Source organism: Mesoplodon mirus (assembly GCF_964341445.2).
Source record: "Mesoplodon mirus genome assembly, chromosome: 19".
NCBI classification, from domain to species: Eukaryota; Metazoa; Chordata; class Mammalia; order Artiodactyla; family Ziphiidae; genus Mesoplodon; species Mesoplodon mirus.
This window is the reverse complement of record NC_138995.1, coordinates 27,991,659-28,545,229: the sequence shown is the minus strand read 5'-3', so window position 1 is coordinate 28,545,229 and position 553,571 is coordinate 27,991,659. Positions and strand designations below refer to the sequence as shown.

The 553,571-nt window shown below is 46.9% G+C and overlaps 12 protein-coding genes across 26 annotated transcripts; 10 read left to right on the top strand and 2 right to left on the bottom strand.

The window, feature by feature from the left end:
- Positions 1-2,724: 2,724 nt before the first annotated feature.
- Positions 2,725-18,385, top strand: LOC309794752 (carboxylesterase 1D-like; the record flags this gene model as incomplete). Its single annotated transcript, XM_082606643.1, is given in 11 exon segments — positions 2,725-2,751; positions 2,938-3,335; positions 3,494-3,570; positions 3,738-3,945; positions 7,345-7,489; positions 9,925-10,058; positions 11,969-12,346; positions 16,488-16,648; positions 17,600-17,672; positions 17,950-17,998; positions 18,002-18,385. Coding segments are annotated over 11 exon segments (1,782 nt in total). The 3' UTR covers positions 18,134-18,385.
- Positions 18,386-44,812: 26,427 nt separating this feature from the next.
- NUP93 (nucleoporin 93) lies at positions 44,813-149,362 on the top strand. Of its 2 annotated transcripts, XM_082607149.1 has the most exons (22): positions 44,813-44,901; positions 61,106-61,298; positions 73,480-73,597; positions 110,640-110,702; positions 116,580-116,708; positions 127,075-127,149; positions 129,818-129,907; positions 131,408-131,547; positions 135,288-135,420; positions 136,848-137,005; positions 138,094-138,259; positions 138,529-138,622; positions 139,446-139,637; positions 140,352-140,478; positions 140,591-140,663; positions 140,958-141,002; positions 142,578-142,694; positions 143,448-143,566; positions 144,326-144,443; positions 144,892-144,975; positions 146,429-146,557; positions 149,086-149,362. In XM_082607149.1, the coding sequence occupies exons 2-22, from the start codon at positions 61,120-61,122 to the stop codon at positions 149,194-149,196; spliced, it is 2,460 nt and encodes an 819-aa protein (XP_082463275.1). In that variant the 5' UTR covers positions 44,813-44,901; positions 61,106-61,119; the 3' UTR covers positions 149,197-149,362. The 2 variants fall into 2 exon arrangements, with proteins under 2 accessions (XP_082463275.1, XP_082463274.1); XM_082607148.1 differs by lacking the exon at positions 149,086-149,362 and having other exon boundaries at positions 146,429-149,079.
- Positions 149,363-165,556: 16,194 nt separating this feature from the next.
- Positions 165,557-203,505, top strand: SLC12A3 (solute carrier family 12 member 3; the record flags this gene model as incomplete). Of its 6 annotated transcripts, none has more annotated exons than XM_082605765.1 (26): positions 165,557-165,838; positions 166,278-166,421; positions 167,931-168,006; positions 168,728-168,823; positions 169,140-169,279; positions 169,668-169,778; positions 170,814-170,925; positions 171,745-171,875; positions 176,435-176,519; positions 177,453-177,607; positions 177,890-177,997; positions 178,465-178,588; positions 180,227-180,328; positions 181,232-181,387; positions 182,058-182,157; positions 183,367-183,478; positions 183,819-183,959; positions 185,004-185,110; positions 186,567-186,649; positions 187,782-187,829; positions 188,548-188,649; positions 189,563-189,674; positions 192,033-192,119; positions 195,691-195,826; positions 197,311-197,378; positions 202,568-203,505. In XM_082605765.1, 26 exons carry the CDS (start codon positions 165,557-165,559, stop codon positions 202,707-202,709), a joined length of 3,060 nt encoding a protein of 1,019 aa, XP_082461891.1. In that variant the 3' UTR covers positions 202,710-203,505. The 6 variants fall into 6 exon arrangements, with proteins under 6 accessions (XP_082461891.1, XP_082461889.1, XP_082461890.1 ...); XM_082605763.1 differs by having other exon boundaries at positions 187,782-187,859; XM_082605764.1 differs by having other exon boundaries at positions 166,275-166,421.
- On the top strand, positions 192,826-193,580 carry LOC309794989 (histone H3.3A-like). The gene has a single exon (XM_082606943.1). It carries the CDS (start codon positions 192,979-192,981, stop codon positions 193,387-193,389), a length of 411 nt encoding a protein of 136 aa, XP_082463069.1. The 5' UTR covers positions 192,826-192,978; the 3' UTR covers positions 193,390-193,580.
- A 15,900-nt stretch (positions 203,506-219,405) lies between the features above and the next one.
- Positions 219,406-231,407, top strand: HERPUD1 (homocysteine inducible ER protein with ubiquitin like domain 1). The gene is made up of 8 exons (XM_082607424.1): positions 219,406-220,340; positions 223,316-223,393; positions 223,481-223,555; positions 224,911-225,041; positions 227,149-227,271; positions 227,819-228,169; positions 229,512-229,617; positions 230,644-231,407. The coding sequence occupies exons 1-8, from the start codon at positions 220,206-220,208 to the stop codon at positions 230,806-230,808; spliced, it is 1,164 nt and encodes a 387-aa protein (XP_082463550.1). The 5' UTR covers positions 219,406-220,205; the 3' UTR covers positions 230,809-231,407.
- Positions 231,408-244,824: 13,417 nt separating this feature from the next.
- CETP (cholesteryl ester transfer protein) lies at positions 244,825-251,298 on the top strand (the record flags this gene model as incomplete). The annotated part of the gene is given in 12 exon segments (XM_082606642.1): positions 244,825-244,874; positions 245,062-245,123; positions 245,166-245,198; positions 245,340-245,498; positions 246,186-246,292; positions 248,470-248,819; positions 248,821-248,881; positions 249,047-249,178; positions 249,181-249,215; positions 250,122-250,191; positions 250,395-250,486; positions 251,224-251,298. Coding segments are annotated over 12 exon segments (1,191 nt in total). The 3' UTR covers positions 251,264-251,298.
- Positions 251,299-251,316: 18 nt separating this feature from the next.
- Positions 251,317-364,373, top strand: NLRC5 (NLR family CARD domain containing 5). 2 transcript variants are annotated; one of them, XM_082607421.1, is made up of 52 exons: positions 251,317-251,363; positions 298,508-298,619; positions 301,744-302,051; positions 302,874-302,933; positions 306,929-306,997; positions 308,180-309,854; positions 310,998-311,081; positions 311,227-311,310; positions 312,343-312,426; positions 312,549-312,638; positions 313,261-313,320; positions 314,776-314,841; positions 315,336-315,419; positions 317,550-317,633; positions 318,569-318,658; positions 321,093-321,161; positions 321,953-322,021; positions 322,747-322,830; positions 323,357-323,440; positions 324,974-325,063; positions 326,966-327,010; positions 327,954-328,043; positions 328,935-329,018; positions 331,545-331,628; positions 334,500-334,589; positions 334,778-334,840; positions 336,954-337,040; positions 338,616-338,699; positions 339,497-339,586; positions 339,988-340,053; positions 341,734-341,817; positions 341,905-341,988; positions 344,552-344,638; positions 345,154-345,231; positions 346,021-346,104; positions 346,428-346,511; positions 348,067-348,150; positions 348,794-348,877; positions 351,351-351,434; positions 353,127-353,210; positions 353,497-353,580; positions 353,715-353,792; positions 354,506-354,589; positions 354,680-354,751; positions 355,048-355,131; positions 356,313-356,396; positions 356,771-356,854; positions 357,818-359,592; positions 359,708-361,275; positions 361,791-361,909; positions 362,936-363,133; positions 363,216-364,373. In XM_082607421.1, exons 2-48 carry the CDS (start codon positions 298,600-298,602, stop codon positions 357,927-357,929), a joined length of 5,556 nt encoding a protein of 1,851 aa, XP_082463547.1. In that variant the 5' UTR covers positions 251,317-251,363; positions 298,508-298,599; the 3' UTR covers positions 357,930-359,592; positions 359,708-361,275; positions 361,791-361,909; positions 362,936-363,133; positions 363,216-364,373. The 2 variants fall into 2 exon arrangements, with proteins under 2 accessions (XP_082463547.1, XP_082463548.1); XM_082607422.1 differs by lacking the exon at positions 251,317-251,363 and adding an exon at positions 268,723-268,737 and having other exon boundaries at positions 362,936-364,373.
- A 1,603-nt stretch (positions 364,374-365,976) lies between these two features.
- On the top strand, positions 365,977-419,652 carry CPNE2 (copine 2). Of its 2 annotated transcripts, XM_082607708.1 has the most exons (16): positions 365,977-366,195; positions 388,697-388,911; positions 391,251-391,430; positions 393,227-393,301; positions 395,187-395,258; positions 396,357-396,440; positions 396,730-396,819; positions 397,799-397,897; positions 398,426-398,512; positions 399,880-399,939; positions 401,787-401,920; positions 404,043-404,097; positions 408,917-408,968; positions 410,403-410,536; positions 417,626-417,862; positions 419,218-419,652. In XM_082607708.1, the coding sequence occupies exons 2-16, from the start codon at positions 388,732-388,734 to the stop codon at positions 419,323-419,325; spliced, it is 1,647 nt and encodes a 548-aa protein (XP_082463834.1). In that variant the 5' UTR covers positions 365,977-366,195; positions 388,697-388,731; the 3' UTR covers positions 419,326-419,652. The 2 variants fall into 2 exon arrangements, with proteins under 2 accessions (XP_082463834.1, XP_082463835.1); XM_082607709.1 differs by lacking the exons at positions 401,787-401,920; positions 404,043-404,097.
- A 6,250-nt stretch (positions 419,653-425,902) lies between these two features.
- PSME3IP1 (proteasome activator subunit 3 interacting protein 1) lies at positions 425,903-471,510 on the bottom strand. Of its 5 annotated transcripts, none has more exons than XM_082607714.1 (7): positions 471,293-471,510; positions 460,428-460,569; positions 459,832-459,930; positions 459,297-459,418; positions 453,707-453,840; positions 444,967-445,035; positions 425,903-426,273 (listed from the first exon to the last, which is right to left on the bottom strand). In XM_082607714.1, exons 2-7 carry the CDS (start codon positions 460,552-460,554, stop codon positions 426,153-426,155), a joined length of 672 nt encoding a protein of 223 aa, XP_082463840.1. In that variant the 5' UTR covers positions 460,555-460,569; positions 471,293-471,510; the 3' UTR covers positions 425,903-426,152. The 5 variants fall into 5 exon arrangements, with proteins under 5 accessions (XP_082463840.1, XP_082463836.1, XP_082463838.1 ...); XM_082607710.1 differs by having other exon boundaries at positions 444,971-445,035; positions 471,293-471,508; XM_082607712.1 differs by having other exon boundaries at positions 444,971-445,035; positions 471,465-471,485.
- A 248-nt stretch (positions 471,511-471,758) lies between these two features.
- RSPRY1 (ring finger and SPRY domain containing 1) lies at positions 471,759-518,378 on the top strand. 2 transcript variants are annotated; one of them, XM_082606782.1, is made up of 15 exons: positions 471,759-471,893; positions 486,020-486,524; positions 490,949-491,001; positions 491,691-491,803; positions 492,828-492,954; positions 493,745-493,803; positions 495,706-495,772; positions 496,744-496,875; positions 497,776-497,891; positions 498,836-498,979; positions 503,944-504,055; positions 508,546-508,648; positions 509,000-509,152; positions 512,674-512,778; positions 516,841-518,378. In XM_082606782.1, the coding sequence occupies exons 2-15, from the start codon at positions 486,175-486,177 to the stop codon at positions 516,935-516,937; spliced, it is 1,731 nt and encodes a 576-aa protein (XP_082462908.1). In that variant the 5' UTR covers positions 471,759-471,893; positions 486,020-486,174; the 3' UTR covers positions 516,938-518,378. The 2 variants fall into 2 exon arrangements, with proteins under 2 accessions (XP_082462908.1, XP_082462909.1); XM_082606783.1 differs by lacking the exon at positions 471,759-471,893 and adding an exon at positions 471,971-472,230.
- A 3,558-nt stretch (positions 518,379-521,936) lies between these two features.
- Positions 521,937-529,222, top strand: ARL2BP (ARF like GTPase 2 binding protein). Its single transcript, XM_082608108.1, has 6 exons — positions 521,937-522,311; positions 523,049-523,110; positions 525,069-525,175; positions 526,385-526,470; positions 526,689-526,785; positions 527,646-529,222. Exons 1-6 carry the CDS (start codon positions 522,274-522,276, stop codon positions 527,745-527,747), a joined length of 492 nt encoding a protein of 163 aa, XP_082464234.1. The 5' UTR covers positions 521,937-522,273; the 3' UTR covers positions 527,748-529,222.
- Positions 525,204-552,907, bottom strand: PLLP (plasmolipin). 2 transcript variants are annotated; one of them, XM_082608106.1, is made up of 4 exons: positions 552,652-552,907; positions 535,243-535,416; positions 533,111-533,233; positions 525,204-525,726 (listed from the first exon to the last, which is right to left on the bottom strand). In XM_082608106.1, the coding sequence occupies exons 1-4, from the start codon at positions 552,784-552,786 to the stop codon at positions 525,520-525,522; spliced, it is 639 nt and encodes a 212-aa protein (XP_082464232.1). In that variant the 5' UTR covers positions 552,787-552,907; the 3' UTR covers positions 525,204-525,519. The 2 variants fall into 2 exon arrangements, with proteins under 2 accessions (XP_082464232.1, XP_082464233.1); XM_082608107.1 differs by lacking the exon at positions 525,204-525,726 and adding an exon at positions 530,834-531,987.
- Positions 552,908-553,571: the final 664 nt, after the last annotated feature.

The following is a 553,571-nucleotide window of genomic DNA, read 5'->3' as shown; positions in this document are numbered from 1 at the left end:
TAAATGTTTGAAGAATGAATAAATAAAGGGAATAATGAATAAATGGAAGGATGGATGGTTAGAGCCAGGGATTATGAAGAGATGGAGTTCCTTTACTATAAGAACATTCTGTCCAAAGATCCCTGCGTGGAGAGGTAATGAATTCCCTGACCCTGGAGGTGTGCAACAGGAGGCTGAGTTAATTGGCAGGAATATTGAAAAGTTAATCCAGGCATCTAAAGGGAAGTGGGATGAAATTTAAGATGCTTCCAAAGTGGAAAGCATGGAACTCTATGAAATAGAAGCTCAGGGAAGCTAAGAGATTTGCCCTAAGTTCTCCAGCTGGGCAGCTGTGGAGCTAGGAGTCACTCTGAAAGTTTTCAAGTTGTTCTGAGGACCCCAGGCCAAAGCCTCCCCTTGTCCAAAGGCCTCTGTGTGCTGGTGTCTGCCTTGGGTAGCCCACAGCACACTAAGGTTAGAGTCCAGGAAGGGAAGAACACTTATGAAACAAGTTGTTGAATGAGTAGGTGGCTATCTGTAATCAGAGAGTTTAATTCAGACTCTTTTGATAAAAGAGGGTAAACTCTGGGTGGGCGGAGCTTGGAGGCACCAACAGCCGCCCGTTGCATCTTTGGGAAGGGGGAGAGCTTTTCTGTTGTCTCTTCATCAGGCTATTGGGTGGCGGAGGCAGAGCTGGGGGTGGGAGCTGGAGGGGGGCGGGAACTGGGGGGTGGACTCATAAGGCCCTCTGTTGGCACAGAGACCTGCAGGCCCAGAAGTTGCTGTCCTTCCACGATGTGGCTTCTCCTTCTGGTCCTGACCTCCCTCGCCACTTCCATGGCTTGGGGTGAGTCCTTCTGAAATGCAAATAGCGGGGGCATCTTTGGAAATCTTCCTGGGGGACAAGGTAGAGGAGATGTGTACAGGGCAAAGGAGTGACAGGCCGGGTTCTGCAGTAGCACGTGCTATCAGGACTCTGAGTCTCTGCCCAGCCAGCCCCAGCGACAGGAGACAGAGAGGAAGATAACTGGGCTGTGCCACGTGCAGGAGGGCAACCAGCTAACCTTGCCCCTGGCAGTTGAGGACTTTGGCAAGCTCCATATATCAAGGCAACCCCTTGATTATTAGTCCAGATATGGCCAAAAGTGGGTTAGCAGAATATTGATATCCACTCTGGAGTCAGAGTGTGTGGGTTCGCGTCCAGTTCAGCACTTAGTAGCTGTGTGTTCTTCGACAAGGGATGTCCCTTTTCTGTGCCTCAGTTTTGCATTTCTAAAATGGGGGTGACAACTGTATCTACCTCACTGGGCTGTTGTAAGGTTGAAATGGGTTGTTGTTTCTAAAGAGTGCCTGGAATGGAGAAAGAAAAACAAATGAATTCATAAATAAAAGGGTTGCTTTAAGATATAGTGTATTAATAGACAATCTGAGGTGTGGTAAGGCCACAGATCAGGAGCCAACTGCCACTGAAAAGATAGTTTGTTACCCACAGCTCCCCAGAGGAGGGGGCGTGACACCACCATGGTGGGCCACAAGGTGAGGCACCTGGTGCATCAGGAGGCAGAGGAAGGAAGGAGGAATTGTGTGCAAGAACCTTCATCTTGGTTGCTGGGGGGAAGGTAGAGGTGAGGCAGGATAAGCAGGTTTGGGATTGGCAGCCGATTGCAATGGGCTCTGGGGCTTAGGGAGTTCCCACAGTTGTCAGGTACTTGGCCTGGAGTGATTAGGGCAGGATGACAGTGGCCAGATGTGGAGGGCCTGGTAAAGAAGGTAGTTGGGGTATAGGCTCCGGCACACTTGAAGGGGAAGTTCATTCCTATCATTAGAGATGGGCGAACTCTGAGAGGGGCAATCCCTTCAGAATCAGCAAGGCCCCAGATGTCAAGGCATCAGAATACAGAACATAAAAGACCTGGTTAATACAAGGGTGCAGCAAGAGACCTCAGAATGCATCTGTGCCATTTTATAGATGGAGAAACTGAGACTCAGAGAGGGAAATGTACATGCCCAAGGTCAACCGGAAAATCATGCTCTGAATTCTCTATCTCCTGAATCCAGAGCCAGTTCTCTGGCTGTCAGTGCACTGACAGCCCAGGCTCCACTGGATTTTATCTTCCTCCTGGTGCTATGATACTGTGAGAGGCCTGGAACTGAGGGTAAGAGCAGAGTAAGAACCAAATTAGGGGCAGATTATTCCCTTAGTGCTGTTTACCCCCTGGCAGGGCCATGCCAGTTCTACCTTTAGAAAGTCCATACTGGCTGCCTCCATTTCCTCAGTTACCTCATCTGTAAAATGGACATATTAATGTCTACCTAGCAAGGCTTTTGTGAAGATTAGTTTAAAGGAACTGGAATGCCCATGCAGCACATAGTAAGTGCTCAATATACAAACATTACATATAACACAAGTGGTAACTGCTGCCGTTACCAGGATTGCCTATACCTCTCAGCCAATCGCCCACTTTTTCACCCTTGCCATTTGGACATCTGTCCACTTCATCTCTCTTGAAGGTTATCATCGGATTTGTCTGTAAGACCAAATCTGGGTTATTCTCTTCTGTTCTGGCCACATACTTTGAGAGAGAGTTTGACCTTCTGTGTATATCTAAAGGGGAACAATTGGGAGGATGAGAGGCTGGAAATCATTTCCTGTTAGGATGTTTAAACAAACTGAAGCTGTTGAGGACAGACAAGAGAAGACTTGAGGGATGGGTATGAACATGGGTCACTAAGGCTGCCTGTCACATGAAGGTTCAGGATATCCCAGAGCAGGTAGGACCAGGACTGATGTGGCAGCTGCAGGGAGTTGCATTTCAGCTCAGTGAGAAAGAACTGTCTGCTCCACGAGAAGGGGACAGATGGAATCTGAGCCCCAGTGTCGCTCCCTCTGGATGACCCTGCTCAGAGCCAGCAGAAGGGGCCTCTTCAAGCTGATTGTGTCACTCTCTTTTACTCCAGGACGGTTCACTGCTGCTCATTTACCCACTAAATAAAGCCCGAATCACTGGCCTGGCGTTTGAGACCCTCCCAGACATGAACCTGTCTCATCCAGGATTATGTTCCTCCCCCATTACTCTTCCTGACCCAAATGGGCCAATCGCTCTTCCTCAAGCAGTTCTTGCACTTTGCTATCGCAGAGCTTCACCTCTGCACAATCTCATCTCTGTTTATACCTTTAAGCACCCTCTTCCACCTCCCCTTGTCACTCCTTCCACTACTGCAAGTCCCAGCTCCAAGGTCACTGCCTCCATGAAGCCACCAGTCAGAAGGCCTCGCTCCCTCTTCTGTCTCCTATGGCACCTTACTTGGTACCTCTCTCAGGACATGGACCACTTTCTTCCCAGCAGTAGGGTCAGGTATGTATGTGGCTCATCCTCCACATAAGGCCAGATTTCTGAGAAGAGCAGCCTGCTCTTGTTCATCCTCTCATCCAGCGTACAGCTCGGCACCAGCGTCCAGTGATTGTTTCTACATGCTGCTAAGTGTGGAAACTGAATGCCTTCTTCATTCCCAGTGGCTCTTCTTTTTGCATTTATGTCTTATTGGATGCTGTTATACCTCCAATTCCAATTCGCTCCTTCAGAGAGCACTGTGAGTTAAGAAGGACAGTTAGCTTCACTCTCTCTTACATAAGAAGAAACTGAGGCTTAGAGAGTTGAGGGGACATTCAAGATCACGTGGCAAAAGTAACAAAATTCACCCAGAGTCCAGTTCACACCTTCACCACTGACATGTCCTCATTTCCTCTCAATGTCCAGCAGGGCAACCACCCTCACCGCCTGTTGTGGACACCACGCAGGGCAGAGTCCTGGGGAAATATGTCAGCTTAGAAGGTTTTGCACAGCCTGTGGCCGTTTTCCTGGGAGTCCCTTTTGCCAAGCCCCCTGTTGGAGCCTTGAGGTTTGCTCCGCCGCAGCCTGCAGAACCATGGATCTTCGTGAAGAATACCACCTCTTACCCTCCCATGTAAGTCAAGGTGTGACTCTGGCATCTTCCAGTGGGGATGTTAGCCTCAAAAGGATGCAGGAAGGAGCCAAGGCAATCCTCTGAGTGGCTCATACTTTGTTTTGGAATCCTCAAGATATTGTAGATCCTTACATTTCAGAACTCTCACAGCATTCTAGAGCCATTTATTCAACAAATATTTACGGAGCACCTCCTGTGTGCCAGGCGTGTTCTAGTTTCCTGGGATCCATTAGTGAACAGAACAAAGATCCCACCCTCATGCAGCTTGAATTCTAGCAGGGAGAGACACACTGAAAAATATGCAAAGCAATAGGTAATGTAATATGTTAGAGTAGGATAAGTGCTTTGGAATAAAATAAAGAGTTGAGCAGGTGAGGGGGATCAGAAGTAATGATTCTATTTATTCTCCTGTCTTGAACTTTGCTGTAGTTGAGGAGTGAGGTGGGCCAGATGTGTAGGTGGGGAGTTTTTGGGGTGTTGACCAGTCACGTTCCTAACTCCCAGGTGTGACTGTTACCTAGTAAGGAGTGGAGTACTGGTTGGTGTACCCTGGTCACTCTGGCCATGTTGGGCCAAGATGTTGAAGTCATCCCCCAGGACACCTGGGATATCTACGTGCATGGATTCAGACCTTTTTCATCTCAGCAAGGCATTTCTGGGAATTTCCAGGGTCCCGCCTCTTCCTGCTCTTTTCTTTTCTTTTCTTTTCTTTTCTTGTCCTTTCCTTTCCTCTTCTCTCCTCTCCTCTCCTTTTCTTTCTTTTCTCTCCTCTACTCTTGCCATCCTCCCTCCCTCCCTCCCTCTCTCCCTTCTTTCCTTTCTTTATAATATTCACTGTTTTTACTTCCTGATTGCAAGTGTAATACATCCTTATTACAAAAAAGTGAGGAAGTAAAGGTAAGAAAATGAAAATTATATATACTTCTACTACCTAGAGAGAACTGCTGTTCATATTTTAGATTCTGTTTTTGTAGTCTCTTACCTATTGCATATTTTATCCCTTAAAATGTAACCACGTAAGGTTCTGCACACAATTCCAATGCTTATTTTCTTTTTTCCACACCAGCACACAATTCTCTGACACCATCTGGGTGTCCTACAATTCAACTCAATTCTGACACTAACCATCTGGAGACAGCATCATATTATATGGGTTAAAGGCTCAGTCCCACAACACTGCCCTCTGTTTCAGATGATATCTCAAGTCCAAGTTGTTGCCTCTGCTTCTGATCAAATGGCTATAAGTCACAGGTTCCCATGACCCCCTCCTCGGGTTCCATTAATTTGCTAAAGCAACTCATAAAACTCAGGATGCTAGTTTACTCACTAGATTACTGGTTTATTATGAAGAATATTAAAGGGTATGAATCACCAGACAGATGAAGAGATACATAATGTGAGGCACAAAGGAGCTCCTGTCCTGCGGAGTTCTGGTCCCAGCACGTTGGCACTTGGAAGAGTTCTGGTTCACCAACCTAGAGGCTCTCTTAACTCTAGCCTTTTGGGCTTCAGTACATGGGCAGGATTGATGAAATCATTAACCACTGGTGATTGATTCAACCTCCAGCCCCTTTCCCTTCCCCAGAAGTCAGGGGGGTGGATCTGAATATTCCAAACCTGGAATCACATGTGGTTCTTTTGATAATCAGCTCCCATCCTTAGGTAAGGTCCCGAATCACCTCATTAACACAACAAAAGACACATTTATCACTCTCATCACTTAGGAAATTCCAAGGGTTTTAAGAGCTCTGCCAGAAATGGGAAGAAGACCAAAAATATATTTCTTATTATATCACAGGATACAGATACTTTGAATGCCTGCTTTGCTCATTTATAAATGTATCATGAACATCGTTATATGTCATTAAATATCACAGCCTGACATTATATTACACTGGGTACTGAATAATAATTTATTTACCCAATCTCTTATTTGGGATCATTAAGTTGTTCTTGATGTTTCTGATAATATAATTAGCACCGTGATGAACATCATGTAGCCAAACCTTTATGCACATTCACAGTATTTTGGGATAAGTTCCAAGAAATGACATTTCTGAGGAAAAGAGTATCACCTTTTGTTAAATTTCCTTCCAGAAATGTTCTAACTACACTCCTTCCATTAATATATGAAAACTTTCATTCACCAGACCCTTGCCAATGCTTGGGATTATTAAGAAATTGTTTTGACTATTGGATAGGGAAAATAATAATAATTATCATCATAATTATTTATATAATTTTAAAATTTATTCTGCAATTATCTGAATACTAGTGATGTTGAACTCTCTTTCCCTTTTTTAATTTTTGAATTTCTTCTTATATGAATAATATGCCCTTTGCCTTGGTGATCTGGGGAAAGTTCCCCCACGATGGAAATCAAGAGGCTGTCTTTGCAGCTCTGACTCTGCCACTTGACAGCTGTTTCATCCAAACACCTCAGTGCCTCAGTTACCTCACTGACATACTGGGGGCAGTCATGCCTGCTTTCTGGGAATCTGGAAGTGTTGCTTATAATGTCCTCAGAAACATAAGCACTTCATAGAATGGCTCTTCCTGGCTGTGTGACCTTGGGCAGGTTCTGTAACCTCTCTGTACCTCAGTTTTCTCAAATGTAAAATGGGGATATTAGTAGAACCTATATCATGGAGCTGATCTGAAGATTAAATATTACCAATTATCTCTGTTGGATATTTAAGATCCATTATATGGGCAACAAATAGCACTTGACCAGATGGGTTGATGATAGAATCTTAGCATGTCAGTGCTGCAAGACCCTTACAGAAATCACTCCCCTCACTTAGACATGGCAGACTGGGGCCCAGAGCCAAGAAGGAATTCACCCAAGATCACCCAGCACATAAGTGGCTGAGGCAGGACTAGAATAAAGTTATCCTAATGTTGCACCACAAATATTTTGTCCTTGACCTGTTGCATGCCTTAAATGTCTACCAATAGAGTGACTGCTCATGGATTTTGGAAGTATCCATGGACTGGAACACCTGGTTTACCTGGTAGAGGAACGTGGTCACCCCGCACTCACTATGCAGAGCCCAGCAGAGAGTCAGCCATGACCAGGACATGCAGGAAACGATCCATTCCCAGGCATATAAGCAGCATCCTCTTCTTGACACAAGGCATCCTGAAGGCTCCTGGAAGGGGAAGGTGCCGGGCCTTCTCACTATTCACTCTCCCGGGAGACCTTGGTGAGCCCCAGGTCCCTCCATCGTGATCCCCCAGGTACCCTCCTATGCATTCCAGTGTCTGGAATCTGGTAAGAACAACTCTCTTTACAGGCTTAATTCTCCCGGGCCAAGACCTGGCCTGACCACAGGAGACATCTCCTTGGTCAGCTCTGATTGAACTTCAAGAATTCTTTTCTCTCCTTGCCCCTCCCAGGTGCTCCCAAGACCCAGTGGCGGGGCTGAGGATCTCAGAGCTCTTTACCAACAGAAAGGAGAACATTAACCTCACGTTTTCCGAAGACTGTCTTTACCTAAATATTTACACTCCTGCTGACTTGAGGAAGAGAAGCAGGCTACCGGTAAGCAGTGGGAACAAATGGTCAAGGCTGGTGTAGACTGGAAGGGGATGAAGACAGTGTTGGGTTGGGGCGTCTTGGGCCAAGGCTGTTCCAGCGTCCCCAGGCTGTTCCCCAGGGGCCCCAGGGCTTTCTTTACCACCACAGCCAAACTTGACATCGGGGAACACAGGTTTTCCACACCTCAGTTTCCCATAGTGACAGACATAGGGCCTCTGGGGGAGTTTGCTGTACGTCTGTAATGAACATTTTAATTTGTCTAAGGTCTCTCATGCTAATAGATGGACAAGAGGATTACTCTTAATTGTTATATTAGGAATCTGATACCCAGGGTGGCTAAGACATAATTTCCAATTAAGTCAGAGCTGGAAGGAATCTTGGAGATAAGCCAACAACCCAACCCTTGTGTTACAGATAGAGAAACTGAAGCCCAGTGAGGGGAAGGAGAGGTCACAGAGTACGGTTGGCAGGACTAGAGCACCAGTCTCCTGATCTTCAAGTCACGCTCTTTGACACACACACACTAGCAAGTGGAGCCTGTGTGTGGCCTTTCCTCAGCACACAAAGACCTTCTCTGACAAACTTTCAGTGTCTCAGTGTCACAGGTGGAGGGTGCTGAGCCTGGAGCAACAGAGAAGCACTTTCCTTTGCCTTTGCCAACTATCAAGATGTTATTGTAGATAATTTCACTTCCTAATTTACTTTGACACAAGCTGATGACCCAGTGAGTCAGCATTTCCAGAATAAATGGAAGCCCAGAGATGGGGCAGCCTTCCAGACTCAGGCTGGAGGGTGGGGCTGGTCTGCTGGGAAAGGAGGGGTCAGTGGGGTAGAGACAGGAGGGGTGTGAGCACCCAGCCATCTCCCAGGAACACCCCTGGCATGGTGCTCAGATGAGGAGGGCATCTGCGAACTTGTGACTAGAAGGTGGCCCTGCACATACTGGGCTCAAAGAGGTGGGGACAATTGTTCATTCATTCATTCATGCATTCATTCATTCCCCTAGTACATACTCAGTGCCCCCATATGCATAGCTAGAATTGGGGGTTAAGAGAAAGAAAGAACATAAAACCATGACCACACAGCCCCTGCCTTCGAGGATCTTAACATCTGGGTTGCACAGAGCTGGACTAGTTTCTTCAGCAAATCACTGCTGGCCAGCCATTGGCTCAGCCTGGACTCAGAGGTGACTGCACACTCAGTCCCTCTGCCCGGAGGTAGGCAGGGATCAGAGATGTAGGAGGAGCAGGGGCTCCAGGAACCTGAAGCTGGAGAACCTCTACTGTGGACACAGGCTCTGGAACCGCAGGGTCTGGGTGTAAGTCCTGGTTCCGCCTTTTACTAGCTGAGAGACCTGGCTCTGTTTCCTCAAATCAGGGATAATCACACACAAGTGTTCAATGATGAATATCAAGATTTATGTCAGTATGTGACACAGCACACAAGGCAAGTCTTGCTGTTGCATTAGTTAGAGTTGAAGGGAAGAAATTCCTCCTGCCCCAACAGCCAGCCTACTGCACTGTGGCCATTGGCTGCCATGTGCTGGGCAGCTCAACATGTGGACTCTAGAGCCAGACTGGCTGGGTTCAAGTCCTGCCTCCACCGCCTGTTAGCTGAGTGACCTCAGGGTGGTTAAGTGCCTCAGTTTTCCTGTCTGTGAAATGGGACAATAGTAGTCCTTATCTCGTGGATGGTTTATTTTTAAATGCTTAGAGCAGTACTTGACACATAGTTCATGTATGAGTTCTTTGATTTTTTTATTAACAAAATCATTATACTATTATTTTAGCCATTCTCACTTTCTTGCTATGTGAACTCTTTAAATTCAGGACCATGCATTATGAATTGTCATGTCCACTCTCATCCTTAATTCTTACCACAGTCCCTGGCACCTAGTAGGTTTTCAGATCATATTCATCAGATGATTGAAGACTTCTTAGAGGAGGTGGCTTTTAGGCTGGGCTTTGGAGGATGGGTGAGATTTGGGGAACAGAGGAGGCAGCAGAAAGGCCTGTTAAGAAGAGGTACCACCCGGGGCGTGTGCTTCTTGACATGGTCACCATTCACGTGAGAAGTTTATTTCACCCCACAAAAGGTAACTAAGGTGAGGCTGAAATAAGCTTCTAACCAAGGGCTGTTGCATGCGGAGTGTGCTGAGCTGCGTGAGGGGTCCAGGAGTGAGGACGGTGGGAGTGTTGGAGAGAAGATGATGCTCTTAGCCTTGGCTGTTCCCATGATGATGTTCTCAGCATGAAGAGCACTGGCAGGAGGTGGCACTGAGGCAGGGGAGACCGGCAGGGGCAGCCAGGGTGCACTGAGTGGGGTGGTGGCCTGGGCCACAGCTGGGAGAACGGGTAGATGACCAAACCAGACAGCCTCTTGAGGTCTTTCCCAGCTCTGTTTCCTATGCCCTGTACGGTTGCTTCCTCCCCGTCCAGGTGATGGTGTGGATCCACGGAGGAGGTCTGATGTTGGGCGGGGCATCAACCTATGATGGGCTGGCCCTCTCTGCCCATGAAAACGTGGTGGTGGTGACCATTCAGTACCGCCTGGGCATCTGGGGATTCTTCAGGTAAGACACTGGACTCTCCTCATGGCCCATTGACCCTCAGTGTGGGAGTGCTAGGACCCCACTCTGGTCCTGCAAGCCCTCAAAGGGATCTTTGCTAGGTTCCCTACTAGGACATGCAAGTCCCCTCGTAATTGGGCTCTACCTACCTTCTCCTTCCCCAACCACCCTGGTCCACTTACTTGCATGTAAAATGCCTAATGTGCCTGACAAACTCCTATTATTCCTGCGAAGCCCAACCCAAATGTTACCTCGTCTGAAATGCTCATCTCTTTTTCACCTGTGCTGCCCAGCATGTTGCATACCTGTAAGATGACAGTTAACATGCAGCGCAGCAGTTAGAGGCTTATACGTCTTACCTCACGGGGAAGTAAAGAAGGAGCGGACTCACGTGGGAGCTCCGTAAAGTCTTGTAGGTGGAGGAATGGGCGGCTGGAACTTGGAGGCTGTAACGAGCACCTGACTCCAGTGGACACGTCTACGGGGAGGAGTGTAGGGCCCACTCACCCCATTTCCTTCGTGGAGTTTGGCACATGCGTGAGCGAAGGCTTGAGTCTCCTCCATGGAGTCTCCGTGGGGACAGGAACCGGACTTCCTGCAGGCACAGTCACTGAGCCTTTTCTGAATGCACCAGCCCCAGGACCTCTTACCCTCAGATGGCTGGTGGGTGGGCTGGGGGAGGGGTGGTCATCTCACTGGAAAGACCTATGGGCTGGAGGAGGCTTGTCCCAGGCGAGTCATGTCCCAGGATGTGTCACCTTTACTGAGACTCCTCATCTCCTTCCCCCACAGCCCACGGCTGCTCCCAGTTACAGTATAACTGCGTACACTCCCCCTTCCTCTCCCCCAGGCTCTCCTCTACCATGTCAGGGTTTCACCCCAACCAGACACCACACTGCTCTGGTCCAGGTCACCAGTGGCCCAGCCTTGGCAGTAACCACACGTCATCCCTCAAATCTTTTTGAAAAATGTCCTTCTCTTGGCTCCTGGCCACCTCCTCCCTCATGGCTGCTCCTTCTCGGCCCCTCCCGGCCCCTCCCCCTCCCCGTCTCAGCCTCTGTGTGCATCTTCTTCTCTGTCCCACTGGTTCTCTCCTTTAAAACCAGCATGTACATCATTAACTACCTCCTGCCATCCCCATGGGACACCTGAGGGCACCTCTTCCTTCCACGGACAAACTTAACCCTTGACTCCCCCAAACCCTCCTCCTTTCTCCACAGGGCCTCCTGCTCAGCTGCAGGCAGCTCCGCCCTTCCAGTTACTCAGGATAAAACCCTGTGGGCACTTGGATTCTTTTCTTTTCCTTACACCCCACATCCAGTCACCAGCAAGTCCTCTTGGCTCCACTTTTACAATATATTCAGAATCCAGCCACTTCTCACCTCCTCCCTTGTAGTCACCCTGTTCAGAGCACTCTGTGTCTCCCCTGGATTGTTGTAATAACACCTACTTTTATAACCCTGCTATTTTACACCATGTCTGATCCACACAGTAGCCAAAGTAATCATTTAAGACATAAATGGAATCATGTCATCCCTGCAGTGCCTTCCTAACTTACTCAAGATGACATTGACATCTTTACTAAGGCCCTCAGGGCCCTCTGTAGCTGTATGTCCTAGACTCACACTTTTGTTCACTGGACCCTGGGGCCTTTGCACGTGCTGTGTCTTCTTCCTGGAATTCCCTTTGGAACTGTAGAATAGTAGATGCTCAATGAATAGATGTGGGATGGATGTATAGAGCACTACAGCGGAACAATGCTGCAGGATGGGAGGCAGGTGAAGACCCCAGTGTCAGGGCTGTGGAAGCCCAGTCTCTTCCAGAAGGCTCACCCAGACCCCCCAGCCCCATCTGTGGTCCTGAGGGCCCTGCTGTGACATCTCTGCTTTCAACCCCACCCTGTCCTCTTACAGCACAGGGGATGAACACAGCCGGGGGAACTGGGGTCACTTGGACCAGTTGGCAGCACTGCACTGGGTCCAGGAGAACACTGCCAACTTTGGAGGGGATCCAGGCTCTGTGACCATCTGTGGAGGGTCAGCAGGAGGGGAAAGTGTCTCTATTCTTGTAAGTGTTCCTGGCCCTGATGTGGCTACCGATGGGACCCCTTGCAGACCAGCCAGTCTAGTCATGGGACCTGGATTCAAGACTGACCCTACTCTGTGCAGCATCAGATGGTGGAAAGTTATGGCCAAACTCTCCTTGGCCCACAGGAAGCTCAGAGCTCAGCTTAGCATCCTGGGGCCATATCTCCAGCCACGGCTGCAACGGAGACATTCCTCCTGTCCTGTGTTGGTTGAGCTCTTACTCTCCTTCCTAATCATTTTACCATTAGTACCCACCTCGCTCCTCTTGGGAAGTAGGGGTGGTGTAAATTCTGAATAAAAAGAGGCAACCATGAAGTTGGGTGCAATGTCATTATTTGGCTTGAAGCCAGATCTACAATTCAAGGGGACACGAGCACTAAGAACAGGTCAGAGCCCTCCTCTGAGGAGGTCTGATGGCTTGTTCATGCTCAGGAAGGAGGGCAGCAGCCTCTGGGACTGAGGATGGAGCTGGGCTGGGGGAGGAGGGGTAGAGAGAGGAAGGAGGATGGAAGGGGGGATGGGACCCGGGAAATGGAACACAGACACGACCTGGGAGCCTGATGTGGGAATGGGAGTTGGGGGACACCGAGGGAAGCAAAGGTGGAAAACCAGATTAGAAGGCGCTGGGAGCTGTTAGAAACCCTCCAGCTGCCTCACAGTTGAGCAGAGGGTCAGTGCTATTACTGCATTTTAAAAGCATATCTTGGTTTCATAGTGGAACACTCAGAGGAAAATGATTTTATATTTCGTAAAGTGGAGAAAAGGAAAAGTACAGATAATCTCAAAGAAACAGAAAGTCTTTCACAGTCCCATTATCCTTGGATACTCACCATGAACATTTTTTTTTTTTTTTTTTTTTTTTTTTTTTTTTGCAGTACGCGGACCTCTCACTGTTGTGGCCTCTCCTGTTGCGGAGCACAGGCTCCAGACGCGCAGGCTCAGTGGCCATGGCTCACGGGCCTAGCCGCTCCGCAGCATGTAGGATCTTCCCGTACCGGGGCACAAACCTGCATCCCCTGCATCGGCAGGCGGACTCTCAACCACTGCGCCACCAGGGAAGCCCATGAATATTATTTCTATGTTTATTTTTTATTTCTTTTTTTTTCTTATTAGTTATCCATTTTATACACATCAGTGTATACATGTCAATCCCAATCGCCCAATTCATCACACCACCCCCCCACCCCCCGCCACTTCCCCCCTTGGTGTCCATACCTTTGTTCTCTACTTCTGTGTCTCAATTTCTGCTCTGCAAACTGGTTCATCTGTACCATTTTTCTAGGCTCCACATACATGCATTAATATACGATATTTGTTTTTCTCTTTCTGACTTACTTCACTCTGTATGACAGTCTCTAGAGGCATCCACGTCTCTACAAATGACCCACATCTCTACAAATGACCCAAGTTCTTTCCTTTTTATGGCTGAGTGATATTCCATTGTATATATGTACCACATCTTCTTTATCCATTCGTCTGTCGATGGGCATTTAGGTTGCTTCCATGACCTGGCTATTGTAAATAGTGCTGCGGTGAACATTGGGGTGCGTGTGTCTTTTTTTTTTTTTTTTTTTTGGTGGTACGCGCGCTGGCCTCTCACTGTTGTGGCCTCTCCCGTTGCAGAGCACAGGCTCTGGACGCGCAGGCTCAGCGGCCATGGCTCATGGGCCCAGCCGCTCCACGGCATGTGGGATCTTCCCGGACCGGGGCACGAACCCATGTCCCCTGCATTGGCAGGCAGACTCTCAACCACTGCGCCACCAGGGAAGCCCACGTGTGTCTTTTTGAATTATGGTGTTCTCTGGGTATATGCCCAGTAGTGGGATTCCTGGGTCATATGGTAGTTCTGTTTTTAGTTTTTTAAGGAACCTTCATACTGTTCTCCATAGTGGCTGTATCAGTTTACATTCCCACCACAGCGCAGGGGGTTTCCCTTTTCTAAGAGTGTGGATTTCTTAATTCTCTCAGTTGAGACACTCAGATTAAAAAATAAAAATAGGGACTTCTCCAGTGGCACAGTGGTTAAGAATCTGCCTGGTAATGCAGGGGACACAGGTTCGAGCCCTGGTCCTGGAGGATCCCACCTGCTGCGGAGTAACTAAGCCTGTGCCCCACAACTACTGAGCCTGTGCTCTAGAACCTGTGAGCCACAACTCCTGAGCCCATGCACCACAACTACTGAGGTCCTTGCACCTAGAGCCCACACTCCACAACAGGAGAAGCCACTGCAATGAGAAGCCTGTGCACCACAACAAAGAGTAGCCCCCACTCGCCACAACTAAAGAAAGCCCACACACAGCAACAAAGACACAATGCAGCCAAAAATAAATTAGTTAATTAATTTAAAAAATTAAAAGATAAAAATAATGCTGCTAATTTCATAAGCCCCTCCTAACCAAAAAGAAAATTACACTTTTAATTTGCGTATTTTTGATTGCTAGCTTTCCTTCCCTCTGCTTTTCTTATTGTTCTTAAATGTTATTATTCAATTCTGTGCCTACTTTCTTTTTTTTTTTTTTTGCGGTATGTGGGCCTCTTACTGTTGTGGCCTCTCCCGTTGCGGAGCACGGGCTCCGGACGCGCAGGCTCAGCGGCCATGGCTCACGGGCCCAGCTGCTCCGCGGCATGTGGGATCTTCCCGGACCGGGGCACGAACCCGTGTCCCCTGCACTGGCAGGCGGACTCTCAACCACTGCGCCACCAGGGAAGCCCCTCTGTGCCTACTTTCTTTTGAAGACTTGTGTTGTGGTTGTAGGAATTTAATAAATCTCAGAGGTTTAAGGCAGAAAGTTAAGAAAAAAAAAAGGAAACAAAGAAGGAGAATATATTTTGGGCAGCATGCTGCCATAATTAAGTTCTCTCATTCACAAAAGGTCTTTCCTCTCTGGCTAGGTTGTGGGTTCCATTCTAAAAATTCTGAGTGGCAGAGCCAAGGATAAAACCCCTCCTTACAGCAATTTCTGCTTGACCTTGAAGCAACTGTTTAATAAGTGGATTATGGGACCACAGAAGGATTGTTTCTTCCAAAAAACACCTCTTGCTAAACCAAAGTGCAATGATGGGGGGTGAGAGAGGCAATTAAATAGATTATTCTACATCCTCCTGTGGGGATGGCATATATTGTTAAGCTACTTTGTGGGCAAATATTTAATGATATGAAGCAATTATTATAGTCATATGAATAACATACAATAGTATCCTAATTTTATATACATAAGTGAGATAAGTGCTAAAATATCAACAGAGGTTTCTCTGAGCGGTGGGATTAGATGTGATCTTTTTGTTCTTATTCCTTTTTTCTGCATTTTCCAAATGTGATTCTGTCCCCAGGAAGGGAAAAAGTGTGATATTTCCCCGCCAGTCTGACTTGGGGCCTGACCCTTCCCGGGTAGAGTCACTCGCTCTGGGCATAATGATCAGTGCAAAGCACAGAGCTCCGCAGGCGGGTGACCCATGAGTTAGCCCTGAAGGAGCAAGATGGGCAACGCTGCTGAAGCATCAGCAGGAAAACTGACATCTTCCTGGGGCTTAGAGAGGGGTGGTGAGCGTAGGGGCAGGGGAGAGGAGGAGGGAGGAGCTGTACCCTTCCTCGGCCTCTTCTTCCTTCTGCCACTACCTTAACACTCCCTGGGCCAAGCAGGAAGCAAGACCTGTGAGATGACAGAGGAAAAGGAAATGCTGAATTGTGGTTTCCTGAGACACAAAGAATAGACTGTCCCCTTTCTGCATAGGCTTGTATTTAAATATCTGCACTTTCAGACTAGCAACTTGGATTTACTTCACTCTTCTTGGAATACATGTGAAAAACACCAGAAACACTCAAAAATGTGCATAATAGAAGACACCTGTCAGGCTGCAGGTATTCTCCAAGGGAATGAAGACTAACCTGTTAGCAATGAAATATAATAGTGTAAAGTGTGTGCATATAGACGTCCTTGTGTATGAATGCATCAGAAGGGGCTTATGTGAGTTGAACTAGTGCCACTATAGTTATTTTGAATGGATCTACCCAAGGTTTCAACTTTCATTCATTCATTCATTCTATCTTCACTTATTCATTCAATGAATACCTGGCTCAAATCCTATTCCACCTCCCCCAACTATGCACCCTTAATCAAGTCACGAAATTTTTCCAAAAATCTTTTTCTCTATTATGCTGATAACCAGGGGCTTCCTGCAGGAACACACAGGATCTGGCATACAGTTGCTTCTCACAACGGGCAACTTCTGTTAATATTGTTGTTCACTCAGGACCAGGCATGCCCCCAATTTCCTGATTGCTCACAGCGCCCCTCCCACCCACCTCTGGAGCCCTTGATACCATCCAGGTGTGCGTCTGCTGAAGTGAACTGTGCATGAATCCATGTCTTCCAGATGCCGGAGCCCCCACTTACATGTATGAGTTTCAGTATCGCCCAAACTTCTCATCAGCCATGAAACCCAAGACGGTGATAGGGGACCATGGGGATGAGCTCTTCTCGGTCTTCGGGACTCCATTTTTGAAAGGTGATGGCCCTTTGGTGACTACAGACTTGGAGTTAGGGGATCTGGGTTCAAGTCTTGGTTTGGTGGCCTTGGGAAATTTCCTCCTTCTCTCCAGGTCTTAGTTTCCTGAATTCACCATAACACAGTTGAAGGACAAAGAGTCCCAACCTTTCTCTTGCTCTAATGTGCATGATGGAGGATGTGTATCCTTGCGCCCTCATCCATGGTCACTCTAAGAATCCAGACCTGGGCATCAGTAAGACAGGAGGTGGGTCACCTGCAGGGCCCTGCTCAGGGCTAGAATGCCACCATTCACTTCGCACTCACAAGAGCATATCAGAAGGTACGTGAGAGTAAGGTTAGAATTGCTCTTAACCTTGAATCAGGACTAATATGTGTCTGTCTATCCAACCGTCTATCTATCTATCTATCTAAAACTCATATATTTTAATATTTTAATACACTTAAGAGTATAATATTTTAAAGAAAGACTTTTCACAGATGTCTTCAATGTCTTAACCCTCAGCAGTTACTGACAACTCGTGTGTGACACAACCCAGGACTGTACATGGCAGTGCCTCTGGGCATTTTCTGGTTGGGTGACTCTTTGGGGGCCTTGCAGCTTGGTTATTTTTCAGATTCTATGAAAATGTGTGTAGGTGTAGGAGACTGAAAAAAGACCCAAAGGAGAGTATCCTGGGAGGTGGGGTTACTGTAGCAGAAACCCTGGGGTGTGGCCCTGTGACCCAGCGAGTTTATGGATTGACTACAGCCCTTCACTGAGCCCGACCTAGGTCGGTAACTGTCAAGCTTAAAGTGCACTTGAATTACCCAAGATCTTCTTAAAATGCGGTTTTGACTCAGTAGGTCTGGAGTAAGGGCTCCGTTTCTGAATTTCTAACAAGTTCTCAAGGGCTGCTACTGCCCCTGAACCACACTTTGAGTAGCAATGGCTTTGTCTCCTCCCCACAGATGGTGCCTCAGAAGAGGAGACCAATCTCAGCAAGATGGTGATGAAATTTTGGGCCAACTTTGCTCGGAACGGGTGAGCTGGTGGCACAGACGGAGCAGGCTTGGGAAGAGGCAGGGCGTGTCTGCTGGGTGGGAGGAGCTTCAACGTGTGCTGGGCAAACTCCCCGCCCTGTGACCCCTGATGTGAGAGCTCCCTCAGTGGACAGGCTGCCCAGGAGATGGTCAGCCTCCTGTCTCTGGAGGCGTATGAGCCTTTGGCAGAGATGAAGCCAGAGGGTCCCTGACAATCTCTGAGGGTTGTTGGGGCCACACAGTAGCTTTGGGGAATTTCTATGTGATTCTGTTCCCAGGAATCCCAATGGGGAGGGGCATCCCCCTTGGCCACTGTATGACCAGAAATAAGGGTACCTTCAGATTGGTGTCACCACCCAGGCAGCTGAGAAGCTGAAAGACAAGGAAGTGGCTTTCTGGAACGAGCTCCTGTCCAAGGAGGCGGCAAAGAAGCCACCCCAGTTAAAACATGCTGAGCTGTGAACGAGAGGCTCAGCTGGCCTTGGACGTTTGTGGGACCCCAGGCAGGGGTATTCTATAGAAGGTGTTTTTGGGCCAAAGAGGCATCTTATTGTGGAGGCTGGGGAATTATCTGATGGGAGTAGCAGAGGTCAGGGAGGGGGAATTTCTGTTTCTGTGGCCTCAATTTTGGAAATAAATGTTCTTTTGGAGACCAAGTCAGTGTCTTTGTCTTGGGCTGGAATTAAGTCATCCTCATTAGCGAGAGAAGGATGAGAGAGGGCACCACTGGCAGGAAGGTGACTCGGGCAGCTGTGGCTTGGCCTCTGGACAGGAAGAGTCCAGTAGGCTGGGCCCTGGGAGGGGCTGAGGGGGACACTGCATCTGCTCCATGTCTCTGGGCCATCAACAACTCCAGTAAGTGGATGTGAGGGAACCAGAGTGCAGTGTCCCTCTCCTCCATGTGGAGCCGCCTGTAGACATGGAGGGGGCACAGACCGAGGATGTACCTGGAGTGGGAAAGAGGGGGACTTGCCATGGTGACACTGTGGCACTGTTGTGTGGCCCTTACTGACCCTCCCACAGGTCTACAATTCTTTCTTCAACTTACACAGTATCCTCCCAGGCCCCTCCCTGAGGCCGTCTCTTCCAGCAATTCCTCTGAACCCTTTCTGCAGCCTGGACCCCATCAGGTCCAAGCAGGGACCACCTTGAAGTGAGTCCCTGAAGTGTCACCTGAAAACTGACTCTTTCAGAATCCCTGGGGTGACTTCTGCCTCCGGGGATATAGAAAGCTCTAAGGAATGCCACTCCCACCTTAACAGAAAGAAACAAATGGATTCTCCTCAAAATCCTGACTTTCTCTGACTCGTTCACAGAGGTTGCAGGACCGACAATGACCCTGAAATCTCAGGGAAGACGGAGGAGGAGAGATGGGAAGTGAACACTGGCTTACCGTCTGGCGACAGATGGAAGATGGAGTCACCACATGTGTGAGTACAATGACTCTAAAAATTCGAATCAAGGGCTAGAGGCCAAATGTGGGTGAGTATGAGAGTATAAAATCGTCAGGAGCCACGGACCCACAGGAGAGTACAGGGCCTCATTATAGGCCCTTCTCCATGGACCTCTATCAGGGACCTGTGAGAAATATTGGGAACAGGTAGTAAGACCAGAGGGTGCAGCCTTGAAGCCCTGCCCAGACACTTCTCCCCCTAAGAAACAAAATCCCTTAACCACTGGGAAAAGGCAGCAAACCCATTCCCTTTTGGGCCCTGGGGAAGACCTACTGAAGCTGAGGGAAAGGAAAATTAAAAAACCCTCTACTACTGGGAAAGGGACAGGACACTATCCTGGGCCCCAATCATTAAAGGTCTTTTACTGCAGGGGAGGGGAGAATCACTGAGAAAACTCTGTGTCCATGACCAAGGGACAGGGGGCCTGCCTAAGCTTGCGGCTGGACCAGGACACAAGAACCCGCCCCTGGATTCCACCACCAAGTTATCAAGCAGTAAGTACTGAGCAGCAGAAATCCACCACTGGGGGAGGAAGAACGTGTGGAGAGAGACACCCGGAGGGGCAGGTGCACAGGGCAGGCCCAAAACTGAGGGCAAAACAGGAACACTGAGTGAAACCTTTCAGCAAGCCCTCCCCCTCAGCACAAGGTAGTACAAAAAGAATTTGAAGCAGGTGGTGCACTTAAGAGAACCATAGCAACACCAAAACCCAAGCTCTGCTCAACTCCTGACTAAATTCCTCAAGTCCCCCAACACACAGTCACATGCACACACAAACACACACACACACAAGCCCCAGTCTAGTAGAAGAGGCATGTCCATCCCCAGTCATAAACACTATTTACTTCAGTTTCTTACCCCCTACACAGAGTGTCAAGCATTTCATCTAAAATTATAAACACACACAAAAAAAGGAGAGAGGAAAAAACACACTAAAAGGGCAAAGCAGTCAGTAGTACCAGATTCAGAGATAACCCAGGTGTTAGAACTACAAAAGTAGGAATCTAAATAACTCTATGAAAAACTTACTAGAGCAGATGGGTAATTTCTGGAGAGAGACAGAAGCTCTAAGAAAGAAGCAAATGGAAATATTAGAAATTAAAAAGAATAGTAAGATATGAAGAATACCTCCAACGGAAACAGATTTGTGGTTGCCAAGGGGGAGGGCCAGTGGGGGAGGGATGGATTGGGAGTTTGGGATTAACAGATGCAAATTATTATATATAGGATGGATAAACAACAAGGTCCTACTGTATAGCACAGGGAACTATATTCAGTATACTGTGACAAACCATAATGGAAAGGAATATGAAAAAGAATATATATATGTATAACTGAGTCATTTTGCTGTACAGCAGAAATTAACACAACATTGTAAATCAACTATACTTTAATAAAATTTTTTAAATAAATAAAAGTAAAAATAGGACTGTCCAAAAAAAAAAAAGAATAACTCCAATGGGTTCCTCAGTAGATCTGAGGCAGTTGAGGAGAGAATGAGTGAACTTTAAGAGAGGGCCATATAAATTACCCAAGTTAAATAAGAAGAAAAAGTAGTGGAGAAAAACGAACAACAGTACAGAGGATCCAAGAGATGTGTGACAATATCTCATGTCCAATATATGTGTACCTGGAATCCCAGAAGGAGAAGAGAGAAAAAAAAATGGATAGAAAAGATATTTGAAAAGAAGATAGCTGAGAATTTTCCAAAATAATGAAAGACAAAGATCCAAGAAGATCAGACAGTCAGGCAGCGATGGGATCTATTTTCCGGTGTCCTCCCACAACTCAGTGCTGCAGCATCACTGAGTGATTCCTCCCTGGACAGGGGGCCAGGCTGCAGAAAAGTAGAGACCCAGGGAGCCCAGCCTCACTTCATCAGAAGCAGGACTTTGTTATGTAATCCAGGGTGTCTCAAGCTCAGTACTGACATTTCGGGTCAGTTAATTCTTCGTTGTGGGAGCCGTCCTGGGCATTGCAGGGTGTTTAGCAGCATCCCTGGCCTCCACCTACCCTATGCCAGTAGCGCTCCCCTAGTGTGACAGCCAAAAATATTTTCAGATATTGCCAAACATCCCCTGGGGCACAAAATAATCCCCTTTTGAGAACTGGTTCATTAGTAAGTCCCCGGGGGAAGGGGTTGGGGGGCAGGGGATCGTAGGTACGTTGAAAGCTGGATACGTTTTTTAAAAATCAGCAACATAATTTAGCTATGGTTACCCAGAATTCTAAGTACTCCCCCTCCCAATGCCATAGATCTCAGCTCTGTGGTTCATAGCTGCAAGTCTGAGGACTACAGTTTAAAAAGGGATTGACTTTTACTGGATGTCTGCTGCCATCTAGTGGTAATTTAGTTCATTGCACTCTGCGGGAAATCCCAATTTAGTCTTACTGGTCAACCAACCAGCGCATCAAAAAGTTAAGACAATCAGACTTGCTTTGCTCAGATCCTAGAAAGTAGTTTTAAGTTCACAGATGACAGACAGGCCCTTGGGAAAACAATTCGGGGTTAGCATGAACTGCTATAAGCAGTGATTCCCCCCTTTTTTCTAAAGCCTTAGTTTGAATTTTTAGGACATTGACTTTGTCCCCAATTTCCCTACTACCAAAAGTCCTATTTGGAATGCATTTATAAGTTATAGTAAGGCACAGTTGAATTCATTTTGTGAGGATGTTTTTGAGAATTTCATAGTACAATTGGAGATAATTAGACATATGTAGGATGCCATAAAATGGGAACATCTTGTACTAAAGCAGTATTTTCCAAATTTGTCTGACAGAAGAAACAAAGCGATACACTAAGCCCAAGGCAGGGCCCTCCAGCGACTGTTAGCAGCAAGGAGGGCTGTGGACCTCAGTGTCAGGAAGCGTCGGAGCTGTTGCTATGGTGACTTTGAATGCTGGCTGACCTTGAGGATGGTGAATAATCCCAAAACTCGGTTTCCAGGTTTGTGCCACCTCCCTGTCCCTCTGGGCCCAGATAAAATGCTTATTCAGAGCTCAGTCTTGGACAGAAGCCAAGTTCCACAACTGTTATTAATATGAATAATACTTAATAGCAATAACAACAACGTTTCAAGAGGCTTCAAGAGAATTCAAGTGAGTGCAGCTAGAACCTTGGTCTGTTCCTAACACAGCGGTCGGACTAATCCTGGTAGAACATGTCATCTGTTCCAAACCCTCCAATGGCTCACCACTTCTCTTGGAGTAGAAACCAAAGTACTTATGTTGGCTTACAAGGCCCTACATGACTCCCTCCCCCCAGTTCCATTTGCCTAGTCCTGTACCTCAGGACTGTCAAAAATGTTCTGCCTCAGGGCCTTTGCACTTCTGGTCCCCTGGCCTGGCTGGGATGCTTTGTCAGTGGCTCCCTCCCTCATCTCCTTCAAGTCTCATCCTCTCCCCCTCAGAAACCTACCCCATCCCCCTTCCCAGCTTAATTTTTTTCCTGAGCACCTGTCATTTTCTAACTTCCCCTAACAGAATGCACATTCCATGGGGCCAGGGACTTTACTAACGGAAAAATCCTTGCTTTCTGCAGATGTTAATTGGCAGGGTGTGTACATTAGAAAGTCAGACAAGCAAACTTGTGAATTAAAGTTCTATCTCTTTGGAAACAGGGACATTATTTGAAGGAAACCATTCATAAGCCATTATATATTTATCATGAAAGATGTCTTATAGTTTAAAATACATAATTTTTTTACTTAGCCCATGAAGTAATATAATAATCCCCATCTTGGCTTTATAGGTTCAGATGAGATCTGACCTATTTTCCCTCATTTCTTCTGCTTGTTACCTTAAGTGTTTATTCGGTCAAGGAAGAACCAAGAACAGTGAAGGGTGGCTGTGAAGTAAATTGCTGTAGACTTTGGAGAAATTAACTGTGAGTGCTGTGGGGACTCTAACAAAACCATGAATTTAATCACTGATGGGTCTGGGGTCTGAGGATCTGGGGTCAGTATCAGATATGGCATCTGAAGGCTGGGGTCAATCCTTGTCTTTGCTATTTACTGGGCATGTCCCTGTGGGCCAATCCCAGTGCCCAGAACAGTGTCTGGCACATAGTAGGTGCTCAGTGGACTTGGCAATGCACCCTTGGAGGCACATGGGGGTGGGAGGGGTAGTCAGAAGACCCTTGGAACTCACAGGGGCTCCCAGGTGGGGAGGGAAAGGTGGACATGAAGGATCCTCTCCTCTTCTATTTTGAAGGACTCTGAACGATGTAAATTCCATCAACACTGATTGATGCCCATGGACCAGGGCTTGGAGTGAAGCCTGCAGGGAGGTCAGAGGCCAGCACGGAGGGCCCACCCTGGAGAAGTTCATGGCCAAGCCCACATATCCATCCAAAACGGGGCAATGTAGTCTGCACCACTGTGGGGCACAGAGAGCAGTGAGTGGGGAGTAAGCTGTTCTGGGGGAAGGGGCTGGGGACCAGGACATCCTGGTGGATCTGGGAGAAGGAACTGGAGATGACCAGGAGGAGAAGTTGGGGGCATGATCTTGGGGCAATAATGATACATTTGTTTCTTTTTGCTCCCTTCCTTCCTCCGCTGCCTTGATTTCTGAAGTCATATATTTTCTCTTGGTAGAAAATTTATAAATTATAGAAAAGAACTAAGAAAATCTTACCACCCAGAGATGGTTCTTGGTACCATTTTAGTATATATCCATGTAGACTCTTTGGGGCATTCTTAATTTTTAATTATGCATAATACAGGAATATACTCTTCTTGTAAAAAGAATTAGAACATTACAGATAGGTCTCAAGTCCCCTTAGACAGCCAGCCCCACTCCTGGAGCTGGCTGCAGCCCTTGCCTCCCAGATGACGACTCATCAGGGTAATAAATATCATTCGAGACAGTTCTCTATGTATGTGGAGATGCAGAGACCTGGTTTTCTTTAAGTTAGTATATATTTTATATCACTAATTCAGTTTTGTGGTTGCATTTTTCTACTTCACATTTGAGTACTTATTCTAATATATGCTTACACGTGGACTTCTAGAAAACATTGTTTTGTGGGTTTTTGTTTGTTTGTTTTTTGTTTGTTTGTTTTTTGCAGTACACAGTCCTCTCACTGCTGTGACCTCTCCCGTTGCGGAGCACAGGCTCCGGATACGCAGGCTCCGGACGCGCGGGCTCTGCGGCCATGGCTCACGGGCCCAGCCGCTCCGCGGCACGTGGGATCCTCCTGGACCGGGACACGAACCCACGTCCCCTGCATCCGCAGGCAGACTCTCAACCACTGCGCCACCAGGGAAGCCCTTGTGGGTTTTTTAATTTGTTTGAACTGTATTTCTCATACTGTTGTGATTTATTGACTTAGGGCAGAGGGGTTGAGAGCGGGCTCTGGAACCTGATTACATAGGTTTGAATCTTGTCTCTACTGCTTCTTAGCTGTGTGACCGTGGGCAGGTTACTTAACCTCTCAGTGCTTTGATTGTCTCCTTTGTAAAAGGGAGATTTTAGAAGTTAGTATCTCCCTCCCTAAAAAAGTTGTCATGAGGACAAAATGAGATAATACATGTCACCTATTAAAAACAGTGCCTGCCATGTGAAGGGCTGCAACTAAATGTTAGGTCTGATAAATTTGTTGATGTTTATAGGACCATCTCACCATCAAGTGGTGAAACAGCATAATGACTTAGAGCATGGGCTCTGCAGCCAGGATGACTGCTCCCTGGGTTCAAACCCCAGGATCACCGTTGGTCCAATGAACTTTGGGCAAGTTTCTTAATTTTTCTATTCTTTATCTATAAAATGGCTTGACAATAATACCTTCTTTATAGGGTGAGGATTACGTGTGCCTAAGTATTTAGAAGGGTACCTGCACTTAAGTGTTCTGATAATTTTCTTTTTGTCTGCTGCCAAATATTTCAAAGAATGATTATCGTACCTTTTTTTATTAATTAATTTTTATTGGAATATAGTTCCTTTACAATGTTATGTTAGCTTCTACTGCACAGCAAAATGAATCAGCCATATATATACATATATTCCCTCCATTTAGGACACTACAGTGCATTAAGTAGAGTTCCCTGTGTTATACGGTATGTTCCCATCAGTTGTCTACTTTATATGTAGTATCAATAGTGTATATATGTCAGTCATAATCTCCCAATTCCTCCCACCCCACCCCTTTCCCCCTTGGTGTCCATACATTTGTTCTCTACATCTTTGTCTCTATTTCTGCTTGGCAGTTAAGGTCATCTATACCATTTTTCTAGATCCCACATATATGTGATAATATACAATATTTGTTTTTCGCTTTCTGACTTACTTCACTCTGTATGACAGTCTCTAGGTCCATCCACGTCTCTACAAATAACCTAATTTCATTCCTTTTTATGGTTGAGTAATATTCCATTGTATATATGTACAACATCTTCTTTATCCATTCCTCTGTTGATGGATATGTAGGTTGCTTCCACGAGCTGGCTATTGTAAATAGTGCTGCTGTGAACATTGGGGTGCATGTGTCTTTTTGAATTATGGTTTTTCTCTGGGTATATGCCCAGTAGTGAGATTGCTGTGTCATATGGTAGTTCTATTTTTAGGTGTTTTTTTTTTTAACATCTTTATTGGAGTATAATTGCTTTACAATGGTGTGTTAGTTTCTGCTTTACAACAAAGTGAATCAGTTATACATATACATATGTTCCCATATCTCTTCCCTCTTGCGTCTCCCCCCCCCACCCTCCCCATCCCACCCCTCTAGGTGGTCACAAACCACTGAGGTTATCTCCCTGTGCTATGCTGCTGCTTCCCACTAGCTATATATTTTACGTTTGGTAGTGTATATATGTCCATGCCACTCTCTCACTTTGTCACAGCTTACCCTTCCCCCTCCCCATATCCTTAAGTCCATTCTCTAGTAGGTCTGTGTCTTTATTCCTGTCTTACCCCTAGGCTCTTCATAACCTTTTTTTTTTCTTAGATTCCATATATATGTGTTAGCATATGGTATTTGTTTTTCTCTTTCTGACTTACTTCACTCTGTATGACAGACTCTAGGTCCATCCACCTCACTACAAATAACTCAATTTCATTTCTTTTTATGGCTGAGTAATATTCCATTGTATATATGTGCCACATCTTCTTTATCCATTCATCTGTTGATGGACACTTAGGTTGCTTCCATGTCCTGACTATTGTAAATAGAGCTGCAATGAACGTTTTGGTACATGACTCTTTTTGAATTATGGTTTTTCTCTGGGTGTATGCCCAGTAGTGGGATTGCTGTGTCATATGGTAGTCCTATTTTTAGTTTTTTAAGGAATCTCCATACTGTTTTCCATAGTGGCTGTACCAATTCACATTCTCACTAACAGTGTAGGAGGGTTCCCTTTTCTCTGCACCCTCTCCAGCATTTGTTGTTTGCAGATTTTCTGATGATGCCCATTCTAACTGGTGTGAGGTGATACTTCACTGTAGTTTTGATTTATATTTCTCTAATAATTAGTGATGTTGAGCAGCTTTTCATGTGCTTCTTGGCCATCTGTATGTCTTCTTTGGAGAAATGTCTATTTAGGTATTCTGTCCATTTTTTGATTGGGTTGTTTGCTTTTATGGTGTTGAACTGCATGAGCTGCTTGTATATTTTGGACATTAATCCTTTGTCAGTTGCTTCATTTGCAAATATAGTACCATTTTAAAAATGATTTTTCTATTAATAGACACTTAGGCTGTTTACCCATTTCCTTTCTCATGTGTGTTTCTCTACCCAGAAGTGGAATTGCTGGGTCATTGGGTATGTACATTTCAATTTCTTTTTTAAATATAATTCTCTTAATTATCAATTTCTTAATATTTAAAAATGTATGTATAGATTTATTGTTTTAAATAGTTGGATTAGCAGTTGTAGCCAGTTTTTTTTTTTTCACTTAACTACACAGTGAATAATTTCCAAGTACAACAGCATTTTCTTTATCCACCTTTTTATAAGCCTTTTATTATGGAAAATTTCAAACATATATAAAAGTAGAGAGTATAGTAAAATGAAATGTACCCATCCCCCAGCTTCAACAAATGTCAACATTTTGCCAGACTCTGTATGACACTGCTAACGATGGCATGATATGCATTGTAAGTGTGTGCTGTAATTTATCAAGCCTAGTCTCTACTGTTGGACAATTAAGACTATTTTTTCACCATGATAATGGGGTTTTAGTGTCTTGAATTTAGTGACGGGAGTAGAGGGCTTTCTTGCCATCCTGTTTTAGGCATTGCCCTGCTCCTTGCTCAGTCCAGCACTGACCCTCTTCTGCCCACAGGCTTCTCTGATTAAGAGCTGGAGACAAGAATTCTGTGCACGTGACTTTTTGAAGGCGAGAGGGAAACAGAACAGGGAAGAAGGGGGCCCAGCACTGATGTGTTGTCAGGGACTCTCTATCCTTGACCTCTCTCCCCCTGGGGTGCTCTGGGGCAAAGCTCATACCACTGAATTGTCCTGCTATGAGCAAGGAGATGGGCTTTTTTCCCTCACATCTGCCCAGGGGTGGAGTGCAATGTGCCAGGCATCTTAGGGGGAGGCAGAGGCCCCACGGTCAGGTGGAGGATGGTGACAGCCTGTAGGGTGGTCTGGAACACCCACACGCCCACATCCTGCATCGTGAGACCCTGGCTCACACCTACTGATGAGCGAGGTTTCATAAGAAGCATGTGTGAGGTTAAAGCAAATCTAACCCCCAATACCTCAGAAGGTGATTGTATTTGGAGATAGTCTTCAAAGAGATAATTCAGTTAACATGAAGTCATGAAGGTGGGCCCTCATCCAATATGACCGGTGTCCTTATAAGACAAGATTAGGACACAGACACGCGCACAGGAGAAGATAGCCATCTACAAACGAAGGAGAAAGGAGTCAGAAAAAAATCAACCCTGCCAACACCTTGATTTTGGACTTGTGGCCTCCAGAACCGTGAGAAAATAAATGTCTGTTGTTTACGCCAGAAAGAAAAATATCTCCAGAGCTCTTGGATTAAACTGGAAGACTCAGGGTTGGAGAGGCAGGGGGCAGGAAATGTATGTGGAGATGCAGAGACCTGGTTTTCCTTAAGTTAGTATATAACATAAACTCCTGCTAAACTCTCCTCTTTTCATATCTGGCTGCAAAGCCCACAGACGCCCAAGCTCAGGCTGCAGCTAGATATGGAACGAGATGAAAGACTGGGCCACGCGGTGGTGCAAATGGAATTTAAGAAAGGAACAAAAAAAAGTATCAGCCAATAAATGGAGCAGGAGGCAGCGGGGGACATGGGGGGACAAAGTGGGAGGCAGATAATCCTAAGATTTGGCAGACATGCGGGCCTTTGGAAAAGCTGGCAGGGGGCAAAGGAGTACTGAGGAGAGGGTGGTTAGATTCTGGGATGGAGCTACTTACTGTCAGGAAGGAAGGGTGCGCGCAGACAGGAGGGCAGTGTGGGACTCTCCTGGCTGCCTCAGAAAGTTCAGCTTCAGTATGCAGGCGAGGGTGGGCTTTTAAGGAGTTAAATATCCTCATCCTTAGAAGACCGAGGCCTGACCTTCTGAAGGTCACTGGCCTGCCATCCATCCTGCTCCAGGAGACCCAGGAGGCAGGGGAGAGCAGACGTTGCAGTCCTCACCCCGGGGCTGCATCACACCCACACACATTTCACTTGACTGGAATGTGAATGATCAAAATCTTTAAAACTCTGAGTCTCCAGGGACCAGTGTTCCTGCATGGCCCCGATGGGACCATCTCAGTAATGGCTGCCCCCTTTAAAGTGGTCGTGCCACCATCCCCACCACTCAACCTTTCACTCATTTGCAAGACCTGCCTGGCCCTGCAGCGGCTTGTGGCTTCCCATTCACCAAGGCTTTGAGGAGTCCAACCTCAGTTATCTTTTTCTTTTCCTCAATCATTTCTTGAGGCTCCATATTTCTACCTCTGACTACAGCAATTTATCTGATGCCCAGGAAAGCAATGATACAGAGGTGGGGTGGTGGTGGTGGGGGTCAGTGGAAGGGGGAGACCAGCACGGAGGGTCAGGATGTAAGCCCTGGAACCAGGCTATCTGGGTTCAAATCCTGACTCCCCTGATATCTCAGTTTTCTCATCTATAATATGGGGAAAACAAAATGAATAGATGCATATAAAGCTCTTAGCACTTGTAAAGCACTCAGTATATCTTAACTATTACTGTGATTCCTAGTGAAACGGAGTCTCCCTAAAACTGAGTTCCTCTGCCGAGTTTATGATTAACCTCTCTATTATTTATTTATTTAAAACTTTATTCCCCTTCTTGTTCCACACCTGTTCCTCCTCAGGATTGAGGAGTAATTTTTCCTCCTCAGTTGAGGAAACTGTAACCAAGCAGGACTCTATGGGGCCTTCCTGGGACAGAACCCCCATGTCCTCTACCTGCCTCCTGTTTGTAGAAAAACTTTAGCCTCCTTGGCTTCCCCCGAGCTCCAAAGAATAAATTTAATCAGAGAAGTGAGAAAATGCAGAAACAAAGTAAGCAAGACAAAATAATAGTTTAGCCATTAAAGTCAAGGACCTTCAATTCCTCTTCAAGGGCTATAGATAATCTTCTGAGCCAAATCCTTTGAACTGTTTTGCAGATACTGAAACCCCCACCAGGTGGGAGAAGTTAACTGCATGCTGCCCACAAGCACGTAGACCCCAGACCAGCTGGAACCAGAAGATTGATGATGTTGACTCCTGATTACCTAACCACCAACCAATCAGAAGAATGTCCATGAGCTGATCACACACCCTGCAACCCTCTCCCTCACCCTGTCTTTAAACACCTTTCCCTGAAAGCCATGGGGAGTTTGGGCCTTTTGAGCATTAGCTGCCTGGACTCCTTGATTGGTCCTACAATAAACGCTGCACTTTCCTTCACCACAGCCTGGTGTCAATAGATGGGCTTTACTGCGTGCAGGTGAGCAGACCCAAGTTTGGTTTGGTAACACTAGCCCTGGGTTGTGCTTCCACTGGCCATCAGCTACAAAGATATTCTCCCAGCTACCCTCACCCCTGGCCACAGGCCTCTGTGATGGGGCCCTGCCTGCTCCCCCAGAGCCCCTGCAGTAGGCACCAACGTCCTGAGCATTCTTGCACCTCCCCACCCGAGCGCCCCCCTGCAGGGCACTGTGTGCAGTGGACCCAGGCCCCTCTTCCCACCTCCACTCCACACCTTATGGTCCTCTGGAACTCAGGGAGCCAATCCCTTCCAAGCCACACGGCCGTCATGCCTCCCTCTCCAGTTCCAGAACTCACATCTATCCTGTCCACCGGCATCAGGACACCCTGAGGAAGGGGGGTGATAAAAATGCCAATTCCTAAGCTGAAAAGTATCAATTTCCTAGATCCCATGAATCAAAATCTCTGAGACTAGGGCTGGCAATTCATAAACACACTCAGTTTTTGAGATTAAATTACATTTATATTCAGTAAAATGAGCAAAACCTCAACTGCAGAGTTTGATGAGTTTTGACAGATGTACAACCCCATGTAACCCACAACCCAGTCAAGATACAGAACATGTACATCACCCTAGCAGTTCCCAGGCCCCCCCCAAGTCAATACCTCTCACCCATCCACAACCACTGTTTGATTTCTATCCCATGTTGGTTTCATCTATTCATGAACTTCGTTTAAATGGAGTCCTATAGTAAATATCAATACTTTGTTCTGGCTTCTTTTACTCAGCCCACTGTTTTTGAAATTCGTTCGTACTGTTGTGTATATCAATAGTTTATTCCTTCACATCTCTGACTAGTATTCCATTGTATGCATGCCCCACAGTTGGGTTATCCATTCTTCTTTGATGGACATTCAGGTTGTTCCCAGTTTGGGGCTGCTATGAAGAAAGCTGCTATGGGCATTCTTACATAAGTCTTTTTGTGGACAATATGCTTTCATTTCTCTTGGGTAAATACCTAGCAGTGGAATTGCTGGGTCTTTATTAGAATCTGACAAACTTTTCTAAAATGGTTGTAGCCTTTAAGATTCCATCCAGCAGAATATGAGAGTTCCAGCTGCTTCACATTTCTGTCAACACTTGGTATTATCAGGCTTTTAAACTGTAGTCATTCTAGTGGGTATGAAGAAGTGGATCATTGTGGTTTGAATTTAGATTTCCCTGATGACTAAGGATATTGACTGTTTTTTCATGTTTATTGGTATTTTTATATGCTCTTTCATGAAGTGCCTATTGAAGTCTTTTGACCATTTAGAAACATTGGATTATCTTTTTAATTATTATTCATAATTATTAATTTTCAGAAGTTCTTTTATATATTCTTGTAGTGTAAGCCCTGACAATTTTTTCTTTTTTGTAACACAGTGCCTGACAAACTTTGATCGCTCAGGAATCCATTTCAAAGAGGCATCCTCGGCTTCCCTGGTGGTGCAGTGGTTAAGAAGCCGCCTGCCAATGCAGGGGACATGGGTTTAAGCCCTGATCCATGAAGATCCCACATGCCGCAGAGCAACTAAGCCCGTGCACCACAACTACTGAGCCTGCGCTCTAGAGCCTGCAAGCCACAACTACTGACCCATGTGCCACAGCTACTGAAGCCCACACGCCTAGAGCCTGCGCTCCACAAACAAGAGAAGCCAACTCAATGAGAAGCCCGCGCACCGCAATGAAGAGTAGCCCCCGCTCACTGCAACCAGAGAAAAGCCCGTGCACAGCAACGAAGACACAACACAGCCAAAAAAATAAAATAAAATTAATTAATTAATTAATTAATTTTTTAAAGAAAGAGGCATACTCTTCGAAGGCAACTATTTAGAGTAAACACACTGCCACCCGCATGGCAAGATAAACGGCCAGGCTGCCTCCCCCACCAAGGTGCCTTTATATTTAGAGATCTTGGTTGATTTCAACAACTGACCTTTGGGTTACTTGTTTTTTTCCTCTTCTTGTGCTTTAAAATTCCTGCCTGCATATTTAAAATTCACCAATAAAGAGTGAGTTCAGGGGCTTCCCTGATGGCTCAGTGGTTGAGAATCTGCCTGCTAATGCAGGAGACACGGGTTCGAGCCCTGGTCTGGGAAGATCCCACATGCCGCGGAACAACTGGGCCCGTGAGCCACAGCTACTGAGCCTGCGCATCTGGAGCCTGTGCTCCGCAACAACAGAGGCCGCGACAGTGAGAGGCCCGCGCACCGTGATGAAGAGTGGCCCCCCCCCCGCTTGCCACAACTAGAGAAAGCCCTCGCACAGAAACGAAGACCCAACACAGCAAAAATAAATCAATAAATAAAGAGTGAGTTCAAGAAAACCTAGACCTCCCAACCCCCAAGCCCAATAAAAGCAGAACCCCAGGCCCATGCATGCTCTCTCTCTCTCTAACCTTGATCTTAGATGTGCTATGTAATTTCTGTGTGGCCCCAGATGTGCTGTGTAATTTCTAGATCTTGTAAGTAAAAGAACCCTCTTTTTTTCAAAGTTTCCTGATGCTTATAGCTGAAGGGTGTCTTCAGTCATAATAAGAACCATAAGGGCTGGTCCATCCACAACACTGGTTATTGATAGTCTGAGACCAGTGCACAATTCTGGACATATGTCCTTTGTCCTAGATAACTATTAGGAAAATTTCCTTTCAGTCTCTGGCTTGCCTTTTCATTTTCTTATGGTATCTTTTGATGATCAGAAATTTTAATTTTTGATGAAAACCAGTTTGTTTTGTCCTTTTTGATCAGTGCTAGTTTTCTACCCGAGAATCTTTGCCTACTGACTATAGTTTTAGCAAGTTTCTCAGGTGATTCTGTTTTGCACTAAAATTTGAGGTCCACTGGTCTCAGATAATGGTACACTGTTGGGTGTTTTCCCCTGCTGGCACCCTTCCTCCTAATACATGCATGCATGTACACACACACACACACACACACACACCTGACACCTGGACAAGGAATCTGGAACTTAAGAACCCAAGATATGATGGGTCAGAGGCAATGGGTTTGCCCCCAGTATCCACCCTCTTCCTCTTAGTAATAAGAACCCAGCAATTATCTGGGACATGGACATCCAGCTAAGACATTTCCCAGCCTACTTTGCAGCCAGTGATGGCCAGGTAACCAAATTTTGTCCAATGACTGTAAGTGGAAGTGGATATAAAACTGTAGGAATATATCTTTAAAGGGAATGAGGAGCTGCTTCAGGTCCCTGACTTCCTTTCTGCTAGCTGGAACCTGGGCATAACAGCTGGATCTTAAGCAACCACCTTGAACAGTGAGGCAGGATGCTAAGGATGGTGAAGCAACAGCGTAGAAGGAGCCTGGGTCCTTGATGACTCAGGAGCCACTACCTTGTCTGGATGGGCTCCCTTCAGACTTCTCTTACGTGACAGAGAAATAATGTCTTAGCTTGTTCAGGCCACTAGGTGTTGGTGTTGTTATCATTATTGGCTTTTGTTTGTTTTATGCAGCTGAATTGAATACAAACTTCTACACTTCGCTGTTTTCCTTTGAGGGAGAAGGAACAAATCATCTTTTCATCCTTTGTTAGTGGATGCTGGCAAATTAAAAAAAAAAGCAAAGCAAAACAACAACAAAAAAAACAGACATGAATTAATTTCTCAGGAACTCACCCTATCACATCTTGTTTGGAAAGAAGTTGAGGAATCTGGAACATTCCTATGGCCTCTAATGTCTTCGAAGCACTTCCATGCACATCTTTCCATGGAGTCTCATCGCATCCTGCCAGGTGGGTTGGACTCAGACAAGCATTATTGACTTCCCTGACACATGATGGGGCTCAGATTCAGAAGGCAAGTGATTTGCCCACCCCCCTCCATGACCCAAACAGGCCAAAGGCAGCATTGGGATCCCCTGACTTTTTGCCCAGGGCACTGTGGGAATGTCTGAGAACAATGATGGTACAGGGAGGCCAGGACATGAAGCATCTCAGAGGGCAGGGTGAAATCCTGTTCCCCCAATGACAGTGGGGTATGCCAGGGCTAGGGCTCGGGTGAGGCAAGGGGGTGCCCACTTCAGGTGCCACAGGCATGATGCTCCATCCCTCTCTTGCCTCTGAGTCCCTGCTGTGGGATGTGCAGCTCAATTCTTTCTCTCTAAACAGCAGCCCCTTGCTCCTCTACAAAGAGAATGGTACAGTGGCAAGACCCTGGGCTGTGGCATTAGACCAACCTGGGTTCAAATCCTTTTCTGATTCCTTAGCTACATGACCTTAGACAATTTCCTCTGCTCAGCTTCCTGTCTGCTCTAAAACACAAGGATACTTTGAAAGAGTTGTTGGAAGGATTAAATTAAACAGCATAACTCAAGTGTCTGTCATATGAGTTCCTTTCCCCTAACCTTCCCTTTATGATAATAGGGTTCCCTGGCTTCATAGTCCCAGATAATCGAGAAACTGTTAATTCATTATAATGATAATTGATATCATTATCAATTACACACCTTCTGGGTATAAAGTATGATGCTAAGATTATTCATCAGGTAGAGATAAAGCAACCCTGATCCAGCTATCAAGTAAGGAATTTTCTGGTTGTCACACGCCCATTCCTGGCTTGCTGAATGGAAGACAGAAAACAAAGAGCCCTCTTTGCCAACAGATCCTGATAGATCTTTGTGGGTAAAATGAAACAATGTGCTGAGTCCTGCCCAGTCAAATCCACAACACAGAAGTTATCCCACTTCTTCTCAGGTCATTGTATTTCTTTCATTCACTTGACACATTTATTACGTACTTATTCTATACAAGGCCTTGCATTGAAATGAACATATTTTAATTTTACTTGCAGGAATTAATTTCAGAAAAAAACAAACAGAAACGTTGATTCTTGCCAGGATACATTTTTACAAAAACATCATAGAAATTGATGGATGATTTGAAAAACTGAGACTATATTGGATAAAAACTCTCCCTTCAAACCTTCCAGTTTAAACTGAACCATGAAACTGAAGAGCAGCCTTCTCATCATTTAAAATCAAATGTATTACAAAAAGTAAATGCTGTGAAGACACTTACAGATTAAAAAGGTAAACAAACATATTTTCCATTAAAATTACATTATCAGCCAGATGGATAAAGAAAGTTTTGTTCTTCCCTAAATGCCCTCTTCCCTGACTTTTTGAGGACTAATTTTTATTTTCTGCTCTAAAAAAGAATGAGACATCTAAGACAGACTTCAGTCAGGGTCAGTAGCCTGGTGAGTGTGTGTGAAATGGTTTTCATAAGGGTAAACTCTAGCATTGCTTCACTGAAGTCTAAGTGTTCAGCACTCTTCCATCTCAAGGCAAGATAAGGTCTGGCCACATCGCTGCTTCAGGAAATGCTTCCAGTGCCCAGGAATGTTACAGAACCACAGACCACCAAGATAGGGCCACAGGTAGGAGCTGGTTCTGCCTCACTATGCCACAGATGCCACTGTTAGCCCTAGTTTGGACCAAATGCTGAGGGTGCCAGTTCTATTTGAGAAATTCAGACCCTGTGAGTTCCAGCAAAGTTGATCAGTTGTGGGTGCTGGAGCCTCTATTCTCAGAGTCCGGGCTCTGGTGGGGTCAGGCTGGTCCTTTTTCAACTAACACTCACTGAGCGCCCCCTGGTGGACATAAAGTGGAACATGCCTTGCTGCTGCCCTCGGTGAAAGTTATGGACAGTTGCTATGTCCTGTGATGCGTAGCATGGGGTGAGGGCAGAGGGTAGCTTTGTTCTGGTGAGTCGGAGAAACCTCTACTCAATTCTAGAGCATTGTGGCAACAGGCCCTGCCAGAAATAAAAGCAGGTAACCTTTACTGAGCACTTACTCTATATATGACTCTGCTCTAAGCCCTTAACATGTATTAACGAATTTAATCCTTAGAACAACCCTTCACGGTAGATGGTTATTATCCCTATGAGAATAGTCACAATGTGAAAAAGGTAATTCCCCCCCAAAGTTAACCTGCACGTTCTTGGGTATAGTTACCAAAGAAGGGAGAAGGTGTGGTGGAAAGACCCAATGCCACCCAATATCCACTATTGTCCACCATGCTCCTTTGCTGATGTTAATTTACTCCTGGGTTTTCAAAGAAGGATTAAGTCTTCTGATGTCTAGGAGTGGTAATAGCTAGAAGTCTGCTTCTGTTTTCTAGTTCATTCTTGGGGACAATTTTCTTTTGTCATTTAAGGCTTTTTTTCTCCTGAACCTCCATCTGCAAATGCATTTAATAATCAACCACAACAGAGCCCCTGACAGATGGGCCTCAAAGCAGATGGCTCCATTGAAAGGCAGAAATTGAAAATGGAGGGTAATTTGAACCAATCAAGAAGATGGGGTCTCTAGGAGGCAAAGTTTCTACAGAAACTGTAACCATATCCCCCAAGTTCCTTTGGTGCATTTTTCACCCGCAGATGAGCTTTCCTGGGGGTGGATCCAACTTTTTTTTTTGACATCTGGAACGTTGAAAAGGAAGAGAGAGAAGCCCTGGGGACTTGTCAATCAAATTCACTTTTCTTTTGGCAAATTCAGCATCAGTGACAAATTGCGCAGTTTGACATAAACAAAGTTGATAGATGTCGGCAAAGCTGTTTTGAAACAGCAGCAACGAAGAGATGTGTAGGATTTTTTTTTCACTCAACAGTTTGTTTAATAACAAATAAAACAACCAGGTGTTTAAAACATGCTACCACCTTCACAATGTCATCGGAGTGTTAGCTGCTGATTAATGAGATTGTGGGATTTATTCCCTTCCCAATTCAGAAACTTGGCAGGAAAGTCCATTTAATAGTCCAGTGGATAGCTCCTATAGTTCATGAAGTCTTCTAAGTTCACCTCTGAGTCTTTTGTGGACTAGAAAACACTGGCCTTGATATCAGAAGACTTGAGTGTAGGCTCTGGTCTGCCACTACCTCCCTCTGTAACCTTGGATAAATCATTTAATTCTCCCGGAGTTTAGGTTCCCACAAGACACACGATGATAATCAGCCCTGCCCTGCCCTGGATTTTTGCAAGGTTCAAGGCCGATATTAGATGTGAATCACATTTTCTGTAATTTGAAAATTATTAATCTTTTCATTGAGAGATCATTTCATCTGGTAAAGTGCACAAATCTTAAATGTACAGCTCAATAAATTTTTACATATGTGTACACCTGTATTGCCACTCAGATCAAGATAGGATATTTCTGGCACCCCGAAAAGTTCTCTGTGCCTTTGCCAGTCAATACATCCAAGGAACAATTACTGTCACCTCTATCACCATAGATTAACTTTACCTGTTCTTGAACTTAATACAAGTAGAATGGCATAGTATGTATTCTTTTATATCTGGCTATTAGCTGGCAATGGTTTCTAAGATCCATTTATATCAATTCAGGAATCGTAGTTTCTTCCCTTTTTTTGCTGAATAGTATCCCATTCTACAGCCATACCCCAGGTGTGTCATTCACTGATGGACACATGGCTGGTTTCCAGTTTGGGGTTATTATGAATAAAGCCACTATGAGCATTTTTTAAAAGTGCTTTTGTGCAAATGTTTCCATTTTTCTTGCATAGATACCTAGGAGTAGCATGGCTGGGTCATAGGGTAGGTGTGTGTTTAACTTTTTTTAGAAATTGTTAGTTTTACAAAGTGGTTGTATAGTTTATATTCCCTCTAACAATGTAGGAGAATTCTGGTTGCTTTACATCTTCCCCATGCTTGTCACCTTTAAACTATGGTGCCTTTTACAGGGACAGGGGTGTTATTACTATGAGAGAAGAGATAAGTGTAGGAATTAATATGGAATATAGAGTCTGGAGTCATGTTTGAATCATTGTTCTGTGCTGAGCTCACCATATGGCCTTGAGTAAGCCACTTAACTCTAGCCTCATTTTCTGCATCTTAAATGAGGCTGTTAGTAGCATCTCTCTCAAAGGGTTGCTGTGAGGATTAACTGAGAAAAGTCTCACAGAGACCCTTAGCACAGTTATTGCATACAGCTCAGTTAATGATTGCTGTGGTCTTAATTTCCTTTGTTTACTCTTTAACAGATCCCAGTTGTAGAGAATATCTTTCAATGTTCCGTGTCTCTCAGGAGCTCTGACAGAGCCCAAGGATTATGAGCCATCTTATAGGGTAAGAACTGTCTATCCTGTTTGATCAGCAACATCTTTACTGCTTCCAAGATGGAGTTCACACCGAGGATGACACAGCAGAGAGATGGAAAGTCCCTGGAGACTGTGGGCTGCTGAATCAACCAGTCAATCTACTGCCAAACTTCCAATTAGATTAATAACACATTTCTTTATTGTTCAGGCCAAATTCAATTGGTTATTTGGAGCTCAAACATCTTGACTGATACACCAAATGATCTCAACGTTCCTCCACTGAGCCTGGACCTGCTCTCAGCATCCTTAGCACAGGATTTCTGGATAGACCCAACTGATTGTGAACACACAGGAGCTAGTGTTCTAGTCAAAGCCTGTTTGCCATGTCTGATACTGTCAAGTCACCTTTTGTGCAGCTGAAATTAAATTCATCTGAAGAGCAAAGTAAGAAGCTTCCATTTTAAGCTTTTAATGACTTTTAAAGAATACTGATAATCACTCAGCCACAGATCACAAAGCATTATGCAATTTGCTGCCACCCACTAAGAACCCATCTCTGGCAGTAGCAGCTCAAGATAGGGCGCAATTGTGGAGCTGAATTCTGTCATTTAAGAAATATTTCTAGCTTTCTTTCCATGGACCGCATGCTAGGGATTGTGGGGGAATACCAAAGAAATAAAATAAGGTTCTAAACTGCAAATAGTTGAGGGAAGGGAAGTGATATGAATTCTGTGTAGCAAAAATATCGAATATTCTACAGTGAAGAGAATATTTTACTTTTTTTTTACTTTTATTATGTATAATGAATAATATATGTGCGGTAAAGTACACAAATCTTAAATGTTCAGCTCAATGAATTTTTAAAAGTGAATATATCCATCCACTCAGCATCCAGATTGAGAAACAGAATATTAACAGACCTCAGAAGATTGTCTCATTTCCCTTCCTAGTCAACAATCCTTCCTCCCTTCAAAATAACTACTGATCTGACAATGTGTCACCATAGATTAGTTTTGTCTCATTTGAACTTTATATAAATGGAGTCATACATTTGAGTCTGGCTTCTTTTGCTTACCATTATGGCTGTGAAATTCATTCATGTTGCTTTATGTGGATGTAGTTCATTCTTTTATTTACTGCAATATTTTCTTCTGTGACCACACCATAATTTATTTATCCATTATTCTTTTAATGGACATTTGGGTAGTTTCCACTTCTGGGCTAGTACAAATAATGGTGCTATGAACATTGGTGTGCATGGCTTTGGTGAAATATGTATACATTTATGCAAGAGATAGATAAAACATACATACATACATATATACATACATAGAACTGTTGAATCACAGAGTATGTGTATATTTAGCTTTAAAGTATTTTGCCAGTTTTCCAAGGTGTGTGTTCCTATTTACAATTCCTCTGCAGTATATGATGGTCTCAGTTGCTCCACAACCTTAAAAACTTTTTTTTTTAATTTTGGTAATATAGACATAACGTAAAATTAACCATCTTAATTTTCAAGTGTGTAGTTCAGTGGTGCTAAATACTTTCATAATGTGCAATCATTACCATCCATCTCCATAACACTTTCACCTTGTGAAACTGAAATTCTGTACCCATTAAAAATAACTCCATTCCCACCCCCACTCCCCAGCTCCTGGCAACTACCATTCTACTTTATGTCTCTATGATTTTGGCTACTCTAAGTGAAATCATACAGTATATGTCTTTTTGTTACTGGCTTATTTCATTTAGTAAATGTCTTCAAGGTTCATCCATGTTGTAGTATATGTCATAATTTCCTTCCTTTTTAAAATGTTTTTAAATTTTTAATTAATTTATTTATTTTTCTTATTAGTCATCCACTTTATACACATCAGTGTATACATGTCAATCCCAATCTCCCAGTTCATCCCACCACCACCACCAACCCCTGCCATTTTCCCCCCTTGGTGTCCATACGTTTTTTCTCTACTTCTGTGTCTCAATTTCTGCTCAGCAAACCAGTTCATCTCTACCATTTTCTAGGTTCCACATATATGTGTTAGTATCCGATATTTGTTTTTCTCTTTCTGACTTACTTCACTCTGTATGACAGTCTCTAGATGCATCCATGTCTCTATAAATGACCCAATTTCATTCCTTTTTATGGCTGAGTAATATTCCATCGTATTTGTACCACATCTTCTTTATCCATTCGTCTGTCGATGGGCATTTAGGTTGCTTCCATGACCTGGCTATTGTAAATAGTGCTCCAATGAACATTGGGGTGCATGTGTCTTTTTGAATTATGGTTTTCTCTGGGTATATGCCCAGTAGTGGGATTGCTGGGTCATAGGGTAATTCTATTTTTAGTTTTTGAAGGAACCTCCATACTGTTCTCCATAGTGGCTGTATCAATTTACATTCCCACCAACAGTGCAAGAGGGTTTCCTTTTCTCCACACCCTCTCCAGCATTTGTTGTTTGTAGATTTCCTGATGATGCCCATTCTGACCAGTATAAGGTGATACCTCATTTTAGTTTTGATGTGCATTTCTCTAATAATTAGTGATGTTGAGCAGCTTTTCATGTGCCTCTTGCCCACCTGCATGTCTTCTTTGGAGAAATGTCTATTTAGGTATTCTGCCCATTTTTTGATTGGGTTGTTTGTTTTTATAATATTGAGCTGCCTGAGCTGTTTATATATTTTGGAGATTAATCCTTTTTTTTGTGTGTGTGGTACACGGGCCTCTCACTGCTGTGGTCTCTCCCGTTGCGTAGCACAGGCTCCAGACGCGCAGGCTCAGCGGCCATGGCTCATGGGCCCAGCTGCTCCATGGCATATGGGATCTTCCTGGACCGGGGCACGAACCCGTGTCCCCTGCATTGGCAGGCGGACTCTCAACCACTGTGCCACCAGGGAAGCCCGAGATTAATCCTTTGTCTGATGATTCATTTGCAAATATTTTCTCCCATTCTGAGGGTTGTCTTTTCGTCTTGTTTATGGTTTCCTTTCCTGTGAAAACGCTTTTAAGTTTCATTAGGTCCCATTTGTTTATTTTTGTTTTTATTTCCATTACTCTAGGAGGTGGATCAAAAAAGATCTTGCTGTGATTTATGTCAAAGAGTGTTCTTCCTCTGTTTTCCTCTAAGAGTTTGATAGTGTCCGGTCTTACATTTAGGTCTCGAATCCATTTTGAGTTTATTTTTGTGTATGGTGTTAGGGAGTGTTCTAATTTCATTCTTGTACATGTAGCTGTCCAGTTTTCCCAGCACCACTTATTGAAGAGACTGTCTTTTCTCCATTGTATACACTTGCCTCCTTTGTCATAGATTAGTTGACCATAGGTGCATGGATCTATCTCTGGGCTTTCTATCCTGTTCCATTGATCTATATTTCTGTTTTTGTGCCAGTACCATATTGTCTTGATTACTGTAGCTTTGTAGTATAGTCTGAAGTCAGGGAGTCTGATTCGTCCAGCTCCGATTTTTTCCCTCAAGACTGCTTTGGCTATCTGGGGTCTTTTGTGTCTCCATACAAATTTTAAGAGTTTTTGTTGGGCCTTCCCTGGTGGCGCAGTGGTTGAGAGTCTGCCTGCCAATGCAGGGGACACAGGTTCATGCCCCGGTCCGGGAAGATCCCACATGCCACGGAGCAGCTGGGCCCATGAGCCATGGCCGCTGAGCCTGCGCGTCCGGAGCCTGTGCTCCGCAACGGGAGAGGCCACAACAGTTAGAGGCCTGTGCACCACAAAAAAAAAAAAAAAAAAAAAAAAGACTTCTTCAGTTTCTTTCTTTGAAAATGGAACTGTTTAATGTTTTTTTTGTTTAATGTTATTTTTTAAATGTATAGAACAAAATGTAACATGATGGTGAAAACATTCTTCTTAACATTGTTGAAAGCACCTCCTTATATAGCATGTGAGGGACAACCACATTCAGTTGGGAAAAGCTTACTGAATTCTGGCCTGCTGACCTTGTAACAAGCATGTTAGATGAGCTGCTGCAAGGGTTCAAGTAATCTTGCATCCTTCAGGATTATTTTGATTATAAGTGACAGAAAACCTAACTGAAAGTGAGCAAAAAGTGGATTTTTTTTTCTTATGCAACAGAACATTCCAGGGATAGGGTCAGCTTTAGTTTGATCTAGAAGCTCACATAATGTCATTGGATTCTACCTCTCTCTCCATCACTACATTGTTCTCTTTTGTAATGGCTTCATTCCCAGGTAGGTTCTTCCTCATGGCTAATAACTAAAGTTCTAAAAGCTTAATTTCAGGGAGTTAGGACTCCTATGAAAACTCCTTCACAGTTCCAAATCCAGTGGTAAAGAGAGCAACTGTGTGAGCAAAACATCTTGAGAATGAATTTTCTTGACTCTGTTGAGTCATAAGCCCATCCCTGAACCAGCCACTGTAGCCAGGGTAGAGCTCATACTATACTAATAGTCTTCTGCTACTTGTTTTTCACACTTAACATTATGTTTCCAAGATCCACCCATGTTGTGTTTGTAGCTATAGCACACTCATTTTCACTGCTGAATAATATTCCATTGTTATAATACCCACAATTTATTTATTTATTTAGTTAGTTAATGGACATTTGTCTTTTTTTTTTCCTGTTATGAACTGTGCTGCTGTGAAGATTGTTGCAAATATCTCATGGTGCACATGTGTAAGAGTTTTTCTTGGGCATGTATCGAGGAGTGGAATTGCTGGGTTTTACAATATGGAAGTATTCAGCTCCAAAAGGTAAATGTCCTGATTTTCCGTTTGGCAGTGTTTCATGAGTATTTGTCTATGGTATTAAAAATTTTTCTTTACATAATAGAAAAAAGCAAGGCAAAAGGATAAAACATTATTAAGGTGCAAGATGCTGTTATATTTGTGGATATTGTCTGACCACAGCAGGATCTGGTTATATTTAATAGCTTTAAGACAAAGGCCACACCCATGTATACTGTCAATCAGCATCAGTCATTTATACAGAACCCACAATATGCTGGTGTGAACTGTTAAAGACAAACAAAGCTGGACACTAGTTAAAGTGGTAAGGACATATTTTAATCAGCAATATACTATTGCAGTAAGGAACAGAGTCCAGCATGAATGGAACTCAACTTTGATTTGTACAGAGGTGACTGGGCATTTCAAAGGGAGAATCAGAGAATAGGGAGGGGGTTGAGGTCTGCTGAGTTAGGGGAAAATTACCAAAAGTGGGAAGGAGGTGTCAGTCCATGTGAAACTCATCTGGATTTGCTAACTGGTGCTCACTGAAGTTAGGCTCCTGACCTCCCACAGATGCTGGGAGACAGGGACCCTATCTTCAGGTGTTGGCAAGAAAAAATGTTAAATTCTTTTGGCAGCCTTAAGTTTTCTCTGGCGGGCTAGGGTCCCCTAAGGATGTGGCCCTGAGCTGTTAGAAACTATGTTGGTTGTTTTGCTCAAGTTGTTACAGGCTGAGGTTGAGGCCCTAGAAGAGAACAGGGCTCAGAGGAGCCTGGCTAGAGTTCTGTCAAGGAGAGAATCTGTCAGAAGTGAGAGGAAAGGTGTGGTGAGGGTGGGAATAGCACTATTTCTCTCCTCGCTACCTTTGCTTACACCATTCCCTAGGCCAGGAAAAACCTCCTCTCTCTCTGCCATTCTAAGCCCTATTCATCCTTATGGCTCAGTTAAGGTGTCACTTCCCCTGGGAAGGCCTCCTTGACTTTCAACCCACCAGACCGGGTTAAACACCCTTAGCATCCTTATATAGCTCTGTCATGCACTTAGCACATTACATTGAAATACACTCTGCTTCCTCACCAGATCGTAAGGATTGGGTCTCATTGAGTGGGCACTGTGACAATCCAAGGTCCACTCTCCTTATGTCTTGGACACAGAAATAGCCTCCCAGCTCCTCTCTGCTTCCCTCTTCTCTACACAGAGGGCTAGAGAGATCGTCTATAAAGGTAAGTCAGCTCATGTCACAGTTCGGCTTCAGATCCTCCGGTGGCTTCCATTTGCATGAGGAATAACTTCAACTTTCCTGCTGTGGCCTGAAGGACCTGCAAAGTCTGGCCCCAGCCAACTGTGAGTCTTATCCCACCTGAGCTGGATCATCCTCTAGCAGTCATACTCCCCTTCTTTCTATTCTTCAAACACCAGGCTTGTTTCCCGGTGGAGCCTTCAGATTTGTTCCCTCTACTTAGAATGTTCTGCAGCCAAGACTCTGCACGGCTGACCCTTTCTCATCATTCATGTTTCAGCTCAGCCAGCACCTCCTCAGAGAGGCCCTCCCTGACCACATTCTCTCTCCCATCACACTGCTTTTTTCGTCATTGCCCTCCTTACAAACTGGAGGTGATTTATTATATTTTGTTTACCCCACCAGCTTGAGAACTCCATTAGGGCAGGGATCTTGCTGCCGTGCCTGCCACTGTGCCCCCAGTACCTAGAATAGTGCCTGGCACTCGAATGGTATTCAATGAAGGGTAAGAAATCCGCGCAGGCAATTGTCGGATCTCCTCCGGCAGGAGCCGACTCTAGCCGCGTGGGAGGGGTGAGGGCGGTGGCTGGGTGCGTGTGGGGAGTGACTGCTCAGTCGAAGGCCCCGCCCAAACCCCGCCCATGTCCGTGTCCTCCTCCTCGGGTCTCCATAAAGTTCATTTGGCGGCGCGCCGCGCGGGGGCTTCTGGGAAGGCCGGTCTCGGCCAATCAGGAAGGCGGGCGAGCGGCGCGAGACGCGGCCGCCGCGTTCTCTAACCCGGACCTGAGCGGCTGACGCGGCTGCAACGCCAGGTAAGGGTGTTTGTGGCCCTGTCCTTCCGACACGGGGCAGGTCCTTGAACCTAAGGCCCAGAGGCTGGGCGGAGCCCGGTCCACGTGCTCGGAGCCGTGCTGCTCACACTTCCCGTTCGCCTCAGGGCAGCCGGCACGCCTGACGCCAGCGACACAGCGCCCTGTCGAACCGCCCCCCATTATAGCGTAGGGCTCCGGGAGTGCTTTCTGTCTGCCCTCTTTCTGAATGCGGAGCTTCGGCCCCCTGGCGACCCTCCTGCCCCACTACAGCGCTCTGCCGGCGCGCCACGCCCCCACGCCCCCACGCCCATCCCTGCCCTGCGAGCCCACCCGTGGCTGTATCGGTGCCCCTCCCCGCCACCACTTCGCCTGATATCTTCCTGACCGCGCCCTGTCAGCTCCCTCGCTCGCTCCTCGGGGATACTCTATCGGGAGGCGTTTCCCTCGCGGGAAGGGGGCTACCCTGTGAGCCTTGGCCTATCTCCTCTGTCTGCATCCAGCGGAATGCTCCTTCCCGTGCAGGGAGATGCTAGTGATTAGAACCTGGAGGTGGCCCGCACTTTCTCTGGGCCCACAGCACCCCATCCTCTGCAAAGGCAATGCTTGCATTTACTGGGTCTCTTTTTTAAAAATTACGGGGCCGATCGCAGGGGTCTTTGTTCCAAGTTTGGACGACCCATTAACAGAGCTGCTGGTCCAGGTTTGCCCCTCTGTCGGGTGTGAGAAGAGGTTCTGATTTGTTTAGACCAAAATGTCTTTCAGCAAGGGTCACCTTTCTGTTCTGTTTGGGGGCTGTGAGAGTGTGCCCTTGGGCGTCGTATCTTTTCTTCTTTCTTTCAGTTATTCTTCTTTGTGCATTTGTGTTTGGGACATTTTCATTTTTTATTCGTGGTGATCTCACTCGAGGCTCATCGTTCTTAATACCTGTTTATTAGGCTAACAGATCCCACATGAATATCTCCAGCCTGGACCTCTCCCTTGACCTATATCCAACTGCCTACTTTAATATCTCCACTGTGATGATTTGTAGGGAACTCAACCTGAACATTTCAAGATAGGGCTAGCAAGGTTCCCTCCACCTCTCTTCCCAGACTGCTTTTCTTGCTGTTTTTTTTTTTCCCAGTAATGTAAAAGGCTCTGACCAATAACCTTTGAGTCATCCTTAACTGCTCTCTTTCTTTCTTACTTCACGTCCAATGCTTGGCATCCTGGGCCAGGTCACCATCACCTCTCTCCTGGATTATTGAAATAGTCTCCCATCTGGTCTCCTGGCTTCTGCCCTGGCCCCTGTTTTCAGCACAGCAGATAGAAGGACCCTCCAGTGGGTCCCCATCTCATTTAAAGATGAACTCCTTACAGTGAGTTATATGGCTTTACATAATCTGACCCACTGTTACTTTCCCACTTTCATTTTCTGCTACCCTCTCCTTCCACATGGCAGACATGCTTCGACCTCAGGACCTTTGTGCTTGCGATTCAATATTCATATGGTTCGCTCCCTCACTTCTTTCAGGTTTTTATTCAAGGGTCATCTAGTGAGACATTCCCCACTTCCTATCTTCCTTTATTGCTTTAGTTGTTCTTATAGTTTACTCATTTATCTGTGTATTGTTTGTTTTCCCCCTCTAGAACATTATCTGTTTTGTTCCCTGATGTATCCCCAGCACCTAGACCTGGCACACAGTAGGTGCTCAACAAATAGAAAATAAATCCATGTTCCTGACACTGTTAGAGGCTTAGGGATCCAGTGGTGACTGACATAGACCTGTGCTCACTGAGCTGCTGTTTCTGTGGAGCACATCACCAGCAGTAAGCCTGCAGGGGTAGCATGTAGTGGCAGGGCCTTTTTAAAAAGAGGACAAGGATGTCTGAACAGAGACCTGTTTGAAATCAGAGAGGGGAGTATCTCGGGCAAGAGCATTCCTGGAAGGGGAACAGCAAGTGCAAATACCCTGAGGTGGGAACATTGGAGATGTGGTGAACTTGAGTGTCTAAACCTGTTTCCTGATGGGCTGAAGTAGAAAATAAGGTAGAGAGAAAGGTAGATGTGCCAGAGAGAGGGAGGGGTCAGAGCAAAGACCTGGAGGTGAGGATCTGAGGTATGTTCAGGGAACAGGTCACTTTAATTCAGCAGACATTTTATTCGGTAACTTTTTTAAGTTTGTACCAAACTTAGCAGCTGAGGATTCAAAGCTGAGCAGTCGGTGGACCTCACCCTACAGGAATTCTCCATGTAGAGAGAGAGAAACAGACTTGGGAATAAAATTATCACAACTCTTCACCTGGCCGGGGAAGAACAGTAATAGATGGTTGAGAATAGTGTGGGAGGGGTTTGAGGTAGGTAGGACTGTCCCAGCTGACTTTGCAAGGTACACAGGAGTTCCCATGTGCCAGGGTATGTTTGTGTTCTAGCAGAGTGTACACCTGTATGTGCCACTGTGTGAAGGGAGGAAACAGCACGAGGCATCCCAAGGAGTAGAGAATTGCTGGGGTATCTTTGTGGGGAGGCAGTAAGAGATGAGGATGGTAAGGATGGCAGTGCCCATTCTTTGGAGGGTGCCCCTATTGGCCATGTCAACGCATGAGCACTTCCTTCTGTAGGAGATGGAAGGTGTTGCTGAGGGTATAAAGCCAGGGGAACGTTTCAGAAAGACCTCTCTAGCCAAGGGGAATGTAGGTTAGAGGAACAAGAAGGCTTAGACTGTTGAGGTAATCAGGAGAAAAGCGTGAGGTTAGAGTGGGGGCAAAAGAGATGAGGGTTCGACTTTCCGAAAGGTTTGGGAGATAGACCTGGAGATTGGATGTTTGGAGAGGAAAGGGAGCCTGAGGTGGTTTCTGGCTGAATTGACTGGTGCTAATCGTTTTGTCAGGAGAGACTGGAAATGCAGGAGGAGGGAGTGGTGCTGGTGGCGGTGGCGGTGGCAGCTAAGAGGGGAGAGAAGTGAAGCATTTGGGATAATGTATAGTTTGAGGCATCCACTGGTCAGCCAGCTGTAGATGTCAGGTGGACAGTTGGAAATATTGGCCCTGGGAGAGAGCTGGGCTGGACATAGAGATACGGAAGTCACCTTTGTTTTGATAGGTCAGTGTCCTTGCCTGGGCCCAGATAGACCTCCGAGGTCCATGGAAGGGCAGCATTGAGCCTCCTGGCACTGCCTGCTCAAGAGTGTGTGTGTGGTTCTCTTGGATGCACATGTGTATGTGAACGGATTCAGAGAGGTCTGTAGCCATCTGGGAGATGAATGGCATGGTAGGAATTGTAGTTGAAGTTCAAGTGGATGTTATCCAGAGAAATATATAGTGTGAGAAGAGGAGGTCCAAGGATAGAAGCTCGGCATTTGAGGGGTGGGTAGGTGAAGGAGGCACAGCAGAGGAGGCTGAGAGAGGGAGGAGGAGGAGGAGAACCAGGAGAAGGTGGAGTCTCCACGTCTTGGGAAGAGAGAGTTTCAGGAAGGAAGGAGTGGTCAGGGTGTCAAAGGCTGTGAGAAAGGAAGGATTGAAGAGTCCATTGAATTTGGCAGTTGGGTCAGTGGTGACTGCCAGGAAGTTCAGGAAATGGGAGGCAGGCAAGCAAAAGTTAGATGGCAGTGGTGATGAATGAATGACGCGGGACAGGGGATGGCCGTCTCTTTATGAAGGGAGTGGGAGCCAGAGGAGGACATGGGGTTGCGGAATTTTTTTTAAATAAACTTCTTATTTTAGATTTGTTTTAGATTTATAGAACACATGCAGGATAGTACGGAGTTCTCTGTGCCCCTCACCCAGTTTCCCCTACTGATGAGGAATTATTTTAGGGAAGGAGAGACCTAAATCCTAGGAGAAGGAACCAATGACAGTGGAATAAAAGGACAACCATCACTTCCTGAGCTCTGGCTGTGCGCAGGTCTCTGCCATGGGCTTTACTTCTATAATCTAATGCCATCCTCACGTCAGCCCTGTGATGTCAGGCTTACTGCCTTCCCTGTCTCCCTTGTTTCAGTAAATGGCACCTTCATGGTCTGAGTTACTCAGGCTTAAAGCCTTGGCATTGTCCTTGACTTCTTTTCTCCTCTCACACTCTACATCAGCAATTCATGTCTACACTAAATCTACTCTTAAAATATAGTATCCATGAATCAGACCCACTTTTTGTCTCTTCCGCCACTATCACCCTGGTCCACGCGGGTCTCAGGTATCGCATCTGGGTGATAGAGTAGCCTCCTGACTGGTCTCCCTGTTCTTACTTTGTCCCCTCACACCCGCTGTCTGTTCTCCACACAGCAGTGGGAATGAGCCTTAGAGAAGGCTCAGCCCTTCACTGGCTCCCATCATAAGTAGGCTGAAATCCAAAGTCATTGGTGCTGGGAAGCCAACATGATCTGACCCTGTCCCAACCCCTTCTCCCACCACCCTTCCCCATGATTATGTGCTTCAGCCACGTGGCCTCCTGCTCTTCAACTATGCAAACTACACTTCTGCCTTGTTTTCTTGCTTGGCAAGAACATTCATCCCCCAAATATCTACATAGCTCACCCCCTTACTTCAGTCAGGTCTCTGCTCAAAGGTTTCCTTTTAAAAGAAGCTTCTCAGAACACCCCAGCTAAAGCAGTCCCACCATCCACTGTGCCGCATTTCCCTGTTTTACCTCCCTCATAGCACTTATCAATACTTGGCATCATGTGTCTATATGTTTATGCATTTTTATTGTCTGTCTCCTAATAGACATAAGCTCCCTGAGGCTGGGGAAGTTTGTCTGGTTTTCCCATAGCTCCATCCCCATTGCTTTGAACAAACAGTACTTAGCATGTGGTAGATGCTCAATAAGTATTTGTTAAATGAATGAAGGAAAGCTGCCATATAAATCACCATGGCCTGAGTGGCTTAAACAACAGAAGTTTGTTTTTCTGCAGTTCTGGAGGCTGGAAGTCCAAGACCGGTGTGCCACATGGTTGGGTTCTGGTGAGGACCCTCTCTCTTTCTGGCTTGTTGGTAGCCACCGTCTCGAGTGTGCTCACACGTACATGGGGTTCTAACTTTGGTGAACTTTACAAGGCAAACACAGGAATTTAGAAAATGAGTCATTAGGCATTTTGGGAAAGGTTTGCTGAAGGTTATTCTGGCAGTTAGTGACTGTATTGTGGATCTAGCTACTGTTTAAGGGCACTGTTGGAGTTATATATTTAAAAAAAAAAGGTAAAGCTACAAAATACTTTAAATTTTAAGCTGTTTGGGGGAGAAGAAAACTAGGTATTAATAGATGATAACATAAGGTAAATGAGAATGTCAGCAGAGTGGTGGACTAACAGGTCCTAACACTTTGTCCCCCCATAAAAACAACAAAAACAGCAAATAAACAACTATATATTGATGAAAATAGCTCTGTGAGAGCTCCAGAGTGAAGTAAGGAGGCTGCAGAAACCCTGTGGAGGGACTTCCCCGGTGGCGCAGTGGTTAAGAATCCGCCAGCCAATGCTGGGGACACGGGTTCGAGCCCTGGTCCGGGAAGATCCCACATGCCGCAAAGCGACTAAACCCATGCACCACAACTACTGAGCCTGCGCTCTAGAGCCCACGAGCCACAACTACTGTAGCCTGCGCACCTAGATCCCATGCTCCTCAGCAAGAGAAGCCACTGCAATGAGAAGCCCGCGCACCGCAACGAAGAGTAGCCCTCGCTCGCCACAACTAGAGAAAGCCCATGCGCAGCAACGAAGAGCCAACACAGCCAAAAATAAATAAATAAATAAAAATTAAAAAAAGAAAAAAGAAACCCTGTGGAGCACAAAAACAGATGGCTGGCCACATAGGAACGTGTAAGGCAAATAAATAAATGGAGTAGAGAGGAATCTAGATGAGGGGAGATTCCTGTGGGATGGGTATTGAGGAAAAGCATCTTGGTAAGTAGGACTTGAATTCGTGGTAAAACGATAGCTGATGTTTGAGTGGTTACTGTGTGGCAGTCGAGGAAGGTACGTCTATTTTTGCACTTCACAGGTGAGGCCCAGAGGGAGTAATTAACTTGCCCAAGGTCACCCAGCTAGAGGGTACAGTTCCTGGCTGGATCTCAGGGGTGTGGTAGAAGGTGAGTAGATGTTCCTGGTTGTGAAAAATGGCATGAGCACAGAGCAGGGTATGCACGAGGACGGTCAGGGACAGAGTGAATCACATTACTGGTACACAGGGTTTCTCCAAAAACAGTGCCTCCTCTGGATCCCGTGAGTGGAAGGTATTGAGGGCTTTTGTTCAGGAGCAACATAGGGAAAGTGATGGTGGAAAGAGGAACGTGGTCACAGTGAGCAGAGTGATGTGCAGTGGGAGGGGCTGGAACTTGCATCTAGCAAGAACTTGGGCTTAAAGGGAGGGAAGTCTGGCCTTAAGTGATGGTGATGAAGATGGAAGCAACAGTTAGACTAACCTTATTGTGGTAATCATTTCACAGTATTTATGTCTATCAAACCACGTTGTGTGCCTTAAAATTACACAATATTGTGTGTCAGTTATATCTCAATAAAGCTGGAAAAGGAAAAAAAGCAACTGAAGATGCTGCAAAAATAAAGTATCTCTTGCTCTCTAAATCTGTTTAGGTAATGAGAGATGTGGAGAGTGAGGGATGTCATGTTATCTGAGTCTGTAGTATTTGTTTCCTGAGATTTTGTCAGGGAGAGCAATAGTGTGGATAATGAGGAATACCTGCGTGCTTTCTCTCAAAAATGTGTCTGCATCTGTTTTGGTTTCTGAGTCTGGAGAGTGGAGAATAGCTATAAATAAACAGTCCGAGGTCATGCACAGATGCAAGGAGAAGAGTGCATCCCAGAAGGGTGCTGAGAGAGTGCAGCCCAGGTACAGGTGAAGGGGTTTGGGAGGACGTCTGGTGGCGGCGGTGGTGGTGGGTGGGTAACTGCATTTTGAGGTGCACTGGGTGTGGCATTTGTGGGTTTGAGCGGAAATGCACAGGCAGTGCCTGGAAGCTCCTGGTTTGGAGCGTGAGTTCAAGAAGCAGGATGGGAGTGTGGATTTGACATTCGTTGCCATCAAGGAGTCAGGGGCAGTGGTGAGACAAACATGCTGAGGCAGGGAGTTTAGAGCAGTTTTAAAATGAACAAGTAATTAAAAATCAGAAAAGGTCACATACATTTACGGAAAGGATTCAGATTGACAGAGGGTTATACAACGAAAAGTAGAAATCTCCCAAATCTTAGCTTTGCTCTCTCTCTGGAGATAATGCTAAGTTTCTTGCTATGCTAATGTTATGTTTCTTGCTATTTCTTCTAAATTCTATCTGTGAACAAACCTTAATATATGTATTATATATATTAACATGTACACTTAATATATGTTGAGTGTATAGCTTGATGAATTTTTATATATTTATTCAATCATGTGACCATGACCCATATTGAGATATAGAATATTTCCAATACCCTGGTGTCTTACCTTCGGCTGCCATATAAACCACCATGGCCTGAGTGGCTTAAACAACAGAAGTTTATTTTTCCACAGTTCTGCAGGAAGTCTGAGACCAGGGTGCCACATGGTTGGGTTCTGGTGAAGACCCTCTCTCTTTTTGGCTCGTAGGTGGCCATCATCTCAAGTGTGCTCACATGTACTTTCCTGGGTGAATGTGTGTGTGGAGTAGGGGTGGGAGATAGAGGAAGCAGTTTTCTGGTGTCTCTTCTTAAGGGGGTACTGATCCCATCATGAGGGCCCCCTCTTCATGACCTCATCTAAACCTAATTACCTCCCAAAGGTCCCTTCTCCAAATGCCTTCACATTGGGGGTTAGGACTTCAACATACCAATTTTAGAGGAACACATTTCACTCTGTAGTACCAGAAAAGTTCTGTTGTGCTTCCTCCCAGTCATTCCCCATCCCCACCAACCCCCTGGATAACCAGTGTTCTGATTTCTAGCACCACAGATTAGTTTTTTCTCTTCTTAAAATCCATATAAATGGAATCATGCAGTGTCTTTTTTTGGTGTCTGGCTGCTTTAGTTCATTTTTATGTCTGTGAAATTTATCCCTATTGTTCCATGTAGCTTTAGTTTGATCTTTTCCATTGCTGTGTGGTATACCCGGGAATGACTACCACCATTAAAAACTCAAATGGTATAATTCTGTATATACAGTGTTTTAAGATTATTTGGGATCGGTGGGGGGGGGCAGGGGACTCAGACTTTAGAATCTGATAACAACTATAGGGCTTCTCTTATATTTTTTTAAAAATGTATGCATATATTTCCCGGGGTTCCTGGTGCCTCTGATGCTGGTGTCACGGCTCTCAGGACAAGAAGCCTTCCTTAGTTTACAGCAGGGTTTCTCAACCTTGACACAATTGATGTTTTAGGCTGAATAATTCTTTGTTGTGGAGGTTGTGCTGTGCATCATAGGATGTTTAGCAGCATCCCTGGCCTCTGCCATCTAGATGTCAGTAGCACGTCACCTCTCTCTCTCAGTTGTGACAACCAAAAATGCCTCTATATATTGCCAGTGCTCCCTGGGGAGCAAAGCTGCCCCCAACTGAGAACCGTTGGTTTCGAGAGACGAACCAGAGCCAAAGCCTTTTGGAGGTAGACTTGGTGATCTGCCCCTGTTTATGCAGCTGTAATATGGGGCCTGTATCATTCCTCAGGTTCTTTATACAGATACTTTTCATCACCGCTAAAATAGGGCTGCTCCTTCCAAGGACACATTCATTAAGTGAGTTTAAAGACTGAATTAAAATATCCCACGTCTGTAGATTCTTCACGGCGGGCAGGACCTTAGAAATCACCTGAGCCAACCCCTTCCTCTCACCGGTGGTGAAACTGGGATCCAGAGATGAGGAAGGGCCGGTCCCAGGGTCAGAGAGATGATGCGGGGCAAAGCCAGGATGGGGTGCACAGTTCTACTCCAAGAATTTGTCAGAAGGTAGGCTGTGTGGTTACTTTATGTTTCTGTGTGATGCCAGATTGCTTCTCTTTGCTCATTGAAGGTGAAATAATACAAGTGTTATTTTATGTATCAAGAAAGCTGATACTAAACACTCCTTACTGCAAACACTGAGTCATCCAGGCCCATACTTGTACTGAATCACCCAGGTCTTTAATTTCTCTTCTGTCTAGGGTAATTTATTTTAGTTCTTTGTTTTTTTATGTGTTTTTTAAGATTTATTTAATTTATTTTTTTCAACCAATGGCATTTATTTACAACATGTTTACAAATCTATATTACTTAAAATAGAGAACAGCTATTAAGAAAATTTTTTTCACACACACACACACACACACACACTGTATTTTATTTTTACAAGAGATAAATAAACGGACACCAAGCATTTTAAAGGGATGACCACAACAAAAGCAACAATGATTGCAATTACCAAGCACGAAACACACTCATACTGTGTCATAACATTGACGGTCAGTCCAGGAATCCTCCACTGTAACAGCTCCTTTACTTTGCAGTGAAAATTGATTTGTATATTTTTTGCCTCTGAGTCCTTGTGGGATTTTTTTTTTATTCAAACAGAAAGTCACAAAAATTATAATCATCCTCATTAGTTCACTCAGTCCCATGTAATTAATTTTTTTCATCTTGATCTTTTGTTAGCACTTTTATGAATTCATCAGTTTTCCGTTAGAGTTCTGAAAATGCTTATTCATTCAGTTCAGCAGTATAGTCAGTTACCAGGAACCTGTACTTGTCAGAGTCTTTTCCATGAATTCCTTGAAGATGAAACCCTTTTATAGGAACATATTTGCAAAAGTAGTTCTTTGTTTTCTCCAGAAGTCTACCTTCTGAATAATGATTAGGTCTAACTCTTTTACTTAGTTTCACAGGACTATAAAGAGTTATCCAACAGCACCTTTTTTGTTGTTGTTAATCATCGTTTTCCTCTTCTAGAGGCATCTGAAACAATAGTATCTGTTAGGATGTAATTTTCTTTTTGTTGTTGTAATTGACAGCTGACAGATACAGTACAAGGTAGAATGATGCTGTCATTTAACCATGGTCTGTGTATTCAGAAGAAGAGAGGAGAGCAGAACCCGTCTTCAGCTTTTGACACCTCCTGTGAGGCTTTCCTCATTAATCTTGGTGTTGGACATTGAACACTGTTCTTGTGTTTTAATCCTGTTACAGTCTAATTAATAATAAGTTTGAGGGCAAGATTTCCACTTGAAATTCAATGCTAAATTTCTTTAGAATCACACCTTCATTGTAGAAATTTGGATTTATAATTAAAACCGTATTTGATAGTGGGGAATGTAAAAATTGTACATTTAAAAATTGCAGGTGTCTCCCAGAAGTTCTTACTGAATGATATGAAGCTGTGATTAAATAAGTCATAATTTAGTATCATATATTGGCTAGAAGATTTTTTTGAAGCAGAGACTTTTATAATTGACAAAATGTTGCCAAATTGGCAACTTTGGGAAAAAGCTAAAATAGCATTTTACAGTGACATAAATCAGGAGAGTTAATAAAATACTTTCTGTGTATCATCAACCCCTTGAAGGAGGTAAGCATTATCATCTCCTCTTTAGAGATGAGGAAATTATGAGGGGAGATTTGGGTTTTATCCCAGGGGTAAATCAACTGATTTATTATGAAGGATGAATGGCCAGGTAAAGAGGTACATAGGGCGGGGTCCAGAAGAGCCCTTAGCTCAGGAGCTTCTGTCTTTGTGGAACCGGGGTGCACCATTCTCCCAGTGTGTGGATGCATTCACCAACTGAGAAACTCAACAAATCTCATTGTTCAAGAGTTTTTATAGAGCTTAATCTGCAGCCCTTGCTTCCCCTTCCCAGAGATTGGTGGGTGAGGCTGAAAGTTCCAACTCTCTAATCACTTGGTCTTTCTGGTGACCAGCCCCATCCTGAGGCCACCTAGCTTAGCCTTTCCAGGTTACCTCATTTGCATAAATTCAGGTGTGCTTAAAAGGGGTTCCTTGTGAATTACAAAAGACTCAGAACTTCAGGACATTCCAAGGGTTTTAGAAGCTGTGTGCCAGGAACTTAGGGACAAAGACCAAATATATTTCTTATTATAATACACTACTCTTTTTTGGCTTGATTAAATATTTAACATGGTTATATTGGGAATGTGGAAATGGTCATATTTTTCATAATTAAGACACATGTTAATAGCAAGTGAACCAAAATTATTTGATGCATTTTTGCTCTGCCCTTTTTTTAAGTTCATTTCATCCTATATGCCATTTGGAGATTTTTTTTTTTCTCTTTGTTAAGAATGTTTATGTGCCTGGAAGGGACATTTTTTTGGACACTGAATGACAGGTGAATGCTGACTAATTTGAGGAAATGGAAGTCTGCCCAGTCCTTGGTTTTAGCTCTAGGTGAGAGCTGTCTCTCTAAAGCCGTGGGCCTTAATTTTTTCCCCTAGTTAATTTCTCAGCATCCTCTAGGTGTGGTGAAGAGGTCTGGGATCTTGGGAACTTCCCACTAAGAGCATTCACCATTTCTATTTATTTATTATTATTATTATTATTATTATTATTTTTAATATATATATATATTTAAAATTTATTTATTTTTCGCTGTTAGGTCTTCGTTTCTGTGTGAGGGCTTTCTCCAGTTGTGGCGAGCAGGGGCCACTCTTCATCGCGGTGCGCGGGCCTCTCACTATCGCAGCCTCTAGTTGCGGAGCACAGGCTCCAGACGCGCAGGCTCAGTAGTTGTGGCTCACGGGCCCAGTTGCTCTGTGGTATGTGGGATCCTCCCAGACCAGGGCTCGAACCCGTGTCCCCTGCATCGGCAGGCAGACTCTCAACCACTGCGCCACCAGGGAAGCCCTATTATTTATTTTTAATTAAAAAAAAATTTTTGGCTGTACCGCAGAGCATGTGGGATCTTAGTTCCCAGACCAGGGATTGAACCTGCACCCCCTGCATTGGAAGCACAGAGTCTTAACCACTGGACCGTCAGGGAAGTCCCACCATTTCTAATATAGCAGGGTGTTTGCAACCTCTGAAAAACAGTGGGTCATTGTCCTTCATTTTGATGGGGAACTTTTTATTGAAGTGCAATACACAATCAGAAAAGTACATAAATCACGAGTCTAGCTCAGTGAATGTTCTCAAAATGAACACACTATTAAGCAGCACCCAGAATAAAAAAACAAAGTTACCAGCCCCCCAGAAGCCTCCTTTCTGCCTCCTCCTGTCCCCCACCCCCACCCCCCCCGCCACCAAAGGATAACCAGTCTTGCCTTCTAACAGCAGTGATAAGTTTGCCCTTCATTTTAAGGCTTACCCGGGTGTTTGAGGAGGTCTGTGGAGGCTTAGTAGGACTTCTTCCAAGAGGCACGGAGAGCAGTTTGTTGCTCAGGGCCCTGGTACCCTGCCATGCTCTCTGAAGCACCTTTCGGTGTTTCCAGAGGCCTCTCAACAATCAGGCTCAGAGTCATGCTGACAGAGAGGAACCTTAGTGCTGTCTGTCCTTGCTGGCCTTTTCCTGTCCAGCCCCAGTTTTGCTGCATTGACTGTTGCACATCCCACTTCTGTGGGTTCTCCATGTGGCTTCTTCCTGGCTCCTCCATAGCTCCCCAGGGGTGCAGCTGGCATCCAGTCTCTGCGTGTGTCTTGGCCAGATTTTTTTCCCAACACGGAGCTTGGACTTCACCCTCTCACCTCCACTCCCGCTAATCATTCTGGTTCTCACTATTGGACAAAGCTAGTGAGGTTATTTTCATGATCAGTTTTCAGTATCTTGGGTCAAAATTGATATTCGGTTGGTTTAACCCCTATGTTTTGTGGCTAAATTGATATTTATTTTGCAGAAGGGTTAAAAATCATCTTTAAATTTGTAAAATTAACCATACGTTTAAAAATTTTAATAAGATGATGACTACATCAAAGTATACATTTGGAAACTTTAATAACTTTTTTGTAAATGAGTTTCCACTGGTTGAGTTATAATGCAGGACAGATCCAGTTTTTCCCAAATATGGTATCATATACATTTCTCTCTTCTCTCAGACAGACATGGAACAAGCTTATTTTCTACTCTAAACTTATATAGCACAGTTCTTCCTGTATGTATATTTGTTCTTTTAGTTTGGAATTTGTTCACCTGAAAACTGGGCTGTTTCTTCTAAAATATCACTGGGTTTTTGTCTGGGTATTTAGAGGGAAAGCACTAGTCTGGACCAAGTGTGATCTGAATTCCTGCCATTTATACTGTCTCTGCCTTATGCTGTGCAGCCTCAGAAATGTTAAGTATCAGTTGGTAGTCGGAAGGGAATGTTTTTGCTTTGGTCTCTGCTTGCCAGTGGGTGCTGATTTGGCAAGAGTGTGTAGGAAGCCTTCAAGAAGAACAGTCTCCACAAACGGAAGAATAAAACTCCCATTCATACAACAGATGAGAACCTACTATGTGCCAGGCACTGTTCTAAGAACCTGGGGTACCTCAGTGAACAAAACAGGCAAAAAACCCTATCCTTGTGCAGTTTACATTCTAGCTGGGGGTGGGGGGGAGTGCTGAGGGTGGTTGGTTGCAGGTTGCACTCTTAAATATTTTGCTCTAGGTTGGCATCAGAGGCAAGCTGACAGTTTAGCTGAGAGAGATAGGGAATCAGCCATGATCATATCTGGGAGAGGTGCGTTCCAGGTAGAGGAAGTAAGGAGTACAAAGAAAGCCTCTAGGGCAGGAATGTGCTTGACCCTCTGGGGGACCAGCAAGGAGGCCCCAGGGTGGCTGGAGCCCAGGAAAGGAAGGGGGACAGGACTGGAGATGAGTCTAGTAGGTAAGAAGAGATGGCTTGCTTCTGTAGGGCTTCACTGTACAAGAAGTTTAAACAGGATGGATGTGATCAGACTTTCAAAGGATCACTGGTCGCTGGATTGAAAAGACACTGTAGGAGACAAGGGCTGAAGCCGGGAAGCCAGGAAGAGGTGAGAGTGACTTGGATGGGGGAATGTGGTGGGAAGAGGTAGATTCTGGGTGCATTTTGACGGTAGATTTGAAAGGCTTTGTTGGCCTATTTGAATGTGGGATGTGAGTCAGGGAGGCCCTTAAGGATTTTGGCCCAAGCAACTGACTGGAGCAGGCCAAGGAGCAGATTTTGTAGATGAAAGGTTAAAGCTCAGTTTGGGGCATATTAAGTTTAGGATGTTGTTTAGAGATTCAGCCTTTATTTTACTATGGTCAAAATAATTCTATTAACTTTTAAAAATCATGTTTATTGGACCATATTAAAGTAAATCATGACTTTTATTTTGCATTTATTACTTACCCTCAAATCCATCACTTTAAATCTTTGTATGGGCAAGTCATTTGAGAAGTTGAGCATTTCCTTTGTCTGAATTTGTCTGACATGGAAATGTTACGTGAAATGATAAATATATTTTTTCCCTTTATTTTTCTTCTTTTTTTGAACATAAAAAAGTTTTGTTTTATTCAGGGAGTTCCAGAATTTTCCTTATGAAGGAAAAAATGTATTTCCTTCTCCTTGGCTCTGTTAGACAAATTATTTTTATCTTAGAGTAAATAAAAGTATGGGGGTAAGAGGCAGCATATTTCTTTTTTTTCCTCTTTCTGGTGAGTGACCATGTTTCTGGTAGTTCATAGAACATCATTGGCCCTATAGGTTTCTGAGGAAAAACATTTCTCCATCAAGCAGGAGCCATCGTTTAATTATACTCTCTGCTTCTTTCTTCTTGTCCCTGAGAATACCCTTCTCATTCTGTGATCCACATTTTCTCACAGGTGGAGGTGGCCAGTTACAGCTTGATTCTATTAGGTAAAATAAAAAAATGACAATGATTATCTAGAAACTTTAGAGTTTCTAAAGAGTTATAGTGTATATGGCTTTTTGTCTAAAGATTAAAGTCAGCTTGGCACTTTATAAAGAATACCAAAATGTCTTCATGTTTACTCCAGCTGAGCTATTTTTGTTTTAACCTTGTGCCCTTGCCTTTAAAGTTAATGTCCTTTAATGTTCATTTTTAAAAGTCCTTATTCTGCTGCTGTGGATTTATGGTGGAAACCATGCCCTTTTAACATTAACCTGAGCTTCATAGCTGAGATATAATTATATATTACATTAACATTGTAACTACAATTCTAGACCACAGGGATTTCTAAAGTACAATAGAAGCCATGGGTTTAAAACAAAGGGGAGAAGTATAATCAAGAGCTGCTATTTAAAGAATATTGTTCTTTTTTTTAATAAATAATTTTGTTAACCTTTTAGCAATGTAATTTTTAAAAATGATGTTGATACTATTTATCTTCTGTTGACTTAAATAGTGGTAGGAGGTAAAAACTCCTTCTCTTAGTTATGAACCTTATACAAGGATGGTACAGTATATAGAAGATTCATAAATGTGTAATATGCATTAAATATCAACATTGTTCACAGAGCTTTTCTCAGTTGTTGGAGAAACAGGTGATCTTGCTAATAATATTCATGATCTAGAAGCCAGCTGCTACTTAAATTAGTATAATTATTAGTTGCAACAGTATCTCTAAAAGTAGTAGGTATATTAACAAGTCATATTCTGCATGTCATATATAATAAGCAGAGATCTCTGCTCTCAGAGATAAAGCTGAAGAATGACTGAATGGAGACTTGGACATGAATTTTCAAAGACTGTCTTTTATGTTAGCGAAGGAGACTAATGGGATTAGTCAGAAGACCTGTGTTCTTCTGCTTTCAGTTCAGCCTCATTGCAGCAGAGAGTATTCTAGGCACAGAACTGAGCTCTGTGGACTGGAGTTGCTTCTCTGTCTTCTCAGGATCCTCATGGAGTTGTTTGGGAATCATATGAGATGAGATGGCCATATAAATTGCCAGCCGTCTGCGGGTGGAGGTGTTTTTCTGTCTAAGACAGGTGGAGGGAGAGGAAGTTTGAGTGAGGGTTCTTTACGTCTCCCAGAGGTTGCCACCATGGCTTCTGTTGCCTTGTCGGCTTAGAGCCTGAAGTGAGGCAGGAATTCTGATCTGTGCCTTAATATCTTTGCATTTGTTCTGGTGGCAGAAATCAATCTTGGGGCTGTCAGTATGGACAAAAATGATCTGTTTCTTCCCAGTCTGACTCATTTTCTCTGTCAGGACTGTTGTTCTTGGGCTATGTTCAGGAACAAATCCTGCTTGTTGATGAGCTGTCTCCTTGTCTGTTTACAAAAAGTCCTAGTGTTTCGTTAAGCTTGTGACAGGTTCAGGCAGTGTTTGAAGCCTGTCTTTCCTCTTGATTTGGGTCTCTTCCTTTTTCTCCCCCACCTAGGAGCTGCATCTCCAATGGATACTGAGGGGTTTGGTGAGCTCCTTCAGCAAGCTGAACAGCTTGCCGCTGAGACCGAGGGCATCTCGGAGCTTCCCCATGTGGAACGGAACCTACAGGAGATCCAGCAGGCGGGCGAGCGCCTGCGTTCCCGTACCCTCACACGCACATCCCAGGAGACAGCAGATGTCAAGGCGTGAGTACTGGTGGGGAGGCAGCACTGGTGCTTGGTGGCTCGGGGGCAGGATCTGCTTCTTTCCTGCCTTGAATTTGGATGTAGTCTGTAAAAGACAGATACAAGCCAGAGTCTCAGGAATTCAAGAGAGGTTTTATAAACAGGTCAGCAGCCTTGCTTTGTCTCCCTGCCTCCTGGGTTTTCCAGCCTGTCTGCCTGACCAAGCTGTGAGCCCTTATCACAGGCAGAGATGATCAGGGTGAGAAAGGGTGAAGAGCTTTGTCATAGAGAAACCGTCCCAGTCGTTCCTGCTTGGGTTCACTGACTGTTGGTCATAAATGGCTCACGTAGTATATTGGTAAATGTGGGTCACACAGATAAGTGTTACCCTCCAAGCCAGAGAGGGCCCAGTGATGAGCACAGTTTTTAAGAGTCCTTGGAAGAAACTGATGAGCAGTTAGTGATGAGAAGCCATCCAAGTGAGGAGTGATCCTATCTGCTTACTGTCAGCGACCCCAGAGGCTGCTTCTAAAAGGCCTTGGAAATGCAGTGGCTGCCAGTTGATTGTAGAAGAGGAGAGTGGGTGAGCCTCAAGAGAGGGCAGCGGGAGAAAAGTGCAGGTTGACTGGCCAGTGGCCGCTGCTGCCTCACAACATGCTTTGGGTTGTCGATTCCACAGACATGTGTTTGGGAGCCCCACTGTGCCAGGCCTGGGCTGTCTCTGGGACTACAACTATGAATTAGACATGGTCCTTGCCCTCAAGAAGCTTATTATTTGGTGAGGCAGGAAAACATCTCGCCTCTTTCATAAGAAATGTGATTTACTGATTACTTACTATGCATCAGTAAGATTTTGCTTAATCCTCACAACAAATAGTAGGAATGTGGTCCCTGTATTACAGATGAGCAGCTAAGGCTCAGAAAGGACAAGTAACTCTCTCAGATCACACAGCTGGTGAATAGTGAGTCAGGATTCAAACCCAGTGAGGTTGACTCCAGAGTGTATGCTCCTTTAGCCCTGATGGAAGGGTCATGGGAGGATGCAGAGGTGCTGTTACTGGTGACCTTGCTGGGTCTGGAAAGTGGCTAAGATTCTCTGTGGGAAATACTGTATGGGGAATCGTCAGTCATCTGCTCAGTCTTCATTCCTTAAACTTGATAAGACCTAAGTGCTGGTGTTAACGTGGGGACATTGTTTTGGATACATAGTAAATGTCACAGGGGGTGAGTATAAGGGCTACATTTTTTTTTTCCCAACTAATCTTGAGAGCTGAATGTTTTGGCTGCTCTGCTGAGTCAGTAAGGATGTTGTAGAAATTCTTATGTAGGCCTCCCCAGAATTTTATTTATTAAAATACTAGTTAGTTTTTGTTCTGTTGGTATTGGTAAAGGCAAATCAGGGGAACCCTGGCAGGGATTCTTCACTATCCAGCCTTGTAGCTAAATGCAGCCAACTGCTCCACTACACTTTGCGTCCAGCACCCCATCCAGCCTTTAGACATTTCTGCTAACTTTCCCTCCCTGCAGGCTCCTACTGCTGCTGCTGCTGGTTGCCTGCAGTTACCCCGGGTCTTTAGCCTGCAGGCTTTTGCTTGTGTGAAAGAATGCTGCTGGAGCGAAAGGACTGTGATGCCAGCTGAGTTGCTATAGTTATAATTTAATTACATTAGCTTTACAGCCTATTAAGAGCAAAAAAGGAAAATGTTTTATTGGGAACAATTATCAGTCATGCTCTCTTTCTTGTAAATTTCCATTCTTCCTCATCTCTTTCTACCTTAAATTCATCATTTTAGGGAGGAGGAAGTTGGAACATTGAAAGAATGGATATAGGGTGGGGCAGGTGCTCAAAAAGAAACCAAAGGGCTGATGACTGTATTTTTCCATCTCCTTGATAGGCAGAGACATAAAGTGTGATGTGAGTATTTCAGTACAGGATGAGGGCAGAGGAGAGAAGTGAATAGGGAAAATTTTCTTACACGAAATAAATTTTGAAAAAAATTTCTGTCTTCAAGATTTTAGTTAAGATTAGCTTGTAGACCTAAGAGTGAATTGTTCTGTGTTGAAATTCATTTGTTTAAATAGACTTCGTTGGATTTTTCATTTTAGGGAACAGATTTGCTGGCTTTTTTGCATGTGTGATATTCTTAAATTGTAAAATACCTTCACACATAAAGAAGAATATGCATAACATATATAAAGGTATAAATCAGGGGTTGGCCGACTAAGACCCAGGAGCCAAATCCAACCTGCTGCCTGTTAAAGTTTTACTGGAACACAGGCACACTTACTTGTTTAAGTATTGTCTATGCTGCTTTTGTGCTGTAGTAGCAGAGTTGAGTAGTGATGACAGAGACTGTATGGCCGGCAAAGCCTGAAGTACTTACTGCCTGCCTTTTACAGAATAAGTTTGTTGACTCCTGGTGTAAATAATAAGAAAATGAATGAATACTCCTGTGCACATGGCACAGTTAAGACATGGAATATTATCACTAGCTGTGAAGCCCTCCCTGGGTACACATCGTCAATTGCATCCCCCCTTTTCCTCATTGGAGATGCCTCACTGGATTTTTCCATTCAGCTCAGAAACCAAACAACCTAGAGGTGTACAAGGAAAAATGAAGCAATCATTCTCTCTCCCTAACTTTACCCTCCAAGGTAATCAGTGTTTTTAATTTACTTATTCTTTCACACTTTTCTTCATGTTCAAGCAAAGCATGTATAAACATTTATTTGCCCAGAGTTAAACAGCAGATTATAACTTTACTATGCTTGTACTAACCTACCTTTTAAAGCACTTACTGTTTGTCAGACATTGTGCCAAGTACTTTACATGCATTATATACTTTCCTCTTAAAATAACCCTGTGAAATAAGTGTTACTGTCTCTGTTTTATAATTGAGGAGAGTCAGATAAGCAAGTGGTCGGTCACACCAGAACTCAAATCCAGCTTGGGCAGTGAGAATCCCTCACGTTTGTAAGGCACTTTCAGTTCCCATAGGCATATAATAGGTGCTCTCTTGACTGGTCTTCACAAGCCCGAGAGGTGAGAGAGGCAGGGTTTTCCTTCACATGTTAGCAGGAGAAAAAGGAAGCTTGGAAAAGTGATGCACCCAGGATTTTCAGTCAGTAAGTGACTGGTGGGACTAACTCAAGCCTCTTGACTTTTTTTCTGCTCCCCATGTATACTGACTGAGAACAGCTTTTGTCCTCCTGTTCTCCTGGGACTGCACTGTTTGACTCCAGCCTCTCTGGCTCTGTGCTCAAGAGAAGCTGCCTGGCTTACAAAAATTGGGGCAGGTTGGGGGCAGGGAACCTTTGGATTTTTCCACCCTTAGAAGCTGAAAGTTTCTGGTACAGCCTTTATTTGTAAAACCATCCCTACCCTAGATTCCCTGCCTCCTTCATCGTTCCTCCCTCCCCCTCCCCCATCAGGAGTTCTGCATATGCACTGCACAGGCCCACAGTTCCTCCAGGCACCAGCCACTTGCATATCCTTTCTCTTCTCATAATTCTAAAAGCTAATTTTTAAATGCCAAGGTTCCCAACCCTGGTATGCCTTAAAATCACTGGGCACTGGATATGTTCTCATGTATCTCTGGTGGAGATAGAGTGCCTGTGGCACAGAATTTGGCAATAGCTAGTGCATTTACTCTTGACCCAGCAGTCCCGCTTCCAGGGAATCTCTCCCAAAGATACACTGGCAAAAGTATGAAAAGATGTGTGCACAAGGTTATTCTTTGCAGCATTATTTGTAATAGCAAAAGTTGGAAACAACTCTGACATCCATCAATATGGGACTGGTTGAATATTGGTACATGTGCATAGCTTTTCAGTAGCACAAAGGAATGAGAATATACACTGCCATGGATGGAGCAACTCCAGGCCATATCGTTAAGTAAAATAAACATGCAAGGTGGAGGAAAGGGTATAGTACTTTATCATTTATTTAAGAAAGCAGGTGAAAGAAAGTCCATATTCATGGATTGGAAGACTTTATATTATTAAGATGGTAACACTTCCCAAATTGATCTATAGATTACATGCAATTCGTATCAAAATCCCAGCTGGCTTTTTTGCAGCAATTTGTAAATTGATCCTAAAATTCATATGGAAATTCAAGGAACCTAGAATGACCGAAACAATTCTTTTTTTTTTTTTTTTTAATTGAGTATAATTGACCTTCAACACTATGTTAGTTCCAGGTGCACAGCATACTGACTCGATATTTCTGTACATTAGAAAATGGTCACCACAATAAGTCTAGTTACCATCTGTCACCGTACCACGTTATTACAATATTATTGACTATATTCCCCATGCTGTGCATTTCATTCCAGTGATGCATTTATTTCGTAATTAGAAGTTTGTACCTCTTAATCTCCCTCACCTATTTCACTCATTCCCCCCACCTTCCTCCCCTCTGGCAACCACCTGTTTGTTCTTTGAATCTATGAGTCTGTTTTGTTATGTTTGTTCATTTGATTTGGTTTTTAGATTCTGCATATAAGTGAAATCATATGGTATTTGTCTTTAAAGCTTTAAAACTCTTAAAAGAAACTATAGGTGTAAATCTTCCTGACCTTCTTGGATGTGAAACCAAAAGCATAAGTGACAGAATCAAAAATAGATAAACTGAACTTCATCAAAATTAAAAAACTTTTGTGCTTTAAAGGACACTATCAGGAGAGAAAACAACCCACAGAATGGGGAGAAAATATTTGCATATTACAATGTATGTCGAATAAGGGGCTTATATCCAGAACATATTAAAAACTCTTACAACTCAATAATAAAGACAACCCAATTTATTTTGGAGTATAGTTGATTTACAATATTATATTAGTTTCAGGTGTACAGCATTGTGATTCAGTGTTTTTACAGATTATAGTCCGTTAAAAGTTGTCACAAGATAATGGATATAATAATTCCCTGTGCTATACAGTATATCCTCGTTGCTTATCTATTTTATTTTATTTTATTTTTATTTTATTTTTTTTTTGCTGTACGCGGGCCTCTCACTGCAGTGGCCTCTCCCGTTGCGGAGCACAGGCTCCGGACACACAGGCTCCGCGGCCATGGCTCGCGGGCCCAGCCGCTCCGCGGCATGTGGGATCTTCCGGGATCGGGGCACGAACCCGTGTCCCCTGCATCGGCAGGCGGACTCTCAACCACTGCGCCACCAGGGAAGCCCTGCTTATCTATTTTATATATAGTAGTTTGTATCTCTTAATCCCATACCCCTAATTTGCCCCTCCCCCTTTCCCTCTCCCTTTTGGTAACCATTAGTTTTCTATATCTATGAGTCTGTTTCTGTTTTGTGTGTACGTTGGTTTGCATTATTTTTTAGATTCCACATGTAAGTGATATCATACAGTATTTGTTTTTCTCTGTCTGACTTATTTCATTAAGCGTAATGTTCTCTCAGCCCATGCACATTGCTGCAAATGGCAGATTTTCATTCTTTTTTGTTTGTTTTTTGTTTTGGGCTGCATTGGGTCTTCGTTGCTGCACGGGCTTTCTCTACCTGTTGTGAGCAGGTGCTACTCTTCGTTGCGGTGTGCAGGCTTCTAATTTCGGTGGCTTCTCTTATTGTGGAGCACGGGCTCTAGGCACACGGGCTTCAGCAGTTGCGGTGTGTGGGCTCTAGGGCATGCAGGCTTCAGTAGTTGTGGCGTGTGAGCTCAGTAGCTGTGGCTCACGGGCTCTAGAGTGCAGGCTCAGTAGTTGTGGCACATGGGCTTAGTTGCTCCGTGGCATGTGGAATCTTCCGGGACCAGGGATCAAACCTGTGTCCCCTGCATTGGCAGGTGGATTCTTAACCACTGCACCACCAGGGAAGCCCCTCATTCTTTTTTATGGCTGAGTAACAGTCCACTTTGTGTATCACATCTTCTTTATCAGCTATGGATGGGCACTTGGGTTGTTTTCATATCTTGGCTATTGTAAATAGTGCTGCTGTGGATGCATGTATCTTTTTGGTTTAGTGTTTTCATTTTTGCCAAGTACATACCCCGGAGTGGAATTGCTGGATTATATGGTAGTTCTATTTTTAGTTTTTTGAGAAACCTCCATATTGTTTTACTTAGTGGCTGGACCAAAAGACAACCCAATTTTAAAATGAGCAAAAGATCTAAATAGGCATTTCTCCAAAGGAGGTATATTAATGTCCAATAAGCAAATGAAAAGATGCTCAACATCACTAACCATCAGGGAAATGCAAATCAAAACCGCAATAAGATACCACTTCACCCCCACTAGGATGGCTGTAATCAAAAAGACGGATAACAAATGTTGGTGAGAATGTGGAAAATATTGAAACCCTCGTAAACTGTCGGTAGGAATGTAAAGTGGTGCAGCCACTTTGGAAAACCGTCCAGCAGTTTCTCAAAAGGTTAAATATAGAGTTACCATATGACTGAGCAGTTCCACTCCCAGGTTTATACCCAGGAGGAATGAAAACAGTTGTCCACACAAAAACCTGTACATGAGCGTTCATAGCAGCATTACTCATAATCACCAAAAAGTATAAACAGTCGAAATGTCTAACAGCTGATGAATTGATAAATAAAAGTGGCATATCCATATAATGGAATACTATTTGGCAATAAAGAAGAATGAATTACTAATACATGCTCCAACATGGATGAACCTTGAAAACATTATGCTAAGTGAAAGAAGCCAGTCACAAGACTACATGTTGTATAGTTCCATTTATAGAAAATGTCCAGAATAGGCAAATCTGTAGAAACAGAAAGTAGATTAGAGGTTGCCAAGGGAGTGGGTAGATTAGGGGACATAGGGAGTGACTGCTGGTGGGTAGGGTGATTTCTTTTCTGGGTGATGAAAATATTCTAAAATCGATTGTAGTGGTGGTTGCACAAATCTGTGACTATACTAAAACCCACTGAATTATACTTTTTTTTTTTTTAGATTCTTTTTTTCCCCTCTTATTACACTTACTTTTAACACTTTTATTATGGAAATATTAAAACATACACAATAGTAGAGAAAACAGTATAATAAACTCCCAGGTACCCATCACCTATCATATCAACATTCTGCCATTTTTTAAAATTCTTTTTAATTTTTATTTTATATTGGAGTATAGTTGATTAACAATGTTGTGTTAGTTTCAGGTGTACAACAAAGTGATTCATTTATAAATGTATCTGAATTGTACGTTTTAAGTGGGTGATTGTATAGTATGTGAATTATAGCTCAATAAAGCTGTTTTTAAAAAGTAGGTAACACAAACTTATATACCTAACTGCTAATAAAAAAAGAAGGAAGGTGTTTAAAAGTAGCTGAGATTTACTATAATCAGGTTTGGTAAGACATGCAAACATGGATATGACATGACTGTCATGAAGGAAGAAGTTTCTACTCACATTTCTTTTTTTTCTTTTTTTTGGCTGCATTGGGTCTTCATGGCTGTGTACGGGCTTCCTCTAGCTGATGCAAGCGGGGGCTACTCTTCGTTGTGGTGCACCTGCTTCTCATTGCAGTGGCTACTCTTGTTGTGGAGCTCGGGCTCTAGAGCGCAGGCTCAGTAGTTGTGGTGCATGGGCTTAGTTGTTCTGCAGCATGTGGAATCTTCCCTGACCAGGGCTCGAACCCGTGTCTCCTGCATTGGCAGGCGGATTCTTAACCACTGCGCCACCAGGGAAGCCCTCTACTCACATTTCTCTGGAAACAGGAGGCAGGGCATGCCATGCAGGGCCCCTGAGGGAGCACTGAGGTCAGTCAGGGGGCAGAGGAAGCAAGGGGAAAACCTGGGCAAGAGCCTTTACTGAGGTTTCTCTGGGAAGGCAGGGTGAGCAGGCTTAGGATTGGCTAGTTTGAATAGCCTCAGTGGGCTCTAGGGTAAAGGCGCTGTCTCTAGTTGTCTGGTACCTCACCCTGAGATGATTAGGGCAGGGGATAGTGACCCAATGAAGGAGGTGGTTGAGGTATGGGCTCTGGATTGATTAGTGTGCATATGTTCTTATATGCGCTTACAGGCCTCTAGGAATTAGCTAACTGTGGGAGAGGCAGTCACTCCAGTGCCTGCAAGGCCCTAGATGTCAAAGCAACAAATACAGGAAATAAAAAGGTGTGATTAATATAAATGGTGTGGGCTTCCCTGGTGGCGCAGTGGTTGAGAGTCCGCCTGCCGATGCAGGGGACATGGGTTCGTGCCCCGGTCCAGGAAGATCCCACATGCCACGGAGCGGCTGGGCCCGTGAGCCATGGCCGCTGGGCCGGCGCGTCTGGAGCCTGTGCTCCGCAACGGGAAAGGCCACAACAGTGAGAGGCCCGCGTACCACAAAAAATATATATATATAAATGGTGTAAACAAACAAACAAAGGGTTACCTATAGGAAAAGGGAAAAAATAAGGTGAAGATGGACTTTTTTTTATAGATTTGACTTTGGAATTGTATAAATATTTTGTGTAATTATAAAACAAAATTAAATGTCAAAAAAAGAATTCCTAAAGAAGGAAAATAAATGCTCATTCAGTTGGTGACATAATCATTCAGAGAGGAACATTTCCAAGTAATATCTTAATCGGTCTTCAATAATGATATTATTGGTAGAGGGATTGATACTGCTGTTTTGAGACTATTGTGTGTATAGTGTAGGATAAAGCAAATAAGTAGTTAAGGTGGTGATGCTGAGAACTAGGACTTTGGGTATGAGAGAAAGGAGATACAGATAGGAAATCTATGAGGTTAAACCCAAACTTTATGTTTTTAATTTTGAATTGGAAATGTCAGTATGAACTCGTGATGTAATTTATCTTAAGGAAACTGAAACAAAAGTAAAAACTCTATTTGTAGCTCTGCTTACTGAAAGGCTTAGAAACAGCATAGCAATGAGCAAGCAATCTTAGTGCCCAGATAGTGGTCTCTAAAAATCCATTTCGTAATAAAAAGTAACGGGCTCTTTGGAGAGTTGACCGATTCCAGGTCTGGGGCAAGATGAACTTGTCTTGTCATACCAGATGGCAAGGAAGTTATGTAGGTCAACTTGAGTCATGTCAAAAGAACTCAGAAACCAACTTGAAAAGGCTTCTACTGGCCAAAGATGAGATGATTTTGGCCATGATAAGGATAATAACTGCAGTGGATTGAAATACATCAGATATGTTTAAATTCATGAGTTCATAATGATACTCAAGCAAAACTCATCAGTCACCTTTGGAGAATGCTAGAGAATCAACTCATTATTCAGAGTAACCACATAGTTGATGAAGAGTGTCTCTGAGGGGAAATATTCCAGCTAATAGAGACAGAATACCACCATTTTGCAACCTCTAAGGAATTAATGCATCTAAGCAATGATCATCAGTGTCTGGTAACATTCCAAAAAGAGGTAATCAGATATTACATACCTCTTGATAAAAGTCTGAAGTAATTGAACCAAAAAAAATAATAATAATGCCACCTGAATCTGATCAAACCATTAGCACTTACTTTCAATTTACAGGAAATTGGATAGGAGAGGCCGGAGGAACATGTTAAATTACATCATGGGGATGCAATCAGTAAAACCTGTTATGTGGGAAACTACATCCTTGCTGCTTTGAGTCTGGTCCATAGATCAACAGCATAAGCATCAGCTGTGAGCTTTTTAGAAATGGAGACCCTCAGGCCCTATCCCAGACCTACTGAAACAATATGCGTATTAACAAGCTTCCCAGGTGATTCACATGCACATTTCAAGTTTGAGTAGCACTGCTCTATGGAACAAATAATCTAGAGTCTCCAACAAAGAAATTGTAAGAAAAAAAAATGAGATGGAGGGGCAACTCAAATATTAAAAGACATTTGGAGGCATATCAATTATTTGCAGGTAGAGAACTTACTTGTATTCCATTCAAACAAACACATTTTAAAGTTATGAAATAATTAAGAGAATATTTTGGATTTACTTCGAAATAATCTGGGTGGTAGAGAGAGGAAAGTAGGTAGTGATGTAGATGAAAATAGAGTTTGCTACGACACGCTAGTTTTTGAAGCTGGGTGATAGGTACAGGGTTTATTATTTTAATTTCATATTAAGATTTTTTTCTATAATAGTTTAAAAAGGAGTTGGCTAAAATGGCTATAATCAAAAAGGTAGTAACAGGTATTGGCAAGAGTGTGGAAAAAATTAGAACCCTTGTACCTTGCTCATGGGAATATAAAATAGTGTAGCTGCTTTGGAAAATAGTCTGGCAGTTCTTCAGAAGGTTAAACAGGGAGTCAATATATAATCTAGCAGTTCCACTCCTAGGTGTATACCCAAGAGAAATGAAAACATACGTTCACGCAAAAACTTGCACATGAATGTTCATGGCAGCATTTTTTTATAATAACCAAAAAGTGGAAACAACCCAAATGTCCTTCAAATGATGATATGTTCATTAATATAAAATATAGCATATCCATATGATGGAGTACTATTCAATAATAAAAAGAAATGAAGTACTGATACATGCTACAACATGGATGAACCTTGAAAACGTTATGCTCAGTGAAAGAAACCAGTCATGAAAGACCACATATTGTATGATTCCATTTATAGAAAATGTCCAGAGTAGGCAAATTTATAGAGACAGAAAATAAATTAGTGGTTAGAGGGAGATTTATGGAGACATGAGCATTTTATTGATATATTCCCATGACTGCTTATGGAGTGGGGGAAATTTTGGCAGGGAGGGGTGATGAAAATATTCTAAAATAGCTTGTGGCGATGGTTGTACAACTCTGTGAGTATACTAAAACCCATGGAATTCTACACTTTAAATGGGTGAATTGTATGATATGTGAATAATATCTCAGTAAAGCTGTTATAAAAAAGGGAAGGGGAGAGCCTAATACTGATACGCGTGCTCCAGGCTTACCCAACACTAATCAGAATCATTGGGAGGAAAGTTGTCTAGACAATTGTAATGTGCAACCAGGACTGGGAACCACTGTACTAGAAAGTTAGCCATCAAGGATTGTTAGAAGAGAGAGGCAAGATTATCTATTTGAAATGATAGCCTGGAGGGGAAGCCTCAGGGATAGCATCATAGCTGACCAGTCTGCACGGAAGAGACAAAAATCTACAGTGTGGAGCCCTCTGGGTGCACATTATCTATTCCTGTGGTACTAAGTAGAATGGAAATAAGCATGAGAAGTCTTTTCTTTTTTCCAGTAAGTGTGTTAGTTCAGAATTGGTCATCTTCAGTGTAACACCCATAGGTGTTAGGGTTATTTGTGCCGCCAGGTGGTCTAGCTTCTAAGTTACTAAGAATGAGTACAGGCTTTATCGATGGGATTTGGTGGTACTAAATCATAATCCAAAAGCAACAGTCTAAACAATTAATTTCCCTAAGTTTCTTTCTTCCAGAGAATGTTCTAGATATTAGTGAGAATCTATAATTTTTTTTTTGCTCTCCCATTGTTACATTGCTCCAGATGAGTAGACATAAAGCCAGCTGTAGTGTTCCCATCTCTCTTCAAAAGCATTTATTAGTCAGGTGACAGCTTCCTCTACTGTTGGATTGGGCAGCAGAGAGGGAATTTGAAGATGTACTGCACATGGTATTTGGCTTTTGAAGAGAAGCTTTGGAGAACTGGCCTTGGATTCTGGTTTCCCTGCCCTTTGCAAGTTATTGATTGCCCTGGACTTTCAGTTTCCTTAATTAATGAATGAAGTTTAGACTAGGTTCTCCTGAAGCTTCTAAAATTTTGTGGTTTACTACATCTGTCTTTATAGAGGCTGTAAATATAGGATGGTGGTTAAGAGTTTGTGCTGTGGAGCTTGGTGACCTGGCTCTGCTGTTTCCTGGCTCTGTGACTTTTGATAAGTTGGTTAACCTCTTTGCACATTGGTTCCCTCATCTGTAAAACGGGGATTGAGAATAATATCTACCTCACGATTTTCTTTACTATAAAGTGTTTGGAGCAGTCTAGCCTGTAATTTTATCGATATGCTATCAATTTATCCTAGACAGGTCCCTCACTCTAATTTAGGCATGATCAGAACTCTCTCTTACTACCAAATGCAACGTTGTGTCTGTTATCCCAGGTGGTAGATCTTTTTGGAAAGGTATAAAACAACCATACAAAAGTGTTTGGGCAGTATATAAGAAGTTTTAGTTTCATACTAAAAATACTCTCTAGTATTTTAGGAAGCATATTAGATGTTCTAATTCTACTTTTTTCTCCCTGCCCTATATCCTCATATAGGTCAGTTCTCCTCGGGTCTCGGGGACTTGACATATCCCACATCTCCCAGCGATTGGAGAGTCTGAGTGCAGCCACCACCTTTGAGCCTCTTGAGCCTGTGAAGGACACAGACATTCAGGTAAGGGCTGCCAGGTACCAGGACTGGTGCAGGTGCAACCCTGAGCATGCAACCCAGGCTGAAGGCCCTGGCCTTTTGTTCACCAGCTGGTTTAGGAATATCACATTTCTTTGTTAATTCTCTTCTTCCTCAGATATTAAGAGAATGGGAGGCTCAGCTTTGGAGGAACATTGGATTATTTTCAGGGTGCTCTGTAAGGCTGAATTTAGGAAAGCATTTCCGACCTGCACTTTTTAAATTATTGTAATTATGAGCACAGATTTCTCTTCCTTCTTTGGGCTTAATCCAAGGCACGGAGACATTAGTTGTAAGTTTCTCTTGCTTTCTTTGCTAGATCTCAAATAATTTTACTATTCGTCTTCCACATTTCTTTTCTACATCTTGCTTGTATGGCTTGGCAAAGAGCTGGGGAAGCAGAGTACTATTACTGAAACCTACTCATCGATTTCTAGGAAGTATTTGGCTCCATTAGTGGCACCAGGAAATGGTCTGATAGAGCACTCCTGTCTCATTTAACCTAGCATGCCACTGGCACAATTGATTGCTATTTTAATCTAATCAGAAACTGGTATTTTTGTGTGTGTGAGTGTGTGTGTGTGTGTGTGTGTGTGTTCAAAATTGTTAAGGAAAAATCTTGTGATCCATTTAGTTGTTGGGTTTTTTTTTATATTTATTTATTCATTCATTCATTCCTTCAGGCTGCACCAGGTCTTAGTTATGGCATGCAGATTCTTTAGTTGTGGCACATGGACTCTTAGTTGTGGCATGCATGTGGGATCTAGTACCCCAACCAGGGATTGAAACCAGGCCCCCTGCATTGGGAGCACAGAGTCTTACCCACTGGACCACCAGGGAAGTCCTGTGATCCATTTAGTTCTGAGGAATTGGAACACTGACTTGTGTTAGAGTGAAAGGATAGTGGGATACCATTTTTATCATTGATTTACCTTTGAGATGAAAGGATGCAGGTCCTACAAAGGCAAATCCTAGTACAGATGGATCTGTTATTTATTATTTGAGCTCAATTTGAATTAATACTCTTTACTCCACTACCCTTCTGAGAACTGTTTTAATCCATCTATAGTAATGGCCATAATTCTACTGCGTTTATTCCACTTGAGAAACCTAAAACCCTCAACTTTGAGTTGAGAGTTCAGTAACTATAGATATTCATTATTTTCCCTGTTATTGATATGTTCCCAGAGTATGAAAATCCAGTTTTTTTCCAGTTTTATATACTAAATTATATTTGCCTGTCACCTTATAGATGCCTTCTTATTTCCGTGTAATCTTTTTTTTTAATTAATTAATTTATTTTTAGCTGCATTGGGTCTTCATTGCTGTGCGTGGGCTTTCTCTAGTTGCTGCGAGCGGGAGCTACTCGTCGTTTCTGTGCGTGGGCTTCTCATTGTGGTGGGTTCTCTTGTTGCGGAGCATGGACTCTAGGCATGCTGGCTTCAGTAGTTGCAGGACGCAGGCTCAGTAGTTGTGGTGCACGGGCTTAGTTGCTCCGCGGCACGTGGGATCTTCCCAGACCAGGGCTGGAACCCGTGTCCCCTGCACCGGCAAGCGAATGATTCTTAATCGCTGTGCCACCAGGGAAGCCCTTTCCATGTAATCTCAAAATGGCATGTATACTTGCCTCTTTTTTTTTTTTTTTTAAGTTTTAGCTGTTGCTCTCCCCACCTTCTATTTCAACTGCTTGATGCCCTAGAAACAAATACTTACTCCCATAACAGGTGAGTGAATGAGATACAGCTCAAATAATTTGAATAATCACCATATATGTGGGGAAGTATTCCTAATAGTGTGGAAAGAAATGGCACTTGCTGAAAGGTTATTTGTTTGTTAGAGTTGTTTTTAATGTTTAAAATGCCAAATAAGTTGTTTATTTTAAAAACTGCTTTTTAGATTTTCTTTGGCATATTTGTAATACATATTTGGAATACCCAGCAACATTTAGTGATGCACTTCATGAATTCCAACTGATGTGGTACAACATTTTTTGCTTTGAGATATTAATGACAGGTTTATAAATGTATTGAGTCATAATGATCATTTATTCTAACCTTCTACTTTATGCATGAACACTGTCCTTCAATAGCCCCATTAGGTGGCTTCCTAGCAATGCATGCTTGGTCACATCAAAGAGAGTTTCTTAATTTGGAATGAGCATGGCTAAGAGTTTTGGTCCTGCACCACTGGGGAGTCTTTGAACTTTGAGAAGAAGGATGCCTCCATTTCAAAATTTTACCTCTCAGTTGAGCTTTTCTGGAATAGCTTTAAAAATGTGAAGTGGTCACTCTAAGGTAAGTTTTGATTAATTGGGAATTGATCATCTAGACCTGAAGTAAAGATTTAAGACTAACTAATTTCAAAATAAAATCCTCTATTGACTTCATCTTCTTGCCAGCAAAGGCTTAAAGGAGAAAATTTAACTTCTAAAGGGCTGAGTCTTTGGCCTAATCTGAGATAGCTCTAGTGATTGATAGAGATTGGAGTTTTAAGTTGTATTGTGTGGCTCAGCTGATCTATGCCTAAACTTCCTGTACCCATAGTAGTATCATGTCCTTCCCTGACTTCCTGTGTAGTAGTCAAATATAGGAGCCAAGCCAGCTTTCGCCCTTAGCATGGAGTGGTCCTCCTTTTAATTCTTCTCTTAATGTGTTGGTTGTCCAGGAAGAGTTAATTTGGACATTTTCAATTTTTTGTTTTTAAAAAGGCCAGATATACTTTTTTTTTTTTTTTTTTTTTTTTTTTTTTTTTTTTTTTCAGTACGCGGGCCTCTCACTGTTGTGGCCTCTCCCGCTGCGGAGCACAGGCTCCGGACACGCAGGCTCAGCGGCCATGGCTCATAGGCCTAGCCGCTCCACGGCATGTGCTATCTTCCCGGACCGGGGCACGAACCCATGTCCCTTGCATCAGCAGGTGGACTCTCAACCACTGCGCCACCAGGGAAGCCCCAGATATACTTTTTGATGGACGTTTTTTTTATCATTTATTTTTACCAGCTTTACTGAAATATAATTCACATACCATAAATCTGATCGATTTTTGTGTATGAGCTTTTGTTTTCCAACCAGTGCAGTTCTTGAGATGAGAACGTACCCTAATCCCACGTACTGAGTATCAGTCAGAGTGAATTTATTATGTCAGCTTATAAATCCATAAAAGGAAATGCTGAAGGATCCTTTGACAGGTGCTGTCCAAGACTTTGTACCATCCATTGTTTGCATTACTTATAAGCTTGGAAAGGCATTTTCCCATGAATAGGTTGTCCTTTTCTGTTTCGTAAACATTGATTGTATTTCCTTCTTTTTCTAATGGAGCTTGAAATTAATACAGGTTTTTTGTTGTTTGTCATAAACAGTGATGTTGGCATGCATTGATAATGCATTTTTAAAAGACTGCTGTGGCCAGCAAAAGTAACATATTTAAATAAACCCACTTAAATATATGTATGGCTGATGCTAGGGGAATTTTTTTTAATGTTTATTGATTTAATTTTTGGAAATGGTCATAAAGAAGGCCTACACATTTTTGTAATGGAGCTGAAGAGCCATAACTGTTAAGAGGACATGGTACTAAAACAACTGTACTGCTCTGTTCTGAGTGACTTTGTGGTGCTTGCAAGCATGGTTCCTCTCAGAGATCCACTTGCTCCCTTCCGTCTTTGGAAAACAATATAGAGGGCAGACTGCACGTTTGTACTGTGGTCTGAACAGACCTGATGTACCATGGGTGATGTGTATTATAGAGTAATAAAGTGCACAGTTACACAGTTCAGTTATATTCTGGGCTTTTTCCCTAGATTACATGTATTTTTCAAGAAGGCTCTGCAGAAACAGCCTGGGTTGGCCATAAAAAATGGGAGCTGCAGTTTCTCGGCGTTAGGCTGTAATATTTCCAAATGGCATTAAACCAAAATATAATAATATTATTGCTGAACTTACTGTATTAGATTCCTATGGCTGCCACAGCAAATTGCCACAAACTTAGTGGCCTAAAACATTAGAAATGCATTCTCTCACAGTCTGGAGCTCAGAACTTTGAAATTGGGGTGTTGGCAGCGCCCTCCGAAGGCACAAGAGGAGACTGTCCTCTTTTAGCTTCTGGTGGCTCCTGACATTCCTTCATCTGTGGCAGCATAAGTCCAGTCTGCCTCCATCTTCATAGGTTTTTTGTCAGGTGTGTCAAATCCATTTTTCCCTTCTCTTATAAGGACACCAGCCATTGGATTTAGGGCCCACCCTAACTCCAAGGTGGTCTCATCTTGAGATGCTTACTTTAATTACATTTGCAGAGACCCCATTTCCAAATAAGATCACGTTCACTGGTGCCAGGAGTTAGGACTTAGACATATATTTTTGGCAGTACCCACTTCAACCCACTATACTTACAGTGCCAGAAAATTTAAAACTGTCAATTAACTGTAATAAATGAAACATCTTCAAATCTAACTCTGTTTCATGGAGGAGTTTCAGGATAAGACGTCTATTTCTAGTTGTTTCAGGGACTGCAAACCTCAACCAAGTATCTGATCTCATCCTCAGCACTCTCTTTCAGGCCTTTGGAAAGTGAGGCTGACTACCCTTGTCTGATTCCAGAGTTTAGTCATAGTCATTCTCTCCAAACAGGTTAATGTTCTATAATGTATTTAAGAGATTTCTCAAGAGACATTTTCCAACTAGAGACAGTCTGATTTTTTTTAAGTATTTTTAAGTACTCTAGTTTACAGGGTAAGTATAGGTAGGATTAAATTGGGGGGTGTGTGAGAGAGAGATTTCTACTTCAGCTAACCAGGTTACCAAACTCTTTCATTTTCCTTTTATACTTTAGGCCTTTGCTCACCCCCTTCCTTTAGCGTGGAGTAGCACCTCTGAAAATGTCTGAGCCATAATTTCAGTCTGACCCTCTTAAGGCTTTCCTAGATGCCACCTCTTTCATAGTCTCAGATCTCTCTTCCCATGGCCTCCAAATATAGCATGTTGGCTTTACTGCTTAGGAAAAAACAAAACTTTCTGAATGTTCCCCCACAAAGTAAACAACTTTATGTTGTTGGAATTGACTTAGCAACCAATTTAAATCATGATAAATGAAAATGTAGTCCCTTCTACACACAAAAAAACCCTATATGGAACTAAATGTCTTCATAATATGCTCAATTTCCAGATGGAAATCTGTCCTGTATGAATAAAGAGAAAAAGAAGTCTTAAAAAGAGGATAAAATAACTATAAGAAAATGGTGCAATAATAATTGACTTGTTAAAAACTCGTTCTACTTACCACACTATATCTATAATAAAATTTTCATTATTTCCTTCCTTTTTCTGTCCTTGGTAACGTAGAGTATACTCAAACCACTCTTAGCTTATCTTTTAAATAATCAGAAGAAGCTAAATGGCTTTGGTAAGCATAAAAATGAATCACTGGTGGTATAATCCCATATCACCTAAATTGTTATTTTCGTAGTTTATCTTTTAATTTTATACCTTCAGAATTAAGGTACTGCTGATTAAATGCAGCTGTGTATTACAGCTAAGAGGAAAAGTAGTTGTCTTGAGTGCTAATTGTGTGTTTGTAGTACTGGCAAGTTGTTGGTAGGGAATTGGTTCCAGAAATCCTGTGGCAGTTTGTTGAAAAGAAGTTTAGACTTTCTTAGAGTGATTAGTATGCTAATAGCAGTTCTTCAGGATTAGTACTGGCAAAGTATTAATATTGAGGGAAAGGTGCAGTAAGCTTTCCCTAGCTCGAATTAGTTGAGGGAGGGTGCATTCTGAATGGGTGAACAATATCTTAATTCTGGAATTATTTTTAAAGAAATGTAGTTGTCATTTTCATCTATTCCTAGAAACTGCAACTGCTAAGTGTGTGTACCAAGGAGAGGTCTTACCAAAGCTGTTTTAGTAAATTAAGGAAGAGATGAGGTTCATTCATAAGAGTTGCATCTATTTGCATACTGATAATTTGTATAGCAATTCTGAGAAATGGTTTAAGTAGGCAAAACATACTTATCTTCCTTATTGTTTCTGCTCTTAATATGCTTGAGCAGTCTTTTCTGCAAATAATAGTGATCTAGCCCAAATTGGATGATTAGAAATTTTGAATTGATGGACTCTGAAGGAATAAAACTTTGCTCTTCAAATGTTTTCACATAATATAAAAATGTAAGAGACTGTTGCATGGAATCTAACAGTGTGAAGATTTTTAGTTAAGCATTTGATTTATTGACCTCCTTTGTTATATTCCTCTTGCTCCTAAGAGAGTCAGTGGGAAGTTCATGGTAACCTTTCTTATGAATTTTTAGAGGACTTTAATGGATATTTGAATCTTGCCCTTTCCCAGCTTATAACAGCTGCCTATCCTGGACTTGAAACTATAGGTAATGCTCTTGGGTTCACTAGCAAATGAATCCAATTCCCACTGGATCCAAAGCCCGTTAGTTAGAGAGAAACCCTTTTCTAGAACAAATACCAGGTACGTTTTAGGCCAGAATTCAGTTGTAGTGGCTGAGGTGCGTGTGGAAAAGACACACATCACACTGTGTCCTGTGTTCTTGTTCAGGGCAGTAGCTGTGCTAGGCTTCGTCTCTTGGGTAAACACTGCGGTGCCCACATCACCCCCACTTATTTGCTGTTCCTTGTCATTAAACCCTGACCCAGAGTAAATCTCAGAGCTGGTAAAAACCAGTAAACATGTAAAAAGGAAAAAATAGTGTCTTCACAGAGGCAGGTTAATGTGCCATCCTATTTTGTGTTTATAATTAGGTAGTCTAATGCTGATTGCTGTGGTAAGTACTGAAATGATTTAATTTTTCTGCCTGTTTGTGATAAGGGGAAAGGTAGACATTATGGTATGGTGGCAAAGTATGCAGTTGTATTAAAGTGTCCTCTGAATGGAATTAAAAATGGTAACTTTGGAATAAAAATGGTTGTTAAAGGCATCGTCTGTGGAAAATGTGAAAAACTGCTTTTATGTGAGCCAAGGATATAAGATTTCAGCTTTTTTACTTAACCATTCACACTTACTCCTGAATGCAGGGCTTTCAGAACAAGCAAGTAAATGGATGCTGAATGCATTCTGTGCAGGCAGGAAATGACAGGCTTTTTTGTCTTCTCAGAGGTTTCTTATATCCTGTAGTGAGCAGGGGAATATCAATTTCCAACTTAAGAAAGAAGTTGGAATGGTTCTGTAAGAGTATTTTGGAAGAAGCCCACGGCTAAAATATTTATCTAACAATTTAATAGAGCTTCAAGTATTGGCCAGGCCCTGGTGCCTTTGAACTGGAGTTGAGTCATCCCCTCCCTCTTTACCAGCTTCTCTTAACCTGTCGATATCTATTGATGCTCCAGTACTCCGGAGATGGGGAACATATATTGTTATCTTCACTCTGGTATCTTTAAATTGCTTGGTTTCAGGAATCAGAAATGGGCTAAACTGGTTGATTTAAATGGGGGTTAAAACCTTGTCAAATATTGAATGCACTACGGTAGACCAGTCTGTCATTCTCAGATGGCAGCCCTTGACCCTGTGCACCACTTTGATCTGCTTGCCACAGCGCCCTGTGATCTCTTATTTCTGTTTCGCAGTGTTCAGTCCATGGCTTCCCAGGCCAGCAGCCTGATGCGGCTCCTTCCATTGGTGGTGGTTACAAAGTGTGGCTCCCTAGTTATAAAACTTTGGGGCCCAGGTTCTCCTTGTCTCCACTAAAAATCCGCATTCTGTGAAGGAACTGAGAGAGGGGCTCAGACAGGAGATACTCCTGGTTTTGCTTTTTTCTGTTTGTTGGTTGGCAGGGACCAGGAAAAGAAGCTGGGAGGTAGGATGAACAACGTCCTCTACTGACAAGACCAGTACTATAATTTCTTTTGCTGCAGAGCTCCCAGAACCAGGGTGTATTGCTTCCTTTTTGAGCATTTTCCTGTCTTGCAAATGGTTGGCTTCCATCTTGCACTTCAGATATGGAGAGGTTGAGTGAGTCCCATGCTCAGGGTGAAGGCAGCTCCTGGTCTCCATCGCTAACGATGAGCAGCGGTGCACGCGCTGCTTCAGTTATCCTGGAGGGCAGAAGGGCTAGTCCCCGCTTCTCACCATGGAGTGGCTGTGAGGCCGAGATACTGTGAGGCCGAGATACCATCAGCAAAATCCCGCCTGTGCTTTTCAGAAAACCACAGCACTTGAAGCACTGCAGCAGAATCTGCTGAGCAGGGCTGGGCGTGACACAGCTTCCAAGAAACTGTACAAAAAGAACCTTTGTCTTATAAAACACATTTACAACTAGAGCCAGGCTATTCATTTAGTTTGTAACACAAATGGGAGGATTAGGTCAGCAGAACGTAAGTGGGAGTGTGGATTCACTGGCTGATTTTTATTACTACCTGATTTGATTTATTTCTTTGAATGACATGAGCACAAGGATGTGGGGCAGAGTTTTCTCCATTCCTCCTTTATCTATTTAAAAAAAATTGTCTAATTAGAAAAAGCTGTCTTACTATCTTAGGGACAGCCATGGAAGGTTATAATATGCTTGATTTGCTCAAGGTACCAAAATATACTTGTATGATATTATCTGGGAGTGCTTTCTCATTTCTTACTCGGTTCTCTGTTATCCACAGTGCATATGAGTCTGTCTCAGCAGAAGCAGTCTCTAAATGAGCAGGGCCTGGTGAATCCTTGAAGGTTTAAGGCATTCACAGTAGCACTTGGCTCTGTGATGAGGCCCCACACTGCCCCACATGTCTTCCTGTTGAAGGAATATGGTGATGGGTGTTGTATTCAGAAGGTGCTTACATAATCCGTGCTTCTCAAGTTTCTTTTTTCCCAGTTTATCTCAGACTGAGAGATACTTTTATAAAATACAGCAAAAATGAATTACTAGAAAAAAATGAAATAAAAGACATGCAGAATATAAGCCTTAGGTTTTGTTTTTTGTTTGTTTGTTTGTTTTTGGCCATGCCATGAGGCTTGTGGGATCTTAGTTCCCCAACCAGGGTTGATCTTGGGCCCCAGCAGTGAAAGCATGGATCCTAACGACTGCCAGGGCCAGGGAATTCCTGTAAGCCTTAGTTTTTTAAATTCAGTGGACATAGAATTACTCTGTCAGGTTGCTATAAAAGTTTCTAAATGCTGATTCTCAGATTTTGTACTTACCTGCTGCAGATTGGGAACAGACTACTTGTGGACGGGTGCTTCTTCAGCTGTACTTTGGGTAGTACTAGTTTCAGTAGCTATGTTTTCTTCCTTTCTCCCCCCCCCACCCCCGCCGCCACTTTCCCTCCTCATCTCTCTCCCCTTCCTTTCCTGTCTCCCTTCCTTTCTTTTGTTTAGTTTACTTGTTGGTACAGTGAAACATGGCTCCAAAGACAATTTTGAATTCCGGTTTTCTGTTTTACCCCAGCTAAAATAGGGAAGGCAAAGCTAAGGTTTACTGAACATTTATTGTGTCCAGACACTGTACTGAGCACTCTCTGGGTTTCCTCATTCAGTCCTTCCAGTAACCCTCTGAGGCAGTTACTATTGTTAATTCCATTTCACCAAGGAGGAGCCTAAGGCCTAAAAGGCTATTATGCCAGACTTGAAGTCCCTTCTGTGGGTTTGAGTTCAGTACTATTCCCTTATTCCTCTAGGTTTTAAGCTTCATTGTAGACTAATTTCCACGTTATATTTGAAGGAGAAAGGTGGTAGAAATAGGAAATAGAGGTATAATTGATCACTCATTTAGAGCAAAATAAAGAGTACAAAGCCCACAGAGAATGGATGTGGTGGGCATCGCTCTTATTTATATAAGCTTAGTAGTAAAATAATGTTGATTGAGGGAGAAGCTGGAATGTGCTTTCTAAACTTTAATACAAACACTGCTGGTTTGGGGGGAAGATGAGTTTTGCAGGAAGGCCAAACGTGCTTCCTCCGTTTATCTCCAGGTGCTGGGTTTTTTGCCATAGTTTTCTGCTTGCTGAGCTGTCAGTTTAATTTACTGTCTAAAGCCCAGCCTATTATTTCTCAGTTTTGCTGCCCTACAGGTACACTGTAAAGGATTTCTGTGAAGTCCTGGAGCAGCTTTTAGTTTTGAAATGCCAAGGCTTTGTGCTTGTAAAAATAGGTGGGGTTCAGCTTCTTGCTTGATCATCTTTGTTTTGTTTTGCTTCTGAAGCTGAGCTGGAGTTAGAAGGATGATGCTAGAAGCAATTTAAAGGGCACATCAAATTTTTACTGTAATCCTGAACTATTGATTGTTGACTTATTTGTAGGTTTAATGCAGACCCATTTCCTTACTTAGCGTCTGACTGGCCATTAAGCTCTGGCAGTGTGCCGGAATGTTGAAATCTTGCATCTTATAATGTGATTTGGCTGCCTATGGGTATTATGTGTGTTTGGCTTTTAAAGACACAGGCAGAGCCCTCAACTTGGTGTGTGCTCCAGAATACAGGAAGGAATTTCTGCACAGCAAAATTACTCACTTCTAGGAGATAGCACAAAAGTGAGGAGTTGACATTCAGCAGAACATTAATACCTAAGTCATGCAAATTGGTACTCTTTGGACTAACTGGCTCTTAGAAATAAATGCAAACTAACATAACAGAATCTTGAAGAGAAGACCAGCAGGGAACTAACTGGGCAGGGGTGGTGGTGTGCAAAGAGTAGGGCCCAGCTAAGCAAGCACTCCCACATAAGTGGTCCTCAGCGTGTGCCTGGTGCCACTCTCCCAGTGTGAAGTTGAAATTAGAATCTAGCTGAGGGGCAGGTACAGTGTCCTGCTTATGGAGGGAGCTGGGCTCAGAGTGATTGGAAGGGAAACAATCATTGCCTATGAAAGACTTACCCTCCTTTTCACAACCTGGACACCTCTTGACTGGAATTGAGGGTGAGTGAGGGCTGAGGGAGTTAGGTGACAAGAAAACATTAAATTTGGGATTTTAAGGGTGTGAATGAGAACTGAATGGCGTTAGAAGGGAAAATTCACTTTTCCCTCTAATTACAAAAACAAGATGTCCTTAGTTCACAGAACTTGGAAAATGGCTCCATAGTGTACTTTCTTGACTGCCACCATTTTGGGAGTGTTGAATTGTTTGGACCAGGTACTTGTAGCTGTAGAACATCTTTGAAACGACAAGGAAAATTGATTTATTTTAACAGGGCAGTGAGGAATTAGTCCATGAAGCATGTGTTAGAGGTAGTCTATAAGAATGGCCCTCATATAGTTCAGAATTGGTCAATTCCTATAAAGTAATATACGGTCTTTTCCTTTATTCTGTAATGGAAAAAACTTCCTAATGTGTGAAAAGGGATCTGAGATGTGCAGATTTTATGAGCAACCATTATGTCATTTCACTCTCCCCCTCAAACCGTTGGGAAGGGACTTCCCTGGTGGCACACTGGTTAAGAATCTGCCTGCCAGTGCGGGGAACATGGGTTTGATCCCTGGTCCAGGAAGATCCCACATGCTGCAGAGCAACTAAGCCCGTGTGCCACAACTACTGAGCCTGCGCTCTAGACCCCGCGAGCCACAACTACTGAGCCCGCGCACCTCAGCTACTGAAGCCGACGCGCCTAGAGTCCGTGCTCTGCAACAAGAAAAGCTACCGCGAAGAGAAGCCCTCGCACCGCAATGAAAAGTAATCCCCGCTCACCACAACTGGAGAAAGCATGTGCGCAGCAACAAAGACCCAGCGCAGTCAAAAAAAAATAAATGAAATAAATGAAATAAAAATTTTAAAAATTATTTAAAAAACTGTTGGGAAAAATAGTTATTGAGAAGCTCTATGACTTTGTCCTAATTTAGAAGTTTTAGGGGGGAAATAACAGGTTAGTAATTTTATGTGAACTTTGAGGGACACACCATAATAATCTTTCCATTCATATAATACTTTGCAGTGGGCTTTGTCCATCACCGTCTCGTCCCTTACTGCAGTGTTTGAGGTGAGGTGAATGGGTGTTAGCATCATCTTTATTTAGAAGCGGAAGAAACCGAGATCAAGATAGATTAGTTATTATCAAAGGTGGAACTTGAACCCAATGCTTCTTAATACCTTGCCCTGTATCCTTATCATCATGCCTTGCTGAGGAAGGCATCAAGGGGTGGGTGGACTGGTTGGATAAATTCCTCCTCCTTTTCATCATCACCATCATCACCACCACCACAAAGATGCTAAGCTAGTTCTTTTGCCACTGGTCAAATTTCTTGATGTTTTGGTTCTGTCTTTCCCCTTAGACCTTTTCTTACTTGTTTTCTTTGAAGTGACATTTCCATTTATTCCTTTCCATGTGAAAGATTTGCTGGTTAACTAAATCAGTCGTAGGTATGAAAACGCTACTTAGAAGGGTAATACTATAGACTGAATGGGGACAAACCTCACTTTTTCCATCTGGGATATACTTTGGAACAAAAAGTGATACTGAACAAAAGTGTTACTGCTGGTGATAATATTTTACAGATGCCCTTTATGTGAAGGGGCCCAGGGTTTCTTGAGATTTGTCACACTAGAGCCTATCAGCCTTGTTTGTGCTGAGTAGGTCACTGGTGCCAAGCACATGCAAAGTGGCAAACCAGAACAAATATCATATTTGAAACTTTAGGTGGACTAGGCTGTCAGGGTTCAGAGCAGGTTAGGGGGGAGATTTTTTGTTTTTGTTTTTGCCAGTTTTTTGCTTTCTGTTTCACCCTCCCTGATTCCTTCCTTCCTTTGGACTATCCTCCCTTCTTTCATTCTTTTGTCTATTCTTTTTGTCGTTTCTCCTTTTTTCCTTTCATTCTTGCTTTCCTTCTGTCTTTTGTATCCCTCTTTCTTTCCCCCCACCACCCGTCCCCGCCCCCCAGCCTTTTAGACTGGCTGGCATCCAGAGCAGCCATTGCTAATGGGAGTGTACCTCCTTTTTTGCAATCAAGTGGCAGCTGTGAAATCATGGCTGGCTTCAAGAATTGGCTTCAGAAGCCAGTCAAGAATGGCTTCTGCAGCCTGGCAGCGTGCAGCCACCAGCGCTGTCTTGCTCTGTAGAGTGAGTCTAGGTGTGGGGTTGGGCTGGGCCTGGTGGAAAGGCTGGATCTACTGGCTGCCAGAGGTGGGCCTCTTCCTCACATGCTCTTGTTACTTGTGTTTTCTGCTTTTGCAAACCCCAAAGAGGTGGAATTTAGTTTATCCATCTGGCTAACCTGCTCATGCTTTGCTCTTTTAATGGGTACCCTGAAGTGCATTTCCTTATTTTTGGCCCTTGCCTAAAGCCTCTGCTAATATTCTACTTTTTTGGTGCCTGACTCAGCTTGATATTGAGGGTGTATAAGACTTTTCTGTTATAGTACATAGCTGTTTTGGGTGAGGCTGTTTCAACTTATTTGTTTTTTGAGGATTGATCATACATTAAAGCCAAATCCTAAGTAGAGAAGATGATGGGGAAGAAAATGACCAAGGAAAAGGGCACATTTGATTTTGCTTTTCATGTTTTAGGAATGAAGTTATAAATTAATCTAGCTCTCAACTTCATATATGTTCTTCACCGTTTGTTAACTATTCATCCTACTAGCTCATATTTTGGGGAAAGGGGGAGTGTTATGGAATAGGGTTTGTTTTGGAGCAGCAAACATTGCAGAGCCCTTCAGGCCTCCAGGATTTTCTTTGGGGGTTAGGAGGGGAAAGGAGCTACAAATCTCACCTTTGTCTTTGTATTAACTTTCTACTTCAGGTTGGTTTTAATTTCCTTCTCCATTCCTCTCATGCCCTGAATGCATTTGACAACAGGAAAGGAGATCTTTATCAGTGATTCTAAAGTGTGGTGCACAGATCAGCAGCATCAGTATCACCTGGGAGCTTGTTAGAAATGCAGATTCTCAGGCCTCACCCCAAAGCTCCGGAATCCAAATCTTTGGAGGTGGGGCCCAAAATGTGTGTTTGAACAAGCCCTCCAGCATGAGGTCCACTGGGTTAAGTTATTACAGAAGTCTAGTTAGTATAAGTAAACCCTTTTCTAGCCCTCTCTGCCAACTTTTATACTTAGTCCACCTGTGGACCAACCCTGAGCTTTCAGCCTGCAAAGCAGTGTGTTTATCTTCTAAGTGTTTGAGTCCATAAAGAATTTGTAACCACTCATGAAGGACACAGTGGTCAATAAGATATGTTAAAAACTTACATATATTAAAAACCTATGACTTATAATTGGTCATTGATTATTTTTTTACCGTGGAGGTCTTGACTCTGATACCGAGGCTGTAGCTTAAAATACACTGCCTAAAAAGCAGTCAGAGCCCAGTGGGGAATGAGAAGAGAGGGGGATAGAGGAAAGGGAAGTGGAGGGATTAATAATCCCATTTTAGTTAATCATCACTTTCCTCTCTGATCACTGTGAGCGGATGTGCTATTGCTTCTGCAAATGTTAATAATTCATGGATGGACTGTGCCAAAAGAAGGCCTTAAATCTGGTCTCTCAGCAGATTAAATACACCGTCTGCCATCATTAGGAGCCAGGAGAGATGAAAGATGGACTTGTTGTTTTTATTCATTAACCTGATTTTCTCTACCTTTCTCCTCAGCTCCTCTCATCCTCATTTTGTTTACCTTTTCATTTGCTTCTCTCTGTAACCCCCTCCTGCATTGAGTGAGCGCTAAAGATCTCGGGTCTACTGTTAATGACATTAGATTTTACTTTTCCTTACCTGCTAGTAACAACAGATGCCATGAGAGAAAGCACAGAGGCAGAATAAGTATTTCCTTGGAAATGTCTAAATCAGTCTGAATATTTAAAAAATGTATTAAAATGTGCAGCCTGTGTGTCTTAGAAATCATTTGAAATGGCTTCTCTTTGCTTTGAAGATTAATCCTGTTGTATAGGCAGTTGAAGATATACATAGTGTTCTTCATATAGGTGTGGTAGTATTTTCCCATTTTATAGATGAGGAAACTGAGGCATGGTGTGAATAACTGTGTAGGGTTACCTAGAACCCAGTTCTTTTGACTCCCAACTTCAGCATGCTTTCCACTAGGTTTAATAACCTCTTGCCTTTAGAAATCATATGTAGGTAGCTTTACATGGTTTTTCACCCGTAAGGCTTAAATAGAACTTAATTAGATTAAGTGTGACTAATATATAGGTAGCTTTGCAGGAACACTTCAGGTTAAATTCTAAATGTGAGTTTGCCCAGAAGCACCACAGTTGGAGAAGGCTGACAACAAGCTGCAGTTCTGTAAACATTTCTCAAGCATCTGAATAATAACCTTCAACAACTCATAGGTTAATCAATAAATATATTTGAGCACTTAACCCTGTGCATGATGCTTTGTTAAGCACCGTAAGTGGATATAATATAGTCCCCATCTTTATTAGATCTTCAGTGTTTTAGGTCTACCGAAGGGGATTCAGCTACTTGAAATGTCCCAGTATCGACTTAAGGATGTGAGATGGCAAAATAGTAGAACTGGAAATGTTTTAATCACCTCAGTAGTTTGCTGGAGGATTTAGTATGTAAGAAGCATGTTAGTAAAACTGGACCATTGTTTTTTAAATGATTTTCACCTGTGTCACTGCTGGAAGGATGGTGGAGAGAATGGTGTGGGAAGAGCAGATTTTAAAATCAGCCTAGTTTTCAAAAAACTGTTTTAGAATTGCAGATCCTCTTGTTCCTGTTGTAGAGATGTGGAGGGTGCAGTACTGAGATGGAAACGTGAGCTGAGGTTCTTACAGGGAAGCATAAGCTCCTGGGGCCTAGACCAGGCCACCTGTCCAACTTGCCTTGGTTGTCTGTCCTGACCTAAAAGTGGTGGGTGATGAAAGGCAGGGCCTCCTCTCACCTCTCCCACCCCATCATGTAGGACCAACATCCCATGGGACATCAGTCACCATGTTTTCTGTTGCAAATTCATTTTGTTGTTATATTGCATATAATTTTTAGCTCTCTTTTTTTTCATAGAAAATTTTTCATAGAAAAATTTCAGGAACTTATATTTTATATGTCAGTGAATTTGAAATTCTGACCAGATAATGAAATATATACAGGTTTTCCCTTGTTTAAATTACGTTGAGGATTGAGTAATTTTAGTAATCCTTTTCTATTGAGGAGTCTTTTTTTTTTAAATCAATTTCTGGCCTCATCAGTGTTTTCTAGTTAATAACAAATGGTAAATAATATGCAGCAAAAAAATTGCATGAAAATTGAGGTTTTAGTGTCTTTTCTCTAAAATAATAGTAATAATATGATAGACCTTGCTTTAGGAAGCAAATCCAAACTCTGAATATCTGCATTTATTAAAGAAATTGTGGGGTGATATTTAGCTTTAGTATTTCTTCAAATAACAGCTTCCCTACTGAATTTAAAATAGAAGTTGTTTAAAAGAGTTCTATTTACAATCAACCTGGTAAGAAATACATCTGTTGTGTAAAGTACATTGGTAACAAAACTAGCAAGCCAGAAGCTGTTCTTTTCTATCCACCATCATCCTCCATGTAAGAACTTCAGATTCCATGAAATAGAGTCCACCAAGCACACACCCGGCCAGGTTTTGTTGGTACAGTGTCCCATAGTGCTGTGCAGAGAACTCAGGCCCTGAACCCAGGACCTGGACCTGTGAGAATCTGAGTTTCTCTGTGCCTTATTTTCTTAATCTATGCCACAAGGGAAATGAGTCACCCCTGAAATTTTATGGCTACAACGAAAATGAGTCTGTATTTACTGTATTATTTCACTTATTATTGAGGTAGAAGTTCTTCATATAGTCTACAAGTTCTTGCCAAAATCTCGTTTCCTTTATCTAAATACTAAGGCTTGATTAGATGCTGTGAGTGTGTGTGTGTGTGTGTGTGTGTGTGTGTGTGAGAGAGAGAGAGAGAGAGAGAGAGAGAAAAGAGAGAGAGAGAGACCCAGACCCAGACCCAGACTGACAGAGAGCTTTCATTCTGAATTTCTGAAACTTGGGACTGCAGTGAATTGCCCTGGAGGAATATTTGAGGAGAGATGCTTCCTCCTCCCATTTTAGCCCATTCCCATTAGTAACTGCACTTACTGAGGAACTACTTCCCAAAAACATGTTTAAAGTGGAAATCTTACTTCTGAAATTACCTTCACCTACCTGCCTTAAAGTTTCTGGCCCACTTCTAAACCGTGTTCCCACCCCTTTTGGCTTATAGGCTTACCAAAGCAGAACCCTACTCTGGGCAGCAGGAACTCATCAACTTCTTAGGCAGAGAATTTTCTTTTCCCTGTTGTTTCTTGACCCCTGAGCAGACAAGTTTGCATATGAGCAACAGAGAGTGGACCTTAATTTGTTTTACTGCTAAAAAAAGATGTGCAGACATCCTCTGACTCTTTAGTGGCTGCGTAAATCTAGTGGTCCTCACTTAATACTCAAGGCGAAATGTCATTGATAAAATTAGCAGGTTTGCTTTTTCATTCTCAGCTGATTTGTCAGGACAGATCAGCTGTGAATGCCACACCACTGACTTTGGCTAGGACCATCTCATTTTCCCGGAACCTCCTTGGCTCTAGATGCAACTGAGAAGGAAGCCGACTTTGGGAATTGAATACTGTTGGTAATATTGCTTAGTCACAAAGAAGAATTTGGTGCCTCTGCACATTGGCCAAGAACCACCTCAGCATCTGTCTTAGTACCTAAGGCTGCAATTATCTCAAGGAGCTGAAGAGATTTGAAAGAACAAACAATAAGCGAAAGTAATATTTAGCTCCCCTTTAAGTAGATGCTTCCATCTCCCTGGGTGGGGCCTAGTGAACACTAATGAAAACCAATGAAGTGGTTTTGTTGCATGCCCATTAAGGACAGCACTATGGTAGGCACTGATGACAATTAGAATAAACATAAATTCTGGATACTGCCCCCTAGAAGCTCATTGTTTTCTACCTGGAGAGCCCAGACTAACATTCCTATAATAGGGTCAAACTGTCTAAGACAGTGTAAAGTGACTGGCAAAACTGAATGGGAATGACATGAGATTCTACATGCCATACGGAGTTCAGAGGAGAGGAAGGGGGTAATGACAAATGACTTCAAGGGTGATTGGGGAAGATCCCCTGGAATAGTCAGGATCCCAATAGGCCTTGAAAGATTAAATGGGCTTAGCTTGCAGGAAGTGAAAGAAGATATGAGAGTAATAACCTGAACAAGGTCAGGGAGGTGAGAATAGAAGTTATGTGCTAAGAAAGTCTGTCAGTGAGGCGGGGATCAAATGTGAAAGGAGTGACTGCCAAGCAGTGGAGTGTAGGCAGTACATGCTGTTAAAAGTTTTGGAGTAGGTAAATGTCAACACGGAAAGAGGGAGGGTGTGGAAACACTTATGGAAGTTAGCATGGCCAGTGGAAGGATACCTGCTGCGGTGTTGTTCAGAGGCAATTGCAGTAATCCAGGCACAGTGATGATGGCCAGGACCAGGTTGGTGGCTGAGAAAACGGAGAGGAAAAGATGTGTGAGAGACATTTGGAATAAAACATCTGCCGCACTTGGTGCCTGATGGGCTTAAGAAGGATGTTCAGAAATAACTCAAGGTTTGTGGCAAGAGAAGGATTGGTGCTGTTGGTCGAAGCTGAGGAATTAGGAAGGTTAACTAGACTGAGAGTTGAGATTTTGTTTCAGTTTTTGATGTTCTGGCAAGACATCACCATGGAAATGCTCCTCAAACACTTAAAGGTAGGATAAGAAACACTGCTCAGAAAATAGCTCCAGACAGAATTTTCCAGAGCCACTGGTCTAGAGGTAAGAGTTGTGGCAGGGCAAATGACTGTACAGGACAGGAAGCATATAGCATGGGGCAAGGGACCAAGGTCTCAGCAAGGAGAGAGGAGCCGGGAGGAGGTTGGCGATGGAGGCTGGGAAGTTGGAACTGGGAGCCAGCTGTGCCTCAGAAGACTAGCAAGTAGGGGACAGTGACTGCCCGACCTCACGTGGCCTCTCATTTTTAACACTTAAAAGCACTTACCTACCAGTGATATTACTTGATCTTCCCAGCAGCCCAGTGAGCCTGGCAGAAGGCAGAACACAGCTAACCAGCGTTCTGTAAAAGTTTGATTTCTGGGTAGAGCCCTGCATATTGTTAATGTACTTTAGAGCTTTACAGTTGTGCACTTGAACTTCACCTAGTGATATTTATTTTATTTTATTTTATTTTATTTTATTTTATTTTATTTTATTTTAGTTAGTTAGTTAGTTTCGGCTGCACCGCGCAGCATGCGGGATCTTAAGTTTCCCGACCAGGGATTGAGCCCATGCTCCCTGCAGTGGAAGCATGGATTCTTAACCATTGGACCGTCAGGGAAGTCCCCACCTAGTGATTATTATAATTCTACTTGAACCATAGAATTTCAGTGGCTTCCTTTTTCTATTCTATAATCTTATTTGTTAATGGTAACAGGTTTGTTTGTTTTTTTTAAAGGAGTACTAATGCCACCCTTTAAAAAATGTCTCCTCATCCTTGGTGTGTTTCAAGCATGGGCTTAAGGAAATTGGAACTGTTTTCCCCCCTCCTTTTTTTTTTTTTTTTACCTTCTCAGATCTTTCAAACCAGTTAACTACATGAGGGAGAAAGTCTGAGAGTCTTTGGAACCTGGATATCTTAAGTTGGAGGAAGTGTTCCTACTATTTTCGGAAAATTTTCTCTTTCTTTCTTGGTCCTATACCTGTACTTTGCTAAGAAGTTCTTTAATGGACTAATTGGGAGAATCTGTAGAGAGATGGAAATAAAAACAACAAACTTGAAACTTCTATTAATGATTCTCATTACAGTGAATTAATTCTAAGGAACTATCTAAAGGCATACTTCGTTGGAATTTTATATGGAATACTGTTTAAAAATTCAAGCCCTCACCTGAAATTTGGAGATCTTTCAACTACACAAAGACCTAATACACTTTGGTCATTGTGGTAGTAAGATCCATCTGTCTTTACACTTGGGTGTCTACACATTTTACATAGAGTGTGTGTGTATCTGATGTACAAATTAGCTGCCGCTGTGGTTCAGAATGGTGCAGTGTACAGAGGATTTTGAAAAGATCGTATCGATCCCCTGTGGTAGAAAGACTCAGACATCATCTTTGCATTTGTATAAGCAGGCGCATTTATGTCCCTTATATTAATAAGTGCTGAGTCCACTACTTGTCTGTCCTTTTCTCTTTGTTTTAGTTTTTGGTGCTTAGGACTATATAAAGCCAAAACACAGAATTAAACAATGTACTACCAAATAGGCATTTAGGAATGGATTAATTCATGTAGTGATAAATCAATTGGAAAAGTACCTCCTTTGTAAGGTGGCTTCTGTCCAGCGTTTTAATGACCTCCACATACTTATTCGGGCTTGGAGTCTGAGGCAGGTTAGTTAACACTTCTCAGTAGTCTCAGCTCCGAGGTCCTTTGCAGTCAGAATATTCTGCAGCTCGTCTGGTCTCCTTGGGATATTCATAGATTGGGGAAGACTGAGGCTGAGCTGGTTTATGGTTTATTCTAGCATAAAGATCTATCCGCTGAATGTATTTCTTCGGCCATAGTGGCATGGAAAAATGTGGCTCCATGACATGGGTTTTTTAAGTAATTGAAGGGGGTTTTCTCAGTCCCATGTAGTGAACTTCAGATGTCTCCCTCAGGAATAGGTTTTAACAGTCAGTGAAGTGGTTTGACTGTAACCAGACTGGGGTCTTTGAGTTCTTTTTTTTCTTGCCCCTTCCATCCCCAGGCAGAGACTCCTATTGCTGCATATCCGCTGTGTTCCAATGCTGTATTTATTTGATCAGAAACAAAAGAGTTTGCTTCTTGCACTGGTTCAGAGGGAGGTCCCCCAGGATTGTCTTTTGTTCAGTAATTGGAGCATAAGCTGAGCCTGGTTAATTTCAAAGCCACCCCCAGCACAATCCCTCTCCCTCCTTGTGCGGTTTTGAGCTGCTAGTGCTACCTTGTATTGGGCCTGGAACAAAAAAGCTTGAGTTGTTGAGTGTTAGCTACGACTACTGTGACATCTGCTGTGGCACCAAACAGCACTGCCGGTGCAGTGAATTTTAAGTTAGGAGGAGAAACAAACCTGGAACGCTCTTCAGCTCTACAGCTCTTGTTACCACACGCACCTCCAAACTATGCATTTGGTGCTATCACAGTGAATAAAACAAAGGAAATCATGGGTTGATTTTTATGTTACTAACATAAGTTCTTTCCTTGTTATTCACTGCTCAGACACCAGTGTGTTCTTACGTTCATTCTTTTTCCCTTTAGTTTTATTTTTTTCAGGGCAGAAACGTCTGAAATATCTCAACTATGAACATTTAATTGGCAAATGTTCTGATGTAAGAAATACAAGTTGATTATATTAGTTATTTATCTTTTAAAGCAGCAAAGTCTGTAACCTGGTTCTGCTTCTTTAAATACCAGAATGATTATTATAGATGAATAAGAACCTTAAGTAGCCAAATTCTAGATACTAAGTAGCCAAGTTAATATTTGTATAAAAATGTGTTGTGAAATTGGCAAATCATGTGTCCTTCAGGTTCTGCAGTATAGGTATGGGTTTTGCAGCCAACACATTGCATCATAGGGTTTGTGGGTTTTGTTTTTGAAGATGGAAGGGTCTTTTTCTCGATTTTTCTTTTGCAATCTGTACCATAATGACTGTCCACTACCTTACTGGCCTGACTTTAATCATCTGGTGCCTGGTTCTCAGTGTGGTTTCATCTCTGCTTTTGCACAAGCTTTCCTGTAATTGCACAGTTGTTTGCTGCATTGAATTTCTTTTAGTGACAGTAAAAAACACATGTTAGTATTTTGATGTAGTCTTTAATTTTCAGGTTATACATTAAAACACTGAGGAAAACAAATCCCTTTCTGAGGAACATTTTAAAAAACCATTACGGTAGTATGGGAATATTCATTATTTACACATCATATATTTTTCCCTAAATGTTATACAGAGAAGTGACAGTTGAGCTGAGCATATGTTAATAAAAGGTCTGCATTTTCCTGTGTCACTGACAGTTTCATTGGCTGTATATTCCTGAAATGCAAATAACCTCGGTTCTGTTCAAAGCTGTAATTAATCTGAATAGTTATTTAAACAGTATCGAAATATTTTAACTACTGAGAGGCCAAACATATAAGATGGTGAATTTACTGTTCTGTTTGAAGGACAGTGCACTTGATGAGGGTACAGTGATCTGAGATGCTTGTGGATGTTGGATCTACAAATTCTGTAGGCTAAAATGGCAGAATCTGCCTGCTGCTGTATAAAATCTTTTAACCACCATTTATTTTAGCATCATGGCATGTGCAAATTCCTGCTGCTCAGTTAAGGGACCAGCTTCACAACTGGTGTTAAAATCTGTGGCCACAGCACTGCATCACAATGCAGCAAATGCATTTTCCACATTAACCAAACATGACAGCTGAAGCGATTATTAACCATGCAAGATGTCGGAAGTCATCAAAAATTCACATCAGAGTAATTGCAGTGGCTTGGGTCAAAAAAAAAAAGTATCATAGCATTCCTTGCCTACATGTTGTCTCTCCCCCTCTTAAATCTTAACTTGGTACAGTCCGTTAACAATAAAATACCCTTCTGTAACCTATAAACTGTTACTCGCATCAGTTTGTGCTTTCAAACTGATGGCTGACTTCTCTGAATTTGTGTGGAGCAGCACAAATAATGATGCTGCGCCCAGGGGCTGCGTGCACCCTTTTTAAGGGGACCCTGCAATCTCATTGTCTAATTAGACTCTTTAGTTCTTCAGTCATATCAGCATTTGCAGGGTGTTCTCTTTTCCTTTTTCTTCTTTCTCTCTCTTCTCTCTCTCTTTCCTCTCTCTCCTCTCCCCTCCTCCCCCCCCCTCAATTCTGGCTGTTCGAAGTGGGAAAAACTTGAGCACTGGTTCCAACAGAGCTCATCCCACACAGAAGGTATGGAAGAGCTGCGTGACCAACAGCATCGACTGGTCTGTAACTCCTTAAATTTGAGAGCTGCAGGTAGGATTGCCTATGTTTCGTAAAGAAATTAAGATTATTGTGCCCTAGTAAATACATTGATAGCATGTAGTTGCAGTACCTCTGAAAGGCAAAGTCTCGGTTTGCTTAAAATTTTGAGATGATTTCAGAAGCATTTAACTCATTCAATAGAAAAAGTACTTGATTCTTCTGAGAATTATTCAGATTTGTGCCCTGTTATTCTACATTTTTCTTAAAAAAAAAATCTGTTGGGTGGGGCAGAGAAGCATTTGCTTAAAGATTTAAATAGTTGGTTATTCAGGATTTTTGCAGGCTTCATCTTTAAGTAGTAAGTAGTGTGGTCTTTCTTTAGGATTTTTTTGAAAAGATGCATACGAAGTGCAGAATTCTTACAAGAGGTAAAATATTAAAATAGAATTTTTCTTTGCTAAAATCAGATCCTTCTTTGGGATTGTAGGTGAGTGTGTGTGTGTGCGTAGAATGCTTTACTAAGGATTCAGTCATTTATATTTTGTTATAGGGAAAAAGTGCTATTTGATATATCTGGAATTATCTCACAAGAAATGCTTTAGCATAAAATGTGGATTCTTAAGTATTATCAAATGTAGGTGATTTAAATTAAGATAGTTACTTTTCCTATCCTAAATTCATCCTCAAAAGAGTGTGATATGAATGCTTTAAGTATACTTCCAGTTTTTGGTGCAGAGAATGTGATTTGTGTAAGTGAAATGAAAAACTTCCCAAGTCACGTAAGCATTATCTGGAGGGTGATAAAATTATAAATGTTGCCTATACCACTTTTAATACCTTGATTAATATCAGAGATAAAATACTTTTAATTCAGCATTAAAAAGCAGCTTGATAGTTGTCTTCCCTTAAAAACAAGTCCCCCCCCCCAAAAAAAAGACAATGATGTATAGCTTTTTACCCCAAGGAATGTATTTGTATCATGGGACCTGTAGGGTCTGGACTTCTTTCCGAAGCACGGACTTGGAAACTGCTCACCTAGTTGAGAGATTTAGCTCCCTTCAGAGGTGTGGGACTTTCTGTACTCTTAACAATAGGAAGACTTGAGGAGCTGTCAAGTGGGGAATAGAAGAGAGCTGCTCAGGGAAGGGAGAGGAACTGTGAGAATTTCACTTGTCTCGGCGTTGGAGGTCTGGATTTACCCATGACTAAGATTCCTTTAAAACTCTGACCCAGTGCAGCATTACAGAGAATTGATTTCTGGGATGAGACAATGAGCTGTGGTTTGCATTTTGTAAAGATGGAGGAAACCTCTAACACTGACCCTGTATGGGAGATGACTCAGTTATCCGTGCCTTGGTACAGTCGCAAATTATTTTCCTTTGTCTGAAGTGGGAGGATGCCAGTGCCTTCATCAGAGCTCCTTAATTTAATGTATGGAAAATGTCTCAGCCACCATTTTTAACAATTAGCTGTATCATGGTTGAGGTGAGCTGGGTTCTGAAGGCAGCTGCAGGGCCATTTCATTTACATTAGGTTCTGTGGCACGAGAGCTTTGTTACTGTAAAACTCAGAAAATGAAATTGCACACTGCATAAAAGAGTTCTGTAGGAGGGTGGAGAGCATTCCCAGAAAGAAAATGGAATCCTTTTGTCTACAGTAAGTATTTCTCATACTCATAAAGTGGTGGGAGGTTGAAAATTTGTCTTTGGTTGAATGGGCAAAATAGACTTTAAAATGAACGCTGCACATATTAAAGGTATAATACAGAGATTGTTAGATGTATTTTTTAATGTATGTGTTAGAAACCAGGTGTGATATATATTGGTGTGTGTGTATATATATATGTATATATACTTGAAATATAGGTTTTGTGAGTGGTTTTAATACATGCTTTTAATTAAATATTCATTGGTAATTTAAGTTAATGAGAGGTATGAATTTATCAGTAGTCAAAGATGAAAATGACACTTGAGAGAAAAAAGAAATCTAAATATGGTATATTTAAGAGAGTCCAGGCTTCTTTTCACTGTCTTTTATAGTTTATTTTCCATTTATGAAGAAAATTGCTGGATTTTATTGGGGTTTTTTTTAAGAAAATGCTTCCATGTTAATGATCTATAATGGCTGATTAAAATATATAAGAAAAATGTTTTAACAAAAGAAGATTTTATCTTAAAAGATCAGTAGATTTTGAGGGCTTTCATTCTCATTAATGGGGATAATTTTTAGTGCCTTCTGTTTAATTAATAGTTGTGACTTCAAAGCTACTTGTGGAAAACTCTTGTTTGTGATTGTAAGCTTAGAAATCTTGATTCTTAAAATTAATTGGATTTGACTCAGCTTATTCCTTTGTTCCTTTATGCTGTTACTAAGAGGAAACAAGTGGATTTTAACTTTGATTTGTGTGTTTATCTTTTTAAAGGCACTTAACCCTGAGGAATTTATAGTAAGTACAGTAAACTGTACCATGAAGAATTTGCCCAAAATGCTTTAGTAGCTGTTTCAGGAGTTGAATCTTCACAGAACTAGATACCTTTTAACTTGATATCAAATTGATAAAGCCAGCTGTTCTTCCAAGTCTTGTTGCACTAGCTGTTGTTCATCCTGCTCACTGAATGCTGTTTTCTCTAATTAGGAGATGTCTTTGAAACTAGGGGAGAGGAGGATTTTCACATCAGTCTTTTCATTGAAATAAGAAGGCTCAGTTTTCCTAAGCCCTGTTTAGAATCCCACAAAGACTCCGTAAATCTTGCATTAATCTTATGCTTGTAGCATAAGAGCCTAGATCTCCATATAATTTTGTTAATCCTGAGAAGGACATTTAATATATTAATTGTTTACTATATAATGGAATGTAAAGGGATTCTTTTCCTTTGGTTTTTACAAGGCTTGCACTTTGAAATAAGACTTCTAGGGCAGCAAATTAGAACTCCATTTTAACTGCATCTTTGCTTGCATACATGTTTGGTTGGATGACATAAAGGGTATCACAGAGCCTTCCTTTGAAATTTTTAAAGTAAAACTTGGTTGAAGATTTTGGTCTTATTTTCTTTCTCTGGCTTTCTGTAAGCTGTGTACCAGGTACTCTGAGGACATAGCAGAGACCCAGTTGCTTCCCATTTTCTTTGACCCCATCATGGTCTACTCAAGTTTGGCTACTCGGAAGAGGCTCTCCTTTCTGGTACTTGTAGGGGATTCCTAAACCTCTTCAATCTGAAATTTTAGCCTGGCTGGTAGTAAAGAGTCAGGGGTTGGTTCTTTTTGCTGCAAAAAATACATTCATACCAAACCCTTGAATGCTCTGGCAGTGCCAAAATGTAGATAAGCAAGCCTGTTGGCCAGCCCGCTAGGAGACGTTCGTGGCACTAAGATGGCAGTGAGGAAGGAGTAAAATGGCGTCACCAGGAACACTGTGATAAGAGGTGGACCGCACGGGTCATTTTCCTTCAATCAAATTTGAAGATACCTCTAGCAGCACTGCCCTGCCAATTTACAATTACTTTTTATTCTGTTAGAAGATAGAAATTTTGAGGTTTTCCTGAACAAAAGACTTAATTAGCACTTATATCTAGATAGCTTCTGATTGTTGCTTTCAAGAAATAGGTGAAAAATATGGATAAAATAAAATTTTAAATAGCTGTTTTCTATTAATACTTCTGAATATCGTTGCTTTTTGCTGTCTTCTTTTTTTAATTGTGAAAATGTACTCCTTTCAATATAGGATGAATTTTCAGAAAACAGGACAGTATGCTTCTCCTTTATGGCAAGATGAAACTAGCATTCCTGTGAAAATACTTTGTCTTTGATTCTGATTTTTGTTCTAGCTCTCTGTGGGCTTTGGTTACTTTAAATATTAAATATATGTTGGCTGCCTTCAAACACAAAGTTTATTGTATTTCTTGTGTGGTTTTAAGGTATGGATCATTTCAGAAGTGAACTGTAGTCATGACAGTGCTAATTTCTTACCTGTTCCCACTTGTCGTGGAGTTGGGATTTCTGGAGCTGGCCTTAGAGTTTATGTAGCGCAGTCGGCTCATCTTCCAGTCCAGTAAAGCAAGGCTTACTGTCATTAAACAGCCTTCTCAAGGTCATACATCTGGAAAGCAGTCCATTTTGCCTAAATCTAGGCCATCAGACTCGTAATCTGTGCTGTGCCTCTGCTTGCATTTGACTCTTTCTCTTTGTGGGCTTACTGGTTGGTGATGGATCTAATGGATTGAGCTTACAGCAAAGTCTGTCTTTGCTTTAGCAACCTACTCACAGAGATGTTCCTTCGCAGTCTTACCGGAAATGGCTTACTGAGCTGTGCTTGGAGTCCTCCTGGTCCTTTGTTGTAGATGATATGCATTTATAACCAAACAATTAAAACAAGATATATCCTGCAAGTCAAGCTTTTTAGGTTCACTGTGTTGCTCCACACGAAGGGCGAAATGCTTGTCTTCCGGGATGGGCACAGGCATTCTGACATGTCCTCCCAGCAGATCACTCCTTTATCTCTAGGTCCCACAGTGCAGGGTTGCCCCTTCTCCTCCGAGTGTGCATGAGCTGGGTGAAAGGTTTTAGCTCCCTGTAAGTTTGGGGCAATTTGTGTTTGAAAAGTGATCTTGCCCTCTCCTTTCCTGTTGCTTGTATTTGCCATTTTAGCTAAGCAGTGTTTTATGTTTTCTGTGCCCATGGTGACAGTGGTAGTGCATCCTGCAGTATTCCCTCGGCTCTGACAAGGCAAAGTCAAAACGCTTCCAAACTTAATTAGGAGAGTGTGAAATCCCAAGTACTGTTAGCAAAGGCGTACCATGACAAATTCCATTTAAGGCAACGGGAAGTTATAAAAGAGAAAGTCTGTTGTTTTAGTGGTCTCCAGACAAATGAATTTTTGAAAAAGAATTTCTGAATAAGAAGAAACTGCAGCAAAGCCAAAGCTCCGTTTTCTGTGACAGCCATGATGATCAGTGCTCCAATCCCATCAGCATAAACAGTGCTGCATAGCGGGAGGAGCTGTGATTTTCGACTGCAGTGTAAATGACGGACACCGTGTACCAGCAGGGAATTAATATGACACGTGGTTCCCAAACATTGTCTTGACTAACGGTGTTCCTTACGCTCGCTAAGTAGAACTCAGGCTTAATCCTGAGTGCTGTGGAAACCAGCCTGGCAAAAACCACTCAGCTCCCACCTGACTGCCTCAGAGACACACACTCTGCTGTCTGTCTTTCTCATGGCCCCCCAATCTTGCTTTTGTCTCCTGTTTCCAAAGGGAAAAGACAATAGATCTGACAAAGCAGGCAACCTGTATATTTTTTAAATAATACGGCGTTCTTTTAATAAGTTCTTTTAGAGTGGTTTTGGGGGGCAGTGGGAGGGGACTTTGGCCATGATAAAGGCTGTGATTGATGCATTCCCATTTTATATTACAGTGTGGTTTTAGTACTCAAAGTTCTTTGAACATGGACTAATCCATCTCCAAGATGGAAATCAGTTCCCCAAAGACATATTAAAACATTTTTAGCATCCCTTAGTGTATCCTCCTTATCTTATCTTTCCATCACCTAAGAGTGGCTATGGGATTAATATTTTTTAGATCTGTTCATACCTTTGGGTAAGGAGAGGGTTCTTCAGCTGATTTTTGAAGCCACACATACTTTGGCACACTGTTTATTCCATTTGCAAAGCTAGATTGAAAAGTTTTCTCTTTAGAATCCTCCCTATTCTTGTGTCCGCAAAGGGTGGCTCTAATAAGTATGCTGGTTTGGGGCAGGGTGGGGCAGGGGTACGGGTTTGGGGGACAGGGAGAGGAGATAAAATGCTCAGAGTTGCTGTCCTTGCTTTCTCCTCTGGGGCCACCTCGGCGTTCTGAGAGCAGTTGGCTGGCTGCTCTCCCTCCCTCCCTCGGTTTCTGGTTTTCTTGCTCCTGTGCCCCCTTCCCAGGAGTGGAGAGAGAGGATGGCCAGCAGAGGTCCAGCGACTGCAGCATGGCACATCCTGCGGCATCACTAGGGTGCAGGCTCTGGCTAGTTTTCTGGAAGTGGTGAGGTATCAGTGGTGAGCAAATCACATCCTCCCCAGACCTCTTGTGACCAGCAGGGGAAAGTTGCTTACACAACCCCGAAAGGTTATTGCAGGGCTCTGCTGGATTTGGGAGGAGGGGGCATTTCTGCTGAAAAGCATTTTCTCTCCCTAGTTGACTAAATGGCCATCATTTTTTATTTTACTCATTTATATTATGCCCTTACTACTTGCTCCCCCTCTCCATGGAGTCTCCCAATAACTGAGCTGGACAGATGCTTTCCTTTCCTTGATGGCCAGAGATAGATAGCAGGGATGCCCTGGGCCCTCTAAAAGGGACAGAACTGGCTTTGCAGTACAAGAGACTTAAATGGCCCTCACAGGATTGCAGACCTTAACCTTGGCCTTATTCTCCAAGTGCAGCAACCAGATGTGCTAAGCAGCCCCAGCTTGACGCCTTGGTGTAGAAGTAGGAAGAGGCATCTAGTAGTTATATGCCTACATTGTGTTGGCGGGGGAGGTGTGCTGCACATCCTTGCACCCCTCACCAGTGCCCTACAGAAATGACATGTCCCCATTCTCAAAGCTGACCTTCTCCTTCTGGATCATAGTTAGTCCTACTTCTTATATCCTTTCTTTACCCAGTGATGAAAATCTTGGAAGTTTGGGTGTTTGTTATATGATAGTTATTTCCTCCTCCCCCTCCCTCCCCCTCCTCCTCCTTCCCTTCCCCTTTCTTTCCTCCCTCACCTCCCCTTCTCTTCCTCCCCTTCCTCCTCTTCCTCCTCCTCCCCCATCTCCCCCTCTCCCTCTCCTAAGATGGGAAGGCTAATTCTTGAAGCTGTAGGCCTGAGGTCCTTGCTCCTTTTCCTCTCCCAACTCCCCTTCCTCTTCTCTCTCCCTCTCCACTTCCCCCACCCTTCTTTTTGTTCTTTTGTGGGATGGAGAGGATAATAGGGAGGGATCCACAAAGGCTATTAGGTGGACTTACATGAGTGGCTCTCTCGAAGGCTTGTGGCTTTTCCAGAAGGCACAGGGAGATGGAATTGTGTCACAGTTATGTTGGCATGGCTGCAAGAGATCAGGCAAGCCAGTACACTTGAGTCAGAATGCTGCCGGTAAAGCCCTAGGTGGGCCCAGGAGGAAGCACTGCTCAGAGCTCTGTATTCTTGGGTTTAGAATCTCTTTGCACACATTGAGTTCTCTTCAGCCTGTGAGAATTTGTAGACCATCTTGTAAACCAATTTGGATTATATGGGAGCAAGTGATTTGCTTTGCCTTAATGGGCCCAAATCCATCATGTAATTGTGTGACCCTTTGTTTAGGCCAGTAGCAGAAACCATGTATGAAATGGGACCCTGCAGCCTAACAGTGACAGATGGCCTGGTGTTCACACAGCACCAAGGTCTGCCACCTGTGACTCCAGAGCTGCCTGTAGGCCGATGGGTCTGCTGAACTGGCAAGTGGTGGGACAAACTCCACAGCCACTCTTGCAGGGTCTGCTGCCACCTGCTGAATGAGGGTGGCTAGGCTTTTGCATAAATGCACCGTGAGAAATCATACAACAGCATTAAAAATGTATTACAATGGACAATGTCAAATCTGCCAGCTTAGCACTGCTTTCTGCAGGGGTATTTTTTGAAGATATATATATATGTATATATAAAATTAAATTTTAAAGAGATAAATATCTTTTAAATTTAATGCAGTCTGAAAAAATATTTTATTTAATGCAATCTGTGAACAAACAATTTATTAAAATATTAAAATTTTGGTAGAAAACAAGCAGTGGAACTTATTCTGAATATCTGAGTTGGAGAATAAAGCTTGGATTTGCTATTTAGTCTGTATTTCTTACAAAGGGAGATTCAGTCTCTCTTGGGCCTTTTAAGCTGACGTTTTATATACTCTTATTTTAATGCATTAGATATTGATCTAATAAAATAACCAAGCATGCTATAAAACCATATGAATGTTCCCCAAATTTTGAAAATGCCCTAAATTTTGAATTTCTCTGTTCATCTTTTGGGCTTTCAGTAAAGAATATCTCCTTGCACCTGAAAAATTCCTTGAGGGTTCTCTGTAGGCACCACAAAGGGAGCTAATGAAAAGCATGTCCACACCATCTGATAAGCCCAGCAGCTCGAGTGCTGGCAGGATTTCTGTTGTGCTCATCTGAAAACAGTATCTTGCTTTGTCCTTCCTCACTTTCTCCTTTAGTAGTAGTTTTACCTTTGTAAAAATTTTATCCAAGAGAAGACTTCAGAAGAGGTCATTCGTTCAGAAATTGGGAAGAAGGTTTGGGAGAGGTTAAGGGAGTGGTATTTTATTCAGAATGAGCTCAAGCAAAATAATGGGTACAACTCATAGTCCTGTCTTGACAGAAAGTGCACACTTCTCCATTTCACTATCTAAAGTTCTAAGGAATACTTGTAGTGCTTATTGGAATTCTTGTTTCATCTTGGAACAGACCCTCTTGATTATTCTGTTTTTTAAGTTTATTTTTTGCCCTGCTTATTTTCCTTTTCTTTTTCATTGCCCTCCTAGCTCCTGCTTGTGTCTTGGCAATGTTTTTTCCAACCACAGTGACCATTAACTATGGTCACTGCTTACTTGTGTTAATATTATTTGGATTTGGAATGTTGGTTATTGACTTCCTATAAATTTGTATATATTTTATGTATTAAATGAGAGAAGAGACAGGATTTTTTATAGCACTCACCATGTGTTTTTGTCTCATGTCAGATACCTTCTGATAGAAAGTCAGGCCTGCTATGGCTGCCTCACTTTAAATTTTGACAGGGTGGATCACCAGTTGGTCTGTTGAAGGGGAAGAGACCGAGAACGGTCTTTTGTGTTTTGAGGGCCATGTAAAAAATATGGCTTTTGTTTTGTGGGGCCAACTTAGACTAATTATTTTATCTTTTTTGTTTTATTTTTTAATGATTAGGAAGTCTGTGTGTGCTTCAATTCAAACCGTTTACATAACTGTTCAATAAATCACTTATTTGTTGTTGGTGGAAAGCAAAGAACTGTGAAAGAATCAGTGCAGGCTCTTTTTGCCATCGTACTTTCCTAGCTAAAGTGGATACTAAAATATTTCTCATAGAGACCCTTCTTTCTTACAGCTTTCACTTTTGGAAGGCAAATAAGTTAAGAGAATTTGGCCATTTGACAAAAACAAACATCCTTTGCCCACTCACTTTTTCTACAGTCATTTATATTCTGAAACCCAGAGTCTTCGTGGTAATTAAAATAAGGCAGTTTTTCATACTTGTCTTTCTCAACCCGAGCCATTTAAAAGCCAGTTTGGCTGCCAGGTCCCTGAGATGTGACTTCAGTTTTGATAGGAGAGTTGGCTTACCTTGCAGTTACATTCTGGGTTATTCTCAGACAGCATACATTGCAAGGCAGCCCACTTCCTCTGTTAAAGATGGAACATGTGGCTGGAGATATTGCTTGTGCAGGTGTACAGTGTTTATTGTTCCACAGCAATAAATAATAATAATATTTTGGAACACTATAGAGTTGGCAGGCTAGAACAGTGATTTCTCCAGCTTTTTTGTCTGTGATCCATAGTAAGAAATACATTTAACACCATGACCCACTTCATACGTACAAATAAGTATATATAATTGAAAGAATGTTTCACAAAACAGTATTTACCCATACCACATATCTCTATTACATTTTATTTCATTTAAAAAATGCTGGTTGATTTCATAACCCAATTATGGGTTCTGACACACATTTTGAAAAACACCATTCTAAAGGAATGCCCCAAACTTGTTTCATTCCTCACCTAACTATGTGAAGTAGGGGAGGAAAGGAATAAATATGCAAGTGTAAAATAGCTGTCTAGCTCATCTTGACTTGCACGGTAGAGTGGAAAAAGGTAGAAAAGGGGTCAGAAAATTTTTATTCTAAGTCTGAACTTGGCTACTTACGAACCAGGTGATCTTAATATGAAACCACAGTGTTTTAGAGTTTGATAGAAGCTCTGGAAACCATCTCACACAGCCCTTTAAGAACATACTTTAAAGGATCATCCAGTTAAGTACTATTGAGAGGCAGTTTAGCATTGGGTTAAAAGTAAACCAATGAACCAAATGTGTGTAACACACTTAGCACAAAGTAATCACCATATCCATATAAGTGTTAGCTCTTACTAGTACTGATATAAGAATTAGTATTCTCTGAGCCTTCAACTTCATCATCTATAAAGGGGAACTAATAACTGATGAAGAAAACAAATTTAAGGATATTTTGCTCCCCTCCTGGACTCCCATCCTTTTAGAGATAAAAGGAAATTTATCTTTATTTTCTAAATTTAGAAGTTTAGGGCCTCCCTGGTGGCGCAGTGGTTGAGAGTCCGCCTGCCGATACAGGGGATACGGGTTCGTGCCCCGGTCTGGGAGGATCCCATATGCCGCGGAGCGGCTGGGCCCGTGAGCCACGGCCGCTGGGCCTGCGCATCCGGAGCCTGTGCTCCGCAACGGGAGAGGCCACAACAGTGAGAGGCCCGCATACCGCAAAAGGAAAAAAAAAATAATAATAAAATAAAATAAATTTAGAAGTTTACTATTCCCTAAGTATTTCAGAAACAGTTGGTCTTTTGAGAGTTAGAGCTGTGTTTGAATTCTGCCTCTGCCTCTTCCTGGTCGGAAACCCTTGTCATGTTAGTTGAATGCTGAAATCTGTTTCTTACCTGTAAAATGGGATTGGCGGGGGAGGGAGGAGAATGGAGTGATCATGTCTACTCTTTCATATTGTTAAAAGATTAGCAATAATGTCTTTGAATTGCTTGGAGCAATGTCTGGCCCTTAATTGCTTCTTGAATGGGAGCTATTATATGTTACAGAAAGCTTGAAACCAAAACCCATTCAAGGAGTCAGTTAGAAGAGGGTCTGTTTCCAGGACTCTGGCAGAGAGGAGCAGTATACAGATGGTAAGTCAAGGGTAGTTATCTTACTTAGCAGGCCTGCAGATGTTTACGGAATGTTCTTTATTGAGTGGGCCAGCAGTAGAAGGGCTGGGTGGGAGCACTTGTTGGCAAAAAGAGGAGATATTAATGATGAGGGTCTCTGAGGGTCAGTTAGATGGCTGGCATCTCCAAGTAGGAAGTGAGCTGTTGGGCCTTCGCTTTGACCAGGAGTCTTCAGTGTGGCAGGGAGCCCCACCCAATGAGTGAGGGCACCTCCTAGTACACTGTTCTCACCCCAGCTCACCTCTATAGAAAACCCATTTTCTGATAAACTATAAAAATATGTCTCTGAGATGAGGGGCCTGAGAGGTGCCTCACAGGAGGAGCTGGAAGGAAAGGAAACACACACATGGAAAAGGGAAGTAGAAGAGATCCGTGGGAAACTTGGGCTGAGGCAGGTATTTTCTTGCCCAACTTATTAGTTCTTTAATTTGTTATTCTTCCTTAAGGTGTATATTCTTTACAAGAAACTAACTGCCACTAGATGGCACACGGATCCCAGCACTATTCTGACTGTATATTATTTAAGATTCTTTTCAAAAGATAGGTCACTAATACGTTGTTTTTAAAAATAAAATATGATAGGAGGGGACTATTTTACATAGGTTACATAGGTTACATAAGGAATAAATGATGAAAGAAGGAATAAAGGATGAAAAATTAAAATTCAAAATCTTTATAGTTTGTGGGCTTGGTTTGTGCTATAGAGAAAGCCCAGTTGTAGAGGTGCATAGTGGCTCATGATCTTTGTTCATATGTAGGTGATATCTGTAATTTGATTCTCATGCACAAATACTTCATTTAATTTATTAAGTGAGATTTTTGGAAGGTAGGTTTATAAAGAAGAGAGTAATCTGCCCCCAAAGCAATGCCTTTTTTTCTTCTTTTTCTTTCTTAACCACTACTTGAAATTTCATTTCTTAGAAATTTTGAAATTGTGTTTCTTACAGAATATTATGTTGCTTTTAAACAAATGTGTCTGATTATTGCTTTGCATTTGTGTTTGAATTGTGTGTATGTGTATATAGGTTATACGCAGACACAGATGCAGTTAAAAGAATGGGATGGGCTGGTCACTGGGACGAGCAGAGAAGCCCAGAGAGGGGGTGGGGCACTTGGCACACTCCTTGCCAACCCAGCCAAAAAGAAAAAAATGAGACCAGGCCTTGTCAGTCAGTGGTTATCACCACCACCCTGACAATCAGCAGCAGCCATGAAAAGGTGCAACAAAGCACAATTTTATGCCCTTTGTTCAGGAACAGCAGTCGAAGATAATAGTTCTATAGCTTTGTTTATAAACTGTGACACTAAAGCCTTTAGCTTTAGCCACTGAAGACCCACTCAGGAAAAGGGAAATCATAATAAAGATTTGTTGACTTGATGTAATCATTTGCTGCGAAGGGTATGAACAAGGTCCATTAAAATCCTTCCCATGATTTCGTGTCTGGCTCCCTTGCAATGGCCAGAAACAGACACGTGGTGAGAAGCTGCCCCCTTCTGATTGGATTACGTGGGGTCCTAGCTTTATGTGCTCTGGTTTATTGAGGCCATTATTTTAGAAGCAAGTGGCAGATGCTTCCCTCCACCCCCTCGCCCCCACCACCGAATATCAGTAGAGGTGTTTGGAGCAGCCTCTGTGTCATGTCCTCAGAGCTGCCTGAGAGCTGCCTCAGGGACTGCCCTGGAGGAGCCAATGAGGGAACTGTTCCCCGAGCTGCTGGCCATTGTCTCTGTCCATTCCAGTGCACTGCCCAGGTTGGGCTGTAACAACAGATGTGGAGAATCCTGTGAAGATTAGTAATATTTTATTTAAATATATGTCCCCACTCTTATCCAGCCCCCTACCCCTGTTTTGTTTTGTTTTGTTTTGTTTTAAGAATCACAGCCTTATCTGCGACTGTTTGAACAAAATATACTAAAATGTTATAATTGTTGAAATATAAATAAGTGATCAATAAATTAATCAATTAACCATGACAGTAAGCTTTCAAGAAAACTGTCAGATATTTTAAAATTTAGCATGTCACTTTAAAAACTTTAGCTTAATTCTACTTTGTATTATATTCCCCCAAAGAGTTCCTAAAACAAAAAGAGCAAAAACATGATTCTGAAAAAACAGATGATTTGGGGACATGTATAAATACACCCATAGTGTGCTTGACACGCAGGTACCTTGCATTCCATAGTGTAGGTGGACCTAATATATAGGGTCACTCAGAATCTTTCATATTACAACCAAGAGTTCGATCACTACTTATTAGTTAATGGATCATCTTCCTTGTCCCTACTTGGCCCCCACATCCCAGGCTGTGGGGAGAAAGCTTCACCCCTGTGTGAATGGCAAGGCATCAGCATGGAAGCCCACTCTGTCTGCATCTGTCCCTTGTCCTCCTCCCCAGGATCTCCGGTTGAGCAATGAGGACAATGAATAGCAACTAGGAAGTCACCCTGGGCATCTTTCTTTAATGTCGCCAACAGATCTAATCAATCCTAATGCTAGAGCTACATGTATTGAGCCTTGGGCCAAGCACTTGATTACATTGTCTCATTTAATATTCATTTTACATATGAATAAACTAAGGTTTAGAGAATCTGGATGACTTGTCTAAAATCGTCACCCGTGCAAGTAGTAAATGGGGGAACCATGATGTAAAACTAGGTCTGTTGTGTTATCATGAAGTTGCGTTTTGCAGACATTTAACCCTGTGTGTATTAAACCAGCCTTGTGGGCCAGTTCCTCTTCACCCCACCTGTATTAAATAAGCAGCAGGTGTCATCAGGCCTGAAATAGGGAGTGCACGTAGCACAACCCTAGAAGAAAAGCATAAATAAATGATTTTTCAGGTATCCCAGCCATTGACAAACAAGTGAAAAACACCCAAACAAAGGGATGGCTGATGCCTTCCTCAATGTTAGGAAGAAATTGAAGAATTAACTGAAAACAACAGAGAAATATAGTCCGAGGGACAGTTAACAGGCACTGTGACTGGCTGCATAGCCAAAGCTGTATCTATAATATGGACCATATTCAAGTTGAGAGAGTTTTGTGAGGGTGAAGGTAGGCAGGGTAGCAGATATCCTTACGGGTGTTTTTCTTCTTTTTCCTACAGTGTGCTTTTGATTATTTGAAGGTTAATTTTGTTAATTTTAACCTAAATTGTGTCATTTCTCTCCTCCTTCCTAGGGCTTCCTAAAGAATGAAAAGGACAATGCCCTGCTGTCTGCCATCGAAGAGTCCCGCAAGAGGGTAAGAAATGAACCCAAATGTATATGTATACTGTTGTGAGGGCAGCAGTGTATACTGGGGCGTGGAGGTTCTAGAAGCTGGTTTCTGTGTTCCAGGCCCAGCTCTCTTGATAGTTCACCAGAGGGAGTTCTACAGGAACCATTTTTTTTTTGCGGTACGCGGGCCTCTCACTGTTGTGGCCTCTCCCGTTGTGGATCACAGGCTCCGGACGCGCAGGCTCAGCGGCCATGGCTCACGGGCCCAGCAGCTCCGGCATGTGGGATCTTCCCGGACTGGGGCACGAACCCGTGTCCCCTGCATCAGCAGGCGGATTCTCAACCACTGCACCACCAGGGAAGCCCTACAGGAACCATTTTTGAGGAAAATACCATGCTCATAACTCTACGTGTATTTAGTGACTGCATCTGAAACACTGGGCTGGTCGGTTAATTATTAAGTTAATCATAGAATGGAAGGGCCAGACAATTCTTTGGTTTCATTGTTACAGTATAAATGGTATTTTGGTTTATACTGAATCAGCAGTTCAGAAAAGCAATTATGATATTGATAATTTTCCTCAGTTTCTTTTCCTTTTATCACACAATTTGACCTTCTACACCACCTTTTAAATTAACAATTTCTCCAAGCTCTTTGAAACAAACAAACAAAAAACATCTTGATATTCGAGAGGATAGTAAATAAGTCAGCCAGAACAGCCATTATATGTGCAGCAATATTTCGCAACAAACATTCCCTCGAGACAGTCAAAGATGATTTACTTTACTAACGTGAGTTATCTTCATTTGTTTGACAAGGATTAAAAGATCAAAATCTTTCCAATACATTCCATTATGGAGTAAGATTTTCAGGCCCCCAGAGTCTTTTGGGGAGGGAGGAGGAAGGTTAATGATCATGTGGAGTTGGTTCTAAAAATGCAGCTTTTCCCAGGAAGGAGGCTGGAGGGTTCACATTAGTCTGGAAGCAGTAGCTGTCTCTGCAAGGGAGTAGGGGTGAAGGGAATCTCTGTTTTGCTGTTTACTTATGTAAGCCTTAGATCAAGTGAAATGTATTTGTGTATTATTTATGTGGTTCAAAAAATAAGAAAGTAAAAAAAAAATGCTGCTTCTCAGTGTGCTTTATTAGAATATTCCATACAGGTGGAAATGTCTAAGTAGGGCTGATATGAGTGAGATAGGGCAGCAGGGGGGCTTGCCAGCTCTAATTTATAAGAATATGTTTCAGAGACATTATTTAAATGACTGATATGTTTAATTATCAGAGTAAAATTCCCTAAAATTTAATTAATTATATTTTTGGCAATAGTACTTATTCCTAGAAATAGAGAAATTCACTTGATCCAGATTTGAAAATATTTTTTTTAAGGTTTTTTTTGGTTCACACTTGGAGTGAGTTACTCACCAACATTGATTCTCCTGCTGTAAAGGACCGATGAAATTAAATTAGGATTGTCGAATGCCACCGAGCCTTATTAATCCATTTACCCTGCGGAATGTGTTTCTGAAATTGGCAGTCTCTGAACGTTGTGCCATATTGAGACTAAATGTGCAGCCAGCCAAAACATTTAAGTGACATACCACAGTGCAAAATGTGTGCATATGTGTTTGTGAGGGAGATGTTCCGGTGTTGGGAGCTGGCCCTGGGGCAGGGAACCTTTCACCTATCTGGACACCAGAGGCTGCTGCTGAACAAGAATCATTTTCAAACAAAAAGGTGAGCAGCTTTTTGGCATTATTGGTGGTAATTTCACGTTTGAATAACTTGCCAATATCCTGCTGAAATGCCAAGAAAACAAGCTACAAAACCACAAATGTGTACTATCTTTTCCCATTTGGTGCATCCCAGCAAAAACAGAACAACATTATCAGAACATATGTAGAGTTTCTAAAAGCCAGCAACAGCTCAATAATAAGTGGGTGTGAAGTCAAAGCAGGTTGCCCTCTTCCCTTTATGAAAATGGGGTTCGAGTGCTCCCCACCTGTTCTTAATTCAGTTGCCCAGTTCTTTCCCTGCCTTCCTTTCTTAACTATGTTCAAAGAGATATATTTCCCCACATAACTTGAAAGATTCGGACTTAATTTTTTTTTTTAATATATCTGAGGTCTGCCTGTCTTGAGAATGACAATCTTTTTTTTTGGGGGGGGGGTGTTGCACTGGGTCTTAGTTGTGGTATGCGCACTCTTAGTTGCAGTATGCCTATGCGATCTAGTTCCCCAACCAGGGATCGAACTGGGGGCCCCCTGAATTGGGAGCACAGAGTCTTAACCACTGCGCCACCAGGGAAGTCCCCGGATTTAATTTATAATAGTTTCTCCACTGCTTTGTCGTTTTCTGTGGTTTGTCTTTCCTTATCCCTGCTATTCCTGTCTCTCACCTTGTCTCAGACCCTCACTGTCCTCCTTTTCTCTTAGTTCTTAGCTCTTTTGAGTAGCTCTGTTGATTCTCTCTCATTAGCTCCTCTAGTTGACATTCTTCTTTGCGCCTAATCTGGTGGTTCAGATGTGGGTCTAAAGGGAATAGACTGGAAGAGGGCAGATGGGTGGCTGATCATCCCTGATTAGCCCACAAATTGGATGTTCCATGATCTCTAATGTAATTAAGATAAGCTGGGGGTGGCATGGTGAAGGGAAGAGAATTTTAATGTCGGACCATGTATTTTTCTTTGAAGCTCCTTATCACACTAATGATGAACGGAACGACAGTGCTGTTTGTTCAGGTTGTGGAGCGGTTTCTAAACGAGTAGCCTGGCATACTTCTCAGATACATCTGAGGATTTGAGCTCAGAAAGCTGCCAGTTTTCAGAGTATTTCCTGTGTTCTTGAAGCAGGAGTTCTTGGCACACAGGTGGGCAGCTTGATTAACAGGGGATGGTTAATTCCCACTGTTGTCGCCCTGACCCTTACGTGATGCTGGAAGCCTGCCCCTGGCATCCTCATCAACAGTGTCTCTGAGACAGATTGTGTTTTCTTCAATTGCCTTTAGTGCTCTGCCATTCTTTATCAGCCAGAGGACTTACCCTTAAGAAAAATTCTTGTGACACTGTGGTGTCCTGGGTCAGTGGCAGCGCTTAGTCAGTGCCTCACTTCCTATTGCAAGTTTGGAAAGCTGTATGGTATGCCAGCCCTCCACCTCCTTATTTCAACCCGCCCTGGTCCTCCTGCCCCATGGCCCTCTTATTTTCCCTTTCTTGGACAGGTTCAAGGTTTAAGGAGGTGGATGCCCACTAAATGGAAGAGTTTTAGAAGAAATGTGGTTCAACATGTGCACTATTTCTGGATAGCTTCTAGGGAAACTACCTCTTCCCCTCCCCTCTACCCCACCTCTCTGTTCCAGCATACTTTTCTCTGTTCAAAATGCATAGCTTTCGTGTTTAAGGTCACTAATGTAGCAAGAGAAAATGATTTTTCTCCGGGTATTTTTTTCGATCCAGGCTACTTGGAGTGGTCCATTCTGCCTGACCTTCAGTGGGAAGAAAACCAGATGAAAGACTGTTTTTAAAGTTTTTGATAGTCATTTCTTTTTTTGTCTTCACAATACATATTAGAAAAGAGATCCATTGATAGATGGACCAGATCAAATTTGCAAGATGTGCCAACCCTCTTCCTAATCATTTTTGTGGGTGTCTGCTCTCTTTTTCACATTTTAATAAATATTGGTCCACATTCAAACATCCCATTTGTAGAAGGAGTATATGATTTTTCTGGAAGTTTCCCAGAGCTTATATATATGAATATTATCAGTATAAATTATCTGCATTGCCAAAATAAAGCAGGCATTACTAAATACTCATTCCCTTGGTGCTGCCTAATTAGATGCCAATCTGATTGTAAATGAAATGGCTTTTTGAGAAGTGGGCTTAAGCTGATGGGAAACCTGGTCTGCCAATTGAAGAATAATAGGCTAAGAATGGTTATGATTCAGTATGTCTCTATAAGTTGCTTTAATCTCCTCCTCAGAGGGGTTTTGGTTTTGCTTTTGTTTTTTGGGGTTTTTTTTCTTGTTTTTTTGTTTTGTGTGTGTGTGTGTGTGTGTGTGTGTGTGTGTTCTCCCTTCCTCCCTCCTCCCTTCCTCTTTTCTTTTTTTTTTTGACCACTCCTAGATTTTTTTTTTAGTTTTATTTTATTTATTTTTGGCTGCATTGGGTCTTCGTTGCTGCGTGCAGTGAAGGGCTTTCTCTAGTTGTGGTGAGTGGGGCTACTCTTCGTTGCGGTACACGGGCTTCTCACTGCGGTGGCTTCTCTTGTTGTGGAGCACGGGCTCTAGGCACATGGGCTTCAGTAGTTGTGGCACGCAGGCTCAGTAGTTGTGGCTCGCGGGCTCTAGAGTACAGGCTCAGTAGTTGTGGTGCACAGGCTTAGTTGCTCCTAGGCATGGGAGATCTTCCCGCACCAGCGCTTGAACCCATATCCCCTACATTGGCAGGCAGATTCCTAACCACTGTGCCACCAAGGAAGCCCCCCTTCCTCTTTGCTTTGTTTTCCTTCTTTCTCTTCTTTCTTTTCCTTCTGAGTGCCTTTGTTTTGGCAACCTGCTGTGTCACCAGCAGATAGAAGTGAGGTTTGCCAGACATTTCAGTAGTGACTTTGAGAAGACTGATAGGAAACCTAATTGCAAAAGGCTCTGTTGTTTTTTCTTTTACTGATTTGCTTCCTCATATGAAAATATTACTGTTTCTTAAAAAAATAGACACTGGGAGAATCTTACTTTTTGTCTTATCTTAGAGGCCCGTTAAATCTTAAGATACCATTGTCTTTATAATCCGTCATTATTTTATGTACTACAAAGAAAAAGTACTTCAATTTAAGCTTTTGACATGCTATCAATTGTAATATGTAGCCTAATTTCAGAGGTTTTAAGAAGATATTTATCTTAATAAGCACATGAAAAGATGTTCAACATCACTACTCATTAGAGAAATGCAAATCAAACCATGAATTATCACCTCACACCCATTAGCATGGCTACAATCAAAAAAACCCAGAAAATAGTGAGTATTGGAGAGGATGTAGAGAAATTGGAACCTTTGTGCACTGTTGATGAGAATGAAAAATGGTACAGCCTCTTTGGAAACATTATGCAATCACTCAAAAAATTAAACATAGGATGACCATCTGATCCAGCAATTCCATTTCTGGGTATGTATCCCAAAGAACTGAAAGCAGGAATTTGAAGAGATATTTGTACACCCATGTTCACAGTAGCACGATTCACAATTACCAAAAATTGGAAGCAACTCAAGTGTCCATGGATAGATGAATGGATAAACAAAATGTGGTGTGTACATACAGTGGAGTATTATTCAGCCTTAAAAAGGAACAAGACTGCATATGCTATAACATGGATGAATCTTGAGGACATTTTGCTAAGTGAAATAAGCCAGACATAAGAAGACAAATACTGTATGATTGCACTTCCATGAGGTACCTAGAAGTGGTCAAAATCATAGAGACAGAAGTAGAATGGTGGTTGCCTGTGACTGGGGGAGGGTGGGAATGAAGTTATTGTTTAATGGGTACAGAATTTCATTTTTGCACGATGAAAAGAGTTCTGGAGATGTATGGTGGTGATGTTTGCACAGCCGTGTGAATGAACTTAATACCACTGAACTGTACACTTAAAAAGGGTTAACATGGTAAGTTTTATTGTTAAGTGCATTTTGCCACAATTAAAAAAATATTTAATGTGTTAGACTTGATGAAATAGGTCATGTTGCAAACAGTTGTCAGTAAATTCTTTAAGGATAATTTAAAATAGATTGCTTTTGCTCCACTTATGGAAAGATGGCAGATCTGGAGGGCTTTGAATTTCCGTTGCGCTTCCAGGGAAACCGTGTTCTTTGTCTTCTCATTTGGGTCATCTCTCTCTGCTCCTCTCCAACAGACCTTTGGCATGGCTGAGGAGTACCATCGAGAGTCAATGCTGGTTGAGTGGGAGCAAGTGAAACAGCGGATTCTCCACACCCTGCTGGCATCGGGAGAAGATGCCCTTGACTTTACTCAAGAAAGCGAGGTAGGTTGAGTCCAGAAGGTAAACCGCGATGAAAACTGTGAGGTCAGAGAATGCTTGTCTGCTTGACTACTGATAGTCCTGGCACGGTTGATCACTGTCTCCCCCTTGAAGCCCTCTCTTCATTGCCTTCCAGATGCCCATGTTTGCCTGGATTTCCTCCAACATGTCTGGCTGCTTCTGCTCAGCCTCTTTTGCTGAATTTTCCTCAAACTCCTTGACCCCTAGGTGTTTTTGTGTCCCAGGGCTCAGTCCTTGGCCTGTTCTTGTTTCTTCCTCAGTTACTGCCCCATTGATCTCATCTGGGCTTGTGGTATTAAATACCATCTATGTACTTGAAGACTTAAATTTACATCACAGCCCCAAACACCCCCAGACTCATTTTTCTAGTGGCCTTCTTGGCTGTACTCAGATGTCTCAGAGCCATCAAGCTAAACATGTTTAGAATTGAGTCATGGTAGCAGCTGCCCTCAACTCCCTCCTGGCATCAACCTTCTTTTCTCACAGAGTTTATCATCTTTATAAAGGGCAGTTGCAGTTTTTCACTTGCTCAGATCAAACACCTCAGATTCATTTTTGTCCTCCCTTTCTCTCACCTAGACTCTCTTACATGTTGGCAAATCCACTTAACCCTACTCTCAAAATATACCCAGAATCCAACCACTTCTTACCACCTCTGCTGTTAGCACTCTGGTCCAAGTCACCATCATCTCTTGTTCACATTATTGGACTAACCTCCTAACTGGTTATTTCCATTATCTATTGCTATGTAACCAATCACTCCAAACCGTAGTGGCTGAAAACAATCATTTAGCTCAGCTGCATTTACCAGAAATAGTTCAGGGTCTCTTGAGGCTGCGGTCAAGATGTTGGCTGAGGCAACACTCATTGCAGGGCTAAACTCGGAAAGGATCCACTCCCAGGCTACCTCACGTGCCTCTTGGCAAGCCTCAGGTCCTCCCTGGCTCTTGGCTAGGGACGTCAGTTCCTCGTCATGTGGGTCTCTCTTGTGTTGCTCACAGCATGATAGTTTGCTTCCCCTGGAGCAAGAGTGAGGGATCCAAGGAAGAGCTAAAGGCCCCCCAAGACAGAAATCACGGTCTTTCCGTGACTTAATATTGAAAGTAATATCCTGTCGCTTTACTTTGATCAAGGTAAGTCACTAAATTCAGCCTATGCTCAAGGAGAGAGGATTAAACGAGGGCTCAGATCCCAGGAAGTGGGGATTATTGGGAGTCATCTCAGAGGTTGTCAACCACGCTGGTCTCCCTGCTTTTGCCCTTGTACAGTCTTTTCAGCACAGTAGCCAGAGTGACGCTATTAAGACACAGGCTAGATCATGTCACTCCTCTGTTTGGGATCCTCCAGTGACACCCATCTCATTTGGAGTGAAAGCCAGAGTCTTTACCATGACCTCTAAGTCTCTACCTGACCTGGTCTTGTTGCCTCTCGCAGCTCAAGTTATTCTGCTCTCCCTGTTGCTCTTGCTGCTCCAGCCAAACAAGCTTGTCACAGGTTCCTTGAATGAACCGGGTAGGCTTGCTCCTGCCTCAGGTCCTCTGGGCTTCCTGTTGCTTGTGCCCAGAAGGCTCTTCCCCCAAATAACTGCATGGCTGTCTCCCTCACTTTCTTCAGATATTACCCGGTGCCATCTCAGTGAGGCCTTCCAGGGCCTTGATACCTGAAACCAACCTTTCCCCATTCAGCATTTTCTATATCCCCTTTTCTTGCTATATTTTTCTTTTTAGCACTTCTTCACTTTAAACCATTGTATATATTTTATGTCTTTATATTGCTTACTGTCTGTTTCTCACAGTAGAATGTAAATTCCATGAAGGTAAGGATTTTTGTTTGTTGTGTTTACTCATATCTCCAGTGCCTAGAAGAGTCCCTGGAACATATTAGATGCTCTAGAAATATTTGTTGAATAAATCATTTGGCCTTAGCTAACTTTGTGCTAACCAGAGTATTAGGGATATGTTGAAACAGTGTGATTTTAGAGTGGGTATGTTTAATAGGGTTTATTTTAATTGCCAGTGTTCATTGATTGGTGGTGGTGCTAAGTTGAGGGGTTTCTCCTCTTTAAAATCTAATTTTTTTTAAAGGCAGTGTATTCATATGACTCGAGAACTAAAGCACCCTGTCCCCAGAAGCTCATTCCCTCCCCGCTTTGCCTCTCCCTGGAAGTAATCACTGTTATTACTTTCTTGTGTAATATTTCCAGAGGCTCTTTATATGAATACAAGGCAATATATTATCTTCTCTCCTTCTTACACAAAAGTTATTTTACTATATGCTCTGTTCTATATCATGCTTTTTTCACTTATTTATCCTGGAGATCTTTCCTGAGAGGGATTTGAGGCTGCATCTTGGGATCAGCAGAAAAGAGTGTCTAGCTTGATTAGTGATGTCTGCCCTTGTGCCAGTGGGAGCTGTGACTTAACCACACATTTACCACGCTGGTGCTGGGGAGAGAACAGCCCTGGGGTTCAGATTCTAGCTTCACCACTGACTAGTTCTGAGACCTCATCCAAGTTATTTAACCCTGCAGACATTTAATGTCTTCATTGGTGAAATGGGATTATTGGGAAGATTAGTGATAACATAAAGCACCTGACCCATAATGGGCGCCCCTTACTATTGTTTTAAAGTAAGTAGTTTCAGATAATTTGGAGGTGCAGGTTAAAAATTATAATGTCACAAAAATTATAGCATTAGACATTTCAAGTAATATTGCCAGTGTTTCCTGATAAATCTTTTCCCCAGAGGTTGTTTCTTAACTAGCTAGCATTCTTTTCTCATGGGAGATAGGACAACTAAGGCTCAGAGAGATGTGTAATATGCTGGTGAGATCCAGGACTGTTGGCTTCTAGACCATCGTTCTGTTGAAGTCTGGGTCAAAGGTGGGTAGCTTGGCAGTGTGTCATGCCTGCAGGGTAACTTCACACATCCTGTATCCACAAATTTGCTCCTGATTTAAAACCCAGTTTTTCTATTAAATTAGCCCGCAAAATAAATACATGCTAAAGTCATTTATCTTAGGAAATTACTCATTAATGACCCTGTTCCACATTTCTTAGACTCAAAGATTTCAAAGAAGAGGAGAGTCTTTGGGAAAAAAGAGCTAATGTATAAAATCCTTGGCCAGCCTAATGTTTCTTTCTCAATTTCTTGTGAGTCTGGGCAGATAAGTAGAACAGCTCATGGTTTTATAAACTTTATTTTTAAAATTGTGTTAATAGGTTGTAGTCTGTATTGGGATTTGGAAGTAATTATAAGCTGCTAATGAGATATTCTTTCTTGATTGCTCTTGTCTTAAAAATAGACTAGTCTATTTAGTAGACTCTGCTTCCTTGACCTCGAGTCCTCCCTCTTGGAAGGGAGTTATTGATACTTTTGCTGTTCTCTGTTGTGACACCTAGCAGAGTGGATAGCTTTGCTGAAAAAACTGACAAATGATGCAGATGGTTCTTCAGATAATCCAGGGAATTGCCATTTCTGGAACCTTGTAGGTTTTGTTGTTTGTTTCTGTTTTGAACTTTTTTCCTGAAGTATAACATATATATAGAAAAGTATGCACTTTTTAAGTATACAGCTCAATGAATATACCAAAAAGGAACACACCCAGATGAAGAAACAACATTGTCGGCACCCCAGCATCCCCCGTTCTGTGCCTTTTCATTCACCACCCCTCACCACCACCACCAAGAGAAACACTGTCCTAACTTCTGATGTCATAGATTAATTTTGCCTGTTTTTAAACTCTGTGTAAATGGAGTCATATGGTATGTACTCTTGTTTCTGGCTTTTGCTTAACATTCTGTATATTGTTACATGTAGTTGAAGGCTATTCATTCTCATGGCCCAATAGTATGACTGCAATCTGTTTATCCATTCTGATGTTGATGGACATTTGGATAGTTACCAGTTCTTAGCTTTTATAAAGAGTGCTATTGAGAGCATTCTTGTACCTGTCTTTTGGTGAACATACGTTTGCACATCCATTGGGCACATCTAAGCGGGCAATTGCTGGGGCAGAGGGTGCACATATGTTCAACACTGTTCCAAAATGGTGTCTTAGTGTATCCTCCCACCAGCACTATGAGAATTCTCTTTGTTCCATACCTTTGCCACACTTGGTATTTTTTGTCTTTTTCAATTCAACCATTCTGGTGGATATGTGGAAGAACCATGTGTTTTTACAGGTTTTTTCCATGTAATTTTCTTCAAAATGATGGAAAGGTGGTATTATCTCCACTTGGGCAGGCACCTTCTCTACCCTCTTTGTAAGAAACCGCAGAGTGTGAAGGCCTAAGACAGGCTTTGGAATTCGGCAGGCCTAAGTTCCCGGGCCTCTCCCGGGAACCTCCCTGTTCTCATCCTCATTGTAAAAGGCCTCTCTTGAAGAACCGTTGGAAGGAACGTAGAACGTGTGTAAGGTGCCTGGCCCAGAGCTGGTATAGAGTGCACGCTTAGCACATTGCAGCACTGTTTATGGTGGTTGGCTGGTATTTGGTAAGCTACACACTATTAAGTTTATTTTTATCATTTTAATATGGATTTATCCCTTTTTAAGTGTCCCTTGACCTATAAAGTCACTAGGAATGAAAAAAAATCTCAGGACATAAGTAGAAGAAATAATTAAAGTATGACTTGCCATCTAAACCATTCTTTCCTGGGCACTTTATTGTCAAGAATAAGGTTGTTGGAATCCAGACAGTCATTAGCTAGGAAAGAGGCTTCCAGTCATTTTGAGCTGACCTTATATTTGAAGGAAAATGTCCAAATTTGGTTAATTTAATATAAAGAGAGGCTTGAGGCTTTTATTTTTAAGCAAAAATGAACTAGGAGATGGTGGTTCCTGAAACATTTTTCCCCCAAGCCTTCCAATAACAGAAGAGCAACAACACATTAGTAATATCTATTCCTGGCAAGTTTTAATAAGGGAAATGATACTTCAGTAGCATAAATTCAATTTGGGAAGTTAATTTCCTTAGGATATCATTGAAGAAAAAGGTATAATTTTTAAAGAAAGGTAGGAATCGAAAGATTGTTAATAACTTTCCAGGTTGTAGTCTGAATAAAAATGATGTGCTTTGAAGCAAGAAAGAGACTCCTGTCTAAGAACTCCCATACCCTAGTCCTTGCGTCTGGCCTGTGGGGAAGAACACCCCCAGTCTGCGCTCCTTGCACGACACTACGGGCTTTGAGCATCGTTGAGAATCCTTGATATATCTTAGGCAACATTTAAAAGTAAATTTTTATCTAGCCTCAGTGTGTCGTGGCTGTGTTGATATTAGACATAGTCAGTGGATGTTGCTTTAATGTATTGTCTGGAAAATGGCTCAGCCTAGCAAGCAATAGGCTCAGTAGAAAAGCTAAGTTGTAGCTTAATCATTACAGATAATGTTGTGATGTGTGAACAGCGTGTGTTGAATGTAGTCTCTAATTTTGATCACTGACTTAATACCATATTTCACCAATTCCCAGTTACACATCTTTTCTATATTTTAACATCTCTGAAATCAAGATGTGCCTTAAATTCAGTAGTGTGTCATAGTTTGTCCGCATTTTTCTTTCCTAATGGTACATAAATAACACGATGCCTTACAGTTGATGGTGTATTAGATTTGATGGAATACAGTAAAAATATAGACTGACAGTATGAGTTTGAAAACCCCAGACTAGATGATTCCAAGCTGTATTTTATGGCTCCCTGGTAGTTTCCTAATTTGTTTCACATATTGGAATTTGAGTAGGATTTCAAGTATAGAAAGTGCTCAGCTGCTCTTTCAAAAAGAAGTTTAAAGAACCCAACTCAACAGGCCCTTCATTTTGACATCAGGATATATCACATGAACACCTTCTTCTTGCACAGCATTCTACTGGTTGAGAGCACAGCATTCTACTGGTAGAGATAGAGATAGAGATTGTGAAAATTCAGCTGCTCTCCTCTAACCCCAACCCAAACATAACCTCTGACATTCTATCCTTCCAATTCCCTCTCAGGTATTTATGTCACATTTATACATATATGTCCATCTGATCAATTTACTCCATAAATGGCACCATTTTATATAATAAATGCTACTACTTAGCATTATGTTTTGATTTTTTTTAACTTATTTTGGAGCTTTTTCTAGGTTAGTACATGTAGGTGTCTGTCATTTTTTAGTGGCCGTAATAGATTTCATTGTATAAATGACCCAAGTATTCTTCCCGTTTTATCCATGGAGAATCATGCTCCAGAAAAGTTAGATGTCATTACCCAAGGTCACACAGTTGGGTTGCGTTTAGAACCTGGGTCTTCTGGTACCCAGTCGGTGTTTTTTCTGGTAGTACTGGGCTTCTATGTACAGATACTGTAGCCAACTATTGTACATTAATTACTTTGGTTCTGTTTTGCTTACATGAAGCCAAAACATTCCACTTGGAAATTAAAAACTCTCTTCCTTCTGTAGTATCATCACATTTTCTTTTTACTCTGTACTTGTTTTGCTAGAAGTGAGCGCTACATTCCTTTTTCCCTACCTAGAATGTGCTCTCCTTGGGAAAAGAGATTTATTCATCCCTGGATATGTTATGTACAAAAGTAGTTGCTTAATAAAAGCTTGCAGTTCCCTCCTGCCACTCTCCAACCACATCCTGCCTGTTCAGGAATGTTCACTTAGAAAATGGCTGTTTGGGGAACACCAGGTACACTGAGAAGACCCTTCTCATGTCTGTGCTCCCAGAGACTGCTGTTTCTCCACATTATCTCCAGACTCCTGGGTGAGCCCCTTGTTGTTCTCTCTGGCCCTGCCTACCCATCTTCCCTGCCTTTCTGGTCTCTGATTCTGTGCTCCTGTTATCCCCACTGTGCTCCGATCAGGCCCCAATACAGAGAAAACCTGAAGAGTTTGGAATGTTATTCCCACACAGCATACCGGCGTCTCCTTTCCCAGCCCTCTAGCAGCTCCTGGCTTTGAAATTCCATTGAATGTTTGCTGGTTCCTCTGCTCAGGAATGTGCATGTACACATCCTGTTGATGGATAACTGACTTTGTGTGTGGTGAAATAGAGGCTCGGCCAAGGGCAAATGAAGGAAAGGTATGTTTGAAAACAAGGGCATTAAGCAAAATTAATTTAAATGGAAATTTGAAGGCCAAAAAACCAACTGCTTTTTAAAATTAGGTTTTTAGTAGTACTGGAAAATATTTCTCAAGGCTGTTTATGTATATTTAGCTGAAACAGCTGTGTCCTTGCAGAAGTGTTGAGTGCCATTCCCCCTCTCCTCCTCGTTTATTCCCCCCAGTTAGGTTACTGGAACTAACAGGCTTAGTGCTCTGTTCTTTCAGAAGACTCGGGGATCATCAACTTTCAGAGAATTCTGTTCCAGAAAGATGGCCACATTATAGAACAGTCCTCAAATGCAGTGTTACTGGGAACACTCAGAATTAGTCCAGAAATAGCAAATGAGCTGGTGGGGGATTCTTTTCCTACAAGGAATATGTTTTCATTGTAGAGGAGTGAGATGAGAATTTCCAGCCAGCACAAAGAAAATATCTTAGATTATGTTTCTGTAGTGTCCATATCTATCCACTGTTCAACATCTGATGATTTAGTCCCGTGTTCATTATGGTTTATTTTTGATTTAAAAAGTGGTAACAGCTAGCGTTTACCGGTCAAATGTTGGACAGTGAGCTCTTTCTACTTATTCCTACTTACTCCTTGTGAAGTAAGTACTGTTTTCTTCCCATTTAATTTAAGATTATTTCACAAATCTGTGAGGTAGATACCATTGCTGCCCCTGTGTTACAGCTAAAGAAACCCAGGCTCAAAAGAAGCAATATACTCAATCAAGATCACGTAGCTAGTAAGTAGTGGAGCCAGGATTTCTAACTGCTACTCTCTCTTGTTCTTCGATGGCCATCCTTGGACAGTTACCCTGGGCTGCCCTGGCTGGCAGTGTGGCCCCAGGCTGTGGGCACAAACCACGGCTCCACTACTTCCTATTGGAGTGACCTCTAGCAAGGTGCTTTCTGTGCGCTTTGGTGTCTTCTTCTGTAAAATTGTTGTAATAAAAGTATGTATCTCATAGGGTTGTGGAGTGAATACACAGAAATTAAGACAGTGCTTGGCATATAGTAGTTGCTCAGTAAGTGTGGCTGTTGTTACTATAACGTGATGGTTTTCAATCATTTCAGATATGAATGCTTTCAGCTGTGAGTAACAGAAAACTTGAGTTTCTATAGGTTGAATAGCGATTTATTTTTCTCACCTAACAAGTCTGCAGGTGTGGAGAGTATGGGCCTTAATTCAGTAGCTCTGCAGTGCCATCAGAGGCACCTCCTTGTCTCTGTATGCCACCATTTTTAGCACGGCCACTTACTTCGGTCTCACAAGCTGATAGCTGCAGCTCTAGACAGCCTGTTTGCATTCAGGGGAGAAAGCCGAAAGGCCATGCCAGGCTCTTTTTTCTCCCTTTATCAGGAAAAGCAGAAGCTGCACTAAGCCAGAATGTACTACCAGGCTTGTGCTTTCATCCGGTTGGCTAGAACCAGGGTTCATGGCCACTCCTAGCTGCAGTAGAGGCTGGGAAAGGGTAGTGTGTAGGGGTCAGCTCACGAGGACCTATTGTTAGAGTTTCAGGAAATTTGCCGTCTAGTTGATACTACTTGGAATAGCTTGATTTCTGCCATGCTGGGAATATTTACACCAGAAACCAGCAAACGCTACAAATCAAGTCCCCTTTCCCAAGCCAGTTGTTAAACATTTACCAGCACACCACTGGATATATTTAACTCCATATGCCAGAGTGGGAAGTGGCAGCAAGTAGAAGTAAGAGGTGGGGGTGTGAAATGGTCATTGGGTCAGCCAAGCAGCAGCATCTTCCAAGCTTACCATTTGATGGAGAGAGTAAGATGCCAACATATGGAAAAGTTTTTATTAGTCCGTTTTTTAGAAAGACTAAAGTTAACCTTTAGCTAAGATTATTCCCTACTATAAACAAGTATGGATCAAAATTAGGTGTATGCTACTAGGTATATTAGCTATATTCTTAAATTTCCAATACATTGGTTTTTACTGTACTGTAGTGAGATCAAATTCGATATTTTGAACAGTAAACTGTTTAAAGCTCTTTTAATACCAATGATTGCAGAAAATGAGAGCTGGGGAGGACCTCTCGAGATTGTCTAGGACAGCCCCTTCATCAACCAAAGGGAACCTGAGGCTCCAAGGATATGTGCGTTGCCCAGACGCCAAAGCAAGGGAGTGGAGCAGTCCTCCTGTCAGGTGTTCTGACAGTCCAGTGTTCATTCCAGAACCTGAGGGTTTACAACCCACCTTTCTGCTTCCTGCTTCTTCCTATTCTCTGTCCTGCCCCAGTGCATGCTCATGCTGGTATCCCTTTTACCAGCTTTGGTGGTGCTAGGAAGTTTTGCTGCTATCTGCCATGTGTCTCCCAGGAAACCTACTTTAAACTGCTTTGTTTTAGATTTTAGAGAATAGAGCACTGGTTTTTTTTTGTTTTTTTTTTAATGAGAGAAGCTTGAAGAATTTGATCTTTGCTACAGTACAAACTAATATTGGAAATTTAAGAATATGCCTAATATACCTAATTGGAACATACCTGATTTTGATCCATATTTTTTTACAGTAGGGAATAAACTTAGCTAAAAATTAACTTTAGTCTTTCTTAAAAGAGACTAAGAATTTTTTCCATATGTTGGTGTCTAACTCTCCCCATCAGATGGTAAGCTCTTTGGGAACAGCCTCTGTGGGCTGTCTTGTCATCCCTGTGGGGATGGATGTGTACACACTGTGCATGTGGCAGGCAGGCACTTGACAGATGTTCGCTGAATGAATCAATGCCCAACTTAGACTGGCTTCATATCTTCAGATGCATAAAGTTCATCAGTAGCTGTTGTCTTAGTGTGGACTCTAGATAGGAAATGTCTGAATCCTGGTATTGTGACCCTATAAACTCCATTTCCTCAGCTGTCTGATATGAGTGATGGAAACAGGAGACCCACATACACCACAGCCTCACTGGTGTAAAGACATGGAGGGGGAAGATGAGGTGGACTGGGGGATTGAAACCGAATGTTACAAAGAGGTACCTTTCCAGAAACAGTTACTGAGATATCCTTACAGCTTCTCCAGCCTCCTGTTATTTTTGAGTTGAGTCCCATGCCTGCTCCCTTCTCATGTGATCATGGTAAGGGAGTTGCCTTCTATTGAAGCCCCTAAAATCATCATTTTGAGGAAGTCTGACTAGGAAACAGAAACAGCTTTGTTAAAGACAAACATATGTTTATAGTTTTTTTTTTTCTTTACATGACTGAATGCTGTTCTGAACCAATTCTGAATGTGTATTTCTCTGCAGCCAAGTTACATCAGTGATGCGGGACCCCCTGGTCGAAGCTCTCTGGACAGCATCGAGATGGCCTATGCCCGGCAGGTGAGTGTGTTCTCAAAGAAGATCGAATCCAGGAAAATCCTCTATGAGCCCGCTGGGAAGTAAAAGAGAACACAGACTTCATGTGAAAGTCCAACCCTGAAAGCAAGTTGGGTTTTTGTTCAGAGGACGCGTTAATATTTTACCATCTAGGTCCCTGGAGAAGTCTATCAAATTGGGTAATAGAATGACTCAGGTTTGACTTAGGGAAATTGAAATCTGCCTCACACACTGACCAAGGCATCTCATTTGCATTTGGCAACAGCCCATGTACAGTAAAGCTTTGAGTAACTGCACTGCTGAGTAAATGGAGTTCTGTATTAACTGATCACCTGGTCGGCGAATGGTATTATCAGAAATGCTTCTTCACCCCGTTGTAGAGAGAAATTTTCTAAATGCTTTTCTGCCTTGGTAAGCATAGTGTACTCACCATTACCTGATATTACTGTCCTGGAGAAGCTTATGATATTTGGAAAGTTGTGGTTCTTGTGATATATCATGACCATGCAATAGTTTGAGTATGGATTGAGACACTTTGTGGTAAAGCTCAGGGACTCTTGACTGAAACTGCCCTTAGGACAGTACATACCTGGAATTGACTTTTTGAATAAAGCAGTGCTGGCCACCTGTGTATTTTATTCTAATTTGCCACTTTGCTGCACAAAGTATCAAGAAGGGAAAACAGTCTCGTTTCTTGAATTGAGGGTGGTGGGCTTCCATCCCCTTTAAATTGTCCTGCACCAGCAGTGACCAAGGAACATCTGTTCTGTCATGACCAACTCCTGTGATTCTTTTTTTTAAAAATAAGTTTATTTATTCATTTGTTTTTTGTTTTTTTATTTTGGCTGTGTTGGATCTTCATTGCTGTGCATGGCTTTCTCTAGTTGAGGCAAGCAGGGGCTACTCTTCTTGCGGTGCGCGGGCTTCTCATCGCGGTGGCTTCTCTCGTTGCGGAGCACAGGCTCTAGAGCGCAGGCTCAGTAGTTGTGACGCACGGGCTGAGTTGCTGCATGGCATGTGGGATCTTCCCGGGCCAGGGATCAAACCCATGTCCCCTGCATTGGCAGGCGGATTCTTAACCACTGCGCCACCAGGGAAGCCCTCCCGTGATTGGTGCCACTGTGGCCCTCAGCATCACCCAATTCCTTTCTTCCGTCCAACCTGGGCTGGGGTGGGGTGGGGTGGGGTAGGTGGAGACAAAAACACATGGTGGCTATAGAGGTGAATAGGGGGAGGGGAGAAACTGCTAGACCCTGTGCCTTTGACTGGGGGGTGCCTTAACTGAATTATTTGGTGAGCTGATGGTATTATCGGAGATCCTTTGTGTACCCCTTGTTGAGAAAAATGTTCTAAATGTTCTTTTTAAGCCTCTCTCCTTCAGCGTACCACTGCCAGTTCTAACTCTAGGCATCTGAAACCAGCCACATCAGCTTCCCTCACATAAGTCCCCCTCCTTCCAACTCCTTCATGTTTTACTACTGGCCTTCATTTATTTTTTCTCCAGTTTTTAGATCTCTCTCTTTCTCCCACACTACATCTACATTTTTTTAAATTTCACTTTCATTATGTGACTGACTTCCATTGCCACAGGCACCGTCAGAATTCAGGCCTAATGAAATTACAAGCTTTTGAGGAGAGAAACCATGTATCTTCTGTGTCTGTGAAGACTAAAACTTCATAAAACTAAGGTTTACTAGCACTCAGGACACTGGAATGTCATGTATCTGTTTACATGGCTATCCCCTCCAGTGGAGAGCGAATCTTTATATCCCATGTTGAACACAGTACCCCAGGGAAGGCTCCTCATAAATGCTCATTGAGTGAATAAACACCACGTTCTGGTTTAAAAACCGTTTCATTTCATCTTTATAACACTCCTGAAGGCTGCATGATACTCTCCCCCATTTAGAGTAGAGGGAGGTAAGGTTCGACAGGGTCCTGACTTGTCTAACATCACTACCTTGTTCAGTCCTCGGTAGAGCAAGGACTTCAGATGCAAAGAGTAGAACTGACTAGTTTTTACCATCATTATGTTGGTTTTTTAAAAATAAAATCCAAAGTAATATTGGCTTTTCCATTTGTTGAACGTCACATAGTTCCTTTTTCTTGAGAAAATTTTACTAAGGAGCTGGGATTCTTTCGAAACGGGTACTGCAGATGGGCAGCAACTGCTCTTCTAAAACACGTGGAGGGCTGTGACCTGACAGTCCTTACTAAGTCCACAAGCCCTGGGCCTGGGGCCATTCAGTCCTTTTGCCAGAAAGATTACCAAATGTTTCCCTGGGTTCCTAGGAAGCAGCAGCAGGAGACCTTCCACTTTGGTCCTTGCTCTCTGGGACTGATGGTCTGCTGGGCAGAGCAATACAGAACTGCCCGTGGGACTCCCCCCACCCCACCCCTGGGACCACCCTGCTCCCACTCCTCAGATGTTAGGAAGGCTGGGCTAGCGGCTAGCTTTGGTGGGTGTTGATGCTGCTGTCTGAAGCTCAGGCACAGAACTGGGAAGCTGGCCGGAGGCCTTGCCCTCCAGGCAGTGTGGATAGCTCAGCCACTCTGAGGAAGGAAAACTTCTGACCATTGGGCAGAAGCTGGTTTCAGAACTGCTTCAAGGGGTTCTAAAAAGAAAAGGTGAAAATAGAATTTGTGCGATTTACTTTGCTTTTCCTTTCAGATTTATATCTATAACGAGAAGATTGTCAACGGACACCTGCAGCCTAACCTTGTGGACCTCTGTGCTTCCGTCACAGAGCTGGATGATAAGGTAGCGCCCAGAGCTGACCCGAGGAGACATGTGGGGTCTGGTGTTCCAATGGGATTAGCAGCTTGCTGACTTGGCAGAAATGTGCTGAAGAGAAACTCTATGCCCTGGAAAAAGATGTTAACTGTTCTTCAGAGTTTTATTTTAAATAATTTTGGGGTGGTTTTTTGATGATGATCCTATATATATAAATATATGTATCTTTATGCATCTGCAAAAGGCCCAGCAAAGCTGTGTTTGCTTTGAAGTCCTGTCAGGCTCCAGCTCCTCCCTGCCAGTTTCCCTCCTTAGACAGACTAACAGGCTCTTTCATGAGATGTGAATTGTAAAGGTGATGCGGTTTTCACACCAGTGGGCCCCTTGAACTTGACTCAGGTGGGGTCTTTAAAAGCCACTGGTTCTGTTCCTCTCTTGAGTCCCCATCTTTACTCCTGTCCCTCAGTTCTTATCCTTGGCCAGTTTTCTCCCGCTGGGGGAAAAAAATTAAAAAGGGGATGGATAGATTGGTAGGTGGCCAGGAGGAGGAGAGAAAGGAGAAAAGGCTATAACGGAAGCAAGCACTCGTACACACTTTTTTTTCCTTCAAAACTGCTTTATTTTTTTTTAATAGTAAATATAAGGCAATACAAACCAATCTAAAGAAAATAAGAATTTATCTACCATCTCACCACCTAAAAAGGGTCACATTTAGGGTGGATTTTCTACAGTTTTTAATTTTTGAGAGAAACAGTGAAAACGGGATTTTCTCTTTTTCTTTGGAAAAGGTGTAAACCTGCTTTTTCTTTAGTCGCTACTGTCTTCCAAGGATTCTTAACTTTATATTTTGCAAAGGGTTCAGGGAACACATTTTTAGGAGAGGTTTACAGCTAGGAGGATTCTGGGAAGAGGAAGTCCAGCTGTGTGGTGGTAACACACAGGAGAGATCACCAGTGCCTTTCCTGGGAGGCCACAGGAAGGCGTCTTTTGAAGGGAGTGAATAGGCAGGAGAAAAGGAGGCTGTGCCACTCACACGGTGGGAAGAGCAGTGGCCCCTGGAGAGCCTCTGGGAGGACAGAACCTGTATTATTTAGGTTAAACTCTTATTTTAAGCCTTAACTCCAGTGACCTTGTAAGGACTGAAATGCAGCTACTTGAGTTTAAACTCCTAGAGCTTTGGATGATTATAAATGTATTCACTCTCTCTTAAGGGATAACCCACTGAGATTCAGTGTTCTTGTTAGTTTTATGTTGTCTTAGTTATGTAGGTGGTTATGTCAGACCTGGAATAGTAATTGATCTGAAAACCAGCTCGGGATGGGGGCTGCTCGCAGGGAAGACGGGAGCCTGGCAGCTGGCCGGGAAGAGGTGCGTCTTCTGTACTGGGCTTGAGCCTGAGGGCCTCAGACAGGACGTTAACCTCTTCCCCCTCCATGTCCTGCCTGCCTTTGAGTCGGATTGCCGTGAAGAACCAGGCAATTTCTCCGGCCCCACAGCATTGTCACATGCAGTCTCATTTATGTGCAGAACATCTCTGACATGTGGACCATGGTAAAACAAATGACAGACGTGTTGTTGACACCGGCGACTGATGCCCTGAAGAGCCGCAACAGCGTGGAAGTGCGCATGGAGTTCGTCAGGCAGGCCTTGGGATACCTCGAGCAGAGGTAAGGCAACGGCAGCACAGAGGCTGGCTTTAAAATCCCCCGAAGGCAGCCGTTCTTGGGTTTCAAGTAGTCCTCAAGCTAAGTGCTCTGTAGCTGGTATAATTTAAACAAGGTTGAGCAAGTCTGAGAGGTGTTAGGCTGTTTTCAGAAACACTTCTCTACCAGAACTATTTATGCACCGATATAAAATCATTTTGAGTGGGAGCATTGAGCACTGTTAGGCTTTTCTTTTTCTCTTTGTCCACTCTCTGTCCCTCAGTACAGAGTCACGATTATTAGAGCACGATGCCTTGGGTCAGGATCCTTGTCCCTCCTGTGGTTCAGCCATTACCGCTTAGGCTCTTTGTTTTCTCTAGGCATTTTAATTTTCCCACCCAGCATTACCACCTTCAAACCTTAGGAAGGCCCCTTGATCCTTTGTTTTCCTTCTGGCTCTACTTGGTTAATCCTTGTGAGTCCAGATCCCTCCCGGCTGCTAATGCCTCTGATTTGTGCCTGGGGTTTTTTTTTGCCATCTCCTCACTAATTGGAGTTGGTCACCAAGGGGTTTGTGGCTGTGCCCTTGTGCCCTAACTATTGTCCCCCTCGTTGGTAGGGCCCGTGCCTTTCATCCACTCCCTGTGGACACTCCTTGTTCTGAATTGGCCAGCAGGGGTTGTCATGAGCGTGCAACAGACCCTCTTTATTTCAGAGACAGGGTGCTGGGCCTCTCTCTGTTAGCGTGAGAAGAGAAAGCCAAGCTGAATACACTTGCTCAATTGCAGTTCTTTGCTGCTGAGCCCATGCAGCTGCCAATGGCCTTGTAGTGTGGTCACCCTCTGTCAACAAAATAATACTTCATTAGGAAGTCAAGGTAATTCAGACCTGGTACAGGAGAGAGAGAACAGGTTTTTTATACCAAATACTAAATTAATTATATTATAGCTACATGAGATGAATACCATCAGACATATTAAACTCACTAGCCTCCATTCTGTTGTTCAGAAAAATCTGGAGCTCCAAATGGTTTTCTATTGCTTCTGGCACAGGGCACAAAGAGTTCATAAAGTATTATATCAAGCTTTCACTAAATTTTTGTAATGTAAATTTCTAAGTCTTCAGCCACAAAGAACCTAATGTATATAGTGGTATTTATTTGCTACAAGTCAGCAAAATATGAGTCAGAAGTTCTTACAGTATATAAAAAACATTAGGATTTTATTTTTTAATGTGCGTACGTATATGACTGCTCATGACTGCTTTTTCTTCAATAAACCTCATCCTTAACGTTGTTGCTTGACTTCACCAGTGGTACTAGGCTGCGGTTTTATATATGTAAGCTATCCCATTTCTTTTATTATTCTTTCCATTTAGTTTTTTTGGAATTATGTTGTTCCATTAATTCCTTTAGCAGCACTTGGAGCTATTGGGGAGTTTCCTGTGCACAACTATTGTATGCTTATTTTCTTTTTCACTCTAGTAGCATCACTCTCTGATGGCATCCTTTTTAAGATTTGTTGTCCCTTTTGATAAAGGGAATATTTCAGATAATTGTACTCACTAAAAAAATTTTTTTTTCTGATGCTAATCCACTGACAGTGTAACGTACGTACAGTATTTCAAGTGTTGTAATACACCAGGTGGCAAAGTAGACCTGGTCCCAAATTATTTTCAGGGTATAAGGCTGAAAATGTTGAGAAAACATAGCATTGGTCTGTTTCCTGCCACATTCCAAATTTGAAGCAAGGTACACATTTCTTAGCTCTCAAGGAATTTAGGCTCTGAGGCCCTTTCCAGCATGTGAGTTGTCTTCATTCAAGTTTGAAGAGACCATAGTGGGCATCTGTTTGTCCTGGTTGCTACAGGACTCTTCTGTAATCTCTTTTCCAACCTCTGCTTTTAAATACTTCCAGTGATGGCGAACTCATTACATTTGCTAAATTGAATTGTGTTCATTTTTCATTATGAAAATACTACATGACTGTTATAGAAATTTTGGAAGATGCCAAAAAGAGGACCTGAAAAAGGGAGCAGTCCCCTCTCCCCCGCCCAGAGGCCCCTGGCACCTTGTTGTATTTCCTTACCCCCACACCACCTCTGCCACCTTTTTGGACATATGAATATTTTGTTTGATATGTATCTTTTACACAGCTTATGATCCAAATGTGTACAATATATGGTTTTATGTAGTTTGCTTTTAAAATTTTTTGTCAGTATCATTTTTTATGACTACATCAATTTCCATTGAGTCTGTTTTCTGTAATTGACAGTTAGGTGTTTTTCTCTGTGTGTGTCTGTCTCTCTCTTTCTCTCTCTCACTCTCACCCTGTCTCTCTCAGTTGGTTAGTATACTTAATGTGGTATAATATTAATATTATTATGTGGTTGAACATATGAAGCACCTGACTTTTTGAGGCAGTCTGTTTTGTTTTGGACAAGAAACATATTTAGAAAGTTCTTCAATGTATTAAACCTCATGTTTGGGTATCTATAACTTGAACCATTTAATCTTAATATAAAAGCAATTTTAAAACACTGTAAAGGTTTTTAAGAAGCCTGCTAGCAAATAAATAAACAGGAAATGATAGAAAATCATTTGCAACCACCAATGTGACAATGGGTTCAGCAAGGACCACCAGTGGAAACTACTGGGTGAAAGATTATTGGTGAACAGATTATTCACATGACCTCCAAGTATTACCCCATAGAGTACTTATTAATTACAAAGGGGAAAGGAGGTGCTTTTACAGCGGTGAAATCTGGTGGACAACACCTTTAACCAAGTGATCAAATTAAATGTTACCAAGAAGGGCAAAATGGTATTACCTGCCTCGTTGTGGCAGTACCAGCATCAGCTCTGTAGGTAGGGTTCTTGGCAAAAAAGTTGAACCTGAATCAAGTCATGAGAAACTATTCAGCTTGTGAGACATTTTACCAGGTAGCTAGTAGCCTGGATTCTTTTTAAAAGGTCAGTGTCTTTATATAAAAAGTGTTAGAATTACCCTAGATTAAGGGAAATGGAAGTGGTATGACAGCTAAATTTCATGCTTTCCCTTGACTGGATCCTGGATTTAAAAAAAAAAAAAGAAAAACTATAAAGGATGTTATTAAGAAATTTGAATATGTGTTATATTTTAGGTAATAACAGTACATTAATGTTAAATTTCTTAGTGTCATGATAGTACTGAGGTTAGGTAGGAGAATGTCCTAACTAGGAGATACACGGTGAAGTATTTACAGATGAGGTAGCCCCTGATTTCTATATTTCTATAACATTTTCAAATGGTTCAGAAAAAAAGTATGTGTGTTTGTGTATGTGTGTATATCTACATATATAGAGAGAGAAAAAAACATGCATACAAATATTAACAGTTGGCAAATCTAAGTAAAGGATATATGAGCATTCTTTAAAATTTTTCAAAATGAAAAATTTGAAAAGATCCCACTAGAGCATTAGGCTGTGAGCTGGAGCAATTATTATTCTGCACATTAGCCCTTAATGCATTTGAAGTCCACTATTATATTGCTCCAGGGATTCTTTTGAGTATCCACAGTGATGAGAAATCTTCACAGTGGTCCACTGCCCAATGAATAAATAATGTAGTTTGCTTCATTAAGCATGCACTGTTTCCTCTCCTATGTTAGGTTGAAATCCAGGCCCTTCCCTGTGGAATTCACAGTCTACTGTTGTGGGTATGGACATAGATAATGTGTAATACGTGTTTTCAACCTCCCTTTTTTTGCCTTTAAATTTTTTCCAGTTATAAGAATTACACCCTTGTGACTGTCTTTGGCAACTTGCATCAGGCCCAGCTGGGCGGGGTACCTGGGACTTACCAGTTGGTTCGAAGTTTCCTGAACATTAAACTTCCAGCTCCCTTGCCTGGACTTCAGGTATTGGCATCTTTCTCTATGTGATCAGTTACTTTCCCAGAGCAGTCTCTCTCGGATAGGCGTTTTCAGTTTAAATGAGGTTATGTGTGGGAACTACTATATGGAGAAGAGACCAGAGGGGGCAGGGAGAGAAGCTAGGAGACCTTGGGAGACTGGTGGTGCAGGAGTCCAGGTGATAATGGTGGTCGCTCAGCTTAGGGTGGAGGAGGGTGCAGGGGGATGATGTCATTGGGTTCTGGACATGTTTTGAAAGGAGACCCAATAGGACTGTGGAAGAACTTGGATGTGGCAGAGTCAGGGCTGACTTCTGAGATTGTTGGCTCAAACAGCTGGAAGAACAGAGTTAGATATGGGTCCTAGAACGTGCCTTTCCTTCTCAGCTCACAGTGTAGTTACAGTCAGATACAGACCCTGTGCAAAGTGCTGAACTGGAGCTGTGTACCAAGGGTGGTGGGCTGCAGGCTCCTGGCTTCATACAGGATGTGAGGCCCACACTTGTGCTTGAAGAGTAGGGGCTTGCCAGCCAGGGGTCTGGGAAAAGGGTATTCCAGGAGGAGGGAGGAGCGTGAACAAATGCGTGGAGGCAGGAAAGAGTATCTGGCGTATCGGGTGTGTGGTAGGGCTGGACCAGCTTGGGGCCAGCTGGTGACGGCCTTGAGCACGAGGCTAAGCACTTAGGATGTAAATTGCTCAAAGGGGTTTAAGTGAGGAAGTGACACGATCAGATCTGGGCTTAAGAAAGAGTCCTGCCGAGGGAAGGGTGGAGGGGCCAAGAAAGGAAGTCTGAGGTCTACTTTTCTGAAGGAGTTGGGGAGAAGCAGAGAGAGGAGTAACCACAGGGCTGCTGTGCAGGTGATGACAAAGCCACTTTTAGGAGAGAGAAGCTCTAGTGCTGGGAGAGTGGGAACAGAGCTGCTTTCTTAGATTCCCCAGCGCATAACGTAGCACGGTGTCCAAAACAAAGATACTCACTAAGTGAGTGAACAACTAACAACAGGTGAATGGAAGTGCCAGAATCCATTTAGTTAATCATTAATGGTTAACATTTTATAAACTCAAATATGATGATAGTCTCTTATTGGTCAGTGAACGTCCTTAGCCTGAGTACACATCTGTAAATTATCACAGAAGAACATGTCACCTGATTGCTGTGGGTACTGGGGTTCCACTGAGAACCCACTTTGAAGCCTGTGTACACAGTGCTGTAGAGGAAAGGCTCTCGAGCCAGACTGCCACTTACCAGCTTACCTTGGAAAAATTATTTAACATCCCCATGCCTCAGGTTCCTGGTTTGTAAAACAGAGAGGAGGAGGCCATTCATGGTCCCTGCCTAGTGGAGTTGTGAGATTAAGTGACTTAATACAAGAAGAGGGCTTAGCTGAGGGCCAGCACATCGAAAGTCATCAGTTAAACCTTTCCTCTTTTAGGATGGAGAGGTGGAAGGCCATCCTGTGTGGGCGTTAATTTATTACTGCCTGCGCTGTGGAGACCTGCTTGCCGCTTCACAGGTGGTCAACCGAGCGCAGCACCAGCTGGGAGAGTTTAAAACTTGGTTCCAGGAGTACATGAACAGCAAGGACAGAAGGTACGGTGAATGAGATGGTGCATCCAGAAGAAGCCACGTGGAATCAGCAGGGTGGCCCCCACTGGCGTTGCTCTCTTTTCCTTGTGCATGGCTCCAAATAAGTTTCTGCTTGGGAGAAAAACGAAGTTTAGAAAGCAAGTAGAACTCTGTAGAATAACAGTTGAAAACATTAAAAGAGCCCCATTCTGACACCATGTGTACACTTACAAAGTCCCAGGCACATCAAGGATGCTTTATTAAATGAAACTTTGTTGTATTACACTTCACTTGTTCACATTTAGTGCTTTTCTGGTTGACCCAAATGACAATATATGCTTCATACTCAAAGGCCAGAGTTAGAAGTTAGCAAACTTGAGATATAATCATTGAATTAATTCAGTAAGGTTTTTTTTTTTTTTTTTTTTTTAGTTCTCTTGCATTAAGGAACTGCTAAGCATTCATTTTTCTCTGGTTTTTGTTAATGTAATAGGACTTAAGTTCATATTCGAACCCAGTTTAAATATACATATATGTATGTAGAAGAAATAATGGTGGTTACCCCAGTTATACATGTGGAAAACGAGGGTTACTTTTTTGGCAGTGTCAGTAATGCCATGTCCAGAGATTGTCTTAAACCATAAGCCCTGTCTTGCTCATGTTAAGAGAGTGTAAAGTAGGGACAGTGTTTTAGGGTTCCCGCAGATGCAGACCCTGAGGCAAGGGTTTGAGTGCACGGAGTTTATTTGGGAGGTGATCTCACAGGGATAAGGGAGTGGAGAAGCCAGAGCGGGGCTAAGGCACTTTAAGGGATGACTCACTCTTGCCCATCACTGCTTGAGGGCTGCCAGGGAGGTGGGTGGAGGATTAATTCCCCAGACCTTCTCACGTGCCTCTGCCAGCCACTACTTGAGGAAGCCAGTGGGCAGAGACGCAGGTGCTGGTAGCTGCAAGTCTGGTTAAAGTGATGGTGCCTGTGGGTATGGGTGGGACAGTGTTACCCTCTGTGAAGGAAGGCTTCGTGACTCTGCTGTGTGGTTGGGACCTGGGTGCTTTCAGATGCCCGTGAGGATCTTTAGCATATGTGTCTGTGTGTTCCCTTGTGTCTCTAGATTGTCCCCAGCTACGGAGAACAAGCTCCGACTGCATTACCGCAGGGCCCTCAGGAACAACACGGACCCCTACAAACGGGCTGTGTACTGTATCATTGGCAGATGTGACATCACCGACAACCAGAGCGAGGTGGCCGACAAAACTGAGGACTACCTGTGGCTGAAGGCAGGCGCTGCTTCCTTTGCCCAGTAGGGCATTCTCCCCTTCCCCCTGCTCACACACTGCACACAGATGTTACTGCTTAATGTATAATGCCAGTAAGGTGACTGGACTAGTGGATTTCCTGTCTCCTGGCCCATTTTTATTGTGTAATATTCACAACCAGTAACACAGCCATTAGCGTAGCCTCGAGCGTGGCAGCTAACCGGCTACAAGTCCGCACCCGGCACAGGAAGTAGCTTGTACCAATGCCTGTATTTCTCTTGGGGGTTTAGTTGAACCAGGTGTGTTTCGATGATGACGGCACCAGCTCCCCACAAGACAGGCTCACTCTCTCTCAGTTCCAGAAACAGTTGTTGGAAGACTACGGTAAGATACCCTGAACATAACTACCTTCCCTCTCTTGTCCACCTAAGGTCACTGCTTAGCTTTTTTCTGGGAAAATCCTTCATCTCTGAACTCTGTCTCTCCTTCAGAACCCTCTGGATCTTCAAAACACAACACAACAGAATAATGAGTTCAAATTTGGGTAGAGGCCACGCACGTGGCCGTAAACAGAGTATGTGACTTACATGGTCGTTGACAGTAAACTCTTTCCACTAGTTCTTTGAACTGCTCTGGCAGACACTGGCTCAGGGAGAGACATAAGAGGACTTGGCTACTGCTTCCTCAGAGACCTCACAGTGACTATATCTGAGCACAAACAAGGGAGAAATAGCTTTTCTTTTTTTCTTTCTCTCACTGTTTAAAAATTGGGGGAAGAAAAGGAGATTCCAACTAGTGGTCCGCAGTGTTGAACGCAGATATCTGTGAATCTGAGTGTACCGAAGCTTTGAAATCATTCCTGTCCTTATTGAGTGACTTTTATCAGGATAAAGGAGAGAAACAGCCCCTTTTGTATTCCGTTTTAAGGTCCTGTGCTCTGTTTCTCTCCCAACTAATGCAAGCAGTTTGGGTTTTACAACACAGCCCCCTGCTCACCAGTTGTTTTGTGAGGTCCGGAGGCCGTGGAAGCAGGCCACGGCTGGAGTGGCATCCACTGTGTCCAGAGCCCCCGCATCCGTTCAGGCGCAGGCTGGTGCTTTTGTCCCGCCCAGCAAGTCCTTTGAGCACATAGGGCTTCTTCTGGGCTCAGGGCTCCCAGCAGAGGCCAGCTGTTTCTGAATCAGCTTGACCTCCTCTCCCCGGGCAGGTGAGTCCCACTTCACGGTGAACCATCAGCCCTTCCTCTACTTCCAAGTGCTGTTCCTGACCGCGCAGTTCGAAGCTGCCATTGCCTTTCTCTTCCGCATGGAGCGGCTGCGCTGCCATGCTGTCCACGTGGCACTGGTGCTCTTTGAGCTAAAGCTGCTTTTAAAATCCTCGGGACAGAGCGCTCAGCTCCGTGAGTATTTGTTGGCAGTGGCACATCCATAACACATCCCCCCATCGGGTGGCAGTGGACACATAGCTGCAGGGATTTGGGCAAGTGGTACCAATCATTTTAGAGTGTTGTAGACGGTTGGGCTTATGAGATGATTAGTATGAGGGTTCTTGCCTGCCCCCCCTCCATTAGTATTCCCTGAGGTGTTTAATAGATAAAATGCTGTGCTAAGTGCTAGTTTTGTGACCAGTGAGTCAGGTCGCCTGGAGGGTGGTTCAGGAGAAACAGTCCCTAGAGTCATGAGACTGGTTCCCATTAGGGCTCTAACTGGAGACATTGGAAGGCGCAGCCAGCCATCTTGTGTGCCTACCTGCATGGGGTGGGAGTCCGGGGAGGGAGAGAAGATACCTGTGCATGAATGGCTGCAGCTTCCTTAGTAGCACAGCAGACTCACTCCAGAGCACATGCCGTAATGGTCAGTTGTCACCATCTTTTCATTCAGAGACCAGCATACTAGTGATTTACTAAAAAATGCCACTTTCTCCAATCTGTACTTGGGACGAAATTGAGGACAGGGTGGTGAAGGGGATTGGCCTAAGCTCACACTGGCAAACATTGGCTGGGCTGCAGGAGTAGGTGCCACCACTGGGTCTTTGGACTCAGTTCCCATAGCTCTCGGTTGCATGGGTCAGAAGGGCAGTGTGGTTGTGACCGTTTCTGTCCCCGTCGGTGCAGTCAGCCATGAGCCTGGCGACCCTCCGTGCATGCGGAGGCTGAACTTCGTGCGGCTACTTATTCTCTACACCCGGAAGTTTGAATCCACGGACCCGAGAGAGGCCCTTCAGTACTTCTACTTCCTCAGGTTAGACTGGCTTTTGACCATTTACTTCAGCTGGTTTTGATTTCTGCCACTGTGAGAATGACAGAGACCTTGGGGCCACACCAGAAACCAGGTTGATTTTGTCCCCTTCTAGAGATGAGAAAGACAGTCAAGGAGAAAACATGTTTCTGCGTTGTGTGAGCGAGCTGGTGATAGAAAGTCGAGAGGTATGCTTGTTAACTTTTCTCCACGCCCCCATGATTTCCAGTGTACAAGTTCTCATGCTGATGTGATACTGGATGGTCACCTCAATATGAGTTCGGTGGATGTGGCTGGGGGCAGGGGGGTGTTAGAGTTGCCTTTGGTTTCTGATAATGGAAATGTTGATTCAGTCTCACTGTTCTCTAGTTTGTGCAAGACTTCTCCCACCTCCCCTATTCCTCTCTTGTCTTCAAAGAATTGTGGATTATGTGTGTGTATCCTCGTCCAATAAACTGAGTAAACTTTTTTTTTCTCTGCAGTTCGATATGATTCTTGGGAAACTAGAGAACGATGGAAGTAGAAAGGTGGGTTAAGTGCATCCCAGAGGTGTGTTCATTTGCATTTGGGGATTTATAATTGTCCAAAGAATAGTTAGATTTTAGGATTCAAGGTACTGAAGATGCAAATCTGAATGAAGTTGCTTCGTTTTAAAAACAAAGAATGAAAATTACAGGCCCCAAATGATGACCTTGATTTTACATACACTTACATTTCTCCTTAAAATATGTAAATTTGTGGTTAGATAGTTTTTTTATTATGTTCAGAATACTCATGTGTTCACACCTGCCATATTTTCAGCTGAGAAGGCTACATTTCTGCCACTCTTGGCTCAGAAAATATGCAAGAAAGAAATTGGTTACCGCACCTGTTCTCCCCAGAAGGGAAAGTTACAAATGCACTTGACCTCTCTCAAAAGATAGTTTTTGAGGGCTCAGAACTCTACACTGACCCCAGAGATGCAGCTGCTCCCATGAGCCTTAGCAGTTCCCTAAGACCCATCATGGCTATTGGGCAATGTAGAAGGGGCGGAGGCCCTGGTATCAGAGACCCCTCCTGACCCACTCGGGCACTCTCCACATGCCTCTCTTAGGGACTCACTTTCCTCATTTGTAAAAATGGGTGGTTTAGAGCCAGCAGTCTCAAGATGACCTCCCACTGCTCACACCATCCAGAAGAAGACCAGTGGCATTCTTCTTCAGAAGAAGACCAGTGACAGTGCTGGTGACAGTGGCCATGCTTATGGAGCAGTGACAACTGCCAGGCCCCTGTGCTGAATGCTTGACATGTATTTTCTCACTTAATCATCACAAGAACCCAACACAGTGGGAACCGTCACCTGTTTTTCAAGGGAGGAAGTGGAGACGAGAGGTTATTTTCCTCAAGATCACACAGCTAGTAAGGAAGTGAGCTGGAATTTGAGCCCAGTCCTTCTTGACCCCAGAGCCCATGCTCTTCACTGATCTCCTGTGCTGCCAGGGTGGCGGAGCAGGTCACCCGACTTGGTCCAGGGCTGATGGAGAATCAGATGGCCAGTCAGGCGTCACACAGTCTGCCCTCTTTGCGGTACCTCAGGCCTCTCTCATACTTTCTTGACCATTTGGTTGCTGTTGAGTGATGATGCAGATTTATTTATTTATTTTTTTAAGTATCCTGACACCACTTGCCATATATTTTTTCAGGACTGGATTTCTTTTGCCATCTGTCTTAGAAAACAAATTCAGAATCTTTCAGATACTTTCTCTGAGCCTCCTGGTTTTTCCCCCTAGTGCCTACTCATCAGCAAAATTAAAATCATTGGTGATTTCACCGATTCTCTAGGTCATTTTGGAGAATTAGAAAGCACAGTCTTCCTGGTGACTCCTCTGTGCTGCCTTTGAGTCTGCCTCTTCATGGGTAGTTTCCTTGGTCCTTTTCATATGTTTAATAGGACCTTATATCTTCAAGAAAGCCAGAGTCTAGCTGATGAAATACGTGCATTGCCCAGGGCAAGTATTTTCAGTTAAAGTAGTTTTCGGATCTCAGTTGCTTCTCTGTGTTTAAAATAACAGCTCTGACCCCCCCATTTCTCTCTTCCTCCCCTCCATAATTTGTCTTGTCAGCCTGGAGTCATAGATAAGTTTACTAGTGACACAAAGCCTATTATCAACAAAGTTGCTTCCGTGGCAGAAAATAAAGGACTGTTTGAAGAAGCAGCAAAGCTTTATGACCTTGCCAAGGTAAAATGTGCTCTTTTCTTCTGCACTTAATAGATCTGTCATCAGCGTTTCGGCATTAAATGCACAAACATTTTGATGGTGCCATTGTTGTACCCCTCTCCCTGCTGAGGCATTTCCTCCTAGTGCTTAGGCAGTTAATAGTCCAGTTAGGGTGAAATTCCCATTTTACAGAATTATTTCTGCCCATAAGGTCTTTCTGGCCAAACAAGAGTGACATATTGAAAGGCTGTCCCGCGGGCACTGAGCAAAGTCTCCCTTGGCAGCAGAGGAAGCGCCCATCATGCTTGGGTGGTGAAGCTGCTGGTGAAGATGCCTGGTGCTCACCCTCCGGGCAGCCGCACACACACTGTGACCGGTGTGTGTCAGGGAACAAAACCACAGCTGGGGGGTTCTGAGAGAACTGGAGGAAGTAGCTCATTGTGAGAACATGCGGGGAATACCAATGACTGTTAGGGCCTGAAGAAGAGTACATTCTCTCCTTTTATCAACTGACCAACGTGGGCAAAAAGAGGGTTATAATTCATTTTTCTTTTCATTTAAAAGTGTTTTGATTGAGGTCTAATTAAAAAGTAGAAAAATGTACACATATTCAGTGAACAGCTTGATGGGTTTCCCACGGGTATGTATCTGTGTCATCACCACCCAAATCAAGATACAGAACAAAAGTTCCCTCTTTGGTTTCGGTTGTTTAGTTTTTTTCCTCTTATTGATTATTTTTAATTGATTCCTTTCTTAATTTAAAAAACCAAACAGAATGCTGACAAGGTGCTGGAGCTGATGAACAAACTGCTCAGCCCCGTCGTCCCCCAGATCAGTGCCCCGCAGTCCAACAAGGAGAGGCTGAAGAACATGGCGCTTTCCGTCGCGGAGCGGTAAGGCCGGGGCTGGCTCCGGGGGGTCCCGGGGCTCCCAGCGCCCACCCAGACGCATCTTCAGCTTTACCGTAGCATCAAAGAGTTCCCCAGCATGGCTCTACTCACTCACCCTCCCACCAGCACTGACAGTTTGAGAGTTCCTGTTCCCCCACGTCATAACCAGCTGTCACTTGGCACTGTCGCTTGGTGAACATTCTTGCCAAAAGGAAGGGTATGAAAGGGTATCTCAACATTTTAATCCTGTACATGAGGTTTAATTCTAGGCATTTTACTCATCTATATGTCACTAGCAGCCATCTCAAAGGCATTTTGGAGCAAAGCTAGTGATGGATGGATGGGGAAATTCTTAGAGATGTAGTGGCCAGTGTTTCAGAAGCTACCTTCCTTCCCATGAGTTCGAGGAGTTATCATACTTTAACCAGTGTAACTCCCAGGCTGGGGCAATAGTTGTCACTCTTTGTGCCCTCTGCAGATACGCCTAATAAAGTGACCCAGTGAAAACTGGGTTGGAGATGCTTGCTGAGATGGGGGCTGAGGCAAGAGAACTGTGCTTCACACAGAACATTTATAGATGGATTTCTGTCAAACCCGCCATCAAATGCTTGGCCATTTCAAAAGAAACACTATTTTCCACTCCTTAGTTCACTTCATCTAGAGAGTTTAAGAGGTTTTGACATTTTTTAGATGCTATCCTCAAGTTATAGATTGCACAGAAATTCCTAATGTACCCCCCCTTCCTTCTTTTTTGTCCTTCAGGTATAGGGCTCAGGGAATCAGTGCAAATAAATTTGTGGACTCCACGTTCTATCTTCTGTTGGACTTGATCACCTTTTTTGACGAGTATCACAGTGGGCATATTGACAGAGCCTTTGATGTAAGTTTCAGCAGGGGTGTTTGAAGTGCAGGTTAATGTATGCCCTTGAAAAATCAAAACACTTCGTGAGATTCATTTAAAACAAAGGAAATGTCACCAGTATGTCTGTTAAGTGAAGAAGGACAAGTATGATCCTGTGAATGTAAAAGGGATTTCCTGTGTTGCTCTTTTTTTCCTTTTTCTTTTTTCTCTTCCTTTCTTCTTTAGTCTAAAAACAGAGAGGTTTCTCAGAGTAATTTGAAATCTCTGAATTGTAAAACTGCCTCAGAAAATGAGGATAGGAATTGAGTCAGTCAGCAAGTTAGAATCAAAGCCTTTGAATAAGGGGATTAGCATTTCCTATTAAGAAGCCCACTATGAATGTGTTAGATGCTGACTTCGTGTTTGAGGAGATGAAATGACTGTGATGGTTGTATCATATGGGACCGATGGGTTTTGTTTTAAATAGATAATTGATCGGTTGAAGCTGGTGCCCCTGAATCAGGAAAGTGTGGAAGAGAGAGTGGCTGCCTTCAGAAATTTCAGTGATGAGGTGAGTCCTTTTCTTCCTGAATTATAAAATTCTTTTTTCCCCCACTTCTACTGAAAGCTTTTGTTTTAACGTAGCCAATAACTTTAACAGTCCTACTACAGTCACCATCCAGACTGAGTTTTCTAAGACGAGTCCAATTTCAGGTATCCTGGGCTGGTTTTTCTGTGAGTACACATATCCCCATCAGATTATTGTCCGAGTTCCTAACTCAGAAAATACACTCGCTTTAGAGACCAGACATATTCTTGGGAGAAACAGGTTTCTTGGTGATCCTGTGGGATCTGGTTTGATTCTTTACTATGCACTTGTTCTAGAGGGTGTGTCAGTGCTTAACTCTGATCTTGTCTAAGTAGTTCCATTGGGTACGTGAAATATGCATCATGATGCACGTCCTTCTTTCCCTTCTCTGAACCATTTTGTCTCAAGAAGCAGGTGCAGTGACCATGGACTCAGTTATCAGCCCAAGAGCCCCAGAGCTACTGTCTCTCTGCAGGGTTTCTAGCATGTTGCCACTGCTTAGCCCAAGGGTGCTCAACTGGGCTGCACACTGGAATTGCTAGGAGACCTTTAAAAAAATCTTTGTGCCCAGGCCCAGAAATTCTGGTTTCCCTGATCTGAGCTGCAGCCTAGAACCCCCCTGGTTATTCCCATGTGCAGCTAGGGTAAGACTCTTCTCTAGAACCACAGGCACTGAGGGCCAGCTGCCTGGTTCCGGGATGTTCCTAACAGTGTTTCAATTTAAAACCATTAGTAAGCGCATTCCTTTTATGAAAGCATGTTTCTGTTCTAGAGGAAGAAGGAAGGCCAGCTTCTGCACATGTGGTGAGGCAGCTGCCTGCTGTGGTACACACAGTTCAGGAGGTCTTACCTCTCGCCGACCGTCCCTTCACACCTGGTGCAGTTCTACCCCTAGCCACTCCTTCTGTTGTTTCTTGCCCTCCCCTGGTTACATCATTCAGTGTTTCATGGACTGAAGTGTTGTACCAGGGCCCGTCTTTATAGACACTCCCAAGGACTCTGCTTGGGCTGTGCTGGTCCCATGGAGACAGTCTGGTGGGTCTGAGATAGTGGAGAGTGGTAGGGACTGGAGAACCAGTGTGTGCGTTCCTGCCTACTGGCATTCAAATGCAGGCTTTTGCTAATCACTCTTGCTGGCCAGACGTAGTCGGCATGCTTTTTGCTCACTACCCCTGCCTAGGAGGACGGGCGTAAAGAAGGGAGCAGAAGAGTGGCCTACCTGACCTTCTGAGTAGCATTGCCTGAGCTTTGCTTTCACGCTTGACATTTCAATGCCATCAGCTCCTTTTTGGTGGCTGTGTGGCGCTCCACCTGGCAGCTGTGGAGATATGATGTGACCAGGCCTTGCTGGAGCACTGCTCCCCCCTCCCCCAACCTGTGGTCGGCCCCAGGGCTTGGTTCTTTCTCCTTACTTCATGTGTGTCCCTCTGTGCAGGTCAGGCACAACCTCTCAGAAGTGCTTCTCGCCACCATGAACATCTTGTTCACACAGTTTAAGAGGCTCAAGGGGACAAGTCCATCGTCGGCATCCAGGCCCCAGCGAGTCATCGAGGACCGTGATTCTGTAAGATCCCAGCCAGATGGTTGGCCAGAACCATCGCTGAGAACCACCTTTCTGGTTTGCTGTCCATTGCACCTCATGAGACCACTGCTCATGACCCTAAATTGCTCGTTTCTTTACTACCTGGCAGCTGGGTAAAGTTTGTGTCGGGGGCTCCCGGAAGAAATCGAACATTAATGGGGTTGCTACTCTTCTCAAGCTAAAAAACAAAGATGTGCCAAGTCAGCGAATATCACCTTTAAAGAAATCAAAATGCTAATTTATACTGATTCCACAAGAATTCCTGCCCATTTTTAAATAGAAGGTCATTTTATGAGTCTCAGTTCAGCACTTTCCTGAAAACCATACTTACTTTTGGTCAACAATTTGGTGCAAACCCTTGTTTCTACTGTCATCTCACAGTGACTCCAGAGAGGTACCTAGGACAGTCGTTATCCCCATTTTACAGTTGAGGGATCTGAGGCCTGGGTCAGGAGGCATCTTGCTTTTGTGGGCCCCTCAGGTGGTAGGTGAAGGAGCCACGTCTGGAAGCCGGGTCTGTCTGATACCAGGGCCAGTGCTCTTTCCACTGCCTGTGGGGCCTCTGGCATTGCTTGGGTCATGCAGAGTCCAGGTAGATAGAACCCTGGGATTCCAACAGCTTATGGTGTACAGTTGATTCGACAAAAGGGGACAGAAAGGTGTTTGCCCCAATTAAACCATTAAAACAGGCGGTGTTTTAGAATTACCTTTCCCTTAACATTTCCACTGAATGTTTGGTGAGTCTCTCAGTATGGTGTACGACAGCCATACCTGATTTTGGCAATCAAGAAACTAGAGCCTTGAAAATCTATCTCCCGCCTCCATGGATGAGGGCTCTCTCCGCTATGACCCCTACAGGCATTGTCACTGTCAGAGCCTCTGCCTTGTGAGTGATGGTGGGAATTTTCACTTTTAGCAGCATACATAGCAGTGCTCGGAAGTGGTCCTCCGACGTGATAGGCCCATCCGTGTGTGCACGAGAGGCAGCTGCAGGTCTGCCATCTGCCCTTGGACAGGCAAGAGCCTACATAGGAGATGTGCCAGCAGTGGGCTCGCTGTGCTGGGGCCTTGGCAGCAGTGCTGTTGTGAATACAACTACTGAAGTGGTGGGCGTTTCTGATACTCTCTGTACTGCTTACAGGTCAGAGCAGGGCTTGCTCACAGAGAGCAGAGCTGGTGGCCTGGCAGGTCCATTTTCCACATCTGAAGGGAACTGATTGAAGACCAGCTGGACTCACACGCTGTGTGTTTTAGTCTCTCTTTTTTAGGCACTTAGTTTTTACATATGATGGATAAAGCCATTCTCCTGTCTTCCTCTTACCCACCGCTCTCCTTTGTAATGAAAGAAAGGGATGGGTGGAGTCAAGGAAAGACTTATGTGTAAAAGCTGCCTGCCCAAGAATTGGCCTCATGGTTTAAGGTGCAGTGTTGCCAGGGAGTGGATGGGTCCCTTGGCCTGCATACCCCTAGAGCTTACGTAAAGTAGCTGCAAGTTAGGCAGGAGAACCCAAGCACATTTTTGCACTTTCAAGGAAAATCTGATGGATACTCTCATCATAAAGTAAATTTCTTTTGGTTTGGACATTAATTAGGACCTTTACTTGCCAATTTACTTCACATATCAGGTAAAAGGCACTACTTACCTTTCAGTTCTCTTCTTGAATGGTCCTTAAGAAGCCTAGTAAGTGACCCTTGAATTTTTCTTAAAAATCTCATTACTGGTCCAAAAGATGTGTGTAGACCCTCCCTTTCTATTCCAGATATGGTTTCCTTTCCTGCTGGTACAGGCATCCAACACACCTCAATGTGGGACAACCTGAAGCTGTTCTCTTACGTTTCTTTATTCTTTATTCAATAATTTATCAGTTGGAAATTGGAGTGAAGGTTCCTATTTTTGTTGTTGGAAACACCTGAGTTTAAATCTTTTTCCTTCCTGGAGCAATCCAGGAATCTCCTAAATATTGTTGCCTGAGAAAAGAGGGCCAAGCACTTCTGTCAGGAAGGAAGGAATGTAAGGAGTGAAAGGAAGGAAAGCGGAAGACGCAGGAGAGGAAAGAGTTGGAATGGGCCTCACTTAAGCACGACTGTTGCCTCTGGTAGTGCAGGTGCTTCATGAGGGCCCTAGAAAGAAACTCAGGACCCCATGGTAACAGTTGGACAGAAACCAGTCAGGAGAGAGAGAGAGGCTCAGAGAAGTAGAGCAGGCAGTCTGAAGCACAGGGCCGTGTCAGCAGCTGGTCAGACGTGTCAGGTGAGGCAGCTTGCCCGCACACCCATCCGTCTTTTGCTAAGCAGAAGGGCTTTGGAACTGAGGCCCCGGCAGCCGAGCTTTGCTAACTCTGCACCATGCTGGAGGAACATGGTAGTGGAGGGTGAGACTGTCATCCACCCACCGGGAATCTGCCCTGACCCCAAGGGGTAGAAAATGGAAGGCCGGGGTGGTGGTTCCCAGGACAGTGCCCTGACTCGGAAATTAACTGGATTTCTTCTCTTCTTCCCCTTTCTCTCAGCAACTCCGCAGCCAAGCCCGAGCCCTGATTACCTTTGCTGGGATGATACCCTACCGGACATCTGGGGACACCAACGCGAGGCTGGTGCAGATGGAGGTCCTCATGAATTAAGTGCGATGCTCCAAGGGGCTTCTGGGGCTGCTCGCTGTCAGTACCTCAGGCCTGTGGGCTCACCAGGGTGGGGGGAGTTTCTGGTTTTGTTTCTGTTGTGTTAGTTTTGTTTTATTTTTTTGTATTATGTATTTTTGTCAACACCAATAAATTTCTTTGATTTGTATTTCTTTTCACATTCTTTTATTTTCATTGTTTTGTTTTGTTTTTCCTTTGAAATTTTGTTCAAATTTTTATTTGTGTGGGAGGAAATGTCTTCACTAGTGCTTGGGCCAGAAAATTATAGGCTTATATAGGCATCTGTGATTTGGTTAAAGTTGACCTTAAATGATTAAAAATTCACCCAAAATGAGCAAGGAAATGAAGCCTTTGGGAGTTGCTTTTATTTAGATATAACATTCCCTGTAGCAGGGTCACAGTTTGCTTTTCACATTTTTATTTGAATGTGAAAGCCAGTCTCAGCCTTGGTAAGTTAAGATTTGTGTGTGAAATACCAAGCACTCCATGTCCTCTTCCCTCTTATCTCACCAAGGTGGGCCTTGGTGTCCGGGGGTCCAAGACCATCCTCCAAATTATTTGCTCTGATCCCAGGATTAATTGGTTTGCTGTTCTGTTGAAATCCCACTGGAGATGAAAACATAGGCCTAGGAAACGATAGCCTGGTAAATGAACCTTGTCAGCTGGAGCTTGAGGGAGGGCAGACCTGGCCCCTTCTCCCTCTGTAGCTGCAGCACTGCGAGGTGACTGCTTGGCCTTGTGTACTCTCCTCTTCAAGAGGACTTCTAAGCCCCTCTTTTCCCTTCTCTGGTGCTTGGTTCTCCTGCTTGGACAGCCTCCTCTCTCCTTCCCTTTCCCACTCATGAAGCCAGTTGGCCGGGCCAGCTCATGGGTCTCATTACATTGGGCATCAGCACCGTGGATGTGTGGTCCCTGAGCAGAGGTTGTCCCCCATCATTGGCCCTGTTTCTCCCAAAGCCTTGGACTAAACTAGAGAGGACGTGAGGACGAGTGTTTGTTCCTGAATGGACCAGCTGGGGCTACGAGAAATTGGGTATGGTCGGCTCTACCGGTTTTATGGACTGCTCCTGAGGCGGGCTCTCCCAGGAGGATGTTAAGATCCCCAGAGTCTCCAAAGGTACTTTTTGCTTCTAGGGAGGAAACTCTCTTGTCACAGGGCATGGTTACCCTCACAATCCTCTGGTTTTAAAAATACTAATTGTTGCCTTTCCTTGTAGTAAAGAGCTAATAGATAGATAATGGGGCCACCTGCTGTTCATCAGTTGGATCCCCTTATATCTATTAAGGATGTAGCCTAAGGGGCTGTCTCCCTCCTCTAGTCCCATCTATTCACCTTCAGTTGGGCTTTACTAAGAAAGTCTCAGAACGCAAGCAGTGCAGGGGACTTGATTTAGCAAGTTGTGCCCAATTTATATGTGTTGATTATATTTTAAACAAAACAAACAATTTGCTTTAACAGTGCCTTAAGAGTATTCTGAGGACTTTTCATAAAGTGTGATTTAGGGTTCTTTTTTTTTTTTTTTTTTGATACTAGATCTTGTAGATAGAAATATAACAGTGCCATAAAAGAGAGAAGGTGCAAGGTGTTTAAATATGTATTTGCTCCCTGGCTCACCTCTTGTTCATCATTCTCATTATGAGAATTAATTGTGAATTTCCCTTTCCTTGCGTCATGCAGTTCTGCCAGCTCCAAATAGGAGAGCTGCACGTGAGCCCTGCGTAGGGGGATGAGGTCCTCTACCCTTGGACAGAAGGGAGAGGAAAGCTGCCCTGAAGGGGGAGCTGGGTGGAGTTGAGAGGAACGCAGTCCCTGGTTGGCATTTGAGAACTTGCGTAGCGAGAGACATTTATAGGAGAAATAAGGTAACTCGGTTCATACCAGAAGGGCTGGGCCAGGCTCATGGAGCAAACCCAGGGCTTGTCCTGTCGGCAGATTCTGTGGTAAAGCAAGGCCTGCTGGGTGCAGAGATGCAGGAGACATGAGGCCGAGTTTAGAAGGCCACAGCATCAACAGGTTCCCGTGTACTCATGGTTACAGCTTGTGCCCAGAAATCATGGTCCTGTGATAGGTTATTAGGTTAAAAGTCATCCTTAGCTCACTCGGTCAGGGAGCTAAATCCTTTCCCTTGATACTGGTCCATGACTTCACCATTTATCCAGAGAAACTGAGAGAAAGTGGCCCTGGGCGTCTTTCATCTTCCCAGGATGAGATTCCAATCTTTCTAACAAAATCAAGGGTACTTGGAGGCTGACAGGGTCAGTGCCTGCTTCCGAGTGGCTCATAATAAACTCACTGAGATACTCAGAGGGATGTACTGACTTGATCTGAGTCCCTTTCAGAGGCCTAGGGATTTGATTGCATGGACTCCGTTCCTTTGATTTTTTTTTTTTTTTTAAACAACCATGGCCGCCTAACTTCTAAGGGAAAACAAGTGGAACTAGTGAGCTCTCAGAGTGAATCCTTTGGTTTCATCACGCCTGAGCTGGACACGTTCATCAAAGAGCAGGAGATGCCCACGCACACTGAAGCCAGAATGTAGGCCCTGCTCCTGCCCTCCAAGAACTTACAGTCTAATTAGGGACTTGTAATGGCAGTAGAGCAGCCACTATTGTTATTCTTTTGATGAATCATTTAAATTCTAGGGTTTAGGTTACTTGAAGAACAGTACTATTGACTTTCCCACAGAATCCCATACTTGCTGATATAGAGGAAAAAAATTGAGGAGCATTTACTCTTTGGATTCTCACCCCTGCCCGCTCTGTTTGAGTGAACTGTTTTGGCCAAAGCTTTAATACTTAATTTAACCATAACGTGCAGATGTGCCAACATCCTACTGCTTTACACTGATCCCCAAAATCATTGTTCCTCCATTAGGCATCTGAACCTTTGTCTAGCTCATTAGGTAGTTCACATCATTGCCACATTTCCATCATGCCACTTAGGAAGTGACTCGGGCATGCCAAACACTGAATAAAACCCCAAGCTGGGGCGTTGTCCCAGGCCCACCAGAGTGCTGGCAGGCCCCAGCCTGCCTGGACTCTCACTTAGCCTCAGTCAGTCATAGAGATTGACTGAGCCGTGTGTCCAGCAAATTGGGAGAAAACCTTATAAAATTCCTAATGGAGGTGTGCACTTTATGGTATTGTTCAAGATGCTCATTTTATATCAGTAAAAAAAAGGCTTTTGTGCCTGCATTTCAGGAATATCAGGAAGAAGTCAGCAACTCATTAAACAGAAATAGTGTAGCTCCCTGCAGGAACATGAGGCTGTTTTGAGGTCCTGGATGGTCCCCCGTTCTTCATTCTTTGTAGGTTGAATTCAGAAGTCACCTATCTCCAGCCCATCTTCTGACAGCTTCATAGTATACTAGTATCCCTCACAGGACAGGGACAGGAGGGAAATAAATGTCTTGCCACTTGTTTCTAACTAAAAAGGTTGGTGGAAAAAAGCTTAAAACCACTAACTAAAATGTTTCCAAAATTATTTTCAAATGATCTGTGCTTCTTCTTGCCTTGTTATACATGTAACTGTTGTGACTGGCTATAGCTCAGGGAGGGCCTGCCTAAACAGGCCTGGTGTGTTGATGTGTCAGCCTAAGTTCAGTTCAGCAGTTACAGTCCTGCATGTGCTGGGCTGTGCTAGGCAGCTGGGGATAGCCAGGGTCATCAAGTCCCCATCCCAGAGTTGTTCAGAAGTCTCAGTGGGCTCTTTCTTTCCTTTTTTGCTAGGATCATCTAAGTAGAAATACTGTTGGTTCTAAGTGGCTAACCCAGGAAGGGAGGAAAATTTTTTGTCCTAATCTCGATTTTTGAAATAGCTTCTATGTGCCCTCTCCTAGGTATCTAGCCCACAATGGCTCGCTCACAAAAGGTTTGAATGAGCAGATTCTTTGCTTTGGCCTCCTGTGCCAGCCCCCTCCCCACATCCTCTGTACCAGCTCCACATGCCTGGATTCAGACTTAGGGGCCTTTAACAGGCATTCAGTCTGAAAGAAGGTAGAGGGGAGTGTCTCGTGGGGTTAGATAAAACAGGACTGATCCTTCAAAGAAGGAAACTTGCAGAGCTGCACAGTCTGTAGGGAAACATTGAGAAGAAGGGGTGGACATTTGATTTACTGTTAACAATGATAAAGGCCAGATCTTTAAAAAAAAAAAAAAAAAGTAAAAGGTTGAGGGGCTGGCAGAAACCCAGCATTGCACATTGGCATACTCTATATGCCCTGTTGCCTTTGCCCTTGGGGTCCCTGAGAATCTGTTTCTTAGGATGGGGAGGGCAAAAGAGTTTGCCTCAGACAGTGGCTTCTATTTGAACAGGAAAGAGGGGAGCCCGTGATCCCAGAGGGGACTTCTAACAGAGAAACAGACAAACTGTAGCCTCTTGGCTGGCCGCAGCAGAGCTGGCCTAGGCAGGCTCTCAGGGGACATCCAGGGCTGCATGGCCTGCAGCTAAGGCCCCTTCATCTGCCCCAGATTTAGCAAATAAAACTACAGGACACCTGGTTAAATTTGAATTTCAGATAAACAGTGAATAAGTTAGTATAAGTTTGTCCCAGTTTTTTCTGGCTGCCTTATTCAGGCTGGCCTCTGCTGGCATCTGCTGCGTAGAGGCTTCCAGGCTTGGTACAGGCTGCCAGGAGCTCTCCAGCTACACTGGATTACCCTGATCTGTTGCACTGCTGGTGCCTCTGTGGGCAGCGGAAATGACAGTGAGATACGTGGAGTCACTGGAGAGAGGGCAGTAAGGGGGATTCAGTTCTGAAGAGCCAGGCAGGCTGACTGAGTTGGGTGAGTGTGGGCCCCCATTGACCTCAGCTGCTGGCTTCTACTGGGTATTTTTCCATCAGGAATTTCAAATGTGTATTTTATAAAGAGAACAAGGAAGCAAAGTACAGCCTTTTCTCTCTTGATCAGTAACTTTGATTAGAGATGCGGGGGGGGGAGAATTCTTTGCTTTGTCTGGTTGACTGATTATTTTCCTTTTCCTCTTTGCTTTGCTGACGTTGTCGCTCTGTGTGCTGTTTGTGGGGAGAAGGGGCAGGTGGGAGGGAGTTGGTATATGTGTTCTCACGTTCCTTCCTGCACAGTAACTTCTGCATTTACTCTGTTTAGGATGGTTCCTTCACCACCACCCCTGTCTGTAGCCAGTAAATTTCCGGAATGTTCTCCCTAAGTGTCTTGTGCCCCCTTTGTTCAGTCCTTCAGTGGAGCAGAAACCTCTCTCAGGCCTCCTTTCCTGGGAATGTCCTTAACTGAGGCACAGCCTGGGGCTCCTCGGAAGGCAGCAGAAGTGCCTCTTCCCAGCCTCTGGGGGTGACTGGGCCTGGCCCCTTCTCCACTCCCTGCAAGGAAGGCTAAGGCCTGCCGGGCCCCTGGGTCCTCGAAGTCCCCACAGGTTTCTGTAAGTACAGGACTCCCATCCCAGCTCTGAAGTCTTGCTGTCCCCTCACCAGCCTCAGAGTTCAGTCCCCTGCCTAGGGATCTGAGGGAGGTCGGTCTGGCTGGAGGTGTGGTGGGACAATACATCCAGAGCATTTTGATGGTGACCCAGCATGTGGCATGCATTCTGGGGCTAGGAGCTGTTGGAGCTCTGTGACCATTGACACTGGGCTCTCAGTGGAAAGCATTTTAAGTGGGGGTCAGTAGCCAGTTATTGGCCTTGGGAAGGGGATGCAAGATTGTTTCGATGGTGGGAGAGACTTGGGCCTGGTCACAGAACAGATGTCCCCTGCTCTCTTGGGCAGTATCTGCCTGTGTTTCTGACCAGGAAGCGTTTTCAGGGTCTGGGATTTGGGCTTCTGCCTAGGGATGTGCACATGGCTGAGGAGGTAGGGGGTCTTCATTTCTCTCCACCTGGGAGACCTGGCCCTAACGAGAAGCTCGGGAGAGACAGGCTCCAGCTGCCTGGTGGCAGGAGTACTCTCTCCTTGAAGGAGCCACGTGGAAGAGCTTCAGCCCATTCCCTTTGCCTGGGGGCCCTCAGCTTGTTTTGGCCCCTGTGACCTATGCGAGGCCACTTCCTGATGAATCACCTGGAAATCTGGGCCTCAGACAAGTGCCCATGTAGGGCCCACCCCATGTAGGGCTCAGTGGTCTCTTCCACGCTCTGCAGCACCTCCTGGAGCAGGGGCTGGCAAGAGCCGGTGGCTGGAGAGGGGAAGCTGTCGAGGGGCTGGCGGCAGGTGGAGAGCTGGCTGCTGCAGTAAAGCGTAGCCCCGTTTACCCAGATCTCAGAGCTAGAGGCTTTTCAGCGGAGTCCTAGTTAAAACCTTTAAAATGCCACCCACGAGGAAAGAGGACAAGGTTAGGGCCACTGGTCACCCCAAATGAGGGGTGCTTTAGCCATTCCCTTGGAACAGCCAGATTTCCACAGAAGCCCTGGGAAGCACACAGCCACAGAGAAGTATGAGGACTGATGGTGGGCAGTGAGGCCCCAGAGCCCAGGAGAGCTGCATGCTGCCGGTGCTGTTGCTGGGGTAAGATGTTTTCCTCAGGGAGGTCGGCTGGAGAGCCCCTCTGCCCAGTTGCTGCAAATGCCTCCCCCCAAACAGTGCCGGCCCGGAGGCATCACCCTCACCACCCGGCTGACCCTCTTGCACTCAGAGTGGATCCCTGGGTGAGTTTTCATACTGGTCAGCCACACACACCAGCTGGCTTGTATTTTTAGGAAAATTATACCAAACCCAAAAGGGCATTTTGATTCCCTAAATACGAATGTTTGGGATGTGGCCCTCTGGTGGCCGGCAGTGATTATTAGTTTTAGAAATCATAAAAGGCCTAAGAAAGATTTCGAGACTTCTTTGAAAACTAAATTCTGAAAGGAAAGAGCTCAGCAACAGTGGGGGTCAGGGGGAGGAAAAGGAAATGAATATTGGGGGACCAGCCCAAGACTGAAGGCTCTCCAAGCACAGAGCCCTGAATGGAACAAGCCCGCCAGGCCTCTGGGCCTGGCATTTTCAAGAGACACCACAAGCCTTGGAGCTGGCCTGAAAGTTGGGCTAAAACCCCCATTTCACCATCTGGTAATCATGTGACTGATTGCAAGTCGTTTGACTGCTTGGAACTAGATTGCTCAGTTGTAAAGCAGGGATACCAATCATATTCCATCAGGCTAATGGGAATATGAAGTTAATTTATAGAAATCACCTACCTATTGCCTGACATACTGTTGGCCCTCAATAAAGGTTAATTTTGGCCACCCTACTCCCAGCGTTGTTTAGATGGGTCTCTAGGGCTATAGGTATGTCCTCTACCATTTGGTTTCTGCACTTTACAACAGGTTTTTCACATGGGTGCAGGGTGGACTCAATTACCCCCACCCCAGGGATGGCAATCTTTTTGTTTTTTGCAAGAGACAAATTCAGGTTAAAATTAGTAAGCCAAAAAAATTGCTACAAGGGGACCAACCTTGGCATGTCAAATTCAAGTTGTGATTCCTGTTGATTCAGTGACCGCTGAAAGAAGAATGCAGTTCAACAAATGTTTGAGCATCTATCCTGTGCCAGGCATTGTTCTAGGACACAGTGGTGAAATGAATTGACATCCCTGCCTTCAAGAAGCTTACCTTTTACTGAGGCGAGACCAACAGCAAAGGGCCTTTTCCTAGGTGAGACCGAGTTGCAGTTCCCGCTTTTGTAAGCTCATGGTGTGGTGTGGTCGGTGGGGAGAAGAGATAAGCAGGTGTGTGCGTGTGCACAGACACTATAATAAAATAGGAAGCCTTAGGAAATGCCACAAGAAAGGACTAGATAAAGAAGATCAGATTTCCTGTGGCTGGGGGATGCGGGAGCCATCTGCACCTGGCTAGGATCCAGACCGAAGACGGGTGGGTGGGCTGGGGGGCCGGCGTGGTTTGGGTATGGCCACCCATCCACCCCAGAATGATATAATGAGCTCCACTCCAGCTCCCCACTCGGCCCCAGCAGTCTCATGCAGCTGTTAATCTCTCCTATGACCTTGAAGCTGGGGAAACAGCAGGACTCAGGTGAGTTGAGGGGCCTTGGAGCCAGGTGGAGAACTGCCAGAGGTCACAGGCCTCATGTGCAGCCCTTCCTGGCTGAGCAGAAACCTGATTGTGGGGCATCCACCTTGTCCAAGAGGTGAGTATGTGGGGTTTGCACCTGGGGTGTGTGGTCCATCAGGCAGAGTGACAACAGGTGGTCTCATTTGGGGACACACACACACTTGTCTTACAAATCAATAACTGTAAAGCTGTCTGTTGACCTTAGGCAGTGAATTCAAGCAAAGGGCTGATGGCCTGCTTATATATTCATGAGTCTATCCAGGATAAAAAAACTCTTTAAAATCCTTTTACAACATGAAAGATTATTTTTAAGAACCCTAAATCAGCATTACCTTTATCAAGAAAAGCCAGATTTTGTGCTGTGCACAGCCTTAGTCAACACATCTTTCTCAAGCTTATAGCCCCAGCTCTGCCATTCTCAACCCTGGATACCGATTAGGATCACCTGGGGAGCTCTTAAAAATACTGGCTTCCAAGCCCCTGCCCCCTGAATTTCTGACTTAATTGGTCTGGGGAGGGGCCTGGGTGCTGACTGGTTTTTTAAAGTTCCCCAGGTGATTTTCACGTCCTGGGTCAAGAACAGGGTCAAGACCATCGTTCTGACTGGAAGCAGGGAGTGAAGAAGGCCCCTCTAAATGTGGACTCCCCTCACCTTCCTCAGCACGGACTTTTAATAAATCATAGATTGTCAGAGATGCACTAAATAGGAAGATGAAAATTCTAACTAGTTAGGAAAAATATGTGCATACCTAGGGCCCATTGGGTCAACTTGCCCATTGTGTACCCACCAAGGTCAAAGCTAGTTGTCTAGGATGGTTTTTGATGTTGATGGTTAATCAGTAAAAATGGCACCAGTTGAAATGCATTACTGTGGGGGGGGGTGAGGGGGTGGCAGGGACGGCAGTGTCCATCTCCCAGGAAATCACAAGTGAATGACCATCTGACAACTCTGGCCGAATCCCTGGGCCCTCATCAGGGGTGTTCTTTCCTAGTGTCCTCCGGCCCCCAGCCTTCCCACGTCCACCTTTGGCAGGTACAGGCCTTGCCGGGCTTGTCCTGAGCCTCTCCAGCACTCAGTGCTGCTGCTAACGAAGCTCACTGGGAGTGAGGACTTGATTCCCGCTCCACGCGAAGCCCCTCGGACTTCCTACTGTAGGGCTCCATACCCTGGGGACTCGCACCCAGCCCGAGGGACCGCGTCTGGAGGGCAGACTCCCTTTGGATCCAGCACCTTCCCCACTTTAGCACAAATGCATTCCAGATGGCAGGTGTCATCTTGCAGCTGAACCCTGGGTGACCACTGGCAGAAGATCCTTTGGGATATATATTAAGGAGGTCAGTAGCTTATTTCAGGTGTCTGGTAAAGGGGCAAGAAGATGATGGGGGAGACCATCTCTCTGGGCTTCTGGGATCCTCTGGACGTTTGCCCTGTCGAAGCCCGAGTTGTGATGAATGCAAATGACCAAATCCAACTCTCTTTGGGTTTCCACCTTCTGATCCCGAGCAAGCCTTCCCCGCAACTCCTCCTAATGCCCTAACTTTTTTGTTTGTTTGTTAATAAATTTTAGTGCCAGCCCTTACTAAAAAGCATTGCCTTAAATAGTCAAGGATGAGTTGGTTTCTTCCCCCACCCCCACCTTTCTTTTCTGGTAGCTAAAGAGCTGGGGGAAGGGTGGGGGGGCGGAATATATATATATATATATATATATATACACACACACACACACACATTTGCAGAGCAATATTAATGTCCTCTGAAATGCTTCTTTCACAAGTTCCCTCTCTCGATCATCAAAACACTCATTGAGAAGAATTATCCATTTGGCAGATGATGAAACTAAGGCACACAGGCCTGAGGTCATGAGGTAGGTGGTGCAGAGCCAGGTCCAGGCCTCCTTTGACTCTTATCCTTCCCACTCCCTCCATGTGTCTAGGGCTGGACCCAATTTGGGGGATGGGGTGGGGGAAGCTGAGCTCTTAAAGCAGTTCCATGATTCTAGGTCCCCTGGCCCCAGCTCCAGTATCAGGTCAGAGGCTCCTGAGCTCCAAAAGCTGCCATTAAGGAATGCACTGTGGAGTTCAAAATCGAGCAGAATGACCATGTTTCTCCTCTATTTTTTTCAAGAAAGACAAAAAGGTTTACAGGAAAGTTAGAAAAACTGAAGGTGTATTTAAAAGTGAAAAGCTGTGGGTAGGAGGAACAATGGGTTTGGCTCCTTGGTCTCTTGAGAGCACATAGGCTGAGTCATCAGGGTGAAGAGCACATGGTCATGCCTGTGACTACAGGACGGAATTTCTGTTAGAATCACTGCTTCAGTTTGTGTTGATGCAGCAGGAATGAGCTCAAGCCACCCTCGTTTTGGAATCTTTTCCAAGCTTGGGTGGAGGGATCAAGGGTTGATGGAGATTTATTTTCTTTATGAGAAGAGGAAGAGGGGGAAAAAGTGAAATCTCACTCTTTTTATCAGATAGTGACTACCGATTATAATTCTACTTTTTGCCTTGGCTGCCAGGAAGCTCCAAGCTAACACATGGCACTCTCCTGCCTTAAATGTTTGTTTATCTCTTTTTGCTTTTATTCTAACTGTGCTATTTCATACATCCCACTCCATCATTACCCCAGCCAGAGGAAGTCATCCCTTTTCTGAACCCATGTAGCATTTTATCCAGGGATTTCTGCCTTTGGGCCTTGGGTTGTGGCTGTCGTGGTCGTTACCTCCTCTGAGGAACTATATGCTACTTGAGGACAGTGATCGTGCCCTGTCCTTCTGTGTATTCTCCAAAACAGCCAGGCTGTGTCTAATACATTATTAATACCTACAATTACTTGTGGAATGAATGTTGGCTAAAAAGACTTCTTTAAAAAAAGCAAGTCTAACCGTGAAGAAAAAGGAACCAGGAGTTGTTCCTTTAACAATGAAAATATCTTAATCATCAAACATGTTTCCCTTTTGCTTTAGCTGCCAGTAGCTTCAAGGTACTTCAGTGTTCAACTGCTGTAACACTCTCCGGATAGAAGGACCAGGCTTGCAATAGACACACTTATGTGGTTTGCAAGGCTCAAGAGAAATCTCAGTTTCCTTGGTCCTGGTTGCTTGCAGAGGTTGTAGTCAGCCTCTGGCTTCCCAGACCTTTCCAGTGCCAGACACCTCCATTGTTGCCCTTCCCCCTACACTGTATACAGGGTTTTGTGTCTGCTCCCCACTTCCTCGCTACCATCAAGTCTGTGCGCCCCCCTGTGGGCAGGGACCCAGCCTCCATCATTTGCAGCCCTGGGCCTCTGCATGGCGCTGGCCCAGGACAGCCATCGGTCGGGGAGGATGTTTGCCCAGGCTTGTCATCACTGCCTCAAACCCTCGGAGCCACATCCAGAGGAGGAAGCTCGCCGAGTTCTGGTATCGTTGCTGCAGCTGGTGTTGTGAATCAGGCCGACGAGCAGCGCATCCTCTTACCCGGCTATTTCACGACACCAGGGTTGCATCATACCCATCCTCTCCAGGCGAGCCTCGTGGGACCGGGGCGGATGTGGACGTGGGGATGGGGCGGGGGTTGGTGTGGGGGTGGGCAGTCTGCGTGTGAAAGATTGTTCTCTTTAGCCCACTGGGTCTCAGCCTGACTGCCCCTCAGTTCCACCTGGGGAGATTTCTAAGAATACTGATGCCGGCCCCTCACCCCCTTTTCGGCCCCAGGCCCATAGCATCTCCAGCGGGGGAGTCAGCATTTGTCAGAGGCTCCAGTGAGATGATTGAGTGTTGTGTGCAGTCAGGGGTGAGCCCGAGGGCTCAGAGCTGTGGAGTCATCTGTTCTGCCTGACTGTCACCGGAGCCCCTCCCGGCCCTCCCTGGCCCTGTTCTTTCTTCCTGGCACTGCTCACCACCCCACTATGCCCCCCACCAGGTTTCCAGAAACAGATGAGATCTGATTCCCCAGGACAAAGGCCAGTCTCCTACCCTGGCATTCAAGGCCCTCCTTGCCAGGTGTCCCTACTCAGAAATGACACCACATTTACCCCCATAGAGTCCTCTCTGTTCCCCTCTTCTCTCTAACTCCTGTCCTACATGAATCCGTGTGCTGGTTCCATCGGCTCTGCCTTCAGAATATATCTCAACTCCCAACACTTCTCACGACCCTACCATCCACATCTACTCCCCGGCCCGGCCACCACCTTCATGCACCCACAGTGGCCCCACTAGTCTTGCTTTGCCCTTGCCTCCCTCCACCCAATCTCCAAATGACACAATGACCAAAGTGAACTTTGAAAAATATAAATCTGACCATCACATAATAGAACGTGCAACTTCTAACCCTGGCTTATAAGGCCTGGTGTCCCCCCTTCCATGTCTCAAACCCATCTCCTCAGTCCCTTGGCTCCTGCCATCCTGGCCTCCTTGCCATCTTGAATCCTCAACCACACTCCTACCCCAGAGCCTTTGCACATGCTCTCTCCTCTTTCTGGAACCCCTGTGCTCACACCTGCTCACTTATGGGTATCTCCTCCTTATTGTTGGATCTCAGCTCAAATTTCTCATTCTCAGAGAGGCCTAAATGCCCCTCCTTTAAAAAAAAAAAAAAAAAAAAAAAGCTTTGTTTTCTTCATAGCACTTACCACTGAATGTACCATGATGATTGCTTGTTTACTGCTTGTCTGTCTCTTCCACTAGAATGTGAGCTCCAGGAGGGCAGGGCCTTTGTCTTGTTCCCCGTGGTGCCTTCCTTGCCTAGCACAGGGTATGGTATGCAGTAGGCACTCAATAAATGTGAGTGACTGAAGAAACAATCGGACCCCTTTCAGCCTTATCTCCCACCATTTCTTCCCTCCCCCGCCCACCGTGGCACCGTGAGCTCCAGTCCCACCACCTGGTCCCTCCCACTGACCGCGCCTTCCCAAGCCCCATGCCCCAGACCCCCCTCCATCCTTGCCTATGTCTCCCCTCGAGGCTCCCCCTCCTCCAGGGCAGCCTCCCTCCTCTGCTAGCCAGTTGCTGCGATCTCCTTGCTGGTTAGTCTGCCAGGCTAGGCTGTGAGTTCCAGTCCTGTTGCATAAAGGCTTAGGTGCCTCAGTGGCTGTGAAGACAGCAGGCCCTTCTGTCCTCACCATTTCGGCCCCCTGTGCCTGGGGTTTTCCCTTCCAGGGAGTTTCCTGAGTCTTTCTGTTCCTTTAACACCCCATTCTTCTTCCTCCGAGAACCGGGAGAGGCCAGGGGCCCTAAGTCACCCAGCCCGGGGCTCTTGAGTGAGTGAGAGCCAGCACTGATGCAGGTGTCATTTCTATTCGGCTGCTAAGTGGGGGCTGAGGGGCCTGAGGGAAGGACTTGCTCAGAGCCCTGGAGAAACTGACAACTGAGATGGGAGCCTGACAGCCCCTGAGGCCAAATCCCAGGGTTTCACTCAGGGTTCCTCCAACTTCCACTCTTGGTCTCAGACCTGACAGGCTCTGGGCAACCTGGCAGCTGAAGCCCTGGAAGGCAGGAGTCGCGTGTGACCCACATGGTGCCCCCATCAAGAAGAGTGCCTCTGTGAGCATTTCTCAAAGGGACAGACTTCCATCCAAGGACAGGAAGCCTCTTTCTTTGGCGTCTGTGCTTTGGGACAAGGAGTTCCAACAGTCCCTTCAACTGTCCTATTGATAAGCCTTTTGAGGGGTCCTGCTTAAATCCCCCCACCCAGAGACATACAGGTATGGGGGTGCAGGAAAGGCTTCTCAAAAAAGCAAATGCTCCCCTCCAGGGCTGGGAGGGAACTTGGAGCTGACCCAGGCCTGGGAATTGCAGAGGGGGAGGAAGTGGCTTGCTCAAGGTCATCCAGCAAAGCTGTGGGCCCTCACTCTGCTGGGGCCCCAGTGCTGCTGGAAACCAGCCTTGGTCCCTCTGGCCACTTCCTCTCCTAAGATCTTAATCACGAATTTTCCACAGCTGCTCTGGGGACAGGGTATGTAGGGACGGCTAAGGGGGTGTTGGGCAGCTGTGATTTTCACCCGTCAAGTGGCAGTTAAAGATGGAGAGGGCGATAAGGTCTGTAAGCTCTACCCTGAGGCCCTGTGGGAGGGAAGGAGTAATTGGCAGATGGGGCGGGGCGCTGCAGGGAAGGTGGAAAGCTGACCACAGCTGTGGTCCTGGCTCTGGAGTCCTCACCTTGGAGCCTTCCCCCCTGCTGGCAGCTGGCTTGGGGTTGGGGACACCGTCCTGCAGAAGCCTCTCTGAGGAGGGGCCAGACGTCCTGGAGAGGGAGTAGGCAAGTCTGGGAGTCTGGGGAGCCCCGAGGAGAGTCTTTTAAAGAAGTGAACACATAGTAAATATATCAACTTTGCAAAACAGTGCACAGTGATCATAATCTTTTGGGTTTGTCATCGAGGACCAGCCGTCCTCAGCTCACCTCTGTGCCTGGTTGAGCTGGGAGGACCCCGAGGACCTACCCTTTGTCCCCATCCCCACCCCCCGGGTAGTTCTGTCAGCCAAGGGTTTCTATGGCAGCCTCTCTTTGGTTCTGGCTTCCCTTCCTTACTCATTCAACAAGCGTTTAATGAGGACCTGCCCTGTGCTGTTCTAACTGCTTGGGAATATCAGTGAACAAGATGGGCCCAGATCCCTGCCCCCGTGGACTGGTCTTCTAGCAAGTTGGATGAACTTTATGCCCCCCTTTCCAGGAAAATGCACTTAGGTATGAAAACTTGTCTACAAATTTGTGGGGCTCCTGGACCCCCATTGAAGCACCCTCATCTTAGAGGGTCGTGATTCCCTAACGCAGCTTGTTACCCTGACACGGTCTGAGCATTTCCTCCTGTCCTGGGCCCCTCTGGACCAGGAGTGAGGGGGCAGCAGAAGCCAGCCAGGCCCCCCGCAAGTTCTCAGTCCACTGGTGCTGACTTGCTGATGGACATCATGGAGCCCCGGGGGGCTCTGAGCATCTCAGAGCTGGTCTCTGGGGACGTAGGTGAGCTTTGAGAGCGCAGCTCAGGTCCGAGAGGCAGGGCAGAGAGGTAGAGAAAGTGTGTCCCTCACGAGGGCCAGAGCCTGGGCATAAGCCAAGCTTAGAAGCCTGTGGCTGGTGGTGGCCTTGAGGCCTCCATCCATCCCCTGCCTTCAGAAGAGCAGCTTGTCCTCCAAGACTCCGGTCAGGGGTCTGTCCTGTCCCTGGTTGTCCCCACCCTGACCCTCCTCTATGTGCATCTCTCCCATCGCCGCCCTCTTCACACAGTGGGGCTGGTCTCTTTCCAGGTCCGTTTCCCCCACTAACTCAGCAGCCCTGTGAACGTAGGCCTGTGCCCGCCGTCTGTGTTCCTGCCTCCTGTCTCCACCCAAGACATGGTCGATGGTCAATAAGGTTTGTTAGTTGAATGGCTGAAAGATGCAAAACCCAGCAGGGATAACAAAGAGATGAGCGGTTTTCCTGTGAGCTTTAGGCCACCCACCCCCAGGAAGCAGACTTTGAGACAAAGGTGAGCCTGCAGGGCACTCACCAGTAGAGCTCTTTGGGTCAGTACCTCTGGCGAGAAGAGAAGGAAGCAGGACAGGACAGAGGGAGGAGTGGGCTGCTGTGTAGACAAAGCCTCAGCTGACGCTGGGGACTTCTGGAGGTGAGATGGCTCCTCAGATCTGGGGGCAGGGCATCAAGCCTTTGCATCCCACACCTATCATTGGATGAGAGCTCCATGGGGGAACTCGGTCATAGGCAAGGCCATTGCCATAGGAGCTGACACTGAGACCCCTCGCAGCAGCTGGGGGTTGTCCTTCTTTTCTGGTGGCACATCAGGTGGCCACCACACTACCTCTCTCATAGTAAGAGAGACTAACCTTTTATATATGTGTGTGTGTGTGTGTGTATCTTTTTAAATGTCATACCATTCATCTATTCGAACATACTAAGTAAACAAAATATAAAACTAAATACCATATACTGAAACAAGAGGTTTTTGAACCTGCGTGGAGGGGGTCCTCAGGCCATCAGGCTGTCTCTGGGGACCCTCGTAAGGTCCCTAAGGATCCTCTTGGTGAGTACTCCTTCCTAGGGTCTGGCTGCTGATGTCCACTGCCCCCAAACTCAGAAGAGCCTCTCTAGGACCCAGGGGCTGGGCATGCCCCCCTCCTCTGCCGACCCAGCCCTGGCTCCCAGTCCAAGGCCATGTTGCTATCTCTGAGATCAGGTGGTGGGCAGGACAGCATCAGGCACGTGCTCTGCCTCCCACCCTGTCCAGGGACCTTGCTCGCCAGCTGTGGGCGGTTTGGGCCAACCTCTCCGCCTCCTCCCTGCTGTGGCCCCAGCCTATATAGCCACCCTGCGTGTCCCCGCCGACCCTGGCCCCCTCTCCCGACACCCAGAGCCACAATGGCAGAGCTGCCGGTGTTGGAGACGCCCAGAGACCCTGCTCTGTGCAGTGGGCGCTTCACCATCAGCACATTGCTGGGGGGCGATGAGCCCCCCCCACCGGCTGCCTATGACAACAGCCACCCCAGCCACCTGACCCACGGCAGCACCTTCTACATGCGCACCTTTGGCTACAACACTATCGATGTGGTGCCTGCCTACGAGCACTATGCCAACAGCACCCTGCCCGGCGAGCCCCGAAAGGTCCGGCCCACGCTGGCCGACCTGCACTCCTTCCTCAAGGTAAACACCGTCCCAGAGGAGTGGGCCTTCCTGCTGTGTGACCTTGGCCAGTTACCTAGCCTCTCTGAGCCTTGGCTCTGTCATCTGTGTCATGGGGACAAACAGGTGTCTTCCTCATGGGTTGAGAGGCCCACATGGAATGCGGGTATGGGAGCTGTAAAGCTCTGGGCACATGTAATATTCATTGCCCAGTCATTGGCGACCCAGTCAAGCAATCTAGGGTTGCCCAGAGAGGTAATGAGCTCCCAGTCAGTGGAAGTTTACAGAGTTTAAACTCACCTAAAGGAGATGGGGAGAGGAGGGTAAGAAAGGTCTGCAGCAGAGACGGGGCTTGCTGGTTTGCTACTTGGGAGGCTGGATGGTGGAGGGTGGGGAGGCGGGGGAGCTGGATTGTCATGACCCCTGCCTGCCTGACCCGCGGTCTCTGCGCTCCCAGCAGGAAGGCAGCCACCTGCATGCTCTGGCCTTTGACAGCCGGCCCAGCCATGAGATGACCGATGGGCTGGTGGAGGATGAGGCAGGTACCAACGGTGAGAAGAACCCTGAGGAGCCTGTGCGCTTTGGCTGGGTCAAGGGGGTGATGGTGAGTGGGGCGTGGATGGGATGTCCAGGGATGGGGGTAGGGCGACAGAGCTCCATTCAGGCTCAGCTTGGGCTCTCGGGCCTTAGTAGTCAAGGCAGACCCAAGACTCAACCCGGGCCTCAGTTTCCCCATCTGCCTAGTGACCTCAAATTTTCTCTGCTTTTGTACTTCCTGACCTCCATTTACCCCCCAGACTGAGACCTAACCCTGGGGAAGATCTCTGTTTGTCTGCTCAGTCATCATGTGACCTTGGACAAGTTACTTAACCTGTCTATGCCTTACTTTCCTCGTCTATGAAATGATGAGCATTCAATGAATTAATAGATGTAAAGCCCTTGGATGAATGCCTACCTTGGAGTTTTTGAGAGAAACTGTGTTTCCCCCAAAGAGCCACCAGAGGGCAGTACTAAACACAAATCTACAACATTGTTTTCTCATTCTCCACGATGGGAAGGAGAAGGTTTGCTGTTTTAGGCCCCAAGATAGCAAACAATCTAATGTACTTGGCTTTGGAAGACATTATGGCACTTTACAGAGGGGATCGCATGAGATCTAGGAGAAAGCTTCCCGCTCTGGGAGGCAGGAAGCCGGGGTTCTGACCTTAACTCTGCCAACAGCTTGCTGGGCTGTGCCTCTTTCTCCATCTGAACCGTCAACCCCCCTCTAGCTCCAGAGGCCCATAATCCGGAGTCTGGGTCTCCCTCCCTCACTGTGGTGGCCAGAGCCTGATGTGGGCCCATTCAGTACCTCAGAGCATATGGAGGGCCTTAGAAATTTCCCAGGCCTAAAATTTTGAATCACTGTATTATACACCTGAAGCTAATATAATATTGTAAATCAACTATACCTCAACTTTTTAAAATAAATTAATACAAAAAATTTTTAAAGACTTAAAAAAAAAAAAGAAAAGAAAAGAGAAAGAAAAAAGAAATCCCCCTGGGCTTGTAAATGCCACATGTCCCCCACCCCAAGACATGGCTGGGGCCAAAGACCACACCAGCCCCTCCCACATGGGATTCCAGCCTCAGCTATGGCGTCTGGCTTTGCTTTAAATTCGTAAGCTGAAGTCAAAGCCACCTGAGCCCTGATTTCTGCTTGTATGTAGGGCATTGGCTCAGCTGGCATTTGCTGAGTTCCCCCTGAATGCCAGGCTCTGGGCCAACAGCTGGCCACTGGGCCATGACTGGGGCTGGCAGACACAGGACCCTGGGCTTGGAGCAGGGTGAGGGGTGATAATGCTTGCTGCCCATCCTCAGGCCTCAATGGAAGGAGGGTAGGAGAGTGCTGGGAGGGACAGGTGGGTCTCTGGGTATCCCTCCCCTCCCTGCCCCACAGAACCAGAGAGGCTCTGAAGTGGGCACCCACTAAAGTGGGTGAAGCAAGGAAAGAGCCCAGGTGTCCCCTAGGTGCCCAATGCCATGCCAAGATTGGGGACAGGGACTTATGTGCTTGACCTTGGGGGTACTCAGCCCCCACCCCAGGTGGCCTCTGACCCCCCTCTCCTCCCAGATCCGTTGCATGCTCAATATCTGGGGTGTGATCCTCTATCTGCGGCTCCCCTGGATTACCGCCCAGGCAGGCATTGGTGAGTGCTGCCTCTGGGGGGCAGGGGTAAGGTGCGCCCGGGTCCTGGTCCTCCCAGGCTCCACGGGAGCAATCTTGAACTTGGGTTACAGAGCCCACGGGTTACAGAGGTCAGGGTAGTGTGGCCAAGGAGCACTGGACGTGGAGTCAGCAGGCCTAGGGGCTCTCCCTGGCTCAGTTTGCCCTCAGTAAGTCACTTAACCTCTTGGAGCCAAATTTCTTCTGCAGAGCATCTGGGTTAGGAACTCACACTGTGGACAGACCAGCTGCTAGCTCTGTACCATGCTGTGTGACCTTGGACAAGTTTTTTACCTCTCTGAGCCTTGGTTTCCTCATCAGTTAAATGGGGGCAATAACTGTCCCCACCTCACAGATCTATTGTGGGGTTCCTCTGATGCACATAAAACAGCACAGGGTTTGTCACCCAGAGGTGCTCATCAAGTGGTAACTATTACTTTATTTTTTATTATTAAGAGAGGATACCTACCCTTCCATACATAATGATCTTTTACATGTTGGCTTATCAGCTCCCTGGCTATTTAGAATATACCAGGAGGTAGACAGAGACCCATTTTTCAGATGAGAAAAGTGAGGCTCAGAGAAGGAAAGTGACTTAAGTCATGTGGTGAATCAGTTGGCTGATTCAGGTTCCTCAAATGGCTCCTTCTGAGAAATGCCCTGACTGAGTTTTGGGGCGATCACCTCCCCACCCACCCCCACAGTCCTGACCTGGATCATCATCCTGCTCTCGGTCATGGTGACCTCCATCACGGGCCTCTCCATCTCGGCCATCTCCACCAACGGCAAGGTCAAGTCAGGTGGGCCCTCCCCCAGCCCCAAGGTCCTCCTCATGTAGGTCCCCGAGTCTTCACCCCGGGAACGGGTCTCTGAACCACTCCCTACCCTCCACCCCCGCCCAGACGGGGACACCCCAGGCAGCCCCTGTTGATCCCAGATGTAGGCTTCAGGCAGGCTTTCCACACCTATGCGATGGGATGGCCTTGGTTGTCTCCTGCTCCATGAACCCCCTGGGCCCCATGCTCACCCCCTCCCAGCCTCAGCTCTGCCTGCCCCAAGTCCACCCCAGCCAGCTGACTCCTCTGGTTTCATGGCTCCTGGCTCTGTCCCCAATAGGTGGCACCTACTTCCTCATCTCCCGGAGTCTTGGCCCAGAGCTAGGGGGCTCCATCGGCCTTATCTTTGCCTTTGCCAATGCTGTGGGTGTGGCCATGCACACTGTGGGCTTCGCAGAGACCGTGCAGGACTTGCTCCAGGTGAGGTAGGGGCTGGACCCCGGGCAGATGGAGCCCTGGCCGCCTGCCGCATTCTCCTCCACACCTTCTGGGCCAGGCCTTCCTGCCCCTCTACCCAATTTGGGCTTTAGGGACCAAAGCCACAGTCCAATCATTGTGGGTGACTCTGATGATCTCTTCAAATAAAGACTGTACCCAGAAGTCTCCTTCAGGGATGCGTGTTGCCTTTAGGGCCAAATTGTCCAGACCCATGCAGTAGCTGCTTTGGAGGACTTGTGGGCAGGGGAGGGGTTTGAGTTTGTGTTTTCCTATGAGAGGGCAACCATAAATGAGGTAAATTACAGTGGAGGAGCCTGGCGGGGTGGGCTGTTCAGAGGCGGCATGCAGCCTGGCCTGTCACCTCCCCCAGGAGTACGGCTCACCCATCGTGGACCCCACCAACGACATCCGCATCATTGGCGTGGTCACCGTCACTGTGCTGCTGGCCATCTCCCTGGCTGGCATGGAGTGGGAGTCCAAGGTGAGGACAGGATGTTGGGGAGGGATGTGGGCACGGTCGAGTGCAGAAGCGGGAATCGCGGGACCTGGTCCCGGTCTTGGTTCTGCCTCTTGTGCGTGTCAGATGAGCTTTAAGTTCTGCTGCTGTGACACAGACCCTAAGGAAGGGGGCCTTAAGCCAGAATCGTTCATTTCTCTCTCATGGAACAGTCCAGGGGATGTGTGTGTGTGTGTGTGTGTGTGTGTGTGTGTGTGTGTGTGTGTGTGTCCGTCCCCTGGGGACCAGGTATTCAGGCGCCTTCCATCCTGTGGCCTCTCTACCCCTGGGGTGTGGCCCTCATCCACCTGGCCCATGACGGCCCCCACCTCCATGTCCACAGCCCAGTCAGCAGGAAGGGGACAGAGGGTGGAAAGGAGAGAATCCCCTTCCCCTTTCCTTTTCTGTCCCAGCCTGGAAGTTGTGCATATTCCTTCTGCTCACTTCCCGTTGGCCGGAACGGGGTCCATGGCCACACCTCACTGTAAGGGGGGCTGGGGAAATGTGGTCTTCATCTGAACCTATCCCAAGCCCCGAGTCAGAGGTTCAGCATGAAATAAGGGAAGAGATGTTGGGCCACAGCTGGCAGCCTTGACCAGCACAGCCCTGGCCCCGGCTGCCCCGCCTCTCATCCCCTGGCTCTGACCTCCAGCTCCACCACCTCCCCACTCTTCCTTGAATGCACCAAGCTTATGCCCCCATCATTCTGCTGCTCCATTATCCTCCTCCTTTAGGACCCCTGAAGATACCTTCTCAGGCCACCCTGCTAAAGTAGCCTCAACCCAGTCCCTGGGACACCCCCTTGTTCTTACTCTAGATTCATCCTCCTTATTTATCAGCATGACAGGAGCCTTGCTATGTCGCCAGCTCCTAGAACAGAGCCTGTGGAGTAATGCGTGTTGAATGAATGAATGAATGAATGAATGGGAGAGTAAGGGACCTGGGGCAAGCTCTTTCCTGCTGGGGCTCCCTGAAAAGGCAGAGCCAGACCGTCTGACCTCCAGGCTCCCTTCCTCCCAGGCCCAGGTGCTCTTCTTCCTCGTCATCATGGTCTCTTTTGCCAACTACCTGGTTGGGACGCTGATCCCCCCCTCTGAGGACAAGGCCTCCAAAGGCTTCTTCAGCTACCGGGGTATGTGCAGGTTGGGACCACTGCCCGTGGCTCTGGGGACAGGGACAGTCTGCCCACCAACCTGGCCCATTACGTGGGCACCAGTGTTACCGAACCAAACTTGGGTCCACTTACCCGTGCACAGTAAAGCCAATCTACTGATACTGGGTTGTGGTGAAGGAAAGTGCAGCGTTTATTTCAGGGTCAAGGAAGGAGTCCAGGGCAGTGAGTGCTTAAAAGACCCAAACTCCCTGACAGCTTTCAGGGAAAGATTTATAAAGATAGAGTGAGGGAGGGGGGTGTGGGGTGTGTGATCAGCTGGTGGACATTCTTCTGATTGGCTGGTGGTGAGGTAATCGGGAGTCAACATCATCAGCCTTCTGGTTCCAGCTGGTCTGGGGTCTACGTGCTTGTGGGCAGCACGCAGTTAACTTCTCCCACCTGATGCGGGTTTCAGTCGCTGCAAAACAGCTCAAAGGATTTGGCCCAGAATATTATCTATAGCCCTATGAGGAGGAACTAAAAGTCCTTGACTTTGTTTAATGGTTAAGCTACTATTATTTTGTCTTGCTTGACTGTTTTCTTCCTGCATGTTCTCACTTCTCTGATTAAATGTATTCTTTGACTAAAGCTTATCTACAGACAAAAGGCAGGCAGAGGACATGGGTGGGGGTCAATTCTGGGAAGGCCCCGTAGGGTCCTGCTCGGTTACGTGGGGAGGCTGGCACCCACGACCCCCACAGCCAGGAGCTGCCATGGGAGCCTCCTGCCTGCCCAGCTGGGCCCAGAGAGGGGGCCCAGGCCTTCCAGGAGGCCCTGACTCAGGCCTTGTTTTTCCAGCGGACATTTTTGCCCAGAACTTGGTGCCTGACTGGCGGGGTGTGGACGGCAGCTTCTTCGGGATGTTTTCCATCTTCTTCCCCTCGGCCACGGGCATCCTGGCAGGAGCCAACATCTCCGGGGACCTCAAGGTGAGCAAGGCACCCAGCCCTCCTGCTTCCTGGCCCTGTCCTACCAGGATGTCCCACTGGGCACTGAGCAGAGCCCTGAGACCCCAGGGCCAGAGCTTCTAAACTTCTGTGCGACTCAATCCAAGCCAACCCCAATCCATCCCATTCATCCCACTCCATTCTGAGGTTGTTGATTGGCACCACTGCACTCTAGGCCTGAGGGCCACCCCCAAATGGGCTAGTCTCCTCCCTCGATCCTGGGACTCCCAGCCTAAGGGGAAGACTGACCCAGCTTGACCTTCCAAAACTCATACGGGATCAGGCACATCCTCCCAGGGCTCTCCGTCGTCTTGATGCGGGCAGGCTCCTTGGCTCGGCATGTGAAGCCCCAGCCCCACGGGAACTGTTGCTGTTGCCATGACCCTTGCCCCAGCCCTGAGGATCTACTGCTTTGCCCCTGTTGCCCTGTCCCTCCTCCACACCTTTGCCTCTGCTGTGCTCTCTACCTGGGACTCGCTATCCTCATTTCTTTACCTTGCAAAGTTCTGTTCCTCCTGCAAATTAAAGCCTCCATCCTTATACCTCTCCCAGCCCTTTTGTCAGAGTCTTGGTTCCCCTAATTTAGTGATGTCAGGCCACTTATGTCTCTGCCCCACCGCATCTGGAGAACTGGGGCCTACCTCTATGTCCCTATTCCTGGCTCAGGGTCTGATGCGTCCTAGGTGCTTGGTGCCTGTGTGTTGAGTGAACAGTGGTGGGATGTGGAAAATGGGAAGTGTTAGAGCAGAAGCACAGTGCGCACAAGTGGGGGAGAAGTGCAGACTGTGGTGGCAGGGGCTCCAGCAAAACTTCTGGCTGGAGGTGGGGCTGAAGCTGGGCTCTGAGAGACGAGAAACCCAGTGGAATCTTTGCCAGAGGGGGGTTATCAAAGGAGCTGGTACACAAGTGGGGATGAACAGTGAGAAGCCTGGCTCTGGGCTGGGGACCTTCACCCTCCATCTACAGTCCTGCTCGAAAGGTGCTCCTTGATGCATTTTCTTAAATGAATTAAGAATTGTGCATTGGAGGCAATCTCGAATTGCAGCGTGGCTCTAGCAGGACCTGGAAATCGGAGGGAGGCCGTGTTTGCCTGGCTCCTCTCCCTTCTCTGGGGAGCGGCCAGCAGGGGCCTGGTCTGCCTGCCCCGAGTTCTCTTCAGAGCTTGGGCTTGTGCTCAGGTGGCCTGGTTCCCCTCCCAGCCCCGTTATAGATCATCATAGCCTGGGGATTTATCTAGATGCTTTATCAAGCTTCTTAGGTTACCAACCGGCCCAGTGTGCAGGCATCAGGGCCAGGCAGCTGTCTCAGAGCTGGGGGCAGGGGCAGGCATCTTCTTCTGTCTTAAATGCCCTCAAGCCCTAAAGGGACACTTTTCTCCTAGATCTGGCCCCTTGCCCATCTGGTGGGACAGTAAGTCCTCAGCAAAGAGCAGCTCCCGTTCATGGGGACTTTATGCAAGTCCCTTAAAACCTCTCTGGAACTCAGCTTCCCCAGTTGTAAACTGGGACTCATGCAGCCCTGGCTTCCCAGGGCAGGGAGCAAGGATTCAACGCACTAATTTACATAAAGTGCTTACAACAGTGCCCAGCCCAGAGGAAGTGCTAAAGGCTGGTTGTCAAGGTCAATGTCATTTTTACCATGTGGCCGGCTCGGTGCCTCCTTCTTTAAAAATAATATCTGTGGGACAGCTGTAAGCTTCTACCATCATCACCCCCATGTTACAGAGGAGCAAACCAAGCTCAGAGAGGGTCAGGGGCTTGCCCAGGGTCCCACACACAGGTGTCAGAGGACCTGGAATGCAAGTTTCTAAAACCAAGAGACCTCAACTTTATCACAGCAACTCCATCATTCAACCAATATTTTTTGAGCACTTGCTTTGAGCTTTGAGGCCAGTGTCTTGTGGATGCAGCAGTAAACAAAAGAGACACAAATTCCTGCCCTCATGGAGCTGACATGCTAGTGAGAGAGACAATCAACAAATAAATAAGTAAAATCTGTAGTTTGCCTGACGGTGGTTGAGCGATGGGGAGAAAAATCAAGCAGGGAAGTGGTGGGGAGGCAATCCCTGGGTCAGGGGTGCAGAAGCACGGTGTGAATTTACACAAGGTGACCAGAGACTCCTGAGAAGGTGACAGGTGAGCCGAGACCTAAAGGGGTGATGACAAAGTTGTCATGGTTACTGTTAATCCTTTACGTCCCCCAACCCTTTAGTGCTTACAGAGCAGTCTCGTGACCATGATCTCATGTTGGTTTAATCTTCACAACCACCCTGTGCTAAGGCCAAGAAAAGCATTATTAACTCAATTTGCTGATGGGGGGATGGGTGCTCAGAGTCAAGGGACTTCCTAGTGACTGCCGTGGGATCTGTGCCAGGCTGGTGTTGTCCCAGGTTGTGTCACAATACAGTCCCCACCCCTAACCGCTCACATTTACAGGCGCTTGCTACATGCCAGGCTACTTTCTTATTTCACAGACAGCAGGGGAGAGACACTGAGGCTCAGAGAGGTTAAAGGGTTTGTTCCAAGGCACACAGCCAGGAAGAGATAAGCAAGATGTGGACCCAGATATGCCTGATTTGTGAGTTGGGCTCTGAGATTTCACGCCAAGACGTGAGGGTAGGATGGAAGCCCGGTGTATTCATTTCCTGTGGCTGCTATAACACATTACCACAAACTTGGTGGCTGAAGACAACGGAAATTTATTCTCACACAGTTCTAGAATCCAGAAGTCCAAAAAAAGGTGCCAGTAGAGCCATGCTCCCTCTGAAGGCTCTAGGGAAGAATACTTCCTTGCCTCTTCCAACTTCTGGTAGCTTCCAACAATCCTGAGCATTCCTTGGCTTGTAGCTTCATCCCTCCAATCTCTACCTCTGTCTTCATGTGGCCTTCTTTCCTCTGTGTGTCCTCTCCTCTCCAAGGACACCAGTCATTGGATTTAGGGCCCACCTAATCCAGTATGACCTCATCTTAACTAATTACATTTGCAAAGATGCTATTCCCAAATAAGGTCATACTCTGAGGTTCTGGATAAATGTGAATTTGGGGAGACATTATTCCACCCACCATAGGTGAGCTGGGAGGTTGACCTGGTCTGTCGGCCTTGGGACCAGGGACTCAGGGCAGGGCTGGCTGGCCCATGGTTGCAGGGCCCCCAGAGCAGAGACCTCAGCAGCCCTGGGTGCTCCAGAGCCTCCAGCCTCCCTCCAGCTCTGCTCCCACTTCTCTCTGACCCGCCGCGCCCTTCCTCCCACCCCGGTGCCTTCAGAGCCACATAAATCGTCCCCTCCACCCTGAGGCCTTCCGGCGTTCCTGGCAGTGTCTCCCCAACCTGGTTCCCCAGTGCACTGTGATCCTCTCTGCGGCGGGCACCATCTGCCCTGTGTTGGCAGGATCCCACCTGTCCTCCTCCACTTGGGCCAGGGCTCCTTAAGGGCAGGTTCACGGCCTGGTCATTACAGATTGACCATGGGTTCCAGCACAGGCCTCCGAGTGTCTGAGGCAGAGAGCTGGACCATGACCAGCTTTGCTTCGACTTGCCAATGAATTTGAACAGTGTCATGGTCCCTCCAAGCTCTGTCACCTGTGATTCTTCCTGCCAGCTGAGCGGTGAGCAGAATGGCCCAGAAAAGGCTGGCAGGTTTACGAATTTACTTCCTATGGCTGACGTGACCTTCCCCTCCAAGCTAGTCTGTGCCTGGATGGGAAACTTGCCATAAAAATCCCAGCCTGCGTTACTCCACCCAGGATCAGCACCCCCGGGGGGCCTGAGGCTGTGGACCTTGGCGTGGTCAGGACCGAGCCGCTGGGGCTCAGTGAGCTGGGCCTTGCTCACAGCTCCCTGGCCTCAGTTTCGCCACCAGCCACTTCTCAGGAAGCTATGTTTGAGAAAGTGCCTGGAAGAATGAAACACATGACGTGGCTGTGAAGGTCTGCTACTACTGCCAGGAAAGCACCAGCAGAGTTCTTTCTCGAAGAGGAAGGAGAGAGTTTGGGGCTTGTCTATATATTGATTGCTGTGGAACCAGACAAATCAACTGGTGCATAATAGTGACTGCACGCAGTGCGCCCAGCTGGTGAGCTGGGCCCTGGTCTAGGAGCTTGACAAGGATTAATTGGTTTCACCAGCATCCCTGTGAGGCTGGAGGGGCTGAAGCATGGGAGGACATGCACGCTGCCCAGCGATCACCTGGATTTGACCCCAGGCAGGCTGACTCGGGAGCCCTCCACCTCACCCCACCCTTCACAGCCCCCAGAGCAAGCGTCAGCCAGGTGTCCTCGGGGACCAGGCCTGGGGCTGCTTGGAGTTCCTCTCTCTGCCTTGGGCTCCCAGGGCCCTGAATATGGTCTCAGCCGTCCCCTTGGTTCTGTCCTGTCCCCCTCTGTGGGTCCTCAGTCTCAAGGTGCCTTCCTCTCAATGCCCCAGGGAAGGGGGTTCTGGGGGATCAAGGTCAGTGTTTGCTGCCCCACCCTCAGCCTGACAAGGACAGGGCCTGGGAGGAGGCCCAGGGGCTGCCTGATGCCCTCTCTCCCTCCCTCCTCCAGGACCCTGCTGTAGCCATCCCCAAGGGAACGCTCATGGCCATTTTCTGGACCACCATTTCCTACCTCGCCATCTCGGCCACCATTGGTAAGCTGCCAACCCTGGAGGGGTCACAGGGTGCCGTCTGGCTCTCTAACAAGGATGGCTGGGCCGGGAGGACATGGCAACCCCAGGAAGTGGAGCCTCGAACTTTATTTTGGGGGGCACCTTGGCGGGTAGTTTGTGGTGGAGATGGGGGATCACCCCAGGCTCCTCTGGTCCCTTCAAACCTCAGGTTACAGATTCCATGGTATGAAAATCCTATAGGAAAAGTCATGTTCCAACTCCAGGAATAATGATCAAAACAATGATGACGAGGAGGAGGAAGATGACTCTAGCAACTGACTTATCACCATGTGCCCAGCCCTTTACATGCCTTATTGCATTTAATCTGGTCACTATCATTTCTGCCACTTGATGGAGGAGAAAACAAGGGCTTAGCGAGGTTAAGCGACCTGCCCAAGGTCACAGAGCCTGAGCGGTAGAGGTGGGCTTCGGACCAGGCCTGGGCTGCTGACACTCGCCTCTCACTGAGATCCTCACACAGGCTCTTGCTCCCAATAGCCACATCGTGAGGTGAGCTGCTCGCAGGTGGCCAAGGGACATGGCCCAGGTCATAGCCACTTAGGGCCTGCGATCTGTTCTCCACTTTAAGGAGGACACTGTGACCTTAGGTCACTTAAGCTCCCTGTGCCTCTGTAGAATGGCAATGACAATAAAAGTAGTAGTAATACCTGTTTCCCCAGAGTGTTTAAAGTCCTTAACACAGGGCCTGGCACATTGGAGGCGCTTCTGCATGGTAGCTAAAATCATTGTTGTCATCATCATCATCATCATCATTATTATTATTATCATAAAGTAAAGGAAGAGCTGGCCCATCAGCAGCATGTCGCCCTCTACAGAAGTGTCTGGTGTTTTCAGGGTGGGAGGGGAGGGGAGAGGAGGGAAAGGAGGCCTCCCCACACCCTCCTTCCTCCTCAGGGTCCTGTGTGGTTCGAGATGCCTCCGGAATCCTGAATGACACGGTGATCCCCGGCTCAGGCGCCTGCGAGGGGCTGGCCTGTGGTTACGGCTGGAACTTTACCGAGTGCTCCCAGCAGCACAGCTGCCGCTACGGCCTCATCAACCACTACCAAGTATGCGCAGCCCTGCCAGATGCAGGGAGGGCCGGGTGGAGGCTGGACTGGGCTGGGTTAGACAAGGTTTGGGGGGCTGGCCCCAGGCTTGGGGAAAGAGTTTCAGGTAGGGGCCTGGGCCCAGTTCCTGCCCTGGTGGGCACTGGGTCCCCAGTGCGGGTTGCAGACTCAGATGGCAGCTCCCAGACTCAGCCCCTGCCTGCAGCGGGGACTGGGGTGCCCTGGGTGGGGGCTCTGGGCCCCACCCCTCACCATGGGGGCCCGAACCCCATGTCCCTGCAGACCATGAGCATGGTGTCAGGCTTCGCACCCCTGATCACGGCCGGCATCTTTGGGGCCACCCTCTCCTCAGCCTTGGCCTGTCTCGTCTCTGCCGCCAAAGTTTTCCAGGTGAGGCTGTGGAAGGGGGCGGGAGTGTCTAGGAGGCCAGGTGCAGGGGGCCCCAGGTGACTGCCACAAAGGCCTGGAGGAGTCATATGACCCGATGTCTAGACTGAAGGAAAAGGAGCTAGTAAAGCAAACGCTTGCAGGAAGCAGCCCCTTCCTGTGCCAAGCTTTGAAGAGCAGCTGCCTTTCCCACCCCTCACTCCCTCTGTGCAGCCTGGCACCCCGTTTGCAACCCCCCTCCCAGTTTCCCTCTGATGTGATCAGCCCCCTTTGCCCTTTCAGTCTTCATGGTGAGGTGGGGAGGGCAGGAGATCAGTCCACTTTCAAGAGACAGAAGCCGGGACCCAGTTCAGGAAGTGCCCTGCTGAGGTCACGGAGAGAGCAAGCAGGGCCTGGGGTCCAGGTGGCCACAGGGGAGGGGATGGGGCAGGTCCCGGCCAGGGGGTGAGCCCGTCGTCCTGTGCCCACAGTGCCTGTGCATAGACCAGCTGTACCCGCTGATCGGCTTCTTCGGCAAAGGCTATGGCAAGAACAATGAGCCAGTGCGCGGCTACCTGCTGGCCTATGCCATTGCTGTGGCCTTCATCGTCATCGGTGAGTCCTTGGAGAGGGTACGGGGCTGCTACCTCTCCCGGCCAGCCGTGAGGGCCATGGGGACAGGGCCCGACGTGCTTTCCCTGGCTCTGCATTCCTGTGTCCTGGCAGCTGGGACCTCCCTCCCCAGGTCTGAACTAGCCCCCAGGAGCACATTGGGAGCACAGGACAAGCTGACTGATTCCTCCTCAGGAGCTGGTACAAACAGCTGGATCACTATCTCTGTAGGTGTAGAACCTAGACCAACCTCATTTCTCAGATCTTGAGCTGCTGGATCCCTTGGGCTCCAAGGTAGGGGATGCCTTAGGAGAAAGATTCCAGTTAATCAGTTAATTAGATTGACTTTCTATCCTGGCTTTGCCATATGCCAATTGTGTGACCTTGGAAAAAATCACTTCACCTCCTAGAGCCTCGGTTTCCTCATCTGAAAAATGGGAGTAATAATGCATAGAGGGTGTGTCACAGATGGGCAGGAAGAGACCATGTGTGTATATCACACACACACACACACACACACACACGTGCATTCATATACGCACACACTCATGTGTGCACACTCCCCAGTACTTCCTGATTTACTTAGCCAACGAGGCAGAACTTGCTAGGAGAGAGGTGGCCCTACCAAGCAAGGGCAATCACCATGCCTTGGCATGATGACCCCTGGTCCCTGCTCCCTATGCAGGAATGGGGTCAGGATCAACTGTTGGTGAACCTCCCCAGGCTGGGGGGCACCTTCCTGCCACAGCTGAATCCCTGCTCTAATACTTAGGCTGGCATCACCAAGCCATGAGACATAACCCAATGGTCTAGCCACTTCCACTCAAGGGAAACTTTCTGGACACTAGATACTCCTGGATCCTGCAACAGATGAAGAGGCAGCGGGGCCACAAGCAGGGAATGGAAACACCTAGTCAGGCCTGGCATTCCCAGATGTTCCTGGATGTTTTCTGCTCACCCTGCCATCCACCCCTGCCTTGGGTTTGATGTCGTTTTATCTGGGTGGTTCTGACTGTACCTCAGATGGAGGATCATGATCTCAAATGCTCTGGGGAAAGGCTCTTGTGCTAATTCAATGGACTCATGTACAGAAGGCCTGGCACATACGAGTTGTTTGTCTTATTTTGGAATCCACAGAAGCAGGCCCTGAGACAAGGATTCACATGCAAAAGTGTGTCTAGGGATGCCAGGGGTTGCAGCAGAGCAGGGGCTCGTGAGACAGGGAAGGGAAGGAGCTGGTTCTTGAATGGGTTTCCACTGTGGGTGGAACTGCAATACAGTCTCAAGGTTTCATAAAATAGAGAACATGTGTCTTGGGTCACACTGTAAAACGTATTTCTTACTGTAATTTGTGGTCACACAAAGAAGTGTGATAGCCACTGTTCTTGGCCATCCCGTAGCCTGATGGGATCTACCCTCACACTGCTCTCCATCCTCTTTAGAGCCGGCAGTTTACAGTTTACAAAACACTGGACTTTGAGATTCACAAAATGATGGACCCATTTCACAGATGAGAAAGTTGAGACTCACTGAGCCTCGGTGGCCCATCTGGGGTCCCCTTATCCTGAGAGGGAGGGTACCAATGACTCCTTGGTGGAGTTGCCCAGTAGACTGATTCCTCTCTCCCTTGGGTCCCTGAAGCTGAGCTCAACACCATCGCCCCCATCATCTCCAACTTCTTCCTGTGCTCCTACGCCCTCATCAACTTCAGCTGCTTCCACGCCTCCATCACCAACTCACCTGGTAAGCAAGACCCTCCCCCCTCATGAGAGGAGGCACCTGGGGCTGGGGTATGGAGCAGAGAGTGGAAGGCATGGATGCAGGTGGGCAGACCAAGGTCACCTCTCAAATTGAAATCAATTAAAGGGACCATTCATATAATAACAATAATAACAGCTATCCTTTATCAAGCACTTACAATGTACATTATACATGGATTCATGTACTGTTTACAGTATGCAGGGACTTTTCTAGGGCATTCCTACACCAGTTTTAAGGGAGTCAGGAGTCTGACTCCCCAGAGAGGGAACAGAATCGTCAGTCGCAGATGGGGTGGCTGCAGGTTGCACGTTGCCCAACTCCAGGGGGTGCCACTCATAGATGTTATAGATTTGTATGTTTATTACAACAATTTTCTGGCAGATGGCAGTAAAGAGTCTCAAGGAAGACTTTTTCTAGTTAGCCCCAAATCGCCGATGGGCTGGTCCTGGGGCCACCTTTTCCCTAGACCATGGACCACGGTGCCGTGGAGCGGCTGTCACTAGTGGAGGCCCTGGCATGGCCTGCAAGTGTGGGGCTAGGCAGAATCACGTCCTTCCCCTCCATCTCACCCCCTCGGCTCTGTGCGAGACCCGGAAACCAGCACTGCTGTGACATTGGATGTCCTGTGGCCATATTTGGCCAGAGCTGGACACCTCCCCCTTGGTGTAGCATGTTCACACGGCAGGATGCCAGCCAAGGCAGGTGTGTGGCCCTACCAGAGGCTCCAAGCCCAGCTCCAGGAAGCAGGGTGGGTGGGCGGGCACAGACTGGGACCCCAGCCCTGGGCACTGCGGGCATTGCCACCCAGGCCCTGCCCAGCTATGCTGGCCCAGGAGGAGGCTCCGGAGTACTGAGCATACGTCCTGCCCTGTGCCCCCCGCCCAGGGTGGAGACCCTCATTCCGATACTACAGCAAGTGGGCGGCGCTGTTTGGGGCGATCATCTCTGTGGTCATCATGTTCCTTCTCACCTGGTGGGCGGCCCTCATCTCCATCGGTGTGGTCCTCTTCCTCCTGCTCTATGTGATCTACAAGAAGCCAGGTGTGCGGTCGCAGGCTGTCCAGGGGGTCACGCGTCCCTTCTCGCCCTGAGGTTGCCAAGCCATCCTGCCTGTCAGCTCAGCCGGAGGGCCTGCCTCAGGCACTGTGCTCTCAAGGGCCCCCTCTGGTGCTCCAGCCTCATCCCTTCCCACGGGTTGAGGAGCCCCCGGGAGTGTGCCCACTCAGAGCCCACACCTCTACTACTAGACCACCCCCCGGACACGCAGGACCTGACATTGCCTGCCCAGGTCCATCCTCCTGAGAGTGGCCGGCCCACTGGTGTGCACACCAGACCGAGGGCTGACTGACTGAGGGGCAGCCAGTCAAAGCCGGGACGTGTGGGCAGGGATGTCTGCACGCATGCAGGCAAGGCTCCCAGGGTGACAGCAATCTGGGGGTGGGATGCAGAATGCCAGGAAAGCCTAGCACTCTAAAGTAGAACCCGGCCTTCCAGGTCATTGTGAAGATCTTTTCGTCAAGGGAGGAGAATATTTTGTAGAGTCAATAGCTTGATGCATAACTTTTAAATGCGTAGCCATATTGCATGTGCAAACATTAGGAACAGATCTACAGGCTGTCTACCTGCTCCCACGGTGCTCGGTTCCTGAAGAAGGTCAACATATGTATGTCTGGTTTCTCCCATGACTTCTAACCTTGCACACACCCCTCAGAGGTGAACTGGGGCTCCTCGGTACAGGCTGGCACCTACAACCTGGCCCTGAGCTACTCGGTGGGTCTCAACGAGGTGGAGGACCACATCAAGAACTATCGGTGAGTGCAGCCTTGGGGATGCCTGGGATGCAGGGCTGGCTGTGACCCTGCTCCGGGAGGCTCCAGGCCAAGGCCTGTCACCTGACCAGCAGACTCATGATGGGCACGGTCCCCTTGCAGAGAGGAAACAGGGTGGAGGAGCACTGCCCAGCAGTCAGGAGACTGGGGCTGACACTGCCCAGTGGGGACCAAGCAAGTCTAGTGACTTCTGTGTACCTAAGTTTCCACAACGGAATATGCTCTGGGCAATACAAATGCAAAGGGCGATACAGTCGTCCCTCCGTATCTGCGGGGAATTGGTTCCAGCCCCACCTCCCCACCCCCACCCCCCAGATACCAATATCCTCAGATGCTAAAGTCCCTTATATAAAAAGCCTAGCATAGTTGGCCCTCATTATCCGTGGTCCCACATCCACAGATTCAATCACCACCCTTGGTTGAATCTGTGGATGCGGATACACAGGGCCACCTGTGTTTGTAGGGGTGCTCTGGTGTTGTGATCATGGGACTGACTGTGATGAGCCTCTCCCAAGTATCCTTCGAAGCTGATTCCCCTCTTTAGTGAGGAAAAGTGTGCACTCAGGAACCCCTTCCCATCAGATCACCATGTTAATTAATAATCGGATGTATCTATGTTGCATTACTGCTCAAAGTGCCTTACATAGCCTCACCACAACTCTCTGAGGTATATGAAGTTACTAACCACTTTCACAGATGAGAACACTGAGGCCCAGAGAGGTTAAATAACTAGTGCCAGGTCACACAGCTGGTGAGTGGCCAATTTTGTCTGGCTCCAGCTGTCTGGTAGTGGCCCTTGACCATGACCCTTGGCTGCCTCTTGACCCAGAGGCTGACTCACCCACCCAGTGACACAGTGATCTCATAACCGATGGGCCTCCCCACTCCCAGTCTTTATTCTTTTCACACCCTGCTGGGCTGGGCAGGGCAGGAGCACCAGATGGAGCAGCAAGAGGGTGGTTTGCCCACATGCAGCATTTGGTGGCCTGAGCAGGAAGGAAAAGGGGCAACCAGTGTGGTGGCCACCAAGAGAGCTGGAAAGGAATCAGAGACGGGAAGACCACAGGGTGGTTCACCTGTCCTAGGAAGGGAGTCCTGGGAGGTGGTAGAACTCCAGGGGCACCTGTATTTGGCATCCAGACCCTCAGCTCTGTCCTGACAGCTCACACCCTTTTCCCTTCCCCTCCTCAGCCCCCAGTGCCTGGTACTCACGGGGCCCCCCAACTTCCGCCCAGCCCTGGTGGACTTTGTGGGCACCTTCACCCGGAATCTCAGCTTGATGATCTGCGGCCACGTGCTCATTGTGAGTGCCCCCTGCAGGGGGGTGGGGCTGTACTCCTGGAGGAGCCCCTGGGCACCAGGTCCACCCCTGGGGGCAGCAGGAGGGGCTGTGGTGCCCTGGGCAGGTTCTCTCCCTCCCCCATCCCTCTCCCTGGCTTGCCCACACTGTCCTGCCTCTCACCTGCTCCCTCCATCTTCCTTCCACCCCTCCCTCTCCCTCCTCCTCTGCTTTTCCTCCCCTAATTCCATAATGGAGAACCAGCAATGAGCTCAGGGGAGAGCCTCCAGGGCAGGAGAGGGGCTGAGTCTCAGGCCAGAGGATGAAGGCCACCCCTGATGTCACCTGCCCCTGTCCCCCCCAGGGACCCCGCAAACAGAGGATGCCTGAGCTCCGGCTCATCGCCAATGGGCACACCAAGTGGCTGAACAAGAGGAAGATCAAGGCCTTCTACTCTGATGTCATCGCTGAGGACCTCCGCAGTGGTGTCCAGATTCTCATGCAGGTGTGCGGGCCCGGGGCTTCCTCACAGGACTTATTAGTTGGTGTGACGACCTGGAAGGTGGGATGCCGTGAGGGGCTAGTTGAAGCCCCTTTTGCTGCAACAGGAGTCCCGCCTTTCTTGCCTTTCCAGATGTGCTGATTCAGGGCACTTTCTCAAAGTGCCCAGGGCCTGGGGAAACTGCTTTGGAGGCCTGTGGGAGCTGATGACACATTTTGTGATTTTGGTTTTTTTGAGATATAATTTACATATATAATTTTCAGCAAACTGAAAAAGTGTATAGTTTGATAAATGTTTACATATGCAGACACTGCTCAGTGCTGTGAAACCACCAGTCAGATCAAGTTCTAGAACATTCCACTGGGCAATTCATTTTACTGTTCAATTTTCTCATTTGTAATGGGATGCATGAATAAAATAACAGTTGTTAATTCTGAGTCAACATAGGGGAATCCTTTTCAATATTTCTCAAAATTAAAAAAAAGAGCATACGAGGTCTCCTTTTGGGATTATAAAAATATTTGGAGAGTAGGTAGAAGTTATGATTGCACAATATTTTAAGTATACTAAGCGCCACTGAATTATACACTTTTAAATGGTTGATTTTCTGTTATATAAGTTTCACCTCAAAAAGTAAAAAAAAATTTTAACATGAAAAAAAAGAGAAATATAAGAGATGTAAGGATTAGATGACCCAGGGATACTCCAAGATTGACATCCAAATTCAAGTCCCTTTTTATAAGAAATAATTTACTAGAGAAGCTGGAGCTGGGATAATCAAGAACTTATGTGACAGTCCAGCCGCTGGCACCGGCTTGGAGAGGCCGCAGGGGAATAACTCTGGCTGTAGCTTCACCTGTCTCGTGGGTGTGTCCAGGCAAACAGGACCCTGAACTGGCAGATGTGTTTCCTAAGCCCCCATGACATGGCAGAGAGGACAGCTGGGGCTGAGACGGAGCCCCACCCTAGTCACAGAACAGAGCCCTGTGGGGCCTGCGGCCTGGTTCCTCACCTCATCCCCTCCCCGCTCCCCCCCACCCCCGGCAGGCTGCAGGTCTCGGGAGGATGAAGCCCAACATTCTGGTGGTCGGGTTCAAGAAGAACTGGCAGTCGGCTCACCCGGCCACAGTGGAAGACTACATTGGCATCCTGCAGTGAGTGAGGGCATGAGGGAGGCAGAGCCTGTGGTCTCTCAATTTGGGCCTTTGGAGTTTCCTGGGCCTTGGGAAGTAGAGGGGGAAGCAGTGGGTGCTGTAAGAAGCTGAGTCCACTGGTTCGAAGCTGAGGAAGAAAAAGACAGTCTGAGGGTTCCCCACTCTGACCTGTGAGTCATAGACACCAAGATCAGCAGAAACAGGCAGGTAACACAGTGAAGTGGGCTCAGGGTGGGCATTAGGGAGCAGTGGGGATTGTGGCAAACTGGAGAGAACAGCTGCTATTTGGCTCCAGCTAATCGTGCCCAAGCAGAAATGTGGGCCCGGTGTTGCTAGATCTAGTTTTTCAGAGAAGATGAAAATGTGGGTTTTTAGGTGAAAATCTTGTGTCCACCTGGAGGCTGCAGAAGACCTGCAGATGGCCAGCTCTCAAGCTGTGAGGTGGTACATCTGAAACCAGGCCTCCAAGGAGGCGACAAGCTTGGGAGATGGGACCAGGGGGATAAACTCCCTAGGGATTTTAGGGTTAACTCCAAACTCTTTCTCCTTCAGCTCTTGCTGTGCAAGGTCCAGAAAATGCCTACCTGAGTTGTTTTCTGCACTGACGTGGTACAGAGAGGCAGTGTGCAGGAGCATTTAAAGAACATGAGGCTGAGTGTTGGGGACCTGGGCCCTGCTTCCAGGTCTGCTGTGAACCAGCTGTATGACTCTGAGCAGTGCATCTCACTGCCTCTAACAAAATTACAACAGGAGGCGGTGTATACTTGCTTTTCAGGAACCCCCAGCTTCAGCATGCCGAAACTCCAAATTGCTGGGGCCTGAAAGGCCCCTGTCCCAGTGATGTGTAATTAAAGGAGTCCAGAGAGGGCAGTGCTTATCCTATTAGATTAGCCCTAATGGTGGGCTCTTGGACACTGTGTCAACCAGGCAGTAAATATACTTGTGGGGTAGGAGCCTTGTAGACATTTATATAGACAACCTATTGATGTCTTCATGAGCGAGGCCATTCTTATGTGCATACCTGTCCTCAGGGTTTCCAGCCTCAGCTATTTAATTCTAATCCCAGTTGGCCACTTCCTTAGTGTGTGTCATGGGCAAGTTACTCCCTAAAACTCGGGTTTTGCATCTGTCAAATGGAGAGGGTAATTCCCATCCCCACCTCTGCTGGCAGAGTTGTGAGGAGTAGCTGCATGTATCAGGAGGACAGGGCCTGGCCCTAAGACTGGCCTGACTCAGTTTTCCCCAAGTACAGGGTCTGTAGGATCCATAGTGCCGCAGACGGTAGAGCTAGAGAGGTCCTGGGGGCCTTTCCAGTCCTGCCTGCACATTATACAGATGGGGAGACTGAGGCCCAGAGAGGAGGAAAGGTATGGGGAGAGGCAGGGTCAGCTGTAGACACCTGGCCTGCTGGGGACTGGGGCCAAGGGGAGGCTGACCCCACCTCCTCTCTTTCCAGCGACGCTTTTGATTTCAACTACAGTGTGTGTGTCATGAGGATGCGTGAGGGGCTCAACATCTCGAAGGTGATGCAGGCGCACAGTGAGTACACACCCCACCTTCTTGACACCCCATCAAAATCAGAGCAGGATATCAGGAAGTTCTAGAACCCATTTTTTTAAAGTGGTACAGGGAAGACAGGGGGAAATTAGTAAATAAAAGGTCACAGACTCCTAGAAAGTCAGCTTTTGATGGAGATCATCAGGTTTCTAAATGGAGAAACCGAGGTCCAGAAAGGGGATGTGACGAGCTCAAGGTCTTGCTTCCAGCTGCGGCCAGAACCAGAACTGGACCTCAGAGGCCCCCGAATCACGATAAGAACTTTTGTAACCAGTGGGATAAAGAGGATCTAATAGCCAGGAAAAAGGAAAAGAGGGGTGAGAGAGGGTCACGTAAAGACAACAGAGTATGAGAACACACCCAGAAAGGCCATGAAAACTGGGTATTTTTGTCTCCAGAACCAGGATTGGGGCACTGAGTAGGGATGTGTGTTACATGTAAAGTCACATGTAAAGAGGCAGATCTGAATGAGTAAATTTTAGAGGTGTGAAAGAAAGAATGCATATGAAGACAAACGGGGAGGCAGTGCTGAGGGAACCGAGAGGTGTGAACGCCGCAGGCTGGCCTGAGTCTTGTTCATCTGGGTCACCGAGGGCATGCCTGGCACCCAGCAGTAGTTCACTGAATATTTATGCAACCAGAATTTACAGAACAGTGGCCACACTCCTGACTGAGGCTGCTCTAGGCGCTGGGCGTGCAGCAGGGAGCAAAACAAAGTCTGCCCTTGAGGAGCTGACATTCAGGCGGGAAACGCACGGACCCAGGACTCACTTCAGGCAGTGACAGCGTCCTGAGGTGTCCTGAGGAGGCCAACACAGGGCATGCGGGCAGGAGGGCCTCTCTGAGGAGGGGGCTTGTGGCTAGAAGGGGAGGGCTGGGGAAAGAGGGCTCCTGGCCCAGGGACCACTCACCACGCCACCCACCACTGAGGCCTGGTGGGAAGGAGCGTAGCCTGTCTGAGCAGCAGAAGGAAGCCGGGTGGGGCCGAAGCATGAAAGGAGGCAGAGGCCAGATCTGTGGAAGCTGAGGTCAGGACCTTCTTCCCAGGGTAAGGGGGAGCCCGGAAGAGCCCCAGGCAGGAGAGCCTGGGAACAGAGCTCCCGCTTTTTTGCAGTTAACCCCGTGTTTGACCCAGTGGAGGATGGCAAGGAAGCCAGAGCCAGTGGAGCCAGACCATCTGTCTCCGGCACGGGTCAGTCCCACCCACTCAGAGGCTCAGGGCGCTCTCACCCTGGGAGCAGCTAGTGACGGGCCACCGGGAAACTTGGGCAAGGGCAGGAGGTTTTTGCTTGTGACAGTGGTGCCTGAGACCCCTGAGATTAAGCAACAGGGAGTCGGGGGGTGGGGGAGGGAGCAGGATAAAGACTGCCAGCCCTGCTGGAGAATTCAGTGTCCAGGCATCGTGGGACCCCCACCCAGTGGGCTCTGGGGCCCAAGCCCCAACCCCTCCGAGGCCCCCCTGGCCAGGCTCCAACCGGGAGGGTCAGCGATTCTCTGGCAGGCAGGGGAACCTGCAGTGCAGGAGCTGGGGGCATCCTGTGCACATCTGTGAGGGGCACAGTGGAGTTGTTAAGAGAATGACCCCAACCCCCCAGTGCCAACCAGAATCCCAGGAGACAGAAGCTGAGAGCAGGGGAGGGGCGCATCCCAGCCCTGCCCATCCTGGGTCCCTGCTCCTGGCATCTCGGCATCAGGAGGGCCCATTGGCGGTGCTCCGGGCCAGTCCCCCAGTGCATGCCTGCAGCAGGGGCTTCCGGCCACCACATGCACAGCCCTGGTGACGGCAAGCCCACCTCCCGGGGCAGCTCGCTCTGTTTCAGACACACTCGGGTATTTGGACGGGCTCTGCTCCCACGTGACCTGCCCCTCTGCTCCTGCAGTGGACCCCGAGGCCCTGGTGCAGGAGGAGCAGGCCAGCACCATCTTCCAGTCGGAGCAGGGAAAGAAGACCATCGACATCTACTGGCTATTTGACGATGGAGGTCAGCGCCCCCAGGACGCCGGATCCCCCCCCGGCCGTCTCCCCTCTATGACTTACTCTCTCGGCATGCCCTTCCTGGTCACTCTTGACAAGGCTTCTGGTGGGACCTTGGAGCCTAGCAAAGGGAAATAGGGACCCCTGGGCCCACCACTGGGCTCACAGGAGCCTGGCTGGGCCCCTCTCTTGGCCCCATGCTTTTCAACTATAAAATGGGAGACTTAGGGGAGCAGCTGAGGTCAATATGAGGTGGAACCTTCAGACTGGACAGGCCCTTGGGGTCACAGACACATGACATAAATGGGAGAGGTGGCCTGGTGCACAGGAAAGCTGTAGGGATATTCTTCACTTCCCAAAGAAAACCACTCTCTCCCATTTTTCTTAAAGCATATCATTCTCAGCTTTATTGTTCCCACCCTTGATTGAGTCCTAGATACAGAGAAAATGTTCTGTTCCAGTAAGATATATCCTATTATATATAGGATGTGATAGATAGTATTGAATGAGCACTTACTGTATGCTTGACACTAAGTGCTTGCATGGGTTAACCTAATGCAGTCCCCAGGTAGGAACGATTATTACCCCCCTTTACAAATAAGGAAACTGAGGCACAGAGTAGTGAGGTCATTTGTGGATTACACAGTGATAAGTGACAGCGATCTAGATTTACATGTGAAATATCCCAATTATTAAATGCCAGCTCACTTATTTAAAAGCATCGTGCAGGCCAAATAAACCCCAGCCCACAGAGCCCCGTGTTTCACCCCTGGTTTAGTCTGGCACACTCATTACAGAGGTGGGTACACTGAGGTCCAGAGAGGGGAAGGGGTTTGCTAGTGGCAGAGCGGGGCGGGAACTCAGAGAGGGCTGGATCCTGAGAGCATTTTCCTCTTGACTCATGAGACCCTCCTTGCCAGGCCTCACCCTCCTCATCCCCTATCTCCTTGGCCGCAAGAAGAGATGGAATAAATGCAGGACCCGCGTGTTCGTGGGGGGCCAGATCAACAGGCTGGACCAGGAGAGAAAGGCGTAAGTGGGGGGCACTGTGTGGGTTGTGCGTAAGCAGTAGGTGTCACCCCAGCACTACCCCAGCCTGCCCACCCCCTCCACTGCACCCGGGGGCTTGCCCCTCTCAGGTCACAGCCGTGGTGAGGAAGCTCTGGGCAGGAGCAGGTTTCTCTCCATTTCAGAGATGGTTTTGGTGTCCTGTCCCCCTTTAATAAGATGCACATGCCCTAGTCCCGGCCATGACAGGGAGAGCTGTTAAATTTTAAACCCACAAACCTCAAGGAGATTTGTGTGAAATGAAGGATGGAGAAGGCCCCTCCTCCTCAGAAATGAGGCGGAGCTTAGAATCTTTCAGGGCAACGTCCCTCAAGCTTGGGTTGCTGCCCGTGGTGAGACCAGAGGTGACTTCAGTGGCCAGGATAAGGGGCAGAAAATTCTGAAGAATCTCTTGGTGAGAAGTGACTTAATTCTCCAATTCTGTGGCTGATTCTCTGTCTAAACAAGAGGAAGCAGGCCTGGCTGGAGTGCTTGGCAGGAAATGGCATCCACCAGAATTTAGTGACATTGGTTTACTGGCTTTATTGGTCATATCTTTCTGGCAAGAGATGCTGGTTTTCTGTTTAAATTGTGATGACAATTTCCTTTCAGGATGTATCTAAGTAAGAATGTGAGTTGACTTAAGCTGAGAAGGAAGTAAATAGTAGGCAGGTACACAGGTGTGGAGGTGGCAGGAATTGGGCAGGTGGCACATGTGTGCCTAGATTTGGGCACCTGCTTCTTTAGAGCAAGGTCAAGTGAGGTCTAAGGTCGTAGGATGGAGGACTGCTGGAGTGTGCAGCCGGGCTGGGAAGGATGGGGTGGGTGGCTTGCCTCAAATCGCGCAGTTAATTTAACAGAGAGAAAACCCTGCCCAGCCTTTAGTGCCCGCCGTGACGCCCCAGGGTCAGGACCCCGTGGCTTGTGCCACTTTAGTCCTATGCCAGGACCACATCCCCACGACCCCTTCTGAATCACCTACTGCGTGAGTTAAGGGTGACCAGCAATCCCATCTCGTTGTCCTCACCCGCCACTGAGAACTTCTCTACCAGAGGGCCCTTCTCAGCAATGCAGAGGAGAGCACTGCCTGGGAGACGCAGCATCCGCTCCCCTGTGCTCTCCAAAAGGTAAACACACCTCGAAGGCTGCTTTGCCCTCTCGGCTTCCTGTTCCAGCTCCAGCTGAGAGCTGGGTTTGGCAGGTTTAGTTTAGTTCAAGGCTGCAGCACTGTGGGGTCACAGGATGTCTTTCAAGCAAAGGGTGTGAAATCTCCTCTGCCTCGCAGCTGACTCTTGACCAGGCCACGTCCTCTGCCTTCCTCATGACTGCCTCCACCCAGGCCCTGCCCAGGCCTGCCAACCAGCACTGCACACCAAGATGTTCGCCCACAGCTCTGCATTCCTAAGTTCACTCCCAAGTTCAGGGACCAGCAGTGGCTTGACAGCTGGGCCCCAGCCTGCTCCTTCGGGCTTATCTCCTTTTTGTCCCCTAGCGTGCTCCACACCATCCCAGGCAGCCCCTCGCTGCTCCCACTCCATCCCCTGCACCCCCATGTCTTTGGTCCTTTGGACTCCCCTCCTGGGGTGCTCACTCCCCACCAACTAGTCCTGGGGCATCACGAATGCTGTGTCCTGCCCCGGGATTCTGATGCAATGGGCGGGCTAGGGCCGAGGCACATGTACTGTTTAGAAGGCTCCTTGGGTGATTCCAGTGTAGACACCCTCTTTGGCCTATAAGTCTTACCGGCCAGTCACCATCAAGCCAGATCACCAACTCCTCTGTGAAGCCTTCCCTGACTGCTGCAAACCACAGTTGGCATCTCTTCCCTGTGGATGCAAAGTCAGGGCCATCTGGCTTGCTGCTCCTGGATCTGTACTTAGTTCATGTGTGTTATCTGTTTCCTCAGCCACCTGAGGAGTTTCCTGCAGTTCGCCTCCCATCCCTTAGACACTTCCTTCTCAAAGTGTGGCCAGTGAACCAGCAGGCCTCACATAACCTGGGAGCTGGTGAGAAATGCAGAATCCCAGGTCCCAGCCCAGACCAGCTGGATCAGAATCTGCACTGTAACACAATCCCCAGCAGGTGCTCAGACATTAAAATGTGAGGCGCCCTAGTCCAGAGGTGGCCACCAGGTACTTAGGACAATTCCTTTCCCATGTCACTCATCATCACCTGACCTGCTTTATCAATATTCATTTATTGTCTGCCCTCCTCCCAGGTTAGAATGCAAACTCCCCAAGGGCAGGGTTTGTTTTGCTTGCTGCTATATCCTCCACAGGAGCTCAATAAAAACTCATTGAATGAATGAATACATTAAAAAAAATAATAATCTCCGTCTCCCAGGATCATTTCTCTGCTGAGCAAGTTCCGGCTAGGATTCCACGAAGTTCACATCCTTCCCGACATCAACCAGAAGCCGCGGGCTGAGCAGTGAGTTTTCTGTGTTGGGGGTTCCAGGCAGAAGGGTCAGCCCTTTCTCTGGTGAGCCAAGGGCAAGGACATGGTCCTTCCTGCCCCCACCTAGACTGGGCTCGTGGAAAGAAAGAGGAAGGGTCGAGTGTGCAGCCGTTAATTTCTGTTTGTGTTTCTTCCCCCTGCCTGCTGGTCCTTTGCATATCAGAGCTGTGGTCTTTGCCGGAAACATACCTGGGTGGGAAGCCGAAGAATGTTCACATTTATGCTTTTCACACACCAAGTGTTTTTGAAGCTCTTACTGGTGCAAATCATGGCTATCCTGCCCCTCGAGCAGAAGCCGGTGTTTCATCTGCCAGGGACCCCCCCACCACCTACCCCACAGACCTGGGGGCTGAGGGAGTCTCCAGCTTCACACTTCAGGAACCCAGGCTGCTTGCTATTCACAAAAGGCTGATTTTACCTACACTGGTTTTCTTCAGTTTTCTCCAACCCCTGGATTATTTTCATAAAGCAGTGGTGCTCAAACATCAGCATCACCTGGAGGGTTTGTGAAAACACAGCTTGGGGGTCCTACCCGCAAGATTCTGAGTTAGCTGTGGCTTTTGTGTCGGGGGATGTCAGCGCGTCGGCGAAAGCGTCAGCCAATAGAAAAAGTCGTTGGTGTATGCAAATTAGGGTACTATGACGCAGAGACGCAGCGTGAAGCGAGGGTATAAAAACGGAGGTATAGGGGGCACCTGGAACCCAGAGTGGTTTCTTCGTTAGTCGGAGGAGCTTCTTCCGTTAGTTCGGCAATTGCGGCTCTTCACTGGGCAGCGGGAGCGGCGCGGCTGTCGGCGAAGCGGCATAATACTTAGGCATTGGGTGAAAGAAAATGGCCCGAACCAAGCAGACTGCTTGTAAGTCCACGGGTGGCAAAGCGCCCCGCAAACAGCTGGCCACTAAAGCGGCCAGGAAAAGCGCCCCCTCTGCCGGCGGGGTGAAAAAACCTCATCGCTACAGACCCGTGACCGTTGCGCTTCGAGAAATCCGTCGTTACCAGAAATCCACCGAGCTTCTGATCGGGAAGCTGCCTTTCCAGAGGCTGGTGAGGGAGATCGCCCAGAATTTCAACACCGACTTGAGCTTCCAGAGTGCCGCCATTGGTTTGCTTCAGGAGGCTAGTGAAGCGTACCTGGTCGGTTTATTTGAAGATACCAATCTGTGTGCCATCTGCGCTAAGAAAGTCACCATCACGCCCAGAGACATCCAGTTGGCTCGCCGGATACGGGGAGAGAGAGCTTAAGTGAAGGCAGTTTTTATGGTGTTTTGTAGTAAATTCTGTAAAATAAAAAAAATAAAAAAATAAAAAAATAAAGTTTCTGAGTTAATAAGTCTGGGGTAAGGCCTGAGAATATGCTATTATAACAAGCTGTCCGGTGCTGGTGCAGGCACCTCACTTTGAAAACCACTGTCTTAGACAATCCGGGTAACATGCTTAACTCGGCGCCCAGCCCAGAGTCGATGATCAGTCAATGCTGGATTTGTGGCTTCTGCCTGCTTGTAGCTTCCGAGCTCTTTCTGCATCTCGAACTTTCCCTGCAGTCCCAATCCGCTACAAGCTGCCTCCTCCCTTCTCTGGGCATTGCTTAATTTAAGTGCCTAAAAAAGGGACTGTGACTGGCCCAGCTCATCCCTTCCTGCCAAGCTAAGGTAAAGGCCACTGGAAGGCCTATTTCTTGGCTACCTTTGGTCCAGTTGGCTGTGGCCAGGAATGGTAGAATCATATGCCCTGAAATACACAGCTAGAGGGTACCTCCTTCTGCAGGGGCCATGGCAGAGGCACGTCACCTCCACGGGGCTGAGGGATGCTGGAGCAAACAGAACAGAAGGTGCAAAGGCCCTGAGGCAGAAACACGGCAGCTGCGGCCCCTGATGTTATATTAACCCACTGGCACTTGGAGGGGGGAAGATGTCGAATGGTCTGAGGGACCACTCCCCCTGCCTGCCCATGCAATGGCAAGTGGGCGGACTTTAAGCAAACTCCTGTGTGAATTTGTAACAGGGCTCAATTGTGGGGCCAGAAGGGATGATTTATTCTCCTAATAATTCAATTTTATATTCTTAAAAGAAGACATTTACAATAGGATTGCTTTATGTCAACCTGTCTACGTGAGGTTTTCCAGGACTCTGTCTTCTCAATAAAGTAAGGTCTGTCCTGACCTCTTTAGCCCTTGTTTTCCTAGAGAGGGAAGGAAATCAAGAAGAGAAGAAAGGAACTATTTAATAGTGATGGATATACTGACTCTCCCATTCTCTCAGGGCTGTGCTTGAGCTGCAGGGGCAGAGATGAGTACATTGCAGCCCTGCCCTGCAGGGTTTACCCCGGCTTAGGTGTAGGGAGGACATCAGGAGCCATCAGAATGCTGCAGACAGGGACCAGAATGCACAGGAGGATAGGGTCGTCTCTGCTGGTGGAGGAGCAGAGCCTTGAGAAGGCCGTGAACAGAGATGGGGGAAGACCTTCCTCAGTGGAGAGGATAGCGCAAGCCAGCATGCAGACCCCATCCAGCACATATTGTCTTTAAGCCCCGCTTTGCCCCTGCATCTGCCTCCACCTCTGGGACCATTTCTCTCCTCCCTTGCACAGCCAACCTTCTCCAAAGTGATGCTACACTCTTTGTGGCCGCTTCCTCCCCATCCCTCCTTCTCCAGCTCACTCCAGTCTGGCTGCCCTCCCACTGCTCCACTGAAATCACTCTCTCCAGCCTCAGCCGTGACCTCCGCACCACCAGATCCACAGAGCCCACTGCTGTCCTCATCTTTCTCTGCCTCTCAGCGGCATTTGACACAGTGATCCTTCTTGAAACAGTCCTTCTTTTGGCTTCTAAGACGCCACCCTCTCCTGGTTCCCACCTACCTCTGTGGTCCTTCTTAAGTATCCTTTGCTGGCTCTTTCTCCTTTACCTGACTTACACTGGTTGGCATCCCATTCTCCCTCGCACTTGCCTTGCTCCGGACACGTGGGTTCCTTCGCTGCTCTTCAAACAGCCCAAGCATGCTTCTGCCTCAGGGCCTTTGCACCTTCAGTTCTGTTTGCTCCAGCACCCCCTGCCCTGTGCATAGCTGGTTTCAGAAGGACGGGCATCCTTGAGTCCAGGGAGGTCTTCCTGCCCAATTAGTCCCCATCCCGGTACTCAGTTTGTGCCTTCATAATACTTCCAATCTGTATTTATTTGCTTATTTGTTGCCCGGCAGACCGTGAGCTCTGTGAGGATGGGGTATGTTGTCTGGTTTGTTCACTGTTGTGTAGCACAGAGCCTGGCACAGAATAGTGCTCAGTAAATACCTGGGGGATGGACAGGTGGATGAAGGTGGATCACAGGTTGGTCTTCGTGGACGACTTGTGGAAGTTCTGTTGAAAGTCAGACCCACCCGTCAGCGCTGAATTCAACACAGAGGCTGCTTTGATGTAAAAGGCAACGTCAGAATGGGTTTCAGCCTGAAATGTGTGTCCCCGTGACACCCACTTCCATCTCCCTCTGAAGACCTGGTTCCCCTGGAAACGGGCATCTCACCCGGTCTCACTTGTTCTCTCTGTCCCCAGCACCAAGCGTTTTGAGGACATGATTGCGCCCTTCCGCCTGAATGATGGTTTCAAAGACGAGGCCACGGTCACCGAGATGAGACGGGACTGCCCCTGGAAGATCTCGGATGAGGAGATTAACAAGAATAGAATCAAGGTGCAGGAGAGAGAAGGGCCTTGCTGGGGTGGGGTGGGGGTCCAGGGGCTCCCTGGGGTCAGCACCTGTGCCCCATCTGTCCTGGACTTCCTTAACCCCCTCCCCGACCCTCGATTCTACTCTCCCTGCCCCAAGCCTCTGAGGTGTCCTCAAGCCATACATGCTCGGCTTGTATGACAGGTGACCCAGTGGTTGATCTCGGTGTCTCCTTGGCGTGGGAGCCTGGTCCCCCTGCCCATTTTGAGTCACTGGCCGTGGCAGTGGACTGCCCGGAGTCCTTCTCCCTCCCCTCCCCTGTTCCTCCATGTGTGCAGGAAGGGATGCATAAGGCGGGTGGTGAAGGTCAAGGCAAAATTTGTCCTGTGGGCCAACAAAGCTGGCTGATCTTCTCCCCTTAGCTGTAGACCCCACCCCGCCTCCCAGGCAGCATCTTCAGGACGCTGATAGGGCCTAAAGGAGAGTGGTAGCTGCCAAGGCCATTTTTAGGTGGGGTGAGCAGTTGGGGGCCTGGGGACCACAGTTCTGCTCCCTGTATGCTCTGGGTCAGTGGTTCTGAGAGGCAGTGTGACATTTGGTGACTTCTGGAGACATTTTTGGCTGTCACCTCGGAGGGGGGCGGGATTGCTACTGTCATTTAGCGAGTAGAGGCCTGGATGCTGCTAAACATCCTCCAACTCACCGGACAGGTCCACAACGAGGGATCATTCCACCCAAAATGCCGACCGTGTGACATTTTGGTGAACTCACTTCCCCTCGGTTTTCCATTCTCTCACATGGGGTGTCCGTCCACTATGAGACCCTGAGTGTCAGTCGTTTCTGAACAATTTGGAGACAAGTCTTGGGGTGGAAGGGAGCCCCACACAACCCAGCACCCCCCCCCCAGCTTTGGGGAATTCCCTGACCCAGCAGCCCTGAGGCCCCAGACCCTCCCACAGCTGCCCAGCTCCTTGGAAAATGCTGAGTAAAGCATCGTGTCCACAGAAGGCTCTTGCCTACTCTGTTACGGGAGAGGTGGAGCAGCTCCACCCCTGCTCCAAGTCCACCTTATCAAGTGCTTCCCCTTGGCCTGGAGATTTTGCACAGATTATCTCCCTCAGGCCTCCCCAAATTCCCCAGGAGAGGGCACTGTTGTACCCATTGCACAGCTGTGGACAGTGACGCTCAGGGAGGTGAGTTACCTGCTCAGGCTCTCTGCCAGGAACTCTCAGGGCTGAGATTTGAACCCAGCTTTCCCAGCCATGTGAGGGGCTCTTCCCTGCCATGATCCCGCTGCTCATGGTAATAAAGTCAGGAAGGAAACACCCAGGGGGCTTCTCCAGGAGGTGAGCTTGGCATTCACTTACCTTCTCGGGGGTGGGAGAGTCTATAATAACTTAGGGGCAACAGTTCACACACCTGGTTTGAGATGTTCAAAGAGGCCCCTGGGCTTGGCCAGGATCGCTCATCAGACATGGAAAGTGACCACATGGCTTTTCCTCGCCCAGTCCCTTCGGCAGGTGAGGCTGAACGAGATTCTGCTGGATTACTCCCGGGATGCTGCTCTGGTCATCATGTAAGTAGCACCCTGCAGAAGGAGAAGCCTGTCGCCAAGCCCAAAGGTGTCAGCTCTGCAGGGGTGGCCACTGGCTGAGGACCCAAGCCTTCCCCTGTGAGGATGTAGGGCCCCAAACTCCTGTAAACACAGCCCGGGTGGCTTCTCAGCACGTGGCCGGGCCTGCATCTGCCCCATGCCCCTCGCCTGAGTGCCAGCTGGCAGAGGTCTTGTGGCCCCAGTGTCCCGGGTCTCACCGACTCCCCTCACCACCACTTTCCCCTTATCCACTGCTTTTTCCTGCCAAACTTGGCTTGACAAAGGAGACCCAGCTCATTCCAGAAGAAAATCGATTCCTAGTTGTTTGGGAACCACGCAGCCCTCCTTGGCCACCGGCCACCCCCAATTGATGTTGGTGCCAGGTCTAGGCAGTGGAAGCAGAGCCTGGCCCCATCCCTGGCTGTCCCAGGCTCCGTGCCTGTCCCAATCTCCGTGCCTGTCAGCTCCTCGAGCTTCCGTTGCTGCTGCTTGTGTCTGGTTAGGAGCTGCCTCGCTAGGGCAGGTATTGGCTGAGGCTGAGTGGAAGATGAGGGGAAGGTAACAATGGCACAGGGAGTCTCAGGGTGGCAGAACATGGCTGGGAAAGGCCCAGCTCAAGAGGCAATGTGGGCATTTGCCAAGCAGAGTACCTGACATTTCCTGGGGTGAGCCACCTGCGGATTCCAGATTCCACAGGGCAGCTGGGAAGCCTGTGGAACCTGTTTGTTTGTACCGGAAATCAAGGTGGAGCACACGATTTCCAGGGCCCCGCGCACAATGAAAAAGTGGGGTGCCTTGTTCAAAAGTGATTAAGAATGTCAAGATAGTGACAGCAGAGCATGACGCCCAGCCTGGGACCCTTCTCACTGGGGGGCTTTGTGAATGCACAGGTGGCTGCCCACGAAGATGGCTCTATGAAGCCATGCTTCCTGGAGCTTTTAGGAAGATCATTTTTTTGTACAAAGAAAGTGCTTCATGTTGCCTTTGATGTGGGGACTGTGGTATAAGGAAAGTGAGTTTATCTCCAAGCCTCTGGCTAACATCTTGCAGAAAATGTTTCTAGGGCCAGGTTAGCCTGGCTGTTGACTGGGTCAGATGGCAAGACGGTGGCAATGGCTTCATCCTGGGATGGCTCCCCGACTTTCCCTGGGTGTGGTACCTGTTGTGTGCCAGCCAGGGGGTGTGGGTGTGCCAAACCACCTCTTCCTGAGTGCCACCTCCAAAACAGATTTGCGTTTTGTCTCTGCCATTGGCCAGCCCACTGTGTGGCCTTGGGCAGGTAACCCTCCTTCTCTGAGACTCAGTTTCCCTGATTATAGAGAAGAGTTAAACTAAATTATTTCCAAGATTCTTTTTCACGGCTAACATGCTATGATTCTAAGTTTATTCGCCACTACAATGAGTCCATCTCTCAAGCAGTAAGATGAGGAATTTCATCCAGGGAGGTGACTACCTGCTGGCACCTCTCCCTTCCCACTCCTCCACGCCCTGGATCTCATAGGGAAAACCAATCCCCCACCCACCAGTCTTTGTGGGATTGGCTGATACAAATAATCAGGAGTCCAGTCACCTTAGAGGAGAGGCCTGCACACAGCGTCCCACCCCATGGCGGCAGCCGCAGCTGTTGCCCAAAGGGGCCCTGGCTGTCAAGCCAGCTCCACTGGGAGGGCGCAGCAGCTGCACTGCTCAGTCTCCAACCCGGAGACGTGCCCGTAAAAAGTTCACTCTGAGGGTCACCTTCATCAGAACCACCGGGAGACCGTGGAAAACGGCAAATTCCTCAATTCCTTCCAGATCAGGGCCTGGGGTGGGGCCCAGGAGCCTGCATTTCCCGGAAATTCTAAGAATGAAAAAACCCTCCCAAGCCTCCATGAAATGACAAAAATCACATTTTCCAGCATGTCAGAGAGCGCACGTGGACTCTTTTCTAGAGCACCTTTGAGGCAGAACTGTCTTGTTTGCCGTCTGCTAATCAGCAGTTATCTGAATAACATTTGAGCTCAGCTTAACCTGCGCTGCTGGTAAAGCAGCCTTGTAACCAGCCCAACAACCTTTGACCACACTAACAACCTACTTCTGGCATAACTTTTGGGTCTAGACCCCTCTTTCTTCTATAAAGGCTCCCTCCTCAAAGCCAAATAGTAGTAGTCAAAATAATAGTAATCAACATTGCATTTTATCGGTTGAGCCTCTATGACACTCAAGGCATTAGGCCTTATTAATTTTATTTTTTTATTTTTAAACAATTATTTTGAAGTATAGTTGATTTACAATGTTGTGTTAATTTCTGCTCTACAGCAAAGTGATTACGTTATACATATATATATACATTCTTTTTCATATTCTTTTCCATTATGGTTTATCATAGGCTATTTTTTTTAAGTTTTTTTTTTGATGTGGACCATTTTTAAAGTCTTTATTGAATTTGTTACAGTATTGCTTCTGTTTTATGTTTTGCTTTTTGGCCACGAGACGTGTGGGATCTTAGCTCCCCGACCAGAGATCTAACCCACACCCCCTGCACTGGAAGGGGAAGCCTTAACCACTGGACCACCAGGGAAGTTCCTATCACAGGATATTGAATATAGTTCCCTGTGCTATATACAGTAGGACCTTGTTGTTTATCCATTCTACATATAATAGTTTGTATCTGCTAATCTCAAAATCCCAACCCACTGGGCCTTATTAATTTCCAAAACTCTATGAAGTGGTTCTATTTTACCCCCATCCCCTCCGCAGCGCACACACTTAGGAGATGAGGAAACTGAGTCTCAGAGAAATTCAGCACCTGCCGGGATCTCACAGCTCTCAAGTGGCAACTGGGTTTTGAAGCCTGAGATGCTGATTCTGAAGCACGGTTATCTCTCCGCATCTAAGTTTGATCCAAGGCTGCCTTTCTTTGTGGCTAAGAGATGCAGTTCTAAACAAAAAGCTCCTTTGTTCTCGAGCAGCTTTATTTCTAAAGATTAGTAGCTTACAGCACACACATCCTGTGAACATAAATAGAGTGTGTCATTGGCTGGCACTGGGGGAGATTGCCTAGGGAATTAGTAGCATGGACAGGTGCACAGGGTCCGCTCGGGGAGGGAAAGGCCACAGCAGGAGCTATGGGAGTCCCCTGCCCTGGATAACGCAGCCACCAGTCCCCTCGTGGTCTTTGAAGTTTCTGAATTCAGTCCCGGAAAATGATGTAGATGTTCCCGGAGGGCATTTCCAGCCTTTAGCGTAACTGTTAAATCAGGAAAGTTTGCTTTCCATATTCCCACTTCCCTTTTCCCTGGAAAGGCACCAGGCAAACACAAACACAGTCTACTAACTAAAGTGACACTGGCTTAATGGAATGTCCTTGTTCCCACCGGGTTCCCCAATCCTGGGGACCTTGCTTTTTAAGGGAGGATAGTGTTTGTGGCAAGTGAAGCTTTGAGGATGGAATTTTAAATAAGGGACAGCTGTTTAGCCACCTCAATTCACCTTCTCAGTGGAGGTGGGAGTTGCAGTGAGCAGGGGCCGCTAGGATGGAAAGATCCCAGGACCTCGGGTCAAGTCCCAGCTCTGCCACTCACTGGCTGGTCATCTCGAGCTGGTAAATAGTAATACGTGGTGACAGTACTGCTGACACTGTGAAGTGCTTACTCTGTGAGAGCATTATTGTGCAGCACCCTTCCTGAGTTGGGTTTTCGTTAGAGCTTACAAGCGTCCATGAAGGAGGCATGTGTGTTCTCACTTCGGGGAAGAGAAAACCGAGGCTCAGGGCCAGTGAGCCATTTGTCAAAGCCACGTGGCTGAGGAAGTGGCAAAGCCGTGACTCCTACAGCTTCTCTGACCCCAGAACCAGGCTCTGAAGCCCAGTGTCGCACAGCACCCTCCTTTCTGCCCAGTTCCCTCAGCTGTTCCCCAGGGTGGTTCTGAGGTTCAGATGAAATAGTACCTGTGGATGTACTTTGGGAAAACAAAGTGCAGTCCCACGTAAGGTGCCGGTGCCCCAGCTTCACGTAACGCCAGCTGGCAGCTGCGATGCTGCCACGTCCCAAGAGCCAAAAGCAGAATGGCTGCAGGCATCACCATGCGTCTTTGGAATCTCAGTGTGGTAGAAAAGTCACTTCCCAACATAGCTGTGGAAATGTGGCTGAAGAGCATTCCCAGGGCATGTTGTTATTTGCACAGCACTGCAGTTCAGACAAGGGGCCCTCCCCAGGCGACAACGGAGTCCTGCTCCCAGGGCCTTACCTACGGGGCAGGGAGCAGGACCAGGCCGCTCAGCTGAAACACGTGAACATATCACTTTGTTGTGGCCACAGGCAGGTGTGTAGCTGGAGAGGCGAGGCTGGCATGACCTGAATGGCTGGATGAGTGGCATACAACCTCACTGTGTCAGACTGTGTTCTAGGCACAGGCGGATAAGACAGACCCAGCCTACTCGTGAGCGAACATACATTCTAGTGGGGGGGAGACAGACAACACACAAATAAATAAAAATAGGATTTGAGAGTGTGAAGTGCTATGAAGATAATGAAACAGAGTGACATGATAAAGAGGGATGGGAAGATGGGGTCGAAGAGGGTGATCAGAGAAGGAGGTGCCCTCGAGCCAAGACCTGAGGGAATCGAAGGAGCCAACCCGGTGACGAGCTGGGGCCACTGCCTTCTGGGTGGAAAGAATGTCACATGCCAAGGCCCTGGGGCAGGAACAAGCTTGCCATTTTCTACAGGAGTGGAAAGGAAGCGTCTGTGGCCGTAGGGGTGTGAGCGAGGCTGCAGGTGGTGGGAGGTGACGTTGTGGAGGCTGGTGGGGACCAGATCATGGGGACCTTACAGGCCATGGCTTTGTTTAGTAATGCGTTGTGGGAGTTCCCTGGCGGTCCAGTGGTTAGGACTCAGCGCTTTCACTGCCAGGGCTCAGGTTCGATATCTGGTCATGGAACTAAGATCCTACAAGCTGTGGGGCGCGGCCAAAAAAAAAAATAATAGAGAAAAGAAATGCTTTGCGGCTGAAGGTACATTTCAGGTCATGCTTTCAAGGAGAGCAGCGGGTCATTCTTAGGGTGGCTGGGAAGAAAGAGCTCTGAAGGGGCCAATAAACGGAGACACTGTTCAGAAAGCAAACCAGGAACTGGGCCATGTGGGGAAGGCCCCTTAGTAATTCCCCATCTGCTGCTTCTTCCTGCCCCACAGCACCTTGCCCATAGGGAGGAAGGGGAAGTGCCCGAGCTCGCTCTACATGGCCTGGCTGGAGACGCTGTCCCAGGACCTCAGACCTCCGGTCATCCTGATCCGAGGAAACCAGGAAAACGTACTCACCTTTTACTGCCAGTAATTCTGGGCTTGGCTGTGCCTGCCCAAAGCCAGGGTGCAGGGGGTGCCCACCTGTCCACGGGGACAGGACACATGCCCATTGCACTTTTAGTGGTAGCATCTGATGATCTGATGGAAGAAGCTGGTAGATTTCCAAATTTCAGCTGGACCCCACTCCCATCAGACAAGTCCTCTGGGCTTTGTTTTTCTGGGCTGGAGAAGTAGCAGGTGGAGCTGTCTGGAAAACTCTCTGGTGGATTCATATTCCTTTCAAGTTTTCTTTTGCTCTTAATTACAACAAATTAAGATTTCAATCTTTGATTTGTATACAAATTTGAGTCAGAGTGCTGAGTGTGAATTTTGGCCGTTTCTACAGACCTTTCCTGGGAGCACCCCCTAAACACACCTCCCCCCTCCAATATCAGGAGAGTGGGCACCCCACCTACAGCACTTACAGGGGGAATATGGGGCTCGTTGAGCCTCCATAACAATGCAAATTTATTTAACCACCTCTCACTTCCTTTGCTTTCAATAGCATGTCTTCAGTGTTTTGGTTGGTTCTTTGGTAGACCGGGACTTTCAAACATTTTCAGACTGCGACCCACAGTAAGAAATCTGTTTTACATTGAGGTTTGGAACAAACACAGTGAAACTGAAGTGTCACAAATCAATCCTTATCCTTACTATGAGTGATGCACTTTGGTAGTTTCTATTCTTTCTATTTCTTGTTCTCCTTTTAATGTTGGTTGCAATCCACTAAATTGAGTTTGGGATCCACTAATGGGTGCTGACTCATGATTTGAAAAATACAGCTTAGACTTTCCTCTGTGCCCTGTGTTTTTCTATACAACAGGGAGTTCATCTAGTTGGAGAAAGGCCATGGTGGGCATCACTGCCATTTTCCCCAGCTCATCCCACAGGGAAGGAAAGGGAACCAACAAAAACACCAGGAGGAGGGGTATGGATGGTGGGTGTGTCAGGAAAGAGCTTCAAAGGAGGGGCATGGTTTAGGGAGTCTCATGCAGGAGTGTTAAATTTCAGGTTTGGTTGGGGGTGCAGGTTTGGTGGGTCAGGAATGGGGAAGCAGAGAGGTGGGTGTAAAGATGGCAGCATTGGGCAAAGAATCAGAAATGTCCAAACCCAGCCCAAGGGTGGAGGGGAGGACAGGGAGGAGGAACCACCAGTAAGAGATGGAAACAGAGTAAGTAGCAGAGGGGCTGCAGTGCGGGGAACGTAAGATGGGGCTCAGAGAAGAGAGAGAACCTGGGGGAGACGAACCTTGCTCAGGTAAGTGTGTTCAGGTTACTGTGGATGAAACCCCCCCAGAGTGTTTGCACCATCACCTGGGATGCAGGAGCAGCATGTACATTAAGATATGTCCAATGCTGGTGGGTGAGGCTCTCTGAAAGGGCATTTCAGCTCAGACGTACCCAAGCAGCATAAAGGTGAGCTGTTGGGGGATTCCACTGGCTGAGCCTTCTTCCAATAGCACTGGGGTGGCCAAGGAACCAGGCATCTCTGGGTCTGGTTGACCCCCTCCAAGTGCACTGAAGCACCCACTTAGTCATGAAGGCGAAAGTCTCTTTCTTGGGGTTGGGACTCAAAGGACTTTAGTGTTCGTCCCACTGCAGAGACCAAGGCCCTGGGTTCCCAGGAGGCCTTTGCTGAGGGAGCCAGAGCTCCTGGCTGAGCTCCTGAAGGACGGAGAGGGGGCTGCCTCTGAGCCGTTCGGTGGACCTGGACCAACTCCAACTCCAGATAAGGCAAAGGCTCCATCAGGGAATGCTTGCCTTTCTAGAGCCACATGGAAAACCATTTCCTGGCAAACAGGTGCTCCCTCTTCTGACCTCAGGGAGACACTGATCCAAGAACAGAGAATGCTTTGCCTTTGGGAATTTAAAAAAAAAAAATTCACCATGTTGGAAACCAAATTTTGAACAATGATAATAGCTTTGTTTTTAAAAAAAAAAGGCTTTGGGGACTTCCCTGGTGGTGCAGTCGTTAAGAATCCGCCTGCCCATGCAGGGGACACGGGTTCGATGCCTGGTCTGGGAAGATCCCACATGCCACAGAGCAACTAAGCTTGTGAGCTACAACTACTGAGCCTGTGTGCCACAGCTACTGAAGCCCGTGTGCCTAGAGCCCGTGCTCTGCAACAAGAGAAGCCACCGCAATGAGAAGCCCATGAACCACAGTGAAGAGTAGCCCCCCACTCTCCACAATTAGAGAAAAGCACACACACAGCAACGAAGACCCAATGCAGTCAAAAATAAATAATTAATTAATTAATTAATTAATTTTTCAAAAGCCTTGGACTCCCCTGGTGGCGCAGTGGTTAAGAACCCGCCTGCCAATGCAGGGGACACGGGTTCGAGCTCTGGTCTGGGAAGATCCCACATGCCGCAGAGCAACTAAGCCCCTGTGCCACAACTACTGAGCCTGCGTTCTAGAGCCCATGAGCCACAACTACTGAGTCCATGTGTCACAACTACTGAAACCCGCATGCCTAGAGCCCGTGCTCCGCAACAAGAGAAGCCACAGCAATGAGAAGCCCATGCACCACAATGAAGAGCAGCCTCCGCTCGCCACAGCTAGAGAAAGCCCGCATGCAGCAACAAAGACCCAATGCAGCCAAAAATAAATTTAATTAATTAATTAATTAAAAAAAATTTTTAAAGCCTTGAGTTAACAGTAAGGTGAAAAACAATGAAATGAATAAAAATACATTTATTCAGTCAACAGAATTCATTTGTTTTGGAACACACTGTGTTTCAACTATGCTGAGTGTTATGAAAAAACTGTGTTGTTTTTTCAACCCTGGATTGAACTTTGTGCTGAGCTTCCACTGGTTCTGTAGGTCATATTGCCAGATTTCCACATGGACATTTACAGGAGCCACTTATTTTCCCTTTGCTTCTTACATGTGTTTGTAGACACACAGGGAACCTGTTTTCTTCAGTCTTTTTTTTTTTTTTTTTTTTTGGTGGCCGTGCCGTGCGGTATGCAGAATCTTAGTTCCCCAACCAGGGATCGAACCCGTGACCCCTGCAGTGGGAGCACAGAGTCTTAATCACTGGGCCACCAGGGAAGTCCCTTTAGTCTTTTTAAAAGTCTCCCAGAATTTTCAATCTTGCCTCAACCCGAGGGGCGGAGAGATTGAGTGGAAAGAGCCACAGCATGGCCACCAAGGAACCTGGACTTGAGTTTCTGTCTCCCCCCAAAACTGGCTTGTGACCTCAGCTATGCCCCCTTAACCTCTCTGAGCTTCGGTCTGTGAAATGAGAGAATTGGACCAAAGCATGTGTCACCAGCCAGCTGGCCTGCTGCTGACTGTGCTTTGGCCCACGCGTGGTTGATCAAAGTTGTGGAAGTGAGGGGAGGGGTTGGGGGGAGGACATATTCTTCAGTCCCCCCACTTGGCCCACCACTTCCTGCTGCCCTACTGTGTGCTCAGAGGCTCTGAAGGCCCTCCAAGTCATTGTTGGGCATATTGGGCCCTGAGAGGGTACGAGATTTTGGTCTACAGTGTGTGTGTGTCTTTCTCTGCTTTTGGACGAGTAGATACTCCACATCAGTGAGTAGTCCACCCTTGCACTGTGCATGGAAAGCCACAGAGAGCTGGGTCATCAGAGCTGGGACCCAGCCCCCACCAGCAGCCACAACAGCCACTGCAGAAGGGACTCCTCATTTATCTCCCCCAGGATCCACTGCTCAGATAGCTCCTGATTTTCCCCTTGACATTTCAGCCTCCAGATTTCATATCCTCTTTCAGTTCCTGCCCAGACTTGTCGTGGCTTTGACGTAAGTACAGCAGCGCCTGTTTTCCACCAGATAGGCTCTCTGAGCTCTGCCTCCCAGGCAGAGAGCCGCAGGTCTCATTAGAGCATGGAGAGCCCCATTTGGACTGAATTCCCTTTTACACACCTGCCTGGCCTCTCGTGTGGCTAGGAGGGAGAGGTGGGTTTCACAGGGAAGAGAATAGCTGGAACGTTCCAGAAGAACCACCTGGCTGGGAGGCCCCCAAGCACATGCAAAACAGCCAGGTTTCACTTGTAGATGTGTATAGCTCAGGATATCAGAAAATACATACTGCCCACTTCAAAAGTGTTTACAGAAACGGGGCCCAGGAAAGCCCAGCCACCGGCTTCATTGTTAATTGCACACTTGAAGTGAGGGTCAACCTTATGACAAGCATGACATGAGCGCCCCTTCCTGAAAGGGAGCCACAAAAAACTCAGTTTCTAAAAATACCACGTGGTAGAGCGTTAAGAAGAACCACCTGGCTGGGAGGCCGAAGAGCAGAACGTCATGTGGACGAAAGATGGTGGCAAGAAAGGACAAGTGGTTTTCATTTTCTCATAGGAGAGTTACAAAATAAAACACTCTAAGGATGCAAAAGAGGGAGCAAACACTAAGGTCAAGGGAATTAAGAAACTCTCTCTAGAGAAAATGGTATTTAAAATAGGTTTGAACAGTTGATAGGATTCTATAGACAGAAATGGGAGCTGGGATTGGGAGAAGGTAACCCAAGTGGCAGGATGCCTTGAGCAAGGACCAGAGTAAGAACAGCTTACTAGGTGTGTTTGGAGAACAAGAAATAAACCAGTCTTCCTGGTGTATGAGGGATGCGTACCCGGGGAGAATAAGACTGAGAAGGTTGTAGTGTGCAAGGCCCCCACTGAGAGGCTGAGGAGCTCAGGACTGACTCAGGGGCGCTGGAGAGCCACTGAAAGGGAAGGGGCGATGGGAGCCTGAGGAAGCTTGGCCAGACAGGAGATGAAGGAGGCTGGAGGAGAAAAGGCAGGGCACCCAGAGAGGAGGCTGTGCAGAATTGCAAAGGCAAGTCAGCAAGTCTCAACACTCTGAGAGAGGCGAAGAGCAGGGAAAAGAGGAGGAAGAATAGTATCTTCCAGAACTGGGAATTGCCTGGATGTATGTGTGGAAGGAGCAGGGCCCCAGGAGTTGAGCCTGGGCAGCTGTAAGAATGAACAAACCATGTAATATGGAGGGCGAGGTAATAGGCTTTCTGCTGGAGAAAATGAACAACAAGGTGGGTTTGGTTTTGGACACTTTAAGTATGAAGACATCCCAGTGGTCAGAATTGTGGTCCCGGAGCTCAGGAAGAGGTCAGGGTGTCCACTGTTAGCCTGACACTGTAAGAACAGAGACCATCCGTAGATTTGGGAGTCAACACTAAAAGACAGGAAATCGAAGTCATACCTTGGGTGAGATCACCAAGAAAGAAAGTAAAGAGAATGGAGAGGGCTGGAGGCTGGACCTTGAGAAAGGCTACATTTAGGGGTAGGAGGAAGAATAGGCAGCCAGCAAAGCAGCCTAGAAAAGATCATTGGTGAGGCAGGAGGAAAACCCAGGTAACCAAGGGCCTTAGAGGGTACCAGAGAAGAGATGGAAAAAGCATAGAATCGTCAACCCTCATGGCAGCCGACTGCAGAAGTGAAGCCGCTGCTGAACTGCAATTCTGGGAATCACTGGGAGCCTTACAGAGAATAATTTGGTAAGGTGGTGGTTCAGGTACCAGAGATTGAGGAATACTTGGTGGAGGGGAAAGGAAAGCAGCAGCCATGCACATTGACCTGTGCTTCAAGTAACCCAGCAATGGAGAGAAAAATAAGGAAAATAAGGGGAGAAAAAATAAGGTGGAAACCTGGAGGAGACTCCAGGGAAAGCATTTTGATTGTTGTTATCTTAGGGGGTGTATCAGTCAGGATCATGGTAGGCTCTGCTGCAGTAATAAATTACCCACTAAATGTTAGTGGCTTACATGACAAAGATTGATTTCTCTCTTACAAATATTCCTATGCTGGGTAAGCCCTCTTATCCACCTCAAGTGATCCAAACTATTCCCATCTTGGGAGGCTATCACCTCAGCCAATAGCTTCTAACTCACTGAGGAGGGGAAAAGAGAGTAGGAGGGTCATGCCCTGGCTTTCAAATGCTTCAGCTCAGAAGTGACCTGTTACTTCCACTCAAAGTCCATTAGCCAAGTAGGTCACATGGCACCACCTCCCTGCAAGAGTCTAGAAAACTGGGGGGAACATGTGAGTAGTCATCAAGCAATCAATGTCTCTGTTACAGGTGGGAGTGATAAAGAGAGATCTGGGTGTATGTATAGGTCTGAGGGGAAAGATTTAAGATGCAATGAAGAGAATGATTGATGAAGAGGTAGTAATGGTGAATCAGTAAAACGTGGCGGAAACTTTGCCAAGCAGCAGGGAAGGCATAGCTGATCTCTGTTAGTCCAAGGGTGCAAAATTCTCAGGACACCTGCCCTGGTGCCTTTCTCTGGCAGGTCTCCCGAGCACCAGGTCAGAAAGCAAATGTGTAGAATGCAGGGGACACGTTCCCCAGTGATGGGGCTGGCCAAGCAAGAAGGATGGAAGGCCAAGGCACGAGGAATTCAAGGAGAATGACCAAAGTACATGAAAATGGCTGACCACGAGCTCCAAGATGGATGGAGACACCAGAAGTGTGCTGCAAGAGTTGAGAAGACTTGAGGGACTGGTAGCAGGAGGACAAAAAGTATGCTCAGTGGGAATGGGAGAGAGGGAGACAGAGAAGAATACAAGGTAGTTTGTGGTCAGTATGTGTGCATTTCAAAGTTTGAGATTCTGCAGGAGGTAAACTTGTTTTTATTTTATTTTATTTTTTTAAATTTTGGACTGCATCGGGTCTTCGTTCCTGTGCACAGGCTTTCTCTAATGGCGAGCGGGGGTTATTCTTCGTTGCGGTGCACAGGCTTCTCATTGTGGTGGCTTCTCTTGTTATGGAGCGTGGGCTGTAGGCGTGGGCTTCAGTAGTTGCCGCGCGGGTTCAGTAGTTGTGGCCCGCAAGCTCTAGAGTGCAGGCTCATAGTTGTGGCGCATGGCCTTAGTTGCTCCACGGCATGTAGGATCTTCCCAGACCAGGGCTCCAACCCATGTCCCCTGCATTGGCAGGAGGATTCTTAACCACTGCGCCACCAGGGAAGTCCCAGGAGGTAAATATTTTTGAGCAAAATCTAGGGTGTCTGTCATTTGCTTGTGAGCTCTATGAAGGTGGCAGTTGGGATGAAACTTTTAGTTACTGGATGGTAGGAAGACCAGGGCCAGGGCAGCTGGAGGGTATTCACGGCATGTTTACCAGCTGGCATGGTGGTATTTCAACATCTTAACTGCTGAAATGGCTGAGTGAGTGCATATCAGCCCTGATTGTGACCACATCGACTCATCTTTGCACCCCAGCATCCATCACAGGGCTTAGCACAGAGTAGGCACTCAATAAATATTTGTCGAATGAATGAATGAATGGCAAAGGAATGGATTATGCCAATGAGCAGTGGGAGCAGAGCAGAGATAAATGTAAGTAGAACTGAATGAAAGGGAGTGTGATCTGGAAGCTGGAATTGTTAAGATGGGGAAGGGATGGAAGGGAAGCTTGTGATCTTGGAAGAGAGCCCTAGAGGTCAAGAGATTGTACTTGCAGTCAGGTAAGCCTTCCGGTGAGAAGTGGCTGCTAAGATGCACACCAGCCTAGAAGCAACAATGGGGAGGAGGAGGGGGAGACAGGGCTGCCTGCAACGGGAGATGTTCAAGGGTCCTGTCTTGGAGAAAGGTAGGGTTGGTTAACATAAGGAGGTTTGGGGAATTAGGGCAAGGTGCAGGGGGAGGGGGCCAGAGCTTGTTTACAAAGAACCAGACCAGCAGGTGACATCTTGCTGACCTGAGTGATTGATGTAGGCCTGGGGCAGGGAAAGCTGATGGAACCAGGGCAGAGATAAGAGGGGAATGAGTGGAGATGTTTGTTATGGGATGGGAAAGGAAAAGTCCAGAGTTGAATGGGAGGGCTGAGCAAGGGAATTCATGGAGGAAAGTAACAAGTCCCACCATTTTAACAAGAATATTGCTATAGCTATCTCTGCAGTCTTAAGCATCTTTGCCTAAGTGCTAGGTCTAGTCTGAAACCAGCTTGGGGAAGCTGGGGGTTTTGCTAGAGAAAAAAGAAAGAAACTAACACACAGTCAAAATTTTATTTAGAGTACAGGAAAGATTCTGTATTTATGAAAAGGTACTATAAAACTTAAGATGAATAAATATGGGTTTTTCCTTTCTTTTTTTTTTTTTGCGGTACACGGGCCTCTCACTGTTGTGGCCTCTCCCGTTGCGGAGCACAGGCTCCGGATGCGCAGGCTCCGGATGCGCAGGCTCAGCGGCCATGGCTCACAGGCCCAGCCGCTCCGCGGCATGTGGGATCTTCCTGGACCGGGGCACGAACCTGTGTCCCCTGTGTCGGCAGGCGGACTCTCAACCACTGCGCCATGAGGGAAGCCCTTTTCTTTTCTTTCTAAAGTAAAATGCTGGACTACAATCAGAATATTTAGAAGAGGGCTGGACTGGCACCTGTGATGGGGAAGTGAGGGCTTTTGAGGTTTCCTGGGCCTCAGAGTTCAGCCATGATCCTGCCCAGGATGCAGGCCTGGAGAGTAGGGCCCACCTGAGTGGTGTTTGCCCTGGAACCAAACCTAAGCAGCCAGGAGAGTCATAAACCTGGAGCTGGCTGCACCTGCAGTCTAGAGAAGAGCCAAGCATGGGCTCTGTGAGAGAGATTATTGAATCAAGCAGAAACCACCCATTTATCTACCCCGTCCTTTTTGCAGTAATTGGAAGGATTTTTGTTGTCCGGTGGCGGTTATTTTATTTGGGTTCCTCCCTCCATTGGAGGAAAGGCTGTGAGATAGCATTCAACAGGAAAGAGGGAACCAAGTAGGACTTCTGATTTTTTCAACTGTATAATATAAAATTCACCTCATAGTATCAATAGCACTATTTACAATAGCCAAGACATGGAAGCAACCTAAATGTCCATCGACAGATGAATGGATAAAGAAGATGTGGCACATATGTACAATGGGGGAATTCCCTGGTGGTCCAGTGGTTAGGACTCCGCTCTCACTGCTGAGGACCCGGGTTTAATCCCTGGTTGGGGAACTAAGATCCCACAAGCTGTGCGGTGTGGCTAAAAAAAAAGGAAACATATACAATAGAATATTACTTAGCCATAAAATAGAATGAAATAATGCCACTTGCAGTAACATAGGTGGACCTAGAGATTATCATACTAAATGATAAAAAAGAATATATATATACACATATATATGTACATTTATGTAGTAGGTATAACTGAATCATTTTGCTATATACCTTGTAAATCAAGGTATATATACATTGTAAATCAACTGTACTTCAATTAAAACATAAAAGGAATTAATGTCTACTCCAAATATATGTGTGTATGTGTGTATATATATATATATAGATAGATAGATATAATTCACCATGTTAACTATTTTAAAGTGTGTAATTCAGTGACATTTAGCACATTCACAATGTTGTGCGACCATCACCATTATCTAGCTCCAAAAATTTTCCATCATCCCGAAAGGAAATCATGGACCCATTAAGCAATCACCCTCCATTAACTCCTGGCAACCACTAATCTGCTTTATGTCTCTATGGATTTGCTTATTCTAGATATTTCATATGAATAAGAACCATACAATATGTGGCCTTTTGGGTCTGCCTTCTTTCACTTAGTACAATGTTTTCAATGTTCATCCATGTTATAGCAAGTATCAGTACTTCATTCCTTTCCATGGCTTCATTCCTTTCCATTCCTTTCCAATATTATTCCATGGCTGAATAATATTCCATTGCATGGATAGACCACATTTTGTTTATCCATTCTTCAGTTCTTAGACATTTCAGTTATTTCTACCTTTTGGCTATTATGAATGTTGCCACTGTGAATATTCATAGACAAGTTTTTGTTTAAATTCCTGATTTCAATTCCTTTAGATATAACCCTAGGAGTGGAATTGCTGGGTCATATGATAATTCTATTTAGCTTATCAAGTAAATGAACCCCAGGTACATTTTTAAACCTTATAAGGGCTGAGTTCAGAAGTGCACCATGCATGGACTTCCCTGGTGGCGCAGTGGTTAAGAATTCGCCTGCCAATGCAGGGGACACGGGTTTGATCCTTGGTCCTGGAAGATCCCACATGCCGCAGAGCAGCTAAGCCCGTGAGCCACAACTATTGAAGCCCATGTGCCTAGAGCCCATGCTCCACAACAAGAGAAGCCACCGCAATGAGAAGCACGTGCACCGCAACGAAGAGTAGCCCCTGCTCGTCTCAACAAGAGAAAGCCCGCGAGCCGCAACGAAGACCTAACGCAGCCAAAAATAAATAAATAAAAATAAATAAATCTATTTAAAAAAATTATTTAAAAAAAAAGAAGTGCACCGTTCATTTAACTACCAGGCCCACTGTTGCCCCCAGTGGTCAGTTTTGACTGACCAGACCTCTCAGTGTCTCCCATTCAAGAGATACTTGGGGTTCTCAAAGCCAAATCAGTTTTCATTCTCTTTGATTATAAAAATGCACTTTTAAGAAACAGATATCAGAAAGTAACAGGGAAGTGGGTGTCACACTCGAAGTTTGGGCATCCCAGTCCGAGATACCTCCTTCCTTTATTGAACAAAAACACTTCCCGATCACTGACCACGTTGTTTGGGAGGGTTTACTGTGGGCGCTACTTCTGGTGAGGAAAGAAAGCTGCTTCCGGTTTAGCGTGGGCCTGGGTCACCATGGGATGGATTTCATGAGTACAGAACAGGATGTCCATTTCCTGGCCTAAAGAAGATGGCTCGTGTGTGTGGCCAAATTAGGATTTCAGAAATGACCATAAAAGGCAAGGTTTCTGGTTGGAGCTTGAATTATTTGGGAGAATCTCTAGAAACCAAGTAAAAACAAGAATTCCAAGAACAAAGTACAGAAGTTCAGCAGGGCCTAAGACACCAGATTGTTTGAAATAAAGCACGTGCACTGTCAGTGACCTTTTGCCTGCTCAGGTTCTGCAAAGGCTTCTAGACCCTCACAGCCTGAGTACAAAATAAAACAGGTCTCGGCTCCTTCCCTCTCCCCCCTCAGAATTTAAAGATGAATTAGGTCACAGCAGAGACATAGCACCACAGAGGTGCTTCTAACCATCAAGTTTTTAAATTTCCATAGTCTTTTATTTCCACATTTCCAGAAATCTCACTTAAGAATATGGATTTTCCGAGACTTCCCTGGCTGTCCAGGGATTAAGACTCTGCACTTCCACTGCAGGGGGTATGGGTTCTATCCCCGGTGGGGGAACTATAGATCCTACATGTCGCATGGCGCGGCCAAAAAAGAAAAAAAAAAAAAAAAAAAAAGAGTATGGATTTTCCTTGAACTCACTATCTTTCTTTCCCTGAGCCGCTTGACTTTCTATTCTTGAGAGGCACAAAGGAATATATGTTGCATGATTTCACTTGTATGAACTTCTAGAACAGGCCCGACCAAACTGGAGTGACAGAAAGCAGACCAGTAATGTCTGGGACCAGGATTGGTGGGGTGGTGAGCAGGTTGGCTGGGAGGGGGCACTGGGGAACTCTCTAGAATGATAGGAATGTATCTGGAATGATAGGAATTCACACAGGTGAATACACCTACCAAAACTCTTTGAACTGTACATTTAAGATCCATGTATTTTACTATATGTAAATTATACCTCAGTACCAGTTAATTAAAAAATAAAAATTTCATAGAGTTACTAGCTCTGTAGCCAAGTTACTTAAACTCCCCATGCCTCAGTTTCCCCAGCTGTGAGATGGTAATAATAAAAGCATTCTACTTCAAAGGCTGCTGTGAGGATTAAATGCAAGTTTCTTGAAGTTGTGTGTGTGGCACATGGTAAGCACTCCCCCGTTAGCCATTAGCTCTGTTCCTGAACCCATCTTTGTTCCCAGGCCTCTTTCCCTCCTGCTTTATTTCTGCGATGTCTTTTTCTTTTTCCAATTTTTTTTTCACATTTCCTTTTTTGCTCGATCCTAGCACTGATCTATATTTTCTCTTGAACGAACCACTCAGGTCTCGTGACCCCAAGTCTCTCCCCGTCGAACCCAGCCTTCGTAATGATGAAGATCCATACTGATTCTGATCACGTCCTTCTACTACTCAAAAACCTTATTGCCCACAAAATAAAGCCACTTCTCAAGGGTGAGCATGCAAAGTCTTCCCTGAACTGGTCCCAAGAATTCTTTCCAGCCTTACCTCTTGCTGACATCATCACTGTTATTTTTTTTAATTTAATTTAATTTTATTTATTTATTTTTGGCTGCTCGGTATGGCATGCGGGATCTTAGTTCCCCAACCAGGAATCAAACCCACGTCCCCTGCACTGAGAGCTCGGAGTCCTAACCATTGGACTGCCAGAGAAGTCCAGACATCATCATTATTAGTATTTTAAAATAAACTCTGTCCTTCCTGCCACACTTGACCAGTGGTTTCCAAAGCTGGCCTTTGAATCAGTACCGACTTAGATGCCCCAGGTCCCATTTGGTAGGCCTGACATGGGACCAGGCACCCATCCTATTGTTTTTACATGTTTAGTTGCAGGCATAATGTCCATGCAGTGAAATGCACATATCTTAAGTATACAGCTAGATCCATTTTGAAAAGTGTCTGTGCCTGCCTACCCCACACCCTACCAAGACAGAACTTTTCACCACCCTAGAAATTTCCTTCATGCCCAGTGGTGTATTAATAGAGGTGAACAACTGCTTCCCCAGGGGAAAAAGGCTCTGCTTTATTGCATTTCCTGATCTCTGTGGCGTGAATATTCCTACCATGGCCAATTTCAGGTTGTCAGTGTGATGACACTGAAAGCAGAGTCAGGAAGACAAGCTCACATTCGGTTCTTGAAAACCAGCACCAGCCGACTTCAGCACGGCCCCTTCCAAGTCCGTCTCTGCCACCCCGTCCCCAGGCAACCATGCATCTGTTCTCCGTCACCATAGATTCATTTTGCTTATTCTAGAGTTTCATACTAATGGAAGCATTTAATATGTACTCCTTTTGTCTGGTTCTTTCACTCAGCACGGTTTTGAGATTCATCCATGTTGCTACATGTATGGTAGTTCGTTTCTTTTTATTACTGAGTAGTATTCCATCGTATGGATATACAGTAGTTTATCTGGTCTCCTGGTGATGGACACCTCGACTGTTCCCAGTGTGTGATGCTATGAATAAAGCTGTCATCAACATTCTTGTGCAAGTCTTTAATTTCTTTTGGGTAAATCCCTGTGAGTGTAATAGCTGGGTTGTAAGTTAGGTGTATGTTTAACTTTATGAAAACTGACAGACTGATTTCCACAGTAGTTGTACAATTTTATACTCCTACCAGCCAAGTATGAGAGTCCTGATTGCTCCATATCTTTGTCAATACTTGGTGTTGTAAGACTTCACTTAAAAAAAAAAAAAAAAAAAGAGTTCCTCAGGTGATTCTGTTTCACAGCCAGGCTTGGGAACCTGTGGGCTGAACTCCTTGCAGTTTCCTAAATATTAATGGCTAATATTAATTGAGCACTTGCTAAGTGTCTGGCTCTTCCCCAAGACCTTTAACAATGCTATATCATTTAAATATCACAACAACCCCGTGAAATAGACACAATTATTCTTCCTATTTTACAGATGAGGACAGTTAGGTACAGAGTTTGAGTAACTTGCCTAAGGTCACGCTCATATGTGACACAAGTTGGCTTAGAAACAGGCACTCTGGCTCTGGGCCCATCAGTTGAACCACTGAACTATACTTGCCCATACAAATTGTGTATACGGGTCCCCTGTTGGGCTTATCAATAATTGCTGCCATTATTATTTTCATTCAAATCCTACTCATCCTTCAAAGTTCAGCTCAAATTCCACCTCTTCCACCCAGTTTTCTCTGTCTCCCCCTCTCCTCCTGCCTCTGTGTAATTCCTCAATGCAATCATAAGTCCTTCAGAAATGGATGAGACTTCTGGGTTGTCTTATTTTTTTTTTTTTTAATTTTTTGTGGTATGCGGGCCTCTCACTGCCGTGGCCTCTCCCGCTGCAGAGCACAGGCTCCGGACGCACAGGCCCAGCAGCCATGGCCCACGGGCCCAGCCACTCTGCAGCACGTGGGATCCTCCCGGACCGGAGCGCGAACCCGCGCCCCCTGCATCGGCAGGCGGACTGTCAACGACTGCGCCACCAGGGAAGCCCTGGGTTGTCTTTTATTTCTGTTTTTGACTGTCTTATCATGCTCGCTGTATTTGTAAGATCACTGAGAACTGGGTCACTCCATGTTTATCTCTCTATTCCTGGCTTGTTGACCTGAATTTAATGTTTTTATAAATATGGTTGGCCCTCTATATCCACGGGTTCCACATCCACGTATTCAACTAACCACATGGAAAATATTCTGAAGAAAAAAATTCCAGAAAGTTCCAAGAAACAAAACTTAAATTTGCCCCACTCTGGAAACTTTACATAGTGTTTACATTGTATTTACAATTATTTACATAACATTTACATTGTATTTAGTAATATAAGTAATCTAGAGATGATTTAAAGTAGATGGGAGAATGGGACTTCCCTGGCCGTCCAGTGGTTAAGAAAGACTCCACGCTTCCACTGCAGGGGGCGCGTGTTCAATCCCTGGTCAGGGAACTAGGATCGCACATGCCGTGCAGCATGGCCAAAAAGTTAAAAAAAAAAAAAAAAAAGTATATGGGAGGATGTTGCATTGGTTATATGCAAATACTACGCCATTTTATAGAAGGGACTTGCGCATCCAAGGATTTTTCTATGGGGGAGGGGGTGGCAGGGGGGAGTCCTGGACCCAATCCCCCATGTATACGAGGAACAATTCTGTACTATAGGCAGAATCACAAAAGTCCTTTACAAGGAGCTGTCTCGTTGAGAGATAACTCAAGAGGGAATCACAGAAATTGGATTGCCTTTTCCCTAGTGAAAAGCACACCCCTTTACTTTCTTACTACTGAGTGAAAATGGATGTGCTGTTTTAAGGGGACCTGACGCTTGTCACAGCAGGCTACAGGAAACCATGTTATGTGGCCTCCTTAATTACCCAGTGAAGCTGTTATCTCCTGTCTGGCTGCCTGCTCTAAGGCTTCTGCTTGTTTTATCTGGCCTGGCTCCACTGGTTAGCTTCTAGCTAGTTGGAAGACTACCAGATTGTAATCAGTCATTTCTTCCATCCTGATGTATGAAAAACAGGACCAGCTACATAATTTGTGAGACCTGGTGAAAAATGAAAATGCAGGACTTCTTGTTCAAAATTTATTAAGAATTTTCAGAAGAGCATTAAACAAAGAGTAGAGCCCCAGAGGTGCCACACCCATGAAGCCAGCCTGGATGAAAAGGGACTGAGCCCTTCTCAGCCAACAAAAACCAATCACAGAAAGCTGAGCATGGGGACAATTATCTCTAAAGCGCTTCACCTCCCTTCTTAGTACAAACACTGCTGAAAAGAAAACCATCCGTGTTCTGTGTTATATTAAGGCTGATTTTTATGGATTGAACTGTGTCCTCCAAAAAGATGAATTCCTAAGCCCCCAGTACCTGTGTATGTGACAGTATTTGGAAATGGGGTCTTTGCAGATGATCAAGTTGAGGTCATTAGGGTAAAACCCTAATCCAATATGACTGGTGTTCTTATAAAAAAAGGGGGGGAATTGGCACACAAAGACAGGCATGCATAGAGAAAATGACGTGAAGGCACGCACACAGGGGGAACACACTATGACCACGAAGGCAGAGATGGGGGTGATGCACCTACACACCAAGGAATGCCAAAGATTGCCAGCATGGAACAGATTCTCCCTCATAGCCCTCAGAAGGAACCAACCCTGCCTGACACCTTGATCTTGAAACCAAGCGGGGCCCTGTGGGGCTCCTGGACACAGAGGCCTTTTTGTCTCCCATTTCTTGTAGGCAAGACTCCAGCCTCCATATCTTCCCTGAGTTCCAAAGGGCAGATTCGAACAGTTGCTAATCAAGGGGGGAGCAGCCACGAAGCCACCTGAGGCAAGATTAAAGGGACTAGAGAAGCTCCTCAAGATTAGGAGACCACTGGAGACCCTGCACACACCCGAATCTTGTCAGCAACCCCACCCTTTAGAAACTCCGCAGAAGAAAGAAGAATGTAAGACTATTACCGCCTTGATCCTTATTAAATACCCCTGACCACAAGCCCCAAATATGAGACCTCTCCCTATTCCCCAGGGAGGGGGGCACCATTCTTGAGGTGCTGGCCTGCTCTGTTCCCTCTTTGCCTGACAAAGAATAAGGCCCCCCTTTCTTTCTCCTCCAAGACTCTGTCTCTGTATCTCATTTTGGCATCGGTGTACAGGGAGCCAATATTTTGGCATCAATCTCAGACTTCCAGCCTCTAGAGCTGTGAGACAATACACTTCTGTCCTTTAAGCCACCCAGTCTGTGGTACTACACCAACCACACCAGGTTCCTTGTGTTACCCTCCTTAACTTTGCCCCACTCTGGAAACTATTTACATAGTGTTTACATTGTATGTACAACTGCCAAGGTCCTGACACACCTGGCAAAACAGATGTCCCAACAGGATTAGAACAAGGACGGGCCAGCACAATGTCAGTTTTGTTTTTCAAGACCTTTTTTCCTACAGAGGGAGGGAGTGTCTACATCAGCCAGGCCTCTGTGGTCACATTTTTAGGAAAACTGAGAAACCTGCCTTCCGTGACTGAGCCCCAATTTCAAGGAAGTTACGTGTTAGTATCCTATAAAGTGAGGCCTTTTTCGAGCGTGTCCCAGCCTAAGCTGGACTGTGGCCTGCTTGCTATTCATTAGGATGACGTCCCACAGTTAGGGGTTCAACGTTCAAGTCTGAGGTCACAGATGAAGGGGCAACATTGGCTCGGATTCCTGCATCCTGAACCCCAGGAAGAATCTCCCTTCTTCCTGGCCCTTCTAAGGCGCGTCGGGGGCGCCCTTCCATGTGGGCTCGCAAACGGGAACTTTCCCCAGCAGTTCTTTGAGCTGAGGCCGGGGTGGGGGCGGGGCGACCTCCCCTGGGGGGCCTGACGTCCCGGGCCACCCGGGGAAGGAAGGGAAAGGGGAAACGGGGCTGGTGTCAAAAGGGCGGAGCTGCTTCTTGGTGAGGAAACAATTTGCAGAGGCTGCCAAACCGGAGAGTCGGCAGGGTCGGCCCTCCCGAAAGTGCCGTGAGCAACCCGAGCCGGGGAGCAAGCCGGTGTCTCAGCGCCGAGGGGCCCTGCGTGGGCCGCGCGCACCCCAGCACAGCCGCCGAACCCAGGCTCTCGGGCCGCAGCCGCGACCGTGGGTGACGCCACGGCGGCGGGTTGCATCAGCCTGCGCCCACGTGCTCCGCCCGCCCTTCCGCCCACGGAGCCGGGCGCCGATTGGGCCACGTTGGGGCAGTGCTCTCCGCCCCAGCCAATGGGTGGCAGCCACAGAGGGTTCCGTCCGCAGAGTCCGGGCGCGGGGTGCCTATAAAAGGTCCCCGAGACGGGCGCGCGCGCTCCCCAGACGCGAACCGTTATTGTGGAGGTTGTGGCGGTAGTGGCAGTTCCTGGCATCTGGGAGCGCCGCCAAGCCCACAGCACCGTCGACATGGAGCCCGAGCCCGTCACGCTCCTGGTGAAGAGCCCCAACCAGCGCCACCGCGACTTGGAGCTGAGCGGCGACCGCAGCTGGAGCGTGAGCCGCCTCAAGGCCCATCTGAGCCGCGTCTACCCCGAGCGCCCGGTGAGAGGAGCCCCCGGCTCCAGCTGCCAGCACTCCCCTAACTCCGGCTGTCATCCTCGCAGCACTCCTCGCGTCCCCCTTGGGAGGCCACGTCCTTCTCCCCTTTCCCTGTAACTTCTCGCTTCGCCGGCCTTCCACTGACGGCTGGTGCTCCCCAGGTCCCCAGGCCTGTGGTCTCCCCCTTCTGCCCTGCCGCCGTAGGCGCCCTCTGACGTGGCCCAGAGGCTGTCACTTCCTCGTTCTAGGCCGCCATCGTCCCGCCTTTCTGACGGGCCGCCTTCCCCTGTCACCTCGCGTCCTAGGTCCCCAAACTCTAACGGCTGTCACACTCCCGCCATACCTCTTCAGACCCCTTCCCAGTCCCCTAGATCTGGCTTCCAGCCTTAGCCAACCCGCTGAAACAGCAGTTTGACCTTGAGTGAGTCATTTCACCCTCCAAGGCTCAATTTCCCCAAAACGTCGGAGTGACTGGGTGTTCCTCGTTAGGATGGCATCCGATGGGTAGGAATGAGGAAGCATAAGTGCTGCGAAATGAGTTTGCTGAATGTAGCCTCTCATTGCAGAGAGGTGAGGGCAGGGGCCAAGGCCCGGCCAGTGGCTAGAGAAACATGGTGAGCGCCCAGGCAGCGTGTACTTAAGGCTCCACACCCAGGAACAGGATGTGGCGCTTCCCCTCCCTGTGAGCTGGACTCCACAGCCTTTGCTTAGTCCCAGGGAGGAGCCCGGGGCACTTTGCGGTAAAAAGTGATTTAGAAGGAAAATAGGTGGAAGGAATCTCCTGGAGTCTGGGTTTTAAGACTCTGGTCCCTCAATTGCAGAGACTTCCTCGCTTTGTTTTGGTTGTCACATCTGTCAACATCACCCTTAGGGCCGCCCTCCCTCCCCACCACGTGATGGAGGCTATGAGCTGGACCTTCCTATATTTACTTTCTACTCTAATATTATGTAAGTGTCAACAGTGTACTGCCCACAACTGTAATTCTCCATCAAACAGGAGAGGGCACCAGGGCAGGACAAGACTGTGAAATTGTTCTTTCTTATCTGAAGTGTTGCAGCGTGTCAGGTTGTAGCTTATGGGTCAGGTTGTTTTTGTTCCATATTGTCAAGAACGTGGAAGTGAGTTTCCCTTCTGAGTCGTTCTTTTGAAATGTGCTTATTTACTTAATAAGCTCCCATTCCTCTAGCATTCGCCCTGGCACCATTTGCAATTTCACCATAGCTGCTCCCAAGAAACAGGTGGCAGTGCTGCTGCAAGAATGGCTATTAGGTACACAAATTGGCGAAGCAGGTGTAGCCTCTAGTTGCGTCATTTGGTAAAAGGCGGTGTTTTGGAGGAGGGCTTTCCTATCGGGCTTCCTTGGGTGAGGAACACCACTCCTATTAAGTCCGAGGATCCAAAGTTGTAAATAAAAGGTCTCTCAGGTCTGTATATTTGTGTTTAAAATTTTGGCTGGAGCACATTCGTCATTTGCTTTCTAATGTGAGAAGCCTTACTTTATAATAGTTGTTTGCTTAATATATATATTTTTAAATCAGCCTTCTGGATAAAGACGCAGAGTGTCGGTTCAGGCCTTTAACAGGCCTCAAATCACGGGCACCCGTGGTTTTCAAACCTTTTCTAGTGTGAAACTCTTTAATATAATGCAGGACCCCACCTATACAATAACATTTACAAGTCCAGGTTTAGAGCATTTACATATGAAGTTGAGTCAGTGAGAACAATGATGAACACAACATCCAATATATTTCTGCAGTTTGTTATAGTTGCCCAGTGTCCAAAAAAAAAAAAATCCTGATTTATGCAGATAAATAGGTACGGTTATTTTTTTGTTTGTTTTAAACAGCTTGCTTTATAATCTTGGGCTACTAGGCAGGAGCAGCTTTATTCCAAATTTTGCATAATTGGTTATTTTGGCAAGAGTAGATTGAGAAGTTGCCGGTGAGCTCCGGTGTACTGACTTTGGTATATATCACTTGAAGCCATTATTTAAGTCCAGTTTTAAATTTTATTTATTTATGTTTGGCTGCGTTGGGTCTTTGTTGCTGTGCGCAGGCTTTCTCTAGTTGCGGCGAGCGGGGGCTGCTCTTCATTGCGGTGCGTGGGCTTCTCATTGCGGTGGCTTCTCTTGTTGCCTAGCACGGGCTCTAGAGCGCAGGCTCAGTAGTTGTGGTGCACGGGCTTAGTTGCTCCGCGGCCTGTGGGATCTTCCCGGACCAGGGCTTGAACCTGTGTCCCCTGCATTGGCAGGCGGAATCTGAACCACTGTGCCACCAGGGAAGTCCCTTAAGTCCAGTTTTTAAGGGAATTAAAAATGGATTTTAAAAGTGAGATTTGTATAAAAGTGTGTGGCACGACTGTGGTTTTAAAATCACTGGAATGGAGTAGAGGGTTCGGAATCTTGACTCTTTAGCAGCAGGAGACCTTGGACAAGTGAATTTTAGACTTTCCCCCTTAAAACAAGCATGCTAAATATAGGGTTGTGGTGTGGAATGTTACCACACACCATCTCCGCTTTAGCTGCATTTGTATGTTGGGAAAAGTCTCTCTGAGGGCTTAAGTTTAGAATTGCTTCATGTTATCTTGGGACAATGCTAGGTGGTTTTAGGGAAGGCTGACTTTCAGTTTTCTCTGAGACCAAACTTTGAGTTTTGAAGTTCGTTGCTGTAGGAGCCCCAGATTTGTGCTTTTTGTGGCAGAAAGCAATTTCCCTGGGAGTTAAGAAGTCAGGTAGCTTGCCATAGGTTTTGTGGACTGGAGGTAGTTTGCCATCCTAAATTTGTTTGCATGTTAGAGATCAGTTTAAAGTTACGTACTTCCTAAGTAAAAGTTTTGTATATGGGGCCTTTGGAAAAATGTTTTCCTATGATGCTGGGAAAAACACACACGTTTAAATTATTTGTATAAAACAGTTTCTTCAATGTTGGGAACTTGAGGGGGCTAAATGCTGATCTGTGCTGCTCTTTCTTTCCATAAGCATCCAGAGGACCAGAGGTTAATTTATTCTGGGAAGCTGTTGTTGGATCACCAGTGTCTCGGGGACTTGCTTCCAAAGGTATCACTAAATATATTGACTTTTGAATGTTTTTGAGCACTAACAAGGTTGAATTCAGGTCCTAAAGTACCTCCTTACTTCTTTCAGCAGGAAAACCGGCATGTTTTGCATCTGGTGTGCAGTGTGAAGAGTCCTTCCAAAATGCCAGAAGCCAGCGCAAAGGTATGTCTGCTTTTTCATGATGATAGCAGTTCGTGTCATTCAGACTCTCAAGGTCAAAATAAAGGAAGTTGGATAGAACTCTTAAGTCTTTTTATCATATAATATTCTGTCTCTTCCCCAGTGAGAATCAGGAATAAGAAACTGTTATCAACACAAGTGAGAGTTCACTATAGTAGTAGTAGACTATTCCATTAGTGTTGTAGTGGAGAAGTGGAGCTCTGCAGGACACTCTTTTTTGGGATTTGATTTGATCTGTAGTGGCTGTGTATCCAGATCACCGAACTAGCAAGGCAGGCATGAATTTAGCACATAATAAATTTCTTCTAAGGAACCATTGATTTTTATAAAGGGTAAAAAATGACTATATTTCCTTTGGAAATTTTCATTGTGATTATTTGTTTGGATAGGAAAAGGCCGCAGTCTTTATCAAGTGATCTCTTAAGACTTGCTTATGTTAGATGGTCAAAATCCCTCATTTTTCATTTCACAGTGTTAGTTCAAATATACGGTATTAAGGGACTTCCCTGGTGGCACAGTGGTTAAGAATCCACCTGCCAATGCAGGGGACACGGGTTCAATCCCTGGTCCGGGAAGATCCCACATGCCACGGAGCAACTAAGCCCCTGCGCCACAACTACTGAGCCTGCGCTCTAGAACCCGAGAACCACAGCTACTGAGCCCATGTGCCACAACTACTGAAGCCCTCCCATCTAGAGCCCGAGCTCTGCAACAAGAGTAGCCACAACAATGAAAAGCCCGCACACCACAACGAAGAGTAGCCCCTGCTTTCCTCAGCTAGAGAAAGCCCGCGCGCAGCAACAAAGACCCAATGCAGCCAAACATAAAAATAAATAAATTTATTTTAAATATATATATACAGTATTAATATTCTAATGTGGTGATACACTCTAAATTTGCATTACAACTGTACATCCTGAAACATCTGAATATAGTGTAAGAAATTCTTTAGGTTGCTGGCTGGGTTGTGTTTATAAATCTTACTGGTCAAATTTAATTTCTTAGTAAATTTAACACCATAAGATGTATAGAAAAAAACAGATGTATAGAGCATTAACAGGAAGCTTTCTCACCAATGATAACTTCATTGGGAGATTTTAGTGAAACTGCAGCATAGCTACTCTAGGAAAAAATATGGATTTTTTCTTAGTATCTGTATTGATACTGGGTTGAACAAATTTTAGAATATTCATGTAACATTGTATCTGTTTGATTTTGTCAAGTTCAGAGGTCAGGGTTGGGGACATAAGCCATTCACAGAGAAAGAATCCTTGAAGCTTGATTTCACACAGTTGCATCAGGCCTTTTGTTCTCATGTTCATGTTACACTTATCTAGGTTGCTGAATCCATAGAGCAGCCCGCTGGTCTCAATCAGGGACAGTCTCCTGGGGATTCCTCAAGTGACGGTTTAAGGCAAAGGGAGGTTGTTCGGAACCCTTCTCCCTCTGGATGGGAGAATATCTCGAGGTGAGTGTTGTAATAAAGAAGCAGGTTGTACAACATGAATGTGCATTATTTGCATCAACTTAAGAATAAGCTGTGTTTATACTATATAGTCGTAGAATTTTTAAATGGACAAAATTTTGCTTTATAAGGGCTTCACTTTAAAGATCGCTTCTGTATTTAATTTTTCTTAATACATAGCCTTTTAGGAACATCTAAAAGGTGGAGACGCATGTCCTGAAAACCTGGGCATTTCTCCTCCTACGTGGGTGTGCTTCACGTTGCGCTGACCTCATGGTAGGGAATTAGTGCTGGTGCAGAAAAGCAGCTGTTGTGAGCACTGTGCAGCTGCTTTGCCGAGTGGCTTTGTGCTTTGTCTGTCGTAACAGTGGGTGACAAAAGGCGAGGGGTTGTTTGAGAAATGCTCTGCCAAGTACCGTGCCGGTGGTGCTAGGAGAAAAGGAGCAATTAGAGCTTTTCTTCAGCGCAAAAGCCAGAAGCGACTAAATGCTGTGATGTTCGGATTTCAGAGCCCTTGGAACACCTTACTGTGAAAGATCCTATGGGAAAAAACAGTTTATTAACTACAAGTTGAAACTCTGTTACTCCCCGAGTCCCCTGCCCACCGTTTCCTAGTAGGTTTTAATATCTGATTGTTGATAAAGGCAGGTGTTTGAGGAATGAAGAGTTGTTTTTTTTCTTAATGGAGGTTTTCAAATATACACGAAAGTAGAGGGAACTGTATAATGAATCTCCATATAATGATCAAAGTTTTGCCATACTTGCTTTATCTATTCCTGCTTTCCATTTTTTCCTGAAGTATTTAAAAGTAATTCCCAGACATTATGTCAGTTCACTTCTACATACTTCAGGATATAACTCTAAAAACCTTTTAGTTATTTTGCGTATCTGCAGTGTCATCATCATCAGAGCTAACAAAAGCACTTTGTTATTTTCTCATTTCCATGTACTGTATCATTTTTAAATGATCAAAAACAGTATCGTACCAAGACCTATTTGTATTAGAATACAATTTTAGAAATATTCTGGGTATGGAATTTGGTTAAGTTCCATACCTAGCATATAAAGTGGATAATTGAATTCATTATTGGATAGAAACACTTAAAACTGCTTCCCTTTTTCTGGCTATATGATTTGAGAATTGAGGATCATATCTGACTATGAATTTTACCATAATAAGACTTGATTTCATCCAACAAATATTTATTGGACAGCCGGTGCATATAAGTTTGTTTAAGGATAGGAGTTGACCAGCAGAGATGACCACATAACAACTCCTGATCTTTCTGCAGTTCTGTTAGTTTGAATTTTGTGAAGTGATGCCAAAGGAGTTCACTGTGTAGGGCTCACAAAACCAGAGATGACTCCCACACACACCTTGCCCCCAGGCTGCGCTGGATGATAGAAGCATGAGTTTGGTGTCAAACAGGTCTCAAATCCAGCCCTACTGCTTACCGGTTCAGTGACCTCGTGCAGATCCTTTGTCTTCCCTGAGTTGCACTCGGGCTCCCCTCTGTAAACGGCGGGGTGGAGAGCTCCCCCCTCACAAGGTTGTGGGGGATCCCGTGAGATAACAGCCCGGCGGCCTTACAAGGCACGAGTGGTCAGTAAGCGTGCATGGGTGGTGCCACGCATAACTCTGGTAGAGTTCGGAGCTAGGGGTGAGGGAGGAAAGGGTATTTGGAGGAAAGGAGTATTTCCTGCAGAAAAGACTTTGGGAGAGGTGTGACTTTTTAGAGCTGCTCCCTAAAGAATGAATAGTGGGGTTTAGACCTTCAGTGAGACTCAGCAAGTCTAAAATAAGGGTGGGGATCCACTTAGACTGAAAAGGTCCAGCTTGTTTGTACGTCATGGTGATGACATCATGAGACCCCAGTGCTGGGCAGAGGGCTCTTGTTTTCCCATGGGATCCAGACCATGGGAGGGGGGCTTTGTCAGTACTTTCTGTGATTGTATTACACAGGTGCATCACCTGGAAATCTGCATGTAACTATCATAAAACTCAATCTTCTGTCTCTTTGTTTTGAATTCCTGATTGTAATTTAAACTTAATTTTCATTTATTCATACTAAACCAACTCAAAAAGAGCATTTTTTGAAATCTTTCATAGGCCTGAAGCTGTCCAGCCTGCGTTCCAAGGCCTGGGGCCTGGTTTCTCAGGCTACACAACCTATGGGTGGCTGCAGCTCTCCTGGTTCCAGCAGATATACGCACGGCAGTACTACATGCAGTAGTGAGTCTTTCCTCACGATGCTGGGTGTGGCCAGGGCTCCCAGAAATTGAGGGAACTCCCATCCATGTTACCCATAAAGTTAGGAAGGGCGGGATGAGTGTATTTTCATCACTTATCTGCAGAGGCCTTTCTGTGGGTGGAATAGAGTATAAATGATAACTACTGATTTGTGTATCGATGCATAGTTTGCTGACTGATCCATAGTTTGATGACTTTATTTAGAATATGTTATCTCCTCTTTTTTTCTTTTCAATTTGTGATATCTTTAACGTTTTATGAAAATCTTAATTTGCTACTGCACCATATTTTCATGGTGGCCTTGGTGTTTAATTCCAGATGAAATTTACCAAGCACCTTCTCTTAGGAGTAGAAAAGGCATTTATAGATATGACTGTTAGTAAAGAAGTTCTTGCACTAAGTTAAAGAAAAATCAAGTTTGTATATGCCTACTTAATAGTAAAAGATCCCTGCGTAAATGAGCTTATGAGAACAAGTCTTCATGGTGCCTTGCTCTCAACAGTATTTGCCTCTGTCATTTTTATTTTAGCTTAGCAGCCACTGCTGCGTCAGGGGCTTTTGTCCCCTCGCCAAGTGCACAAGAGATACCTGTGGTCTCTGCGCCTGCTCCAGCCCCTATCCACAACCAGTTTCCAGCTGAAAACCAGCCCGCCAATCAGAACGCTGCTCCTCAAGTGGTGGTTAATCCTGGGGCCAACCAGAACTTGCGGATGAATGCACAGGGTGGCCCTATTGTGGAAGAAGATGATGAGATAAATCGAGATTGGTTGGATTGGACCTATTCAGCAGCTACGTTTTCCGTTTTTCTTAGTATCCTCTACTTCTACTCTTCCCTGAGCAGATTCCTCATGGTCATGGGGGCCACCGTAGTTATGTACCTGTAAGCAGATGATTTCACTTTCCCTTTTTTCCCTTTACTACAGATTACACTATGTGGTGACTCAAACCAAGTGCAGATTTTCCTCTTTTTTGAGCAGTCTCAGTCAATATTTAAGGAGGTGTATTTAAATAGTACGTCATTCTAGGATTTTCGATGCAAAGAATTGATAGCTTGGTTGCACATTGCCAAAAACACAATTCTACGTTAATACAGGAACAACATTTTCTTCTTTTCCTCTAGTTAAGTTACCTGCCAGGCTCATGACCACAATAAAACAGCCATACTGAGGCATGGAAAGGAAAATTGTATTTGTGTTGAATAAGAACATATTTATCTTTTATCAAGCTACAGCTGCCTTCTAGGATAAAGGTCAGGCAGTGGCTGTGGCATAGTCCTGAAGGGCCAGAGATCCATCACAGACCTGGCATTTGGCTTTATCCATGGCTTAGAGCAGTGGTTCTCCACCAGGGTAGTTTTGCACCTGCCTCTACCCCCGCCCCCAAGACGTTTGGTGGTGTTTGGAGACGTTTTTGACTGTCACAGCGAGGGGGGTGGTCCTGCTGGCATCTGGTTGGTAGCTGTTAAACATCCTCTGGTGCCCAGGACAGCCCCACAGTAAATATCCAGCCCGGTATGTCAGCAGTACCACAGTTCAGAAACCCTGGCCTAGAGTTACATGTCCTTGTATGTGGTGAAAACTGACAGAAGAAATTTTTCCTCTATAGGAAAAATGGATTTTTATTTTAGTTTTAAAAAATCTTAAAAAAGAAATATTTAGAATAATGCATTAAGTACTCATATCCAGTATTAATCATTGTTATATTTTGTCATATTTGCTTCAAGACTTGGGTTTAATTGGATTTTTCAGATGCAACTTTTAGTTAATTCTTTAAATTCTATAGTCTCTAGAATCATATATGTAGGTGACTGAATCTAGGTCTTATTAGTATGTTATTACATATATTATAGTCATAGCTGTGTATGTATTTCCCCTTCCCCCTCTGTTCAGGTTTTCATGTGTAAGGTTTAGGTCAGATGAAGAAGTATTTATTGAGCACATACTATGTGTCAGGTGCTGTTTATGTTGCTGGACACATGATAATGAATAAAGCCTAGTTTCCATAGTGCCTGTCAAGAACCTGACAGGCCAGTGAGAAGGTCTATGAGCCGGTGTGGTGGAATGTCTCTGCAGATGGGCCTGGCTGCGAGCTTCTAATCAGGTTCTGCTCTGATGAGAGGAGGGGAGCAAGGGGGACCTCATCTCATTGAGAGGACCCTAAAATTCTTGAGTACATGTCACTCTGATGTTCACTAAGATGGACTTTATATGCTTCCTTTGAAGGCATCATGTCGGGTGGTTTCCGTTTCGACAGAGGCCAGTTCAGAACTTCCCGAATGATGGTCCTCCTCAGGAAGCTGCAAATCAGGACCCCAACAATAACTTCCAGGTATGGAGCTTCCGCTGGAGCCCGGCGATCTTGGTGTCAAACACCGGGCTCTCGAGTCCTTAATCTTTAGATACCTTGTGGTGTACCATTTTATTAGGCTCAATATTTCAAGATTTTTTTCAAATTTATTCTTATAGCATTAGCTATTTTTAAAACATTGTGTGATAAAATCCCTCAGGTATTTTTGTCATGTGGCAATTTGCATTTTGGCATATATAAGTAATGTTTTTTTTAAACTCACTATTTTTAGTGTTCATTCTCAGTAATGATATGTTATACCATGGAAACTGCTAATGGAGAGTTATTCTAATTAAGGATTAGGAACATAAGCCTGTCTCACAGAATAGGTTTCCTGGAAAATAACATACAGAAATAGAATTTTTAGGGACTTCCCTGGTGGTCCAGTGGCTAAGACTCTGTGCTCCCAGTACAGGGGGCCTGGGTTCGATCCCCGGTCAGGGAACTAGATCCCACATGCCACAACTAAAATATCCCGCACGCGGCAACGAAGATCGAAGAGCCTGCGTGCTGCAACTAACACCCATCACTGCCGAATAAATAAATATTTTAAAAAAGAAATAGAATTTTTATAAGGCAGTTTAATGCATAATCCTAAAGGATATTCTTTTTAATATAAAGTGTCACCCTTGAATCTGTTTTTAGAGTCCTGTGTTTCCAGTTTTCGTTTTTTTTTAACTCGGGACACTGCCAAAATTAGAACAATATCCACATTTAATGAAGTGGCTAACTTAATTACTAGTTTAATAATAGTTGAAGATCTAGTTACAGTACTTCATTTGATCTGATACTTGCTGCCAGGAATATTGAAAACTATGAGAATGTTCCAGCACAGTTGTGCTACGGAGGCTGGAGAAGGAGCTCCGTCCAGCCGGGGGTGTCATCCCCGGGGTCCTGCCTACCTGGCTTGGCTTATGGGGCAAGGTGCCAGGGAGCTACTCTGCCCTTTCCTGACATTACTGGGTGCTTGTCACGGTCCTCTTTTCTCCTGTGTTTTATTACCTGTAGGAAGACCCTGATCCTGAAATTGCAGACCCCAACCGCCTCCCTCCAGACAGAGACATAGTGGATGACGAGCAGACCAGCCCTTCGTTTATGAGCACAGCCTGGCTCGTCTTCAAGACTTTCTTTGCCTCCCTTCTTCCAGAAGGTCCTCCAGCCATAGCAAACTGATGGTGTTTGCTCTCTGGCTGCCAGAGGCTTTGGCAGGCGTGGACTGGATCATCTGGCTCCGGCTAGATTTCCTTACCTGGACGTGGCGATGGCACAGAATTAGTAAAAGAATCAACAAAGAGGATGATATGCTTTTGTGATTCTACAAAAGCAGAAAGTAAGACGTGAAGCCATGATACAAATTGATGAACAAAAAATGCCTAAGGCTTCTCATGTCCTTATTCTGAAGAGCTTTAATATATATTGTTGTAGTTTAATAGACATTGTACGTAGAAGGCATTAGTGTCGCATGTTTATGCCTGAGGAACTTTTCCAGATGTGTGTGTCTGCATGTGTATTTGTACATAGATGTCATAGATGCAGAAATGGTTCTGCTGGTACGATTTGATTCCTGTTGGAATGTTTAAATTACACTAAGTGTACTACTTTATATAATCAATGAAATTGCTAGACATGTTTTAGCAGGACTTTTCTAGGAAAGACTTATGTATAATTGCTTTTTAAAATGCGTGCTTTACTTTAAACCAAGAGGAGCTTTGCAGAGGTGAAAACCTTTGCTGGGTTTTCTGTTCAATAAAGTTTTACTATGAATGACCCTGGCAGAGACTCCTGTCATCTTACCAGTTTACTCCGTGTCCATCACCTCTGGATGGTCAACAGCTGAGTTGCTGATTTTTGAGTAACCTGAATATTGTGCTTCTTTTTATTAAAGGACTGTTTGTACTGATGAAGAATATAAGGTAAGGCCACGAAAGTTTTAATTTACTAAGATTATGCTTGTGTTTGCCCCCCATTTCCTGACTTAAACAGTACTGGCTTATGTTGTAACCATCAGAGTTAAATTCCCACGATTTAAAGTTAATGGCATTAAGTACCTTTCACCTGCTCACATGTCATGCTGAGCTTACTTTTGGACTTTAATCCTCCTTTTAAGTATTATTTTGAGACTAATCTGAAAAGCAAAGTGCTGTGTACTTTTTAACATGAGTGATGCTGTAAGTAGAATGCTGAAGGCCTGGGAGTGTTGTTTTGGGCAAAGTATAATCAGCTTGTGTCATGGTCATCATCATTTGAATGAATTGTGACTGGACACATTGACATCAAATAAACGTTCACTGAACAATTCATAGCCAGATGCTGGGTAGATACAAAGCTGTTTTACATATGGTCATGCTTTAAAAAGCCAACTAAGATACTTATAAGTAAGGAGTGAAATGGCATAGAGTTTCAGATAACACCAGACCTCCAGAACAGAGGAATGGTCAGTCAGGAGGTAGTGATTATTGATGAGTTACGAAGGCAATGTTTGCTTGAAGGAAGAAGTGACTTGAGACTGGAGGTTTTATAGTTTTACAAGTGAGGAAGTAGGTGACAGAAAAAGCCTGAGGAGCTGGAGAGAAGGGTCACAGCAGAAGCAAGAGTGCAGAGATGAGACTTCCCTCCTGCCATGAAGCTGGATTGATGAAAGTGGTCATTAAGAGTTGGTACGAAGGCCTTTTGAAACTGTTGGGTGAAAGATCCTATCGTTTTGCAGAGCAAGGGGCATCATCGTTTGGAAGAGGGGCCTGGAGCCCCAGGCAGCTGGCGGTGCCCAGCTCCTGTTTCTGAAGGAGTGGGGCCTCTCCCCCCGTGGTGTCGGGTTGCATCGATTAAACTCCAGATTCCACCAGCCCAAAATAGTTCCAGGATGAGGACAGCTGACAAGGGTTCAGATTGTCCCAAACCGCACTAATACAAGAGAAGAACCTTCAGACAAGAGCCAAGGCTTAAGAGCACCGTTGGGTGGGCGACATGGCAGAAATAACAGTGCTTCCACAGCAGTTACTAAATATAGCATAAGGATGTACTACATATCACTGTTAATACTTAGGAAATTATTGGTTTGGATCTCTGTTGTTAAGTAGCAATTAAAAAGCTAAAAGCACAAACCAAAATTTTTCCAAATGTTAGCTCAAGCCATAGTAGCTTTTTAAGTTTGCATTTTCCAAGGTGTGTTTTCTTGAATCCTAGTTCTGTAGAAGAAACACTCCAGAAAATGAGCCCGTGGTCAAGTAAATTTGGAAACCAGGTTGATTCCAGTTGGTGGGTTTCTTCACTGCAGGATTCCCGGGGCCTTTAATATGCTGATGTACTTTTGAAGGAGGGTGTGTGGTCTGCGGCCCCTCTGTTCTGTGAACCTGCCCATGACTGAACGGAGTGCCACTGTTGGGGAAATGCAGTTGTTACTATTAATCAGCGCCTTGTTTGGCATTCTAAGCAGCAAACAGATGGATGGTGAGAAGTGATGGCATACATCCATAATGAACAATGGAGATAAATATTCTTTATATGGCCAGGGAGGGGATCAGAAGCCATGCGGATCTATAGTCTGACTGAGAGGGAGAGATAACCGGTCATCTTTGTCAGAAGTAGCTCTTTTACCCATTTCTAAGGTAGTTAGCCCTTTGTCAGAAGAAACTGTAGTGGCCTCCCCGAGGTAGTTACCTTGAGAGATGCTGCTGATTCTTCTCAGGACCTATGCCCACCCCACCTCTCTTTGCTTCTAGACCTATAACCAGACTCAAGTCCCAGCAGGCTTCAAGGAGTGAACAGCTTTTTGCTACACACTGAAAGAGCTGCATGATTTTTCGAATTTATACAGACAGATCTCGGGGGGTGCGTGGGAATGGATATTAATGGGTGCGGGTTAGTGGTAGAAGCAACATTGAGTTGGATCAGGCTGAATTTATTAATATGGATGCAGTAAGCAGAGATTCTGTGTTTACTGTTTTAGCATGAAGAGTGAGGAAGGACAGTAATAGTTTAGTTGGCTGAAATATAGTCTAACAGGTGGCCTACACTCAATGAAGTTGAAGTGCCAGGATTGCTTTAGGGAACTGTAGCAGAAGGTATTCTGAATCTTAGGAAGATTGGAATGTTAGAGTGGATTTTTTTTTAAAATATTTATTTATTTATTTCGGCTGCGCCAGTTCTTAGTTGCGGCATGTGGGATCTTCATTGCAACACGCACGATCTTTTAGTTGCAGCATGAGGATTCTTACTTGTGGCATGGCTGCAGGATCTAGTTCCCCCACCAGGGATCAAACCCGGGCCCCCTGCATTGGTAGCGTGGCATCTTACCCACTGGACCACCAGGGAAGTCCATCGGAGTGGATTTATCATGTCAGACCTGCTAACCTACCCTGCGAGGGTCCAGAGGACACAATTTTCACCACGACTGTGAGAAATAAATTTGTGAGGGGAGCCCAGCGTCATTGCAGAGCTCTGTGGTCATTCTTCTCTGTAGGTCAGAAATTACAGTGGGAACCACAGTTACTGAACTAGGATCCTTAAACGCAATAGGGATAATCGGATTCCAGGGTGGCAGGGGCCAAGTGGTAGAACTTAAATCACCAGAGATAAGGTGGCTGTGGATACCATTTTGGTACCAGCGGAGTCTAAAAAGAAATAGAATCGTTCGACTTGCACAGACGTAGGGCATTGGCCAGTTGATCATGGTATCCCTTGGAAAGAAAGAAAGAATTGGGCAGGCTAACTGAATTCTTGATCTGTGTAAGCAGAAGTGAACAGAAGTCTCAGTTGAATCACCCAAACAGAATTAGCTTCTCCATCAATTCCCGGACTTGAGACAGTTTCCAGACCCAGAAACCCTTGAATGAAGGGGAGCAAGTCTCCTTGAGGAAGGACACTGCAACACTGAAAAAATTTACACTGTTTCGCCCAGCCTTCCCCTAAAGGAACCTGAAGCTTTTTATCAAGGTGACTGTGCATTGGGGAAAAGGAAATAATCAGACTTTGGGGGGATGGCTGGACACAGCCTCTAAACTAAAACTAATTCAAGGAGACCCAAAACGTGACTGTGGTCTGCCAGTCAAGAGTAGAAACTTATGAGGCTTCCCTGGTGGCACAGTGGTTGAGAATCTGCCTGCCAATGTAGGGGACGTGGGTTTGAGCCCTGGTGCAGGAGGATCCCACATGCCACAGAGCAACTAACCCTGTGCTCCACAACTACTGAGCCTGCGCTCTAGGGCCCGTGAGCCCCAACTACTGAAGCCCTCCCACCTAGAGCCCGTGCTCTGCAACGAGAAGCCACCGCAATGAGAAGCCCGCGCACCTCAACGAAGAGTAGCCCCTGCTCGCCGCAACTAGAGAAAGCCTGCGTGCAGTAACAAAGACCCAAGGCAGCCAAAAATAAATAAATTTTTAAAAAACTCAATTTAAAAAAAAAGAGAAACTTATGGGGGTCAGGTCCATCTCACAGTAGGTCCAGTGGGTCCCTGAACCCATCTTGTGGTTATGTCCCCAGTTCCAGAATGTATAGTTGAAATAGACACACAGGCACATCTTGTTTTACTGTGCTTCACTTTATTGTGCTTCGCAGATAACTGTGTTTTTTTGCAGATTGAAGGTTTGTGGCAACCCTGCACTGAGCAAATCTATCAGGACCATTCTTCCAGCAGCATTGGCTCACTTCGTGTCTCTGTGATTTTGGTGATTCTCTCAATATTTCAAATCCTCCACCAGCAAAAAGATGACTCGCTGAAGGCTCAGATGATGATTAGCGTTCTTTAGCAATACAGTATTTTTAAATTAAGGTACGTACATTGTTTTATTAAACATAATGCTATTCCACACTTAATAGACTACGGTATAGTGGAAACATAACTTTTACAGGCACTGGGAAACCAAAAAAGTTCATATGACTCACTTTATTGCGATATTCGCTTTATTGCAGTGGACTGCAACCAAACCCGCGGTATCTCCGAGGTGTGCCTGTACTTAACAATGGGCAGAATCCCCACATTGGTTCCCTCACGTGTGGAGTGAGGCCTATTATGGTAGGAAAACCAAGTGGAAGTCACGAGAACTGCCTCTACCTAGGAAAATGGTAAATGAAAAACAATACTGCATCCCTGGAGGGACTACAGAGATCAGTGCCACCATCAAGGACTTGAGAGATGCAGGGATGGTGACTCCCACATCTCCAACCCCCATTCTGTCTGTGCAGAAGACAGATGGATGACAGTGGATGATCATAAACTGATGATTGGAGGTGGCGGTTCCAATTGCAACTGCTCTTCCAGATGTGGTTTCATTACTTAAGCAAATTAACACATCCCCTGGTTCCTGGTTTGCAGCTACTGATCTGGCAAGTGCTCTTTTCTCAATACCTGTTAGTAAAGACCACGAAAAGCAGTTTGCTTTCAGCTGGCCAGACCAGCAATACACCTTCACTGTCCTGCCTCAGGAAGATCAGCTCTCCAGCTTGATGTCATTATACTTTGATCTGCAGGCATCTTGATCACCTTTCCCTTCCACAAAATATCCCACAGGTTTAACATCGATGATATATGCGGATTCCATCTAGAGAACAAGTAGTAACTATAGATATACTGGTAAGACATTTGCATTGTCGATGGTGGGAAATAGATTTCACCAAAAGTCAGGGGCCTTCCACCTCCGTGAAGTTTCTAGCGATGCACTGGTTGGTTGCGTGTCAAGATACCTGTGTTTTCAGTGAAGGATACGTTATTGTATCTGGCCCCTCCTACAGCCAAAAAACCAGGCACAACACCTAGTTGGCCTCTCTGGATATTGGACCTCTCTGGGTGTGTCACTGGCCCATTTGCCGAGTGACCTGAAAAGCTGCCTATTTTGGGTGAGGCCCAGAACAAGAGGAAGATGTGCACCAGGTCCAGGCTGCTGTGTGTGCTGCTCTGCCACTTGGGCCGCAGGGTCCAGCAGATCTCCTGGTGCTTGAAGAGGCGGGGCAGGCAGGGATGCTGTCTGGAGCTTGCGGCGGGTCCCTAAGGATGAATCACAGTGGAGGCCCTTGGGATCTGGGGGCAAAGTCCTGCCATCCTCTGCAGATAATTCCTTTCCGTTTGAGTAACTACTGAGCCATTGGATTTACATCTGCAAAGACTCTATTTCCAAATAAGGTCACATCCCAGGGTTCTGGATGGACGTGAACCCAGGGGGATGTAATTCACCCCACAACAGGGAGAAGTGCTTTCCGGAGACACAACATTGATGTCATTGAACTGGAAGTTCAGACAGCTACCAGCCACTTTGGGCTCCTCAAGCCTCTAAGTCATCAGGCAGAGAAGGGAGTTATCCTGTTGGCTGGGGTGACTGACCCTGACTACCAAGAGGAAATCGGGCTGCTACTATACAATTAAGGGAGAAGATGTGCGGAATACAGGAGATCCCTAAGGCTACCCTGCCTTAAAGTCGATGGAAAATGCAGTTAAGGCAGAACTGCAATTAAGGCAGAACTACTAATGGCCCTGACTCTTCAGGAATGAAGGTTTGGGTCACCCCAGCAACCATGACCAGCTGATGTGCTTGCTGAGGGTGTGGAATGGGTAGTGGAAGAAAGTTGTAAAGACCAGCTACATCTATGTGACCAGTTGCAGAAATGAGGCCTGTAATTATCATGAATTATCTTGTAATTTTCATGTAATTCATCATCTTATTGTGCTGTTTGTATCTTCATACACAAACTTGTATAGATATATAGTAAGTATAAAGTGAATCTTTTTTTCTTCTTCCCTTATCGCCTTATCATGTAACATAAGATGAAATAATAATAGTTAACTTTACATAACAGGATCTTTCTTCTTTGGCCACGTGGCCTGCGGGATCATATTTCCCCGACCAGAGATCGAACCCGTGCCACCTGCAGTAGAAGCACAGAGTCTTAACTACTGGACCACCAGGGAAGTCCCTACATCACAGGATTTAAGTTACAGGATCTCATAGAGAAGAGTAACTGTCACCCAAGGACTTGGCATCCTCTTCTGGGGAAAGGATCCCTGTGTTTTGGGTTATAGACAGGATAGTTGCATCACATTCGATGGAAGCAAGCCTTTGTTATTTTCTTTATCTGGAGATTAAGTGTGGTTTAAGGACATGTGCGTGGGTAGCAAGTTGATAAAAGGTGAACTGGGCTAGGCCTAGTCATTCAATCAAACACTAATCTAGGTGTTGCTGGGAGATTATTTTGCAGATGTGATTAACATCTACAATTGGTAGACTTTAAGGAGATTATCCTCTGCATCTGAGTTGGCCTCATCCAGCTAGCTGAAAGATCTGAAGACACGAATTGAGGTTTCCAGAGGACGAAGCCGTTAAGGCCGCGGGTGGCAGTATCAGCTTCTTCTCAAGAGTTTCCAGCCGGCTGGCCTGCCCTGCAACGTCAGACTCACCTAGCCAGCCTCTACAATCATGTAAGCCCATTTCTTGAAAGACAGAAACAAGCAAATAATCTCATGGGTTCTGTTTCTCTGCTAGAACCCTGACTGATAAAGGGTCCCAGCTCTGGAGGTTAGGAGTCCTGCTCCTCAGCCTGGTGCACCATACTGACCAGTGGGGTTGCTGCCAGGCAGGCTGTGTCCCTTGTTCAGAATCAGGTGCCCCCTGGCTCTGCTTGAGACCAAAGGCATATGGGGGTGGCTCCAGAGAAGGTATAAGGCTTTGCTCTGTGCCTCACAAAGAAGGTTTCCCATTCCAGCAGTGGGCTGGGCAGCCTTGGGGAAATGGGAAGAGGTGGCCTCCGTTGGAAGCATGTCCTTAGGGTGGAAGGGGTGGGATATAATGGTGCAGGGAGCACGAAGTGAGGTGGGGCTAGCTGTGTCCGACGTGACACATCCAAGAGTGGCTTTGCCCGCATTGGTACCCAGTGGCCCGGCAGCAGCCGACTCAGACACTCTGATGCCTGTTGTACTCAGGCAAGCCTGAGTGTGCAGGAGCTTGCGTTCCCTGCCACACAGCTGGCTGAAGAGCACGCAGGCAGGCACATGTCATGGGGTCAACACTCACAGTTACGCACTCAGGACCTTCGGTGCTGGGTGTTCCTGCCCTCATGGAGCTTACATCCTGGCAGGATGACAGAGACTAAAGAAGGAAACAAGTGGACATAAAATGACAAGTACTGGGGAAAAAACAGAGAAAGAAAAGAGAATAATGGGATGGGGGACACTAGTTAGCAGTGGGTTTGGGGAAGGACAAGTGGTTAGACAGTGGTCAGGGAAGGCCTCTGAGGAGGTGACACCTGAATGATGAGCTGGAGCAAACCAAGCAAAGATTTGGGGAAGGGTCTTCCAAGTAGAAAGAGAGGCGAGTGCAAAGGTCCCGAGGTAGGAACAAGGTCAGCATAGCCAATGCCTTAGAAGGTGGCAGGCGGCTGAAGTTGAGTGAAGGGGGTGGTGGGTGAAGGGATCCACAAGTGGGGGGACAGATCATATAGGGGCTTCTAGGCCATCGTAAGGAATGTGGGTTCTAGTCAAAGTGAGATGGGATCCATTGGAGGAGTCATAAGGGAGGGAACAGTATGGTCTGATGGATTATAGTTCAAGGAGCTGGAGTTTTCCAGGGTGGGGGCGAGGGAGGAGAAATGATTTACACACAAGGGGTATAGGAGGGAGGACTGCTCACTGAGAACCTGCGGGGAAGGCCTCAAATCCAGGGTCAGAGCAAGGAGCTGAGGGCATGGAGGAGAGTGCCAGTGACGACAGAAGGCAGGTGGGAGGATTTGGGGTCAGGGAGGACTAGGAGGTGGGTTGGCTGAGGGCTGCAGGGAGCTGCAGAGGGTAAGAGTCCTGGTGTGGGCTGACTGGGAGACCCGCACCTAGTGGTGCTGGAGGCAGACAGGGAGGCGTTGGCAGGATGAGGCCAGAGAGGTCATCCCTAGGGGAGGGCAGAGGGTGCAAGGGCAGGAGAGCTGGTTTGAGCCCTGGGTCCTCTCCAGGCTGAGCCCCTGCTCCCTCATCCAAAACATAGGCCCCTAGGACATAAAAAACTGCTCCATCCACCCAACAGGGGCCACGAGGCTCAAAGTAACGCAGTGTTCTCCAAAGGCGGCAAACGTGCCCTGGGGTGGGTGTGCAGAACCAAATCTAGAGGGTCTGTCCCTTATTTTAATAACCGTGTTACTTTGCAATGTATTAGATAAGCGTATTTTTCTACTTAAAGGGGAGATACGAAGTTCCCTTTTAAAATACATTTAAGTAAAAAAAAGCGAGTTGGTTTAAAAGGTTAAGTAAGTAACAGTCTAAAGCATGTGCAGAGAAGGCAGAAATCATGGCAGTAGTTTTTGAATGATGGAGGTCAGGAAACACTAAAAGCTTTGTGAACATATAGCCCATGAAAATGTTTAAAAAAAAAAAGACACGAATCTCATCGCGATCGTTTGTGTTTGGGTGACTCGTGGGTGCATGTGCACATGTGTGGGCGTGTGCGTCTCATAGGCAGATGTAGCTGGGGTTGGTGTGTATCGGCCTGTGTGTAGGGGGCCTGTGTGTGTACGTGGAATGCGCACATCCGTGCACACGTGCACGCAAGGTTATTTGCATGTGCACGTGGATTGCTTTATCTGGGCAGGTGTGTGGGTACAGGTACACCAGGTATGCGAGCATCTTGAGTTACAGCCACCTCCCCCTCCCCAGCCCTCAGCGCTACCCAGTGGCACTGGGCTGGGCCGGAAGCCTGGGGCCAGCTGGTCTCCAGCCACCAGGGGGCAGCAGAGGCCGAGCAGGGCCTTCTTCAGGACGGGTGTCCTCTGAGTTTGGCATGCGAGGCCCTCTGAAGTCTCCCTCTGTCCTGTCCCCACTTCCCCTGATCGCCCCGGGCCTCTGCCAGATTAGCCAGTGGCCCGTGGCTGAGGCTTGCTGGAAGACCTAGGACTCAGAAAATGGACCTGTGGTCGTAGGTGGTTTGGGATTCCTGGGGTCATGGGGGGAAGGGACCCGGGTCCCTGAGGTGCTGGCATCTGGAATTCTGGGGGTGTGTACAGCTGGCTGGCCACTTCTGACTCTTCTGCAGGCTGGGCTCTGGGTCTCTTCTCAGGGGTGCTCTGTAGCTGTCTGTCTCCTCTACTCTCAGCCCCACGCCTGTTCAGAATACAGTTGAACCCTTGGGCTCACCCCTGGCTTGTGCCGAGTAGGCCCCTCCGAGCCTCCCAGGTTGGCATCGCAGGGGCAACTGGATCCTAGAGCCCTTCGGCTCTGTCCCTGCATCCAGGGCCACCGCCCGCACTAATGGGGGAGCACCCCCAGGTCAGCCCAGTGGTGGCAGTGACTAACCCAAATCCCGGAAGCCCCCACAGTCTTTCCATCCACAAATACGTAACGAGGTCCTACTGTGTGCCAGGCACTGCTGCAGAAACTCACCTTCTAGTGATGGGCGACTTCTTCCCTGCCAGCCTTGAGGACCGAGGCCTCGCTAGAGCAGAGTATATTAACACCCAGCAGCTTTCCTCCCAGCCTGGAGAAGAGGATGAGCCATGACGATAAGACAGCCGACTGTGGGCCAGGCAAGCAATACCTCCTTTAATTCTCCCATCAACCCTAGGAGATGCGTAAAATGCGCCCATTTTATGCTTGAAGAAACTGAGGCTCTGAGAGGTTAAGTGGCTTACCCAAGTCGCGCAGCCGGTGAGTGGCCCACGCTGGGAGCCACATGTAGCCTGCTCACATTCAGAAGTTCTCTTTCTTTAGAGACCCCTGGGCACGGCGTAGACACAGCCTCCTACTCTTTGTTGTGACTGAATATGAAGGAGCAAGTCAGTCCCCCGGGGACTCAAGGGTGACTTTATCTCCCCCATCCTTGCCGTCACCCCCACCCCAGGTGACCAAGTTAACAATCTAGTGTGTGTCCTTCCAAATAATCCGACATGGACCTAGATATACATAATCAGGGTCTGGGGCTATCATCATTATCTGCTTTAGAGACATTTTTCTCCCTCAGTGGAACTGTGGTAAACTGAATAATGCCCACCTCTCCCCTCCCCCCACTAAAAAGATATCCCCGCCCTAATCCCTAGCTGACTTTTTGCACTTTCACAATCATCATGATGTAGTATTCCATTTATACAAAAGGTCCAGAGCAGATTTGTGGTTGCCAGGGGCTGGGGGGTTGGGAGGAGTGACTGCTTATTGGGTGTGGAGTTTCCCTTTAGGGTGAAGAAGATGTTCTGGAATTTGACGCTTGCACACAACGCTGTGAATGTATTAAATGTCACTGAACTGTACCTTTTAAAATGGTAAATTTTAAGGTATGTGTATTTTACCATGATAAAAATAAATAAAAGAGGATTAAATGAGATAATGTAAACAGCATATAGCTCAAAAATATAGCTGATGCTATGATTATTAAGTTTTAAGAATTTAAGATGCAGGGTTCTAAGTTTGAAGGGATAGATTTTTTTAATTGAAATATAGTTGATTTACAATGTTGTATTAGTTTCTGGTGTACAGCAAAGTGATTGTTTTATATATATATATATTCTTTTTCAGATTCTTTTCCCATACAGGTTATTACAAAATATTGAGTATAGTTCCCTGTGCTATACAGTAGGTCCTTGTTGTTTATCTGTTTTATATATAGTAATGTGTATCTGTTAATCCCAACCTCTTAACTTATCCCTCCCGGCCAGGGATAGATGTTTTTTTTTTTTTTTTGGTTTTGGTTGATTGCTTGGTTGGTTCTATTTGTTTTATTTTGCTTTTTAAACCTTTTTTAAAAAAATAAATTTATTTTATTTATTTATTTTTGGCTGCGTTGGGTCTTCGTTGCTGCGTGCGGGCTTTCTCTAGTTGTGGTGAGCGGGGGCTGCTCTTCGTTGCGTGGCTTCTCTTTGTTGCGGAGCACAGGCTCTAGGCACACGGGCTTCAGTAGTTGTGGCCCACGGGCTCAGTAGTTGTGGCTTGCAGGCTCTAGAGTGCAGGCTCAGTAGTTTTGACGCATGGGCTTAGTTGCTCTGCGGTGTGTGGCATCTTCCCAGACCAGGGCTTGAACCCACGTTCCCTGCATTGGCAGGTGGATTCTTAACCACTGCGCCACCAGAACCAGGAGGCAAGATGACTATTTGCTGAATAATAACATCCACCATTCCAAAAAAAAAAGGCCTTATTTTACTTTTTAGTCCATTACTCCCTGGGCCTCTCACACTCCCATGCCAGGCCCCCCAGCAGCCAGCTGCACTAAAGGATGGGCATGCCTTCCTCTCTGCTGTGGGTAGAGCCGCGACCGCCAGAACCCTGGCCGGGGCACCCTCAGTCACTGCCCTCCACGGCCCCAGGAGTGGAACATGCACAGCAGCCAGGAGGACAGTAGCCCGCCAGGGAGTCTTCCCGTTCCTGGCAAATGGAGCCCATTAACGAGGCTCCCAAGCCCCAGCCCATGGATGGGGATGTTGGGGATTCCTGGGCGGAATCTCTGCCCTCCAGCCCCCACCCTGGTGAGACCAGTGGGCACATGCCTGCTCATCATACCCTCGCGATGACTGTGGGTATGTACCCCCCAGGGGCTGGTGCCCAGGGGAAATAGGCCCCACCCAGCTGGGCCTTGGGAATCAGTGAGGCTCACCCAGCTCTGTGAGTGGGTGTATCACGTGGGGCTAGGGAGGGACCTGCCCGAGAGCAGTCTGGGCAAGCCCTCCCTTTGTGGATAGCATCCTGTCATATCCTTGAGGCCCTGGCTCCCTACCTGAGGACTCTTGAGAAGGAGAAATCAGCTGTTTGGTCTCAGTTGCTAAGGGGAATTCTTGGCCCCAGCTGTGAGTAAAACACTGTATGTTATAGTTTTTGAAAAATAATACATTCATGTGACCCAAAATTCAAAAGGCATGGAATTCCCCCACCCCTTTCTCCCAGACACCCAGTTCCTCCCAGAGGCAGCCCATGTTTTCAGCATCTTGTGTACCCACCCACGGATACTTTGTGCTGATCAAGCAAAAGCCTAATATAGGACTCTGTTTTGTTTTTTTTTTGCGGTACGCGGGCCTCTCACTGTTGTGGCCTCTCCCCTTGCGGAGCACAGGCTCCAGACGTGCAGGCTCAGCGGCTCACGGGCCCAGCTGCTCCACGGCATGTGGTATCTTCCCGGACTGGGGCAAGAACCCGTGTCCCCTGCATCGGCAGGCAGACTCTCAACCACTGCGCCACCAGGGAAGCCCTCTTTTTTTTTTATTGGAGTATAATTGCTTTACAATGTTGTGTTAGCTTCTGCTGTACAACAAAGTGAATCAGCTATATGTATACATATTGGGTCCACTGCCTTTGTCTCCTTGGATGCAAAGGGCAACGGTCAACGTTTTCCCATTTTACAGATGAGGCAACTGAGGTTCAGAGAGAGCCACTGACCAATTCACGGTGACACAGTGAGTGAGTCAGGGGCCAACTAGACCCGATCCCTGACTCCCAGTGTGTGCTCCTACCCACCCCTACTCGGGGCTCGGGGACTTGTGAAAGCCCTCTGCACAGAATACAGACCTTATAGTTTAGGTCCTCCTTCTAATGTCCATCAGCTTCATCATGTAGAATATGTTAGTGCACCTCTCTGAGCTCAGATCCCTCACCTATAAAATGAAGATAATAATTGATATCTCCTTATGAGTTTATCATAAGAACCAAATAAGATAAAGCATGTAAAGAGCTCAGCACAGCACCTGGCTTTTCTACGCCATTCGACAAGGTTTTATTGCGGGCCTACTATGTGCTGAGCACCTACTATGCGAGGATCCAGTGCAGCCTTGATCCTGGCTCAGGGAGCTCTCAGCCTAGCAGGCTCACAATAAGAGCTCAATGAACGGTGGATGTTATTATTCAGCAAATAGTCATCTTGCCTCCTGGTTCTGGGAAGTGGAGGTGAGACCACCGTACCTGAGTCTCCACCCAAATCTAGAATGTGGGACTGTGAGAGGAGGGGCTGGCATCTTGATCCCCACCTTCTGTGTCCCTGACTGGGGTCACATTAGTTGAGTAGGTGCTCAGTAAATATTTGTGGAATGAATGTGCAGAGGCAAAAACCTTCGTGGAGGAAAGCCCCTCACCCCCCTGCCACACACACACACACACACACACACACGCACACGCACACGCACGGACACACACACAGATTGCTCCAGGACGGGAGGACTGACAAGTGACTTGATTTCCCTTTCTCTGTGACTTTTGACTATGCAGATACCAGTGTTATATTTTAAAACTTAATTGATTAATATTTTAAAATGGAATGGCACAAGAGCTCATCCATGGTGAACCATGCTATGTGTCCTGTGACTGGTACTGAAGAGAATTCAGAATGGGAGGGGGTGGCAAGGACAAGGTACGTACTCCAGGAAGGTGGCCACAGAGACTGAGACCGTGGCACCAGGAGCCATGATCATTGTCAGCCTGGCTCCTGTTACCATCTTAGGACGTGGGGTTAAGTTCAGTGTGGCAGAACGCCATTCTCTCGGTGTGTCCCCAGGCCTCCTGCCCCGCTGGACCTAGGCTTCCCAGACCTCCGGAGCTGCAACTGTGAGGTGCCAGGTGAGTGCCAGCACGTCCCTCCGTGTGTTTGCCTGTCGGTAGAGCTCCCGGCGGTGCGGGAGGGGGACACTGACGGTGAGTGCGCTGCTCGGGCCTGGGTGCGGCAGGCGTTCACTCAGAGTTGTTCCCTTCCTACCTCTCAATCCTCTGGAAGCCAAGGACATGGGAACCTAGATGGCAGGAGTGGTCCCGACACCCCCAAAATTCTGATTCCAGCCTACTGTAATCGCAAAGAGACCTTGAAGGGTGCCAGCATGGGGCCGAGGGGGTACTCCAAGATAGCCCCTGGCCTCATTCTGCCCCAGAGACAGGCTGTCGGTGATGGAGCGGGTTTGGGAAGCGCCAAGGAGGGCAAAAGCTCTGGGGAGGCAGCGGGTCAGTGGGGGCAAAGGAAGAGCCCAAGGTGGGGAGGCCCCTCCCTGACTGCTGTGTGGCCTCACGTAGTTCGCTTCCTGTCTCTGGGCCTCAGCCTCTGGCACAGTTCAATAAGGGAGGCTAAGGGCAATGATCTCTAAACCAGAATACCGAAGTGTTAGGCACGTACCCCTGGAGGGCGTGCAAGAGGTTGCTGCGCGGTACACAGATGCAGCATTAAGTACCCTGGTACCAAATTCCAGCGAGGGAAACCCCACAAAGCTGTCTCCCTTTTTGAACTGAGTTTTGATTTACATGCAACAGCATGCCTCAAACTGAGGGTCATTGTCAAGCGAGAGTATCTGGCAACAATGAAATGTCTTCATTTTATTGTCATTATATGTTAGCCTCTTTCTATTTATGGCAAAAGAGATAAGGTTTATTTTTGCATACATTTGTTTAAGTAAAAAAAAGAATAAATTTTGTTTTAAGTATTAAGCAATTATCCAGATACATAGGAGAGGGCAAACATGGTGCCAGGTGGTAGAGGGGAGACAAGCAGAAGGTGGGAATCCTGGCTGGAAACCTCGCTCTGAACCTGAGAGAAGGCCAGAGGGGCAGTGAATTAGGCAAGACCCTCTGCCCCGGAAGTGCCTCCTGTCCCATGGGAGCTGTGCAGACATGAGCTCTGCATGGGCCCGCCCACAGCTGCCTCCCTCCTGCCCCCAGCCCTGCTGGCCAGTGACCGCGCCTGCCCCAAAGGCATTTTGTACCAGGCGTTGTGTACCGACTTACCAAGCCTGCCCTCCTGGGGTGTAAGTACAACCACCACTGCTCTGTGCGTGCATCTGTCTGTCTACCCATTTGTCTGTCGGTCCAGGGCTCCTTTGGGGGGCACCCACTGAGAAGGAGACTCCCTGGCCAGAAGCCAGCTCTGATGCAGGGGCTGCCACACTGTAGCCCAGAGAGAGGACAGCCCTGGGCTGAGTGGAGCAATCCTCACTCTCTCCTGTCCTCACCTTCAAGTCAAGCTCTTTGGTGAGAAGGTCCCCGAGGGGCTGCAAACAGCCTGATGTGGGAGTTTGTGTTTGCCTGGGACCCAGGATCATTCTGGGGCTCGAGTTAAGTTTCAGAGCAGAGCCAGGTTGAGGGTCAGGTTAGAAGGTGAAGGTTAGGAGGTCCGTGTGTATTTGGTGTTGGGGATCCTTCCATGGCTGGAGTCAGGGGTTAGCATGAGCCCAGGATGGGGAGGCTCTGTCACTCACTCACTGCTGTGTGACCTTGGTCAGCTCCCCTACCTTCTCTGGGCCCTAGCCTCTTAAGGGCATAGGGAGGCTAAACGCAATGGTCTCTAAAACGGAGGATGTCAAAGTTTGAGTCCCAGGACTACACACTCAGTTTGTATTTGGGGGAGGGGGTGTCGCGGCACAGTCTCGGTGACGCTGGGCTTAGTGTGTGGCTGGGTTCAGAGGCTGCCATTTGACTAGGATCATGGGGTTCCTGTGTGTTGGGATCCAGAGGCTAGGGTATGACTGGGATCTCTGGCCAGGGTCAGGGGTCAGAGCTCTCTCTCTATGTGCCCTGAGCATAGCCATCTAACTTATGCCAGAGTGAGGCCAAGTCCAACCCCTCATCCCAAAGAGGCTGAGCCACAGCTGAGGCCAGGGGACAGGGCACTGGTCCTGAACCTGCAGCCCCTCACCACTGCCCTCCCTTCTCATGAGCCAGGAGACCACCAAGGTGATCCAGACAGCCTCCAGCGATATCAAGGGCAAAGGGCCATGGTGATCCTTGGCCAAGTCAAGTAAGGTCTGCACAAGTGAGTCAGGCCTGGGGTGTGAACAGTTGGGGATTGGTGGGGAGTAGCCTGAAACTTGCCCCCAGCCCCCAGAGAGGAAGTGCAGCCAGGAGAACTCAGACCCCCCCACCTGACTTGACACCAGGGCCAGAAGCCTGGTATTGCACAACCTGCCCCCACCATGCTGCTTCAACCCACTCACCATCCCCCAGTGCCCCTGTGGGGATTTATTGGAAGGTATCAGTCTCTCCAACAGCCCCAGTAAGATTCGGGCCTTAGAGGGAGGGTAGAGGGAGGCAGGGTAGTAAGATCTCTTGGCAAACTGAGTCTCCTGACTTTACCTGGGCTGAGGCTGTGCTATAGGCCAGGCACCTTTACAAACAATACCTCATTTTACCTTCAGCACATCCCTCTACTGGCCCTGCTTACTGAACAAGGAAACAGGAGCTCAGAGAGGCTAAGCAGCTTGGAGGTCACACAGCGAGGCTAGCAGCGGCGAGCTCAGGTTCCAACCCAGGTCTAAGCACTAGGCTGGGCCCCTGGAACACGACACATCCACCTTCTGGGCCCCTCAGGCTGCAAGGGAACAAGTTCTGTGTCTGTATATCTGTGTGAGTCCTCAGGGATGGGGAAGACACTGTTCAGGGACCTAATCTTTGTCCTAAAACCTCATCTTCCCCAACCCCCCCCCCGCCCCCCCACCCCAAAGACAAGCTCAATAAAGGTGGACTCTGATTTGCACAGGTAACCAACCTGGTGCTGGAGTCGGTGTAAACATTTTACTACCACTAGGGGGCGCTGGCGATGCTGAATGCCACCGTTACCTCTTGGGAGGAAAGCACCTGCCGCCAGCAGCTGGAGTGGGGGCGTCCCAGGTCTAGTGGGGCCTCCAACGGGGCTGCCCCAGCCCCGCACTCTCTGTGTAACATTAGGCTTCAGTTTCCCTTCTGTAAAATGAGGATAAAGCCATCTTAGACCTACATCACAAGAGGTCAGAGATGGCAAAGTTGCCTGGAGAAGTTAAAAGAGATATTACCCTGAATAAATCATCAACAATTCAATAAGATCAACTTCCATAGAATAAACTTCCATAGAATAAATTTCATTAATATATAACTTATCCAAAGTAAACATGGGTGGAGTAGAGATTAAATGTGATTGACCATGACTGATATTAGGTGAAGCTGGACTCAGCTCCAGGAGGATAGGACAGGGCTTTGCCCACTGCATCCCTGGGCAGCGCAGGATGACAAGAAGTGGAGATGTGACAAAAACACGCCCTTGCCTCTTCCCAGGCCCCCGACACCCTTCCTTATTTCCCTTTGTTCTCCCAGTGTCCAGATCAGCCACCTGTCCGTCACCAGCAGCCAGGTAGAGTTGGTGGAAGACAAGTCCACCAATGTCTCCATTCAGAATGCGCCTGTGATCTTCAAGGGGACCCTGGGGCGCCTGGAGATAAGCATTCCTGTTCAGCTGACATGCCTCTCCCTGGCCCTCTCTGGGCTGAGGGCGGAAAGAGGGTCTTGGGCCGTGGCCTCCTTGCAGGTTGAGGGTTGATCAGTCTGTCGACTTTGAAATCGACTCTACTGACCTTCAGATCAACACACACAGCTGAATATGTGTCCTACTCCCTCTGGGGAGGCAGGGAGGCTGGACTCCAGGAATCCGCCTCAGCAGAGAGGGAAGGCTAGGCAGACCGAGGATTCTGAGGCTGCCAAAGACGGTCCAGCCTGGGAAGTTTGCTGGCTGGGGGAGCCCAAAGCTAGCCTAGCTCCTGGCTGGCCTGGGCAGCACATGGGTTCTGCCTGGAGGCCGAGGCTGCCCTGATGTGGTGTCAGGGGACTCTGCAGCCTGTGATTCTGGCAGTGTGTGGACCAATGCCCCTGAATGCTACCTATCTTTCCACACAGGCTGCTCCTGCATCTCCAAGGGGAGTGCAAGTAAGTACGCTACCTCTGTGGCCCCCATTTCTACTTGTGCCCCTTCCTGTTAGCATGAGCCCCAGGAGTATGGAAGGGTGGTGTGTCCACTGCCCCTCCGAGGGTCAACCCCAGACCATGCCTGTGGCAGCCAAACCTGGGGGATCAATCTTTTCAGTGGGGTCATTACCTACCTCTCCCCATCAACACCCCCTTAAAGGCTGGAAAAAAATAATCGCTAACAGTTACTGAGAACTTGCTATGAGCCAAGCACTGTTCCAAGCTATTTGCATGGATTAGTTAATTACATCCTCACAACCCAACCCTGGAAGGTAGATTGTGTTATTAACCCCATTCTTACATATGGGCAAACTGAGGCACAGAGAGCTTAGGAAGGAAAGAAAAACTCACATCTGCTGGCATCCCAGGCATCACACAAGTTCGCAGCTACAATTCCTAGCCAAGCTAAGTAACTGGCTGAGGACACACAGCTTGCCACTAGGGGGTGGGGGCAGGATTTGAACCCAGCAGCCCCCCTGACTCTGGAACCTGAGATCCTGAGTACTCTACTCAGATCTTTCTCTTGGCCAACCCTCTGTCAAGCTGCTGTGAGCAGCCCTGATTCAGGCCCCTCTCTGCCCGTGGAGCAGATGGACACATGTGTGAATCTGGATTCAGGCATATCCATGTGTGTGAGTGTAACAGGTATGAACATCATGGGCAATGGGGCCTCCCGAGGGACTCTGGGCTGGTTAACACTCAGGTCTGAGGCTCCTTCTGAGGCTCAGTGTTCTTAGCTGTGAAATGGGGTTATAGCTGGGTTATAGGAGGATTCCAAGGCTGGCAGAGCCCTGAGCAGTGCCTGGCACACAGTAGGCGCTCAATGGATGCACAGGACTGGATCACCGCAGCACTTGCTCCCTTCAGGCCCAGGTGGACCAAGCAGCTGTTCACAGACTTCATCTCCTTCACGCTGAAGCTGGTCCTAAAGGGACAGGTGAGTGGGGCTCGCCTACCCCTCTGGCCCGACCACTCGTTGTGGGGAGCAGTCCAGGGTTATGCCCCAAGGTTGGGTCCTCCTCCCCCCATTGCCTTTCCCTGAGAAACAGCCACCACTTCCCAGTGTGGTCAGTCCCCTGTGCCTGTTCCCAGCACTGCCACCCCCACGTGGCCCTGCCCCTCTTCTGGTCTCCTTTCCAGCCTGGTGAGCCACCTGCCCGGTCCGCCCCAGATCTGCGAAGAGATCTGCATCATCTCCAACATCATAGCCAACTTAGTCCAGACAAGGGCTGGTGAGTGTGCTTTGGTCTGCATGCCTTGGAAGGCAGTGGTTGGAACCAGGAGGCCACCTTTGGTCACTATGCAACCTTGGGACAGTCATTGCCCCTATCTGGGTCTCACAGCCCCTGTGTGGCTCTACTGTTTGGTGATTAGTTATGGTCAGGCTATGGCAAGTCACTTCCCCTCAGGGCTGCAGCCTGTCAGGCTGTGACCTTGGGCAAGTCACGTAACCTCTCTGAACCTCAGTTTTCTCATCTGCAAGATGGGGGTGATAATAGCAACTACCCCATACGGCGGTTGTGAGAATTGAGTGGGAAAAAATGTATATAAAATGCTTAAGATGGGCCTCCCTGGTGGCGCAGTGGTTGAGAGTCCGCCTGCCGATGCAGGGGATACGGGTTCGTGCCCCGGTCTGGGAGGATCCCATATGCCGCGGAGCGGCTGGGCCCGTGAGCCATGGCCGCTGAGCCTGCGCGTCCGGAGCCTGTGCTCCGCAACGGGAGAGGCCACAACAGTGAGAGGCCCGCGTACAGCAAAAAAAAAAAAAAATGCTTAAGATGGTACCCGGCCCAGTTGGTCCCTATTATTACTACTGCTATTACTAGCCTGGTACCCCCAGCATGAGCATACTGTCAAGTACTTCTCAAGCAGCAATAAACAACGGGTGAAAGCTAAGAGGAAGAAAGTGGTTTGGAGGTCTAAGACTCCCCTGCCCTTCCCTGAGTCTCTTCCCTCCCTTCCCATACAGCCTTGGGCTAAGGGGGAACTCCCACAAGGCTGTGCAGTGAAGAAAAAACTACTCAGGACTCAGTTTTCTCATCTGTCCAATGGGGACATCACTGAGCCTTTGAGAGGGACCCAGGACAAGAGGAGAAGGTGATCTGAGAGGTAGGAAGCACTGTCCTGTCCTAGTCCTAACACGAATACAAGCCAATGTTTGCGGAACGTGCTACCGACCAAATACTTGACTTAGATTAACTGTGGAATGCTCACAATCACCCAGCAAGGAAGGTAGTGCTAACACCCCATTTTATGGATGGAGAAACTGAAATTTAGGGAGTCAAGGGGAACCCCCCCTTCCCCGAGCTGGGAAGCAGAAGAGCAGAATGTGAGCCTGGGCCATCTAAACATTCCAAGTCCCTGTTCTTCCTACGTCATAACTGCTCCCACTGTGGTTGGCCAGCAGAGGGGGAGGTGGCCAGGCTGAGGGATGCGCCCGGCTCTTTGGACCCTGGCACGTAGTAGGTACTCAGTGAACAGAGGCAATAAAGGACAGTGAAACCTCACTGGGTAGACCCTCTGGGCTCCTGTGGGGGCCTTAGGAGGGGAGACCCATGGTGGCACCAGGTCCGGGGCAGTGTGGACTGGCAGTGTAGGGGTGGAGGAGGGGGTGGAGTGAGCATAATTCCGTCTTCCTGCATGCTATATCCTTCCCCCGACCCCACTCCCATCACTGCCCAAACCTGGAACGGGAACCTTGCTTGTCTCTCTGGGAACACCACGCCAGGGGCTGTGCCATCAGAGTGCATGTAGGCAAAGCTAATGCGAGGGTGAGACCAGCCTCCCTGGACAGGCCCAAGCAGCTGCCAGAGCACAGACAGGGCCAGGGGGCCAGGGGGCCTCACCAAGGGCACGGCTCTTGATGCAGTACTACTACACTCCCCCGCCACCCTCCAGCCCTCGTGCTGGTTCTGCACCAGGAGTTGGAAACTACCTCCCGAGGGCCAAGTTCGTCCTGCTGTCTGCTTTTATAAATAAAGTTTTATTGGCTCATGGCCACGCCCACTCATGTAGATGCTCTTGCCCGTGACTGCTTTTGCCCTGCAGTAGCAAAGTGGAGTCATTGCACAGAGACTGCATGGCTCACAAAGCCTGAGATATTTACTATGTGGCCCTTTACAGATAAAGTTTGCCAACTCCTGGTCTGGCCTGTTGAACTCCATGACGCAGACCAGAGCTGGGGGTGGAGGTGATCTCCAGGTTTCTCTTGGGAGAAGATTAGGAGGAAAATCAGAGTAGCTCATGTTACTGGGCGCTCACCCACTTTTACCCGATTGTTCCATTAAATACATAGCTCTGAGGTGGATGCTCTCATTGGAGACGACACCGAGGATGCTGGGGGTGAGGCTCGGTCCCTGCCCACGGATCACCCAGCAGTAGAGGGCTGGGATTACAGCCCACATCTCCGACTCAGAGTCCCACACTCTGAACCACTCTTCTAGAAGGGCTCCTGCAGGGCAGGGCCACCCAGACAGACAGAAGTTGAGAAGAGAGAGAATGACAAAGTGCACCCTGTGCACCCCAGGACCCATTTTACAGATGGGAGCCCTGAGGCTGGAGGCTGGGGGCACCTGTGAGTGTTGGGCAGGGCCAGGAGGAGCAGGTGACTCAGGGCAGGTGCCCCATCCTGAGGCCCCACCCTGATCTCTCCCTCCCCACAGCCGACATCCCTTCGGATGGAGACGTCGGGTGGACGTTTCCCTGACAGGATTGCCTGTCATCAAAACCACCCACCTAGGGTCCCATCACGAGGTGGCAGTGGTGGGAGGGCAGCCTCCATGCCCTCTCCAGAATCTGTTATTTGTAGACTTTTTAAAGATGGCCATTCTGACTGGTGTGAGGTGGTACCTCATTGCAGTTTTGATTTGCATTTCTCTAATAATTAGCGATGTTGAGCATATTTCCATGTGTCTATGGGCCATCTGTTTGTCTTCTCTGGAGAAATGTCTGTTTAGGTCTTTGCAGCTCAGAATCTTAAGCTTGCCCTTGACTTGCTCTTCTCATCATCCCCATTACTGAGTCCCTATTATGTCCTCAGTATTTCTGGAGCCTGTCCACTTTTCTCTGTTTCCATCTCCACCTGGGCCAGGCTACCATTATCACTTGTGGGGACCCATCTACAGCCTCCTGCATCCTGACATCTCCTGAATCTGTTCCCCACAGTAGCCTCCAGAAGCAAAGCTGATTGTTCACTTGTCTGCTTAAAACTCATCAAGAATAAAAGTCTTAGGATAAAAGCAAAATTCTCTGACATGGGCTCCAGGGTCATGTATTTTCTGGCCCCTGTTTACCTCTCAATCTAGTTGTTTTGGACTCAGCATAAGCATTCAGTTTAAGGGATGGTGTCTTTCGTCAGCTTTGGAAATTTCTCAGCCACTCTCTCTCCAATTATTGTCTCTCCTCTATTTTTTCTATTCTTTTTTTTTTTTTTTTTTTTTTTTTGCGGTACGCGGGCCTCTCACTGTTGTGGCCTCTCCCGTTGCGGAGCACAGGCTCCGGACGTGCAGGCTCAGCAGCCATGGCTCACGGGCCCAGCCGCTCCGCAGCATGTGGGATCTTCCCAGACCGGCACACGAACCCGTGTCCCCTGCATCGGCAGGCGGACTCTCAACCACTGCGCCACCAGGGAAGCCCTATTTTTTCTATTCTTAATATCTTGAATTTCCACTAGACGTATGTTGGGCCTTCTCATTCCATTCTATGTCTCTTAGTTGCTGTGTCATAGTTTCCATCTCTTTCTCTCTCTGTGCTAAATTCTGAATCATTTCTTCAATTATCTTTCAATTCACTCATTCTTTTTATAGCTGTGTCTAATCCGTTTACTCATTCACTGAGTTTTTCATTTTAAAATTAATAATTTTCATTTCTAGAAATTCTATTAAGTTCATTTTTTAAAATTGAAGTATAATTGACCTTCAACACTATGTTAGTTCCAGGTGCACAACATAGCGATTCAGTATTTCTATAAATTACAGAATGATCACCATGATAAGTCTAAGTACCATCTATCACCTGAGTTATTACAATATTATTGACTATATTCCCCATGCTGTACATTTCATTCCTGTGACTCATTTATTTTATTTTATTTTTAAAAATTTATTTATTTTTGGCTGTGTTAGGTTTTCGTTGCTGAGTGCAGGTTTTCTCTAGTTGTGTTGAGCGGGGGTTACTCTTCGTTGTGGTGCGCGGGCTTCTCATTGCAGTGGCTTCTCTTGTTTCAGACCACGGGCTCTAGGCACACGAGCTTCAGTAGTTGTGGACCGCGGGCTCAGTAGTTGTAGCCCACAGGCTTAGTTGCTCCGCAGCATGTGGGATCCTCCCAGACCAGGGCTTGAACCCGTGTCCCCTGCATTGGCAGGCGGATTCTTAACCACTGCGCCACCAGGGAAGTCCCCATTTATTTTATAACTGGAAGTTTGTACCTCAGTCTCCCTCACCTATTTCATTCATCCCTCCAGCCCCCTGCCCTCTGGCGACCACCTGTTTGTTCTAGGTATCTACGAGTCTTTCTGTTTTGTTATGTTTGTTCATCTGTTTTGTTTTTTAGATTCCACGTATAAGTGAAATCATACGGTATTCGCCTTTCTCTGTCTGACTTATTTCACTTAGCACAGTACCCTCTGGGTCCATCCATGTTGTTGCACATGGCAAGATTTCATTATTTTTCATGGCTGAGTAATATTTGTTATACCACATCTTCTTTATCCATTCAACTATTGATGAACACTTAGGTTGCTTCCATATCTTGGCTTTTGCAAATAATGCTGCAGTGTGCATGGGGGTGCATATCTTTTTGAATCACTGTTTTTGTTTTCTTTGGAAAGATACCCAGAGGTGGAATTGCTGGATAATATGGTAGTTCTATTTTTAATTTTTGAGGAACCTCCACACTGTCTTCCATAGTGGCTGCATCAATACGCATTCCCACCAACAGTGCACAGGGTTCCCTTTCCTCCACATCTTCTTGAGTTTATTTTCAAGTTTTCCTTTTCAAAATCTATCTTTTGTTTTTTCCCCCTGGAGTCCTATGCTTTCATTATGGCTCTATTTCTTTAATCATTGAAAAATTAGTTCCTTTGTAGTTTCTTCCATGTTCTATTATGTCAGAGCCTTGGGGTGCTTATCCTCTTGTTGGTTGTGTTTGCTAGCTCTCTCTCGTGGTTTCCTTGTACGGCTTGTAATATTTATTTTCTTAGAAGCTCACCTTTAGTGGAATTTGGTTTTTCTGTGGACAGACTCTGCTCCCTGAATCACCCACATTTCCTTAGAGAATAAGTTTGCACTTATTACTGCCAGGGACCCCAAAGGTTACATCATCCATTCCTTCCTGGCTTTGTAGGTCCATTTCTCAGTTCAGGAGGTCCTGCACCATGCTGGCAGTATAAATACATACATATTTCAGAGCTGCACATCTGAATTATGCTGAACCCGAGCTGCAGGCTTGGGTTCTCAAGTTATACCCTCCCAGACCCACCTTGACGTTTCTGGTGGCTTCCTTTGGTGGGTGAAGTCATTTGGTCTCCTTTTCACTGAGAGGAGGTATTTCCATCCCCCCTCCTCTCACTTCTCTCCCTCTGACAGTGTTAAAACCCCATTTTGTTTTATTTTATTTATTTATTTTTTTGCGGTACGCGGGCCTCTCACTGCGGTGGCCTCTCCCGCTGCGGAGCACAGGCTCCGGACGCGCAGGCCCAGCGGCCATGGCCCACGGGCCCAGCCGCTCCGCGGCATCTGGGATCCTCCCGGACCGGGGCACAAACCCACATCCCCTGCATCGGCAGGCGGACTCTCAAACACTGCGCCACCAGGGAAGCCCCAGAAACCCCATTTTAGTGTGGTCTGAACTCACATCCAGTGCCTGTCTCTCTGGGCCACCTTACTTACGGTTTTAGCTCTCATTTCCCTCTTCATCTTTAGTGTCTGGGATTGTCCCTTTCTTTTGTATGAGCTCAGCTGTGTATTAAATAAAACTTTTTGTTGCAAGGTACCTATTGGTTCAATTTTTTGATGGGGAGAGGTCTCCCTGAGCCCAGCCCAACAGTCTGCAAATCGGAGGTCCTTTCCTCCTGCCCAGGCCACCTCGGGCCGTACTTCCCAGCCCCTGGCTGCCTGTGCATTCTGTGCATTGACCATGTTCCCCACCCACCACAGGGCTTTTGCACATGCTGTGCCCCCTTGCCCAGAGGCGTCCCCTCTTCCTTGCCCCATCTGATTACTCCTTATCCTCAGAAAGGGTCTCCCCATTCCCTAACTAGGTGAGATTTGCTCTCCAGGGCTCTCAAACCACAGCCCGGTGCATCCATCCTTTAAAACGCTCCTCAGGTGCCATTTTGCATTTAGTTCTGGGATTATCTGATAAACGTTGAGCCTCCTGAAGGTAGAGACCAGGTCTATTGAGCTCTGCACTGTCCCCCATATCCTCACCCAGGGCTGAAGCATAGTCAGCATTTCATGAATATTGTTACACAAAAGCAATGGCAGCTTCTTTTGGAGGGTGACCATGCGCAGGTCCTTCTGCAAGTTCTTTACGTTGATTCTCTCATTTAATCCTTGCAACAACCCTCGGAGGTAGGTACTATTATTATCCCCATTTTATAGTTGAAGAAAGTGAGGCACAGAAGGCCTTTCCACACACTAAGAGGTGGGCAGGGCAAGGGATTACTTCACTATCACACAGGTGAGAAAACCAAGGGCCAGAGAGGGCAAGAGTGATGCCCAGGTCACTGGCAAATTAGTGATGGGGTGGCCTGGGCCCCAGCTACTGCCCTAGCTGCTTCCTTTTTTTCTCAGCCCTGGGAAACCCGAGTCAGCTTTGTCCCTTGTGTCTCCAGAGGCAGTGGCCACAGCTGTTCTGATGGGCCCCCATCCTAGCCATGGGACCCCCTCTGTGTCTCCCACTGCTTTCCCATAGCTTCCCCGCCAGCCAGACCCAGGTAACTGTCTACAGCCTCAAGATGTCCAAGCTCTACTGTCAGAACAAGGGTATCATGGTTCTTCAGTGATGGTGTCATTCCCCTCCCTACGCCCAGGCAGGCAACTTTTTGTGGCTTACACTTTTTTTTTTTTTGGCTGCACCAGCAGCATGTGGGATCTTAGTTCCCCAACCCGGGATCAAACCCACGCCCCCTGCATTGGAAGCACGGATTCTTAAGCACTGGACCACCAGGGAAGTCCCTGAGGCTTACACTTGAAGAGGTGAAGTGGGTACAGACCGAGGAAGGCAGGGAGATGGGGAGGCCGGTAGTTGGCAACCCCTCCACAGATGGACCTCTGAAACCTCCAAGTTCTTCTCACTGCTTCTGCTGTGATTGGTTGTTTCTAAAACATGGCTGTCCTCCTGATCATCAAAATCACACGATACAAGTTATGAATGGGGTACACGTGGGAGTTTTGACAGTTTTAGTAATATCTTATTTCTTAACCTGGGTGGTGGGACCTGGGTGTTTGTAACATAGGTCCCCAAACCACTGTCCATCTCCATTAGGGCCACATGACTTTCCAAATCCAGAATTTTGTGCATTTTAGAAGGTAGTGCAGGTACATGCACACTGGATGTATTGCAGGGCACCTGCATGGGATCTGGGGTGGCACCCCACAATCAAGTCCACTGATATTTCTCTGCATATGAATTTTCACATAAAGCAAGATAAGTACTATAAACAGCCTGCCATCCAAATGGCCAGGTTTGCTGACAGACTTAAGAAAAAAACTTGTAGTCTTCAGAGCGTGTTTGATTTTGTCATTGTAGGTAAGGAATTGATGATCAGTACTACTCCTAATGCCCCTCTGCATGTCTTCAATATTTCTTCATACATGAAAACGGCAGACAAAAGTAATGTAGGCACAGAGTGGAAAACAGAGAAAAGTATAAAGAAAAAAACCCACCACGGTCATTCACAACCATGGCTCATTTGTTGTAACTTAAGAGATTAATGTTGGTATATTGCTATTAACCAAACTCCAGGCTTTGTTTGAATTTCACCAGTTTTTCCACTGATATACTTTTTCTGTCCCAGGATCCAATCCAGGTTAGCACATTGCATTTAGGTTGGTTTTTTTTAATCTTTTAAAATTTTCTATTATTTACTTTTTTTAAAATCTAGGAATCTGAAAAGTTTAGAGTACTCTTAACACCCAGCTGTAAACTCCATCTCCCAGAAGATCCCATTTCATTTCCCCTCCCCTGACTTTTCTCAGAGTCCCCTCTTGTTTCTGGCTCCTGAGGACTTCCCTTCTTGCTTTTGAGTCTGACTGTGGACATACATGCTTTTTAGGAATCTGTTAACCAAGACTTCTATGTGCTGGAGTGCTTCCAGAAGGCAGTTTGAACTGGCTCTTAAGGGGCAGGGAGAGTGCCAAGCGCAGGTGTCCTGCCTGGGGAACAGCAGTGACAGGACCAGGGGGAGGAAGGAAGCCCAGCGTGGCTGCGGGAAGGGTTGTTTGGGGGTAAAGGAGTTGCAGGTCAGGCCAGGAGTTAGGTTGAGATCATGTCAAGGAGACTTAAAGGCCAGAAGGAAGCATTAGAAGCTCCAGAAGGCTTTGGGATGGGGTGTGGGAGGAGATGCCTTGGTTGGCGCTGGTGCGGGATCGCTGGATTGGGGAGGCGTCAAACTGAGCCTCTGCTAAAATGGTAGAGAGCGGCATGGCCCTCAAGGGTCAGCTGGACGCACCCCTTCACTGTACAAAGGGAGTTCCAGAGGCTGAGAACTAGAAGGACGTTTGTTCAAGGTCACATGTCACATTCATATCAGAGTCAACAGTTTCTGTGGCCCCGGCATTTTTATGTATGGATGGATGTATTTTCAACAATATCTGTTGAGTTCTTACTCTGAGCCAGGCCCATATGGTTCATGACTTTGTGAAGCTTATAGTCTAGGGGACATAGGCAGAGATAGATAATAGCTAGCCAAACAAAAGACTATATAACCACTAATTGTGCCCGGAGCTATGAAGAAAAAAGGGGTGGGTGGTTGGGTGCTTATACAACTCATAACCCCAAATCAAGAGGCTATTTGAAAGTTTTCTAGTGCTATGGGTCTCAGACTTTGGCCTGTATCAGAATCACCTGCAGGGGTTAAAACACAGATTCCTGGGCTCATTCTCAGAGTTTCTGGTTTGGTGAGCCTGGGGTAGGGCCTGAGAGTCTGCATTTCTAACAAGCTCTCTCCCAGGTGGTAAAGCTAATGCTCCTGGTTGAGGATCCATACTTGGTCTCTGGAATGTAAAAATGCAGCTAAATCCAACTGCCAGCAGATGAAGTGTCACCTTGCTTTGCTGATGGTTTCATTCTGGAGGTGGAGGAAGTGAGCCATTCGGGAAAGTCCTGGTGCCGGTTCAAACCAGGAAGAAGCTGTTGAGAATGTGGATGAGTGAGAATCCAGGAGAGGATGTGCCACATAATCCCCAAGCGGCAGGTCCTGGGGAGCTCCCTTTTGTTTGTAGAATATCAATGCTAGGCTGACCCCAAGAGTCCCCAGGGTCCACCTCTCCCCACACCTCTCCCATCGCTCAGCATAGAGAGTTGAGGGTCCTGGGCTTGGGGGTTGCTCTCTGCTCTGAGGAGGGCCCCTGCTCACAGGGAACCTGGTTTCTCTCCCCAGGATACCACCTGTGGGCTGCAGTCTGCAGGCCTGTGAGCCTTGTAGTTGCCCAGCCTCAAGACCATCGCGGATCTTGGACAGGGGATCTTAAGCAAAAATTCCTGGAGCGACACCTCACCGGTTAATGCCGGATGGGGCGGGGGTGGGGTGGGGAGAAGGAGGCTACCATTCATAGGGTAATTGACATCAGGTGGGGTCATCATTACCAGGGAAACCAGCAGCTGGGGCGTGTCCCTCACGGGCCCTCAGGTTAAGGACTATCAGGTGGGCAGTTGTTTCCTTTTAATAAACTAGCAGGTGGAGCCACTCTGGCCTAAGGATTAAAACAAGCACTAGCTGGGCGGGGGGCAAACGTGAGTTAACGTGAGTGGGGTGGAGGTGAAGCGGGGACCGGTCGAGCGCGGGATGTACAAAGAACAAGAGAACTTCTCGAGTGGGCTGACCACACACCATCACTACCATCCAGGCCTCCTGCTCCAGGAAAGAGATCTTAAGCCTCTTGGATTCCCAGTATGTCTGCAGAGAGGGGGTGAGTGGTTGACTCAGCAAATCCCTCCCTTGTCCCTCTGATGTCAGGCACAGGATATTGGTGGGGAAATATGGCTCCTTCCCTCCAGGACTTAGGACCTGACTTCTGGGGGGAGAAGACTCCTACCTAGAGTCTTAATTCAGAGGAAGAGGCACCGTGAAGGATGGAGGGAGGGCATGGCCGGAGGAAGGGCCCGAGCAAAGGCCTGGTGGCTGGGATGGCAAATCTCATGAGAGAGCTCAAAAGGGCTCTCTATGGAGGGCCCTAAATATAGACGGAAGCACTTGAAATAATTCCTAGAGTTTCTTTTCTGGGGGATTGGGAGCACAATGGAGGGCCAAATTCTCATCTTTTTGACTTCAGGATTAAACTGACTTTTTCCACATTGACCAAGGTAGGTGGTCTTGGGTGCACCTGGAGAAATAAGCGCCACAGTGGGACTTCCCAGGCGGGCCAGTGGTCAAGGCTCCGTACTTCCACTGTAGGGGGCAAGGGTTCTCAGGGAGCTAAGCTCTCGCATTCCTTGAGGTGCGGACAAAAAAAGCCCCATGTACCTCATGTCTTAAAGAAAGCGGGGGGCTTCCCTAGTGGCGCAGTGGTTGAGAGTCCGCCTGCCGATGCAGGGGACACGGGTTCGTGCCCCGGTCCGGGAAGATCCCACATGCCGTGGAGCGGCTGGGCCCATGAGCCATGGCCGCTGAGCCTGCGCGTCCGTAGCCTGTGCTCCGCAACAGGAGAGGCCAAAAAAAAAGTGGACACAGAGTCCTAAAGGAAATCAGGCAACGGGACCAGATGATCCCTCCCTTATCTTGTGACCCTTCTGCCTGTGTGTCTGTTGGGATGATGCTGAGATTGCAGAAATGGAACCCTGGTGGTGTGGATTAAGGGGGTGGGGAGGGCAGGAGAGCACTGGCCAGCTGGCCGCTCCCCGGGCCTTGGTTCCTTGGACGGGATGCAGTCACAGCCCTCCCCAGGGCCTACGAGGGACCACTCAGGAGAGGTACCATTTGGGGGGTGGGGACAGGAAGAGAGGGTGGGTTGAGATGTAGTTTTTCATAGGCATATAGATGAATGCCCTGCAGGCTGTGGGGCCGTCTGCCCCATGGGTCACCTCTGTGCCCCAGGGAGTGCTCACAGTGGGCTCGTCATCTGAGGAGCAGTGTTGAGTCTACCCAGAACCTCCTGTGGACAAGGATCACCACAATGGGCACCCCTGAGGTCATATCTCAAAAGTCTGGGCTGGAGGAGGCTTTGGGGACACATGCCTGACAGGGAGGCTCTCATTCATCTTCTAGGCCCTTCCCAGGCGGAGCTGCAAGTGCCCCTGATTCTCCAGTCATCGAAGCTCAGCAGTCCTGGGTCCCCTTCCCTCAAGGTGCCTCCTCCTGTGGGTGGCAATGCACACCCATGACTTGGCCAGAGCGTGGATCCCTGTTCCTGCTTCACTGGAGAATATGGTCTCTGCCACCCCACAGATAGCTCAACCCCCCTTAAGGGCACAGGTCTCCTAATGGCACCTGATGTGGCAGGAAGAGCCCTGGGCTGGGAGGCTCATTCATGCCCGGCCCCAAGCCTCAGTTTCCCTTCCTATAAAATGAGAGAGTTAGACTTGATGATCCCCAAATTCCCTTTCCATGTTGACCTTGTAGGATATTTGTCCACATGAGATGACTCTAATGGTGGAATCTCAGGCTCCATTACTGGGGCGTGCAGGGGGTATTTTGGAGAAGGCCCTGCCCAGAGCTTTCTGTTTCCCCACAGGATACGCTGAGCTGACCCTGCTGTCTTTTTGAATATCTGCCTGTGCGTGTGACTTTGGTAGAGAGAAAGGGAGCAGGAGCTGGCTGGGTTTCTTTTTTTTTTTTAAAGGAGAGGGGTTTATTTATTTATTTATTTATTTATTTATTTATTTATTTTTGGCTGCACTGGGTCTTACTTGCTGCGCGCGGGCTTTCTCTAGTTGCGGCAAGTGGGGGCTACTCTTTTTTTTTTTTTTTTTTTTTTTTGGTACGCAGGCCTCTCACTGTTGTGGCCTCTCCCATTGCGGAGCACAGGCTCCGGACGCGCAGGCTCAGCGGCCATGGCTCACGGGCCCAGCCGCTTCACGGCATGTGGGATCTTCCCGGACCGGGACACGAACCCGTGTCCCCTGCATCGGCAGGCGGACTCCCAACCACTGCGCCCCAGGGAAGCCTGGGGGGCTACTCTTTGTTGTGGTGTGCGGGCTTCTCATTGCGGTGGCTTCTCTTGTTGCAGAGCACGGTCTCTAGGCGCACGGGCTTCAGTAGTTGTAGCACGCGGGCTCAGTAGTTGTGGCGCACAGGCTTACTTGCTCCGCAGCATGTGGGATCTTCCCGGACCAGGGCTCGAACACGTGTCCCCAGCATTGGCAGGCAGATTGTTAACCACTGCACCACCAGGGAAGCCCTGGCTGGGTTTCTTAGCCTCCCCATCAGTCAGCAGAAAGCATCTCTCAGACCATCTCTCTTCCCTCCCCCACAGCACTGGGCCCTCTTCCCCACCCACCCACCAATATCCCATCTCCTGTTCTGACCAGCTTTCTGTATGAGGTGTCACCCATTCTGTGTTCCATGTGGTTCCCTTGCTGGGTAGGAAATATGGGACCATAGGGGCTTCAGATCCGGAGGATGGCAGGGAGGGTAGGGGGCCCTCACAGAGGTCTTGTTTCTGGTAGAAGAGGAGGAGGATGGAGCCTCTAAAAAGCAAATCAGACTTTAACATGGAAGAGTAACCTCTTATGAGCACGAGCCAGACCACCTTATGATGCTCAAAGCGTGTCTTCTTCCCACTCAGGCTAGAATACAAAAGGTTTCTTTCTGCCATCTCAGTCTTGGGAGGTACCAGCCTCCAGGGAGGGCGTGTGAAGAAAATCCCTTGCTGCCACATTGGCCAAATGGAAGGGGGAAAAGCTTAGGAAGACACTGGCATGTGCAAAGTCCCTAGGAGGAACCATGAGAGAGTCAAGAAACTTAAAGGAGGCCGGAGTAGCACAGAGAGCAAAGAGGAGAGGGAGAGAGAGGAGGTCAGGGCCCACATAATCAAGGTGCAGAGGAGGCCTGGCCTTTATTTTGACGGGCAGGAGAGACAGCCAGGAGGCAAGATCTGGGGTGGAGCTTTGCAGAGGGACACCTCTTCAGGTTTGGGAAGACTTGAGGGGAAGGCACCATCTTCTGAACCCGGTTCCTTCCTCCTTGGTCCCCTCTAAATGCTCTCTTGGGTCTGTTTCTCTTCCTCCCTCAGGGTCCAAAGAAAGGGTCTGACCCACTAAGCTGACCAGGAGTGCTCCTGGGGGCTGGAAGGCAGGGCCCCTGGCACAAAGAGTCAGAGTGGTTTCACCAGTCCCCAAGTCCTGAGTCCAACATGGAAATTCCAGCCCTTGGGATGTAAGCCTTCAGGATAGTGACACCAGTTGGGAGATTCACTCCACCCAAGAGAGCACCCCCAAAGGGGTTGGGAAGCCCAGGCCCCCAACTTGATGCCCCAAAGACAGTATCAGGATGACCTGGCAGCCCTGGGCAGCTCCTTCCCCCAAATGAAAACTTTCACCATCACAAGGGGCAGACAGAGAACTTGCTTGGAGTCTTGCCCCTTGTGGACCCCAGCCCAGCTGGGACTCTACAAGGCCCTGGGGCTCATTTCTGCTCCAGAAAGGTGCAGCCCCTCAGCTTCCTTTGCCACTCCAGGTGCAGGAGAGCATCTCAGCCAGGTCTGCACAGGAGGACTTACAGACATGGAACCCCAGAGCTTGCCAGGACAGCACTAACCTGCTGGACCCCTCCGAGCCCTGGCCCTTCCATCCAAGCCCAAAAACTCAGATCTAGGCCTATGACAAAAGACTGGGAAGTCCCCCAGCATGGGTGGGGGCATTTGCTGCTTCCTCCAGGGAGGAAACAAGGGCTGCCCAAGGCCAGGTCCTGTGGAAGCACATCCTGCCACCTGGGCTGCTGACCCAGGACAGGATAGGCCCCTGGTATTCGGGACCAACCTTGGGCAATGGGGAACACAGAGGGAAGGCTTGGCCTTCAAATCTGGGTCCAAATCCCAGTATCCTGAAATACTAATTTGGGGTCCCTCTGTACCTCAGTTTCCTCATCTGTTAAATGGGATGATAATAATACCTTCCACATGGGGTTCTGGTAAGGACTGTGTTAGCCTAGGGGGAGTATCACATGGTGACCAAGAGCAGGGGTTCTGGAGCTGCCCTGCCTGGGTCCAAATCCCAGTATCCTGAAATACTAATTTGGGGTCCCTCTGTACCTCAGTTTCCTCATCTGTTAAATGGGATGATAATAATACCTTCCACGTAGGGTTCTGGTAGGGACTGTGTTAGCCTAGGGGGAGTATCACATGGTGACCAAGAGCAGGGGTTCTGGAGCTGCCCTGCCTGGGTCCAAATCCCAGTATCCTGAAATACTAATTTGGGGTCCCTCTGTACCTCAGTTTCCTCATCTGTTAAATGGGATGATAATAATACCTTCCACGTAGGGTTCTGGTAAGGACTGTGTTAGCCTAGGGGGAGTATCACATGGTGACCAAGAGCAGGGGTTCTGGAGCTGCCCTGCCTGGGTCCAAATCCCAGTATCCTGAAATACTAATTTGGGGTCCCTCTGTACCTCAGTTTCCTCATCTGTTAAATGGGATGATAATAATACCTTCCACGTAGGGTTCTGGTAAGGACTGTGTTAGCCTAGGGGGAGTATCACATGGTGACCAAGAGCAGGGGTTCTGGAGCTGCCCTGCCTGGGTCCAAATCCCAGTATCCTGAAATACTAATTTGGGGTCCCTCTGTACCTCAGTTTCCTCATCTGTTAAATGGGATGATAATAATACCTTCCACATGGGGTTCTGGTAAGGACTGTGTTAGCCTAGGGGAGTATCACATGGTGACCAAGAGCAGGGGTTCTGGAGCTGCCCTGCCTGGGTCCAAATCCCAGTATCCTGAAATACTAATTTGGGGTCCCTCTGTACCTCAGTTTCCTCATCTGTTAAATGGGATGATAATAATACCTTCCACGTAGGGTTCTGGTAAGGACTGTGTTAGCCTAGGGGAGTATCACATGGTGACCAAGAGCAGGGGTTCTGGAGCTGCCCTGCCTGGGTCCAAATCCCAGTATCCTGAAATACTAATTTGGGGTCCCTCTGTACCTCAGTTTCCTCATCTGTTAAATGGGATGATAATAATACCTTCCACGTAGGGTTCTGGTAAGGACTGTGTTAGCCTAGGGGAGTATCACATGGTGACCAAGAGCAGGGGTTCTGGAGCTGCCCTGCCTGGGTCCAAATCCCAGTATCCTGAAATACTAATTTGGGGTCCCTCTGTACCTCAGTTTCCTCATCTGTTAAATGGGATGATAATAATACCTTCCACATGGGGTTCTGGTAAGGACTGTGTTAGCCTAGGGGGAGTATCACATGGTGACCAAGAGCAGGGGTTCTGGAGCTGCCCTGCCTGGGTCCAAATCCCAGTATCCTGAAATACTAATTTGGGGTCCCTCTGTACCTCAGTTTCCTCATCTGTTAAATGGGATGATAATAATACCTTCCACATGGGGTTCTGGTAAGGACTGTGTTAGCCTAGGGGGAGTATCACATGGTGACCAAGAGCAGGGGTTCTGGAGCTGCCCTGCCTGGGTCCAAATCCCAGTATCCTGAAATACTAATTTGGGGTCCCTCTGTACCTCAGTTTCCTCATCTGTTAAATGGGATGATAATAATACCTTCCACATGGGGTTCTGGTAAGGACTGTGTTAGCCTAGGGGAGTATCACATGGTGACCAAGAGCAGGGGTTCTGGAGCTGCCCTGCCTGGGTCCAAATCCCAGTATCCTGAAATACTAATTTGGGGTCCCTCTGTACCTCAGTTTCCTCATCTGTTAAATGGGATGATAATAATACCTTCCACGTAGGGTTCTGGTAAGGACTGTGTTAGCCTAGGGGGAGTATCACATGGTGACCAAGAGCAGGGGTTCTGGCGCTGCCCTGCCTGGGTCCAAATCCCGGCTCCTGCGCTGCTACCTGTGTAATCTCGGCATGTTACCCCCTCTGTCTCTGCTTCACCTGTAAAAATGGAGCTAAAAGGGCCGCCGTGAGGATTAAAGGAGCAAGCCCATGTACCCAGAACACTGTCTGGTATGTCCTAAGTGCTCACAAATGCCGCCTATCGGTTACACTCGACAGAGATGGTACTTGGCACACAGGTGCCCAGTAAATGTGGGCTCCATCCTCTGGTCCCCCTGACTCTCACATCTTGTGTTTCCTACCCCCAAATCCAAATACCCAAGATTCCCTTTGATCTCCCGCCAATAAAATCTTATTAACTTGTTCACACTCAAGTGTAAATGATGGACGGCCATTTAATGTATACCAGAGGAGCATATGCACACCTTCAGCCAAAGGAACAATGTGCTGATGGTAGACTCCAGGCCACAGGCCAGGCTGGGGGTAGGGAGCATTTGGGAAGGTAGCTCTCCCAGAGTCCTTCAGTGATAACCACCTCAGCAGGCCAGGTATCTCCAGGCTGGAAAGGGTATTGGGTTTAAGACCCAACTCTGCTCCTGATTGCTATGTGACTTTCAGCAACTCACCTGACCTGTCTGAATTTCAGCTTCCTCATCTGCCTAATGGGATAACTTGTCTTCTGCCATCCTCAAGGGGCTGTCCAAAATTAAATGCATCTGAAAGTGGTCTGCATTTGTCTCTCAGGATTGTGGTTATTTGTCCACGTGTCCATCTGCTCTTCCCAGCCTGGATAGGGAGTAGGTGTTCAGGCCAATAACACAGCAGGTGTTCAGTGAACATGAGCTGAACTGCAGTGCACATCCTGATCTTAGGGCATAGTCCCTCCCGTGCACCCAGTCACAGCCACGTTCGCATTCTCATCCATTCCCCACTATGCCCCGCAGTGGCCTGGGGAAGCTTGGAATACCCCATTTAGCAGATGAGGAAACTGAGGCCTGGGAAGTCAGGGCATTTACCTGAAGTGGTGGAGCTGGGAATCACCCACAAGCACTTGACTGCAAAATCCGTGCTGTCATGTGATTTCTGGATATCAGAGTTGGTGCCGGAAGGGGAGCAGTTTCCCTTCTCACAGGGACGTGGGACCGGCAGAAGGAGACAGAAATGCAAGGACACCTATTGGCTTCAGGCACAGGCTACATTAGCCTGAACTTTAGGTCATCAGATTCTCGTGACCTCTCTGCGTGGAGGGGTTCTTATCATCCTACAGATGGCAAACTTCAGGCTCAGCGAAGTAAAGGCATTTGGCCAGTAAGTTGAAGAGGACGACTTGAAGCCAGGGGTGTCTGACACTGATGGTTGTGCCTGTGACCATTACCATGCAGTGCCCTCACCCACACTCACACACACCCGGCTGGCTTGAGAGGCAGGGGGATAGAAGAGCTGGGAGTGAAAGCTGCTGCACTGTTGGGATGTCACGGAAAGGTGGGCGGATGACCTTCCTAGAGGGCAGACCTGTCCATGGGGATGGATGTATCCTCTGCAGGACAGGAGCTCCTGTCCCTGGAGGAATGCAAAAAGCCAGGGAGGTTGTAGTCAGCTCTGAAAGGATAGCGGACTAGCGGCCACTCAGGACTGCTGCTGACTCCCGCCTGGGGGAGGCTTCTCACCCTCTTTCTGCTCCTCCTGTCCTCTTTGTCCCACCTCTTCCTCATCTCTGCCTGTGTCCCTTGTGTGACTTGGACAAGTTCCTTCACCTCTCTCCTAAATTCATAGCGTTTAACACCATCCAAAGGGCCAAGGGCTCAGTAAGCGCAATTATGGTCGTTTTTCTTGTCTCCCCTCCCTCCATCCTGGCGAGCGCTGAAGAAAAGGAGGCTGGACCCCCTGGGTTCTAAGTCTCCTCCTGCACAGCGAGCATCTCCTTCCTATCCTGTCCCATTCCTTCTTAGTCTCCAGGGAGGCAGGGAGAGCCGAACTCAGCCCGGGGTCTACTGGCGCGACCCGGGTGTGCCAACCCCTCATCCCTTCGCCTCAGTATCGCATCCACGAAAGGGGCGAGCGCTCCCCGCGTCCCTTGGTGCCGTCTCTGGGTGTCCTCCGCACAGGTGGCTGAGCTCCAAGAGGCGCGGGACGCGGGCCCTGCAGGAGGGCGTGTGCTGCCCCCGCCCATCCCGCGCTCACGCCCGCGCCGGGGCACCGAGAACCCACGTGATTTCCCGGCAGAGGCAGCCGGCTCCCCTCAACCGCCGCCAGGCTGCTCTCCGCGCCTACTTTCAGTTTCGTGCACAGCGCGGCGAAGCCGGGAGCGCAGGCTGCTCTCCGCGCCTACTTTCAGTTTCGTGCACAGCGCGGCGAAGCCGGGAGCGCAGCCGGTGAGTGCCCACCACTTCGCGGGGCAGCGGGACCCGGCTGGGGCGAGCTGCGCAGGGAGGTTCGGGGTGCAGACGCCGCGCGGAGCGGGGAGGAGGGGATGCCAGAGGACTCTGGAGCTGGACGTACCCATGACCAGGTAGCTGACCTGAGGGATGGTCGGGCCGACGGACGGCTGGACTGATGAACGGGTGGGCAGATGGGGCGCCGGTGGCGGGGGAGCGCTCAGCCTGCCACCCTGCAGAGTTTGGGGGATGAGTTTCGAGCTGCAGAGGAAAGCAAGTCTGGGTACCCGGGTTGGCTTTCGGGACGCAGCTGCGTTCCCGCTCCTTCCCATTCCTCCCCACCTTCGCACCGCTCCTGTCACCTCCTGGAGCTTCAACTTTTAATTGTCTTTTAAAGAATTCAGAAGTCCCCGCTGCTCATTGCGTGGGACTTTTTAGCCTAAAAGAGCTTTTTATGATGGACAATTCCAAACATGTGCAAAAGTAGAAGGAATAGGGGCTCCCTGGAGGCGCAGTGGTTAAGAATCCGCCTGCCAATGCAGGGGACACGGGTTGCAGCCCTGGTCGGGGAGGATCCCACATGCGGTGGAGCAACTAAGCCCGTGCGCCACAACTACTGAGCCTGCGCTCTAGAGCCCGTGCTCCGCAACAAGAGAAGCCACCGCAGTGAGAAGCCCACGCACCGCAACGAAGAGTAGCCCCCACTCACCGCAACTAGAGAAAGCCCGCGTGCAGCAACAAACGCAGCCAAAATAAATAAATAAATAAAATAATAAATAAAAGTAGAAGGAATAGAATTAGGTTGAGCTGTACAAATATGTCCGTTTTGATATAACCAAGCTCCACATAACCACCACTTAGGCTTCAACAGTCATCACCCCAGACCAGCCCAGTTTCGTTCCTACCACACTTCATTTTGAAACAAATGGCAAACAGACACACAGCATCTCAACCGAACTCTCCCACAACGTACTAAAATAAGGAGATTTTTAAAAGACATAACCACAATACCATCAGCATAACTTTAAACATTTTAACAGTAATTCCTTAATGTCAAATCTCACAGACTATTCCTGATGAGCGTTTTAACCTCATAAGTAATAGGTGAATACATGGGTGCCCTTTTGTTTACATGGGTGTCGTTTTGCTACTTGCTTTTTGCATTTCCAAGTCATTTTCAGCCATTTTCTCACCCAGGGGGCCAGGACCTGGAGTTTGCTGGGATGGCCATTTGGGGAGGTGCAGGGAGGCCCCCCACCTTCAGCACCGTTTGCATCCATTTTATACGTTGGGGTTCTTATGTTTCCTTTTTAAGAGGTTGCGGGTTCTGCAGGCTTCAAAAGCAGTTTGAAAACCAGCACTTCCAAGCCTCCCAAACCTGGGGATGGCAGGAGGTAGGGTGTACCCGGGGCCAGTACATGGAGCCTCATCCCTCCAAATTGCTTTTCTTTCTAAGAAGCAGTAAGCTCAGAAAACACTAGGCTTGGTCTCTTACCAGAGAACAGAGCGGGGGTAAATCTGATGATTTCATGGTGCATGCAGGCCCCCCATCCAGCGTGCTTTCCTCAAAACTTACCGATAGCGCCGACTGGTCATTGTTTATGCCCACCTGCCTCCCCTCCAAAGCACAGCACCAGGACTTCCCTGGTAGCGCAGTGGTTAAGAATCCACCTGCCAATGCAGGGGACACGGGTTCGATCCCTGGTCCAGGAAGATCCCACATGCCGCGGAGCAACTAAGCCCGTGCGCCACAGCTACTGAGCCTGTGCTCTAGAGCCCGTGCTCCGCGACAAGAGAAGCCACCACAGTGAGAAGTCCGTGCACCCCAATGAAGAGCAGCCCCTGCTCTCCGCAACTAGAGAAAGCCTGCGCAGCAACGAAGACCCAACGCAGCCAAAAACAGAAACAAAAACAAAAAAACAAAGCACAGCACCAGCTAGATTGGAGCCTGGCATGGGAGGCGGAAGGACCAGGGCTCTTAGCACCTTGAATTTGCTTGGACTGTTTTTTCTCTTAGAACCTTGGTTTCTCATCTGTAAAATGGGGATGATAACATGTCCTTCAAGGTACTGCACCAGCCTGAGGAGTGATGGGTCCTTGATGAAAGCAGACAAGTGGAAGGGAAAGTTCCTTGGAAGAGTTTCCCAATATGCTTAGCCTTATTCCTCCACCAGATACAGACGTGCCTGGCTGTTTGTAGGGCCAAGTCAGTCTCCTTACACCCAACATATATACCCACCTCCCCTCTGAGAAAAATTCAGCCAAATTACTTAGTATGTCTTCCCCTGTCTGTTATGGATTGAACTGTGTCCCTGAAAAAGATACGTTGAAGTCCTAACCCCTCTACCTCAGAATGTGGCTTTATTTCGAAAAAAGGGTGTAGCAGATGTAAATAATTAAGATGAGGTCATACTACAGTAGGTGGGTCCTTAATTCAGTATGAATGGTGTCCTTATAAGAGAGGAGGCCAACATAGGAAAATCGAGACACATGGGGAGAAGACAGCCATGTGACACGGGCAGAGATTGGAATGAGGTATCTACAAATTAAGGAGTCCAAGAACTGCCCAGAAACCACCAGAAGCCAAAAGAGGCTGGCAGGGCCCACCCCTAGAGGCTTCAGAGGGAGCATGGCCCTGCCCACACCTTGGTTTCAGGCTTCTGGCCTCCAGAACTGTGAGAGTATAAATTTCTTACATTTTAATCTACCCAGTTTGTGGTTCTTTGTAGCAAAGCTAGGAAACTAATTTGTCATCCCAGAATCTCTCCTCTGCTTTCCACAGAGTCCCACTAAGGATTAAGCAAATTAAATACAGGGGCAAATACTTTGTAAAAACTGTTTGGAGGGCTTCTAAGGATGTAAACTACGGGTTTTCTTTACCGGATCTATTTTTTGAGTGTTGCTGGTAGCCCAAAGTCTATCTTGGATGAAACTCAGTCTGCAAGGCAAACACCCAAATGATTTGAGAAGGAAACAAAAAGTCTGAAAAATTGATCAGTCTGACAGTTAGTGCAGGCTGTCTGGAGAGGCAAGGCTTTTGGTCCCTCAGACCACCCTGAAGATCATATCTCTGCCATCTACTGCCCTTAAAACCAGGAGGAAGTGGTGAGGCAGGCAAGCACTTGGTTATATGTGGGACTTGTTACTCATAAAATAAGCATGCTTAAGTAACCTGTATGCCATCTGGGGTTTCCTAGAGCCTTGAGAGCCGGGTGAAATTGTCATGAACCCCCATTATGCTCTTTTGGGAGACCCTAAGTATTCTCAGGCTCTCTGTGGATCTGGAAGGTGGAGATGAATGTCAGCGTAGTTCTTCTGGCCACCTCTGACCCCAGACTCTTCTTCTGCTCTGCAGTCATCCTCTCTCACTAGTAGAGCAGGGCATGAAACCAGTAGGTTTCCTGGGGTGAAAAGATGGGGGACCTGGGGAAACCTGAGTTCACTCGTTTACCCTGCCTGTTTCAACCTGATTCTCTGTGATGGGACTCCTGCTACATCCTGTGAGTCACTCCAAAGTCTTCTGATAAATTCCCAGACACAGGAGTCTTTCCCAGAAAGGTTTTTAGCAGCCCTTCCGGCTGGGATGCCTCTGACATTTGGCAAAGGAGAACCTCAATGAACTTGAGGGAACGTTGAGTTCACACTCAGGTGACCTCTATTCTCAGTTTGGTTTTCTTCCTTCCAGACTTTTTTCTATATGTGTATATTCCTATCTTTTTTAGTGGACTCATAACATAAAAACCAAAATGGAATTACACTTTTTAAACTAAATAACATGGAATTATGTATTAAAGGAAGATTAAATGCTATGATATCCTTTTTTTAATTGTTTAGTTTTTAGTAGCTAGTACATTCACATAGTACAATAATATAAAACAAGTAAAAAGGTATGTAATGAAAAGTAAGTCTCCCTCCCTCCCCAGTCTCCTGGCCACCAGATAACCCTTCCTGAAAACAACCAGTGTTATCAGGTTCTTATGTCTCCTTCCAAAGACAGTCCAGGTGGGCACATGGAGATATATATATATATATACACATATATATATATGTGTGTGTGTGTATATATATATCCCCTTCTCACAAATGGTAGTATACTGTAATATAGTGTTTTTTATCTTGTTTTTTTTAATTTAATGTAATTTGGAAATCTTTCCACATCAAAACAAAACAAATCTGCCTTTTTTCTTTTTCTTTTTAACAGCTACATAGTATTTCAGTGCATGGCATAATTGATATAACTGTTGTTGGGCATTTAGGTTGTTTCTCATCTCTTGTTATTTCAATCAGTGCTGTAACAAATATCCTTGTTCAAGCATCGTTTTTGCCTACGTGAGAATAAATCTTTAGCGAAAACATCCAGGAGTGTGTTTGCAAGGTCAAGGGGAAAATACGGAGTTTGAACTTTGATAAATCTGGCAAATTACCCTTCTTAAGTGTTGTACTAATTTTCACTCCCACCAACATGTATGAGGAGGCCAGCTTCCCACCCATTCCCCAACACGTGTTATCAAACTTCTCCATATTTGCAGATCTGGTAGACAAGTAATGGTGTCCTATTTTTTTTTTTCATTTCTCTTATTATGAATGATTTTGGGCATCCTTTCAAATATTTAAGGGTCACTTATAGTTCCTTTTCCATAAACTGTTCATATCCTTTGCGTACTTTTCCACTGAGTTGTTGGTCTTTTTCCTATTGAGCTGTAAAAGCACTTTACGTATTAAGGAAATTAGCTCTTTGTAGTATGAGTATACTGTCATCTTAAGTGGCTGCATAGTTGTCCAAAGAATGGCTGAACCGTAATCTTTGTTAAACATTAAATTGTATCTTGTTTTCTCCTACTACATATGGACTGTTTCCTCTGTTTTATGTAAAAAAAACAAGAGGTGACATTTTAATTCTTGCCATAGCCCTTCACAGAATTCCTCTCAGGGAAGGACGTATTTCTGGAAAAATACCTTGATGGGATTGGGGTGGGTGGGGCCTGTGTGCAAAGAGGTCAGCAGGGACCAGGACATGGGGGGGCGGGGCAGCTCGTGGCATGGAGCACGTGTATGGGCTGGGAGTGCGATATTTGGTCCTGAAAAGAAGGAAGAAGGAGATAGGAGAGAAGGGAGGATGAGGAGAAGGTGGAGAGAAGGCAGGCCACACAGGAAGAAGACCCCTAGAAACTTCTTGGGGGTAGGATAACCAAAGGGCATTTTCACTAGGGTGATGCCCCTACTTCCTGCGAGGTGGGTAACTGACAGCACAGACTCCAGCCCGGGCTCCACCCTGCAATCATTAACCTGCGCAGCACACATTTGCTGAGTTTCTACATGCCAGGCCCTGCACTAGGTACTGGGCTACAGCTAGGAGTACGACAGAGTCCCTGCCCCGGGGAGCTGATGTGCCAGTAGAAACAGACAGTGCACAAGTACACAAAGATGTGCGGTGGACATCAGGTAGTGGTGACTATGGTGCAGGAGGACAAGGCAAGCGAAGGGGCAGCCATGCTGGGGGCAGAGGGAAGGTTGTGTTTGGAACAGAGAGGCCAGGCATGACCTTTTCTTAAGGGGCTCTTGGGACAATTGAGGGGAGTGAGGCAAGGAGTCATGAACCATGATGGTGCCTGGAGTGGAGAAGGGAGGGGAGGAGGAAGGGAAGGAGGAGTTGTTAAACTCACAGTTGTTTAAGCCTCTTACGAGTGAATTTTTTACCTGTAATTTAACAAAGGGCTGGACCTGGATCAGGAGCCCTCTGTCCGAGGAGCTCTGCCTGTGGGGAAGCCGTAAGCTTCCCCAGGCCATGGTATTTCAGGTGGCTGTCTGAGCCAGTTCATCTGTAGCAGGAAAGATGGGGCTGCCCAGGTTGACATCCAGCCTTGCGGTGAACATCCTGGTGACCAGAGCTCTGCTCGCAGTCTGGATGGTTTCCTTCAGCTCCGCTCCCAATGTGGACTTCTAAAGTGATATATGGACTTTAGTTTTATTCTTAATTTTTTTATTGTGTTAAAATACACATAAAATTTCCTATCTTAACCATTTTTAAGTGTACTACAGTTCAGTGCTTTTAAGGACATTTACGTTGTTGTGAATCCATCACCACCGTCCATCCCCATGACTCTTTTCATCTTGTAAAACTGAAATCCTATGCCCATTACCCAGTAACTCCCCATTTTCTCCTCCCCCCAGCCCCTAGCAACCATCATTCTACTATCTATCTCTGTGGATTTGACTACTCTAAGTATCTCCTATAGGTGGAATCATACATTATTTGTCTTTGGGGGACTGGTTTATTTCACTTAGCTTAGATGTCCTCAAGGTTCATCTATACTGCAGAATTTCCTCCCTTTGAAAGGCTGAATAATATTCCATTGTGTGTATAATCACATTTTGCTTATTCATTCACCCATCAATGGACACTGGGCTGCTTCCATGTTTTACCTATTATGATCAATGCTGCTATGAACATGGATGTACAAATATCTCTTCAAGACCCTGCTTTTAATTCTATTGAATATATATCCAGGATCCAGGGTCATAGGGTAATTCTATTTTGAATTTTTGAAGCACCTCCAAACTGTTTTCCACAGCAGCTACACCATTTTACATTCCTATGAAAAGTGCACAAGGGTTCTAGTTTCTCCACATCCTCACCAACACTTTTTGTTTTCTGTTTTTTTGATAGTTGCCATCCTAATGGGTGCGAGGTGGTATCTCATAGTTTTGATTAGCATTTCCCTAATGATTAGTGATGTTGAGCATCTTTTCATGTGCTTATTGGCCATTTGTATATCTTTGGAGAAATGTCTGTTCAAGTCCTTTTCCCATTTTTTAATTAGATTGTTTTGTTGTTGAGTTTTAGGAGTTCTCTCTATATTCAGGATATTAATTCTTATCAGATATATGTTTTGCAAATATTTTTTTCCCATTCTATGGGTTGCCTTTTTACTCTGTGGGTAGAGTCTTTTGATGTATGATTTTTTAAATTTTCATGAAGTCCCGTTTTTCTGTTTATTCTTTTGATGTCTGTGCCTTTGGTGTCATCTCCAAGAAATCACTGCCAAACCCAGTGTCACAGCTTTCACCCTATGTTTGCTTCTAATAGTTTTATTATTTTAAGTCTTACGTTTAGGGCCTTGATCCATTTTTGGTTTTGTTTGTTTGTTTGTTTAATTATTTAATTATTTATTTATTTTTGGCAGTGTTGGGTCTTCATTGCTGCACGTGGGCTTTCTCTAGTTGCGGTGAGCAGGCTTCTTGTTGTGGAGCCCGCCTTCTCTAGGCGCGTGGGCTTCAGTAGTTGTGACACTTGGGCTCAGTAGTTGTGGCTCATAGGCTCTAGAACACAGGCTCAGTAGTTGTGGTGCGTGGGCTTAGTTGCTCCGCAGCATGTGGGATCTTCCCAGACCAGGGATTGAACCCGTGCCCCCTGCATTGAAAGGCGGATTCTTAACCACTGTGCCACCAGGGAAATCCCCCTTGATCCATTTTGATTTAGTTTTTATATATGGTGTTAGGTAGGGGTCCAACCTCATTCCTTTGCATGTGGATATCCAGTTTTCCCAGTACCATTTGTTGAAAAGACTGTCCTTTCCCCATTGAATGGTTTTGGCATTCTTGTCAAAAATCATTTGACTATATATGTGAGGGTTTATTTCTGGGCTCCCTATTCTGTTCCATTGGTCTGTATGTCTGCCTTTATGCCAATACCACACTGTTCTGATTACTGTAGCAAGTTTTGAAATCAGGAAATGTGAGTCCTCCAGTTTTGGTTTTTTTTTTTCAGGATTGTTTTGACTATTTGGGGTCCCTTGACATTCCATATGAATTTTACGATGTGTTATTTAATCTCTGCAAAAAAGAAGTCATTGGGATTTTGATAGGAATTGCATTGAATCTGTAGATCACTTTGGGTAATATTGACTTTTTTTTTTAAGGAAAATACTTTTTTATTTTTAGTTTTAGTTTTTTAATATTTACTTATTTGGTTGCTCCAGGTCTTAGTTGCAGCTCGCCAGCTCCTTAATTGTGGCACGTGGGCTCCTTAGTTGTGGCAGGTGGGCTCCTTAGTTGCAGCTCACCGGCTCCTTAGTTGCAGCACATGGGCTCCTTAGTTGCCGCTCACCAGCTCCTTAGTTGCAGCTCACCAGCTCCTTAGTTGCAGTATGCGGAGTCCTTAGTTGTGGCATACGAACTCTCAGTTGTGGCATGCGTGTGAGATCTAGTTCCCTAACCAGGGATTGAACCTGGGCCCCCTGCATTGGGAGCATGGAGTCTTAACCACTGCGCCACCAGACAAGTCCCAATATTGACATTTTAACAATAGTGAGTCTTCCAATCCATAAACATGGGATGTGTTTCCATTTATTTATGTCATTTCTTTCAGCAACATTTTGTAGTTACATTGTACAGATCTTTCACCTCCTTGGTTAAGTTAACTTCTAAGTATTTTATTCTTTTTGATGCTATTATAAATGGAATTGTTTTGGTTATTTCCTTTTCAGATTGTTATCCTTCATATTTAGAAACACAACTGATTTGTTTGCGTTGACTTTGTATCCTGCTGCCTTGCTGAATTCATTTATTAGTTCTAACAGGTTTTTTGTGGAATCTTTAGGGTTTTCTACATAGAAGATCCTATCATCTGCAAACAGATTATTTTACTTCTTCCTTTGTAATTTGGATGTCTTTTATTTCTTTTTCTTGCCTAATTGATCTGGCTAGAACTGCCAGTTCTGTGTTGAATAGAAGTGGTGAAAGCAGGCATCCTTGCCTTTTCCTGATCTTAAAGCAAAAGCTTTCAGTCTTTCAACATTGAGTATGATGTTTGCTATGGGTTTTTCATATATGACTTTTATTATGGGGAGTAGTTTCCTTCTATTCCTGGTTTGTTGAATTTTTTTATCGTAAAAGGGTGTATAATTTTGTCAAATGTTTTCTTCTGAATCAATTGAAATGATTGTGTGGTTATTTTCCTTTCTTTTTTTTTTTTTTTTTTTTCTGCAGTACACGGGCCTCTCACTGTTGTGGCCTCTCCCATTGCAGAGCACAGGCTCCGGACGCGCAGGCTCAGCGGCCATGGCTCACGGGCCCAGCCGCTCCGCGGCATGTGGGATCTTCCCGGACCGGGGCACAAACCCATGTCCCCTGCATTGGCAGGTGGACTCTCAACCACTGTGCCACCAGGGAAGCCCTCCCTTCATTTTGTTGAGGTGGCATATTACATTGATCAATTTTCATATGTTGAACCATCCTTGCATTCCAGGAATAAATCTCACTTGGTCATGGTGTATAATATTTTTAATTCGATTTGCTAGTATTTTGTTGGGGATATTTGCATCATTGTTCATAAGGGACATTAGTCTCTAGTTTTCTTGAGTGTCTTTGTCTGGCTTTGGTATCAGGGCAGTGCTGGCCTCCTAGAATGAGTTAGGAAGTGTTCTTCCTCTTCAGTTTTTGGGAAAACTTTTGGGAAAAGTTTGAGAAGGATTGGTATTAGTTCTTTTCTAACTTTCTGGTAGAATTCACCAGTGAAGCCGTCAGCTCCAAGACTTTTCTTTGTTGGGAGATTTTTTTTTATTGCTGATATATCTCCTTACTAGTTATAGGTCTATTCAGATTTTCTACTTCTTTGTGATTTAATGTTGGAAGGTTTTGTGTTCCTAGGAATTTGTCCATTTCATCTAGGTTATCCAGTTTGTTGACATACAATTGTTAGTAGTATTCTCTTACAATTCTCTTTATTTCTTTAGAATTCGTAGTGATGTCCCCACTTTCTGATTTTAGTAATTTGATTCTTCTTTTCTCCTTAGTCCAAAAGGCTTGTCAATTTCGTTGAAGTTTTTGAAGAACCAACTTTTGGTTTTATCGATATTCTCTATTATTTTTCAGTTCTCCTGTTCCTTTATCTACACTCTAATTGTTATTATTTCCTTTCTTCTGTTGGCTTTGAGTTTAATTTGCTTTTCTTTTCTAGTCCCTTAGGTTGCAAAGTTAGGTTGCTGATTTGAGACCTCTCTTGTTTTTTAATGTAACATTTACAGCTATAATATTTCCCCTTAGCACTGCTTTTGCTGTGTCCCATAAGGTTTGGTATGTTGTGTTTTTGTTTTCATTAATCTCTAAGCGTTTTCTAATTTCCAATGTGATTTCTTCTTTGATCCATTAGTTGTTTAAATGTGGGCTGTTTTGTTTCCACAATTTTGTGAATTTTCCAGTTTTCTTTATGTTATTGATTTCTAACACCATTGTGGTCAGAGACTATATTTTGTATGATATCTACTTTTTAAAATCTATTGAGACTTAATTTGTGCCCTACATATGGTCTATCCTGGGAAATATCCCATGTGCAATCAAGAATGTGTATCCTGTTGTCCTTGGGTGGAGTATTCTGAATATATCTGTCAGATCTTATTGATTTATTGTATTGTTTAAGTCCTCTATTTCCTCACTTATCTTCTGCTTGATTATTCTATCCATTATTGTGAGTGGGTACTAAAGTTTCCAACTATTATCCTAAAACTGCCTATTTCTCCCTTCAGTTCTGTCAGTTTTTGCCTTGTATGTTTTGGTGGTCTGTCATTAGGTATGTGAATGTTTATAATTGGTATATTTTCTCGCTGAATTTAACTTTTTATTAACATATAAAGTCCTTCTTTGCCTCTTGTAACCTTTTTTTTGATTTAAAGCCTACTTTATCTTGTATTAGTACAACCACTCCTGCTCTCCTTTGGTTACTATTTTCATGGAATATCTTTTTCCATCCCCTTACTTTCAATCTGTTTTTGTCCTTGAATCTCAAGTGAGTCTCTTGTAGACAGCATATAGTTAGATCATGTGTTTTTATCCAGCCAATCTCTGTCTTTTGATTGGAGAGTTTAATCCATTTACATTTAGGTTATTACTGATAAGGAGAGACTTATTTCTGTCATTTTGCTGTTTGTTTTTTATATGCCCTATGGCTTTTTTGTGCCTTATTTTTTGCATTCCTCTCTTTTTTTGTGTTTAGTTAACTTTTTTTGTGGTGAAATGTTTAAATTATTTCTTAATTTTGTGTATATTCTATAGCTATTTTTTTGTGGTTAACATGGGGATTACATTTAACATCTTAAAGTTATAACATCTGATTTGAATATAGTGGCTTAACTTCAATAACATACAAAAACTCTGCTACTTTACAGCTCCATCCCCACTGCTTTCTGTTGCTGACGTTACAAAATTACATCTTTATATATTATGTGCCCCAAATATAAAATAATAATTTTTAAAAAACACATTAGTCTCCCAGTTTATGTAGAAAGCAAGATTTGGAATTACAAACCAAAGTTACAGTACTGTATACTAGCCTTTACACTAATAATTGTTTTTCTTTACATGTAATAGTCTCTTAAATCCTGTAGAAAACCAAAAGTATAGTTACAAACTATTGCTACAATAATACTAGCTTTTATAATTGTCCATGTACTTACCATTATTGATATCTTTATTTTTCCTTATGACGTTGAGGTACTGTCTAGTGTCCTTTCATTTCACCCTGCAGGACTCCCTTGAGCATTTCTTGCTGGGCACATCTAGTGGTCATGAATTCCCTCAGCATTTGTTTATCTGGGAATGTCTTGATTTCTCCCTTACCTTTTTTTTTTTTTTTTTTGGCCGCATCAGGTCTTAGTCGCAGCACGCAGGATCTTTGTTGAGGCATGTGGCATCTTTCGTTGTGGTGAGCAGGCTCTTTGTTGCAGCGTGTGGCCTTCTCTCTAGTTGTGGTGTGCAGGTTTGTTTTCTTTCTCCTCTCTGGTTGTGGCACACAGGCTCCAGGGCGTGTGGGCTCTGTAGTTGTGGCGCGCAGGTTCAAGAGTGGGTGGGCTCTGTAGTTGGCAGCACGCGGGCTCTAGTTGAGGCACACGAGCTCAGTAGTTGTGGCATGCGGGCTTAGTGGCCCCAGGGCATGTGGGATCTTATTTCCCTGACCAGGGATCGAACCCATGTCCCCTGCATTGTAAGGTGGATTCTTTACCACTGGACCACCAGGGAATTCCCTCTCCCTTACTTTTGAAGGACAGTTTTGCCAGATATAGCATTCTTGGTTGACAGTTATTTTCTTTTTGCACTTTGAATGTATGGGCCTACTGTCCTCAGGCCTCCAAAGTTTCTGAGGAGAAATTTGCAGATAGTCTTATTGAGGAGCCCTTGTATTTGATGATTCACTTCTCTCTTGCTGCTTTCAAGACTCACCCATTGTCTTTGGTTTTTGAAAGTCTGCTTATAATGTGTCTTGGTGTGGGTCTCTTTTAGTTAATTTTACTTGGAATTTATTGAGCTTCTTGAATGTTTATATTCAGATTTTTCATCAAATTTGGAAAGTTTTTAGCCATTATTTCTTCAATTTTTCTCTCTGTCCTTTTCTCTCTCTTCTTCTGGGGCTCCCATAATGTGTATGGTGGTCCACTTAATCATGTCTCACACATCCCTTAAGCTCTGTTCACTTTTCTTCATTCCTTTTCTTTCTGTTTCTCAGCCTCGATAATTTCCTTTGTCCTGTCCTGAAGTTCCCTGTTTCTTTCTTCTGCCTGCTTAAATCTACCTTTGAATCCCTTTATGAATTTTTCATTTTAGATACTGCATTTTTTTCAGCTCCAGAATCTCTTTTTGGTTTCTTTTTAGGTTTTCTATCTCTTTATTGATATTTCCATTTTGTTAACACATCATTTTTTTGACTTTCTTAGTTCTTTACGTATCTTTAAGGCAGTCGTTTCAAAGTCTTTGTCTAATATATCTGTCATTACTTTTTTTTCAGAGACAGAGTCTTTTGAATTGACCTTTTCCTTTCAGTGGGCCATTGTTTCTTTGGCATGCTTTGTGATTTTTCTGTTGTTGCTGAACACTGGACATTTGAATCTAATAATGTGGTAACTCTGGAAATCCGATTCTCCCCCTTGCCAGGGTTGCTGTTTTTTGGTTTTTGGTTTTTGTTTATCATTTTTGGTTTTTTGTATCTTTGTGAACTGTCTCTGTGCCCAGGATCAACCTGAGGTGTTAACTTAATGCCTTCTTATGTCTTTGCTGAGCCTTTCCTTGGGCATGTGCAGTCACTTTGTAATGTTCCCCATATGTGCAGTTGTGTCTGAATGTCCTAGTCTTAAATGTCTGGCTTCCAAAAGGGGAAAAGCAAAATTGAAGGAGGGAACAAAAGGCACAGGCCCTTTAAATCTCCCGGAGGTCAGTTCAGCTGGAGGGGGAGGGGCTTGCCACCACAGAGGGGGTGGTGGAGTGACAACAATGGCTGCCTGCTTCTGTCTGCACCTCTGAGATCAGAAACAGCAGTCAACAATTATGGTACAAATCTCCGGTATCTGGAGGACAGGGTCCTTTTTACCCACCCTCGCTCCTGCAAACTGCGTGCAAGCTGCTCCAGGAACATGTGCACGGCTGGCTGCCACAAGACCGAGGGGTGGGGGGTGGCTACCTACTACTGTACTAAGAGCTGAAATTGACCAAAATGAACCAAAAAAATTTTTTTTATTGGAGTAAAATTGCTTTACAATGTTGTGTTAGTTTCTGCTGTACAATGAATCAGCTATATGTGCACCTATATCCCCTCCCTCTTGGACCTCCCTCCCACCCTCCCATCCAACCCATCTAGGTCATCACAGAGCACCAAGCTGAGCTCCTTGTGCTATACACTAGCTGTCTGTTTTACACATGGTATTGTATTTATGTCAAACCTAATCTCCCAATTTAAAATTAACCAAAATTTAAGAGTCCAGATTAACCCTGGAAGCTGTAAGTTTTCAACAGACTCCAGAGTTCCAAAACAGTTGTACCAGATTCTGCTCGTACAATTTTTGTCTAAGTGAGGAGACAGATTCCTGGTGCTTCCTACTCTGCCATCTTCCCCGAATCCTCACTGGAATCATTATTTTCAAAATGTTTGAGACCGGGTTGCTAAATTTCTCTCCTAGAAGACTGTGTGGATATAGAGGTTGCAGGCAGCTGGAAAACTGCCTGATCCCTCAACACCCATCTCCTGTGGGGAGGGATGGAGCTTGTACCCTCCCGAAACCCCAAACCCCCATCAACCCCTTGCCCCTCATGCCAGATGGAGGGAGGACTCCAATCATGGTGAGCTGGTACTCTGAGGTATTCAGATCTTGTCACTGCGTCTTGTTTGAAGAGAGAGATAGCTTGCCGTTTTATTGGTCTCACAGTCGTCTTTTCCCTAAGTTCTTGAAGGTGTCCTGTGCATTTCTCAGCCTCAGAATTCTCTTCTTGAAATGGGCAGGTAAAGGTTTGCCTCGTTAGAGACTTACACGATAGAGTCAGCAGGATGCTGTTTAGGAGGTGCATGGAGGAGGCGTTGGCTGAATCACAAAGTGAGAGCAGCTGTCCTCTTTTCACTTCTCTTTAATCCTTCCTGTTTAGTCAAGGAGAAAGTCTCAGTCGGCTGCTAATGTCTGTAAGGCCTCTTACACTCCTGATCAGCTTTTCCACAATGCGAGGCCAGGCCTCAGGCCATAGGCAGCAACGCCCAGGTCCCGTCAACGGGCATCATTTTGGTTTTGTTTCCCTTGGGTTTCTCTTTTAGGGGTTACCTTCCATGCAGGGCAACTGATACTTTAGAAAATCAAGTTCAAAGTGAAATGATTTCTAGAAAATTTTTAAGGAAATGCTACTCTGATTCTCAGATAAGGCAAAAATGTCCTCCAACATGGGTAAAAAAGTCTTGGAAATTGTATTTCTATCCCTAAAGGGTAAGACTGTGGGAGAGTTCACGTTATATATTTCCACAATGTTTAGAACTTTTCAAATGAGTGCAGATTATATTTTATAGCAGGAAAATAATCAAGAGCTATGGGAATGATCATTTCGTTTGGAAAGAAGATCATTGGTTGAAGGCAGTATGGTGCTTCAGTTAGGAAAGCGCCTCTGGGTTCAGCAGAGGTTTTAATCCACCCTTTGCTTCTTGACATCCCAGAGTCCATTTCTTCATCTGTAAAATGAAGGCAATATCTGCCTTGAAAGGTTGATTGAGGATCCACTGAGGAAATGCAGGTGGAATACTGTAGCATGATGCCCAACCTGTGCTGAGAACCCAATATATGAGATTAGCATCAACTAGAGTCGGCTGCAGATGGGCAGTCCCCTCACTGTGCTATAATCTTTATATGAATTATTGTCCCCCATCCTCAGAATGACCCTGCGAAGTAGATGCAAAATCATCACCGCATTTGCAGATGAGGAACACATTGTACAGGGAGGTTAGGAAACTTGCCCTAGGTTGAGCAACACAACATGTTGCGATAAGGATTTGCACCCAAGCCTCCTGACCCCAAAGGCTCTTTTATCAGCTCCACAGATCCCTGTGAGATGGGCTGATATTAACCCTGCTTGACATACAAGCGAACCATGGTCCAGAGAGGTCAGGGACTCGCCTGGTGTCACCTGACAAGTCAGTTTGGGGCAGTGGGGCTCAGAACTGAGGCTCCAACCAACCAATCCCCTAACCCCCCGTCCCAGCCCCAAGCCTTTCTTCTACCCGTGTTTTGTGTGTCTGGGCACTGTCAGCTGGCATGGGAGAACATCAGTCAGATGATCCATCCCGGAAGCAGAATTCCTCTTCTAACTTCAAAGAGTCCAGCTTTCTGGTCACTGATCTTCAGTCTTCTTTCACTTTCAAAAAAGTGTATTCAGTTTAAACCATACAGGTAATACGTGACTAAAGTCTCTTTGCAGAAAGCTAAACGCCTTACACATCAGGCTAAAATCTCCATTACTCACTGCTTCCCGCCCCAGGTCCGTCCTCTCCCAGTTTGAGGTAACCAGTTCGGTGTGTTGCCTTCCAGAACTTTATCTAAGCCTTCACATTAAAAAAAACAAGCACGGAAACTCCCTGGCGTCCAGTGAGTAGGACTCTGCACTCTGACTGCCGTCAGGGAAACGAGATCCCACAAGCTGTGCTGCGCGGCCAGAAACAAAAAACCTAAAACAAAACAAAACAACAACAACGAAAAAAACCCCAAAACACTTAAATTGGGCTCACTCACTGCGAGGCCCTGTTTTAAGTGCTTTACATGTATTAACTCATTCACACCCCTGTGAGGAAGGTACTGTTATTATCCTTGTTTTATAGATGAGAACATTGAGGCTCAGAGAGGCTATATGACCTGCCTGAAGCCTCACAGCCTGAAAATGGTGAAAAGTTTAGTCCCAAACCTAGACAGCCTGGCTCCAAAATTCATGCTCTTACCCTCTAAGTTATAAAAACATGTTATTATAGAACTGGAGTATTGGTGTTTTGTTTTATATGTATTCTTCAGACAAATGATGTCATATTATGCATATCATTATACGTGTGTCTTGTCTATTCAGTAATACATATGGAGGATCCAGCCGCATCAGTGGCCTTCATGCCCATAACCCAGAGGTGCGGTAAACCAAACTATATTAGGTTATGAGTTGTTCAAACGCAGCTGCAGGATTTTCTTATGTAGTGCACTCTGTGCCTTGCCGGCCGTGTGGCTCTCCCTGTAGATTTCTGCCAAGCAGTTTGGTTGTAGAGTCAAAGGGCGGACACATTTTTTTTTTTTTTTTTTTTTGGCTGCGTTGGGTCTTTGTTGCTGCACACGGGCTTTCTCTAGTTGCGGAGTGGGGGCTACTCTTCGTTGTGGTGTGCGGGCTTCTCATTGGGTGGCTTCTCTTTTTATGGAGCACGGGCTCGAGGCGTGCGGGCTTCAGTAGTTGTGGCTCACAGGCTGAGTAGTTGTGACGCACGGGCTTCAGTAGTGTGACTCTCAGGCTCTAGAGCGCAGGCTCAGTAGTTGTTGCAACGGGCTTAGTTGCTCCGCGGCATGTGGGATCTTCCAGAACTCGAACCCGTGTCCCCTGCATTGGCAGGCAGATTCTTAACCACTGTGCCACCAGGGAAGCCCAAAGACCGGACACATTTTAAGTTTTAGAAATCATTGCCAATTTGCCTTTGAAAGCGGGCAGACCAATTTCCAGGCTGTGAATTCGAACCTCAGGATCTAACTTCTCTTCTTTACATCCTGAGCCTTCTTCATCCCCTAAATTCCAAAACCAGCACAAGATTCCTCCGGGATCCTCGCTGACCGCATGGCTGGAGATGAAGGCGTATTTCCAGACCTCGGCTCCGTTTTCAGTTTGGTGTGGGCATGAGAGGAGGTGGCAGGGCCACCAAGCGGGGGCCTGATGCTGAGCGCAGGAGGAGTGTTAGTTGTCAGTAGACACCCTTAGGGTCTCATCTAAATATGGCCACCTCGGTGGCCTTCCCATCCCCAGCCTCTTAGCAGGCAAGACTCATTCGGCTCTGGTTTGCTGGGGAAGCAAGACACCGGGTACAAGGGAGCAAGGAGCCATTCTCCCCACTGGGAGTGGAGAGCTGGGTGACAGGGTGGCCTGGAGCAGTAGTCCCCAAGCTCACCTGGGCTGCCTCCAAAAGTGCTGATGCCTGTGTTCTGCCCTCAGAGGTTGTGCTGTGATTGATCAGGAGTGCGGCCCACTGGAAGTTTTAAAACCCCGGATGGGGGCTTCCCTGGTGGCGCAGTTGTTGAGAGTCCGCCTGCCGATGCAGGGGACACGGGTTCGTGCCCCGGTCTGGGAGGATCCCACATGCCGCAGAGCGGCTGGGCTCGTGAGCCATGGCCGCTGGGCCTGCACGTCTGGAGCCTGTGCTCCGCAACGGGGGAGGCCACAACAGTGAGAGGCCCACGTACCACAAAAAAAAAAAAAAAAAATCCCCGGATGATTCCAACATTCAGACAAGTTTGGGACCCACTGCCCAGGACTGTGCTGGGCAGGACCCTTCTCACGGAGGCCTCACCGGCCACTTCCTGTGGGTTCTGGGTCCAAACTGCCAGGGCTGAGCGGGAGAGGCAAGGCCACTACCTGGCCACCTGCCGTCTGAGCCAGGCCAGGGCTGCCTGTGGACACCCCGGTTTTTGCGGGGCGGGGTACATCCAGAAACCCTCGGGGGTCTTTTGGTGGAGAGTCTGAGCCTTCCGAGCAGGAAGGTAGCTGGGGTAAAGGAGACAGTTTCAATTCTAGTGATGGGGGCTGGGACCCAGCTTCCTGGTTTCCAGTGACAAGGAGAGAGAAGCCTTGTTGGATTTGGAACAGGGACGACCTCCCAGGCCCAGGCCTGAGGGCCAGAGTGCAGGCTTGTGCCACCTCCACAAGGGCTTGGAGGCAAGAAGATGTTTGTTCAACTCCCAGCTCTGCGACTGTCTAGCTAGTGACCTGGGGAGGTCCCCTCACTGCTGGGAGCCTCAGTTTGTGCTTTGGTAAAGCATGTGACTGCATTTTAAGTCCTGCAGGACCCTGTCATTGTGAGGGACAATAAAGATGATTGTTTTCAAAGGAACAGTATTCTCCTGTGTCATCATCCCCCCATGGAAATGTGCTGTGTCAAGGACCCCTCTTGCCCGCTATGCCAGCTTTTGTGGGTGGGGGAGGAGATGGCCGCTGACGTCCCCCTGAAGGTAACTCCTGTGGGGCCCCATAAGAAGAGGGTGATTCCTGGGGTGGGGCTGTATCGGTCCCCCAGAAAGCGCCCACTGGGTCAGTCTGGTCCCACTTCTGCTTCTTATTTGCTGTGAGTGTCAGCAAGGCCTTCCTTTCTCGGGACCTCTGTTTCCCAATCTATAAAATGGGCCTGGCATGGACCCCACTGCCAGGATTCTTCCAGCTCTCTTCCCCTTTGCACCTGGGCTCAGGCATCCTCTGAAGCCTCGGACTATGATCAACCACCCTGGGGGGAAGCAGAGGTCCTGGGTTCCCGGTCGTCAGCCCTGTAGGGCTTGGCGTGGAGGATTCCCAGAGGGCTTGAGGGCCTCTGTGGACTCTGGTCCACCCTGGTGTCCCCAGGCCTGACCTGTCCACTCAGTCCTGAGAAACCAACTTCAGTAGCACTTTCTTTTCTCAATTTCGGTGATATTTTGGTCCAGATGTCTTGAGGGGATGTCATGGCCGGGGGTACTGACCCCACCAACCGCGTCCTTCCTGATCCTGACGTTAGCGTTGGCAGCCTTCTTAGTTGTGTCCCTCTCTTCCCGCTGCCCGGCCTCAGTCACCCCCTTCTGTCCTCTTTTCTCCCCACCTGGGCCCAGGAGCTGGGGCAGTGCCCGGGGGGGAGAGGGCTTCCAGCCTCCTGATCCTTGGCCTGACCCTCCCAGACAGCCCCGGGAACAGGGACAGCAGGTGGTGTTGCCCTTGTAGAGATGAGGAAACAGATCCCAGCCAGTGGGAGGGGTGCTGCCAGCACGTGTTACTCCTGAGCCCCAGGCTCAAACGGGCTTCCTCTCCATCCAAGTAGGAAGAGGGAAGAAGCAAAAGAATAGCAGCCAGGAGCTTCCATGGTGGCACAGTGGTTGGGAGTCCGCCTGCCGATGCAGGGGACGCGGGTTCGCGCCCCGGTCCGGGAGGATCCCACATGCCGCGGAGCGGCTGAGCCCGTGAGCCATGGCCGCTGGGCCTGCGCGTCCGGAGCCTGTGCTCCGCAACAGGAGAGGCCACAACAGTGAGAGGCCCGCGTACCACAAAAAAAAAAAAAAAAAAAGAATAGCAGCCAGAAGTATGTGACTCAAACCCTATCTTCTCCTCCCCCCACTTCCTTCCTTCTACCCTGTGCTAGGGGCTGGGGCTACCTAGGAAACAACAAGAACAACCACACTGGTAATAATAGCTAATGGGCCATATGCCATGTCAGCAGTTTTGCCTGCTTCATCTCCCAGCGACCTTGCCAGGTAGCTATTATTACCCCCAAGGCTGACCCTGCTGGTGTTCCCTCTCACCAGTCTACTGGACCCCCTCATAGGCCAGTCCCCCTTCCCCCATCCACTGTGGGTGTAGGCCCACTAACACCTGCACCCTGCCCTGAAGGATTGCCCTTGGCTGATAGGAATGCCCCTCCTCCACCCCATAGGCATGGCCCGTAGCCAATGAGTGGCAGATGTGGCGGATATGGGCGGGGGAACAGCGCAGCCCCCTTGCCTCTTGTCAGGACAAACTCTGGAGTGTTGTTCACATCCCAGAGTTCCCTGTGGTCAGGCTAAAGCTAGACTGCTCCTGAAGCCACATCTGTGCTTAACTTCTCCCCCGACCCCATCCTGCTTCCCGTCCCACCTTAATAAATAATTTGGACAGACACCCCTGTCTTGGGCTCTGCTTTTAGCAGCCTGACCTAGAACATCCCCATTTTACAGATGAGGACGCTGAGGTACCAAGCCATGGAGTAACCAGACCATAGCCACACAGCTGGTACCTGTGTAATAGAGACTCAAATCCAGGGCCCTGGTGCCAAGGTATTTGCCCTTATCCAGAATCAGGCAGAGTCCCTGCCCTGGAGGTGTACCCAGCTGCTGAAGGAAGGGTGGGCCAAGAGGAAATGATGACGCAGAGTGACAAGCCCTGCTGTGGAGGAGAAAGGAGAAATTGCTAGGGAGGGAAGCCCAATATTGGGGGTGCCACTTGGTCTGGGAAGGCAGCTGGGAAGACTTCCCTGAGAAGGAAGCAAAAGTCGATTGGAGCTGGGTCCAGAGGAGAAGGAAGAGTTTGCAAGATGGAAAAAAAGGGCAGGGCTTTCAAGGCAGAGCAGGGCATGTGTGCAAGGCAGGGGCTTGTGAAAGAGGACGGCGGGGTGGGCATGGAAAGATCACGCCCATGGAAGCATGGTCACATGGCAGGGCAGCACGGGTGGTGTGAGGGGGCCCGGAGATGGCCAGGACCCAGACGGTGAAGGACCATTTGTTTATTCATCCTTTGAGCCTTTCTTCGGCACCTGACGTGGACCTGCTTTGTGAAAGTCATGCTAACTTGGTGCCACTTCGTCTTGCAGGTGGTGGGAAACTACAAGAGGTTTAGACAGAAATGAGGCCAGACCAGAGCTGAGTTTTAGAGACAACTCTGGCCAGAGGCGTGTGTGCTGGCGTGCGTGCACGTGTGCATGCCTGCGGACTGGAGGTGGGGGGTGTCTCCAGGTGCAGGGAGCAGCGATGGCAAAGGCCCTGGGACTGGGGCAGAGGAACTGGCTGTGATTTCTCCACTCCGCCCCCTAACCTCCACAGCAGTGGCGTTCCCTGGATGTCAGGAGAGATTCCCCAAGAGCGCCCCGATGCGGGCAACGGAAGGGGCTGTCTGCTTAAAATTGAAGCCAGGGGCTTCCCTGGTGGCGCAGTGGTTGAGAGTCCGCCTGCCGATGCAGGGAACGCGGGTTCGTGCCCCGGTCCGGGAAGATGGGAAGATCCCACACGCCGCGGAGCGGCTGGGCCCGTGAGCCATGGCCGCTGAGCCTGCGCCTCCGGAGCCTGCGCTCCGCAACGGGAGAGGCCACAGCAGTGAGAGGCCTGCTTACGGCAAAAAAAAAAAAGAAAAAAATTGAAGCCAAGATGGAGTGATCCTTCCATGCCCACCCCTCAGTGAGACTAGCACCCCAGCAAGGTCCCCTGCCCTTTTCCCTCTTGCTGTCTGGACCTGGAGTGGCGGGAGCACCAGACTGCAAACCCACACGCCTGGATTCCCTTGGCGTGCTGACTGTTTCTGATTGTGTGATGCTGGGCGTTTCACTGCCTCTCTCTGAGCCCCATGTTTGATCGCCCTATCCCAGGGATGCATTGGTGATTCTTAGAAGTAACACTTTTTTTTAGCCAGAGATCCTGGTGCTAAAATGCAAATATGAAGGCTTGAGAGTTTATTGAGGTTTATTTTCTTTGTTCTATTAGCAGCTCTCTGCTATCTTGCTTTCTGTAGAGCAGTAATAAAATTTTATGCATTTGGGTAACATGAACCCATAAACTTAACATCATTTAAAATTTGTTATTTAAATTCATATTTAAATTTAAAAACTGCTAGCCATGCGTGGAGAAATTGATAGAAGCACAGTGACTAAGAATGTCTCTCTCATTCTTTATGGCTACCCCAAACCACATAGATACCAACATAGGAGATTTGAAGGACAACCAGTATAGGTGAGGTAATAGATATATTAGATTTTTTAAAAATTAATCTTGTTTAGGTAATACATGCATACAAGATAAAATTCTAAAAGTTCCCCTCCCTGGGGACAATTACTATTATGAGTTTCTTCCAGAAATATTCATGTATTTAGAAACATACACATTTTTTTTTCTTCACACGAATGCAGCATAGGTACCCTATTCTGCCCTTGACCTTTTTGAAAATGTGATATATCTTGTTCCATATCATTCCACATAGTTCTGCCTCTTTCTTTTTAATGGCTGCATAGGATTTCATTGCATGGACGTGCCATAATTTTTCTTTTTTCCTTTTTTTTTTTTTTTGGCGGCTTGGCCTGCAGGATCTTAGTTCCCCAGCCAGGGATTGAACCTGTGCCCTCAGCAGTGAAAGCGTGGAGTCCTAACCACTGGATCCCCAAGGAATTCCCCGGACCTTGTTGTTTATCTGTTCTTCTAGTACTTTCATGGTTTAACTTTTTACATTTAAATTTTGACTCCATCTAGACTTTATTTTGGTATAATTTGTGAGATAGAAATCCATATTTATTGAAAAAGAGTATCTTTTAAATGTTCAAGGAATATTTTTAAATTTCTCATATACCAAGCCAAAAAGGGAACTCTCAACATATTCCCGAAAGCAGAAATTAGATAGGATTTATTCTTTGTACAGTATAGTAAAGCAAAAAATTAATGACAAAGATTTTTAAAAGAACTCACCCCTCTATTCAATGACTCAGGTCAAAATTATAATCTACTAGTAATCCAAGATAAGTTTGCTATAAACAATATAAATTTATGGAAATTGGCCAAAAGTTCTTTTAAAAGGAAAAAACTCAAAATGGCCTAAGGCGTAACGTTCAGAAGTTTAAAGAATAACAGTCTCAGTAAATCAGGGGAAAGAAATAAGAAAATAAAAACAAAAATTATAAAACTAGAGAAGGGAAAATTCTACAGAATTGATAAAAGAAAACAAAAGTTTGCTTTTAAACATAAGAGATACCAACTGCTGGCACATTTAATAAGGAAAGAAAGACAAAGTAAGAGAAACTAAATTAAGTACAAAAATGTGAAATTTAAAAGTACAAGAGGGAATTCCCTGTTGGTCCAGCGATTAGGGCTCCGCGTTTTCGCTGGTTCAGTCCCTGGTCAGGGAACTGAGATCCTGCAAGCTGCGTGGTTCGACCAAAAAAAAAAAAGTACAGAAAAAATATTATACACAACTGTGTGCTGCATACTAAGTTTGAACATTCTTGACGAACTAAGCAAATTTCTCAGAAAAAGCCCATAAACTGCCAAAAGTTAAGTTAAAAGTAAGTGGAAAACAACCAACACAGTAAGGGGAATGTTAAAGTTATCACATTTGATTTTTCTTTTGACTGTTCAAACCACTTGATGGTGTTGAGAAGAACTTTGGCTTTTCCTCAGGGTGCGATAGGAAGGGGCAAATGTATGTGGCGTGGGCCACATAACTTGACCATCTGGCTCTCTGTGAAGGATGTTGGGGGTAGGCCTCCTGGCGCAGGAATCCAGGTAAGAAATGATGGTGCCAGGTCTAGGTAGCAGTGGAGGAAGTAAGATTCTGTGGTATGCTTGGAAAACTTAAGCCACCTTTGGCCTGAGCTTGAGGAAGCTTGAGGCCGCTCTTCACTGGAATGGGGAAGGGGGAGGGTGGGAGGGGCAGTTTGGGAGGGGAGATCAGGAGCTCAGCTTTGGACCGGGAATTTTTTTTTTTTTTTTTGGCCACACCCCGCAGCATGGCATGCAGGACCTTAGCTCCCCAACCAGGGATCGAACCTGTGCCCCCTGCAGCTGAAGCATGGAGTCTTAACCACTGGACGGCCAGGGAAGTCCCTGGAAATTTTTAAATGCATAGGAGGCATCCAAGAGGAGTAGCTGTGAGAATTAAAATAGATAAAGCCTAAAGGCACTTGCCTGGCATTTAGCAAATATTCATTACATTATCTGTTCAACTTTTTCAACACTTTCCCAGTGAAAATGTAGTTTTGTCCCTATAACACACACAGAAACATTAAACAAAAAGTAGAATAAAGTATTTCCTCGGTGTGTATGAATTACTTTTTAATTTGAATTTTCAGTCTCTATCTGTCATACTTAATGCAGATATTTATCCTCACTTATTGCCTTCCTAATTCTGTTTTCGTTTTAGTGTTTCACATTCTGTAGGGAACTTCCATCCATGTGAGCAGCACTGATAGTTTCTTGTGCTTACTCAGCACTGTGAAAGCATTTACACATTGGGGAAATGTCTATTCTAGTTTTTAATGTGAACGTTTTATGGCTTTGAAAAACAAATTGAAATGCACCTGTTGAAAAGTTTTAATGGTACAAAGTGGTCCAGAAGAGAATGGTCGTCCTTCCGTATCCCTATCCTCGGTTGCTCAAGTCCCTTATATAAAATGGCGTAGTACAGTTGGCCCTCCATATCCGCGGGTTCCACATTTGAGGATTCAAATCCACAGTTGCAGAACCCACAGATACAGAGAGCGAACTGTACAGTGTAAAGGGCTCTCCTTTGCCTGGGTCCCCCAGGTTCCCTCCCCAGACACAATCCTGTCACCAGTTACTTGTGTAACCCTAGAGTTGGTCTCTATGTATGCAAATGCACACAGCACATTTAAAACATACATGTGCCATAGCTTTTAAAAGTTGAATTCACTTACTAGTATACTTTGGAGCTTTTTTCACTTGGCATGTTTTTGCTGTTCATCCATGTTGTAGTATGGATTGTTACTTTGTTCCTTTTTATTGCTAAATAATATTCTATTGTATAGATATACCATATTTTGCTTATTCATTTGTGAGTTTTTGGACATTTGGAGTGTTTTCACTTTTTAGCTAATAGGGATGATAAACATTTCTGTACATGTTTTCATGTAGATGTATATTTTCATTTCTCTTGGATATAAACCTAGGAGTAGAAAATTGCTGGGTTATAACTCTCTGTTTAACATTTTAAGGAATTGCCAAACTTTTTCAAAGTGGCTGCACCATTTTGCATTCCCACCAGCAGTATATAAGAGTTCCTGTTTCTCCACACCCTCATCAACACTTGTATTCTCTTCTCTTTCATTACAGACATTCGATGGGGGTGTGAAATGGTATCTGGTTGTGGTTTTAATTTGCCCATACAGAAAAATTTAATTTAATTATGTAACTAAAAAATAATTCTTAAAAAAAAAAGGAAATCCCCTGGCGGTCCAGTGGTTAGGACTCCGTGCTCTCACTGCCGAGGGCCCAGGTTCAATCCCTGGTCAGGGAACTAAGATCCCACAAGGGGCACAGCACGACCAATAACAATAATAATAATTCTTTCCATTTAAAACACTTGTATTACTATGTGGTTTTTATATAGTTGATTTACATACAATGTTGTGTTAGTTTCAGGTGTACAGCAAAGTGATTCAGTTACACATACATATATATACATATATATATTCTTTTTTTTAATAATCTCTTCCATTATACCATTATAGGCTATATATGTGCTGTGTTTTGTTTGTTTGTTTGTTTGTTTTTGGCTACATTGGATCTTTGTTACTGCGTGCAGGCTTTCTCTAGTTGTGGCAAGTGGGGGCTACTCTTCATTGTGGTGAGCGGACTTTTTATTGTGGTGGCTTCTCGTTGCGGAGCACAGGCTATAGGCACACGGGCTTCAGTAGTTGTGGCATGCGGGCCCTAGAGTGTGTGGGCTTCAGCAGTTGCGGCTTGTGGGCTCAGTAGTTGCGGTGCGCGGGCTCTAGGGCACACGGGCTCAGTAGTTGTGGCGCACGGGCTTAGTTGCTCCACAGCATGTGGGATCTTCCCAGACCATGGCTCAAACCCGTGTCCCCTGCATTGGCAGGTGGATTCTTTTTTTTTTTTTTGTATAGTATTTTTTTATAAATTTATTTTTTTTTATTGATTATTTTTATCTGTGTTGGGTCTTCGTTGCTGCCTGCAGGCTTTCTCTAGTTGCGGCGAGCAGGGGCTACTCTTTGTTGCAGTGCGCGGGCTTCTCATTGCGGTGGCTTCTCTTGTTGCGGAGCACGGGCTCTAGGCGCCAGTGTCAGTAGCTGTGGCACGAGGTCTCAGTAGTTGTGGCTTGTGGGCTCTAGAGCGCAGGCTCAGTAATTGTGGCACATGGACTTAGTTGCTCTGTGGCATGTGGGATTTTCCCGGACCAGGGCTCAAACCCATGTCCCCTGCATTGGCAGGTGGATTCTTAACCACTGCGCCACCAGGGAAGCACCGGGTACCATAAAGTTTTAATGACAGTTACTTTATAAAATGCCTTTGTTTGGAAGCCTCTCCATTATTGCCTGCCTCTCCCAATGAATAGTCTTTGATATAATTGCCTTCGTTTTTTTTCTTTTTATCTAATTCTAATTCAAAATGTTTATTATGAAATAGTTAAGACACACAAACACTTGTCATATCTGCCATTTTTTGTCTAAAAGACCATTATTATAATTTTACCAAGTTCTCAGAAGTATCCTACTGTAATATATTTAAGGCATTGCCTTAAATATGTCTATTAACTTAGAAGGATTTTTCCTTTCACTTTCTGTAGTCACAGGCAGGCTTGTCTTAGTCTGTTACAGCGGTTCTGGCCGTCATAACAGAATACCATAGACTGGGTGGCTTACACAATACACATTTATTTCTCACAGTTCTGGAGGCTGGGAAGTCCAAGATCAAGGTGCCAGCATATCCGGTGCCCAGTGAGGACCCTCTTCCTGATTTGCAGATGGGTGCCTCCTCCCTTTATCCTCCTCACGTGGCAGTGAGCAGAGAGAGGAAGCACATCTCTCCTGCCTTTTCTTATAAGGGCACTAAACCCATCATGAGGGCTGCATCCTCATGACCTAATTACCTCCCAAAGGCTCCATCTCCAAATACCGTCACACTGCAGATTTAAGCTTCGTCATATAAGTCTGGGGGGAACACAAACATTCAGTCCATAGCAAGGCTTTATTTCAATTTGCTCATGCTTCTCTCCATTTCTTCTGTTAGAATTTGACAGTTTTCTTTTTTAAAAAGCCATTATTACCTCAGTAACTCTTCAACAGGCTGTGTTTTTTTCCCCCTTGTTTCTAACTGCAGTACTTATCTCTGTTATATTAGAATATGCTCTCCTTTTTAAAAATTTATTTTATGAAGTGTAGTTGATTTACAATGTTGTGTTAATTTCTGCTATATGGCAAATTGATTCAGTTATACATATATATATATATATATATATATATATATATATATATATATATATATATATAGTCTTTTTCCTATACTTTTCCGTTATGGCTTATTATAGGATATTGAATATAGTTCCCTGTGCTATACAGTAGGACCTTGTTGTTTATCCACTCTATATGTAATAGTTTGCATCTGCTAATCCCAAACTCCCAGTCCATCCCTCCCCCACCACCCCTCCCCCTTGACAACCACAAGTCTGTTCTCTGTGAGTCTGTTTTGTAGATAAGTTCATTTGAGTCATATTTTAGATTCCACATATAAGTGATATCATATGGTATTTGTCTTCCTCTTTCTGACCTACTTCACTTAGTACGATAATCTCTAGTTCCATTCATGTTGCTGCAAATGGCACCGTTTCATTCTCTTTTATGGCTGTGTAGTATTCCATTGTGTGTGTGTGTATATATACATATATATATACATATATATATTTGTGTGTGTATATATATATATATATATATATATATATATATATATATATATATATACACACACACACACACACACACACACCACTTCTTCCTTATCCATTCATCTGTTGATGGACATTTAGGTTGCTTCCATGTCTTGGCTATTGTGAATAGTGCTGCTATGAACATAGGGGTGCATGTAGCTTTTCGAATTATAGTTTTGTCTGGGTATATGCCTAGGAGTGGGATTGCTGGATCATATGGCAACTCTATTTTTAGTTTTTTGAGGAACCTCCATACTGTTCTCCATAGTGGCTGCACCAGTTTACAACAGTGTAGGCGGGTTCCCTTTTCTCCACACCCTCTCCAGCATTCATAGACTTTTTAATGCCGGCCATGCTGACCGATGTGAGGTGGTACTTCATTGTAGTTTTGATTTGCATTTCTCTAATAATTAACAATGTTGAGCATCTTTTCATGTGCCTATTGGCCATCTGTGTATCTTATTTAGAGAAATGTCTATTTAGGTCTTCTGCCCATTTTTTTTTTTTTTTTTTTTTTTTTGCTGTACGCGGGCCTCTCACTGTTGTGGCCTCTCCCGTTGCGGAGCACAGGCTCCGGACGCACAGGCTCAGCGGCCATGGCTCACGGGCCCAGCCGCTCCGCGGCATATGGGATCCTCCCAGACCGGGGCACGAACCCGTATCCCCTGCATCGGCAGGCGGACTCTCAACCACTGCGCCACCAGGGAGGCCCTTCTGCCCATTTTTTGATTGGGTTTTTCGTTTTTTTCTTATTGAGTTGTATGAGTTATTTGTATATTTTGGAAATTAAGCCCTTGTCCATCACATTATTTGCAAATATTTTCTCCCAGTCCGTAGGTTGTCTTTTCGTTTTGTTTATGATTTCCTTTGCAGTACAAAGCTTGTAAGTTTGATTAGGTCCCATTTGTTTATTTTTGCTTTTATTTCTATTGCCTTGGGAGACTGACCTAAGAAATTGGTACGATTTATGTCAGAGAGTGTTTTGCCTATGTTTTCTTCTAAGAGTTTTATGGTGTCATGTCTTATATTTAAGTCTTTAAGCCATTGAGTTTATTGTTGTGTATGGTGTGAGGGTGTGTTCTAACTTCATTGATTTACATGCAGCTGTCCAACTTTCCCAGCACCACTTGCTGAAGAGACTGTCTTTTCCCCATTGTATATTCTTGCCTCCTTTGTCAAAGATTAATTGACCATAGGTGTGTGGATTTATTTCTGGGCTCTCTATAGAATGTGCCCTCTTGATGTGGATTGACCTAAAGTCTGGAACTTTGTTTTTACATTCCTCATACTTCGGAGATAATCAGTGCACACTACTCTGATCTTTTGCCTTTCTTCCGTTCTTCCATGTACTTTTTAGCCATCTTTTTTCTTCTCTATTTCTTATTGTTAGACAAGATCTCTAAAGCTATATTGCGTAGGCCTTTGTGCCAGAGCATCATTTTATTTTATTTTTTATTGAGATATAGTTGATGTACAATATTATGTAAGTTACATGTGTACAACATAATGATTCACAATTTTTAAAGGTTATACTCCATTTATAGTTATTATAAAATATCAGAGCATCGTTTTATTGTCCCCTTGGTGAGATAGTGATCGATGCCTCTGGGTTTTCTCATTAAGAAGAATGTTTGCTCTTGATTATTTAAAAACTTCTTCATGATGTATTAAGAGAGAAGACTGCACATTCTAACCTCTTTGGAGTTTTATTAGGAAAGGAAACTGACATCTGTGGTAAGGATTATTCTATTTTAATCCAATAAATTAGCTGTAATAAGTCTGCTGAATTTGAGGGGCCTGCAGTGACGTCACAAGTCACTATAAGGGGAATGTTCAAGTTGGAAGAGAAAGAGGGGCATCCTCTGGGCCAGATACGGCGGGAGGTGACACCAGGGAGGGCTGGGCTGTGAACAGTCCAGGGACAAAAAAATCTTGGTTGGGGAAGAAGAAGATCTGTACCTGAAGACGAGGAGACTGTTTCTGGGTCGATGTCCTCAGCGGTGTCAGGGGTAGGGGTCAGTGCCTTCTTTACAGAATTCCTCTTGGAACTTGGAATAATGATGGGGAGAGTGCACTGTCTCCTCTCTCTTAGGGGCCTGTCCTATGGAAAGAACCTGAAAATCCAGCTCAGGGACTTGGCCCAGGAACCCATGAGACCCTCTCTGTGGACATCCTAGAACATCTATGATGAACCAGGAAACCAGGTAGGTAATCATTCCCCTTTGCCTCCTCTCTTTCCCTCCCATCCACTCCTTCATCCCCCACCCTCCTACTGCCAAGACTGCTCCCTACTGCTCCCTGGACTGCCCCCAATATAGCAAAGTTACCCTTAGTCACCCTTCAGCAAGAGAGTGAGAATCATCAGACACAGAACATCAGCAAGGACCTGCATCAGCATCTACCCTTTTCATGGATGATGTGACCAAGGCCCTGACAGAGAAGAGATGTGCTCATAATAAGAGTGTATCAGTTAAGATAAGCTAGTGTATGCTGCAGTAACAAACAACCTCCAAAGTCCCCGTGGCTTATGACAACAAAAGTTATTTCCTGGTCTCAGTTCTTGTCTAATATGAATCAACTGGGGCCTCTAGTCCACATTATCCTCTTTCCCGGACCCAGGCTAAAGGAACAGCCAGGATCTGGAATACTGCTGGCCACTGTGTTAGAGGAAAAGTGAGAACAAGGTGAACGTCTGCACAGACATGACGCAGGTCATTCTTTAGCATATTTCATTGCCAAAGCAAGTTTCGTGGCCATACCCAATTTCAAAGGGGCAGAGAGATGCAATCCAACCAAAGGCCTAGAAAGAGAGTATCTGTGAACAGCCCTAATTCCGTGAACAGAGAATTAGTTAGAGAGCTGGGACAGGCACACCCATCTCCTAACTCTGGGGCTGAGGCTCTTTCTACTATAAACCTCTGTCTCCAAGGCTATTTCCCACAGACTTCCACAGTGACCAATAATAATATAATGTGCCTTTTCTTCCAGGGATGATTATTTTTAAAGAACTTAAGGTCTTACCCCCAGGGGATGGAGCACTCATGGTGGGAACAATGGGATCATGTTAGACTGGCTAGAGGGGAAATTCGAATTTGAAGGACTTTCCCAGAAATTATACCATCCAGGCCCTCCTCACTTCTGCCTGGCACCTTGCTGCCCTGGATGATTTCTTTATGGGCCACATGATTTTGGACATTATAGCCCAGAAAAGTAGCTGTGCCCTAGGCCATGTTCACATCCTTGTGCCAAGGTCACACAAAGGGCAGGGATTAGCCCTTGTCTGGTGCCACCTAGGGATCGCAAGCCTTGGAAATTTACTGGCCTGAGAGGTAAGAAATCTCAGTTCTGAGCCTGGCTCTGCCATGGACTTGTATGATGACCTTGGGCGTGTCCTTTACCCTTCCTTGGCTTAGTCTTTCCATCTCTTCAGTGGGGATGGTGATCCCTGCCCATGCCATAGATGTGAGCATGTTTCATGAATTCTAAAGCCCTGTGCCTGAGCAAGGAGTTGTTGCTATTAGTTTAGTTGGGGAAGGGTGACCAGAGGGGCTGGGGACATGTGCCCAGTAGGCCTCTGCCGAGGGTCAAGGGAGAAGCTGGGGTCTGAACCCCAGGACACATGGTCTTTGCCCCAGCCTCTGGGGGTTGGTATGGCTGGCCCCTGGGCAGGCCTCCTACCTTTTTCAGAGTTAGAAGTGGAGTCTCTGGAGTTGTGATAATTAGATGAGACACATAAAGCATGTAAAACAGTGCCTAACACATAGTAAGTGCTTTCTGAGTGTTTGTCTCTATTATTAAGGAAATAGTACCAGAAAGTACATTTGGAAATGTTATAGTATATTCCACTGTATTATGGATAACCAGTTAGTTAATCTCCCACTGTTGAATATTTAGGTTGCTTCCAATTTTTTCTTTTTTTTTTTTTTTTTTTGCGGTACGCGGGCCTCTCACTGTTGTGGCCTCTCCCGTCGCGGAGCACAGGCTCCGGACGCGCAGGCTCAGCGGCCATGGCTCACGGGCCCAGCCGCTCCGCGGCATGTGGGATCTTCCCGGACCGGGGCACGAACCCGTGTCCCCCGCATCGGCAGGCGGACTCTCAACCACTGCGCCACCAGGGAAGCCCCCAATTTTTAACTATTAAAAATAATCCTGGCGCAGTGGTTGAGAGTCCGCCTGCCGATGCGGGGGACACGGGTTCGTGCCCCGGTCCGGGAAGATCCCACATGCCGCGGAGCGGCTGGGCCCGTGAGCCATGGCCGCTGAGCCTGCGCGTCCGGAGCCTGTGCTCCGCGACGGGAGAGGCCACAACAGTGAGAGGCCCGCGTACCGCAAAAAAAAAAAAAAAAAAAAATCCTGCAGTGCACAGCTTTGTAACTAAAAATTCTGTGTACCTCCATGATTGTTTCCTAAGGCTAGAATGTTAGAAATGGAATTGCTGAATCAAAGGGCCTACAGACTTTTTAGGCTTTCACTACATGTGTCCCTTGCCTTATATTAGTACTCCTACCAGCAGGTTGTTTGAGAGTTCCCGTTTAGAAGGGGAGAATTTGCTTAGAGAGAGAGAGGAGACGGTCTGTATTAGCTAGGATTATATTTCACTGTGAATAGCAGAAAGGCCCAAGCAACAGGGGTTTACACAGAATAGAAATGTATTTCCTTGTCATGTAATAGAAATTCAAAGTCAGAGAGTCCAGGGCAGGAAAGCTTTACCCTCCATCTTCCTCAGTACTGGCTTCTACCTCATAATCCAACGTGGCTGCCCAAGTTTCAGTCATCACATCGGCATTCCAGCCAACAGGAAGAAGCAAAGAATGATATACAATATTTCCGCCTACATCCCACTGGCCCAAATTTAATTACATGGATACATCTAACTGCAAGGGAGGCTGAGAAATATGGTCTATTCCAGATGACCACGGAATATTCAGGGGTTCTAGTACTAAGGAAGAAGGGAAGAACAGATTTTGGGGGACAGCTAGTTGTCTCTGCCGTGAGCTTAGCTCACACAGAGAGCAGCACAAATGGGTCCATGGAAACAAGAATGAGTAAAGCATCGTCAGGGCATTATCCATGGGGAATGAACTAGACCATTCCAGAGCCAATACATAGGCACAGATTAATTTTGTAAAAGATGCAGAAGAAGGAGATTAATTTCTGGGACCGAGCTCTGGGCAATGGCATTGAGACTCCACGGAGTGGCCACTTCTTTGTCTTCTGTGTCTGTCTCTTCTCTTCCCCTCAGATGTAGGGGGTGGTTTGTGACTGCCCCTCTTGGCTTCCCCCAAGCTGAGTTGTCCCCCAGCTCACCTGCCTACCTGGTCCCCGCAGGGCTGGGCTGCACATGGACCCCATCAGCCTCCAGCTGGGCACCGAGAACCTGTGCGGATGTCTCGTGAGGCTGCTCAGCAAAGACCCAGAATGGCTGAGCGCCAAGGTGAAGTTCTTCCTCCCCAACATGGACCTGGGCTCCGAGGACCAGTCCCCAGACCCCACACAGAGGATAATCCAACAACTCAGCAAACTGCACACCCAGGGTCAGAGCACCTGGCAGGAGTTCATCCACTGCGTGTGCATGGAGCTGGACGTACCACTGGACCTGGAGGTGCCGTTGCTGAGCACTTGGGGCCACGGAGACGGTAAGAGCGGCCGTGAGCAGTGCAACGCCGCCAGCTAGCCCCGGGGTGTGGGGAGCCAGAGAGGCTCAGGTGGGGCCGGGACCTGTCTGGCTCAGAGACAGCATGGCCAAACCAGGAGCAAAATTCCATGTTTCTGCGCACCTCCCGGAGCAAATGCGCTAACACCACCAAATCCGCTGGGGACCTGGAGGACTCCTCCTTCCACATTGTACCACCCTAGTTGCCCAGAAAGGCAGGATGCACAGAGAGAAAGGACCAGGTGACTTCTTCCTGCCAGGAAATTCCAAATAGCCTGTAACACCCAAGAGGTTTCTTTTAGCAATGCAGTCAGAAAGTCATAGAGAGAGCCCTCTGACTACTGCTTCTGCGCAGGCTGATTGAACTCTGTTCTGTCCAGCGAATATTTCTTGGGCTCTTTCTATTTACACAGCACCGTGGGGAAGCACAGAACACTGAGGGGTGACGGTGTTCTTGGAGAGAAAGTGAGAACTTACTCAAGAACTCTACAAGGCAGAGTGCAGGGCAGGCGGGGAGGCACAGTGTACACACACACGTACGTGCATGCGCACAAGCAGGCATAAACGCGTGTGCGTGCACACGCATACCTGTATGTGCACAAACCTTTAGATATGCACACGTGTCTGCCCCCAGCTGCCTTCAAGGCTCACCACCAACTGTGCCCTCCACAGGTCGCTGAGTGTAGATTTCTCCTTGCTGGGAACCCCCCCTAAGGGATGAGCCCCGAGCCAGACATGGGGCCAGAGCTGGTCCCAGGGCATCCTAGCACATGCCCGTAGCATATTATCTCCTCCCCTCTTCCAGGCTTCCCCAGGCAGCCGGAAGTTGGCGAGGAAAGCCGAGCAGACTCTCAGCTCCACCCTGGTAAGGCCCGGGGCTGGGGAGTGGGAGTGGGGGTGAGCATGCGAAGTCCTCACCTCAAACCCAGAGCAGGCTGGTGGTGGCTGGTCACAGCCGTTTCCCATAAGCCAGCCTCCTCATCCTTGGACCCATCTGCACGCTTCCCAGGTCCCTCACCACGACTCCCAGCCTCACCTGCACCCCCTCTCTGCCCCTCAAGGCTTTGGCCTGTCCTGATACATGTTCCCAGGGGTCTAACCTGGAGCCTCCTGGGAGAGTCTGAAGTTGTCAGCCCTTGACCACTGCCAGAATCCCCTCCCTAGTTTCACTAGGGGAAGCCCATTCTCACTTCCCTGTCCCCAAGCCTCAGGGCCTCGTGCTCCAGCCGCACAGACTCAGGCCCCTCACCATTCAGACACCCGCAGGCCTGACACTAACCACACCCAGGGAGCCTCTGACTGGTATTCTGATGGAGCGCAGTGAGGTCAGCGATCAGATGGTCCGCCTCACTGATTCATAGGCCACACTCTATTCAGAATCTTTCTTTCATTTTTCTTTTTACTGTGGTAAATTACATGGAATATTACCATCGTGACTACTTTTGAATGTACAGTTCAGTGTATTAAATACACTCACATCGTCGTGCCACCACCACCATCCATCTCCATAATTCTTTTCATCTTGTAAAGCAAACTCTACCCATTAAACAATAACTCTCCATTCATCCCTCCCCCAGCCCCTGGTAACCACCATTTACTTTCTCTCTATATGGCTTTAACTACTCTAAGTACGTTGTATAAGTGGAATCATACAATATTTGTCCTTTTTGACGAGCTTATTTCGCTTAGCATAATGTCCTCAAGGTTCATCCATGTTGTAGCAGGTGTCAGAATTTCCTTCCTTTTTAAGGCTAATATCCCACTGTATGTGTAAATCACATTTTGCTTATCCGTTCATCCTTCGGTGGACTCTTGGGTTGTTTCCATATTTTAGCTATTGTGAATAATGCTTCTATGAATATGGGTAAACAGATATCTCTTCAAGACCCTGCTTCAATTCTTTTGAGTATATATCCAGGACCCAGGGTCATATGGCAACTCTATTTTTAATTTTTTGAGACACCTCCACAGTGTTTTCCACAGAAGCTTCACCATTTTACATTCCTACCAACAGTGCACAAGGGTTCCAGTTTCTCCACATCCTTACCAACACTTTTTGTTTTCTGTTTTTTTGATAGTTGCCATCCTAATGGGTGTGAGATGGCATCTCATTGTAGTTTTGATTCGCATTTCCCTAATGATTAGTGATTTTTAAAAAATATTTATGTATTTATGTTGCACTGGGTCTTAGTTGTGGTATGCGGGATCTTTAGTTGCAGCGTGCAGGGTCTTTAGTTGTGATGTGTGGACTCTTAGTTGTGGCATGCGGGACATAGTTCCCCAACCAGGGATCGAACCCGGGCCCCCTGCATTGGGAGTATGGAGTCTTACCCACTGGCCCACCAGGGAAGTCCCAATGATTAGTGATGTTGAGCACCTTTTCATGTGCTTATTGGCCGTTCATATATCTTTTTTGGAGAAATGTCTGTTCACGTCCTTTGCCCATTTTGAATTGACCTCTTTGGTTTTTTGTTGTTGAGTTTTAGGAGTTCTGTCTATATTATGGATATTAATCCCCTATCAGATATATGTTTTGCAAATGTTTTCTCCTATTCTGTGGGTTGCCTTTTTACTTTGTGGGTAGGGTGTTTTGATGTATGATTTAAAAAATTTTTATGAAGTCCAGTTTTTCTATTTATTCTTTTGATGTCTGTGCCTTCGGTGTCATCTCCAAGAAATCATTGCCAGTCCCGGTGTCGTACACTTTCATCTCATGTTTGCTTCTAAGAGTTTTATTGTTTTAGGTCTTACATTTAGGCCCTTGATCCACTTGGAGTTAGGTTTTGTATTTGGTGTTAGGTAAGAGTCCAACTTTATTCCTTTGCATGTGGATATCCGGTTTTCCCAGCACCATTTGTTTAAAAGACTGTCCTTTCCCCCACTGAATGGTCTTGGCACCCTTGTCAAAAATCACTTGACCATATATGTGAGGGTTTATTTCTGGGCTGTCTATTCTATTCCATTGGTCTTTATGTCTGTCTTTATGCCCATACCACACTGTTTTTGATTACTGTAGCTTTGTAGTAAGTTTTGAAATCAGGAAGTGTGAATCCTCCAGTTTTTTTCCTTTTCGGGATTGTTTTGACCATTTGGGGTCCCTTGAGATTCCACATGAATTTTAGAATGGGCTTCTCTATTTCTGCAAAAAAAAAAAAAAAAGGCATTGGGATTGTAATAGAGATTGCATTGAATCTATAGGTCACTTTGGGTAATATTGAAATTTTCAACATTATTAAGTCTTCCAATCCACGAACATATGTTTCATTTATTTATGTCTTCTTTAATTTCTTTCAACAACATTCTGTAGTTTTCATTGTACAAATCTTTCACGTCCTTGGTTAAGTTAATTCCTAAGTATTTTGTTCTTTTTGATACTACTGTAGATGGAATTATTTTGGTCATTTTCTTTTCAGATTGTTCATTGTTCATGTATAGAAATGTAACTGAGTTTTGTGTGTTGACTTTATATCCTGCTACTTTGCTGAATTCATTTATTAGTTCTAATAGCTTTTTTGTGGTTGTCTTTGGGGTTTTCTGCATATAAGATCTGATCATCTGCAAACAGAGATAAGTTTACTTCTTTTTTCCAATTTGGATGCCTTTTATTTCTTTTTCTGGCATAATTGCTCTGACTAGAACTGCCAGTTCTATGTTGAGTTGAAGTGGTGAATGCAGGCATCCTTGCCTTGTTCCTGATCTTAGAGGAAAAGCTTTCCGTCTTTGACCATTAAGTATGATGTTTGCTGTGGTTTCAGAACCTTTATTTCTATAGAAATATTGACTTTTTACTTATAGCTGTGCATGGCTATAACAGAAAACATCCATCCCGTAACCCTAGCTCCCCAATAAACCAAGACTGTTTGATACCTGCTCCCTCTGTCCCTTATCACTGAGCTGGAATACTTGTCACCTGGCTGTGACCAGCCCTGGTTGATATTTAGCTAGTGAGTCCGTTATTAGTAAAAGACTCATTAAAATATTGAAATACAAGGGAATTCCTTGGTGGTCCAGTGATTAGGACTCAGTGCTGTCACTGCCGAGGGCCCAGGTCCAATCCCTGGCTGGGGAACTAAGATCCTGCAAGCCGCTCAGCACAGCCAAATATATCTTACACTGATTCCAGCCCCTCTTCGGGACCCCTGGGTTTCCCTGCAGACCAGCATCTAAAAATTTAACACGTGGCAGGGCAAGGGGCCTGCTCCAGCGGCCGTTCTGATTGCTCACCAGTGCCTGGCTGTAGGAGTGTCCTGCTTTACTTCCTAAAATCCTTCCATAGCCCTCTGTCTTTCTTCCTCCCGTCCTTTCTGTCTCCCCTTCCTTCTTGTTCTCCTTCTTCCTTTCTTCCTTTCCCAACCTCTTCAGAAAGGTATTAAAGCGACTCTTGAAAATCCATGCAACCAGACAAGAACTCATGAAACTAGTAAGAGAAGTGAGGAAATTTGGAAGATGTGAAATAAGGGGGATAAAACACACTGGTACAGGAGGGAGGGCACAGGCCTGACCAAGCCTCATGGAAGCTCCACTTTTCCAACCAGCAGTGCCCTCGACAGAGCTGGGTGCTTTCCAAGCCATTTAGTGCTTGAGGCTGTTGGCTGCGGGTCCTGCTTCCTGCATTCTGGGCTGGGAGACCCCCAGGCCCAGAGCCTCCAGCCCTCTCACTTGGGCCTGGAACCCCTCTGCAAACAGGAACTGATGCTGATGCAGCCTTTGCCTGCTGCCTGCCTTCACTCAGTCCCTGAGTGTGGATATACTTGTCTGGCTGCTGCCTGTCTGTGGAATGGAGCTCCCTGAAGGTGCTGGCTACCCCCTCAACCCAGGCGCCCAGACCTCACCCCTTACTCCTTCCTTCATGCTTTCCAGGCCTCAAGCGGCCTCATCAGAGCTGTGGGTCCTCACCTCGCCCAAAGCAGTGCAAGAAGCAGCAGCAAGGTGGGTACCAAGGTGGGGAGGGACCCGAACACTGGATTGGATTGCCTTGGGGCAAGGACACAGATCCTGGACTCTGTCCCCTGATAACAGGCTTCCAGTCACGGGCCCCCTGACTCTTGTCTTCCAAGCTCCCAGGAGGGAAGAAGAGGAGGTCCTGGGTGGGCAGAGCAGAGAGCTAGGTCTGGCAAGGAAGCACCTTGCCCAGTGGGCCACAGCGGGGCTTCTCCAGAGATGGCTCAGCTGAAGGAGTTCAAGGCATCCCAGCAGGTCGCAGCTTCACCATCCAGGCTTTTCCGGGGACACTCCCATGTCCTCAGGCTTGAGGGAGCTCCAGGGATGTGACCAGCGTGACCTCAGAACTGGGCTCCCATTGGCCAGTTTAGGGCTGAGCTGGATAGCAAGGCAGAAGCGTTGGGGCCCCCTGGGAAGACATGGGGGCTGCTGTGGACCGGTCAGGCCGGGACAGAAACTTCTGTAATTCTCCACCAGTTGTCCCACCAGCTGGGAAACCCAGCCCCATGGGTCATAGCCAGAGGATTCACAGCTGGTCACAGGATTCATATCTGTATAAAATAGGACACTATGTCAGGTGCCCCCCCCAGCAGGGGTATCCAGTGTCCCCCAACAGTGGCCCTGGGCCCTCCCCTGGGCCACCCAAGATCTCCCAAATGACCCAATTAAAGTCAACACCCGGCAATATAAGTATTGACTATTGACCAGCTTCCGCAGTTCTGATTGTTCAGTGCCTGGGCCCACAGGGTGCTAGTGCTTATCATGGGCGTCACACAACTGAAACACTGTGGGGATGGGGGCCGCGGACAGGTTACTTCGATATCACAGTAAAAGCTTGTTCCAATAAGGTATTGCAGAGGAAGTGCCCCCTTTCCCCTCCCCCATCTCACTGAAAACTTTACACCACTTACATTGTTGCAAAACAAATAGAGCCGCCGTGGTCCACACTTCCCCATTCCTACCTCCCTGTGTAAATGGCTGCCAGAGCCTGTGCTTCTGTAGAGCCAATTAATTCTAGGAATTTGGGGGGCACAAGAGCACCTGTGTGCTCTTGCCACCCCCCACCCCCCTACGTACATGGCCAAGGGTACAGGCTCCCAACAACCTGATACTGTGGTGAGTGGCGCGGGGAGGCCCCCCACTCTCATGCAATCTCCCTGTCCCCTACAGAGCTGGCCAAGAGGTACCTGCAGCTGCTTAGGACTTCTGCCCGGCAGCGCTATGCCGACAGAACCCCCAGGCCAGGGCAGCCGCTTGCCTTCCCCCAAGCCTACATCCCTCCAATCTTGCAATGGAGCCGGGCCTCAGCACCCTTCGACACTCAGGAGGGGGCCATTACAGGGGACCCCAAGGCAGAAGATGGCACCGACGTGAACATTCGGGACCTCTTCAATACCAAGGCCAACAGGGGCCCAAGAGTGACGGTGCTTCTGGGGAAGGCGGGCATGGGCAAGACCACGCTGGCCCACTGGCTCTGCCAGAAGTGGGCTGATGGTCAGCTGGACCGCTTCCAGGCCCTGTTCCTTTTCGAATTCCGCCAGCTCAATGTGATCACAGGTTTCTTGACGCTACCCCAGCTCCTTTTTGATCTGTACCTGAGGCCTGAGGCTGGCCCCGAGGCCGTCTTCCAGTACCTGGAGGAGAATGCTAATGGAATCCTGCTGATCTTTGATGGGCTGGACGAGGTCTTCCACCCCTGCTCCAGCAAGGAGACTGCAGGCCCTGAGGACCCAGCATCAGCCCTCACCCTCTTCTCCCGCCTCTGCCATGGGACCCTCCTGCCTGGCTGCTGGGTAATGGCCACCTCCCGTCCAGGGAAGCTGCCCGCCTGCCTGCCCACCGCGGCGGCCACGGTCCACATGTGGGGCTTTGACGGACCACGGGTGGAGGAGTACGTGAGCCACTTCTTCAGCGACCAGCCATCCCAGGAGGCAGCCCTAGCAGAGCTGCGGGCAAACAGACATCTCTGGAGCATGTGTGCCGTGCCCGCTCTGTGCCGGGTCGCCTGCCTCTGCCTCTACCATCTGCTCCCGGGCAGCTCTCCAGGCCAGTCTGCGGCCCTCCTGCCCACCATGACCCAGAACTACGTGCAGATGGTGCTGACCCTCAGCCCCCGAGGGTTCCTGCCTGCCGAGTCCCTGCTGGGTCTCGGGGAGGTGGCCCTGCGGGGCCTGGAGACAGGGAAGGTCATCTTCTCTGCAGGTGACATCCCTCCACCCGTGGTGGCCTTCGGGGCTGCCCTCGGCCTGATGACCTCCTTCTGTGTGTGCACGGGGCCTGGGCACCAGGAGACAGGCTATGCCTTCACCCACCTCAGCCTGCAGGAGTTTTTTGCTGCCCTGCACCTGATGGCCAGCCCCCAGGTGGACAAAGATACACTCTCCCAACATGTCACCCTCACATCTCGCTGGGTGCAGCGAACCAAAGCTAGACTGGGCCTCTTAGACCACCTTCCCACCTTTCTGGCGGGCCTGGCATCCTGTGCCTGCCGCCCCTTTCTCAGCCTCCTGGCACAGCGGGACGAGGCCTGGGTGGGTACCAAGCAGGCAGCAGTGGTACAAGCACTGAGGAAGTTGGCCACCCGCAGGCTCACGGGACCAAAGGTTGTAGAGCTGTGTCACTGTGTGGGTGAGACACAGGTGCCTGAGCTAGCTGGCTTCACAGCCCAGAGCCTCCCCCATCAAATGCCCTTCCACAACTTCCTGCTGACCTACGCCGACCTGGCTGCCCTGACCAACATCCTAGGGCACAGGGATGCCCCCATCCACCTGGATTTTGAGGGCTGCCCCCTGGAGCCCCGCTGCCCTGAAGCCCTGGCAGGCTGTGGGCAGGTAGAGAATCTCAGGTGAGACTAAGGGCAGGGGAGCTCTGGGGAGGACCTGGGAACATCCCTGGGAGAGAACTGGACTTTTGGGAGAGCGGAGGCCAGCCAGTCTCGGCAGAACCCTGCTGAGGAAAACTGAGGAAGAATCTTGACTATCAGAACAGATAGGTCCTTCTTTACTGCCCCTTAGCCTGCGACACAGTGAGGAAGCTCCTTGCCCCTCCAGGAACTCTGGGGTCCAGTTAGATCTCCTCTACTTATGGTTTCTGGATTCAGTCTTTCCCTCTTTTTCTCTCAGTCATGGGCTGGAGCATCTGATCCAGGCTGTGCTGTTAGACTCTCTTTGCTTTGGATAGGGTATTTAACCTCTCAGCCTGAGTTTCTTTATCCCTAAAATGAATCAGTAATAATACCTACTTCATAGGGTTGTTGGGAGAATGAGATGAAATAATGCATGAAAAACACTTCGTGGCACAGTTCCTGGCACAGAGTAAAGGCTCGATATGTGTAGTAGCTAGAGAAAAGTTTAGGCTGCAATAACAGAGAATCCCTCCCCCCCATATACAGTGGATTAAATAATGTGGTTGTTTTTGTTTTTGTTTTTTTTCACTCTTATGGAAGACTCAGAGGTAAGTGGTCCAGGTCAGTGGGATGGCTCAGCTCCACATGGCCATGAAGAGACCCAGGTCCCTTCCACGGTTGCAGCATCATCTCCTTGGGCATCTTGATCTGCAGGGTCAAAGCTGGGTCACAGACACATCTGTGCTCTGGCTTGGGGGAAAGTAAAGAGAGAACACGGATTAGACATGCCCAATGGGTTAAAGCTCAGTCCTGGAAATAGAGCACATCCTTTCCACGCACGTTCCACTGGTGACAACATATTCAGAGTCGTATGGTCACACTGAGCTGCAGGGGAGGCTGGGGAACACCACCTCTGGCCGGGAAACCATGTTCCCAGTTATAGCTACAGCGGAGAATGGATTTTGGTAGACGCTTAGCAGTATCTGCCGTAATATGTGTTTGTCACTACCACAACGTTACAGCAACAACGACTGCCATTGCCATTACTGGATTAAATCCCATCTCTCAGAGGAGGGAATGGACGATGAGCTCTAAGCCCTGCCCGCCATTGATCTTCTGCCGCTTTGCCTCTTCCCGTGGCAGCTTTAAGAGCAGGAAGTGTGGGGACGCCTTTGCCGAAGCCCTCTCCAGGTGCTTGCCAACAATGGGGAGCCTGAAGAAGCTGGGGTGAGTCAGGGCTGGGGACCAAGATGGATCCTCAGCCGGCGACGCTTGGAACTCTCCTCCCGCCCCTCAACCCTACAGAGGGCAGATTCCTGGTCGGTCCCCTTTCCCATCCCCATTCTTCCCACTATCTTTGCTTACCCTGTAGGTTAGCAGGAAGTAAGATCACTGCTCAAGGCATCAGCCACCTGCTACAGGCTTTGCCCCTCTGTCCACAGCTGGAAGAGATCAGGTGAGTGAGCTCCAGGAGGGCTCGCTGGCTGAGGGGAGGATTCACTGTCCAGGTCCCAGGGCCCCCCTTGAGCCTGGACTGGGTCCTGTATATTCCATTAGGGTCTGGCCACTACTTTTTCAGTGAGACCCATAGAGGAGAGGCATCAGTCCAAGAACTGGGTGGGACTGGATCCAGACACAAGGCTCCCAGAGACCCCAGAGAAGTGCTCATATTTTGGGACATCTTGAAGGAGCTTGAGTTTTGAGGGTCCCTCCCTTCTTTCTGTGACCCTGAGAGAAGGGATGGCGTTGTGTAGGCAGGTGCTGTGTGGGTACACATAAAGGCATGAAACACACACATACACCCACATTCATGCACATATGTGCGCACACACTTGCACTTGCCTGCTCACTTAAGCATATGCCACACATACATGCACATGTGCAGCACACACATGCCTGCACATGTTCACTGTTTCTGATCCTTTGTCCTGACCAGGTGATTACACACAGAGGCACCCTTATACTCTTCAGCTGTTTTGTCCATCTAGCTAGGAACCCAGGCAGGGCTGTTTGCGGACCCCATTTGACAGGTGGGGAATGTGAGGTCAGAAAGGAAAGTGCTTGGCCTAGGGCTTCGGGTGAATCAGGACCAGAGATGAGGCTGCAAGCAGCTTCCCCTGCATCCCAGTCTGCTCATCACCTGGGAACCAAGAGGCCCTGCTGAACTCAGGCCTCAGGCCCATCCCAGACAGAGCCTAGAGAGCAGGGTGCTGGCTCCCCTCATCCCACCTCAGGAGGCTTTCACAGTCCATCATCTGGATCCCTTGGGCCACCAGGCAGAAACTCTCCCAGAGGGACTGAACTGGGATGGAAGTGAGGCCAGCAGAGGGCCTTTCCTCCTAGCTGGGCCTGCTGGATACCACAAACTTCTCGTAGGCCCCTATCTTAAGTCTCCTGCATGAAGATAGCCACGCCTGTCGCCTGCCACCTGTGGCTCCCAAGTTTCTCACCCCCAGGGCTGAGGGACTGGGCCTCGGTCTCCCCACAGTTTTCGGGACAACCAGCTCAAGGACTGGGAGGTGCTCAGCATTGTGGAGGTACTGCCTTGCCTGCCGCGGCTCCGGAAGCTTGAGTAAGCCGTCTTTCCACCACCCCTGCCTGAGTGACCTCCCCCTCCTCCCTTGGAGAGCAGAGAGAGTCTGGGGTGGATGGGATGGGGGATTCACTCCTGACACCTTTGCCACAATCATGCAGCCTGAGCCTCAACAATGTCTCCGTGTCAACCCTCCTCTCCTTGACAAATGTGGCAGTCACATGCCCCACCGTCAGGATGCTGCAGGTCAGGTGAGCAGGAGGAATGGGGTCCTGGCCTTCAGGGTCTTGAGAAAAGGGGAGGAGAAAGTGGGGATGGGAAAAGGAGGAGGCCACTGGTCTGCAAGACCTACGTGTGCATGCATGAGTCTGTTTTACTCACATCAGTATCTCCAGAGCCCAGCTCAGGCCTGGCACCTCGTACTCAATAAATAGTTAATGAGTGGAAAGATAAATGGATAGACGGATGGATGGGTGGTTGAGGGAATGAATCAACAAATCTAGGAACAATAGGCAGAGTGGAGGGAATCCTGAGTCCCGTGTCACTCTCCGTGGTGCTGAACTAGCCAGCTGGGGTCACGGGATAGATGAAGTGTCATGCCTCTTAATCCCAGCACTGTGGCTCCTATAGAAACTCTCAGCATTCCGAACTTTTATAATTTTTCCAGCAAAAATTGTTTTCCTGACTTTTTAAAACACTCAGGATTTGTCTAGCAACGACATAGTCACAATTTTACATGTCTGCTATGGAGCACTTTTGCCAGTTCTGTTGTTTCTCTGTCTATAACAAAATCAGCTCTCTCTGGATGTTTGGGGCAGCTCAGGGTGGTAGGGCTGGTGTACTGGTTTCACGGCTAAGTGTCTGACCCTGCAGGAAGGCGGACCTCATCTTCCTTCTCTCCCCACCCACAGAGACGGCTACAGAGCTACAACGGTAAGAAGCTAGGGATGGGGTGGGTTTGGGCTCATTCTGAGAAGCAATCTGGGATTAGGTAGTTGTGGGGAAAAGTGGCAAAAAGAGCTTAGGAAGAGCTGGAATATGGGGATTTTTCTTGCTACTGCTCCCCTGGGAAATGACTTATTTCTCAGAGTTGGCTAAGGACTTAGCTTCCTCTAGTGTCTCTGGACCACATCGAGCTCCTGTGATGAGCGGGCATCATCAGAAGTCTCAGAGTGAATCAGACCCTTAGGGAGGACATGAAGATATGGTGAGACTGGCGATACTATGCAGGGAAAACTCTTCGAATTAAAAAAGGAGGAAGGCAATTATGGTACCAACACCTTAGACTTGTTCTGAGAATTAACTGAATTAGCACACTTAAAGTGCCCAGAGCACTGCCGGCAACCAGTTGCCATTCAAGCGCTAGCTGTTCCAGCTGTGCATGGATTCCAGCTTGGCCAGTCCTTACTGGGCAGAAATAGGGAAGTTGCCTTCCCATTAAAGAACTTTCTGTGTTTCCCTCACACGCCTCCTTGTGAGACTCAGAGACACATGAAGTTGTATGGCCTCATGCAAGTCCTTTCCCTGCTCTGAGCCTCAATTTCCTCACCCATACAGGGATCTTTTTACCCTCTGACTGCATAGAGCTATGATGCCCGGTACGGTAGCTACTAGCCCATGTGGCTATTTAATTTTATATTAATTAAAATTAAATAAAATGATCAGTTCATCAGCCACTTTAGCCACATTTCAAGTGCTCAATGGCCACAGGTGGTTAGTGGATGGAACAAATAGAAAACATTTCCATCATCACAGAGAGTTCTTTTGGACAGCACTGATCTAGAAGTCTATGAAAATCCATAAGGTTCCAGCACCCCTACAGACCCCAGTCCTCCCCTAGCCCAGTTGGAGAGAACACTTGGCGGTGCCTTGGCTTCCCAAAGCCTGCACCCACATGCAGTCCATGCTCCTGGCCTTCTGAATCACAGATGGTACATCTACAAATGGAGACTATGGCATCTTAGACAATAGCAGCTTCTTTTCGTTAAGCTTGCACTTTGCTAAGCTTGCCTATGCTGGGCACTTGACCATACATCGTCTCATTCAGTCCTTCGATCACTCTGTGTATTGGATGTATGTGTTGGATGTTGTCATCCCACTTTAGAAAAGAGAAAACTGGGGCTCAGATGGGTGAAGTGACTTACCCAAGGCCATACAGCTATATATGGCAGAGCCAGAATTTGAATAAAGGTCCCAATTGACCTTAAACCTTTTTCCCTGCTGCTTTGCTGAATAGCACCTTTAGTACCTTCAGGCAACCATCTTTGTTATTCATTCACTGTGGGTCATGCTATAGGGTTTTCAGTTCCTAGAAACCAAGGGAAGAGGTTTGGTCCATCAGGCCCTGGACTCCTGAGCCCAGGCCAGTGTTGGATTTGTTCTTGCCAGAGACCCAGACCTACAGGGAAATGCCAACCAGAGGAAAGAGGCTCAGAGGAGAAGCCTGACACTCAGGTACCTCAGTGGGATGGGATCCATTGCTTTGAGGGGAGGGATATGATACAGGGGGAGGGTCCCTTCCCAGAGGAGGCGTGGCAGGGGCAGGGAGGATAAAAGGAAAAGCAGATGTGGAGCCGGGCAAGGACATGAGTAACCCATCCCGGCCTGAACAGGGAGCACTCGTCATAACAATAATGGCTGTAATGTAATGGGCCCTTGCTTTGTGCTTGGCACTGTAGTACTTTATATCCATTACCTCACTGTGATTCTTTTGAAAACCCTGCAAAGTATACATTATCAGTCCCATTTGATAGAGGAGAAAACTGAGTCTCAGATAGGTTAGGTGCCTTATCCCAGGTCACCCAGCTACTGAAAAACAAGGCCAAGATTAGACCCAGGTCTGCCGGCCTCCTGGCTGCTGCAGCTCCTTCCTGGTAGCTGCACTCAGAGCTTCAGGAGGCACAGCATAGCTTCTTACCTTGAGCTTCTCGGCCCTACCCCTGCCACAGCCTCCAGGAGTGTCAGCTCGGGGTCCATGATGTGGAAGTGCTCATAGCCCAGCTCCGGGAAGGTCCACACCTGGATGAAGTGGAGTGAGTATGATGGGGAGCGCGGGACAGGAGACAGAAAGGGAGGGCAGGGCAGCATAGGCAAGGCCTCAGCTTTGGGTGGACGGTGTGGGGAAGGGCATGCTGCTTCATTAAGAATTTGGGGGAATCAGATCATCCTAACAGCTACCATGACTTAGCACCCGTCCTGTCCCAGGTGGTTTTACATACATCCTCTCATTTAATCCTTATATCTCTATGATGTAAGTACTGTTACTATGTGCATTTTATAGTGGAGGAAATTAAGCCACGGAAAGGTAAATTTGCTCAAGGTCACAAGGCTAGGAAGAGTCTAGGCCAGGGTTCAGGCTCAGACAGTCTGGCTCCCGCCCTCATCTTCACTGAGATCTGCGAAGCAGAAACCTCATCACGTGCAGTCTTGTCTTCCAGACCACAGCCCTCAGGGTCCCCTCACCCTGTCTTCCTCCCAGAGTAGCATGAGATGACCTTCTCTTTTTGGGCTGGAGAAATTCCCATGATGTCCAGCTCCTGAGCAGAGCCTTTGAGAGTGGGGTTTGGGGATTGGTGGAGGTCCTGTCATGTCACCGGGAAGGGACCCCTGCCACGATCATCCCAGGAAATCAAATGGGCATGAAGGTGGAGTGATGGAATGCCATCATGTATTTTGAGTGGCCCCACCCTAGGGCAAGATGGACGGGGTGAGGGCTGCCTTGATGACCAAAGCTTGAACCTTGACCTTGTCCCATTGGGAGAACCAAGACAGGATTAGAAGGTGGTTTTTACCCAACTCACATACTTCCACCCACCTCGCCACCACCAAGCCTGTCCCTCCCCCAGTTTTCTCACCTGCAGGTGTGCCCCATCACCCACCTGGTTACACAGACCAGACACCTCTCAGCTCCCTTGCCCTCCTCCTATAGCCAGTCCATCCTGAGTCGACCTACCCCCTATATAGTTCTCAAAACCGTTCTCTTGGGGACTTCCCTGGCAGTCCAGTGGTTAAGACTCTGCGCTTCCACTGGAGGGGGCATGGTTTCGATCCCTGGTCAGGGAACTAAGACCCCGCATGGTCTGGGACTAAGATCCTACATGCCGTGCAGCGCTGCAAAAAAAAAAAAAAAAAAAAGTTCTATTTTCTCCATCCTCTTCATCCACCTCCCTAGTCCAGACCACTCTCATCTTTCACTTGGATACCTCCTCACTAGGCTTCCATCCTGGCCACCTCCACCTGGCAGTGAACTTCTTTTTACTGCCTGCCCCCTTCCCAGTGCTCAAGATAAGCCCAAATCCTAAAATCCTGTGTGATCCAGCACCATGCCTCCAACCCCACAAGCCCCATCTGACCCCACCTTCCCACTCCATCTTTAATGCAGACATACCGGCTCTTTTTCAAGTCCTCTAATGTGCTATGCCATGGAATCTTTTTTTTTCTTTTTTCTTTTTTATTGAGGTACGCGTGCCTCTCATTGTTGTGGCCTCTCCCGTTGTGGAGCACAGGCTCTGGACGTGCAGGCTCAGCAGCCATGGCTCACGGGCCTAGCCGCTCTGCGGCACGTGGGATCCTCCCGGACCGGGGCACGAACCCGTGTCCCCTGCATCGGCAGACGGACTCTCAACCACTGCGCCACCAGGGAAGCCTGCCATGGGATCTTTGACTGTGTTGTTCCTACTGCCAGGAACACCCTTCCCCCATCTCTCTCCCAGCCCTTACCTATTAAACTCCTAGTTTTTCTAGCAAGTAGCTCAAACATCAGGCAAGCCTTTCCTGGTCCCCAGACTAGATCAGATTTCCCTATAAGCGTGGAGCTCATCACAAGAAGTAATTATGTAGGTTGCAGCATAAAGAAACAGTTGAGGATGGGACCTTGAAGTCAGGCTGCCGGAGTTCAAATCCCAGGCCCAACTCTGAGCAAGTGTTTTAACCATCGGTTAACTCATCAGTAAAATGAGGATAATAATAGTGCCTACTTCGTAGGGTTGTTATGAGGATTAAATATCGATTAATTGTAAGAGCATCTAGGACAGTGCCAGGCATGTGGTACGCAGTCTTTCAATGTTCATTATAATTGAGTCTCATTTGTTGGAGGGATGCTTTGACTGTGTGAATGCTGAGGGTTGAGGGGCAGCACAGGACATCAGACCCCTCTGTCTCAGCCTCTCAGGGAACCAGCTGGAAGATGAAGGCTGTCAACTGATGGCGGAGGCTGCACCTCAGCTGCACATCGCCAGGAAGCTGGAGTGAGTCGCCCACCCCACTGTCGACTACCAGGGAGGGCCCAGGAGAGCCCCAGCTGGTCCCTGCCACCCCTGGTCCCCGTGCCCACAGTCACCAGAAATAGTGCTGCTCCACCGACCAGCTCTACTTTTTCTCCCAGCTGCAGCGTAGTTGGAGTGGTTCAACCATGCCTTGCCTTTGCCTCTGGCATGAGCCACTTTGTTCCAGTTGTTAAAATCCCTTGAACATGTAGAACGTGTTCACTGTACATCAGTAGCTTGTATTCCAGTTTGTCCTGACAACAGCCCCGGGGTGGGGTGGGATGCAGAGTTGCACCGGGGCAGCGCTAGGGTATTAGGTGGATGGGTGCTGGGCTGTTGGAGTGGGAAGTGATACGGTGGGATGTGGTTTTGGGGTGAAGGGGTGGGTCGTTATGGTAGTGGAGTGAGAAGAAAGGGTAATAGGCTACTGGGCGTGCTGTGGTGTTGCACGGTGTGGGCTAGGGGTGCTACTTGAGGGGGGTGGGATGTGTTGGGGTCTTAGCGTCGAGTGGGAGTGGGGGAGTGTTGAGGTTAGGGTATCAGTGGTTTGGAGTCTTGGCTTTACATTTAGACCCTGGCTCTGTCACTCAGTAGCTCTGTGACCCTGGGAAGGTAACTTCATATCTCTTGGCCTCAGGTTCCCCATTGGTAAAATGGGATTAAAATGGTGGTTATTTTTCAGACCAGAAAACTGAGGATCAGAGAAGTAAAAACAGTGAGTCAGCTCTTACTGCTCCAGCTGGAGAACTTTATTCTCTGTGTGGGGCAAGAGGTCATTCTTTTTTTTGGTTAAAGACTCAGGACATTCCACGAGTGACAGCCAGCCAGCTGCTGAGCCAGGAGAAGGCGGCTGGAGCTGTGTGGCGCTGGGGACTCCAGCCACCTGCTAATGGCCGTCTCCCTCCTCCTCTCCGCAGCCTCAGCAGCAATGGACTTTCTCTGGCCGGGGTGTGCCGTGTGCTGAGTGCAGTGAGCACGTGCCGGACTCTGGCAGAGTTACACGTCAGGTAGGGACTCCCAGTGGACCCCCATCACCCACTCTCGCCTCTAGCGTGGAGCTCTTGGGCTCTCCTGTCATTCTCTCTAAGTCCTTGGAATTCTTTCTGGCCCCAGGCCTTTGAGACCTGTAGAAGATGCTGCTAGTGCCCGCCCAGACCCCTTTACAGCTGGGCGCCCGTTCCCAGGTGCTGTGGGTGTTGGCTGCGCACAGCTTATACCTCCTCCAGAGAAATGTCCTGGGCCGATAAGAGCCAGTGACGCCTGGGAGGTTACACACCCCCTAATCCTCCCAGCCAGGAGTGGCCAATGACAGAGGCAGAGGTATAACCCTCTGGCCCCGTTACCTCCGGTGGGACAAACTTTTAGTGCTATTGACGTTACCAAGTCCAAGCTCACTCTGCTCGCCACACACAGGCCAATGAATCTGAGACGAGGTGTTGAGGCAGACTGAGAAGATGGCAGAATAGTGTCTCCGAGAAACCATCTTATCGGGGCTTGGATGCCAGTTTCTCTTATAGAACAGAGAGGGGGAGGAGATGAGGAAGTAAAAGGGCCATAAGTTTTGCAAATATCCCCTGGGATGGCCAGCCTTGGGCAGGGGACGTGTTAATTTCTTCTTTCTTGCAGCCAGCCACAGGTGGACGGGGTCAGGATGCTTCCCTGAACAAAGGCACTTTGGTTTAACATTCAGGCAGAGGGGCAGGGTTCTCCAAGGCAGGCCATTACGTACAGACAGTATCCTTTTAGTGAACAAAAGCGACGGGAAGCAAAGGTTAAAGTAAAAGAAACAGATCCAACAGGTAGTCAGATCTGGCTCTTCTGTGTTGCATTCATGCTCCCTGTGGGATCAGGCTGAGGACCTGCCCTGTTCTGCTTCCCTCGGTCCCTTACTGGTTTCTCCTGAGATCAGACCCTCAGTACATCATGTACACAGTGACCAAGTGACTCTGCTTCTAAGAGAACCCGACCTCAGACCGGGCCCAACCTTATTTCTGTAAGTCTCCGCATTCAGTCTGGGCAGCTGAGGACAGATGCTAATTAATGTCAACACAGTCCCCACCCATAGGGGTCTCCTGCTTTAAACACCCCTTAAAGGAGGAAGGGAGACCAGATTCACCCACGAGGTGGTACTAGGGGCCTTGGTTCACTGTATATAATGATTCAGTAAAGGCCCCTAGGGCATTCCAAATGACACTCCATTCACTTCTAGGAATTTATAATGAAGAAATCACCGTGACTGTGCAAACACTTTGACCTGCAGGGATGTTCACCTCAGTATTGATTATAATAGGAAAAAAATGAAAATAACTTAAATCTTTAACAGTAAGATATTAGTGATACTAGTTAAGTAAACTAAGTTGCCTCCAGAGAGAAGAACTGATGGAACCATTATATAGCTGCAGCTTTAGTGTGGAGGGATGACTCTGGCATATTAAGTAAACATAAAAATCTTAATTCATCGGGGAATTCCCTGGTAGCCCAGTGGTTAGGACTCGGTGCTTTCACTGCCGTGGCCCAGGTTCAGTCAGATCCCACAAGCCATGCGGTGTGGCTAAAAAAAAACAAAAACAAAAACTTAAACATTTTTTTTAATTCCTCATTTTATTTTATTTATTTATTTTTCATTGCGGTACGCGGGCCTCTCACTGTTGTGGCCTCTCCCTTTGCGGAGCACAGGCTCCGGACGCGCAGGCTCAGTGGCCATGGCTCACGGGCCCAGCCGCTCCGCGGCATGTGGGATCTTCCCAGACCGGGGCACGAACCCATGTCCCCTGCATCGGCAGGCGGACTCTCAACCACTGCGCCACCAGGGAAGCCCTCTCATTTTTATAATAAAGCTTTTCAATCAAACTGAAAGCTAGAGAGAATGGTATAATGAACTCCCAACTCCCACCAATAATTATCAACATCATGTAACCCTTGCTTCATCTGTCCTTTGAAATATTTAAAAGGGAATTTTTAAAAGGGAATCTGTAAATTTAATCCCATCTTTTAAGAAAGAAAAAGAAAGAATATTAACTGCATTAAGAAGACAAGACTTGAAGGATCCACTCCACATGTTATCATCAGTGATAATTGATATGTGGAAGAGATTGTGGGTGATTTTTCTTTATTTTCTTATTTTACTATATTTTCTAAGTTCTCCAGAGGGAAGAAGAATAACTTTTGTCATGGGAAATATATATATAACGTTCACTTGGAAAGGCGAGGTTAGGGATGCTCTGGACTCTCAGTGCCTGTCCCGACCTGGCAGTGTGGCCTCACCGCACAGGGGTGAGTACCCTCAGGCGAGAGAAGACATCAGGGCAAAGTCAGAGGAAGTGCCGCAGCTAGAGGTAGGGGGATGATACCTTAGAGGTTCCTGGAGGCCAGGCTAAAAATAAGACGCAGCAGCAGCTGGGCCCCCCAGCAGCTGCTTCCTCCCTCCCCTCCTGTCTGCAGCCTGCTGCACAAAACCGTGGTCCTCAAGTTTGCCCCGGAGCCGGAGGAGCAGGAGGTGACCCAGAAAAGGTAGGACCAGGACCGTCCCCTCCTTGACCGCCACAGCTGGACAGTGTAACTCAACAGCTGGGGGACCTTGACAAATTCACGAAGGCACAAGAAGCCAGCAGGCTTGGCTGGGGATGAAGCCCTAAGGGGAGGCTCAGAGGACAAACTGCCTCCCCATTTCCCAAGTGGTACCTGAAGAGAGCCCTAGGATGCCAGATGCAGAGGGCAGACTGGGGCAGGGGTGGGGTAGCCAGAGAGCTACATGTGGGAGACGGAGGCCCTTCAACCTAAACCCAGAGGATCGCCTGGCGTGTAGCTCTGATTCTGGTCAGAACTTCTGGCTCCCGTTGGCACAAGGACCCTTTAGAGGGTGTTTGCCTCCACCATGGTTCCTTCCTGGATTGCCCCAGGCTGGCACCTGAGCAGAGACTCAGCTCTTTGCTCCTCAGTGTGCACCTACAATCTCTTCTGTAGGGTCTGAGCTTTAGAAGGCTTGCTTGCAGCTGAGGCTGACATCTTTGAAGGCACTGCTGGTGATGAGATTAATGATCCTAAGAGCCAAGGTTAACTGAGCACTTACTATGCACCAAGCAGCAAACTGAGACAATTCACCTGTGTTCTCCCAGTACCAGGCTAAGTGATTTGTCCCAGGTCACACAGCCAGGAAGCCGAGAAGCCCAATTGGAACCAAGGTCTGACTGTCCCCAGGTCTCATATAGGAATTGAATGGTGGGAAGTGAGGCTAAGGCTGGAGTCTGAGGCAGTGGATGAGGTGTCTGCTCAGCATGGCCTTGGTGTGTGTTTCCCTCCAGTGCTGCGCTTCCTGACAGCCTTACATTCCAGATGCCCTCTGATCCGCTCCTGTGCGCCCCAAGGATCAGGTACCGTGATGGCCTGCAGGCCCCAAGCATGGTTCCTGCCTCCCCCCTTCCTGGGCACAGAGCCTGTCCTGGGTCCCCAGTGCCACGTGCTCCCCGGAGGACACAACCTGCTGTCATGTCCTGGTTTTCCTGCCTCCCATCTCCCCTGCCCAGCCCACCCCAGAAGGGGCTCACACGGCAGACCCCCAGTCATCTTCCCTGCCCACGGTTCCCACCCCCGTTAGCTCCCCTGACCTCCAGTAGCTGAGGGGTTGTGGGAACTCTGGACGGAGAAAATGGGGAGCGTGCAGCCCCTTCGTTCCTGATCCTGGGGCCTAGGCCTGGGGACTCAGCTTGGCCTTCACAGGGCTCCCATCACAACTCTTCCAGCCTCCTCTCTGATTCTGTGTCCATCTGAATGCCCCTCCCTGTCTGTCTGTCCTTCTCTGGCACTCAGTTTCTCTCAGTCTCTTTCTGCGTCTGTCTCCTTCCCTCCCTCTCTTATCCTCAGTGTCTCTCCATCTTGGTCTGCCTCTCTCTGTGTCTCTGACTCTCTCTGGCTCTTCTCTGCCCATGTGACATCTCACGTGTGCTGTGTGTCGGTCCCTCTTTGCCTGTCCGGGTGCCCGATGCATCCCCGTCCCCTTTCCACAAGCCTCTCTGCCTGTGTATCTGCGGGTGGGGGGCCCTGCTTGCCTCTGTTGAGCTGGGCAGGCGCTGCAGGGCTGTGGTCCTCCCCTCCCTAGGCTGACACACTGTGCCTTGCAAGCCCAGCACCTAGAGCAGCTCTGCAAAGCACTGGGAGGAAGTCACTGCCTCCGTCACCTCGAGTGAGTGGTTGCTGGAAGGCGGGTGGTGGGGCCCATTAGTGGGTAGGTGTTCGTGTGTTGCGTTTTGTTCTGTGTTTTAAGATTTAGGGTCATCTATTCTTTCCCCGCTGCAATCAGGAACCCCTTAGAGAACCTGGTGAAAGTTGTGACTCTTCCCCCTAAAATACAGGTTCCCCAATATTTGACACTCTCTGAAGCCCAAGCCTAACCCCTCAGGGGTCACAAACCTGAGGATGAGAACCCGAGGGGAGGGACTTCCCTGGAGGTCCAGTGGTTAAGACTCCGCGCTTCCAATGCCGGGGGCGCGGGTTGGATCCCTGATCGGGGAACTAAGATCCCACATCCACATGCTGGGAGACCCCAGCTGATCCAGTGCCATGTGCTGAGATCCAGCCTGGCAGCCCAGGACCGTATCCCAGTTTCAGGAGAAGCTGAGTGACCGGGGTGGAGAGGCGAGCTCCTGCTGTCTCCACCCCCCCAACCCCCGCCCCTCCACTGACCTGTCCTCCCTGCTTGCCCCTCCCAGCTTATCAGGCAATGCTCTTGGGGACAAAGGTGTCGCCCTGCTGGCTCAGCTGCTTCCAGGGCTGGGCGCTCTGCAGTCCTTGAAGTGAGTAGCCCTCTGGGCAAAGCCTCTGAGGTTTGATCTCGGGATGAGGGCATGTGTGTGGGAAGGGGGGATGGAGATGACGGGGTGGGGGGATATTCTGTGTCCCATCTCACTCCCTCCTGGGGTTATCATAAAGGTTACATCAGACAATGCATGTCAACCACCGGGGCCAGTCCCTGACACGTGGCCAGTGCCCAGGACAGGATAGTAACTACTGCATTTCTCACTAAAATAGACACTGGTCTCTGTGACTCAGCAATCCAGCTGCTGAGTTAAGCCTTCGTTTCTCAAACCTGTCTCCCTGTCTCTGCACAGGCTCTCTGGGAGGCCCAGGCAGGCAGGGCTGGGAAGTATTACCTGATTAATATAACAGCTGGCAGCCATTCTGGCCCGGGGGGGGGCGGGGGGGGCGCGGGGAGGGGCTGTTTGACAGGGGCCCTGGCCAGGTAGGCAGGGAGGGTTTGGACTAGAGAAGACACCCAGGAGAACGGTGCCCGGGGAGACTTGAGAGCTCTGAGCACCTGGCAGAGATGAGGGAGATGTGCACTACGGGAGGGAGGCCCTGGAAGGAGGCCGTGAACCCCCAGACTCTGCCTGCAGCCAGCCAGAGTTTCTAGGCCCTTAAAGGTCCCTGTGCTCCTGGCTCACATGCCCCCTTCTCCTCCTCCCTGGCTCTTCTGGGCCCAAGGGAGAGGCTTCCTGGCCGCAGGAACCTGGTCACAGACCCCAGGTTCCCAGTGTCACTGGACAAATTACATCACCTTCTCTGAGCCCCTGGTTCCCAGTCAGTTAACACATAAACTCTAGAGGCAGTGGCTGTGGTTTTCACTGTAACCAGTGCTGTGGCCTGTGGGCACTGCCTGCTCAGGCCGCCTTTCGTTGGGAAGCTGGGACCAGAGGAGGCTGCCTCTGTTCCCGGTCAGGGCCTGCAGGGGGCGGGGGGAAAGGCCTCACCACCATTGCAGGCAAATTTTATGCAAATTGGAGCTTTCGGGCAAATCCCCCATGACCTTCTCAGTACTGAGAATGCCTGGTGTGATCCCGGCCTGTGAGGTCTGCACTCGCCTGCCAGTCTCCCAGTGCCTGAGGAGTGCAGCGTTAAGTGGCAAATATAAACCACCAGGACAGACTGACCACGAAAGAAAGGGAAAGCTCTGTTCCTGCTCCTTGAACAAGAGGCCCCACATTTTCACTTTGCACTGGGCACTGCCCCTCCTTGATCAGGTGGGGAAACTGAGGCACAAGTCTGGCTCAAAGATTCATCATAGACGGAGGGAACCACTGAGTTCCAATCTCAGCTCCGTCACCAACATGTCTCATAATCTTGGGCAAGACCTTGCTGCTCTCTGGACCTCAGTTTCCCCATCTGTACAATGGGGAGTTGGCAGAGGTGCTCTGACCATCCGGGGTTCAGTGTGTTCCATCGTCTGGAACAGGGAGGGACAGCCTGCCCCTGCCCTGTGCTCTGACCACAAAGAGGGTGTTTCTGAGTCCTGAGTGACCTCTGTCAGACTCATCCCTCTGTTTCTCCAGCCTCAGTGAGAACGGTTTGTCCCTGGATGCTGTGTTCAGTTTGACCCAGTGCTTCTCTACTTTGCCGTGGCTTTTGCACTTGGACTTCAGGTGAGAGTGTCCCTGGGACCCCACTCTGCCCCTCATCTGTCCCATTCACTATATAGCATCCTCAGGGCCCTGGTATGATACCAGGTCCAGTGAACATGCAATGAGTGTCTGTGAAATGAATGAATAGACGAATGAGTGAAATATAGCTCCAGGGACACTCAAATTTCTCCAAATTCACCACGGGGCACAATCCATCGACTCTCCTGTACTTACTCTCTGGGTTGTCCTGGGAGACTTTTAAGGAAACTGGGAGCTCCCTGGTGGGAGCTTGAGTTCTCAGGGACCTGCCTGAATTGTGGGGTCTCTGGAGCTGATGAGAGTGTAGAAGGGAAGGCACCTAGCCAAGCGGCCCTGGCCAAGGCAAAGCACATCATCCACTAGGGGGCAGCCCTGGTTTCAGGTGAAGTCCACTTATTCCTCCCCTCCCCCCTTCCAAGAATGGGTGTTACGGTTGCAGACAGACCAGGTACAAATACAGGCTTACCACTTACCTACTATGCCACTTTGAGCAAGTCACTGCATCTCTTGATACCTCAGTTTCCTGAGCTGCGAAGCAGGGGTAAGAATACTTCCTTAAAACCATAAACAAAACGAAAAGACAACCCTCAGAATGGGAGAAAATATTTGCAAATGAAGCAACTGACAAAGGATTAATCTCCAAAATTTACAAGCAGCTCATGCAGCTCAATATCAAAAGAACAAACAACCCAATCCAAAAATGGGCAGAAGACCTAAATAGACATTTCTTCAAAGAAGATATACAGATTGCCAACAAACACATGAAAGGATGCTCAACATCACTAATCATTAGAGAATGCAAATCAAAACCACAATGAGGTATCACCTCACACTGGTCAGAATGGCCATCACCAAAAAATCTACAAACAATAAGTGCTGGAGAGAGTGTGGAGAAGAGGGAACCCTCTTGCACTGTTGGTGGGAATGTAAATTGATACAGCCACTATGGAGAACAATATAGAGGTTCCTTAAAAAACTAAAAATAGAACTACCATATGACCCAGCAATCCCACTACTGGGCATATACCCTGAGAAAACCATAATTCAAAAAGAGTCATGTACCACGAGGTTCATTGCAGCTCTATTTACAATAGCCAGGACATGGAAGCAACCTAAGTGTCCATCAACAGATGAATGGATAAAGAAGATGTGGCACATATATACAATGGAAAATTACTCAGCCATAAAAAAGAAACGAAATTGAGTTATTTGTCATGAGGTGGATGGACCTAGAGACTGTTATACAGAGTGAAGTTAAGTCAGAAAGAGAAAAACAAATACCGTATGCTAACATATATATATGGCATCTAAAAAAAAAAAAGGATCTGATGAACCTAGGGGCAGGACAGGAATAAAGACGCAGATGTAGAGAATGGACTTGAGGACACGGGGACAGGGAAGGGTAAGCTGGGACGAAGTGAGAGAGTGGCATGGACATATATACACTACCAAATGTAAAATAGATGGCTAGTGGGAAGCAGCCACATAGCACAGGGAGATCAGCTCGGTGCTTTGTGTCCACCTAGAGGGGTGGGAGAGGAGGGTGGGAGGGAGACGCAAGAGGGAGGGGATATGGGGATATATGTATGCATATAGCTGATTCACTTTGTTATACAGCAGGAACTAACACACCATTGTAAAGCAATTATACTCCAATAAAGATGTTAAAAAAAACCCAAACACTTCCTTACCTCACAATTTTATTGTGAGAATCACAGGAACTCATATCGGTGGTTGCTTTGTATGTATATTTATTGTCCTATTTGCTGAGAAAACAGGCCACCGTCCACGTCTTCCTTGACCCAGCCTGTCTGGTCTCTTACTGCTGCCTGGGAAGGGGGCCCTTGGCCCTTTCTCAGGCTGCCGCCTCCTCTCTGCCTGCAGCTCTGAGAGACAACGCGTCATCCTGAGAGGTGATGGAAGAGACAGGTAAGGAGGGAAAGCTCTGAGGTTGGGGGGGGCCTCCCCTCTCTCTCTCTCTCTCTGGTCCTCATTTCTTATAGGTGCCCCCAACCCCCAGACCCATGCTGACTGTTAGCCCAGGTCTGGCAGGCTGGAATTAATCACTTCTGTAACCCCTCCCCCATATGAATTTGCAGTAATCAGCTGCTTTCAATCTTTTCTAAGAAGGAGTGCACATGGGAGGGAGGGGCTGACGGGTGATGCTGCAGCAGAGCAGGTGTTAGGAGAGCGGATGTGTGGGAGGGTGGAGGGGAGCCGCTGTGTTTCTGCCACTGAGGACCTTTGCAGCACTTTGCAGCGTCCTGACTTCATATGAATCCCTGCCCTTTCACACTGAGTATCACATTAGAGAAGCCAAGAACCGTTGGTGCTCTGAAAAAGTTTCCACATCTTTGCGGTGAAGTTAGTTCTTCGCAGGTGTTCTCGGCTGCCCCCTAGTGGAGCCCGGCATCCTGGTCTCACCTGGGCAAAAAACACAGGGCTCCTAAAGCGGGGCCAGCTGGGCAGAGTGCATTTCCAGCTAATGTGTTAGAGAAAAACACTGCCGTAGCAGGTGGGCTGCCTGAAACCGGGGTGGTATTGCTTGCCGAGCTAGGGTCTCCATTTCTGGGAACTCTCTGGGTTCTTGAAGCCAAAAGAATTGAGGCACAGATAGGTGGATGATACCAGTGGTCAGAAAGAGGAGGGCTCTGTCCTAGCTCCCCTCCACCTGCTCAGGTGCTGCCCACCTGGACAGGTATAAGCTGCTGGCATCCTCACTCTGGCTTCCCTTCCCTGGGCCTCAGTTGCCCCATCCGTACAGGGAGGGGCTTGACTGTCCCGAGGGCCCCTTCCAGCCCCGGCTAATGAGTCTAGGCTTCCAATGTGGATGCCTTGAACTTTCCTTTCAAAATGATTTCCCCACTCCTAGAGATCTGCTGGCTGCTGGATCTTTGCCAGAGTTCCAAGCTGGAGCCCAGTTCTTGGGGTTCGGTCAGCGCCGCATCTCCAGGAGCTTCTGGTACCATCTTACCCACTTCTTGTTTAGGGGTAACCACAGTGGGGTAAGGGGTGAGGGAGTGGAGAGCCTGGGGGTTGGGAGACAGGGGAAAGAGAGTTTGAGAGAAGGGGGAAGAAGTGTGAGGGCTGGTGACGGGGGGCTGCTGGCTCCGGCGTCCCCTGTAGAGAAGATTCTGCACTGTTTTCTCTGAAGACTTCCCAGCTCTGCCATGAGGGGCTGTGAGACCCTGGCTGGGCTCCTCCCCTCTCTGGGGCTTGATTTCCTCACCTAAGAAGAGAGACATGTTAGCTGGGGCCTGAACAGGGTTCTCTGGGGACGGGGTGGGCAGGATCCCAGGCAGACGGGACGGCTCGTGCAGAGGCCCAGGGGAGTGAAGGCTTGGCTCTGGGGAAGCATTTCTGTGTGGCTAGAGCTTATTATACAGGGAGAGTGGAGGCGAGTGAAGACATGGGAAAGACGTTTTGCTTTTAGCCTAAGGATAATGGAGGAACCACAGAGGGTTTTCAGCACAGGAGAGGCTGCCAGATTTGTATTTGTTAAAGCTAAGATGCTGGCAGGGTGGAGGATGGCAGGGAGGCAAGAGGGGGAACCCAGGGGGTGTTCAAGTGGCCCAGGCGAGTGACAACGATGGCCTGGATGTAGGTGGGGGCAGTGGGGAGGACTTGGGACTGGACGAGGGCAGCTGGGCGCTCAGGGGGCCTTGACTGTTTCTGTCGGAGTGGGGGGACTGGGGGCTGTAAGGGGTGGAGAGTGTGCCCTGCTGGCACTGCAGGGGCTGGCGGCCTGCAGGTTGGGGAGGAGAGTTCTTGGGAGAAGCGGGGAGCCCTTGGGGCTGGACAGGGACCCTGAGCCCTCCCTGACCCCCTCGCCCTGCCCGCTGCCCCTTTTCAGCCTCAGGGAATGTCAGCTGGAGCCCTTGAGCCTCTCCCGCCTCTGTGAGACTCTGGAGAAGTGCCCGGGGCCTCTGGAAGTCAAGTAAGTACGGAGGACACAGCCCCAGGGGCACAGCGTGGGCACCTGCCCAGTGACCTGGGGTGGGGTGTCCTGGTTAGAGACCGGATGAGTCCCCCCTGGTCCCTTCCTGCCAGACCCCGTAGCCCTACGCCATGGGAGTTCCCTAACCCATTGGTGGAAGGCTCCTTGCCTCCCAATGGCCCCAGCTTCAGGCACCTCGTCCCTCCCACTGAGAGAGGCCGTCCCGAGCCCAGGGCTTCATCTCCCCATCGGCTCAACTCAGGGCACCTGGGAGCCCCAGTGCACCCCATCACCCCTGGAGCCCCACCCTGGCACCCAGCTGGGCCTGCCTCTGTGGCTGGAACCTCTCATTCTGAAGGCCCCTCCTCAGGGCATCCCCCAGCCTGGGTTACCAGCTCACCCCAGAACGCCTGGGTCTGTGACCAGAGACTGGGGTTAGAATCAGGAGTCCTGGCTCAGCCACCAACAAGCTGGGTAACTTTGGGCAAATGGCTTTAACCCCTCAGGCCTCAGCTTTGTCATCTGCAAAGTGGTCGGTCAGACTTTCTTTCCCTCATCATCGTTGTAATTTTATTACAATAATTACCTTAAAATAAAGAAACCCAAGACAAACCTCCCTCATCTAAATAACCCCGTCCCTCGTCAACTCAGTGTTGTCATTTGTCCTAGTGACCTTCTCCATTTGCATATACAAGTTTTTTCCTGTTCGAAATCACAGACCAGCTGCATTCTGCAGTTTCATTTTACATCGCCCCATATGTGTTTTTCCATTTTGCTACAGTTTTTTTTTTTTTTTTCTTGCTTTCTGGCTCCCGTCTCAAATGCCTTCTGGTCCTTGCAACAAGCTAATTATCCATGTTGACACCTGGGGTGTGTCCTTCCATACTTCTCATGTTCAAACACTTATGGATACAGAGGAAGGCGGTTTGATGTAAACAGATACAGGATCTTAACAAGATTTGCAGTGAACTTTGTCTCGTAATAGAACATTGTGGCTTTCCTAGAATATGAGGATGTGTGGAACCAATGAATTTTCAAATAAACCATTTATTTTAGAATAGTTTAAGGCTTGCTTTACAGAAATGTTGCAAAACTAGTGCAGAGAGTTCCCCACACGCTTGCCCCTGGTTTTTTTTTTTTTTTTTTTTCCTTTTTTTTTTTTGCGGTACGCGGGCCTCTCACTGTTGTGGCCCCTCCCGTTGCGGAGCACAGGCTCCGGACGCGCAGGCCCAGCGGCCATGGCTCACGGGCCCAGCCGCTCCGCGGCATGTGGGATCCTCCCAGACCGGGGCACGAACCCGTATCCCCTGCATCGGCAGGCGGACTCTCAACCACTGCGCCACCAGGGAGGCCCTTGCCCCTGGTTTTTAATATCACCCATCACCATGGTACATGATGTGTACATTTTGGCATTCCAAATGCCAAAATAAAGGTAAAGGTTCTGTTGCTTAAAAAAAAACAAAAACGAACAGTGTAAACCCCACATTGACCCCAAGCAGAGCCTGTGGCACTGTGTGTATTTGGGGTCCAGCAGAAAGCCACTGGTGTTTGTGGTCAGACCACCCCGCAGTGAACGCCTCTGCTCTGCCTGTGCTCAGCGCCCCAGGCCCAGTCCCGGGACAGAGCGGGTAGAGCTGAGCCTACAGCCTGGGCCCTGGCAGAGGCTCCTCGCTTCCAGTTCCAGAAGCATAGGTGGCCCCTTTTACTGTTCCCCCCAAGGTGAAGCTGGGTCCCCCTTCAGCCAGACAGTAATGCGATGGAGATGGGCCAGGCTCCTGGCAGCCCCAGTGAGGGGAAAGGGCAGCCTGCAGGGGACAAAGAAACAGGGACAGAGAGAAGGGGCAGCAAAAGGGGAGAAAGGCAGAAGGAAACTACAGTCCAAACGCCTCTGGGGCTCAGGAAGTGGCTCTAGACTCCCAGGGAGGGCTGTATGTAAACCCCAAGGTGCTTAGAGACTCTGGTTGACCCAGTCCTCCAGCTAGAGCAGAGACCAAAGGATGGGTATCAGGAGTTTCTCCTAAGTGGACTGGCTTCTGATGAATTATCTAGACAAGTGATCAGCTGGTTGGTCTGGTTTTGATGGGCAGTCAGGGACCCGAGCTACCCTGCATCTCTCCTTTGCTGACCTGTTAACGTTCCTGAATTGCCACCATTACGTTCACTACTTTGGGTTAAGGCGGCATTCTCTTCTTAACAGGTGTGTTCTCCAGGGTACCAGTCTTCATGGCCCTCAAAATGATAATCCTACTAGTCCATGCCTTTTGGGGGAAAAATGTCTACTATAGCCCTTTAGAAATTCACAGTGCACGAGGGCAGATTAAAGGCTCTGAGAAGTCCTGCAGCAAAGAAAACTAATGGGGCTTAACCCAGCATTTTCCAAGCATATATGACCTTCCTTTTCCTCCTGCCTCAATGATAACTCAAGGACCCCAGTGTTCAGAGGGGGTGTTTTGGGCAGTCCTGGCTTAGGACCCATCTAGCTTTTCCCGAGGTTTCCCCACCTCATTCAGATGCTTTGTTTCACAGATTGTCCTGCAAGGTCCTGAGTGACCAGAGCCTGGAGACCCTGCTGCATCACCTACCCCGGCTCCCTGAGCTAAGCCTGCTGCAGTAAGACTGGTTTCCCCATTTCACTGTGCAGGGCCGAGGCTCTTGCATTGCGACGCCATCCCCTCCTGCCCCCTCCCCGCTTCTCTTGGGCTGTTTCATCCTTTTACCTGGCACAACTGGGAGCTCAAGTCTGCTTCCAGCTCTTCCCTAATACCTTATCAACCTCAGGGGGGGAGTTATTTGATCCCTCTAAGCCTCAGTTTCCTCATCTGACAAATGGGACTAATATTCTTCAACCCTTCCCCCAGGGTTGGGATTCAAACAAGAGAGTTGCTCTAAAAGCACCTTGAAGAATGGAAGGCCTGTGACAAATGGGCCATCATTCTCCTCTCCACCCACAGAAAGGTCACCTACTCCTATAAAGAGACGTTATAGTTGTAGGTCATGTATATATCACACACCAGTTGTTGTTGTTTTTTAATTTATGTATTTTATTTTCTTAAATTTATTTTTGGCTGCATTGGGTCTTCGTTGCTGAGCACGGGCTTTCTCTAGTTGCGGCAAGCGGGGACTGCTCTTCATTGGGGTGCATGGGCTTCTCATTGCGGTGGCTTCTCTTGTTGCGGAGCACGGGCTCTAGGCACGCGGGCTTCCGTAGTTGTGGCTTGCAGGCTCTAGGGCACAGGCTCAGTAGTTGTGGCGCACAGGATTAGTGGCTCCACAGCATGTGGGATCTTCCCAGACCAGGGCTCGAACCCGTGTCCCCTGCATAGGCAGGCAGATTCTTAGCCACTACACCACCAGGTAAGTCCCCACACACCAGTTTTTAAAGGTCACCATCTAATTCTGTAACAGGGGAATTTAAGCAGCATCCCCAAAGTATTTAAAACTCTATTTTCTAATTTCAGCTCAGACTGGTTAGAATTTAAAAAGGATTTACTCTAAATATTTTTCCAACAGGGGGCAAGAGCAGCTACAGCTGATATGGAAAAATACAACAGAAAATTAAATCATACCATTAAAAACATCAATATAAGTACTCCTGCTAAGGATCTCTGGGACACCTGAGACAGCTGACATCACATCCAGGATCTCACTTATCCCTGAGTCCTTTTGGGAGGGGAGGGAGGAGATGTGTGACTTCCCAGAGGTGGGCAAGTGTGGCAGAGCCCATGTCAAACTACAGAATCCACTATGGTCCCACCCTGACAGGAAAGGACGGATCAGGAAGGGTTCCTTTGGACACAGAAGTTGTGGGCTAACGTGAATAGATAGGAAACCTCAGACCAGAGAGGGACTTCTCTATGCCCAAGTCACACAGCATCAGCCCCCAACTCCTCATCTGTCTTTGGAATGAGGTAGCCAGCCTGATCCTCACCAGTGCTTAAGCTTTGTATTGGGTTGGCCAAAAAATTCGTTTGGGTTTTTCTATAGTATCTTACTGAAAAACCCAAACAAACTTTTTGGCCAACCCAGTATTATTCAGTCCATACTGTTTGTGCACTGCTGTGGACCAGGCACTGCTTGGGGTGCTGGAGACACAGCTGAGAGAGAAAAAATAAAGACAAGGTCCTTATCTTCTTGGAGCTTACCTTGTAGTAGAGGGAGCTGGTCGACAAGCAAAGTGAAAGCAAATAAGATGAATTCAGAGAGTGATAAAGTATTTTTCTAGAGAATGTGGTAAGGAGTGATTGTGGTGGTGATTTAGACAATGGCAGGGGTGGTCAGGGAACGCCTCTGAGGAGGGACGCTGGGGTGCTACCTGAAGGAAGAGAGGGAGCCAGCCTTTTGAAAAGCAGGGAACAGCATTCCAAGGAGATGGAACAGCATGCATGAGGCCCTGAAGCAGGATTGAACTCAATGGGCTCAAGGAACAGGCAGAAGGCCAGTGTGGCCAGAGCACAGTGGCTGGCAGAGTTGTAGGAGAGAAGGTAGAGCAATGAACCCGGGCCGGGTCACACAGGGCCTGGTAGCTGTGGGGAGGAGTGTGGGATTTTGCCCAAGGCAGAGGAACGATTTGTGTTTTCAGTAGCTTAGTCTGGCTGCTGGGTAGAGAAGGGACCCGGGACAAGCGTGGAAGCAAGAGCAGGGAGGGGGTTGTACAGCCAGGGTAAGAGATGTTGGGGGCTGGGAATTGGTGGGGAGAGAGGGAAGTAGGTAGATTCAGGGTGGATCTTGGGGGTGTAACTAACAGGACAAGCTGATGGAGGGTTTATGGAGCGAGGGAAATGGAGACACCAAGGATGCCTCCAAGGGCAAGGTGGAAGCATCTCACTTTCTCTAAGGCAGTGGTTCACAGCTGGAGGATGATTTTGCCCTTCAGGAGACATTCGGCAATGGAGACATTTTTGTTGTCATGATGGCAGAGGGGGCGGGAGGTCATGCTCCTGCTGGCATCTAGTGAGTAGAGGTCTGGGATGCTGTTAAACTTCCTACAGGACAGCCCCCACATCCAAAGAATTATCTCTGTAATGCTGAGCTTGAGAAACTCTAAGGACCTAAAGCTTCCTGCTCCTTGTCAGCAAGGACTCACTTATGAGTGCTTGGGATAAAAACAATATAATAATAACAATAAGCGTGGGTATTGTGCTAGGCAGTGCACAAGCGTGATATGATTCAGTCCTCATGACACCCTAGAGGAAGGTGTGTAAGTAGTTCTGTTTTTCAGATAAGGAAACTGAGGTTCAGAGAGGTTAAGTCACTTATCCAAGGACACACAGCCAGTAAGCAGAACTAGGACTCACACCTCAGTCCACTTGACCTCAAGCTCCTATTTCTCCCTCTTGAGTCCCTGTCTCCTTCCTTAATGCCTGGCTGACCCACCAGCCCCCCCATCCTTTTCATTCACCTCCAGCCTGTCCAGGTTTCTTGCCCACTGATCTTGCTTGGTTCCAACTTGCTCACATAGGGCCCCGCCCCTTTCCTTCTCAGGCTGACCCAGATGGAACTGTCCCCAAGGAGCCCCCTCCTGCTGGCTGACATCTTCAGCCTGTGCCCGCGGGTTCAGAAGGTGGATCTCAGGTGAGCATTGCCCTGGGACAACCGGAACCTAGGAGGGTGGTGCCTGGAGTCTGTTGGATGTGAGGGGCTAGGATGGAGATAGTGGGACCCACGTCAGAGACTCAGCTGCTGGAGGAGGGGGGCCTGCCCCCTGGGGGCATGCTGAGGCTGTGGTCAAGGGTGGCTGACCCAGGTGCTGTCTGCTCCAGGTCCCTGCATCACGCGACCCTGCACTTCAGGTCTAGTGAGGAGCAGGAAGGCGGGTGCTGTGGGTAAGTCCCCCGGAACCGTGCCCGAGCAGCCAGTGGGGATTGAGGACGAGCAGACTTGCCTCCTGGATGTCCAGAGCAGAGGACACACTGAGAGGGCTGGGCTCCGTCACGGGCAAACAAGGAGTCCACAGACAGCAGACAGGATTAGAGCTCAGGGGCCTGGTCTGAGGAAAAGGACTTCACAACCTGCCCCCCAAGCTTTAAATCCCAACCCCACAAGGTCCTGGCACCTTGGGCAAGTTCCTTAACCTCTCCGATCCTCAGCTTCCGCAGCTGGAGAAGGGAGACACTATATTGCAGGCCGTTGGCAAAGAGGAATTGAGGCAATGTGTAAAGCACGAGAGGCACTCATGGTTATGAGTGTCCCCCTGCGCCACACCGCTGACTCTTGGACCAGTGCTCTGTGGTTGCCTCGGTGAGAGGGGAGCCAGCATTGCACAGGATAATGGGGCCAGGGAATAACCTCTAGGTACAGAGATGACATTTCTGGTAGCTATTTGATGCCACTGGCTCACCGAGTGACCTTGGACCAGACCCTCTCTCTGCGTCTCAGCCTCCTCAGCTGCGAAATAACAATAAATAAAGAGCTGATGTTTGCTGAGCATCTGTAGGGCACCATTCTAAGAGCCTCATGCAGATTACATCCTATAAGCCTCACAGCTGTGGTCATGCAGCAAGAAGGGGTACAGCTGGGACTTGAATCCAGGGAGTCTTATAGCGCTCCTGGCCCAGGGGCAGGCAAACTTCTTCTGTAAAGGGTTAGATTGTAAATATTTGGGGGTTTCCAGGCCATAGGGTCTCTATCACAGCTATTCAACCCTGCCGTTTTAGCTTGAAAGCAACACAGACAATATGTAAATGAAGGCGTGTGTCTGTGTGCCAGTAAAACTGGAGTTATGGACACTGAGACTTGAATTCCATGTAATGTTTATGTGTCATGAAATGTTACTCTCCTTTTGATTTTTTTCTCAACTGTTTGAAAATGGAAAAACTATTCTTAGTGTGCAGGTCTTATAAAGCAGGCGGTCTTGGGCTGTAGACTTTACAATTCCTGTCTTAACCCAACACTATCGTGACTTCTAGAATACCTTCATAGTTTCCAAGTCTGTGATTTCCAAAATGTAGGACAAAGACCAGGATGGGATGGTTGGGCCGATAGTAGAGTACTTCAGCTTCATTGAATTCCTCCCTTTTCAATTCTCTGATTAAGGCCAAGAGGAAGCCTCAGTTAGGTGTTAGCGTGTCTACCACACCTCTTAACATTTGCTAAGCTCCCTTTTAAACAAAGAGAGAGCTCTCAGCAGGTGCCAGTGTCTGGCTTGAATTTAATGATGATATATTTCTCCTATTTCCTGTATCCTTATGCTTATGGTCTGTTTGGGGCAAGCAATGCCAGTTTTCCACCGGAGTGAGTGATACAGGGCTTCCTTTTCCAATAAATGCATCAAATAAAAAGAATGAGCTGATTTAAAACTATGAAGTCAACAGTAGGGTAATAGGGAATTTAGGACTATGGAAAAAATCATGAAGGAGAGTAACAATGATAAAAATTTTAGATACTGGTTTTAGGTACTTTCTCATTTTAAGATTTTTTTTTTAAGTTGCTGGCTGGCCATAAGCTGTTCATTTACCTTACTGTGTGGTCTCGGTGTAGGCCTCTCAAAGACACTTACTCTTCCTTTTGATTCCAGCATCAATAACCCTCTGTAGGAGCAGACATCACCCTTAGTCTCCTCCACTCCACCCTCATGTCTGTCCATTAAAGTGACCCCCAAGAGCTGTAGTTCGCCTTGAATCAGAATCAGTCTGGAGAGCCTTGTTCCTAGAGCTTTTAATTCAGCGCGTTTGGGTTGCGTTCCCAGAATATGCCTCTCACCAAGTTCCCAAGGGATGCTGGTGGGGCTGGTCGGGGACCACACTTTGAGAACCACCTCCCCAGAGGGAGAATGTTGGTGGGATCTGCTGTGGAGGGAGGTGGGAGTGGTGGATGCTGGATGTTTCCAGAGAATCCAAGCTTGGGTGAGGCCCCACTGAAACTCAGAGGCCACACCCAGGACTAGCCAGGGCAGAGGGTCTGAGTGGCCCCATCCCCGGTTTGCACCCCTTCCTGCAGCAGATTCACAGGCTGCGGCCTCAGCCAGGAGCACGTGGAGCCTCTCTGCTGGTTGCTGAGCAAGTGTGAAGACCTCAGCCAGCTGGAGTAAGTTGGGCAGGAGGGGGGAGAGGAGCCCAGGAGCATGTGCCTGGGTGGCACCGAAGGGGTGTGTGTGCATGCGTGTGTGTGTGTGCACTCAGCACCTCTCAGGACCAGCTAACAGGGCATGCATGGGATGCCTGGGACTCAGTCACGTCCACATGGTTTCTCTGTCCCCATTTTATCCCTACCATTCCCCACTGCCACCATGGTGGAGCTAATTCAGGGTATGCCCTTGATCTAGTTTGGGGATCCCTTCACAAAGGGCCACAGGAGCCCCTTGGCCTCATGTGGATCAGGGCACTGGAGCTCTGCTAGCTGGTGGGGCCTGAAAGAAGGGATCCGTTGGTTTGCCTGGCAGGTGGTTAAGAGCAACCAGTGCCTCAGCCTGCGGAGGGCCCTGGAGGGTGGGGATTTGTGGGCTCTCGTATTGATGAGAAGTGGTATCTGTGTGGCCTGGCTTGGGTGCCCAAATAGTACAGCCCGCATGGGTAGGTGAAAAAAAGCTAATACCTATTGAGTAGTTTCTCCACTGCCCTAAGTGCTTTACATATTCTTTTTATCCTTCCAACAATGCTAAGTACTATTATCCCCATTTTATAGATGAGAAAACTGAGGTACAGAGAGTTTAAGAACCTGCCCTAAGTCACACAACTAGTACGATACAGTCTTTGCTCAAAACTGTTAGGAGTCCAGCTTAGGACAAGCAGGCAGGAGGTAAAGAGAGCGGTCTACCCGAAAAACCACAATTTAAGTTCCTGTTGTGATGTGGCCAAGGAGAGAAATGTGGCTGATGAAAATCATGTATTTTAAAGAAAGATGAATAAGCAAGATGTCTTTAAGTTTTTCTGTTTTTTCATTATAAAGGGAACTTTTGCTTATTTTAAAGATTACTTTATTAAGTGGCTTCCTGAGACAAACTAGTTTTTCATTTTTTAAACTTCTCAGGAAAAGACAAAATAAACAAGGCTTAAAAGTGTCATAATCAGGGGCAAAATGAGTTCAAACATGCAGGACAAAAATCAGATATTCCCGGGCACGCTGATTATATTGTTTCTGAAACCCTAGCTAAAACCATAGAATGCTACAATGAAGGGAAATAAAGTCTTCCAGTGCAAGTTCAGATATTGCATTCTCAAATTAAAAGAAGAAATCTGATGGATAAATACATCCTCCAAATATCTTTCTTTTTCCTGAATTTACTCTTGTTCAAAAATTATGGCTCCCAACGGATGCAGGCCAAGTGCATAGTAAAAGCTAATTGGTTTTTCTCTAACCCCTGAAAGCCTGCTGGAGGCACATGGGTCCTGGGAGTGGTCACCAGATACTGAAGGGGAAGATGAGGCTGGTTAACTGTGGTGCTGGCGAGGGGATGGTGGTGATAATTCTAGCGGTGATGGAGGTGGTGATGCCGAGTAGCAGTGATGGGATGGTGGTGGTGGTGATGACGTTGCTGTTGGAACAGAAGTAGTGCAGAGTGGGGGAGGGGATAATGGCAGTGCTGGGTGGGTAGAGTAGCAGTGATGGTAACTGAAGAGAAGGCACGTCTGAGCACCAGCAACCTCCTTGTACCTCTTGCAGCCTCTCAGCAAACCTGCTGGGTGATGCCGGGCTCAGGTGCCTCCTGGAATGTCTCCCTCAGGTGCCCATCTCCGGTTCACTTGAGTAAGTGACGAGCAGCCTCAAGGACAGCAAGGAGGAAGACTCCCCAGGGCCAAGAACATTAGTGGGCTTCTTTTGAGGCATCCCTAGAGAACTGCAGAGGACAAGGGCTGGGGAGGGGAAAGGGCTGATTCTTACCTTGACCCCTGCCTACCTTGGGTCCTTTCTTCCTTCCCTCATTGCCCACTATGGGCAGAGCTCCCACCAGACACCCAGGAGAGGCTGTGACTAAAGCTTGGTGACCCAAGTTGACTCCGGGTAGGGAGCAACAGTTCATCCCTGACCAGCTGCTGGGTCTCAGTTGTCCTGGCTCTTGGTCCATCCCATTCCTGAAGCTCCTCTGACCAAATCTATGGGACACAGATTTGGGGATGTCGCCACAGCAGGGAGGGTCCCTAGGAAGTCATCCTCACTCACTCAGTCTCCCCAGTGACCTGGGAGACTGGCGGCCAGAGCCAGGATACAACCTGTTGCTAGGCAGCTGGGCTTTGTGCTCTGGGCATCCCTGACCCCTGTGGGGCTGGAGTTGCCAGCCTGGCCTCATCATCACCCGGTCTTAGACCACAGGGGCAGCTCTCAAAGACTCATAGTCTGGTGCCTGACCTGCCCCGTGTGGGGATAGCGCCCCTCTGGCCTCTCTCTGGACCTCAGTGTCTCCACCTGGAGAACGGGCACTCGGACATTGAGGACGCTCCTCTGGGAGATGACAGCTGGAAGGGAAGAGACGAGGGGGGCTGGGCAGGGCTCCACTGAGGTGCTTCCCCCCACCCCCCCCATCCTGAACCTCTTTTCTCTTCTAGTCTAAGTCACAACGGTATCTCTCAGGAAAGTGTCCTGTGCCTGGTGGAGACTCTCCCCTCCTGCCCACGTATCCGGGAGGCCTCAGTGAAGTAAGGCGATGTTGGTGCCACTTGCTGATGGTGGGGAAGCAAGACTCGCACACTCAGTGGCCCTCCATCTGTGTGACTTGGGCAACCTCCGCCCCTCTCTGAGTCTCAGGGTTCACTGAACGTGGGATCATAGTTTCCATCCTCTGAGGCCCGTGTGCCACAGGGCCTAGGGAGGCCACGGGTTAGGGAACGCCAGGCTTGGGGTCCTTGAAGAAGGAGGTGGGAGTCTCCTCGGGTTGGCACCGGTCTCTCCTCGGGTCGGCAAGGGTCTCTCCCGTGGCTTCCACCCGCCCTTGCCCTTGAAGACCCAGCCCCCTTCCCTCCCGCACCCCCTGGCGCCTGGGTCCCAAGGATGCTGGTGAAGCTGGGCCCTCGGCTTCCATATACCCCTCTCTCTGCAGCCTGGGCTCCAAGCAGAGCTTCTGGATTCACTTCTCCCGACAGGAGGAGGCTAGGAAGACACTGAGGTAATTTCTGGTCTGGGGTGATGGGAAGGGGGGATGGGGGAGAGGAGGTTGACCCTGTGGTGGCCTCCTTGCCTCCTTCCTCTCTGGGTCCTCCCCTCCTTCACACACCCTGCTTCAAGCTACTGCCTGGGTTTGCCTCTCCCCCACATCTGCCCCCAATCTCCCCTTACCTCCAGCCCCTGGGCTGGGCCTTTGAGTGGTATTTGTGTCCCTTAGCCACGTCCTAACTATAAGTCTGGAGGCTTCTGAGTTAAGAGATCAGACTCTGGAGCCACTTGGGATAAATCTTAGTTCTACCCCTTACCAGCTGTGTGACCTTGGACAAGTGACTTAACCTCTCTGTGTTTCAAGTCCTCATCTGTAAAATGGGAATAATAGTGAGACCTACCCTTTAGGGTTATTGTGAGGATTAGATGAGTTAATATATATAAAGTGCTTGGAAAGGCCCTGGCTTATTTGAGTGTTGTGTAAGTTATTTATTATTACTGTTATTGTTATTTCCCCCGGTAGCCTTGAGCTCTGTGTCTCTCTCTCAGCCTTGGGTTAGTTCCTCTACATGTCTTACTTCACCTTTGGTCGTGGCCTCTGAATCGGTCCACTGCCTCTGGCTAGGCCTCCTCCAATCATCCCACAGCACCTGGAAGGATCTTCCCAATACACACATCTGACTGTGGTACTCCATTGCTCTAAGCCCTTCGGTGGCTCCCAATTGCCCTCAGGATAAAGTTCAAATTCCTCGGCCTGGTCTTCCCCCTCAGAGTCTGATCTGGCTGTCACCTCCCACCATGTTCTTCCTCACTCCCTCTCCACACACACACCACCCTTACACCAAGTATATACACACCACATACCACCCCCACACACACACAGCACATGTGCGCACAAATTCAGCCACAAGGGATCTTTGTTCACCAAACACGCACTGCCTGATGAAGCTTCCCTGCTTCTCCATACTCAGCCTAACGTTCTCTTCCCTACCTTTTCTGAGATCAAATTCTCCTAATCCTGTATGACCCAGCTCAAATGTCAGCCCCTCCTGGACTCCTCTGGTGGCACCTGTCCTATGAGAGGGAGCAGCCCCGTGGTGCTGTGCTGGGCCCTCTTCTCAGCCCATCTGTCCGTGAGACAGTGTCCCGAGGCCTGTCTGCCGGCCACACGGGGCCGGGCAGTGGGAGGGCAGGGCCACAGCAAGAATCCCAGTCCCTCCTGCCCCCGAGGGAGCCTGGACTAGGGTGGTACTAGAGACTAGGGAAGCGGTCATGGGTTTGGGGGGTGGAGTCAGGCTGACTTGGATTGAAACCCAAATCTGTCCCTACTTCTTACCAGCTGTGTGTCCTTGGGTTGGTCACTTTCTCCGTCTGTAGGTGATGCTCTTGGGGTTCAGTGAGATACTACACGTAAGGCAGGCACTCCTGCGTGCTCACATGGTGCACCCAGAGGCTGGCACAAGGCCTGCCTTATAGTCAGGGCTCAGTAAATAACTGACTCCTCGCACTTTCTTGGGAGGTGGTCTCTCCAAAGAGAAGAGAAGCTCCCAGAGCAGGGGTTGCGTCTTTGGACTTTTCTCAGGCCTTTGGTCCAGGCCTTTGCACTCAGTGGAGGCTCCCCCGTGGGTCCTGGCAGCAGGACGGCAGTCCCAACAGGCCTCGCCAAGCTCTGTCTCTTGCCCTCTGCCCTCAGGCTGAGCGAGTGCAGCTTCGGGCCAGAGCACATGCCCAGACTGGCCACTGGCCTGAGCCAGGCCCTGTGGCTGACGGAGCTCACGTGAGTGACCAGGCCCAGCCCGTGGGGGCAGCTGAGGGGTGGAGAGTCCCTGCCAGAACCTCTCTTGTAACTGACCTCTGTCTGCAGGCTGACCCAGTGCTTCCTGGGCCTGGAGCAGCTAACCATCCTCCTGGGTCTGCTGAAGTGGCCGGCAGGGCTGCTCACTCTCAGGTATAGCCTGCCCGTGACCCTGGGAGGGGGCCGTGGTGGGAATGGGGGGCAGAGGTGGGCTCTGAAGTGTGGGTCCCCCCGAGGTCATGGTCTTAGCCGTTTCCTGCATCCAGAGCCCCGCCACCCGCATGTAGGACCACCCTGCCCATTAGTCCCAGAAACCCACTCAGGCGCAGAGAAGCCGCCCTCACCAAGGTGGGGCCTGTATTTGGGGACTTCAGAAAAAGAGGGAACTGAAAAGGACACTGAGCTGAGGTCAGAAATAACATGTAACAAATATCATGCTTGTATGTTCACTGCGATCATTTTAAAACTTTCAGAAAAACAGAAGATTCCAAAAAGTAGAAAAACAATTTTGAAAACTCATATTCTCATCACCTAGTTTTGACAGTTCGTGGTTTTCCATATTTACCTCGAAGTTTTACTTTTTAGCTGAAGCGTCTTAAAGTAAGTTATAGATCTCATAAAATATCACTCCAAAATATTTCACCACAAGTCTTTAAAAAATAAGGACATTTACGGGGCTTCCCTGGTGGCGCAGTGGTTGAGAGTCCGCCTGCCGATGCAGGGGACACGGGTTCGTGCCCCGGTCTGGGAAGATCCCACATGCCGCGGAGCGGCTGGGCCCGTGAGCCATGGCCGCTGAGCCTGCGCGTCCGGAGCCTGTGCTCCGCGACGGGAGAGGCCACAACAGTGAGAGGCCCGCGTACCACAAAATAAATAAATAAATAAATAAGGACATTTTCTACATAATCACAGTTGAATTAGGATACCTACAAAAATCAGTAGCAATTCCTTAGTGTCAGGTATTACCCAGTCCAAGCTAAAATTTCCCACTGTCCCCAGATGGGACGGCTGGCTCCTTGGATCCAGGATCCGGTCAAGGTCCTCATTTGCATGGAGTGGTGACGGCTCTTCGGACTCTTAATGGGTGAACCGTTGACAAAACCGGTCCCCTGTGCTGTAGACCATCCCACTTTCTGGCTCTGTCTGGTGCTTCCTTGTGATGAACAAACATTGAGTTTGTTCCTCTAACCCCTGACTTTCCTGGAACTGGAAAGGCTCCATGGGATTTGTGTCTAAAAATACCTACTTCATGGCCAATGCTGTGCACTTCTCAACTCAGCCCATGATGAGGCACATAGAGTCTGATTGTTCCCCAACATGACATTTTTAAAAATTGTGGTAGAATACACATAAGATTTACCATCTTAACCATTTTTAAGTGCACAGTTCAGTAGTGTTAAGTACGTTCACGTTGCCATGTAACCGAAACTTCATGCAAAACTGAAACTCAGTACCCATTAACCGCCCCCCCATTTTCCCCTCGCCCCGGCCCCTGGCTTTCTACTCACCTTTCTCCTCTGTTTCTGTGGATCTCACTCCTCTAGGTGCATCATACAAGTGGAATCATACAGTATTTGTCTTTTTGTGATGGGCTTATTTCACTCAGCATAATATTCTCAGGGTTCATCCTTGTTGTACCATATTATAGAATTTCCCTTCCTACTTAAGGCTGAATGATATTCCACTGTGTGTACACACCACATTTTCTTTAGCCATTCATCCATCAGTGGACATTTGGGTTGCTTCCACCTTTGGGCTATTGTGAATAATGCTGCTATGAACATAGGTGTACAAATATCTCTATATCTCTGCTTTCAATTCTTTGGTGTAGAATCGCTAGATCACCCCAAATAGCATTTTAAAATAAAACTTGTCTTACTCTAAAAATAATGTGTACTCCTCGTAGAAATTTGTGGAAAAGCCAGAAGAACGTAGAAGAAAATAGTACTTTAAAAAAAAATTCAACATAACTTTAGAAGCAGCAATGTTTTAAACAGCTCTCTTTCTTCCTGCTTCTAAATTAATGCATACAAGGACTTCCCTGGCAGTCCAGTGGTTAAGACTTCACCTTCCAATGCATGGGGTGTGGGTTCGATCCCTGGTCCGGGAGCTAAGATCCCACATGCCTTGTGGCCAAAAAACCAAAACAGAAACAGAAGCAATATTGTAACAAATTCAATAAAGACTTTAAAATAATGGTTCACATCCAAAAAAAATCTTCAACTTAATGCATACACATTGTAGAAAGTTCAGAAAATATTGAAAACTAAAGAAGAAATAAAAAACACTTCAAGAGAATTCTACAATTGAAACAATCACCATTAACATTTAATATATTTTTCTCACAGCTCTCTCCCTGTTCCTCACCATATGTGTTTTTCCCTTTCCATATATATTTTTCCTTTTTTAAATACAAAATTGGGATCATGTTTCATATACAGTTTTATTTCCTTATCTTTGCAACGTGACGTTATGTAGAGCTTTTCTTAAACCTAAAAATATTGTTTAAAAAACTAACATTTTCCCTTTGGATGGTTGCATAACTGTTAGAACAAGGATGATGTTAATTTTCTGTTTTATGCTTCTGCCTAATTTTAAATTTTATTGTTTTAAAAATCAGCAAAACCCAAAAAGCCTCTGGGCAGCCCCCTTGGCACTTTCCTCCCCGCCCCCACTAACCCTAGGCGACCTTCGTCTGTGTCCACCTCTGTGACAGGGTGGAGGAGCCATGGGTGGGCAAAGCCGGGGTGCTCACGCTGCTAGAAGTCTGTGCCCAAGCCTCAGGCAACATCACTGAAATAAGGTAAGTCCAGGGAGGAGGCCCCTCAAGTTCTTCATCTTTTCATGACCATTGGGACCATCCGTCATCTAGACATTGGTCTCTGGTCCTGTGGGGTAATAGCTGCATCCCTAGTGAGTTCTCTGGGTCCCCAAGATGGCAGGAGCTCCTGGGGCATATGTGAGGGGCTACACATACTTGTTGGGGCTTGTGCAGTAGGCAAGCTGCAGGACCAGAGAGAGGAAGGCAGCCCCAGGTTCAAGACAAAGGGCTGTTAGATCCCAGACAGACACTGCTGGAAGTCCATGCTGGTTGTCTGGAAGGGGCCCCTGGTGGCAGTTACACACACCATGGCTCTGTGACCAGAGGTGCCAGAATCCCATGGACTAGCTAAGAGCAAAGGCTCTGGTGTCTCACTGACCTATGTCCAGATCCCCACTGGGTCTGGGAGCTCAGTCGGCTGAGCAGCCCTGGTCCCAGCACAGCCGATACAGGAAAGCTGCTGTGGGCCTCACGCTGGCTACCCCTTCCCTCCTCAGCATCTCCGAGACCCAGCAGCAGCTCTGTATCCAGCTGGAATTTCCCCATCAGGAGAACCCAGAAGCCGTGGCCCTCAGGTGAGACCCAGTACCTGGGGCCCCAAGAGAGAGGCTAGTGATGGAGGGAGGGGGAGAGGGGAGTACTGCTGCTTCTGACCAATAATTCTCATGCCCCTGCTCAGAGTCCTTTGATGCCCAAAGTCTCTACATGGCCTGTGAGATCTGGCCCAACCTACCTCTTCATGCTATCTATCCCTACCCCAAACCCCAGTCTAGGCTCCAGCTAAGCTTCCAGTACCTTAAACACCACCTTGCTCTTTTTGACCTCAGGGCCTTTGCACAGGCTGTTTCCTGCCCAGAAGATTCTCTCCTCCCTTTCCTTCTTCATCCTTCTTCACCTGGCTAACTCGACCTCATCCTTCAGGTCTCAGTTTAAATGCCACCATCTCAGGGAGGCCCCTCCAACCCACCCAGACTTAGTCAAGTCCTCCCATCATCCATTCTTACAGATGCCTGGGTTCACAGCTCCTCTAATCCATATAGCACGTTTTTGGAAATTAAAATGTCACCTCTTTGGAGGAATGCAGCCCTGCAAGTATACATTGTGAGGACTGGACCATACCTGGATCTCAGCCCCAACTCACTTCCTTGGCTGGGTCTCCTTGTGCAGTGAACAACCTGCACAGCCATACCAGGTGCCCCATCCTGACCTCTCCTTCACAGTACTTCCCATGATTGATTAGTAAATTGGGGGACTTTATTTGATTAGCATTTATTTAGCACCATGAGAAACGCTCCTTGCAGGTAGGTACTGAGTCCCCAGTACGGAGCCAGGTGTTCAGAAGCTGCCTCCCTCTCCACCTCCAGGCTGGCTCACTGCGACCTTGGGACCCACCACAGCCTTCTTGCTAGGCAGCTGATGGAGACCTGCGCCCGGCTGCGGCAGCTCAGGTCAGCACCCCGAAACGCTGTCTGGGGCCCTGAGTTCTCTGATTGACCCCAGTGCCCGCTCCAGGCCATAGGTGAGAGTCTGGCCAGTGCAGGATGGAGATGAGCAGAACGTGGGGCTGTGCTAGCATTCTTGCTTCCCTCTGCAGGAGAGAATCACACCTGGACAGTGGGGGAGAGCCCTAGGGTGGCAGAGGGGAGCCCTGCCCCACTGGGAGCTCTTGGGTGCGCCTTTCCCCTCTCTTGGCCTCCCCATCTTTGTGTAATGTTTGATCCCTGAGGTGTGTCCAGCCTGAAATCCTCTGGAATATGCTTGGCCTTTTCAGCTTGTCCCAGGTGAACCTCTGCGAAGCCAGTGCTCTGCTGCTACAAAGCCTCCTGCTGTCCCTCTCTGAGCTGAAGAACTTCCGGTATGCAGACAAGACTTTCACTCAGGGCCTCCCCCGCCCGCCCCGCCCGCTGCAGCTCAGCCCCGCCCCCACACTTCCTGTTTTCCCCAACCCCGAGCTCAAAGGAGCTCTGTGTCCCCATCCCATGGGCTGGGACCACACATGACCCTGGAGATGATGCCAGGGTTCATGGTCATCTACATGGCCATGTGGCGTGAAGGTGATTCCCTTTTGAATGCTCTTTCTTTTCTTTATTATTTGGAAATAATTGCAAACGAATAGAAAAGTTGCGAGAAGACTGAGAAGGACCTCCATATGCCATTTTCCCAGATTAACCCTTTGTCATTATTTTTTCACATTTGCTCTTTTCTTCCCTTCCTCCTTCCTCACCCCTCCCCTCTCTTCTCCACCCCCCGTTTCTTGTTCTGAACCATTTGAAAGTAAGTTGCATAATTATGCCCCTTCGCCCCTTAATATTTCAGTGAATTTTCTAAGAACAAGAACATTCTCTCCCCTAATCCAGTAAAAGTATGAAATTCAGGCAATTTAACATTGATATCCTACTATTATCTAAACTACAGTTTATATTCCAATTTTGCCAATTGTCCCAATAATGTTTATTGCATTTTTTTTCAGTCCTGGATTCCATCCAGGATCACACACTGTGTTCCGTTGTCATCCCTCTTTAGTCTCCTTCAATTTGGAATGTGTCCTCAGCCCTTCTTTGTGTTTCATACTGTCATGACATTTACATGCCAGTTATTTTGCAGAATGCCCTTCTGCTTGGGTTTCTCTGCTGTTTCCTCATGCTTAGATTTAGGTTCTGCATTTGGGGCAGGAATATCACAGAGGTGCTGCTGTGTTCTTCTCAGTGTGTCACATTGGGAGGCACATGATGCCTACTTGTCCCCTTACTGGGGATGTTAACTGTGATCACCTGGTTAAGGTGGTGTCTGCCAGGTTTCTTCACTTGCACAGCTACAGTTTTTCCCTTTGTAATTAACCAGTTATCTGGTAGGAAGGTACTTTAAGATGATGTAAATATCCTGGTCTTCCTCAAACTTTCACCCACGAATTTTAGCATCCATTGATAATTCTTGCCTGAATCAAATATCACGGATGATGGTTGCAAAGTGGAGCTTTTGTAACTCTCAGTTCTCTTTTAATTCAACCGTTCGCATCAGGGGGAAGGTCTCCTCTTGGTACTAATATATCTTTAACACCCTCTCCAATACTTGCTACATTTTTTGTTTAAATAAAGATGCAGAGCTCATGGTAAACGACAGTTAACTAGCTAGACTTTACAGTGATGCCTGATTATGGCAGACATTGTGAAGTTGCTACCTGAATGATTGTGGTTTAAAGAAGTATTCAACTAATCCATGTTCCTGCCTCCAAGCTATGTCTTGACTTAAAGATTCCCTGATGGGAGAAATTTATGAAGGGAAGGAAGGTCCCCTCCCACTGCCCACCAGGAACCATTCCCCACCCCACCTCCTTGCCCTCGGCCACCAGCATCCAGAGCTCCCAAGACCCAGAGCTCCTACCTGACCTGCCTCCCTTTGACCCCCACCAGGCTGACCTCCAGCTGTGTGAGCTCCAGTGGGCTAGCCCACCTGACATCTGGTCTAAGCCACTGTCACCACCTAGAAGAGCTGGAGTGAGTTGTGGGGTGGAAGGGTCCGGGAAGGGATGGCCCAGCAAAGACAAAGGGTGGGGAGGACAGTTGTGCCTTTGGTTAAAGTGGGTGGTGGGACTTCAGCCTATCGCTTTTCTCCCTGATGAAGCCTGGCATCTCTGGGTGTGGCTTGGGGAAGGCTGAGCACTGGGTTCTTGGTCCCAACTTTATCACTCACTCAGAGTGACCTTGGGCGAATAACTGTGCCTCTCTAGACTTGGACAGCCTCATCTGTAAAATGGGGCTCATCATCCTTCTCTGCCTAGAGCGGCTCTGGGTGTTGGGTAGAGAGAGAGCTAAGGGGCAGAAGGGATCATTGCACGTGTGTGTGCGTGCGTGTGTGTGACTTGTCCCTGGCTTCCTCTGGTGCAGCCCTCATCCAGGGCATCCTTTGTCAGTTGGGTCAGCTGTGACTGCAGTGCCCATCCTCGAGGACCCCAGAGCCTGACCCTTGGGGCCAGGAATGTCCCTGTGCAGCCTGGATAGGAAGGGTGGTCTGGGATCTGTGGACCCAGAGCCAGACTCCTGGGGGGAACTGAGGTGGTAAGGGGGGCTGATTTGACAGCTCAGCTCCAGGGGCTGGGCAGGCTTGTCTAACCCTCACCTCATGCTTGGTCCCCTCTAGCTTGTCCAACAATCAACTTGGCGAGGAGGGCACCAAGGTGCTGACGGGGGCCCTTGAGGGCAAGTGCTGGCTGAAGAGGCTTGAGTAAGTGGTGGTGGTTAATGGGGGTGAGAGCAGGGGAGTTGGGAGCATGTCTAAGAACCTTTGCATCTCTAGTGAACACCACTGTCAATCTCCTGGATGGACCCAGGTGAGCTGAATGCCCTCCCTTTTCCTTCCTTACCTGGCTCTGGGTGTTATCAAAATGCTTGATCATAAGAAACAGAATTCTCAGTCAAAGCAACCCAACCCAGAAATGTATTAAATCGTGTCACAGAAAATAACAAGGCAACTGATTTCAGGCTTGGTTGGATCCAGGTTCTCTATTTGTTCCCCCTCGTCCCTCCCTCCCTCTCTCTCTCTCTCCCTTCCCCTCCCTCTCTCCTCCCCACCCCCCCATCTCTTGCCTTCATCCTCAGGCAGGCTGTCCCTGCAGCTGCAGGTTCACTTTCTACCAGCCAAGTGGGAAGGGAGCACCTTTTTCCCTGTACCTACAACACAAGTCCCTGGAATGAGTCTCACTGGACTAGCCCAGGTCACATGCCCACCCCTAAACCAATCACTGTGGCTCTAAGCACACGATAATCTGATTGGCCAGACCTGAGTCACATGCCCATCCAATTATCTGGACTGAGTCAGGGGTGGTATTTCAGGGGACTGTTAACACAAGACAGGGAAACAAACTCTGGGCAGAAAAAAAACCCATAGATGACCACTGCCATGTGCCTACAATCTTTTCCTTAGTAACTGGCAACTTTTACTCTCACCTATAATTTGGAGTCACCAAATTCTTAGAAACGCTGGAAACAGCCTCAGTCTAAAGGACAGGTCCCCATCCTGCACAGACGTGACAGTATCGAGACAGAACACTTGACAAGGCATCTTCTGCTTTTAATCTCTAAGTTTATCCATTGACCAAAAATACACACGAATTATAAAAAGTTCCATCATCATAGAAATACGTAACAACGAACGTGAAATCCCTGGCATTGACACCCCCTGGGAAAACTTCTGTAAATGAGCAGTTTGTGAGTTTTCCTCCAGATTTTTTTGGACACATTTTTGAATACAGTTTAAAAGCAGCTCTCTTGACTTTTTGCCCCTTAACAATGAATGAAATTCTTCCACTTTGTCCCTCTTTGCATATCCTGGCAGGGGTCAGGGGGTGGTATTAGGGAGACCTTTGACCAGAGGGTCCACTGTCTTCCCACTGAGATGTTTCTTTGGCTTCACCCCATGTGCCTGCACCTCTGCTCAGCCTCCCTTTCCTCTGGAAGCTTTTATTTGGGGTGGAGTTGGAGGCCCAATGAGGTCATCCATTGGCTCATTCATGTGTTTAACATATATGTGTGTTCACCTGGGCACCCGGGCCAGAGCCAGGAGCTGGAAGTTCTTCAGAGAACAGGGCATGCGGGATCTTCGTTCCCTGACCAGGGATCGAACCCGTGCCCCCTGCATTGGGAGCGCAGAGTCTTAACCTCTGGACCGCCAGGGAAGTCCCAATGATTCCTTTCTGTCTGAAGGAAAGGGATGGATCTTCACTCCCCAGAGGCCTCTTCCAGTTTCAGATCTGTCGTTTCTGAGTGTCTCCTCTCCAACAAGCAGCTCACCTCAGATCCAGCCAACTTTTCCCACCTGTCCCTCTGGGTGAAATGGTTAGGGGTGTAGGTGCTAGTTAACAGCCACACCACCTGGGTTCAACTCCTGGCACAGTGACCAACTGTCCCAGTTTAGCTGGGACAGAAAGTCCCGCATCCTGGAAAACTCCTCAGTTCTGGGCAAACCAGGATGGTTGTCACCTCTCGGTTCTACCTCAGTGTGTGAGCTTAGGCAAGGTACTTAACCTCTCTCTGTTTTCTTCCTCATCTTAACTCTGGGGATAATAGCTGGACCTACCCCCTCAGTGATTGTGAGGATTAAATGAGATCACACACATGAAGCACTTAGAACAGAGCCTGGCACAGAATTCACACTCTACAAGTATTGGCTGCTCTTATTATTATCATTATTATTATTACTGTTATTATTATTATTCCTCTCTCCTGCCCAAGGTGGGGCCATAAGGAGCATGACCCATGGGTAACACATGGTTGGGCCCAGGAATGGGGATCCTACAGTCTTGGGTTCTGTTCCTGATGCTGCCACGTTCTGTGTGTGACTGCTGGGCCTCAGTGTGCCTCATCTGTAAAATGGGGATAGATAACTGTATATCATATCATCTCTAAATGGCCCTTAGTATGTGCTTGTATGTGGTCACTATGATTACTGATCAGTAGTCTGGGTCTAGTGTGATTCAGAATCTAGAACTGCTGCCTGGATGACTGTAATAATTCTTACAGAGAAAACAGCATTTGGATTTCGCAGTGCAGTTTTGTTTGTACAGTTTGGGGGTTTTTTTTACACTGTGTGGATGTAAGTGGCTGTCTTGGAGATCACTGGGCATTGCTGAGCACTCAAGGTCTGCGTCAGGGACCCAAGCCCAGCATGCCAAGTCTTCCTGTGGCCTCCTCTCCTCCAGCCTCAGCCACCTCCCGCTGGGCGACTCTACCCTGGCTGCACTCACTCAAGGACTAAGCCACATGACCCTCCTGCAGAGCCTCTGGTGAGTGACCAGGTGACCCCATGGGAGTGAGTAGGAGGAGGTACTTCCAAGTTCTGCTGGGACCACCCATCTGGGGAAACACTGGGGCACCTCCCTGAGAACCCTCTGTGGCTCCTGTCCTCGGCACATTCCTATAACCCTCCCAGGCCCGTGTCACAGCTCTTACCTTTTACTGCCACCAGCTTCCTCTGCGCTACACAAGTGACCTGAAGGAGCTGAGCCCAAGTCCTAGGACAGCCCTTCATGTGCACAAATTCATCCTCTGTTCTTGTTCATGTTTCTGATTCACGGATGTGGGTTGCCTAGATGCTGCATTTCAAGCTCCCAGGTGATGCCAGTTCTGGGGGCCACAGACCACACTTTGTGTAGCGATGGTCTAGCCTCAGAGCTGATGACTGTGATATTCTGCCCTTGTGCCCCTGGCCACTTTGAGAAACAAATAGCACATGTTCTTTTCATGTGATTTTTCAAAATATGAAATATTGTGACTCTAAACAAACCCAAGCAATGACACAAAGCATTGTTTTGTTTTTATCCAAGTCCCCGTCCCCCACTCTGGCAGGGTAGAGCGTGTAGGAGATGAGCTCAGAGAGTTTGGGGGACCAGGTCATTTCACCCCAAATTAATTTACCGAAAGGCAGTTCCCTAAAAATTAATTTGCAAAACAAAAGGCAACAAAACAAACAACCCTCAGACTAATACCTCTGCATCAGCTGTTTTGTTTCATTTGTTTTTTCCCCCCATTCACAGAGGCAGGGTGTGGTCAAGTGCAGAAAAGACCATAAATAGACTGGGTTTAAGGAAAAGCCCACTATTTTTATAGATTAGAACAGGATGAGTTGTGAGAGACACGTGAAACTGACATTCAGCCCGGCTGGCCTGAAGATCCCTGACATAGGGGCACAGGCAAAGCCTGGCCAAACCAAAAAACCGTGGCCACTGCTCCAGGCCAATGGCTCTGGCCTTTCATTTCCACCTTGCCTGTGAGGCCCTGGGAGTCTTTGGCCCATCACGGCTCCTCCCTGGGCCTCGGAATTCTCCTCTGGATATTGGGTACAGTCTGCCCACCTTGCCCATCCCCCCCCTCGGAAGTTTTGTGACTGACATATGAGTTCCTGGATGTGTAAAGGCTTTGCAAACTGTAGAGTTCTTAGCACTGCACTTGCAAATGCCTTTACTCCTGACTAAGGCTTCTTGGCCCTGCTTCTCCAGTCTGAGCAGGAGTGATATCGGTGACGTCGGCTGCTGCCGCCTTTCAAAGGCTCTCAGAGCTGCCACCAGCTTGGAGGAGCTAGGGTGAATTGCCTGTCCCTCCCCCAGACCCAAGACAACTTTGGCAGGGGAAGATGACAGAAGCAAGGGGCTCCCTGAGGACACTCTTCACTTCCTAGTCTCGTCACCTTCACCCACTTATATACTGCATCACCCCAGACCCAGAACCTTGGGAAACCCAAAGATAGGATATGAGAGTGTTGATTGCAGCAAGAAGGATTTAGGTCAGACACCAGGGAGAACATCCTAAACAGAAGACAAGAGTTTGGAGTCCTCACCCAACATAGGGTGAGGGGACTTTATCCCTATGGCTGAGGCCTTTCTCTAGACGTTGGCCTCCTCTTCTGGGATGAGGACACAGACAGGATGAGATGGGTGGCAGGCTGATGGCTGCAATTCCCCTGCTGTTCTCTCCCCAAGCTTGAGCCACAACCAGATTGGAGACACCGGTGCCCAGAACTTAGCTGCTGTCCTGCCGGGACTGCCTGAGCTCAGGAAGATAGAGTGAGTGGCCAGCCCTCCTGACGGGTCCTCAGCAACCACACCATGGTCCGGGGAGACTCTGGCTTCCCCCCCTAACCTCAGTGTCCAGGCCCTGGGGCTGGTTACCTCCTGGAACTGTTGATCTGGGGACCTTGAGCCAGCCCAGCCCCTGCTCCCCCCTGGGCCTCTCTGTCCCATCAGGCTGGGACAGTGTGTGGTGAGAGTGCTGTCTCTTAGGGCCCTAGCAGATGTGGTGGGGTTGGCGGGGGATGGGGGAGTCAAGGGTCTGATGTTTGCCCCTCCTCAGCCTCTCGGCGAATGGCATCGGCCCGGCAGGGGGAGCGCGGTTGGCGGAGTGTCTCCCGCTTTGTAGGCACCTACAGGAGCTGATGTGAGTGTCTGCCCGGGTGGCCTGCCCTCTGTGTCCCCACAGGCCACCTGGCCCTTGGGTCCCCCAGTGGGCACAGGGCAGGGGTCTGGAGCAGGCCAGCCTGGTGCTCAATTTCATCCCCTCTCCTCTTCCAGGCTTGGCTGCAACGCCCTGGGAGACCCCACAGCCCTGGGGCTGGCCAGGGGGCTGCCCCGGCACCTGAGGGTCCTGCAGTGAGTGGCCCCCTGCCCGCGGTGTGTGCAGGGTTAGCGGGAGGGGTTCCCCTGGGAGCACTAGGGGACCAAGGCCCCCCATCGGCTGAGCTGCCCTGCCTTAGGGGAAAGAAACTGTGGTGTGTGCTGGGGCTGGCTGCTCCTCCCCCGCCTGCTTCTCCCCTGCCTCTGGAGCCTGGGGCCGGGAGATCAGGAGACCCAGCCTCGTCCTGGCTCTGCCACCAGCCCCTTGTGGGCCCTTGGCCAAGCCCCTGCCCCTTCTGAGTATCAGTTTCCTTGTAGCTCAGCGCACCCTGTGAGCCAGTCTCCGAGGGTGAGTGAGGAAGTGTCAGCAAGGGGCTATGCAGGATAAAAGCGCCCTGCCACTTTACAGTTTATGTCCATGCTCTCATCTGAGCCCTGTGAGGCCGGGATTTCTACTTGCTCCGTTTTCCAGGCAAGGGAACTAAAGCCCGGAGAGGTGTGGAAAGCTTACCCTATTAATACATCAAGGAGCCAGGCCTTGAACTTGGGATCTCAGACCCCAAAGCCAGGGCCCTGGATACCCACCCAGGTCCTATGTGGGTGGGGAGAGGGGTTAGGGTGGCAGTCACCCAGAGACTGTCTAAGGTCTGGCAGTGCAGCCTGAGACAAGGCTCAGGGTGGGGGGATCTAGCCCCCCCAGTTCCCATACCTGGTCCCCCAGGCTCCCCTCACCCCTTCCCTTTCCTCAGCCTGCCATCCAGCCATCTTGGCCCAGAGGGAGCACTGAGCCTGGGCCAGGCCCTGGATGGATGCCCACACATGGAAGAGATCAGGTGAGTAGAGGCCGCGGAGCCTGGGCAGGGGGCCAGGCCCGGAGGGTTGGTCTGGGGCTTCCTCTCACGGGTGTCTCCCCTGCCCTGCAGCTTGGCAGAGAACAACCTGGCCGGAGGGGTCCCACATTTCCGTCTGGGGCTCCCAGTGCTCCGGCAGATCGAGTAAGTAGCCTCCTCTGACTACCCGGGGAGCTGGGGTGCAGTAGGGGGCAGTCCTTCTCTGGCTGAGCCTGATACCTGGGAAGGCTTTTGAAGTGACAGAGGCCTCAGGTATGGGGGGATCCTGGAACTAAGAAAAAGGGGGCGCTTTCCTAAGACTCCCAGCCTGCCCCAGCTGCTGGCCACTCTGCTCCCGCCTGCTGTGACTGCAGGGTGGGGAGAGGGGCACGAGGCTGAGGGCGCCCCTGACTCAGATACCTCCATCCCGTCCCCTTCTCCATCTCCGTCTCCGTCTCCAGCCTGGTGTCGTGTGAGATTGACAACCAGACTGCCAAGCCCCTCACTGCCAGCTTCGTGCTCTGCCCGGCCCTGGAAGAAATCATGTGAGTGCTTGGGAGAGCCCTGAGCTGGGCAAAGCGGGCACCTGGGGGCCTGGTTCCTTCCTCCCTGGGGGTCTTCCCATCTTGTACAGGGAAGGTCATTCTTGCTCAAAGTTCCTCTCGAGGAAGTTTTAACACTTGAGCTGTGAGTGTTGTTTGTCTAAGCCATTCAGCCTTTCCTGCCTGTTTCCCCACCTGTGGAGGGTGAGAGGGGCAGTGGACCAGATGGAGATGGTTAGGACCATTTCCCGATTGTCCCTTTGGGAAGCGTCTGGATAGACTACCTCACCGGGTTTATGGAGCCTTGATTTACGAACCACCTGTTGGTAGTGAGGAGTGGCTGAAACCAGCAGGCCCCCCGACCTGCCCACTGGCCATGCTCACCTCCCTCTTGGCCATCAGAGGTGCTCGGACCTTGGGACCTGGCAGTACTGCCTCAGGGATAAACTAGATTGCCAGGACTAGCCTGGGACCCTGAGCATGGTGGAAGAAAATGGGATTTCCTTAAGTACAGGACACAAGGGATTACGAGACTTTAGGTTTGCATCCTAAAGATTTTAATTCTTCTCATTACTTTACACCAAAGAGAAAGTCTCAGATCAGGGCTAACTCACCAAACACTGGTGATTATCCCTTTTTAGCCAGCAGGGGGCAGACCACAGGGTTAGCGCCAGGGAAGGACACAGGTTCCAGCTAGAAGTTAATACTATCGTTTACACTGTACTTATCCTTGTAACTACCTTCTACTTAGGGTCCTTAACACAAGTCTTTCATTGATAGTAGTGATAAATGTTTCCTAAGATCAGTTTCTTAAAGTGAAAAAAAAAGAGGGGACAGAGGACTGATTTAAAGAAAAATATGAAACAAATAATACAGGCGGTACATGGATGTAGCATGGAGGCACATGCACGGTGGAAGTTTGGATCATGATGTTTCCACAGACCTCATGTTCTGAACTCTCAGGACAGCCAGCTCCTAAGCTGTCTGGGTTCTGAGGGATGACCAGCTCGGGAATGGGGCTGGGAGGTAGGAAGGAGCCTCCTGTGCCTTGTAAAGTCTTCAGGGAGGGCACGCAGGACCCCGTGGCACTCCCCCATCCCCGTGGCCCCCAGCCCTCCCCACCTGCCCCCTGTCTCTACCCTCACTGCTCTCCTGCCAGTGACATTGGCACCCCTACCCTACAGGCTGTCCTGGAATCTGCTCGGGGATGAGGCAGCTGCTGAACTGGCCCGGGTCCTGCCGCGGATGGGCCGGCTGAAGAGAATGGAGTATGAGGGGCACATCCAGGGAAGCCAGAACGGGGTGGGGAGGGCCAAAGCGGGGGTGGGGGGACCTGTGTCCTGGGGAAAGCCAAGAGGCCACTGGGTCAGGGCCCTGACTCCCAGGAAGCCCTCCTGGACTTGCTCACTCCTGTCCACTCCAAGCCCCTGTCAAGCTTAGCTCTCCCTGGGTCCCGGACTTCAGCCTTCCCGCTGCACTGCTGAATGTTGAGCTCTCTAAACACCTGTGTGGGGAGCCTTTGTTTCCCCCGCCCAACTTGGCACAGGGAAGGGACGCAGGGAATCACCCCTCCGGCCGCCTCCTCCCCATCTCCCCGTCTCACGTCAGTCTCTTTCCCCTTCCTCCTCCATCCATCGGGAAGTCTGGAGAAGAATCGGATCACAGCTTCTGGAGCCTGGCTCCTGGCTGAAGGGCTGGCGCAGGGCTCTGGCATCCAAGTCATTCGGTAACAGGACTTGCAGGGGCAGGGATGGTTGGGGCTGGGGTGAGCACACCAACCTCTACAATGTAAAAGCACCTCCTGTAGGAGAAGGCAGGACCTGGGTCGGGAATTATCAAAGGAGGCTTGGACCGCACCATCAGGGATTTGGCAGCAAGCAGACCTGGATCAGATCCCAGCTCTGCCCGTTGCCGATGGCGTAACTTTGCATCAGTAACTCAACCTCTCTGAACCTCAGTTTCCTCCTTTGTAAAGTGGAAGTAGTGATAGTATCTACCTCAGAGAGATGCTCTGCAGAGTAAACGATTATATAAAGCGCTGAGCGCAATGCCGGGCACATAGTAAGCACTTAAAATGGTGGCTATCATCAGGGCCACCACATACAGTTGTATAGGTGGTGCACTGAACTTCAGGGTGTTGCCTCTAAGGGACACCACTCCCATAGCAGACGTGTTAGGTTTCTAGTAGTGGTGAAGTGCCTCGCTCTATAAAACAATATATTATGACAATTTCAGATGATGGAAGTAAAGTGTCTTAAAGAAGGGGAGCTTTTTCCTTATTTGTCCAATGTGTCCTATGAGCATGGCCTGGGGAAGAAGCTAGCTCCCGGGGAAGAAGATTGAGTGGAGGGGACTTCCCTGGTGATCCAGTGGTTAAGACTCCACGCTTCCTCTAAACAGGGCATGGGTTCGATCCCCGGTCAGGGAACTAAGATCCTGCATGCCGTGCTTCGCAGCCAAAAAAAAAAAAAGATTGAGTGGAAGAAGTCTGGGTGGGCATGGGGGATACCATCTCCCTAAGGTAGCCATGCTGGCCTAATACCTGCTGCTGCCTGCCAGGTAACTCTGGAAACAGCTCTTACCCTTTGGGGCCTTGGTTTCCCCATCTGTAGGTAGGACAGAGGACAGAGACAAGACAATAAGTGAGCAGCTCCCGGTGCTGAGAAGAGTCTGTCTCTGTGCCCCACAGCCTCTGGAATAACCCCATCCCCCCGGACACGGCCCAGCGTCTGCAGAGCCAGGAGCCCAGGCTGGACTTTGCTTTCTTCGACCACCAGCCACAGGTCCCTCATGGCACTTGATGGCCCCTCGAGACCTTTTGAATCCAGCCGAGTGATGCCAACTTCCACCCACCAGGATAAAGGACTCAGGAAAAGAGCTTCAGCTGGCTGTCCCTGTACCCTGCCCCATGAGGGAGAGACACATTTTTTTCTGCAACAGTCTTCGGGGAGGACTTTTTTGGCAAGAAAGAGCCTAGTATAGCCAATAGCCTACCCTACATCCCATGGGACATGCATGACCTGTCAGAAACATGTAACACAATGAGCATGTCATGGTGTGATGCATGACACAGAAGGTCACGCGTGACAGCATTCCATGTGACATTGCATGAAACCTGCAGTGTGGCCTGTGGGTTAATGTCATGGGTCTTAGCACTACATGTGGTTGGTGGTCCATATATAAGACATGGCAGATGTCCACGTCATGTGCCATGTGGCTGGCCAGATGCCCTCAGGCAGGTCCAAGATCTAATTTATTACTTTTTTAAACCATGTGTGTATTTATAAATTGCATTTCCAGAGCAGCTAGGCCAGAAAATATCTTCCACCCAGAATGGGATGGGGAGAGCATCCAAGCACTGACCAGCCCAGTGGCCCGAGGGCCAAGGCCGTGGGCCAAGCCAGGGATTTAGCCATGAGGCTTCCAGATGAGTATCCTCCTGCCTCAAGCCTCAGTTTTCCCATCTGTGAACTGGATCACCCACTCTCCCTTATTTTCCAAGGACTTTAGGCCCAGGTCCAGGTAGAGCCAGCCTGACCTTGGACAGGCCCAGTCCGTGCTGTGTGAGGGACAAAGCTATGCCTAAGGGTGCAGAGGGTGGGGACTGCCAACATATTCAGGTAAGGCCACTGGATCAAGCCACTACCTCAGCAGAATCTGAGTGAGCTCCCAGGGGCTGCATGTGTTACACAGTGTTCTCATTACTTCCAAGAGGGCCAAAGGGTGGCCCTGCTACACTGTAAGCCAAGTTTGACCAATAAATGTGGGTGATCTTCTAGCCTCTAGCCTGAGTCTGATGTGTCCCACCACCTCACCAAAGTCAGAAGTGGTTCACCCTCTGCCCTGGGGACTGGAGAGCAGGGCAGACTACAGAGAGAAATGCTGAGAGGAACCCTGGCCTGGGAGTCAGGAGGCATGGAGTCAAGTCCAGACTCTGTCTCTATATGTGGTCACGTGATCGTAGGCAAGTGACGACGTCTCTCCAGAGCTCACCTGCACCACGAGGGTATTGTAGAAGCTCATAGTGTTAGAAACAGTCTTTGTTTGGCTTGCAAGTGTTAGAAACAGTCTTTGTTTGGCTTGCATTATATTTACACTCTTTTCTGATTTAACTGTCAGTATTTTAAATTGCAAACTTTGACCCAAAATTCAGATTTTCAGCTTCTCGTAGGTGCTAGTCCAGCATTCCCACTCAAGAGTAATCTGCTGGGGACGTATGACTGTGTCCTTTAGATGTGGCGCACATCCCTCAGTTTGCCGCAGTCCCCACTACTCCCCAGTGTATCCCCTCTCACTATTGCTGCTTGCCTGGTCCTTGTGAGAGCCTGGGAACTCCTGGCTAAAGGATTTCCACAGGCAGGTGGTACATCAAGAACATGGTTTTGGAAGTCAGACGGGCATGGAATGGAATGTGACTTGACCCCTTGCTGCCTGTCTTCAAGGCCAGGATCTGTTTCTGTACATGTAAGTAACACCCTTGGCCCCCAGGACTTTCAGAGGGGTCAGGGAAGCAAAGTGTGCAAAGTCCCTAGTATGAAGAAGTAGGTACTGGTTACATGCTCGTTCTCTTCCCTTTTAGGGCTGGATGTCGTATGAAGTGAAGAGGTGTTTGAAATGGCAGGAGAACAGCACCGCCTCTCCATCACCTACCTGTGGGTTGAACAAGTCCATATCCGGGAAGCCTTCCTCCAGAGCTGCACTCCACTGTGAAAAGTGGAGCAGGGAAGGTGCAGTTACTACTGAGCACCACTGGAGGGCAGGCTGGCCCACGGGCGAGTCCTGAGATAACTTCACCACTGTACCCAGAATGAAGTTAAGAAGTGATGCTAGAGGCTGTTCCCACCTGGCTTGGGAACCTGGGATGTCCCAGCCGGCTTGTGGCTCACCTGGATGGCTTGGCCCTGACCTTTGCCACCCTCCATGTTGTCCTCGGTCCCCTGCCAAGCATGAGGAGAAAGTCCTCCAGCCAAGTGCCAAGTACCCACACCCCACACAGGGACACCTTTATCGGGCCAGGATCAGGGCACACCTGGCATCAAGTGGGGCCATCAGCCTGGTCCTGGGGGAGGGGATGGGCAGGTAGAGGATCCAAGAAGTTTACCTGGAAACCTTGAGTCCCAATTCAGTCTTTCCCTTCCAGGAAATGATGCCGTGGCCATCAGGGTGCACCTTCACGCCAAGGGGGGTTGTACTGCTTCCTCCCCTTGCCTAAGACTGGAGTATGAATTCCACAAAGCCTGAGGAGCCTTTGACTGGGGAGGTCACAGATGAGGACGGAACAGAGCGCCGACCAGAAGCTCCAGCCCAGGTGAACCGCACACCAAGCAGAGCCCAGAGCTCAGAGACACTTCATTTGCTGCTTATTTGTTTTCCTTTTCCCTTCTTCTTTCCCCTTTAGCTCTGCCCAAGTTCTAAACTCCAAGAAACTTGCAGCAGCTGCCCTGAAATACACCATTGTACTGTCAGCACCGCAGAGCCGCCTGGGCCCGAGTCGGGTGACGTCACCATGCTCATTTCATTAAGAAACTTCCTCTCCTGCCACCTACTTGTTTGGAGGCCTGGACTATTTTTCTACCCCATGCTGATGAGGTCTCCCTGCCCCTTCCCTCCCCAAAGTAAGCTCAGTTTAAACAGATCTATGAAAACAGATGAAGTTCAAAGAAAAGTAAGGCTCTGGGCCAGTAAGCAGTGTAATCAAAATGGTGCTCCCCGTTTCTACGCATGAGTCTTCCCACTAAGAAGGTAATCGGGCTGGTAAGTTCCCATGTCTAACTGCCAGGCTGGGATCAGCTCATTTTGCTGCTTTGTCACTTGGCCTCCATCCTATGGTTTTACAGATTGAATATCCACCTTTCTGATGGGAGTCACAGAATCTTCCTTCCCACCCCCTCCGGTCTCAAATCCTCCCAAATTACCCCCTCTGTCCTTCCCCTAAACATACACGTGTCTGAAATCCACTGTCCAGGCCAGTACCTCTCGAACTGAAAAATCATAGTTACAGACACTGCAACGTGCATTGAATCATCTGTGGATCTCGTTAATTTGCAAATTCTGATTCAGCGGGTCTGGGGCAGAGCCTGGGATTCTGCATTTCTAAGAAGCCCCCAAGTAATGCTGCTGGCCCACACTTAGTGAAACTGCAGACCGGTGAGTAGATCTCAATCCTGACTTCACATTAGAATCACCTGGGGAGCTTTTTTTTTTTTTTTCGGTACATGGGCCTCTCACCGTTGTGGCCTCTCCCGTTGCAGAGCACAGGCTCTGGACGCGCAGGCTCAGCGGCCATGGCTCACGGGCCCAGCCGCTCCGCGGCATGTGGGATCTTCCCGGACCGGGGCACGAACCCGTGTACCCTGCATCGGCAGGCGGACTCTCAACCACTGCGCCACCAGGGGAAGCCCCAACCTTTTTTTTAAAAAACTTTTTTTCTTTCCAGTTTTATTGAGATATAAATGACATACAGCACTGTATAAGTTTAAGGTGTGTGATATAATGACTTGATTTACATATATTGTGAAATGATTACCATGATAAGTTTATTAACATCCGTCATCTCCTATAAGATACAAATAAAAGAAAAAAAAAGTTTTTTCCTTGAGATGAGAACTCTTAGGATCTACTCTCTCAACAGCTTTCAAATTTTGTGACTCTAAATCCCACAGGTGCTGCCCCAGTTTCCTCATCTGTACAGTGAGGGCACAAGCAAAATGAGCCAGAGCACAAGGACCTACTTTCTCCAGCTGCAAAGATGACCTTATGCTTCATCTCTACACTCCCTCAGGTGGGATCTGAATCCTCTGTCTCCTGCCTCACCTGGCTACAGTTCTGTAGGGCTTCACCCTCTGGGACCTCCTCTAGACCCATAGCCACAACCTCAATAACAATGTCCTCCATTTTATGAATAAGGCCCAGAGAGGAACAAGATTTGCCCAAGATCCCACAGCAAGCATTCAGTGGAGCTCAGATTCCAACTCTGGAACACTAAGGGAGGGAGGATGTTGGGGTCATCCTGGCTGGGGACTTAACTGGTCTGTGGGTCTGTATGTTCAAAGAGAAGGCTCCCCAGGAAGGCGAGAGGGCCATATGACCTTCCTGACCTTGCCTCTGGCCCCCAGCTCCTCCCTTGCCTGGCCAAGGCCAGGCCTGAGGGCGGTGGCCCCAGCCAGAGCTGTGTATGCCCTCTGGACACATCTGGAGCTTCCTACAAAAGACCTTGCAGTGGCTGGTTTGGTACAGATCCTCCCAGGATTGGGCCCAGGGACAGCTGGTCTTCCACCCAACCCCCAGCCACGCCAGTACAGCACCCCACCACCCCAGTGTGTCTCGAAGCCCCCCAGAGCTGGAGTCCTCCCTCCCGTTCAGCCCTTGGAAGCCACACCTTATTGCTCATCCCACACAAGCCCCAGCCCTTCCCTGGCTGCCCAGAAATCAACCTTTGCCCTGAGGACGAGGTGACAGAAGAGGAACTTTCACAAGAGAACAGAGGCCAACTGGGGTCCCCAGGTTGAGTGTCTTAAGCCAGAAGTATCAGTCTCCTGGGCTGTGCCCATAGGCCCCACCCCTGCATGCACATGCATAGTATAGTGCAAGGCTGGGGCTGATGGAGTTGTCTGGGGCTGACTGGAGGGCCTGGGGAGGTGGAGGGAGGCATGGGCATCCTGACCCTGGAAGGGGATATCCCTGCATTAGAGTGACCACAACCCTGGATCTTAAAAGTACCAATAACAACATGCTAGACCTAGGGTCTAGGCATGCCTGGTACCAGGCTAGACACCAGATACTAAATCCATCCTTACATTTTACACAGGAGGAAACTGAGGCCCAGAGCATTGAGTGATGTCACCCAGGCAGTAACTGGACAGGCTGAGATTCAAAGCCAGGGCCATGACTCTACGCCTGAGATGTAGGAGTGCAGTGAGCCACAGCTACCTATCTCCGTGAGATCCCTGAGGGGATGTCTCCATCGCTGATGTGTCTCCACATCAACCCCCTTTGTGGGCAGATGGTATTTTCCAAAGATGGCCACTGTAATCTCTCCCCGCCCACATGCTCTTCCTACAAATGACAGTGACACTCCTCTCACCTAGGGGCGGGGTCTATGGAGAGAGCCAGTGACTACAGCAGAAGTGACATTATATGAATTCCAAAGCCGTGTCCAATAAAAGATAATAAGGCTTCCACCTGGTTCCCTTGGGATACTCATTCTTGGAACCCAGCCACCATGCTACCAGGAAGCCCAGGCCACATGGAACGGTCACGGGTAGGTGTTCCAACTGAGGTGCCAGCTGACAGCCAGCATCAATTTCCAGACAAATGTGTGTGAAAGCCTTCTAGGTAACTCCAGGCCCTGGCATGGTCTGACTGCAACTGTTTGAGAAATCCTGAACAAGAACTGCCCTAGCTGAGCTCAGAGGCCCCCCAGAGTCATGAGAGATGATAATGCTTGGGGTGATTTGAGATGTAGCATAGATAACAGGGACACCCTCCATCCTCTCCCCACTCACATACACCTGAGTCCAGCCAGGGCCTGCTACGCAGGTGGTGCTATTTCAAGTCACTTTAATTCACAAGCCACATGCGCATGCGTGCACATACCCTAATATCAGCCTATTTAGGGAAATTGAGGCCTCCCAATTGTACACAGAGAAGTCTCTATCAGGGCAAGGAAAGACTTCAACACTTTGTAGTAACAGCCTTGTATTGTGTGTGGATTAAAGACAGACTGCAGAATCAACCCATGATGGACACTTGGCCTTAAACAACTGATCTCTGGGCTCTCCTGAGCCCTGACATTTTTTAAAAAAAGCTTTATTGAGATATAATTCACATACTACAGCATTCACCTCTTTAAAGTATACAATCAATGGTATTATCTACAGTTGTGTAACTATCACTATAATTTTAAAACATTTAAAATCATTGCTTTCTTTCTCTATGGCTCTGTCTAGTCTGGACATGTCATATAAATGGAACCATACAATATGTGGTCTTTTGTGACTGGCTTCTTTCACTTAACACAATGTTCTCAAAGTTCATCCATATTGTATATACGTCATACCTTTCTGTGGCTGAATAACATTCTGTTGTATGGAGAGACCACATTTTGTTTATCATTCATCAGTTGATGGACCTTTGGGTTGTTTCCACTTTTGGGCCGTTCTGAATCATGTTGCAATGAACATTCATGTACACGTTTTTGTATGGATGTATGTTTTCATTTCCCTTTCCTAGGAGTGGAATTGCTGTGACCTGTGGACTTTGTACTCCATCCCCTTGGCCAGGGATCAGGTATCTTCTTCCCCCTCAGCAGGCCCAACTACCTCATCCTTCAGGTCTCCGAGAGGAAGCCTCGCTGACTCCTCTGGCTGAGTTGGTCTTCTGATCAACCCTGCCTCAAACCTTTGCACTTTTCATACAGTAATGATTGCCTGGGCCATGGTCTTGCCCCCGAGAGGTGAGCAGCTTGAGGGGAGGCACTCTCTGCTTGGGTTCACCACTATCCATCCCAGTGCCTGGCTCTCCTGCTCTGGAGCCAGGAGAGGAGAGGGATTCTGGGGGCCAGATCAATCAGAAAAGGCTTCCTGGAGGAAGAGGGGCTGCAGCTGGGTCTAAGAACACCTCTAGATTGGTTTGCCCCACAGCTGGGCTGAGGGCTTTGAGGACTTTAGTTGGAAGAAAGATGAGAGTTTGGAGAAAAGAAGGATGGATGGAGGTGGGTGGGGGGGAGGCAGGCAGAGAACAAAGCCCAGAGCCCTGGGGCTGTTTAGCAGCCGCCCTCTAAGGCTGCAAAGTGCCTGTGACTCAGACGTGGAGGGAGGTTCGCAGGATGCAACGTTGAGTCTCCCAGTTAACCCTCACCTGCCTAGAATGGAAAACCCACAACCCAAGTGTTCTGCGTTAACTCCCAGCTGCCCAGTCTGTGAGCCCCGGGGCCAAGGGCTGTGGACGTGGTCTTGAGATCCCCGAGCCAGCTCTGGCCCCCACAATCTGGTTAAATGAGGCTCCTATGTCTGAGGCACTGGATATGGGAGAGGGGCGGGGGGAGCGAGCACATAAATACTGCCGAGTGGCCTGCAGCACGAGCGCCCAGCGACAGACGAATTTCTTAAGAATCGGTGCCTCTTCTAGGGAAAAGAAGGCCACTGCCGAAGGGCGGACTCGGCGCTAAGGTCTCAAGGACCCGCTAGACGCCCTCCCGCTGACTAGCCCCAGGCACTGTTCGAACTGTGTTTATCTTATCGTCTCCGTCAGAGAAATAACGCTTGTGTCATCTTCCCAGTCCCTGGCGGTAACAAGAAAACGCCGAGCTCTTTTACTATCGAAAAAAAAAAAAAAAAAGGAAGAAAACACAGCGATCCTAGGGCTGCCCAATACAGCCCAGAACCAAACCCCGTGGTGTATCCCCCGAGGGCGCAGCGTTGAGCCGAACAGCCCTTGGGGTCGAGGCTGCAGGCGGCGCCCTAGGGCCTGGCAGGCCCGGGCCGACCCCACCCCTCGGATCCCGCGTCGGCAGCCCTGAGCGCACAGTGCAGGCAACTCGGAGGTGCCAGCGGCTCGGGCGAGGCCAGCCTGGGGCGAGTGCGAACCAGCGGCGTTCCGATCCGCGGAGTCCTAGCCTGGAACGTTCAGACCCTCGGATCCCGGCCTCGAACATTCGGGGCCCCGAGGCACTGACAACCCGGAGTGCCTGGGCGCGCCAGCCACGGGCGGCGGGCGGGCTGGATAGCTTCCGCGCTCCGCCCGTGGGAGCACTCGCCCCTCCAGGAAGCGCCCGCCTCGCCTCCCACTTCCCGCCCCACGCCCGCCCCCGCCCCCGCCCCCGCCCTCGGCCGAGGGAGGAGCCCGAGCAGCAGCCGCCGCCGCCGCAGCCACTGCCCGCCCGGCTGGGGAGGAGGACCGAACCTCGAGCAGCTGCGAGCGCACGCGAGCTGGCCATGGCCGCGGGGGCAGCGCTCTGAGCCTGTCCCGCGCCCGCGGGCCCAGCCGAGCAGGGGAGCTCCCGGGAATGCCCCGGAGGCCCGAAGTGCGGGGAGCGGCAGCCGCGCGGTGAGGGTAGCGGGACCCGGGGTGAGTGGGGCCCCGGCGGGGAAAGGGGCGGGTGGGGCGCCCTGGCGCGAGGGCTCAAGTTCGGCCTTGGGGCTCGGCTTCTGGTGCCAGTGGCGCCTTGGAAGGAAGCTGGGTTCCGCTTCGGGGGACTGCGGAACCACAAGCCCCCTCCCTCCACCCGCGCTCACCCGGACTCCGGCGTTTGGGTGACTGAGCTCCGACCCGGCCACGCGGGGGCGCTCCGTCTTCGCCCCGACCGCGGGGGAACAGAGGGCAGGGTGCCGAGAGGACGGTGGCGCCGCCCGGGGTCCGAGCCCAGCGGTTTAGGGACCCTCCTACCTCCCCGGAGGCGCCTGGGGGCTTCAGGAAGGTGGAGTCCCGCCACCATCGCAGCTGCGGAAGTGCTGAGTTCGGGCAGGCGCGGGGCCCACTCCTCGCCCCCCGTGCCCTACTCCCAGCCCCCCAACCCCCCTCCGTCCCAGGCCCCAGAGAACTGCTAGAGAGTCAGCTCCCTGCGGGCGAAGGGGGAGCAAAGAGAGGGAGTGGAACTGGGCAGCTTCCCAGAAGTCGGAGTGTGTTTGCAAACTAGTTTTTTCTCAAACGCTGTCTGGCACCTGTGTGTTTAGGGTGGGGGCGGGGAGGGGGGAGCATGGCGAAAGAGAGAGCAAGGCCCTTTCTTCCTTCCCGTTCCTCGTTCCCCCGCAGCACTGCTTCTCTGAAAAATAGAGGGTTCTTACTTTCCTCTTCCCATTTCATCCCCCAGCCTTGTTGGACAAGCCCCTTTGGGGAAGGGGCTGTGATTTGCCCAAGGTGACAGGTGGCACTGGAACCCAGGGCTCTGTTAGCCAGGTGGAAGTTCTTCTTACTGTCTGGGACTCCCCCAGCCCTGTTATGTACTGGGTGAAGTGACAAGGGCAAAGGATCTGGGAGAATTAGCTGAGTGACCCTTTGTTTGTCTGCCCTTAGTTTTTGCTCCCCTAGGGGTGTGGGCTGTCACTGAGGGATGGGGGGCTTTTTCTGTTTCTTGGAGCACCCACAGCTTCAGTAATTGGGGAGAGGAGCCAAGCTGTAACCTTCGGCAGCTGCACAGCCCTAATGGAGAGCTTGGGAGACCTGGGTCTGAACGCCTACCCAACAGTGGGCTCCTGGCCTAGACCTTCCTCCCCTCCGAGCCTCCAGGTCCTCATCTGTAAAATGGGCTAATCGTCCAGGGCCTGTGCATATGGAGGCTGGGTGCAAGCATAAAAAGTGGTTTTATTGCAGTTCCTCTGGTATGGAGCCCAGTGAGTGCTGGGAGTGTCCCAGGCATGTGACATAGCTGGCCGGAGTGGGAGGGGTCACCCAGGCAGTTTTCTCCATGGAAAGAACTATGGGCCAAGAACGTGGACACTTGAGTTCTCCTGGCCCTCTGCCGTGTCCTGTTTGGGTGCCTTGTCACTCCTAGGGCTTCAGGGCGTTTCCATTGGTAAAATGAAGCAAAATTTGACACAATCCAGTTTACAGGGCTGCTGGGAGACTAGAACCTGGGCCAGGGGGCAGGTGTTCTGCAAAGTTGGGTGCACTGGTGGTCATGGGACCTCCCTCCCAGAGGCCACAAGAATTAAAAATCCAGGGACGTAAGAAGAGAGTCGGAGCTAGAGCCTCAGTTTCTGTGCCTGTAAAATAGTGAGAGCAATACTCTGTACATCTTTATAATCTTTTAGGGTAGTTGTGTAGTTCTTTAAAGGTAGTTGTGAGGATTAAATTAGACAACAAAGGGCTTGTGCACCAGCGCTGTGACTGGTGCCCGGTAAGCGCTCAGTAAATGTTAACCATCGTTATCATTATTCATGGGAATATTAGTAAGCCTGACGTGGTTACTGATTTAGGATTCCTTCTGGGATTTCCTCAGGCCAGCTCGCTTCTCTCTCCCCCACTTCCTTCCTGGAGAGAGGAGCCTCGGAATCCAAATGTTGGACTTCTGGGATGTTCCAGGGGCAGGCAGGGTCCTGAACAGGAAGGTGCCACTAGGCTGAAGAGAACACCATGGGGGATGGTAGATCCAGTGGGGTGGTCCCGTTTCCCCCACCTTGGGCTGGCCTCACAGGGCTCTAAGGGGTGATGGAAAACAGAAGAGCATTCTCTAGGAATTCCCTCAGGAGCAAGGTTGCCAGGCAAGGTCCCCTACTGTGAAGCCCTCAGCCAGGGCCGGGGTCCCATCTGCCTGATGCTCTCCGCTTCTCTAACCCTTGCAGGGGCTGCTGAGTCAGGGCAGTCACGTCAGGAATCCATCTCCCTCCAGCTGGGAGACTGTGGCCTCAGAGAGGGGGCAGGATTCCTCTCCTCCTGCTGGGTCCCCTGCAGGACACAGGGTGGGCTCCTTGGAAGCCAGGAGGCCAGGTCACCCTAGGGTCTTGGCAGGCAGCAACTGGAGAAGACGATCATGTCCCACCCATGCCGTCCAGAAATAGGGTATGGAGTCCCAAGGGGATTCATGGTTTCCTGAGGTCCTACAGGGCCTGAGGAATGAGCGGGGGTCCGAGGCACCTCCTGGCTCCCAGCCAGGTGTCCTCTCCCTTCCTTGGGCCACCTGGCCTCTGCTCTGTGGTGGCGTCAAGAGGGCTGTGCTGGCCCATGTCCTGGAGTGTTTCTCCACTAGCCCTGTCCACACGTGCCTCCAGAGCCCTGAGATGAAACTAGACTAGACGCTGATCCCTCGCTCACCATCACATCACCTTGTTTAACTTTTCCCGAGCCATTAGCAGCTCTCTCCCAACATCTGATTCATTCAAGTGTGTGTCAGTTTGTTCTCTGCCCTCCTCCCCAGGGGGTCAGCTCCAGGAATGGCAAGGGCATCCTGTGTCCATCTTGTTCAGGGCTCTTTCCCTGCACTTACTGGCTTAATGGCTGAGTCCGCCCCTCCTCGTGGCCTCCTGTTGAATGGGTCTGTGATGTTGGGTGATGGAGCCTAGAAGAATCATGAGCTCACCCTTTGGGGTTTCTGGAGGAATCTCTGTCTCACCATACTGAGTGCTGGGGCACTGTCAGAGGGCAACGATGGAGGAGGGGCAAGTGCTGGCCTGGGGGAAGGGAAAGTCGTGAGTCTGGGAGAAGGTGGGATTCTCCCGGCACTGAAGGTCTGGGGGAGGTGGTCATGGTGGCTGCTGATCTGGGTTGGGTGTCACCTGCTGCCGTTGCCTGCAGAACCAGAGGTCTGGGGTGTGCTGGGGAGAGTTACCCATCCTCCAGGTGACCTGGACCAAGTCTCTTAACCTCTCGGACCTCGGTTTCTTCATCTTTGTGGGAGCTTTAGACCAGAAGCTAGCTGTTCCCTTGCTTTCTTCATGTGGTTCTTTTTTTTTTTAATTTATTTATCTTTGGCTGAGTTGGGTCTTCGTTGCTGCGCGCACGCTTTCTCTAGTTGCGGTGAGTGGGGGCTACTCTTCGTTGCGGTGCGCGGGCTTCTCATTGCCGTGCCTTCTCTTGTTGCGGAGCACGGGCTCTAGGCACGCGGGCTTCAGTAGTTGTGACACATGAACTCAGTAGTTGTGGCTCACGGGCTCTAGAGCGCAGGCTCAGTAGTTGTGGTGCATGGGCTTTAGTTGCTCCGCGGTATGTGGGATCTTCCCAGACCAGGGCTCGAACCCGTGTCCCCTGCAGTGGCAGGCGGATTCTTAACCACTGTGCCACCAGGGAAGCCCCTTTCATGTGGTTCTTAAGGCAGCCGTGAAAGGGGTTGTAAACCAAAGAGGGCTTTGCCCAGTTGGCGTGATTCCTTTTCCACCTGTGGCTTCGGGTCCCTGCCTTCCAGAAAGGCTTCCCTCACCATGCAACCATCTATTCGTCACTCAACAAATGTGTTGTGTTTTGTTTTGTTTTAATAGCGTAATATATCAAGGGTTTATTTACTGTTTTAGGTAGAGCCACAGATTTGTTTATTCATAGACTTTAAAAATTTTACTTTATATTATAGTTGATTTACAGTTTGTGTTAGTTAGTTTCAGCTGTATAGCAAAATGATTCAGTTATACAAATATCCGTTCTATTTTTTAAAATAAATTTATTTATCTTATTTATTTCTGACTGTGTTGGGTCTTTGTTGCTGTGCGCGGGCTTTCTCTAGTTATGGCGAGCAGGGGCTGCTCTGTTGCGGTGCGCGTGCTTCTCATTGCGGTGGCTTCTCTTGTTGCGGAGCGTGGGCTCTAGGCACGCAGGCTTCAGTAGTTGTGGCACGTGGGCTCAGCAGTTGTGGCACGCAGGCTCAGTAGTTGTGGCGCATGGGCTTAGTTGCTCCGCGGCATGTGGGATCTTCCCTGACCAGGGCTCAAACCTGTGTCCCCTGCATTGGCAGGCGGATCCTTAACCACTGCTCCACTAGGGAAGTCCCATGTATCCATTCTTTCTCAGATTCTTTTCTCATATAGATCATTACAGAATATTGAGTTCCCTGTGCTATACAGTAGGTCCTTGTTGATTATCTGTTTTATATATAGTAGTGTATATATAACCATAAGTTTGGTAACCATAAGTTTGATTTCAAAGTCTGTTTCTGTTTTGCAAATAAGTGAGTCTGTTTCTGTTTTGTAAATAAGTTCATTTGTATCATTTTTTTATATTCCACATATAAGTGATATCATATAATATTTGTCTTTCTCTGTCTGACTTACTTCATTTAGTATGATAATCTCTAGGTCCACCCATGTTGCTGCAAATGGCATTATTTCATTCTTTTATATGGCTCAGTAATAGCCCATTGTATATATGTACCACATCTTCTTAATCCATTCATCTGTCGATGGACACTTAGGTTGCTTCCATGTCTTGGCTGTTGTAAATAGTGCTGCAATTAACACTGGGGTGCATGTATCTTTTCAAAGTATGGTTTTCTCTGGTTATATGCCCAGGAGTGGGATTGCTGGATCACATGGGCTCTAGAGCGCAAGCTTAGTAGTTGTGGCACATGGGCGGCTTGGTTGCTCCGCGGCATGTGGGATCTCCCTGGACCAGGGCTTGAACCCCTGTCCCCTGCATTGGCAGGAGGATTCTAAACCACTGCGCGACCAAGGAAGCCCAGCACCACTTATTGAAGAGACTGTCTTTTCCGCATTATGTATTCTTGCCTCCTTTGTTGTAGATTAATTGACCGTAGCTACATGGGTTTATTTCTGGGCTTTCCATTGTTCCATTGATCTATAAGTCTGTCTTTGTGCCAGTAACATACTGGTTTTTTTCTTTTTTAAATATTTATTTATTTATTTGGCTGCGCCGGGTCTTAGTTGTGTCACGTGGGATCTTTTAGTTGTGGCATGCGGGATCTTTAGTTGCGGCATGCGGGATCTTTTTAGATGCGGCATGAGGGATCTTTTAGTTGTGGCATGTGAACTCTTAGTTGCAGCATGTGGGATCTAGTTCCCTGACCAGGGATCGAACCCAGGCCCCCTGCACTGGGAGCGTGGAGTCTTAGCCACTGGACCACTGGGGAAGTCCCAGTAATATACTGTTTTGCTTACTGTAGCTTTATGGTATAGTCTGAAGTCAGGGAGCCTGGTTGCTCCAGCACCATTTTTCTTAAGATTGCTTTGGCTATTGAGGGTCTTTTGTGTTTCCATAGAAAATTTAAGATTTTTTGTTCTAGATCTGCAAAAAATGCCATTGGTAATTTGATAGGGATTATATTGAATCTGTAGATTACCTTGTCATTTTGATAATATTGATTCTTCCAATCCAAGAACATGGTATATCTTTCCATCTGTTTGTGTCATCTTTGATTTTTTTCATCAGCATCTTATGGTTTTTGGAGTACAGGTCTTTTGCCTCCTTAGGTAGGTTTATTCCTAGGTATTTTCTTCTTTGACACGATGGTAAATGGGATTGTTTCCTTAATTTCTCTTTCTGATCTTTCATTGTTAGTGTATAAAATGCAACAGATTTCTGTGTATTAATTTTGTATCCTGCAACTTTACTGAATTCATTGACGAGCTCTAGTAGTTTTCTGGTAGTTTCTTTAGGATTTTCTATGTATAGTATCATGTCATCTGCAAACAGTGACAGTTTTACTTCTTCTTTTCCAAATTGGATTCCTTTTCTTTCTTTTTCTTCTCTGATTACCATGGCTAGGACTTCCAAAACTATGTTCAGTAAAAGTGGTGAGAGTGGAATCCTTGTCCTGTTCCTGATCTTAGAGGAAATGCTTTCAGCTTTTCATCGTTGAGTATGATGTTAGCTGTGAGTTTGTCATATATGGCCTTTATTATGCTGAAGTATGTTCTCTCTATGCCCACTTTCTGGAGAGTTTTTATTTTTTATCATAAACGGGTGTTGAATTTTGTCAAAGCTTTTTCTGCATCTATTGAGATGATCATATGATTTTTATTCTTCAGTTTGTTAATGTGGTGTATCACACTGATCGATTTGCAGATATTGAAAAATCCTTGCATCCCTGAGATAACTCCCACTTGATCATGGTGTATGGTCCTTTTAATGTATTGTTGGATTTGGTTTGCTAGTATTTTATTGAGGATTTTTGTGTCTATCTTCATCAGTGATATTGGCCTGTAATTTTCTTTTTTTGTGGTATCTTTGTCTGATTTTGGTGTTAGGGTTGTAGCAGCCTCATAGAATGAGTTTGAGAGTGTTCTTTCCTCTGCACTTTTTTGAAATAGTTTCAGAAGGATAGGTGTTAACTCTTTGCTAAATGTTTGACAGAATTCACCTGTGAAGCCATCTGGCCCTGGACTTTTGTTTGTTGGGAGTTTTTTTTTTTTTTTTTTTTTTTGCGGTACGCGGGCCTCTCACTGCTGTGGCCTCTCCTGTTGCAGAGCACAGGCTCCGGACGTGCAGGCTCAGCGGCCATGGCTCACGGGCCCAGCCGCTCCGCGGCATGTGGGATCCTCCCGGACCGGGGCACAAACCCATGTCCCCTGCATCGGCAGGCGGACTCTCAACCACTGCGCCACCAGGGAAGCCCCTTGTTGGGAGTTTTTAAATCACAGTTTCAATTTAAGTACCTGTGATTAGTCTGTTCATATTTTCTATTTCTTCCTGGTTCAGTTTTGGGAAATTGTACCTTTCTAAGAATTTGTCCATTTCTTCTACGCTGTCCATTTTATTGGCATATAGTTGCTTGTAGTAGTCTTTTACGATCCTTTGTATTTCTTTGGCATCCGTTGTAACTTCTCCTTTTTCATTTCTAATTTTATTAATTTGAGCCCTCTCCCTTTTTTTTCCTAATGAGTCTGGCTAAAGGTTTTTCAATTTTGTTTATCTTTTCAAAGAACCAGCTTTTAGTTTCGCTGATCTTTTCTATTGTTTTCTTCATCTCTATTTCATTTATTTCTGCTCTGATCTTTGTGATTTCTTTCCTTCCAACTTTGGGTTTTGCTTGTTCTTCTTTCTCTAGTTGCTTTAGGTGTAAGTTTAGGTTGGTTATTTGGGATTTTTCTTGTTTCCTGAGATAAGATTGTATTGCTATAAAATTCCCTCTTAGAACTGCTTTTGCTGAGTCCCATAGGTTTTGTATCATTGTGTTTTTGTTTTCATTTGTCTCTAGTTATTTTTAAATTTCCTCTTTGATTTCTTCAGTGATCCATTGGTTGTTTAGTAGCATATTGTTTAGCCTCCATGTGGCTGTGTTTTTTACAGTTTTTTTCTTTTTTTTTCTTTTTTTTTTGCGGTACGCTGGCCTCTCACTGCTGCGGCCTCTCCCACTGTGGAGCACAGGCTCCGGACGTGCAGGCCCAGCGGCCATGGCTCATGGGCCCAGCCGCTCCGCAGCATGTAGAACCCTCCCAGACCACGGCAAGAACCCGCGTCCCCTGCATCGGCAGGCGGACTCTCAACCACTGCACCACCAGGGAAGCCCTACAGTTTTTTTTCTTATAATTGATTTCTTTTTTTTAATTAATTAATTAATTAATTAATTTTATTTTGGGCTGCATTGGGTCTTTGTTGCTGAGCAGGGGCTACTCTTTGTTGTCATGTGCGGGCTTCTCACTGCGATGGCTTCTCTTGTTGCGGAGCATGGGCTCTAGGTGTGTGGGCTTCAGTAGTTGTGGCATGCGGGCTCAGTAGTTGTGGCTCGCGGGCTCTGGAGTGCAGGCTCAGTAGTTGTGGCACACAGGCTTAGTTGCTCCACGGCATGTGGGATCTTCCAGGACCAGGGCTCGAACCCATGTCCCCTGCATCGGCAGGCGGACTCTCAACCACTGCGCCACCAGGAAAGCCCTGGGATTGTTTTTGTAGGTCTTTTTTCTTCTCTTCCTCTTTTGTTCTCTTGTGATTTGATGACTATCTCTAGTGTTGTGTTTGGATTTCTTTTCTTTTTTGTATGTATATCTACTGTAGATTTTTGGTTTGTGGTTACCATGAGGTTTTTGGTTTTTTTTTTTACCATGAGGTTTTGATATAGCTGTCTGTATATATACAAGATTATTTTAAGTTGCTGGTCTCTTAATTTCAAATGCATTTCCAGTATCCTGCATTTGTATTCTCCTCTTCTCATGATTGCTGGTTTTGATATCATATTTGTGTGTGGATGATTTCGTACCTTTACTGTATGCTTACCTTTACCAGTCAGCTTTCCCATTCATAATTTTCTTGTTGCTAGTTGTGGGCTTTTCTTTTCTGCCTAGAATTGTTGTAAAGCTGGTTTGGTGGTGCTGAATTCTCTTAGCTTTTGCTTGTCTATAAAGCTTTTGATTTCTCCATCAAATCTGAATGAGAGACTTGTTGGGTAGAGCCTTGCTTGGTTGTAGGTTTTTCCCTTTCATCACTTTAAATATATCATGCCACTCTGTTCTGGCCTACGGAGAAAAATCAGCCGATAACCTTATGGGTATTCCCTTGTATGTTATTTGTTGCTTTTCCCTTGTTGCTTTTAATATTTTCTCTTTGTCTTTCATTTTTGTCAGTTTGATTAATGTGTGTCTCAGCATGTTCCTCCTTGGGTTTATCCTGTATGGGACTCTGCACATCCCAGACTTGGGTGACTGTTTTCCTTTCCCATGTGAGGGGTGTTTTCAGCTACTACCTCTTCAAATATTTTCTCAGGTCCTTTCTCTCTCTCTCTTCTCCTTCTGGGACCCCTATAATGCGAATGTTGGTGCGTTTCGTGTTGTCCCAGAGGTCTCTGACACTGTCCTCGTTTCTTTTCATTCGTTGTTCTTTCTTCTGGCCCACGGAAGTGACTTCCGCCGTCCTACCTTCCAGCTCACGTATCCGTCTCCTGCCTCGTTTATTCTGCTATTGATTCCTGCTAGTGTCGTTGCTGTTGTTTAGTCTATTCATTTATTTATTTATTGGCTGCGTTGGGTCTTCATTGCTGCGTGCGGGCTTTCTCTAGTTGCGGTGAGTGGGGGCTACTCTTTGTTGTGGTGTGTGGGCTTCTCACTGTGGTGGCTTCTCTGTTGTGGAGCACGGGCTCTAGTGTGCAGTCTCAGTAGCTGTGGCACACAGACTTAGTTGCTCCGTGGCATGTGGGATCTTCCCGGACCAGGGCTCGAACCCGTGTCCCCTGCATTGGCAGGTGGATTCTTAACCACTGCGCCACCAGGGAAGCCCAGTTTGCTGTTTTTTCTAAACCTACTTTGCAAATGAATGGGGCGGAGTGAGGCTCTAAGTGTTATGCAGATTGTGAAACTGAGTTTTTGGATGGTTAAGTGACTTTTCCAAGGTCACAAAGCCATAGAATGGCCAAGGCAAGGCTTCCGATGCACCCCCTGGGTCACTCCCAAGTGTATATAGGGTGAATATGCCACCCCTGCTCTTAACCAGGTCCTGAAACCAGGTGTGTGATCTCAGTTGGAATACTGTGGGTTTTGGCCAGGTTGGAGTCTTGGCCAAAACCCAGATTGGGACTTGAACCCACGTGGCCGAGTGGTTTCAGGACTTAATGAAGCTCAGGTACTTGATGTCTCATTGCAGAAAGAATTCAGTGAGAGACAAAGTGATAGGTAAGAAGTGGATTTATTTAGAGAGAAACACGCTCCACAGACAGAGTATGGGCCATCTCAGAAGGCGAGAGCAGCCTGTTTGTTCTTTAAATTTTCTAGCTCTTTGTTAAACATTTCTTATATCTTCTTGGTCTGTGCCTCCATTCTTTTTCCATGATCTTGGATACCTTCACTGTCATTACTCTGAATTCTTTGTCAGGTAGATTGCCTATCTCCACTTCACAGAGTTGTTTTTCTGGGCTTCTATCTTGTTCCTTCATCTGGAACATATTCCTGTGCCATCTCATTTTGTCTAACTTTCTGTGTTTGCAGTCCCACAGGCTGCAGGATTATAGTTCCTCTTGCTTCTGGTGTCTGCCCCCATCTCGTTGTGGCTTCTTCTTTGTCTTTGGAAGTACAGTATCTTTTGGTAGGTTCCAGTCCTTTTTTGTCAGTGGTTGTTCAGCAGCTGGTTGTGATTTTGGTGTTTTCATGAGAGAAGGTGAGCTCAGGTCCTTCTCCTCCACCATCTTGTCTGGGCAGGCTCCTCAGCAAATGTTTTTTGAACAGCTCCTCTATGGACTGTGCCGAAGCTGGGGTACAACTACAGAGCTCTGAATGGAGTTGGGGGGATAGAGTGAGGCAAGCAAATGACAGAGAGACAGGAAAACTTAAGATGGTGGAAAATGCCATAAAAAGAATGAAGCAGGGTGAAGTGATTGAGATTGGTGAGAGTCTACATCAGGGAGACTTCTGGAGGAGGAGGTGTGACATTTAAGCTGAGATGTTAACCTATGGCATGACATTCATGGCTGTATCCCAGCAGGAACTAGGATACTTCCTGGATATGCTCCATGGATATATATATTTTTTAAATTTATTTATTTACTTTTGGCTGTGTTGGGTCTTCATTTCTGTGCAAGGGCTTTCTCTAGTTGCGGCAAGCGGGGGCCACTCTTCATCGCGGTGCGCGGGCCTCTCACTATCGTGGCCTCTCTTGTTGCGGAGCACAGGCTCCAGACGTGCAGGCTCAGTAGTTGTGGCTCACGGGCCTAGTTGCTCTGCAGCATGTGGGATCCTCCCAGACCAGGGCACGAACCCGTGTCCCCTGAATTAGCAGGCAGATTCTCAACCACTGCGCCACCAGGGAAGCCCTCTCCATGGATATTTTTGAATGAATGAAGGAGGGAGGAGTGCCCAAAGCAGAGGAAAGAGCACATACAAAGGCCCTGAGGTGGGAACATGCTCAGTGTGTTCCAAGAGCCCTTTCTCTCCACCACGCAGCTCTCTGTCTCCTTTGGTGGCTCTTGTGTCTCGTCAGGAGCTAGGGGCATCTGGCTCGCCTCCTGTGCTCTGGCTGTCCCCGCCCCGTGACACAGGAGAGTGCATGCTCAGCCCCCAGCAGATGGTGCTATCCAACCTCTCCCTCCTTTGGGCCCCCAACAATCTTTCCGAGTCTAAGTCACATCCCTGTGGGCACCCTGAGGGCTGTGCTGGGCAAGAGCACAGTGGACCCCATCTCCTTTCAAACTCTGGTTTGCCACTGACCAGCTAAGTGACCTTGGGCAGTGTATTAGTTTCCAAGGGCTGCTGTGAAGCCACCACAAACTGGGTGGCTTCAAACTACAGAAATGTATTCTCTCACAGTTATGGGGGCTAGAAGTCCAAATACAAGGTGTTGGCAGGGCCATGCTCCCTCTCAAGTTTCTAGGGGAGGGTGCCTTGTTGCTTCGTCCAGCTCCCGGTAGCTGCAGGCACCCCTTGCCTTGTGGTGGCGTCACTCCAGTCTCTGCCTCCTTCCCATGGCCGCCTTCCCTCTGTGTCTTAACATCGTCCTCCCTTAAGGACATCAGTCATGTGGGAACAAGGGCCCCCCGTACTCCAGCATGTCCTCATCTTAACTCTTTACATCTGCAGCTACCCTGTTCCCAGATATGATCACATGCTGATCTTAGGGGTTAGGATTTTAACACCTCTTCTGAGGGACACAGTTCAACCTCTAATAGGCAGGTTACATAACCTCTTTGTACCTCAGTTCTCTGTTCTATGAAATGGGGTGGTAATAATAGGGCTCCTCTGCTGGGGTTGCAGGATGGCCTGCACAGAATGGTGGGAACCTCTGGACAGGGCCAGGCACACAGGAAGCACGCGGTCAATGCTGTTATTTCCATCTTCTCAGTGAAGGTTTCCTGGGAGCAGCTGGCACTGTCCTGGGCCAGGAGGACTTACTGAGGAGGGCCTGGGGCTGGGCTGTGGGCTTCTTGCCTGGGATGCAGAGGCTCAGAGAGGCCCCTCCCCGCGTCTGGATGAGAAGGGGCGGGTGGGCGCCTCTTCAGGGTGGCGGGGTGAAAGCCATTAACAGAAGGTGGGGAGCTCAGTCTGCAGAGGGATGTGAGTAGAGGGTGCCCAGCCACTGTAGGCGCCCACGAGGGGATTCGGGTACTGAGCAAGCCCAGATGACCTTTCAGGCCCAATCAGCCTGGAGCTCCTGGGCAGGAGCTTGGGGCTAGAATCCCAGAGCAGCCCAGCAAAGACTGAGGGGCATATGTAGACTCCCCAAAGCCAGAAGGGGCCTGAACCCTGACAGGCAGGGAAACTGAGGCGGAGAGAGGAAGGGACTTGTGGGGAGTTCACATAGCGAGTTGGGAGCCCCTGTCTCCTAGTCTCCCCATGGTAGCCCCTGGGTGGGTGTGGATGCCAGGGGGTAGGGCCCCAGGGCTGGGTCCCAGTCCCTGAGGCTGCCCCACAGTCCCTTTCAAATGAAGCTACTTTGGAATGACTTTGGCTGGTGGTCATTGTCACCATGCCCTCCTCCCTCCATTAGCTTGGTCCCCCCTCTCTGAGCCTGGCCAGATTCACCCCGAGGTCCCCGAAGTACTTCCTGCATCCCAGAGTCCATCCACGCCCGTCCCCTGTAGCACTTGCTGGGAAGCAGGAGGGCAGGGCGTCGCCTGCCGCACTTTGCAGATGAAGGAGCTGAGACCTAGAGGGAAGGGGGAGCAGAAGCGGGCAGAACCCAGTGCCTGGACTCCTTGGGCGGTAGTGTGGAGGCTGCCTCTCAGCCTGCTGGACCAGCCCCTGGGGCAACAGGCTGGAGATAACCCGGGATCAAGCCCTTCAGAACAAGGCTCAGCTGAACCAGGGTCCTGGGGATCCGGAGGAGGCCCCCTTCCCCAGAGTCCAGAGCTTAGTGATTTGGTGGTGGCTACAGAGAATAGCCTCCCTCTGGGTGTGGTCTGGCCACAGCTGGGAGCCTCAGGGGAGCTGGGGGTGGGGGGCGTCAGGGCTGACCCCTGCAGCAGCCTCCTCCCCATGCCGTCTGTATCTATATTTATCCCCATGTTGGCCTGGCTGCCTGTTGGGAGTGCAGCGTCTTCAGAGCTCAGCAGCTTTAGCTAAGGTAGGGAAGTGATTTGTGTCAAGATGCTGCCCGCCCCCCACCTTGACGGGAGCACTAGTCTGCTCTCTGAGGGGCTGTGCACCCCCTGGCAGGAGCCAGTGCAGCAGTGGGTGTGCAGCGAGGGCCCCAGGGAGTATTAGCAGCTTGGGGATGGACCCCCCCACTTCAGAGAACCAGCGCTGTGGGACATTGGGGTGGTAGGGCTGCGGCTAGAAGGTGGCACCAGATAAACTGTAAAGCCTTTTAGCTCAGAGATTCAGAGAACTCCTGATTTCCGAAATCCTAGAATTCCCAAACCCTGGGATTCTGTGAATCTGTAGGCTTCTGCAATTCCAAGATGCCACAGATTCTCTTCCCTTCCCCTTCACTCTTCCTTCAACTTTCAGCAAACGTTTGTCGAGCTCCCGTTCTATGCCCCTCTGCGCTGGAAACAACAGAGATGAAAATAAGATCTGGTCCCATCTTTAAGCTCAAGTGAGGGTGACATTTCCTAAGCCAGTGGTTGCAATATGGTAACAATGTAAGTGCTTCCCTCTCCAGGGCCAGGGGCTCAGGGGGCACTTTGTAGAGCAGTCCCCAAGTTGTGTTTTTTTAAAAAACGTTTTCTTGAAGTATAATATACAAAATAGAGCAGACTTCCTGCTCAATGGCTGTTCACAAACCAAAAACATCCATGTTAGCAGCCCCTAGACTGAGAAACAAAGGTGACCCTCACTGAAGCCCCCTGGTAGCCCCGTCCGGTTACTCACACCCTCCCCCACTATCTTGCAATGCCCCTCCAGCAGCATAGACTTGTTTTGCCTGGGTTTAACTTCATGTAATGAGATTATACAGGATGACATGCTCCTTTGCGTCCGGCTTCCTGCCTTCAATATGTTCATAAGACCTACTCATATTGTTGCTGTCCTTGTGCTTCCTTCACGCTCGTGGCAGTGTAGTCCACTGTGTGCATGTTCACCATTTATTTATCCCTTTTCCAGATGATAGGCATTTAGGGGACTCCCGGCCTGGGGCTATTACAAATAGTGCTGCTCTGAAAGTTCTCCGGTGTGTCTTTTGGTGAACATATTGTGTGTTTCTGCTGGGCGTTGCTGGGTCATCATAAGGGATGCATTTATTTAGCTTTGTAGTCGCTGCCAAACATTTCTCCAAAGCGGTTGTACCAATCTACACTCCTGTTGGTGACGTGTGAGAGTTCCAGTTGCTCCACATCCTTGTCAACACTTGGTATTGCCAGCTTTTTAAATTTTATCCTGGGGGTGGGGGCAGGAAGGCATAGTGGCATTGATTTCGTTTGGTTTTGCTGAGCTGAGTTTGAAGAATGACAGAGCTAAGTGAAGAGGAGGGAAGGGCATTCCAGGCAGATGGAGCAGCATGTGCAAAATTACAGAGGCATGAAAAAGTACTGTTGGAACTCTGTGTAGTAAACAGCATAGCTAGAGCCAGAAATGTGTTGAGGCAGTGCGGTGGGCGGGGGGGTGGGGGTGGGGGGGGTGGGGAGCAGGGGGCGGCGGCTGTCAGGGTGTTTGGACATTGTCCTGAGAACAGTAGGGAGTCCCGGAGAGGATTTTCTCATTTGAGCGAGTACCTGCAGTGTGTCAGGCATTTTGTAATTTACATTTTTTTAAATTAGTTTCTGCTTTATAACAAAGTGAATCAGTCATACATATACATCTGTTCCCACATCCCTTCTCTCTTGCGTCTCCCTCCCTCCCACCCTCCCTATCCCACCCCTCCAGGCGGTCACAAAGCACCGAGCTGATCTCCCTGTGCTATGCGGAAGGGTAGGCTGTGACAAAGCGAAAGAGAGGCATGGACATATATACAGTACCAAACGTAAGGTAGATAGATAGTGTAATTTACATTTGATGGATAAGAAAACTAAACTGAGACTCAGAAAGACCAAATGACTTGTCCTGAGTCATATTAGCAGAGGCTCTGGAATGCACGTCCTTCCAAGCCTCAGTTTGCTCTTCTGGAGAATGGGAGTGGTGATAACACCTCAAGGATCTTGTGAAGCTATAGAAGTTAAAGTCCATAACACACTGGGCACAGGGCCTGGGGCAGGCGTTATTATTACTCTCATTTTATATCCTGTCTCCATCACCGCAGCCATACCACCCCCTCTCTTCCCTGCCAGCTGACAGGGTGGGAGTGGGCTCTCCTAGCTCCCACAGTTAGGAAGGGCTGGCAGAGAACTCTAGCTTCAGCACCCTATTTTCCTGCCCCACGGCAGGTCTTCTAGGACCTGAAGGTTGCTACAATGGTTAATCTTATGTATCACCTTGGCTAGGCTATCGTGACCAGTTGTTCAGTTAAACACTAGTCTGATGTTGCTGTGTAGGTATTTTTTAGATGCGATTAACATTTAAATCAGTGGACTTGTATTAAAGCAGATTATCCTCCATTACGTGGGTGGGCCACATCCAGTCAATCAAAGGCCTTAAAAGCAAAGACTTAAGGTTTCTCCCAGAAGAAGGAATTCAGCCCCAAGACTGCAACATAGAAACCTTGCCTAGTTTCCAACCTGCTCGTCTTGCCCTGTGGATTTCGGACTGAAGACGGCAATATCAACTCTAACCTGAATTTCCAGCCTTCAGTTTTGCCCCGCAGATTTCAGACTTGTCTTCTCCAACAAGCTCATGTGTCAGTTCCTTAAAAGAAATCTCTCTATATATATGTAGATATCCTATTGGTTCTGTTTTCTCTGGAGAACCCTAGTACAGTTGCCATTTGACTTCCTGGATCTTTCTTATCTGGGAGATGGGGTGAAGGAGGCAACTTAGATCTGGATGTGTTCAAGGCATGTTCTGACCCTGTAAGTTCAGTAAATGCAGCCATCAGGGCTAGTGGGGACCAGGCATCTGGTTAGCCGAGGGTTCCAGTTACCAGAGTGTCACCATCTAGACCAGAGGCTGCAAACTCAGACGTCTGCCGAGACCTGGTGGGAACTCAGCGTGTGAAGTTGGCAGGGCTTGTATGGGGACCAAGTATGACATCTGCCTAATTAGGCCAAGAGCGGGCTAAACCAGAGCCATCCCTGCGGTATGGTCAGCCACTGGTGGGCCGTGTAGCAGCCTCCCGCCTAGGAGCTTGGTGTTCAAAGTATGGTCTCAGATGGGCCGCCTCAGCAGCGCCAGGAAGCTTGTTAGAAGTGCAGACTCTCAGGTCCTTCCCCAGACCTGCTGCATCAGAATCTGCCCCACCTACCCACCCCTCTGGGATTTGTGTGTTACGAGGAGGGCTTGTTAAAGCACAAATGCCATTCTGGGGACTCTGAGCAGGTCTGTTTGGGGCCCAGGAACCTGCCTTTCTAACAAGCTCCCAGGAGATGCTGAGGAGGCCCATCCGGGAACCACCCTTGGAGCGGAGAGAGCCTGCGGCCACCCCAGGATCCTCTGTTGTCACTGATTAGACCCCACTGAGCAGGATTTGCTGCATGATGAAGACCCAGGAGCCCTCAGCCCAGGAGAGTAGCACCTTGAAGGGTGTGTGGGTGTGGGGTCTGAATCTGTTACTCCCTCCCTGGCCCCCTATCTACCACTTTGGCCTCCCTTGGCATCTCTGAGCTGTGTCTTCCAGCTGAGAAAGGGAGCCTAGAACCATATCCTCAACGAGTTTTCACTCCTGGTCCTCTTTACATACACCATAAACTTCACACACCACTCCCCCTGCCCCCAGCCATCAAGACTCGCTGATAATAGCACAAGCTGCATAGTGTCATTCTAAATGCTTTACCTCATTTAATCCTCGACATCAATACCTGATGAAAGCACTTTTGTTGTTCCTGTTTTTACAGAAGGGGAACAAAGACCAGAGAGGCTAAGTAACTTGCCTGAGATCACACAGCAGGTAAATGACAGAACCAGGGATTCAAGCCCAGCAGTCTGAGTCCAGAGTCAGTGCTCTTACCCTCAGCACAGTACCGACCAGAGGACCGCACCCCTGTCCTCGTAACTGCTGCCAACAAGACTGTAGAGCGTTACTTGCTGCAGTTCGCACTGAAAACAGACTTTCATTTTTCAGATATCAGGTTGAGCATGCTTTTTCAGAGGGCACAGGATGCCCCCCAGTTCTGACAGGCCATCCCGCTGTTGCACTTGCCCCTGCAGTGGGGGGCACCTCGGCACTGCCCCTCCCATCTCCCTCTTCCCCATCTGGGTCTCCAGGTCTCCACCTCAGCCGCTGCCTCCCCCGCCCCCTACCGGCTCTCTCCCTGTACCTGCCTCTATTGGTGTCTCCCATCACTGCCCGTCTCTGAACTGGGGCCCCTGCAGGCCACCTCAGTGTCTCTTCCCCACAGTGGGTGGGGTGCACAGCCGGGCTCCTGGGTCCTGAGCTGCTGGGGCCAGTGATGGGCGGGGAAGTTGGAGTAGGGCAGCCCTAGCTCTTAGCCTCAGCACCGTTCTTCCCTGGCTTAGAAGCACCACTGCCCCCTTCTTGGGCCTTGGTTTCCACCTCTGTGAAATGGGACATGAACCCCTCTAGTGCTGGCCTCTTGGAGCAGTTATGATGGTCCCGGGACTGAGAAGGGGCTTTATGATCTCTCAAGTGCTGTGTGTAGCGGGGAGGTGGTTGTGATTCCTCTGGGGCTGCAGGTTAAAGAGCCTGCCTGAGGGGCTCCCTTCCTCATTCATTTGCCACAGTGTAGGTGCTGCTCTAGGTGTTGGGGAAACAGTGATCCCTCCCTTGTGGAACTTACATTCCAGACAGTGCACAAGGCAAATAGACAAATTAGTAAAAATGGTTGTAGATTGCATTGATCTGTGAAGGAACCAGTGTGGGGCTGAGATTGCATTAGCTTGGGTGACCAAGGAAGGCTTCTGAGGAGGTGACATGAAGCTGACAACTAAGACCTGTCATGTGATGGGACTTCCCTGGTGGTTCAGTGGTTAAGAATCCGCCTTCCAGTGCAGGGGACACGGGTTCGATCCCTGGTCGGGGAGCTAAGATCCCACATGACGTGGGGAAACTAAGCCCGCGTGCCGCAATTTGAAAGAAGACCGCGTGCCGCGACGAAAGATCCTGCATGCTGTAACTAAGACCCAACGCAGCCAAATAAATCAATTAAAAAAAAAAAAAAAAAAGACCTGCCATGTGAAGAAAAGCATTTCTGGCAGGGGAAAGAGCAAGTGCAAAGGCCCTGAGGCAGGAGAGAGGTTAGCGTATTTGCAGAGCAGAAGGAGGCCAGTGCAGCTGGGGCACAGGGAGCGAGGGAGAGTGTGGCATAAGGTTGGGTCAGGTCAGGCCCTGTTGGCCTGGGGAGGATTTGGATTGTGTGACAAGGAAGGGCAGCCACTGGGAGATTTTCAGGAAGAGCTGTGGTAGCATCTGATTTGCATGTTTAAAGACTCCCTCTGGCTCTGGCAGGGTGTGGAAAAGAGAGTCTGGGGGCTGGGGTTCCTCAGGGAGACCTGACATGGGCCAGGGAAGTGGAAGCGGGGAGATGGGGACGATGCTGGATGCATCTTGGCGGTGGAACCGACAGCAGTAGTAGGGTAAGGGGGATGAAGGAAAGAGAGAGGTCAAGGAGGATGGGTTCCTAGGTTTCTGGCTAAAACTGGAATGTTCTAGACCTGTGACTCAGCACCAGAGTCTCCAAACCCTGTTCTTCTGCCTAAAGGGTAAGATGTCTTAGGAGCCCAGGCCAGCGGACCCTGTGGGAGCTTAAGCCTCAGTCTTGTTCATTGTTGAAGCCAGAGAGAGTGCTCAAGGAATGTTTGCTGAATGAATGAATGGGAATTCCCAAGCCCTGCCCACTCTTTGCCTCAGTTAACCCATCTGTAAAAGGGACTGCTAGTTTTGTATCCCCGCCTTCCAATTCCTTCCCTGGGGCTCTGGTCACCCCAGAAGGCCTGTGTCCATCTGGGCCAGGAGTCAGGACCATCCACAAGCAGGCCCCAGCTCCCCAGGCCCCCTCTCCAAGCCTGAAACCTCAAATTACCTGTGCTGCGGTGATGCCCCAGGGAGCGTTTCCATCTTGCCCAGATGCGCATGGCAGGCCCAACCCTCCCTTAATGACACCTTGCCTGCCTGCCCTCCTGCTGGAGTAGGAGGGGAGGGGGCCCGGCCCAGCCTAAGCCGTGGTTTCTTTTTCCATTGCGTCAGGCCTCAGGGTCTGGCCTGCCTGCCCGCTGCCGGCCAGCACAGAGGGGCCCACTCTGACCCCCCCCGCCCCAACTCCAGACATCATGTGCTCCCCGTTTCGGGGATCCAGAAGCTTCCAAGCAGAGGGTGAGTTGGGGATGGGGGACCTGCCCCTAGCTGGGGGAGGAGTGCCCCTTCCCCGCCCACTCATCACTCACTCTCTCTGGGGCCTGCAAGCTGATCCAGGTGGGGCCACAGTGGGCTCTGAGGAGCCTGGCCCAGCCCCACTGTCCCCTGGACCTGGCCCTCCTGGCCACACCCTCAGCCAGGCTGGAGCCAGTGAGGGGTAGGAGGACAGTGCAGTAACCTAGGCAAGGGATGATGGTAGCTCAGACCAGGGGGAGGGTGGGGGAGAAGTGGCCCCAGAGTGTCCATACAAGCGCTTGCCTTTGCATCTGTTAGCCTGCGGGCATGTGTGTGCGTGCGTATCGGTGTGACGTGCACAAAGAAATGTGTGAACCTGGGTGTGTGTACCTGATACCCCTCAGGTACGGGATGAAAACAGAGGTCTCTGACTTGGCAGTATGGGGGATGGTGGCCCAAATGGCATCTAGCATGTCATGAAGGGGGCTTGTGAGGTGGAGAGGGGTGGGTGAGCTGGAATCCACCCCATTAGTGATGATGGGAGAGACAGGGGTGCGGGCAGGGTAACCCCAGAGGAACTGGTGACCTTGGGGGCGCCGGGGTCTTCTTAGCCTCAGGCTCCCTTTGGCCTGGCTGACTCCCCAGATGCCCCCACCTGGTTCTAGGTCCCCACCATGCCCAGCAGTCCCCTGGCCCTGGGGCCATATGTTGGCCTGGGAGTCTGGAAAATTGGTTCACAGCCTGCCTCTGTTTCCTGACTGTGTGACATTGTACAGGTGACTTCTGCTCTGAGCCTCAGTTTCCTTATCTGCAAAATGGGGGTGACTCTTGTGCCCCACCCCACCCCAGGTAGTTGTAAGCATAAACAGGTGTTCTCTCAGCCTCTGTGTGGATGAGTCCAGCCCCCAAACACTTACCCACAAAGGCCAGGTTCCAACTCCTTGACTAATATCTTATCCCCTGACTGTCGAGTGGGTAACTGGCCCTGCACTGCCCCAGAGGAGGGAGGTGAGAGGAGGCCATTCCTTCTGAGAGCATGACCCCACCTGACCATGCTGACCAGCACTGACTACAAGCTGAGCACGTCACCCACATGATGTCTCTGATCCTTATTCACTCTGGCGGGGCAAGTCCTAAAATCGCCTCACCCTCCAGAGGGGGACACTGAGGCTCGTTCATTCACTCTAGAGTGTTTACTGAGTGTCTACCAAGTCCCAAGAACTGTGCCAGAGCTGGGATCTTGCGGTAAGAAGACTACCCAGCTCCAGCCCTCTAGGACCTCATGTTCCAGGCTGGCTGAGAGCTGCGGAGGGCAGCCAGGTCCTGCGGGCTGCAGGCTCCCAGAGGGAGCCGGGGCTTTATTCGGAGAGTGATGGAAGTCTTGCAGGGTTTTAAGCAGAGAGGTGACATGGTCCAATTTGTGTTTTTAAAAGCTCACTCCAGGGGCTTCCCTGGTGGCGCAGTGGTTGAGAGTCCGCCTGCCGATGCAGGGGACGTGGGTTTGTGCCCGGGTCCGGGAGGATCCCACATGCCGCGGAGCAGCTGGGCCCGTGAGCCATGGCCGCTGAGCCTGCGCGTCTGGAGCCTGTGCTCCGCAATGGGAGAGGCCACAACAGTGAGAGGTCCATGTACCGCAAAAAAAAAAAAAAAAAAAAAAAACTCACTCCAGCCCCTGTGGGGACACAAGGGGTGGTGAGACTAAGGAGAGGCAGCAGGGAGGCTGGCGAGGAGGTGGCTGTCCTCCAAGCGGGAAGGACCGAGCCACAGTGGCAGTGCTGGGCCCGCTCCCTCTCCCTCTGACCCCAGCCCGCTTCCTGAGCGCCAGCCCCTTGCTGGGCACACAAAGCCCTGGTCTGCAGGAGGTCTGCGTGAGCGCGGTCCCCTCTTCCGCTCCAGACACAGCGCCCTGGGCATACCTGACAGAGAGAGGATCTGGACAGTGACAAAGCCAGTGCTCAGCCTCCGCCCTCCCACTGTCTGTCCCTAGAACAGAACCTCATTATAGTCACGCGAGCCCAGAGCATCAGCACAGCACTGCAGTTTGCCTGCAGTATTTATTCTTGTCGTGTAAAAACTAGTTTCCAACGGAGGGGCTGGAGAGCTGCGTGTGTGCCGCAGGGTGGCCATGCCAAGTCAGGGAGGGATGAGCAAATTCGTGACCCGGCGAGGGGAACGGGGAATAGGGATGTCCAAAATGGACATCTTGCCGGGTGGCTGATGCTGGAAGGCGGGCCTGGGTGAACTTCAGATGTGCCAGTGGAAATAAGATCTGACCACACCTTGTAGGACTGTGTCATGATGTGTCGTTAGCACATGAGGAAACTGAGGCACAGAGAGCCGAGGATAAGGACCAACTCAGGCAAGATGTGAGCGATATGGAGCGTTTGTCCATTCGTTGATTTATACACTTACCTTTTTTTTAATCCAACAAATGTAAACTGAGTGCCTCCTATGGACCGGTCACTGTGCTTAGGCTGGTGATACAGGATGAACAAGACAGATAATGAACAAAGTCAAGTTTTGGATAAGTGACCAGAAGGTAGCTTCCTAGTGGCCAAAGCAGTGAGGGAAACCTGAGCAATTACAAACTCCGTTGTAGCCGCAAGATGCCGATATGCCAATTGCTCAGGAGAAGCCCAGGTTTTCCTGGCAAAATGAATGGGATGCCTGTGTCCACTGTGATTTGTTGCTGATCTGACGGGCAGCTTGGACCTGTGTGTATCTCACAGGTAAAGACGGACCAAAGCAGAGAATGACTTCAAAGACAAACTAAACACACCTACCGGAGACTCCTTTTTCACGCATTTCCTGCATTCTTCAAGCTTTTGCCCATGTCATCCTCCACACTGCCACCCCGCCCCACACACACTCCTTTTGTTCCATCTTTACCCACATCTTGAGGGTCAGGTGGTGACGCCTCCCCAGGGTGGAGTGGCGCAGCAGATGTCTGTCCCCTCTCTGACCCCCAATGCTGTCCCCTCAGACTGCGAGGAGCTGCTGCTGCCGTTGCCGACCCCCATGGCCTACATGCCGGGTGGAGGTGCCCCAGCACCGGGGGTGGCCCCCGTGGGCTCCCAGTACTGCGTGTGCAAGGTGGAGCTGTCAGTGAGCGGCCAGAACCTGCTGGACCGGGACGTCACCTCTAAGTCCGACCCCTTCTGTGTCCTCTTCACAGAGAATGATGGCAGGTGGAGCGAGGTGAGGCCCCTCTGTGCGCAGCTGCAATGGGTGGAGGGTGGCTCGGTCGCTGGGGAGGGGCTCTCATTGGATCCCAGGGACCTGGGGTCAGGCCCTTGGAAGTACTTGCAGTGTGGGCCGGGGGTTACTTAGAAAATTGTTATTCTGAAAATCAAATTTTATTTAAAATGTTTATAACAGTACTTAAAATAATTATATTTGTGTTTATTATAATTCATAGATTTATATTTATATAATTTTATATTTAGTGTTCTATAATATTTTAAGTTACTATAATATATAGTTAAAACCTTAGAGTTTTGCAAAATGCTTGCTTTCATTTTTAAAATAACTTTCCCCTCTTACTCCTAAATGAGCACAGTCAGTGAGGAGCAAACAAAGAAATAGGGAACTCAGGCTTTGGTCCCAGAGCTGGACCAAGACCCAGCTCTGTCACTCCCTGCTGTGTGGCCTTGGGCAGGTGGCTATCCCTCTCTGAGCCTGTCTCCTCATCTGTGAAATGAGGATTTTCTTTCCCTGCCTACCATGGAGAGTCCCAGAGCTGGGGATGTTGATGGTGCCACAGCCAAGGACTTCTGAGCTGGAAGACTTTGGCCTGAGGGCTGGGGAAAGATGCAACTTAAGGAAGGATATTGAGAAATCCAAACTGTTAAGACTTTCAGTGTTTAAAAATGGCTTTGTTTCCTATTCCGAAAGGGGTCTATATTCATTGCAGTAAATTTAGAAAATCCAGGTAGACCTAGAGAAGAAAATCAAAATGGTTGGGAACCCGCCTGTCAGGGAGAACCAACTGTTAATGGTTTGGTATCCAGCCTTCCAGATAGTTTTACATGCACATAAATTTTCCAAAATATGTTTCTATTTTTCATAGTTATTTAATGAGGCTTCGGTGGGCGTCCCACAGAACATACTGTGGTTTACAAAGAGTTTCCACAGATGTTGGCTCCTTCTTATGATGCCAAGGAAATGGGCTGGGATTGTTGACCCATTTTACAGAGGAGAACTGGGGCCCAGAATGGGGAGGGACTTACGTGTCTCACCGAGCACGTTGGTGGTACAGCCAGAAGTGGGAGGTGGGGCATGAGGTCAGCCGAGGATTGCTGGGGGAAGCCCCAGGCCTGAGGCCAGCATGGCCAGAGTCCCCTCTGACAGGTCTCCGGAACAACCCCCGCCCCCGCCCCGCCCCTCGGGGAGTGATGTCCTCCCCCACTGCACCCACCCCCACTCATGGCATGCCCCCCACCCTCCCTGACAATCTTGCTCCCACCCAGTCCAGACACCCTGGCTAAAAATAGCTCAGGGCCAAGACCTCTTCCGTCCCTGCTGCTCTCTGGCCCTTGGAAATGGGATGGGTGGGAGGAAAAATCAACACAGCCCAGGCCCCAAAATAGACTGTCACCCAGACTCCGCGGTTTGGGGCTTCAGTACAGAGAGGCTGGGAGGCGGGGTTCCAGTCCCAGCCCCACCAGGGTCCCACAGTGCAAGGCCCTGCCCTTCCCCAGGCCTCGGTCTCCACACTAGGTGGGGGGTGGGGGCCGCTAGCTTCCTGGTTTTGACATTCCAGGGTTCGAGGAAGGTACAGACACCTGCCTCCAGGGAGATGGGGAGCCCCTGACCTCACTCCCCCCTAAGTACCCCTCCTTCTCTCTGTTTCTTCTCTCAGCTTCCATGTAAAATGTGGTTTGAAAAAAGGGTTCTCCCCAAATAAAAAGGATGAAAGCCACAGGTGTCAAATCCTTTCATTTTACAGAAGGGGAAACTGAGGTCCAGATGGGAAGAGGGACTCCCTCTGTCACTTAACCTAGGCAGGGACAGGGTCCGACCTCTTACCTTAGAACCTGGGTATGGAGTCAGGACCAGTGTGTTAAAAGTGTGAATGGTGGGCTTCCCTGGTGGCACAGTGGTGAGAGTGCGCCTGCCGATGCAGGGGACAGGGGTTTGTGCCCTGGTCCGGGAAGATCCCACATGCCGTGGAGTGGCTGGGCCCATGAGCCATGGCCGCTGAGCCTGCGCCTCCGCAACGGGAGAGGCCACAACAGTGAGAGGCCCGTGTACCGCAAAAAAAAAAAAAAAGTGTGAATGGTAGAGTCAGGACTGGGTTCAAATCTTGGCCCTGCCCTCTAGCTGTTCGACCTTGGGTGAGTCACTTAACGTCTCTGTGCTTCAGTGTCCTTATCTGTGAGCTGGGAGTAATGATTGTTTCAGCCACCCGGGTAACTGGCCATGAGTGCCTGGCACAGAATTGGGTGTTCAGCAAGTAAGCACCATGATTCCCTGTAGCCCAAGAAGGGTTGAACCAGCTACTTGACTCTGACACCTGTTTCCCTGCCCCCTGCCAGTATGACAGGACAGAAACTGCAGTCAACAACCTCAACCCCGCTTTCTCCAAGAAGTTCGTCCTTGACTACCACTTTGAGGAGGTGCAGAAGCTCAAGTTTGCCCTGTTCGACCAGGACAAGTCCAGCACGCAGCTCGAGGAGCATGATTTCCTGGGCCAGTTCTCCTGCAGCCTGGGCACGGTGAGCCGGGCTCCTCCAGGAGGGCGGGGTCAGTGCAGTGCCGCCATAAGTCACCTAGCTCCCGAGGATGGGGCAGCCCCCTGGAGAGTCTGCTGCTGCCTGCTTTCCCTGGTCCCGTTTTCCCGCCTGGCTCCCGAGGCGGCATCACAAATGCCGACAGCCTTGGGGGCCAGCAGGCACAGAAAGGGGGGAGTAGGCAGGTGGGGTTGGGGCCAGGCTGAAGTGTTCCCCTCGGAAGACACTGAGCACAGTGCCGCACAGGAGTGGGGCGCCCTGTGGCCAGAGCTTCTCAGTGGTAGAAGTAAGCAAGTGTGGTCTGGACTTCCTGGGATGGGAGCATCTGACCAGCAACCAGGACACCCATGATAGTCCCACTTGATGGCTGGCTCACTGTGTGACCTTGGGCCTCTTCCTGTCCCCCTGTGGGCCACATTTCCCCCTCCATCTCACTCCTTGGTGAGCTTACGGAGGTTGCAGGGCTAAGAGCTCCTGATACAAGTTCCGATCATTGTTAATGGCTATGTGCCCTAGGGCAAGCCCCACACCCTTCTGAGCCTCACTTTCCCCATATTTTACTTGGGGATAGTGATGACCTCTCTGCCCAGTCTATAGGGATGGTGGGTGAATAAAATGGAAAATGCTTCGAGAGGTTCTAGTAGAGACTGAAATGCCCTGGGCCTTCCAGGAGATGATGTTCAATGAAAAAAGCAAGGGCCCAGCAGTTATGTAAGAAGTGGGGTGTCTCTCTCAGGGTCCCCGCCATGTGTCTACACCCTCAAAGGGTAATGGAGGAGAGAGCTTTAGGACCAGTGGGCAGGGGCAGGAACCGACAAGGGCTGAGGAAACCTTTACAGGGCTGACACCTGCCAGAAGCCCAGTCACCCGTAGCCTGGAGGGAGGGGCGGGGCAGGAAGTGGTGTTGCCACTCCACCACGGGGAGGCCTCTGGACTGGAGCTGAGGCGGATGATGAGCAACAAAGCTTCCGCCAAGGCTCAGCCCAGCCCTTCTCCCCTCCTGCTCTCCTAGCTCCTGCTGGCACCCCTGTTGGCTGAACCCCAACAAGCTGTAAGACAGGGGAGCCAGGTGATGCAGTCCTCAGTGGCATAGAGAAGGTGGAGAAGGGCAGAGAGTGGACCTAGGGAGAAAAGCTAGCACAGGGAGACTAGGAACATGCTCACATTGGCACAAAGAAACACTGGCCTTTTCCCCAAGAAGCAGAACTGTGGTGGCACATGGAGGGTGTGGGAATGGGGTGTACAGAGACGGGTGGGAGGGAGACTTTACAATGTGTTCCACTTGTCCTTTCTATATTGTATGGATCCTTGAACTCTGTGTGAATGTATTCACTATTCAAAGCAATGAAAATACATAGGAAGAGTCAGGGTTTGATCCTCTCCATCAGGGATCACACCCTGAGGGAGGGTGGGGGTCTCTGGATGACTCTGGGGGAGGCAGTTACGCAGCTAACCTCCCTTCAGCAGTCTCCAGAAAGTGAGCCTCACAAGAGCCTTTTCCTGGGGACATCCAGGTCAGCAGAATCCGACTGCTGGGATTCTATCCCAGCTGTGGGACCTCGGGCAAGTGTCTCAACCTCTCTGGGCCTCAGTCTCCTCAGCTGCCCGGTGGGGTTAGCAGTGGTTGCTGTCTGCCTCCCATGGCGGGGATCATGCAGGGGGAGGTTTAGCCAGCGCCTGGCATGGAGCATCATGCTGTGAGCAGTGCCTGTTGAGGATTTTTTCCTCCCTGGGTCTCCTCCCCAGCCCTCAGAGTGAGCGCCTCTCTTCTCTCCCTCCAGATCGTCTCCAGCAAGAAGATCACTCAGCCTCTGCTGCTAATGAATGACAAGCCTGCGGGGAAGGGCTTGATTACGGTACCAGCCCCACTCCCCGCTCTCTGCAGGCCCCCCACACACTGCCCACTGCCCTCCCCCATCAATGAGCCACTTCACTGGCAGATAATCACCAGCTTTGTTTGGAGTAAAAAGGCCCAACTTACAACTTAGCAACAGGTCTCTTAGCAACGGGCTCCTGGCTCCACATATGATGTGTTGGGGCTGCCAAACTGGGGAGTTGGGGGCACTGCCAGGGGTCCCCACGGTGGCTCCCCAGGCAGGGGCACTACTCCTCCTCCCTGGAAGCCTCCAGAGCCCTCCCTGCATCCACTCCCGGCACTGGCCCCTTGGGCGTCTTTCAGGCGTTTCAGGGCCTTGCCCATCGGAACTCTGCCTGTGGCTGCAATGCGCAATGATTCCTCTGATGCGCAGTGATTCTTGCGATGCGCAGTGGTTCTTGCGATGCGCAGGCCCTTTGAGCGGCTGAGCTCTTCGGTCATTAGACTCCCGGAAGCAGGGAAACCTGGTTTTACAGATGAGGGAACTGAAACCCAGAGAGAAAGTGCCCTTGGGCGGTTCAGCTAGTGAGGTTCGCTCCTGGATTGTCCCTCTTCGGAGCCTGTGTGACGCCAGGGGTTCTGGAGGGAGGAGGGCTGTACCTGTGTGTGTTCACAGGCCTTACTCCCCTGCCCTGGAGCCTTCCTGGCTCCCCACTGCCTGTGGAGCCATGCATTCCAGGCTGGGAGGGAGCCAGCAGTCTCAGCTGTTTTTTACCCCGTTCATGTCCATGGCCTGGGTTCAAGGCAAACTGAATTCTTAGCATACCCTGCACTTACCCAGGCCCTCATCCACTGTTCCTGCCACCTGGAATGTCCCCTCCCAGCCTCCCCGACCTCTTGGGGTTTAAAACCTCCCCATCTAAATGCCTCCACAAGCCAGCTGCCCTCCACATGGAAGCCAGCCCAGAAGGACCCCACCCAGCGGGTATGCCATCCTCCGGCATTTCCAACAGTTCGCCTCCAGACCTGGGTTCTGTCCTCTTGTGAAATGGGGGCAGTAGTAGGGCCTACGCTATGGGGTTGTTGAGCAAGTCTTAGCTGGAGGGGAGGAAGGGGAGAAGGGGCCTCTAGCCTGGCCTCTGTCTGTGGTTCTCAGGGTCAAATAGCTCATTAGGTGAGGCCATTCCAGAGGTGTGGGAGCAGAGGAAGTCCTAGCCGAGGGAGGGCCCAGCCCACTTGGGTTGCTGTTAGCCAGAGGGCCTTCCCTGCCACTCTGGGGAGGTGAGAGGGAGAGGCCCAGAGAGGGCAGATGGCAGCCTCGAGGTCACCCAGGTGGTGCATCACTGGCTGGCCTGGGGCAGAGGGCCATGGCTGATGGGGAGGGCATGGAGGATAGATGAGTGGTGTGAGCTGACGAGACAGCAGAGGGAGCTCGGGTGGCCCCTTGCCTGCCCTGGGCCTCAGTTTCCCTGGCTGCACAGTGAAGTTGTTAGAATTTCCGACACCTTGGTGTTTTGAGGTGGTTGTGTGTGCTCCCTGGATCTGCAGTGGGGACATGAGAGGGTCTGTCAGGCTGCTCGCTGGCCCAGAGCCTCTCCCTAGGGCTCAAGACCACCCTCCATGTTCGGTCCCTGCTTCATCTCCCCCCCACCATCTCATGGCCCATCTCTTGAGCCACATTGGGGTCACTTTCTGATTCCTCATATCCAGAAGAGTTATTACCCCCATCTTCCAGAAGATGGAAACTGAGGTTTGAGGAAGACGACAGACTTGTCCCAGGTCACCTGGCACTACTCTTCCCCACCACTCCCCTCCTAGCCCTGGAGAATTGACTCCTGGGGCAACCTGTGTCCACCCTGCCTGAACGGAGGCCAGAGGGAGTCTCAGGACAGACCCCGACCCCCGATGTTCCTCTGGCCTTACAGATTGCTGCCCAGGAGCTTTCAGACAATCGGGTCATCACGCTGAGCCTGGTGGGCAGGAAGCTGGACAAGAAGGTGAGGCAGGCAAGGGAGGGGGCTCTCCATCAAGGAACAGCAACCCTCCCCCAGCCCTGGGGTTGTGTGGCCTGGGACTTCTGGCCACCACCTTCATTGCCCCTCCAGGGACAAGTCCATAGCACACAGTCCTACTGACACCCCCAATTAGGACTGCTTCCCCACTGAGGTAGTGAGTTTCCTATCACTTAGAGATATTCGAGACATGGCTGGAAACCCACTCGTTGGGGCTCCCCATCCCATGTAGTGTAAATGCTAGGGTCCTTACAGTAACCTACAGGACCCCACCTGATGTGTCCTCAGCTCCCCCTGACTCCCTGACCTCACCCCTTCCTCATTCCCTACTTTCATTCTGTTTTAGCCAAATCAGCCTCTTCATTGTCCTAGGATTAAACCAGGCACCGCCCTGCCTCAGGACCTTTGCACTTGCTGTCTTTTCTGCCTGGGATGTTCTTTACCCTGAATATTTTCATGACAGGCCCCTCTCTCACCTCCATGTCACCTCCTAGTGAGGCCTTCCCTGAAATTGCAGTGGTCCCTGATTTCCCGCCCCCTCCTCCTTTGTCTCCTTAACACTAATTGCTGCCTCATGTATATTACTTACTCATTTATTTTATGTCTCCCCCTCTTGAATATAGCCTCTTTAGAGTCCATGTTTTCTTAAATAAATGGAGTTTTAAAGGACTCTTCTGCTAGGATAGTTTGTTTTTCAGAATCCCACTAAAATGAATTAAAATCCCATCCTGCTGGGTGCCTCCCTCTGCCCTGGGGACAATCTCCCTCTTGACGTCCTGCCCCACTGAAGATGCTGGAATTGTAACTTCTACAGGCTCCAGGTCTTAGGGTCTCTGAGCCCAAGCTCTGGTAACCCCAGGATGGGGCAGTTTCTCCTGGGGCTGTTGCTTGGTCCCAGGGGGCTGCAACTGCCCTGGGCGTCTGCTGAGCCCTGCAGAGGCTGAGGAGAGAGGGGCCAGGCTGGCTCTGCCCACAGCCCTCACTCCTGACGCCAGGTGTGGGAGGCAGCAGGGCCACACCCCCACCCCATCTGAATCTGGTGGAGTTATGCCTTCCTCCCCCTCATTCTCCCGCTTCCTCCAGGACCTCTTTGGGAAGTCAGACCCGTTTCTCGAGTTTTATAAACCAGGAGGTGATGGCAAGTGGATGCTGGTCCACAGGACTGAGGTGGGTGTGTGGGGCTCCAGGGGTCTCTGAGCCAGTGGGTCTGTAGTCCGGCCACACCCGACAGCTCAGGACGGGGCTAGGCAGTCACAGTCCTGCGGTACACAGGAAAACCCAAACTGGCCCCTAAAGGACTTGTTCCCTCCCCATCACAGGGGTGCTCACTTCCATCCCCAGAGGCATGGCTGTGGGTCTCTCCACCTTGCCACTCCCTGTCCCATTGGGCTGGCCCAACCCCAGAGCTGTACCGGCCCTGGGCCTGAGTTCACCCTTGCCCCTCACTGTCCTGCAGGTGATCAAGTACACTCTGGACCCCGTGTGGAAGCCATTCACTGTGCCATTGGTGTCCCTGTGTGATGGGGACATGGAGAAGCCCATTCAGGTGAGGGGGGCTATGGGAACTCTGCTGCCCGCCCTACCAGCTCCGGCATCCTGGTTACCTGAGGCTTCCTGGGGGTGCCTTGGCAAAGCTCTGGAAAAAGAACCCTTGTGGGGGGAGGGGCAGGAGACCTGAGTCCTTGTCCCAGGTCTGCCTGACCCTCTGAGTGATCTGGGCAGGGTCCTCATCTCTGCGATTCCCTTGTCTAAAATGGGAACAGAGTGACTGCTCTTTTTTTCCCAGAGGGCTGTGTGCTGCTAGCTAGGATAATGAATGTAGAATCACCTTGGAAACAACCAGGTGTTGTTGCTTTGATGAAGGTGATGATTACTAGTCTCTACAGCCCTAAGTCCTCAGGGGCCATGTCTGAGAGCAAACGAGGTGGGGCGAGGCCCCGAGACCATGTAGGGATCCCCAGGCAGGGCACCAGGAAACTTGGGTTCTAGTTCTGGGTCTACTACTGCCACTGTGAGACTTTGGGCAAGTGCTTCCCACTCAGAGCCTCAGTTTACCCATCAGTACAATGGGTACAACAATTCCTGCCTTCCTTCCAGGAGTGTCATGGCAGCTAAGTTAAAGAGCATATCAAGCTGGGACTTTCTGTGCCCATCTCAGGAAGAAAATACCAGTCTAGGGAGGACTCCAGACCATGGCCCATGAGGCCAGGTGGGCCACAACCCAAGATAGATTAGCAGCCCAGTGTCAGGTCTGTGAGGTGTGCAGCTTCCTGCTCCAGAGGGAATGGCCTTCATTACTAGAGCAGGCACCCTTTCTCCTTTTCCCGGCAATCATGGAAGGCTTCCTGCAGGAGGCAGTTCAGGAGCTACCGGCATCATCCCAAGCCACCTAGTCAGATCTGGGGGGGAGAGGGAGGTACCACCCCCCAAAAAAGGCATGGGATTTGCTCAGGGAGCTGAGAGGAGCTGGCGAGTGCCTCCTGTGGGGCAGCTCTGGGGTGACCTCGCTGGACCCACTACTCCAGGTTATGTGCTATGACTATGACAACGACGGGGGCCATGACTTCATCGGTGAGTTCCAGACCTCGGTGTCACAGATGTGTGAGGCTCGTGACGGCATCCCGGTAAGATGTGCACATGTGCGTGACCCCAGGACCTCGGCAGGGGATGGGGAAGGGGCACAGGTTTTTGAATCAGGCAGATTGGGGATCAGATCCCACCTCTCTGCCTTATGACCTTGAGCAAGACATTTAATCTCTCTGAGCCTCAGTTTCCCCATCTGTCAAGTGGAGGCAGAAGAGTAGAGTGGGAATTAAATGAGATTAAACAGGTAAAGTACCTAGAGCATAGTGAGTACTCGGGAGCTGTCTATTTAACTCTGAGAAGCCAGGCTCTGGGCGACAGTTCTGGGTGCATGAGTGGACATGACTTGGATGAGTTGTCTGGGGATGGAGGGCAGATGCACATCTTCTGACCTTGGGCAGATATAGCTTGGCATGAGCCCAAGGTGGCAGGAACCGTTTCTGGGGGGGCTTCCTGGAGGAGGCATGCTGCCCCTTGGTCAATGCTGTGGAGTAGATTCTGGGGCCCAGGGGAGGGTCAGTCCCCACAGCAGCACCAAGCTGAGCTCCTCTTTCTCCTATGTTGCCCAGCGGGAGTTTGAGTGTATCAACCCCAAGAAGCAGAAGAAGAAGAAGAACTATAAAAACTCGGGCGTCATTATCCTGCGTTCCTGCAAGGTGAGCCAGCGTGGGTGGGCAGGGGGCACAGTCCCGGTGTGGGGCCACACAGAAGGTATATCACTGCAGAAGAGACAGAGCGTTGGGTTTGGAGCCAGCAAGGCCTGGGTTCAAATCCTGGTTCTGCCATGTCCTGGCTCTATGACCCGAGCTTAACCTCTCTGGGCCTCAGTCTCCTCATCTATAGAATGGGAAGGTTAACCAGGTAAAGCATGTAAAGTGTTAGTTTCATATCACATTCCTTTGTGGAAGTCAAGGAGGGCATGTGATGACCTTCCAGGGTCTCCTTGTTGGAGCGTAGCTGTAGGGAGTTACTGCTTCCCAGGCTTGCCCGTTGCATGTTCAGCATCAGAGGGGCAGAGGATATCAGGCCAGGGTGCCCTGTCCTCTGGCAGTGACATTAGTGAGGACTGAGGTTACAGGACCGTAGTGTAACTGGGGCCACTGAAGTCCACAAAGACAATGAAGTTTGCACCGGCAGTGGCCAGGCTGAGGTCAGGGGCCAGGCCCCCCTGGATATCTGGTGGCCACGTATCTGCTGGAATCGGGTAGGACATTAAGGAACGCAGCCCAGGCCAGAGCAGCAAGAACCCTGGATGCTGGGCCTGAAGGTTCCAAGTCCTGACACTCTCTCTACCAGCTGGCCGACCCCAGGCCTCAGTTTCCTTGTCTGGAGACTAGGATTTCCATGACCATTCAGTGAGGTCACAACGTAGCAGTGCCCTGTAGAAGTTAAGCTGGCAGGTTGCAGCATCATGATTTCGGGTCCTTGTTTCTGAAACTTGGGTCATTCACATCCCTCTTCATGATTTTTTCCACCTGCCTTGTTATGTTTTGTATTCAGCCCCTCCTCCCCCCATTTTGGTGTCTATTTTTACTTAAATACATTTATTTTGAAAGGAACCTTTCTAACGCCACCAAAATTGGAAGGCCAGTATTCTTTGCCAAAAGGAGGCAGAGACCATCCAAACAAACAATGTTTTAGCAGCTTTATTAATTATTAGTTTATAGCAGAAGGCCTTGAGCCAGAGGCCTGGCCTCTCTCTGTTCAAAGTCGAGGTTGGTAAGGGCTACACTGGGCCCTGGGACACTGCCTGGACTCATCGTGCGTGCGTGCGTGCGTGCGTGTGTGTGTGTCCGTCCGTCCGTGTGTCCCACCTATTGGTAACTGTTGCTCTGAGTGCTTTTATAGAGGGATTTGGGTTTTGTTGTAATCAGATCAGGTCCATCTGCCTTTTTCCGCCTCCTTGACCCCTGTCAGGACACAGAGCAACAACTCCCCAAAGGTCACCTGTGGAGTGTGGCCAAGTGAAGGCAAGCCCTCAGGTACAGGGCAGGGGCCCACTCACCCCTCTGATTCCTTCCAGATAAACCGGGACTACTCCTTCCTGGACTACATCCTGGGAGGCTGCCAGCTCATGTTCACTGTAAGGCTCTCCCCCATCCCACCCCACCCCAGTGGGGATCCTCCCTAAGGGCTTGGGCCATGATTGCAGCAGGAGGGACTTGGGATAAACTTCAGGAATGATCCTCCCCAGGGCAAGGGGTGTGTCTGGCCCAGAGGAGAGGGTATAGGTGGATGGGCCTGAGTCAGGGCTTAGCTTCGGTTCAGGGCCTGGCTGCCCAGCCCTCAGAATGTCACTGGTTACACTTCCTCAGAAGGAAAAAAAGCCAAATTCCTCCCCACTTCCCTTCCTGCCTCATCTGCTGTGCCCTCATCCTTGCTCACTCAGCTCCATCCACACTGATCCTCCCCCAACACGCTAAGCTCTACTCTGTCTCGGGGCTTTGCATTTGCTGTTCCCACTGCCTGGAATGCTCTTCCCCAGAACCTTCTCTTGGCTGCTGCCCTGCCATCCTGCAGGCTGTGACACAGAGGTCACCTCCCCCAGATGCCTCCTGTTCCTCTTGTCACTTCTCCTGTTTTATTATTCTTCAGGGCACTTGCCACTCTGAATTTTCTTAAGTATTTCTCACTTGTCCCTGTCCCACTAGCGACTAGTGACTGTGAGTGTCCTGAGTGCGGGGCCACTGTTTTGTTTTTTTTCCCCCTCCACCCTCGGTGTATCACTCAGTGCCTGGCACATAGCACCTGCTCAGTATATGCTCATTGGAAGAATGAATTGTCACTCTGCCGGTGGCCTGGAGTGTATGCCCCATAGACTTCTCCCGTTCCTCACCCGAAGGGAGGCCTCAAGCCCAGAGGAGAACTCCTGCCAGGGTCCCATACTCTGCTCACCTCCCACCTAGCCTCTGTGCTTTCTATCACTGCTTCTGATCCCATGGGGGCTGGAAGTCATCTGCAGGACTATAAGGTGCAGGGGATTGGCCTTGTTGACCTGTAACCCCACTGGTCACCACAGCCCCCCCTCCCCTGCAGAGTGGCCGGGCCCTATTGTTCCTCCTGCGTGCATGTGTTCACTCAGCAAATGATACCAAGCACCTCCTGTGTGCCAGACTCCAGGCCGTGCCCTTGCAGGGGTCCCTGACTGATCCTAACTGAGTTCTCAGGTGGCCATCTCATGCCCTGGGTCCCTCTCCTAGTCCTTCCCAGCTGGGCAGTCTTGTCCGCCCCTCTGTGCTGGAATTCCCTCGGGGCTGAGAGAGCAGGTGGAGCCCAGTACCCTGCCCACCCGCCAGCTCCAGCTCCCTGTGGGGCACCCACCTGGTGCTCTGTGCCCAGCCCTGGGCCTGGTTCCAGGGCCATGTGTCTTACCTGCAGTGATCATCCAGTCTGACTGGGAAGGCAGGCACTGCCCTACCAGGCAGCCCCAGGTCCTGGTGCCCCTTGGTGGTCTGAGGGGTGATGAGGAGATGGCTTGGTGCAGGGGCGAGGTGTCTGGGAAGGCTTCAGTGGGGCAGTGGCACCTGAATTGGGCCTGCAAATTGGAGGAGAATTAGATAGGGAGACGAGGTGGCCTGGTTCTTCAGGTAGAGGGAAACTCATGAAAAAAGGCCTGGAAATGGGAGGAGATGAGTGTGTGGGTTGGGACAGTGAGGGGGGAAAAGGAATTTGGGGCTGTAAGTTGGCTTTGTATCACATCTGGGCAATAGACTTTATGTTTGGGCAATAGGGAGCCACAGATGGCATTAGAGCCAGAGGAGTAATACAGTCAGACAGTTTCCAGGTTTTGGACCATCTTTTGGAAGGGTGGGTCAGGGCTGGGAGATGAAGTGGGCTTCCTGTGTCCCATCAGCCTGTCTGTTCCCTGGAGGTGAGGTAGGGAGCTGGAGTCTCTGGCCACACTGGGTGGCCTTTTCCCCCACTCTGCAGGTTGGGATAGACTTCACAGCCTCCAATGGAAATCCCCTCGACCCTTCCTCTTTGCACTATATCAACCCCATGGGCACCAATGAATATTTGTCAGCCATCTGGGCTGTTGGGCAGATCATTCAGGACTATGACAGGTAAGCTTGGGGAGGGACTCTGACTAGTCAGCTTGGGCTCCATCCATCCTGGGAAGTTCAGCTTTTCAAAGCTAGAAGGGACCCAGAGATCATCAAACCTAGGAATGAGTAGCATAGGACATGCATGCAGTTACCATCCCTTCCTATACCTGTGGCAGACATTGCTAATCAACTGCTGATCTCTGACCTACTGAGCCCAGATCCATACTGAGATCCTTCTCCACACAGTACACCGAGTAAGAAAATGAGTCAGGATAGAAAATGAAATCTGTTTGCTATTGCTGCAACCTCCACTGTTAGAGCTGGGGGAAAATGGGCCTAGGATGTAGATAGAGAATTTATCCAGTCACCCAGATCAAGGAACTGGAACCCAGACATCTTGATTCCTGTACCTGCCACCTAATGGCCTAACAGTCTCACTCCTGTTGGGAACTTCAGAGGAGCAGCCAGCTCCTCTGACCATGCTTCCTGGAGATCTTTGGGTGGGGTGGGGACAGTGGAGAGTCAGGGAAAGCTGTGTAGAGGGTGTGGCCACCAACAGGATGGGCCAGATGCAAAGTCAAGAGGGCCTTGGAGGATCCAGAAGTCACTTGAGGGTTGTGATGTCATTCTCACAGATGGTGCTTGTTCGGACCTCCAGGTCAGAGTGTGGAATGACCAGGAGGACACATGGGGAGCAGGGGAGAAAGGGGCAGGTCCCACAAATTTGGTAGGAACAAGAGCAGGCTCAGGAATCCTGTGTGCACTTCGGCCTCCTTGAGAGAGGCAGCCTAAGGTGCAGCTTCTGACTCCCAGGGGGCTCAGGGCCTAAGGGGTGGCTGTGACCCCAGGCCACATTAAGAGAGGTATGGCATGCAGAGCAGGGGAGGTGGAAGTCCCCACCTGCATGGTTGGGTGGAGGAGCCTGCTGTTGCTGCTCCAGAGACCCTTGTATCCAGCTACCCACTCAGCCCCTTTGCTGAGCCTTCTCATGGGCATTCAGGCGTTACTGGACACTTGCTCCACCCCTACCCCTCTTCCCCTCTTCCCCATCTCAGGGAGAGGCACTACCACTCACTGAAACCCTTCACTTCCTTTCTTTCCCTCATCTCCCCCATCATTCCTTCAGGAAATCCTTTCAAAATATGCTTGAATCCAGCCTCTTCTCCCACCCCTACTGCTACCAGCCTGTTTGAGCCACCATCACCTCCTGACCAGAGCCATTCAGTAACCTCACTGGTCTTCCTGCTTCTGCCCTAGTCCCTGACAGTTTGTCCTCCACACAGCAGCCAGAGGATTCTTCAGTAAATACATGTTGAATGAATGAACAAATGAGATACAGTCCCTGCCCTCAGGGAGACCCCATTCGAGGAGGAAGATAGGGAAGAAATCACTGGGGTTCCAAGAGACCGGTTTACATGTGAGACAGGAGCTGTGGGAGCACCAAAGAGAGAGGCATCCTGGGGTCTCAGGGAAACCCACAGAGAATGGGCCATTTGAATTGGGCCTTAGAGGATGAGTAGGAGTTTGCCACAGGGAACAGATTGGGAAAGGGGGTTCAAGAAGGGGTGCAATAGGATTGAAGTTGGAGCGTGAAGATGCCATGTGTATTTGGGGAACAGTGAGTAGCCAGTGTCCAGGGCTGGGGGACTGGGGAATGAGGGAGGGCAGGTAGAAAATGAGACTAGGCTCTTGGGCTAGATGATGAAGGGTCTTGAATGCCAAGCCAGTGTTCTCATTTTAGAATTTTTCCCAGCCATAAAAGGGACGTCAAGAAACAGCCAGTACATTTCACTTGCATCATGACTGTGGTTTAGTGATTGCCAAGGTCCCCGTTTGAGAAGGATCTGGAAGCTGTACTCAGGCCCATGGTTAGGAGTGCTGTGGTTGATTAGCAATGTCTGCCATAGGTGTAGATGGGGGTCAAGCCTCTTATTCACCAGATACCCAGAAGTGGGTTTGGGCTCAATAGATCATTCAAACAGAGCTTTTTCTAGAGGTGGTGAGCTTTTTCTTTTTGTCCGTGGAGGTATGCAAGGCAGAGTGGGCCCAGCCCTGGGTAGGGGGTTGGGAGGGTGAGCGTGGGTAGATGAGGCCCCTGTCTGGTTGTCTCACAGTATTTTTTTCTCCTTTCTCTGATTAGTGATAAGATGTTTCCAGCTCTGGGCTTTGGGGCGCAGTTACCCCCAGACTGGAAGGTAAGTGAAGCCAGACTGTTTTCCTTTTGGCTGAGGTGGGATTTGCATGTATGGCCTCTCTGGGATCTGCTTTGGAAAGGTTGGGCTATGGCCCAGCTGCCCTGCCTTCTCTGCGTTTACCCCAAACCTACACACATTTCTCAGCTTGAACCTCATGCAGGCAGTGGGGCTAAAACAAGGAATAAGTTACGATATCTGTCCCCTGGTACCCCAGTCAGGTAGGGAAGATGCTAGATTTAGGAAATAAAAATATAGGATACCCAGTTAAGTTTGAATTTCATATAAACAAGTTGTTTAAGTATGTCCTAAATATTGCCTGGGACATACTTATACTAAAAAATTATCCATTGTTTATCTGAAATTCAAATTTAACTGGGCATCCTCTATTCTGTCTGGCAGCCCTAAAGACAGGCAGTGTCGTCAGTGCTGAATGGGGCAGCAGTCCCTAGAGGAGGGCCCCAACCTGGCCTGGGGGTATCAGGAAGGCTTCCTGGAGGAGGTCAGGTCTAAGCCAAGAGGGGAAAGGAGAGTAGGAGTTTGCAGAGTGACTTGAGGTGGTGACGTGGCAGGTAGAGTGTTCAGGGCAGAGAGAATAGCCTGTGCAAAGTCTGGGAGGCAGAGGGAGCAGGGTGGTTGGAGGAACTGAAAGAAGGTGGGCGTGATGAACTCTCCATGAAAGATGGGCAGGGTGGGGAGAGATGTGGCTGGAGAGGTGGGGAGCCAGCCGTGCAGCAAGCAATGGGTGGGTCTACCTGGGGTGTTATTGGCATTTTTGAAGGCTCACTCTGGCTGCTGAGTGGGGACTGGCTGGGGTGATGGTTGGCAAGATGGAGGGATGGAGAGAAGGGGCAATGTCCATTACAGGTGAAAAAACAGAGGCTCAATGACTTGTCCAAGGTTACGTTCAAAACAGGGAGCCTGAATTCCAACTGGGCAGGTGGACTCTCATGTCTGTTCTCAGAATGTGCTAACCTTCTGATGAGAAGCCTGCGGCTGTGGGCATAGAGGACTCCTAAATCTACATGTATGTCTCAGCCAGTGGCCCCTCGTCTGCCCTGCTGTACCACATGCTGTTTCCAGAGTGAGCGTTCCCCTCACATCCTCTCCGGGGAGGGCAGTTTTCACCTAGAATTTCAGGGGGTGGCTCGGTGGCCTGCTGGCTAGTGTATGGTAGGGGGCAGGGCCCTGTGGGACCACAGCTGGGCCTCTGGGCAGACACGGTGATGCCACTGGGGGCAGGGCAGGCTGGTGCAGCCAGGCCCAGCACTATCTTGTTGCTAGGACACCAGCCAGCTTTCAAAGAACTCTGGCTGAATGAGATGTTTTCTTGTGCAAAAGCCTCCTTGGAAATGTCACAGGGCAATTCTGGGGAGGCTGGGGCTTGGCCAGGCTGGAGTGCCCGGTGGTGCCAGGAGGGATGCTGGAACGAGGCTTGGAAAGGGCAGATGCTCTATCCCACCTCCCTGTGCTGCTGGAGCTGGCCAGACCTGGGCCCTCCCAGCCCCTTACCTTCCCTCTCATTCTAACTCACCTTACTGTGCCACATGAACCTTCTTCTGTTCGTTCCTACCTCAGGGTCTTTGCATGTGGTCTTCCCCTGGCCTTTTACCCCCTTTTACTGACTTCCCATTGCTGCTGCTTAGCCGAGAGATCATTTCCTCTAGAAGGACTGCCTTGAGCGTGCACACGTGGGGCCCCTCCTCCCTGCCCCGGAACTTTGTGGTCACTCTGTATTTGTTGATTTGCTCATTGTCTCAGGGAGGGCACTTGGTCTCCTCCTTGCTGTGTCTGGCTCCAGGCATGCAGTACGTGATTGTTGACAGTAAATTTGGGGCCCAGTGGCCTGAGCAGACAGAGGTGTTGGTTCTCTGAGTGTGGGAAGTTAGAGGGAGCGTGCCACTCGGCTGCCTGCCCTCAGGACCTCAGTCCCTCCCTGGGCCTGGTCCAGGTGAGCCCCAAGAGGACCCCTGACCTGGGTAGTGGCTGAGGGACTCAGGAAACATTGGCCTTTCAAAATTAGCCAGAGTTAGTCAGATGAAGAGAGGGATCAGGCTGAAGGACAGGCCTGACCAAGGTCTGGGGTGGAGAGGAGCACAGTTTATAACTCTCCCCACTTTATAGATGGGAAAACTGAGGCTCAGAGATGATGGTCACTCTGAGATCCCTTCGACTCCCTCCATGCCACCATCCACTGCCCTGCCAAAACCAGAGGGAACAGCCTCTTAAGTAACTCAAGACCATGGGCTGGGCCTGGCCAGGTGGGGTGAACGGGACCATTGATCGTCAGAAGGCAGCAGGGAGTCCCAGGGCAAAGACCTGTGCCTGGCCAGTCCCCAGGGGCCCCTAATCGGCTTGGGGTGGCCTCCAGGAAGCTTGTCGTGTTTGCTGGCATTTCTCAGGCAAACTAGGGCAGCAAGTGTGGGAGGGGGCTGGGCTGCTACAGACAACGTGAACTCTTGTCCCCCAGATCTGGTCCCGGCTCTGCTGTGGCTCACTCGTGTGACCTGGGCATTCCTTGGCCCCCTCTGAACCTCAGTTTTTCCACCTGTGAAATGGAGCTGCTGGGTAGAGTAGATGACTTGGGAGGCCTCCAGGGTAGATGGGTAACCTGCTACAGCCCCACCCACTCAACCACCAGGCCCCACTCTCCCCTTAATAGAGGAAAAAAATGGAGAAGGAAGAATTTGGGTGACCGAGAAAACAGAATATTAATCCATCCCTATCAGGAGGTGGCTTTTCCCCCTTGGTCTGTAAAATCTCCTAAAATCTGATTTTGCAGGAAGTCGTTGGCCCAAGGGAGGCCTGTTTCCCTGGCAACCGTTTTCCTCTCTCAGCCCCCTCTGTACAGGCCCCCCCTCTTAGTCACTATAGAGGCTCATGAAGTTTCCATGGCAACAAGGACCTCCAGCCCCCACACCTGGAGCCCGGGCCGGGGACAGGGTGAAGAGGGCCCCTGGGCAGGAACAGGGCCCAAGAGGGGCATCAGGGGAATTGCTCCATGTCAAGCACTCAGGGCTGAGGGAGCAAAGAACAGAAAAGTCCATTCCCCTGAACAGGTAGGGATCTTCTCCTCAGGCTGCCAGGCACAGGGCAGTGCTGGGGTGAATTTCTCTGCTGAGTCCTTCCCATCTTGGCCCAGGAGGGCTCCCCAAGGTCAGCGGCCCAACCCCTTTACCAGGCTTGAGGGGCCTGGGCCTCAGGTCTGTTCTGTGTGGCCTCGGCACCTGGCTTCCCCTCTCTGGGCCTCAGTCCGTTTACTTGTAAAATGCAGATGTCAGGCTTGGTAGGGCCTCCCAGCACCCCCCTGCAGTGTCTCGGAGCTAAAGCGTCTGCCTGGGATCGTCTGTGCCTGGACTGGAGTGCTCCTCCAGCCTCTGAGGGTGGGGGTCCCTTCCCCCTGGGCATCTCTTCACCCTCCCATTTAAACTCCTCAGGAGAGGAACACCTTCTCGGGTTAGTGGGTTTATGGATTGTGAGCTCAGGAGGCAGCCTAATTTCAGTTCTAGTCCCAACTCTCCCCTTCAGTAAATATGGGAACATTCTGGTCCATTCTCTGTCTCAGTTTTACATCAGAAAAAGGGAGTAATACCAGGCCTTCATCTGTTGGATTGTTGCAAGGAGTGAGGGGATGCTAGCAAAGCCCTGAATGTGGACTGTGGCACACGGTTCACAGGGAAGGGGCCGAGTGGGGGTTTTGACGGAGGCAGCAGGTGAGGGAGGGAGGGTCGTCTTCCCATCTGAGGTCTGGCTTCTCCTGAGGCCCTGGGTTCTGCAGCCACCGAAGTCTGACCCACAGTCCTGAATGGGGTCTAGTTATCAGTCCCTCTGTGGGCTAGCAGCATCCTGGAGTGTGCAGGGTCAGCCTCTGATGATGCCCCCGGGCTAGGGGCTGGGTCTGCAGGAACTGGGATATGGCTCTCTATTCCCTGCCCTTCTGGCCCCATTATGCTTCCTGATCCCCCAGTCCAGCTTTAAGTGGGTTGTCAGCTAAGCCCCAGTTTGGCTCGCTGGCATAAGGTGGGCTCCCTTCCAAGCACTCGTGCTTATTAGTAGGATGGGGGAAAGCACTCAAGGCCCGAAGAAGTGGAACTCTCGTTATAGCCCCACCACAGTGAAAGCAGGTGACATTCCAACTGCTCCTTGAACCCGCCACCCTCAGATGCATCTCCACCCTACTCAGGGACTCTTCCCACTCACCCCCGCCCCCACCCCCGGCTGCTTTGGGTCTTCATTGCTGCCTGCGGGCTTTCTCTAGTTGCGGTGAGCGGGGGACTACTCTTTATTGCAGTGCACATGCTTCTCATTGCAGTGGCTTCTCTTGTTGAGCTCTAGGCGCGCGGGCTTCAGTAGTTGTGGCACGTGGGCTCAGTAGTTGTGACTCTCGGGCTCTAGAGCGCAGGCTCAGTAGTTGTGGCTCAGGGGCTTAGTTGCTCCGCAGCATGTGGGATCTTCCCGGACCAGGGCTTGAACCCGAGTCCCCTGCATTGGCAGGTGGATTCTTAACCACTGTGCCACCAGGGAAGTCCCTAGGGACTCTTACAGTGGGGCGAGGAGGCATAGACAGCCCTGACCCCTCGGAAGAGATTGGGGTGGTGTGGAAGGTTCTGTTTCTTCTGTTACAAAGTGAGGGTGGTTGGGCCTGTGGGTCAGACCTAGCAGTGGAGGTGAAAGCAGATGCAGGGGTATCAGTAGCCTTGACCTGGGGTCAGGGTGGCAAAGAGCCAGGTTCCCTCAGAGGGAGCCTTGCCTGGCAGCAGGTGGGCCTGGGCCCAGGTTTAGGCCAGGAGGCTTTCAGCTCAGCATTTTCTCTGCATTTCAGGTCTCCCATGAGTTTGCCATCAACTTTAACCCCACCAACCCCTTCTGCTCAGGTGAGTGTCAAGCCCACCTGCATCTCCCCTGGGTTTACGCCAGGCCTGGCCATCTCCCTGGGCAGATGCCGGGGAGGAGTACGGGTTTCTGTTCTTTTCTCTCCCCTCCCCTCGCACTTGCTCAGTGTGGCATTTGGGGAGAAGCTGGAATTTGGAGTCAGGTGGCCCTGGATTCAAGGCCAGCTGCTGCCCTTTTCTGGCTGTGTGACCTTGGAGAGATCACTGCGCCCCATTGGGCCTCTGCCTCCTCACCTGCCTCAAGGAGGTGTGATAGCAGGGTAGCTCACCTCACTGGGTGGTCAGGTGAGAATTAAGGGAAGTGTTGACAGAAAGCCCTGTGTAGGCCAGGAGGAGGTGAGAGCAGCAAATTACACATCTGCCTCTCACCTCCCTTCTGCCCTCACTGGGAGGGCCCATTCTTGTCCTGCCCCACCCTGTTCTCCCCACCTTCCACAGGGAGCCTTGGCACCTAAGGATTGAGTATGGCCTGGGCGGGGGTGCTGGGCAAGAGGGAGGGGCAGGCAGCAGAAGTGGTGCCTGTGCTCTCCCTGCCCCAGGCCTAAGAGGATTTCTGAGCCTCCCAGAGTCAGTTAAGAAACAGTGAAAGAGAAGGGGCTCCCAGGTGGGTATGGAAGAGGGTAGTTCCTGACACCATGAGAGCTTTCAGCCTAGGACTTGCCTTGGGTGTAGCATCTACCTTCCCTGGGAATCCCTGAAGCTGGGTCAGGTTTGTACTTGGAAGGGAAATGCATCAAGTCACCACGATGGGGATGATGCTGTGACTCAGAAGCCATGGGCCTCTGTTGGCTGAAATCGTGGCCCTGTCCTCCTACTGGGGCCTGTCTGGTTTGGAGCAGGTCTGCCGAGATGTTTTATCCAAGTTCAGACTGGGCAACCTCATCTCTGGCCAGAGGCCTTCTGGACAGGACAGCAGAGCAGGGGGGGTATTCTTAGCCTTGTAACGGTGGCTAGTCACAGAGCACCTACTGTCTGCAGAGCCGTGCAAGCATCTCAGTTCCCCCAGCAACCCTGAGAAGCCATAGCGTGTCCAGAATGGACCTCCAGGTGGCTCCCTGTGACCCCAAAGTGTCACCGCAGGTTCTGCCCACCCCTTCTCTGGGAGGAGCCTGCTGGACACCCTCCTGCCAGCTTCCCAAGGGTGTAGATTACTAGTCTCCTTGACAGACAAGGAAACAGGCTTAAATAACTTTCCCCAGGTCCCACAGCTAAGAAGGCAGGAATTGGAACTCGGGTCAGACTCCACGTTCAGGGCTCTTTACTTTACACCACTCTGGCCCTGCCCTCTGGAGCTTCCAGTACCACAGGGCCCAAACTGGCCATGGCAGGGGCATTTGGGGTGGGCAGCAATTGGGATGAGAGTGGGTGCAGGGTCAGGGAGGACCTGGCTGATCCAGAGTCTTCTCCCCGAGGCAGGCGTGGATGGCATCGCCCAGGCATATTCGGCTTGCCTGCCCCACATCCGCTTCTACGGTCCCACCAATTTCTCTCCTATCGTCAACCACGTGGCCCGGTTTGCGGCCCAAGCCACGCAGCAGCAGACAGCCACGGTGAGTAGGTGATCACTGGCATGGATGTGCACGATAGGGCTGGCACAGGCTGGGCCTTCCCTGCCAGATGGAGATCTGTCCTTCCTACCCTACCCACCCATGGGGCTGGCTGGCGAGCTGGATGTTGTTCTGCCTCCCCTTGTTCTAAACTCCTAGGTGAGCCCCGGCCTCTCCACCTTAGTTTACCAGCAGGGATGGGAAGGGGGTTGGAAGTAGCTCAACTTGACTGGTTCTGGATTCCTGGAGCACAGACTCCAGGACAGACAGCAATTCCGTTCGTTCAGCGCTTAGTAGGAAATAGGGGCTGTGATTAATGGGAAGTCCCTCCAGGCAGAGGGAAACCCGGAGACTGTAGTCCCTGCAGCCCTCCGGCTGACCCTCTGGGCCACCTAGTTCCCATTAGAGCAGCTGCCACCTCATGCTGAAGGGTTTGGAACTGTCTGGCCTGGGTCCGGCACTCAGTGATGAGGCTCAAGCTTGAGGCTGCCAGGGCTGCTGTGTGGCATCTGGAATACATGGCAAACGGCCATCCTGGGCAGCTTCATCCCAGGTCCTCTCCCTGCACCCAGCTCCAGGTGCAGTGCTGGAGTCACCAAGGGTCACCTTGCCCACCTTGCCTGCCATCCACCAGCCCCTGCCCCAGGGCTACTGCCGCGAGGAGCTGAGCCAAGTCTGGGAACCCGGCACCTGGCCCTAGGGTGGTGGAGCCCGGGCTGGGACGTGAGTCCGACTCCCACCTGACCAGGCCCCCGAGCCACCGCCACAGCCTCTGCCCCTGTCTGGGCTTCCTCCTCCCCTGGAAGGAAAGGGATGCTGCACAAGTGCTGAAGTCCTTTCCTGACTGTCCTTTTCACTCTGCCTCCAAAATACTATCCTCATCTCGCCTGCTTCCCCATTGCCATGGCCACTGTCATCTCACTGGACACTATGGCCGCCCCTCACCCCTCCTATCCATGCTCCTGCTAGAGGGTCCTTTAACTGCGCACATCAGATCCTACCCCCTCCTGGCCTCTCCTCCCCACAACCCTTCCTTTACTTGTGACCATTCCACCACCGACCTTGTTCCTATCCCTCAAAGACACCAAGCTTGTCTCCCAACAGATCCTTTGTCCTGCCATCTCTTCTGCTTGGAGGTTCTTCTCCCCTCTCCCTGGCTTGCTCTGTCCCATCCCTCAGTGTCCCTCAAACGCCACCTCCCTGCAGCCTTCCTTGCCTACCCACCTGAAACGTATCCCCTGCCTTCTCTGTTTATTCCTGTCTGGACTCTGATGATGGTGGCAACATCTCCTTCACATACTCTGCGTTTCTGTCTACTGGGTGTCTCCCTGGTTGGCCTCTCAGCCCCACAGGGCCAGGCTGTGTCTGTGTGTTGTCCGTCATCTACTTGGTGGCCTATGCTGTGGCTCGTGTTCTGGGAACGGATGGATTTAAGTTGGCCCCTGTCGTGCGCTGTGCGCTGTGCGAGGAGCTGGGAGGAGGTGACTCAGCCAGGGCCTCTCTCAGAAGGAAAGGAACCTGGTCCCATTGGGACTGCCCAGAGGAGGGAGGCACCTGCTCAGTCACTGAGGAGGTAGAGGTTGCCTTCCCGAAGATGGAGACAAAGATAAAAGAAGGGGAGGTTATGAGAAAGAGGACACCAGGGCCATTGTGGGGAGGGCAGGACAGTAGTATGTGGTCTGACTGTCTGGGAGGCAGCAGAGGGTCTGTGGGAAAGGGGGTCCTGGGGTCAGCCCGCCAGGGTTTGAATCCAGCCCCTGCCCATCCCTCACTGGGTGACCTGGGTAAAACTTACCCTCTCTGAGCCTCGTTTGTACCATAGGAATACTAATAGGACCTACCTTAAGGAGGTGGTGTTAGGATTAAATGTGATAACACAACAGCTGGCACCCAAAGAGACCTGAGGATGAGGAAGGACAGGTGGCAGAGAGTTCTGGGAAGAGCACCCCAGGCAGGGAGAATGGCAGATGCCAGAGATGGACCGGAGGGAGGTCAGTGCACGATGTTGGATTGAAGGAAGATGGTCCTGGTCGTTTCTGCTTCAGGGAGCGTGACTTGCTCTAGTCCTGGCCTTGGTGATGGCAGCTGAGGGCCTGAGACAAGTCCCTTCCTGCTCTGAGCCTATTTCCTTTATGAAATGGGACAAGTAAGCCCATCTGAATGGGACAATAACTGGGGAGGACCTGGGAGTGGCTTTTTTAAATTCCTGGGGTGCTGGGCTAGAATTGGATGGAGAGGGCAGAGTGAGGGGCTGCCCCTCAGCTTGCACACCGTTTGGATACCTGCTACCAGCCAGGCCATTGTCCCACCCAGACTTTTATCTGCCTGAACCAGCTTTCAGAAGGATGGAAGAAAGGCCTGCATTCTTGTTTAAGGGAAAAAAATGGGGCGGAGCAGGAATGAAGCCCAGTGTTCCTCTCGGGCTCTTTCACCTGCCAGGCAGGGGCAGGACTGGGCAGGAGATGAGGTCCTGGGGAGAAGGGGCCTGTGTCTGCTGGATCCTAGGTCTGGAGGGGCTTGGGCCCTGGGGACCACCAGGAAGGTGTCTTTGCATTCTGGGGAACAACTGCTGAGGGCCCTCCAGAAGGAAGAACTGGGCCCTTTCTGTGAACAAGTCCTAATCCTCACAGTACCCCAGCCGCTTTCGTCGTGACCAGGTCCTCCCAACCTGAGGAGGCAGCCTTCCCTGGCTCCCTCACCCTGGGGAAGCACTGTCACCCACCCCAGCTGTGTGACTTTAGGCCAGCATCTCTGGGCTGCAGGAGGCGAGCCAGGGCTCTCTACTGGCCTCTCCTACTCTGATGTCCAAGAAGATACAGATAATTCTCTAGCTCCTGCCTTTACTCCGTCCATCCATGCACGGAAGGTGGGGATGCCTCAAGGTTTGGAGGCCCATCGACCTGGTTCAAACCCCAGCTCCCACACTTCCTGTGTGTCCCAGAGCAGGTTGCTTATTAAGCTCTCTGAACTTCAGTTTTCTCACCTGTACAATGAGGACGATGGAACAGTACCTGCCTAATAGAAGCATTGCAAGGATTCAACGAGCTCAGCATCCAAATTGCTCAGCACAGCGCCTGACACACAATAGCACCTAATAAACATGAGGGGATGAGTCTTCTTAGGACACCTCTTGGGCCGGCATTTGGTGATGCTGAGCCCATGTAGGCCTAAGGCAAAAGGAAATAATTTGTGCATTACCTGATGCTTCCATACAGCTGCTTTTTGGGAAACACTTGTGTGGCTTCATCCTCCCTGTCCCCCACACACAAACATGCATGCACACCCACGCACAGGAAATCAAGAGCAGATGGTGGAAGCGTCTCTCTAGGCAGGCCTGTGTTCTCCCATTCATTCACGCAGCTCATCTCTACCGCGTATGTTTCTCTGCAGCACTGGGGAGACCATGATGCGCAAGCCATGGCCTCTGCCCTTCCAGGGCCTGTGGTCTTGTGGGGAGCCAGGCCAGGAACAGCAGCTGTAATGCCAGCCAATTAAAACTGTGATGACGGAATTATAGGATTATGAAGGTGGCATCTAACCCAGACAGAGGGCTCAGGGCAGGCTCCCTGGAAGACTGATGTCCAAGCTGAGACTTGGAGGATGCTTAAGAGTTAGTCTCATAAAGGGTGTGTATGTGTGTGCATGTGTGGAGTGTCCCAGGCAGAGGGAACAGCATAGGCGAAAGCTTGGAGGCATGGTGTATGGCGTAACTAAGGGAAGGAGTGTGATGTAAGTGGGCTGGGTGGGGGTGGATGAGGTTGAGAAGGTAGGCCAGCTCCCACAGATGCCTTTGAAGCCAGTAAGGAATCTGGATTTTCTCTTAAGGGCAGTGGGGAGTCACTGAAAGGTATTAAGAGGTTTGGGTGGTACCAAGGGACTCCTACTGTGGGGCCTCATCCTTCCCTCTGCTCTGACCCATGTGACTTGGGCCTTCCCATCCATGGCCCATTGCTGGTTGGCTACCTAGGCAACTGGTGCCATAGTGGAGGGGGAACTGGGAAGCAGCCAGCACCGTGGAATTCCCTCCACTCCCCAAGGTCCTCAGCAGCCAACTTCTCAGAAATAAGCTAGGGGTGAGTGCAGCTTCCCTGGACTCTGCCTGCAACTGTTATGGTCAAATCAGTTTCTTATAAATCAAATCACATGTTAAATGCATTAGGGGAAGTGGCTATTTACAGCCCTAGAAGCCTGAAGAAGCTCTTGGGTAAATGCTAGAGATACTCTGTCCTTGAAATGTGTTGGAAATTTGGGGTTTGGGTTCGACCTGGCAGCAACTGGCTGTGTTTATGGAGCCTGCACAGGGTGCCAGGCCCATGAGATGCAGAGGTGTGAGGGGAGGGGCTGCCCTGAGGAGCTCTTAGGGCAGTGGGGGGAGAGGAGTATCCAGAGAAGCCCGCCCCAAGGGGTAATCACTGGCAGCGAAAGCAGAGCTCAGGGCTTGGGGGAGCCTTCACATCCACTCGGGATGGAGGAGTAGACGCTCCGAGAGGTCTTGGAGCTGTGGCTGGGGAGGGTACGCCAGGCAGAAGGAAATAAACCAGGAAAGGCATGGAGGTGGGAAAGCTTGGGGTAGGGTAGACCAGGACTATCCATGGGGACAGCAGAGGCCCTTTCCACCTCCTCCTGCCCGATTCCACCCTTCTTTCTCCCCTTCCACAGCACCCCCCCTCCCGCCACCTCCCCTCTGATCTGTCTTGGGGATGGGATCGTGGACCCCTGGGGTTGCAGTAGACCTTAGAGGCTCCTGGACAACCTCATTTTTGCCTGGGATGGGCATGAAGCCTAGGACTTGTCAGCAGAACTTCACTTCTCCCTGCCAGGCCCCACTATTGGAGAGACAGCTACTACTGGCCACTGCTGCCATTGTGGAAAGAGCCCTAACTTTGGAGTTAAGGCTTGGGCTTGAATCTCAGCTGTGCCATTCCTGGCTGTGACTCCTTGAGCAAGTCACTGAACCTCTCTCAGCCTGTCTCCCCAACCTCCAAAAGGAGAATCCCAGCGTGGGGATGACACGGAGCACGTGTGGTCACCATCACCGTGACTCACCTTTTCAGTTGGTGCCTACTGTTCTGCAGGAACCCAGGCCATGGGGAAGAAGGCTCCAAGGCTGTGAGGGGGGCCTCGGCCTGCGTGCTCCAAGTCTCCTAATGCAGACACGTGGCTGGTGGGAAGGGAGAGCCAAGAGGGCCATGTGGGGAGGAGGGTGGGAGACAGCCATCTGAGCTGGAGGAGGCTTGGAGACCAGTCCCACCCCGAGTGGTGAGGCCTGTCACCCAAGGCCAAGTATTCTCTTCTGTCCTCATTGCTAGGCCTTTCAATGCCTTCCCTCCTGCCAGCCTAGGTGCCCCAGAAATACTGCCATGGACTATTTTGGTGGGATGGAAGTCAGGGCCACTTAGGGAAGGGGTGCTGGCTAGGATGATGGTGGGCTATGAGGGGACAAGGGTCTGGATGAGCTTATGAGGTGCCCCTCAACCCCAGGAATGGGGACGGGCAGCAGCAGCCCTCCACTACAGGAATTCGGGCTGCCATCTCCACAGCAACAGGTATCCATCCCCAGCCAAGCTTTTGGTCTCTTAAAGGCACAGTTCAGGAGTTGGACTACTGCTGTCGAGGGTTGGGGGTTAGGATGGTGGCATTCGTACCTCCACACGGTTCATTCCTTTCAGGTTGTGCTTGGGGGACAGGCAGGAGAGCAAGGCATCCTAGATGGTATGTTTCCCAGGGAGGAGACGGCTTCGCTGGGTGAGAAGGTGGCCAAATGCTGACTTGGGGGCTGGCTTGGTTCTGCCCTTTATAGCTCCATGACCTTGACTAGTCTGGGTCCCCATTTCCTCTCCTGAAAATCAGAAGGGTCAGAAGAGAAGGCAGAAGCCCCAAACAGAGAACATTAGGGCAACAAGGGCTTTTCTGTTCATCTTATGTATGGGGAAAACTGAGTTCCCCAAAAGGGACCAGAGGGTGCTAAGCACAGAGCCAAGTTGAAAATGAGGTCTTAGGCAGCTAGGAATGCTGGGGCTTCTGCCCACAGATCATCCAGTGAGATTTCCTGAACTTCATTCACTCACTCCCCACCTCCACAGTCTATGCTATGGCCACCAGTCACCTACACTAATTATTCAGTATTTTTTTCATGTAAATAATTTTATAAAGAAACTATAACCCACTGTAAGGTAAAAGTTACTTACCACTTGCCATAGAGAGTAATAAAAATAAATACACCAGGCTGCACAGTGGTATCAAAGTCTACCTAGAGACTGCTGTCCCTGGAGCTCTGAGCTTCCGGCCTTTTCTCTCTTTTTTAATAAGGAAGGTTAGCAAGTGGGACACACGAGCACCAAACTGAGAGTTCCTCCTGGGTGCAGTTTGTAGAATTCAAAGACCACTGCAAAACCAATACCCTTCCCACTGTGACTGATGCTGTGGCTGGGGTGTGCCCCCAGGTCTGCTTGTTGCCAGCAGAGTCCCACAATCCCAGAAGCACTGACCTAGATGATCTGCTTAGCTCCTGCAAGGGGTCTCTGAGGCCGGCTGTGCTAATGGGGAACGAGCAGCGTCACAGGTGTTCACGTGAAGGTGGAGCAGAGAAGGGGAGGCTGCTCCCAGAGTCCACAAGCCAGAATGCGTATTCCTCAACAGCCGTGGGCCTCACTCCGCCACAGATGCAGCTGTCGATTACCGAGCTGCTGCCGCATGGCCGGCATGGTCTCTTTGAGAGGTGCAGGAATTCCCACTTTGCAGACAAAGAAACTGAGGCACGGCGAATTGAGTCAGTTGCCCAGAGTCCCACGGTGTAGCCACTGTCAGAGCCAGTCTGGGGCTCTCAAACCCCCAAGCTGGGGAGTCTGACATTGCACAGGGCAGGAGGAAGAAAGCAGTTTGTGCTTCCAGCTGTGACGGAGGAGAGGCCTACAGGGCCCAAGCACTGACAGGTGGCTGCCTAGGGAGGTGGCTGGGGTTCGGCAACAGCTTGGGGAGACGAGCCACCTTCCTCCCAGGGGTCAGAGGGTTTGGGGAGATTGGGAAAGGACGGAGGGGAAGGGTGGCCAGGGGCCGAGGGCTGTGCTGAGTGCCTGTTGACCCCCTCCGCAGCAATACTTCATCCTCCTTATCATCACGGACGGTGTCATCAGCGACATGGAGGAGACGCGGCACGCTGTGGTGCAGGCCTCCAAGCTGCCCATGTCCATCATCATCGTGGGCGTGGGTAACGCCGACTTCGCTGCCATGGAGTTCCTGGACGGGGACAACCGCACGCTGCGCTCCCACACAGGGGAGGAGGCAGCCCGCGATATCGTGCAGTTCGTGCCCTTTCGAGAATTCCGCAACGTGAGTGTGGGCCCGGGCTGGGGAGGAGGCAGTTACAGGACCCCAGCAACCATAGTTAATCATCCAGAATGAAGGCGCTGGGATTGTCTGCCCAATCCTAGGCTCCTCTACCCTCAGCTCTGTTGACTACGTACCTCCTGAGAGCCTATTACCCGCCTGGTGCCATGTGAGGCCCTGCCCCCAGGTAAGGGCATATGACAGTTGCATGAGCACTTGCTTCAGCAAGCTGACGGAACTCAAGGGAGTAGTGCCCAGTCCAGACTGGGGCTCCAGGACGGGGGTTCCCGGAGGACCTGCCCTCTAAGCCTGAATCAGAAGTCGGCGTCATCCATGCAGGGGAAAGCATTCCAGGAGAAAGAGATGAGAGCAAGGCCCAGAGGCGTGAGGGGCTTTCCTGGAAATCAAACCTCACCCACCACCTCGCTTCAGGTGGAAAACAGGGCCCATCTTAGGATGGCCTCCTCTCGCTAAGGACCGCTCTAGGAGGAACCGGTGGCCTCCCTTGCTCCTGGAGGTGGCTCTGGTCCTATCTGCAGGTGACCCAGGTCTGCTTACAAGGAGGCTGGCATTAGCTTCCTGGTTGCTGTCCTTGCAGCTGGGCCCGCAGGCAGCCCCAGAGGGAGCAGTCTGTCAGATGCCAGCCCGGGGCCTAGCTTTCATTTGACCAGAGGCACACTGTATAGCCTTGGGCAAGTCCCTGACCTTTCCTCCTGGCCTCAGCTGCCTCAGCTGTAAGCCTCAGGGTGCTGTGGCTCAGGTCCTGGGAGCCAGTCCCAGCAAGAACTGGCCACTCGGATTTGTAACCACTGGTGCTCACATCTCTGCCCAGTACCCTCTGGGTTTGCCTGAGCTGGTTCAGTTCCTTCCTCTGGAGCGTGAGCTTCCTGAGGACAAATGCTGGGTGTTGGCCACCCAGGCACTGCATGGACACTGAACGAGCTCCTGGTGTGCCCAGCCTGTGACTGGGTGCCGAGCAGTGAATCAGACAGTCACAACCCCTTAATACCAGCCAAGAAGGTGCTCAGGAAATGTTTGCCAGATGAGTAGGCCACGCAGCTCACCTCCACCATCTCTTTCCCCCCAAAAGCCTCCCATAGACAGATTCATCCTGAAACGTTACCCCTAGGCACCTCGAGTGCTCAGGTAAGAGTAACACTTAATGTGAAGGAAAGCACTGCTAAGGGTGGGATTTCAGGCCTGGGCTGGGCTGAGGAACGCTAGTTTTAGACAGCTCTGGCCCTCTGCTCTGGTTTTGTCCTCCAGGGACACCTTCTGTACCAGCCCCCTGGGCATGGTGCCCCTCACCACTTCATCCAGTGATCCTTTCTCTCTCCTCTTTCCACCCCACCCTGCAGGCGGCAAAAGAGACCTTGGCGAAAGCTGTGCTGGCAGAGCTGCCCCAACAAGTTGTTCAGTATTTCAAGCATAAAAACCTGCCCCCCACCAACTCGGAGCCCGCCTGAGTGCCAGCCCTCACCCAGCAGCAGCATGCCAGCTGGGCCTCCCGCCCTCCCCAGGAACATGCACGCTCACCCTGCTTCCTTGTGGGTGGCCCTTTTTTTTTTCTTTTAAACTGATCCACATTTTTATTTTCTACAACCGGACCTCCACACCCCCAACTTCCTCCAGCCCAGCTGGGCTTCCTTTATTGGAGTCGACTGATGATACTTCCAGGCCAAACTGGCTTCCTCTCCTCCTCTCCCCACCCTTGCCACTCTTAAGTATTGAATGTACTTTGTATAATTTTAGTGGAATTGTTATTAAAGAGAATAAAATTTTTACAATCATAACTGGCTTTTTCCAAGTAACTAGCTGCAGACTCAAAGGAATGTGTCCCCGGTGCATACTGTGTGGTAGCCTGCACCTAATTCCTGTTCTGTTTTTTAATACTGTGACCGTGTTCTACTTGTTATACTCAGGGTAATAAAGGAGTTTCAGATGTCCCTGTGTCAGCTCCTTCCTCAGCTGGGACCTGATGGGCTCACTGATCTGGGAAAGGAAACATGAAAACCCCTTCCCCCCAGCAAGCCTGTGAAATTGGTATAATCACTTCTACTTGGGGACATGCATTCCAAACAAACAGTAATGCAGCTGTTAAACTGGCACAGAACTTGGCACATCGTACACGCTCAATAAATATCTGTGGGGCAGTGAAATGCACGGTCCCATCCCAGCCTTCTGGGCCCCAGCAGAGCCCATGCTGGCCCAGCCAACAGCACATGGTACCCCACCCTTCTTCCTCATGGTCCACGCTGTCTTATGTACCCCACTCCACCACAGCAGTGGCAGTCGCTGCCACCCATGTGCTCCTCCTGCAGGTCTCCCAGGCACTGGAGTACACCCTGTGGTCTGCAGCATGTGAAAGCCTCTCTGGCTTCAGGATGCTCAACAGGGCTGCTTCTGTCCCTGCTCCAGCAGCCGTTGGTTTCTATCGCACACCCCACCCTGGGCTTGGGCCCAACCTCACGAAACCAGCTAGGCGACGCATCTCTGAAACCCCAGCCGTCTGGCCTGTTCCCTTCTCTCCTCCAAAGAACACATCTTTCTCTTTTGTCTACCTCCTTCTTAGAGCTCCAGTCAGCCCCTTTGCCACAGGCTCACGTGCAACCAACAACTCACATTCATATTAATAAGCACATTACAGGCATAATCTTGAACCTTTCCACCAGCCCCTGCCTGTGACCATTTCAGAGATGAGGAAACAAGCAGAGAGGCTAATCGAATCTATTAGAGGCAGAGCCAGAACTTAGCCCCAGGTCTGGCCAACTCCACAGAGCCCACACTTGTTCCACTGCACTGAATGTCTTCCCGTGACTATGAGGCAGTCTTCTGCTCAACCTGCTGCTGAATTTGTCCTCCCCTCCAATGAAACTGGGCAGTCAGACATCTCGACCTACTCTCCCAGGTCAGCAATTCTTACCAGTGGTCTGCTAGGCCTGGCTGGTGCGCCAGGCAGGTTCCTAGCTCCAGGTGCGTGGTAAGCTGAGGAGCCGGTGTTTATCTGGTGGGAGCAAGCGAGGGACATCTGTATCCTAGGCTTCCAATGCCTCTTCTGATTCCTTGGCCACCAAAAACCAGCTGAAATATCCTTGAGGGACACCTTCACTTCTCCTGAGAGGGCTGCAGGACTGAAGGGAGCCGTGATTTCCTCAGGGACCTTTGGGAAATCACAGCACAGCAGCCCAGAGGCCAGCTCGGCACTGTGGGTAGAAACCCAGGACCAGCGCATCTGCCTCCTCTGGTTCACACCCAGCCCTTACTCAGGACAGCTGCAAGACTACGTAATGGTTGAAATAACACCACGTGACTGCTTCCTTTACCCTCCCGTTTGGTAGCTGAAGTGTCTAGCTGGATGTCAGATCCAGGGAAGTTTGTATCCAACTCAGCCTGTCAAGTTCTGATCGACCAGAGGCCTCTATGGTGGAACAGCCTTCTCCTCCCAGCCCCACATCCCCTCCTTAGCCCTCAGGGGATGGGTGTATTGGGGCGACAACTGATGCAGACCTCTCCCTTACACCTCCCCATGGGAATAATTTACCAGATTGGTGAAGCTATGGAGACTGACATCTACTGGGCCGGGTTAAGGTAGACTCCCTGTCTTGCATCAGGGCCCATCATAAATGCTCCAACTCCTATGAACCACCTACCTCAGTGTGGTGCCGGCAGCCCCCACTTCGCAGCTGCACGAGGGAGGAGACCCAGCCATCTTTCTTCCCCCTTCTCTGCCTGAGGTTGGGTGGATCAGTCAAACAAGCCTTCTACTCCCAGCTGGTTTGAGTTCACCAGGGAAAGGAATGTCCTGAACTCCTGACCAGGCAAATCACCACTTAAAAAACAAACCAAGATAAGTAAGTCCTGGGGATGTAATGTGCAGCATGGTGACTATAGTTAATAATAGCAGATTGTATATTTGAAGGTTGCTGAGAGAGTAGATCTCAAAAACTTTCATCACAAGAAAAATAAGTTTTGGTAACTATGTGTGGTGATGGATCATTTCACAATATATACAATTATTGAATAATTACATTGTACACCTGAAACTAATGTTATATGTCAACTGTATTTCAATAAAAACAAACCAAGCCTTGGTGCTACTATTTGGTTCTTGCACATGAATAGTAGGATGAAAAGTGAACTTGGAAATCTGACTAAAAGGTTCCTTTACCCTTGAATCACCTCCACTGAGGCGTGGGCACTGGCATTTGTTTTAAAGTTTCATTGAAACCACAGAAAACCAGACTTAGAATTAAAGGCTCAAATTAAAATTCTGGTTCTGATACTTACCTGTGTGACCTTGGGCAAGTCACTGAATCACTGTGAATTTCAGTTTCCTCTATAAAATGTAGAGAAGGGCTGTTTCACAGGACTTTTTTTCAGGATGAAAGACACTACAGTCTGCAAACATCTCAAACAGTGCCTGGCTCGTCCATAGCGGGCCCTCAGTAAATGCTCACCGATAAACAAACTGATATAAGGGATAATGATGTGCATGACCATGTCTAAAACAGTGAGGGAGATGCCCAGCTGATGGCTAAAGCTCACAGTGGAGGTTGTCTCTGGGTTGTGCTGCCCATGGCTCTGTCAAACTCTGATGCTGGGCCACCTTCTGCCTACTAGTGCTATGACGCTCCCTCTTTCCCTAAACCATTGCTCCAGCAGGTAAGGGAGCAAAATACCAGCCCTTGCCAGCATCACTAAGGCATAAATGTGCGACTGGCTTCTTGTGTTCAACACTATGAAAGTGTTGCCAAGATCTAGCCTCCCACCAAGCAGAACTTGCATTCCATACTGTTACGTGTAAGTGGGCTGGGCATGCCAAGAAATTAAGAAAGATCCAAGTCCAAGAGATGGTGCACTGCCACTGAGCTCTCTGTCCTTTTTGTTTTTCTGGAGGGGCTTAAGACGACAGCTGAGCCACATACCCACGGTTAGGACACCCGAGCCAAGGAACTGGGTGTGCCTGAGCAATTAACATTTAGCTAAGAGGGAAGCACACGGCAGAAGTGGGTGGTTGGAGCTCTGATGACCAGATCTGACCTGTCGTCATGTCAGTGTTCTACCTGCAACTGAGAAATGCCAGTAGGATGGATAAACCTGCCATAAACCACCACAGAAGCTCTAGACAATCTACCCAGAAATGGGGGAGGCCGAGGGTAACAGTACTAATGAGGACGGCTACCATTTTCTGAGCACCAGATACCACACCAAGTACCTCTTATAGATCCTCTTTCACCCTCACTAGGAAGTTGGTGTCCTGACTCCTATCTACTGAGGAGGAAACAGAGGCCTGGAGAGGTTAAGGATTTTGCCCAAGTGATCCAGCTAGCAAATGTCTGGCTCCAAGCTCATAGCCACTGTGGTGTAGCCACGGAAGGAAGAACCAAGTTGATTCCTGAGAGGTAGCCAGAAGGGAAGAACCCACGAGGTGGAGAGGGAAAGAAATGAGGACGCAAGAGACTAGCCTAAGCCACTCCTAGTTAGGAACTTTCAGTCTAGAGTGCTCCTGAAAAAGTCTAGAATGCCCTCCCAACTCTGCGTTTGAGAAGCCAGCTTTCTCTCCTCCTGGGTCTGGGCCCAGGGAAGGCAGACATAAACAGGTCACCAGCCAGCTCTGTGGGTCCAGTCACATTGCCCTCCCTGCTTTTTATAAATGGAAAAATGGATGCTTTGGATTCCATGCTCCCTTCCTCCCCACCCAGGCGGGTGACAGGGCCAAAGGTAGATGCTAGCAGGAAGTGCTTTAGAGAGAGGCCGTGGTATGACACAAGCTAGATAATCCAGATAGAGCTGGCAATAGGATTCCTCAGAGACAAGCTTTCTCCCTCACATGGTTCAAAGCTGTAAGAAGACTATCACTCAGGACAACGCAAGCAGGTTTTAAGAAACCACCCCAAACCTGTTTTTATCCCTTATTACCTAGTTATAAAATCCCAATTATCTATTAAGGCAGGAGAGCTGCATCTTGTGATTTAAAGCAGTGTTTCCTTCCAACCCGGGTTTTCCTATTCTTCTTTGGGTTTGAAACACACAGTCTACACTAGATGTTTTCCAAGGTGACTTGCTCTACTGGGAGACCAGACTTCCTCCACTGGGAGACGTGCTTTGCTGGTCATGGTTTCTACAGAGCCCGTGCCTCAGCTCCAGGGCTCTCCGCTAACAGGTACGGCGAAAGATGAAATGATCACCGGTGACTCTCAACTTTTTCTGAGATACCAAGAGCAGAAATCTCAGTCTGATGAGTCTCAACCTCCTTGACACAATCTAGCTGTTACAGTAGATGGGGACGGAGGTGGGAGCACAAGATCCAGTACAGGAAAAGCAAGATCTTATTCTCTGACAGGTTTATTAGCTTTCAAATTAATGTAGGTTTTTAACCCCTGCAACCCTTTGTCAACTTCTCCCAACATCGACAGAGGCAATGAGGTATAGTAATGGCCTCTTAAAAGTCAAACCAGGGACTTCCCTGGCGGCCCAGTTGTTAAGACTCTGTGCTCCCACTGCAGGGGGCATGAGTTCGATCCCTGGGGTCGGGGAACTAAGATCCCGCATGCTGTGTGGTGCGGCCAAAAAAACCCACCAAAAGTCAAACCACATAAAGATGGTGACTTTGGTTCCTCAGTCTGCCTCCTGAAATGATCTGACGCTGCTCTGGGTACGGGCTGTAACAGCAACAGCACGATTGCAGGATAACGAAGCAGAGGAGCAGACGGTGCCACACAGTTTTACCTCAACGTCTTGTTTGTAAGGATGGAGCTGATGTGCCTGTACTGACAGTCAGGAACAATTAGCACAGAGTAGCTCTGAAAAGGAAAAAGAATTCACAAGGCATCAGTTATGGGTGAAGGGAAGTCACCATCTGCCAGCGGGCACCAGAGTGTCACTGCTTTGGGAGGGAAAAGGAGTGGGTTTGGAGGAGATCCAGGGGCCTCTCTGCCCACGTTAAAACTGAGTAGCTTCTCTGCCTGCCAGCATCACAGTGTCAACACATTCTGTGTGTGTCTCTCTCCGTCTCACACTCAAGGAAGTAGAAACAATTGACGTAGGAACCCAGCGGAAGAAAGAACCGCCCAGGCTCATTCTTCTGAAGCAGGGGAGCCTACAGCTTTTTGCTGTTGTTGTTAAAAGCTCACGGCCTACCTCTGTCCTCGGGGCCTCCATACCTTGTCTCCCCCTGCCCTTCCCTCCCTCCCAAAGGGAGAGCCCCTGCCTCCCTTTAGGGGATGGAGGTGGAGCAGCACCTCTGTATGGAAAGGGAAGAGCAGGAAGGGCAGAAGGTCAAAGCAAAGGAGAGGACAAGTGTAGCACCCTTAGTCTAGAAACAGCTTCCATAGTTAGAAGCCACAACTAGAAATGTAGCCAACAGAGAGGGGCCTCAACAGGTTATAGCTAGAATATGCAGGTGGATCCCACTGGCTTGCAATATTAGAATTCCAGGAGCTGCCAGAAATAAGTCACCTCATCCACACATCTACCAGCACTTCTGATCTCTGGCTACAACAAAATAAGGCCTATGTTTGTTACTCTAAGGTTTAGAGTCTTAAATGGGATTAGGCGGAGGCAGAAGGAATAGCCAAGGGTAAGGGAAAACTTCACAATGAACGATGAGTGTTAAGTGACACCCCCTGCGGATGTAGTTTAGAACCTTTACTTAGTCACACAACATCAAGAATAGGTTAGTTCCAGGGCAGCGTGCCATTCCATCACCTGGGACCTTCTCTTCGCCCTGCACAGTCCACAACGCAGTATAGTCAAACGGCGCCTTTGTCTAGAATAGAATGTTTAAATGATACCTGTTCAATAACTGTCCTTGCTTCTTTGTGGCGTTGGGAAAGGAAAAAAAAGAAACAAAAACCAAAAAAGCAACAGAACCCAAACCCTTTGCAAGCCGCTTGGCACCTATCTTCCCAAGGCATTCTTAGTGGAATTTCTTCTGGGCCCTGACCTCTGCCCTACTTCATCAGTGAGCACAGAGGCCGAGGGACAGGTCTGGGCATCCGTACTGGAGTACAAAGAGAAAACAAACACAAGTCGGGCCACAAGTGGATTCTGGCACATTTTTAGATGAGGTTAAAAATGTCACGGTGTGCACAGGGCGCAGGTAAAGGACTTATCTGTGGGAGGTAATGCCTGTAGGCAGAATAAACTGTCCAGTCTACTCTTGGGGAGGAGCTCCCTGCGGTGAGAACAGAGGAACTAGGGGGCCTCGAGGAAGGTGTTGGTTCGGAAGATGGAAGAGACGATCTTGCCGGTGGCGTTGATGGTGCCTTCGCTGTCTGAGCTGGACTCAGAGTCACTGCTCCCAGAGTAGGCGCCCAAACCTGGGAGGATGCCGATACAGACGGCAGCGGAGGGGCAGTGGATGGAGGGACCACTCAGAGATGTGCTTCCAAGAGACACGCAGGAAGGGGCTTCTGCAAAAAAGGAGGCACAGGACTGTTACTTCATCACCCTTTTCCGAAGGTGATGGTGTGCTTTCCATGTGTAGAGGGCTTTATGTTGGAAGCCTCAAAACAACCCTATGCAGTCGACACTATCCCCATCCTCATCTTAATGTCCCTCGTTTACAACTGAGAAAACTGAAGCCACAGCAGAGAACATTTTAAGACCATGCAGAATATCACCAAGTAGCTGGGGCTCTTTTCGCCCCAGGAAACCCAGAGTCACAGCAGCACCTCCATGACAGAAAGCCTCAACCTAGAAAACACAGGACTTGAAGGTTAGAGGAAAAGTTAAGAACTCTCCTCCACCCCTTCTTCCCTGTTTCCAGCCTCATTTAATCACTACAACAACCTGGTATAGAGAGATCCCCCATTTTGCTGATGAGGGAGGTCCAAAACCCGGCTAAGGTTAAAGGCCACTTAGAGTAGAAAACATAAACTAAATTTGAATCAAAAGATAATGTACTAAAATGATCCCAGAGCTCACTGCAGAGTAAGGGTTGGAGTTCAAACACTGTATCAGGGTGACAAGCATATTACCTTCTAGGGTTTTGCCTTAACAAACCCCTAACACTTCATGTAAATGTGAAAAGGATACATGGTTCCAAGTATATGAAATCAGGAGTAAGCAAAAAATATCACTGAGAAGCAAAGAGAGATCTCCAACAGCCAGTATACATAGTTCATTTGCTTATACAGGAAGTACTAATAAGGGGAGGAAGCTGCTAAAGATAAGTAATGTGAAAACATGGAGATGTAGAAAGTGAGAGCTCACAATGATTGCAGAGGCTACAAGAGGTAACAAGGCTACAAGAAAACAGGCAAATATTTACAATAAGTATCACAAAAGCTAATTTGTTTACGATGTAAAGAGTTCTTCCAAAACCAATAACAAACCAACAACTGAACAGAAAACTAGACAGAAGACATAAATAGTTCACAGAAAAAGAAACAAATGACTTTTAAACATAGGAGAATAAACAATATATGGAGGAATAGGCATCTATATATGTTGCTGAGGGAATGTAGGATAATTGGGCTAAGTCCTTCACACTTAAATGATGTTCATGCAGCACTGTTGACAGTAGAAACCAAAAGGTTCATTAATAGAGGACCAGTGTAATGGACAGGTATTCAGCCATTAAGAATAATAAAGCATCTTTGTGTGTAATGGTATTGAATGATCTCTAAGATACCATGTGTTAAATGAAAGAGGCAAGGGTGAGTACAAGTTATAATCTGGGGGGGGGGACATTAAATATGCATGATAATGTATGAAAAAATACATTAAAAACTGGTAACAGTGGCTGCTCTGGGGAGAGCAACTGAGTGGCTGAAGACCAGGGAAAACTTAACTTTTTATTCCACACTCTTGTGTCCCTTTTCAATTTACTATTAGGTATATATAACTACCTATTTAGACAACTTTTAAGAAAGCCAAATGCCACAATTCAAAGAGTATCCTAGGCCATTTAATTCAGAAGGAACAGCCCCTCTTACCTCTGTAATCCCTGTATTATAGCCAGGAAGGCTGTAGAAGACTGACAGCCCTAATGGCTATCTTCTCCTTATCCATATTCTCCTCATCCATATTCTCCTCAGACTATAAGTCTCTGGAGGGTAAGGGCTCCTTCTTCTCTATCCCATCCCCTGGGCATAGAGCAGAGGGCCTGGCACAGAGCAGGCCAACATTCACAATGTGTGAGAATTCAGGAAAATGCATAACAGAGTTTCACTGCAAATGGCTAAATTTTGGGGGTGGGAGTGGGGGTGGGGGAAATGTGAAAATTTGGGACATAGCATCAAATTATAAACCATTCATTACCTGAACATTCATTGTATTACTATTTTCACACATACAAGGATACTTTCAGTATTCTGTGAGAAAAATTGGGTTGTTTAAAAAAAAAAAAAACCCTGATATCATAAGGGTAAATCAGTTACTTGGAAAAGTAATTTATGTGAAGTTATTCAGTGAAATGTGTCCTTTTATTAAGTATTTCAAGGGTGAATTGAATTTTAGGGTCTATCTTAGAAAAGAAAGATCAAGTTCAGAGTACCTGTGGAGGACTAGAGCCGGCCTAAGGGAAGGATGGAAGCCAGCCACAGAAACGTAACCAAAGGAATCTGGACCACAGGGGCATTAGCAGAGTTTAAGCAAAAGGACCAAATCTCCCAATTATCTAGGAAGTTTCAAGAAAGAAAAGAGATTGCAACTCTAACAAATTTCATTCCAAAAGCAGTTAACTGGGACGTCCCTGGCAGTCCAGTGGTTAAGACTTTGCCTTCCAGTGTAGGAGGCAAATTTGGCAATATTTTTCTAAGTTACAAATGTATATCTGACTCAATAATTCTCCTTCTAAGTATTTAACCTGACATATTGCAAATGTGAAAAATGATGCATGTTACAGGGTTATTTAATGAAACATCATAATAGAGAAAGAATGGAAACAATCTAAATTGTTCATCAATAAAAAATGAAATAAATATACTATGGTACAACCATACAATGGATTACTACACAGCCTTAAAAAGGAATGAAGAAAAAAAAAAAGGAATGAAGAAGCTCTTTATGCACAGGTATGCTATGATTCCCAAGGTAAGTAAGCAATGAACAGAAGAGTATGTTAATTAAAATAATGATGATGATAGGAAATGCAAAACAACATATTAAGTAAATCCTGCCAAAAACTCAACGTGAATTGACCAAGCTCTAGACCTAATTACCATTTTACAGGAAACACAGGATATAAAGGAATCCCATGGGGATGCAATTAGCAAAATCTAGAGTGCAGGAAACTCCACAGGGCAGAGGCCCAGTTTCTTCACAAGTAAAATATAAAGGAAACAAAAAATAAATTAAGAAAGAGGAAGAACCCATAGGTTAGATGAGACTTAAAAGACAGATTAGCCTACTGTTAAGATGCGATAAAATGGCAATATTCCCAAACTGATCTACAGATTCAAGCAATCCCTATCAAAATCCCAGCTGCCTGAATTGACAAGTTGATCCCAAAATTCATATGGAAATGCAAGGGACCTCAAATAGCAAAACAATACTGAAAAAGAACAAACTTGGAGGACTGATACTTCCTGGTTTCAAAACTTACTACAAAGCTAGAATGATCAAAACTGTGTGGTAGGGAATTCCCTGGCAGTCCCGTGGTTAGGACTCCGTGCTCTCACTGCTAAGGGCCTGGGTTCAATCTCTGGTCGGGGAACTAAGATCCCACAAGCCGTGCAGCAGGGTCAAAAAATAAAACAAAACAAAAACAAACAAACAAAAACAAAACTGTGTGGTGATGGCATAAGGATAGACATACAAATCAATGGATGAGAAAAGTGAGTCCAGAAATAAACCCAAACATGCTGTTCAACTGATTTTCAACAAAGTGTCATGACAATTCAGTGGGAGAAAAAAGTCCTTTCAACAAATTATTGAGTCAAAAAATTAACACAAAATGGGTCAAAGATCAAAATGTAAGAGTTAAAACTATAAAACTCTTTGAAAAAAAATGTAAGCGTAAATCTTCATGACCATGAATTAGGCAACTGTTTCTTAGATATGACACTTAAAGTACAAGCAACCAAAGAAAAAATAAATTGATGTCATCAAAATGTAAAACTTTTGTGCTCCAAAGAACACTATCAAAAAAGTGAAAGTACAACCCCACAGAGAGACAATATTTATAAATCATCTATCTGACAAGTGTCTAGCATCCAGAACATATAAAGATCACTTACAACTCAAAAATAAAAAGACAAATAACCCAATTTTAAAATAGGCTCAGGATATGAGTAGTTATTTCTCTAAAGAAGATAAACAAATGGCCATTAAGTACACAATGCCAACATCATTAGTCATTAGGGAAACCCCAATCAGAACCACAATAAAGTATCACTTCACACCCAATGGATGGATATAAGAAACACAATAACAACTGTTGATAAGGATGTAAAGAAACTGAAACCCTCATATACTGCTGGTAGAATATAAAAATGGTGCAGCTACAGTGGAAAACAGTGTGGCAGTTCCTCAAAAAGTTAAACATAGATTTACTGTATGACCCAGCAATTCCACTCTTAGGTATATACCCAAGAGAACTGAAAACAGTTTTTCACACAAAAACTTGGACATGAATGTTTATAGCAGCATGGTTTGTAATAGCCCAAACGTGGAAACAACCCAAATGTTCATTAATTGATGAGCGGACAAAAAGGTAGCATACAATAAAATGGGATATTATTCAGCTGTAAAAAGTACTGATACATGCCACACCATGAACTATGAAAACATTATGTTACATGAAAAGAAGTCAGACACAAAAGGCCCTATATTGTATGATTTCATTTATAAAAAATGTCCAGAAAAGGCAAATCCATAGAGACAGAAGTTGATTGGTGGTTGTTAGTGGCTGTGGAGGGAAGAATGGGGAATAACTGCTAATGGGCATGGAGCTTCTTTTTGCGGTGATGAAAATGTTCTGGAATTAGATAGTGGTGATAAATACACATTCTTCTGAACATATTAAAAACCACTGAACTGTATCCTTTAAAAGGGTGCGTTTTATGGTTTGTGAATTATATCTCAATCATTTTTTTAAGCCATATAAGCCAAATACAATGTCTAATCCTTCCTTGGATACTAATTTTTAAAAAAACCAGTTGTCGGATCGGAATAAAAATGGTAGGGTAGCAGGATGTGGAACTCAAGCTCTTCCCACAAATATATCAAGAATACATCTACAAATGGAACAATTCTCACAGAACACCTACTGAACACTAGCAGAAGACCTCAAACACCTGAATGGACAAAAAAGATCTCCATGTACCCAGGTACGACAAAAGGAAAAAAAAAAAAGAGAAAGTAGGACGGGTCTGGCACCCCTGGGAGGGAGGTGAAGGGAAGTAGAGGTTCCTACACCCTGGGAAGTCCCCTCATGGGCGGGGAGATCAGCTGGGACAAAAAAGAAGCTTCAGAGGCTCAGAGGGACAGCACAACAACTAGTTAGTGGCAGGCAGGACAGAGACCTACACAGTCTGTGTCACCACTCTGCACACCCCAACCAGAGAGGCATGTCCACTGGTATGGGCAGGGGATGGGTGCTGGAACACAGGGTTTAGAGGACTGACCTGGGGAGAGAACTGCTGTTGGCTGTGCAGAGACAGCCTGAAGGGGCTGGAGTGTGGGGTGCCACAACCAGGAGTGTTCGTGGCAGAACCCTGGGCTGCCAGAGAAGTGAAGCGCCATTGTTAAGTGGCATGCAAAAGGGAGGGGTGGGGCCAACATTGCAGCCTCTTTCCCCACCTGCCGTCTCCTGCTTCCTTGGGCTCCATGCGGGGCCCCACCCCAGGCCAGCTCATGCATCCAAGCTGCTCCGGCCCCCTCCCGCCAGAGCAGGCTCGCATGCTCCGGCCACTGCCTCAGCGGTCTTGGGAACAGATGCCAGTAGGTTGCCCACACGCAGAGTGGGGCTGAAATCACAGCTGAGCCCCAGGGGTCATGCAACTTAGGAAGCAGAGCTGAAATCTCTCCCCACGGCTGTGCAAACCGCAGATTTACACCTACACTGCCGGCTTTGTGAATTCAGTGCCTGCGGAACATCTGAACGGACAGCTGGTGCTCCCGTGGCTGGAACAGGTCTGGTCTTAGCAGCTATGGGCTTTGAGGGTGCGCACACACAGGGGCTGGGCCAGGCCAGGGTCTGAGCTGCCTCCATAGCTCCCACAGCAGGTCCAGGTGTGCAACTACTGCAGTCCTAGGACACAACTTCAGTGGATCTGTGCTGGTGGCCTTGTGAAAACAATGTCTGAGAGGCACCAGGGCCAACTGCCGGCATACCCACAACTGAGGTGGGGCCTAGGGCAGTGCCAACAACAGTGTACTTTGTGAGCCCACACAACGGATGAAAGGTGACAAAACAGAGCACACTCACAGGTGAATGGCTCCAGCGGAGGAATACTCAGTGGCTCCTCTCCCAGTGGAGGCACTCCAATCCCACATACCTCACACCACAGATCAGAAACACAGCTCAGAAATGGAGCTGGGGGCTTCTACTCCAACAACTAGGGAGCAGGCCCTGCCCTGGACAGGGCAGTGACAACCACAGAGCAAAGAGGAGGCCCTGCTCAATAGCCAGTGCAGGCTCTAATTACCACAGCATCAGTCACACCTCCTAGCAAGGGGATAATGGCCTGCATACACTGAGAAAAGAGGTGGCAAGCAGCCATACTAAAAGCAGCCCTCACACCAAAAATATTAAACCCACAGAGGCTACACAGGGATGTTCCCACTTAAAAATAGCCCTCTAAGACCACAGTAGATAACTGTTTCTCCTAAACTCATAGAGCAAGAGAAATATAAGTAAAATGAAGAAGCAGGGGAACCACTCCCAATTAAAAGATCAAGAGAATTCCCATGAAAAAATAAACAATTAAACAGACATCTTCAGTCTAATAGACACCAAGTTCAAAAAGGAGATAATGAAAATACTGAAGGAATTAAGAAAGGCTATCAATAGAAATGTAGATTACTGTAAAAAGGAACTAGAAACTATAAGGAGGAGCCAAGAAAAATTAGATATTTCACTTGAAGAGATGAAAGCTGAAAGGCTATGAATAGTAGAATGAATAATGCAGAAGAACAAATAAGTGATCTAGAAGATAAAATAATGGAAATCATCTAATTAGAACAGCAGACAAAAACCCAAATTAAAAAAAAAAAGAAAGCAATATAAGAGACTTATGGGATAATATAAAGCATGCCAATCTATGCATAATAGGGATCCCATAAGAAGACGAAACAGAAAAGAGGATTGAAAATGAAGAAATTACAGCTGAAAACTTCCCAAACCTAAAGAAGGAAACAGATATCCAGATACAGAAAGCATAGAGGATCCTGAACAAAGTAAATCCAAAAAGACCTACACCAAGACGTATTATAATAAAAATGGCAAAAGTTAAAGAGATGATTCTAAAGGCAGCAAGAGAAAAACAAAGAATCACAAGGGAACACCCATAAGGGTACCAGCTGATTTCTCTACAGAAACATTGGAGGCCAGAAGGGAATGGCAAGATATATTCAAAGTCCTGAAAGGGAAAAATCTGCAACCTAGGATACTCTACGCAGCAAGATTATCATTTAGAACAGAGGGAGAGATGAAGAATTTCCCAGACAAGTAAAAACTAAAAGAATACAGCAATAATGAACCTATCCTAAAGGAAATATTGAAAGGTCTTCTCTAAATAGAAAGTAGTAAGAATCTATAGGAAAGAGAAAATCACAATTGGAAAGTAAATCACATAAATAAGACAGTACACAGATTAAAAAAAAAAACAAAAAATTTCTGTGAAAGTGATGATAACCACAATGAACAACAAAAGGATGAACATGAAGATGCAAAAGGGGACATTAAAATCATAATATGTGGGGAGGAGAGTAAGAAAATGTAGATTTTTTTTTTCTAGAATGTGTTTGGGCCTATATGACTACCAGTCTAAAGCAAGTAGACATAGGAAGGGGTTAACATACTTGAAAAACAGGGCAACCACAAATCAAAAACATACAATAGATTCACAAAAACCAAAAAGAACATAAGCATAATACGAAAGAAAATCATCAAACCACAAAAGGAAAAACAAAAGGAGACAAAGAAGAAATATAAAATCAACAGGAAGACAAGGTTTAAAATGGCAATGGATACATATCTATCATTAAATATCTTAAATGTCAATGGACTAAATTCTCCAATCAAAAGACACAGTGATCATCCAAACTGAAAATAAATAAGGGAGCCTGAACCAAGATGGCGGAGTAGAAGGACATGCTCTCACTCCCTCTTGTGAGAACACCAGAATCACAACTAGCTGCTGGACAATCATCGACAGGAAGACACTGGAACTCACCAAAAAAGATACCCCACATCCAAAGACAAAGGAGAAGCCACAATGAGATGGCAGGAGGGGTGCAATCACAGCAAAATCAAATCCCATAACTGCTGGGTGGGTGACTCACAGACTGGAGACCACTTATACCACAGAAGTCCACCCACTGGAGTGAAGGTTCTGAGCCCCACGTCAGACTTCCCAACCTGGGGGGCCGGCAACGGGAGGAGGAATTCCTAGGGAATCAGACTTTGAAGGCCAGTGGGATTTGATTGCAGGACTTTGACAGGACTAGGGAAAACAGAGACTCCACTCTTGGAGGGCACACACAAAGTAGTGTACACATTGGGACCCAGGGGAAGGAGCAGTGAACCCAGGTGAGACTGAACCAGACCTACCTGCTAGTGTTGGAGGGTTTCCTGCAGAGGCCGGGGGGTGGGGGTGGATGTGGCTCACCGTGGGGACAAGAACACTGGCAGCAGGAGTTCTGGGAAGTACTCCTTGGCGTGAGCCCTCCCAGAGTCTGCAATTAGCCCTACCAAACAGCCCAGGTAGGCTCCAGTGTTGGGTTGCCTCAGGCCAAACAACCAACAGGGAGGGAACCCAGCCCCACCCATCAGCAGTCAAGCAGATTAAAGTTTTACTGAGCCCTGCCCACCAGAGCAACACCTAGCTCTACCCAATACCAGTCCCTCCCATCAGGAAACCTGCACAAGACTCTCAGATAGCCTCATCCACCAGAGGGCAGACAGCAGAAACAAGAAAAACTACAATCCTGCAGCCTGTGGAACAAAAACCACATTCACAGAAAGACAGACAAGATGAAAAGGCAGAGGGCTATGTACCAGATGAAGGAACAAGATAAAATCCCAGAAAAACAACTAAATGAAGTGGAGATAGGAAATCTTCCAGAAAAAGAATTCAGAATAATGATAGTGAAGATGATTCAGGACTTCGGAAAAACAACGGAGGCAAAGATCAAGAAGATGCAAGAAATGTTTAACAAACACCTAGAATAATTAAAGAAAAAACAAATAGAGATGAACAATACAATAACTGAAATGAAAACTACACTAGAAGGAATCAAGAGCAGAATAACTGAGGCAGAAGAACAGATAAGTGACCTGAAAGACAGAATGGTGGAATTCACTGCTGCAGAACAGAATAAAGAAAAAAGAATGAAAAGAAATGAAGACAGCCTAAGAGACCTCTGGGACAACATTAAATGTAACAACATTCACATTATAGGGGTCCCAGAAGGAGAAGAGAGAGAGAAAGGACCCGAGAAAATATCCAAAGAGATTATAGTCGAAAACTTCCCTAACATGGGAAAGGAACTAGCCACCCAAGTCCAGAAAGCGCAGCAAGTCCCATACAGGATAAACCCAAGGAGAAACATGACGAGACACATAGTAATCAAATTGGCAAAAATTAAAGACAAAGAAAAATTATTGAAAGCAGCAAGGGAAAAACGACAAATAACATACAAGGGAACTCCCATAACGTTAACAGCTGATTTCTCAACAGAAACTCTACAAGCCAGAAGGGAGAGGCATGATATACTTAAAGTGATGAAAGGGAAGAACCTACAACCAAGATTACTCTACCCGGCAAGGATCTCATTCAGATTCGATGGAGAAATCAAAAGCTTTACAGACAAGCAAAAGTTAAGAGAATTCAGCAACACCAAACCAGCTCCACAACAAATGCTAAAGGAACTTCTGTAAGTAGGAAACACAAGAGAAGAAAAGGACCTACAAAAACAAACCCAAAACAATTAAGAAAATGGTCATAGGAACATACATATCAATAATTACCTTAAATGTGAAAGGATTAAATGCTCCAACCAAAAGACACAGGTTTGCTGAATGGATACAAAAACAAGACCCATATATATGCTGTCTACAAGAGACCCACTTCAGACCTAGGGACACATACAGATTGAAAGTGAGGGGATAGAAAAAGATATTCCATGCAAATGGAAATCAAAAGAAAGCTGGAGTAGTGATACTCATTGGATAAAATAGACTTTAAAATAAAGAATGTTACAAGAGACAAGGAAGGACACTACAGAATGATCAAGCGATCAATCCAAGAAGAAGATATAACAATTATAAATATATATTCACAAAACATAGGAGCACCTCAATATATAAGGCAACTGCTAACAGCTGTAAAAGAGGAAATCAACAGTAACACAATAATAGTGGGGGACTTTAACACCTCACTTACACCAATGGAGAGATCATCCAAAATGAAAATAAATAAGGAAACAGAAGCTTTAAATGACACAATAGACCAGATAAATTTAATTGATATTTATAGGACATTCCATCCAAAAACAGCAGATTACACTTTCTTCTCAAGTGCACACAGAACATTCTCCAGGATAGATCACGTCTTGGGTCACAAATCAAGCCTCAGTAAATTTAAGAAAATTGAAATCATATCAACCATCTTTTCTGACCACAACGCTATGAGATTAGAAATGAATTACAGGGAAAAGAACATAAAAAACACAAACACATGGAGGCTAAACAATACATTACTAAATAACCAAGAGATCACTGAAGAAATCAAAGAGGAAATCAAAAAATACCTAGAGACAAATGATAATGAAAACACGACGATCCAAAACCTATGGGATGGATGCAGCAAAAGCAGTTCTAAGAGAGAAGTCTATAGCTATACAAGCCTACCTCAAGAAACAAGAAAAATCTCAAACAATCTAACCTTACACCTAAAGGAACTAGAGAAAGAAAAACAAACAAAACCCAAAGTTAGCAGAAGGAAAGAAATCATAAAGATCAGAGCAGAAATAAATGAAATAGAAACAAAGAAAACAATAGCAAACATCAATAAAACTAAAAGCTGGTTCTCTGAGAAGATAAACAAAATTGATAAACCATTAGCCAGACTCATCAAAAAAAGAGGGAGAGGACTCAGATCAATAAAATTAGAAATGAAAAAGGAGAAGTTACAACAGACACTGCAGAAATACAAAGCATCCTAAGAGACTACTACAAGCAACTCTATGCCAATAAAATGGACAACCTGGAAGAAATGGATGAATTCTTAGAAAGGTATAACCTTCCAAGACTGAACCAGGAAGAAATAGAAAATATGAACAGACCAATCACAAGTAATGAAGTTGAAACTGTGATTAAAAATCTTCCAACAAACAAAAGTCCAGGACCAGATGGCTTCACAGGTGAATTCTATCAAACATTTGATAGAGAAGAGCTAACACCCATCCTTCTCAAACTCTTGCAAAAAATTGAAGAGGAAGGAACACTCCCAAACTCATTCTATGAGGCCACCATCACCCTGATACCAAAACCAGACAAAGATACTACAAAAAAAGAAAATTACAGACCAATATCACTGATGAACATAGATGCAAAAATCCTCAACAAAATACTAGCAAACAGAATCCAACAACACATTAAAAGGATCACACACCATGATTAAGTGGGATTTATCCCAGGGATGCAAGGATTCTTCAATATACACAAATCAATCAATGTGATACACCATACTGACAAACTGAAGAATAAAAACCAAATGATCATCTCAATAGATGCAGAAAAACCTTTTGACAAAATTCAACACCCATTTATGATAAAAACTCTCCAGAAAGTGGGCATAGAGGGAACCTACCTCAACATAATAAAGGCCATATACGACAAACCCACAGCAAACATCATTCTCAATGGTGAAAAACTGAAAGCATTTCCTCTAAGATCAGGAACAAGACAAGGATGTCCACTCTCACCACTATTATTCAACATAGTTTTGGAAGTCCTAGCCACGGCAATAAGACAAAGCAATAAAAGGAATCCAAATTGGAAAAGAAGAAGTAAAACTGTCACTGTTTGCAGAGGACATGATACTATACATAGAGAATCCTAAAAATGCCACCAGAAAACTACTACAGCTAATCAATGAATTTGGTAAAGTTGCAGGATACAAAATTAATGCACAGAAATCTCTTGCATTCCTATACACTAATGATGAAAAATCTGAAAGAGAAATTAAGGAAACACTCCCATTTACCACTGCAATGAAAAGAATAAAATACCTAGGAATAAACCTACCTAGGGAGACAAAAGACCTGTATGCAGAAAACTGTAAGACACTGATGAAAGAAATTAAAGATGATACCAACAGATGGAGAGATACACCATGTTCTTGGATTGGAAGAATCAATATTGTGAAAATGACTACACTACCCAAAGCAATCTACAGATTCAATGCAATCCCTATCAAACTGTCAATGGCTTTTACGGAACTAGAACAAAAAAATCTTAAAATTTGTATGGAGACACAAAAGACCCCGAATAACCAAAGCAGTCTTGAGGGAAAAAAAGAGCGGGAGGCATCAGACTCCCTGACTTCAGACTACTACAAAGCTACAGTAATCAAGACAATATGGTACTGGCACAAAAACAGAAACACAGATCAATGGAACAAGATAGAAAACCCAGAGGTAAACCCACGCACCTATGGTCAACTAATCTATGACAAAGGAGGCAAGGATATACAATGAAGAAAAGACAGTCTCTTCAGTAAGTGGTGCTGGGAAAACTGGACAGCTACATGTAAAAGAATGAAATTAGAACACTCCCTAACACCATACACAAAAATAAACTCAAAATGGATTCGAGACCTAAATGTAAGACCGGACACTATCAAACTCTTAGAGCAAAATATAGGAAGAACACTCTTTGACATAAATCACAGCAAGATCTTTTTTGATCCATCTCCTAGAGTAATGGAAATAAAAACAAAAATAAACAAATGGGATCTAATGAAACTTCAAAGCTTCTGCACAGCAAAGGAAACCATAAACAAGACAAAAAGACAACCCTCAGAATGGGAGAAAATATTTGCAAACGAATCAACGGACAAAGGGTTAATCTCCAAAGTATATAAACAGCTCATGTAGCTCAATATTAAAGAAACAAACAACCCAATCCAAAAATGGGCAGAAGACCTAAATAGACATTTCTCCAAAGAAGACATACAGATTGCCAACAAACACATGACAAGCTGCTCAACATCAATAATTATTAGAGAAATGCAAATCAAAACTACAATGAGGTATCACCTCACACCAGTTAGAATGGGCATCATCAGAAAATCTACAAACAACAAATTCTGGAGAGGGTGTAGAGAAAAAGGAACCCTCTTGCACTGTTGGTGGGAATGTAAATTGATACAGCCACTATGGAGAACAGTATGGAGGTTCCTTAAAAAACTAAAAATAGAATTACCATATGATCCAGCAATCCCACTACTGGGCATATACCCAGAGAAAACCATAATTCAAAAAGACACATGCACCCCAATGTTCACTGCAGCACTATTTACAATAGCCAGGTCATGGAAGCAACCTAAATGCCCATCGACAGACAAATGGATAAAGAAGATGTGGCACATATATACAATGGAATATTACTCAGCCATAAAAAGGAACGAAATTGGGTCATTTGTTGAGATGTGGATGGATCTAGAGACTGTCATACAGAGTGAAGTAAGTCAGAAAGAGAAAAACAAATATCGTATATTAACGCACATATGTGGAACCTAGAAAAATGGTACAGGTGAACCGGTTTGCAGGGCAGAAGTTGAGACACAGATGTAGAGAACAAACGTATGCACACCAAGTGGGGAAAGCCGCAGGGGGCTGGGAATGGTGGTGTGATGAATTGGGCAATTGGGATTGACACGTATACACTGATGTGTATAAAATTGATGACTAATAAGAACCTGCTGTATAAAAAAATAAAATTAAGTTAAAAAAAAGTTTTAAAAAGGCACAGAGTGGCAGATTGGATAAAAAAACAAGAGCCTACAATATGCTGCTTACAGGGGACACACTTTAGGGCAAAGGACACACACAGATTAAAAGTGAGGGCATGGAAAAACATCTTTCATGCAAACAGAAATGACGAGAAAGCGGGGGTCACAATACTCAGACAAAATAGCCTTTAAAACAAAGATGAAGAAGGACACTATATAATGATAAAAGGATCAATAAAAGGAGAGGATATTATACTTGTCAACATATATGCACCCAACATAGGAGCACCAAAATACATAAAACATATACTAACAGACATAAAGGGAGAAACTGACAGGAATACAACAATAGTAGGAGACTTTAACACCCCACTCATATCAATGGCCAGATCTTTGAGACAAAAAATCAATAAAACAACAGAGGTCCTAAATGACAGAATAGAACAGTTAGACTTAATTGATATATTCAGGACATTACATCCAAAAAAAGCAGAATACACATCCTTTTCAAGTGCACATGGAACATTCTCTAGGGTTGACCTGGGCACAAAACAAGCCTAAACAAATTTAAGAGTACAGAAAGTATTTCAAGCATCTTTTCTGACCACAATAGCATGAAACCAAAAATCAACCACTGAAAAAGGAACAAAAACAAAACAAAACAAAAAAACAATTACGTGGAGACTAAACAACATGCTATTAAAAAAACCAATGGATCAACAATGAAACCAAAGAAGAAATTTAACAATACTTCGAGGCAAATGACAATGAAAACACAACCATACAAAATCCATGGGATGCAGCAAAAGCAGTTCTTAGAAGGAAGTTCATAGCAATATAGGGGCCTTCTTTAAGAAACAAGAAAAATCTCAAATAAACACCATAATCCACCACCTAAAAGAATTAGAAAAAAAAGAAGAACAAACAAAACCTAAAGTCAGCAGAAGGAAGGAGATAAGAAAGATCAGAGAGGAAATAAATACAATGGAAATTTTTTAAAAAATAGAAAAAAATCAATAAAACCAAGAGCTGGTTCTTTGAACGGGTAAACAAAATTGACAAACCTCTGGTCAGGCTTGACAAGAAGAAAAGAGAGAAGACCCAAATAAACAAAATAAGAAGTGAAAGCAGAGAAATCATAACAGATATCACAGAAGTGCAACAAACCATAAGAGAATACTGTGAACAATTATATGCCAACAAATTTGACAACCTTGAAGAAATGTTCAACTTTCCTACAAACATACAGGCCACCAAAACTGAATCAAGAAGAAACAAATAACTTGAGCAGACCGGTCACTAGAAATGAAATAGAATCTGTAATAAAAAAAAAATCCCTACAAACAGAAGTCCAGGACCAGATGGCTTCACTGGGGAATTAACCAAATATAGAAAGAAGAACTTATAGCAATCCTTCTCAAATTCTTCCAAAAAAATGAAGAGGAAGGAACACTCCCAATGGGGTGACATTCTATGAAGCCACCGTCACCCTGATACCAAAACCAGACAAAGACACTACAAAAAAAGAAAATTACAGGCGAATATCTTTGATGAATATAGACGCAAAAATTCTCAACAGGGGCTTCTCTGGTGGCGCAGTGGTTCAGATTTCGCCTGATGAAGCAGGGGACACGGGTTTGTGCCCCAGTCTGGGAAGATCCCACGTGCCGCGGAGCGGCTGGGTCCATGAGCCATGGCCACTGAGCCTGCGTGTCCGGAGTCTGTGCTCCACAACGGGAGAGGCCACAACAGTGAGAGGCCCGCATACCACACACAAAAAAAATTCTCAACAAAATATTAGCAAACCAAATCCAAAAACACATAAAAAACGTCATACACCACGACCAAGTTGGATTCATCCCAGGGTCACAAGGATGGTTCAACATACTCAAATCAGTATGTGGGAGTTCCCTGGTGGTGCAGTGGTTGAGAATCCGCCTGCCAATGCAGGGGACCCAGGTTCGAGCCCTGGTCTGTCCGGGAAGATCCCACATGCTGCAGAGCAACTAAACCCACGCGCCACAACTACTGAAGCCCGCATGCCTAGAGCCAATGAAGTTAGAACACACCCTCACACCATACAAAAAAATAAACTCAAAATGGCTTAAAGAATTAAATATAAGACAAGACACCATAAAGCTCTTAGAAGAAAACACAGGCAAAACACTCTCTGACATAAATTGTACCAATGTTTTCTTAGGTCAGTCTCCCAAGGCAATACAAATAAAAGCAAAAATTAAAAAATAGGACCTAATCAAACTTACAAGCTTTTGCACAGCAAAGGAAACCATAAATAAAATGAAAAGACAACCTATGGACTGGGAAAAAAATATTTGCAAATGATGTGATGGACAAGGGCTTAATTACCAAAATATACAAACAGCTCATATAACCAAACAACAAAAAACCAAACAACCCAATCCAAAAATGGGCAGAAGACCTAAACAGACATTTCTCCAAAGAAGGCATACAGACATGAAAAGATGCTCAATAGCACTAATTATTAGAGAAATACAAATCAAACCTACAATGAGGTACCACCTCACACTGGTCAGAGTAGCCATCATTAAAAAGTCTACAAATAACAAATGCTGGAGAGGGTGTGGAGAAGAGGGAACCTTCCTACACTGTTGGTGGGAATGTAAATTGGTGCAGCCACTATGGAAAACAGTATGGTGGTGCACGCGCACACACGCACGCACGTGCAATGGAATATTACTCGGCCATAAAAAAAGAATGAAATAAAGCCATGTGCAGCAACGTGGGTGAACCCAGAGATTATCGTACTAAGTGAAGTAAGTCAGAAAGAGAAAGACAAATACCACGTGATATGACTTATATGTGGAATCTAAGATATGGCACACATCAGCATAACTATGAAACAACAAAAGACTCACAGATATAGAGAACAGATTTGTGGTTGCCAAGGGTAAGGTGGGATGGGGGAGGGACGGATTGGGAGTTTGGAATTAGCAGAGGCAAACTATTAATATATAGCATGGATAAACAACAAGGTCCTTTTATATAGTACAGGGAACTATATTCAATATCCTGTGACCAGACATAATGGAAAAGAATATGAAAAATATATATGTATAACTGAGTTACTTTGCTGTACAGAAGAAATTAACACAATATTATAAATCAACTCTACTTCAATACAATTTAAAAAAACAATTAAGTGATCACAGTGTTGCATTTCAATCTTAAAAACAAAAATCAACTGTTAAGAAAAAAATGTATGGGAAAACTGAGGAAAATGAATACTAATCTGATACTTGATAACATTTAGGAATTATTATAATTATTTCAGGTGTGATAATAGTATTGCAATTATGTTAAAAAAACAAAGAATCCTTATTTTTTTAGGGATACATACAGAAGAACTATAGATGAAATAATGTGATGTCTGAGATTTGCCTCAAAATACTACAGTTGGGAGATTTAAATGAAATAGGATTGGATGGGGAATTCCCTGGTGGTCCAGTGGTTAGGACTCAGCACTTTCACTGTCGTGGCCTGGGTTCAATCCCTGGTCAGGGAACTAAGATCCTGTAAGCCGTGCAGTGCAGCCAAAAAAGAATAATAATAATAAATAATAAATAAAACTTTCTTAAAAAAAAAAGATTGGACATGTGTTAAAAATTGTTGGGACTTCGCTGGTGGCGCAGTGGTTAAGAATCCATCTGCCAACGCAGGGGACAAGGATTCAAGCCCTGGTTTGGGAAGATCCCACATGCCACGGAGCAACTAAGCCCGTGAACCACAACTACTGAGCCTGCATGCCACAGTTACTGAAGCCTGTGTGCCTAGAGCCCATGCTCCACAGCAAGAGAAGCCACCGCAATGAGAAGCCCGCGCACTGCAACGAAGAGTAGCCCCCGCTCGCCGCAACTAGAGAAAGCCCGTAGCAACAAAGACCCAATGCAGCCAAAAATAAATAAATTAATTAATTAAAAAAAAACTGTTGAAGGTACATGATGGGGTTCATTATACTATCATCTCAATATTTGAATATATTTTAAGTTATCTATAATAAAATACTTAAAAAAAAGAGAATATGTGTAATTGCTTATACATACATAGAATAGCTCTGGATATATACATACATACATTAAAAATATATAATACTATTTCCCACTGGGAAGGAGAATTGGATGGAAGAGGACATACAGGTAGAAGGGAGGCTCTTCGCTTAATATCTTTTTCAAAAGTAAATTCTAGAGTAAAAAGATATCAGCAACAGTTCACCACTACTGGAGTTCAGTGGATATACTTTTTTAAATAATCATAATTTTTTTGAAAGGACAAAATATATTTTAAAATATCCATTTTTTTGTGTGACAGAGAAATAAATGTAAGCCCTGTTTTATCGATGACCCTTTGAGTTCAGCTCAGAGTCTCAATTCCACAGGGAGTCAGGAGTAGAAGAACTGAAAACACTCTTGAATTTCTTATCCTTGATTCAGTCCTGAGTAACACTCACTTTCACTTATAACTTTGTGCCACTTAATACAGTAGCAGATTTGATCAAATAAAAGGAACCACCAAAGAAAGTGTACTCCTGGAAACTGTATTTAGTAGCCTCTTGGTTCAATCCAATCCAACCAACAGCAGGAGCCAGGCATTCTACCTCACTGGTAGCCAGCCAGGTGAAATGAAGAAACTTGACATTTAAGGGAGACAGAGAAAAACTCTTTGTGAGTAGAGGTGACATGACCAGGGCTTTGGCTTTGTAAGCGCTCCTGGGACAACACAATTGTCATTTATCAGTTCCACTGGTTTCTAACATATTACTTTGCAGGGCAGCTGACATATTGCTAGGTTTAAATCCTGCACAGTCTAAAACAGTTTCGTAAGTTAAGTTTAGGTAGGTTTGCTTAGAGATGCACGCATTCCTACACAGATACAATGCATTCCAGCCTTTTACCATGGTTCACGTATATGATGAGTAAAGAACGAAATGAAAGCTGCCACCCACCTTGATTCTTGTCATCTGGGTCAGGGTCCGATTTCAGTCTTTTCACACTGTTGCCACTCTCTGAGCTATAACAAAAAAAATATGGTGATTTGAGCTAGGTCCAATCTTGGGGATCAAACTTTGGGAATCAGGAGCTCCAATGACTATTTATATGGGTCTTAGGCAGCCTCAAGGAGCTGAGATGATCTGAAATGAAAAGTCTTCATTTCAGGTTCTTAATCTCCTTCCAGTTATATTATTGTTATAAAGATAATTTAAACCTCTGACCAATTCAAGGGGTGAAGCATTACATCTTCAAGCATCACCAAAACATCAGATTCTTTGTTGTCATCATTCATCTTGGTTAGAACCACAAATGGACTTCAAGAATATCTGGACATGCTTATATATGACAAAAATTTAGTTAAGTTATTAAAGATTGAAGGAAATATCTTTAGTGACAGGCTAGAGATTCTGAAAGTCACCCAAAAGACCTTCACTAAAAGAATATCTAGAGAATGTACTTCTCTCGCCATGCAGCTAGAAGGCACAATGCTCTCCAGCTCCACTGTTACCACTAATATTAAGTAATGTTTGTAAATTCTTACCTAATAAAAAATTTAGGTCAAAAAAAAAAAAAAAAGAATGCACTCCAAAGAGGAAGGAAATGGTCCCAGGAGGAAGGCCTTAATCCCAGAAGGAAGGGATGGTGAACAAAGAAACTTGTAAATAACAATCTAAACAAACAGTCTATATAAAAAACCAGCATCTAATTTGTGGTGTTAAACATGACCATGCTAAAGTTCTGGACAGCATGTAAGGAAGGAAGAAGGTGACTCTAGCTAAAAGTTCTAAGGCCCATGGATAATTTTGCAGGGAAGTAAGATAGCTATTTACTTTAGGTTTTACTAAGTATTCTTGATAAATTGCAAGGTAAGCCACCAAATGAATAGAAATAGAATACAAAAATCCAAACAAGTAGAAAGAAAAGAAAATGAATAGAAGATTTTAAAATTGTAATCAATTTTTATAAAAAGAATACATGGAAAAACAATTTTTAAGTAAAAAGACAAATAACATTAAGATAGTAGAAGCTGGGGAGTCCCCTGGTGACCTAATGGTTAGGATTCTAGGCTTTCACTTCCACGGCCCAGGTTCAATCCTTGGTTGGGGAACTGAGATCCCGCAAGCCATATGGCATGGCCAAAAAATTAATTAATTAATTTTTTCAAAAGATAGTAGAAATTGTATAAAAAATCCTAATAAGTCCAAGCCTACCTATAAAGAGAGTTTAACAGACTAAAATTTAAATGAGCTATTTATGAGACACACCTAAAAATTTAGAAGCAAAACAAACAACTTAAGACCCAGAAAGACTGAAAGTAAAGGAATGGAAAAAGAGTTAACCATGGCAAACACTAACCCAAAGAAGACTGGGGTACCTATATTAATATTAAGGAAATAGACTTTAAGACCAAAAGTATTATAAGGGATAAAGGAGGTTAGTTTATAATGAAACAAAGTTTAATTCACTATGAAGAAATAACAATCCTGAACATCTATGCTTCTAAAAGAGCTTAAAAATATACTATGTTCAACAGACTAAAGAAAAATCAAGAAATCATTACTATACTGGGAGATTTCAAAAACTCCCCTCAAGTACTGATAGAACAAGCAGACAAATATGTAAAGAAACAGACGATCTGAACAATACAATCAATTAGTTTGTTTTGTTGTACCTACATAGAACCCAGAACAAACAATTACAAAACACAGATTCTCCTCAACTTGGAACATTCACAAAAATTAATCTCAGGAATAGGTCACAAAGCTAGTCTAAAGCAATTTCAAAAGAATCAGCACATATAAACCATAATGCAATTAAGGGAGAAACTGATAACAAAAGATAAAGATTATGTTTCATAGACTCTAAGACACCACCGACTATAAGGTATTAAAATGTGAGGGAGGGCCTCCCTGGTGGCGCAGTGGTTGAGAGTCCGCCTGCCGATGCAGGGGATACGGGTTCGTGCCCCGGTCTGGGAGGATCCCATATGCCGCAGAGCGGCTGGGCCCGTGAGCCATGGCCGCTGGGCCTGCGCATCCGGAGCCTGTGCTCCGCAACGGGGGAGGCCACAACAGTGAGAGGCCCGCATACTGCAAAAAAAAAAAAAAAAAAAAATGTGAGGGAGAGGCTTCCCTGGTGGTGCAGTGGTTGAGAGTCCGCCTGCTGATGCAGGGGACACGGGTTCATGCCCCGGTCCAGGAAGATCCCACATGCCGTGGAGTGGCTGGGCCCGTGAGCCATGGCCGCTGAGCCTGCGCGTCCAGAGCCTGTGCTCTGCGATGGGAGAGGCCACAACAGTGAGAGGCCCGCGTACCACAAAAAAAAAAAAAAAGAAAGAAAAAAAAAAAGTGAGGGAGAAACAGGTTCATCTTAGAACCAGTGAAATATGGTTAAGTTACTTCAATATGTTTGGAAATTTTAAAAAATGTTTCTAATTCATGAGTCAACAAAGAAATCATAACGGATATTTAAAAGTACTTAGTTGGAAATACAAAATTGTATACAATGAAAGCTGAGGAAAAATTATAGCTTTAGATGCTTATAACTGAAATGAGCTGAAAATTAATTAGCTTGGTATCTGACAGTTGTTTATAGCAGAAATAATAAAAGTATAAGTTTGAAGACAGTAAAGAATATTCCAAAGAAGGTAGAAGATATTAAAGAGCAAAAATTAATAAAATAGAAAAAAAAGAAGTAAACCCAAAAGATCTCTGAAAAGACTAATAAAACTGAGACTACCCTCTCATGAAAATAGTGAAAATAATAAAAGTATAATTCATCAATATCTGGGATGAAAAAAGGACAATTACAGACAGAACAGCAATCAGAAAAAGAAGGAATACTGACAATTTAGCTAACACACTTGAAAAAGACACAATGAGCAAATTCCCAGAAAATATAACTAAATAAAACTGACTCAAAAAGACATGGAAGGGCTTCCCTGGTGGCGCAGTGGTTGAGAGTCTGCCTGCCAATGCAGGAGACACAGGTTCGTGCCCCAGTCTGGGAGGATCCCACGTGCCGCGGAGCAGCTGGGCCCGTGAGCCATGGCTGCTGAGCCTGCACGTCCAGAGCCTGTTCTCCGCAACGGTAGAGGCCACAGCAGTGAGAGGCCCGCGTACCGCAAAAAAAAAAAAAAAAAAAAAAGACATGGAAAAACATAGATAATCCTATAATCACAAGTTAAAAGAACAGGGACCGGGGCTTCCCTGGTGGCGCAGTGATTGAGAATCTGCCTGCTAATGCAGCGGACACAGGTTCGAGCCCTGGGCTGGGAGGATCCCACATGCCGTGGAGCAACTAGGCCCATGAGCCACAACTACTGAGCCTGCGCATCTGGAGCCTGTGCTCTGCAACAAGAGAGGCCACGATAGTGAGAGGCCCACACACCACGATGAAGAGTGGCCCCCGCTTGCCACAACTAGAGAAAGCCCTTGCACAGAAACAAAGACCCAACACAGCAAAAATAAATAAATTAATTAATAAACTCCTACCCCCAACATCTTAAAAAAAAAAAAAGAGAGAGAGAACAGGGACCAAAGTGATTTTATAGAGTTCTACCAAACTGCCACAAATGAACACTACTATCCTACAGAAACTCCTCCAGAAAACAGAAAAAGAAGGAACACTCCCTAAATCATTCTGTGAAGCTAGGTTTAATCTACACATCAAAATCAGATAAAGTGGGGGGAAAAAAATACAGGCCAGTCTCCATCATGATTCCAGATGCAACAACCTATACAAAACATTAGCAAACCAAATCCAGCAGAGTTTAAAAAAAAAAAAAGAAAGAAAAGAAAATACATCACTACAAGTTGGGTTTATCACCAGGAATGCAACATTAGAAAAATCTTTATTTTTTCACTGTTAACAGTAAAAAAGAAAAATTTATTTTATCAATTCAAAAGCACAAAAAAATTGACAAAATTTAACAACTCATGGCTACCAAAAAACCTCTTATTTGAAACTAGGAACAAAACTTCCTTAACCTTAAAGGATATCTGAAAAAACAAAAACAATAAATATTATTCTTAGTGGTGAAAAAGTTAAACATTCTGTTTAAAATTAGAAATAAAACAAGGATGTGTGCAGTAATTGTTTCTTTCTAACATTTTACTGGTGGTCCCAGCCAGCACAATAAGATAAGAAAAAGGAACTAAAAGGTATTAAGGAAGAGAATAAAACTGTCATTATTCACAAATGGTGACTCTCTACATAGAAATTTCAAAGAATCCACTGATAAATTATTAAAGTTAATAAGAGTTATTATTAAAGTTAGTAAGAATTGCGAGGCTGGATGTAAATATCCCAAAATCAATTGCACTTCTATACACCAGCAACCAAAAAAATATAAAATACCTAGGAATATGGGCTTCCCTGGTGGCGCAGTGGTTGACAGTCCGCCTGCCGATGCAGGGGACACAGGTTCGTGCCCCGGTCCGGGAAGATCCCACATGCCGTGGAGCAGCTAGGCCCGTGAGCCATGGCCGCTGAGCCTGCATGTCCGGAGGCTGTGCTCCACAACGGGAGAGGCCACAACAGTGAGAGGCCCGCGTATAGCAAAAAAAAAAAAAAAAAAAAAAAAATCTAGGAATAAATCTAACAAAAGACGTGTACAACTTTTTTGGGGGGAAAAAACAACAAAACTATAACTTTATTGGATGACTTTAATTAAAGGAAACAAATAAATGTAGATATATGCCAGAGATAGAGAAAGACTCAAATCCATAAAGATCTGTTCTCTCCATAAATTTATCAAGCAATTTAATAACATTCCAATAAAAATCCCAATAGGGATTATTAAAGAATTTAAACTAAAACTAAAATTTATATGGAAGAATGAAGTGGCCAAGAATAGACAAGACATCCCTGAGAAGAATGTAGGGGGACTTCCTCTACCAGATATCAATATCTGTACAAAGCTACAGTAATTACACAGAGTGATACTGGTCCAACAGATCCTAGGAACAGAAAAAACAATCCACAGACAAACCCGTATAGGTATGGAAACTTGTTATAAGACAGAGGTGACACTGAAGATCACTGAGGAAAGGGAGAAGTATTTAGTAAATTGCTAGAAAATTGGCTTTTCATTTGAAGAAAAAATTGCAATGTGATCCCTACCTCATACCCTTCACAAAAATCAATTCCAGATAGATTAAAGACTAATATGTGAAAGACAAAAATTCTAAAACTTTTACAAGAAAAACTATATTATGACCTCAGGGTAGAAAGAATTTCTTGAACAAAATATAAAAGGCTCTAACCATAAAAAGAAAATATTAATGGATTTGACCACCTTAAAATGGACCACCTTCAAAAGGTACAAACTTCCAGTTATAAAATAAATAAGTACATCATGGTGACTATAGTTAATGATGTTATATTGTATATTTGAAAGTTGCTAAGAAAACAGATCTTAGAAGTTCTCATGACAAGAAAAAAAATGTGTAACTATGTGTGGTGATGGATGTCAACTAGACTTACTATGGGATCATTTCACTATATATATATGTATATATATATCTCATATTATTATCAAATCATTATGTTGTACACTTGAAATTAATGTGTTATATGTCAATTATATCTCAATTTTTAAAAACTGACCACCTTAAAATTAAATATATATGACCACTTTAAAGTAAAAAGATAAGCTATAAACTGGAGGAAAAAAATATCAGGACTATGTTTAAAAACAAACAAAACCTATGAATCAATAAGAAGAATACAAATAACCCGGTAGAAAAATGGCAATATAAATGAACAGACCTTCCACACAACAGGACACATGAATGGCAAATCAACATATGATATGTCAACTACATTTGTTAACAGGGGAATGCAAATTAAGACCATAAGGAGATACTATTTTATAAATCACTTTATTGTTGTATTTGTGCTGTCCAGTAGGGCAGCCACAAGCGACATGTAGCTATTTAATACTTAAAATGTGACTAGTGTGGGGCTTCACTGGTGGCGCAGTGGTTTGAGAGTCTGCCTGCCAATGCAAGGGACACGGGTTCGAGCCCTGGTCTGGCAAGATCCCACATGCTGCGGAGCAACTAGACCCGTGAGCCACAACTACTGAGCCTGCGCGTCTGGAGCCTGTGCCCCGCAACAAGAGAGGCTGCAACAGTGAGAGACCCGTGCACCGCGATGAAGAGTGGCCCCCACTCGCCGCAACTGGAGAAAGCCCTCGAACAGAAACAAAGACCCAACACAGCCGAAAATAATATAAATAAATAAATAAATAAATAAAATGTGACTAGTGTGGCTAGGGAACTGGATTTTAAATTTCATTTAGTTTGCATTAATTTAGATAGCCACAGGTGCCCAGGGACTAACATATTGGACACACAGCTCTAGAGAAACAGATGTACATATGTAACAAAGCATGTCCTTGACCTGTCAGCACCATCTGTCATAATTCAAACATTCATTCACAGGAGAATGAACAAATTCTGGTTATCTCAAATAATGCACTATTATACAGCAGTGAAAATGAATGAATTATAGCTGGACATACACATACATACACACACACAAAACTGTTTCAATCAGAGAAACAATTTGATTGAAAAACCAAATTCACAGAAGGTGGTGTGTATATAATGAAATCATTTTTTATAAAGTTCAAAACAAGCAAGCTATTATATTGTTTATGGGTACCTATATAGGTAGCAAAAAACAAAAACAAAGAAAACCCCAAAACTACTAAGACTAAAGAAAGGCGGGCTTCCCTGGTGGCGCAGTGATTGAGAATCTGCCTGCTAATGCAGGGGACATGGGTTCGGGCCCTGGTCTGGGAGGATCCCACATGCCGTGGAGCAACTAGGCCCGTGAGCCACAACTACTGAGCCTGCGCACCTGGAGCCTATGCTCTGCAACAAGAGAGGCCACGATAGTGAGAGGCCCACGCACCGCAATGAAGAGTGGCCCCCGCTTGCCACAACTAGAGAAAGCCCTCGCACAGAAACGAAGACCCAACACAGCAAAAGTAAATAAATAAATTAATAAACTCCTACCCCCAACATCTTCTAAAAAAAAAAAAAGAAAGGCAGAAGAATGGTAAACTAGATATAGGAAACTGGCATGAGGATGGCAAGGCACAGAGACAGAATGGGGAGGAGCACAGAGGCAGACTCATATTGTTGATAATGCTCTAGGTCTTAAGTTGGGTGATGGGTTCAGGGGGGCTTGTTTTATTACTATGTTTCATAACATACATCAGGCATCAGACTTTCACCAAGCATCGGAATTATCCATGGAACTTTAAAAATTAGACTTCCAGACCTCATTCCAAACTTACTGAGCCACACAGAATTCGTGAGGCAATCTACAGTATTAACAAACTCCCAGGTGACTCTAATAAACCCAAGGCTGGGTAGATTAGGAACTCCTGCCCCAGGAGATTAATTTATCACCTTGCTACACAAAACAACAATAAAGGATGATCTAGTAAAAGTTGATCTAAGGACTAAGAGAGCTACTTACAACACACATTCTGCTAGAAGCAAGACACTGCCTTGCAGTGAGAGGTAACTGACCACCTAGAGAGCCCTTTCTTGGTATAGCCCAGTACAACTGACCCACATCCAAATCCTCAAAGACACTAGGCCAGCAAGAAAGCTTATATGAAAACTTGAAAGGAATAATTCATGGCTGGGGTAACTGGCCCTTTTCAGGCTACTGATAGTCCTCCCCTTGGCTGCTATATCATGACAACATTTTTACATGTAAGCAACGTTCCTAGCAATGTTCCTGGGAACATCAGCAGACAGAAGGTGTGCCAAACCACAAAACTGCATCAACACACTTTCTTCAAAACATGTGGCTGGTCGCCAATATACCATATTGATTTTCCTAATAGTCTGCACTTAAGCTTAACATCCTTTTGCCTGTGGTAGGGTTGGTCAAATTGAAATGACCAGATTTAATCACTTTGGTGCCATTTCAAGACTTGAAAAGAGAGGAGCAAACAAGGCAGTGCTGCCACCCCACACCAAACAAGCAGAGCCCCAGCCAAGTGTGTAACCCTGTCACAGCTGCCATGTTCTTATAGATCATAGTGCCCTTGCCCCAGCTCTTCTCCCTTCCTGGGATATTCTGCTTCCCCGTCTGCCTGTCAAAGCCCTAGCTGTCTTACCTAATCAATCTCTTCTTTCTAAGGCCTTAACTTCCCCAACATGAGCACATATATCCACCTCCAGGCAGTTATTCCTCCTCCATGATCTCATTACACCCTATATAAATCCTTCCATAGAACTTGCTACCTTGTTTGCCTAGAAACAGATGCTCAAGTACTGAACTCCACCTCTCCTGCTACTTTGTGACCTTGGACAAAGGTTCTCAACCTCTGAGATTCTCAGTCTCTTCATCTGATAACAACTTGTACTTCACAGACTTGTTGAGAGGAATAAAAGAAATCATGCATGGAAAGTACTTAACACAATGCCGGGCACATGGCAGGCATCCAATGAAGAATAGCTATTATGTTGAATTAACAGAGAGACAAGGGTCAAAGGATATAGAAGACACCAAATCTGGTAGGGGAGAGAGAGGTAAGACCACCAAAGGAACTTCACCAAGACCTATGCTTAGGTAACCTTTTGCTCTGGCTACCATTAATCTGGCATTTCAAAGGACACAGTCAGAAGGAGATTAAAGTTGTGTGAATTCGGGCTGACCTCTTATGCTTCACAGCTCCTGCCAACAGCTTTGCCTGGGAGAACTTGGTCTTGGTTTCTGTGGGTTTCACAGCCACTTTCTTCTCCACTTCCTTCTTGTTTTCTTGAGAAATTCCAACCTTGTTGAGATTACTGTGAGTTACAGGTTAAGGGTCAAACTAAGCAAAAAGAAGAGCTACAACAGGACAACGATAAATCAAGAGATGGAAGGCAGATATAACCCGTGAGCACTTCAGCTCTGCCATGGAATGTTCAACCTACTTATTTTAAAAATGCCCTCCCCTCCTTATTCTGCCAGTCAAATCCAGCTGATTTAAAAAGAAATGAAGGGGGGCTTCCCTGGTGGCGCAGTGGTTGAGAGTCCGCCTGCCGATGCAGGGGACACAGGTTCGTGCCCTGGTCTGGGAGGATCCCACATGCCACCGAGCGGCTGGGACCGTGAGCCATGGTCGCTGAGCCTGCGTGTCCAGAGCCTGTGCTCCAACAGGAGGCCACAACAGTGAGACACCCGCGTACCGCAAAAAAAAAAAGAAATGAAGGGACTTCCCTGGTGGTCCAGTGGTTAAGACTCTGCACTCCCAATGCAGGGGGCCCGGGTTTGATCGCTGGTCAGGGAACTAGATCCTGCAAGCCGCAACTAAGACCCAGCACAGCCAAAAAAATAATTATTTTTAAAAATAAATAAAGGTGACTAGGAGGAAAACAGCAAATCAAGCTCAAAATAATACAGAGAAGCAAACTTTTTCCCTTTGATTCTCAATGAAAATCTGAGTATGGCCAGAAAACCTGCTATTACCAAAGACATGGCCAATATCATGCTTGCTGGAGAAAACAAAGACCTTGAAGAATGCAACAGAAAAAATGTAGCTTCCCTGAAAACATAAAAATATGTGCTTTTTCCCCCAAGGGTAAAATCAAATTTTGCAGTGTCCTATGACTACCAGTGGCATTCAACTTTAGACATCATGAAGACTAACTCCTACTCTGCTGGTGCAAGACAACATCAGAATCACCTTAAGGCTCATTAAAAGACAGAGTCCCTCCCCTGTCCCAAACCTACTGAATAAGGACCTCCAGAGGCCCAGGAACCTGTTTTAAACACTCTCAAGATGATTAAATGAGAAACCCCTGTGCATATGCAACACAACACAGGACTGAAAAGTTGTTTTAAAAGCATAAAACAACCAGTTCACTTGTAACATACTTTTTTCATGCTTGATGTCAATCTCTGGCCCTCAAGCTTTGCCAGTTTCTTTTGTTCTCTCCACCAACCCCCTCCCCTCCTTCCCTTTCATGCTCTCCCACAACATATCAATCAACAGATAAGTACTGAAACATGTATTGGAACATCTTACTTAAGATGCAGTAATGCCTTGCTGGAACAATAGTGACATCTAGTGCCCAAAATATCTAAGAAGTATGTATTATCAGCCCAAAAGGGTGGGGGTAGGAGTATATGGTCTAAGCCATTCCTGTATCTTTGAATAATGGAGAAATTGGGTACCAGAAATTAGGAAATTCTAATTCTGATCACTCTTCAGACACTAACTCGATTCTTATGGGCACCAGTTATCTTAAACATTTGTAATATTCAATACAGATTATGCATAATGCTCAGTACTATTCTGAGTTTCATCAATTTAATGTTTTTAAGGTCATCATGGAAACTCATAATATGTTAATACTAAATGTTCATTTTTTTAGAATAAAAATGAAGGAAACAGAAATTTCATCCTTCTAGTACAGAATACCAAAACCAATGAGCATGCTGTGATTTTTTACCTACAACTCCATCACTAAAGGAAAGAAACTCTCAAAGAAAATTCTTAATATTAAATATTGAAAAATAAAACAAAAATGGAAAAAATATAACAAAACCACACATTTATAATACCAAGACAAAGACAAAAACCAACACTTAACTTTCTATTCTTTTGAAGTGAAGAAAAGCCCTCAACCTCTTCTTTTTTGGTGGGCAGGAAGGGAAGTGGTAGTTATATATATATATTTTTTTTTGCGGTACGCGGGCCTCTCACTGTTGTGGCCTCTCCCGTTGAGGAGCACAGGCTCCGGATGCGCAGGCCCAGCGGCCATGGCTCACGGGCCCAGCCGCTCCGCGGCATGTGGGATCTTCCCTGACCGGGGCACGAACCTGCGTCCCCTCCATCGGCAGGTGGACTCTCAACCACTGCGCCACCAGGGAAGCCCTATATTTTTGATCCATATCCAAAGCATAAGCCCTTTTTTCCCCTAAGTCCCTCTCCCCCTAAAATGCTTTAAATACACAAACACATCTCAAAAACCTCATGGAATGCATTAGATGAGCATTTTTTTAAAAATCACATTGTTTTATTTATTTTTTTTTTTTTCGGTACGCGGGCCTCTCACTGTTGTGGCCTCTCCCGTTGCGGAGCACAGGCTCCGGACGCGCAGGCTCAGCGGCCATGGCTCACGGGCCCAGCCGCTCCGCGGCATATGGGATCCTCCCAGACCGGGGCACGAACCCGTATCCCCTGCATCGGCAGGCGGACTCTCAACCACTGCGCCACCAGGGAGGCCCAATCACATTGTTTTAAAACACACATAATACTAATAAATACTGCTCTAACCTGAAAGAAACAAGAGTTGTTGTTTACACTGGCACAAACCATAGCTTATTTGTATTCACAAGTATCACATTACAAAATGATCATTTTATAGCAACCAAGCAAAGCCAAGAACCAGCTCCTGATGTAGAGCTTCAATAAACAAATGTCTAATCCTTCAATTCCTATTTCAACATGACTCTGGCTACATGCATGCTTGGGATTAGCACATCAGTGGGTTGGAAGGCTTGCTTTGCTTCAGTTTTTCTACACAGTCAGAACGTTCCAAGTTTCCAATAAAAACTAATACCCTGGGCTTCCCTGGTGGTTCAGTGGTTAAGAATCCACCTGCCAATGCAGGGGACATAGGTTCGAGCCCTGGTCCAGGAAGATCCCACATGCCGCGAAGCAACTAAGCCCGTGAGCCACAACTACTGAGCCTGCGCACCTAGAGCCCGTGCTCCGCAACAAGAGAAGCCACCGCAATGAGAAGCCCTCACTCTCTGCAACGAGAGAAAGCCCGCGCACAGCAACGAAGACCCAACACAGCCAAAGATAAAAATAAACAAAATAAATGTGTATATATATTTTTAAAAAGCTAATACCCCTGAAGCCTCTTCAATATTGTGCTGTAATGTTACCAGGACAGAAAAGTATCTTTGGCCTCATGGCTGCCCTGTTCATTCTTCCCTTTGAATTGAAAACCGAAAGGCCTCTCACACTCATACCACACCAACGATACTCTCCAAAATGCTGCTTCGGGAGACACTCTGTCTTATTTGCTTGCCTACCAAATTAAGCACATGAAACAAGACATAATTCAAATGAGAGTGTAATATATTTTTCTTTAGAGGAAAAAGCCAGGTGCCTGAAACAATGCAATACATATATCAGCCCATCTCAGATATATCAATGCATAATATCATCCTGGGGTCACCACGGAACAGAGTTCGGGAGGGAAGCTTCAGAAAAATCAAGCTCAATCCTACAGTTGGGATGGAGGTGTGACTTTCCATCAACTCCTATCTTAGTGTTATACCAGAATTCCACGATAAGAACTGGGACTTGAAGCCAGGTCTTTCGCTACCAGTTCAGAGGAGGCTTTGCGGTACCGTGCTGCCGCCTTATCTCGATCACCGTCAGTCACCTTGTCTTAAACCAGATCCCTGGGAATCTGTTCACATTTTTTCCTACATAACTTTTTAATGGAACCTACTGCACACTCTCTACAAAAAATACCAACTAGCACATACACACAGTCATATCATCAATCTTGGAGGTAAAGCCTGCTCAGTCACACTAGTGAGGTTATTCAACATACAAGCATGAAATACTCAAATTAGCTTTCTCACAGAAGGAAAAAGCTAAGGTGGCCCTTTTAACCTCTCCTATGAGTCATTCATTAATATATTCACATATATACTGAGAACTTACTATATGCCAAGCACTGGAGAAATCAGTGGTGATCAAGTCCTTGTTCTTATGGAGCTTACTTTATATTCCAGCAATAATGAAGCACACAAACCAGTAAGCACATAAATTAAGATTTTCAGGTAGTGACAGAGACCATTAAAAAAATGACATTATAGGGCTTCCCTGGTGGTGCAGTGGTTGAGAGTCCGCCTGCCGATGCAGGGGACACGGGTTTGTGCCCCGGTCCGGGAAGATCCCACATGCAGCGGAGCGGCTAGGCCCGTGAGCCATGGCCGCTGAGCCCGCGCGTCAGGAGCCTGTGCGCCACAACAGGGGAGGCCACAACAGTGAGAGGCCCGCGTACTGCAAAAAAAAAAAAAAATTTTTTTAAATAAAAAATAATAAATGACATTATAGTCAGTGATGGGTGTGGGTACAATTTTAGATGGGGTGCTCTATGAGTAACGGAGCTGAGACCCAAGTGTCATGAAATGCCAGCCTTGTAAACTGTGAGGGCAGAGCATTCCAGGCTGAGGAAATAGCAAATGCCTCACAGAGCTCAGTATGAGAGGAACATAAAGAAGGCCAGTAGGCTGGAGTATAATAAACAGGAGGAAGAGTAGTTCAAGATACAACAGGGTGGTGGGTTGGCCAAAATCATGCAGAGCCTTGTAGGACCTGGTAAAGAATGCAGACTTAAGACTAAATGCAACAGGAAGCCACTAATGTTTCAAACAGGAAAGTGATATGATCCCACGTATGTTTTCAAAAGTTCCCCAGACTATTGTCTAGAGAATGGATTGTGGGGGAGGAGAGCAGAAGCAGAGACAATTAGATGGTCACAGTAGTCCAGAGAAGGTCTACGACGACTGCAGTGGCAGCAGAGAAAGCAAGAAATGCAAGATTTGGAGTACATTTTGGAGGTAGTTTTTGGCCCAGGCACCTGGGGGTATAGGAGTACCATTACTGAGATTGGGAAGACCAGAAAAAGAAGAGATTGGGAGTGGGGTGGGGAGGGAGGTGGTGTGATGAAGGTCGGGGTAATGAGGCATGGAATTGAGAATTTTGATTCAGCCAAGTTACATCTAGGATGTCTATTAAGACATTCAAGTGGATGCCAAAAAGGCAATAGTGAACCAAAGCAAAGTTCTCTTGGATGCTTTCTCTACCCACCTATGGGGACAAACCAGGCTGTGTCTGTAGGGAAGGTCTTACAAAGGACACACGAGGGCTTCTAAACATTTCCTTTTAAAATGTAGAAGCCAGTTTCTCCCCTGGATGAGGTTCACTGCATCGCCCACCTGTTTCAGAGTCTAATCCCACAAGGCAAGAATACCCTGGTTCTGACTATCAGGATTTAGGCCTTTAGTTAATCCTAAAGGATCTGGACTTTTGATTGCAACAGATTCCTGCACGCAACATAACTCTACATATCACTACCAGTTATTCAGAGTCCTAGGAACATCAGTGTTGAAAGGGAACTAGAGATCACCAGGCAGAAGACCCTCATCCTACTTATGAAGAAACTAAAATGCATAGATGTTGATGAGAAACTGACACCTTATACATTCCTCACAAAGTACAAAGGATATTCTGTATTCCTTCAGTTCTTTCAGTTCTTCTTCTCTTCGCTGCTTTTCTATTAGTTCCTGCTGCCGAGAAACCTCATCAAGGAAGTTGGTCTCATCTTCGTCTAAGCCTCTTACCATGTTTTCTGAGGAAATAATTAAACAAGGAACACTTAACAGGCTAAAGGAAAAATATAGTCAAATAAGAATTTTCCTTGTCCTATTTTTTAATAAATAGCAGATACTTCAGGGGATTACAAGAAAGAATTTGTAAACACCAAAGCTTTTGGATAACATGACATAAAATCAAGGCATCTCTCCCATTACTAGATATTAGCATAAAATTAAAATGGGTATCTTGAGTTCTAAACAAAAATATTCATTGTGGTCTAGATGGTAGAAAGTTGTCTCTTTTCCACCAAATGAGCATCTAAAGACAATTTTATCTAAAGATAATCAAGACAATTTCATGGCTGGTTAATAAAAGTGTTGCACAGGGCAAAAGCGCACCAAAAAGGCCCTGCAGAGTCCCTTGGACACTGTGTTTTCTGAAGCTTACTGAATTTGAACTGTTCTTCATACTCCTGCTGCTTCCTATCTTTCTGTTCCTGTAGCCTTTCATATAGAGACCGAGGGTCATAAACCTCCTCTGGGCATTCTGAAAGAAAGGGAGGGGGAAAAATACATACTTTAGAATCCTTTCATATTATTTTGGAATCACAAAGGATTTTAAAGATAAAGTCAAGTCTCTGCATGATCTGAGGGCAAAGATAACACAAAAATAGTACAAAGTCCACAGCTTCCCTTTGGACCTCAGAGAGGGGCCAGCAGTTCTCAAAGCCAACTATCAATGTTAATAGGCCCATGGCCTGAGACAGTTAACTGGATGAGGGATCCACCCAACCCCTGCATGGTAGCAGCAGTCTCAGCTGTTCAGATCCTGGATCCACCTGAATAGATGGAATAGACTAGCGGAATCTCCTGGAAGACAGTGTGGCAGAGTGGAAAAGGCAAAGATGTGAGGACCCTGGTTCTGCTCCCAGCTATGGAGGCCTTACACAGGTCCCTTGAGCCTCAGTTTCTCTACTCTAAAGCGAAGACATTAATACCCACTTTGCAGGGTTGTAAGGATTAAAGGTCTACAAGCCTCTATACCTTCTGGATCTTCAGGTTTTCGAACTTTCTCCCATTCTTCTTGCCTCCTTTTGCGCCGTTCATCTAATTCTGCCTCAGACACAAACCTCTTTTTGATAACAAGGTTACCATCATCCCCTCCATCCATAATGGAACAATCAGTCTACAAAAAAAAAAAAAAAAAAAAAAAAAAAAAAACCATTTCAAGTGAGAACTGCAATTAAAATTCTAAAGAGAAACAAGAAGATTGAGCTCTGTCTCCCCCAGCAATAGACTTCCTCAAAATTCCTTTCAACCTTGAACTGAGAAATCCTCAAGCAGTTTAATTTACAGACCATTGATGAAAGCACATGATTACATTTTCCTAATGTATCAAGTAGTTTTTTTTTTTTTTTTTTTTAAAGTAAACTTATTGATTTATTTATTTATTTTTGGCTGTGTTGGGTCTTCGTTTCTGTGCGAGGGCTTTCTCTAGTTGTGGCAAGCGGGGGCCACTCTTCATCGCGGTGCGCGGGCCTCTCACTGTCGCGGCCTCTCCTGTTGCGGAGCACAGGCTCCAGACGCGCAGGCTCAGTATTGTGGCTCACGGGCCCAGTTGCTCCGTGGCATGTGGGATCTTCCCAGACCAGGGCTCGAACCCTTGTCCCCTGCATTGGCAGGCAGATTCTCAACCACTGCACCACCAGGGAAGCCCTATCAAGTAGTTTTATCAACATCTATGTTATCTACAAACTCAGCGAGAGGACCTGGAATAATTCTCATGATATGCCACAGTAAATTTTACATTCCAGATTTTTCTCTGTCCCTCTAATATACACAAATTGGCCTCCTGGGCGCGCTGACATTGTTCCTTCTTGAAATTCCTGTTTCAGGGATATTACACCACCTTGATTCACCTGTTTTTATTTCCAAGTAGATTCTGAAAGAAGAAACTCGGATATTCAAGGAGGCTTGAGTCTAGTCCATTCAGCAGGGAAGTGATATGCCTAGAGGCACACAGACCACGAGTGGAGAAAGTAAGACTAGAAGAACCCAGATCTCCCCACTTCAGGTTCCATGTCCTCTGTACTCTACTAAAATGACTCCTCTTTCATCTCTTCCTGACCTTCCTCTCTGTAAACTCCAAATCTGCCCCAGTTAAGATTCTATCCTCCATCCTTCTTTTTTCTCATTCCCACAATCACCTCAACCACTTTATGCACTTTAGGCCCAGAAAAGTTAGGTCATTTGTCTAAGGTGATAAAGGTGGTGAATGGTGGAGCTGAGAATCAAAGCCAGGCCTGAGAGCAAAAATTCATATTCTTACCCACTTCACCATACCCCTTCCCAGAAACCAGGGATCCTCCTTGAGAAGAAGGACATGTCAATTTCAGCTTTCTTCCTATATCAAATTCCAGTGCTGAGAATGTTCATGAAACATTTTTCTCTAGTAAAGACGAAAATGGAAACTGAGAAAATAAATCCAAACATGCAGAACAAAAGAATAGTCTCCGCCTACATGGCCGCTGAGCCTGCACGTCCGGAGCCTGTGCTCCGCAACGGGAGAGGCCACAACAGTGAGAGGCCCGCGTACCACAAAAAGAAAAAAAAAAAAAAAAAAAGAATAGTCTCCGCCTAAATCCTACTGTTGAAATTTAGTTCAACGAAACAACGAGAAAATTTTTAAATTTACTAGAAAGAAAACCAAATCAATTGACAGAAGCTGTTGCTCCCACCTAAAGCCCACAACCTGGACACTTCTGATTTAGCATTACTTGATGTCTCCAGTCAGAGGCCTACTACAGAGACAGAATTGTTCTGTCTCTGTGACCATGCCAAAAATTCCTCAAGTTCTGCATAATGACCTCTTATGGAACAAGAGCCAACATTTTCTTAAATCTCTCTGGCAGAGAAAACATCAACTATGTAGAACTCTAATGGATGGGAGAGACATATTGGGCCCTCAATGTCCCCTTTCTTAGCTGTAGCTCTCCTTTCTCACCCTAAATTGGCTGTCCTCTCACACTTATTTCCTGGTAACTAATTCAGAGTGCAACGGGTCCTTAGAGCCCACCTCAAACAATTCTCCATCTGGCAGCAGAACCCACCATCCATACCCAGGAGATTTTCATCCAAGCCATACTTTAAAACTGTACTCCCTTCCAGGCAGCTGACTCTCTCTCTGAGCAGATCTGACTGGTAGGATAGTTCTTCCTTAAACTGAACTGAAATCTGTCTCCCTATAAATTCCACACACAGGTTCAATCCCCTGGGACCACACAAAAGGAGCCAAATCCCTTTTTCAACATGACAATGCTGCAGTTGTTTGAAGACAACTCCCATTTTCCTCCTAATTTGTCGCTTTTCTAGGTCAAACATTTCTAGTTCCTTTAATCTTATAAAATAGAGAATAAAAGTGTCTCAAAGCAGTGAACTTAACAAATTGCACATGATTTAAACCTGGGAAATAAATTTTAGGATATGGTAATGCAACTGGTATGCCAACAAATGCATCTCTTCACTCTCATTACACTTAAAAAATGAAAATATTAATACTGAAAGAACTCTTCTAAAAGGCCAAAATAAAAACCTAGAATCTTTCATGCTTCAATCTAAATAAGAATTCAGAGACTCTTAAGATTATTCTTATAATGTAAAATTAAGGAAGTAAAACCATTTATTTAATTTTATAGCCTGTTGAGTTTTTGGAAAAAGAAGAACCTACCTTCATTTAACTTTAACAAAGATCCCTGAAACTCAAGGGGCAGAGCCTTTAGGATACATGTAAACAAGGGTTTGAATTTGAAACAGAAACTCTAGAAAAATAAGAATCTTCCCAACATTTATCAATTACTTTTGGGAAAAGACAAATTTATGGGATTCCAAGACATTCTTACTCTCCTTTTCATCAATCTTTTTCTCAAAAGTGTTAGAATTCGGGACTTCCCTGGTGGCGCAGTGGTTAAGAATCGCCTGCCGAGGCAGGGGACACGGGTCGATCCCTGGTCCGGGAAGATCCCACATGCCATGAAGCAACTAAGTCCGTGTGCCACAACTACTGAGCCCAAATGCCACAACTACCGAAGCCCGCACGCCTAGAGCCCGTGCTCTGCAACAAGAGAAGCCACCGCAATCAGAAACCCGCGCACCTCAACGAAGAGTAGCCCCCATTCACCACAACTAGAGAAAGTCTGCACACAGCAACAAAAACCCAACGCAGCCAATAAATAAATAAATAAAGAGATTTTTTTAAAAAGTGTTAGAATTCAATTTCTACCCAAAGAGTTTAGCCTGTACTATTTCCCCATCTTTCACAAATAAGGACAAAATCAAGGATCACCGTTGGCTAATGAAAATGAAAACAAGGCAGAAACACATCAAAAAAAGGAAATTTAAAGACAATGGATTTAGAATTTGACAGAGAAACTCTACTTCTCTCAAAGGGTTGATTTCCTGAGAAAACACTCACACAGTAAAAACTAATGAACACTTGTAAAAAATCTGTTCTTTATTTTATTTTTTAAATAAATTTATTTTTTAGTTAGTAGTTTGTGGGCTCCAGAGCACAGGCTCAATAGTTGTGGCGCACAGGCTTAGTTAGTTGCTCCGTGGCATGTGGGATCTTTCCAGACCAGGGCTCAAACCCATGTCCCCTGCATTGGCAGGCGGGTTCTTAACCACTACGCCACCAGGGAAGTCCAAAACTCTATTCTTTAAAGCTAATATAATCCTGACATTCCCTCATTCCCAAAATAAAACTAGATGGCCACACCTAATTATAATAAATTTCTGTGAGTTTAAAAGGGCCAAGACTAAACCATAGACTGCTTTATCCATCTCTTTCTTCAATTTGCACATCTTCTGTAGGACCTCATTCCCTGGCACTTCAACTACTGTTGTTCCCTTCTTGCCTTCAATGCCACCAGTGGCCCTCTGGCTAATTAATTTTTATATTAGGAGAGGTTAAAGTACAGAAAATGTTCATGAACAAGTGGTCATACTCTGGAGTATTCTGGATAATATTCAGAATATTTCTTCTCCAGAAATATTCAGGTCTTTTCAGGATTCAAAACTTCACTGTCAATAAATATTGCCAAGAAGTCAGCTTAACTTCAGACACCTTTCACTACAACCTAATCTAATTCAACCAATATATAACAAATACCTTCTGTTGCAGTCTCCTTACAAGAGGTAATGATACAGGTAATGATGAAGACTACAGACTCTGAGATCAAGAGACCTCGGTTCTGCCACTTATAAGTTGTATGATCCTGGACAAGTCACTTAACTCCTCTGAGCCTTAGTTTCCCAATCCACAGACTGCACTCACCAACGGGGATTAAAATAGTACTGCACAACATAAAGCTTTTGTGAGGATAACAAGAGAATTCATGTAAAGCACTTAGCACAGTGTTTGGCACCTGCTTAAAAACGCTTTGAAAGGTTTGCCATTACTTCAAAGTGCTATGCTAAGCTCTGGTTATGGGAGTGAGAGAAATACTGTCTGCACTCAAGGAGTGCAGGAGAAATAAATCAGTGATATAAACAACCATGATATGTGAAGTGGGAAAGGGACCACAACAGAGATTAGGAAAAACGTACATGTATACATATTTGGTAATTCTATATTTCCCCTTTACTGTGGTTCTCTCTTTTACTGTTTTATTATTAATTCAATTTAAATAAACTCAACATTGTGCTGAATGCTGAACTGTGTCCAGCACTGTGCCAAATTCTATGGGGTGATAAAGAAAATAAACTTTAAGAGTTAGTACTCTTGCACTAGTTAATACCAGATTAATAGTGTATGTAATGAATTACCACAGTGAACAGTACAGGTATGAGGCAGTAATGAAGGGCACAAACATGGATCAATCAAGTTTCCCAGGCTGAAAACCTGGGTATGTATCTAGACTCCTTTTTCCTTTTTCCCTTACATGCCACCAGTCTCCAAGTTCTGTTATTTCTACCTCATAATGATCTCTTTCTAATTCATCCTCTCCTTTAAGAGTCCTTTCCTTTCTAATCTTTTATTTTCAGGGCCTCATCTTGCATAAACTACTGCAGGAGCATTCCATTAGTCTCCCTGTTTCTCCTCTGGCCCCCATTCCAGCTATTTATTACTCTACTATAGCACTTACCCATTGTGTTTTATCATTTATGACTATTCCAACAGCCCTTTTTATTCACAGTGCTTATCAGCACAGTGTCTGCCATATGTTAAATATAAAGACATACTTACTGAATAAACCAACCATGGAGAGGATTTGAAGAATTTGAGCAGGGAGGAATGCTCTCACATGAATATTCTTAGATACTGTCCAATGTAAATTATAGAAAATGGTAGTCATTAAACAAATATTCACCAAAGCGTCTTTGTCCCATAGGGAATTCTATTTAAACACTATACAACTTGTGCAATAGGAAACACAAGACCAAAGATTACATCACGTTACTATATTAGATAACTGACGTCTTCTTCAAGAATAACTCTTGTGGGACTTCCCTGGTGGTGCAGTGGTTAAGAATCCACCTGCCGAAACAGGGGACACGGGTTCGAGCCCTGGTCTGGGAAGATCCCACATGCCACGGAGCAACTAAGCCCAGACACCACAACTACCGAGCCTGCACTCTAGAGCCCACGAGCCACAACTACTGAGCCCGTGTGCCACAACTACTGAAGCCCATGCGCCTAGAGCCCGTGCTCCTCAACAAGAGGGGCCACCACAATGAGAAGCCCGTGCACCGCAAGGAAGAGTAGTCCCTGCTCGCTGCAACTACAGAAAGCCCGTGCGCAGCGATGAAGACCCAACGCAGCCAAAAATAAATAAATAATTTATTTTTTAAAAAAAACTCTTGCTACTTTCCTTTAATTTCAACTGACTAAAAAAAATGCTCTCACACTAAGCAATAAATATTTCCCACACAAAGCATTTTTCTCTGAAGAGTCCAGCATTCACTGACTGTTTATTCTGCATTAGAAAGGTGATGAGTACCCACAACTTACCTTCTTCTGGAAGTAGACAGAGAAACCAGAAATTAAAGTGTCTATTTCAAATTCCTACAGCCTATCTAAATTTTCACAAGTCTCTTATTTTCCTCTTTTGTTTGCTAGAATAAATTAAAACAAAACACAAACAAACAAAAGCCCAGGGGTCTGGGGATCTAATTATATAAATTCATTTAGGGATGAAGAGGATTTACATTGAGAATACTTATTTTGTCCTTACTGTGTTTAATTTTAGAAAGAATAAATGCTGCCAACTTTCCTTTACTCACATAGCTTTTCTGCATGGTGACTCAAGTTTAATTATCAAATTAAACATTACATTATTTTTAAAAGGATTATTTAAGTTCTTCAAATAGGGAATTCATGGAAAACCAAAACCATGCCAAAATCACTTTGACCCAACTTAAAAGTTTCAAACTGATGCAAAGAGTTTTCAAATTTGCTTGACAGCCAAAGAAACAAAGTTCTTATATTTCAAGCTGAAGTAAATGTTAAACACTGCACTACTGTATTTGTACTGGAGACTGTAGTATTTAATTTCCAGGTTGGTGGGACAGAATGGACTCATACATACCATGCTATACAAGTTTTAAAAAACAAAACTTACACTGCTACTCCCAAAATAATTGCCACTGCTGACCTGAAAATTATTCCATTTAGCTCGTGCCATGATACAAATTAATGAGATCTGGTTTCCTATGGAACTGAATTTTGTGATGGCAGACTACCTAAGTGTTTACACACTAGCCACCATACCCTCCTAATTTCTAACATTAGATACACTGTACGTGTAAAAATACACCAGGGAGGATCAGATCTCTGTGTTACAGTGTTCTAAGGCTTCCCTTTGGGGAGCAAAAACAATAGGCCAATCTACTTTCTTTCTGTCAGTAAATATACTTAAGTACTGCTCTTCCAACATTTTTATCCTGATGTTCAAGTCACATGGGATTTCAAAACGCAGGACAGCAACTAAGAGGAATTTGCCATCTGGCAAACTCAAAAATATTCCAAATAAAGACTGCTTTCTGGCCAGAAGACACTTCTACCAAGCTACAGCAGTTCAGATCAAGCCAACTTTCCCTGTATTATAAAACTTCAGGGACTCTCCTGGTGGTGCAGTGGTTAAGAATCCGCCTGCCAAGGCAGGGGACACGGGTTCTATCCCTGATCTGGGAAGATCCCACATGCCACGGAGCAACTAAGCCCATGCGCCACAACTACTGAAGCCCACGTGCCTAGAGCCCGTGCTCTGCAACCAGAGAAGCCACAGCAATGAGAAGCCCGCGCACCGCAACCAAGAGTAGCCCCCACTCACAGCAACTAGAGAAAGCCCACAGGCAGCAATGAAGACCCAACGCAGCCAAAAATAAATAAATAAATAAATAAAACTTCAGAGAATGACAACTACTAACAGAGAACACTTTGTCAGCACTTATTACTAGACAAAGTAATCCTTAGTCACTCTTCTAACCCTGAGGCTTATTTAACCTACTCCACTAGCAAAGGAGACTAAAGAATCTCAAAATGAGGGTACACCATAAGCAATGTAATTCATATTTAGAATGTTTACTATAAAGAGCAATTTGACGTAAACTTCTGGTTGTCTAGGCATCTAAAAAACACATAAAGTTAAAAGTAAAAAAAAAACCTGAATATACATTTATCTTTCCATAGCACAAGAACAAAATCTCATCATATGTGCATTTACCCTGAATTCATCTATATCCACTGGAAGAAAAAAAGAGAGAACTTAAATATTGGTTCCCTTAGCTGATTCTCAGCTCCCCAATTCATGTGTGCCTCTCAGAGTATAAACACTTCCCTCACTATGTGTGATTCTAATATTAGTTATATATTTTTACACACTGTGATTCCTAAATGCAAACCAACTACTTCATCTGGGACTCAAAGGAAGAAAAACAGCATCTGTTTCAAAGTTGGAGGAAAATCTGGCCATGCTGGAATTTTGCTGCACTGGTATACCTACATCCAACATGGTGCCTCCCTAAAAGTTTTTCGAGGATAGCTATGATTACACACTATTTTACGATCTGGGCTAACTCTGGAACCTAACCCACACTAAATCATACTCCTTCCCACCCCCACCCTCCAGGCTTTATGTATCTCCTCTCTTAAGGCCAAATTTAAAAAAGAAAAAAAAAAGATTTTACATTACACCAATCATACAAGGCCCACTAACTCATTCAGCTGTATTTCTGAAGTAAATCTTTACAGGGAACCTATTATGTGCAAGGCACAGTGCTAGGTAGTAAACTGGCACTACTTTTTAGCAAGTGAGGAACTTGCATTCAATAAAAGAGATAAGGTTGGTACATGAGCAATTTAAGGAAATGTAGAATGAGGTTAAATGCTCTAAGAGAATAGAAGTTAGATAAGGAAGACTAGAAAAAAAGCACAGGGGAAGCTTAATTTTGCAGCTATGACACTGCACAGTGAAAAGTGGTGGAAGTTTTAGATATATTAAGAAAAATAATCTTTAACTCAAGTTTGCCTGAAATGACATATTTCACACTCTAAAATCAAAATCAAAGGGGGCCTTCATTTCCAGAAATAGTGGGCTAGGTAATTGAGACCAAACCCCTACCTCTATGATTAGTAAAACTGGAAGAATTTTTTAAAATAATTTTTAAACAAATAGAAAAGCTAACAAGATGGTAAAGAATTTGGCCAAAAACCCAAGACAAGGTGAAAACCAGATTAAGTCCAATATTCAAACTGGTTTTCATCCCAAGGATTTCTCTGATCTTGAAAGCTGCTGTTTTGGTGCCCTTGTGAAGCAAAACTCAAAAGCAGGGAGCCCAACCAGGGTGTGCGGAGTTTGATAACCACCTCTTTCTCCATCTTAATCTGGTACGCCAAAGAGCTACACCATGAAGGTAAAGGTGAACTGGTAAGAAAAAAAGCAGGAATAATGGGTAACAGAAACAGACCCAAAGGAAATTCACATTCCCAAAGGAATTAACACATATAGATTACAAAACAACTATGCTTACCATGTTTAAAGAAATAAAAACCAAGCCTCAAAATTAATAGCAGAGAATAAGAAACTGTAAGACAGTGGCATGGCACATTTGAAAAGAAAAAAAAATAGAACTTCAGTAACTAAAACATGCAATAACTGAATTTAAGATTGCAACAGATGAGTTTAGTAACAGGTTAGAAATAACCTATGAGAGAATTAATAAAGAATAAATTATCCAGAATATAGTATAGAAAAATAAAAAGAGTAAGAGGCATAAAGAAGAGAGTGAAAAGGTCTATGTTAAGTCAATAAAGAAGGAAGATAAACAACAGGGCAGAAGCAATACATGAATATAAAATGGCTGAGAATTTTACAGAACAATGAAAGACACCAATCCACAAATTAATAAGTGTAATAAACACCAAACTGAACAGAAACAAATCCATAGTTGCATACATCATAATGAAAATGCAGAAAACCAAACACAAGGACAAAATAATCTGTAAAACGCATCCTATAGTAAAAAGTGACAGAGATCATATTTGAGAATTAAGACAAAGTATGTACAAAAGGTGATCAACAGTGAGCACACTGAAATTGTTTAATTTAGCTGCCACCAAGACATAATTGCACACAACTGAGTCTACGGCTGAACCATGCACTTAAATTACTTCATTTATCAGATACGTGGTTTTCAATTTCTGAAAATTGAAGCTTGATTCAATCAATTGAAGCTGCTTCAATCAAGCAGCAGCTTGATTCTAACCAAAACAGCAAGATTCTTAGAAGCTAAAGGTAAACACTGTTAACCAGGTAAATGGTATTGACATAATTCTTCCTTTCTTACAACCACGAAGAATTTCTCACCTGAGGCACCAAGACCTCAGGTGAGAAAGATAATTGGGCAGCCTCAGCTTTCAGACCCTTACAAATTGTTAACCTCGAGCTCTATTTGAAAGACTGTACAAGCTGCCTTTACCTCAGCTCAATTGCTTGTTATCAAAAAGGGGCCTACACACTAATTCCTCTCAAGGGTTTCAAAAGCAGTGCCTTCCAAACCATTTAACGGGGTCCTTGTTAACACAGCAATAAGGCAAACAGCTGAATGAATTATCAACAAATCTTACCCAACAGCTGGTACACAAGAGGTCATTGGGAATTCTGACCACCAGACCCGCACTTGGCTTCCTGGGTCCCACCCAACACCCCAGTCCGACTATCTGGGGTGAGGTCCGAAAATATGCATTTTAAAAGGGCCGCAGAAGCTCTTGTTTTCTACTAGTTTAAGAACCAGTGCTCTGAACGAATAGGCTTTCCCGCCATGCGCACTGACATTCACCTGGGCCAGCAACTCTCAAACAAGACGCTTCAACCCGCGCGGTCTTAGTTTCCTAAGTTTTCTGCAAAACGAGCACACCGGTTTGTTTTCTATTGGAAGAAAATGCGCTGAGCACATCTACTGGTACATGGTACATAATAAATGTTTCTTCTCCTGCACTAATTCTGTGACTCAATCATTTCCCACCAGGCACCCCCCACATCTCCTGAGTAGCCTGGAGCCGTTCCAAGACCTCTGGGATAGAGCCCGCTCCTCACCTGGAGCCTGGGTGGCCCCACCTGACAGAAAAGGTAGAGGGGAGCCGACTAGAGGCCCAAAGTCCCAGTACCGCTTGAAAGGGTCGGCATCCTCCTCCACAGGACCTGAAGGCATTCCCGCGGGCTCCCTCGGCTTCCCTCAGGCTGGGCCCCGCAAGCCCCTGTCCCCGGTGACTCAGAAAACTGGGCGAGAGAGCGGACTGAGGGCAGACCTGGCCCCAAACCTCCCACCAAACGCAGCCCCTCACCTCCGGAGCGAGGAAGCAGGAGCCCAGGTCTCGCTGCCTGGCCAGGGCCCAGGCCGCACTCACTTACCAGCGTGTGGGAGGCGAGACCCCCTCACCTAGGCGGCGCCCACCCCAAACCGCCACCGCAAGGGCCGTTCGCTCTTCAGTAAAAAGAAACAGAAAGAAAGTAAAAACAGAAAAAAAGCAAGAAAATAGCCTTTGCTTTTATATTTCTTTCGACCCTCCCGAGTTTCCTTTACCTCACCGCCACAACACAGCTCCGCCCCCCTTCCGGCAGCGTAACCCAATCCGCACCTCTCTTCCTCCCCAGGAGACAGATGGAAATCCGGTCCCTGGAAAGCTAGCGGGAGAGACTTGATTGGGCCATTCACACTTCAGCAAGGGGATTGGCCAGCTCCCTCCAGGGGGGCGGGCCGAGCGGCGAAGTCACGTGACGTGGTCTCTGAAAGATGATTGGCTTACAGGAAGAGGGATTGCCCCCGAGGAAGGGGCGTTTCCTAGGGGACTGAGGGAGGGCCTGGGCGGTACGAAGCGGGGGTGGGCCCAGCACGTAATGGCAGCGCCGTGGCCTCGCGTCCATCTTTACCGCTCTCTCGGAACTGTCACAAAGGAGTTGCGCCGCCGCCGCCGCCGCCTCCTCCCTCGGGTGGGCCCGGGAGCTGGAGAAAGTCAGTGCCGCAGCCCAGTCACGCTGCTCCGGGAAGCCCCTGGGGACGCGGAGCGGGGGGAATCCCAGGGCTGGGGACGTCAGTGAGGGAGGGGAACAGCCGCCCGAGTCTGCGGCGGAGAGACCGGACTGGGGCCGGAGGAGGTTCCGAGAAGGGGCCTGGGAGGGGGTGGCGTTGGGCAGAGCCCAGGAAACAGGCCGGAGGTCCTCCAGCGAGGCCCGTGCTGAACGCGCCCGGAGAGGTTTCTGGAAGAGGGTGTTCCCCCTTTAGGGGGTTCTTGACCGAGGAGGTTGTTGGGGGTCGCCCTTCTGAGGAGGCCGCGGCTAAAGGGGCCCAGGTGAGAAGCAGGTAGCTCCTGGGAGGCTGCTGATATTTAGGAGTGCTCCTCAGGGGTGCCCAGGGTGGAGGAGGTAGGTGGGAGGACGCTTGGGGAGGGTTTCCTTTTGTGGAGTTTGAGGTTTAGGTGGCACGAGTGGGAGGTAGACCATAGCCGGGGAAGCTTAGACGTGCCTTAGGGTCAAGAGACGCCTCAGAGAGAGAGGCTAGGAGTTGGGAGCCAGAGCTAGCGGGTTCTACCTCGGAGGCCCCATGTGACAAATGGGTAAGGGCCTGGAGAGAGGGGATTTGCTGCGCGGTTCCGGGAAGAAAAGACCCCCATCCATAGGAAAGCCTGGGTGGGGAATAGTGAGAGGGCAGCGGGAATGGCAAGCGTTTTCCTCTCAAACACAGGATTCAGCCGCTTCTGGGCATAGTGGAGGTGGAGTGGGGGAAGTCCGTCCCACCAACACGCCCTGCGTGACTCTAGATCAGGCTTTTGTTCTACCTGCTACCTCAGTTTCCCTGTCTTTGAGGGCGGAGGTAGAGGCAGAAATGGTCCACTGAGACTCTGGCGTTCTATCCTGTATAGGTGTCTGAATGAGGTTGCTCCCCCTGGAGTGTTGTACTTAGAACTTCTGAAGGTTAGAAGTGTCTATTTAACTGACTGAATAGAGTCCCTTAGTTGTCCAGGCCCCTTACCTACCATCTCCTCCTCCTTAACCTCCTTGGGTCTCTTCTGTAAAATAACACAGTGTGTGAAAGTACTTTACAGACTACAAGCTGTGTGAAAGTAAAGTATTGTGATTCTACCATCACAGGGGTTGCTGTTGAGAAATGAAAGTGAAGGCACTTTCTAAACTGTAAAGCAGTATGTAGATGTAAGGGATTAGCATTAATACACTTGTTGATCACCTATGGAGTGCTGGGAGCCATATTGTACGGAAAGCTTCAAGGTTTACAGCTTTGTAGGTCATATAATCTTAAACCCATGATTTCAACCCCTGCTTAGATGCGGGTAGAGGGATTTCCAGTTTTGCTCCCAGAGTTTTAATTTACTTTGAACTGGTACTGGCAGAAGGTAGCCCTATGATATAATCTTTTCCTTCGGGAATTTTTTTTTTCTGACAGCTGAAATTTTCTTGTAGGTAATTTGATCTCAATATTGTAAACTACCTCCCCTTTTCCCATATATATGTATTTGTGACCTTTGGATGTCTACAGGTAGTGAATATCATGTTTCCTCCCTCAGTTGTGATTTTATAAATGAGACCTCCTCTTTTTTCCATGAATACTATGCCTTCCTGTAGTAGCCCCAAACTATAGATTATGAGGCGCATTAGCAATTGCTTTTATATTTCTCTTCCACAGTGGTTTTTTCTACTTTTCACCATATATAGTTTGCATTTCCTGGGGTGACATCTTGCCTTGTAGCTCCCTCTGTGAGGTTATACATACCGTGCCCGTGTCTGACATTTTCCTAATTTTTGGTTAGTTGCATTTGTTAGAGCTGGTTTAACAAATATTTAGTAATTTGTGATTTTTGAAGTTTTTTTTTTTAAACAAAAAGCCGACTTGAACTTCCTGTTTTTCTAATCTTATGTTCCATGAGTCTTTTTTGAAAAAATCACTGTGGTGATTTTGTGAGCTTTCTGGTTCCCAGGGTACATGTCGTCCAGACCTACTGCTTAAGGTCTGTGTCCTGCTTTTGCTGTTTTCATTATTTCTGTACTCCATGATTATTTTTACGTTATTGACTATAGGAAGTGTTCCAGCATACTCTATGTGGACTTTTTCTGCTTTGTCAGCAAAATAACTTTCCAGTTAGTAAATTGGCCAAGAATCAAGAGAAAATAAAAACTTAGCATTTTATGTAGTAGTATGTTATTCTGTAGTGAATAGGGGAAAACAACAACTTTGAGGTATGTTTTGGCAAGAGTATAATCAAAAAGAAAATCATTGTGTGTTCCTAAAGTGAATTTATTACAGTCTGTTTCAACTCATGAGCTTAATTCAGTCTATCAAGAATTGCCTATGCTTTTCCTAATAATGAAGTAATTTGTTATAATGAAATGAGAAGTCATTTTGCATTCTTTAAAATACAACTCTCTTGGACAATCTAGTACCCATATAGTTTGAAAAATTATTAGGAATTCTTGAGATGGTAATCACTATCACGCTACTTTTTTTTTAATTAATTAATTTTGGGGGGCTGTGTTGGGTCTTCGTTGCGCACAGTCTTTTCTCTCTTAATTGCGGCAAGCGGGGGCTACTCTTCGTTGCAGGGTGTGGGCTTCTCATTGAGGTGGCTTCTCTTGCTGTGGAGCACAGGCTCTAGGCACGCGGGCTTCAGTAGTTGTGGCACGCGGGCTCTAGAGCACAGGCTCAGTAGTTGTGGCACGCAGGCTTAGTTGCTCCACAGCATGTGGGATCTTCCCAGACCAGGGATCGAACCTGTGTCCCCTGCATCCGCAGGCAGATTCTTAACCACTGCACCACCAGGGAAGTCTTACTATTATGCTACTTTAAATTGGAAATTTTCTGTTTTGTGGTAGGATTCTTGTAAAGTAAGATGTGACCGTCACAGGGTTGCAAAAGTAAGTGAAAAGTCATTAGACATCACAGACAGGAACCACAGTAGAACAACAGTAATCTATTTCAAAAGAGTTATGGCCGGGGAAGGATGGGTAGTAAAGTATCTATTTAGCTTCTCTTCAAATATTTGGGCATTTTTCAAGGCATTTACCATTGAATTTGGAATGTTTTTTCCTGGTATGCAAGTTAGAAAATTGAAGAACAGAACAGTTATGAAGTAGTAAATGTCATAACTTGGGCCACCAGCTTAGGAGGAGACTTTCACAACTTTTAGAAATGCAAAAAAGTGAATATGTTCCCTTTGGCTTATCTGTTCAATAAGTTGGCTTTTGATATAGTTTTCTTGCCAACCTTTATGATTAGAAAAAAAGTACATATTTGTTATATTTTACTCTCAGTGTCCATTCCAGAAGGGAATGCTTGCTGGTTCAGTATATAAAAGCATGTTTAACTGTAGATAACTATGATATATACAAGGCTAAATGAGATAAAGTTATCTAATAAATAGTGATAAGCTCTTAGAGAATATTCCCCTTTCTCCCTCTCTAAGCTTTTGAAAACTAAGAATGCATTTGAGACAGCAAAGGATTGATGCACTCCTTAAGTTTGTTAAGGAATGAACCCTGTATGTAGCTTTCTTATTGCTTGAAATTATAGTTTCCAAGCATCATTTCATGTATATATATATATATATATACATCAAGTAGAAGGTTTTGAAATACCTTACTTGGCAGGTTTATTATTACCTCAGTTTAATGTTTCAGTGTTAGTTTTTTTTTCTTACCCCTTCTACCTCCTGAAGAATTAAGTTTCCTCTTCTGAGCTCCTTTAATGCAATGATTCTCAAAGTATGGCTCCTACCTGGCCCCTCTCCTTTTTTTCAGTTCTTATTGCTTCATAGTTGTTCATACCTACCTATGCCTAAAGGCTACTTATTAATAACCTGCCAAGTAAATTATTAAGGATTACTAAAACATAATATTCATAAACCAAAACTAGCACAACATTAGAGTTTATTGTTATCTCTAATACCTTTTTCTCCCAGGAAGTACTGTCATGGGAAACTTGGCACCAAAGCAAAGCTTCTTACATGTCATATGCAGAATGGGGATTCCTACAATATTCAGGAAGGGATGATGCTTATTTGGGATGCATCATCAGTATTGTGTCAAATTGATCTCGGTTTTTCATCGTGTTTCCTCTTTATTTTTCATTAAAGTTACTGTTAGCTTCATCTTTATCAATTTAATTTATGGACTTTCAGTTAACCTTTCACTGTGTGGTCAGGGATATTTGTACCAACAATATTTTGGCTTATTTAAGACATGAATATGTTGCAGTGCAAATATAAATCCTTCATTCCTCTTTTGCTAATGCTGATTTATACAGTCACCTAAAAACTTTCTCCTATGGAGATACTTGAATGTTACTAAGTTCCTTTTCCACTGGAAGAATGGTGGAGCGAGAGGCCTCCTCCTAGTGAACCTGACACTATATGCATGGGCTTCTGTGGCAGGTGCTATATTATGGGTTGGGCGCTCTGTGCTGTCTGTCCTTCATCCGTTTAAGAAGAGCATGAGGGACCTTTTTTCATCTTTGCTCTGTGCCTGGCATATAAGCATTAGATTCATATTTATTGAGTGATGTTGTCTCAGCTTCTCAAAGAGATAAATTTTTTTTACAGATTTTTAAAAACATTTTTATTGGAGTATAATTGCTTTACAATGGTGTGTTAGTTTCTGCTTTATAACAGAGTGAATCAGTTATACATACACATATATCCCCTTTACAGATTTTAGAATAAACTCACTTAAAATGCTTATTGAATACCTGTTAGGTTCTGGTAGGTATACAGTCGAGAGAGCAATTGAGTGTTTTCAGACACCACTTTAAGTGGATCTCATTAAGGAAAGTGTTGCTATTCATACTGTTTACACATTTTGTTTGCTTTTCTTAATAGCAAAGAGTTTCCTATAACAGAAAAATCCTTTTCCTTCAGATTTGTTAATCATGTATGTGTTTGAATGACACATCTATATTATTTCCTGTTATTTGGTCTCCTGGAAGTGAGAATCCCAAACAGCATGGAGTATTACATTTGTTTTTCTCCTCTGTATGGTAGCCATCATTAGCACTTACCTCAGTTCTTCCTTAGCATTTCCTTTTTTGGGTCCAAGGCACATTTTTCAACCTTTGAGACCAGACAGGGATTATTCATTTCTCCTTTTTTTTTTTTCCCCTCTCTTTTTTACTGTTATTTGCTTCTGGAAATCCCTTACTCTGTGCTAGCCGTAAATACTCCTTCTCTAACAGTTTAACCAGAAAAATTATCTACTTTTCCCTCAAAGATGTACTTTCTTAAACCAGCTTCAGTGCATAAGAGAAATATCAGAATCATTCAGTGCTTTTCCCAGACAACTTGAAGGTTACAATCCAGGGGATAAGAATACTCTATGTGACTTAAACCTCAAGTGCCCAGTGCCACTGCAGACAGTTTTGGACACCTGGATGACATGTAAAAATACCTTATCAGAGCTGCCTTTCCTTTTGGGGGAAAAGTGAAGTTCCAACCAAATATTTCACAATCTTTCACTTCCCTTTCCCCTGAATATCAGATACCTTAGAGTCTAGAGACAAAAATGCTCTTGTTAAAATGTCTTTAGGTGGTTTCTGTTTCGACTGGCAAGTGTTCTCTTGATATACAATACACCTTTCTTATCTACTTTGCTACCAAAGAATCTTGTTGCCCTCCAAGTTTTCCCCATTTAAATACAAGAAAATTGTGGTCATTGGGGTGTCCTGCAGGATATTTTAAAAGCAAATATATTTCTGGGTAAGTTTCCCTGTCTTGATAGGGTTTGAGTTATACAGGTATACGCACTAGACAAAGTTCAGCACATACATGGTTAAGACCTGTACATTTTATTACATATAAATATAACCTCAAAACATATTGAAGTCCAGTTAGTGATATGCATACTGAATTTTTTAGGGGGAAGTATACTGATGCCTTGGAAATGCATCAAAAAAAATAGGTGGATTGATGATGGATAGAGATGTGTAGAGATGTGATAAAGCAAGTATAGTAATATGTAAATGGTAGAATCTAGGTGGTGGGTATATAGGTGTTCACTGTAAAATTCACCTTTGCTATATGTTTGAAATTTTTCATAATAAAATGTCGGAGGGGCATAATGAACATTACACTGGAAGCTATCACTTGTAATGCATTCACTTTCTTAGGGGAAAAATCCAAAACATTTTCTAAGGAGAGAAAATCATTAATATTTCCAGTGTATTATATATTGTTATTGTTCATGCTATACAATTTAGCCTTTGGGTGGTGGATTGGAAACAAGTGCTGCATCCACTGTTTTGGAACAATGAGGTAAAGGTGACAGCAATAGTAATTTTATGCCCAAAGTTTGGTTTTTCTTCCTATGGTCATTCATTTAACCTCTCCTGTCTTGGCAGCACAATCCTGAAGTCTTATTTTCAGAGAAAAGAAAGTGTTCTTAAAGTCACTGAGCTGTATTATGATTGAATGCAAGCAAATATTTGAAGAGATGAATCATTGATTCCTGGACCATTTGTTAGAGAGGGTTAGGCCATTTGGCAGATGTCTCTGTGGTGAGCTGTTTATGATGGTAGAGGTCTGTGTTTTGAGAACCAGACCTCACTCCTTTAACACTAAACTTACTGAGAGCCCAAGTTTGTTTTTTCCCCCTCTCAGAGCGGCTTTAAAACATAAGAAATGTAAAATTAATAAATCATAAATGATATAGAAATGGAAAGAATAGTCTTTACTTTCTCTTTTCAAAGGGGGAGGATAAAAATAAATAATACTACACTTCAGAGAAGTAGATTTGCAAAGGAAATGTTTGTAATTATGCCCTTTTAGCAAAATAGTCATGAACAGTGTAATGATTTAAAAAGCATTACCATTTAGATGGTAAGAAAAGTATTTCTTTTTTTTTAATAAATTTATTTATTTTTATTTATTTATTATTTTTGGCTGTGTTGGGTCTTCGTTGCTGCCCGCAGGCTTTCTCTAGTTGTGGCGAGCGGGGGCTACTCTTCGTTGCGGGGCGCGGCTTCTCGTTGACGAGCACAGGCTCTAGGCGCCCGGGCTTCAGTAGTTGTGGCTCGCAGGCTCTAGAACGCAGGCTCAGTAGTTGTGGCGCACAAGCTTAGTTACTCTGCAGCATGTGGGATCTTCGTGGACCAGGGCTCGAACCTTTGTCCCCTGCATTGGCAGGTGGATTCTTAACCACTGTGCCACCAGGGAAGCCCAAGAAAAATATTTCTGCTAAGCAGTGGCATCCAGTGGTATCACTATCATGAAATCAGTTGATGATTGCCACAGCTGCAAATCTGATAATTGTATATATTTAAATTATGTGACTAGCTTTTTTTTTTTTTTTGGTTTCAAAACTGACTTGACCATCTAATGCTAAGTAATCTTCAAACTTAAGGTGAAGTATATAGGTATTACAAATGTGTTGCCTTTACATAATCTCTAGTCTTACTCATTTTCCATTCCATTCAGTCTGTCAACCCTTGGATAACATTACCCATAAGCAGGGTACCGTCTAGGTCCAGTATGATGCTTCATAGGATGGATGTGGTGGGAAATAATAGGGAGCTGTTTCATTGTGTTAGTATGTACCGTACATAATCACTAATGGATGTAACTGTTTTCTAATGGTTATTTTGGCTAACCTCTCCAAAAGACTATGTTCAGAGATAGTCTCAGTTCATTTTTCTGGAAAAGGAGATTAACTTTTTAGACCCCAGAAGAATCACCCTTTAGTGTTTCAATTTGTCCCTTCATTCAGTCCGGAAGTCCTGCCTACAGTGCCAGTTTCTGTGTTGGGTTCTATAGCACAGTGATTTCCAGACCTGGCCACCATCAGAATCACCTGGGGAGCTTTTAAGAAAACACTTGGGCCACATCCTAGAAATTCAGATGCTGGCTATTTGCAGTAGAACCAGGAATTTGGATTTTAAGAAGTACCTAAGTGACTCTAATGCCCATCACCTTCTGGATTATTAAGCTACAATCTTTTCCAAGGTTCTTTGCCTAAAAGTATAGATAGGTAAAAATTATTTCAGTACAGGGTAGATGAGTTCTATAAAAGATGAGTTTGTTAGTTATCTTAGTGCTCTTATATAAGACAGATCTGATTCCAGAGCCCCCACCTCCCAGATTACCTGGTTACTTCTGATTAGCTACCTGCTCATTTTATAATAACATCTTGCATTTGGGGGATCCATTTTACATGTTGGGCACTGTGCCATGTGTTTTACATGTACTATTTCATTTAATCCTCATAGAACTACTATGAGGTGTAAGAACTATTACTATCTCCATGGTTTTTGTTTTGTTTTTTAAATTTATTTATTTGTTTGTTTGTTTATTTTTGGCTGCATTGGGTCTTCGTTGCTGCGTGCGGACTTTCTCTAGTTGTGGTGACATGGGGCTGCTCTTCGTTGTGGTGCGTGGGCTTCGCATTACAGTGCTTGTTGCAGAGCACAGGTTCTAGGTGCACAGGCTTTAGTAGTCGTGGCGCACGGGCTTAGTTGCTCCGCGGCATGTGAGATCTTCGTGGACCAGGGCTCAAACCCGCGTCCCCTGCATTAGCAGGCGGATTCTTAACCACTGCGCCACCAGGGAAGCCCTCCATGTTTTAAAGTGTGTCAGTAGTCAGGATAATTAGAATGCATAGCTGGAAATATTGCAGGGCTGGGACCTGTGCCCAAACTGTGTGACTGCAAAGCCAGTGCCCTTGTACTGTAGGTGGCCTCTGGCATCCCATACAAGACCTGTACACTGAATGTTACTGTCTTAAAACAATGGTCCTTGGAAAGTGGGCCACATAATGCTTTTTCGAATGAGATAAAATGAAGCTGTCTAAAGTGTAATTGTTTAGCTTCACCACCCAGTCTTTTGCCTAAGGTATTCACAATTTAGTCTCTGAGAAGTGTCATAAGTGACAGCCATTTCCAGATGAAAAGCTACATTTTTTAGTGCTGAATAAATCTGAAAGATCATACACTTTGTTCACTTATTTGTCCTGCTTTTTGCCATAACCCTCAAGAGTACTCTGTATGCTCATTTCAGAAAAAAATTAAAGATAACAGCTCTTATTTTTTCCTTGTATGTTTCATAGTCTTTGCTTTGAAATGCCTCCTGGCTTCTCCCCCCTAATTAACTTATTTATACCTGGTCTTTACAGATAGTCCTTCAAAAAGAGTCGTTAGTTTTAAAATATTGAAAATATTTGTATTTTTTTACTCAGTTTCCTTCTCTGACAAATTTTGTAGTTGACATCATTTTCTAGGTCATTTAAGGAAAATGACTCTTTTGGAAAAAATTGACCTGAACTATACTTGAGTTCAATTTGGAAATAGAAAAAAAAAAAAAAACACAAAACAAACAAACAAAAAACCCACTACATTTAATTCTCCTCACCTCCAAATTAGTCAGATTTTTAGAAATACCTGTATTATTGGATATCTTCCATTTGCTTTGAAATGTACTAAATGGAAATCTGCATGGATTTAATAATTCTACATTCAGTTTAAATAAGCCTTAGCAAAAATAGTTTGGATAGAATAAAGTTTAAGACTTTGATGAGGACACGGGGAGGGGGAAGGGTAAGCTGGGACAAAGTGAGAGAGTGGCATGGACATATATACACTACCAAGTGTAAAATAGATAGCTAGTGGGAAGCAGCCGCATAGCACAGGGAGATCAGCTTCGTGCTTTGTGACCACCTAGAGGGATGGGATACGGAGGGTGGGAGGGAGACGCAAGAGGGAGGAGATATGGGGATATATGTACACATATAGCTGATTCACTTTGTTATACAGCAGAAACTAACACACCATTGTAAAGCAATTATACTCCAATAAAGATGTTTAAAAAAAATTTTGAGATCCAACAAAATTCCTTCCTTTCTTTCTTTCTCTTTCTTATGTATTTATTTTTAAATTTAAAAATTTCATCCATTTGGAATTTTCAAATATGGCTTGTGATAGGAATCTCATTCCCCTTACATGGATAGTTAGTTGTATCCTAACAGATCATGTATATATCATGACTCACACTTTTCCACTGGTTTTTCAGTGTCTGCAAACTTATTTTTAACCCACTGCTTTCCTCACAATCACTCCCAACATTGTTTCTTGTTAGTTATTCTAAATAGCTCTACAAGTGTTAGCATTAAACTGTAACTTTATAGGATCCCCTGTTCTCTCCCCTTCAGGGCTTTGTTTTCTGAGACTTAATCTCACCTTGACATCCTCAAATCATTGCCGATATTTTTAGTACCTGATTTGTCTCCCTTCCTCAGGTATGCCTTCTCCAATTTAATGTGTCATGTTGGATTGAATCTACTGTTTGCATGTCATGTCCATCCCAACTTCCATACTGATTGCATGGAAAGGTTCTGGAGCTTTAGAGAAGCCAGTGGAATTCCCTCCTGCTCTGATAACATTGAGAGCACCTCCCCAGGAGAAAGAGCGTTCATTCCCAAGTAGAGCTCCCTTGTATCAAATCTTGGACCACTACATTCTGCCATCCGCAAAGTATTAGCTGGTTTAGCCACAGATGTTTGTAGACTATTGGTTAAGAAACTATGTTAATCCAGAGTATGGATTTCTGTACAGCCTTAAACGAAATGAGGTCATTTTATATATACTGGTATAGAAAGATGTTAAGGGGGGAAGAGCAAATCATAGAAAATATGGTGATGTTCTAATTAATTTTTTTTAAACCAATTTGTAAGTACATAATAATGGTGTGGAAACAGATTCATGAAGCTTTTAGCAGGGGTTACCTCCGGGAAGGGAATGGGCTATGAAGAAAGCCTTTCAGAAAAGAGCAAAAGACCTTTGCAGCATTTAGGTCTTAAAACGAACATGTATTCACTTTTTATGTTTTTTTGGTTTTGTTTGCTTGTTTGTTTGGGCCGCATTTTGGCACGTGGGATCTTAGTTCCCTGACCAGGGATTGAACCTGTGCCCCCTGCAGTGGAAGCACAGAGTCTTAGCCACTGGACCACCAGCGAATTCCCTCTCACTTTTTATTTTTTTTAAATCACCAAATGTAAAATAGATAGCTAGTGGGAAGCAGCCGCATAGCACAGGGAGATCAGCTCAGTGCTTTGTGACCACCTAGAGGTGGGATAGGGAGGGTGGGAGGGAGACACAAGAGAGAGGAGATAGGGGGATATATGTATATGTATAGCTGATTCACTTTGTTATAAAGTAGAAACTAACACACCACTGTAAAGCAATTATACTCCAATAAAGATGTTAAAAAAAATCAGTGGGGCTTCCCTGGTGGCGCAGTGGTTGAGAGTCCGCCTGCCGATGCAGGGGATGCGGGTTCGTGCCCCGGTCTGGGAAGATCCCACGTGCTGCGGAGCGGCTGGGCCCGTGAGCCATGGCTGCTGAGCCTGCGCGTCCAGAGCCTGTGCTCCACAACGGGAGAGGCCACAACAGTGAGAGGCCCGTGTACCAAAAAAAAAAAAAAGTCAATGGATGAAAAAATTTTAACCTAATAATTTAAGATTTCAAGGAAGTGACATTAGCTAGGTTACTGCCCAGTGGCAGGCCTGCCAGAAACCTTGGATTCTTACCTCCTGTCATCCAAATTGTTCCAGCAGTGCCTTCTCTGTGAACTTTCTTGTGAGAAGGGCCAAAGCATCACTTTTTTTTTTAAACCTAATGTTTGCTGTCTTTGAGATTTTACCACTTCTTTTTTTTTTTTTAATTTTATTTGGTTGTGCCGGGTCTTAGTTGCAGCTCTCAGGCTCCTTAGTTGTGGCATGCGAACTCTTAGATGCAGCATGCATGTGGGATCTAGTTCCCTGACCAGGGATTGAACCCGAGCCCCTTGCATTGGGAGCACGGAGTCTTATCCATTGTACCACCAGGGAAGTTCCAAAGCATCACTTCTTAAATGTTGCTTTTTGGTCTTTCTCAGAATCCAGCATAATTTATAAGATCAACAGAAATTTATACCAAGGACCCTTTAAAAGAGTTATTTCTGATTTCTGTCTCCTTTTAAGCATTGAAATCTCTTGGGTTATCTACCCTTTGGAGGGAATTATATACCCTGGTCCCTGCAGTGATGGGTATGGTATGGTATTACTTCCACTCTTTGCTGTTTCAGAATGTGTTCTTTCATTTATTTATTTTTAATTTATTTTTGGCTGTGCCACACGGTTTGTAGGATCTCAGTCCCCCAACCAGGGATTGAACCCGGACCAGGGATTGAACCCAGGCCACAGCAGTGAAAGTGCCGAATCCTAACCACTAGACCACCAGGGAATTCCCACTGTGTTCTCTTTTAAAAGGTTATTTTCAGCTGAATCCTTGCATCATATTCCTACCTATACTTCAGTCACATCCTTTAAAGTACAACCTCCAAATTTTGAAGACAGCCTGACTATTTTGGGAGAACCAGGAACATCTGTTGTATTGCTTGGCTCAGCCATTGCTGTCTTGGTAGTCTGGAGGGAGATAATGTCTATCCATTGCCTCTCCTCTCTCCTCTTCTTCCGTCCCTCCCTTACCCTGTCCCTCCCCCTCTCTACATATTAGATTAGATTAAATATTATATATATATATATTTTTCCCCTATGAGCAGTAATTAGACTGGGCAAATATTTAAAAGAATTTACTACAAATCTGTCCAAAATAACAGAAATAAGTTTTCTCTTGTTTCTGATCCCACTAAATTATTTTATTTATATCTATTTCTGAGCCAGTACTCAAGATATGAGGATGTAATTGTAAATAGCCAAATGTTGAGTAGAGACTACCAGTCTCTAATCCTATGTACCAGTCTCTAATCCTTATGTGTCTGTTTGTGTCCTTCTGGGTCCTAGTCTTCAGGTCTCAACATGATTTTTTACTTTTTGCTACCAGCCCCACGTTAGTCTCCTACTTCCAAATCTTTACTTCTTCTTACACGTAACCAGATTTCCTCAGCTTAATGAAGAGCTGGCTCTATCATTAGGCTGTTTTGTTTTTTATGATAAACATGCTGTGTGGGATGAGAATGGCCATCCACAAACTCCTGGAGGGTGGGGACTGTATCTTGTTCATCTTTATTCTCCCAGTGCCAGCCTGGTGCCTGATATGAGGTGCTCAGACAAAGATCATTGGTGCATCCCTGTTCTTAACTTTGTAGCAGTTGTGTGCAAAAAACTTATCATTGTGAAAATGTAACCTTGTGATATATATTTACCTTCCCCAAAACAGAGTCTTGCTTACCTAACAGAAAAACTCCGTAACTAGTTATATGATTCCTGTAAATTCTCAAGAGTGCCTCCAAATGGGAAATCTATGCAGTTTGGGTAATTTAAACAGAACGCTCTGGGCTTCCCTGGTGGTGCAGTGGTTGAGAGTCCGCCTGCTGATGCAGGGGACACGGGTTCGTGCCCTGGTCTGGGAAGATCCCACATGCCGCGGAGTGGCTGGGCCCGTGAGCCATGGCCGCTGAGCCTGCGCATCCGGAGCCTGTGCTCCACAACGGGAGAGGCCACAACAGTGAGAGGCCCGCGTACTGCAAAAAAAAAACCAAAAAAACCCAGAACACTCTATCCTTTTATTATTATTGTTATAAAATGGGTGCTATCACGTTGGTATCATAACTTTTTTTTTCTGTCCTTTTTTAAAACTTTTTATTTTATATTGGAGTGTAGCAGATCAACAACATTGTTACAGTTTCAGGTGTACAGCAAAACGACTCAGCCGTACATATACTTGTAACCATCCTTCCCCATATAGACAAACATCTGTAATTAGATATTTTTATTTGAAACATATTAAAATTTCTCATACACTTAATTTAAGAAATGAGACAATTTTTTTTTAATCCACAAAAGGAGCCCTTAAAACAGTTGCACACATTCTTCTCATGTATTTCTGTATGGATATATATATTTTTTAAATCTATGGTAACTCCTGTGGTTTACAGGGATATAGTTTAGCAATCAACTTTATGCTATAATGATAGAAAGGAATCACTGGTTGTTAATTCTTACATAAAGACACCTCTTTGCGTCAGAAACCTATAAAAATAACCAAAGATGGTTCTTCATTGTAATCCTAATATCTATAATATCAAACTAGGAAAGTTTGAGTAACTGAGTAGGCGAGAATCTTTTATTCATTTTCCTTTTCCTTTTTTCTTTCAGAACTGCCACTGGATGACCAGGATTCCTTGTAATTGATAATGTTGGAGATCAACTCTGCAACTTTCTTCAGCATTCAGTTGTTAAAAACAAATAGGATGCAGGTTCCTCACATCCAGATTATGACAACAGTACTTGGAAAACTGAAAACTATCTAAATGATTATCTTCGGTTGGGCTGTGTTCTTAGCGAGCAGAAGCCTTGGCCAGGGTCTGCTGTTGACTCTTGAGGAGCACATAGCCCGCTTCCTGGGGACTAGAGGTGCCACTGCTACCATGGGTAATTCCTGTATCTGCCGAGACGACAGTGGAGCAGAAGACAGCGTTGACACCCAGCAGCAGCAGGCCGATAACAGTGCAGTACCCACTGCTGACATGAGGAGCCAACCCCGGGACCCTGTTCGGCCACCAAGGAGGGGCCGAGGACCTCACGAGCCAAGGAGAAAGAAACAAAATGTAGACGGGCTAGTGCTGGACACACTGGCAGTCATACGGACTCTTGTAGATAAGTAAGTATCTGGCTCACGGTCACCTCCTATCCAGTGAAAAGCCTTCTGCCAGGAACCATAACTTTTGGACTTCTTCCTTTCATTAGAATATATTTGCCAAGACTTGCTGCTCATAGGGCAAGGGGAGAATATTTTATTTCTCCTCTGATGGCAGAGTAAATTATAAGATGTGATGTTTTTACTTGCTAACATCTACACCGGTCGGGAAATGTGTAAACATTTCTGTAGCATAAAGCACTTTAAAGCTATGATCTTTATTGGGGAACGTAGTCAGTATGGAGTGAGTTTGTGCTGAAGTTACAAGAGGTAATGGTTTCACGAAGAACTCACTCTTATCTTGCTTGACTATCTACTCCACTGACCAGAGATTCAAGATGAATTGTTTTACCAAGAGCATAGCTGCATGCAACTTCCGTTGGCAATGGAAGGACTTAAGTCAAGGAGAGTTTTCATCCTCCTCCCTCTTTTTTATCCCTTAGTTGGCCCTCTTAGATCCATCTGGGAAGCTTTTAAATTAAAAGAAGCTGCAGGACACACCTGTACCTGTTTTGTTTTCCCCTCTGCTTTGTCTCAGTACGAAATCCCAGATTGAATAACAGTGAAATTAAAGGGCATTGTTCAAGTTGAAAAAAATATTTTAACTTAACTCTATAGCACAGTAGTTAGGAGTAAGTTTTAGAATCATGGTGGACAAAGGTTCAAATTCTAGGCCAGCCCCTTAACTAGCTACATGACACTGAGTAAATTACTTCTTTTAAGCCTCAGATTCCTCATCTATAAAAGGAGAATAATACCTTTCTTACAAGGATTATCATGATAAAATATATATAAAGCATCTAGCATGGTGCCTTGCATGTAACAATTGCTCAATAGAAGACAGTCTTTTTTTAAAAGTTCTATCTGGGTTCTTTTTGCTTCAGGGTCAGCTAGTATTACATATTTAAGTATCTAAATATTTGATAATCACATTTATAAAAACACAGTGTTGTTTATTCCTGAGAAAGTATAGCATAAAGCAAGGTATGCCTGTGCATATTATTCTGAGGTATTTTTTTCCTCATAGAAATAAATTTATTTTGCACATTTTTCTATCTGCCATAGAGCATGCTGGGGGAAGGTAGTTCTTACAAATATTCACCATAACCAATTAAGAAAGGCCTTCCTAAGTTTACTAAAACCTGCCTTTGAAGTAGTTCTGGTACCTGAATTAATTTAATGTAATCTTTATATGTTTGTGGGAAATATCTGTTGAATATAAATCTATGCCATTTACATCCTCTAAATTCAAGCAAGGGTCTAGAAGCTGTTATGTAAAGTTTCTTCACGGTGACATTTAAAACGTGCTGTGAAATTGTAATGAAAAGTTGTCCTTCCCAAATAAGGAAGTAAACCGCAGCAGTGTTATTTAAGCCCATTGGAAAAACAGGTACAGAATAGACTTTGCTGTATTTTTTTAAAGGGTGATTAAGAGAGTGTGGGGGCAAAGCAGGAGGAGCTTTATTTCCAAGCTTCAGGAAAATATTACAAATTATAAGAGAACTTGTTGCTAAAGCACATAATCCACTTATGTGAGGCAAGTAGTGTACACTTGAATAACAGCCTAACTTTTACCTTAAACCTGTTTGTACTGAATTATAGTTAAAACTCTTCTGAGAATGGGAAAATTAGGCAGATGCAGAGCAAGTATGAAGGGACATGTTGGAGAATATAATGGCAAAGCGGGGTTCAGACAGTTTGTAAACATAGTTACATAGCTTATTTTTTTTTAACTGCTAAAGAAAAGAATTTCTTAACCTGCGAAGTTTATAAGGCTATTAAAACTAAACATAAAAGACAGGACAGATGGGCTTAGTAAGAATATATGTAAAAGGGTGTATGCAGATATTACAATGATAAAATGACCTATATTTATTGTTCTCCTCTCTCCTTGTTACTTAGGAGAGAATGACCTTGATTTGAGAGGACAGTATAGTTCTTAATGGCATAGTGAGAGACCTGCTATAGGAAATACACTTGAAATATACTTATTTTAAAATCATTTTGAAGTTTGATTATTTGTGAGTTTTTTTTGGTAGTAACTTTACCCTCAATTGCTAATGGTATTAATGTTATTCTCATGACTTTGGAATTTTAATTTGCAGGCTCCTCCTGACGGAAGTTTTTTTCCTCAGAGAGAGAGAGAGAGAGAGAGAGAGAGAGAGAGAGAGAGAGTGTGTGTGTGTGTGTGTGTGTGTGTGTTTTCCCTGTCTTTTTCTCCCTTTCTTTCTGTCACCTTTGTTGTCTCCATCTGGGTCTCAGGGACCTTCAGTCCACAGCTGAACCTAAAAGTCGGGGTTCTGAGTTCCCATCCCACTGTAAGAAACCCAGGTCCTGCTGCATGGCTTTCTCTGCCTTTTTCTGTCACCAGAGACTTGCAGGTTTATACCGGTTGCAGCTCAGATTATCATTCAGAGCTTTGCAACTCCTTTCACTGAGAGCAGTACCCTGTTCCCACTTTATTTGGTGAGTTTGCTCCATCACTTGCACAGGTGGGGTTTTGGTCCCCATTACCTGCCTTGCAGGCATAAAGCTCCTGGTGACCTCTGTCTAGTTCTTGACCCAGAGCCCAGTAGTCTTATGACTTTAGCTTTTGTCTTCCACCGGAAGTTTCTGCTCTATTTCTGTTCCACAAAGAATTTTGTCGTGTTTTTTTGAGTGTAGGGGTGTGTATGTCCTTTAAGTGTGTCTGTATAGAATTCAGGTGCTCATATTCCTTATTGGTCACTGACCTTGTCATATTTTTATGACTTTTATGACTTCCCTAATCCCATTGTCCTTTTTACTACCCACCTCCAAATATCAGTAGGTAATCATTCTACTGAAATAAAGGTATGTTCTTCCAATATGCCTGGCATATGTTTGTTTATGTCTGTATAGGAAGTTTATAAATATTGTTTTGTGTATGATTTTAAAATTTAACATAACAGAAGTCTCTTTGGTTTTAACTTCTCTCAACGTTATATTTGAGACCTATGTTGCTGTATATAAAGCTACAACTGCTTCTGACTGCTACAGAGTATTCCTTTGTATGCTCAAAAGTACTATATTTTGTTATCATATAATCTGGTGACAGTCACTTAGGTTACTACTTCTAAATTTTTTGTTCCTACAAATAGCATTGCAGCAAATAACCTCATATGCACCTGTGTAATAATTTATCTAGCATTGTTGAGTATATGCATACTTAATTTCATTATTGCCAGATTGCCCCAGAGCAATGTTTGTATCAGTTAGTTATATCATTTAAGACAATTCTTTTAAATAAGAATTTCCCCTTATTATGAAAAGGCAAAGGATGTGTCAAACACCGGCACCTAATGAGTACCTGAAATGAATTTAGTAATTCGCATATTGCAAGGTTATTCTGAGGATTAAAAGATTGAAGACAATAGTTTTTGTTTTTGTTTTTTTTCACAGTGAAACAAAGAGCCACAATAGGTAAACAAATAAGCAGTGAATATACTCCTTAAATAATTAGATTATCATTGTTTGAGGGGAAATATTTCATTCATTATTAAAAGTTCCCCTAGGGCTTCCCTGGTGGCGCAGTGGATGAGAGTCTGCCTGACGATGCAGGGGACACGGGTTCGTGCCCCGGTCCAGGAAGATCCCACATGCCACAGAGCGGCTAGGCCCCTGAGCCATGGCCGCTGAGCCTGCGCGTCTGGAGCCTGTGCTCCGCAACGGGAGAGGCCACAACAGTGAGAGGCCCGCGTACTGAAAAAAAAAAAAAAAAGTTCCCCTAAAGTACCTCTTTGGATTCCTGAGATCACAGTTTGAAAATCCACTGAATTAAGGGGAAAATGCCATTTTAGAGCAGTGACTAGAAGATTAAGTAGCTCCTTAATTAAGTTTGGTTTCTTTTTCTTCTAACACCATTTTATGAAGTTTAAGCACATAGTGATATTTACCAAAAGAACACTTAAAAATGAAGATGTTACGTAGGCGCTTGCTTCTGTAAGTCCTCATTTGGGATTGTCATCTCCCTTCCTGGTGATTCTTTGAGGTACATATGAGGAAGATGATGTTGGCCTCCCTGGCTTGTCTCTATTGGCATTGGGCCACTAGAGGTAAAGCTGAAAGTGTGCTCTGGGCTCCAGTATTAGTCTCATGCTTTGACTTCAGGCTACATGGTGGTCCTTTCATGTGCCCTTGTGCCCATTTTATTTGTGGGCCATCATAGACAGTAACCTTGGAAATGAGCACACGTGGTATGCGTTTGTCCTTATAGATTATAGTTCTGGTTGTCTCCTCCGTCTCTTTCTCTATGCTCACTCATGTACATTTCTTTCTCTTCCTACCCCCACACTTCCAGTTTGAACTTTTATTTGAAATTGTCATTTCTTATTTCTTCAAGTTTGATGTCTTGAATGTTTGTTTTTCAGTGATCAGGAACCTCCCTATTCAATGATTACATTGCACGAAATGGCAGAAACAGGTATTTTTAAAGTTTTTTAAAATACTTCCTAATTAATGATCATGAAGAAGTGTAGCCACTTTTTTTTTTTTAATAAAAGACTTCAAAAATACTTAACACACATGATGAAGAAAAAAACCCTTAGTCTATGGAAATTTTCTTGTATAAGGACAATAATTAATAAGCACTGTATTTTATCCTGAGTATATGCTGCATATTTCAGTAATGGTTTTATCTCACGAAAATTATTAAAATAAAATTATTTTTGGCATTGACAGATCTTCGACTATAACTCTTCTAGAATGGGGAGGATAATTTTTTTGTCCCTCAATTTCCTAAATGTCATTCTGAAAATAGAGCCAACTGTTTCAGATACTTAATCTTCTTAGTTAAATCCTATGTCATAAATAAGATGCTGGAAACTATTTAATCATAATTTGAGAACCCAGAACCATAGCTTAAATTTTCTTCAAATAAAGATACCCCCAAATCACCAGACTCCTGTAAGTTAGGATTCTTTGTCTCTACTGTGATGACTAGCAATTGATGACCATGTCCATGCCAAATACTAGCTGCTTAAAAGCTATAGGATGTTTCTATTTTCCAAGAGTGTTTCTATTTTAATGTGAAGTCATCTTGTGTTGTAAGTTATATATTTTCACATTTTTAAAATATGGCTCCATCGTATAATCTTCTTGATTTGCTCCTAGATGAAGGATGGTTGGACGTTGTCCAGTCTTTAATTAGAGTTATTCCATTGGAAGATCCACTGGGACCAGCTGTTATAACATTATTACTAGATGAATGTCCATTGCCCACTAAAGTAAGTTAATACTTATCTTTTATGAAACTGACATCTACGCTTAAACACAGGATGAATGACCACAAAGAACGTTTGATATAATGCATTTCTTTTTATATATTTTGGGTCTGTTTTATTTAATATTAATTTCATTATGTAAACTTGTTTTTTATTACTAATAAATGCTACATCCTCTTTCTGTCAATAGCTTACTCTAAAACTTTAGTTTAAAATTTTGAAAATGTTAAAAATGGAAGCATTTGTATCTGAAACGGCAATCTTTGAAACTAGAAAAGAATGTTCAGTTGCTGAGCTGATTTTCTTATCTCTCTCCAAACAATTTCCTCATAACAAAAGTTTTTTAAACATTTTCTATTAAGAGAAAACACTGTTATAGCAAAAGCACTTTTGAGTCTTAAACATATTAAATATTGGCATAACTTTGATTATCCCTTAATTAGAACGAAAGTATCTAACTTTCATTGCCTTATTCCATATGGTCTATGGAATCCTTTTTTAAAAGTTTTGGATTCTGGCATCTTTCATTTGTTTAAGCCTCAGACATTTGGGCCTAATATGGAAAACATGGACAGAGGGAAAAGTCTTTGGCCTTGTCACTGGTGAATTGACCTTTGCCTAGTCTTTTAAAGTCTTTGCCTTTAAAATTCTAGTGATATTTGTTCTTGATTGATAAAAAAAAGAATTTATAAGAAACTGTACTTCAGTATCACTAGGCCCTATTGTTATCAATCATACTGGCATTTGGGTGGATTTAGTCTGTTTAACGACTCGAGTATATAGCATATATTTGATACAACTGGTACATTTTGAATGAAATGGAATCTAGCAATTCATTTAAGAAAACCTTCAGGTTGATGAAATAATATTTCCCATCAATAATGGTATCCTGTGACTATATCATTTTTGTATGGTCATTCTGAGTTAATTTAACACATGGTTATTGCTTCTGTGTCAAAGAATTACCTTGAGAAAAAAAACCTAAGTAATATATTTATCAAATCCGTTTGTACATTTTTGTTTTTAGGATGCACTCCAGAAATTGACTGAAATTCTCAACTTAAATGGAGAAGTAGCTTGCCAGGACTCAGGTCATCCTGCCAAACACAGGAACACATCTGCAGTCCTAGGCTGCTTGGCTGAGAAACTAGCAGGTAACTCTGGGAAGCTCCACCAAGGAAGATCTTAAGTTGTTTAACATCAAGGGGAAGATGGCACTGCAGGTCTTTGATCAAACCTGCTTTACCAGAAAAAAGTGTCTCTAAAAAAATAAAATAAAATTGAGCAACAGGGTCTAACTGGAAAAAAATTACTCAAGGCCACAGAGGTAAATGCAAACTAATTTAGCTTTGAGGACTTTCAGAGGGAAATTTAAAAGAAAAAGTTTTCCTTATTTGCTTTAAAATTAAAAATAAGAGAAAAGGCTAAGCTCATATGATAAAGATTGTATGTAATATACATATACACACACTTTATAAAGTTTAGCTAGGCAATAGAGACATATTCGGTAGGAGAAGAAGAAAAGGAACTTTAAATTGGAGCAATTCCTGAGAAGACAAGCAGATTTTTTACTTGTCTGTGAATGTTACCCATTTTAGGAAAGTTAACATCAAAGTATAGGTGAATAACCCAGCTAGTTGTGTCATTTATGGTGGAAGAAACAATGGATTAGAAATCAAAACATGGGTATTGGTTCAGCCTCTGCCATGTGCTCCCCAAGTGCCCTGGAGTAAGTCACTTCAGGAGTGTGTTTCAGGAGTGGGCTCAGTTGCTCACCTGTGAAATGGGGATACTACTATTCCCTGCCTTAAGCAGGAGACTTGAATAAGATAATGCACATGAGAGTACTTTGTAAAAGAGCTCTACAATTTTATTGGTATTAGTTACAAATTCAAAATAATGTAACACATTTAATTATATCCAGTGTTTGTTGTATTCATCTAGGTCCTGCAAGTATAGGTTTACTTAGCCCAGGAATACTGGAATATTTGCTACAGTGTCTGGTAAGTGAGACATCAAAGTTAGTTATTCTTAGTCATCTAGAATTGTGCATTTTTCTAAAATTGCCCACTTAGCCACTGGCACAGAGAATGGAATCAGCTATAAATTTTATTTGCAGGTGTTTCCTGAGTGTCTATCTATTCCTTCCTGTGTTTAAAAAGAAGTAAGGGCAGGATAGGAATTTATTGCAAGCAAAAACAGCTGAGTTGGTCTGGTTTTAAATTTAGTCATAAGATAGGTGCTATGATTGGCTTTTTTTGTGTGCGTCCTTAGAGTCTGCCAAATGGTAGTAGGAACCTCCACAGTGGAAACAAAATTACACGGCATTCCAAGCCAGGAAACTGTGAGGTCAGATTCCCAGTGTATATAAATCTCTGTTCCTCCATCCCTCCCACCGCTACTGCTCTTAAAACTACTGTTGAGGATTTGATGTATCGTCTCTGAAGCTTGTGGTTTGCCAAGGCTGTGCTGTCGGACCTCTCACACTGCCTGACTGCAGTCTTGACTGGTCTGTGTTTTTTAAAGTTAGTTTTGCAGGCCTACTGTGCATTGGCCTTTTTTCAAAATCTGAAGGACCCTATTTTTCAGGACCTATATTATATGTACTTAAAACACTTAACACTATGCTAAGTAAGCACTGTAGGGATACAGAAGTAGTCTAACAGTCCTTTGCCCTCAAGCAGTTTCCTGGTTAGGGGAACAAAACTACTGAGACAAGATAATTAGCCTCCATTTTATGACAGGTTATGATCAAGGGCAAAATAGCTTCCTTCAGACCAAGTGCCAAGGGTTCTGAGAAGGTGGTTGGGAGGTGGGAGAAACGGGTGGAGGGGGCTGGGAGTCATGGGAGGCAGACTTCCTGATGAAGGTGGGACCTCAGCTGGGTCACACCACAGGGCTAGGATTTGTTTGTGCACACAGGAGGAAGAAATGGGTTTCTTGGCTAAGGGCATATCACCGGCAGAAGCCCAGAGCCAAAAATGGCCATGTTCCCAGCATATTACGGAGAATTATCTGATCAGAAGACAGTGTTCAGAGACAGGAGGACATAGACTTAGTAGCCAGGTGGGGAGGGCTCAGGGCCTGAAAAACCAGACAGAGGGAATGAGAATGGATGTGGCAAGAAGCAGGGCGCTAAACAGGCTTTGCAGCAGGGAAGGGCAATGGTTACATGAGCTCTGCGGAACCCAGTTGGGCACCAGAAAAGTGAGTGGAAATCATCTGTTGTTCTAGAGCTCTTTTGCAGGCACTTAGCATAGCTGTGGGGAAGGATGGCTGTGAGAAGATATGATGTTAAGCAGATAGACCTTCCTTCAAATGTGAACACATGTGACATGAACTTAAATGTAACTGAAAGAGCTCACTTGTTGCTCTCCCACCTACCGTCAGCATTTGTAGAATTCCTTTCAGAGAACAGATTGAAAATGAAGCCATGAGTTGTTAATTTCATTATTTATAATTTTGGAACATGGTAGTGATGAATGGCTCCTTTTAGGGTTCTGAATAAAAAGCCATTTTTAGCTATATTTCTGGGCTTCTGTTTGGCTTGCTTAAAGGAATATAAGAATCAGCATGATTTTATTTAACAAAGCTTTAATATATAAATGTTACTAAGTAAAATAACATAGTACATTTAATAAGATACTTTTGAAATTTCCATATCTATAAACGAACACAGTAACTTCAAGAAAATAATATAAGATTTTAAGAGACTCTATCTTGGTTTATTACTATCAACATTAGCAAATGGATAATCATGGACTTGAATGAGTAAAACTTTTCCTACTGCTCCCCCAAAAAAATCTAGCACATATTGGGTAAGAGGAGGAAATTGATAACTTGCCGCCTCTGCAGGGCAATGATTTTTTTTTTTTTTTTTTTTTTTACCTTTTGTTGTCTTTCAGAAATTACAGTCCCACCCCACAGTCATGCTTTTTGCACTTATCGCATTGGAAAAGTTTGCACAGACAAGTAGGTATAGTGACTTCTTACATTAATGATCTATATTGCTTGTTAAAAATCTTATTTTTCATAGTTACTGGATGAGCTGATGCTTTTGAACCCCATCAAACATGCATACATTCTGGGGAATTCCCTGGTGGCCTGGTGTTTAGGATTCTGGGCTTTCACTGCCATGGCCCCAGGTTCAATCCCCGGTTGGGGAACTAAGATCCCTCAAGCTGTGTGGCACAGCCAAATAAATAAATAAGAAGCATGCATACATTCTGATTTATCTGGGTAAACATCTCAAAGCCAGTAAGATTTAACAGTGACAAAGGCAAGAGTTTTCTCACCTAAAGAATCAAAACTTGATGGTTCTGAAGAACCTAGGGGCAGGACAGGAATAAAGATGCAGACATAGAGAATGGACTTGAGGACATGGGGAGGGGGAAGGGTAAGCTGGGACGAAGTGAGAGAGTGGCATGGACATATATACACTACCAAATGTAAAACAGATAGCTAGAGGGAAGCAGCCACATAGCACAGGGAGATCAGCTTCGTGCTTTGTGACCACCTAGAGGGGTGGGATAGGGAGGGTGGGAGGGAGGCGCAAGAGGGAGGAGATATGGGGATATATGTATATGTATAGCTGATTCACTTTGTTATATAGCAGAAACTAACACACCATTGTAAAGCAATTATACTCCAATAAAGATGTTAAAAAAGAAATATATATGTATATATATATATGTGTGTGTGTATATATATATATATATATAATGAATCAAAACTTGGTGACCGTGATTACCCACTTTTTATAGCTAAAAATTTAGTGATCACATTACTACTTTCTAGAAGATAGAGCTCTTGGGCTTTGTCATTATTATAGTTTCCAGATTCTCTAATTTAATTGTCTCTCCTCACTCTTTCCCTCCATTAATCTACCCAGCAAATCATCCTACTCTTTCATGGTTAATTTAAGGTTTATGTCTTCCCAACAGGTGAAAATAAATTGACTATATCTGAATCCAGTATTAGTGACCGGCTTGTCACATTAGAGTCCTGGGCTGATGATCCTGATTATCTGAAACGTCAAGTTGGTTTCTGTGCCCAGTGGAGCTTAGACAATCTCTGTAAGTAGGAGTTGTCCTTTATTAAAATGCCTGTTTTCATTTCCAACTCCACTTCTTAAGTAGGATCACAGGTCTTTATTTTGTGACAGTGAGTGTGAGTTTTTCCATATAAGGTCCTCTACTGGTGGGTTGGCTATATTCTAGCAGTAAAGTATCCTAGGGACTCTTCAGACTATTAGATGGAATGCTTCTAATTGCAGCACTCTCCTGTTCAAAAACTTTTACTGGTCCCCTGTTTCCTCCTGCATCCGGGCCATCAATCAGATGCCACTGTCTAATCAACTCTTTCCAACACAAACTCTTCTCACTGTCCTACAAGCAGTTCCCAATCATTCCTACCCCTGGGCATGTTCCCCTCACTTGGAATTCCCTCTTTACTCTTCTCTCTGTCCCAACTTTGCTCTTCAAAACTCAAGTCGTGTCTTACCTATACCGTGAGAGTTGCTCCCAACTTTTCTTTTTCTCCTCCAAGGGCTGCAAGAACTAAAACTATATTACTGCTCTTTCCTCACTCCCCCTCCCACGGGTAGCACTGTGCTAAAGCACAGTTGGACATCTGACCCCTCTGCTCGTACTGCAGCATTATGGGGAGTAGCTCAGTGCCCAGCCTGTGTAGTGCCAGTTAAAGAATGATTCTGAAAACGTACCATTTGGGTTTTGCTGCATGCAAACTAATGACCATAGGGGACAGAAGTATAAACCGAGCAGTGCTGTCTTTACTAGCATTTGCGTAATTACTCGTCCTGTGGCAGTGTAGCAGCAAAGCTAAGGTTATAAGTCTACCAATTCGGCCATGTAGGAGCACCTCCACTTCTTAACTAGAATGGCAACTAGCGATGACAGTAGCTTTTTTCTCCACAACAGCCTGCCTTAGAAATGTGCCCACTTTTTCTTTTGCAGTTTTAAAAGAAGGTAGGCAGCTGACCTATGAGAAAGTGGACTTGAATAGCATTAAGGCCATGCTAAATAGCAACGATGTCAGCGAGTACCTGAAGATCTCGCCTCATGGCTTGGAGGTAAAGCTTCCATAGACGGACCATTCTGGGGATAAAATCTTGTCCTCATTTTCCTGCACTGGTTCTGAACAAAAGCAATCCTTGCAAAATAGATGGAAATTTTCTACATACTCAAAGAGTGTTTAGAGGTAGAAGTGGTGGGAGAGAGCGTGTTTGGGATATTATTTACTCTTTCATATCTAACATGGTCCTATACATATAGTACAAGCTGTAATGTTTATTGACTGGTTTAAATATGTCTGATTTTCATCTCTGCCATTTTATGCAGTTAAAGGTACAAAGACTAGTGTTTCTAAAAGAGGCCCTTCCTTTTTTAAATCCCTGCATAACCAATTGTATTCAGTCTAGAGCTTCACCTTCTCCCTGTATGTTGAAAATGTTGCTGATTTGGGGGTGAAGGTTAATGAAAGAGCCGCTTATATACAGGAAGGTACCGTTAGGCACTAGACATGTCAAGATTAAAGAGCCGTTTGAAGAATGGCTGCAAATAGTTTCTTTGATCTTACATCTTGCCAAATGCTTTACGTAGTTTTCTGCTTTAGATTATTTTTAGGTACTCCATCTTATACACTTCAATATCCTTCTCTCCCTCATCTCCCTCCCTAACAAGTACAGGTTAAGGCAATGTTTATGCATTTGGAAAAGATTCTACTATAAGAGCAAAGCTCTGTAAGTACTTAAAAATGAAGCCAGTAGCCTTCACTAATTCTTACTTTGAGGTCTTCCAGTCCTTTCAATCTGGAACTCCCTGGAAATTAAACTATAAAATAGAGTGTCCTTCCTTCGGTTTTGTACTTTTTGTCACTGAGAATGCACAGGGAAGAAGACAGTAGTCCACCAGGAGCTTTAATGAGGAAGAATAGATTCTACCTTCAGAGCAGTCGGTTATCTCTGGTGGTCTTCAGGCATTGATGGTGGACTGCCATGCTCTTTTATTTTGCCAGGCTCGCTGTGATGCCTCTTCTTTTGAAAGTGTGCGCTGCACCTTTTGTGTGGATGCTGGGGTGTGGTACTATGAAGTAACAGTGGTCACTTCTGGTGTCATGCAGATCGGCTGGGCCACACGAGACAGCAAATTTCTCAATCATGTGAGTACCTTGGAGACCTGAGCGGATGAGAGCAGCAGCAGTTTTTTTGGCGAGTGGGTGGCGGATACTCATTTTTCAGATAGTTTTGCACAATAATCGTTCCTTGGGCTGAATCACATGGTGCCAAATCCCTAACAGTGGTTCTCTAAACTGATTTAGAAATAGGAAAACACAGGTGAAATTGCCCCTCAGCTGTTTTTTTCCCCTCAAGTTTTAAGTTCATGTTAATCTTCCACCCAGAGTTTAGATGTGCTCTTTTTCCTTTTTTTTTTTTTAATTAATTTATTTTGGTTTTGGCTGCATTGGGTCTTTGTTGCTGCGCGTGGGCTTTTCTCTAGTTGCAGCGGGGGGGCGCTACTCTTCGTTGGGGTGGCTCCTCTTGCTGTGGAGCACGGACTCTAGGCGTGCGGGCTTCAGTAGTTGTGGCGCACGGGCTTCAATAGTTGTGGCTCACAGGCTCTAGAGTGCAGGCGCAGTAGCTGTGGCGCGCAGGCTTAGTTGCTCCATGGCATGTGGGATCTTCCCGGACCAGGGGTCGAACCCGTGTCCCCTGCACTGGCAGGCAGATTCTTGACCACCACGCCACCAGGGAAGACCCTCTTTTTCTTTTTAGGCTCTGCTCCAGCCCCAGCCACATCTTTGGCTCAGTTGTTATATTGGGTCCAGTGATGGTTTTTACCTTGCGTTTAAGCTTTAGGAACTTTGTAGGAATTCTATTCCTTTCATAAAATACTAAATGTTGTCTTGACTGCTCTTACTTTACTTTTACCTTGTAATTAGTAGGCACATTTGTTTTCAATATTCCGTATTTATCTTTTGCTATACAACGCTGTAATTTATAAGGGAAAATTAAGTCCACTAGAGGAAGCAGAATTGGGCTGCCTCTACCTGGGTGTGAGAGATTGGAGTTCTTCGCTTTCCTACAAATGTTAATTTCTTGCCATTTTATACCCTTCTAATGCCCAACCCAAATGGCTTTCTTCTCATAGTCATATTATAAGCTGTTTAGAATTAATCCAGTTTTGATGGGGAATATTTTGTGGACATATGATTTTTACCCTTTGAGCTGGGAAAAGTCCCTTAGATTTTTTTTTTATGTTAATCTAAATAATAGCCTCCCATCCCATATGTAAGGTCCTGGAATGGGTTTTAGAAGTGATCCAACAAAATCAAACTAAACTTGCCTCCCATAAAGCTAGTTTCTAAAGTGCCCTTTCAACAAGGCAGTACAGCATCCTGGAATTGTTCATGGCATTTTACTAAACTCCTTGCTGGAAAGAGACAAATTGGAGGAAGAGGGCCCAGGGAGAGGTCAGGTCTGGATTTTTGTCCAGGATGGAAAACTGGACCCCAGTCTGCCATTGCTTTGTTGGGAACCTTCCCTGATGCAGCGCCTCCTAGTCCTCTAGGCCTTATTTAAAACCTGCAAGAATGGGGCTTTTTGTGGCACCATGTAGTCAGAAGTAAGTGGGTCTGGAGAACAATGCCAGTTAGTCTTTTAGTGCCCAACTTGGGCACTAATTTAAAGAAGACAGTATCAGTTACACTGACAGCCTGCCCCAAATGATGTCCTCAAGATGATTTTTTAGGACTTAAAAAAAAAAATCTTAATTTCCAGAGCACCTTCATTTTAGAGCCTATCATCCAGTTCCCACAACAGTCTTTACTGTCACAGTTTCCATTTCACAGATAAGAAAACTGAGACTAAGACTGGGACAAAAAGAAACTAGGACTAGAATTCAGTCCCCTTCCTATTCTACAGTAGTGTTCTTTGCATTTGAAAATGGAGAGAGTCTCAGAGAAGTAGCTAGTCTCATTCGGAAGTAAAGATTTGTTTTCGAACTAGAAGAAATGTGGATTCCTCTCGGGAGAAAGCTTGGATATAAAATGTGCCTCTCCTAATTTGGCAGCACACTACAGGTCTCAGTGTAGTATATTTGAGACTGAATGTTGCAGATTGTTTTTTTTTAATGGTCAATGAAGCTGGATCATTTTATCTGATGGATGAAACTAATTTCTGCCGTATAGTTGCAAAAACTTTGGCTTCTCAAGTTAAGAGGCTTAACATACTATCTTCCTACCCTCCAGATTGCTTGATAGACTTAATTTCTTTCTTTAAAAAACAAAAATGAAACATTTTTCCCTGATTCAAGTATTGGTTGGTTAGAAATTGGTGAAGTCTGATGTATCTTTCCCCAAATGTAGGATTTTAATGATGTTGCCATACTTACAACTTTGCTTCACATGGACATTGTTCTGGTGATTCTGAATCTTTTTGCCTGTACAGATAGGGTGTGGTTTTATGGAATAAGTCACTCCTAGAATACACGCAGTTTCTAAAACTTTGAAGTCTGTTCATAGACTTATTTTAACTCCTACTGCTTGGGCTTCGGTTTTGAAAAGATGATCAAAGAGTTGGGCTTGGACATAGATCATTAATCTGAGAAGCTAAAGGATAGTTCTTGTTCAGGTCAATTAGAGAATAGTTATCTTGTATATATTTATGGGGGTTTGGGAGGAGCAAGTCTCCAAGGGTGCATTTTGACTTATCTAAAATATCTTTTGCCTTTTCATGAGCATCTACCATGTGACAGGTCTTTCACATACTCATCTCTAATCTTTTTGAGAGTTTGGGAAGGTATTATTCTCCCATTTAAAGATGAGAATGAAGTTCAAAGAAATTAATTTAGAAACTTGCCCAAAGTCACCTAGCCTCCAACTGCTGGCGAAGAATTCAAACCCTGGTCAAGGCAGCCTGTGCTTCTTTCCCTGTTGAAGCCTCTTGCCATGGAGAAAATGACTCTGCTCTGCTATCTTAAACAGAAAAAGAATGACTTGGAAGCCTGTTGGGGGCTCCCAGACTATTGAGGGGTTTGGGAACTAGACAGGCTCCAAGGCACCGTCAGAGACCAAGACACAGGAAGTACAACAGCCAGTGTTTTAGGGACCAGGATGCCAACACTGCTGCCACAAGGGTCCTAACCATTCCTCCATGTGGGGTTACAGACACTAGGCGTCTGATGGGAGGGTCCGGTTGGCCAAGGTCACATCTTACCCCTCCATCTCCAGAGCAGGAGGCAGGACACTGTATCTTCATTACATTCCCCATAGCAGGAAGTGGTAGGGATACTGGACAGCAGAAGAAAGGATGGTGTCCACCACATAGGGAAGGAGTCAATGTATTCCCTAAACAACAAACTATGGATAAATGCTTTTTTGTTGTTTGTTTTTAGTAATGTTGCCATTACTAAAGTTTACGTGACCAGAACATACAGATCAAAATAATCACCCCAAGTACCAAGCTAGCTACACTGTTCTCTCATTTATCTGCCTCAGCTGATGGAGACCATAGTTATAGTTCTGCTGGGAATGTTTTCACGTTGAAAGAGGGTGTAGTACATCTGGACTGCTCTTTGGTATGTGAGCTCAGAGGGCTTTTTTTTTTTTTTTTTTTTTTGCGGTATGCGGGCCTCTCACTGTTGTGGCCTCTCCCATTGCGGAGCACAGGCTCCGGACGCGCAGGCTCAGCAGCCATGGCTCACGGGCCCAGCCGCTCCGCGGCACGTGGGATCCTCCCGGACCGGTACACGAACCCGCATCCCCTGCATCGGCAGGCGGACTCTCAACCACTGCGCCACCAGGGAGGCCCTCAAAGGGCTTTTTAAGGTGTATCTCTGCTTAGCAGAGGCACCTACTTCTTAGCCTGTAGAAGTTGATCTGTGGTTAAAATGATTAGAGTTCCCCCTCTGTCTCCAAATGCCACTTTACTGTGAAATTCATCCAGGCATAGAAGACATTGCATGGTAAAGTCTTCTCTTAGCCAATTCTTGGTGGCCGGGAATCTTCTAGGAATTTCTTTCAAGTGTTCAGTGGAGGACTTCCTAGGACATTAGAAAGGAAAGATAGAAAAGAATTGCTTGCCTTTTGCCTATGCCCCAACACCCCACAAATAAAAAGTAAGTTTTTACTTATTTGTTCAGGCTTTGAAAGGAATAGCAATGTGTTTTTTCTAATGGACTGGTGAATATCTTCTCGGCCTTACGCTGAGAACTTATGCAAGTTCATTTAACTCTTGAGTAGTCTGAATAGTGCATTCAGAAGCTAATTCAGAAGCCTCACTTTGGAGAACACTCATCCGAATTCAGTATGTTGTGGTCCGAGTAGTCAAGGAGCATCTTGGAGCCCTTTTTCCAATCTATCTCCTCACTGCATTGTCACATAGAATAAGCAGACCATCACCAGGATCTGAGATCTTACTTGGATTCAGCCCACATTTTCAATGCCTTTCTCCACTATAATCTTTCACCATTGAGCCGTAAAGATAGCAGTTGTCTGATACGCATGTTTCCTCTGTATTTTCTATTTTCTTCTTATAAGTGCTCAAAATAATTTCTTAAGATCCCACCTACCCTTTTATGTTAACAATAAAATAATTGTGAAATAATTAAAAGGCAGTAAGTAATAAAAGAAGCTGCCAAGGACCTGTGTGATGTTCAAATATCTCAGAATACCTATTAGCTGATTACCCACTATAACCTTCTGTTGTCTCCAGTTTTGAAATCTCTGAGCATTTGGGTGTTTTGAAGTGTACTACATGAAAGAAAGGTGTTTGCCCACACCAGCCTTGGAATCAGAAAATTCCAAGGTCCAAACTTGACTTTTTTAGTAACATGTCCTTGGGCAAGCTGGTTGACTTCTCTGAGCCTTATTTCCTCTTAAGATGGAATATAATACCACCAGCCTCAAGGTGGTTCATGAGAATTAAATGAACTAACAGACGTGAAACTTGGGAAAAATTTGTTGGTGAAGTCACACTCTATTCTGACTCTATGTCAGAATTTTGGTATCTTCCAAGAACTGTAGGCTCTCTCCCTTCATCCAAAATGCTTAGAATTCTAGCCACCAGGTTAATGGAACACAGCAGGCAGAGCCTTGCTAATCTTCTGGGCCCTCTCTCCCTCCAGGAAGGCTACGGCATTGGGGACGACGAATACTCCTGTGCATACGATGGCTGCCGGCAGCTGATTTGGTACAACGCCAGAAGTAAGCCTCACCAACACCCCTGCTGGAAAGAAGGTATTCATTCCTCTCCATCATGAATTTATTAATTAGGTTAAGACATCTGGTTATGATGAGGCATTTATTACGTTAGGCTTTAAAATCTTTTAATGGAAAAAGAGTAAATGTGAAAAGGGATATTAGCTTTTGTATCCCCTACCATAGATGTGAACCGTACTCTCCTGATATTCACCTCTGATGGAGCCCTTCCTTTAGCAAAACATTTCAGACTATAAAATTCTTAATTTAGTGGGAAAATGATCATCTTAAGATTAATATGAATTCTAGTTTCCTCTCTGGGTATATGTCTTAAATCAAAGCAGCCGTGGAGATATTGAGGAGACTGAAATTATAATGCCAATAAAATAAGGTTATTTTCAGAGAATTGGCACTGTTCAGTGGACACATTCCAGGGCTCTCTAGGGCAGCTTTTAAAGATGACTTGAGTACTGTTAGTCTCAAACACTTTTGCCCAGCCTCATTTCTCCAGACATTGGGCTCAGGATGCTGCAGGGCCAGGACTCTCAATCAAAGCTCTAGGATTTTAGCAAGAATATATCTTATCAACAGCATGATCTTTTTTGCCCCATTCAGTTTTTGTTTCCAACTGCTTTGCAATATCCAATGTCCTAGACCCATGAAAACATTTATTAATGAAAGATTCAAACAGCGTAGTTAGAGCCACAGTTGATTTGTTAAACACTTATACCAAAAAATTTAAGGTGAGTGTTTACCCCTAACTAAATACAGTGAAAACAGGGCTTCCCTGCTTCAGCACCACTGCACCGGAGGGTAGTATTCTCAAGGGGCCTCCTGGTGCACTGCCTTGTTCTGAAGCTATAGAGTCATATGGTAGGGGATGGAACCTCTGGAAAAATTTTATTCCCAGCATTGGAGCTAGATGGGGGATATAGCCCAGTTTCTTCTCCAAGCTGCCCTCTCTCTGTTTCCTGCCGCAATCAGCATTATACATGTAAACTGAATTTTCAGGCATGCTGAGAGAGCAGGAATTTGACCTTTGCTGTGAGGGGACAGCTTCTCTTAATTAACTAATAGCGTGGAAAGGAAAAAACCTGCAAAGCCCACATAAGCCCTCATTTTAAGGGTTTGCAAGTTAAAGGAACATAACACTTCTTCATTTTTTTAAAATACTTTTCTGATATTTTTTTGTTGTCGTTGTAAATTTATTTATTTTTGTCTGCATTGGGTCTTTGTTGCTGCACACGGGCTTTCTCTAGTTGCGGTGAGCGGGGGCTACTCTTCATTGTGGTGCGCAGCCTTCTCATTGTGGTGGCTCCTCTTGTTGCGGAGCATGGACTCTAAGCATGTGGGCTTCAGTAGTTGTGGCACGTGGGCTCAGTAGTTTTGGCCCACGGGCTCTAGACCGCAGACTCAGTAGTTGTGGCACACTGGTTTAGTTGCTCTGCGGCATGTGCGATCTTCCCTGACCAGGGATCAAGCCCGTGTCCCCAGCATTGGCAGGCGGATTCTTAACCACTGCGCCACCAGGGAAGTCCCAACACTTCTTCATTTAACAAAGCATAAGATAGAGGTACTGTCTGCAAAGACTGTCTTGTTTGTTTTTTAAATGATTTTTTAAAAGATTTCTTAAGTTTATTATAAAATTTGGAAAATAGGGGTAAAAAGCAAAATGAAACCAAAATCTCATGTAATTCCTCCATCCAGAGATTTCTTTAAAACACAATCTGGTGTGTATATATAGATATGTATTTTTTTTTATTAATTTACCTTTAAAATTTTTTTAAAATTTTTATTGGAGTATAGTTGATTTACAGTGTTGTATTAATTTCAGATGTACAGCAAAGCAAATCAGTTATACATATACATATATCCACTCTTTTTTAGATTCTTTTCCCATATAGGCCATTAGAGAGTACTGAGTAGAGTTCCCTGTGCTATACAGTAGGTCCTTATTAGTTATCTATTTTATATATAGTAGTGTGTATGTGTCAATCCCAATCTCCCAATTTGTCCCTCCCCCCACCCTTATCCCCTGGTAACCAGAAGTTTGTTTTCTACATCTATAACTCTATTTCTGTTTTGTAGATAAGTTTATTTGTACCCTTACTTTAGACTCCACATATAAGCGATATCATGTGATATTTGTCTTTCTCTGTCTGACTTACATCACTCAGTATGACAATCTCTAGGTCCATCCATGTTGCTGCAAATGGCATTATTTCATTCTTTTTTATGGCTGAGTAATATTCCATTGTATATATGCACCACATCTTTTTTATCCATTCCTCTCTTGATGGACATTTAGGTTGCTTCCATGTCCTGACTATTGTAAATAGAGCTGCAGTGAACATTGGGATGCATGTATCTTCTCAAATTACGGTTTTCTCCTGATATGCCCAGGAGTGGGATTGCTGGATCATATGGTAGCTCTATTTTTAGTTTTTTAAGGAACCTCCATACTGTTCTTCATAGTGGCTGTACCAATTTACATTCCCACCAATTTACATGTACCAATTTACATTCCCACATTCCCACCAAAAGTGTAGGAAGATTCCCTTTTCTCCCCACCCTCTCCAGCATTTATTGTTTGTATATTTTTTGATGATGGCCGTTCTAACTGGTGTGAGTTGATACTTCATTGAAGTTTTGATTTGCATTTCTCTAATAATTAGTGATGTTGAGCATCTTTTTTTTTTTTTTTTTTTTTGCGGTACGCGGGCCTCTCACTGTTGTGGCCTCTCCCGTTGCGGAGCACAGGCTCCGGACACGCAGGCTCAGTGGCCATGGCTCACGGGCCCAGCCGCTCTGCAGCATGTGGGATCTTCCCGGACCGGGGCACAAACCCGTGTCCCCTGCATCGGCAGGCAGACTCTCAACCACTGCGCCATCAGGGAAGCCCAAAGCATCTTTTCATATGCTTTTTAGCCATATGTATGTCTTCTTTGGAGAAATGTCTATTTAGATCTTCCACCCATTTTTTAATTGGGTTGTTTGTTTTTTTGATATTGAGCTGCATGAGCTGTTTGTATATTTCGGAGATTAATCCCTTGTTGGTTGCTTTGTTTGCAAATATTTTCTCCCATCCTGAGGGTTGTCTTTTCATTTTGTTTATGGTTTCCTTTGCTGTGCAAGAGCTTTTAAGTTTAATTAGGTCCCATTTGTTTGTTTTTATTTTCATTACTCTAGGAGGTGGATCAAAAAAGATCTTGCTGCGGTTTATGTGAAAAAGTGTTCTGCCTGTGTTTTCCCCTAAGAGTTTTATAGTATCCGGTATTACATTTAGGTCTTCAATCTATTTTGAGTTTATTTTTGTGTATGGTGTATATTTTTTGTTGTTACACTCACTATGCCTTGAACAGCTTTCCAGGTTATTAAATAACATTGTTTTTAATGGCTTTTCAATATTCCATTATATAATAGTACTATATTAATCAATGCCTCAAGGTTAGACAGTTACATTTTTGTCTTTTAAAATTATTATATAAAAAAATTATAAACCATTCTGGATTTTCTCAGGATAAATCCTTAGAAGTGAATGTTCTCTGGCAAAGGGTATACAGAATTTCAAGGCTTTTGCCATATATTGCCAGATTTTCTTCCAGTACCACTGAGGGTCAGTTTTTCTTGTGATCACTTTATAATTTCATGTATTTATCTTTGACAATTTATTTATTTATTTTTATAAATTTATTATTTATTTATTTATTTTTGGCTGCATTGGGTCTTTTTTGCTGCACTCAGGCTTTCTCTAGTTGCGGTGAGCGGGGGCTACTCTTCACTGTGGTGCATGCACTTCTCATTGGGATGGCTTCCCTGTTGCAGAGCAAGGGCTCTAGGCACACAGGCTTCAGTAGTTGTGGCACGTGGGCTCTTCCCAAGCCAGGGATCGAACCCATATCCCCTGCGTTGGCAGACAGATTCTTAACCACTGCGCCACCAGGGAAGTCCCTTTGACATTTTAAAAAGCAAAAACTTTATGAGTGAATATGAATGCTTTAAAAAAAAAAAACATGTTTGGGGGCAGTTGTTATGTCAGACAGTTTTGTTTTGTTTTGTTTTGTTTTGTTTTGTTTTTTTGGCTGTGCCTCACAGCTTGCAGGATCTTAGTTCCTGGACCAGGGATTGAACCCTTGCCCTCGGCAGTGAAAGCACAGAGTCCTAACCACTGGACTGCAAGGGAATTCCCTCTCAGAGAGTTTTAACTCTCACCAGAGAGGCAAAAAAATTCATGATTTTGATCTTACCATATTTTACTGATCCCAAAATGCACATTTTCGCCACATTTTCACATCTTTGAAATTGGGATGCATCTTACAATTGATGACTTTTCATAGATTAATTGGCAGCATTTTCCTCTTAATGGTACATCCAAATATTGATGTAAACGGGTCAGATCAGTTGCAGAAGAAGCAAAAACGATGAATATGTTGACTACAGGGCTATAAAAACAGACTTAATACAGTGACATTAAAACCCTGAGACAGCAGAATCTCCATATCCTAACAGTGTTTCACTTTATCCTCTAGGAGACACAGTAGGATTTCTGTTAGACTTGAATGAAAAGCAAATGATTTTCTTTTTAAATGGCAACCAGCTGCCTCCTGAGAAGCAAGTCTTTTCATCTACTGTGTAAGTACCTTCTCTCAGTCAAAAATTTGAGCAGATGCATGGAATGTACTTTTCTCCAGAAAAGAAAAACAAAAGAACTGTCCATTTATGTAGTAAGTTGTGATGAGAAATCACTGTATTTCAAGTAATTGGAGGCCCATTTGATCTTACCTAAAACCCTCCCAGAGTTTGATATAGGAAGATAAGAGCAGGATGTTCTCTGGTTCACAGTCCTGTCTAGGTTAATAAACAGAATGTCACCCTTCTTTCTGCTCAGGTATGACTTATTCCCATTTTCTGAATACCACTTTGTGTATGAGCTTTACTTTGTTTTTATGAATTCTCTTGACCTCTGTTCATTTTCATTTGTAGATCTGGATTTTTTGCTGCAGCTAGTTTCATGTCATATCAACAATGTGAGTTCAATTTTGGAGGAAAACCATTCAAATATCCACCATCTATGAAATTCAGCACTTTTAATGACTACGCCTTCCTAACAGCTGAAGAGAAAATCATTTTGCCTAGGTAAGGAATCTGCAGTCAAAGAGACCACACTGGCCATGGCATAACCAATGTTGGGCCTTTATGGTCTTAAAGGTATCTATAACATAATGTTGTAATCCTAGCTCCTGTTCTGGCTCAAAACGCAGGTTTGTAACGAGCCCTTCTGCACTATACTTCACCTTGGACTCAGTGTCCCAAGGCTTGAGAGTGGCTCAGTCAACAGTTTCCAGATGAACTAGAAAATGTCACACAGTGATGACAGCCCTGCCTGCAGTGGCAGAGCCTCCATAATATCCCAGGAACAGAAGGGCCACTTGTATCCCAGCTCAGAGATCTGAAGTTCATTCTTAGAACTTCCCTTCACCTTGTCTCGGTGCCTGACAGGGATTCTGAACTTCAGATTCCTCTTAGTGAAAGTGTGAAGTAACACCTTTCTCATCTGTCATACCCCATCATTTTTTTTATGTAGCCTGTCTTCTTGGATGCGGCCCATAAACAAGTCTGCCTTCTCACATACGCCCTGAAAGGTAAAATTGATCCATCTAAGAGTTCCCCTGGAGGCTGGCCTTGGTTAAAACTCCTTCAGCATTTAGTTAACCACCCCTGCAGAATTAAACTTTCCAAAAGTCAGATGGCAATAGGCGCCAACTGTCGGAAGGTCTTCTTTTATGGGCACCTTCTCTTGGTACCACATCACTTTGGCGCCCAAAGTGCAGCCTGCCTTGAATAAGAACAGCAGAGTTACAAGCTTGGGCAGTCCTATAATACGCTAGACTTTGTTTTTTGTGACAGTGACACCAAGACAGGAGTTGTTGGAGACTGAGTGGCCTCCTTAATGCGAAGGGGTCCTTTTTTACTCATAGGAATAGTATTCTTTTCTGACTTCAGGGTAGGAGATCATGGTCCTGTTTCTATCTGGCATTTTGTAAATTGTTATATATTGTAAATCCTCTCTATCTCTTCTTCTATTCATTCTTTTTTTTTCTTCTTAAACTTTTTATTACGGAAAACTTCAGATACACACAAAAGAAAAAAAGAATAGTACAATAAAGCACCGTGTACCCACCTCTCAGCTACAGAAGTCATCTACTCACGACCACCTGCTTCTCTTACAGTTTTCCCTCATCTCTGTTAATAGCTCCATTGTCATTCCAGTTTCCCTGGCTGTAATCCTAGAGTATCCTTGACAAGACAGGGTATGACTTTCTGCCATTTCCACGACAGATCCCTCAGCAAATCCTGTGGGCTGTGCCTTCAGTATATATCCCAAATCCAACTACTTGTCCCTCTCCCTGCTACCACCATGGTTGAAGCCTCCATCATTTTTCACCTGGATTGTTCTTGCCCTGCCCTTAAACTGTAGTCTCCCTATTCCTGCCTTAACCCGCTTTGGTCTATTCAGCACAACCTCCAGAATGATTTTGTTACAACATAAATCAGATCATGCACTTCTGTGCTGAAAAGACTCTAGTGGCTTCCTCTCACTTAAGGTAAAAGCTTAAATCCTAGCAGACTCTATATGATTTGTCCCCTCCTCTCCTCCATTACTTCTCTGACCTCCGACCCTCTCCCATATGCTCCTGCTCTTTCAGCCATCCTGGCCTCCTTGCTGCTCCTGAAACATACCAGGTCTACTATTGTAGCCCCAGGGCCTTTGCACTAGAATGTTCTGCTGTCGCAGTGCTTCCTGCTACTAGAATGTTCTGATGTGTGTTTTCCAGTACCACTGAGCAGTTAACTCGATTCTGACACTGTCTACCTGGAGATAGCATCAGATCCCACTGGTGAAGGGCTCAGTCCTGCAAAGACTGCCCTTTTCTCCCACTTTAGATGCCAGTCACAAGTCCAGGTTATGACCAACTGGCTGTAAATTGGAGGCTCCCATGACCTCCTCCCTGGGTTTGATTAATTTGCTAGAGCTACCACCACAGAACTCAGGAAAGCAGTTTACTTCTTACTAGGTTACCGGTTTATTATAATAGTATATAACTCAGGAACAGGCTATCTGTGCATGCCAATCTCCCTGCCTCTCACTTGTTCACCAGCCCTGAAACTCTTTGAACCTTGTCCTTTTGGGTTGGTAGGGAGGCTTCATTACACAGGGCTGGTTCATTAAATTATTGGCCTTTGATGATTGAACTCAGTCTCCAGCCCACTTCCCATCCCAGGAGGTGGGGCAGAGGAGAGAGGAGGGAACTGAAAAGTTCCAACCTTCTAATCACCTGGTTGGTTCCCAGTCCCATCCTTAGGTACCTAGGGGGCTTTTTAAAAGCCGCCTCATTAACAGAACAAAAGATCTTTCTAGCTCTCTTAACTTATGAATCATCGAGGGTTTTAGGAATCTGTGCCAGGAATGCAGATGTAAACAAAATATATTTTTTATCGTAAATCACAGTTTCTCTCCAAGATGCCCGCAAGGCTCACTCTCTCACTCCCTTCATGTCTTCACTTAAATGTCATCTTAGTGAGACCTTCCCTAGCTGCCGTATTTAAAATTATAACTCCCTGCCTCTCACATACACACTCCTTATTCTTCTCCCTGCTTTATTTTTCTTCACACTACTCATTAGCATTTAAAATTCTGCATATCTTACTTTTTAATATGATTTATTGTCTGTTTTCCCCCCACTGGAGTGTAAACTCTCTGAAGGCAGGGATATTTTTTTAGTCCTCTCTTCACTGCTGAATCTCCAAAGCTTGGAACAGTGCCTGGCACATAATAAGGCCTTATGTGAATTGAACGAATGTTTCCTGTTTCTCTTGGCCATCCATCAGGCTGTACCTTCAGCAGAGCAGTTCTGCATGTGTGCCTCTCCAGTCCAAGCTGAGTGAAAGTATAATGCGAGGGTTCTAACCCGATGTGTCTGGACTTCCAGGGTGACTATGATGATCTATCATAAACACCTTGAAAATTGTGTGTGTGCATTTTTCTTGGGAAATGCTCTATGCGTTTCCTCAAAATCTTAGAGATGTGTGACTTAAAACGTTAAAATTTGCTGCTAGGGACTTCCCTGGTGGTCCAGTGGGTAAGACTCTGCACTCCCAATGCAGGGTGCCTGGGTTCAGTCCCTGGTCAGGTAACTAGATCCTGCATGCATGCTGTAACCAAGAATTCTGAGTGCCGAAACTAAGACCCGGCACAGCCGAGATAGACAAGATAGATAGATAGATGATAGATAGATAGATAAACAAAAAAATTTTTTTTTTAATTTGCTGGTAAAATAAAAAGAGCACTGGACTTAGAACCAAAAGACTTAAATTTGATTCCTGAATCTGTTTACTGTGTCTGACCTATACAAATCATTTCCTGCCCTTTTCTTTGTAAAATGGGAACAACCACGCCTCCTTCATTCTCTATTTTAGAAAATCATTGAAAGATTGAAATGAGATGTGTTGTGTGAAAACTTTACTGAACAAAGCTTAGGGAATACATGGTAGACTCACATGTACAGAGCATTTTCAAGGCACTTCTTATGCATCACTGCTAACAGGCCCCATTTATTTGTTGACAAAATAAGTTTCAAACTGTGTTTTCTACTCAGGCACAGGCGTCTTGCTCTGTTGAAGCAAGTTAGTATCCGGGAAAACTGCTGCTCCCTGTGTTGCGATGAGGTAGCAGACACACAATTGAAGCCATGTGGACACAGGTAAGAGGGTTTGTTTGGTCATTTCCTGTTTTGTACATTATATTAGACAAAGTTTCATCCTGTTCCTGAATTGCTTTTTACAGTGTTACCAGTTCCATAGCTGTTCATCAAGGTTGATAATATCCAAAGTGGGCTGAATGAGGAATTAGAGTTTGCCAAGTAGTACATGGCTGTCTTCCAGAAAGTACCTGAAATAGAATAAGCTGCTTGATATGGAAGGCCTGTTTTTGTTTTACTTAATTTACTCAACACTATAGATGAAACACAGTTTTTATTCATAAAATGTAAAAGGTTTAATGCTAATTATGAGCCTCTTGGGAAATCCCTTTTAATTTTAGAGCCTTCTCATTTACTTATTATTCACCCTCCTAAGCATTGAGATGGCAGCACCTCCCTGCCATCTAACCAAATTTCAGTTGTCTGAGATAAGGGCGGCCTGGATCCTATAGAACAGAGTGTCTAAAACATCAGCAAGAGCAGCAAGGAAGACAGTCCCTAAAAAGGCCATCCCAGCTAAGGTTAGAAACGGGAAGAGGAGTTGGGCAGTGTGCTGGCCTTGGCCTAACCCAGGCGTGTGTGCTGATTGTGTATGAGCAATACCTATGCTGATGTTCCAGGCTAGCTCCCTGCAATTCATCACACCCCATACCCTGCCTTGCTCTTATTCTTGACATAGCTTTAGCTAGCAGGTCGCCTACGGGTCCAGAGCCTGGAATGATGGACCCCAGTTTTTCTCCCCCAGGTCTGACTCAGCCTGAGCCCCTGACTCTGCCTCTGTACATTTGCCATCTTATGAAATGGGTTGTTATCTAATCATCTGGTAAGGGACATACATGCAGTGAGTTTATCTCATTTCACCACTAGCTATACCCGTCTCTCTTCTGAAGGAAAGGCACAGTGACTCCAGCTGTGATTATTCCTCTGTATCAACTCTCTAGCCCAGAATGCCTGAGGATCTGGGCTTATTTATCTCTGAGCTTTCTGGCCCTTCTTGGTGGTTTTGTGCATAATAAGGGCTCATGAAAGAGGGCTGAAATCTAAAAACTTAGAACCGGGTATCTTAAGTATGACCACAGTCTCCTTACTAGATATATCCAAAACAGAGTTGGAAGAGGAAATAAAAGAATTATAAGAAAATTTAGCTCCACTTTCAGCAACAACAATTTTAGAAGGGTAGAGGTTAAGAAGAGAAATCTGGCTAAATGGAATGACATGAGCCAACCCCTAGAAGAGACTGAAAATCTAAGCATTCCTGTTACCATAGAAGAAATTGAGATGATTATCAAAGCTACCTTTGCCTCCGCTGCTAAAAGCACTAAGCCCAGATGGTTTCACAGGTGAATTCTTTCAAACTTTCAGGGAATAGATAGATTCTATTTAAACTTCTCCAGACCACAGAGATAATAGGAAAACTACAATATTCTTTTTACAAAGCCTGCATCATAATCATATGAAAAGCTGACAAAACACAAAAAAAGAAAACTTATGTGGGACTTCCCTCATGGTCCAGTGGTTAAGACTTTGCCTTCCAATGTAGGGGGTGTGGGTTTGATCCAGGTCCAGAAGCTAAGATCCCACATGCCTCACGGCCAAAAAACCAGAACGTAAGACAGAAACAATATTGTAACAGATCCAATAAAGACTTTAAAAATGGTCCACATCAAAAAAAATCTTAAAAAAAAAGGAAAGAAAATTTATGAATATAAAACTAAAAATCCTAAATAAATTATTACCAAATAGGACCCAGCAACACAACCAATGGGGCTTATTTCAGGAATGTAAGGTTAGTACAATATAGGAAATCAATTCATATAATTTCCCAAATAGGCCAAGGGACAGTGGAGCAGAGAATTAACACTTTCTCCAAAAATGCTGAAAAGGTATTTGTTAAAATTCAGTATCCATCCCAAATGGATAGAATACTGCAAAACAGAAATGGATGTAGGGAATAAAATAGTATAAAATAAGAATGGATGGATACTTCCTTAGCAATATAAAAGATGTATATATCTCAGCCGAACACTAGCATCTTTTTAATGGTGTCACACTGGAAGCATTGCAAGAGATGCTGGGGACAAGACAAGGATACCTGCTATCAGCACTGTGACTTGCATTGTATAAGCTAAAACAGTTAGACAAGAAAGAGAAAAGGGATTAAAACTGGAAAAAGGAGCAAAATCATCATTTGGAGATAATAGCTTACATAGGTAGATATCAGGAGAATTGACTAAAAGCCTATTAGAATCATTGTGACAATTGAATAAGCTAGCTGGTTACAAAAAATAACTTAAAACAATAGCTTTCTATATATAAATAACAACTAATTAGAACAAATATTTGAAGGTCCCGTTTACAATAGACAAAAAAAAAAAGCTTAAGAATACATTCCAAGAAATATATGGTGCCTATCTGAAGAAAACTTTTAAACTACCAAGGAATGTAAAGAAGACTTGAATAACTGGATCTGGTCTTGGATAGGAAGACCTCAGTGTCGTAAACGTGACAGTTTTCCCTAAACTGTAAGTTTTATTTGGTCCATATAAAAAGGACAACATGGGGCTTCCCTGGTGGCGCAATGGTTGAGAGTCCGCCTGCCGATGTAGGGGACACAGGTTCGTGCCCCGGTCCAGGAAGATCCTACATGCCGCGGAGCAGCTAGGCCCATGAGCCATGGCTGCTGAGCCTGCGCGTCCAGAGCCTGTGCTCCGCGACGGGAGAGGGCCACAACAGTGAGAGGCCCGCATACCGAAAAAAAAAAAAAGGACAACATGGGTTTTCGGGTTTTTTTTTTTTCCTTCTGGAAATAGAAATGCTAACTTAAAAGTTTATGATACTAAGGCAAGAAAATTCTGAAAAAGAAGAGTTATGGAGAGGACCAACCCTACCTACCACATCTTAAAATATGTTAAAATAAATGTTAAATTTGCAACAACATGGGTGGACCTGGAAGGTATTATGCTTAGTGAAATAAGTCAGACAAAGAAAGACGAATACTGTATGTTATCACTTATATGTGGCATCTAAAATAAAACAAACGAGTGAATATAACAAAACAGAAACAGACTTACAGACATAGAAAACAAACTAGCAGTTACCAGTGGGGAGAGGGCAGGGGCTAGATAGGGGCAGGGGATTAAGAGGTATGAACTACTATGTATAAAATAAATTAGCTGCGAGGATATATTGCCCAGCACAGGGACTATAGCCAATATCTTTTTTTTTAATGTATTTATTTATTTATTTTTGGCTGCATCCAGTCTTAATTGAGGCACACAGGCTTCTCTCTAGTTGTGGCGTGCGGGCTCCAGAATGTGAGGGCTCAGTGGTTGCAGTGCACGGGGGCTCTCTAGTTGTGGGGCGTGGGCTCAGTAGTTGGGGCGCTAGGGCTTAGTTGCCCCGCGGCATGTGGGATCTTAGTTCCCCGACCAGGGATCAAACCTGCGTCCCTTGCACTGGAAGGCAGATTCTTAACCACTGGACCACCAGGGAAGTCCCTAGCTTTAATTGGAGTATAATTTATAAAAAATTTTAATCACTATGTTGTACGCCTGAAACTAATACAATAATGTAAATCAACTATACTTAAAGAAAGGTTAATAGTTTTGTCCCAGTATATGAAAAGAATGACACAACAATGGAACAGAAGCCCAGAAATAGAACTGATTACAAAGAAAAATTTAACATATGATAAAGGCGTTATGTCAAATCTGTGGTGAGAGAAGGACTATTCAGCAAATGATATTGGGATAGACGGCTAGTTGTCTGGGAAAAAGTAGCATTGTATCTCTACCTACATATACACATCTGTATGTATAGGCTATGTACATATAGACTTTCTGGAAGAATGCACATGAACTTTTAACTTATTCCTCAGAAGAGGAAGATTGAGGATCAGAAATGGAAGAGAGACTTGCTGTTTATATATTTACTTTTTGGTTTAGCCATGTGCGATTATTACCCTTTCAGTTAACATGCTTGTTAACATTTTAGGTGGAGTCAGCAGATCGTCAGTCTGACCTTCTGAAGCACTGACCTAACTGGCATTTATGTCTTTCTCCTCAGTGACCTGTGCATGGATTGTGCCTTGCAGCTGGAGACCTGCCCATTGTGTCGTAAAGAAATAGTGTCTAGAGTCAGACAGATTTCTCATATTTCATGACACACGTGAAGAGGCATCATGGACTTACTTCTACTCAATTCCAGCCAATGTTGAAAAGAAAAACAAAGAAAAAAAAATCTCTAATCCGTTGTACGCACATTGAAACTTATAGCCATGGCCAGATTTTATGCTAAAAAACGATAGTTTGTCAAAGACAAAATTCTCCCAGAATCTAACCCAACTTGCCAGCCCTGAGAAATTCCTTTTAAGGCCAAGGAAAGCTGAATGCTAACAGCTAGGCCTGCGGTACTTCCACGAGAAACAGTAGGAGACAATGCCCTCCTGAGCGCTGAAACCACACCGGATTTCTCCAGGTTGGGTTCATTTGATTGTTTAACACAGGATGTTTTGTCTCATATTCTAAAGTTTTTATTTTGGGCAAAAGTCATTATGGAGAAGTAAATGACAGCGTTTCTGGGTTAAGCATAACTTCCCATTGGTCAGAGAGCCACCGGTGTGTTAAGCATGGATATTGCAAGACTTGAAGCTATGAAACTAGAATCACACAGGTCAATACTACAAGCAACATGGAGGGCCTGAAAGAAGGTGCACAGACTGTAGGAAAAAACCCAAATTTTTGATATTTCAGTGATTCCAAAGAACATTCTAGTTTTTTTTAACTGCAGAAAATTGGTGGTATTTTCACATTCATGGTGTTTTTATCCAATTTCAGTACCCACATTTTGTGAGGAAAAAATGTTTTAACAATGCAGGAGGAATTCTTAAATTAATCGCAATGTTAGACTGGAGAAAATTTGGTATTTAGGGTATTTTTAAGCTACCATCAAATGAGGTCTCTCTGTTTTTTGTTTAAAAAAATTTTTTTAAATCAGTATTGTTTTTGGAAGTAATATACTTTGCAACTGTTGAACCAGTAGTCTCAAAAACTCTTAGAGGTCAGTCTGAGAGCATGTATTCCTATTGTTTAAAATAAATACATGTTTTTGAATAGTAAATTCAATCATGGATTGTTGACTACGTCTTCATCCAAAGTGTTATTCCCTCTCAGGGTCTCTGGTGAAGACCTTCAAGAGTTTGGTTTTTTCTCCCAGAAAATTGGAAGGTAGAATTGTAAATTCATAGAACTTATTTTATAATGGTGTACCTCAGCAGCTGCCTTTCAATTTATGCCAAGTCCTTACTGAGTTTATACTTGAATAGTAAATATTTCTTCTGAGTTTTACAGTGTCTTAAATTCAGTGCACATTTTTTTCTTCCTTTCCCACCCTTTATTGTTTGTAGTTTATTAAATTGTCCTATTACAGAGCTGATTTCCTTCCTGGCCGTACTTGTTGGGGTGCTGGATTTTTTCCATGTCTTTAGTCTTCCGTAAATTCAAAAATATATATAAATATATATATATATATATGTTCTCTTCTTTAGCTTGTGGTGAATACAGTAATTTGCATTGAAGAAATAAAACATTTGTTGCCTTTTTTGACTAAGATTTCACAACTTTCATTGGTGCCTGCTGCTAAGCTTCCAAGATACTATACTCTCAGGTTTATACTTTCCGGGGTAGGACAGAATCAAGTATTAGAGTTAAGAAACAAGGTTAATCACTTATTCATCCAGCAAACCTTTATTGGACACCTAGTATATTCTGGGCACTGCACCTACATGGTATACAAAACAGATCTGTTTGTGGCGCTGACATCTGGTAGTGGGGAGAAAACTATTTTTTCCTTATTGTAATAAATTTTTGGTGCCCTGAAAGAAAATAGGGTGCCTTTGAGAAAGAACAAGGGGAACCTAATTTAGATGAGGGGAAAGGGAGAAAACTCACTGAAGGAGTAATATTAGTAAAAACTTAGAGGAGGGACTTCCCTGGTGTCACAGTGGTTAAGAATCCGCCTGCCAGTGCAGGGGACACGGGTTCGAGCCCTGGTCCAGGAAGATTCCACATACCACGGAGCAACTAAGCCCGTGCGCCACAACTACTGAAGCCTGCGCTCCTAGAGCCCGTGCTCCACAACAAGAGAGGCCACCGCAATGAGAAGCCCGCGCACCGCAACGAAGAGTAGCCCCCGCTCGCTGCAACTAGAGAAAGCCTGCGCACAGCAACGAAGACCCAACGCAGCCAAAAATAAATTAATTAAAAATAAAGAAATAAAAAGAAATCATAAATCCATTTAAAAAAAAAACTTAAAGGAGGAAGTAGGACCTAGGGATATAGCCAGGCAGAGAGACTGAGGACAGGCTTCTAGGACTGGGTAGCTAGGTGAACACATTATAGGTAAAGGCCTTAACTAAGGAGGAAAGGAGCTCAGTAGGCCCCAGGATCAGATGGAAGTCCCCTGAACTAGTAAGGCAGGAACTGAGTGGGTAGAAAAGCATGCTCCAAGGTTGGAGAGGTCTGGGAACTGCTCGTGAAGGCCATGTTCAGGATTTTGTATTTTATTCTAAGTGCGATAGAAAGCAAAGGAGTTTAAGTATGGAAATATGCCTTGATAAATAAGTTTAAAATATGGCTCTGGCTTCTATTTGGAGAATGGAATTGGAGTGGGGTTGGAAGTGGGGCAGGGCGCCACAGTATAGAGAACAAGCAAAAAATGGAAATAATATGACCAGTAGGGAGACTTTGAAGTAGTCCAGCAGAGAGGTAAAAGTGGTCTGTAAATTCAGTGGAGAGAGAAAAAAGTAGATGGAAAAATAGGTAATTAGTAGTAATTTCTCCAATGAGTCACTGGGGAAATGACCCCGGGGTTCCAGCCAAAAAGATTTTAAGAATTGCTGTGTTTTTTGAATGATATTGATAGAGCAGGATAAAGTCATGGTGCCATTTGCAGAATGCCAGAGAATGATGATTCAGTCACAGAAACCAAAACAATTTCATTAGCAGAAAATGACTTTTGCATGAATTTCAACCATCTTGATTATATAACCAAGAAAACTAAGTAAGATAAGCAGTTTCCAAGATTGTCCATTTTCTTGCTATTTAGTCACATAAAACAATTCTTAATGCCAACCCAAAATGAATGAAGAAATTATTATTAATGGAAAATATTTCATATATACAAGTGAATTTTCTATTTTTCTACAAAAAGTCTGCCATTCTGTTTTCAGCAGAAAAACATCATGTTCTGATTTCCAGGAATATTATTTGACAACTTGGGGATTGGGACCATACATAACTTGATGGTTAGGCTCTTAGGAGTGGGGCGGACCCAGGTTCCAACCCCACTATGCCGCCTATTACCTGTATGCAAGTACTTCTACGCCTTAGTTTCCTAATCTGTAAAATGGAGATAATACTTTTTAGAGTTTTGGGTTTTTTTCTCATAGGGTTTCAAGTATTTTAAAAGGAAACAATGTGTTTTTAAATGTGTAGCACAGTATCTGGCACATGCCTGAATAGGTGGGTACCTATTATTCTTTATTCCCATTTGTTCTTAGAGCCAGAGATGAAGTGGACTAAAGAGGGCCACAAATTCTTTGACATTCCTCCCATCTATAAATGAAATTTCTGCCCCCTCCCCTTAAATCTGGGTGGGCTCTATGTTTGCTTGAAAAATTGAATGCAGTGGAAGGGATACTGAGCCAGTTTCCGGTCCCAGGCCATTGAGTGACTGGCAGCTTCCACGTCCCGTCTCTTGAAATATTTGCTCTTGGACCTAGCTGCCATGGTGTGAGAAAACCCAAGCATCCATGGGAAGAACTATGTGGAGAGGAACGGTGACCACCCCCCACCTCCCAGGTCCTCTGTTCAACATCCACAACTGAGCTACCCCAGCCAATACTGATTTGCCAGCCACATGAGTAAGCTTCTTGGAAGAGGCTTCTCTAGCCTCATTCCAGCTGCCCTAACTGATGCCAAGTGGAACAGAGACTAGCTGTCCCTACCAAGTCCTGTCCAAATTGCAGACTAGAGAGCAAAATAATTGAGTTTTTTTAGCCAATAAGTTTTCTGGTGGCTTGTAACAGCATTAGATAACCAGAATAGATGAAATCAAGTTTCCTCCTCTGCTCTGATCCCATATATGTATCAGCAGTAGAACGTGTGGGCAAGTTCATTTAGTCCAGCAGAAGTAAGTGTGGTTTATAGAGAAAGTAGGTCATGAGGAAATTGCTGAGTTTGCCTTGAGCTGTGTGACCAGTGTTTGACTTACAGAACTCGGTCCAGTTATTCAGCAAACCTTTCTGGATGCCTGCCTTCTACTTGGTGGTAAGCAGAGGTAGTATCTCTGAGAATTGATCTCACCCTGGACACAACTGTGTCATGGTAACCATTTTTAGTTCCACATCCCACTTTATGTCCATTCAAAAATGTCAGTTTATTCAGGCTGGCCATCTGACCCACAGATCAAACTTAAGCCGTACCTAAAATTCCTCTAGACATGTACCAGACATTTGGCCAAAAAATAAAATGCAACCGAAGCGACACAATGTCTAGTGATCCAATCAGGAGAAAACAGATCTAGGGTATCCTTTTGCAAAATTCGTCAGTTTTGAAGGGGGACTTTTCCTGGAGCAAAGTCACCTGATATAGTTGCTCAAAGTGGTTCTGTCAACTTTTATCTTGCCTAATTACCCAAGAAACCAGTTAGTGCCGAATAATCTTGATGTGAATATTATATTTATGATGTAAATTACAAGACCTCCACTTCTTGCGGTGGGGCGATCCTTCCACGAGAGGGAGTAACTGTCTCGCAAATCAGAGGTCTTCATTATCTGGCTCAAAAGCTAAGGGATTGGCTCTCAAGAGATTTTCGATTTACAGTGCTCTTAAAACCCGCTTTAAACGACTTAAGCTTCATCTTAAATCTTGTAATTCATTCCAAGTTGCAAGTGAGGAAATCGAGCCTCTTTCTGGGCTTGGATTCCTTCCTCTTCAAAATGGGGACGACGTCAGATTTAATCGCCCCACAGAGTGAGTATACGTCAGAGAGCCCCTGACCTGCTCAAAGAGGTCCAACTTCCGTTCGCGACCCTCCATCCCTTTCCCTCACTTCCTCTCTCTATCTTTGCCCCGCCCCTGGCGTTTGGCAACACACGCCTGTGATTGGCTGCTGAGAGCCCCGAGACGGCGGAAGGGTCGCGGAGGCCTTGGTGACGGGAGGCGGGGGGCGCGGGAAAGGACGCCGGGACCCCGAGGCGGCAGCGGCGACTTTAGTGAGGCCCGGCCGGCGCGTGGCAGCAGCCAGGGAGCCTGAGGCCGGGGCATCGTGCGCAGGCGCTACTCGGTTGGGCCGTGAACCGGCCGAGGCCTCGGCTGCAAGGCCTTCCCGATGCCGGGTGGGGCTCTGCGGAGCAGAGCGGAGGCTGCGCACGGGCCTCGGGCGGGGTAGAAGCCCGGCGGGCCCGCCGCCCCGCGCGCGGTGGATGGGGCGGCGGCGATGGACGCCCTAGAGGAAGAGAGCTTCGCGCTGTCCTTGTGAGTGACGCCGCCCGAGTCCTGGAGGCTGAAGGCCGGGGCTGCCGGCGCTTGGCCTCGGCCTCTGCCTCCACCCTGCGAAACCAGTGTCCCCGGTGTGGGTGGGAGACCAACAAGACCCCGCCCCAGTTCCCGCGGTCGATTCTGCCGCCGCGGCGACCGCGGGGTTCAGGCCTGTAGAACGGGAGTGCAGTGCGGTGTCATGCGATGATACACGCCTCTGTCACAATGCCCCCCGCCTCCAATCCTTGGTCGTCAGCAAAATCTGGCGAGTTTGAGCTGCAGAGGCCCGACCACGGGCCAGAAGACCCTCCACCACCACTACCCCCAGGGACTCTAATTGCCCCCCTCCCCCGGCCAGTGTCTTAACAGCACCAAGTTTACGCCCGCCCACAGCAGATTGGTGTGGGGTGGTAGCGAAAATGCGGTGAGTAGAACCCCAAGGAAATAAATGCGAGGAGCCTTAAGATGTCCTCAGTGAGCCTTTGCTCCTTTTATTTGTCCCTGTTGTAAGTCCTTGGGTCGTATCATGTTTTATGAAAGTGGAGCCATTGCATTCAACTTTGATGTCACAGATGTGTCAAATGTGTTTTCTTCTGTGTGGCATTGCTGAATTAGACAGTAATCATTAATTTTTGAAGCTAGTTGATGGGAAGTTCATTTGAAAATGTCCATAATACATTTTGAAAAAAAAAGGAATTATCTGAAACAGCTCCTAATCCAGGCATATTTTTCAGCTCTTCCGCCTCTGATGCAGAATTTGATGCTGTGGTTGGATATTTAGAAGACATTATCATGGGTAAGCTTCCTTGCCTGTGCTTTTTAGGTTTTAGGCCCTTGCTTTTAAGGATGTTGAAATCCATTTGGAGAGTTAATTTTCAAAAAGAGAAAACATGAAGCTGCATGTAATGTTTAATGTAACGTACTGTAATACAAAGTAAGCCTTACTGTGCTTTGCTTTACAGGCTACAGCCCCTACTTCTTTAAGTAACTAGTAACCATAGATTCAGTCCCCTGAAGGGACTTATTCAGGTAATGGGGCACCTTGAAGTTATGGGGCTCTTGGCAAAACTTCAGAAAATATTAACCTAGTTTATTTCAGAGAGTAAAATCAGTTTTTAGTCTTGAGTTTTAATATTTTGTGACATAAAGCACAGTGTAATACTGTAGCCATTGGGACTTCCCTGGAGGCGCAGTGGTTAAGAGTTTGTCTACCAGTGCATGGAACACGGGTTCGAGCCCTGGTCCAGGAAGATCCCACATGCTGCAGAGCAACTAAGCCCGTGTGTCACAACTGCTGAGCCCGCGAGCCACAACTACTGAAGCCTGCCTCCTAGAGCCCGTGCTCTGCAACAAGAGAAGCCACCACGATGAGAAGCCCACGCACCGCAAGGAAGAGTAGCCCCCAGCTTGCCACAACCAGAGAAAGCCTGCACATAGCAGCAAAGACCCAACGCAGCCAAAAATTAATTAATTAATTAATTTAAAAATACCATAGCCATAGCACACATGTCCATGAGGAACAAGATGTCATACTTCAGCTGGGTTCTGAGTTCGAATTTGTGGATTCATTTTGGCATCCATAAGTCCTGCTAAGTAATAAGCAGTAATAGGCACCAACCATTTAAGACAAATATGTGGGAGAGAAAAATTTGAGAAAATCTTGTCTGTTGACTTTAAGTTTTCTGAGAATTAGGAAAAGAACACTGTTGTTTGGTGTTACTAGCTGTATTTCTTAGTCTTGTTTAGTGAAAAATCATTGACCAAGTTTTTATACCTTCGGATCCTGTAAAGGTTCATACACTTAACTCCTAAATGCAAATGTATCACTGTTAAGATCCCATGTGGATCTGAGGATTTCTGGGGAATGCTGAGGAATACTTTCTTTTGGCCTCTATGAGTAACCTGTGTGCTGTGGGAAAGCCCAGGGTATTTATTCCAAAGTCTAGGTCATTTATGAAGCTTCCCTTTTATTTTTAGAAGTTATATTCTATTTGGTTGTTAAAATACCCTAAATACCGTAAACCTTAATGTTTGCTATGAACCAATCTCTGTACATGAATTCTCATCTAAATTCCACCTAGCAAATCTTATAGGATACTCTGATCATCCTCGTTTTTCCAATGAAGAAACTGGGGCTTAGAGAAATGAAGTAACAGGCCGAAGGTCACACAGTTGTAAGTGGCTGAGGTGGGACTTGAACCCAGGTAGTCTAGCCTCTATCAGAGCCCATCCATTTAATCACTACACTGTTTACACCACTGCTGCTGAAATTGTATTAAGAGAAACCGTTTGTGGAGTTCCCAGGCCACCCTGGTTAAAGCGGACTAGAGGGGGCCTCCCTGGTGGCGCAGTGGTTGAGAGTCCGCCTGCCGATGCAGGGGACGCGGGTTCGAGCCCCGGTCCGGGAAGATCCCACATGCCGCGGAGCGGCTGGGCCCGTGAGCCATGGCTGCTGAGCCTGCACGTCCGGAGCCTGTGCTCCGCAACGGGAGAGGCTGCAACAGTGAGAGGCCCACGTACCGCAAAAAAAAAAAAAAAAAAAAAAAAAAAGTGGACTAGAGGATAGTGGTGGTTGCACAGCAGCGTGAAGGCTCTTCATGCCATGAAACTGTACGGTTACCATCTTCAGCTTTCCCCTCCTAGAGACTGGCCATCCATAAAGCAGTTCTGCTGACATTTCTTCCTGCCTGTTTATAAATCAGAATGGTTTTTAGTCTCCACTAAAAAGAGTACATTTTTCCTATTGCGGTTCAGATGATGAGTTCCAGTTATTACAGAGGAATTTCATGGACAAGTACTACCAGGAGTTTGAAGACACAGAAGAGAATAAGCTCACCTACACACCTATTTTTAATGAATATGTAAGTGGATTCCTGTTTCTCTTACTGGAGATTAGGATTTCTTTAAATTAAGAATTTAGGATCAAATGATGTTGAAACCTGCTCAACTTTTAAAATCTGCCATCAGCACCCTGCCAGGAAGCCTAATTAGAATCTGATTTAGTCTTCATCTCCTGTTGTTTTCCTGTGCACAGTTCTTGGGGCTGTTTTCCAAATACTTAATGACTTCGTCTTCTGTTTTAAAACATGTTTGGCTTTATCATAATCCTGCTTTCAGTTACAGTATGTACTTACATACTTTTGACCTTTTGGCTTTCACACGCTATTTTTTCCTACTACATAATCCAATCAGGTATGCACGACTGTTAGATAAAAGTGAAAACCGGGCTTCCCTGGTGGCGTAGTGGTTGAGAGTCTGCCTGCCGATGCAGGAGACACGGGTTCGTGCCCCGGTCCGGGAAGATCCCACATGCCGTGGAGCGGCTGGGCCCGTGAGCCACGGCCGCTGAGCCTGCGTGTCCGGAGCCTGTGCTCTGCAACGGGAGAGGCCATAACAGTGAGAGGCCCGCGTACTGCAAAAAAAAAAAAAAAAAAAGTGAAAACCAAGACCAAGATCACTAACTAGTTGGTGGCAAAACCAAGACTAGAACCCAGGAACCTCGACTCTTGACCCCTTGGGTCTTTGCACTATGCCAAGGCCTCACGCGGCCTCCTGTTATGATCTCATCTGTCCGAGAAGAGGTTTGAGCCTCCAGGACTTTCTTCCCTTAACACAGAAGTGTGGCAGAGTCGATGAAGGTTTCTTAAGCCAAGCCTCGGCTTTTAAGGAACCTGCGATTACCTCCAACTGTATGCTTTTTTATATGTTCCTGCCACACAGATTCTGTCTACCCAGGCAGAAAAGCCCCCACTTACGTCACTCCTCACTTCCTGCCATGGGGAGTGGGAGCCCTTCTGCTCCCTATCCCTACCCACCTTGGAGCATTCCTCTTGTTACATCGTAGTTACCTGCAAATGCCTCTCCCACGGGCGGGCCAGGGCACAGGGGGTGTGCTCACTGAGGACAGAGCTGGCTTTGGGTTCTCTTTGGTGCCCCCAGCACTCGGCGGGGAGCCAGGCACACAGAATAGGCTCTTAGGAAATGTTTTCAAAGGGCTGGAGGACAGGCTTTCTGAAGAGGAGTTTTGTTTTCTTAAAGCACAGTCTGACCAAGATCCTTTCCACTGTTAGATTTCTTTGGTAGAAAAGTATATAGAAGAACAGCTGTTGGAGCGGATTCCTGGATTTAACATGGCGGCTTTCACTACAACTTTACAGTGAGTTGAGCTTGACTCTGCCTTTTTACGTCTTTTTACCCTCCTCCTCAACTCTGAAAGAAGACCCTCCCCCTTGTTTTCCTCAGTGCTTGAATATCAAGCTTTAGAGCACTTGGTTAGGTCCTGGGTGGGAGGCCCTCCAGACCTTTGAGGGAAATCTCGAAGAGACAGTCTGTATCATCATTCATTTATGAAGCGGCCACCCTTTTCTTTTGCAGGCACCATAAAGATGAAGTGGCTGGTGACATTTTCGACATGCTGCTCACGTTTACGGATTTTCTGGCTTTTAAAGAAATGTTTCTGGACTATAGAGCAGTAAGTTCCTCTTGTCTGTTTAGTCACAGTGAACTGCTTAGAAAGTTCCAAGTAGACCTGTCGAGCACAAACCACCCCCTGTGCTCCTCTCTGTAAGACTGGCCAGTATCAGCCCAGCAGTGAGTGACGTGTCAGCAGAGCGAGCTGCTGTCCTCTGCTGGCCGGGGCCTGGGACCCTTACAAGGAATTACATTCTCATGGTTTTGGTGAAACAGGTCCCAGGCACCTTGTAGGGTTCCCAAATAATCAAAAGGACAAAGCCAAAAAGCAGGTCTAATTGCCTTGCTTTTCTTGGAATGCAGGTTCTTAATAGGAAAAAGAAATGTTTTTCGGTGAAGAGAGGTCTTTTTTTTGTTTCTTTGGCTGCGCCTCGTGGCATGTGGGATCTTAGTTCCCCAACCAAGGGACCAGGGATCGAACCCGTGCCCCCTGCAGTGGAAACGTGGAGTCTTAACCACTCGACTGCCAGAGAAGTCCCCAAGAGGTGCTTTTTTTTTTTTTCCCCCCGGTATGCGGGCCTCTCACTGTTGTGGCCTCTCCCATTGCGGAGCACAGGCTCCGGACGCGCAGGCTCAGCGGCCATGGCTCACGGGCCTAGCCGCTCCGCGGCATGTGGGATCTTCCCGGACCGGGGCACGAACCCGTGTCCCCTGCATCGGCAGGCGGACTCTCAACCACTGCGCCACCAGGGAAGCCCAAGAGGTGCATTTTTAAAGAGTGACCAGCTCTGAATAAAAATGCAAAATCACATACTCCCTCTTCCTCTGTGTGGCCCACCCTGAACACCTCCTTCCCCGTTATGAGCTAGAAAGGACTTTTTTTTGTCTCTTGCCTCTTAAAGTTGCTCTCTTCTCATGTAGGAAAAAGAAGGCCGGGGACTGGACTTAAGCAGCGGTTTAGTGGTGACTTCATTGTGCAAATCATCTTCTATGACAGCTTCCCAGAACAATCTGCGGCCTTAGGTCCCACCTCCAGGTAATGGGATCTTTCTAGACATCACCAGCCCAATAGACTGGGAGAGGCTTTGGCTGATGATGTCAGAAGAATACATCTTGGAATGACTGACTCTGTTCTGCAACTCTTCGTTAATGTTAAGTATTGATGGGTCAGAAGAAAATGACCTGACCTTCCTGGGACACGTTCTTGTCTTCAGTAAACCTAGTACTCCTCCCTGAGTAGACACCTCTTTCAGGAGCTTCTGAGTCTGGCTCCTGCACCAAGCCCAAATCCAGCATTCCACCTGGGGGGGCACTTCCCAAGCATACGTGTTGGTGTGTCCATGTTGGAAGAGCCCACCATCACCAACTCTCTTGGCCCAACAGGCCTTGCATGTCCCACCAGGCTTTCTGTGCACTCACAGCTTTTCATATGGGTCAGAGTTTCAGTCCTGCAGCCTCTGGGCTTTTTGACTGGGAGTATTTATCTAGGGTTTAACGCAAGCTAGGTGCCCATCCCGAGATTTCTGAAACTCCTACTATCACAGATAGTCTTGGCTGTAGGAATCGACTTAGAGTTGTCCTTTACCTAAAAAGGTACTTGTGAAAATCAGTTCCTAGTCTTACATGTACAGTCCTTGTATCACTTCACTGTCTTCTCCTGGTCCTGATGTAGTCCCATTGTTTCTATAACTCGTTTTTATGTTTTTGAAAACACATTTTTATAGATGAGTACTCAGGCTAACCTAGTGGATATAATCTTGGAACTTCCATGATTACCCACTTAAAGATCAAAGTATTATATTGCTGTGTGCTTTTCAGCTGTTAGTGCTATGAAAGCAAAAATGCTTTCTATGTTGGTGTTCCTATTTTACTGGGCACCAATGAATGTATGCTGGAAGTAGTCTAAAAGGTTTCCTTTTCTTAGAGCATGTTAGAGTTTGTGCAGGTTTGCTTAAAACCCTTTCTATGGGTCTTCCCTGGTGGCGCAGTGTTTGAGAGTCCGCCTGCTGATGCAGGGGACACGGGTTCGTGCCCCGATCCGGGAAGATCCCACATGCCATGGAGCAGCTAGGCCCGTGAGCCATGGCCACTGAGCCTGCAAGTCCGGAGCCTGTGCTCCACAACGGGAGAGGCCACAACAGTGAGAGAGGCCCGCGTACCGCAAAAAAAAAAAACCCTTTCTCTGTAAAACAGCTCCTTAGGTTTCCTGTTGGGGTGGGGGCTGTGCACTTCCTTCTTGCTGTCAAAATAATCCCACCAAGATCGTGTTCCACTGGGCTAGCTCAGTAGGAGATAGCAAACAGCTTTACCGGTCATCTGTCTGCTTGGATTTAGTACACTGGTTTAGTATAATGTTTGATAGAACATTACTGACCAGAAAACATGTATGTCACCTCTCTAGAAAGAAAAACTATAGTAGTTCAATTCCCAATGTGTACCTTAGTTGTTTTTTTGTTGTTGTTTTTATTTTTAAAGTAAAAATAAGAATCTCTACTGACTTTTCACTTGGCTGTTCTGGTTTTAAAAGATGAGCTAGCTGTAGGCTGTGCGTTTTTCTGTACCAACGTGGCGCTTATTAAATACTTTCGTACCATGAGTAAAATTTCAGGTGTTTTGAAAAAAAAAAAACATCATTCTAAATGAGTCATCCCTTCTTTACTATTGCTGCTGCCATCAGGTTATCAGTACTTTGGTCTTTCAAGATGAAGGCTTTTTAAAACACTTCCTCTCCTGGCCTTGCCTACCCTTCTTGCTCTTTTTATAAATGGGACTGCCCATCGCAGGCCAGGCATGTTGGAAGCACTTGATGAAGAATCCCTCTATTCAGTCTGGCTGAGAAAAGGCAGGTGGACAAATCCAAAGATGAAATTATGAAAAGTGAACAAAAAAAGGCAAATGGTTCTTTTTCATCCTTTTCCACTCAGAAAAAAAGCAGGCAAGTCCGTTGTAGCTTCATTAGAAAACAGGCATTAGAAAGCAGGCATTAGAAAACAGGCTTTATGATTTTTTTTAAAACAAACTAGAACTCTCTCCGTCTGCTCAGGAACTTAGGTCATCATGTGCCACCTTCAGAGGGGCTCAGGGATGGTTGGGATGAGAAGGCCCCATGTGCAGGCCCAGCCTCAGGAGACATTTGCCTCCTCCTATTGCTTAGGCCTCCTCAGCCATGGGAAGCACTGTTCACCCAAACTGCAGGGCCAGGGGCTAACGACTGGGGGATGCATTGGCCTGAACCAACAGGTAGTTGTTTGACAAAGTGTGTTAACATCTCCACCAAAATAGGCTGTGTTTTAGGTTGTCAGAAACCTGGTAAGACTTGCCAAGGATTTTGTTTTCTCTTAAGCCTCAAAAGAAAATCGCTTGGGCTTCCTCAAAACTACCCTCTTATGGCTTAATTCTAGAATAACTATAATTTGTCATTCAGTCTTGAGACACTGGAGAGTAAAAAGGGATGCTGTTAATTGTGACACCAGGACAACAGGCACAAACTAGGCCTGGGACCCAACTGGGACATGGGTATCAGACTTAATCCTCCCCCCCCACCCTTCGCAATGGAATAGCTCATCTGCAACTGTTTGAATCTAGTTACATTTTAATTGTTCCCAGTTTTTTAAGACAGGACCAAGGGGTGCCCAGAAATGCCTGTGGCTTATTATTCAGAGCATGTTGTGCTGTGGTGGGAAAATAAGTTCAGAAGGGCTCCCCCTCTTTGCTGCTCCCCCCTCTCTACCGTCTGTAACAGCTCCGCGCATCAGGCACTTGGATTATCTGATCTCTGAACTTCACAAACTGTCAAGGTAAGCGACATTACGGCAATCTTAAGTTCATCAAGATGACTAAATGATTTACTGTTAAACTGAGACCCTTTTCAGAATAAAAAGGGGTGCTATTAAATTTGTGCCATGACAAGCGGCATAAACGGGACTGTCCCAGCAAAGCAGGCAGGAAGTTGGTCATCCTACCTCAGGTCACAGAAGTGGCTGGTGGTGCTGAGTGACTCCAGGACTGGAACTGCCTTTAAATAGGCATTTGGAACCTTTGTACGGTTGTCCCTTGGTATCTGTGGGGCACTGGTTCCAGGACCCCTGGGGATACCAAAACCCACAGATGCTCAAGTCCCTTATGTAAAATGGCGAGTATTTTGAATACAGCTGACCCTGCATATCAGCTGATTGGTTGAATCCTCAGATGTGAAACCCACGGATATGGAGGGCTGACTGTACTGACTTATGCTGCAGCTTTCCTGGAGTTTATAAGCATCTATAACCGTGATTCCCCAACATCTTTTCCAAATAAGTTCTTTCATCTTTATTTTTGTAAAAAAACAAAAACAACAAAGTCGCCACCAAGCACAGGACAACTCACTCGCAAGGCCTTGCTTTCCCTCCCTCCCTCCCTCCCTCCCTCATTTCCCAGGTGCCTGATTAACAGTGTCAAGGAGGCAGTAGGCATTGAGGTTAGCTTTTCCCAAAGGGAAAACTACAAACAAGGGCTTGGGAAAGGGAGGGAAACCTGGCTAAGCTTTTCATCATTGAGAAGTCACTTAAAACTGGTTTCTTTAAAATAACTGGTATGTCTGAAATGTAGGAAAGGAAGACCATGCTGTCAGCATCATAACCCTCTTTCGACATGTTTCCCTACAAGTGACATGCTGGCTTGGGGGAGGGTCAGACCAGGATTATGTTTTAAGGAATCAGAACAGTTTCATGAATTTGCTTAGCTTCCCAGAACAAAAACAGATAAATAATTGCTGCTTGTTTGTTAGGCATATTCTATGGTGGGCTGCAAGTCTGGGGTCATTGTTAGTGTATTTAGTGCCAACGAGAAGGCTGGGTTCCAGCCTTGGACACCGAAGTCCTAAAGACAGAGCAGAGAGAGTCCTGTATCCCCCATCACCTTCTGCTGAATATGGAGGATGAGAGGTCTTGGCTGTTGGCCTCTCTCCAGCCCATGCGCCTGCCAGAGGAAGGATCCTGATTCCTTGGGAGTGTGGGGTGAGCCCAAGGAGTCTGATGAGCAGAGAAGAGCAAGTGTAGTCCCTTCCGGGCTGACTCCATGCAGGGCTCAGGCTTCGGGCTTGTGGGGCCACCTGCACAGGGACCAGGCTACAGCCTTCAGGCCCAGGGTGGCCCATGGCACCAGTGGTTTAGGCATAGCCGCCAGCCATCTGACTGGTGGCTGCATTGCTGCCTACTCCTCGCCAGACCTGGAAGCTGAAGAAAGCGCTCACTCCATAGGCAATCATCACTAAACACGAAAAGAACTGAAAGAGAAGACAGCAGAGGTGAGTCTGTCTGCAGCACGGCTATGGGGGCTATGACAGTGATACAAGCACCAGGAAGGTAGATGCAGACAGTGAAACCCGGGGCCCCTCAATTAACCAGAATGAGCTGCTCTGGAGCCACACCACCTCCTCCTCAACCATACACCCGCTTAACCACTGTGGGGGCTGATGGGTACCAGGTTCTGGGGTGCCAACTTTATATTCTAGTGGGGAACCATTAACCACACGAGCAAGGTGTGTCTTAGACTGAGAGGGATAACTGGACAATGTGCTAAGAGTCACCAAGGGGTAGGAGCTACTTTATAGACACATTTCAGGGATTTAGTTTTAAAATGGCAATGTTCAGCTACCCTAGGAGTTTTCTGGAATCAATTCATAGGTATCCCTACACTAGCACCTAAGGCCACGTTCAGAATTTCCATGTCTCTATCCTGGTGACTGAGTTCACAGATTTCAAAACCATCCTCACCAGAAAGAATGAGGAAACCCAAGTCCTGGTCTAACTCTCGCCCTACCCAGGACTCAGTTTAGGCATGTCCCTTCACCTCTCAGCCTCAGTTTCCTGGTCTGTCGAAAGGACTGGCAGTCCCTGTCCCCCTCCCCACTAAGGGAGTGGAAGGACACTGAGGAAGTGCCTGCAGGGGCTCGTGGGTGAGGCGTGCCGGGTACGGAGGGGATTCTGGTACTTCACTGGCTACCCGACGTGGAGCCCGAGTTTGAGCTGCATGGGAGAGCCTGAGGATCTCCCAAATGGTTTAAACCGAAAGGTTTTTGTGCGTGCCTTTCTCGAGGGGGGAGGATAGAGCGCTTTTAACAGATTCTCCAAGGGGACACATGACCCTAAATCATTGCAGCACGACTGATTCACAGTAAAGTTAACCCAGACTTCATTTGTGCCACCCAAGTATTTCCCAAGCATTCTGGTTCCTCAGGGTTTTGCTGTTAATTATGGAAAACTGTGAGCCCACTGAGAGGAGGGTAATTCAGCATGTGGCAGGTGCCTGGCCTGGGACCAGGGAGCAGTGAGAGTCCAGGGGCCCAGACCTTGCTTTGGCCCGTCTCCCCTGTAACTGCCAAGGGTGCCCCAGGGAACCATACTCACGGAGGCAGCTGCACGCTGGTTGTACGGCCTGGTGCCCTTCAGGGACGTCAGTTCAACCGAAGCAGAGCAGCTGATGAAGGCCGTGATGTAGAGGACGGTGGCGCCCACATTAAATATCATTAACTGGGGGTAGGCGGGGGAGAGAACAGTCTTAAGACATGAGACACTTCCGGGAACTGTGGAACCTCCTGGTCCCCACGAGCACATCCATTTAGTAGCCAGAACGGGCTGCGGCTCAAGGATGGGGATGGAGACACGTGGGTCTTTCCCACTAAAAAGGCCTCAAGAGACAGCGGTCTACACAGGGTCAGCCTGGAGGCCATATGAGCAGGGAACGTAAACATACCGAAGGCTGAGAGATGGGGGGGGTGTGGAGGGGCTGCTAAAGCGACCTGGTCAGGACAGCAACAGTTCCACGAGGCAAAACCCATTCCTGATGGCAAGAGACCAAACCAAGCCTGTCTCTGAGTGCACCAGCTGAAGAACCCGGGGCCTGCTTGTGTTGGCTCCCAGCCAGGCCCAGCCCTCCCTGTTGCCCCTGAGGACTTGGCTTTGAGGCTGGCCCGTGGGGCGGGGGCATGGGGGGTGGTGCCTCACGTCCCTCTCTGCCCTCAGTGGTAAGAACCTATGTCTGCCTTTCGGCCACATCCTAGGCTCTAGGCCCCATGTCAAATGCCAGGGTGAGGACCCCTAAGCCAGGCTGGCAAGGAAGGGTCCTGGGCTGACAATCCCATTCCCCCAACGCTTGGCCCCTGGAGCCAGTTGACACTTAGCAGAGATCGCAAATTGGTGGCCTTCAGGCATGTTTGGCTCATCCCACAGATTTTTAAAAAATATTACGAACATTTTAAATTTGATTCATACGAAAACTTTAAGATTTCATATAAAACTTTCAGTCTTAAAATATCAAGATTTGGCACCTGTATTCCCACTAACAACAGAGCTGAGTAGAGGCGGCTTCCTATTGACAGATGGGTGCGGGTTCTCCACAACCCCTCCTGACCTGTTTGACTCACGCCTCTTACCTGCGCCCGGAAGGGGGCTTGTACCCCCTATCCCAGAAAAGCCCAATTTGGCAATCATAATTCAGCCTCCTATAGGAGGGTGAGACACTGCCTTGCCATCATGGCCTGGGAAAGGCCACATCAGCAGCTGTGGCTGGGCCCCAGATCTGTGCTAAGAGACATCAAGGCCCCTCCATCTCCGGGGATGTCTTTCTTCAAGGCTCCTAGGACACGAGGCAGGGGCTGGACCCTAGCCAGGAAGTCAGGCCGCCCCCTCCTCATGCCAGGATCTCCCCTCCAAGCCCAGTGCCCGCCGCAAACACCACCTGGCTCCTGCCAGTGATGTCAAGATCTAACAAACCCCGTCTGTCTTGAGGATGACTCACGTTTCCTCAGCTTCAAAAGTCATTGAATTGCAAACAATGCTGCCTAGTCCCAGCTTTGCTTGTCTTACAATCATGTGCCTCTCTTGCCTCTCTCTGCTCACTGAAAGCCTCAGACCCCAGCTGCAGGGGTTTTCCGGGTCAGAGAAAAAAGCCCTAGCAGCTTTCTCTGTGTCTGGCCAGGGTACTTCCTATGGACACTCACAGCTCTGTGTCCTAAGGAGACTGACCCGGGCAACCCGGGACACCATCCTCTGCCAGGCTGCAGGGGCCTCACCCTGCAGACAGCGGGGTGCGGGGGTTGTGAGCTGGCACGTTGAGCCCAGCCCATCCTGCACACACCGGGCCCAGCCTCGGTGGTTCCTGCCAGCTCAGCCCAACCTCCAGGCCCAGGGCTGCCAGTCAGAACCCACAGATTCAAATCCCGACTACCCCCCAAAAGGAAAAATACTTTCAAGATCCCAAATGGCCTCCGGTCTCTCCATTCAACAGCCCCTCACTTCTTCTCCCTTCGTGGGAGAAAGTCAAGCCTAAGTCCTCCTGGATTCATGGCTCTCAGTGCTCAGAAAAACTGGACACCTGAACCACCAATCCTCCCTCCCCCACCCAGAGCTACAGGCCAGGGAGGACTTCAGCCAACCCCCACCTGCCACTTCTCATTTAGGGAAGGCTGCATTGTCACAGCTACACCCAGAGGCAGAGGGGTCAGCCTGGACCCACCCCCAGGGTTCCTACCCAGACTCACCACCAGCGGCCAAGGCACCATGTATAGCTTCAAGTGCAGCTGAAACAGGTAGAGGATGAAGAAGACGATTGTCACCAGCCAGAGGAAGACAGCGACAAACATCACCCAGCCATAGGCTGGGTACAGGTGGTACGGGGTGTCGGCAATCAGGGCCCACACCAGCAGCCCCAGCACCTGGAGGGAGCGAGACAGGGCCAGCGTCTCCCAGAGCCCCCAGCACTCAGGCCGGAGGCCACAGACCAGAGGCTTCCAGGCCTTTGCTGTGGGGTGCCCTCTGCAGGACACATTTCTCATTTGCCCAAGAAAAATTTATTTGGCACCTACTGCATACCAACACATACCAAGCCCTTGCCTGGTAACGTACTCCTTTCAGATCTCAGCTGAAATGTTACGTGCTCCAGGGCACCTTCCCTGCTCCTCCAGTCTGGGTTCCAGAACTCTCTTCTGTGCTCACATGGCCCCCCAGGCACCCACCACCCAAGACTGTAATTCTGTTTCCTTCCCCAGACTGGAAGCCACAGCAGCAGTGCCTTCCACCCCGCTGCCTCCAGGGTGAGACCCCTGCAGCCCCCGAGGGGTGGTGTCCCAGGCTTGCCCAGTTCCCCACGGGCAAGACAATGACTGTCCCATTCATAGGTGCATCTCAGCACCCAGTACAGGACCCGAGCTTGGTCAGGGGCTTACTAAAAGCCTCTGAAAGAAAGATGAAGTCACCAGCACATCCCTGAGGGAGGGACACACAATCACAGAGTCCCAGAGGTACGGTGACCTCTGCCTGGTGCCCTACCAAGCCCCTTCCACGCTCAGCTTCTCCGACTCTCCTAATTGCCCCTCAATACAGGTGTTACCATCCCCGCCTTACAGGTGAAACTGGGCCTCAGAAAAGAAAAAGGACCTATCACGCCATTCCTATGTGGCAGGGTGGGCCCCAACATCCCTGTAGTGTGTGTAGCGGCTGACAGCATGGCCTCCGGAGCCGACTGCCTGATTTAAAACGCACTCCCCTTACCAGCTGTGTGACACTGGGTAAGCTCACAACCACTCTGTGCTCTGGACACATCACCTGTCACATGAGTATAAAGAGCATACCTACCTCAGGTTCAGGACCCACAGGGGTTTGTATACATAAACGAACAATTCCAGCTGGGGACACTGTGCTGCAGGGAATTCTACACGGGTAGGTTGGCTGAACCCCCCTCAGTGGCCTCGTGGGGAACTTGGCAGGGTGGTACCTCACCTGTGGCCATCCTAGCCTCCCCCAAGCCTCTCCTGGCCCCTTCCCTGCTGGCTGAGACCCCATAGGCCAGGACATCCTCCTTCACCACAAGGGCATTCATTCTCCAGAATCCCAGGCCGGCAGTAGGCCTCGGGACCGGCCGCTGAGGGAGGGAGGATCTACCGGGGGACTGTGGAGAAAGGCTGCTTTGCTAATGAAGACACAGAAAGCTGTCACTCTTCTTCCTGTGGGCAGTGTGTGACACCAAGGCTCCCAGTGACCTTGCCACCGTCTCGAGGATGAGCCAACCATCAGTCAGATCGCAGGGAAGTGGCTCAGGAGCGAAACCCACCTCTGCTGCTGGTTTGGGGGACAGAAAGTCCCCCCACTGCAAGCTCCTAGACCAGACACGGGAGAGCTGTCACTCACCCCAGAGCAGCCAGAGTGGGGGCCTGCCAGGCACCCCGCCGAAGCACCCCTGCCAAGGACCAAAAGGGAAGTTTCTGTATCGATCCCCCTACACCTGTGGGGTCAGGGCAGGAATGAGCCTAGCTGAGGCCGGGCGTCCAGCAGCCCCTGTGACGACTTTCCTTTCTCCCCACCACCTGGAAGTGAGAGGTGGAGCCCTGGGCTTGGGAGTCAGGAGCTGGGCTCTCATCCTGCCTGGGCTATGGGACACCAGGCAAGTGCCTTCCCGCTCTGTGCAGCTCACCAGGGCAACTCTAGTCCGCCTGCTAGAACGCAGGCCCCCGAGGAATCCTTCTTTGGTCATCGCTGTGTCTCCAGTGCCCGGCAGTGCCTGGCGCATAGACCTGCTCGATAAACACATGCTCGGAAATAACTGGCCTCAGTTTCCTTATCCAGGAAACAAGAGGTCAGACCCCCGCCCCCCACAGGTGCTGTGTGTCACAAGAGGACGCAGGGGTGAGTCGGTGAATGTGCTCCCGGCCCTGCCTCCCTCCACCCAGGGGTGGGAGTGAGAGACTCAGGAAAGCGCCCACTCCCCTCTCTCCAGATTTTTGCACCTGCTCCTCCTCCCGATCCGGGGTGTGGGGGGGTGAGACCCCAGGGACGCCCACCCCACACTGCACCCTGCCAGCCTCCCCTGCCCCACCTCTAGCCTCTAGCGCTCTCCTCTAGCCACCACCAACAGGCTGCGTGGCCCATGGGGCCCAGTTTGCAGGCGAGGAAGGTGGGACAGGTAGCAGGGCCTTGAGGGCAGTCACACCGCTGGGGGCAGAGCCCTTACCCATGAGGACCCAGAGTGTGGGTGTCTCAGCACAGCCCCCCAACCACCCATCCTCAGGACACCCTGCCTGAAACAGACACATCAGCGGGGCCAAGAGCCCCCAGGGCTGGGGGAGGTCACTGTTACAAAGGAGAACAGACACTCCCGAAGCAGCAGGGGGCAGGACCCTCCCAGGGGAGGACTGAGCGTGTCAGGGGCAGACAATTATCTCCTCACTTAAAGCAGGGTCCTTACAGGCCTCCATGCCATCGTGTTGCCTGGTTCCAACTATCTGAAAGGAAGTTAGAAAATGCGGTGAACTGAAAAATCAAGAAAGGATCGATCTGGGTTTACACTAATGTACACTTATCAATTGTTGGTGTATTACTTACGGGCTTGGTCACAATAACCACATAATGCCCTCCAGCTGTGTGCCAGGCCTCAGGTAAGCACCTTCCCTTTTATTTCATTGACTTCCCCCTAACCCTCTCATTAGTCAGTATTATGTATTATCCCCATTTTCCAAACAGGAGCTCAGAGGAAAATGAGTCATCTACAGTCACCCGTGGGTAAGGGGCAGGGCAGGATTTGAACCCAGATCTGTTGTTCTCTGGAACCTGGGCTACTGAGAATTACTTAGTGATGTATAAAAAATGAGGACACTTCGCTGGCTCCGAGGGGCGAGGCCCCCCAGGCATCCAGGCGCTCTGGTCTCTGCCTCGCCCTCCTGCCCAGCCCTGATTTCCGGATCAGCAAGCGCAGCCTCTGAGAGACAAAGCTGCTGGATAAGCAGTGGGAATTTCTGGTGTTCCTTCTGGCCTTGCTGCCCTGGCCCTGTGCCCAGGGAGCCGCCTTGGTTTCTGCCCTCCCCCATCTCAACCAGACAGACTGGTTTTTCCCGTCCCCTCACCCCCAGCCCCAAGAATCTGCAGGAAGTGCCCCAGCCCAGGACAGGGCACCCCTACATGCATGTGTTGACCCTCTGCTGGCCTGGGTGGCCCTGCATGGGGAGGGAGCTGGGCCCAGGCCTCATCTCCAGAAGCTGCAGGAGCCGCTGGACCCCTCCCTCCTGCTGTGGACCCACAGTCTAGCTGGAAGAGGCCAGAGGACTTGTCTTATAGTCCAGTACAGAACAGTAAACCCCACTGTGCAGGGGGAGGGCAGTAGGATGACGAGCGTGGAGAGCAAGGCAGGAGGCCCCACCGCTGCCACCTGCACGCAGGGCTTCACCCAGGCCCTCTTGCAATTCTGACACCCTCTCTGACCACAGGCCTTGCCGTGTGCATCCCTCTGGGTTCACTCATTCAACAAATCTCTGTTGAGCACCTACCACTGTGTGTGAGAGCCAAAACATGAAAAGCCCTGCTCTCCTGGTGGGGGGCGGTGGGGCGGGTAGCAGATAAAAACCCAATACATGAGGGAAACACAGGATATGTGCTGTGGGGGAAAATCCAGCTGAGAAGGATAAGAAGGCCAAGAAAGATCTCACTGGGACATGTGAGCATGCGAGAGGTGAAGGGAGGGAGCCGTGTGACGAACAGCAGAACTGTGTCTTTACCTCTGGGGGTCCCTGTCTCTTGCCTACGTGTTCATCTGTCCCCATGTTTCTCCATTGGGGTCTACACATATATCTGTGTGTCTTACTCTTTTTTTTTTTTTTTGCTGTACGCGGGCCTCTCACTGCCGTGGCCTCTCCCGTTGCAGAGCACAGGCTCTGGACGCGCAGGCTCAGCAGCCACGGCTCACGGGCCCAGCCGCTCCGCGGCACGTGGGATCCTCCCGGACCGGGGCGCGAACCCGTGTCCCCTGCATCGGCAGGCGGACTCTCAACCACTGCGCCACCAGGGAAGCCCTGTGTGTCTTACTCTTAAAGACAGACACACACGCATACACATACATACACAGAACCAAACCTCATCCCCTTGGTCCTTCCAAACTCTCTGAGACCCCAGCAACACCTCCTCAGGCATGCACTGCAGATAAACAAAGAGAAAGGTCTGGAAATCTTGAAGGAAAAAAACCCTGTCTTCCTGAAAACCTAAAGATTTCTGACTAGGGATTTTCTCTTTAAATGATGGCTGTCAAAAAGGTCACATTCACACATGCCCCAGGACCTTTGCACCTTCAAACAAAAATTTCTCAAGGACTGGATAACAGAGATATTTTTGTTAAAAGCATCTGCAGGGCCAGAGAGGAGAGGGATTAGTCACAAATGCCTGACCAAGAGGCATTCCTCAGTTAGGGTGGGCCCCAATCCAGGGACTGGAGTTCTTATAAGAGGGAAACTGGACAAAGAGACACACAGAGGGAGAACACCATGTGAAGATGGAGGCAGAGATTAGAGTGATGTGTCTCCAAGCCAAGGAACAACAAAGGATTGCTGGCAACCACCAGAAGCTAGGAGAGAGGCATGGAACAGACTCTCCTTCAAAGCCTCCAGAAGGAACCAACCTTGCCAGCACCTTGATTTTGGACTTCTAATACTGTGAGACAATAAATTTTTGTTTTATTTTTTTATTTTTGGCCACACCACGTGGCATGTGGGATCTTAGTTCCCTGACTAGGGATCAAACCCATGCCCCCCTGCAGTGGAAGCATGGAGTCTTAACCACTGGACCGCCAGGGAAGTCCCTCTGCTTTTTGTGTTTGTTTGTTTTTTGCGGTACACGGGCCTCTCACTGTTGTGGCCTCTCCCGTTGCGGAGCACAGGCTCCGGACGCGCAGGCTCAGCGGCCATGGCTCACGGGCCTAGCCGCTCCGCGGCATGTGGAATCTTCCCGGACCGGGGCATGAACCCGTGTCCCCTGCATCGGCAGGTGGACCCTCAACCACTGAGCCATCAGGGAAGCCCCTTGTTACGTTTTTTAGGCAACCTAGTTTGTGGCATTTTGTTATGGCAGCTGTAGGAAACGAATACATCTTTCTTAGCTACTCTTTAAGTCTACAAATGGCTGTTATGATCTGATTTAACTGGGGGATGTTGGCATTAACTCTAATGGAAAGGTGGTCTATTAACTCCCTGGGTTCAAGCTCTGGCCCTGCCAACTTACTAGCTGTGTGACCTCGGGCAAGTTGCTGAACCTCTCTGTGCCTCAGTGTCCTTATATTCAAAATGTGCCTACCTCACAGGGTAGTATGAAGTAATGTATGTAAGGTAAGGTACTTAGACCAATGCCCAACATAGACTTAACACTCTCCGTGCTCTAATGTTATCACTCTGAGAGGTTAGAACATGGGTTTCCCAATCCATTCTCTGTGACTGGTTTCCTGCAGTAGTAATAGTGTATGCAGTTCCTAGGGGTGTGAGGCCTTAGAGAGATAATGCATCTAATAAGCACCAGGCACAGTTCCTGGCAGATAAGGGCCCTCAGCCAGTGGGGCCCCCGCCCACCTTTCAGATAAGGCAGCTGGGCTTATCCAAAGAAAGGGAGGTACGCAGGTGGTAGGAAGCAGAACCCAGTCCAGCCCCCCAACTAGGACACCTCCTGCAGCTACACTCCCTCCACTCCTCACAGGCTAAGGGTCCCTGGGCAGAACCCTTCACCCCCTTTAGACCTCAGTCTTCCCCCCTGTACAATGGGAGCAAGGGAGGTCTGCTCAGTGTTCTCCAAGGATCCCCTAAGTCTGAGGCCTGACACTCCTCAACACAGGGCTCCTCCAGGGGGGCCCACAGCCTTCCCTCCCTTGTACTTACTGGAGGGACCCCATCAACCCCATGAGCACTTGGCTAACTCCTCTCCCGCCCAAAGATAGTCACGCCAACTCTCCTTTTAATCCTCTCCACCTCCTGGGCTGAGTTAGACCCTTGTAGATTTACCGTGTGGTCTTAGAAGAGGCACCTAACCTTTCTGGTTTGTTTCTTCATCTGACACGTGAGGGGGTTGGATAAGTACACCTCTCCTGGTCACCTCATAGGTGTGTCATGCAAGTAAAATACTGTAAAGGAAAAAGTGAAAAGTTGCAGAAGTTGTGAGTGGCTAGGAGGGCTGTTACACAGCTTAGGGGGAGTAAACCCCAGACCGCAGAGTCCACGCGGGGCACAAAACCTCAGTGCCTGGAGGCTGACATTAGGGTTTCAAACTCAGCAGCCGCCAAGGCACACAGGTCACAGAAGTGACTAAGGTGGGCCAGGGGAGGTCTGTGGAGCTGAGAGCAGCCTGCTGGTGTCTGGGGGAACGCAGGCCAGAAGTTCAGCCAGAACTTCTGACTTTCCCCCCCCCCCGCCCCCCGGCCGCACCATGCAGCATGCCAGATTTTAGTTCCCCAACCAGGGATTGAACACATGCCCCCTGCACTGGAAGCTCAGAGTCTTAACCACTGGACCACCAGGGCAGTCCCAAGAACTTCTGATTTTTCAGGAGACGTTAGAAATCCGAATTTCTACATGAAATCTTCAGCTTTTTAAACATTGGCAATGAAACCAAATGTTTTAGAAACAATCTGAGGGCAGGGCCCATCCAACAGCCCCCAGGACTCCCTTCTCCCCATTGCATCATCCAGAAAACTGAGGCCCAGGGGACCACGTGAACCCTTCCCGGGGTTCCCTCTCACAGGGACACATCTGGGCAGCTGAGGACACTCAGAACTTGGCCTGACCAGGCCCATACTCCACCCCCGCCCTGGCCCTTCTCCCTACAGTGAAAGGGACTTTATGGGGACAAAAAGCCACCCATTGTGTCCCAGGAGACAAAGGCGCAGGGGACAGAGGCTCCGGGTGCCTGCGTGGCCACAACAACTCCACACACCACCTCCTTCCCCCCTGTGCAGAGGGGCTGGGCTCTAGGGAAAGTCTCCTTGGAATTCCCGCTCTGTACACTATGAGCCTTCGAGAATCCTAGGCCATCACACCCCAGCTCTACAGGAGGTGCGAGGGCAGATTCAGAACCCAGTCTGAGCCAAGTGACCCGGTCTGGGGTGGTATTTAACTCCGCCAAGCCTCCCTTTTGTTACCTGAAAAGCAGGCACGTGAGTTACCAAATCGAGTCACTGAAGAAACTCTCCCGAGGGCCCGCTCTCTGCCAGGCACTGTTATAGGCCCCGAAGTGCAGTGGGGAGCCCGGCAACCAGGGTCCCCACCCACGAGCACCCCGCTCCCAGCCTGGGCTGCCAGGGAGGAGGAGGAGGATGGGAACACTGGCTCAGGGCCTGGTTCACCTCCAGGGCTCTCCAAATGCAGCCTTTATCACACTGCTTGTTATTCCTGAGTCCCCGAGTCCCAGAACTAGAGATGAAAGTGACTTCTGCCCCCATGGCCCCGCCGCCCCCAGAGGACCTCCGGTCCCTGTGTGCAGCCTGCATGTCAAGGAGCCCACTGCCACCACTCTTCCTTTGGGGTCTCTCTCAGGGTTCTAGAAAAATCTTCCCAACATGAAGCTCAAGCTGCCTCCTGCCTACCCCCTTGCTGGTTCCCTTTCTGTACTCTGGGGCCAGAGACTAAGCAGGTCCCCTCTACAGAGAGGCATCCCCAAGGCATCCGCCAGGCCTTCCCTGGCTCCCAGAGCCAGCAGCAATGCACCCCCTGGGTGAGGTTCCAGAAATTAAGACCTGCTCACCTTCCTCCCTTTCCTCCCTTGGGGGTGGTCCTGGTCCTCCCCAGAAAGTCAACCTGTGCCTCCCCAGCACTAAGACCCTTACAGTGACACAGAACTTTCCCAGGAAGGCCTTAGTCCCCTTGAAAGCCCAGGTCAAGTCCAAATCCAGCCCCCGCCAGTGCTTCACTCCCAGGAAGCCCAACTCTCTCAAGTAAAGCACTTGGCCCATTTCACAGATGAGGAAGCCAAAGCTCTCGGAAGAGATGGACGTGGCCCAAGGTCATGCGCGGTAAGGCTGGGGACAGTTCTGTGACCCAGTAGATAGAGATGCCCAAAAGAGAACAGAACTCCAAATTCCAGGAGGTAGGGACACTCCCTGGAGACTAATTTGTTTGCAGGGAGCATCACTGCCCTGGAGGCGGGAGCAGAGAAGGGGCAGGGGCAGTCCTTGAACCCTGGGTGGAGAGGGATGACAGAGTCTTAGGTTCTCAGCACCCCAGGCGGGTCCCGTCCGGCCATCGGCCCTCCAGAGAGAGCTGGCTGCTGGGAGCCTATGAACTTCATTAGCCCCATGAGGCCTGGCCTCTCTACCTGCTGAGGAACAGGGCTGGGGGGAGGGGCAGCCTAAAGTGAGGGTCTTCCTTATTCCCTGGACTTCTTTCCTCAGACACCAGCTCTAGTCCTGACTCTGTCACTAATGTTTGGGGTGACACTGAGCAAGCCCCACCCCATCTAAATTTCGAGGACAGACAAGTGACCCCATCTGGCTAATCTCATTCAGGCTGGCAGATCATCTGGTATCTGACCTCTCCGCTCCTAACTGAATGAAGCTCAGACATCCCAGAACAGCCCCAGGTCTGTTCCCTAGCAGCTGGGCCCTGCCTGACCTTCAGCCCTGGCCTTCCTGCTCTCACCTCTCCGTGAGACCCTGTGGTACCACCCTGCCCTCCCACCCCTTGGGCAAACAGGAGGGGCCAACTCAGCCCAACAGCAAAGGACCAGTTTATATCCAGGGCTGGGCTCACTGGACTGCCAAGGAAAACAGGCTCTCCCCCCAACACTCAAGTTCCAAATCGCCATGGGAGCCAGGGCAGGACCCCCTGCAGCTCCCTCAGACCATCTAAGAGCAGGAAATCAGGGCATAATCCTCACTGAATTCCACCACAAACTCATCAGCTGATAAGGAGTAACCAACAACACCTGGCCTTGATACTCCAACAGAAACTGAGAGCATCCACCACACATGGACAGCTCTGCGGCCTTTACCTCTTTCCACTTACAGATGGTTAAGAAAAGGTCACCCAGCCAGTAACACTGAACTCAAAGCCATTGCTTGCTGCTCTGTGATCCTGGGAAAGTGCCTTCCCCTCTTTGGGCCTGAGGGAGACTTCAAGTGCCATCTTCATAGCTTTGGCTGTACCCATAAATGACCTGTCCTATTTTTTTACCCACTATTTTCATTTATTTGAAAGATTTTTTTGATAAGTTATTTTATTTTTTAAATGCATGATATATATGACATGATAGGTAACAAAATGGTGTTTTTAGCATGTCTCCCTCTTCCCCTGATACTCAATTTCTTCCCTGGGGGCAACCAAGAGTGATTTCTCAAGTGTCTTGCCAAAGACTACCTAGGCATGCACACACATACACTTCAGATAGGCGAGTGTGTATATTTATATATAGCCTGCGTGTATTTCTCCCAGACAAATGACAGTATTCTACACACACAGGTTTTCACCTTGCATTTTCCACTTAACCATACAGCCTGGAGATTGTCCATCATTACATACATACAGAGCTGCCTTATTGTTTTCGTTGAGGGGTAAGAAGTTATCTTTTTACTAACTGTATCATATGCCACTGCATAAATGTATCATAATTTATTTAACTAGTCCTCATTGATGAATGTGGATTTATCACACAAATAAGAATTTTAAAAAGAAGCTTCTAAATCACTAAAAAGTAGAAAACCTGCATTATCTACCACAATAGAAGCTAACTATAAAATTAAATACAACAAAAATTAACAATATTAATACATCCCAGATAGATACAGTTGTCTTCCCAGGATCCAGAGCTCCAGATTTAAATTCAAAAAGTGTGGGGGGCTTCCCTGGTGGCACAGCGGTTGAGAGTCCGCCTGCCGACGCAGGGGACGCAGGTTCGTGCCCCGGTCCGGGAAGATCCCACATGCTGCGGAGCGGCTAGGCCCGTGAGCCATGGCCGCTGAGCCTGCGAGGCCGGAGCCTGTGCTCCACAACGGGAGAGGCCACAACAGTGAGAGGCCCGTGTACCGCAAAAAAAAAAAAAAAGTGTTGGGAAGGCACTAAAGACACTTTAGCACCCAAATGAGGCTGTCTCCTCCAGCAATCTTCTGGGACTGTGATTGACTGTGGATGATGCAACACTTTCCAAGCCCTACATGGGAGAATTTCTTTATTACCTCTAGGTGGGAAAGTCCTAACTCTGACACAGTTTCCAGAAGCCAGAAAGAAAAAACGAAAAGGAAAGAAAACAAGAAATTCGGCAATATAAAAATAAGTCTTTCTGACCAAAAACAAAACAAAACAAACAAGCAAAAAAAAAAAAACACCATAAAAAAACAAAACAAAACAAAATACCCTGAGCAAAGTCAAAAAACAAACTAGGAAAAAAATATTTGCAAGTAATCTAGCACTCCTAGAAATTGATAGGACAAAGACCAACAACTTAATAGAATGTGGAAAGAAGCAAACATACAAGGAAATGCAAAAGGCTCTAAAAAGTGAGGTTCTTTAACCTCACTCATAAGAGAAATGCAAAACAATGCTACCCTGACCTGCCATTTCGCCTGTCAGATGGGAGCTGTAGGGAACAGGCACTCTATGAGAAGGCTCCCTGAGGGGCACAAATGTGACCCCTATGGAGGGCATCTGACAATCTGTAATAAAATCACTAACACACATAACCTGAGCCAGCGGTCCCCCTTCCAGAAATGTACCATATAGATGTGCTCAGTGGCTTGGGCAAGATCATTCACCGTGACACAGTGTGGAACAGCAAGAGTGGAAACCCAAGTGTCTGTCAACAAAGGGACAGGCCACACAACTCACACCACAGCTGTGGGATGGGCTGCTACAGAAGCCACAAGAGAAGTGATCACGCTTCAGGTACTGAGACGAAAAGACCTCCATGACACACTTTTAAGTGAAAAAGGAAAAGTGCAGAAGGATGTGGATAGACTATAGCCCTGGAGTAAAGTGGGGAGAGGTGGGGATCTATAGCCACATTTGCAGATCTCCTTAAAGAAAGCCTAAAATGCTACACAGGAAACGGAGAAGAATGGGCATGGGGGAGGTCAACTCTAAGCAAATGGGACAGAGATTTTTCACTGTGTTCTTTCCCACTCTTTCTTATTCTAGACTGTTGTAAGTAAATACATCACCTATTAAAGAAATTAAGGAAATAAAAGATTAAAAAGAGAAAGATACGTGTAGCTCTATGTGCAATGATATAGAACATCCCTAGGTGTATTGCCAAGGGGGTAAAAGCGTGGCAGGGCACAGGTAGAGTGCGCCTACCTGTGTTTTGAGAGGGGCTATGTATAGAAATAACTGCACTGACTCACCCTGGAATGCCACACCCATGATGCCTCGGGCAAGGGCGGGGGATGGGGGTGTGAGGAGTGACCCGACTGGGATGAGAGATTACATTTTCACTGATAACGCTTTGGACTGCTGGAACATTTTTGCCGTATGTCTGTATAATTTTTTCAAAGAATAAAAACAGGCCCATCAACAGAGAAATGGCTAAATGAGCTAGGGTCCTACCGTGACATCCTGGGATAGCCCGAAACAGGAAGGAGGCAGACAGCTCTGCATAACATGAAGAGATGCAGGTGCCCTGGGTGTGAGAAAAGCAACCCAACAAAGGATACAGAATAAAACCATCAATGTTTTTTAAAATGCACAGGAAAAACAACTAGAAACACCCCAACACAGCAGTTCCCTTGGGGAGAGGGGTAGGGGATCCAAGAATAACTTTAGCCTTACCTGTAATAGGTTTTTTCTTTTTAAGGATAATGTGTCCATATATTGTTACATAATATAAATTGATTCCAAACACTCGACACTCTCCTAGCCACAAAGTGGGGTGGGTAGGCGGAGCTAACAATACAGGCATTGTTTTGCTGGGTACAGTGGAGTAGGAAGGAAGGTGGGGAGCATGCAGGGCGGGGAATGCTGCCCTAAGGAGGCTGAACCCACGAAACTCAGTGCTATGGAAAACCCTGTGAGTCCCCAACACTGTGATTCCAATATGGCCAACCTCTGCTCACACCTCGCAGATCCCCACAGCCTTGTCTAGCCAACCTAAAGAGTTGACTTTCAGCCTCTGCCCTGCCCCCAACCTGAAAAGGGGCTGCCATGCCTTGTGGGGCTGGAGAGAGAGTGAGGACTACCACAAGGAAAAACTTTCTCACACTCCCAGGTGCACAAAGATGGAGCAGGTAGCCTTTAGAGGGACTGAGCTCCCTGTCCCTGGAAGAATGCAAGCTCATGTTGAGGACACACCGAGGGGCTTTTGGGAGCAAGTGTAAGAGCCCTAGGATTCTATGACCCTGTGAATCCTAACTGCCCTTCGTTCTAACATATACAGTGCTAAGCCCTTTGCAGGCATCAGCTTCCGTATTCCTCACAGTCCCACCATCACCATTTCACAGACAAGGAAACTGAGGCTCAGGGATATTAGGGAACTTGCCCAAGATGACAGAGCCAGGATTTGAACCCAAGGCTCTCTGCTTCCACCAATACTCTCACCACCACCCATGGATCACTGTGATCAAGTGGCAGGTGAGGCTTCTGATCTGTTTATTCACCTGCCAACTGGGAATCATGTGACCACCCCCAATCCCAGGAGATAGGGCAAGAAGGCAGGATAAAAGGTGCCAAACACAACTGCCCTACCAACACAGGCCATTCATATGGTTTCTATGTCCTGAGCCTCAAGGATGCCTTCTGACCGCTGGGCCTTTATACGAGGTATTCCAAGGCTCATCTGCTCTGCACCTCCTTACTGCCCCTTCCACGTAACTAAACCCTTCAGGGCCCACTTCCATCAGGAAGCCTTCCCTAGTGGCCCTGGCCCCTGATGAGTTCCTCTTCCTGAATTTCCTCTCCTTCCCGTCCAAAGCACCCTACCTCCCACGTGTGATGAATTGGGAGATTGGGATTGACATATATACACTAATATGTATAAAATAGATAACTAATAAGAACCTGCTGTATTAAAAAAAAAAAAAAGCTTCCAGGTTTTTAATGACCAAGAGCTGTCTCTAGATCAAACTTGCCTGCTTCCATTTTTAGATGCTATCTGCATAAATTCATGTCTCCCTTTTTGCCTAGGCTGCTAGGAAACTCAACAAAGAATCGACAGCCTTAAACTTGCGACAGATTCCAGATCTCCTTTTAGCTCTCTTTAAGTCAATCCCTACCCAACCCACACATACACCACCAACTTTTAAAAATATATTACGTTAACTCTTCCACCATATGTGACTTGATATCATATTCCATCTCATGTTCTTTCTGGAGCTAGATGGGGTGGGGGAGCGATAAATCAGTGAACACTGAGGTTGGTTCTTCAGGACACATTTAATACTAAAATAAACAAAGAGGGCTTCCCTGGTGGTGCAGTGGTTGAGAATCTACCTGCCAATGCAGGGGACATGGGTTCGAGCCCTGGTCTGGGAAGATCCCACATGCCGCGGAGCAGCTAGCCCCGTGAGCCACAATTACTGAGCCTGCGCGTCTGGAGCCTGTGCTCCGCAACAAGAGAGGCTGCGATAATGAGAGGCCCGCGCACCGCGATGAAGAGTGGCCCCCACTTGCCGCAACTAGAGAAAGCCCTCGCACAGAAACGAAGACCCAACACAGCCATAAATAAATAAATAAAAATTTAAAAACAAACAAACAAACAAACAAACAAACAAAGAACACATCTCCTTCTCAAGAAGCTGGGGCCTTTCTACCTCCCCTTCCCACTGCCCTCCTCCCACATCTGGAACTCTTCACCAGATCCTGGGAAACAAAAGGGTCTGATGGAGAATTAGCTTTCACCTTCCCATGTACTGCCTCCTCCAGGCAGCCTTCCCTGATCCCTCCACAGGTAGCTCATCCTTTGAGCTCACAAAGAGCTTCTGGACAGCAGGCCCTGAGCCTGGGGTCTCCATCACTCCCACAACAGCACCACACCCAGTGCCCAGATGAGTGTGGTAACAGAGCACGGATCAGAAAAGTCAGGCCACTCAGGGCTTAGATCCCAGCTCTATCACTCTGTGAGCTCTTGGGCAAACAACTGACCCCTGAGCCTCAGTTTCCTCACCTGTAAAGTGGAGGAGAATAAGAGAATATGAAGCTCTTGGCAGAAGGCCTGGAGCTTAGTTTGCACCTGAGTGATGGGAGCTATGATGGCTTCCCAGAAGACGGGGTGCCTGTTGAGTGGAACCCTCCTTGTCTCAGACCCAGTGGAACTGTCCGTTGCCAGAGAAACAGTTCAGGAAGTAGCTTCTCCCACAAGCCAATTGGTGAAGGCACTAAAAGGTGCAGAACTTCAGAACTCTGATGGGAGACCCTTGTCCCCCTTCCCCCGGGCCCCAAAAGCACTGCAGGTGGGGCAGAAGAAGGCCATCCCACTGACACTCAGTCCCTGGGAGTCTAAGTGCCAAGCTCCACCACAGCTCTCCAGGCCAGTCCCGCATTCCACGGACACCTCAGTGTCTACATTTGCACGATGGGACCCAGATGCTCAGCCCACGGGGACCCCCAAATCAGACACACAAGCCTCTGCCACAGGAAGCTACCCCAGTCCTTGCAGGCACAGCAGGGCCTTCCTCTAGTTCCCCTTATTCCAAGTTTCATTGTTCAAATGCAAAAGGGGCTGATGCTCAGGTCCTGTCTGCTGGGAGCTAACCCTGGGGACCCACCAGGCAGCCTCATCCTGCTCAGCCCAGTAGGGATCCCTCTGCTGTTCCAAACCCCCTAAGGCTGCGAACAGAATATGGTCACCACTTCTCGCAAGGTATTCAAGCCTTCTGCTTCTGGCCACCCAGAAACAAGTGCTTCAGCTCCAGTGTAGGGGAGCAAAACTTGCCACCCCAAAATTCATCTCTTGGCATAATAATTTTAAACTGCTGATCTAAGAAACAGCAGACATGGGAAAAACTGAAAACCAAAGTTTCTTACCCTTTTGTAAGAAACATTTACACGTGTAAGGGAAATCTCCATCTGTAAGGGTGTCTCCCTCACAGTACGAAGAGGTTGACCAAATCTCTAGAAACATATCATTGGAAAAAGTAACGACTTAAATCTGAATCACAATTGTTTACTGTGCTTTTCCTGCTCACCTCCCATAACTGGCTCCCCATCCTCAACCTCTTGTGTCTTTAGCTGAAGATGGTATTAAAGGGGAGGGACTTGGCCATTTTGCGAGTTTCTCAGTTTTTCTGGGTCTTTCCCATGTCTACATGTGATTAAACTTTGATCTTCTCCCGTTAATCTCACTCTTAGACCAGCCAGAAGAACTAGATGGGTAGAGGAAAATTTCTTCCTCCCCTACAATGGCTAAACCAACCTGCTGGCTACTCTCCCCACTTCCCTTCCACTTCCCCAGCCCCAAGCCTTGCTCTGCACAGTGGCCCGCCCTTTGAACACCCATTCCCTACCTCTGCCTCAGATTTCAGTGAAGTCCCTGCTCAAGCCACCTGTCCTCCATGAGCCTCCCTGGACTCAGAATTGATCATCCCTCTCCTCTGCCCTTTCTCACCCCTGGGACTGGGACTCCCTTCCTGCTTGGCTTCTGTACCCTTCACAACCACCCGGGAGCCTAGCGCTCAGCAGTGCTCCGGACAGGCTTTTCCTACTTGCAGATTTAAATTAGTCCTCTGTCGGGACCTCTCCCCCGCCCCGCCCCTCCCCTTCACAAAGAATCTGCCAGACTGCTCAGAGAGAAGTTAAAAATGTTGATTTCTGGGGCTTCCCTGGTGGCGCAATGGTTGAGAGTCCGCCTGCCGATGCAGGGGATACGGGTTCGTGCCCCGGTCTGGGAGGATCCCATATGCCGCGGAGCGGCTGGGCCCGTGAGCCACGGCCGCTGGGCCTGCGCGTCCGGAGCCTGTGCTCCGCAACGGGAGAGGCCACAACAGTGAGAGGCCCGCATACCGCAAAAAGAAAAAAAAAAAAATAATAATAAAAAAAAAAAAAAGTTGATTTCTGGGCTGTAGTGACTGAGATTCCAATTCCACATTTTTCCCGGGGTTGGGGACCAAGATCTACATTTTAAACCTCCGAGAGAGTCTGAGGCTGAGGTGGGGGAGGGGCCCCACAGGAAGAGATTTGAGGAATTCTGAAAGACGGCACTGGCCCAGGAGGAAGAATGCTTACCTGCGGTAAGGAGGGAGGTTTGGTCTCGGACCCTGCCTTCAGTCCTAAACCTGGCAGCCTTGCTAGGACCCAGCAGTGGGACAGCAGGAGGTGCCCTAATGCAAAATGGATCTTGGCCCACCTCCAATTCCCCCCATGTCCTCTGAAAACGCACCAAGCCCCTCCCACAGGGCAGCCCCCCAGCTTCCCGACTCGCACCAGAGGGTACCATGGGGAGAAAGCTAACACCCTCAAGCCTGAAATTGGTGTGTGGGGAGAGGGGTGTTCCCACCGATCGGCCTCGGCTGGGGTCTACAAAGGGTATTGGATATAGAGGTGTCCTGCCTCTGGCTTCCCACAACTCCCTCCCCCAGCGTTGGGCGCGGTATCTCGGCCCCAAGGGGCCCGTCAAACCGGCCAGAAACCGGCTGGTTACCCAGTGGAAGCCAGAAGGGCCGGGCTCCCGCGCGGGAGCCCATAGGGCCCTGCCGAAGGGTCTGTGCTGGACCGGATGTGCCCACTCGGTTAGACGAGGAGTGTTCTGGGGTGCAGCCACGGGGAGCCGCTGGGAGCTTGGCAGAGGGTCAGATGAGAGTGAACTTTGCCTCAGGCTGGGTGCTGGAGGGCTGGGGGCTTAGTCCTGGCAGAGGGAGAGCCAGAGACGGGGAAACAGAGCGAGAGAGTGGCGCGCGGTGATTGTGGCTTTTGTGAGAGCTTCTGTGGGTGACCTTTTGGTGACCATTTGGGAGGGAGTGATGGGGCGCTGAGGTGGGCACTTTGACATTGGTGCACCTTGTGCGTGCTCAAAAAGACGGCAACTAGGACGTCTCGGGGTGAGAGGGTTCCAGGGTGATCTCGGGGGCGTCCGTCCTAGAGGCGCCCCCGAGGAAGGCACGGCGCATCCGGGCGCATGTGAACTTGGGCTGGGGGTGTGCGAGAAGCAAGGAAAAAGGGCAGCTCTGGAGCCCCCGACCCCTCCTGGCCCCCCGGGACACCCCGCCACCCCCGGACCCCAGGCTCCAAGCGCGCGCTCACCAACTGCAGCAGCATGAGCGCCCCGAGGCTGGAGCGCACGAAGCCCAGGTCTGGGCGCAGCGCCGAAACCGCGGCGCCGCCTCCCTGCGCCGGGCTGCTGGTCCGCGTGCTCACTTTAGACGGGAATTCAGCCATGGCGGCTCCGCTCGCCTCCACAGGTTGCTCCCGCCGCCGTCGCCGCCCCTCCCCGCGGCGGCTGCCGGCTTCTGCGCGGCTCCTCCGAGGAGACTCGCGATCGCGATACGTCTCCCAGGGCTACGCGCGGCGTCTGGGCGAGCGGTCGGGAGCCGCCAGGTGCGGCCGGAATCCCGGCCCCGCCCTCGCCACGAAACCCTCCCCTTTAACCCTTCGCACACCGCCTGCCAGTGCATCCCGGAGCCACACCAAGTTGCCATCTCTTTGACGCGGAAACTGAGGCCGTGGTCAATGAGATGGCCCCACCAGAACCAGCCTAGATAGCCGCCCGTTTCTCTCCCTGGGAAAGCCTCCTGCTGACAATATCCCCCACATTCGCGGCAGCTTTGACCGCTCCTTCGCTCCCTCCTCACCCTTAGCTTCCGAGCCTCGGGATAAACTGGCGGCCGCTAGCAGAGCGGTCAGCTACCGGCTCCCTGCCGAATGCCGCTCTGGCGCTGTGTGCCCTTGGGCGAGCCCTTGCCCCTCTCTGAAGTCTCCCCGTAAAGCGGGATCGGCATCCCTGTGCAGAGACTCCCAAGGAGTCCCGGGTGATAGAGCATCCTGGAGGGGAGGGTCTGGATAAATTGTGGGTGTGCGTGGAAGGGGGAGGCCCTTTTATGATTCAGTTGATGTGGTTTTCTCTTCTGAACTGATTGAGCAGTAACTTAGAAGATCGCTGAGCCTCAGTTTCCTCGTCTGCAATATAGGGATATAAATGGACCTCACTCCACAGAGCCACTGTG

Coding starts and splice junctions, on each gene's coding strand:
- PLLP (XM_082608106.1), bottom strand. CDS start 552,786: ATGGCTGAATTCCCGTCTAAAGTGAGCACGCGGACCAGCAGCCCGGCG. Junction 533,234..535,242: donor TGGTGCCTTGGCCGCTGGTG/GTGAGTCTGGGT, acceptor GCCTACCCCCAG/TTAATGATATTTAATGTGGG. Junction 525,727..533,110: donor ACCAGCGTGCAGCTGCCTCC/GTGAGTATGGTT, acceptor TTTTTTTTGCAG/TACGCGGGCCTCTCACTGTT.
- PSME3IP1 (XM_082607710.1), bottom strand. CDS start 460,554: ATGGATGGAGGGGATGATGGTAACCTTGTTATCAAAAAGAGGTTTGTG. Junction 453,841..459,296: donor AAGAACTGAAGGAATACAGA/ATATCCTTTGTA, acceptor CCTGTAACTCAC/AGTAATCTCAACAAGGTTGG. Junction 445,036..453,706: donor GGAGCTGTGAAGCATAAGAG/GTCAGCCCGAAT, acceptor TTTTTGTTATAG/CTCAGAGAGTGGCAACAGTG.
- LOC309794989 (XM_082606943.1), top strand. CDS start 192,979: ATGGCCCGAACCAAGCAGACTGCTTGTAAGTCCACGGGTGGCAAAGCG.
- NUP93 (XM_082607148.1), top strand. CDS start 61,120: ATGGATACTGAGGGGTTTGGTGAGCTCCTTCAGCAAGCTGAACAGCTT. Junction 110,703..116,579: donor TCGAAGAGTCCCGCAAGAGG/GTAAGAAATGAA, acceptor CCTCTCCAACAG/ACCTTTGGCATGGCTGAGGA. Junction 139,638..140,351: donor GGGACAGAGCGCTCAGCTCC/GTGAGTATTTGT, acceptor CCGTCGGTGCAG/TCAGCCATGAGCCTGGCGAC.
- ARL2BP (XM_082608108.1), top strand. CDS start 522,274: ATGGACGCCCTAGAGGAAGAGAGCTTCGCGCTGTCCTT. Junction 522,312..523,048: donor GAGAGCTTCGCGCTGTCCTT/GTGAGTGACGCC, acceptor CATATTTTTCAG/CTCTTCCGCCTCTGATGCAG. Junction 523,111..525,068: donor TTTAGAAGACATTATCATGG/GTAAGCTTCCTT, acceptor ATTGCGGTTCAG/ATGATGAGTTCCAGTTATTA.
- CPNE2 (XM_082607708.1), top strand. CDS start 388,732: ATGGCCTACATGCCGGGTGGAGGTGCCCCAGCACCGGGGGTGGCCCCC. Junction 393,302..395,186: donor CGGGGAAGGGCTTGATTACG/GTACCAGCCCCA, acceptor CTGGCCTTACAG/ATTGCTGCCCAGGAGCTTTC. Junction 401,921..404,042: donor ATCATTCAGGACTATGACAG/GTAAGCTTGGGG, acceptor TTCTCTGATTAG/TGATAAGATGTTTCCAGCTC.
- HERPUD1 (XM_082607424.1), top strand. CDS start 220,206: ATGGAGCCCGAGCCCGTCACGCTCCTGGTGAAGAGCCCCAACCAGCGC. Junction 220,341..223,315: donor GCGTCTACCCCGAGCGCCCG/GTGAGAGGAGCC, acceptor TCTTTCCATAAG/CATCCAGAGGACCAGAGGTT. Junction 225,042..227,148: donor GGATGGGAGAATATCTCGAG/GTGAGTGTTGTA, acceptor AATCTTTCATAG/GCCTGAAGCTGTCCAGCCTG.
- NLRC5 (XM_082607421.1), top strand. CDS start 298,600: ATGATGAACCAGGAAACCAG. Junction 318,659..321,092: donor CTGGCAGAGTTACACGTCAG/GTAGGGACTCCC, acceptor TCCTGTCTGCAG/CCTGCTGCACAAAACCGTGG. Junction 344,639..345,153: donor GGCAACATCACTGAAATAAG/GTAAGTCCAGGG, acceptor TTCCCTCCTCAG/CATCTCCGAGACCCAGCAGC.
- RSPRY1 (XM_082606782.1), top strand. CDS start 486,175: ATGATTATCTTCGGTTGGGCTGTGTTCTTAGCGAGCAGAAGCCTTGGC. Junction 496,876..497,775: donor GTGGAGCTTAGACAATCTCT/GTAAGTAGGAGT, acceptor TTTCTTTTGCAG/TTTTAAAAGAAGGTAGGCAG. Junction 504,056..508,545: donor ACACCCCTGCTGGAAAGAAG/GTATTCATTCCT, acceptor TTTATCCTCTAG/GAGACACAGTAGGATTTCTG.